Source organism: Zootoca vivipara, chromosome 2 (genome assembly GCF_963506605.1).
Source record: "Zootoca vivipara chromosome 2, rZooViv1.1, whole genome shotgun sequence".
NCBI classification, from domain to species: domain Eukaryota; kingdom Metazoa; phylum Chordata; class Lepidosauria; order Squamata; family Lacertidae; genus Zootoca; species Zootoca vivipara.
The window spans coordinates 119054168-119630883 of NC_083277.1; the positions used below are offsets into that span (position 1 = coordinate 119054168).

General features: G+C 44.5%; 4 protein-coding genes and 1 pseudogene across 9 annotated transcripts; 3 read left to right on the top strand and 2 right to left on the bottom strand.

Moving 5' to 3' along the window:
• Positions 1-16179: 16179 nt before the first annotated feature.
• On the top strand, positions 16180-100335 carry PPP1R1A (protein phosphatase 1 regulatory inhibitor subunit 1A). Its single transcript, XM_035101365.2, has 7 exons — positions 16180-16438; positions 62896-62956; positions 78644-78681; positions 80357-80420; positions 82020-82223; positions 87927-88053; positions 98547-100335. The coding sequence occupies exons 1-7, from the start codon at positions 16358-16360 to the stop codon at positions 98548-98550; spliced, it is 579 nt and encodes a 192-aa protein (XP_034957256.1). The 5' UTR covers positions 16180-16357; the 3' UTR covers positions 98551-100335.
• A 1908-nt stretch (positions 100336-102243) lies between these two features.
• On the bottom strand, positions 102244-266814 carry PDE1B (phosphodiesterase 1B). Of its 6 annotated transcripts, none has more exons than XM_060272137.1 (16): positions 266750-266814; positions 242897-243014; positions 136421-136534; positions 133812-133994; positions 132786-132852; positions 131932-132048; positions 131060-131200; positions 128160-128260; positions 127170-127295; positions 120858-120959; positions 119519-119639; positions 116860-116941; positions 116518-116635; positions 108973-109109; positions 107567-107685; positions 102244-105539 (listed from the first exon to the last, which is right to left on the bottom strand). In XM_060272137.1, exons 1-15 carry the CDS (start codon positions 266769-266771, stop codon positions 107588-107590), a joined length of 1647 nt encoding a protein of 548 aa, XP_060128120.1. In that variant the 5' UTR covers positions 266772-266814; the 3' UTR covers positions 102244-105539; positions 107567-107587. The 6 variants fall into 6 exon arrangements, with proteins under 6 accessions (XP_060128120.1, XP_060128121.1, XP_034957191.2 ...); XM_060272138.1 differs by having other exon boundaries at positions 242897-243011; positions 266750-266808; XM_035101300.2 differs by lacking the exon at positions 266750-266814 and adding an exon at positions 243706-243934 and having other exon boundaries at positions 242897-243011.
• Positions 199186-200325, top strand: LOC118077663 (proliferation-associated protein 2G4-like; annotated as a pseudogene).
• Positions 266815-285353: 18539 nt separating the features above from the next.
• On the bottom strand, positions 285354-361365 carry NCKAP1L (NCK associated protein 1 like). Its single transcript, XM_035101287.2, has 31 exons — positions 361038-361365; positions 353997-354107; positions 351815-351907; positions 348829-348885; positions 345966-346108; positions 344421-344511; positions 342333-342470; positions 341180-341228; positions 340508-340664; positions 339707-339763; positions 338456-338552; positions 336214-336323; positions 334632-334764; positions 333428-333509; positions 332704-332762; positions 329642-329787; positions 327616-327748; positions 326313-326432; positions 324218-324357; positions 319412-319543; positions 317208-317426; positions 316241-316371; positions 315285-315382; positions 313861-313954; positions 313363-313445; positions 313075-313155; positions 305043-305136; positions 301257-301373; positions 297863-297972; positions 291809-291898; positions 285354-287352 (listed from the first exon to the last, which is right to left on the bottom strand). Exons 1-31 carry the CDS (start codon positions 361137-361139, stop codon positions 287227-287229), a joined length of 3393 nt encoding a protein of 1130 aa, XP_034957178.2. The 5' UTR covers positions 361140-361365; the 3' UTR covers positions 285354-287226.
• A 5891-nt stretch (positions 361366-367256) lies between these two features.
• On the top strand, positions 367257-375559 carry GTSF1 (gametocyte specific factor 1). Its single transcript, XM_035108046.2, has 6 exons — positions 367257-367442; positions 369797-369923; positions 371104-371190; positions 372312-372354; positions 374542-374589; positions 375362-375559. The coding sequence occupies exons 1-5, from the start codon at positions 367350-367352 to the stop codon at positions 374561-374563; spliced, it is 372 nt and encodes a 123-aa protein (XP_034963937.2). The 5' UTR covers positions 367257-367349; the 3' UTR covers positions 374564-374589; positions 375362-375559.
• The last annotated feature ends 201157 nt before the right edge of the window (positions 375560-576716 follow it).

Consider the following 576716-nt stretch of genomic DNA (forward strand, 5'->3'; position numbering starts at 1 on the left):
GACAAAGTAGATTTTCCAGATAAAGTTAAGCCCCACCCCACCCCCAGGCCTGGGTAGTCAGAAAAGCAGAGAAGAAGCTAACAAAGAGATACATGCAGTTATGTTTCTGTGGATGTGTTTGGAAAAGATTCCCCTTATTCTGTTATTGACTAAAGATCTCGTGTTGTGTTTTAAACATAAACCAGACTGAAGGAAAAACAGTGGCTTACATGGCTATTTTCCATTTCAGCCTTCCACATGATTCAGCTTACTTTCTCAACTCCCAACCCCCAATCATCCTGGCTTTTCATTAAAAAAGAAAGAAATACAGAGTATTCATTACACCAGCACTGAGTTTCCTAGCTCAAGAAACTGAGCACCATGCCACAGTACTCAAATAACAGAAGGGAGCTAGAGGGAGCCCACCAACTCCTTATCTGTTTTGCAATGGATAGGCTCCTGCCAGTGTGTTTGCACCACACTGACCTCACCACCAGCTCCCACACTCCGTCCTGTTGTGCAGCAGCTGGAGAACAAGTGAGCAGTGGCCACCCATTCCTGCCAGTGGCACTTCCTGGCAAGGCCCAGAAACACAAGCAGCAACCAGCTCCCAAACATTTTGAATAAAGTTTTCCTCCTCACCCCTAAGGGAAAAGCTGAAAAGCACCCCTGGCATTTTCACAGGTGGAGATTATTTTGAGAAAATGTGGCTGGGGATGCAGACTTCAGCCTAGCATAGTCTGAATTAGCAGCGAGAGCTTCTGGGAAGCCACAAGGTGGTGCTAGGGCCATTAGTGCACCCAACTGGAGCAGACAGTCTGGCTACATAAGGGCAGGTAGGTTTGAGGGCTGCTGGCATGGAAGCTTCCCACACGCTCGGGCCATTTTTGGTGATGATGTTTGCAGACCAGCAGCACCACAACTGCACTCATGCCAGATGCAAAGAGATACACGGATGCTGTTCCTTTGATGGCGGTAGAATAGGCTTCCTCAAACTCAGCCCTCCAGATGTTTTTGAGACTACAATTCCCATCCCTGACCACTGGTCCTGCTAGCTAGGGATCATGGGAGTTGTAGGCCAAAAACATCTGGAGGGCCGAGTTTGAGGAAGCCTGCGGTAGAAGGAATATCAGCAGATTCAGATTTTATTATTTTATTTGTTTTACAGCCATATATAGCATATAATAAACAGCAGTATCCAGGTAGTGATCAAGGCTGGCGCGTCCATTTAGGCGAACTAGGCGCCAAAATGGAGGGGGCGCTGGCCAGCCTGCCGGGGGGGGGGGGGGTAGGAAGCCTGCTCTTGTGAGAGGCGGTGGCAGGATGAGTGCCACGAAAGGAGGGTTTTCGGGGTGCTGATCCTGTTGCCACCTCTCGCAGGGGCGGGGGGCCGCATCTCCCTTCTCCCCGGCTCACTGTGGGGCGGGGGGAGGGAAAGTGGGCCAGACGGAGCCCCCCCTCCCTCGCCGCTCACCCCAAAGCAAGCTGGCAGTGAGGGAGGGCTCCGTCTGGGCCACTTTTCCTCCCCCCGCCCCACAGTGAACCGGGGAGAAGGGAGACGCGGCCGCCCGACCCTGCGAGAGGTGGCGACAGGATCAGGGCCCCGAAAGCGCTCCTTTTGGGGCACTCATCCCGCCTCCTCCTCTCGCAAGAGCAGGCTTCCCCCCCCTTTTCTCCCTTCTTTCTTTCTTTCTTTCTTTCTTTCTTTCTTTCTTTCTTTCTTTCTTTCTCTACCCACCCTTTCCTTCCTTCCTTTCTTCTCTCTTCCCTCCCTCCCTCTCTCTCGCTATTTCCCTCTCACCCCCTGGGGGGCGCCAGAAGGTGATCTGCCTAGGGCGCAAAAAACCCTAGCACCGGCACATACAGAAAACAGCATGTCTGAGCAGCCATGTGCAAGGGACGAAGGCTTGAGCCATGCCTTAGAAAAGGTCTGTGTAAACACTTCAGTGAGCATCTGAAACAAAGTAACAATGCTCCTTGCTGAATAGAAAGAGGCAAGGCGTTCCACCAGCTAGCGCAGCAACACCAAATGTCCTCTGTTTCATAGAAGCAAGGCGAACATCAGATGGCATCCTTAATTGGGCCTCTCGGGCTTGAAGATAAAGATCAGGCAGGTATATATGGAGAAAGGCAGTCTCTCAAATAAGCTGGTCCCAAGCTGTTCAGGGCCTTGTATAGTAAGTATAGTATAGTAAGCTTAAAACAGAAATACAATACTGTGATGAAGTGTCTGTCTCAGTCTGTTGATGGGCAGGGGTGGACTTTGGTAATCATTTGTAATAGGGTGCCCTATGCAAGGCCAAAATTAGGTGCCTCCAAAGGGACCTTTTCAATTATGAATCTTCTTAATTTTGCATGTTGGCTCAGTGGCCTGTGCAGGGGAACCACCTAAAGGTAAAGGTAAAGGGACCCCTGACCATTAGGTCCAGTCGTGACCGACTCTGGGGTTGCGCGCTCATCTCGCATTATTGGCCAAGGGAGCCGGCGTACAGCTTCCAGGTCATGTGGCCAGCATGACTAAGCCACTTCTGTTGAACCAGAGCAGCACATGGAAATGCCGTTTACCTTCCCGCTGTAGCGGTTCCTATTTATCTACTTGCACTTTGAGGTGCTTTCGAACTGCTAGGTTGGCAGGACCTTGGACCGAGCAACGGGAGCTCACCCTGCCACAGGGATTCGAACCGCTGACCTTCTGATCAGCAAGCCCTAGACTCAGTGGTCTGTGCAGGGGAACCACCTACACCACCCTAAATCTGCTGCTGTGACGGCCCCTCCTGCTCTGCCATCTTAGGGTTTTAGTATTGGTGCTGCTGCTGCTGCTGCTGGATTTATGCTGAACAACTCTTCAAATTGAGGGTATATTCAGATAGAGGACTGTCCTCTGTAAAGTAGGTCAGATGGCCACCTTTGGTCTCATTTTAGGACTTCTGCATTCTCAGGAGTATCAAACCCACCTCCATTCTGCATCTCTTTTTGCCTGCAGGTATCAGGACATTTGCCAGTGGTGTGCTGTGTGGTGTAGTGCAGGGCAGGGGGCTGATGACTGTTAGATTCCCAGAAAGGAAGCAGGCAAGGTCAGATGCTCCCACCTCTGCCCTTTGGACTGGTTAATGCAGACGTCAGGGCTTGTGCATCTGCAATCCTCCCAGCTCTATGCAAACATTGACTCCCGCAGGTTTCCATCCTTCTGCCCATGAACCCAGCTGTGCCCAAGGCCAACATACCTTTGCTGCAGCCCTGGTGGAGGACTCTACAGAGTTGGGCGTCGAACATTCCAGGTTCACGTGCCCTGAAAGAAAGAGCATTGCGAGAAAGAGCGTGCCAGCTCCCTGTGAGTTGATTGTTGACTGTGCAGAGCATGCAGCTTTGTGCTCTGCTCTGTGTATTTACTGACACCTGCTATGAAAAGAGCACCACTGTGGCCTGGGACAGAGCCAGCGCCATCTGACAGATCACCAGATGCAAGAAACAGATGTAGGGGATGAGGAGGAGGAGGACCTGATTTGCCCTGAAGACCAGACAATGGCAGGAACACCCCACCCCAAAAGAAGGATCGATTTGGTAGCTGACATTAAACGTTTGAGGGTTGCAGATTTTCATATCTTGCCACCTCCCCAATGTTGTTGTTGTTGTTTAGTCGTTTAGTCGTGTCCGACTCTTCGTGACCATGGACAAGAGCACGCCAGGCACTCCTGTCTTGCACTGCCTCCCGCAGTTTGGTCAAACTCATGTTCGTAGCTTCGAGAACACTGTCCAACCATCTCGTCCTCTGTCGTCCCCTTCTCCTTGTGCCCTCCATCTTTCCCAACATCAGGGTCTTTTCCAAGGATTCTTCTCTTCTCATGAGGTGGCCAAAGTATTGGAGCCTCAGCTTCACGATCTGTCCTTCCAGGGAGCACTCAGGGCTGATTTCCTTCAGAATGGATAGGTTTGATCTTCTTGCAGTCCATGGGACTCTCAAGAGTCTCCTCCAGCACCATAATTCAAAAGCATCAATTCTTCGGCGATCAGCCTCCCCAATAACTTGCATAAAATGGTTGGTCTGTGGAGCCTTTTACTCTAGGGCACAGATAACTAACCTGTTGTTGGGCTTTATCTCCCATTGTCCCTGACCACTGGGCATGCCAGCTGAGTGATGGGAGTTGCATTCCACAACATCTGTAGAACCCACGTTGGCTACCATGGCAGGGAGGGACACGGGTTCTCCGTCCCTGGTCTAGGGAGTGCAAAGGACAGGCACAGAAGGTCCCCTCTGCCTAACTACTGTGTGGAAGCTCCATAAACAAAATGCCGGGAGGAGCCCTTGGTTTATCTCTCCGATTCTAATAGGATTTTACTGTTCTACTTGATTGTTTATTGTTGGTATTTTAGTGATTTCAAACTGCTGTGCAAGACAGAAAAGTGGCGCCTAAGCTTTTGAAAGAAACAACCCTGTTTCTAGCAGTGTGGAGGCATAAATGCTTTTGGGAAGCCCATAAGCAGGGCAATACAACCCCAGTCCTCCCTTATTGTTTGGGGGGGGGGAATAGCAGACACACAGGCCACCATCTTTGAACTGAACATCCCTCAACACTACCCATGCTGGAAGAAAACACTTGAGGAAGGTGGATACTCCAAGCATGGGGAGGAGCTGAGCACAGATCGCAAGCCAACAGGTTCCATTCAATGTGTGGTTTGCAGTTGTATCAATAAATAGGAGGAGATCCTAACAATGGCCACTGCAGTCATGGCTGCCTATAGGCCCAATTAAAATTGCTGGTGTTGACCTATAATGCCTTCCATGGCTCAGGGGGACCTCAACACCTTAAGGACTGCCCCTCTCTATACAAACCAACCCAAACCTTGAGGCCCTTCTCTATGTCCCCACTCCCTGAGAAGTTTGGAGGGTGGTAAGACAAGAACGGGGACGCAGGTGGCCCTGTGGTTAAACCACAGAGCTAGGGCTTGCTGATCAGAAGGTCGGCGGTTCGAATCCCTGCGACGGGGTGAGCTCCCATTGCTCGGTCCCAGCTCCTGCCAACCTAGCAGTTCGAAAGCACGTCAAAGTGCAAGTAGATAAAACTGGACCGCTACAGCAGGAAGGTAAACGGCGTTTCCGTGTGCTGCTCTGGTTTGCCAGAAGCAGCTTTGTCATGCTGGCCACATGACCTGGAAGCTGTACGCTGGCTCCCTCGGTCAATAATGCGAGATGAGCACGCAACCCCAGAGTCGGTCATGACTGGACCTAATGGTCAGGGGTCCCTTTACCTTTATATCTACAAACACACCCCTTTCCCCCATCCAGGCAAGCAAAAGGGCATGATCAGGTTTCAAGGACACATTCCAGTCAATCAAAAACACTTGGGGCTGAAGCAAGGTGAATGAGAGAGGGGCAGCAAGCCAAGGATTTGACCCCCTGGCTTGAGGGTCCCTGGTTCTGCCTTAAGGGAAGCTGCTTTCAGCACAATTATCCACTTCCTGCCCAGTGCAAAAAATAATAGCTTTAGGGAGGTGCTTTTCATCAGGGCAGAGGAAAAGAGTTAACCCTCCTATCCAGCCCCACTGTGATCCAAATCCAGACGGAGAGGAGACTGACCCAATGCAAAAGTGGACAGGGGTCTCCTCCTCCTGTAATACCGTAGTTATGAGGAAGTGGGGATTTCAACAGGTATAGCTTGTCGTGCAAATCACACCTGCTGAAATCTACACAACTGTTAAAGGTCCTCTTTAGCTGAGAGTGACAGTGAGCAGTCCATGTAGAACAGGCATCCCCAAACTACAGCCCTCCAGATGTTTTGGCCTACAACTCCCATGATCCCTAGCTAAGAGGACCAGTGGTCAGGGATGATGGGAATTGTAATCTAAAACATCTGGAGGGCTGAGGTTTGGGGATGCCTGATGTAGAAACACACATTCTAAACCAGGGGTCCCCAAACTAAGGCCCGGGAGCCGGATGCGGCCCAATCGCCTTCTAAATCGGTCCCGCGGATGGTTCGGGAATCAGCGTGTTTTTACATGAGTAGACTGTGTCCTTTTATTTAAAATGCATCTCTGGGTTATTTGTGGGGCATAGGAATTTGTTCATTCCCCCCCCCAAAAATATAGTCCGGCCCCCCACAAGGTCTGAGGGACAGTGGACTGGCCCACGGCTGAAAAGGTTTGCTCATCCCTGTTCTAAACCTTTCAAGTGAGAAATTCTTTCTGCAGGGGAGGCAGGAGGGGCAGCATGAGAAAAAGTTGTGTTCCACTGAGAAGCTTTGGACGAGCTTGATGTCTGGCAAGGGAAACTCGGTTGGGGAGGTAGGTTTGTAGCCTGCAGAATCCCAGCCAGAGGCTTTCCCCTTCACAGTCCATGCCAAGTAAGTGAGGCAAGAGGAGGGAATGAGACAAACTAGCCTTCCCCCTTCTCTTGTCGCTGATGTGGCAAATCTGGAACTGCAATGAGCCTCTGGGGAGAGAGGCTGTTTTGTAATGCAAGAACTGTGTGTTGTCTCCTCCCCTCTCCTCTCCTGGCCATCTCTGCAGCATTTGCAAAGGGAGGAGAAGTGGGCGGCAATGTGTGGGCTGTCTGCTCTGGAAAGTGTGACAGCAAGTAGGTGCTGCTGGGAGGAGGTGAGAGTGCTGCCTTTGCACCAGGTCCCAAAATGGTCCCTAACAACTTCTCCGCCTAAGTGTCAGAAGAAGAAGCTGGATATTTTTAGGCTTAGGGACACCAGAAATGCCAGATTCACTGGGAATGAGAGGCCATAGGTCAGTGGTAGAGCATCTGCCTTGCATGCAGAATGTCCTCACTTCAATCCCTGGCATCTCCTGATAGGGCTGGGGAAAGACTCCTGTCTGAAGACCGGGGGGGGGCTGCTGCCCATCAATGTAGACAGGTGGATCAGTGGTCTGGCTCAGTAAAAGGCTGCTTCCTATGGGTATTACTGTGCTCTCCTCCCCCAAGCTGTGAGATCTTCAAGGTGGGCCTTACACGCCCAGTGCTACAAGTCACGATGGCTATATTTCCTCCTCCAGGATCAGGCAGAATATGCTGATTTATATGCATTGTGGGGGATAAGGCTATCTGTGGCTACTGGCCAGAATGGCTATTTTCTACCTCTACTGTTGGAGGGAGAATATCTCTAAATACCCATTGCTTGGAATCAAAAGGGAGGAGAGTGATGCTGCACTCATGTCCTGCTTGTGGACTTCCCAAAGGCCACTCTGAGAATGCAGATGCTGGACTAGATGGGCTATTGGCCTGACCCAGAAGGGCTTGCCTAATGTTCTTTATCTATTTGCAAATCCACAAGAACTATGCAGGTGCAATTGGGGAGGCCTTTTTAGCAAGTCATCAGTCTAAAGTTGGTTAATGCTTCAATGATATAATTTCACCAGGTATTTCAGCAGCATGAAGAATAGCAATACACAGAAATAAGAGGGAGGGGGAAGCATATTGCAATAATCAAATCTGAGATTTACCAGAGCATGGATAATGTATAATGACCAAGTCGTATCTGTGCAAAAGGGGCCGCATCTGGTAAGCCAGGTGGAGTTGGATAAAAGCACTTCTACCAACTGAGGCCACCTGAGTCTCCAGTTACAGTGTTGAATTCAGCAGCACCCACAAGCTGCAGACCTTTTATTTCCAAGGGAATGCAGCCTCACCCAGAGCAAGCCATCTCCCCACTCTTGGGGGGTGGGGGTAACCTTGAATTACACAATGATTTTCTTCACTCATCCCCAAAATTCTGGGAATTCTGGTGCTTGGGGACAAATTCCAAATCATGGGCGTAGCCAGGGGATGGAGGGAGCAGATGCCCCCCTCCAAATTGAAATACTTAACTAACTTAACTAACTGACCAATCCCGTCGGTTCTCCCAACAAAGTCCTGCTTCCCCCAACAAAAATCCTGGCTATGCCCATGTTCCAGATAGTTCTCCTTTACTCCCATTCTTAGACCACCCATGGTTTCTTGACCCATCTAAATACAGTCAATATAAGGGATGGGAGGAAAAGGGTTTAGCTCTATGCAGGATTTGTTCCACAGAAGGAAACCTCTCACTTTCTAACAGTTAGAAGACCTATTGACCCATGTAATAAGTCCAGATTTTTGCAGTTACTTACCTTAACAGAGTTGAAGTATTATTTAGGGTTTGTTGTTGTTATTAATATATTGTGTTGGCTTTTCCTTTTTAGATTTTATAGTGTTTTATGTGGAAATTATTCAATCATGGTTGAATAAATATTTTATTTATTGTTTATTGCTACTTTTGTTATGTTTGTAACTATGAAAATCTTTTCTGCCTTGAGCATGGTTTTAACTATGGAAATGCGGCATACAAATTCAATGATGACGACGATGAAAAACTTGGGTCATGTCCATTCCAGGTGGGTGAGGGAATCAGTTATTCATTGATCATCAGGACTGGGACAAGAGCTCAGTGTGGGAAGCAGATATAGGGGAAATGAGGGAACTAGAAGGCAATGTGGTGGTGCTCAAGTGTGCAATGAGGACCCACCATCCACTTATGGATTGTTCATCCTCATCAAAGCCATGGCTTGGAGGATCATCTCAGCTGAGAAACTGCAGCATTAACTGAGCTTTCAAGCTCTGCCTCCCAGCTCTGTAACATTCTATTGAGCCAGAATTTAGGGAAACTTCTAGCCTTAGCATGTCAAGTAGAGATATATTTATGAATATTATTGTTGCTGAGTTTTGAAAATACCGAGGGCCATTTTTAATCATTCTACACGCCTTCTTGTCATGCAAGCATCTTGCAACACTGTAGACATTAATGAATTCCAGCTGGCTAGTATCTAGCTGATCTCTGTCTTTTTCAGGCATCTCGCAATTTATTTGTTGCTGCCTAATCAGGATGGGTGCTGAGCTCCTACTTTCCTTGCATACACCTTAGCTTGCACTATGGACAAAGAGATGAGGCAGATTCACATTGCATTTTTGAGGAAATGAAGGTCTAATCAGCAGCACTGAACTAACATTGTAAAAAGGGAGAAGAATCTTGAGTACAACATGGCTCTTTCCCCACAAATGTACCCTAGGTAGGCAAGAGATTATGGCGGTTGTTTACTGATATGCAGAAAGATAAGGGGTGCACTGAAGGACACAGTGGAGGTAGACTGTGACACCAGGGTTTGGGGAAAGTTGTAGGCACACTCCCTCTCAACCATGAACAGGGCTGCTGCATGTTTTCTTTCCTCCATATAACTTAATGGGAGTCATGGAGAACCAGACCTGATCTTCTTGCATAGTCTGTCCTTTCATCTGTATTCTGGGTTTTGTTCCTTAGTTCTGCTAGTACAAGGATGAGGTGCCTGTGGTCCTCCAAGCATTGCTGGACTACACTGCTCACCATCCCTTACCACTGGTCATGCTGGCTGGGGTCAATGGGAGTTGGCGTCCAACAACACCTGAAGAACCACAGATTTTCCAGCCCTGTGCTAGAGCAGGACGGAATCTTGGAAGCTGATGCTTATGTGCAGGGGTGCCAAATGGAATAAAATATTGGAGGGCAGGTAAGCCCCATCCCACATAATCGATCACATGATGTGGTGCACACACACCATTTGAATGGTAATGCTGATTAACTTTTAGGGGGTCCAGGCCCTTCAAATAATTTATTGGGGGGGGGCTGAAGGGACCTTGACCCCTAGGAGTTGGCTCCTATGTTTATGTATAAATGCACACAATCTATATGTTATTTTGCTAATTTCATGGCAGTTTCCCCTCTCCCAACAGAACTAAACACTCTAGGTGCAATATTTTTAAAAGATTCTCTGTACAGCTTCTTATGCCTGCATGGATCTCGGAAAAACAGAAGCTACTGAGTCAGACCATTGATCTATCTGAGTTGATATTGTCATCATGGGGCAGCACCAGCTCTCCAGCGTTTCAGGCAGATGTCTCCCCCAGCCATGCCCATCACATTTCCCTGCTTGTTGTGTTTTGTTCACAGAATCATAGAAGCACAGAATTGTAGAGTTGCAAGAGACGCCAAGGGTCCTATACTCCACCCCCTGCAATGATGTGGTGGTTTTTATTAATTGCTATTGGTTTTTATTGATTTGATGCTGTATCGTATGGTTTTGTGCTAGTAAATATTGTACTGACAGTTTTAATGGTTAAATGATTGTATTTGTATTGGTTTGCTTTTCATTTGTGAACCGCCTAGAGGACACACTTAATCAGGTGCTATGTAAGTGGCATACATACCTGGAGATGTGGAGACTTAACCTGGTACCTTTTGCACGCAAAGCATGTGCTCTGCCATGAAGCTACAGCCCTTCCCCAAGGCCCCATTGTGGGATATGGTGCTGGTGAGCACTGAGAGATCCAGCATAATAAGAGCTGGAGTCTTTCCTTTCTTTTCTTCCTTGAACATTCATTGTTCCTATACATTGCTCCCAAGAACTGAGCAACTGAAAAGGGAAATGGAAAAAGCAGAGTGCTGGATGTGAATGCTTATTCATTGGACATGGATGTGGAATCAAAGGAAGGACACTCTCAAAACCCATCAGCTGTAAGTTAAGTGCAAGGAAAACCTGGCTCTTCACCCAAGAGAATTTCACTGAAATTTTCTCACCCCTTAGATAATGTAATTTCTCTTCTCATCCACTGATAGAGAGTTGGAATGCAAGAATAAATTGTTGGTGTAGCACTACTTTTAACTGTGAAAAGGATAGAGAGCGAGCTGGCTATGGATCTCCCAGGGCACATCTTGTTTGGCCCTATGCCTGAGAGTGGGTGCTGGCAAAGAACAATCCCAGCATCTCTATTGCTATAGTCTACTGAAGGGTGATCCACTCAGGTGCACCTCCCACCAAACTCATCCTGCCCTTAGCCAGCCCCCACCTAACTACCCTCTTACTTACAACAAGCTTGTGGGTAGAACAGCTTCCTCTGCCACCGCCTCAGTGCTTGCCCTTGGAGACCTTAGCAGATAGAGACAAAACTAGAAAGAGATGGCTCTCTGCCTGTCATTGACTCTGGCACCACCTGCTGTTGGCTTCCCCGCCTTCTGCCCTACCAGTTCCAACAGGCACAAGCCACCACAACTATAACCAAAATATATAGAGACAGAGGGGATAAAGGTCTTTAAAGTATGCACACATTGGTAATAGATACTGCAGAGTTTTGCACAGTGGATATCAGGGGAGGGGAAAGCAATTGAAGAAGCACCGTCAAACGGGAGGGAGAGGCTGGAACGACAAATTGAGAAAGCTACTATAAATAGCAACTGGCTTCAGACCAATTTCACATGTGCTACTTAAAGTGTTTCTGAGCCTCCCTCTCCTTGTTGGAGTGCAGGTGTGAAAGATACAAGTGAAATTGAAAATGTTATTATATCAGGTTTTTAAATTGATTGTTGGTGCTAAGGAAGGTGGATTGACAAGCTCCTTCCTGCATTTTTTGCCTGTGTGTCACTCATGATCTGACGTGCTCTTTCTCTGCTAGGGCCCATAATTTTAAGGATGTGCTGGTTTTTTACCCACTCTTTTCATTGTAGGTTGCTGTTGTTTTGTTTTCTTAAACTATTTTAATTGTATTCTATCCAGGCTTGGGAATGATGTGCTAAAAGCACTCTTATTAAATAAATAGCAAATAACTCAAGTGCATTTTTAGGTCTACCCCCACCATTTCCCACCATAGGCATGTAGGGTGAATCTCCACACTCTGCATCACAGCCTTCCCAAGGGTTGTGCACTTGAAATATGGGACTTCCCTTCTCATCAGCTCCAGCCAGAATGTCCAGTGATGAAGGTTGGCGGGAATTGTAGTTCATCAACATCTGGAGGGCACCATCTTGGTCAAGGTCCCCCAATGAGAGGAGCAGCCCTTATGACTTATTCCTGATGTATCAGTTATATCAGGGGCAGTGGGCTAGAACCAAGACTGGGGCCTTTGGACCCATGGGTTGCTCATGACCTATTGGATTTGCAGACAGGGAGCCTGTGATGATCATCCTTGAATGGCAAGATGCAAAAGAGCACAGGGAGTCCTTGAATCTTTAATAGTTGTGTAGTAGAGCAAATTTCAGCAAGTATTTCTCGACAGGGGTTGGGGTGGGGGACAGGTCATGCTCCTTCTGGGGTAGCTTGCCCACCTTTGGTCCCTACCCTGCACTCCGCTCTCACCTGTGGTTCCTAGAAGCTGTCAGCATGCGACAGCAGCCACACCCCAGGAACGGCTTCGACTGGTCGGCTAAACCAGGTGAGGGGGTCAATGGGTCTCAGATCCTTGGTGGGTTAGGGACTTCCCCTGCATGCGAAGACGGGCTCTGGCAGATTGAGTGGACAAAACCAAGAGTAAGTCCGGTGGTCAAGAAGGCAATTTCTGCACATGCTGCAGAGAGGGAAGTGAGGGGTGGATGGGGCTTGCCCACCTGGGAATGTAGCCCATCTAGGAGAAGGAAAACTGATCCTAAACCTCCACTGCCTTGTGAGATATCTTCAGGAAAAGAAAAAGCTAAAGAGTAAACCCAAACACCTATGGCCTTCCATGGCGACTCCTGCAGTCAATCTGTTGCCAAATGTTTGCTCTGCTTTCCTTTGGACCCCATCAGTGAGGCCAAGAGGGGAGTCTTGTCGTCTGGGCAGCCCATGACCTCCATACACAGTTCCCAGGCTTGCATCCTGGGGAGGTCACTTCGGCGCTGCTAAAGCAGCATTTTTACTTCACCCCTGGATGGAGGGGCACTTCGTTGTCTCTCGAGACAGACGAGTGCCAACAACAACAATATATTGTCATGTAACCGTCAATGGGGGTGGGGGGTGGGGGGGAAGAGGAGGAAAAGAAACATTTTGCCAGAGAAACTCTGGCACAACACCAGGCCATATGTTTGCAACCTCAGGAAGACGCTACATAACAAAACAGTGAAAGGGGAGGCATGCGAGGGAGGAAAGCATTAGTAATGGCTGTGGGCTGGGACTCAGGGAACACTTGTGTGCATCATAGCTGACTCAGATGCAGACAGGCTGGCCCGCAAGAGCCCTCCTGAGCAATCACGTTATCTCTCTCGGGGGCTGGGGGTGGAGTTGGGCATCTCACTACCGGGTCAGAGTGCATTTGCACTGGGTTTCTTTAGCACACTTCAACACATTTAAAAGAGGCTTTCAGTTCAGAGTCCTTCCAAATAGCTGTGGGGGTGGGAGGAGTAGAAGAGGGTGGATATTGTCAGAAATATCCAAATAAAGCTCCCAGGCTGTGCACTGTTCTACTGTCTCACATTACCTTTGCATATCTGTGAAGTTAACGTTTCAGACAGCGAGACGGCAATCTAGTCATGCTATCTGTGGCTGATGGGAGTAGCAGTCCAGCAGGGGTGCCAACTTGAATGAAATATTGGGGGGGGGCTGGTATGCCCTGCAATTGGAGCTTGTATGGTACTCCAGATTAATTTTCAATCCCTAGACCAATAAAGTGTTTCATGGAAAGGAGGCTTCTGTGCAGCTCTCCTCAGCTTTGTGGTTTTGCTCTGCATGGTGAGGGCAGGTGTGTTCCATTTCCTAATCTCTCTGTGTTCATACACACACATCTGTAAGCAACTGTCAACAACAGCTGTCATCAGATAAGGTTCACAGCACAATCCTATACAGGAGTAAGCCTCACTGAATGCAATAAGACAGGGATCCCCAAACTAAGGCCTGGGGGCCAGATGCGGCCCAATCGCCTTCTCAATCTGGCCCGTGGATGGTCTGGGAATCAGCATGTTTTTACATGAGTAGAATGTGTTCTTTTATTTAAAATGCATCTCTGGGTTATTTGTGGGGCATAGCAATTCGTTCATATTTTTTTTCCAAAATACCGTGTTTTCCCTTTTTTAAGACGTAGTCAGAAAGTAAGCCATGGCAGCATTTTTTAGCATTAGTGAGATCTAAGACACCCCCCGAAAATAAGACATACCTCCATGCGAGACCACCGAGTGCCCCAGCCAGCCAGAGGGGCCTGGAACCGGCTGCTGTTGCTGCAGAGAACGCATGGAGCGCCCTGCAGCGCCTGGCCTCTTCTTTTCTTTTCTTTTTTTTGGGCTGCCCGAGGCCTGCCGCCCCGCCACCGGAACCGGCGGCTGCAGAGCGGAGCGCTCCGAAGCGCCGAGCGCTCGGAGCGCCCTGCAGCGCCTGGCCTCTTCTTTTTTGGGGGGGGGAGGAGCTGCCCGAGGCCTGCCGCCCCGCCGCTGTAACCGGCGGCTGCAGAGCGGAGCACTCCGAAGCGCCGAGCGCTCGGAGCGCCCTGCAGCGCCTGGCCTCTTCTTTTGGGGGGAGAGCTGCCCGAGGCCTGCCCCCCGCCACCGGAAGCGGTGACTGCAGGGCGGAGCGCTCCGAAGCGCCGAGCGCTCGGAGCGCCCTGCAGCGCCTGGCCCATTCTTTTGGGGGGAGAGCTGCGCGAGGCCTGCCCCCCGCCGCCGGAAGCGGCGGCTGCAGAGCGGAGCGCTCCGAAGCGCCGAGCACTCGGAGCGCCCTGCAGCGCCTGGCCTCTTCTTTTGGGGGGAGAGCTGCCCGAGGCCTGCCCCCCGCCGCCGGAACCGGCGGTCTGCAGCGCCGAGCGCCCGGAGCGCCCAGCAGTGCTGGGCGGAGCGCCGAGCCAGCAGCCTGCCGCCTCGGTGCCGCGCAGAGCGCCCAGCAGCACCCCGAACCAGTGGCCTGGCCCCTCCGAGGAGGCCTTAAGGTACCGTACAAGACATCCCCTGAAAATAAGACACCGTGTTCTTTTTTGAGTAAAAAAAGTTATAAGACGGTGTCTTAAAAAAGGGGAAACACGGTATAGTCCGGCCCCCCACAAGGTCTGAGGGACAGTGGACCGGCCCCCTGCTGAAAAAGTTTGCTGACCCCTGCAATAAGAGTTACTTCTGCGTAGACTTGGTTAGGATTGCTTGTGCTTGTTGGCGGCCTTGCCTACATAAAGGCAGCCCTGTGGAATTACCGGTAGGTCAAAGGCCAGTCAAGTCCAGCCTCTTTTTCTCACAGGTGGCCAGCCAGGTGCCTATTTGGGAACCCCACAAGCAGGACTGAAGTGCAATGACCCCCTTCCTACAGGTGATTCTCAGCCACTGATATTCAGAGGCATCCTACCTCTGGATGTTGGAATTGCAACATAGTAGCCATATGAAATTACTTGGTAACACTTGTATACCATGTAACTTTGTGTTTAATTGAGTGGCTGTGCAAATTTCCCTTTTGTTCTCTGTAAAATTAAATTTCTACAGTAAGGCAAGGGAACATGTGTCCTTCTAATGTTTCTGGACTGCAACTCCAGGAAAAGGCCCATCTGTCTGTGGGATACTAGTTTCCATGGGATGTTAGTCTCCTACTACAATGAGAAGCCATGAGTGGCTCCATGGGAGTTTTATGTCTCAAATGTTGAGTGACGTCCCATGTTTTTCCCTGCTATAAAGTCCACTGAAATTGGTTGCATTGTAACCCACCCTGGGGCTACATGATGCAGGGCTGGCTAAAAATCTGATAAATAAATAAATTCACTTTCTAAAGTCTTTTAGTGCCTGTCTCATCATGTAGCTCTTCCATAATCTCTGTGAATTGTGCACACCCTCATGGAGGCTTGGGGCACTTCAGGCCATATCCATGCTGTCTATCTCTGCAGCTCTTAGCAGTTATTCCGAATCATAGAAGCCAACTCCAAGGGGTCAAGGAGTCTCTCCCCCCCCCCCAATTTATGGACATTGTCATTCAAATGTTGCATGTGCATCACGTCATGTGATCGATTATGGGGTGCAGAGCTTACCTTCCCCCCCATATTTTATTCAAGTTGCCCCCCCTGCTCCCAATCACGTCCCAGGTCCACGGACAGTGGGCGGAGCTAAGGGCCAAGCTACAGCCGGGCGAGTTTTTGCCAGGTCAAGGGGATGATCCTCGATTTTTGGATGGGACTGAGAATTAGGCAGGTGGGCGGGCTTGCCCCAAACAGATCCTAGTCAGGGATCTGGCTGCTATTCGCTCTGGCCTGATTAGAGGGTGGAGCCAAGCCGATCAAGCTACGGGGATCAATGCAAGTAGAACGCGGGGGAGGGAAATCTAGTCTCGAAATTCCTGCTTTATTCGGCAAGATACCTACTTGATCCCGTCCCGAAGGCAATGGCTGCTTAGAGGCAGCTCAGCTACCTGCTTGGTGGCGCGTCTCCGTCTCCTGCCGAGCATCTCTCCGGATATTCCCGAGCGCGTCTGTGGCAGCTTTCGTGTCCCCGGCGCTGCCTGTGTGTGTGTCGGGGGAGGCCCTACGGCCCGAGCAGCCAATCGCGGCGCCTCTCAGGTGGAGGGAGGGGGCGAGGAGAGCGGTAGGGCGCGCGCAACCTGCGCGAAGGCGAGAGAGAGAGAAGAGAGAGAGAGAGAGTGACAGTGCGGCGTGGCAGAGGGGACCGCGGGACCCGGAGGAGAAGCCGGCATGGAGCCCAACAGTCCCCGCAAGATCCAGTTCACGGTCCCGCTGCTGGAGCCGCATCTCGACCCGGAGGCGGCGGAGCAGGTGGGTGGCCAAGGCCTTGCAATGATTATGCGGGGAGCTGGCTTAGCTATGCGCGGCGTAAAGGGGTTTTCTTTTTTCTCTCTCCCACTCCCGGAGATCTGGAGTTAAAGCTTCGCCCCAGGACCTCTTTGTCTGGGTTATGTGGGCTTCCCATTCTTAGGCGCCGTTTTGATGTCACAGTGTGGCTCCCAATCGCCAAGCATGTTACCCGGGATTAACCGCTCCTTCCCATCCAGTAGGATGTACTGAAATGGCTTTTGGAGCGTCTCTGAGCATATGCAGAATGCTTTCCTCTCTCCATTGAATAACAAACCGCGCACATCGGGGCTCCCCTCTGTTTTGAGTCTGTGTCCTCGGTCGGGTTTTCAGCCCTGGCAGCTCTCGTTTGGGAAACTGCAATGTCCCGGTGGTGTTTCCTTGGCACCGCATGTGCTAAGGAACGGGGACGCAGTCGGGGTAGGTCAAGGGGATGATCCTCCTGTATGTGCCCCACCCCACCCCAAACCTTTCTCTCAAGAGGAGCCTCTCCTGGAGGTCATGAATTGGGTTTACTGTGACGGTTGAGCATCCTCTTCCTCCTCCGAGTGACCCAACTCCACAGATGTAAAGGTGGCATATCGTATGGCATCGCAATGGGACGTGTTCTGGGATCTGGGTGGTGAGCTTTGTGGGACTTCTCCGAGCTCTGGAGTGGGGTGGGTCGTGGGTGGGTTGAGCATTGGGGAAGGGGCGGGATTGTAGCTTGTGGGTGTGGTTTTTGTCATTTTCGTCATTGGGCTTTGGCAGGGAAATCTGGGGTGTTGCAAGGTGCTGCCCCAATGTGGAGTGCTTGGCTCTAGGGGGTGGTTTGGGGGGGGTGCAAGCGCTTGGGTTGTCCTGTTCTCAGGTTTGCACTGAAATGTTATAGGGAGTTGTGGTGGCTGGCTGTGTAGCACATGCTTATTAGGGTGCTAACTTACATCTGTAACAATACCATCTTTCCAGGCTTATTATGTCCGCCCAATAACTCCCTTTGCTTTTAATGTTTCTTCTGATTTCTCTTAGATATCAGGGATGCTTTGTCAGCGGGCACTCCTGAACTGTGATCACATCTGTTGTGTAGCCAGAGGCTAGTTAGTTATAGGTTGGCTCTCCTGTGGCGGTGAGGTTGCAGGATGAAAGGATTGTCTGTGAGTGGCTGCTGTGCCATTTTATTGGGAGGGTGATGAAAAGCGGGACTCACTGTTTGGATTAAATTATGAGAGATTGCAGTGGAGGTTTGGGATCTGTACACTCTTGCTCTGGGAGGTGTTGTGTAATGGGAAATAAATGGGGAGATTTTAAAACAGAGTGCAAAAGATGGCAGGGCTCCTCTGACTATAAGAGTTGCTGAAATTTAAGAATGACGGTTAAAGTGGAATAAGAGTGATTTAAATGTATGGTGTGGATGTGACCACAACTATTAGAAGTGCTCAGGAACCTGGTGGCGCTTGTGCCTGGGCTAGGGTTTTAATATATATACACACACATATATTAACTGACCCTCTGCTAATGCACTTTTTAGAGCTGCTTGCTGTGAAGACATATCAAGTGTTGGTGCTCATCTCCATGCTGTTGAAATCACCAGCTGCTGATGACTGCAGGTGAAGTGGCTGTTAAAAAGCCAGAGACAGGCCACAGTGGCCTTTTTCCTAATCAGTTGGCAATCTTCTCCACCATTGGAAGCCCTTTAGGATATGTCTCTTCTGCATTCTGTTCAGCACCTAGCACCCTATTGGTACCAAATGTTAGGCATAAAGAACTGCAAGATGTATTCTGTAGTTGTGTTTGGGTTTGACCTATAGCATGTATGAGTTGAATGTGGAGGGGGAGCTTGTATTGTGCAGAGAAAGCATGGCTGACCCAACCCAGTAAGCATTACAGGTGGCTGCCTGGAACTTCAGAAAACCAGGATAATGGGATGGGCAGGAGGGGGGGGGATCCTCTAGATCAGGGATCTGAGTTCTGTGGTTCTCTAAGAGGTTGTTGGACTACAACTCCCATAATCCCTGACTTTTTGGTCACACTTGATGGGCCTGATGGGAGTTGCAGCACATCAACACCTGGAGGGCCACAGGTTCCCATCCCTCCCTGTACTAGGTGGAGACCAATCTTATTTCCCCACCCACACCTAGTCTCCTGCCTTTAAGGGGAAATGGCCTGAGAGGGGATGAGGTCAAGTTATTCAAATACAGTGGTACCTTGGGCTACGAACTTAATTCATTCCAGAGGTCCGTTCTTAACCTGAAATGGTTTTTAACCTGAGCCGCACTTTCGCTAATGGGGCCTCCTGCTGCTGCTGCGCCGCTGGCATGTGATTTCCGTTCTTATCCTGGAGCAAAATTCTTAACCTGGAACAACCACTTCCTGGTTAGCAGAGTTTGTAACCCAAAGTGTCTGTAACCTGAGGTACAGTACCAGTGTACAATATCCCTCATACATACCAGGTTGAGGAACCCTGGCCCTGGGGGGAAATGCCACCCTCCAGGCTTCTGTCTTTCTATAAAGCCCTTGGAGCACTCCCCAAATGACATCCCCTAACAGGCCTGTTTCATGCTCTCTTCTTGTACTCTCTTCTTGTCTGGCTAAAGCACATCATGGAACTGTGGTGATTTCCTCGGCCAGCATGGATGTAAACTATCTTCTTGTTAAAAGTCAAATCCATTGCTCTGCCTTCATTTTGCCTCTGGCCACACCCACCATTGCCATGTGGCCTCTGAAGGGTTGCCCATAAGGCAAGTCATCCCTTGGGTTCAACAAAATTTCCTTGCTGCTGTTATACCATTCATTCTCTTGTATGGAACCTGCTTCCAAGTACTGGAAGTCTATATGTACCATTTACTATGTGTTATGTAGCTTTTCAGAGATACACTCTCTCACAAAGTGGCTTGTATCAACTAAAAAAAGAGGGTGGTGACACTGCCATCAGGCTTCCAAAGACACAAGAGAAAGGAAGAGGAGGGGGAAAGAAGCTGAAGAAGAGCAGTTATTTTAAGGCTAGAAAGAAGTGGTAGGCTATAACAGTGTTTCTCAACCTTTTGGGGGCCACGGCACACTTGTTCCGTGAAAAAAATCACGAGGCACACCACCATTAAAAAAAGTTAAAAAATTTAACTCTGTGCCACCCTATATTATAATTATGACTGTAAGAAACACTTGCCAAATATTGCTTTCCGGCGGGTCAGTGCTGTGTATTGGCGGCTGCCAGGCTCGTTTGCACTGAGCTTTGGGAAAGAGGAGGAGAAATATTGTTTTCCGGCGGGTTAGTGTTGTTTATTGGCGGCCGCCAGGCACGTGACAATGCAAATCGCCCTTCTCGTCGCCGCACGTCGGGGCACACCAGCCAGCGTCTCGCGGCACACTAGTGTGCCGCGGAACAGTGGTTGAGAAAAGCTGGGCTATAAGTTGGTTCTATTCACATGCATGGATAAAAGCCAAAGAGATCACCATTGGGCAAGCTCTTGAGGGAGACACTTGTTCATCCCCATGATTGTGTACAACAGGGTTTGGGCCACCCCTGTACCATGTAATGGAGAAGTGGGGAAGCTGTGCCCTTCCAGATGTTGTTGGACTCTAGCTCCTATCCTTGGCCATGTGGGCTGATGGCAAGTGGAGTCCAACAACATTTGCAGGGCGACAGATTGCCCATCTTTAGCATACAACAAGAAGGGGAGCACACAGAATTTGACTAGGGGAGCAGCCTAGCTGAACTGCCTTGGCTTATGTTGTGATGTCCAAAATGAAGACAACACACCAGTTATCCCACTCCCCCCCCCAACTTCATCAGCTTTCTTGCAAAGCTTTGTCAGTCTTGGAAAAGTAGAGATCTTGTTAGTTTTGCCTCCGTAGGAAAAGATGCCATTTAAGGAGAGTTCTCAGAAGAAGCTGCTGAGCAGATGATCTTGCACCTTTAGCACAAAGAAAGAGCAAATGCCCTGGATCCCTTTTTTTTTTAACTTCATGAAATCAGTGCTGCTAGAACTAGAGCCTGATTTATCATGGATAGCACCCACTGATAGAGCTTTCTTTGCATGTAGAAGCATACCCTCCAACATTTCTCAGATGAAAATAGGGACATTTCTCTCACACACTGAACTCCCCCTCCTCGGCCCCCTATTTTTGCCACACACACACCCCAGCATTTCCTATCATAAGAAGGGTGAGTGCAGCAATGGGACACAGCACACATGCCCTCCACCACCCTGAGAAAAGCCCTTAACCCTGAATTAATTTTATTCTTTGATAGAGTTACAGAAAGAAAAACACCCCCAAAATAAATTTTTAGAAAGGGGTAAGATTAGATGTGGATGGACAAAACTTGGAAGGCCCTGCCCTCTGCCTCCCCCCCCCCCCAGTTGGTGCTTCTTGTGGGGCTGGGTCTTGGCTGCGGCAGCCTCTCCTCCTCACCTGCTCTCCAGCAGCTGCTACAAGCTGCCCCGGAGAAAAGGCTGGCAGCAGTGACCATGGAGAGGCCATGGGATGTTTCCTCACAGCCACCACTGCTGTCACTCGGGGAAAGTGTCAGCTTATTCTCCTCTGCAAGCTCAGCACTGGCAGGGGAAATAGGGACATTTTGGGATCACATCTGAAGGCAGGGTGGCTTTTGTAATTCTGGGACTGTCCCTGGAAAATGGGGGCACTTGGAGGGTATGCACAAGGTCCTAGGTGCCCTTCAGATGCTGTAGGACTCCAACTCCCATCAGTCCCAGACAGCGTGGTTGGGGGATTATGGAAGCTGTAGTCTAGCAGCATCTGGAGAACTTCAGGTTTCCTACCACTGTCCTAGGTTCAGTCTCTGGTATCTCAGTACAAGGATGATGGAAGCCAGGATGGGGAAGACATGGTAGAGATCCACTATCAAACAGAGTAGACACCACTGAGCAGCTTGAAGGTCCTGTCTTGGTCAAAGGCAGCTTCATGTGACCTTGCTGCTGTACACTCAGTGCTTCCCATCCTGGGCTTCCTTTCCTCCCCAGCTTCCTTGCCTTGTGGAAAGCCTGATTGTTGGTGCTTTGATGGCTTCTGCTCTGCCCCTTTTGGCAAGACAGCAAGCCCCAGTCCCTGACCTGCCAGGTCACCGTGGCTGTTCACCTCCCATAACCCGCAGTTACCTAATCGTAGATTATACTGGAAATGTAAGGAGACATTCCTCTCTGACAAGGACTTTGGTGCCAGGCCTGCTTTTTAAGCTTTTGATGATGTTCTGGAAGCATTTGCTGGAAATGTATGGTCTGGTTCACGTTATCTATGTACATCACTTGCTTTCCCATCTCTTGGTGACTCACAAGTGGGTCTTTGAATGGACTCTCATTGGAAAGTCTTGAGGTGGCTGATCTGCCTCATCTGCATGCAATTTTGCAGTCATCAAGTGATAGCAGGTGTGAATGTATGAATCAGCCCACAGAGATTTAATGGACCAGAGAGTCACAGTGACAGTTCCAGCTGGTTTAGTTGAATTCACAGGTGCTTTATTTCAAATGCTACTAAAAACATGGACATTCTCCCTCACCCCCAGGAAAGCTTGCCTTCTCTCCAATGGGTAGCAGACAGCTTTTTGTCTAAACCAATTTCCTTCAGGGTGGATTTCATTTAAATCAAATTGATTTAAATCACGATTTAAATCACTAGTCAGTAAGACTTGATTTAAATCTTTTTTTTTTTTTACAGAAAGACTCATTCTTGCTGGTATAATCTTGATATTTACAACCAGATGAAGGTTTAATTTTTGGAATAATAAATTCTTAGAGTAGTTTTTACAGTTATATAAAACATTACTGATTTGGTTATACTATTAAAATACATTGACAGATAATTATGAAATTATTGTGAGGTTTAATAAGTTAACTGTTTATATTTGGACTACTTTTCTGCTGTACTTTATTGGAAGGAGAAAAACAACCATTTCCTTAATAACAATTTAAACAATTTATTTAACTAAAACAATAACATTATAGCATATGTATCCATGTTTGTTAACACCTTAGACTGAGTTTTAGCACACATGAAAAACTTAAAAACAAATCCGTATTTCCTGATGAATAGCCTTTGGACTATAATGTAACTTAAATAGAAAAATTATGTTTAGAACGATTTTTCTTCCAAAAGCATTTTATTTTAAAAATCCAATTTAAATTTAAAAAATCCAATTTTTAATATATATATATATTTAAAAAACCATTGATTTTTACCACCTGGTTTCCTTTCAGTTCAAGTAGAAAGGATTATGAAATTATTTGAAAACAAAACAATTTATAGATGCAGGGAAATCAGAAAATAGGATGAAGTAGGTATGGTGAAATTTTCAGACTGCTTTTGTAACCCCAAAGTGGGTAGCAGAGAGATCTACCCAAATGCTGGCTGTAATGATGGTGCATAAGGAAGAGGCAGACCTCTCAAAGGTGCAGGTGGGTCAGCTTCAGCCTCCATTCTCCTTGTAGGCAACCTCTAGTGCTTCTTGAAGCTTCACCATCATTCCATTCCCTAAAGAGTTCTTTCCTGCCTTTTAGTTTCCTTCCTTATTCCCCCCCCCCTCTGGGTTTTGAAGTTCCTCTCCCCTCAATTACTCTCTGTGTAGTTTCAGAACAACTGGGAGGGACAGTGGTTTGTTTTAAATACATGTAAGTACCAGTATAAATGTGGTACGTGGGTGGCGCTGTGGGTTAAACCACAGAGCCTAGGGCTTGCCGATCAGAAGGTTGGTGGTTTGAATCCCCGCGACAGGGTGAGCTCCCATTGCTTGGTCCCAGCTCCTGCCAACCTGGCAGTTCGAAAGCACCTCAAAGTGCAAGTAGATAAATAGGTACCGCTACAGTGGGAAGGTAAACGACGTTTCCTTGTGCTGCTCTGGTTCACCAGAAGCGGCTTTGTCATGCTGGCCACATGACCTGGAAGCTGTACACTGGCTCCCTTGGCCAATAAAGCGAGATGAGCGCTGCAACCCCACATTCATCCACGACTGGACCTAATGGTCAGGGGTCCCTTTACCTTTACCTTAAGTATGTATGCTTATAGGTATCACTGCAAGTCAGCTGTGGGAGCAGAGATTATTGCTTGGTTTTTGTCATTTTTATTATGCATTTTGGTTTTTATATTGTAATTTTATGTTGTGAACTGCTCTGAAATCTATGGATGAAGGGCAATATACAAATTTAATAACTAACTAACTAATAAAAACATACTTAGTTCTTGGTTGTAAGGCTTGGGGAGATAGCTGTAGTGAAAAACTGAAGCAGGGTGGCCCCTTATTCCAGAGTAGTTAGTGGTGGGTCTCTGAGTAGTTAAGCCAGATCCATTGACTGTGGCTCTGCCACAGTTAGCACACTGCATCCAGCAATTACCCCTGAGACTATGTGGCCTTTGACAGAAAAAAGAGATGGCTCAAAAGAAACTGCAGATGAAGAGAGGGGCTGTGTGTGACGTAGTTCTCCACAGTACTTGCGTTTCAAGGGAAGGAAGCATGGACACTTGACTTTTCCTGGTATGGCCCCTTAACTGTTTTTTAGGGGGAGACATGGTTGTGCTAAAATCAGATGGAGCCTGTAGGCCAGATTTGTAGATTTAATTAAGCTCCTACTTTCTTCCTTAATTCAAGCACTGGTTATCCAGATCCCACAAACGACGGCCAACCCCCACTTTGTGTCTGCTGTTTATCCATTGTTTTATTGATCTGGTGTCTGCAACCACAAGTATTTGCTGTCTTTTTCCTGGAATTGAGCTGTTTTTCTCCACTGCTTTTTCATCTCTCTTTTCTTTTTAACGGAGAACCATGTATTGTCTTGATTTCAGGCACCAGAGTAGAAGGTGTCTGGGCAGGAATAAACTGACTAGTCCCACCAGCAGAAGACCACGTTTTGAGCGTCATAAATTTATCACCAAGCAAGTCTAACAGCCACAGCCAGGGAGGTTGTAGCTTTATGACAGTATTGGAGCCATAAGCAAGCAGAACCTCTGATGAGACAGTGCTCAAATTTGGCCAAATCTGTCACTTTAAGACCTCGAGGGGGAAATATTCCCCAGCAGTTCCCCAACAGGAAGCACCATAGAGTATTTGGGTTGTATTCAATGCTAGTCCTATTCAGAGTAGACCCCACTGAAATTAATAGACATGACTAGTATAGGTCCATTAGTTTAAATGGGTCTACTCTGACTAGGACTAGTGCTGGTGACAACCCTGTGTCTGTCTAGCTCACTATATCTAATCTGCCAGTGACTCTCCAGCGTCTCAGACAGTGAAAGCCTTTCCCATTACACGCAACATGATAAATTTAGCTGGAGATTCCAGGGATTCAAACTGAGACTTTATGTATGCAAAACATGTGCTCTACCACTGATGTGAAGTCCCTCCTGTTCTACCTCATTCTGCCTGTTTAAGAACTTATATTCAATCTATACTTGGGTAGAAGACGAATCCTGGCATTATAGTTCTGATCCTCAATTTTATTAGGGAACCAAAGTCACTCTCCATCCAGACCCATTTGCCCCACTCCTGATGTTATTGGACTCCCAGTTCCTATTGACCCCAGCCAGCATGGCCAACAGTCAAGGATGATGAGATTTGTAGTCCCAACAGCATCTAGAGCCCCATAAGCTCCCCATAATTGCTGATGTCCATTCCTCAAATACTGGGGGTCTCATTCTATCTCCTCACTGTTCACCAAAATCTGAGTCACAGAGCACACCACAAGTTCTTACACCCTCTTTTCTATTCATGAGACCCACCCATTCACACTGGCAACCAAACATGTGAGCTGGAAGCTCAAATGGCTATACCAACTGTGATCATATTGTGATTTGCATAAGCAGCTGCAGTTCAGACCTGTTAACTAGTCTCATGTAATACATTGGTTTGATCAAGCAGATGAACACTTCCTGCCCCACATGAACATGCAGAAATGTATAATGCTGGCTTCAAATGGCCTAAATATAATGTGTGAATTGACTCATAGTTGGCACCTGTTTATTTTTTAAAAAATCTCATTGTTCAGTTCCCTTTGGATATTGAGGGTGGCTTGCAATTATAGACTAAAACAATACAAAACATCAATACAAAACGAGAAGCAGAGGGAAGAGATCAGCAGCAATTAAACCCTAAAAGCAGAAGATGATTCATAGGTCTAGGTAAATAAAAAATGTTCATTGCCTGGTATCCAAAATAGCATGGCTAACATGTGCCCTGCTTTATAGAGGATGGTCCTCTATTTTAAGGAGTGTCCACTCCAAATCTGGTGTGATGGTAAAGGACTGTCCAGGTGTTGTTGAACTGCAGCTCCCGTCATCCACAACCACAGGGCATGAAAGGAGTTGGAGTCCAATAACAACTTGAAGGGTCACAGGTTCCTCATCCTTGCTGTCAAGTAGTCTGTGACTCTCCACATGGTGTCCACATATGGTCATTGATGATAGGATGGCCAATGCACAGGGGGTCCAACAACATCTGGAAGGCCACAGGTCCCTCCACCCTGCTTTATGGGGAGTGCAGTGCCATCTAAGACAGACTAAATACCACTTTTCAGACTAGACAAGCCACCTATGGTCTGTTCCTCCACCTTGTCTGGATTTAGCTTCAAATTGTCAAGCCTTGTCCAGTTAATTACTGATCTCAGGCGCTGTTATGACACATGTTCTGCCTCACCTGAATTGAATGAAGCGGCAAAAGAGATCTGAGTGTTTGCTCACTGATACCTCATTCCTAATCTCCCACCTGACCTCCTCACTCGGATATTATGTTGATGTTGAACAACTCTGCCAAGCATCATTACACAAGGTCTATGGGGCAGAACAGTAATCTCTTGGCACCACGTCCCGGACATCCAGGCAGGAACAAAACCAATGGCACATGGTGTGCCTGATCCCCAGACAGCAAGCCCAGGTGGAAGCCTTGGTGGGTGCTTCTGAGAGATCCCGGAGAACTGGCAGGGCCAGACTCTCCGTGTCCCTATCCCCAAATAGGCCATCTATTCGGGTGCACAAGGCACTTTCCGGGACAAAAATAAGATTGAAATGGATCTCTAGTGTTGTCTAGAGTTGCATGACCACTCAAACCTCTTGCTCAAAAAGGGAAATTAGCAATTGGCTGATAGTTATGATGCTTCTTCAGCTGAATAGATGGGAGGGCAGTTGAATAGGTTTTCTGTGGGGAAATGCCCTTCCCTGTTAAACAACATAAGTAAATGTATGCAAATCAACAGACATAATAATACTACAGTCCACCATTTTTGCTAATGTTATCTAAAACATGCATACACCCCTTAACATAGAATACATTGTTTATGCCCTCTAGGAAACCAGATGCACTTTGGGCAAGTGGAGAAAGGGAGCGATTGAGCTTCCAAGACATGGACAGCCAACTGTTGCAAAATTGCTGGCAACCCCTTCCTTGGGTCCAGAATAGCAGGAGAGGTCATATTTCAGGGCTGTGCAATATCCTGAGAACGAAAAAGGGCACGGGGATGCAGTGGAAAGAGTTGTAAACATATTGACCAATCCAGGGAAAGGGTGAGGAGCGTTAGAAATGCACCTCTTCGCCAGGCCGTTTGAACCAACAGCCTGCGTGTCCCTGTCAGAGAGAATGTGTACCTTAGTGCCCAGAACTAACAATGGAGGTGGCAGCATTAGTCAATTTAGCAAGGCACAAATGGAAGAAAAGCTAACATGACAAGACAAGCATGATGAGAACACTGACATAGGACGGCAGAAGCTGCTTATCTTCATCTTTCTTTGGCTGCATAGTAAGCTAGTCAGAAGAAAAGAGACACCTTATCTGTTTCTGGGATCTTCAGTATGTGCTGAACCTCAGATCTAGGGCTGCAGCAAGGAGGGGGGAGCTACTACCCTCCCTGGGACATTTTGAGTCTGTTCCTATATGGCTTGAACAGTTTGCATTGTTCCCCCAGCCTTTTGACCACCTCTTCTACCTGACAAGCTCAATTCTGTTAGTAATTTCATTCCTGCTTCCCTAAATTGTCCTCTTTTCTGCAGTTTGTTTACAAGATGCCAGCTAAGACACACTGTTGAAAATGGCATAAGGACCACTGAATGCTGCCTTACACCATGACAAATTTTAGCAGCACCCTGTGCGAGGCCGAAATTCAACACACACACACACACACACACACACACACACACACACACCCCTGCCTTCCGTTCTGCTCAATTCACTATGTCATCATAGCGACACCCTGCGACATCCCCTTGGCTCAGTACCCAGTGCGGCGGATCCAGTCCCGCTGCCCTAAATCTGCCTCTGCTTACACTGAGTCAGACCCAAAAAGCATTTCTCCATGCAACTTCTTATGGCATCATCAGAGGCATAGCAAGGCCAGGTGGTACCTGGTGCAACAATTTTTTTGTCATCCTCCCACATCAACGTCTTGGGGTAGGCTTGGGAGTTGCAGGTGGGTGGCATGCTGAAGGTCACCCCTGGGTGCGCCGCCCACCTGTGACACCCAAGCCTCACCCAAGCTGTCAAAATGAAGGCAAAGTGGCACAGCTTTCCTCTTTCCCCGGTGGCTTGGAGTAGACTTGCGGGGTGGATGGGTGGGCAGTGCATGGAATGTCACCCCCTCAGCAATGCACCCGGGGTGGTCCGCTCCCCCCGCACCCCTTTTCCTATGCTTCTGGACGTCATGAATCCTTAGAAACACAGAAGCTCAGTATTGCCTATGTTGGCTGATGGTGACTCTCTGGGGTTTCAGACAGGGTTCTATTGAAATAGAGGCCTTCTGCATGCCAAGCATGTGCTCTGCCACTGAACTGCAGATCTGCTCCTTGGTAGAGCAAGTTGGCTGCAACTAATCTGAAGTCCTGCTGCTTTCAGTAGGACTTGGTCCTGAGGACTCTGTAGCTTTAGCTTGGTTATGTGTTGGAGTGTTTCCTCATTTTTACATTCACTTCTCAAGGCCTCTTCAATATTAGCCACACACAGTCCGATACACACACATTCACTCATGTGAAGGCCTACAACTGCCCTTTTTGGCTGCTGGAAGAAATCAGAACAATGGTTAGAAACACTGCCCATTTGTCAATTCTGGAATTTTGCTGCCCTGAAGCCTTAATTCTGTGATTGTCTGGGCCCCTAGTCAAGAAACATTTTCTTGGGTCTGATTCTCCCACCCAAAAGCAGCAGCCTGTGATGTTTCCTGTTGGTGTAAAATTGCAGAATGGTGACATGAACTTTTCCAGTAAGCTCTATGTTTCAAAGCCATTTGTAAATCATCAGCACAAATTTAAGCTGATGGAATTAGCTACCATCAGCTGCAATGATGGCTACCAACTTGGGATGGTGTGTGTGGTGCAATGGTTAGAGCGTGGGTCTAGGATCTGGGAGACCAGAGTTCGAATCCCCCCTTGGCCATGAAAGTCACTGGTTGATCTTGGGCCAGTCACCATCTCTCAGCCTAAGCTACCTCACAGGGTTGTTGTAATGATGAAAGTGGGAGAAGAACCATGTACACCACCTTGAACTCCATGGAATAAAAGTGGTATATAAATTTTAGCATAAATATCAAAACAATGTGAAAATTTACAGAGCAAGTGAATGAATGGACTAGATGGCTAGACTAGATTACAATTTGGGTCCCTTAAAACTCTGTGTTCTATGAATACCAATCATATGCACTTGACTGCTTTTGTCACCACAAACTACAGCAATTTCCTCTTCCTTTTTCCATTTTCCATCAGAATTCTCTGACATCCCTACTGGAGAATTGCATGTTCCCTGTACCTACTGCAGCCTCAAAAACAACTAAACCAGCTGCTATCCTATTCAGATAGCAAACTAACTGCTCTTTGGGCCACATGCCCTTTTGTCTTTTAAAAATGGCAGAGCTGTTGAGAGGCGGGACGGGGGAGCAGGGAGGGAGGAAGAGAAAGCAGTGAAGTTGAGGACAGGGCGCAATCCCACTGGGCCCAGCTTGGTTTCCCAACATGGTTATGACCATATGTGTGCAGAGTGTTCGCAATAACACTGTGGGGAGCAACAATGCATCTGCTTTAATATGTTTGTGCGCACGCACAGATACACTGTTTGCTTGCCCTCCTTCTCCAATTCGTCTCAGCGCCGGCCGGGTGTGGTGGGATCGCCCTCACCAGCAGGAGCCGGGGAAGAGAGTCACAGCCACCTGGCAGGCTCCTCTGCCTTGCCTGGTGCATTGTTGTTTGTTCTGCATCTTGCTGTGTGCGGAAGGGCATCTGAATGTCTCCCAAGGAATGTGCTGCAAAACAGCTGAGCTCATCCTTCTCCTGCTGCACTCAGGAGACTTCTGTCGGTGGCTTCTTTTTTGGTTGTTGTTTTGTTACATGATGCCATGAGCAGTTTGCTTTTGGGGGGGGGTATTTATTTTTATTCCGAAAGAGTAAAGGACAATGGAGAAGGACCAGTCCCAGAACCCGTTTTCGGATCAAACCATTCTTCTGGCAAAGGACAAAGGGCTTGAAGTGGAAGGGTGTGCCAGCCTGAACATGTGCAGAGTCCTTTGCCATAAGGAGAAGCCACCCTCCAATCTGTTAGAGGCAGTGCCCTTTTCTGAATAGCCATTGCTGGAAATGCCAAGAGGGGGAGATGGGTTTTTGCTTGCTGGCTCCAGAGAGGCATTTGGTTGGAGGGCAGGATGTTGGTCTAAATGGGCCGCTGGCCTGATTCAGCAGGACTCTTCTTACACTTAATAAGAACTGGCCACCTTCAGCAGAAGTTTGGACCTGGCACCTTTCATGCCCTCCCCAGGAAATAAATTAAATCCAAGCATCTGGGACACAATCCCCTCCCCTCCCCCCTTTCCCTTCCATTATGGAGGCTTGCACTATCTCCTGTACACCTTGTCCTCACAGGTCTGGCAATGCACATGTCTTTAAAAAGGGTTCTAATAGAATTCTAGGCACCAGGAATGGAGAAATTCCACTTGCCTCAGAATTAGAATTATTTGGGAAAGCCTGCTTTCTGGCCAAGCTAGGTGTTAATTGGTGCCACGCATCAATTTCTCTCCCACCCCCTCAATCTTTATTTAGTTGTGGGTACAGGGGTGACTTACTCTTCTTTTACACATCAGGACTGCTGCACATGGGGACAGGGCCGGCTCTAGGTAGACTCCCGGTGGCGCGGTGCGCCAGGGCACCGGGCCGGTAGGCCGGGCGCTGCACGGTGAAGCCGCACGGAAACCATGCTGCGCCCTGCAAGGGTGGGGGTGCCGGAGAGATCTCCACCCCTCAGCGCCAGGGCGCCCGACCTGCTTGAGACTGCCCTGCATGGGGAGAAGAGGTTTAACCCTTCCATCTCCAGCTGCAATCACAGTAAAATGTTTCCCTCTTCACATGCGGCCATAAGTCTTCATGGCAGACCCCAAGAGATATTTTCTACACCATAGCTGCGTGTGTTCAATTTTTGGGGTGAAATAATTTTGATTGGATTTCTAGAAGTAGACATCTAAATATATCCATAACACCCCCTGCACCTCCCAGTCTCACCAGCTTTCTGGTAAGTCTTAATGTCTTCAAGATATGCCTTCCTCTTTTAATTTTCCTACAGGATTCTCCTATGGGACTCCATCAGAGTTATATGGAAGCATCCATCCACTGTGTATGCGATCGTAATTATGATCCCACATGGAGAGAAAAGGATGGAATATCCCTTCTGCCTACGATGGAGTCCTGATCTATGCTGTCTATCCTGTGCCTGTAATTAAACAAAGAACAAAAAACCCCATAGCTGCAGTGGCTTCTTACACAATTTAAGTAATGTGCCAGTTTGGGCAAAAAAAGTCTGTTTTCTTCCCAAACGTCTGGCAGCTGAGGCAACACTCCTCCCCCACCCCAAATTTTAAAAATGGTAGGCACATTTCATTTACTCCAGGAAAGTGTTGTTATTGTTATTATTTTTAAGTCTGTAGCAATCATTTCCCTGCTGTCAGAGGAGCCTGCCCTGTCCTTTGTTTCTGTTCTGCATGCGATTCTTGACTGGAAGGAGGCTAGTCTAGAACAGCCGCCTTGTGCAGAGATGCAGAGGTAGCCCGCCCTGTGTGGATGGAAAGGGGTGAATACTGCTGTGTGTCTATTATCAGAAGTAATGAAAGGATGCAGCCACTGCCATTGGAAAGAGGCACAATAGAATTTCCCTTCCCAGCGGAAGCTGATTGGATGGAGACATTGCCAGAGGCCTGCATCATGCAGAGAAGCAGCAGGCAGCCTCTGTTATTTGGTGGGCGGGCAGGAGGAACCCTGAGCTCACAGGAGCCTTTTGTTACTTCATATCAGAGCATACTTGGGAGTTCTTTCACAGCTTTTTGTCTGGGAATTAAGTGATTGATTTCCCCTGCCTCCTTTTTGTTTGTGTGAATTGGTATGCTGCCCTATGCGTTGTGATTTCAGTAGTTCAGTACAGTAGTTCAGATATCCTTGCACATTTTCGAACCCTTCCGGTCCCATCCACTCAGTGGTAGATGAATAAAAAAATTCCTTCAGTAGCACCTTAAAGACCAACTAAGTTTTTGTTTTGGTATGAGCTTTCGTGTGCATGCACACTTCTTCAGATACAGTGAAATAGAAGTCCCCAGGCACTTATGTAGAGAAGGGGTGGGGATGGGGAGGGGAGGGGGGATCACTCAGATGGTTTGCTTTTGCGATGCATGTGGAAAAGTCCAGGTTCGATCCTTGGCATCTCCAACCAGGGCAGTCTCGAGCAGGTCGGGCGCCCTGGCGCTGAGGGACGGAGATCGCTCCGGCGCCCTCGCAGGGCGCAGCATGGTTTCCGCGCAGCTTTGCCGCGCAGCGCCCTGCCTACCGGCCCGGCGCCCTAGCACACTGCGCCACCGGGAGTCTACCTAGAGCCAGCCCTGTCTCCAACTTAAAAGAGTTTGGGGCAAAAGGGCTGAGTGAAGGCCTCTCTGTGGAGACTTTGGAGAGCTGCTGCCAGCCAGAGTAAACAGCACTGGGCTCGATGTTAAAGTGGTCTTCCTTGACCCCAGACACAGTCCAAAACCTCCTCCTACCATCTCTGATGATAGGGTATGCTGGCTGGGGCTGAAGGGAGCTGCAATAGTCCATCAACAGGAGGGTACCACATTGGAGGAGATTGGCACCACCCTAGGGCAGCAGCTTTTGACAGATACAACATCAATGGAACTGATAACCTCCCTTCCCGCTATATTTTTCTCCCCTACTCAGATCAACTGACATAAATATGCAGCCACACACATACAAACACTCTCCTCAATTCCTACCAGGCAGAGGCCATAGGAGGGTTCCAGAATATGTGCTCTATCTGTAGGGTGCTCTAGGTTCAGTCCCTGGCATCTCAAAGCAGATGGGACCTCCTACGGTAGCACAAGAGTGGCTGGATTTCACATGGGGGGCCAGGAGGGGGGGAAATAGAGGATGGTCAGCAGAGAGGAGTGGCAAAAAGAGAATGTGGGGATGGGAGGAGCATCCTGCCTGCCACTCACTGTGGCTCCACCCACAACTCTTGATAGAAAAGTGCTGTAGCTCTTCTGTTAGGCAGGGGTCCTCATGAGAAGCTGGCATGCTGCTGCAAGCCAGTGCTAGGCTTCTTGTACCATTAGTCTGACTGACCCGGGAGCTCCTGCATGCAAAGGCCCCTGCTGCTACTGTGGGACCATAGAATTATAGAATTGTACAGTTGGAAGGGACTCCAAGAGTTATCTAGTCCAACCTCCTGCAATGTAGGAATCCTGCCCACAACCATCCCTGGGTTAGCACCAACCTTCTGGTTAACAGCCAGGCAGAGGCATAGGAAGGTCAGGTGGTACCCAGTGCAGAAAATTTTTTGTCACCTCCCCCCCCCCACACACACACACATTGTTTTGTTTTGTTACTGTTTTTTGCCTGCAAAAATGGTTTTACATTATTTCATATTTTCTTACAAAGGAATAATAATAATAATAATAATAATAATAATAATAATAATAATAAACTTTCATTTATACCCTGCCCTCCCCGGCCAAAGTCGGGCTCAGGGCGGCTAATACACACATTGGTATAAAATCAAACAATAATTAAATTACCTCCTAAAACTTGTCAAAATCAAATTAAAGTCTAATTAGATGGTTTTCTGCAGGGGTAGGGTTGGGAACACTAAGTGCTCCACTGAATTGAAATTTCAGCCTTCATGACATAGGAAAATAGCTATTTTTGTGGAGGAGGGTCAAGATATTAACTGATATGCATGAAATTTCATATATACCAGTAGCTATATAATAGAGGGACCCAGGTGGCGCTGTGGTTAAACCACTGAGCCTAGGGCTTGCTGATCAGAAGGTCGGCGGTTCGAATCCCTGTAACGGGGTGAGCTCCTGTTGCTTGGTCCCAGCTCCTGCCAACCTAGCAGTTCGAAAGCACGTCAAAATGCAAGTAGATAAATAGGAACCGCTACAGCGGGAAGGTAAACGGTGTTTCCATGTGCTGCTCTGGTTCTCCAGAAGCAGCTTTGTCATGCTGGCCACATGACCTGGAAGCTATACGCCGGCTCCCTCGGCCAATAATGCGAGATGAGCGCGCAACCCCAGAATCGGTCACGACTGGACCTAATGGTCAGGGGTCCCTTTACCTTTATATAATACTTAGTGTAGTAAGATAAGACCTTTGGAGCAGGCATTTTTTAAAAAAAAGTTTTTATGAACCGCCCTAGTAGGGCAGTAATTGTTCCTTGATAATTTGTCACCCCCCTCCATGATGGCACCTGGGGCCATTGCGCCACTGGGGACCAGGAGGGTTGGAGGGCAGTCTCCAATGGTGGCAGGTGTCCATTGGGACTAGTAGGGTGGAAGGCAGGAAGACCAATGGGAGGCAGAGCCACAGCCAATGACAGCCAGCTAATTCAAATTTCCCTCCCCCACCTCCTAGTTTTCTATAAGGGCAACACTGAGGCTAAGCAGGGAGAATATTGACAGCCAAGGCCACCCCCTGCGCTGGTTGTAAATAAGAAAGGAGGCAGGTGGGGATGTGCTGAGGGCATGCTTACATTATTGCTCGGTCCACATCTAAAGCACACATTCCCCACTCATTTCTGAAGCTACATTCACACAACATTAGCCACAATCCATGTCAGTCCTGTAGTTTGTCTGCAAATACTGCTATTTGACATGATTCTGGCCTATAATTTCATTGTTGCTAGAAAACTGGGTGCTGTGTAATGGGAAGATAACTGTACAGTCCCAATGCATGGGCAGATGAGTGCACATGAACAGTCAACATCTTCATGAATGGGAGAGTGTGGGTTGGGGGTGGCAGGGGCAGGCAAATCAAAAAGACTTTGCATGCCAGGTGAAGATATCTCTGATGTGAACAGCACACCTTGAAATGCAGGCTGTGTGTGAATGACCTCACTGCAATTCAAGTCACTCACATGAGCCTACCCTGAATTTGGTGCCCTATTTGCCATGAGTGGTCACTGGAAGGACAGATCCTGAAGCTGAGGCTCCAATACTTTGGCCATCTCATGAGCAGAGAAGACTCCCTGGAAAAGACCCTGGTGTTGGGAAAGATGGAGGGCACAAGGAGAAGGGGACAACAGAGGATGAGATGGTTGGACAGTGTTCTCGAAGCTACGAACATGAGTCTGAGCAAACTGCGGGAGGCAGTGGAAGACAGGAGTGTCTGGCGTGCTCTGGTCCATGGGGTGACAAAGAGTCGGACAGGACTAAACAGCTAAACAGCATTTGCCTTAAAAGGCTAGCCTCCAATTGCAGACTTTTAAATGTCTTTTCTTTCCCTTCATAAGCCACTTTGCCCAGGCCCCATCCTTTCCTTGCACTCAAACTATCTCCAGCAGCCAACAGCTATATAGATTGCTCCTTTGACACCTCGTAACAGTTACAGGCCGGGGAACAGCAGAGTTATTTCAGAGAGGTGGGAAATGGTGCCACGGAGGAATGGTTGCCAGTGGTGCATATGTGGCACATAGGCTTATTTCTTCTACCCCATTCTCACTTCTGGTCAAACAGCTTTGTTCTTGAGGAGGTGCAAAAACCTCTATTTATCTGAGATGACAGAGAGGTGCAAGTACGCTGCATGAGCAACAATGGTTCCATCACAGACCCTCTTCTGAAATCAGTGCTGTCCATTGCTGCCTGCAAGCAGTTTGGTTTGGACATGAGTGTCAGGAGGAAAACCTTCACTGGTGAGTGAGGGAAAAGTACTTGGCTGTGTCGCCTCCCTTTCTTTCCTGCTCTAATTTATGTGTGGCTACAGCCAGACTAAATGGAGCTGAGGTCCAGCTGTTTCTATTGTTGCTGCCTCTCCTGCCAAGCTCTGCAGCTTTTGAGGTGGCAATTGGCCAGGTGGGTGGTGGGGGTGGATTCTCGACTAAGTAAGGAGGACAGGGACCACCAGGCTGTTAAGTTTGCACAATCCCAGTTGATTCTTATGCAAAGGAGATGGAACTGTCCATGAAGTGCACAGAGTGCTTTTTAAAGAGGTGGGAGGGAGGCTTCAAGGGGTGTGGCTTGTGGCTGCTGACTTTGGACTGGCTGGTTTGGAGATGCTGGTTTGGACTTGAATGGCTGCTTTGTATGCCCTGAAAACAATATTTCTATTTCTATTTTATTTTTACATTTAGATCCTCCCTTTCTTGCAAAGAGTTCACGGCAGTGTAATTGCCCACCCGCTCACAACAACCTTGTGAGGTAGGCTAGGCTGAAAAGTGGTGATTGGCCCAAGATCACCCAATGAGCTTTCATGGCTCAGTAAAGATTTGAACTTGGGTCTTCCCTGCTCTAGTCTCAGCATTCTGTTCATCACTACATCACTCTATTTGTGTTTGTGTGTGTGTGTGTGTTTTAATTACTATGCAACAGATCTACACATGTGTGCTCCTTTGTAATATGTAAAGCAGGTATGGACCATTTCCTATTTTTTTCTCCCTCTCTTTTAAATGCTGCACAAAGATAGTGAAGGGGAATCAGTTTTGCTCCAGCTCAGGTAGTGGTTTGGCAACAGACAAGTGTATATCTTGTTTTGTGCATTATCATAGGGTCTGCTCCTGCTAATTTTTAATACTAGTGGGACCCCAACAAAACATTGCAATGTGGGGTGCTTCTGTTCATTTCTTCATTTCCCCCCCTGATTTTTTTGAGTTCGTCTCCCACCCCTCCAACACCCACTGAGCATGCTCAGTCCTCACTGGGCTGTTTTGGGCAGAGGTAGCCAATGTGTTGGGCTCCAGCTCCCATCACCGCCAGCCAGAATCCTCAGGGATCATGGGCAGGCACTTCAGTCCCAAAACATCTGAAAGCACCATGTTGGTGCTGTAAGCTGCCCAGAATGGCTGGGGAAACCCAGCCAGATGGGCAAGGTATAAATAATAAAATATTATTATTATTATTGATTATGGGACTACCTCTGGTTTTAGAGATCCTCTCCACAGAGGTTTCTCCACCCTAAAGTCTTCTGTACTTATAGAAAGAAACCTCAAAGTGTGGTGATTTTCAAAGTTTTCTAGGGAAAGCAATAAAAACCCCATTTGGACTTGGATTCCACACCCATTGGTCACTGTTGGCCATGTGGAGAAGTGGCAAAAAGTTTGTCTAAAACACACCTAGACATTGGAGGTTGGAGGACAGGAGCTGACTTCAAAGGTCAGAATTATTGGGCACCTGCCAAGGCTTATGTCCTTTCAGAGGGGTATTCCCACCCCCAATTTGAGACTCCTGCTTCTCAGCCTCTCAGCTGTCCACTGCCAGAGTTCACCTGCCACCTCCAGCTATGCAAGAGTGATGAGATGCAGCAGTGCCCCCTCCCTGCCTTGCACTCTCCCTCTGGGCACTTATTCAGAACAGTGATGGGGTAACTGTGGCTCTCTAGGTAGTGCTAGGCTCTCACTCACACCTGCCCCAACCAGCATGGCCAATGGTCAAGGATGCTGACAACATTTGGATGGCCCCAGGTTCCTCATCCCTAATATAGATAGGAGTAGGGAAAAGGTAAGGGACGCGGGTGGTCCTGTGGTCTTAAACCACTGAGCCTCTTGGGCTTGCTGATCAGAAAGTCGGCAGTTCGAAGCGCCACGATGGGGTGAGCTCCTGTTGCTCTGTCCCAGCTCCTGCCAACCTAGCAGTTCGAAAGCACGCAAAAAATGCAAGTAGATAAATAGGTACCATGGGCGTAGGCAGGGGGCAGGGGGGCAGTTGTCCCCCCTAGAAGCAAAAGGCTGAGGGGCGCAGTGTGGCAGCCCCAGGCTTATGCTCCCCGCGCGCCTCTGGAGCTTCGTGCGGGGAGCGGGAGCCTAGGGCCGCCGCCTCGGAAGAACTGGGAAGCGTAGAGGAGCGCACGCCTCTGGAGCTTCACAGAGGAGCGCATGCCTCTGGAAGAACTGGGAGGCGCGGAGGAGGCAGCCACAGGCGCGAGCTCCCCGCGCGCCTCTGGAGCTTCTCGCCGGGAGCCGGAACAGGCCACGTAGCCCCGCCCACATTTCCACTGTGGCCCCTCCCGTGCCTTGGCCCCGCCCCTTGCCCCCCTAATTTTGATCCTGGGTATGCCCCTGATAGGTACCACTCCGGCAGGAAGGTAAATGGTGTTTCCATGCGCTGCTCTGGTTTCACCGGAAGCGGCTTAGTCATGCTGGCCACATGACCTGAAAAAACTGTCTGTGGGCAAACGCTGGCTCCCTCGGCCTGTAAAGCGAGATGAGCGCCACAACCCCAGAGTCGTCTGCGACTGGACTTAACTTAACTGTCAGGGGTCCTTTACCTTTTAGGGTAGGGAAAGGGTAGTGGTGTCTTGGAGAGGAGGAAGGAAAGGAAGAAGGAAAAAACCCCTAACCGAGTGAGGGCACCATGACCTCAGAATTTAAGAAGAGAGCTCTGCTGGATCAGGCCATGGCTCATCTAGTCCAGCTCCCTGTTTTCGAGGTGGCCAGCCAGATCCTTTGGGATGCACACAGGCAGGACCTGAGGAGAAGAGCACTCTCTCCTGCTCTAGTTAATGTCTCCCCAATTCTAAAACTAGCAGAGCGGAGGTTGGTTGTTTTCTTTTTAAATCCAGTTCTCAGACCTGAGAGCCATGTGGATGACCTCTAGGCAGCTCTTGAGCTTTGGGGGCAGCGACTAGCCCATGCACAGGACAAAGGCAGGGAGTGGGTGAGGGGTGTGTAAGCGGAGGACTGTTCCGGCCCTTCTCTTCTGCACCTCACCTGGGGAGAAAGTGGGGAAAGCAGCAGCATCTTGCCTGCTTGGCATGTGGGGAGGAGGCAGCCGACTATTTAATTTGTTTGTTTTTGTATATGGATTATTATTATTATTATTACTATGCTAAAGAGGAGCGATTAGACTGAATTTGATTAACTAATTAACTCAGCCTCTTTTGCAGTGATTGCATCCAGTTTTGGGTTGCAGCTTTTATTTCTCAAGGGGGGGGGCCTGGTTCTACAGCTGCCTTCCAGCATTGATGCAACAGTGCAAGTTCCGATGTCGCATTGAGTGAAACAGTCATTGGGCCCCATCCAGCCTGATTGCAGCAGAGCCTTAGCTACATGGGGGTGGGGTGGGGGCTAGCTAGGTTTTTTGCCCTGGGTGAAGCCTCCAGAGGAGCACCATTGAGGCTCCCAGCCTGTGGGGGGGGGGGCGACACAAATGCATGTGCGGGAGTTGCCAAACTGAGTCTTTGATCTGGGTGAAATGAAGCCTGGTTTCGCCCCTGCTGTGCAGCATTGGAGAGGGTCAGGGCTGGGAGTCTGCCTGCCTTTCATGGGCACATGTGCGGGTGTGCACACACAGAAGGAAGTGAACTCTGGCAGGCTACTCTTGGCGTTCCCCGTTGTGATGATTGGCGTCAGTGGTAATTGACAATCAATGTCGGAAATTGGTCTAAAAATAGCAACGGGAGCGGCAGCCGTTCCAGTTCCAGTTTCCAAATGGGGCTCTTTGCTGCGCCAAAATGGAGATGCAGTCAGGGAGTAGGGTTTAGGGTGGGGGGAAGGCAATATAACCAGCACAGCGTTGAGGGCGCATGCGCGCGCGCGCACACACACACACACACACACACACACACACACACCATTAGGCAGGGCTCTTAGGTCCCAGCTCTGGGAGGAGAGAGTAGTACAACCAGGGTAAGCGTGTTTTATGCCAGTTTCACAAGCAGCCTGTCCAAGCATGAATATTTGGCTTTGTTAGCCAGCCATCCTGTTGGCAGACCACCAGGTTATGCATCCCCTCCCACACCCGAAAAAGACTTAAATTTGCAACAATTATTCATAAATAATTGCTCCTATTTAGAGCAGAGAAGATGCCGGGGGATCTTTGTGTGCCTGCTCTCCCCTTTTATGATTTATCCTTAAAGGGGACAGCCCGGAACAGGTTCAAACAGAGGACTGTCCTCTAAGAGCCCTTCAAAAAAAGAGGACTGCCTCTATAAGGTAGGACACACGGCCACTCTGTTCACGGAACCAGGTTGCTTTTGCAAATGGGATTGAGGTGGGGTGATTTTCCATGACCTCTAGTCAGGTAGTGTAGCCAACAGACTGTTTCTCCCCCCCCCCCCCGCCGCCTCTCTCCCCCTCCCCTTCTCTGGGGTTGATGTAGGGAACCCACCAGAGCTATTTACACCCTTGGAGACCACAATTTCCCTACCCCCTCATATGCTTTGCTTACAACAGGGGTCAGCGAACTTTTTCAGCAGGGGGCCGGTCCACTGTCCCTCAGACCTTGTGGGGGGCCGGACTATATTTTGGAAAAAAAAAAGTGAACAAATTGCTATGCCCCACAAATAACCCAGAGATGCATTTTAAATAAAAGCACACATTCTACTCATGTAAAAACACCAGGCAGGCCCCACAAATAATCCAGAGATGCATTATAAATAAAAGGACACATTCTACTCATGTAAAAACATGCTGATTCCCGGACCATCCATGGGCCAGATTCAGAAGGCGATTGGGCCGCATCTGGCCCCCGGGCCTTAGTTTGGGAATCCCTGGCTTACAATGTCCTTCTGGGGGTCACAAAATAGTGGTTTCAGGCCAGTGACCATGTCTGTGTCTTCCTGGCAGGCTATCACTCCACGCCACCCATGGACAAGAAGGGGGGTGGTGAAATAGGAAGCTTTCAATGCCTCCCATGCTGCATAAGTAAGGGTACATGCAACATTCAGCCTATCCTGCTGTGATTTGCCCCCATTTAGAATCCAGTATACCAAGAACTTTTGGATATTGTTTTTCAAACTACCAGAACTTAAGGTGGCCTTTCTTGACGTTGGGTCCACAGATGTTGTTGGACTATAACTCCCATCATCCCTGACCAGATATGGTGGGAGTTGTAGTTCAACCAAAATCTGGGGACCCAAGGTTGAAAAAGCTGCCATAAGGTTTTAAATAGCTGGGAGGCGGCAGTTGAAAGCATGTGCTCGGTGGCTGGTAAAAATGCGGAAGCTGGCAGTGTGCATGTGCAGAGGAGAGCTAAGAGGAAGTAGGCAGTGAGCCTTTAGAGCAGGGTTTCTCAAACTATGGCCAGCCTGGCCATTTGAGAACCCGCCGCAAAGTCCGAGGCTGAAATGCCAGGCTGGGTTTACCTCAGCCTCAGGCTCTGCCTCAAGCTCATTCCCCAATCCCCTCATTCTGTCTCCCCCTCCATCCCTTTGTCACCTCTTCCTAGCCACGCACTGCCTCGCTGCCTCTCAGCACACAAGGATTTCACACGATGCTCATGTCCCGCTTGAAGTCAGTGGCAAACGCCTCTATTGGTTTCCAGGGGGTCCTGCGAGGGTGCTGCTGCAAGTCAAGCCCAAGTCTTTTTGTTTATTTCCCCATTCAAGAAACTGACCAGCCAAGGTGGGTTTTGTAGTTTTTGGTGTTTGTTTTTTGTTGCTCTCTCCTCCTCAGTTCCCACCCGGGAGGCAGAAAGAGCCACCTTGAGTTGGCTCAGTGGCGTCACCCAGGCCTTGTCTTGTTTCCCAAGAGATCTCCGATATTGGGATTTTTCAAAAGAGGGTTCCCAGTAACGAAGGGCGGCTCCTTGGTTAGGGAACTGCAGTAGTTCAAGCAGATCCAAGTTGCAATCCACAATTCCCCAGCTTCTTGAGCTGCTCCTTCTCTTTTGAATAGGGTTACTCCTGAGAAAACGGCTCCTGTCTCTGGAGTGCAAGAGGGCATGCTCAGGGCTTTAGAATTGGGTCTTTAGCCATGTGCCTTTGGGAGTAAATTCAAGCCAAAAGGAATGGGCTGCACGGTTCCCAGTCTCTGCATTAACTTCACACTTCTTCCCTAAGCTCATTTAGGGAGAAGTTCTTTGAGTGAAATTTTAAAAGGGTGGAGTGGGGCAGAACCAGGGTGACAGTCTGGCATCTAAACCTAAAGTCTATTTATTATTGTGGATTTTTAATAATGTTGCAGTGTATATATGTTTGCGCGCTGACCATTCATATTTTTTTCAAACTATAGTCCGGCCCCCAACAGTGTCTGAGGGACAGGGAACTGACCCCCTATTTAAAATTTTTGAGGACCCCTGCTTAAGAGGAAATAAACAACTATCTGGCTTTTAATGTCTGGTGTTTTATTGTATTTTTAATATTTTGTTGGGAGCTGCCCAGAGTGGCTGGGGAAACCCAACCAGATGGGCAGGGTATAAATAAATAATAATAATTAATAATAGGCTCTTTGCTTCTCCCTTTGTGTTGATATGAACATATTTCATGCAAGCATCAGATCTGTGTCTGTGTGACACACAAACGCACACACAGAGGGGGAGGGGAAAGGGCCATAGCTCAGTGGTAGAGGATCTGTTTTGCATGCAGAAGGTCCCAGGTTCAATCCCTGGCATCTCTAGGGAGAGCTGGGTGAGACCCCTGTCTAAAACCCTGCAGAGCTTCTTCCAGTCAGTGTAGACAATACTGAGCAAGATAGACCAAGGGTCTGGCTTGGTATAAAGCTGCTTCCTGTATTCCATACATAGCGTATTTATTCAATATCTCTGGATAACTTACACAGGTCACTTTTTCATTCTGCAGACATTTCCCTCCTCTTCCTCCTCCTCCTCCTTTGCACAGAGTTTACATGTTCCTGGACATACTCTAGGAATGGAATGTCTGTTCAACACAGAAGGCTCTAGAATTGCCTACAATTAGTGCTAATTTTGCCAATGAGTTTTTTTTTAAAAAAAGGAACTCTGCAGACATAGGAGAAGGGTGATGACATTGTGGAAGAGCACAGGCTTTGCTTATCCCCCACCCACTCCCACTCCAAGATTGAATCCCTAGCATTTCGAGTTAAAGGATGTCCAATTTTGGAACCTGGGAAGAGAGTCTGCTAATCAGGGTTGACAGTACTGGGTGAGATGGGACAGGCCAACCAGTCTGACTCAGCACTCATGTCCATATACATGAAAATCTCTGGATGGCTTTTATGGGGACAATGCATGTATTTCTCTCACTTGTGCCCATCCTTGAAAACCCTTTGATTATATGGCCTTTAAAAAGGTAGCTCTACAATTAGCCAGTGTCCCAAAGACAAAGAGCAACTTTTCCCCACCCTCTTTTACTAGAATTCAGGGACATCAGATGAAGTTGAATGTTGGAAGATTCAGGACAGACAGAAGGAAGCACTTTTCACATGGGGCAGAGTTAAACTATGGAACTCACTCCCACGGGAGCCAATGATGGCCCACCAACCTGACTGATGGGCAAGGCAATGAATAATAATTGTACCTTTGTCCAGTAGGCTAGTTTCCATGCACACTCGCACACCCTTCTCTATCATCCATCCAAGAGTCCTTCAAGGACACATTCCAGCCAGGGCAAAAACACTCAGGGTGTGATGCATGGTCAGTGGGGGGTATGGCCAGGGGAGGAGAGCCTAGGGGGACCATATTTGGCCCTTTGGCTTGAGGTTTCCCACTCCTGCTTCAAAGAGTCTCTAGTACTCTGACAATTGGGGGGGGGGCAAGCAGGAGAGAGCCTAGAAGAGGGGCACTGGAGTCACTCAAGACAAGCTGCTCACTAGGAGCTCTCCTTGGTGCTGCAAAGATGATGCTGTCATGTCCTGTGGATTGCACCTTGGGACCAGAACTGGACAGTTACAGCAGAAACAGCAAAGATTTCCTTGTGGCATCTTTAAAGACTGTAAGGTTTCATAATGGCAGGAGCTTTTGTGGTATAGGAAGGCCCTGAGAGTCTCTGGCTATGCTTTCTTTTCCCTCCCTCTGGGATATGTGAAAAATGTTTCTGCGCATATGTTCCCAATTACTTCTATCTTTGACCTACCCATGCTGATGAACGTGGGTGTCAAAGGCCACTTCTTAAGTATCTGCATCAGATCCCTGACCCTGTAAGGTTAAGTGATTCAGATACAGAAATGGTACGCCTGCATTTTAAAAGAGGCCTGTTTGATTGGTGAGGGGAAGGGGGAGGGAGGGAGAGAATGAATTATTTTCCACAGAATTCAGTTTGACAGACAGGAAAGTCCTCAAAGCCTTGTGGGATGTAAGAAACATGACATCAACTTTAGCCCTAATACAATGAAATAAACAGGGTTTTTTTTGGTATCCTGCACCAGGTGCTCCTCTGAGCAGCATTCCTCCAGAGGGAGCATAAGTTACATTATCTTAAGAGGTGTTCAGATGAGTGCAGTTTTGAAAACTTCAACGCATTTTGAAAGGTTTGTTAAAGGTGCTGGAAATTGTAGCTTTGTGAGGGATAAACTATAGTTCCCAAGATGCTTCAGGGAATATAATGTGCTTTAAATATGTTGTGTATATGGAGCATGTGTTTGGCTCCTCAAGCTCTCCACCTCCGCTTTATCTTTATCTAGGTGCAAGGTCTAAACCTCTTAGTGCACTAGCAGACCCAAACCTCTGGTTCCTGGCTTATTTTCAGCTCCTGTAACAATTCTTAAGGCCCTTTGTTGCAAAGGTCTACATTATTTCAAAAACCTGGCTTTTGGAAGGATAATATAAACTATACACCTAATTGAGTGTTATCCACAAATATCTTGTGTGTGTGGATAATGATGTCAAGCATGCCACTAGTCTGGCACCCTATGCATTGAGTGCAAACATCCAAAAAGAGACACTTAGTGTGTAACTGCCTGAATGTGCACAGGCGTTCCATGTCGCAGGATCCCTTGCACTGCATTAGGAAACTCATTCAAGTGTCTTTAATTTCTGCAGTTTGTGCTGTCTCCAGAAGGAATCTGGGTTACCTTGGTCCTGAATTTCAATGTGTTTGGGACTGACTATAATAATAACATAGTTCTGTTAAAGCAACAGAGCAGCAGCTATCAGTTTTGCTTCTTTATGCTTGGGTAGCAGAGGTTGGCTTCATCTGCCAAAAAGAGGCTTCTGAAAATTGGAGCTTGGAAAGACTAGGTGCATCCTTAGATTCTGAGCACTTTACGAAAAAGCGAAGTGTTTGTCTGGGAGAGGGAGGGGTTCCTTTCTCTCTCTTGGCCAATGGTAGCTCAGGGAGATGCCCAGAGCAGGACTTGCAGATGTCCAGGGCCACCATAAGCAGGATGAGCAAAAAGAGCCAGCCAGTGCAGCAAGGCAGGAATATCAACATTTTAAAAAAAAAAAATGGTGGAAAATTTTTAAGTGAATGATGCAATCTCTAAACCCCTCCCCTTCCTGCTCCCGTAATATTATGAAGTCCTGAGCACCACCTCAAGAAGGGATAGCATAATAAACTCCACTATCAGAGGCAGTATGCCCCAGGGGCCAGAAGAGCCGTATCCCAAGTGCACAATTTTGAGGGGGCATGAACTAGGCGCCCCTCCCCCAGGGATCCCCATCCTGTCCTGACTGCCGCTGAGGGTCTCTGGGCCCTGGAGCCCAGCCTGGCCTGCCCCTGTGCCCCCAGCTCTCTCACTGAATGGCCACCCAGCCAATGTCAGGGGGCATTTGCCCACCAAGGGTTCTCCCCTGCACTTGGCTCTGGTGGCGAGGGCTGGGCTGGCGCAGTGGGCTCTGCATGCCGCCCTCACTTGGCGTGTGCACACCTGCCCAGCAGCATGGGCTGGCACAGCGGACTCTGTTCACCCTCTGTACACTTCGATGCACACACACCCTGGACACTGGCAAATGCTGCAACATGATTCATATGCCCCAGAATACAAGTCGCTTGGAATCACAAGTGAGGAAAGTGGACGTGCGAACTGCTGGCCTCCATTTGGGAAGCGGTGAATTTGAGGTAGTACACGGCCCTTGGCCCGTGAAGTCTGTCTGGCAGACTGGTTGGAATGCCAACTTTGGTCATGGTAGGCTTCAGCCTGGAATATCTGCTAACCCAGGAAGTTTATCGGGTAGCCCTACTGGAAAGTCATTGCTTCTCTGCCTAATAGTCTACCTTACAGGGTTGTTGGGCAAATAAAATGACACTCCCTGGATCCTCCTCTGAGAGGCAGCAAGATACAAGGAGGAAAGAGCGAAATATACCTGTCACACACGGGGGTTTATTCCCTTTTTATGTGGCACTCCATGTGGGTGTGAACTCTCTGTAAGTGTGAACTTTGAGGCTTTTCCAGACCTTGTTACTCACAGGGCATCAATTCCCATTTGAAGCAAGACAGAAGGAAAGCAAGATAGACTGCTCCTTGCGCAGGCAGGCAGGCAGGCAAGTAGGACACTTTCTTCCCCACGGCCGAAATAAATGTGACAAACTGAGGCTGGTATTCCCTTTAACTTATTCCTTTTCTCAGGGAAACAAAGGTGTCTCATCAATATGGATTTTTAAAAAGGTTGCCTGGGGAAGAAAAGCTGGTGGTGTTTGTCAACATCCACCCCCCTTGGCTACAGACTCCCCCTCCCCTGAATTCTGCTTCAGGCCAGGATGAAATCTAATCGCTCATCCCTTCACTTGACCTTGCATTACTGAGGGAGCCATAAGTAAAACGATCTCAGCTGATGGGCCAAAGCTCCCCTGGCTAGGGGTGGGGGGTGGGGATGGGAGTGTCAGGGCCCCTCCTTGTGGAGAGAGAGGGAGGTTGGAGGGTTTCATAGCATCTTTCCTGGCAACCATTTGGAACAGGGCAAGTTGTCTGGGCCTGACTTCTGCTGTGGACAAGACACTGGCAGGAAATCCCAAGGGCAAGGCATGGCTCTTCTTCATGGGTAGAGGCTACTACATGCAGAAGGGATTCTTCAGGGTCCTGTGAACCACCACCAAGTCAGTTTGTTGGCCTGTCTACCCTGGCAAAATAAAAAAAATCCTTCAGTAGCACCTTAAAGACCAACTAAGTTTTTATTTTGGTATGAGCTTTCGTGTGCATGCACACTTCGTCAGATACACTGAAACAGAATCCACCAAACCCTTATGTATATACAGAGGGTGGGTGATGGGCTGATGGGAGTGGTAAACCTGTAGATGGCTGTTAATGACTGCTGATGACTGCAATTGGTCCTGGGGGGCGGGGAACAAGGGCTGAGGCGCTAAAGAAAGTTTGATCATGCATAATGAGATAAGAATCCGATGTCTTTATTCATCCCAGGTGGCTCCATGCTTTTAAGCTTGGTAATGAGTTCCAATTTAGCAACTTCTCTTTTCAGTCTGTTCCTGAAATTTTTCTGTAATAAAATAGCTGCTTTGAGGTCTTGTATAGAATGTCCTGGGAGATTGAAGTGTACCTACCTGTAACTACCCTGGCACAGTTTAACCTGACTGGGCAGTCATTTCCCCAAGTTGCCAGGGGAGGGGTCTTTCCCCTAGGCTTGCAGACTTTTGATGCTTTTAAGTAGATGTGCCAGGAATAGAACATGGATTTTTTTTTGCATGCCATGCAGGGGCAACCCAATACTTTTGGCTGCCTGAAAAACAAAATAAGCTGCTTTATACTGAGTCAGACTATTGCTCCTTCTAGCTGAGGATTGCCTACACTGACTGGCAGCAGCTCTCCGGGGTTTCAGGCAGGGAGTCTCTCCCATACCTACCTGGAGATGTCAGAGATTGGACCTGGGACCTTATGCATGCAAAGCACATCCTCTGCCACTGAGCTGTGGCCCATCCCAAAGGCAGAGGGCAAGATGGTCTCTCCCCGCCCCTTACCCACCCATTTATTCCATGGCTGGTGCTCTTTTGTGGGTGCTGTGTAAGAAGACGCATTCACATACTCTGAGATAGCTGAGTACCAAAAAACCACTTGGTTTTAAACACCTCGGGTTACAAACATTTCAGGTTACAGACTCAGCTAACCTGGAAGTACTACCTTGGGTTAAGAACTTTACCTCAGGATGAGAACGGAAATTGTGCACCGGCAGCGTGGCAGCAGTGGGAGGCCCCATTAGCTAAAGTGGTACCTCAGGTTAAGAACAGACCTCCGGAATGAATCGAGTTTGTAACCAGAGATACCACTGTATTAGCACTACTGCCAGGTAGTAACAATGGGCCAGATTCACCTATGTTGTTGCACTAGTGGAAGCCAATGCAATGAGTCCCATTGATACAAGAGGTTTCCCCCGCACCCCACCTCACAAAAATCTGCTTGAGAGGATCAGGAGAACCCCCAGAACAGGATGTATGCATAAATGCTTGTGCAGATGGAATAATCACCTTAGTATTACTTTGAATTCCACCCTTTAATAGTGACTGCACTTACTTTGCAACTGCCAGATTGCAGTAAAATCTGGCCAGTTTGTATAATTATATGCAATGCCAGCAATCATAGAATCATAGAATGGTAGAGTTGGGAGGGACCCGGGGGTCATCTAGTCCAACCCCATGCAATGCTGGGATCTTTTGCCCAACATGGGACTTGAACCCATGACTCTGAGATTCAGAGCTTCCTGCTGAGGGGAATGGTGTCCTCCAGTGTACCTCAGGGGGGCGGGTTAGTTTAGGGACTGTGTGACAGGCCTGTGAGGCACACAGATCTGATCTCCAACAGTGGATAATAGCCTAGGAGGAATGGGGGGGGGGGGCTGTCACTGCTCCCAAGCTTCTGCCCCCTGAAATGATTGCCTCACTCTGCCTTGGTGGTAGGGTAATGCCATTTACCCTCTCGCTGGAGCTTCTCCCCAAGCAGCAATGGCAGCGAGGATGCTGAGGAGACCAGTCAGGAAGTGGGGAGAGAGGGCCAGGGCTCTGGCAGCACGGGAGAACCCCTGCTACACAGGAGGGAGGAAGAGAGAGGGGGGGAAGGGGGGAGAAGGAAAACATGGAGCGTAGACCCTTTCCTCCGGTTCCGGAATTACGCAGGAGAAGGAGGGGAAGGAGGTTTGCTGTCCCAAGACTCTTATGTTGGAGGAAGTCAAGGGGCGGTTCAGTGCCGGATTCTGCATCGGACTAAGCAGACATGCTTTACACACCTGTCTCACTGTAAATAGACTGCACTAAATAAAAACTGTTTAAAGACAAGCATGCGGAGCGTCGTTACTCTAGAGTAGTCGCAAGAACCTCTGACAGTATAGATCCAAATTTAGAAACAATTACTATGAATTTAATGGAAATACCTCTTCCCATAGCGGGACAGGTACAAGTGTCTTGTGTTGCTGCTCAGTGTGCTGTCTGGGTGCTGCAACACTGTCCATGATCATCTTCAAGGCTCCCACTGCTCTCCTTTCTTATGCTTCCTTATGCTTAAATCAGACTTAGGGCAGACTGTCCTCCAAACAGAGGACTGTCCTCCAGGAGCCCTTTAAAGAGAGAGAAAACCATTTTCTGCAAAGTTGGATATGTGGCCATTCTGCTTGCAATGGGAAGAGACTTGAAGGAACTTCTTGGGACATCAAGCCAGGATGTGAAAGAAGGGTGGGGTACACAGCTTGTATTGAAAACACAGGCCCATGGCCATGGGCCTGAAATTAGTCCTTCCTGTAATTGGTGATGGGGGGGGGATAACTGGCCTTGGCTGAGGAGCAGCTCAGCCTAGGAAGAAGTGACAGGCCTATCCGGTTGCTGAAAGGTGCAGCGTATGTGGCACAGACCATGCCTGCCTCCGCCGGCTGTTTCCGAGAACAGTAAGCAGAGGATCAGGAACATCCTGTGCTGTGTAGGACAAGGAGACTCCAGCTTCTGTGTCTCACTGTACCTGGAGTTTTGAAGTGGGTGTTTCCAAAAAGTAAAATCTTTATTCAATGTAATCTTCATCCTGTGTGCTCCTCCCTGTATTATATGTATGTGGGGTAGCTCAGTCGGTAGAGCATGAGACTCTTAATCTCAGGGTCGTGAGTTTGAGCCCCACTTTGGGTGAAAAATTCCTGCAATCCTGGCATGGTCCCTACCAACTCTACAGTTCTATCATTCTGTGATTTTCTTACCATCTTCCCACAGAGTTTGGCTTCTCCCACTGGATTTAGTCTCGTGGCATGGTTCCTTTCTGGTGAGTCCCATGGGCCTCTCAGGACATGGCGTTGTGATGCAAGTGTTTTATGCATCATGTACTGAATTGATGAGGGATGCAGGTGGCGCTGTGGGTTAAACCACAGAACCTAGGGCAGGCATCCTCAAACTGCGGCCCTCCAGATGTTTTGGCCTACAACTCCCATGATCCCTAGCTAACAGGACCAGTGGTCGGGGAAGATGGGAACTGTAGTTCAAAACATCTGGAGGGCCGAAGTTTGGGGATGCCTGGCCTAGGGCTTGCTGATCAGAAGGTTGGCGGTTCGAATCCCCGCAACGGGGTGAGCTCCCGTTGCTCGGTCCCAGCTCCTGCCAACCTAGCAGTTCAAAAGCACGTCAAAGTGCAAGTAGATAAATAGGTACCACTCCAGCGGGAAGGTAAACTGCGTTTCCATGCGCTGCTCTGGTTCGCCAGAAGCGGCTTCGTCATGCTGGCCACATGACCTGGAAGCTGTACGACGGCTCCCTCTGCCAATAGAGCGAGATGAGCGCCGCAACCCCAGAGTTGGTCACGACTGGACCTAATGGTCAGGGGTCCCTTTACCTTTACTTTTACTGAATTGATGAGGTGTTTTGCATTGATGCAGCAATAGAGTACTGGCAGTGGATTTATAGCAGGGCTGGACTTTGGTAATATGGCTCCCTGAGCGAGGACAAAATTTGGCACACGCACCTCTTTCTTATTTCACAATAAATCCTTTTGGTACAGTTACCTTTTTAATGGATCTTCTCAATATTATTATGCATCCCCTTGGCTCAGCGCCCTCTGCAGGGGAACCACCCACACTGCCCTAAATCTAGTACTGATTTATAGTGGACCATCCAAACTTTTCCTGCTATGTAAGTTGTTCTACGATGCTTTCCTGATTGCTGTCTAGCAGTTACTACGGTAGCACAACAAAAGTGGGACCAAAATAACAAGAGCAGGCATTTGCCGTATGACAAGTTACAGGATTTAGACAGGGCATGTGTAGATTGGAAACAAAGCAGTGTGCCTCCCCCAGAACGTTTGCAGGCACCAAACAGTATTGAAAGTGGGATGTTGTATAACTGCCCCGATACCATCATGAATGCACAATAAAAAGGACATCTGGAGTGTCAGTAAACACCCAGAAGTAGGGCTGGGTGATACCTGGTTTTCAACATTGTGATATACTGATATATCACCATGTCTGAAATAAGGATGGAAATATGTAGAGTCATTAGCTGGCCTCACTGATTTTCTTACATTGTGGTTTTTGCATAATACACACACACACACACACACACACACACACACACACACACCATGATTCACAATATATTGCCACGTCAAAAATGATGAAACCAATATCAAACTGGTTTGGGACGCTATGCCGATATATTTCCCAGCCCTGCCCAGGAGGCATATCCAGCTGCTTCCCAAAGTCCAGCAATGCCGGTACATCCAGTCTCCAGGCTAAGGACCCCCAAGAATACCCCAATGCTTGGGAGGAATTGGAGAAGCACAGGGCACTCACAAAGCACCCTTGCCTGCTTCTCAGCGCCTGTCTGTTCCCTATTTTGTTCCTGCTTTCCCGTTGCCTTTGATCGCTCATCAAGGCGTCAAGCGAGATGTAACATGGCTGGCTGTTGACAGGAGGTAGCCTTGCATGAAGCCCTGATGCCTATTTTGTTGTTGCAAAGCTTCTTCCCACCCCACCTCCTCTGACATCCTTCCTGTCCTCCTTGTTCCAAAATGTATTTTCCTGTCAGAAAATGATCCAGCTGGCCCAGGTTCAAGGGAGTGCTGCCCTGAGGGACCTGGAAGTGAACTTTGAGTCCCAGCACTTGCTGTGCTGCTTTGAGGAGTTATTCACATGTTGGCTCTGATTCAGGGGAAGTTAGGCCCCATCTGCACTAAACACTTGAAGCAGCATCATTTCAAACAGCCATGGCTTCCCCCAAAGCATTCTGGGAAGTGTAGCTTCTTTCAGGGTGCCAATAGTTGTTAGGAGACCCCTATTCCCTTCATAGAGCTACAAGTTTCCCCCGGGAGGAGTGATTAATGGTTAAACCACTCTGGGAATTGTAGCTTTGTGAAGGGAGCAGGAGTCTCCTATCCCAGGCATCCCCAAACTTTAACCCTCCAGATGTTTTGGACTACAGTTCCCATCTTCCCCGACCACTGGTCCTGTTAGCTAGGGATCATGGGAGTTGTAGGCCAAAACATCTGGAGGGCCGCAGTTTGGGGATGCCTGTCCTATTCACTCTTGGCACCCTTAAGAAACTACAGGTCCCAGAATGCCAGTGTGCATGGCCCTGTTCCCTCCCACCCTCCACATGACTTATCATCCCATGAAGGGAATGGGTGGGAAGAGTGATTGCCTGAAGGTAATTTCTGTATGTGCAATAAGAGTTAAAAACTTGGCACACCAGCACTGAGCTGTGGGTCAGCCACCCCTGGGCAATTGCTCTAGGTGAGGCATTTTTGCTGAGAGAGCAACCTGCGTGGACTGATGGGACCTGCAAGGGATGCAGGAGAATGTGAGTGCCACATCCTCACTCTAGGGTACCTGGAAACTTACTCGTGCAGTGACTGTAGTAGTTGTGTCGTGGGTGCAGATTTCAGCTCTTGTGTGATCAGCTCTGTGTAGTGATTCAGCATGCTAGCAAGGATATGCTAGGAGTCAAGTCTAACAAGAACAATCTTCTTTATTGCAGTAGGAACTTAACAGTGAGATTCATGTACACAATTTAAACCAATACATAGCAATAGTCTTTCTGGTTCCTGTGTGTGTGTGTGTGTGTGAGAGAGAGAGAGAGAGAGAGAGAGAGAGAGAGAGAGAGAGAGAGAGAGAGAGAGAGAGAGATTTCAAAGAGCCAGGCAGTGGAGAGGAGCCTGAGATCACAGGAGGTGGTTCATGGCTCCTGGGTAGGGGACCTTGTTGCTGTTGGGGCTTAGGGATCCAGTCAGCCACAAAAAGCGAGAGCTCAGTGGTCATGATATCTAAATAATGTCTAATGATTCCCTGCTCTCTGTATATTCTCTGCTGGAAAATATATACTGTAACAACTACCTTCCCTTTTGGGTGGGAAGCAGGTAAGAGTTTAATCCTCTATCTGTAATTCCAAATGTGGGTTTCTATAGCAACTAGTTTTAGTAAGGAGGTGAGGCAGGGGAGAGAGGCACCTGGGACCTCCCAATGTTGCAGTTGTCAGAATGCTGCATGGTAAGTGCCTCGTGGAAACATCAATAGCGTCTCATTGGTGACTCCTGGAACTCGCATGACCAAACACAGTGCACACATGTACCTCCAACTCCAGAATTGGCAAGATCTCCTGCACTGGGGAGGGTGAAAGTCAACAGCTAGCCTTCATGTGCCCTATTTTGCAGAGGCTGGTTCTCTGTTTTGAAGGTGTCATTTATTTGAGGGTTCATTCAGACTTCCTTTTGTGCCACACTTTCCAGGCACAGGTTTATGTTTTGAAGCTCCATGTCTGAGCAGAATTTTCCCTGGGAAAACCTGAGATTTACTGCTGAATTTACTGCAAATGACGATCCACAGAAAACCCAATTGTATTGTTGCATGTTTTAAAATTCCATGTTAATTGGTTTGAACTTGGGGTGCCTAATGCAGTATATTGGGTTCTTGCAGGACAACTTTTGTTTTGAGTAGATACCTTCATGTTTGCGTATACATATAGCCCAGAGGTTTCCAACCTTTGTGAGTCCACGGCTCCCTTGACAATCTACATTCTTTCTGTGGCACCCCTGTGGGGCTCAGGACCCCAGTTATGTCACCCTTGGCCTGCAAAGCTGGCAGACTCTCACCTTTTCTCGAACACCCTCCCTTGTGGAGTGTTCCCCCAGCCTCTCCTCCCCTCTCCTTGGGAGTCTTCTGGGCCCCTGGTCTCGCCCCAAAGAGATTTGCCTCCCGGAGGCACCATTCTCCTGCGGAGCTTATAGCCAGGGCTGCTGCAAAAAAGAGCTGTGCAAGCCTTCGGGAGGCAAAGATATAAGAGGGCATCAGGGAAGAGAGGGAAGGAAAGAGAGACAGAGGTCAGCATTGCCCGTGATGCCCCAGGCACCCCAGGCCTGGCACACTGGTTGAAAACCACTGATATAGCCTATTGATGGCTTTGTTTCTGTTTGGAGCAATTGGTCTGCTGCTTGGCGGTAGATCCTGGCTAGCACCTTAGCTTAGTTTTATAGGCAACAACCCCCTGCTATCTGTTCATGTGCCCTTTGCTGGATTCTGCAACTCAGAGGTTACTCAATTATTCATAAACTAGTGGTTTTCAGCCCGTTCAATAACGGGCGCTAGAATCCTGGGGTTCGGAGAAGCGCTTGCGCAGCGCTTCTCCGAACCCTGGGACCTGTCCTTGCTGTCGGCGGCAGGGGGACAGGAACGGAGGAGGAGAAAGCGCTGCTTTTTCTTTCTCCGTTCCTCTCCCGCAGCCGCCGACAGGAAGCAGATATCCCAGGGTTCGGAGAAGCGCTTGCGCAGCGCTTCTCCGAACCCTGGGACCCGTCCTTGCTGTCGGCGGCAGGGGGACAGGAACGGAGGAGGAGAAAGCGCTGCTTTCTCCTTCTCCGTTCCTCTCCCGCAGCCGCCGACAGGAAGCAGACATCCCAGGGTTCGGAGAAGCGCTTGCGCAGCGCTTCTCCGAACCCTGGGACCCGTCCTTGCTGTCGGCGGCAGGGGGACAGGAACGGAGGAGGAGAAAGCGCTGCTTTCTCCTTCTCCGTTCCTCTCCCGCAGCCGCCGACAGGAAGCAGACATCCCAGGGTTCGGAGAAGCGCTTGCGCAGCGCTTCTCCGAACCCTGGGACCCGTCCTTGCTGTCGGCGGCAGGGGGACAGGAACGGAGGAGGAGAAAGCGCTGCTTTCTCCTTCTCCGTTCCTCTCCCGCAGCCGCCGACAGGAAGCAGACATCCCAGGGTTCGGAGAAGCGCTTGCGCAGCGCTTCTCCGAACCCTGGGACCCGTCCTTGCTGTCGGCGGCAGGGGGACAGGAACGGAGGAGGAGAAAGCGCTGCTTTCTCCTTCTCCGTTCCTCTCCCGCAGCCGCCGACAGGAAGCAGACATCCCAGGGTTCGGAGAAGCGCTTGCGCAGCGCTTCTCCGAACCCTGGGACCCGTCCTTGCTGTCGGCGGCAGGGGGACAGGAACGGAGGAGGAGAAAGCGCTGCTTTCTCCTTCTCCGTTCCTCTCCCGCAGCCGCCGACAGGAAGCAGACATCCCAGGGTTCGGAGAAGCGCTTGCGCAGCGCTTCTCCGAACCCTGGGACCCGTCCTTGCTGTCGGCGGCAGGGGGACAGGAACGGAGGAGGAGAAAGCGCTGCTTTCTCCTTCTCCGTTCCTCTCCCGCAGCCGCCGACAGGAAGCAGACATCCCAGGGTTCGGAGAAGCGCTTGCGCAGCGCTTCTCCGAACCCTGGGACCCGTCCTTGCTGTCGGCGGCAGTGGGACAGGAACGGAGGAGGAGAAAGCGGCGCTTTCTCCTCCTTCCTTCCTCTCCCCCAGCCGCCGACAGGAAGGACGCGCGCACTCTCCCCCCCCCCGCCTCCTCCAACCGCGGCTCCTCACGGCCAGGGAGGGTTGTGAGGAGGCCTTCGCCGGCCTCCACCCCGGCGGGAGCGGCGGTTGGAGGAGGCAGAGTGGGGGGAGAGTGCGCGCGCGCAGTCTCTGCTGTCCAATCCCTGTATCCCTGGGGCACATGCGCAGTGACCCAGGGACACACGGGACATCTGGACGCAGGGACAACATGGACATTATTATATAGGATATTGGTTTTTCTCCATCATGTTGACACTTTTGGGCCGATCCAAACCATACCATTAGTAATGTGTGCACAGTGTTGAATGATGTCACACGCCGGGCGCCTGTGACCTTGCATTGTGAAATTACCATTTTACAGTTTCACAACTGTAAATGCACATGACTGTTTCATGTGGGGTTCAAGGGAGTGCTGCCCTGAGGGACCTGGAAGTGAACTTTGGGTTCCAGCACTTGCTGTGCTGCTTTGAGGAGTTATTCACATGTTGGCTCTGATTCAGGGGAAGTTAGGCCCCATCTGCACTAAACACTTGAAGCAGCATCATTTCAAACAGCCATGGCCTCCCCCAAAGCATTCTGGGAAGTGTAGCTTCTTTAAGGGTGCCAAGAGTTGTTAGGAGACCCCTATTCCCTTCATAGAGCTACAAGGTTCCCCAGGAGGAGCGATTAATGGTTAAACCACTCTGGGAATTGTAGCTCTGTGAAGGGAGCAGGAGTCTCCTATCCACTCTTGGCACCCTTAAGAAATTACATATAACATGCCCTTCAGGGGAACAATTGGCCGGGAAAACAGTTATCATTGCCCATGATAGAGCAAGGTATAAGCTAGGGATCCATAAAGGCATCTTCTGGGCCAATAAAAGGGCTCAATACTGCAACAGATCATTTTCTGGTACACCAAACCCAGAAAATTGCAGATGTATTAACCAGGCTGAAATTGGTTGATGCAAATCCTGTAGACACACCTATGGTGACAGGTTATCAGGTAGATGATAGCGCTGAAACATTTTCTGACACCACACTATATAGATGTGTTCTAGGCAAGCTAAATTTCATTGCCAGATGTTCAAGACCTGATATTGCTGCAAGCTGTAATTTGCTTGGCAGACATGCTACCGGTAACAATCCTACTGTTCAGGATTGGAAGGCTCTGAAATGCATTGCACGTTATCTTAAAGGTACTATGTACTACAGGCTGAAGTTCACAGGTCAGAAGAAGGTCTTGAGATTTTTGCAGATGCAAGTTTTGGAAGTGACAGCACAGATGGTACAAGCACTTCTGGTGTTTGCTACATGTACAACCACTGTCTGTTTGACTGGCTGTGCAGGAAGCAAACAACAGTGAGCCAGAGTTCCTGTGAAGCTGAACTGAATGCTCTCTCATTCTCACTTATGGATTGTGAGTGGTTGATGCAACTGTTTGAGGATGTCAGAGTCAAGGTGACTTGTCCTGTTCAGGTGTATCAAGACAACAGGTCCTGTTTGGCTTTGCTGGCTTCAGAGAGTTGCAAGCAAAGGACCAAGTACTTGCAGATCAAGTTACACCGTGCAAGGGAGTATATCCAGAAAGGACTTATTCAGGTGTCCTACATGCCAGGTAATGAGATTCCTGCTGATCTGCTATCCAAAGTTGTTAACAGAGAACAACTTCAGGTTTATGTACAGAAGCTACAGTTGGGAAATACTGCAGCTTAAAGGTTACACAGAATGGGGGGGGGGATGTTGGGAATTCAGTTCCACCTTACGGACAGGCATGTAGCCAGGCTCAGCTCTAGGTGTAGTCCCGGTGGCGCGGGGCGCCAGGGCGCTGGGCCGGCGGGGGGGGCGCTCGCGGCAAAGCCGCATGGAAACCGTGCTGCGCGCTGTGAGGGCGGGGGCGCCGGAGCGATCTCTGCGCCTCAGCGCCAGGGCGCCCGACCTGCTTGAGACGGCCCTACATGTAGCTGTTGCATGTCACATGTCTGTCTGCACTTCTGTTGTATATTGCTATTGCTTTTTGCTCTGCTAAGCTGATGAAGAAGGAGACATGTTTTTCTCTCTCCTGAGATATGCTTAATAAACACCTGTAAATATGCCAACACGTCTGTGTGTGTGTGTGTGTGTGTGTGGCCGCTCTAGCTATGTGGACTCTGCTACACCGTATCTAGGCTCTTGGGGTCTAAATCAGGCACCCCCAAACTGCGGCCCTCCAGATGTTTTGGCCTACAATTCCCATGATCCCTAGCTAACAGGACCAGTGGTCGGTGAAGATGGGAATTGGAGTCCAAAACATCTGGAGGGCCGCAGTTTGGGGATGTCTGGTCTAAATCGATATCAGCTGGCTGCACCAGAGGGTGGAGACGCCCGGCACGACGGCCGGTAGGGCACGGGGCCCTGGTGTCTACACGGTGTCTGCCAATATGTCTGTGTGCCTGGCCCTGCTTTCCCAGCTTCTGTGAATGCCGGAGTCTTATTAATAGCTCTAACATAGCACACTTCATCTCCAAAGCACATTAGAGAGCGAGAGAGAAATAGAGAGTATAATTAATTAATCATTTAATGCTTAGCAGCACTTAAACTGCACGCAACTCTCCACAAGTGCACAGGCACACAAAGCACAGCCTAGACGTTAAGCCCTTTGGCGTACTTAACTCTCTCCAAGATTGTGTAGAGCGTGGCCCGGTGCCAGCTAGGGAGAAGGCTGGGAAGACTCGGCTCCCTGGGTGCCTGGGTTATGCCTGTGTGCTGCATCCTGCTACAAAGAATTGGCTAGATCTGTGTGGTCCTTTAATGTGTGTGCTTTTTAAAAAGAAAACAAATAAGTTCAGGCATAAAGGTTGCAGCTTGCCTGGTGGGGGCACACAGACCTCTCGGCTTCCAACACATATAAAAACATAATATAACGTCAAACATTAAAAATCTTCCCAATGCTGGGCTGCCTTCATATGTCTCCTAAAAGTTGTGTAGTTCCTTTAGCTCCTTGACATCCGATGGAAGGGCATTCCACAGGGAGAGCACCAAAAGGCCCTCTGCATGGTTCCCTGTAATTTCACTTCTTGCAGTGAGGGAACCACCAGAAGACCCTCGGAGGAGCTCAGTCTCCAGGCCAGGGATCACCAAACTTACAGCGCTTTGGGCCGGTGCCTGCAGCACCAATCGCACAGAGGGCAGTGGAGCGCGTGCCCATACACGTGCACACTCTCTATTTCCGGCACACTTCTGGGTCGCAGGAGCACCGGAAATAGCTTGTGCGCGTGCGCATGGGCCTCCTGCGACCTGGAAGTACACCGGAAATGATGCTTGTGCATGTGTGCAAGCTATTTCCGGTGCTCCTGCAACCCGGAAGTGGGCAGCTGCACTGGTAAGAGCGAGCAGCGGCAGTGGGCGGCGGGGGTCGCCACGGGCCGGATAAATTAGTCCTTTGGGCCGTATCCGGCCCCCAGGCTGTAGTTTGGAGGATCCCTGACTTAGATCTAAATAGTTGTGAATTGCTCTGATAAATTCCCTTTGAGCAGCAGATGAAAATGTTTCTTTACGCTAAGGCATTTTCAATCAGCGCCTGTGTTTTTAACGTTGCCACAGTGTGAGATTAAAATATTTCTTAGTCTAATATTGTAACCATCTGGCATGATTTATCTGCTGCTGCTTCTGGGTTGTTTTAAAACTCAGAGATCTTGATTTCTTGTTTGGGTGCTGTTTATTCATCATCAATCTGCAAACCGCTTTGAACTAATGCAACATGTCGATAGGAGCAGACTGCCAATGGTCCTGCTCAGCAACCTGCTGTCCCTCCTCTCTGCGCCTCGAAACTGGTGCAGTAGAAGCCTTTTTATGGTGTGCCCCAGGTTCAGTGCCCAGATTGACAGCTCTTAGCTCACTTTACAAAGAGACATCCCAAAGAAGACCTATTTAGGATGGATCTCAGTTGGAGACAAGGGTGGCATTCATAAACAGACAGCTCCTGGAGCATAGCATGATCCTTCTGCACCAGATGTAGGACATCTATGGCCCTCCAGATGTTGCTGAAATACCTCCAACCCTGACAATTGGCCATGCTGGTAGTGGCTGGCAGAATTTGTGAGTCCAACAACATCATGAGGGCAACAGGTTCTGCATCCCTGGTTTGTGCTCTTTCATGATATTGCCAGTGCCAACCTTACTGCAAGTGTAGGGGGAGGGAGGGGGAAAGGAGCATAAGACAGTTCCCTTTCCAGTGACCCATAAATTAAGTGATTTTCCATATTCCAATGGGATGGGAGGTGTGTCTGATGTCCAAGTGAGAAGCAGTGCCTCCCACGTTTTAAAATCAATCTTCTGAGGACACCTTGAACCCACCCAAACCCTCCAGATGTTTTGGACTACAATTCCCATCTTCCCCGACCACTGGTCCTGTTAGCTAGGGATCATGGGAATTGTAGGCAAAAACATCTGGAGGGCCGCAGTTTGGGGATGCCTGGGTTGGGAGGCCTCTAGCTGACGCTTGTTTCATAGACAGATCCCCATCTCCCAGGTTCCCTGCAGAGACAAATCAGCCATTAATCCAATTTGTAAGATATTGGAAGTCAGCATAGATACAGCCCGAAAAACATGTAGTATCTTCCAACTGCCACTCAAAGACTATGAGCTGCATAACGCCATACGCAAAAGTGACCTCTTCACCTGGTCTTTGAAAGCGGAGCACAGCCCAGAGTCAAACAAAGATCAAGCTGGTGGCAGCTGAAAGATCAGACCCACCTTTCCTTCCCCTCCACACCTAACAGTGCAGAAAGTTCAATGTGCTCCCTGCTGTCTGTAGAAGGCACCCATGTGGTGCCTGGAAAGCAACTGCTGGGGAAAATGGCAGCCAACACACTGGTCACTGACCGAATAACTACGGCTTTCTCATTGCGTGAGCTCAGGGCCGTCTTAAGCACATCTAGCGCCATGGCGCAAAGGTCCCTCCAGCACCCCCTCCCCGAGCAGCAGCAGCGCAGAAGCAGGAGGGCTGCGCTTGCCTCCATCAGGGGCACCCTCGCCACCTCCGCCTTCCCCTCGCCCAGTCCAGGCACTGCGGAGGGGAACCTTAAAGGTGTTTTCTGGTTGCTGCCTCCTCCTCCCTCCCTGTCCCCATTGACTGATGTTCTCCTGCTATGAGGAGACAGTGCAGCTGATGGCTGACTACTTGCAGCACTGGCTCGGTGGCGTCGCGCTGCCGCCCAGCCACATGGCCAAGATGCTGCACCGGGAGGCCGATGAGCTGGAGAGTCGTGAGCGGCCGTTCTTCCGCAGCGCCTGCATGGCGGCCGCCTTGCCACAGGAGCTGAGCCGGGTGATGGCGCAGATGGAAGCCGAGGGCAGCCTCAACTGGGGGCCGGGTGGTGGCGCTGGTTGTGTTTGCCGGCAACTTAGCAGCGCTGGCCGAGCGTGGCGCTCGCAATGAGACGGCCGCTGTGGCAGAGGCGCTGGCCGCCTACTTGGCCAGGGAGAAGTGAGAATGACTGGAGGTGCACAGCGGCTGGGTAAGCGCACGGCGGCAGCCCGCCAATGCTGGGGCGCCCCCTGGTGGCCAGGCGTCCTGGCGCATTGCGCCACCCAGCCCAGGCCTAGAGATGGCCCTGCGTGAGCTTCTGAGGTTGCTGGGAGGTGCAAATTACAGTCCATGCTGCAGACATGTGCATTTTGGTGGTACACAGCCTCTCTAAATTCAGTCTCAGCCATTTGATGCTGCCAAATCCATCTTATGACAGCTATCCTACCTTTTCAGGATATTTTCCCATCACCTTCCTTAGTGTAGAAAGCCCAGTCTTTGGGGAAAGTAGGTTCCTTGCGCAAGGCCTCTGAATCAACTATAATTGTACAAGCTGAACCTAAGTTATAGGATTGCAGCAACGTAGTGTGTGTGGCGCACTTTCAAGCCTTTCTCCATTACTGTAGGGCAGCTCAGTATCCTCATCATCAATGCTAGCTTGCATCATAAACAGCATGAGAAGAAGGAAGCTTGAGCAAGGGGGGTTTTCCTGACCCCTCCAGCCCCTGCACACACAGCTCCTCATAAAGCCTCTGCGGAAGATCAGGGGGCCGTTCTGAACAGTGAGGTGTAGGGGGACCATGAGGATGTGGTGGGTGGCAGAGGAAGAATGTAACACACACACCACCAAAACAGGCACAGGCACCTTGTTTTAGATTTGCTTCACTTCTGCTACTTAAGATCTGGGTCAGTTTTTTCAAGGAAAACAGTCATTACTTTCTGCAAGAGGAGAAGGATGAATTACAGGCAAAATATGCAAAATATATCAAGGACTCCTGAAGACAGATCATCATCCTTTGCTCTTCTTCTCTGCCAGCACTACACACACACACACACACACACACACACACACACACACACACACACACAAAAGACACACACTCACTAGTGTTCTCTGAAGTGCGCACATGTTCTCTGAGCATGCTTGAGTGAGAATGACACCCTCCTCCGATTTGTCACTTTCCATGTCCACACGCAGACGACTAAGAGGACAGATGAGAGACTGCATAATCAGAAGGCTCTATTTCCCTCCCTTAGGGCTGTCAACTTATTTATTGATAAGCCAATTAAGTTGAAATAAAATTTACATATCGCCAAAAACAAGAGCCACAACCCACACCAGTGCCTATTTAAGTGCCTAAGTGAGATACCGTAGGAAGTGTAAGATCATTTATACAGCAAATGCCGCTCCTCATGATTAGGAAAGATAATGGCAGCCAGATGGGCGGGGTATAAATAATAAAATTATTGTTGTTGTTATTATTATAGCTCCAGAGATTTAGGAAGGATGCCCCATCTAGGTTCAGAGATTTAGAATTCAGGGCAAACACTCTTGGGCAAGAGCAGGAGTGGGAAACTGCCAGGCTGAGAGCCAGATGTGACCCCTGGAACCTCCCCTTCTTCTTCTTTTAAATCAAGATTCTATCCCTCCTGGTTATGAAAATATGCTCAAAAGTGTGTGGGCAATATCTGCTAACATCCCAGGGGGGCGGCTGGACTAAATTTCAGTGGCTGAACAACTCCAGGCACGCCTGGAGGATGCAGACCATTGGGATCCCTTCCAATCGGGATTCAGGCCTTTTCATGGGACTGAAAAAGCCTTGGCCGCACTGGTCAATGATCTCCGGTGGGCTAGGGATAGAGGGGAAATGTGTTTCCTGGTTCTGCTGGGTCTCTCAGCAGCCATTGGCACCACTGACCATGGGTAGGCAAACTAAGGTCCGGGGGCGGATCCGGCCCCATTAACTTCTAAATCTGGCCTGCGTACGGTCTGGGAATCGGTGTTTTTACATGAATAGAATGTGTCCTTTTATTTAAAATGCACCTCTGGGTTATTTGTGGGGCATAGGAATTCATTCATTTCCCCCCAAAATATAGTCCAGCCCCCCACAGGGTCTGAGGGACAGTGGACCGGCCCCCTGCTGAAAAAGTTTGCTGACCCCTGATCTAAGTAGATACCCTTTGAAAAGAGGGGTTTCTTCAGGGGTTGTATATCCTTATATTGGCAAGGGTATAAGAACAAAATAAAGAAAACTCGCATTCTGTGGCTTTGTAGTTGCTGTCCATTTATTGCCTGTCTCTCTACCCATTCCTGCTATATTTACCGGTAAGTGTTTGGACAAAAGTGATTCTGAGTGCCTAACTCCCGCACCCCTCTCCCACTCTTTGTTTCTTATAGATCCGAAGACGTCGCCCAACTCCAGCTACCTTGGTCTTGAGCAGTGACCAGTCATCTCCTGGTGAGAGCCAAAGCATACTGAACCATATTTTGGGGTGTCTCACTAGTTTGTGGGAGTAGCTTCAGAAATAAACAAGGAGACTTTTGTCACAGGGTCTGTTGCAGTATTGAGCCCTTTTATTGGCCCAGAAGATGCCCTTATGGATCCTTAGCTTATACCTTGCTCTATCATGGGCAATGAGAACTGTTTTCCTGGCCAATTGTTCCCCTGAAGGGCATGTTCTATGTAGGGCTGCCTCTGAAGATGGTTCGGAAACTTCAGCTGGTGCAGAATTCAGCAGCTATGTTGCTCCATGGGGCTAGACGGTTTAAGCATATTATACCAATCCTGGCCCAACTGCACTAGCTGCCAATTAGTTTCCGGGTCTGATTCAAAGTGTTGGTTTTGACCTATAAAGCCTTAACCAGCTGACGACTGCAATACTTGAAGGACTGCCTCTCCCCATATAAACCAGCCCAGACCCTGCAGTCATCATTTGAGGTCCTTCTTCGTGTGCCTCCTCCAAGACAGGTCCAGAGGGTGGCAACACAAGAACGGGCCTTCTCTGCAGTGGCTCCCCGTCTGTGGAATGCTCTCCCCAGGGAAGTTCACCTTGGCACCTTTAGGCACCAGGTGAAAACATTCCTCTTCAACCAGGCCTTTGGCTGACTGACACCCAATGCCCTTTTAAATGTGTTGTGGGGGGGATTATTATTACAGTGGACGCTCGTGTTGCAAATATGATCCATACGGGAGGCATGTTCGCAACCCACAGCGTTCACAACCCACAGCACCGCATCTGTGCACACGCGGGTTGCGATTCGGTGCATGTGCAAAGCGCAATTTAGCACTTTCTGCACATGCATGAGTGGCGAAAACTGGAAGTAACCCGTTCTGGTACTTCTGGGTTCGGCGCGGTGCGCAACCCAAAGCATCTGTAACCCGAGTATGACTGTATAATTTTTGGTTCTTATTTTTTGTTATGTATTGTGGGGTTTACTGTATTTTTTTGTCACAAGTCACCCTTTGATCTACAAATGGAGGGTGGTATGCAGATTTCATAAATAAATAAAATGTTGCAAGGTGTTTGCTGTTGGCCTGTGTCTCCCTGGGTTTTTTGAGGGGTCTTCTTCTTTTTTGGCAATCACTCATAGCTGAGTAAGATGGACCTAGTGCAGGAATGTGGGCAACCTACAGCCCTAGAGCTGCATAGGGCCTTCAGCTGAAATCCGTTACCTTACCCTGCCCTCAATAGTTTAGGACCAGGCTCTTTGAAGGACTTCCTGTACCCATGTGCAGCTACCTGGCTTTAAAATTGGTCTCAGAAGTCTTGCTCACATTTGCTTTCATCAAGATCTATTAAACTGGCAGTGACTAGAGACAGGGCCTTCTCAGTGTTGGCTCTGCACCTGTGGAACTCCCTCCCAAGGGATATACATGCAGCTTCTTTCTACCACAATGCTATGAAACAGCCTCCCTGGGGCAGTGTCTTGCCCCTCTTGATTTCTTTCAATTGAGTTTTTTACCTGTTTTTCTTGTGGGAGGGTTACATGTTTTGTGAAGGTATTGCCTCCTTTTTTGTGTGTGTTTTTGGTTTTTATTTTGCAATGTGTGTTCAGTATTTTTTGACTGGTTTTTTTGTGGGGGGGGGGGAAGATGTGGGTTCTGAGCACCACCAACTTTTCTTTCTGTGAAATGGGAATTTTTCTTAGATTTCCACATGCCTCCCTCCCCAGCTCCAGAATGTTTGCCCTCTCCCATCATTCTTGCACATTGGAGCCCCAAGATGCCTTTGATAAATTTAGGAGAGAACCTCCAGAAAGTGAAGCAAGCATGAATATTTGTTTGTTGCATTTATATCCCACCTTTTCTCTAATGAACTCAAGGTGGAGTACATGGTTCTCCTGCTCTTCATTTAATGCCCACAACAACCCTGTGAGGTAGTGTAAGGGGGAGAGAGTATAGAGAACCTCCCCCTTTCATCAGGAGCAGTTCGTCCCCAAGCAGCCATGATAGCGCGGGGTCTGAAGGGGCTAGTCAGGAAGCGGAGAGAGAGTGCCAGGTCTCTGACAGCATGGGAGAGCCCCTGCTCCACGGGCGGGAAGAGAGAGAGATGGAAAGGGGGGACAGGGAAAAGACGGAGCGTAGACCCTTTCTCCCGGTACCGGAATTACGGAGCAGGAGAAAGGGGAGGAGATTCACTGTCCCGAGGCTATTGTGTTGTTCGAAACCGCGCAAAGGGGCAGTGCTGGATTCTGGATCGGAATGAGCAGACATGCATCCAACAGCTCGTTACACTGTAAATAGAGTACACCAATAAAGACTGTTAAAAGACAAGCATGTGGAAAGTCGTTACTCTAGAGTAGTCGCAACAACCCCTGACAGGTAGGTTAGGCTGAAAGGTGACGGCTGGCCCAAGGTCACCCAGTGACCTTTATGGCTGAGTGGGGATTTGAACCCAGGTCTCCAAGGTCCAGTCCTCTAACCACTACACTACAGTGGGTCTCTGGATATCCCTTGTGGGTGGCTGTCCCAAAGGCAAGATCAGGAAAATTCAGCAGAACTGGACAAACAGGAAAGCATCTTGTTTCTTAGCAGGGAGCAACATCTCTGGAAAATGACCTCACTTCTTGTCTGTGCAGCCATCTCCTTCGTTTCTCATTCCTGTCAGTCTCCCACAGCTGCAGCTGGCCTGCACAAGACTTGACAGTCTCAGTCCCTGGTTGCATCTTCTGGCTTTTCTTGCATGCTGGATAATTGACCGCTTGTCTGACCTGCGTTTCTCTCTGCTTCCTTGTCTGTCTGAATATTTAGGAAGTTGTCATGGTGGATTGTTGATTTGGCAAATAATGCTGACAGCAAACAATAGTCAGCAAGCCATGGCATCTTTTTGTTGGTGGGGAAAGGGAGGATCACTGGATAAGCCCCTGATGCCAAAAGGGGCATTGTTTTCTTAGATTAGGAGCTAGGAGGAATCGGGAGTTCAGACTTCAAAGCTGGACAACACTGGGATTTTAATGGTACTCATCCTAAGGCTGGCTCAGTTGGTTAGAGCGTGATTCTGATAATGCCAAGGTAGCAAGTTTAATCCCTGTATGGGACAGCTGCATATTCAGGTTGGACCAGAGGATCCCCAGGGTCCCTTCCAACCCCATGATCTCTGGTTCTATGAATCTATAAGGGCCTGTGTAGATGACACCTTGATGGAGCTCAGTGGCAGAGCACCTGTTTTACATGGTTCTCTGCCACTCTATGGTTCTACTCCCGGCATCTCCCGGCAGGGCTGGGAAAGAGAGCCTGTCGGAAGCCGTGGAGAACCACTGCCAGTCACCAAGCTAGATGTCTGATTTGATGTAAGGCAGCTGCCTCTGATCCACTGGGATGCTGTTGGGGTCAGAATTGGGATTGGACTTCAAGCCTTCTCACACCAGTCACTGGATCAGAATGAAAGGACTCATCCAGGGGAATTTTGTACTTCTTTGAAAGCAGTACCTGCCACCGCCACCGCCCCAATGTGGGGGCCTATTGTCACCTTCATGGGGTAAGCATGGATTACTAAGGCGTGTTGAATTTTTAGACCACGGGTGTCAAACACAAGGCCCGGGGGCCAAATCCGGCCTGCCAGACCTCGTCATGTGGCCCGCCGAGCGCCCCAGCCAGCGGGACCCAGCAGCGGGACCTTGCTGCTGAAGCGCAGCGCCAACAAACAGCTGGCGCCGGGGGGGGGGGGTAGAAAGGCGGCCGGAGCAGCGCTGCGTGGAGCACCCCGAGCCACAGCAGGAGAAGGAGGAGGCAGCTTGCCGGGTCAGCGCCCGGCAGCGCTGCACGGAGAGTCCCGAGCCTCTGCGACGCAGCAGTGCTCTGTAGCACTTTGAATTCTCCTCCTCCTGCCACGGCTCAGCGCCTGGAAACGGCTGCTGCTGCTGCTACTGAAGCACAGACAAAGCACCCAGCAGCACCGCGTGGAGGAGGAGGAGGATTCAAAGTCTACAGAGCACTGCTGCGTCCCAGAGGCTCGGGACTCTCCGCACGGCGCTGCTGGGCACCGACCCGGCAAGCCACCGCCTCCGCCTCCTCTTGCCTCACCTCCTCCTCCTCCTCCTCCTGCCGCGGCTCAGCCTCATGAACGTGAGCTCAGCAGGCTTTACGCACTTCTCCTAAAACGGACACCCGCTGCCTCATGCTGCACGGGAAATGCTTTTTGCCCCTGGGTCCTTTCGCGCTCTTTTCTGGCGCTGAATCAAGGCGGCGACCCCCCCCTCCCTTTCTTCCTTCCTCTCTCTCGTTCTTATTCTTTCTTTCCCTCTCCTTCCTTCCTTCTTTATCTCTGTCTTCTCTCCCTCTTTCTTTTTCTTTCCTTCTTTATTCCTTCTTTCCTACTCTTCTTTCTCTCACCTCTTTCCTTCCTCTCTCCCTCCTGCTCCCTCTTTTCTTCCTTCCTTCCTTTCCGTCTTCTCTCCCTCTTTCTTTTTCTTTCCTTCTTTATTCCCTTCCTTATTTCCTACTCTTCTTTCTCTCCCCTATTTCCTTCCTTCCTCTCTCCCTCCCACTCCCTCTTTTCTTTCTTCCTTCCTTCCTTCCTTCCTTCCTCCCTCCCCTCCCCTCCCCTCCCTCTCCCTCTCCCTCTCCTCAGAAACATAGGATGCTGCTTTATACTTCTGGTCCTTAAACCCTGGAACCAGGAGAGCAGCTCCAGTGAATCAACCTCAGCCAGTCCCTTTGGTGAAGGGTGGTGGCTCACTGGCAGAACATCTGTCCTGCATGCAGAAGGACCCCAGCATCTCCGGGTACTAGTAGCTCTGCAAAGGTCCTGCATGAAACCCTAGTGAGCCTCCACCACCCAGTGCAGTTACCAAAAATCATTTTTCAATAAATTGTACAATAATTGTACATTTGAATATCTACTTGCCATTATTCTGACTATGTTTCTGCTTTCAGAGCTAGTTATTACTTACATTATTACAAAAAACAGTAATAATTGAATGCAGTGACAATAATTTATGATAATAAAGAGTGGACACATAGTCCTACAGATACAACCGGCCCTTTGAGGGTGACCAAACTGCTGATGCGGCCCCCGATGAATTTGAGTTTGACACCCCTGTTTTAGACTTTCAAATTCCAAGAATGAGGGGTGCTAAAAAGTTGGGGAATTCAAAATATATTTTGCTTAAATTACTTTAATTATTCTTGCGTGAGAGCTGGACCATAAAGAAGGCTGATCGCCAAAGAATTGATGCTTTTGAATTATGGTGCTGGAGGAGACTCTTGAGAGTCCCATGGACTGCAAGAAGATCAAACCTATCCATTCTTAAGGAAACCAGCCCTGAGTGCTCACTGGAAGGACAGATCCTGAAGCTGAGGCTCCAATACTTTGGCTACCTCATGAGAAGCGAAGACTCCCTGGAAAATACCCTGGGAAAGATTGAGGGCACCAGGAAAAGGGGATGACAGAGGATGAGATGGTTGGACAGTGTTCTCGAAGCTACGAACAAACTGCGGGAGGCAGTGGAAGACAGGAGTGCCTGGCGTGCTCTGGTCCATGGGGTCACAAAGAGTCGGACACGACTAAACGACTAAACAACAACATTCTTGCTTGATAAGTAAAATGTGTGTAAAAATTGCATAGAAATCATTAACAATGATTGCCAAGTAGTTGCAGTTATAGATTATTAATTAATTAATTAATTAGCATTATCTGACATTTTCAGAAGGTAAAATTTAATTTCTTTAGTTACCTGAAAGCAGTTCATGTGTTTCTTCATCAAACATAGACTTATGAAATTAACTGTTGTCCAATCATAAAAATAATAGCAGATTTTAATTACTCAGATCCAAAAACATATTTTTAAGATCCCTCACTGAAGAAATTTATAAAAATTAAGTTTTGCCTCTAAAACAACACACCCTAATAGATGACTCAGCCACAAGTCTGACCCTGCGAGGATAGTGATTCTGCAACTGGAGACCCCCTCCTTGGATGGAACTGCCAAGATGCTTATACTCACCCTCAAAAGACATCTTGGACCAATCCATTCTGTATAGGAAAGTGTTGCTATTCCATTAAAGGACACTGGCTCCCTCTAGCAAGCTGACAAATGTCAGTGACATTCTGCTGAGCATGGCAGACTTTGTAAAAGGTCAGCACCAACACTTTGAATTGTGCTCAGAAATGTACTGGGAGCCAATGTAGGTCTCTCAGGACCGGTGTTATGTGGTCCCAGCAGCCGCTCCCAGTCACCAGTCTAGCTGCCGCATTCTGGATTAATTGTAGTTTCCGGGTCACCTTCAAAGGTAGCCCCACGTAGAGCGCATTGCAGTAGTCCAAGCGGGAGATAACCAGAGCATGCACCACTCTGGCAAGACAGTCTGCGGGCAGGTAGGGTCTCAGCCTGCGTACTAACTAGATGGAGCTGGTAGACAGCTGCCCTGGACACAGAATTGACCTGCGCCTCCATGGACAGCTGTGAGTCCAAAATGACTCCCAGGCTGCACACCTGGTCCTTCAGGGGCACAGTTATCCCATTCAGGACCAGAGAGTCCTCCACACCTGCCCGCCTCCTATACCCCACAAACAGTACTTCTGTCTTGTCAGGATTCAACCTCAACCTGTTAGCCGCCATCCATCCTCCAACCGCCTCCAGACAGTATACCTGCAGGAGCCTCTCCACCCCCATTGTTCTGCCTGGACACTGAGGTCCAGTGCCGAGGGCCTTCTGGTAGTTCCCTCGCTGCGAGAAGCCAAGTTACAGGGAACCAGGCAGAGGACCTTCTCGGTAGTGGCACCCACCCTGTGGAAAGCCCTCCCACCAGATGTCAAAGAGAAAAACAACTGCCAGACTTTTAGAGGACATCTGAAGGCAGCCCTGTTTAGGGAAGCCCCCATGGAGCTGCTGCTGGTGCTATTTCCTGACAGGGCTCCTCAAAGGAGCAGGACAGGTAGAAATTTGCCAGATGTAGCCTTTTCGCTCCTCTCTGTGATGAGGGGAGACAAATCTCCTCGCCTGCTGGATTTCTGCCTATGGGCAGCCATGACTGGACACAATTCTTATGTTCTTAGTGCTTATGAGATTATTTTGGCTTTCCGGAGGACTAGATGAGTTGCTCTCTCTCTCTGTGTGTTTATTTGGATTTATATCCTGTCTTTCCTCCCCAAGGAGCCCAGGGTAGATATATATACCCTGCATTATACCGTATTTTTCCATCTATAAGACGCCCCCATGTATAAGATTTAAGAAAATGATTTAAGAAAATGAGGGAAAGATCTATCTGTGTATAAGATGCCCCCAAATTTTGGACATTATTTTTTAGGATAACCTAGTCTTCTGCATGGAAAAATACAGTATATGTAATAGTCTGTGATGTTTTGGATCTTCGTAGCTGTGGTATGTTTGGACCATAATCAGGGTGGTGTTTTTTTGTGGTGGTGGTGTTTTTGGTCTTTTTAACATTTTGCAAGTTGTGTTTAAACATTTCTTTTTTAAAAAATAATAATTTTATTGGTTTATATATACATCAACATCAAATAGCACATAAGACATAAAACAGATGTTAAAAGAAAAATAAAAAAGAACAAATAACAAGAAAAAATACAATACAGAAAAAAACATGAAAATAAAAATACATTCAAACAAATATCAACTTAATTCAACTTTTACAACCATTGTTTCTTGTACTTCCCCAGATCCCTTCTAACTGGTTTTCCATTTCCAATCATCTTTAGCAGTTTCTTATTCACTGCTTCAAATATTAATCATCATATTGTTATTCCTTCCAATTTTACCTCAGTCCTTAAAATTTAATTCATTTATCTTTTTTCCTCCCATCTCTTTCTTCCCTAATGCCTTAACAACAAAATATTCCCATAGATACTCAGTCTTTTATGTTCTAAAATATTTCCCTAAATATACTTTGAATTTCTTCCAATCTTCCTCCATCATCTCATCTGCTTGGTCCCGGAGTCTTCCTGTCAGTTCCGCGAGTTCCATGAAGTCCATCATCTTCATTTGCCATTCTTCTATAGTAGGCAGTTCATTTTTCGTGTTTAAACATTTCTTGTTACATTGCCCAGAGAGCCATGTTACAGGGCAATTAATGTTGCATGTATTGTATTGAGCAGACATATAGCTGCCATAGGTCCAACCTTCCATCCTCCCGAAGAGGGAGGAAGCTTGCACAGGAACTCTGCTTATATGATACTGTATTAAACAGGTGCACAACCTGGATAAAATGCAACTGGTGGTGATTTCTACCACCCGATTAAACAAAGTCCAGCTATCAGATTTCTGTCTTACATACTGGTGTTAAAATGCACAGGAGCTGTGCTAGGAGGGGAAATTGTTTATACAGTATGATGGGCATAAGTCACAACAGGCTTATTCTCTCTCCCCCCCCCCCAATTCCTGCCTCCCCACTCTACTTGCCAGTTCCTGCCAACCTAGCAGTTGAAAGCACACCAGTGCAAGTAAATAAATAGGTACCTTTGCAGCAGGAAGGTAAACGGTGTTTCCGTGCACTCTGGTTTTCATCATGGTGTCCCGTTGCGCCAGAGGCAGCTTAGTCATGCTGGCCACATGACCCGGAAAGCTGTCTGTGGACAAACACCGGCTCCCTTGACCTGAAAGTGAGATGAGTGCCGCAACTCCATAGTCGCCTTTGACTGGACTTAACCGTCCAGGAGTCCTTTAACCTTTTACCTTTAATTGTTTGAGATACATTATTGCTTTTCCTAGTTGGGTTGAGCGCCTGTATATTTAACAGTGCATGACAGGCAGAAGCCTACTAACTGTATTCTTCATTCATACCTGGGGGGGGGGGATCTCTTAGTTTTCCACCTGCCATGGAGCAAAATGCATAGGAAATGCATATTTTCCTAGGGAAAATAGTTCGCATCTATGATTGTTATAGGCATTTTGCAGCTACATGACAGATAGAAATTCAACAAAATTTATTCAATTTTTTTTCAAAATATAGTCTGCCCCCCAACAGTGTCTGAGAGGAACAGTGAACTGGCCCTGTTTAAAAAGTTTGAGGACCCCAGCGTCAGAATGACTTCTGTCGTCTTCCTATTAGAGTACCAGGGAGATGGATTTTGTGTGTTCCGACTGAGACCCTCAAGGGTCTCATAGCAGAGCTGCCTATTGCAAATGTTTGTTGAATACCACCATGTGTATAGAAACTAGCCCACTGTGCAAAGGTAAAAGCACACTGGGTGCCCTCTGGCTGAAAAAGGTTCCCCACCCCATCTTAGGAAATGGGGCGGCTGATAATGCAATACTCATTTGCATCACAAATCAGGAAAGTAATCAACACACCCTGGGCAGGCATGACCTTAGCTGCCTTCCCACTCTACTGGAGTGGGTGGGGGTAGGATGTTATGAACATTTGCATGCTATTGCATCAAGGAGGGTTCCCGTGTGTGTGTGTGTGTGTGTGTGTGTGTGTGTGTGTGTGTGTGTGTGTGGTGTGAATGATTTAGCAGCATAAATTAAAGCTCTTTTATCTCAGGCTAAGCAGCTCCCTGGAGCTGATAGGTGAACCCACTTTATTCTGCTGGTAATTGCTCAGTCGCCTTCACTCACTGCTTTGCAGCTATGATACTCTTTTAGAAACACAATGGAGGGAAGGGTTCTGAATATATCCCTCAGTAAGGAAGGTTTTATGCACTGACGGAGGAAGAGGAGTGCGGGGGGAGCACACCGCCCCTGGCAGCGCGATCCCGACAGGGTGCCGTCGCAGCTGCCCCACCCCTGCACTGGGCACCATGCCCCTGTAGGCGGTGTGCCCCGCCCCCAGGATGCACACCAGCCCCGCCCCTGCCTGCTCTCCACCCCCACCCCCCCGGTGCCGGGGCATGAAGCTCCGCCACTGGTTCTATGCTCCATCTCTTAGCATGAAAGGGATAAGCCTCAGCAGTTGTGAATCACGCTTCATCAGCCAGGAGAAAATATCCTCCTTGGAGAGATGGAAAGTGGCAAGAATGAATTAAAAGCTTAGGGTGGGTGGACTACCTCTGCTATACTGTCCCCCCACCCCACCAGTCCTGGATAACTCCCCAGCCTAACTTTTTTCATTTCAGCACCACAATCTCCTTTTATGATGGCAGTGGGAAGTTTACATTTTGCTGCTGCCACTGTTAAACAACTGGCATTCAGAGAGCCATGTCTGTCTACTTCGGATCACAAAGATATCAGCCAGTAGATCCAGAACTACCTTCTGGCCACCCCTGACTTAGATGGCTATGCCTTCAATCATACATTCAGGCTAACTGGCCTTTTCCCAGCCCTTCCAGCACCCTGGAACGAGGTGATTTGTGCCACTGATGTGCCTATCTTTCTATACAGCCGGGGGGGGGGGCATCCATGGATCTCCAGACGTTACTGGACTATGACACCCATCATCTCTGACCATTGGCCACGCTGACTGGGGCGGATGGGAGTGGGAGGGCTGTTCAGAAAATATTGGACTTGTTCACCATAATTTCTCCTACCACCTGGAGCCAGCCCTGCTTTGTGGGAAGCCAAACCCAGCGTACCAAGTTCATTTTCAAAGTTAAGGGAAAAGTGATTTGCTTATGCTTGTTTGAACAAGCTGCCCATCAGATGTCTCAATGGTCTTATGTTCGCAGGAATGCAAGGAAAAGCTAGTTTATGCATGCTTCCTGTAGAGAAGGAATGGGGAACTTGTGGCCCTCAAACTCCCATCAGTCCCAGTCAACATGGACAGTGGTAAGGGGGCAGGGTGATGGGGTTTGTAGTCCAGACACATCTGGAGGACACCAGGTCCTTCATCCCTGCTGTAGGACTTGTGTGGTAGTGCCTTTTCTTCTTCTAAAAACACCCTTGATTGCAAGGTTATCATATGACTGTGAGTGCCAATCATCCTGGGCTAGACTGAATTTTCCTCCCTGCCAGGAATGCTCATTTAAGAACAAAAAAAATGCTGGGGTTGAATGAGGCCAAAAAAGGCTTTCTCTGCCTTTTTATGGGAGTTGCAAATGCAAACTACCGGTAGATTAAACTTGCTCTGTGTTACTATCTATTACATCTAAAACGCAAGTATTCTTTCTACCACACAAAGCAGATTGCCAAGGAGAGAGAGAGGGGAAAAAATGCTGCAGTCTTGCAAGCACACAACACATGCGCCTGTATCATGCTCTGATTACGGTTTCCACACAGTGTTTCTTCAACTCCCTCTCCTGACATAAACCAGCACCCCCCCCCTTCTGCCAGGAGGCACCTGTGTTTGATCTTCAAATGGAGCAGAGATAATCTGAAAGCCAAGAAATTACATGCTCCTCTTTGCGAATTCCAAAACCATCCCTTCCTCTGAGACCCAACAGCCACAGCAGCAGAAAAGAAGAAAATGTGTTTGTTAAATGGGGAGGGGGGGGGAGAGTGTGCCGCTGTACGGAGTTGCCGCTACAGTGCACATCAATATTGAATGCTGTGCTGAGCCCCCTCCGGTAGCATAATATGAAGTCAGATCTCAGATGGAGGGGATGTAGAAACAGAGGTTCTGTTTCCGAAGGAGCAATTCTGAAGGCTAAACATAGGATCTCTGGCTTCCAGGGTTGGGTCTTTTTGGCTGAAGGTGGGATGTAGCATTTGTAATGCAGCAGAGATGCTTTGGAAGTTCCTTGCCAGTATAAATGCATACTTATTTCTTCACCAGGAAGCAGGGAGTCATTAGCCAGTAGATTTCCCCTTTAAATGCCACATCTGTCTTCAGCCCGAGTGGACAGGTAGGGGGTGGGGTGGAGGAAAGACATGGACTGTCCAGATAGCCAAGACTGGTCCCACTGCAGAAGCCTTTCACCTTCCTGCCCCACACCACTAGTCCATACTCTTCTGGTGCCAATAGAAGCTGGCCTTCTGCATGGCCAGGGGCAGGGATAGCTTCCCTCCTTGCAGCAGAGGTGGATTTAGGGCCCCACACCTAGGGGGTGCTGCCGCCGTTGCAACCAAGACATAGTGAATTGAGCAGAATGGAAGGTGAGGGGTGGAGGCGCTGAATTTTGGCCACAAGGTGCCACTGATATGTGAAAGACCAAATCCTTCCCTGTTGTCAGCACTGGATTAAGATGCAGTGAGGCCCCAGGCCATGTGGAGTTTAAGAGGTCCATAAAGGTAAAGGTAAAGGGACCCCTGACCATTAGGTCCAGTCGTGACCGACTCTGGGGTTGCGCGCTCATCTCGCATTATTGGCCGAGGGAGCCGGCGTATAGCTTCCAGGTCATGTGGCCAGCATGACAAAGCCGCTTCTGGCAAACCAGAGCAGCACATGGAAACACCATTTACCTTCCCGCTGTAGCGGTTCCTATTTATCAACTTGCATTTTTGACGTGCTTTCAAACTGCTAGGTTGGCAGGAGCTGGGACCAAGCAACGGGAGCTCACCCCGTCACAGGGATTCGAACCGGCGACCTTCTGATCAGCAAGCCCTAGGCTCAGTGGTTTAACCACAGCACCACCTGGGTCGCCACCTTAAGAGGTCCATAGTGGTGCTAAAATCAATGCTATTTTTGGTATATATTTTTGGTCCTATCAGAACAATTGTGTCTGTTTTAGAGTCTTTTCCCCCAGTTTCCTTTAATATATATATTTTTTTTAAAAAAACAATTATGTAAGACTTCAAATTCAGTAAAACTTAGTGTAAGTTTTACTCGGCATAGACCCACTGAAATTAATGAACATGACTTAAGTTAGGGCTATTAATTTCAAAAGGTCTACTTTGAGTAAAATTTAGCTGAATGCAAACCTTCATATTTAGAGGTCATTCATACTCTGAAGCCCTAACCTGTTGTTTGCTTTATGTTGCCCATAAATCTGGCACTGCCCTCCCTCTCTGGGAGTGGGCTCTTTTTCACGGCAGCTGCACTACATGAGAAAGGGTTAACCATCCCTCATGCACCAGGATTTTGAGCCTAATCTCCACCCCCACCCTGCCTCAAAAAAGTGGGGGAAGGTACAATTAATGCACTCACAATTCTTTAATTCTTTTAAGTGTCCATTCATGACATTCTCTATATTGCTTCTGGACAGGTTTGTTTAACACGGCAGTTGTGCAGCATCTTCAGATGTTGTAGTGGTTCTCGTCACTCAAAACCATAGAGACAGTTTTTATAAAACACATTTTTCTCCATGATTATTCCTAAACCTGTATATCCCACAAAAGGTGTATTTGTAGCTGACTTTAAAAAAGAAAAAGCTGCACAGTTCAGATCATTGCTAAATGGGTCGTGCCATCTCACAGACTCTTTTTGGGTTAAGTCCCATTCCCATACAATCTGTTTAATCCCGCTTGGTGTCTAGTAGCATGTTGGAGTTAAAGAAGCACCTTGGAGCTGTGAGTTTCTGGGATCCTGCCGGAATGGTTTCTGGTCTGCTGGAGTTACAGAAGGGGAGCCTGGTAGTCCAGCAGTATTCTAGTTCCCATGACAACACCCTCTTATGTTTCCTGGGTGACAGAGCCGCTCCAAATTAGGTACCCTGTGTGGTGTGTGAAATATTAGAGGCTGTGTCAAATGTTTGCGTATTTAGCTTTCTATTTAGCAAAAGTCATGCTTTGGAAGGGGAAGATGCTTCCTGAACACACCCATAATGCTGAAGTCATGGAGGGTAAATGAAGCGGCTCTCGGGAAATACTGCCCTTATTCTTAACACATTGTTGTGCACCAACACTATCTCCAAGCGGTGCAAGATTCCAGGGGTTCCAGCCACTTACCCAGGGTTCGTGTTTCCTTTTGGGAATGAGGCATGGCAGAGACTGTGGTGTCTTTATGATATATGGCTTATTTATGCATATATACAAACTGAGCCTGCAATGGAGGGGTTCCCAGCATCAGCACCCCAAAGGGGTATTGTTTCTTTGATAGCTGCAACCATGGATTCAAGCAGAAATCAGCCATGTCTGCTTGCTGCTTTTTCCTCTCCCTCACATCACACAAGGCTAAACTCTGAACTCTGACTTTTGTTCTTATCACTATCTCATAGCTGGAGGAGGGACCCCACCCATTTGTCACCCACAGTGGCTTAGAGTGGGGGGCTGAGGGGTGCATGGCCCGGTTGCATTTTGGGAAGGGGGCACAACTAGGCGCCCCCATGATAGGCTCCCTCATTGGAGCTTGGCTTTGGTGGGTGAGGGAGCTGCCAGGCCACTTTCCTTGCTCCCAGCTGCAGTAGCTCCACTCCCGGGTCAAGCCTGACCAGGGGGTGGAGTGCAGGAGAGAAGAAGAAGAAGAAGAAGAAGAAGAAGAAGAAGAAGAAGAAGAAGAAGAAGAAGAAGAAGAAGAAGAAGAAGAAGAAGAAGAAGGAGGAGGAGGAGGAGGAGGAGGAGGAGGAGGAGGAGGAGGAGGAGGAGGAGGAGGAGGAGGAGGAGGAGGAGTTTGGATTTGATATCCTGCTTCATCACTAATCAAAGGAGTCTCAAAGCAGCTAACAATCTCCTTTCCCCTCCTCCCCCACAACAAACACTCTGTGAGGTGAGTGGGGCTGAGAGACTTCAGAGAAGTGTGACTAGCAGCTGCATGTGGATGAGTGGAGACACGAACCCGGTTCCCCAGATTACAAGTCTACTGCTCTTAACCACTACACCAGGCTGGCTCTCTCCTCAGCAGGGCTGGCTCTCTCCTCAGCTGGGCTACATGTGTGCCTGGCTGCAGCTCCACTCCTGGGCCAGGTCTGATGTTCAGATTTGTGATGTTCAGATCTAGTATTCATATGTCTTTTCCCACCTCCCTCCTGTCCTGGGTAAAACTGATTAGCGGATGAGATGGCAGGAAATGCCTCTTTGGGTCCAATGAGGGAAATATTTTCTGTATTGATTTTATTTTATTTTTTACTTTTTGGTCAAAAGTCAAAAGCAATGCTCAGTCAGTCCTAATTGCTGGTTTGCACATTCATCAGTTATTCTTTTACATTTCTCCGACTAGGCATTCTCAGACCCATTGGGCCCCTGAAGCGAGTTGCAAAGCTCTGCAAAGGCCTGTGGTCCTGCGCCTCAATCAGCACCTTGAGCCACAGATAACCATAATCCCCAAAAAGTACTACAACAAGGAGAACCACAGAAACACAATAAATTGAACTGAATTGAATGAGAAGCAATTGAATCCTTAAAATGAAACATTCCAAAAGTTTAATGAGCCACCACCACATTATAACAACATTACGGAAGAACTCCACTCAATACACTCTGAGAATCCCTGGGAGTTTTCTCATCCATGCTATCCTTCCCCCAAATAATCCTGGGAATTGTAGCTTGCCCCTCACAGAGCTATAGTCCCCAGCACCATTACACTACAGTTCCCAGGATTCTTGAGGATAAGCAGTGTTTTTTAAATGTATGATGCAGATGTGACCATATGGCACATGTCCTGTCCGATGAAGCCACAGCTTCTCAGCAGCAATACCTGCGACTGAAATGGCACATTGTTCAGCTGCAGGATCATGAACTAAACCTGAAGCTGCATCTGTGGATAGCTTTATTTGCACATTACAGTTCTCTTTGTGCATGATTTCCGGGGGGGGGGGACAGCTGAGGGTGTTACTTGCACCTATTTATCTCTTGACTGATTTGGTGACTCTCCCTGACTTGCCAAAATTATACCCCCTTCATCATGGCATGATTCTGTCTGCTTCTTTATTAACGTATTGCTCTTTTTTCCCTCCCTTGTGTCTCCTCTCCACATGTACAAATCCTTCTCTCCCAGAAATTGATGAAGACCGGCTCCCCAACCCTCTTTTAAAGGTATGTATGTATGTATAGCTTTTTCCAAGGGATGAGGAACTGAAGTCCAGTTTCATTTATCCAGCAAAATTGGGTGCAAAAGTATGTCCTGGGTAGTACCATTTCAAGCTGCAGATACAGTTTTAAGGCACCCCCAATGAAAATTCTCCATGCACATAGAAAAATGAAATGTCAGTGAAAAGGTTATAGCAAAACCCTGGTTTTGCTATAGATTTCTATTTGAAGAGGATGGGGGTTGTTTGTTGGCAAGCATTGGCAAAGGCAACCTTCTCCCACCATGCACCTAGTCCAGGGAAAGGCTTCATTGCTTGATCGTATAGTAAAGTGGTCTTTATTTAACATTAATTTGGGGAGTGAGAAAGAAAGAATATTACTGTATCTTTCTAAGCCAATCCAAGTGCTTGGAAGGGTGCCTGCTGATCCTCACCAAAAGTCTTGCCATCATCACCAGCTCCACCACCTAATGCACACCCTTTCATTTCAGTTGCTAATCATATACCGTATATTCCAGCATATAAGACGACTGGGCGTATAAGACGACCCCCAACCTTTCCAGTTAAAATATAGAGTTTGGGATATACTCGCTGTATAAGAAATACAACCCGGCATATAAGACGACCCCCGACTTTTGAGAAGATTTTCCTGGGTTAAAAAGTAGTCTTATACGCAGGAATATACAGTAAGTCCTCAGAAGAGCTACTGGCCTCATGGTAGGAGGGCAGAGGCAGCCTTTGCCGCTGCTCCTCCTCTTCCTTGACTTAAGAAGCAGTGCCAGGGACAATGTGCTTGAAGGAGAGTGTCGCGATGGTGCTGGCAGCAAGATCTGGTGTGGATGGGTAGGGGGGAGCTAACACTTCTTATCTGGTTTGGATTTTAATCTAGCCAGGGGGAAAATTCTGGCCTTGAAATATTTCCTAATATGGCAAGTTCTTCTCCAAACTTAGAGAGGTTCACCAGCAGCTTCCACCTCCTATTGTCAGCTGATGGGCATTTGGGGGCTCACCTTATACCATCAAAGGAGTAATGCAGAATGCACCTTAAGTTCCCAAATGTTCCTTTGAAGCCCCACCCTTAACCACCTCACACCTGATGCCATAAATGATGTCAGGTATAAGATGGGCCTCCACAGAACCGTCTCACAGACCAAATGGGGAGGCATGGTAATTTGGCCCATGTGCCCCGAGGCTGCTCACCCCTGCTTTAAGAGCCCCATAGTGAGTAGAAAGTCAACAGGTGATGGTTTTCCTGACATGAGACTGCAGTGAATGGGAGCCCTTCAGCTGCTGAATTTCTAGTTGTCACCCAGCTCCTCAAGGCAAGGGAGGAATGAGAAGCTGGTGGCACTTGCCACATCATGCCTCCATGGGAGTGGACAAATCAGGCACACTTTCTGGTTTGGATCTTGAAGGGAGGGGCTGCAGGTGGGGAGGGACTTCTTCTGGCAGGTTGTTGCTATGTAGACTAAAGGCACCTGCCCACCAGGCCAGTGGCACTTTTTCTCCAGAGAGGAGAGGCTGCATTTTGAGAGGCCTTGTTCTCACTGAGCATCTTCTGTTCCATTCCTGAGCTGGCAGGATCCAGATTCAGGGCATAGCTAAAGTTTTGTTCCAGAGTTTTCTACCTAGGGGCTCATCAGGTATTTTCACCTCTCCCCCACCCCCACCTTTCTTTACAGCCAGGAATGTCGATGTCTCCAAGGCAGAGGAAGAAGGTTTCTCGCACCACCCCCACCATGAAAGGTAACAGTGGCTCCAGTTTAGGGACTAGTTGACTCCAAGTGAAGGCTCCTTAATGGTCCTTGCCGCTACCCAGCATGAGTGTGTTGCTTCACTCTGGGAAGGAATGGATGTTTTTCTTAACTTTGTCCTGATATTGGCGTGTTTTGAAAGCAACAAGCTCTCGCGCTGCTTTCCCGCCCTCTGAAAGGCTTGGCACAATGTCTTTCTGCACTCTAGATAAGATCAAGAGTTCTGTCAGTGAGGTTCTGTGCAGAATAGGCTAAACCAGGGGTCCCCAGACTTACCCGGCTTTGGGCCGGTGCCCACCGCGCCAATCCCGCGGCGGGCCGGAGGGTAGGGGAGTGCGCGCGCAGGGTGCCGGAGGGCAGGGGAGTGCATGCCCATGCGCATGCACACACACACTTACTGGCGCGGTGGCACTCTTCTAGGTCGGAAAAATCGCCGAAAATCGTTTGTGCGCATGCGTAAGGGCCTCCCCCAACCCGGAAGTGAACCGGAAATGACCTCTTCTGGGTCGGGAGAGGCCCATACGCATGCGCACAAATGATTTTCGGCACTTTTTTCCGATCTGGAACTGCGCGCCATAAGAGCGGGCGGCGGCAGCGGGTGGCAGGGGTCGTCGCGGGCCGGATTGGGAGGCCAATTGGGCCGCATCTGGCCCGCGGACCGTAGTCTGGGGACGCCTGGGCTAAACCCTTGCGTCTTCCATTCCATCAGCTTGGAGATGGGGGAGAGCACTGGGGCTTACAGCCACAGCTCCTTCAAATGGCAGCATGTTTCACTCCCGCAGTGTTTCCCCCTTCTCTTTGTGAGGCAATGGCAGGGTCAGTAGCTAGCACAGGTTTTTTCCCCTGGCTGTCTATTGACCAGGGCTTGCTAAAAGCATTGAAGGCCCACAGATGGAACGGCTGTTTTTTCCAAAGGTGTGCACGCACATGCGCACACACAGACACACTTCTATGTCCCTTGCTTGGCAGTATCCCAGAAATGACACCCTGTGATTAATGACATGGTCGTTTAAAAGAGATTAGGATTTATTTTTAAACAAGCATCCTCCAATTATATGGCTGGAAGGTACCTTCAAAGGTCATCCAAACCATTCTGTTCCCCGCAACTGGTCTTAAGCCCATTTGCACGTAAACAGCCCCAGGCAGATGCTTCTCCCAACCTATTTTTACAAATGCTCATTCCTGGCATTGCTCCAGAATGTCCAACTCTTAAAGAGGTGATCTACACCCATGGAAGACCCACACCTTCCCCCCCCCCCAAGGTGGGTCTGTACCAATTTAAGGTGGATTCCTGCATGTAGAACAGTTGCCAACCTCATTTAGTTATTTTTCACACTCCCATTTGCAGTTGAACATTCTAAAGTGCCCAGAAATGCATCTTGTGTGATTCTTCTGTACGTGTGGATGGGTTCTAAGTTGTCTTTGTGTTTTTCCCATCTACAGTTTTCTCCTTTCTGTCTGACTAAATGCGTCTAGTCGCCCCTCCTCCTCCTGCAATCTTTCCTCATGAATTTTCCATTGAACCACTTTATCTTTTGCAGACCCTTTAAATTCCATGTTTTTCACGAGGTTCTCTTCCTCCCCCTTTCAGAGCTCCAGCTGATGGTTGAGCACCATCTCTGCAAGCAGCAGGCGGACGAGGAGGATGTCAGCACTGGGAGCCAGGAGCCACACAGTCCAGGCTGCTGCCCTCATGCCAACTCAGAACCCGGCCACAGTCCTGGGAGTTGCCCTTTGGCCCAAGCTCATGCTCAGCTGGGCATTCAGCAGGGGGAGCCCACTGGCCCGGAGGAACGTGAGTATGTTTCAGTCAACTAGAGGCATCGCCCACTTTTCCTAGCTAGCATGGGTGAAGGGAGTTGTCGTCCAAAACATCTGGAGGGCATCAGGTTGATGAAGGTTAGGTAAAGGTAAAGGGACCCCTGACCATTAGGTCCAGTCGTGACCGACTCTGGGGTTGCGCGCTCATCTCGCATTATTGGCCGAGGGAGCTGGCGTATAGCTTCCAGGTCATGTGGCCAGCATGACAAAGCCGCTTCTGGTAAACCAGAGCAGCACACGGAAACACCGTTTACCTTCCTGCTGTAGCGGTACCTATTTATCTACTTGCATTTTGACATGCTTTCGAACTGCTAGGTTGGCAGGAGCTGGGACCAAGCAACAGGAGCTCACCCCGTCACAGGGATTCGAACCGCCGACCTTCTGATCAGCAAGCCCTAGGCTCAGTGGTTTAACCACAGCGCCACCTGGGTCCCTGATGAAGGTTAGCCTACATTTAATGCTTTATTTGAGGGTTGCCATATTTTGAAGAGCAAAAAAGAGGACGCATTTTCCAACTTCTACTTTTAACTATGGATAACTATGAAGACACTCATTTTACCTATGAAAAAGAGGGCATGTCCTGGAAAAAGAGGACATATGGCAACCCTACATTTTATCCCATAGAACTCAATGGGGGCATAGGGGTCTTTTCTGATTTGTGACGCAGGTGGCGTTGTGGGTTAAACCACAGAGCCTAGGGCTTGCCGATCAGAAGGTTGGCGGTTTGAATCCCCACAACGGGGTGAGCTCCCGCTGCTCGGTCCCAGCTCCTGCCAACCTAGCTGTTCGAAAGCACGTCAAAGTGCAAGTAGATAAATAGGTACAGCTACAGCAGGAAGGTAAACGGTGTTTCCGTGCGCTGCTCTGGTTCACCAGAAGCGGCTTTGTCATGCTGGCCACATGACCTGGAAGCTGTACGCCGGCTCCCTCGGCCAATAACGCGAGATGAGCGCTGCAACCCCAGAGTCGGTCACGACTGGACCTAATGGTCAGGGATCCCTTTACCTTTACCCTTTACCTTATCTGCATAGCACCAGTCTGGAATCTGTTGTTGTTTTTTAATTGGTCCATGTAATGATCGGTCCATATAATATGATTGTTCCATGACAGCCTATGTGAATGCAAGCTGTGCATTAACACGGTGCTGCTGCAGATCATGTTAATAACCTGTGCATGTCGCAGGGCACTCTTCTCCCCCAAACTGCAGCAGGCAACCTGAATGCAAAGTCTTGCCAAAAAAATCCTTTTTCTAATAAGGAGATCAAATAGTGGCCTCTAGCGGCTGTAGTTCGACAAAATCCCACACACATATGAAGCAAAATAGAAGCATCGTCACCCGACCCCACCCCCCACCCCTCATCGACCTCTTTTCCCCTTTTCTTCCCAATGCCTCAACAAATGAAACTGATTTGTAAAGATGTTATAAGAGACATTGCACATATCTTTGTAAACCAAGGAAACCTTTAATAATAATAAAATGATAGCTGAGTTTTACTTGACTCCCCCCCCCTCTCTCTCTCTCTCTCTCTGTGTGTGTGTGTGTGTGTGTGTGTGTGTGTGTGTGTGTGTGCCTTCCTGGAGGGAAGTGTTTTGATCCACTCCTTGTCTTGATAAATGTTTTATCAGGAATGTTCTCTCTAACAAGCTCTGTCCAAGCCCCTTGTCAAATATTCATAGTGTGAGCGTGTCCTGCAAAGTGCTGTGGCTGGATGATGGGCTCAAAACAGCCGTGGCCTCCCCTTTGACATTTCACAGAAGAGGGAAGATGGCTGCTCTTGTTTTCCATTATTAACAGGACTTCAGAGTGCAGCAGGGAGCAGACAAAAAGAGCAAACTGCTTCCCTAGAGACTTGCGTCATGTCCCACCGAGGGTTGTGAGTGGGGTTCTCCCCCAACACTAAGCTCATGTAATATATGTTTTATTATTCCCCTTGGTTGAGAACTCACAGCTTTTGAGGAGTATGCTATGGGAAGCTGTCATTCAAGACGTAACAACTGGAACTTCAGCCAGGGCCAGCCTAACTGTGGTCAGGCTAGGGGGCTTCCTGGGGCATCACCACTGGGTGCTTGCCTCAGCTTTCTCTTGGAGAAAGAGACCATTGCCTGCACCTCTGGAGGAAGGACATCCTTGGCATAGGCTTAGCTGCTGGGCTGAAATTGCCCTTGTCCATTCCTTGTCCAACCAAGAGCCACCTTTATCTCCCCCAGCCACCCCAGGGCACAGGCACAATTGTAAACTGGGGGAAGTAAAAAAAAAGTGGCAGGCATTTGACCATGCTGTTCCTAATGAACTTGGCTTTAGGGGCAAAATAAAAAATAATTAAAAAGGCAAAACAGGCCCGAGATGTTTGGAGTATTTTATGAGAGAGAGAGAGAGAGAGAGATGGGAGACTCAACAAGAACTGTTCTTCTTTTGCTTGCCCCAAGTAAGAACATAGGAGCTCAGCAGGATCAGGCTAATGGCCCATCTGCTCCAGGTTTCTGTTCTCAGAGGGGCCAAGCAGATGCCATTGACAGCCTGCTCATCTATGAATTTATCCAGCTCTCTTTTAAAGCCATCAAAGTTGGTGGTCATCCCTGTATCTTGTGGGAACGATTTGCATAGTTTAACAAGGCACTGTGGGGAGAAGTATTTAATTTTGCCTGACCTAAATCTTCCAACATACAGCTTCTTTGGATGTCCCCAAGTTCTAGCATTATGAAAAATGGAGAAAAACATCTGCCTATGAACTTTCTCCTTGCTGTGTATAATTTTATATACATCTATTGTGTCCCTCACCTTTTTTTCTAATTCCAGAGGGTGCATTATAGAGAAATGGTTTTGTGTTAGAAAGATGGTGTGTGTGTGAGAGAGAGAGAGAGCACAAGAGAGAGAGATGTAAATCCAGTCAACTCTTGGAAATGTTAGGTGGCTTGTCTTGTAATAGGACACAGTAGTGGGGAGTTCAACATTTTATTTCGCCTAAGGCAGCATCAACAAGAATCTTTTGAGCTAGCCGTATTTTTAATACAAACTGGCCCAGTAACATGAAGCAGCAAAAGACAATACACCCAAAACAAAACCCATTACAGGGGGCCAGCATTATCACATTCATTCTCCTTGCAAGAACCTAAATACTCTTGGATGTCTTAAATTTTGGTTAAAAGAATGGTAGCTTTAGTTCCTTTTTGATGTTTTGTAAGAGCATGATTCAAAAGAGGTTTAGAGTTGGACTCAGTGGCATGAAACTGCCATCCCTAAGAGATGGAAGAAACTGCGGTGCCCAGTCAGTTAGCCTGGCTCTCTTAATAACTCCACCCTATGGCACTTCATACATAGAGCTGCATAAGTAAATTATGGGATAGAGGTGTATGCATTATGCAGGTGATTCTATGTACCTACACACAGGGGTTGCCTGTGCACACTTCCCCCACCCCTGCTTTTGTCAAATCACAGTGCCTCTTGCATTGTCAGGAGGCTACAGTTTGTGTGATGGCACAGAGAACTGATTTTGGAAATGAAGACCTCACTACATGATTCTCTCTGGATATTGACCTTTCTCAATGATGGTCCATGCACCCTACCCCAATAGCAGGTTTGGGGAATCTATGGCCTTCCAGATGTTAAAATAAAAATTAAAAAATCCTTCCAGTAGCACCTTAGAGACCAACTAAGTTTGTCATAGGTATGAGCTTTCATGCATGCACACGAAAGCTCATACCTATGACAAACTTAGTTGGTCTTTAAGGTGCTACTGGAAGGATTTTTTATTTTTATTTAGACTGTGTCAGACCAACACGGCTACCTACCTGTAACTAGTACTTCCAGATGTTGTTGAATTAAAACTCCTATCAACCCCAGCCAGCACAGCTAAGGGTCAGGAGGGTGGAAGTTCTATTCCAGCAACATCTAGAGAGCCACAGGTTCCCCACACCCTACAGACACATTCATCACACTTGGGACACCTGCCTTTACCCATTCTCCAAAGCAGCATACACAGCCTGCCTGCTTGTCTTTAGGCATTGCATGGGGTTTCTTATCACCTTCAGCTCCTGCTTTGAGCCTTCTTGCCTCACTTCTTCACTCAACCCGATTTATGGGCCTATCATCCCTTCGTTCCCCCACCTTTTCAGATGACTGCACCCATCTCTACTCAGCGCCTGTGGCTGATCCTTCCTCTTCCAAAGCCAGAATGTTTATGAACATTCCATGATGGGCACTTGTCCACAAAACTTCTCTGTGCATATAGGCAGCTACATGCACATAGCAACCCACTCCCAGCAACATTTTCTCAACACATGAACATTGAAGCTGAGGTGGTGGGCACTTTCCTGCTTTCATGTGCACACATGTGATATGCACACAGAGGGGGCTCTTCTGAACGGCCCTGTTGCAGCTATTCAGTCAATGGAAGGCACATAAGTTGCAAAGGTAAAAACGTACACTGTTATAGATTATTGATCAAATGGTTACATTAAAAAAATGTACATTACAACTTTCTCTGTTACCCTCTATTAAAGAAATCACCATCATACTCCCTGTTCTTTTCCCATAGACAAAACGCCCCAACTGAAGATTTTCTTAAGGAATATACTTGACACAGTCTAGGCTTGATTAGCAGCATTAAGATACTTTTCTCTTCTTTTTCATTTTTGCTACCTTTGCTGGGGAAACCCAGCCAGATGGGCATGGTATAAATAATAAATGATTATACAACAACAACAACAACAACAACAACAACAACAACAACAACAACAACAACAACAACAACAATTTTACACCATTTATGCCCTTGCTTCATGAAAATTAAAGAGGATCTTATACATTACCTCCTCTATTGCCCCATCTACTCGGGCTTTAGAGACGCGATGTTGCAAACTATACCCAACTCTATAATCAATCCTGAAGATAGAGTAAAAATTTTGTTAGTTGATGCTAACCCACGAATTACCCATGTGGTAGCGGTCTTTGTGATGAAGGCCATGAAAGCCAGGGAAAGATTTATGGATGATAAAGTAAAGACCCCTTCATCGTCTGTTTAACCCATTGCTTGTTTTCCTTCTCTTTCTGTTTTGTGGGATGAAGGTTTGGTTGGGATAGTATGTAATGAATTTTAACATTTTTAATTATTGTTGTGTTGATATTTGTGTACAGGCATGGTCCTCACAATAAACGGTTTTGTTGTTGTGCCAGGAGGTGTGCATAAAGTTTTCTCTGATTATAGTTACAGATGGGGAAAGCACACATGCTAGAGTTCAGAATGCCCATGTGGCCATATGGATTTGGGGAGAGGGGGCTGGCTATGACTGGAATTCATTGTCATGACACACTGAGTCTAACATTCCCAGTGAGCTTCCCATTATTTATTATTTATACCTTCCCAAATCTTCCCTGAGCAGTTCCAACCAATTGAGAATCTATCCGTGCATATAAGTAGCGAGAGGTAGGTATAACTGTGTCTGCTTATTAACATCTCATCTGGTATTCCCTTACTCAGTGACCCAGTTTAGAGAGATTTCTCTGGAGCTGTTTTGACAGACGTTCTTTGGGGTTCTTTGTTTATTGTTCTCTATACGCCAGTATCATCTGCCAATGTTGCTGTTCTCCCTATTCCGCTCCGCGGCTTGATTGTTTTGTGAATCAATTAAAAAAATCCCTCCATTTCCTCATGGACTTTTTGACAATTGTTTTGTGCAGAAGGAAGCGTCACGGGAGCTTGCTGCGCAGAGAGACCCAGTAATGTGAACCCACACCTGTCTTCAGAGAAGCAAGGAGTTCATATACCACCGGAGAGCTCTGTGGAGAAGCAGAAGCTGGCCAAGGAGTACGTATAGCTGTGCCTCTTAGTTTGGGGAGGGGGCAGGAAAAGGCAGATAAAGGACCCAACTCTGCTCTGAATAGAACAGACACCCAGGGGTATATTATACCAATTCTGAAATTGCCATCATTAGTGATATACTGTATAGTCTTGCTTTATGAGCTAGGGAAAGTATTGCAGGAAAAAGCCTTTGACTATGCTAAATGTTTACCTCTTTGGAGTTTGGAAAATTATTTGCGATTCACCTTTCTCTTGCTCCTTCATAGCTATTGTTTCCCCAGTCTGTTGCTGCTTCAGCTTGCTTCAAAGATCAAATCAAACTTTATTTGCATAGCTGACAGGCCATAGCATCAAAAGGACAAACACTAACAGAAATACATTACATATATGGTTACCAATAAAACCTATTAAACCTATTAAAACCCCAGGTAAAAGCTGGGTTATCATTCATCAATGTCCCTCTGTCGGCGACCTTCTCTCTGGTAGATTGTTCCGGGACGGTTAAGTGTAGAGCCCACAATTGAAAGATTGTGAATATAGCCTCAGGGGGATGGTCAGGACAAGGAGAAAGATAATAGTAACCAAATAAGCAGAGGATAATAAATAAAAATAAGTTAATAATCTCATTCCTTAAAATTTAACATAAATAAAATGATAATAATAATAATTATAAAATCCTAGACGGGGAATCCGGGTGACTACACTGCTGTCATTCAAATAGCAGCTCATTGCTCTCTCGATAAATCTGGCAACCTTCTCTGTTATCGAGCTGTTCTGGTCGGCTAGGAGTGAAAACAATTTGGCTTCACATGAGCGGCCCGGGATGGCAGATAGGAGCAGCGTGATGGTCTCATCCCTCAGATCTTTATATAGGGAGCAAGACGAGAGAACGTGTGACACAGTCTCTACATAGCCGGATCCACAGGGGCAAAGCCGGTTCTCGATTGGAATTTTTTGGTATCTACCTTCGAGAACAGCTGAGGGTAACATATTTAGTCTGGCCAGCGTAAAGGCCCGTCTAAATTTTGGGATGAATGATTACCTCTTTGGAGTTTGGAAAGTGAAAATAATTTGTGATTCACCTTTCTCTTGCTTCTTCATAGCTGTTGTTTCCCCAGTCTGTTGCTGCTTTCCCTAGGCTTAGGGCTTTCCTCCCCCACTTCCTTCTTGTAATCCAGGTCAGTGATGGCTTAGCAACATGAAGTTGAATTAGAGTGAAGCTGATTTAGAGTGAGGCAGCGCTTTCTGGAGCAGCACTGCCCTTCCTTGGAATGGGTGAACACTTTTTGCCCCATTTTTTAAAAAAAGATCACCTGTAAAATACCAAAATCCTGGAAGAGGTGGATGGTTCATAGCTGCTGGATTGTGTGTGTGTGTGTGTGTGTGTGTGTGTGTGTGTGTGTAGTGTAAACAGTAGTTTCACATTTTCATTTGTTTCTTTCAATCAGTTATTTCTAGTGTCTCTTCCCCCCCCCCCCCCCCGCCCAGGAGAACAGGTTAAAATGTGATAGCAAATAACACCCATTCACTTGGAATTTTAGCATTTTCTGTTTGCCCAAATGTTTTCCCAGATGAATAGGGGCACTGTATATCCCAGATATACAGTGGTCTAAACCACTTAGCCTCTTGGGCCTGCCGATTGGAAGGTCGGTGGTTTCAATCCCCACGACGTGGTGAGCTCCCGTTGTTTGGTCCCAGCTCCTGCCAACCTAGCAGTTCGAAAGCACATCAAAGTGCAAGTACAGATAAATAGGTACTGCTCCGGCGGGAAGGTAAACGGCGTTTCCGTGTGCTGCTTTGGTTTGCCAAAAGCGGCTTAGTCATGCTGGCCACATGACCCGGAAAAATTGTCTGCGGACAAACGCCGGCTCCCTTGGCCTATAAAGCTAGATGAGCTCTACAGTCCCAGAGTCATCTGTGACTGGACTTACCTGTCAGGGGTCCTTACTTAATCTTTACCTTTATATCCCAGAAACACATCAAGATCTCTCTGCACATAGTAACTAAGAATAAACCTATAGTTTTGCCTTGGTGCATAGTAACCCTAATATGACCTGCTGTATGCACATCAAAGAAGAAATTCCATATGTTGGCACACATGCAGGGCACTGAGCAGAACATTGATGCAATGTGGATACTTTATTCTGCAAGGGGTATGTACATCTTAACATAGGGATACCAAAATAATGGGTTGTGGCCAATGTTAATCCTACTTGGAGTAGACCCATTAAAATGAATGGCTAAGACTATCAGGTCTATGAAAGTAAATATGTCTACTCAACTTGGTGGAGGTCAACCCCAATCCTCCCTTTTTCCTGTTTTCTAAACTTAAAAACATGTCAAACATGAGCCTTTTCTACATAGGAATGGCACTACATAGGAATGGCACAATGCTCATTCAGATATTGCCGCATGAACCACCTCTGTGATTCTTCAGTTCACGCATTTCAGCACTGTCAGAGGGCCTGATATGGCTACTCTAGAGTAACGACTCCAGCATGGTCTTTTAAGGCTTTTATTAAGTGCGGATTATTTACAGTGTTCAGAGCGGTAAAAATGCATCCTTAAGGTGAGGTGTCAGAACCTCTGAATGGCGATTGGCGCGTTTTCTTCCAGCACCAAAGCTTTGGCAGACCCAACCTCTTCCCCCTACGTTTGCGTCGCAATTCGGGAGTTGGGGGGATTGGCCTCCCCCCCGTGCGTCCAACTTCCTGTCCCACCTGAGGCATGGGCTCCACAACCTTGCCTGAGCCTCGGACACCACTTCCTGACTCTCCGCTGGAGGCAGAGCTCTCCTTACTCTCTCCAGCGCTTGGGGATGGGCTGGAACTTAAGATGGGAGGGACTTCCCTGTATCCCTTGTCCCTCACATCCACCCCCCTCCCAGGCTCCTCTCCCCCCCTCCCTAGGGGCTCTCTGCTTGCTGGGGACGAGTGAAACCCCCAGAAGTCTGTGGCATCCGAGCCTGTGGGTGTAAAAATTTCCCCCCAATCCTGCGATCTTTCTCCTTCCCCCTGAGAAGACGGGAATCCCAAGAAGTCAGTGGCGTCAGAGCTGGTGGGAGTAAAAATGTTCTGCCAGTCTTCTCCTGCCTCTGACGTAGTCGACCTCGGTGAAACCCACACCTCTTCTTCCGTATCCTCAAATTCCGCTTCCCATCTCCATGGAGAGCTGCTGCCTGCGATCCCTTCCTCCCGCCCCTCCCCCTCTCCCTCCCTTTCCATGTGCCAGGGCTTGGGCCTGTGGGGGAACAGGGCGTGGAACTCTTCCACTAAAAATTCCTCAGGTACTTCCGTGGCCGGTATCCACTCATTGTGGGACGGCGGAGTGTCCTCCCATGCTATCAGGTACTCCAGCCCTCTCACCCCTCTCCTTGAGTCTAAAATCTCAGTTGCCTCATTGAGCTGTCGGGCGTCTCCCGTCTCCCCCCCTCCCTCTGGAGGCTGATCGCTGTCCCTGAACCTGGTACTTTCTCTGTACAGCGACAGCAGCGATCTATGAAACACTGGGTGCACTCTCATGTCCTCAGGCAGTGCTAGCCTGAAGGCTACCGGGTTGACCTGTTGCGTGACCGTGAAGGGGCCCAGCCTCCTGGGTGCTAACTTCTTGCATCGCCCCCTGGTGGGAAGACCTTCCGAGGATAACCAAACCTTGTCCCCCACCCTGATGACCTCTCCCGGTCGCCTGTGGCGATCTGCCCCCTTCTTGTACGCTTCCTTGGCCCTCTCCAAGTGTTCTCTGAGCTGCTGGTGCACCGTCTCCAGGTCCTCTGCCCAATCCTCTGCCTGTGGGCCCTCTTCCTCCTCCTCCCCCTCCCTCTCCGGGAAAGATCTGAGGTCGCGCCCGTAGTTGGCCTTAAAGGGCGACACCCCTGTGGAGACGTGCACCGCATTGTTGTAGGCAAATTCTGCCAGTGGCAGGCGATCTACCCAGTCCGTTTGCCTCTGGCTGACGTAACATCTCAGGTACTGCTGCAGAATGGCGTTGACCCGCTCCGCCTGTCCATTGGTCTGCGGGTGCCGAGCCGTAGACAAACTGACCTCCACCTGCAGGAGGTTCATTAGCCGCCGCCAGAACCTGGAAACAAATTGGCGGCCACGATCCGAAATAACTCTTAAAGGCAATCCATGCAGTCTGAATACGTGGTCAACAAACAGTTTGGCCGTCTCTTCTGCCGAGACCGCCCTGGCACACGGTATAAAGTGGCACATTTTGGACATGAGGTCCACCACCACCAACACTGCGGTCTTGCCCCTGGACGACGGCAGGTCTGTGATGAAGTCCATGGACACTACTTCCCACGGCCTGTGCGGTGTGGCTAATGGCTCCAGCAAACCTGCTGGTGGCGCTCTGACCACCTTTGCTCGCTGGCAGGTGTCACATCCCCTTACATAATCCCGAACATCCTCCCGCACCCCTGGCCACCAGAAGTGTCTCATGACTAGGTGAGTGGTTTTGTCCCTTCCGAAATGACCCGCCGTTGGGTTGTCGTGCATCTGCTTGAGGACCTTACCTCTCAGCTGTTTGGTGGGCAGGTACAGGGCTCCCCTGTAAAAAAGCAAACCCCTCTTTTCCTCAAAGTCTTTAGCCTGCTCCCTCCCCCCTCGCAGCTCTCTGAAGATGCGGGAGGCAAACTCATCTGCTGCCGTCAGTGCTGTGAGTTCTGCCTCGCTCACCACTGCTGCTCCGCAGGACCATGCTGATGGGGGGAAAATGTGCCTGGGCGCTGGTGGCAACTCCTGCTCCATGTACTCTGGTTTGCGGGAGAGGGCATCCGCCCTGACATTCTGCTCCCCCGGGATGTAGTGGATGGAGAAGTTGAAGTTCGAGAAGAACTCTGCCCACCGTATCTGTCGCTGGTTGAGCACCCTGGCCGTTCTCCAGAACTCCAGGTTCTTGTGGTCTGTGCACACCTGGATGGGGTGCTTGGCGCCCACCAGGAAGTGTCGCCAGTGCTGGAAAGCAGCGTGGATCGCAAGAAGTTCCCTATCAAACACCGTGTAGTTGCGTTCTGGCCGTGTCAGCTTCCTGGAGAAGAAGGCACAAGGTCTCCACTCTCTGTTGGCGTCCAGTTGCAACAGGATCGCTCCCAACGCCCGGTCTGAAGCGTCTGTCTCCACGCGTAGGGGCGCATCCTGCACCACGTGGAACAGGTTCTGGTCGGACGCGAACACCCTCTTGAGGCTTTCGAACGCTGCTTGCGCCTCTGGCGTCCACCTGAACTTCTGCTTGCCTCTCAGGCAGTCCGTGATGGGAGCCGTAACCCGCGAGAAGTTCTTGATGAATTTCCTGTAGAAATTGGCGAATCCTAGGAGGCGTTGGGCATCTTTGCGCGTCCTGGGGCTGTGCCAGTCCAGGATGGCCTGCACCTTGTCCTTGTCCATCGCCAGTCCCTTGTCTGACAGTTTGTAGCCCAGGAAGTCCACTTCCCTGGTGTGAAACTTGCACTTCTCCAGCTTCACATACAGGTGGTTCTCCTTCAGGCGTTGCAACACCTCCCTGACATCCTTCACATGTTGCACTGGGTCAGCGGAATAGATAAGGATGTCATCCAGGAAGACCAAGCAGTTCTTGAAGAGAAGGGACCCCAGGACGTGGTGCATGAAGGCCTGGAAGCATGCTGAGCCCCCCTGCAACCCGAAGGGCATCACCAGATATTCAAAAGAGCCCAGAGGCGTGAACATCGTGGTTTTCCACTCATCGCCTTCCCGGATCCTGATCAAGTTGTACGCCCCCCTCAGGTCTAGCTTGGTGAAAATCTTGCCCCTGCGTGCCGCTGTCAGGAGATCGTCCACTCTGGGCATGGGGAAAGCCACTGGCTCTGTCACTGAATTGAGCCGTCTGAAATCCACCACAAGACGGCGCTGTTGCGTGTCTTTCTTGTCCACCCAGAAGACCGGGCTGCCCCCTGCTGCCTTGCTTTCTCTGATGAACCCCCGTTTGAGGTTCTTGTCTAGGAACGCACGCAAATCCTCCAGTTCCTGATCTGACATGGCGTACAGCTTGGCTGGGGGTATCGTTGCCCCTGGCACCAGGTTGATCTGGCAGTCGAAAGACCTGTGTGGGGGTAGGTGGTCGGACTCCGCTTCGCTGAAGACCTCCTGCAGGTCCCAGTACTGCTTGGGTATCGCCTCACCCCCTTTGACATGCATGGTGGCCACCGTGGCTATTGGAGGCCCCTCCCCTGGTTGGTGCTGCATGCAATGTTCCAGACAAAAGTCCGACCCAAACGTGATGCATCTCTGGTGCCAACTTATGGAGGGGTCGTGGCGCGCCAGCCAGCTCATTCCCAAAACGATGGGGGGGTCTGAGATGGTCGTGACGTTGAAAGCCAGTGTCTCTGAGTGCCTTCCCACCGTCATTCTCATGGGGGGGGGTTTGATGAGTGATGGCCCCTCCCAGCAACTCTCTGCCGTCAATGGTGGCTACGTGCAGGGGAAAATCCAGCTGCAGAAGCTGGATCTGGTGCTCTTCTGCAAAGTTTCTCGAGAAGAAGTTGGCTGAGGCACCACTGTCAATTAAGGCGAGGACCGTCAGGGGATAGCCATTTGGGAGCGTTAGCGTGACTTCTAGAACCACTCCTGCTCTGGGAGGGGTGGGCTGGCTCTGCTCCTCTCTGTGCGGGTGGGCGGGCTGGGGCTTTTGTCTGCTGACTGTGCCTGGCTGCTGCCCCTTGTCTCCTGCAGCCAGGCCGTCTCGTTTCCCTGCTGTGGTGCTGCTTCAGTGGGGGAAGGTACAACCGTTCCCGCCTTTCCTTGCCACTCTCTGCGATGAGGGCAGTCTCTGACGCGATGCCGGGGGGAGTTGCAGAGAAAGCAATTCCCGCCTCTTCCCTCCTTGCGTCTTGGCGCCGCCGGGGTTTGAAAAGCCCCCGCGCGCGCCCTCCACCGATCTCCATCGGTTCCGGCTCTGGGCTTGGTCTGGGCGGGTCTGGGGGCGGGCCCTGGGGTGGGGTTTGGTGATGTGGTCTGTCCTGGGAGCGTGGGAACCAAGGTTTTGCTGCGCGCGTCGCTTGTTTGTCATTCCATCTGGATTCCTGTCTCACCCCCACCGCTAGCGCCGCTTTGCTTAACTCATCCATAGTTCGCGGTTTAGGACCTCTTGCCAGCTCATCCTTAACGTCTGCGTGCAAACCCAGGTAGAAGGCTGATTTCACTGGCTCACTTTGCAGATCCCACCCCAGTTTGTGCACCAGCATGGTGAATCTCGCCCAGTAGTCCCTAACTGTCGATTTTCCTTGTGTTAAGTTATGAAGCTCCTCTTTAGTGGCCTCCATTTCACTGTCACTAGCGTACATTATTTTTAAAGCTTCTAGAAATAATTTTGCGTTTTTCATGCAAGGATTTTTTTGCGCGATGAGCGGTCTTACCCATTCTCGGGCGGCCCCCGTCAAATGCTCTATGATAAAGGAGACTCTGTGCGCGTCATCTGGGAATTCTGCTGCATGCAATTCCAGCGCATAATTTATTTCTGTCTCGAATCCTAGGTACTCCCTAGGGTCGCCGCTAAACTTGGTGACTAGGCTCTGTCCCCGTCTCACTTGGACTAGCTGCGGCTGGGGCGCCCCCCCACCTCTAGCGGCTTTCTCCTCTTCCAACTTTTTCTGCAGGTCCAATACCATTACCCTTAGCTGTTTCTCAGTCTCCTCTTTTGTCCTCACCTGGTCCACCAGCTTGTTCAGCTCCTCCTGCGCCCCTCGCGCTTCCTCCTGAGCGGCATGCAATTGCTGCTGTGCCTGCGCTGTGAGGTTCCGTAGCTCCTGCTTCGCTGCTTCGGCCTCCAGCCTCCAATGCTCAGCCTCTTGAGCGCTCATCGCTGCACTCCAAAGTAGCCAAAAAAAGATTCGGAGGTTGCTGTCAGAGGGCCCGATATGGCTACTCTAGAGTAACGACTCCAGCATGGTCTTTTAAGGCTTTTATTAAGTGCTGATTATTTACAGTGTTCAGAGCGGTAAAAATGCATCCTTAAGGTGAGGTGTCAGAACCTCCGAATGGCGATTGGCGCGTTTTCTTCCAGCACCAAAGCTTTGGCAGACCCAACCTCTTCCCCCTACGTTTGCGTCGCAATTCGGGAGTTGGGGGGTTTGGCCTCCCCCCCGTGCGTCCAACTTCCTGTCCCACCTGGGGCATGGGCTCCACAACCTTGCCTGAGCCTCGGACACCACTTCCTGACTCTCCGCTGGAGGCAGAGCTCTCCTTACTCTCTCCAGCGCTTGGGGATGGGCTGGAACTTAAGATGGGAGGGACTTCCCTGTATCCCTTGTCCCTCACAAGCACTGAGCAACTGAACAGGAAAATGGGTTTGAGAGCTATGCCTAAATAAAGGCAGCATGTCCAGGTGAACCTGAGGGGGGACAGAGAATGCTCTGGGGTTCTGTGCGGTACAAAATGGGTAAAGGGACCCCTGACTGTTAGGTCCAGTCGCGAACGACTCTGGGGTTGTGGCGCTCATCTCGCTTTACTGGCCGACGAAGCCGGCGTTTGTACGCAGACAGCTTCCGGGTCATGTTGTCAGCATTACTAAGCCGCTTCTGGCGAAACCAGAGCAGTGCACGGAAACACCGTTTACCTTCCCGCCAGAGCATTACCTATTTATCTACTTGCACTTTGACATGCTTTCGAACTGCTAGGTTGGCAGGAGCTGGGACCGAACAACGGGAGCTCACCCCGTCGCGGGGATTCGAACCACCGACCTTCTGATCCGCAAACCCTAGGCTCCGTGGTTTAGACCACAGCGCCACCCGTATCCCTTGGGGTACAAAATAATCATAATAAAATATTTTGCTGTGCATGTGCAAGCAAGCTGTATTGCAGATCAAAAGGCCACAGGTGCCAGGCCATCTCCATGACCTCTGGCACAATGCAGACACATGCAGCTGCAAGTCCCACAGTGATAAAAATCATTGAATGGTGTTTTTGTATTTTCTTTTTGTGTTTTGTATGTTTTTGTTGTTGAAAAAATCTTTAATAAATACATTATTTTAAAAATCATTGAATGGTGTGAGAGAGTAGGGAGAGAGCGAGAGCATGTTAGCTCTGCGGGTATCAAATTCCCTTTGTGGGTGCCTGGATTATGAAGTCTCACTGTGACTTCAATTAGTTCTTTCATCTTGGATTAGTTCATTTCAGATCAAACTGGTCAGGGGAAAGGTTTGGTTGCTTCACTCAAGCCCAGGCTTAATGAAAACTGAAAGGGACGTTCTTTGTACTTTAGTATATTGAGAATGAAGATACAACGTGGGCCCCAGGGGAGATGCAGAAACATGCAGCAGACTTGGCACAAGTCTTCACTCTCTGGCTCCCACACACCTGAGTGCCTACCTGTACCCAGCAATGTGTTGTCTTAACACAAAGCACAAGCCAAACAGAAGCAGAGGAGATTTCAAGGTTCTTTGATGCATTCGGGCACCACTAAAAGTGATGACAACCCTCTTATTATCATTGGGCAGTTTGACTATATTGTTAAATTTACCAAGGGCTGTGATTGGCTTGGTCTCTATATTTCGCCAAGGGGTAATTTTAGAGATTCTACTGGATCATACCAAAGGTCTGTCGCTGAGCCAACAACCCTCCCCACATTGTTCTTTTCCCCTCATGGTTGGATGTTCAGAGGAATGTTGCCTCTGCTCAGCTGGGGCTGAGAGGAGTTCTGATCCAAAAATGTGGAGGGCACCAGGTTGGCAAAGTCTGTTTTAAGAGGGTCTGTTGAGCTTACATAATTCATAGCTGTTAATAGGCTTATCCTCCAGTGAGTTCCACAGAATCACAATCAATTGTAGAGCTAGAAGGGATCCATGAGGATCCTCTCTAGTCCAATCCCTGAGATTAAGAGTCTCATGTTCTACCAACTGGGCTATAAGGGGTCTAATTCCTTCTTAAAGCTATCTAACCCTATGGCTTTAAATTCCTTTGCATCTTGCATGCAAGAAAGAACATCTATTGCCAATCAATTCCATTAGGTGACTCTAAGTCCTAGTATTTTGAGCCATGAAGAGGACTGCATGTCTGAACTCTCTCCATGCATAATTTCATATACTCTGTCCTCACCCACCCACCCAAAATAGTCCCACACTCTTTAGCCTTTTCTTACAGCAGAGGTGAAGAACATTTGGCCTTCCAGCTGTTGTTGGACTACAATCCCCATCTGGCCCAGTCAGCACAGCCAATGGCCAGAGGTGATGGGAGTTGTAGTCCAGTAACATCTGAACTGCCACAGGCAAGCTACCCCTGCCTTTTGTAAGGAAAACAATCCAAACCCTTGGTTTTTGTGATTGTCTGTTTCTACATCTTTTCCAGCTCCTAGATGTCCCTTTTTCAGATGAGGTGATCAGAAGTAATGATTGAAATAGGTATCCGACAAGATAGCAAGCACCGTTGCCACATTTGTCACAGAATAATTAAACTCTTGTGCATATCCCAGCTCCACTTTGAAACTAACCTTGGTCTTCAACAGCCATTCTGAAGAGCCTGTTCTACAAACTTTGTTTGTTTGTTCCATAGGTGATGCACTGCTTCAGGAATGGAGGTTACGTCCGAACACAGGCGGAGCTCATGCCTACATACTGGAATATCACACAGCAGTTTTCTTTAAAGAATTTTTGGGGGGTTGTTTTTTTTAAAGATTTCAATGGCTGTTCAGATGTTTGTAATGCCCCCCCCCTTTAATGAAATGTCCAATGGCCTAGGGGAGGATGTCTATTCAGTTTTGGGCTTGGGCTCATGTTTTAGATGTTGAAGTAGAAAAAGGTGAATCAGCCTAGAGCACTAGAGAGTATGTTTGTTAGTTAGCAGAGCTGGAGAAATCTCCATATTGTACATTTATCACTGGCCCAGTTCTCCAGAATAGCAGATGAGTTTGTAAAGTATTATGCCTGGAGCTGAACCACTTTAAGAGCTGGGTGTGTGCACTCCAAGCACACATGATAGATTTCTTTATGCCAAGAACTGGAAAGAATTCTAACTTAGCTCTTTCTCTGATGTGCCATTTTTTATATACAAATATTTTGTTGTAGTCGTCATTGGGTAGAAGAGCATTCAGTCATGTAAGCTTCCACCTGCAGTCTCACTTATGTAGTACAGCTCAAAAATAGCTCTGCCGTTATTTCATCTGCGGTGGGAGAGATCTAGGCCACCAGCTAGATGATTTTTATTCCCTTAGACCTTGTTTTTCTATACAATGATGTTTTCCTAGCCGTCTATTACGGATTTCTACAATTTTTTATTGCTTCCTACTGTGGCCATAGATAGGTGCAGGCTGGGAAAATCTGCAACTCCTCCTATCATGCTTTGGAAGGAAACTAGGATGGGAACAGTAAGTAGAGCAGGAATGGGGGAACTTGGAGCCCTCCAAAAGTGGTTGGGGTTCCATGTCCCATTAGCCTCAGGCAGTCAGGGATGATGTCCAACATATCTGGACGGCCATCTAAAAGCTTCCTGCCTATCATGTGGGGGGAGGGGAATCTGAACAAATGACAACCTCCTCTTTATTCCTTCTCCAGCTGAGCTTTCCTTTCTTTGGGAGTGACAAGATACAACAGTGCCTTCTGGGAGAGAGTAGCAGGTTTTCCTCCCTTGAACAATCTACAGGCCTCAGTCATGTGTGCATAACCTCCAGTATTTTGTCACACACACACACACACACACACACACACAAAAGTCTGCTTATTTCCTGGGACGTTAGAGTAACACAGTCGTGAGTGCTTGAAATAGCTGTCTATTTTTTTCTCTTTATGCTGGACATACTACCAGTATTTTGAATTTCCCTCTTATGTAATAGAAAACGCAGTCATGGCTTCCCTGTCATAAAGAAACCAGCTGAATGCAGCCTCATCGAAGGAGTGGAGGACAGCTCAGTGGCTCTTACAGTGGTGTTTTAAGCCAAAGCCTCAATATGACACGGGCCTTTATCCTGTCAGCCTTCCCTAAGTCAGCACCCTTCAGATTTTGTTGCAGTCCAATTCCCATCTTCCTCAGCCAGAATAGGCAACGGGGCAGGGATGGTGGATTGCAGTTCTAGCAACATTTGAAGGGCACCAGGTTGGGGAAAGGTGCTCCATGCCTTTATTAACACAATCATTACTCCACCCCCAAAAGGGGGGGCAGCTGCAGGCTGCAGATACACAGGTCCGAGATATCAGAGGTCCCATCAGTCGTGCATTGTGTATCCCTGAATTGTTGGCAGAGTTTTACATATCCAGACCACCATTCTGGGCTCTCTTCCCCCATCACACATGTGGATTCTGTTTCTTTATTAAACGGGTCATCTTTGCTTGGTTTTTGAGTTCCAAAATCACTTGGTTTCCCTAAGTGGCTTGTGCGTTGCTATGGCAACATGGCACAGGGCTCAGCCTTTCAGCCTCAGCAGTGCTGTCAAGGATGTGTCATATTTTTTCCTTGGTCTGCAAAAATGCCTCTCGGCCAGCATTAAGTACCATCTTCGTCCGACACCAAAGGCAAGAGTCAGAACCTGTCTTCCTTATTAGAATACACAACTATGAGTCCTGGCTGAAACTTTGGTGACTAAATGAAATGCAGATGCTATCCTACTTGCCAGTTTGTGATTTAACTTTGTGTGCAGCATAAAGATGCAGAGCAAAAGGTATGCCTGAATTTGCACCCATGGAGAGCTGATTCACACAATGATTCACAATATGAAGGCAAACTATGGCTTAGTGTGCAGGTTGTTAGAGAGAAGTTAACAGCAACTGTGCTCCTCTCCTGGTACTCCTGCTCCTATGAGCTAAGCCATGGTTTAGCTAGGAGTGTTTTCTGAACCCAAAGTCACGGTTTGCCTCACTCCAGACCAACGGCGGAGCAAGCCGATCGGGTGCCTGAGGCGGTGAGTGTGCCCTGCGCTCAGGGGCCCGGCCAGCCACCCGTGGGGCAGGACGCTCCACAAGGCCTCCATGGAGTCTGCCTGCCTCCTCCCACTCAGCTGCCCTACAGCTGGGGGGGGGGAGGCAGTGGGCGGACCGTTTGGGCAGTGCGGAGCCTGCGCATGCCCAAACCACTGCGTCTCTCCCAGGAGAGACACGTGGCTTGGGCGTGCTGCAGGCCCCGCGGTGATTGCCACCCAGCATTTTGTCACCCCCCTCAGTGGGGACACACAGGGCGGCACACCCCCACCGCGCCCCCCTTCCTCCACCCCTGCTCCAGACACACCATGAGCCCAAGTTTGGATGCAATGCTAAACCAAGCCATGCTGCCATGATGGCAGCAGGGGGACCTGAGCTGGAGGGCAACTATTGAAATTTACTCTCCCTAAACACTGTGTTCATGCATTTGTGCTAAACTGTGGTTTGGTTTAGCACTATGTGTGAACTAGCTCAGAGACGCACGGTCAACCGTAGCTTTCCATTTACACCGGAATGCAACTTGTGGATAGTCCATGGGAGAAATTGCTAGTGGGCGGACCTCGCTGACCCTGCGGATCAATAAAAGTGGCAGCCACATCCCCACTCCAAATGGAAAGCAGTGAAGGTGGGTTGAGATTCTGTCTTGGTCAAGGAGCTGAGCAGGAAGGATCCAGAAGGAGGTTGAGCCTCCCTTTCAGGACTGGGGATTTCCACCGACTCAGTTTGCATGCCGTGGCTCTGGAGCCCCATTAATAAGCTTATCAAGTCTCTGGGTCATTCTCCATAACCACCAGCACACTACCTGTTGACTTTCGCTGCATACATATAATACAGTAACCCTGGTGATTGTCACTGGCTACCAGGGGCCGGGCCTTGTTTCAGCAGCTGTTTCCCATCTTCCCATCACTGCCCCACCCCCACCCCCACCCCACATAACCGTTTCATTCAACGGGGCTGTTTTGCAAGGACCTCCCCACCACCATTCATCTCCTCTTTATCAAGCCTTGACAAGCACTGCCTTTTGCCAGCAGGGATGCTTGAGGAATTTGATCTTCTCACAGTCTGATACGGACTCCCTTGATCTACAGCTCCTGGACAAAAATTCAGCTTGGAATGCAGTTGTGGTGCTGCACTTCTTGGCTCAGAAAAAGCATCGAGATCTGCTTAAAAACCCGTCTTTTGAGATTAAATGCATTTGGAAACACGTATTTTGAGAAACTACTTTGGGGAATGGCACTTAGTGCCTGCAAGGTGCTTTTGTGGTATTTCTGATGGACAGAACCAGAAGAACCAGCCATTTGTATCTCTTCCCCTTCCCTTCCCTTCCCTTTGTTGTTGTTGATCATCACTTTCCTTTTATTCTTTTATTAAGTTTCTTTTACATGCGCATAATTTGGAATTCTGCATTGTATGGAGCTGTTATAAGAATCTGAGTTCAAGAAACAAAACCAAAAAGAAAGAAAGAAAGAAGTTACTGCATGGTAGAAAAATCATGTCCGAGGTACAGACACATACAGAGTTCCACGGACCAAATGTGTTGACAAAGAGGATATTTACAAAGTTCTGGGGCTGGGAGTCAGAGGACAAAGAGGCTAGAGATGGGAACTGCAAGTTTCTTCCAGGTTGGACACTCTGGAAGAAACGGCTGAGTTGGGGTGAAGGTAGCTCCAGCCCTTGACATTCCTTATTCAGCCTCATTCAGTCTCAGGGGAAGCATTCAAAGCACCGGACAGGAAGTCATAGCTGAAGAAGCCCCAAAGAGCCAATTCTCAACCAGGTCCCCATTCCAAGTGCTTACAGCTAGGGAGGAACTGAGGTCCAAATCACACAAGTCATGTGATGAGAGATTTCAGGCTAGGACAGACATTGGTTGCGAAGGAATGGAGGGGGCATCCTGTCTTGCCACAAACAGGAGATTTTTCACTTCTTGTACACCTTCAGCAGCTTCAAATGGCTTCTTGGCCAGAGACCCCCAACTCACCTGACTACAGTCTCTGGAGATTGTATCCAGTGCTAGCCCTATTCAGAGCAGAACCACTGAAATTGATGGACCTATGTTAGTCTACTCTGAGGGGGGGCTAGCACTGAATGCAACCCTCTCTCTCCTTCCACCTGAGAGCTTGTCCATGTCAATATGCATGACCACATTGCCCCAGAATGCACTGGGGTATTCATGAAATAAGTCAGAACAGTCCGCCGTGCCTTTTCCTTTGTTCTTGGAGCCGCTGTACCAATCAGCCCAATGTGTGGATGCAGGACTGTTTCGTGCATTTACTTGGTGCTCAGGACCCTGAATGCTTTCCCGTGTGTGTGTGTGTGTGTGTGTGTATGTGTGTGTGATACCAACAGCTTGAGAGACAATTGAGCGTGTTGGGAAGAAGTCATGTTGGAATTCCCTCCCTTGACATGCTACCTTTCCACAGACAGGGATTTTGAGCCAGGGAGCATTTAATCTGCCATTCCTTCAGTGGGCATTCTACAGTGGCACAGCCCTCATCGAGACTGAACCATATGCTTTATTATATGAATGTAAAGATTGGCCTAAGGCAGAATTTCTCAGTGTCATTTGCTGCCATAATTTAGTGTCAAGTCGCATGGTCATATTGAGAACATGGATTGTCAAGATCCATGCATAATTTGGCAAGTGCTGAAGCATCATGTGGTTGCTTCACCCTGCACTTGATTTGTCTCTCAACCCATTTTCTCCAACTTCTTGCTGGCAACCTCCATTTCCAATACTATACTTCCTTATGCTATAGTGAGGAACCTCTGGCCTGCCGATCTTGCTGAACATCAACTCCCATCATCCCTGTCCCTTGGCTATGCTTGCCAAGGTTGATAGGAGGTGTGGGTCAGTAACATCTGGAGGGCTACAGGTCCCCTATATCTGCTGTAGATGAGCACATGCACAGTAACATAAGGGCACTACTGTGTTATATCAGCTCCTAGGGGCAGCAAGCATTTGGGTTGACATTCCATGAAGGAAGACTTCTCCAGGCTGGGAACTGGCCAGTTCAACCCTTTAACCCAATAGATGATCCCAAATCTCATGAGAACTCACAAGAGACTCTCCATGTACATGTTCTGTGACGCATCTCAACCTCAAGCTACAATCCAATGAGGATCCAAAGCTCTGCTTCTCTTATGGCTCACTTCTTGAAAGAGAGAGAGAGAGAGAGAGAGAGAGGATGAATGCTGAGGTTCAAGCTTACCTAGAAGCAAATCCTCTTACCTGGAAGACATACCTTCAAGATTTCAGATATGTGGGAGTGGTCTGTAGCCAGGACTCAGCAAAGCCCTGGCATTAAAAATGGATTCTGGCTCATGTTAAACCCTGGTCCTGATCTGCAAAACCCTTTGCTCTCCTTCTGCAGGAGATTCCCTCCTCTGAACTCTCTTCACATTCATACAAGATCTCCATCGCACACAGCGATATGATTGCATCAATCAAAAAGGGAGACAGGGTCCTTAACTAAAGACCATCCAAGCCCATGAACTGGCTTTTGAGATCCCATGAATGCACAGATCAATGCATCAATCCATAGAAGATGCATCACTTAGGACGTCCTGTGAGCTATCTATGCCCAGAACCCAGTAGCAGCAGAATAACCAGAATAATCCAACATCCATACTGCACATCCCCTATAGGCAGACAGTATGGATTCAGTCTATGGATGGGATGAGGAACTGCAATTCAACTCTTCCTCTTTACCCGCCCCCCCAAACCCATGTGACCAAATAGCTGCCAGGAAAATGGGTGCCTGTGACTCTCCAACAGATGCCTAAATCTCATCTCACAAGTGGAACCGCAGTTGCCAGGAGTGGGCCACAGATAAAGGTGGCATCCACTTAGGGCTTGGGTTGGGTGTGTCTTTACCAGAGTACCTGGCCACTGTGCAATATAACTATTGCTCCAGAAATGTGAGATTTGATACACTGCAGATCTGAGCCAATCTAATTTAATGCTATAGTGAGTTGAGAGAGGCTGGCTGATCTGGCTTCACAAAAATGGGAGGCTGAGTATAGGGCATACACATTTTGATACAAGGGACAAGGCTTGACCCAGGAGGAGAACTGCAGGTGGAACCTCATACGAGGCATTTGTGGGATGCCATTAATTTAGTCCACCCCTGAGGCCTGCTAGGAGCCATACTGATCATGCAGGGGTGCAATTCTCCCTCCATTCCCTTGACACCCTCCTCCTCCAAAATGCAATTTCAGCCAATACAGTAAAAAATGTGGCAATGGTCTCGGCAGTCACTTCGCTGGATTGGCAGTGAGAAGCCTTATCCGGCCCGTTTGGCACAGCAGGGAGGGGGAAGGGGCTGTGTGTGTGTATGCCCTCGGTGTTGCCGAGGCCATTTGCTAATTGGTGCTTGGGGAACGGGAGTTACATGGGGGGGGGATATGCTTCTCTCTCATTCTCTGCAACTCAGGGATGGGACAGGCAGTGGGTGCTGTGTGATGTCGACATTGTTGACTTGTTAACAGTTGCATTTATCATTATTAATATTATTACTAGTAGTATTGATGGTCACATTCATGTCACACCCTTCTCGAGCCTGGGGAGGCTCCCTCCCTGTGCGAATGATGCTTAGTCGATGGTATTGAAGACTTTGGAGTAAATTGCGTCGGAGACCTGCCAGGAAAAACAGAAACAGCCTCAAGAGTCAGGGTCAGGAGCGTGTCCATGGTCTGGACAGAAAGGAAGCAATTAATACCTTCCACCAGAGTTAAATCATGAAAACAATTCTGATTTGGAATTAACAAAATTAACAATAACTTTTGAAAATAAGAGCAAAAAAGCAACTTTGAGGTTGTATAGAGCATGGCAGATCCTTGTATTTTGTTGGGCTACGGCTCCCATCATCCCAGATCATTGTGTGGCATCGAGCCACACTGACCAAGTGCTAGGCTTGACCAAAGTTTTGGTCAAGCTACATCTTAAATTGTAAAACTCCATTTTGTCTGAGGCATCTCTCATCTTGTCGGTAAATGCAATTTTTAGAATATGTTGCTCAGGCTTATTCAAATCTCTTGATGCACACGAGCTAGACACCTGTTGGGCTGATGTTTGGGAATTTCCCTCGGCCAGCTTGAAACTGGCTTGACCACAAGAAGGTCTAAGTTTGGGAGATATGCAAAGTGATGTCCCAGGCGCTTGAGTAGTAACAGATGCAATACTGTAAAGGGGCAGATCTTTATTGTATGAGATTGTATTTATACTCTGAATATACACATTTGGGTGTGCAGATAGAGAAGCCTTATTCTCCTGCAACACCATATTGATTTTGTCAACAGAACCAACAGAACTTAGAAACGACTGCCTGGACTTTTGTGGTCAACTGGTCCAAATGTGTGGAGTCTTGAAATTGGTTAAGGCAGGCTTCCTCAACCTCGGCCCTCCAGATGTTTTTGGCCTACAACTCCCATGATCCCTAGCTAGCAGGACCAGTGGTCAGGGATGATGGGAATTGTAGTCTCAAAACATCTGGAGGGCCGAGGTTGAGGAAGCCTAGGTTAAGGTGGCTGGGGATGATGCGAGTTGTAGTCCCACAGTATCTGGGAGGCCCAAGGTTGAAGAACCCTGTATTAGAGTGGGGCTGAAGAAACTGTGCCCCCCCCAAGATGTTGCAGGATTACAACTCGCATCATCTAGGACTTTTGGCCATGCTGGCTGGGGCTGATGGGAGTTGGAGTCCAACAAATGTATGAAGGGCCACAGGTTCTCCAGCCTTGCTCTTAGGTAAGGACTATACCACTAAACTGCAAAAATCTGGGGCACAGTTATTGCTTATTAAAAACTGGCTAGGTGGGTTGTTATTTAACACACCTGAATGTTTTGCCACTAAAAACAAACAAACACCCTCTATACAGAAAACTGCTCTGTCAAGAAAAAGGTAGCAGCTTCCTTGATGTAGGGCTGTTTCTTCTTCCCTGCCCCTCTGGCTTAGAATATTGAAATTCTGGGACAGTGGCAAACCTGAATTTTGGGGACCCTGAATCTTGAACTGTCATGGGGCCGCTTCGCAACCAGCAACGAAGTCTGGGTAACTCCTGTTCTCTTCTTCACTGGGGTTGTTCCATGGCAGTTCACCACACCTTTACAACATCTGTGCTACTGACTCTCAAACCTTGGGATTGTTGAAATGCACACAACAAAAAATTAATCAATTGAAGCTGTGCAACTCCAATTGGGTCTACTAGACCCCCCACCAAAAAAATTAGGCAATGTGGACTAGTCACTTCTGGGGTCCCCCTGCGATTAGAGGCCCTGACGCTTAAGCTTCATTAGATCCACCCCTGTTCTGGGACAAGCAAGTCATCAATGCAGGGGTGTTGTTAGGAGGTAGCCCATGGGCCCCAAACCCCAGTTCTTTTGTGCTGGGCCCTAGACTCCCTATCTCTTTCCCCTCCCCACTTTTTAATCTTAGCCTTTTTATTCTTTAAAAAATACAAACTTGGCTTACAGGCCTGCTGAGTGTGATGCAAAACACCGGTGAGATTCCAACCACCTCAATCTTAAATTGTTCAGAGACCTACATTTGCATCTGTGCATATAAATCCGGAAATACAAATCGGATGGGGATTTGCGTCAAAAGCATGGTCTCCCAGCTCTCTTAGAATTCCTAGCAGCACCCCTGTATCAGAAGGCAAGGCACTCACCTTGCTCCCCCACGGGCTGTGCTATTCCACGTTGCCGTTCTGATTGTGCTGGTTTCCAGGCGTGCGCGCCTCCTCCTCGCAGGGTGAGAGCTCATCGATGGATGTCTGGTTTGTAATCCCTAAAGAGGGGGGAAGGCATTAGCATCAGGGGGTTGTGGGTACCGGTGCCAAGAACAAGAGACCCATCAGAAGGTCAGGAGGAGTGAGGGGGCGGGTAAGGTAAGACGAAGGGAGCTTAGGAAGATGTAGGCCCTGAAAAAGGATCTAGAGGGAGCAGGAAACCCGTGAACCCCCTAGAGACTTTGGACTCCAAATCCCATTGGCCCCAGCCGGCATTGCCAGTACTCAGGGATGATTCCTACTGTATATCCAGAGGGCCAAAGATTCCCTGTCAATGGTCCAAAAGAAGGGAAGGAAATGCCATAAATAACTTGGGTCACATCCACTCCGTGCATTTAAAGCACTATTCTACCACTGTAACAGTCTTGGTTTCCCCCAAAGAATCCTGGGAAATGTAGTGTGTTAAGAATGCCGAGAGTTGTTACACAGACCCCACACAGAGCTATAATTCTCAGGATTCTTTGGAGTAAGCCATGACTATTAAAGTGCTTTAAATGTATGTTGCAGAAAGATGAGTCCAGTACCAATTGATGTGTGAATACCTGAACAAGCATACATTCCTCAAGAACTGCAAAAACTGAGATTAGGAAATGTTAATGTTAGGTTTGTTTAGTTTTTTAAGAAAAAAAACTATCAGTCATGTTGATGGATTTACATATTAACTTTTCTATTTATTCTTGCTTATAAGCTGCTTTTATAGAAGAGCGGGATATGAATACAACACAGCAATAGTATTAGGAGAGGCATGGCAAGAGCAGGGCCTTTTCTGTGATGACTCCCCCCATTTTTATTTAAATTTAAATTTTTATTTATTAATACTTATTCAAAGATATACAGAAAAACATACCCAGTAGAAAATATCTTTTTTATAATATATTGAGATAAAACAGCTACTTGATCTAAAAAAAGAGCAAAGTCAGAAGGAAGAAAATACAGAAAAGGAGAAATCTAAAGAAGGATAAAGCAGCCTAGAGGGGCATTAGGGAAGATGCAAATGGAAATTAAGAGAAAGAATGATTACATCATTGGCAATCAGATTGTGTTCGAGGGCTTGTTCTTAATGGCCTTTTTGTTACAAGGTCAGGAAGTGGATATTTGGGGTGAATTTACATATTACATGTGCATGGAGCCCACAAAATTTTCTTTTTTCTTAACAGTTTGGGGAAGGGGCAGTATTGACCACAGCTCCCTTACAAACTTGACCAGGAAAATTGATCCAACACAACTAAATCTGTCCCCCTACTCACAACAAAGAGACATCCCTCTGCCCCACTGTCAACCCATACCACTGGCAGCTCGTTCCTTCCACTTCTGTTTGTTCTCTTGGATGTACTTTGTCCAGGTGGAACGGAAGCTGTTGATGTCAGCATTGATGTCTCCCAGTTCAGCATGCTCATCGACAGAGGGCTGGCGCCAATGGGAACTGCAAGAAGTGAGATACACCATCAGAAGAACCTTGCAAATCCCCAGAATCAAGGGCAATAAAGGGCTGTTCCTGCCATGCAGCTCTCTTCTTTGGCCAGGGCTGTCACGCTGGCTGGACTCCTCTAGGGACAGACTCAGGGCCCCTGGAAGCAGTTCCTTGGTTTTGGCCATGCTTCCACTTTATACTCCCTTACTTAGCCTTGAGCACAGTGTTTCTCTGTGTAGGAAATCAACTTCTCTTTGTCTTCCCGCCCCCAACTCCTATTTTGTATTGTACATTTTAAGTCAGGGATGGGGAAACTTGGGGCGCTTCAGATGTTGCTGGACCAGACCACCCATCATCTCTGGCTACTGGACAGGCTGGCTGGAATGGATGGGAGCTGGAGGGCCACAAGTTCCCCATCCCTGCCCCGTTTTCAAACAGGAAGGGAGGAGGTATTCTTTTTTAAAAAATTAAAAAATAGTAATACCCACAAATAAAAATCTAATCAAATGAAAGACTCTCCTGTGAACTTGCCCAGCTTTGGGAGTGACAACCAAGACAGGAACAGGAGCGGAGGGGGTGGGGTGGGTGGAAGGATCCATGTTTCTCCCTTGGGCACCCCCAAGCCAGATGCATAAAGAACAGCCTGCATGCTGAGCCACGCCAAGGCAATTTCCAGCTACAAAGGGGCCCGTTGATGTGAAGCCCGACATTGCCGCTGGCGGTGCTGCTTGGCGCTTGCCTCATGGGAGTTTGGGGGCGCACAAGCTCTGCCAGAGCTGGCACCTTGAAAGGTTCCAATTGATCTCACAGGCTGACACAGGCTCCCTTTGGTCTTCGCTGCCTTCCCCTGACAAGCAGGCGACAGGCAATCAAGAGGGGAAGCACTCCACAGCCCCCCAAAACTCACAGGGAGGGAGGGGTGGAAAATGAAAAAAGCCCCTATTATTCTTCAAAAGAAAGAAGGCTGGCTGACTCCCCCACAGCAAGCTTATGTTTCAAAAGCTGAACTTCCCCTCCAGTCCCGGCCCTCCCATCCATGACAAGACCACTGGCATCCATGACTTGATCGTGGATGGAGGACTTGACCTGGCATGTGTAACAGAGACTTGGTTGGATGAACCAGATGGGCCTGTTTTAACTGCTGCTTGTCCACCAGGTTTCTCTTACGCACAGCAACCCAGGGCTTGTGGGTGGGGCGGGGGGGGGGGTTGCAGTGATTTTTTAGGAAGTCATTAGTTTGCACCAGGCGTCCTATTGGGAAGACCCAGTTCTCCGAGTGTATCTTCTGGAAGTTAGGCAATGGGGCAGTACAGGATTCCTTCTGGTGTACCGACCTCCTCGCTGCACCAAGGATTCCCTGCCCAAGCTGCTTCAGGTCATGGTGGATGTTCTCCTGGAGACACCTAGTTTGGTTGTCCTAGGGGATTTTAATATCCATGCCGACACGAACCTACAAGGGACCGCTCGGGACTTCGTGGAAAGCATGGCCTCCATGGGGCTGTCCCTGAATAAGTCTGGCCCAACTCATAGCCGCGGACATCTCTTGGACCTGGTGTTTACCTCTATGGATGTTGGTGATCTGACACTAAGTAAAAGCAAAACTAAAGAAGTGCCATGGTCAGATCACTACCTGGTGCAACTGGACTTCTCCGTGACCCTTCCCCTCTGCAGGGAGGTGGGACCTATTTGGATGCCCATGCCACTTAATGGATCCAAATGGTTTCCAGAGAGTGGTAGGGATGCTTTATCCCATGTTGATGGCCTTTCAGCCGATTCCCTGGTGACCCGCTGGAATGTAAACCAGGGTTATTGACTGTTTGGCTCCGAAGCACCCTCTCCGATTGCATGAAGCCCGGACAGCCTCATGGTTTTCCACAGATCTGATGGCAATGAAACAATAGCTGAGATGGCTAGAGCGCCGGTGGCAGATAACTCATTCTGAATCTGTCCGGACATGGGTTAGAGCTCAATGTCGAGCCTACCAAGTGGCGGTAGCAACAGCGAAGAAGACTTTCTTCACCGCCTCTATTGCATCTGCAGAAAACAACAGCAGGAGACTTTTTCAGGTGGTTCACAGTTTAGTGGAACCACCTGCTCCATCAGGGCCCAGTACAGGCCACATGATCTACTGTAACGATTTTGCAAAATGTTTTGCAGATAAAGTCGCTCAGATTCAGGAAGAGGTAGACTTCACCGTGGGAGCAGGTCTGTCTAGTCAAGTTGTGTGGGATCAATTCCAATCTGTTACCTCCAAGGATGTGGACAGGTTGCTTGGACGAGTGAAACCAACCACCTGTCTCCTTGATCCTTGCCCATCCTGGCTTATAAAAGCTAGCCGGGAAGGGCTGGGCGATGGGCTTCGTAGGTTGGTGAATGCTTCTCTATGTGAGGGAGCCTTCCCACATCCACTGAAAGAGGCCATTATTAAACAGCTTCTTAAAAAGCCATCTTTAGATGCGGCCAATATGGCCAACTATCGCCCAGTCTCAAATCTTCCATTCTTGGACTTCCGGTTCGTCGCGGCGGTGAGAAGGACGCAGGGACTTCGCGTGCCGAGGTCCCTGGCTTCTCGGAGGGGGGGGAAGTCCGCAGAGCGAGCGGACTCCCCATAAAAGCATCGGATAGAGAGTTCTGATGACTTAGGCGTCCAGCAGCTGCTCCGTTTGGCGGATCCCCCGCCGCCCGAGAGCTCAATAGAGCGATCGTGAGCCGGCGGGGTTGAACCGCGGGAGCCATTTTGGGCCACATCTTACCTCCGGGGAAGCGAAGCTCCGAGTCCTGACCCGGCAAGCGGCGGATTCTTCCGATTTAAATTAAAGATTTCCAAAGAAGTAAGTGGAACTTTGATCTGGATTCTAAATTTGCCGATTGGAAAAATAGGAGAGACTTTAAAGTAACGGAAGCCGGTCTCTTCCTAATGGGAAACTGGGAGGCGATTTAAAAAAAAAAAACCTAAGCCGAACAACGAAAGAATTTGGAGTTGTGGACCCGAGAGGGAAAAAAGACTTTTTTGGAACCATCTCAGCCCCCGAGTCCGGCACCCCTTGAGGTACAGCGGCATTAAGGGGAAGAGTGTTTTGACAGCTGTCAAAAGCTGTCAAACTGTCAAAAGACCGGGTGGATTGATTGCATTGTCGAACAGTTAAAAATTGTTTGAAAACGTGATAGAACTATTTAAATTGGAAGTAAGAACGGATTTGGGATTGAGTTAAGAACTAAGGAAAAGAACAGCCAAAATGGAGTCGATCGTCTGAGAAAGGAATTTTCCAGTACCCATTGTTCCCTACCCCCTGTTTGTCTGCGGTTACAAGAAGTATGAAAACAAAGCTTTCTCGAGCCTTCCAGGAAACTGTGCTGAACTATCTGCTGTCATGGGAAGACTTTTACAAGGAACGGCAACATCTCAACTTATCACCAGTCGAGACTGAAGTCCAAGTCCAGGACTTAGAGGATAATTTAGATTTGGAGACTGCTGAGTCTGAGACTGTGTGTGAGGAGAAACAATTGGATGAAAGTATTGAAGAGGACTTGGACTATGTTAAATTTGTTTGGGATGAAGCAAAATATGATTTCCAAAAGGAAGAAAAACAAGCAGAACAAGAAGATGAGAGGCAAAGGAACTTAAAGACTAATGGAATTGAAGATCCTGGAGGGGTTAAAATGTGGAGTGGTGTTTTTGAGGGATGGGAAGGACAGGGGCAGGGGGGGCAAAGGTCTGGAGATGGATTTGGGAAAGAATGGGTGTGGGGTAAAAACTTTAGTTAAAAGGTATTGTTTTGGTTTTTGAAAGACGGTTTTCGAAATCTTGGCATGATAATGGAAACGCTGAACCAATTGGGGGAAAAAGACTTAGGGAGAGGAGATGGAATGTAAAAAAGAAAGGGAAAAAAAGTTATGTTTTCTTAAGGGAGCATAAGAATGGTTTGGGAAAGAATTTTTAAGTTATTGTAAATTTTTGTAAGTTAAGTGAGGTGTTTAGGCAAGAAAGCGGCCTACCCCCCTCTCCTTATTCTGAGGCACTCAGTGGCAGGGGGTGCCCAGATGGGTGAGGAGGAAATGGAACCTTGGAAGTGCTGTGCCCTGCGGGTTCCTCTTGTGGCAGGAGGGGACCTGTGGGAGGGCAGCATGAAAAAGGAGGAGGATTGAGTTAATATTATAAGATTAAGATTTGAAACTGAGTTGGAAAATTCGCCACAAGTAATCGGAATTTGTTAGGAAAACCATGAGGAAGACTATCGAGGGAGTCGCAATTAAAATGTTAAAATAACAAGAACTGTGAAGTTTCAACTTTTCCCAATTTTCTTTTTCTTTTTTTTTCTTTTTTGTTTGTTGTGTTGTATGTTTGTAAATATGATTATGAAAGAGTTGGGGGATGCAAATCCCCATAACTCCTTCCTCCCTGTTCTCTCAGTGGCAGGGGGGGGATAGGGGGGGAGGAGGGAGGGGGAAGCTGAACTCAACTCACAATTGGACCCCTTTGATTCTTAAAGCACACGGGTTCCACTGGTGGCAGAAGTGGACCGGTGGGTGGAGGGAAAATGAAGGGACAGTGCTATATTGTATGTTTTGTTTGTGTCTGTCTTTTTTGAAAATTAATAAAAATCTTTTTTTAAAAAAAATCAAATCTTCCATTCTTGGGCAAGGTAATTGAGCGAGTGGTTGCTGAACAACTCCAGGCACACCATTGACCATGACATCCTTCTGGATCGTCTAGAAGGGTTGGGAGCTGGGGGCACTGTTATACAGTGGTTCTGCTCCTTCCTCCTGGGCGGTGTTCAGAAAGTGGTGGTGGGGGATGAGTGTTCAGACCCCTAGGCTCTCACTTGTGGGGTGCCTCAGGGTTCTGTCCTCTCCTCCATGCTTTTTAACATCTACATGCAGCCGCTGGGAGAGATCATCAAGGGGTTTGGGCTGGGTGTTCATCAGTATGCGGATGATACCCAGCTCTACCTCTCTTTCAAATCAGAACCAGTGAAGGTCCTGTGTGAGTGTCTGGAGGCGGTTGGAGGATGGATAGCAGCTAACAGACTGAGGTTGAATCCTGACAAGATAGAAGTACTGTTTGTGGGGGACAGGAGGCGGGCAGGTGTGGAGGACTCCCTGGTCCTGAATGGGGTAACTGTGTCCCTGAAGGACCAGGTGCGCAGCCTGGGAGTCATTTTGGATTCACAGCTGTCCATGGAGGCGCAGGTCAATTCTGTGTCCAGAGCAGCTGTTTACCAGCTCCATCTGGTACACAGGCTGAGACCCTACCTGCCTGCAGACTGTCTCGCCAGAGTGGTGCATGCTCTAGTTATCTCTCTCTTGGACTACTGCAATACGCTCTACGTGGGGCTACCTTTGAAGGTGACCCAGAAACTACAACTAATCCAGAATGTGGCAGCTAGACTGGTGAGTGGGAGCGGCCACTGAGACAACATAACACCGGTCCTGAAAGACCTACATTGGCTCCCAGTACGTTTCCGAGCACAATTCAAAGTGTTGGTGCTGACCTTTAAAGTCCTAATTGGCTTCGGTCCAGTATACCTGAAGGAGCATCTCCACCCCCATCATTCTGCCCCAACACTGAGGTCCAGCACCGAGGGCCTTCTGGCTGTTCCCTCATTGCGTGAAGCCAAGTTGCAGGGAACCAGGCAGAGGGGCTTCTTGGTAGTGGCGCCCGCCCGCCATCAGATGTCAAAGAGAAAAACAACTACCAGACTTTTAAAAGACATCTGAAGGCAGCCCTGTTTAGGGAGGCTTTTAATGTTTAATAGATTACTGTATTTTGTTTTTCTGTTGGAAGCCACCCAGAGTGGCTGGGGAAGCCCAGCCAGATGGGCGGGGTATAAATAAATAAATATATTATTATTATTATTATTATTATTATTATTATTATTATTATTACTATTTTATGATGATGGGGCAATGAGGCAGCCACCTCAGGGGTTGGGCCACATGCCCTCTCCGGCTAAGCTAGCCCATTGCCCCCAGGTGCTGTGGAGGTCACTGTCCTATTGACAGTGTTGAAGTAAGACTCAGCAGATATTCCTTATACATGGAAGGGGGCAGGGGGGCACCATCTTGGCCTTCACCTTGGGCTTCGACCAGCCCTGTTTTCCCCAAATCCCCAACACTGGGACTTGCAGGCTCAATGTGGGAAATTGGTCCCTGGCAAGATGCATTGTCCCTGCGTCCCCATCCCCATCCCCAATGGCTGGGCCAACCAGCGTCCTGGCAGGGTCTAGAGCTCAAGTACCAGGTTCAATGCCTGGTAGCTCCAGTTAAAGGAGAATCAGTCTGCCAAAGATGGGGAGTGCCCACAGCACTTGGCCACAGCAGCCAAGAGGGAAAATCATGGGCTTGATGTAACATAGCATGAAGCACCTTGCTCTGTTCTATTGTATTATTTTCCTGCATAGGAGTGAATGAAAACCATGCATTTACTGGAAAAATAAAAAGGTACATCCAGGGGCACTATTGGTGGAGCGGGGTATTAAACTCCATGCCCTCCTTTCATCAGTGAGAAACAGGCCTGCTCCTTTCTGCATTGCCCCTAAACTCTGTGCAGACTTCCCCAATATGGGTACCCTCCATACCAGGGCTGGTTGAACTGCAGTGCTGATCATCCCTGACCATTGGCTATGTTGGTAGGGGCTGGTGGGAGTTGTAGTCCGGCAGTGTTCTTGGGCATCACATTGGCCGCTCCTGCTCCTGATGTTATTAGACCACAACTCTCATCGTCCCTGACCATTGCCCATAATGGCTGAGCCTGACGGGACTTAACTCTAAAATATCTGGAGGGCATCAGCTTGCAGAAGGCTGGGCATAACAGAATACAGTGGAACCTCGGTTCTCGAACGTCTCCGTTGACGAACAATTTGGAACCTGAATGCCAAAAATCCAGAAGTAATTGCTTCCATTTCTGAATGCACCTCCGAAGTCAAATGGCTTCCGAGGTGTGTTTCTCCATTTTGTCAATGGATTTTGCTGACCGCCCTTTGATCTTCAGTTGTCTAATGTTTTGGAAGTCGATCAGTCTTCCGGAATGGATTACGTTTGAAAACCAAGGTTCCACTGTATCAGGAAACTGGCTTTATAATCATAAGTAGCCAAATGCTTGTCATTATGTTTGGAGGACTGCAGGTATGCTGTCCAGGGATACTATCCCCAGGAGGGGTGATATAGTCCATAGTATAGGGAGCATACCATTAAGTAACAGGAATGGGCTTCACTCAAGGACACCAACCCTGCTCTCTTGTCCCTAGTGAGCTCAGCCATTGAGAATCAAGCCACCTGTTATTGCCCTATCATCACCCTGGGTTATTTTTTATTGGTCACATTAGCATTAGAGAAGCCGGTCTCTCTTTCTCTAGAACTGGTTCTGGCTGCTTCTCCATGCCAGTGCTCCTCTCCTCCCCAGCCCTCCCTGTGTGCAAACCTGCTTTGCTGGCTGGAGGATTTGTTCTTGGAGCCTTCCTCCACCAGGGGGATGACCATCTTCTCAGCCACGTCCGTCAGAACTTGGAAAGTGGGCTCCACGATGAAATCAATGAAGCCTGTGGAAAGGAAGAGGCCTTAACAACAGGGCTGGGGACTCCTCCGCTCCCCCAGACACCATGGTGCACCACAGAGAGGGATGATATCTAGTGGAAAAGAATGGCAGCAGGATGAAGAAATAAGGTGGCAGATGGAGCAGGACTGGTGGTGAGCCCCACTAGGGAAGGAGATGCTGGCTGCGAGGGCCTCACCAAAGAATACAGCCTGCTATTGTGCAACTCACCAATCTGGGACTGAGCCACCAGCGTGGATGTACGATCACACAAAGGAGAGAAAGGCAAACCAAGCTCAGCCTCTTTGTCCCCCTAGAGAAAGCAAAAGCAGCATCAGAACCAACCCTAAGAACAAGACATCTGAGCCAGACAGACTGGTCCTGGGGTGGCAAGCATGGCTACTATTGTGCTGTGAAGCATAGACTATTACTCTTCAGGGGAAATGCTGCAACTGCTGTAAAATCCTGAGACTTGGTTTGGTTTGGTGTGGTGTGGTGTGGTGTGTTTAAAACCAAACACACATGTACCCAAACACACATGTACCCAAACACACATGTACCCATGGCTACAGACTAGCAGCATAGGGAGTAGAAATGAAAACAAACAGGCCACCTGATAAGATACATTGCCTGGAGATCATAAATGTATGGCTTGCAATGGCCAGGGGTTTATGGTACTTCCTTCAACACAGCTCTTAGTCTCTGCTCAGGAATCCTAGTCTTTCTCTAAGGGATGCCTCCTACAAAATATTTTGCACTCCCGACTTCCGGTCTGGCGCCATTGGAAGCCGGAGGGGAATTTTCGGGCTCTGAGGTTCCCGGCGCCTCAGAGGGGGGGTAGAGCCGCTCGGGCGAAGCGGCCACCCGGAGAACCCCCAAATTTGGCTTTTCGGGGACGTGGGTACCCAGCTGAGCTCCTTTGAGCCCCGTTCGCCGCCCGACAACCCCCTTTTTGGGGGAGGACGTGCGCAGGCAGAGCGGAACGGAGCCTTGGGTCTTTTCGCTACCTCTGAGGCGGTAAGCTCCGTACCGGCGACAACGCGCGCTAGATACCTCCAAAGAAAGAAATTTGGACTTGTAAGTAAAGAAATTTTAAAAATTTGGACGGAATTGGGACACAGGAGGGGAATTTAAAAGAAAACGGAGGTCGTTCCCCCCCCCCTACCGAGGTACCATCAAGCAATTGCAGAGCCTGCAGCCATAACGCTGGAACAGGACTCTGGACTTTGCTAAAAAGCAATTTGAACCCCTCCCCGGTGGTAGCGGAGCCAAGGGGAGGTGAGTGATATTTAATTTGGATCTCCGCAAATTTTGGATACAAATAAGAACAAACTCTCCGGTAGCGGGGTGACAGAAGCCTGGATGTACCGGCCAGCCAAAAAAGGACTTACTCTCGGGCACAAGAGCCTATGCGCCATATTGTAATTTGAGAAGACAAAGGACGGAGATAGTCAAAATAACCAGACATGTTGTGTGAGAAAGAGTTGCAAACTGTGTGGGAAAAAGTGCAAGAGGTGATGCAGGGAGTTAAAGAATATACGAGACTGACAAAGTTATGCATTGAAAACCTACGCCAACCCCTCTCCGCTGACAGCACTGACGCACAGACTGAAACTTTAGAAAATAAAAACTTCAATTTTTCAAGACAAGAAGACCGAAAGGAGTTACAGACTTCGAACGAAGTGCAGCCGGTGGGAGAGGCTGCACGGGACATGAGTTACAAAAATAGAACTGTATCCGATAGAGACTCCCAGGACCTGTGTCTCCCAGTGAGAGAGGGAGAGCAGGTTCCTGGAAAAAATAATCAAGCTGTGCCAAAGACCGAAGTGAAGGCCTGGGTTCGAACCTCCTTAGTGAGAGAGGGGAGGCAAGAACCAGGTGAAGAACATGCTAATTGGGAGGCTAAGAAAAAGGAACAACTGGACTGGGGATGGCAGAGGGGTTGGTGGAGCGAAGAAGCTGGGCTGAAGTGGGTGAGAGATGGAGTGGGTTGAGAGGAATTGTAAACAAAGGGACGGATTAAATGGTTTGGATTTGGACTGAACACATGAGCTGATTGGGATATCCAGGGGAAAGTCATCCGGTGGAGGAGGGGGGACATTAGGTTTTTAAAATCGTAATTGGAGGGAAAGAATATTTGTTTTGATAAGTTAGAATAATTCTAGTGAAAATTTAAGAGGCTAAAGGGTGTAATTAGAGGCTTAATTAAATTGGTAATGCGGTTTAAAGAATTGTATATGTTAGAATGCTAAATTGTATATGTTAGAATATTTTTTGGTGAATAATTGGAGAGATTTCAATTTAATTAGAAAATTGCTAAATAGGGGTTATATTTAGGCTCGGGAAGGGAGGAGCGGGGAAGTCAATGTTATGATAATGTGATGAATAATAGATTGGTATTATTTTCTTTTTTCCTTTTGTTTTTGCTTTTTGTCTGGTTTTTTTTCTTAGTTATTTTTGCTTTTTGCTTTTTTCTGTCATTTTTTGGACTTTTTCTTTTTTTGATGATTGGTTATATGGTTATATGGAGATAATGATATGAATGGAAATTTTAAGTTGAAAATGACAATAAATATAATGTAAAAAAAAAATATATTTTGCACTCCCAATTAAAAACTAGATCCCAGTTTCAAAACTGCACTCAAAACTGAAAGGAACACACAAGCATGTTTTCATGGATTTGCCTCAAAATGCTCACAGTGGAAGGAAGGTGGTTGAGAGATTCCTTTCTTGCTTGCAAATATTTTGAAGGGAAGAATGTAAAATCACATGCATGCACCCCTTCCTACATTATGTCTTGTGTGTCTGTTTTGTACTGGAGTCACCTGTACGCAAACCTAATAATCCCAGAGGAAACAGGCCTCTGGATCACAGCGGTCACAGGATATACCTGTCGGAAGAATTCTTCCATGAGGGCCTTGGTCCATCGGGAGTGCACCGTCCACTGTTTGGTGGGGTGGCTGATGTCGGCTGCATGCAGCAACAAGGAGAGTGCTTTTGACTTGTCAATTCTGGAAAAGTATTATCATGGAAATAATGAGGACAGAGTAGGATCTTACCTCTGGCACACCCCACCTTCACCCGGCCTACAGGGTAAGGCTGCTTTCATAGGCAGCCACAAACCCACTTGCCAACTCGCCACAGACAAGTGATCTTAGCCATCTGGCCAAGCAGGTCACATAGCACCACACAGATCCCTATTGTGAAAGTCTCATTTCCACTGCACTTTTCAAGCAGGCAAGAAAAAGGGAGAGTCCCTTCCAAGCAGTTGGGGAACTCGGGGAAAAGTTCTGCTGTTTCTCATTTTCTCCAAATGAGATTTGACCCTGCCCTTTTTCTCAAGCCCTCTTGCGCATGCCAGAAGTGGCAACCAAAAATAATGGCTGACTGGCAAGCCAATGTCCATATTTATGGGCCTCTGTGCTTCAGTACAACCAGAACTCCTGAAAATAAGTCATGACTTTATAGATAAGTTGGTGGCTCAGTTAGTAGAGCATGAGGCTCTTAATCTCAGGGTTATGGGTTCGAGCCCCATATTGGGCAAAAGATTCCTGCATTGCTGGAGGTTGGGCCCTCCTGGTCTCTTCCAACCTCAATGCTACAACTCCATGACTCAAAACATAATGGGCTAAATAAATTGTTTCAAGTCCACCTTTGAGGGCTTCTCTCACACTGGTTCTGTGCTGGTATTCTGTCTTTCTTTGGTCTATTCTGAGAAAAACAGAGTCCTTCTGCTGGTACCATTCCCACAAAACCTGCTCCTTCTGAAAAGCCCTGAGACTCCTTTTTCTTTCCATAACTCCTTTAGTGAAATGCCATTAATAGAGGACAGGTTCCCCAGCATAACTAGAGCTAGGCTGAAATAAGCGCCTCTCCCTTTGGGCTTCAGACCTTCAGACCAGCATTGTCCTGGATCTGAATTGACTTGGATACATCAGCACATCGCCAGTTCTGATTGTCTAGCCAGATCTGTGATGTCATCACATTCACTGGAACACTGCCAGCTTGACATCTCTGGCCTTACCAAGTCACTGTTACTCTGCAAGGCTGGAAAACATTAGGGCTCAGGTCCCACTGTCCCTGTCACCCCTCCCTTGGGCACCTCCACCCATGCCATATGGTCAGTGCCAAACCCCTCTCCCCACTTTAAGACATACCTATCATCTCAGCCCATCCATCCTTAAGTGTAGCCCCTGCCTCCCCTGTAGTCTCCTTCTTCTGCCACTTACCGCTCAAGCTGCTGCAGGGAGGTTTTCATGGACTTGACTTGCTGGAAGTGGCAGGACATGTCCGTAGCCAGAACCATTTCAATCACGAGTGACCGGAGTTCCCTGCACCACATAAAACAGAAGGAAAGAGATATTGGCACAGACTTTTCCTGTGTGTTTCATAAAATCATAGAGTTGGAAGGGGCCTTGTAGGCTGTATAGTTCATTATTCTTGTCTCCCCAGATGTTAGACTACAACTCCTATCATTCACAGACAGCTAAATCAGCTGTGGATGATGGGAGTTGTAGTCGTAACAACATCTTGGGACTCAAGGTTGAAGAATGCAAGAACACTGGTCTAGTCCAAAGCCCTGCACAATGCAGAAAATCCAGAGCAAGAGCATCCCCAACAGAAGGCTGTCCAAATCCTCTGCTTCAAGTCTTCCAGAGGGGGAGAGCAAACCACTTCTCTAGGTAATTGGTTCCATTATTGAACTGCTCTTACCATCAAGAGGTTTCCCATGATGCATAAGCAACAATCTACCCTCCTGTAACCAGGGCTGGCACGTCCATTAAGGCGAACTAGGCAGCTGCCTAGGGCGCCAAAAGGGAGGGGGCGCTGGCCAGGCTGCCCGCCCCCCCCCCCGGTGCTGCCTGGGGCTGCCCCCTCCACGCCCTCAGCTGTTGAGCAGCTTCAGGCCGCTCTCCGGAGGTGCGCGGGGAGCACGAGCCTGGGGCCGCCTCGGCCGCCTTTCAGCCAAGGAACTCTCTCTCTCTTTTTCTACTTTTTTATTTTTTCCTATTTCCTATTTTTATTTTTTCTATTTTCTCTTTCTCTTTTTTCTATTTTTTTCTTTTTATTTTTTATATATATTTTATTTTTTATTCCACTTTTATTTTTTTCTAAAAAAGGTCAACAACTCTTGGAAATGCCAGAAGGTGATCTAGCCTAGGGCACAAAAAAACCTAGCACCAGCCCTGCCTGTAACTTGAACCCATTGGATCTAGTTCTGCCCTTGGGGCAGAAGGGCACATGTATTTTCTGTGTGACAGCTCTACCACCTGTACCATGATCTCCTCTTCTTCTTTAGTTTAACTATGGAACTTGCCCTCACAGGAGGCCATGATGGCCACCAACCTGGATAGCTTTAAAAGAGGATTAGACACATTCCTGAGGTACAAGACTATCAACGGGGCTATATTCTACCTCCACTGCCAGAGACAGTATATGTCTGAATACCAGTTGCTGTCAAAGGAGGACTGAGTGCTGTTGCGCTCATGCTCAGCTTGCAGGCTTCCCACGGGCATCTGGGCAGCCACTGTGAGAACAGAATGCTGGACTGGATGGGCTCCTGGTCTGATCCAGCAGGCTCGTCACATGTCCTTACACCCAGTGGAGCCCTGACATTTGATGAGAATAGAAAGGATCTATCCATTTGGTCATCATGAATTGCCAGATTTGAGCAGATGACCTTTGATTCTGTTCCAAGATGGCACAAACACCCAAGCCCCCTGTGTGTCAGGTAATAACACTGCTGCGATGTGCTTTCTAAATGACCGCTAATATTGGTGGTTATATCTTTTGCCCTGCATCCCAGGAGTCATGAGAAGCTCAAATGGCATTGAGTCACATAAATGCCTGTCTTCTGGTGGATATGTTCCCAAATATAATACATCTTCTCATGTACTCTTGCCTCCAGGAAGCCTTTGCAATGTTAAGCTTCCCAGCCTCCCAGCAAGGCCTTAGTAACTATAATACATTTATCAGAGCCTGTCCAACCCTATCCAATTTCATTCTTTTTCTGAAGATGAACGGATTCAATAGGTAATCATCATCACAACTGTTTAGTCCTGTGCAGCTGCGTTTGAAGGAGAATTCTGTAAAACTCAAAAGCTTACTCCCACTATTTCTTAGGACTGAACAAAAGATATAATCATGCTTCTTCCATGTATAGGCACATCCAGACCATCATTACAAAGCATCTGGCTACCCAGCATGCATAAGGGTGTTCTGTAAATTCCAGGAGGAAGCCAATCATGATGGGTCTCCATCAGAAGCGTATGGAAGGGGGGCAGCTGTGTAGTTGGGTCTTTCCTATACCCCTCTTTTTTCTCCAAGTGGTGTGATCCATGCAAGTATAAAGCAATTGCACAATCTGCAAATAGGGAATTCTCACAGAAGGTGAAAGGGGTGAGGACTGGCCTGTAGGGAAACCAAGTGATGTATCGTGAAAGGTGAGCTGCCTATAGAGCCTCATCTGACCCTGTCAAGTTGACCTATAGAAACAACCCATGGGTTGCTTTTGAGTCTGGTCAGGGAGCAGGTCTGGATATGGGTAATGAAAAGAGTGTGGAAACTGTCTTGGGCCAGGAAAGGGTTCCAAACCCAGGGCGCTGGGCAAAAGATGCCTGTGGGTCTCTTTGATATTATACAGCTGCCTAGGAAGGTGATGTGGGTTGAAATCAAGGAGACTAGCAGGGCAAGCATGAAAAGACATTCGGAAGATGGGATCTGGAGAAGCTCAGACCCTTATCACCTGCACCAGTTGACGCCAGCTAAAGTCTCATCATAAATTCCAAGACTCTGAGCCTATGTGTGCATGAAATGGACAAATGAGGTTCTCTGCACTTCTCTGCACAGAGTAGCTGGTGTTTCCTACATTGCAAGTGCTTTCTTTTCATGTGGTGTGTTGGAAGTCTGGGTATATTTCCAGGTGAAGGCAGGAGAGAGCCACAGCCTTCATCAGGGTACCACAAGGCCTGGATTTCATCAGGCCTTGCAGGACCCTGCTCCCCCTGGCGGCTCACTAGATGAGCTTGTCGAGAACTGGAATAACCGGCTCTTGGTGGCCATCAATGAGATCGCACCTAAGCGCCCTCTGCAACTGTGCCGAAACCGGGCCCCCTAGTTTACCGAGGAGCTCCAGAAAATGAAGCAGGACCTCAGATGGCTAGAGCGAGTATGGCGGCATGCTCGCGACGGAGCCTCAAGAACATCTTATAGGACACCTATGAAAGCCTATGAGATGGCAGTGAAAGCTGCAAAGAAGTTTTACTTCTCAGCTTCCATTGCATCTGCTAGCTCTCGCCCAGCACAACTTCTTAGAATAATTAGGTCTCTAACAACCCTAGAGGAATAGCCAAATTTAAATATGAATTTGACTCATAGCTGTGAGGCATTTGTGAGCTTTTTTGCGGAGAAAGTCTTGCTGCTCCGCTGTGACCTCAACTATCCTCGGGTTCAGTATTGGAGCACTTTGATCGGATACTCCCTGCCGATGTAGACAGATTCCTCTGAGCTGGAAGGCCCACCACTTGCCCCCTTGACCCGTGCCCATCCTGGCTGATTAGAGCGTGTCCAGATGAGGTGCGGGCCCCCCTGGGTGAGATAATCAACCTGTCCCTTGGCACGGGGACTTTCCCAGGGGAGTTGAAGGAAGCAGTGGTGTGTCCACTCTTAAAGAAAACATCTCTAGATCCTTTAGATCTATCCAGTTACCGCCCAATTTCGAATACTCCATACCTGGGTAAGGTAATTGAGAGAGCGGTTGCCGAACAGCTTGCTAGGTTTCTGGATGAAACATCGGCTCTGAATCCATTTCAGGCCAACTTTCACCCTGGTTATGGGACCGAGACAGCTTTGGTCACCCTAACAGATGATTTCCGTAAACAGCTGGATCGAGGTGGGTTGGGACTGCTGATTCTTTTAGACTTGTCAGCAGCCTTCTATATGGTCGATCACGAACTTTTGGACCACTGCCTTGCCAACGTGGGGATTCAGGGCACAGTCCAACAATGGCTGCGCTCCTTTATCTCAGGTCGGGAACAGAGGGAGGTGCTAGGGAAGGAGTTGTCACCACGGCACTCCTTGGCGTGTGGAGTCCCACAGGGCACAATCCTTTCCCCGATGCTTTTTAATATCTTTATGCGTCCCCTTGCCCAGATTGTCTGGAGTTTTGGGCTGGGTTGTCATCAATATACTGATGACATATTGTCTGTTGATGGATGGCCGCCCTGACTCGGCCCAAGACACACTGACCAGATGCTTGGAAGCTGTGGCTGGATGGCTGCATGGGAGCCGGTTGAAGCTAAATCCTTCGAAGACAGGGTTGGGACAACATGGGGTTGGGGGGGGGCAACTCCCATCTCTTGCAGGGGCTCACTTAGTGCTAGCACCTTCTGTCAAGAGCTTGGGTGTCACCTTCAATGCCTCCCTTTCCATGGAGGTGCAGGTTGCAGCCACAGCAAAGGTGGTATTTTTCTATCTCCGCTGTATCAAGCAGTTGATCCCTTACCTTTCTCACCCTGATCTGGCCACAGTGATCCATGCAACGGTCACCTCCAGGCTTGATTATTGTAACTTGCTCTACGTGGGGCTGCCCTTGAAGCTGACCCAGAAACTCCAGTGGGTGCAGAATGCCGCGGCGAGGCTCCTTACGGGGTCTTTGCCGTGGGACCACATTCATCCAGTGCTTTACCAGCTGCACTGGCTCCCGGTGGCGTACAGGATCAGGTTTAAGGTGCTGGTTTTGACCTTTAAAACCCTACGTGGCCTAGGACACTCGTACCTACGAGACCGTCTCTCCTGGTATGCCCCACAGAGAACCTTAAGGTCCATAAATAACAACACTTTGTAGGTCCCAAGCCTCAAGGAGGTTAGATTGGTCTCAACTAGGGCCAGGGCCTTTTCAGTACTGGCCCGACTTGGTGGAATGCTCTGTCACAAGAGACTGGGGCCCTGCGGGATTTGACAGCTTTCCGCAGGGTCTGCAAGACAGAGCTGTTCCACCTGGCCTTTGGTTTAGACTCAGTCTGGCCCTTATGTTTCCCTCCCCTTATGGTTTTGATTTTTGGGCTACTACTAAAATGAGATGCGGGTGGTGCTCTGGGTTAAACCACAGAGCCTAGGGCTTGCCGATCAGAAGGTCGGCGGTTCGAATCCCCATGACGGGGTGAGCTCCCGTTGCTCAGTCCCAGCTCCTGCCAACCTAGCAGTTCGAAAGCACGTCAAAGTGAAAGTAGATAAATAGATATGGCTACAGCGGGAAGGTAAATGGCATTTCTGTGCGCTGCTCTGGTTTGCCAGAAGTGGCTTAGTCATACTGGCCACGTGACCCGGAAGCTGTATGCCGGCTCCCTCAGCCAATAATGCGAGATGAGCGCTGCAACCCCAGAGTCGGTCATGACTGGACCTAATGGTCAGAGGTCCCTTTACCTTTTCCTTTACTAAAATGAGGCTGCATTTTAAATTGTATTTTAACCCGTATTTTAATTAACTGTTTTTTTTCCTATTATGTTTTATCGTAATTTTATTGGTGTTAGCCACCCTGAGCCCGGTTCTGGCCTGAGAGGGTGGGATATAAATAAAAAAAATATTATTTATTATCAACCCATGCAACAAATGCAAGCTTATTTCATATGGATTTATATACTATTCATGGCATATGGATTTCCTGGAAATGCCATTGTTTTCAGACCTGAAATCCAGTGGTCCAGAAACAAATTCACCACTTCACTTGCTGCTTGTATGAATTAAGCCTAATATTCTGACCCTTGTTTCATGTATTGATGCACAAGTCATGAGTTCCTGTTTTCCTGGTCCTTACAGTATTGCTGTCATCACCCTCAACAGCCGGGGTGAGGAAGCTGTGTGCCTCCAGATGCTGCCAAGCTACAACTCCCATCATCCCTGTCCATTGGCAATGCTGGCTGCAGCCAATCAGAGTTTGAATCCAACATCTAAAGGGTCACAAGTTCTCTGTCCATGATCAATAGGTAAAAGAGACATGGAGGCCAAAAGTGGGTCCAGTGAATGGACTGGGAGCATCTGGTGCTATATAGAGCACAGGTGTGGGGAACCATTGGCCCTCCTGGTGTTGTTGAACTACAGCTCCCATCAGCCTCAGCAAACATGGCCAATGGCCAGAGATGACAGAAGCTGTAGTTCAGCAACATTTGGAAGGCCAAAGGTTATCCATACCTGCTGTGGACCTGTGTGTGGACCTGAAATGAGACCATCAGGAGCTCAACAGAAACACATATGAGCTCAAATAAAACAAAGTACCCTATTTAAAACTGCAATCCTAAACCCACCCAACTTAGTGGGACATTTTCTGAGTAAGTAAACATTGCACAATGAGAGGGCACTGTGTCCACAATCCTATCCACTTTAGCTGACAGCAGTGGTTGCAAACCATTGGGCTTGACTCTCCCACAATGTCTGCCCCCTCCAGGAGAGTCCTCCCCTCCCCCAATTTCTCCCATTCCAAGGCAACATCTTCCTCAGCCTAGAGTGAGTCCTATCCAGCAGGCAGGAGGAGGACGAGGTCTCACACGAATTCATCCTTGGTCAGGTTGACGAGGATGTTCATCTCCTCCTCCTGCATCATCCGGAAGACGGCACTGATGTGGTGGTTCTCAAGCACCGAGCGGTCATTGTACAAAATGGCCGTGTCTGACCTGGGGAAGGGAAGAAGAACAGTACGGTTCAGAGGCAGCTTTAGCAATGCCAATTCCAGTCGTTTCACAGGGATTGGGGTGGACATTCCAACACTTCCAATTTTCACCCATGCACCCATGCACATATCAGGGGCCATAGTCCAACACTCTAAGCATTGAACAAGGGGTATAGTTTGACCTGCACAGACTTGGCTGCAGTGGTGGTTGGAGCCCATTGAAGCTGGTAAGGTGGATGCCCATGAGTAAGGGAAGCCAGAACCAATGACAGGCAGAGCCACCATATTCAAGTTTGCCCCCATCTAGTTCAAACCCTACCGAGTTCAATAATGGCAACTGGCTCCCAATTAGCTTCTGGGCCCAATCCAAATGTTGGTTTTGATCTATAAAGCCCTAAATGCCTCAGGACCAAAATATCTCAAGGACTGCCTCTCCCCATATGATCATCCACCGAGGCCCTTCTTCGTGTGCCTCCTCCCAGACAGGTCCAGAGGGTGACAACACAAGACTGGGCCTTTTCTGTAGTGGCTCCCCATTTGTGGAATGCTCTCCCCAGAGAGGCTCACCTGCTGCCTTTGCTACATTGTCTTTAGGTCCCAGTCAAAAACATTCCATTTCTCTTCTCTCAGGCCTTTGGCTAATTAGACCATCATGGCCTTTCAAACTGTTTCTGTTTGTTACTATGCTATGTCAGGGCCTGGAACATGCTCTACCTCTCTGCCATCAGAAGACTCTCTCACACATTTTTATAATAGCTGCCCATTGTACCAATAAGCTCTCTCTCTCTCTCTCTCTCTTTCTCTCTCAACACACACACACACACACACACACACACACACACACACACAACACATCCATATTGCTCACTTGGTTTGGATGTGGAAGCTGTTAGTGGTCCCTGTGTGCTCATAGTCATGGATTGCTGCTGCAAAGACAATGGCCAGGACCTCAATCTCTGCCAGGCAGTGCTGCAAGAGGACAGAAACAGGAGATGCCATTGGAACCTGTGGGGAGCCCTCCCTTTCCCAGCAGCAGAGACAGAGAAGGGAAAATACTATTCACCAGGATGGATCCCCTCTAGCCTCATATCTCGTGAACAAGTCCAGTTCATACTCATGGACCACCCTCAGAATAGCGTAGTGCTTTGGTGGCTTCCTAATGGCCAGGGTTGGGGACCCCTTTCCATCCCAATGGCCATGTTTTCTTATGGCTGCCTTCCTGTAGCCTTATGTCATTGATGGGCAGAGCCAGAGGCAAAAGTAGGAGGAGCAACAAACATAACTTTTGCTGTTGTACAGTAGTTAATGTCTGCACACACCCCTTTGGGCATCCTTCAGGTGTCCTAGGTCTCCAGTTTCCCACCCCTGCTAAATTACTGATTTGCTGCATTACAAACTTCTGTGGACCAGAGCCCGTTTCAACAGACGCACAAAGCCATCTGATGGGAAGCCTGTGACCTCCATAGAGAAACAGGAAATTGCTTTACATCAAGGCATACCATTGCTCCCTCTAGCTCAGTATTGTCTACCCTGACTGGCAGCGGCTCTCTAGGATTTCCGATGGGGAATCTCTACCAACCTCACCTGAAGATGCTGAGGACTGAACCTGGGACTGCCACCTGCTCTACCACCCAGCTATGGCCAGGCGGTGCTGCTGCACTACAACTCCGATCATACTTGGACAACCACTGATCATGCTGACTGGGGCTGATGGGACTTGGAGTCCAATTGGATCTGGGGTTCTTCATTCAGCCGATGACGTGGGCTCTGATCCATGAGATCACAATAGATTTTTTTTTTGTTATTATGATGCCACTAGATTCTATTGTTGTTTCATTGCCAAGAAACCAACCAGCTACCCCTCTGGAATCTATTGCAGTGCTGATGCAATGAGAGGCATCAGAGAGGGGTGGTGGGGGATGAGTGTTCAGACCCCCTAGGCTCTCACTTGTGGGGTGCCTCAGGGTTCTGTCCTCTCCCCCATGCTTTTTAACATCTAAATGCAGCCACTGGGAGAGATCATCAGGGGGTTTGGGCTTGGTGTTCATCAGTATGCGGATGATACCCAGATCTACCTCTCTTTCAAATCAGAACCAGTGAAGGTCCTGTGTGAGTGTCTGGAGGCGGTTGGAGGGTGGATAGCAGCTAACAGACTGAGGTTGAATCCTGACAAGATAGAAGTACTGTTTGTGGGAGACAGGAGGTGGGCAGGTGTGGAGGACTCCCTGGTCCTGAATGGGGTAACTGTGCCCCTGAAGGACCAGGTGCGCAGCCTGGGAGTCATTTTGGACTCACAGCTGTCCATGGAGGTGCAGGTCAATTCTGTGTCCAGGGCAGCTGTTTATCAGCTCCATCTGGTACACAGGCTGAGACCCTACCTGCCTGCGGACTGCCTCGCCAGAGTGGTGCATGCTCTAGTTATCTCTCGCTTGGACTACTGCAATGCGCTCTATGTGGGGCTACCTTTGAAGGTGACCCAGAAACTACAGTTAACCCAGAATGCGGCAGCTAGATTGGTGACTGGGAGCGGCCACTGAGACCACATAACACCGGTCCTGAAAGACCTACATTGGCTCCCAGTACGTTTCCGAGCACAATTCAAAGTGTTGGTGCTGACCTTTAAAGCCCTAAAAACGGCCTTGGTCCAGTATACCTGAAGGAGCGTCTCCTCCCCCATCGTTCTGCCCGGACACTGAGGTCCAGCACCGAGGGCCTTCTGGCGGTTGCCTCGCTACGAGAAGCTAAGTTGCAGAGAACCAGGCAGAGGGCCTTCTCGGTAGTGGCACCCACCCTGTGGAATGCCCTCCCACCAGAGTTCAAAGAGAACAACAATTACCAGACTTTTAGAAGGCATCTTAAGGCAGCCCTGTTTAGGGAAGCTTTTAATGTTTGATGGATTCCTGTATTTTTGTGTTTTGTTGGAAGCCGCCCAGAGTGGCTGGGGGAACCCGGCCAGATGGGCGGGGTATAAATAATAATTATATTATTATTATTATTATTATTATTATTATTATTATTATTATTATTATTATAGAGGCAGAAGCCGTCTGAATACACAGCACAAGGTAGAGAAATAGGGAAGAAGAGTGGGAACTATGGCTTCTTTTCGACTGACAGAGGTGCTTTCAGCACCTGAAGATAAAGCAGAAAAATCGCTATTGCAATAGCTGTAAGTTTTACGGGTTGGATTTCTGCCTGTTACATGGCTACTAAAGGTACAGAGTCTCTATCAGAAATAAAACACGGCAACAAACAAGGAGGGAGATGGTGAGGAGAGAAGGGTCTGGCTTAGTGAACTGTTGCCTTCAGAAAGAAACCTATTTTAGAACTCCTTCCATTATGCTAAACCATGAGAGGCCACTAGGAGTCACTATGTTGTTGATGTCAATGCTCAGTCCCATTTTTCTAGAAAAAGGGGTACGGGAATGTCTCCCTTGTTCTCTTATCATGGCAATGGCACCCACTTGAGAGGTGCGGGAACTGAGTTCTGGTGAGTTCCTGCTGAAAGAAAAGCCCTGTCAATGCTTCATATGTATAGATTTTCTAGAGATGGGCTGTAAAAGAGGACTTGTGGTGTACCCTTCATTTCTGCGATCTAGGACTGCATTACTGGGGTGGACTTGGCCAAGATGAGAAACATACTTTCTAAGAGCATTAATAACCCACGATTCCCAGTTTGCCTACACCTAGAAGAGCTTCCCAAGGTGGCACCATAGACGCTTCTCAGTTAGAGAACTGGCAGACAGAATATCCACATGGTGCCCTCACCACCATGCCCGTGCGAAGCAGGAAGCAGTGCACAGTCTGGGTGACGTCAGCAGCGTGTGTCTGGTTGTGATATGGGTTCTTGTATTTCCCGTAACCAGCCTCCAGTGCATCAAGGAAGGTCATGAGGTACACCGTGGGGATCTAGAGATAAATGAAAAGGTTAACAATGTAGCTCCAGGCAAGCTTTGGGGACAGTAGTAGTCAGTGCTTTTTTTCTAGAAAAAAAAATGTTTAGGAGTACTCTCATTTTCCTACTCATATTGAAATAAAAGTAAAGGTAAAGGTACCCCTGACTGTTAGGTCCAGTCATGGACGACTCTGGGGTTGCGGCGCTCATCTCATGTTATTGGCAGAGGGAGCTGGCGTACAGCTTCCAGGTCATGTGGCCAGCATGACTAAGCCACTTCTGGTGAACCAGAGCAGCGCATGGAAATGCTGTTTACTTTCCTGCTGGAGCGGTACCTATTTACAGTATCTACTTGCACTTTGACGTGCTTTCGAACTGCTAGGTTGGCAGGAGCTGGGACCGAGCAACGGGAGCTCACCCCACCCCGGGGATTTGAACCGCCGACCTTCCGATCGGCAAGCCCTAGGCTCAGTGGTTTAGACCACAGCGCCACCCGTGTCCCTCAAGGGCTCTGTCCTATGGGGCTGCTCATATAAAAGGTGCCCCCTTAACAAAAAGATCACTTAAGATCACTTAAATACGGAATATCCCAAGTTGGAAGACACTTTCCTTTTCGCGCTCTGCAGCTCAGGGTAGCTGCTTGTTTGGTGCCCTGGAGTCTTCATTTTGTGGGAGGGGTATGGAACAGCCCTTTAATAAATCACAATAATAACAACACTGTGATTATACACACGGCATTTCTTACCTTGAAGCGGCTGTTGAGGTTGTGGCGGGTGAGCAGTTCAAAGACAATCGTGCGCAAGGCATGGTCCTCGCTCACCTTATTCAGCGCAAAGACATCAAAAAACCAAAGGTCAAGAGTCTACACAAGAAAAGCCAAAAAAGAAATGTAAAAAAGGAGGACCGTGTCCTGAGCATAGTGCACTTAACTGGTACAGGATGGAGAAAGAATGAGCATCAAAAGAAAGGAAAGCTTCCATCTCTCAACTTTGGAGCACGTTGAACAAAAAGTATTGCCACAAAGAGTTCCTTTAAGCATGTGCAAAGAGCATTTCCCTTTTGCAGTGATGAGCTGTAGCTGGTCCCTACACATCCAACAAGATTATAGGCCATTAATTCCTGATTAAAAAAAACAATGCTTTCAGCTCCAGTGTCTCTATTTTAAAAAGGTTACAGCAAAACAAAGGAGGAAAGCTAAGAAAGTTTCCTTGACTCATGCAACTTGATCACAGAAAATGGGTCAGGGTATAAACAACCAGTGCCTTTTTTGGGACAGTATCCATTGGTACAGCGTACCATCAGGACTCTTTCTTTTTGCTGTTCATGGCAGCCATTTTGTGCTGGGACCCACAATATGAATGCCAGCCTTCTATTTTTCTTTTGCCCCCCCCAAAAAGCACAGTGAATAACTACCAACTTGACAGGTTGGGGCAGGTGCAGAAGCATCACATTAAGGAAGGAAGCAAACTAAGTTAAGGCTGCAATCCTACACACACCTACCTGGGAGTGAGCCCTCTTAAACTGAATGGGCTTACTTCTGAGTAGACATGGGCAGGATTGGGCAGTAAGTCCAGCATCCCCCTAATAGAGCTGCATTACCTTCAGGCAGTTGATGACAGAGGGAGAATAGTTCGGCCCCACCGCCGTGTATGTCCGACGGAACATCCTACAGAGCAGATAACAGCAGGTCAGGCTCTCCATGGAACATCTGGACTGCATCCCAACAGAGACACTTCCCAAACCCTACTGAGCATCCAGATGTCTGAGGGCTGGACATAAAATACTGGATCCAAGACCCTCTCTCCTCACATACTAGGCCAGCAGTCCTCAATCTTTCCAAACCCAGGAAATTCAAATGGGACTTGACATTCAATCTTTGCACCTTATATATCAGGTTGGGGAGCCCTTTCTTCAGCCTGGGGGCCAGGGCTAAAAGTGGGTGGGTCAATGGCTGTACATGTTGCCTTTCTCTGTCGTCTTTCCAGGGAAAGAAAAAGTATTCTCACAGCTCAAGGGCAGGCTCCAGCCAGGCAAAACAATTGAAGAGTGTGTGAAGCAGGGCTGGTGAAGAGTGTGGCCAAAGGAGAACTGGCGTTGCCTGTGGAGAATTCCAATAGCCACACAGAGAAGACTGGAGAGATGCATTTGGTCCACGAGGCCTGATGTTCCCCACCCCTGTTATATATTATCTTTGCCCTTACTATATCTATCTGGGTCTGCTGCCTTCCACCTCCTCCTCCTCCTCCTTGCTCAACCCAGATGGAATCTACACACATATAAAAACCGCTGTGAAAATGCTTTTTTAAAAATATGTTTTGAAAAATATAGTGAATTTGTCATAGCTCACCTTCACCATCTAGTGTCGGATTTGTATATTGCATGATACAACACACTTAAAAACATTTTATTTACAGCTGTATAGCTGAGTCCCCGGTCCTTCTTACGCCTTCCCTTTCCAGATGATAGCCAGGGCACCCTGATATAGTCACCAACAAGGCACAGTTGTGGGGCAGGGCCCACCCATTGGGCCAATGCACTAGACAATGCTTGAAGCAGATGGAGGACCATCCCCATATGGAGCAGCCCTGTTCCGACACACACACACACACAGCACTCCATCCAGACCTTTCAACAAAGATGCCAGCTTGAACAGCATGCACAATGCTGCGGAACTTGGGCTTCTCCTCAGATCGACGTCCCTTGGAGCGGGTCTGCTGCGTGAACGTGGAGGCCAGCCAGTCCCGCACCTCAGAGGGAACTGCATCAGACTTGATCTCCTGGAGTTCATCTTCCGTGTCCAAGATCTGCCTGAAACAGGAAAAATGAGCAGTGAAGAACCGTGAGCGTTTTAGTGAGAAGGGCAACTGCAAAGAGAAGCAGGACTGCAGTTAAAACTGAGAGGGATAATGAGGGAGAGGGGGAAAGGGAAGAGGGAGAAATAATCTGGAAATTGGTCAAATTCTGGCATATAAAATTCTGACTTTTGTAAAAGCTGTGATTACAAGATTCAGTTTCAGGGATGCTTCACTGGCCAGTTCAACAGGCTGCACTTACTGGTATTTCCTCCTAAACTCTCTAAACTGAACAGTTTCCAACAGGTTGTAAAGGGCTGCTATTTCTTATGCAGAAACAAATTGAGGTAGGGAAGAGGATAAGATCAAATTCTCCTGAGCCTCCAGAGTCACCCTGCAAACTAGAGATGCTTCTCCAGTGGAGGCGGATGATAGGTCAGTAGCAGAGGACATGCTTGGCATGTAGGTCCATCCCAGTTCTAGCCCCCGGCATCTGCAGTGCAGAAGACTAGGAGAGCCACCACTAGCCAGCATAGGCAATGCAGGACTGGGAGACTGTCTTAGCACAAAGCAGCTGGAATTCATTCTCTGCTTTGAAACAGGGCAACAACAGCACACAGCATCTGTCTTTTTAAAGGCACTGCATATAACTTCCGCCTTTTGAAACTTTTGCATTTGTCAACTTCTTTTACAAAAATTAAACTTTCAACCTCGAGTTCCAATTTTAGAAGTTTGTTTTTAAAATCTTAAAATTCTAAATTTTCAACACTGGTCATATCCTGATGGAAATCTATGTTCATCTCTGCAAATGAAAAAAATACACCTACACATAGAATACTGCCTCTTCTCTGGCATCATCCTATGCACTGCTCCCTCTCTATACACTCTGGGAAGTTGCTACAGTTGGCTTAATGTTAAGGTGAGTTTACTCTGGCAAACATCTACATGGATTTTTTTTTTTAGCAGCAGTGGGGAGAATGAAGCAATTACCGAGGCAATTATATAAATCTTTAACTGCAGGGCTCTTCTCAACCCAAGCTCACCTCCACATAGTCTTGCTCCTCCTAACTCTCTCCAGCACCTTCTGCAAGGTGCCATGTCTCAAACTAAGGGGCTCCAGGAGAGTTATTCTTCAGCTGCAGCTGTGCAGATGTTGTTGGACTCCAGTTCCCATCATCCCCCACCAGCTTAACCAATGGTCAGGGGTGATGGGAGTTGTAGTCTAACAACATCTAGAGACCCATGGTTGAAGAACACTGTTTCTAGTCCTGTGCTATCAGGGCAGAATTCAGGCACTGCAGCATCACCACTGCAGATGGCCAGGGAGGGTAGGGGTGCATTGGTGCAGCTTTCCGTCAGTTGGCTTGAGGAACCATTCTGCTCCCAAAAAGCACTGACTCTGGCTTCGCTCCTTGACCCAAGTGAGCAGATTGTTCACAGGCTGCCTCCCTGATTGGATTCCTCCCCAGCGACAGAGCATGTTCTCATGGCATGCAGGGGGCATGCACACTTACTGAGGGAGCATGGCGTGGGGTGCAAAGAGTGAATGCAGCCTGCCACACACCAGCCCAGTCCATGTTGCCGGAGTGACACCAGTTTTGCAAGGGTGAGGATAGGATTGTAGGATGCATGGCGTCCTTCTCATGCCACCCTTCCCTGAGCCACTTTGCCCTCACAAAGTGGTGCAGGGCTGGCTTCCTCTTTGCTTGTCCGATTCCTGCAAACACAGGTCAGCTTAAAAGGGGCAATGGGGGGAGCTGTCCAACTAGGAGGGAAAGGCTAGCATTGGAACCAGAGTCCTGGACACAACCGCTGAAAGAACAGGGCAGCTGTCCACAAGGTAGCAAAGGCTGCAAGGAGATGGGTTGAATAGGGGGTACAGCAGCAGCAGCAGCAATGGAGAATTCTTAGAGGAGGCCTTGACACCCAACCATTCCCTTCCTGGTGCATCACTGGAAGGCCTGATCCTGCAAGAGGGCAAGCACTCTGCCTCCTCAATAGGGCTTCTCTTTGGCTTCACTGCCATCTTTTATTCTTGTAGCCCAGGAGATTAGCTTGGGGGAGATGGTGAGTTCTGTGGCATAGGGAAAGTTTGGGCACAGGGCAAAGAGTGGGGCCCAAGGATAGTGTGCTTTTTAGAGTCAGTACTAGAGGGAGTCATAACTCTTCCTGGTCCCAGCATGTACTGGAGTCTACAGGGAACTGCCTCTCCTCAGGAGGTCTCATCTGACTCGGGATCAGGTCCCAACACTACTGAACTGCTTCCGACAGCATGCAAAACACCAGCCCCGACACCATCTTGAAAACACCCACCTGAGCTTCTGAAACAGTCTCCCTAGACTTGCAGGTTCTGCAGTTAAACCAGTGGCTAGCTCAGTGCTTATTTCTGGGTCCTCTCTGAAAAAAGGGGTCAGGCAAGACACACGAGCCCCACAGCCTCACCTGGTCTCATCAATGTAGACAGCTTCCAGCAACGAAGCAGTATATTCCAAGTTCTTCTTCAGCTCCACAAGATTCACTTCTCCCGTCTCCAACTGTTTCACCATGTACCGCAGCCTGGAGGGGGAAATGGGAACACAGGGAAGGTGGAAATGAGTAAGGGGGAGCAGAACCTTGCAGGGCTCTCTGGGTCATCCATCAAAGGGCACCTCACTCCCATCATTACTTTGTGAGGGACCCGCCAGGGAGAAATGGAGCAAATAGCATTTACACCAGTGAAATTGCTCAAATGCTGTGATAATGTGGTGGCTGGATTGGGCAGATATGTGTCCAAACCCCAGTCCACAAAAAGGAAACTGAAAAATGAGTTATAATCAAAAACAGCCCAATGAGGACTGAGCATGCTCAGTAGGCATGGAATGCTGAATGGTTACCATATTAAGCGGGTAGGGAGAAGAAAACTAGCAGGAGAAGGGATGGAACAGAGTGATTGGAACCCTGAACAGAATAACGCCACACTGGACCACTCTGTTGCAGTGCCCCACTCATATACACAAGACCCAGTTTCCTGGCTTCTCTCTGTTGGTTGTGTTTCACCCTGATGCAAGGTGCCGATAGGGGGCTCTCCTATGCTGAAAGCTTGACAATGGCAAAATGGCATGTTAAGCAATGCACCTGGGCCATCTGCTCCCTTGATGGGGCACATCACTAGTTAATAACAAGCCATCAAGCTCAGCTGGGTGTGTGGTCCATAATGTTTCATTTCCGGTTAATCAGCCCTATTGTTCCGCTTGAAGGACATTAACGTAAAAACATGAACACTTCAGGAGAGCCAAATGAGTAGAGATCATTACAGCGTAATTATCCTTTTAATGAAATGGTAAAAACCACACACACACACACACACACACACACACACACACACACACACACACAAACTTCTTTGGCGATCACTCGTAGCTGAGTTTCTTCAAAGCCCATGACACCTTTGGTAAAGGCTGTTCTCCAACTGGAGCGCTCGCAGGCTAGTGTTTCCCAGTTGTCAGTGTTTATACTACATTTTTTTAAGATTTGCCTTGAGACAGTCTTTAAACCTCTTTTGTTGACCACCAGCATTACGCTTTCCATTTTTAAGTTTGGAATAGAGTAGTTGCTTTGGAAGACGATCATCAGGCATCCACACAACACACACACACACACACACACACACACACACATACACACACACACACAGACACACGTTGTTTCCTGTGGAGCAAAACTACCTGTTAAGAAAAACGCAAGCCTGCTGCCAAAACTAGCAGATCCCTGCTGAATCATAGAATTGTAGAGTTGGAAGGAACCCCAAGGATCATCCAGTGCAGCCAACTGGTTGGCCATGATCCACAGGTTGATCCCCTTATGCTAGCGTTCGATCACGAGCTCATTTTCCTTCATGGGGGAAAAAAGAGCTTCCGGCTCTGCCCTTCATTCACGCACGATCGCAAAGACGGAAGAAGAAGTAATCACTGTTAGCATATTTAGTACCCAGTTAGCTCAACAACTTTGGGTTCCCCCCCCTAAAAAAAAGCTCAACAACTTTGGGTTCCCCACCCCCCAAAATGGGTAGATCACTGCTAGTTTGTTTTTGTTTTTCAGGGAATAGATCGCAGTCTCTTGGAAGTTGGATGTCCCTGATCTAGTCCAGCCCCCTGCAATGCAGTAATCTCAGCTAAAGCATCTATGGCAGGTGGCCATACAATCTCTGCTTAAAAACCACCAAGGAAGGAGAGTCTACAACCTCCTGAGGCAGATGGTTCCGCTGTCAAACAGCTCTTACTACCAGAAAGTTCTTCCTGATGTTTAGTCAGAATCTCCCTTCTTGTAACTTGAAGCCATTGGTTCACATCCTATCCTCTGGAGCAGGAGAAAACAAGTTTACTCCATCTTCCATTTGACAACCCTTGAGATATTTGAAGATGGCTATCTTCTCTTCTCCCAGTCTCCTCTTTTCCAGGATAAACATACCCAGCTCCTTCAACCACTCCTCATAAGTCTTGGTTTCCATACGCTTGATTATCTTGGTTTCCCTCCTCTGCACACATTCCAGCTTGTCAATATCCTTCTTAAATTGTGGTCAGGTGTGGGCTGACCAAGGCAGAATAGGGTGGTACTATTACTTCCCTTGATCTGGACACTAGACTTCTGTTGATGCAACCTAGAATGAGTTCTCTCCTTCCATAAGACACAGTTCTGTGGTCCACCAACACCTAGAAGACCCCCACATTGGCTGCCTCTGCCATCCTGCACTTCTCTACCCAGGGAAGCCAAGGATGTGATGTGGGGGAAATTGAAGCAACTTGCAACACGATGAGTCAGAACAAGAAAGGGATCTCAACAAGGGCTTTCCATTTTTGATGGCAGTCCTAGGTTTCTCCAAACATGCCATTCTGCCCTCAAAGAATAACTCTTTGCCACAACTGCTGAATAAGAAATTGTTTCCCTTTTCCTGTGTTTCTTTTCTTGCTAAGTTTTCAGAGGTAATATAAGGCAACTGGCTGACCTCTTCTTTGTTTGACTGATTGCTGGAGGTTGATGTTTCAACAATGGGAGATAATGAGAGGAGATAGGTCTTCTGATAGCTAAGAATCTCTCTGGAGTGTTTGGGGAGTCACCTATTAGGAGCTTGGAGCATGGAAATAAGTGGGGTATGAAAACAAACATGCACAAAGCTGAGAGAGTTGAATGTTTCCAGCCGAGGTTAACTGAAATTGTGCGAGCAAATGGGGGTGGCTTTAAAAATAGGTACTCTATGTCCCCGTTTTTTAAAAAATCTGTGCTTTTAACTTTAGGAACACAGTGGGTTTCAGTTTAGTTCAATTGATATAGGGGTTCTATTCCCTTTTCTTTTATGCTTTTAGGTTTTATTTTGTATTTAAATTGTTTTTAAACCTATTTATTGCAAGCCACCCAGAAAACTATGCAATAGGATGGCATATAGCAGTCATAAATGAATATGGGGTTATATCAAATGTTGGTCCTGCCCAGCGTTGACCCACTGGCAGGGCCGGCCCACCCATGAGGCAACGTGAGGTGACTGCCTCAGGTGGCAGGATCCACAGGGGCAGCAGATCCTGATGTAGATCTTTCTCCCCGCCCCCCTTGTTCCTGGTATAGATATTCCCTGGTGAGGAGGTAGGCGCCATTTTGTGGTCAACCTCAGATGCCAAAATGCCAATTCCTGTCCACTGGAATTGATGGTAAACTTAGGCCTGTTAATTTCAATGGGTCTACTCTGAGTGGAACTTAGTTTGCAACAGGAGACCAGGATTCACAAGTTATTCTCTAGGTGTCTGCAGCTTGATGTAGGAATGCCCGTTTGCCTCCACTTAACATGTTCTGCTTGTACATCACCATAATCAGTGCATCAATTAAAAAATAAAGCCAATATTGGAAAGACGTGGTGAAGGGAGCATGGGGGAGAAGCTGCAGCAGGGGCTCACTTCACAGGTGACCTTGAACAGCTGCTTTTCTGTTTTGTTTGTGGATATATCTCTTTTAACAGCTGTTATTGAGCCTCTCTTTGAAAATAGTGCAATCCTATGCACATCTACTCAGGAGGAAGCCCTACTGAAGTCACTGGGGATTTACACCCACGCTGTGGGTTAAACCACTGAGCCTAGTGCTTGTCGATCAGAAGGTCGGCGGTTCGAATCCCCACAACGGGGTGAGCTCCCGTTGCTCGGTCCCTGCTCCTGCCAACCTAGCAGTTCGAAAGCATGCCAAAAGTGCAAGTAGATAAATAGTTCAAGTAGATAAACCTTCTCTGGCGGGAAGGTAAACGGCGTTTCTGTGTGCTGCTCTGTTTCGTCACATGACCTGGCCACATGACCTGGAAGCTCTACGCCGGCTCCCTCAGCCAATAACGCGAGATAAGCGCCACAACCCCAGAGTCGGTCACGACTGGACCTAATGGTCAGGGGTCCCTTTACCTTTTTAAGAATGTATAACACTGGAGCCTATAGGTGTTGATTCCATATCCTATCATAGCTGCCAAGTTATCCCTTTTTTTAAGGGATTTTCCCTTATGCTGAATAGGCTTCCTCGCGAGAAAAGGGAAAACTTGGCAGCTATGTATCCTATTCAGGCACCAATTTGTTTGTGAAGATCTGTGCTCATTTACTGTCATTCTTGAATCCCTTCTTACCTTACTGAGAAAAAAATTGATAGAGAGGGCTAGGTTTCGAACGGCTAGTGACAACAGATACAATCGCGGGAATTACCACCATTCATTACTGATTTATTTGCCTCCTTTTATGAAGAAGTGTCTCAAAGTGACTTTTAAAGTGAGAATAGGAATAACAAGAAACAATAAAACCAAATTTAAAAAGAATAAAGCCAGAACTTAAAATGCTCATCCTTATATATAGATTTATCCACCACACTAAAGGTGCTGTGGTCTAAACCACAAAGCCTAGGGCTTGCTGAAGATCAGCGGTTCGAATCCCCACGACAGGGTGAGCTCCTGTTGCTCTGTCCCAGCTCCTGCCAACCTAGCAGTTCCAAAGCATGCCAAAAGTGCAAGTAGATAAATAGGTACCACTCTGGCGGGAAGGTAAACGGTGCTTCTGTGCGTTCTGGCATTCATCACAGTCCTCTGTGCACCAGCAGTGGTTTAGTCCTGCTGGCCACATGACCCGGAAAACTGTCTGTGGACAAACGCCGGATCCCTCAGCCTGAAAGCGAAATGAGCGCCGCAACCCAATGCTGTAGTTGCTTTTGACTGGACTTAACCATCCAGGGGTCCTTTACTTTTACCTTTTACCTTACAAAAGGAATGAGCATTTTAAAAAGAGGCCACAGACCTAATAAATCACCCTCCAAATTAAGAGTCAAAGGCCTGGGTAAAAAAAAAGGTACCGTATTTGCCTGGTGCATAAAACAGGCAATGATGGCACCAGGCATAACTCCTGGGGAGAGCACTTTCGCCTAATGTGCAGCTCAAACCCATGACCCTGAGATTAAGAGTCTCATGCTCTATTTGGTGGTTAAATGCTCAGGCCAAAAGGCACTCAAGTGGCGCTGTGGTCTAAACCACAGAGCCTAGAGCTTGCCGATCGGAAGTTTGAATCCCCATGACAGGGCGAGCTCCTGTTGCTCGGTCCCAGCTCCTGCCAACCTAGCAGTTCGAAAGCACGTCAAAGTGCAAGTAGATAAATAGGTACCACTCTGGTGGGAAGGTAAACAGCATTTCCGTGCACTGCTCTGGTTTCGCCGGCAGCGGCTTAGTCATGCTAGCCACATGACCCGGAAAAACAGTCTGCGGACAAATGCCGGCTCCCTCAACCAGTAAAGCGAGATGAGTGCTGCAACCCCAGAGTCGTTCACAACTGGACTTAACTATCAGGGGTTATTTACCTTTACCTTTTTATGCTCAGACCATCTTGCTCTGCTCAGCAATCCATCTGCTGCGCCCTGTGTCAGCTGGGTGAAGGCTGAAGGTTCCGTGAAAATGTGAAAAGCAGCCTCACAGCTACCAATGCCAAGTTGTCATGTTTATCCACCACCCCACACTCTGCATCACTTGGCTCAGCAAAGCCCAAGAAGAGAAAGCAGCTATGGCCAAGGAAACCAAAGCTCCCTCCAACTTCACACCCAGAAGCAAGAGAAATAGTCCACTGGGCCTGAGTCCAACAACCTGATTCTCTAGTTCCTGTGCATGGCTCACACAGTCCAGTTGAACATTATGATGCTATGCTTTGGGGTGGGTTGGGGTGACCCAGCCACCTGCCTACCAGAAGGCATGGAAAATGTCAGAGGTTTCTTTGCAGTCCCGAAGATCAACCCAAACCTTCCTCCTATTGATATGCACAAGTGCAGTGGCTTGAAAGGGCAGAAGGAGGCAACCTGCTTTGTGATCTCACAAATAAATCAACCACTTCCTGTTGCTGACATGTGCAAGTATGGTGGCTCAAAAGGACCACAAAAGTTGCCACAAGGGAGCTGACCCTGCATCTAGGGATGAGTCAGCTGACACACCACATCCTCCACAAATTGGGTCTACTAGGGCCAAAATTTTAAGCAAAGTGGACTATAGTTGCTTCTGGGGCCCCTCCGGGATGAGGATCCCTGAAGCTGAAGCTTCATTAGTTTCCTGGTAGATCCACCCCTGTGGGAAATTAAGCATTCCTTGATGCGAAAATGTCTTAAACATTTTATGTTGTTTTACTTCATTTATCTGTCAAGCCAAAATGGCTTTTGAGCTGATTACCAGTAAAACTATGAAATAAACTATAAAATCCATATATCGTTACAATACACAAAAACAATTCCATCACATCACTAGAGCATCAGAGCATCAAGACACCGTTAATTAAAATATACAAGGAAAGAAGCCGCAGATTAGTATCCCTGCACTAAGTCATGGCTTGGTTTTGCTGTTTTTCTGCAGGACAGATTGGATAAGTGCCGGTATACATTATCAACTGTTCATGGTCACTTTGCAAATTGCAAACATTCTCACCAATATCTTTGGAATTTGTATAAGCATCTTGCTTTATAATTTCCCCTTGGGGGAAAAAGAAGAAAAAGAAAGAGCATGGATATTAAAGCAGTTTAAAAACAAAACAGTAAGGTCAGAGGTTCTAAGGTATGTCACTCAGAGAAGGTAAAAGGCAATGTATAGTAATGGGGAACTGTAAAGGTAAAGGTAAAGGGACCCCTGACCATTAGGTCCAGTGGTGACTGACTCTGGGGTTGCAGTGCTCATCTCGTGTTATTGGCCGAGGGAGCTGGCGTACAGCTTCTAGGTCATGTGGCCAGCATGACAAAGCCGCTTCTGGTGAACCAGAGCAGCACACAGAAACGCCGTTTACCTTCCCACTGTAGCAGTATCTATTTATCTACTTGGACTTTGACGTGCTTTCGAACTGCTAGGTGGGCAGGAGCTGGGACCGAGCAATGGGAGCTCACCCCGTCACATGGATTCGAACCGCCAACCTTCTGATAAGCAAGCCCTAGGCTCTGTGGTTTAACCCACAGCGCCACCTGCGTCCAAATGGGGAACTGTACTGACCATTAAAATAAAATCATTACACTTTATTAAATCTGAAGAATATACAGTCATTACAACAAATAATTAAATGCATACACACAGTGAATTTATATTTTTACACACACACACACACATACACACACACCACAGAGAGAAGCTATTCTAGTCATTGACATTGATGTTATATTTATTCTTCATAAATTCAATTAGAGGATTCCACTTTTCTTTAAAATTTTATCTTGTCTATCTTGTCTCAGTCCAATGAATTCTGTAAATTTATACATCATTTCTACCTTCAATTTTTTTTGCTAAGCATTCTTTCTCTGTTGGTGGTGACCTACTTTTTTATTTTATTTTCAGTAACTGGAATAGGTGGACTCAAAACAATAATAATCAATTGGACCAAGTTAGTAAACAATTAAAGGTACAGTGGTACCTCGCAAGACGAATGCCCTGCAAGACAAATTTTTCGCAAGATGAATGTGTCTTGCGATCTGATGGTGACTCGCAAGACGAATTCATTTTGCGAAAAATTCATCTTGCGAATCGCTGTTTTCCATAGGAATGCATTGAAATTTAATTAATGCATTCCTATGGGCAAAAAAGAAAGAAATTTCAATGCATTTCTATGGGAAACTGTGATTCGCAAGACGAATTTTTCGCAAAACGAATTGAACTCGCGGAACGAATTAAATTCGTCTTGCGAGGTACCACTGTATAGGAAAGCATAATGGATCAGTTTGATTTGCAGGTTAAGATTATACATGGATCATTTGCAATTCTTCATATGCTTTGGGCTTTATGTGTGTATTTTATCAATTTAATTTAAAACAGCCTTGCTTTATCGGCTTAGTTTTCACTGAGTTGGTGAATTAGGATCTGTGCTGAATTGCTTTGAATCAAATGTGAGTGCTCACATGGCCGAGAAACAGGTTTGCCACGTAAGATGGCCACACACACACACAGTGTGTGTGTAACATAAAAGTTATACACCATAAACATAACATTTTAACACATTTTTTTTAAAAAAAGGTTCTTTCGAACCTTGAGACCTCCTTCCTTCCCTCCATGGGTTCCAATTAAAAAATTTATTCCTGCATCTTTTACTGTAATCTATCTGTTATATAAACATAGTATCCCAAATCTATGTTACATTACAAGTGTGAATGCATTCCTGCCAATGATTTCAACTGTTTACAGTGATCTCTCAAATACATTAGAAAGTCAAAATACTTGGTCTTCCTGATTCTAAGATGGCAATCCTAACCCTATTTAACTGAGAGCAAGTCCTACAGAATTCAACAGAACTTGCTTCTGAGCAGGCATGGCTAGGATTGCAGCCTAGGTAGAATCATAGAATTAGCTGGCGTTTGGAAGAGACCCCAGGGGTCACCTGGGCCAACCCCTGCAATGCAGGTAAGAAACAGATCTTGGTCTGTTTAGTAGCCTACTATGTTTGTTTGTTACTGTTGTTTATTAAATAATCTAAGGATCTCAAGGTGGTGTACATGATTCTCCTCCCCATTTCCTCCTCCCAACAACCCTGTGAGGTACTGGTAGGTTAGTCTGAGAAATGGTTACCAGTTCAAGGTCATACCCAGTGAGCTTCATGGCTGAGTGAAGATTTGAACCTTGGTCTCTCAGGTCACAGTTCAACACTAACCATCGCACCAGGTTAGCATAGCATGGCAAAGGAAAAGGTAATCTAATTTCTGCCTCTCCAGTATTGAGCTAGACTTGCCATTTGTATCCAAGCTGCCTTTTGCATTCTGCAGTGGTTGTATGCTCTTCCCCCTCTTAAATAATCACACCTGTTTAAATCCTCTCCCACGCAGATGCAGAATTGCTTCAGGCTCCTTCAAGCTGAAGTCTTTCTTTGCGTGTCTTGTACGCCAACTCTTCCCCATTTCCTCTGCAGCAAAGACCTGGCTTGCATTTCACAAACAGGGGACCAGCTGGGCTTTTATTGCTTTCTTGAAAGGGCAGGTTGGTGCCCCGGCTGGCCAAGGGAATAGCAATTGCGCATAAAGAGCCACTTAGCCAATTCCCAGGCTGGCACTCCAAAGCAGAGAGATCTGTGCTGCAGGACAAGGGATCAGAGTCAAAAGAGAAGGAGAAGACAAAGCCATCTGCTTCTCAATGGTGTCGTTCCTTGCAGAGGCTAAGGAGTCTGCGCTCTCCTCCTTAACAAATGCATCCCAGAGGGGGGATTATTTTGCTTTGCACAGGCCTTGCACTTGTAATTTCCCTCCTTAAAATAAAAATGTCATTGCTGGCTGTTCTCCCACAGGAAAGGATTTACATGGCCCACAGATGCCATGGGAAGTTTCCAATGGCAAAGATGCTCAGATATGCTCAGTGGCGCTACTCAGCACCACCAATGCAATGCACTGTGCATGGGAGGTGGGGAGTAGGATTCAGGTGCTCCTGGGCATGTGGAGGGGAGTTTGCCTAGGGCCCCTCAACCATCTGTGCCTCCCCAGCAGTGTCCCCAAGCACAAACAAAGGGGAATGGTTTCAGTGGGATTTCACTCCAGCCCGCTGAGTTCCTACACTAGGAATCTGTTTGCTCTTATGGGCTTTGCTGCGGTGTTCTATTACCATGACAACCTGAGAGACTCAAGCTACTGAGCAGAGATGGACACATGTAGGGAGGAGGTCTCTCTCTGTGTGTGATGCAGTCTTCCAAAAATGCCCAAGGCTCCTAAAAGCCACCAGGACAGGAGATTACCCATTACCTAGCAGGTGACCTTTCTGCACAGGCACCCCTGGAAGGGCTTGTTCTCTACATCAAGCCTGCCTACAGCCCCGTGCCACTGCAGAAGGGGCGAGGGGAGGGTGTCTGAGCAAGGGCGCTTCCAGACTGTCACTACTTTGGGGTTGGATTCAGTTGCCTTCTGGCAAATTCAGCTTGGTCGTGGGGGAGTCTTGCACAAGAAGCCCACTTCCCCGAAAGATCAGACTTTATACATTAAGGGGAATGAACTGAGAAGTGTGGGATTGCACTCCTTTGGTACAACAGCAGCAGCAGCAGCAGCATCTACCTCCCAACGAAGAAATCAGAATGACTGTTCAATAAGCAACTGACATCACCTGACAACAGCCGCAAGGATGAATGCTCCATGGATAGGTCTTCTGCACAGGCTTCACTACCATTACAATCCACTTTTGGTCCAGTGAGTTAACAGCCTTGGCTCACAGCTCAGCAGTCCTCTCTGTGGCAAGGAAAGCCAGTGTAGCACAGTAGTCAGAAGGTCAGTCTGGGACTGGGATCCTCACTCAGCTATGATTCTCACCAGGTGACCCTGAGTAACCTTGCAGCCTGTCCTACCTCACAGGGTTGTTGTCAGGATAAAGCAGGCAGAGGGGGATACAGTGAGAGGAAGGGTAGGGTTTTTTATATAAAAAAAGAATATAAAAATCTATTTTTTTTTAAAGAAATGAGATAGTATGAATGTCAGCACTTAATGTTTGTAAGGTGGCTATATTTCACCTCCACTGTTGGAGGCAGTATGCCTCTGTTGGAGGCAGTATGCCTCACCAGTTGCTGGGAATGACAAGTGCTGTTGAGCTCCGGTTCCACTTACTTGTAGGCTTCTCACAGGCATCTGGTTGGTCATTGTAAGAACAGAGTAGATGGGACTACTTTGGCCTGATCTAGCAGGGCTCTTTTTACATTCTTAGAATGCACATTCTTATTGCCTGGGATATGACTTCCAAGTCTCACACACACGCCTGGAAGAGACTGGGGCTGAAGATGTTAACCCTGTCTGGTTTAGGAACCCTGGGATTCTGCTGGATTTGGAAGAGCTGGCTGGGATTTCTGAATTGTGTTGAGAATATGCTGTATCTGCAAATGGTCCCGAGGTTCACTCCTCAGCATCACTAAAGTAGGGCTGAGAAAGACTCCTGCCTGAAGCCCTGGAGAGGCCCTGCTGATCAGGGATAGGCAATTCTGAACTAGATAGACTAACAATCCGAGTCATTCTAAAACAGTTCCATATGCTCCTTTGTCTAGGAGCTTCGAAGACGTTCCTGCATACATCAGTGTCACACTGCAGCATTTCAAAGACTTTCTTTCCACTTCACAGATCCAGATGGCTCTGAGTCAGGGCAATGTTGGGGGGGGGGAGATGCATTTTCCTGGCCAGCTACAAGGCTGAGAAATGACTGAGGAGCCCCCTAATGCCATTGCAGGCCCTTGAGCGTGTTAACCAGCACCTGGCAATTGGATTTGGGACTGCAAATTCAATTACAGAGCCCAGGCTCATGCATTTGAGCAATTACTGCTGCCTCCGGTCGAGTCACATGAATCCTGGAAGCAAGTCATGCGGAAGAACGTGAAGGGATGGAAAACCAGTGATATCACCCTGCATGTAGCATCACCCATTAGGAGTGAAGCAGTCAGCATAGCCAATGGTCAGCGATGATGAGAGTTGAGGTCAAACACCACCTGGATAGCAGAACATTGTCTGCTCCAGCCTAATGAGTAGCCTTGGGCCAAGGGCCTCTTTCAGCCTAATCTCCCTCACAGGATTGTTGTAAAGATAAGTCAGGTGGAAGGGAGAACAACGTATGCTGGCCTGAGTTCTCTAGCTAAATGGGCAGGATGGAGATGGTGATAATATAGGCATAAGTGGGCTGAAGCCATCCCCAAATAGTATGGGATCTCAAAGAGATCTGTTTTGACAAGTCTCCAACCATGTGGGGATGCAGGCTTGCAATCTATGGCTGAAACTTAACATGAACCCTCAGGGCCTACTTTTGTTGCTAGTGAAAGATAACTATCAATCCCTCTGGAGCAAGACCATAGTGAATAAAATGCTGAGTATAGGCCTCAATCCATCCAGCCTTATGTCACGTGATCTTAATACAGCAAAGACCCTTATTAAACAGAGGATTATAGATATAGAAAGACGGAAGGATTTGAGTAAAGTACCTCACTTTCTAATTGAGGAGGAAAGGAAATACTTGGCCCGCCCAGCCAGATATTTATTCCACCTGGAAATACCCTCTCATAGAAGAGCATTCACTTTGGCCCGTAACTGCATAATGCCTTCAGCAGTTCTCCACGGATCCCCTTATGTGAGAGATGCTGCCTGTGCGGATCAGGAGAAGTGGAATCTATCAGCCATATACTTTTGCGATGCTGCTTCTACGAGGAGGTGCGAGGCGAGCTTATCCACACTATACTGGCAGAGCTACCTGGACACTCGGATAATTTCTATATAGAGTGGCTTCTTTCCGACGCTAACTCTAATGTGTCAGCGAAGGTAGCCAAATTCTGTGCTAGTCATGAAAATTCGGTCTAATCTAATTTGCAGTGTCCAAATATCTTCAGAACATCTTCAGGACTAGCTAAAGAGGACCCAGTGTTAATAATTGCTGTACTCTACCTCCCTAAGTAGTAACACTCATTTTAATCAGTTTTCTTTTAAACAATTGTTAAAACCTATATTTATTGCCTATTTTTAGATTATTACTGTTTTTCTTTTATTGTTTTATGTTTAGGGAAAGCTTTTTAAAAGCCCTGTTTAGGGAAGCTTTTAATGTTTGATTGATTTCTGTATTTTAATATTTTGTTGGAAGCCGCCCAGAGTGGCTGGGGGAACCCGGCCAGATGGGCGGGGTATAAATAATAAATTATTATTATTATTATTATTATTATTATTATTATTATTATTATTATTGCATATTTATGTGTGCTGGTCAAGAACCGTAATAAATCAATCAATCAATCAATCAATCATGGGGGATAATAAAGCAGCAAATGTTTTGCTCTGTGAGAACAAAGGGAAGCCCTGAGCTCTGTATAATGAACAGGGTTTTAATTAAGCAAGCTGATAAAACATTAGAAAATAAAGACTGCACTGGAGAAAGGGGGAGATGGCCCATGAATTTCGTGGAGAGTCTTTCCTAACACAAAAGCAGGCAAAAGAGGAAGCCTGCCACGTACTATGGACAGCAACCCTCCAACAATGGCTAATTGCCAATTTTATATAACAAACCAGGGGTAGGGGGGGTTCCTTGACTTACAACTTTCTGCTATTTGTAGGGGGAGGGCTGCATATGGGAGCTGGCATCTGACAACATCAGGAGGACCAAAAGTTCCCCATCCCTCTTATAAGCCACTGTGCTAGGTGCTGTACATGTTTTAAGGTGCCTCCAGACATTCAGTATTTTGTGGAAGGGATTGAAGTAGTATCCAAGCTTCAGGTTTGTGTATTTAAAGTGGATTAAATAAGGCTGTCAATTGATAAGGCTATCAGGGCTCATCCAGACCTCCTTTTGTCCATGTTTCTAAGACAAAGCCTGCACTTTAAAGCTCTGTGTCCGAGCTCCTCCCGCCCCAACCAGCGCTTACCTCAAGAAAACCCACCCTTTACTGCTGAATCAGAGCCAATGGCAATTCACAGAAAACCTTAAATGTCACACACACAAAGCCCAATTCAGCATTACTGTAAAGAGTAGGTTTCACTTGGGAAAGTGGTAGGGCAAAAAGCAAAACAATGCTTGGACACAGACAGGGAAAGCATGCATCTGTGCCTAGAAAGTGTGGGGCAAAAGGTGTGTGTGGATGAGCCCTCTGTGACTACTAGCCTCAATGGCTATGCTCTGCCCCCAAGGGCAGAAGCAGCAATGCTTCCGAATCCCAGCTGCTGGAAACTGGAGGAGGGGAGAGGGCTGCTCTTGCACTCACGACCTGCTTGCAGGTTTCCAACAGGTATCTGGTTGGCCACTGTGAGAACAGAATGCAGGACTAGATCATACCTGCCAAGTTCCTGTCTGAGAAATAAGGGATTGGACCGGAAATAGCAGACCGGAAGTAGCGCTGCCGCCATTTTGGAACTGGGCGGAGCATGCTCAGAAGTGACTTTTGATGCTGCTCTGCCCAGTTCCAAAATGGCCGCCACGCCAGAAGTCGCACTGCAGCCATTTTGGAACTGGGCGGAGCAGCATCAAAAGTTGTTTCTGAGCATGCTCCGCCAAGTTCCAAAATGGCCGCCGCGCCAGAATAAACCGGGGGAAAACAAAAAAATCCGTTTTTTCAGCTAGGAACAGCTGGAAAAACGGGGGTTTCCCGGGGAATACGGGAGACTTGGCAGCTATGGACTAGATGGGCCACTGGCTGGATCCAAGAGGTTATTCATATACTCTTATGATTAAAGGGCTCTTGTGCAACAAAAAGCAACAGGGAAGTGCACTGGAAAGTGTAGGAGGAACAACTGAATAACACCCCACAAGCAAATCAGGATAAACGCTCATTGTGGCATAGCTGCCCCTTAAACAAATCAGAACAAATGCTCAATGAAAACCAGACATAGTCTACCTCCATGTAAGCTACATGCAAACGAATCAGAATGAATGCTCAAAAACAGGTTGCTCAGAGGAGCCCCTGCCTTCAACTGTGTCCAGTTCTGGGCACCACAGTTCAAGAAGGATACTGACAAGCTGGAACGTGTCCAGAGGAGGGCAACGAAAATGGTCAAAGGCCTGAAAAAGATGCCTTATGAGGAACGGCTTAGGGAGCTGGGTATGTTTAGCCTGGAGAAGAGAAGGTTAAGGGGTGATATGATAGCCATGTTCAAATATATAAAAGGATGTCATATAGAGGAGGGAGAAAGGTTGTTTTCTGCTGCTCCAGAGAAGCGGACACGGAGCAATGGATTCAAACTACAAGAAAGAAGATTCCACCTAAACATTAGGAAGAACTTCCTGACAGTGAGAGCTGTTCGGCAGTGGAATTTGCTACCAAGGAGTGTGGTGGAGTCTCCTCCTTTGGAGGTCTTTAAGCAGAGCTTGACAGGCATATGTCAAGAATGCTTTGATGGTGTTTCCTGCTCGGCAGGGGGTTGGACTGGATGGCCCTTGTGGTCTCTTCCAACTCTACGATTCTATGATTCTAACTTGCACTTCATCTAACACAGCAGCTGGTGCTTCACAGTAAGAAGAATAAGTAATAATACACATTATAATGTGTGGTCCAGCACCAGTTCTACATCCAAGGCACAGCAAAGCTCATGACAACTTGGATTACGGCATCACACATTCTATCAGCCTCTGTTTTATGTGAATAATCATCACCTTGGCTAGGCCGGTGAGGGGGATTGGGCGATGTCGCCCAGAGCAGACTTTCCGGTTCCACTGCCTCATGATTGATTCATTGGCCAGAGCATCTCCCTCGCCGGCTGTCAAGCCAGCCTCCCATCCTGAGCAATTTACACAGCAAGGCTGTAATCTGGGCCCACTATCTTTTCAATTAACCAGGAAAGGTGGAAGGCAAGCTGCGATGCCACTGAAGGATGGGGTGGGGGTGGGGGGACAAGAAACAGAATGGGTGTTTAAAGTGCTTCGGAGCCAACAGCAAGGGCAAAGTCAAGGAGACATTAGTCTGAGATGTGCTGCACGTAGAAGATGCTCTCCCAAAGCACAGCCCACCCAGTTCCTTCCCATTTCATCCCAGAGGATCAGGAGTGGGCAGGGGATTCTGTTTGAGCATGATCTGTGGCAGGGAGCACATGTTGTTGACAGTAGGTGGAGGCAGAGCCCAAAGGGGGTACAGCACACACACCCTCTACCGCCTCTGCTCTCTCTTTCTCTCTGTCACCCATTTTCCCCTTCTTTCTACTACTATGAAATTAGGCCAGAGGTAGGGAACCTGTGGCCCTTCAAATGTTGGTGGAACTTCAGCTCCCATTATCCCTGACTACTGGTCATGTTGGCTGGGGCTAATGGGAGCTGGAGTCCCACAGTATCTCTGGAGGTCCATAGGTTCCTCATTCTGGCATTTCAGAAAGCAACAAAGAAGTCTGTTGTGGGCTGTGATGCTGCACACATTTACCTGGAGTAAATGTGACCCCATCTGACTCAATGGGGCTTACATGTGGGCAGATATGCATAAGATCGCACTGTCAGCACACTCTCAGAAGGCAGAGAGTGAGTTAGGCTGCAATCCTACACCTGCCTACTTGGGAGTAAGTCCCATTGAATCTGTAGAATTGTACTGCATGTAACTTTGGATTAGTATGGTGATTTCAGGAGATCCTAAGAAAGCTGGGAGTACCCTTATACTAGTTCTTGTAATCTTTAAACCACTATGTAAGACAAGTCATTATCATCATCATCATCATCTTCAGCCCACTCTGGAAGTGGAAATTGAGAGAGAGAATAATTTGCCTTTGGCCACCTCATAAGCTCATGGCAGAGGTGAGACGCAAATCAGGGACTCCAGGTTTTGTAGCTTACTCTCTAAGGCCAATAATCTCTTACTAAGATTGCTGGCATTAGCTTTCTTGTGGCCAGGGCCAGACTCCTTCCATGTGTCCATGTAGAATCAGTAGGTGTTATGCAAAAGTATGCAAATGTGATGGGCTTGCACAAACAAAACACATCTTACAGAATTCAGCTCCTCTTAACAGTGGGTGAGTGTTTTGGAGCCACAGAAATATTCAATCATTCACCTTATTTTGTTTATTGGGAATAAACAGAAGAAAATCCTTTCCTGGGCTTGAGTCCGACCCTCCGCTGCAAGCTTCTGAGCATTAATTAATTGTAGATAAATTTTGTATATGAAGTATCAGTCCTTCATTCTGCTTAAAAACACAATCTTATACAACTAGGATTCTAGTGACATTAAAGTGGTACTTAAAGCCATCACCTTAATGGCCCTATAATCATACTAAATTATCATATAAAGCAACTATGCTTTATAGGTATCATTTCAAAAAGAAAAGGCATATCCTTGCCCCCCCCCCAAAGCTTACCGTCTAAAATTTCAAGTGAGGGAGGGTAGTCGACAGAGTCAAGTGTTATGGGCAAAGAAGTGTGTAAACACAGTTACATGTACCAAGGATTGATTTCTATAACAGGTGAGGATTAATATCTTTGAAGGAAAAAAAGGATTTTCAGGAGTGATTTCAAGGGCAAGAGAATAGGCGTTCTGAAAGAGAGCTGCGGGCATCAGAGGCGGCTTAATTAGAGCAGGGGGGTTAGTCTGACTTCGCTATCGCTCCTCTCTTGAGGGTGTGAGGGTGTGTGAGTAAGAGGCAGCAACAGAGAATGCACAAGGTGCATTTCCAGAACCAATGACTCCACACAACACCAGGACCAGAGAGGATGGGCGCACAGGGGATCTTCAGAAATTGCAGAAGGTGCGGCTGGCAAGACAGCCTCCACTTTCTGAAATTGGCTGTTCTGTGCAGGAGGTCCAGGAGCACCCCCACCCTCTTTTGAATCTGGCCACCCTAAAGTTTTTGGAAGCCCCAGCAGAACACCGTTGTCTTGCAGCTTGTCCACAGCTCCCAAAAGAGAATAGAGTTCCCGGTAATTGCACAAATTAAAGTGCTATTTCCCTTGACTGCACAATTCTTTCACATAGCAAAAGATCAGCAACTTCCACAAGGTGCAGGAAACATTTAGTCAGCCCAATTTCTAATACGCTTCCTCCCCAGGGGATTTGGGTTCGTAACAACACCTGGAACACCCACCATCCAGAAAACCAATTAAAAGGAATAAAGGAAATACACAGTGCATCCCAATGCATGTTTACTCGGAGGTAAGTTGAAGGCCAGCCCATGAGGCTAACCACAAAATGGCACTCCTCTCCAGGAAGGAAGGAGTGAGTGAAGGTCTACACTGGGAACAGAGGGGAGAGAATCCATCAACCTTACATGAACATTGAAGTGGGAATCAAAGGCCATCATGGGAGGAAAATCATACCAGGTGAGTGCAGAGCCCAGAAGACCACAGTGGGCAGCCTCTGTCATTTCCTCCCTAGTGCTGAGAGGGGACCAGCAGCACATCCTATTTGCCAAGAAGTCACTATAGAGGTGGTATTGGGTTGACTGACAAGGAGACGGCAGGTCTAGCCTCTAAGGAGAGCACTGCAGCTGTCACTGCCATCATGGCGGCATTCATTGGAGGCCAGATCTGCTGCCCCTATGGATCCTGCCACTCGAGGGTGGCACCTCACCTTGCCTCATCGGTGGGGCCAGCCCTAGGTAAACCCCACAAAGGGGCTCAATGGGGCTGGCTCACAGTTCAAGTGTATAGGATTGCAGCTTCTATGATTCTTAAGTGTCATACTTTGATGCCATAAAGGACATAAGCACTGAGTAGGGAGAGATCTAAAGTCTAGCATAAGATTGTTGCTGTTGTTTAGTCGTGTCCGACTCTTCGTGACCCCATGGACCATAGCACGCCAGGCACTCCTGTCTTCCACTGCCTCCCGCAGTTTGGTCAGACTCAGGTTGGTAGCTTCGAGAACACTGTCCAACCATCTCATCCTCTGTCGTCCCCTTCTCCTTGTGCCCTCCATCTTTCCCAACATCAGGGTCTTTTCCAGGGAGTCTTCTCTTCTCATGAGGTGGCCAAACTATTGGAGCCTCAGCTTCACGATCTGTCCTTCCAGGGAGCACTCAGGGCTGATTTCTTTAAGAATGGATAGGTTTGATCTTCTTGCAGTCCATGGGACTCTCAAAAGTCTCCTCCAGCACCATAATTCAAAAGCATTGATTCTTCGGCGATCAGCCTTCTTTATGGTCCAGCTCTCACTTCCATACATCACTACTGGGAAAACCATAGCTTTAACTATATGGATCTTTGTCGGCAAGATGATGCCTCTGCTTTTTAAGATGCTGTCTAGGTTTGTCATTGCTTTTCTCCCAAGAAGCAGGCGTCTTTTAATTTTGTGACTGCTGTCACCATCTGCAGTGATCATGGAGCCCAAGAAATGTAAAATCTCTCACTGCCTCCTTTTCTTCCCCTTCTATTTGCCAGGAGGTGATGGGACCAGTGGCCATGATCTTGGTTTTTTTGATGTTGAGCTTCAGACCATATTTTGCGCTCTCCTCTTTCACCTTCATTTAAAGGTTCTTTAATTCCTCCTCACTTTCTGCCATCAAGGTTGTGTCATCAGCATATCTGAGGTTGTTGATATTTCTTCCAGCAATCTTAATTCCGGCTTGGGATTCATCCAGTCTAGCCTTTCGCATGATGAATTCTGCACATAAGTTAAATAAGCAGGGAGACAATATACAGCCTTGTCATACTCCTTTCCCAATTTTGAACCAATCAGTTATTCCATGTCCAGTTCTAACTGTAACTTCTTGTCCCACATAGAGATTTCTCAGGAGACAGATGAGATGATCAGGCACTCCCATTTCTTTAAGAACTTGCCATAGTTTGCTGTGGTCGACACAGTCAAAGGCTTTTGCGTAGTCAATGAAGCAGAAGTAGACGTTTTTCTGGAACTCTCTAGCTTTCTCCATAATCCAGTGCTGTTTGCAATTTGGTCTCTGGTTCCTCTGCCCCTTTGAAATCCAGCTTGCACTTCTGGGAGTTCTTGGTCCACATACTGCTGAAGCCTGCCTTGTAGAATTTTAAGCATAAGATAGCTTCAAGCAATTAGGAAATGACTGTAGCTCAGGGGTAGAGTGTCAGCTTTGCACGAAGTTCAGGGGGGGCTTTTAATGTTTAATAGATTGTTGTGTTTTATTCTTCTGTTGGAAGCCGCCCAGAGTGGCTGGGGAGACCCGGCCAGATGGGCGGGGTATAAATAATAAATTATTATTATTATTATTATTATTATTATTATTATTATTATTATTATTATTATTATCCCAGGTTCAATCCCCAGAATCTCCAGATAGGGCTGTCAAAAACCCTGGAATAGTCACTGCCAATGCATGCTTGTTTGGAATCTCTGTATTTCAAGGCAGTTGTGGAACAAGCAAAGGTGGATGGGTGGTTATTGAAATATACTCGGAGTCGCATAGTCATTTCATGCTCTTTATTGCAGCTCATAGAACAGAAGTTAAGTTTTCCCCAAACCTCAGGCTTTATATACATTATTTACACAATGGGTTCTGTATGATTGGCTGATTCTGCTTCCCTCCTTGAGCCTGATTGGGCTGCTCCTGCAGGCCAATCAGTTTTGCATTCTAGGATCCTACCTGCCTATTGTTCTAGGGCCCAAGCTTAGTACATTACAGTTATCATCCTTTTTATCTTCTGGAAATCATTTTAGGGTCAGATGGCAAGCAAAATACTGTGCCAGATCTATGAATGATCCAATATGGCAATTCTCCTCATGTTCTTATCACTGTATTCCAGAGTACAAGAAACATAGTTCTACTGTTTGTATATGAGAATTTATAGCAAAGCATGGCTTTGTATCAGCTGAGCCAAGGCTGTTTTTATGGCTGTCTCCGTATTGTTTATATATTGCTCAGTGAATTTATTACTTGGTTTATTACAATGGCTTAAAATATTGCTGTGCATAGCTGTGAGTGTGTGGTGTTTTTTGTTTTTTGGTTTGTTTTTGAAAGACAGCAAACATAAAAAATAAAGGCTATTCTCAAGCCCCTTCCACACAGTAGGAGTTTTGCTGGATCTGGCCAGTAGCCCATCTAGTCCAGACATCCATGGGAAGACCACAAAAGCAAAACCAGGGTGCAAGAGCTCTCTCGCCTCCTACAAGTTCCAGCAACTGACGGGGGAGGTAAAACGAAGCCATCCTGGCTACTAGCCATTCATAGCCTTACCCTCCATGAGTTTCTCTAATCTTCTTTCAAAGCCAGCTGGCCATCATTGCCTCTTGTGTGAACAAATTCAATCATTTAACTATGTGCTACCGGTATTTGAAGAAGGGTTTCCTTTTATCTGCCCTGAATCTTTCAACATTCAGCTTCACTAGATGTCCACCAATTCTAGTGCTATATAACTAAAGACAAGGAGACCCAACTGCCCAGATCAGATGACATTTACTGTCCAGATACTGATTAGTAGAGGGTGGGGAGACAACCGATTAAGAAAAACTCGGCCACGTATCAGAAGTAGCAAAGAGCACCCACATTTGTTATTTTGATAAATGATGTACTGCTAGGGAGGGAAGTGCTTGCTGTATCATGCATTAAAATGAACGTGGGCAGCTGCAGCATGTGAAGTGGCAAGTGGTGGCCTAGAGAAGACTCCGCGTTCATGTGCATGCATCAAAACACATGTGCACTGGAGGACTTAAGAGGAGTGCATGCCTGCCCCACATGGAGACTCAACTTCCAGAGACGGTACATTCTAGTAAGCAGATGAACAACCCTAGTGAAGCATCAAGTGGTCATCACTACTGTAATAAAAAAAATTAAGGATATATATATTGTGAGGGACAAGGGATACAGGGAAGTCCCTCCCATCTTAAGTTCCAGCCCATCACCAAGCGCTGGAGAGAGTAAGGAGAGCTCTGCCTCCAGCGGAGAGTCAGGAAGTGGTGTCCGAGGCTCAGGCAGGGTTGTGGAGCCCATGCCTCAGGTGGGACAGGAAGTTGGACGCACGGGGGGGGAGGCCAATCCCCCCAACTCCCGAATTGCGACGCAAACGTAGGGGGAAGAGGTTGGGTCTGCCAAAGTTGTGGTGCTGGAAGAAAACGCGCCAATCGCCATTCGGGAGTTCTGACACCTCACCTTAAGGATGCATTTCTACTGCTCTGAACACTGTAAATAATCAGCACTTAATAAAAGCCTTAAAAGACCATGCTGGAGTCGTTACTCTAGAGTAGCCACACCAGGCCCTCTGACAGCAACTCCCGAATCTTTTTTTTGGCTACTTTGGAGTGCAGCGATGAGCGCTCAAGAGGCTGAGCATTGGAGGCTGGAGGCCGAAGCAGCGAAGCAGGAGCTGCAGAACCTCACAGCGCACGCACAGCAGCAATTGCATGCCGCTCAGGAGGAAGCGAGAGGGGCGCAGGAGGAACTGAACAAGCTGGTGGACCAGGTGAGGACAAAAGAGGAGACTGAGAAACAGCTAAGGGTGATGGTATTAGACCTGCAGAAAAAGTTGGAAGAGGAGAAAGCCGCTAGAGGTGGGGGGGCACCCCAGCCGCAGCTAGTCCAAGTGAGAAGGGGACAGAGCCTAGTCACCAAGTTCAGCGGAGACCCGAGGGAGTACCTCGGATTCGAGACAGAAATAAATTATGCGCTGGAATTGCATGCAGCAGAATTCCCAGATGACGCGCACAGAGTCTACTTTATCATAGAGCATTTGACGGGGGCCGCCCGGGAATGGGTAAGACCGCTCATCGCGCAAAAAAATCCTTGCATGAAGAACGCAACTTTATTTCTAGAAGCTTTAAAATTAATGTACGCTAGCGACAGTGAAATGGAGGCCACTAAACAGGAGCTTCATGACTTAACACAAGGAAAATCGACAGTTAGGGACTACTGGGCGAAATTCACCATGCTGGTGCACAAACTGGGGTGGGATCTGAACAGTGAGCCAGTGAAATCAGCCTTCTACCTGGGTTTGCATGCAGACGTTAAGGATGAGCTGGCAAGAGGTCCTAGACCGCAGACTATGGATCAGTTAAGCAAAGCGGCGCTAGCGGTGGGGGTGAGACAGGAATCCAGATGGTACGACAAACAAGCGACGCGCGCAGCAAAACCTTGGTTCCCACGCTCTCAGGACAGACCACATCACCAAACCCCACCCCAGGGACCGCCCCCAGACCCGCCCAGACCAAGCCCAGAGCCGGAACCGATGGAGATCGGGGGAGCGCGCGCGCGGGCTTTTCAAACCCCGGCGGCGCCAAGACGCAAGGAGGGAAGAGGCGGGAATTGCTTTCTCTGCAACTCCCCCCGGCATCGCGTCAGAGACTGCGCACATCGCAGAGAGTGGCAAGGAAAGGCGGGAACGGTTGTACCTTCCCCCACTGACGTAGCACCACAGCAGGGAAACGAGACAGCCTGGCTGCAGGAGACAAGGGGCAGCAGCCAGGCACAGTCAGCAGTGAACAGCCCCAGCCCGCCCACCCGCACAGAGAGGAGCACAGCCAGCCCACCCCTCCCAGAGCAGGAGTGGTTCTAGAAGTCACGCTGACGCTCCCAAATGGCTATCCCCTGACAGTCCTCGCCTTAATTGACAGTGGTGCCTCAGCCAACTTCTTCTCGAGAAACTTTGCAGAAGAGCACCAGATCCAACTTCTGCAGCTGGATTTTCCCCTGCATGTGGCCACCATTGATGGCAGAGAGTTGCTGGGAGGGGCCATCACTCATCAAACCCCCCCCCATGAGAATGACAGTGGGAAGGCACTCAGAGACACTGGCTTTCAACGTCACGACCATCTCAGACCCCCCCATCGTTTTGGGAATGAGCTGGCTGGCGCGCCACGACCCCTCCATAAGTTGGCACCAGAGATGCATCACGTTTGGGTCGGACTTTTGTCTGGAACATTGCATGCAGCACCAACCAGGGGAGGGGCCTCCGATAGCCACGGTGGCCACCATGCACATCAAAGGGGGTGAGGCGATACCCAAGCCGTACTGGGACCTGCAGGAGGTTTTCAGCGAAGCGGAGTCCGACCACCTACCTCCACACAGGCCTTTTGACTGCCAGATCAACCTGGTGCCTGGGGCAACTATACCCCCAGCCAAGCTGTACGCCATGTCAGACCAGGAACTGGAGGATCTACGCGCTTTCATCGACAAGAACCTCAAGCGGGGGTTCATCAGAGAAAGCAAGGCAGCAGGGGGCAGCCCGGTCTTCTGGGTGGACAAGAAAGACACGCAACAGCGCCGTCTGGTGGTGGATTTTAGACGGCTGAATTCGGTGACAGAGCCAGTGGCTTTCCCCATGCCCAGAGTGGATGATCTCCTGACAGCGGCACGCAGGGGCAAGGTTTTCACCAAGCTAGACCTGAGGGGGGCGTACAACTTGATCAGGATCCGGGAGGGCGATGAATGGAAAACCACGATGTTCACGCCTCTGGGCTCTTTTGAATATCTGGTGATGCCCTTCGGGTTGCAAGGGGGCTCAGCCTGCTTCCAGGCCTTCATGCACCACGTCCTGGGGTCCCTCCTCTTCAAGAACTGCTTGGTCTTTCTGGATGACATCCTTATCTATTCCAATGACCCAGTGCAGCATGTGAAGGATGTCAGGGAGGTGTTGCAGCGCCTGAAGGACAACCACCTGTATGTGAAGCTGGAGAAGTGCAAGTTTCACACCAAGGAGGTGGACTTCCTGGGCTACAAGCTGTCAGACAAGGGGCTGGCGATGGACAAGGACAAAGTGCAGACCATCCTGGACTGGCACAGCCCCAGGACGCGCAAAGATGCCCAACGCCTACTAGGCTTCGCTAACTTCTACAGGAAGTTCATCAAGAACTTCTCTCGTGTCACGGCTCCCATCACCGACTGCCTGAGAGGCAAGCAGAAGTTCAGGTGGACACCAGAGGCACAAGCAGCGTTCGAAAGCCTCAAGAGGGTGTTCGCTTCAGACCAACACCTGTTCCACGTGGTGCAGGATGCGCCCCTACGCCTGGAGACAGATGCTTCTGATAAAGCTGTGGGAGCGATTCTGTTGCAACTGGACGCCAACAGAGAGTGGAGACCCTGTGCCTTCTTCTCCAGGAAGCTGACCCAGCCTGAACGCAACTACACAGTGTTTGATAGGGAACTTCTCGCGATCCACGCTGCGTTCCAGCACTGGCGACACTTCCTGGTGGGCGCCAAGCACCCCATCCAGGTGTGCACAGACCACAAGAACCTGGAGTTCTGGAGAACGGCCAGGGTGCTCAACCAGCGGCAGATACGGTGGGCAGAGTTCTTCTCGAACTTCAACTTCTCCATCCACTACATCCCGGGGGAGCAGAACGTCAGGGCGGATGCCCTCTCCCGCAAGCCAGAGTACATGGAGGAGGAGTTGCCACCAGCACCCAGGCACATTTTCCCCCCATCAGCATGGTCCTGCGGAGCAGCAGTGGTGAGCGAGGCAGAACTCACAGCACTGACGGCAGCTGGTGAATTTGCCACCCGCATCTTCAGAGACCTGAGAGGGGGGAGGGAGCAGGCCAAAGACTTTGAGGAAAGGAGGGGTTTGCTTTTTTACAAGGAAGCGTACAAGAAGGGGGCAGATCGCCACAGGCGGCCGGGAGAGGTCATCAGGGTGGGGGACAAGGTTTGGTTATCCTCGGAAGGTCTTCCCACCAGGGGGCGATGCAAAAAGTTAGCACCCAGGAGGCTGGGCCCCTTCACGGTCACGCAACAGGTCAACCCGGTAGCCTTCAGGCTAGCACTGCCGGAGGACATGAGAGTGCACCCAGTGTTTCATAGATCACTGCTGTCGCCGTACAGGGAAAGTACCAGGTTCAGGGACAGCGATCAACCTCCAGAGGGAGGGGGGGAGACGGGAAACGCCCGACAGCTCAATGAGGCAACTGAGATTTTAGACTCAAGGAGAGGGGTGAGAGGGCTGGAGTACCTGATAGCATGGGAGGACACTCCGCCATCCCACAATGAGTGGATACCGGCCACGGAAGTACCTGAGGAATTTTTAGTGGAAGAGTTCCACGCCCTGTTCCCCCACAGGCCCAAGCCCTGGCACATGGAAAGGGAGGGAGAGGGGGAGGAGCAGGAGGAAGGGATAGCAGGCAGCAGCTCCCCATGGAGATGGGAAGCGGAATTTGAGGACACGGAAGAAGAGGTGTGGGTTTCACCGAGGTCGACGACGTCAGAGGCAGGAGAGGACTGGCAGAACATTTTTACTCCCACCAGCTCTGATGCCACTGACTTCTTGGGATTTCCGTCTTCTCAGGGGGAAGGAGAGAGATCGCAGGATTGGGGGGAAATTTTTACACCCACAGGCTCGGATGCCACGGACTTCTTGGGATTTCACTCGTCCCCAGCAAGCAGAGAGCCACTAGGGAGGGGGAGAGAGGAGCCTGGGAGGGGGGTGGATGTGAGGGACAAGGGATACAGGGAAGTCCCTCCCATCTTAAGTTCCAGCCCATCACCAAGCGCTGGAGAGAGTAAGGAGAGCTCTGCCTCCAGCGGAGAGTCAGGAAGTGGTGTCCGAGGCTCAGGCAGGGTTGTGGAGCCCATGCCTCAGGTGGGACAGGAAGTTGGACGCACGGGGGGGGGGGAGGCCAACCCCCCCAACTCCCGAATTGCGACGCAAACGTAGGGGGAAGAGGTTGGGTCTGCCAAAGTTGTGGTGCTGGAAGAAAACGCGCCAATCGCCATTCGGGAGTTCTGACACCTCACCTTAAGGATGCATTTCTACTGCTCTGAACACTGTAAATAATCAGCACTTAATAAAAGCCTTAAAAGACCATGCTGGAGTCGTTACTCTAGAGTAGCCACACCAGGCCCTCTGACATATATATATATATATATATATATATATATATATATATATATATAAAATAAATGTTCATAAATGTACCAAGCAAATATGTACATAGATATATAAACCACGTCTGAAGCAGCACAGGAAGACAGTCCTGAAACCATTTTTACTCCCAAACTGACTAAATGTTTCTCCACAAGGAGGGAGAGGATGAGGGAACCTCCCCACTGTCTTAGGAATTAAGTGATTACCATCTCAAAGGAATGGTCAGACTACCAGAAAAGGCAATCAGATAAGGCAATCAGGTAACTTGCCAGACAGGAGATAACGCATTCAGATTTCTGTTGTAGACCACCTTTTCTATTAGGTAGGTATGACGTATCTGGGGTGTGTGGTCATGGGCTACACCCCTTCTGTGATGTATGTATGATGTTTCTGGGGGTGGTCTGGAGTTTGAGGGTGGGCAATTTTAAAAGTCTGTATAAGGGCAGGCACACTTTTGCTCTGGGTCCTCCTCCTCTCTCCTGTGTGTGAGGGGAGCACCCAGTTACAACAGCTTTAATAAGGATCAGGCTTACTAGCTGCTTTGCTTCTCAATATTCTCTGGTTGGTCTCTGTTATTTTCTCCTACCAAAGGAGAACCTACAAAAGGACTCTATAAGGGCTCTTGTGTACCCCATAAGGGAATAAGGGCAGATTTTGTTTACAAGTAAACAATAAGGTGGTCAACTTGGCCATTGCTTTTACTGTATATACATGCATAGGTAAAGGTAAAGGGGCCCCTGACCATTAAGTCCAGTCGATACCGACTCTGGGGTTGCGCGCTCATTTCGTGTTATTGGCCGAGGGAGCCGGCATACAGCTTCCAGGTCATGTGGCCAGCATGACAAAGCCACTTCTGGTGAACCAGAGCAGCACACAGAAATGCCGTTTACCTTCCCTATTTATCCACTTGTACTTTGACGTGCTTTTGAACGGCTAGGTTGGCAGGAGTAGGGACCGAGCAATGGGAGCTCACCCCATCGCAGGGATTCGAACCGCCAACCTTCTGATCAGCAAGCCCTAGGCTCTGCGGTTTAACCCACAGCGCCACCTGCGTCCCTATGACATGCATAGTCATAGCTTACTATATAATATTCTTACCCCCAAAAAAGTTGCCATGCTGCAGTTTGTGTGGTCACCACTAGGCGGCCACACAAACTGCAGCATGACAACATTGGACACAGCAACTGAGTGGAGCAGGAAGGGCAGCAGTAGAAGCAAGCAGGCGAGCAGAGCAAGCAGGTTTGAAATGGCTCATCAGGCCTTCCCATGTTCCCCGTAGTCATTGTGGCTGCCACACACCAGCCCACTTGCTGCTAATAATAATAATAATAATAATAATAATAATAATAATTTATTATTTGTACCCCGCCCATCTGGCTGGGTTTCCCCAGCCACTCTGGGTGGCTTCCAACAAAAATAAAAATACATTAAAATGTCACACATTAAAAACTTCCCTAAACAGGGCTTATTTGCTCACGGGGCCAGCTCTAGGTAGACCCCCGGTGGCGCGGTGCGCCAGGGCGCCGGGTCAGCAGGCAGGGCGCTGCACGGAAACCATGCTGCACACTGCGAGGCTGGGGGCACCGGAGCGATCTCCGCCCCTCAGCGCCAGGGTGGCCGACCTGCTCGAGACTGCCCTGTTTGCTCAAATGTGTGCATAACAAGGTGAGGCAAGCCTGGGGTCCGAGCAAGCATGCGGCCTGGCTGAGGGAGAAAGTGAATTGGTGAGTGGTTCAATGGCATGAGCAAGTGGGCAACTGGGCGGGCAGCACAGGCAAGTCTTCATGCGCTCCCCACCACTGTCACCTCACCACAGGTTGAAGTCTTTCTCCCCTTAATGTGCTGCTGGCAGAAGGAAGGATACGTTTCAAATGGCGCACTTCATTTGGGCAGCACCAGAGGGAGAAGGAAAGAAAGTCTTGTCTCCTCTTCATTCCTCTCTCCTCTGTGAACTGTTGGGGGAGGTGGGGGAGGGGTAGCTTTGGGAATTGGAGGGGAGGAGGTTAAAGGAGTTTGAGTGGGTAAGGGCTGAAGGGTGTGAGAGTAAAAGAGGGTGGAAAGGGAAGTGGGGTGAGCACAGCAAGCAGGGCTGGCAGCGTATCTGATGGATAAGACTGGCCTTTTAAGGCTGCTATGAGGACAATCTTCTTCAAGAGCCCTATAAGGCAAGTTGCTATAATTGTTTTATTATTAGTTGCTGCTGTTGTTGTTGATGATGATGATGATTTCTTACCCACCCTTCACCATAAGGTGCAAGGGTACGTTACAGCTACAGTGGACGCTCGGGTTGCGAACGTGATCCATGCGGGAGGCACGTTCACAACCCGCAGCCCCACGTCTGCGCACGCACGGGTCGCAATTTGACACTTCTGCGCATGCGCAAAGTGTGATTTAGTGTTTCTGTGCATGCGTGAGCACCAAAACCCAGAAGTAACCCATTCGGGTACTTCCGGTTTTGGCACGGGACGCAACCTGAAAAAACGCAACCTGAAGCGTCTGTAACCCGAGGTATGACTGTATTTGAAAATGCGATGTCCAAAACAAATTAAAACAAATTACAGTCATAAGGATAGAATTCCTCTAAAACAGGCATAGACAAACTCGGCCCTCCAGATGTTTTGGGACTACAATTCCTATCATCCCTGACCACTGTGTCCTGTTAGCTAGGGATCATGGGAGTTGTAGTCCCAACACATCTGGAGGGCCAGGTTTTCCTATGCCTGCTCTAAAAGATGAAGGTGCCAAACGCACTGGCAGGGGTGGGGGAATTCTACACTTCCTGTATTATCACCCTGGGTCCCTAAATGCAGCGGAAGACAGAGTAGAAAAAATTGTGAGGCTCTAAGAAACATCCTGCCTCTCCCCTGAACCATAAAAACTGGATCAGGATCAGTGTGTGTGTGTGTGTGTGTGTGTGTGTGTGTGATCGCACACTTCCCTCCTGCTGCTGAGGAATATCAGTAGCAGATGGCAGCTACACACAGGCACAAGCCATGAAGGATGGAGAAATTGTGCAAGCTGCAGTTGAAAGCAAAGCCACGTTCTCCTCAGCGTACCTCCCCTTTGGGCCCAGATTTGCCTCCCCACCTCTCCTCTCATTTCTAGGGACCCCAGTTATGGAGAAGAGAAGCAAAGGTGACCCTCAAACCCACTGCAAGGTCTCAAGTTGGAAACATCACTGTGCAACTTACTTTCCCTCCCAGTAGCGTTACTAGGTAACTGCAGAAAGTTGACTTGCAGCATTTTAGCGCATGTGAGCGATGGCAGAGAGTTTCCTTTGTGTTTGTAATGAGCTGTTCGTTCCGCCCCACACCCACCAGGGTCCCTACACTTGTCACACTCTGGTGGCAGGCACCTTGTGTGGGCACCAGTCCTGATCGTGATCAGCCACATTGTGCGAGTAGAACGCTAAACAGCATGTTAGTTGAGGGGACAGGAGCTGCTGCCTCGCAACCGTCTTGCAAGCTGCTTTAACTCTGCTCAGCACTGATATGCCATTCAGCTTCCCTTAGGAAGGGAAGGAAGTTTCCAGACAAGAATTAGCACCCATATCCTTCCACACCAGGAGTTCTGGTTGAAGAAACTCCCCGCAAGAGCACCCAAGGCCTAGAAGATGCAGCCACAAGGCCAGGACTTGGGGGAAGGCGTGTGTAGCAACACTCAGCAGATTGAGCCGGGCTGGGTGGGTGAAAGGGCAGGGGGGGCAGCGCAGGGTTGGGCCACCAGTGGGGTTGGGGGAGGAGTTCAGTTCACGTTCAAAGGCACACTCACCTAATCTGCAGTTTCCGAAACAATGTACAAACCAGAACACAGCTATCCTTCAACTTTCGCATGTAGAAGCAATTGCTTCCGCAAATTTTTGCACTTCTTAGCAGAATGTGTATAAAAATACACACACTAGGGTAAAATAGACATCAAAGGCATAGCACATGAAGGTACATTAGGGGAAATTGCAAAAATGTCTGTAATGGGGAAAATGGCACAAAATCATAGAATCATAGGGTCGGAAAGGACCCCAAGAGTAATCTAATCCAACCCCCTGCAATGCAAGAATCTCAACTAGATCATACATCACAGGTGGCCATCCAGCCTCTGTTTATAAACCTCCAAGGAAGGCAAGTCCACCACCTCTCAAGGGAGACTGTTCTACTGTTCATTGTTAAACAGCTCTTACCATCAAAACGTTCTTTCTGATGTTTAGTCAGAATCTCCTTTCTTGTAACTTGAAGCCATTGGTTTGAGGCCTCCCCTCCAGAGCAGCCCTTGAGATATTTGAAGGCGGCTATCATATCTCCTCCCAGGCGTCTCTTTCCCAGGTTTAACATACCCAATTCCCTCCATCATTCCTCACAAGGTTTGGTTACCAGATCATCTTGGTCACCCTCCTCTGTACATGTTCCAGCTTGTCAATATTCTTAAATTGTGGTGCTCAGAACTGGACACAGAAGTCCAGGTGTGGTCTGACCAAAGCAGTATAGAGCAAGACTTATAAGTCACTTGATTGGGACACTAGACTTCTGTTGATGCAGACTATATATAATATGGTATGTAAAAACATGTGTATATATATGGAGAAATTCACACTGTAATGCTGATTATTTTACGCTGGATTTTGTTAAAACAAACTGCAAACTTATGCAGCAATGTGGAGAATGAAAGCAATATTTGAAAAATACGAAACTCCGAGAAACCAAAACACATTTTTCCACATCCCTACAATGACCTTACGACACCATGGCATAGTCACTGTCTTGATTTATATGGTACGAGCAAAAGGTTTTTTTCCAACGCAGCCAGAGCTGATCTGGCCCAGTCAAGAAAAGAACTCTGAAAACTTGATCACACTTAAGGAAAACAGAAGATTGCCTTGCTGTCCCCAATTTAAGAGGCACATTGTTCAAAGTTTTTTTTTAATTTTTTTTAAATCTACTTTAAAGAGTTAAATACTCAGGAAAGAAAAAGATTCAAAGGGAGGGGCCTGTTCCCCTCTTGGTCACCCATTCAGGCAAAGTCAAGGCGATGCAGTTCTGGAAAGAAGGGCCTCGTTCTAAATTAGATGCATCTGCCCTGAGTGACATTGCCACTGATGGGAATAGTGATGTCAATATTTCCAGGAAGAAGAAGAAATAGTTGGGGGGGGGAATTAATAATGCTGCTGAAGCAGAACTCAATTAGGTCACAAAGAAGGAATAAACAAAGCAAGCAGGGGGGGGGCAAACACCACTTTTGCACTGAAAGAGTGCCCCCACAGTATCTGGTATTCCAGGGTAACCTCATTCCATTGATTCCCCACTCCATCTGTGCCAGAGGAGAACCTGTGGCCCTACAGATGTTGTTGGACTCCAGCTTGCATCAGCCCCAGCCAGAATGGCCCCCTGGGTGCCAAGCTAAGCCAACAGAAGGGGGTCAGCAATGTCAGGCATCCACCAAGGCCTACGCCCTAGCAGGGAAACCTTTGCTTACTGCCTACCCTGCCCCAAGTCCCCTGGCTGTGATCTTCCTACGATTCTATTGTTCTCCCCCCCCCCTTTGCCTGATTACTGCGCTCTGGAAGCACACAAGCAGGGACAGCAGCAAGGTGGAGAAGGAACAGCAGCCTCCCCTTGCCCTTCTGAGCAGTGGTGTCAGGGCCAGCCCTACGGCTAGGCTGGGTGGCGCAGGGCGCCAGGGTGCCCTCCCGCTAGGGGGGGCGCCGTGCAGCTGCGCTGCACGCTAAGCCCACCCACCTGCCATGCAGCAGCGCCTGCAGCCGTGCTGCACCCATCCACCCACCCACCACGCAGCAGTGCCCAGCAGCCACACTGCGCGCTGAGCCCGCCCGCCGCGCTGGGAAACAGAACGGGGGGCGCCAGAGGGATCCGCCGCACCAGGGCGCCAGGGATGCTTAAGACGACCCTGAGTGGTGCGGAGGGAGAGCACAGAGGATCTCACTGGGTGACCCTGAGGCAGCCATGGGGGGGGGGGAGCGCATTGGTAGAGTGCATGCATTCCATGCAAATGGCCTCAGGTCCAATTGACTGCATCTCCAGGTAGGGCTGGGAGAGTCTCCTGCCTGACATCTTGGACAGCAGCTTTCAGAAAGCACTGGATCAATGGTCTCACTCTGTTCACGGCAGTTTCATACATTCCTCAACCTAACCTACCCACAGGGGCATTATGAGGATAAATGGAGCAGGGAGAACCTTGAGCAACTTGGAGGGAATGTGGAGTATCAACATTAACAGAATATAACATAGAAATGCTCCCAATTTGCTTTCCTTGTGTTCTGCTCCAGTGTCCCAGAGTAGTGTAGTGGCTAGAATCATAGAACAGTAGAGTTGGAAGGGACCAGGAGGGCATTCTAGCCCATCCCTTGCAGGAAACCTTTGCCCAACGTGGGGTTTGAACCCACCACCCTGAGATGAGCTACCATCTGCATTTGACTAAGCTGTGGGAGGACAGGGTTTGAATCCCAAATAATAGTAATAATTAATAATTTTACTATTTATATGCTGCCCATCTGACTGGGTTTCCCCAGACATTCTGGGCGGCTCCCAACAAAATATTAAAGCGACAATAAAACTTCAAACATTAAAAACTTCCTTGCACAGGACTGCCTTCAGATGTCTTCTAAAAGTCAGATACCGTAGTTGTTTATTTATTTGACATCTGATGGGAGGGCATTCCACAAGGAGGGTGCCACTGCCAAGAAGGCCCTCGGAGCTGGATCTCAGTGTCCAGGCTGAACAATAGGGGTGGAGACACTCCTTCAGGTATACTAGGCTGGGGCCATTTAGGGCTTTAAAGGTCAGCACCAACCCTTTGAATTGTGATCAGAAACATACTGGGAGCCAGTGTAGATCTCTCAGGACTGGTGTTATATGGTCCTGGTGGCTGCTCCCAGTCACCAGTCTAGCTGCTGCATTCTGGATTATGTGCAGTTTCTGAGTCGCCTTCAAAGGTAGCCCCAGGTGGAGCACATTGCAGTAGTCCAAGCAGGAGAAAACCAGAGCATGCACCAATGGTGAGACAGTGTATCAGCCATCACACCAGATGTGATGCACACTGGGTGACTTTGGACCAGTCACTGTGGATGTCTAATCTAACCTAACCCACAGGGGGCGACAGAGGATGAGATGGTTGGACTGTGTTCTCGAAGCTACCAACATGAGTCTGACCAAACTATGGGAAGCAGTGGAAGAGAGACAGGAGTGCCTGGTGTGCTCTGGTCCATGGGGTCACGAAGAGTTGGGCACGACTAAACGACTAAACAACAACAAACCTAACCCACAGGGTTGTTGTTAGGATAAATAGAGTTGGGGGGGGGAGCACTAAGCTCCTTGGAGAAAAGGTGGAATATAAAACAGTGGTGCAGCAATAAAATTTCTAGCACATTTGCAAAGGTAAGCAGGGTCTGGTCTGGTTGGGGGCCTGGGTACTGGGATTCATGCATTCCAGAGAGTTGGACTAACTCTACAATTCCATGATTCTATGAAATGTAGAAAATTGTTAATTAAGTGGCTAGGCAGTGGCGACAGTGTCATGGAGGTGGACTCATTCAGGAAGAGCCCCACACTGAATACATCTTCCCCAAGAGCCCCTAAAATCTGGTGTAGACAATGCGCCTGCTCGGCTTACAAACAATGAAACTGCTGGTCTTTAAGGTATCACAGCCTTCTTTATTTTTCCCTCAAGTGCTATAGAATTTACTAACCGTCCCTAAGGCCCTTTTCAAAAGAAGAGGAAGGAAGAGGAGGAACATAAACCGTATAAAATAACTTTGAGCTCACCGTTAGTGGGTTTTCCATCTTGAAAAGGCAGCCTGGCTGAAACCTAGAAGCAGCCAAACAAACCCCCAGGCACAGGGGCACTTTCTAGTCCAGCTTTACAACAACTCAGAACTTCTACAGCACAAGCCTGTACCTGTCTGCTCAGAAGTAAACCCCACTGAGTTCAGTGGGACAAACTCCTAGGTAATCCTAGCCCCACTTACCTGGGTGCAAACTGAGTAGACAGAGGGTACTGGTATTCAGCTAAGTCTTTACTCTGAGCAAACCCACTGAAATTAATGGACATGGCTAAGTCAGCTCCATTCATTGCAATGGATTTGCTCAACTGAAAAACTGAGTTGAATGCCACCACGCTTAGGACTGCACGGCAAGTCTGTGCAGGATTGCAGCCTCAGCCCAGGAAAACGACCACTCCCTGTTCTTACCTGAGGATGGGGCTGTGCATATGGGCCCGCTGGACTTGAAGAACCTCTGCCATGAGCAGGGAGGTACTGAGGACCTTCACTGTCCACAAGAGCCTTCAGGGTCCACCCTGTCAGTCCAGGAGGGCTTCAGCGCCGCCAGCCAGGGCCTAGTCCACTGTTTATTTTCTAAAAACATCCCAATATTTCTTCTTTCTTCACCACAGCAAAGGGGTTGTGTCCCCCCCCCCTTACTTAAATCCTGGGTTGCTGCACAGGATGCAACCTGCGGTAGGGTTGAGTTGCGGTTGGGAGGGGGCACAAGGTAGAAAAGGTTCACAACCGCTAGCAAAGGCAAAAAAGGAAACACACAAAAGCCATTTAAGGCAACCAGAGAGAGGGGGAATACGCGCTTTGATAGATCCAGGCTGGCTTCAGCTGCTGGCTTGGCAGACTATCGGACACAACCACTGACTATTTTTGCCTATAAAAAGCCATTTATCATTTATATCACAGGAACATCTATTGGCAGCCAGCAGAGGCCAATGGGGTTGGGCAGGCTGCTCCCTAGGGGTGATGGGGGCGAGCAGGGAATGCGTGGAAACGGCCTGTTTGTTTTGGAAGGGGGGGAGAGGATGTTCAAAAATGCAAATGAAGCTTTGCCTAAAATGACTAGCAGCCCAAGAAGCAACTTCCGCTCTTTTAGGACATTGAAATGCAGCAGGTTGATTAAATGCAGGTTTGCAGGTTGCAAAACTAGTCAGAATTTCATCTTTGCATTCAATTGCTGGAACACAAAATATAAAACAGGTGTGTCCAGTGATTTCATTGTTCCTTTAAAAAAAGGGAACAGAACAGTCTGCACATGGTTGGAAGCACTTGGCACTAAGGTAATTTTTTTTGTGGTTGGGGGGCGGACAATACCCTATTTCTCCCAAAGGACCAGAGACAGTGAAATTTTGAAAACAAGACTGTGGAGAACAAGAGCTCCCAGAATTTTCTACATGTTTACTTTTCTACATGTTCACGTATCAGCTTACCTCTGCACATTCAGCATCCAACTCCTTCTGAGAACGTTTTGCCAATCTGTTTGCTTACCTATTTTTCCCTCTCCCACCCTCCAAGGAGCTCAGAGTGACAAACACGCTTCTCCTCCCGCATTTTACACTCACAACAAGCCGGTGAGATAGGTTAGACTGGGGGACACTGACTGGCCCACATTCATCTGCTAAGCTTTGTGGCAGAGCAGAGATTTGAACCCTAGCCTTCCAACACCTGATCCATTCTGCCACCGTGTCTGGGTAACCCTCTCTTACCCAGCTCTTACCCACCGCCAAAAATGCCCTCCATGGTGCAATGAGGCATCTATTGGCTACAACAGAAGGTTTCTTTCAACCCTGATTTCAGTGAAAGGAGGGGCAAGGAGGGGACGAGACCCTGTGAACACCAGAAAACACCTCTGGGGGCACATGTGTGGTGGTACATTGGCCTCCCGTGTTGAGCAGCAATAGGCCTTGCAAGGCTGCAGTATAAATCAGAGGTGCTGGCTGTACTGTGAAATCCCAGAGTGCCAATTCTAGAAACTTCCTTTTCTTTCCATCCACTCTCAAGGGAACTTCCCTTGCAGCATCCCACTGGGGGGGGGGGTGACAACAAGCGGAGCCCCAGAGGCAGGTCCGGCCCCACCAATGAGTTGGAGTGAAGCAGGGTAATGACAGCGGCTTCCTGCGACATCTCACGACAGTTCTCAGAACTCTTGTGAGAGTTCCACAAGATCTCATGAGATCTTTCTGGAAGTCACTGCTGCTGTGCAACCCTAGTAGACAAGGCTTCAGTGGGGGGAGAAGGCAGCTTCCCATTTCGCCTCAGGAAACATGAATCTAAAGTGCATTTTACATCTCACGATCCCTCACCCACCCAGGCACTGGCCCAGACACTTGAGGCAACTTCTTAGTTGGTGCACCACAATTCACATGGCACAAATAGCTCCGTCCTCTTCACCGCTCCCTGCCCCCCAGCATCTGGTGGTTGAAGTGATTGCCTCCTCCGCCTAAAGATAGAATGTTGTTGTTTAGTCGTGTCACTTCATGACCCCATGGACCGGAGCACGCCAGGCACTCCTGTATTCCCCTGCCTCCCGCAGCTTGGTCAAACTCATGTTTGTAGCTTCGAGAACACTGTCCAACCATCTCGTCCTCTGTCGTCCCCTTCTCCTTGTGCCCTCAATCTTTCCCAGCATCAGGGTCTTTTCCAGGGAGTCTTCTCTTCTCATGAGGTGGCCAAAGTACTGGAGCCTCAGCTTCAGGATCTGTCCTTCAGGGCTGATTTCCTTCAGAATGGATAGGTTTGATCTTCTTGCAGTCCGTGGGACTCTCAAGAGTCTCCTCCAGCACCATAATTCAAAAGCATCAATTCTTTGGCGATCAGCCTTCTTTATGGTCCAGCTCTCACTTCCATACATCACTACTGGGGAAAACCATAGCTTTAACTATACGGACCTTTGTCGGCAAGGTGATGTCTCTGCTTTTTAAGATGCTGTCTAGGTTTGTCATTGCTTTTCTCCCAAGAAGCAGGTGTATTTTAATTTAATTAATTAAAATTTAATTTAATTTTAATAGACTCATAGAATTGTAGATTTGGAAGGAACCCCAAGCATCATCTAGTCCAACCCTGTGCAATGCAGGGATCTCAGCTAAAACATCAGTGACAGGTGGCCATCCAACCTCTGCTTTAAAACCTTCAAGGAAGGAGAGTCCACAACTTCCTGAGGGAGACCATTCCACTGCTGAACAGCTCTTACTGTCAGAAAGTTCTTCCTGATGTTTTGTATGAGTCTCCTTTCTTGTAACTTGAAGCCATTGGTTTGAGTCCTATACTCTGAAGCAGGAGAAAACAAGTTTACTTCATCTTCCATGTGACAACCCTTGAGGTATTTGAAGTTGGCCATCATATCTCCTCTCCTCTTTTCCAGCTAACCATACCCAGCCTTCAAAAGTATTGGTTTCCAGACCCTTGATCATCTTGGTTGCCCTCCCCCACACATGTTCCAGCTTGCCTGTTACCCACTACCATGTGCTACAAGGTTGGGGTGTGGGTGGATTTTTAAGGGGAAAGTTGCACATGAATATCCTTCCCCATCCCCAGCTGCATTTGTAAGAGGAAATGCCTAACCATTTTTCACTTCCTCTTTCTCACACACGTCATGATGAGTCAAAATGGTCTGGGTCCCTCTTCGAGCTGTCACTGCATTTCCCCTAGGAAACCACATTTTGGAACATGAGTTCATTAGCAGCAATGAATGGGTGCTAATTGCAAATGCAACAGTATTAAGTTTGGCAGTTTCAAGTTTATGGGGTTGTATTCAGTGTAGTGGAAAGCTGGATGTTCTGCCAGGGCAATAATTTCTCCTTGTGTGGCAGAATGTTTCTCTTCCCCCCCCCCTCCTCCTACTGTGCCCTCCCTAAATCTGTTCTGGGATTTCTCCCAACATTCTGGAACAGATTTGGGAACAGGGCAGGGCAGGGGGGGGAATCACCTTGTGCTTCTGCAAAACGTTAGATGAACACTTCCCTTCGCTTTGTTTACCAAATACAATTAAAATAAATGAGAGCCAAATTAGATCAATTTCTATGCATTCAGGAAATTTTCTGGTGCAAACTGGAGGGGGGGAATCAATTCAAATGTTTGCACAGAAACATTTTTCAATTTGAAGTATTGCGGAAAACCCATACCACTGCAGTCTAGTTTGAGAGATTTCAGAAACATATTCCTTTCACCCCACATTGCCTCTCTGTGCTCTTCTGAGGTTACATGAGTGAAGGAGTCCTTTGATATCACCAGAATCATCTCTATCCTCTCTGCCTCCACCTGCTCAAAGCACCCCTCTCCTCCACCCAGTTTCCTCATAGCAGCCCTCTCTCTTCCTGCATTCAAGAGGTGGCTCCACCTGGTAGGGGGCTCGTGTGTGCTGGTTCCACCTCCAATAATCCCCTCCCAACCTTTTGCACTATGAGCATGAAGGCCTACAGGGAGATTCTAACTGGATTCAGGTGAATGCAGTAAAAATCCCCGTTTCAATTTGGAACTGATATGTGTACAATTCTCAGTCATGGAGAGGATTCTCGCCACATTCACGTCAATGTGGCAAGAATGCTCCTTCAGATCTTCATGCTCAACTTGTGAAAGGTCGAGGGGAGGGGCAAAATCACACCAGGATAGGGGTAGTGATGGCATGCATACCCCCACAATGACTCTCAGGGTCCCAACTCTAAAATTCTATGGCTCTATTTCAGTGTTTCTCAACCAGTGTGCCTCCAGATGTTTTGGGACTACAACTCCCATCATTCCGGACCACTGGTCTTGCTAGCTAGGGATGATGGGAGTTGTAGTCCCAAAACATCTGGAGGCACACTGGTTGAGAAACACTGCTCTATTTAGCTGAGATTCCTGCATTGCAGGGGGTTGTACTAGATGACCCTCAGGGTCCTTCCAACTCTAAAATTCCCTCTGCCCATTTTGACACCTGAGAGGGTCTGTAGGGAAGGAGGCTATCTCACAGATATTGGGGGTGTGAGTTGCTTCGGGCTTTAAACACAAATGCAAGTGCCTTGACCTGGGTCCAGAAACGAAGCAGCAACCAACACGTCTCCTTTAAAACAGGAGTTACATGGGTTCTAAATGAAACCTCAGCCCGTAATCTGACTTCTGCATTTTGGATTAGTTGAGGCTTCTGGGCAGCCCCCCCACAGAGCGCATTGCAATAATCCAGCCTGGAAGTTCTGCCTTGTTGAGGAGTGGAGGTTTGACAGTGTCCATGCAAGAGAAGTTTGTTACCACTTTAGGGCTTTCAGCACTAATGCAGCAGCCTGAACTGGGGCCAGAAACATACTGGCATCCAATGAGGAAGAGGGATGGGGGAGAAGCCCTGCTGGATCAGGCCAAGGGAAAATCTAGCCCAGCATCTGCTTTCTGCCTGTGGTCAGCCAGATCCTCTAGGACAGTGTTTCCCAACCTTGTGCCTCCAGCTGTTTTCGGACTACAATTCCCATCATTCCTGACCACTGGTCTTGCTAGCTAGGGATGATGGGAGTTGTAGTCCCAAAACATCTGGAGGCACAAGGTTGGGAAACACTGCTCTAGGAAGCCCACAAGCAGCATGTGATGATGTCATCCCTCACCTCATTTGCCCCCTGCATCTGATATTTAGATACAGTCAACTTCCAGCTTATGCAAATTTAACTTGTGTGAATTCAGTTTTATGCTCTTGGATGAAAAAAAATTAAAAGGGGGGGGCAAGCATCTGGCAGGGAAACTTTTGTAATCCCACCTGCCATTGCACACAGCTTGGGAAAGCATTTGGAGATGCAGAGAACGTACATTTTGACTATACGTGATTTTGGCTTTATGCACTATCCCAGGAACTTAACCTCCACAGAAACTGAGAGTCAACTGTATATTCTGCATCCGATACTGGTGGTTATAAACTGCCATCATGTCTAGTAGCCACTGGCAGACATCTTCACCGCATTTGTCTAATCCACTTTAAACCCACCTATGCTACCGGCTGTCACCACAGTAAGTGACATTGAATTCTGTAAGTGAAACACGTACTGTGTGAAAAAGCTCTGGTAATGCCTGTTGAGACTCTAGTCAATAAGGGAGTGGAGCAATACATGGGGGAAATGCAAAGTTATTGAAAGTTACATAACTGAATAGGCTTTGCTATTGTACTGGGTTAGTTGTTACATGCAATCTCAGTAATATTTGCATAAGTATTCTGCCATCAACGTTTGACTTCACTGGTTGAAGAGCACTAGTTTTTGAGCTGCAGTTAATCAGCCCCCCTGGCTACAATGATAGTTAAATTACTAGAAAGAGCAGTGCCAAGTCTCACATGTGTTTGGCAGTCACAACATCAGATATAAAACCATCCTTATTGGTGTAGCAATATGCCATATTGAGTGAGGGAACTGAACTCTACACATGCTCAAAAATTTCTTCTTTTAATTGCTCTGCATTATGGTCCAGGTTTAAGCACCACTACTGCAATCTGGCTGAAATCTTTAAAATGTGCTGTGTATATGCTATGAATACTGAGACTGCGGCAGAAGACTGTTTAAATTCCATACCTTAAGAAGCATCTTAACATAGGCTGCATTTTTATGCAAGCAATTCCTTCTGCCCCACCGCCCCCATCCCAGACCAGACTATTTGTAAAAGCTGCTAAGCTAGAGAGCAAAGAGCAGGTGGATACCTTGAGAGCCATACAACTTCCACAAAATCTTTAATGAAAAATACCTGCTTCGTCCCCTTAGAGCACATTCTCTGACACTCAATTTAAAAGAGAGAACAGGCACTTCTTAGGGTTCCAGGCTGTTGAAGAAACCAATTTGTATACTTATCCAGCAGGAATCTATCCCTTCTTCTTTCTTCTTCTTTGGCGATCACTCGTAGCCGAGTAAGATTGTCTTCCATAAACACGATTTTAACAATGGGTCCGTAAGTGACTGTGGAGGTCCAATTCTGGATCCACATGTCCTTCCACAGTGGGGACATTGGTTTCCAGGCGGGAGTTTATTACGGAATGGATTTGCCAAGCGTGCCTTCCTCTTAGCACGTTTCTCCCTTGCACCAGGATTTGGTCTGAGCTAAGGCAAAGTAAACCTCAATGCTTATTGTTAGCCTTTGGTAACTGTTAACTCCACATCTATTCCTCAACCCATCATCTCCAAATGTAGATTCTCAAGCAGAGAGATCCACGTGCAGCCTGATCAATTAAAGTCCAACTACAAGCTTCTCTTGTGGAAACAAGAACAGAAGAAGAGCCACACTGGATCAGGCCAAAGGCCCATCTTGTCCAGCACCTGTTCCCATAGCAGCCAACCATATGCCTGCGAGGCACTCATAAGCAGGACCACAGTGCAACAGCACTCCCTCCCACATGAGATTCCCAGCAGCCAGAAGCACATGGCCTCTGACAGTGGAGGAAGAATATAGCCAGTATGGTTAGCAGCCATTGATACCCTTATCCAACAGAATTTGTCTAATCCCCATTTAAAGTCATCCAGTTTGTTGGCGATGAGGGTGCAATTTCCAGCAGAGAAGTGCTGGGTGGAGTGGGGTAAGGAAGGGCACTTGACCCCTTCCCAACCTGCTCGTTTCTCCATCACAACTCTGCACCCCACAAACAGCTGCTTTTCTTCCAACCCAGGTTCTATGCTCTCATTGCATCACAAACACAGCTCTAGAATCTGGGCAGCTCTAGAATCTGTGTATGTGAGCACCAAACAGAGAAGAGTTACAGGGAAGGCCAGGAGGCAGATGAAAGGTTCAGTGCCCTTTAGGGTGGGTAAGTATGCATTTAAAAAGGAAAGGTATCATCCACGGAGAGCACAGGCAGCATTAAATCACATAGACTAAGGCAGAGGTTTTTGGCAGAGGTTTTTGGCCGTATTTGGCCTACCACTCCCTTTTCAGAAAAAACAACTCAGCACCTCCCTGGAAATCTACCTTCTTTAAGTGAACAAACAGAAAGATGCAGTAGTAAATTTGTGTTCTTTTATGTATCTATATTGCTACATTCTGTGTTTATGTAATCGCTAAAACTTAAACGCCATGTTATATCGGTAAGCATCGTTATACAAAAGATGAAATACGTATGAACACTTTTCCAAAACTAGATGAGGAGATGGACTAGGCCCTAGGAATAAAAACCCACGAAGTAGACTAGAGTGAAAACTGCCATCTGAGTCTTTCTTTATGCTTCCACCACCCTCTTATTTTTATTCAACACCTGAGGCTACTACCACCCTCTGGATCATTCCAGTGCCTGCCAGGGGATGGTATCACACACTTTGGGAAACACTGGGCTAATGCATGTTTACAGCTGCAAATTTGCAAAGAAATACTGCGATTTAAACTGAAATGCAGTATATCTCACAATGGAAGTCTGCAAGCAGGTTACCTGTTCAGCCTGGCTGTGTGGATGCTGCTAGTTCTTGAAGGCCAACTTTGTTAAGGTTCTTTATTTTAAACCAGACTTGGACCAGACAGTCCTTCACACACATGCCTTCAAGCAGAGGACAGCACTTCCTCTTAATAACTTTTGGCTCTCGCTCCTTCGTCAACCCACACTTCAGCCTATGCGCTCTTGCTCATGTTGCTATGCAAAGTGCTGTGTAACACTTGAGTTTTAAAAAGTGCAAGAGGGGCATCTAGAGCCACCCTTCCCCAGCCGTCAGAATATCGCCACCACGACTCACTCAGGAAGTTGGGTTTCCAGGTGTTCTGATGCCCAAACATTTCATGGCCATGGCCAGGCAAAACAAAGGCATGTTTTGTACATGAACTGTACTGCTGAAATTTAAACACATCAGTTTCCTAATGCCTGCTGGCGGGGGGACGGGGGGGGGATGGCACACACCAGAGGGTGACTTAATTGTGGTTTGTCAGTCACTCAATCCCCACTGCAGCTGGTATGGAAAGCAAGTGGGTGAGCTGAGAGTAGGGGTGTTGGATTTGGAGGGGGGGCAGGAAGGCCCAGCATGGAATCATCTCAGAGAGACAAGAGCTGTTCTCTGCATATGCTGCCAGGCTAGTAACATTTCAGTCAATCAATCAAAAGGTTTTGAGCTAATGCAGTGTTGCAGACCTTCTATGAAAGAAAATGGGGTGGGTGGTGTTGAGAAAACCACAATTATTTTGCCTCCATTGGTATCCAGTGTATCTATTTTTTCTCTGGGAGTGTGAATGGGGGATGCACACGTGAAGAAGAGGAAGAGGGAGGAGGAGGACCATCCTTCGCTGTGGAAACTACCTGAGAGTATCTATACCACAGGCTTAGAGATTTTCAACGCAGTGGTGCCATTCTGGAAGTACCCTCCCTGTATCCAATCCAAGAAGTAAAAACTGTTTGACCAGATCATAGCTGCCAAGTTATCCCTTTTTTTAAGGGATTTTCCCTTATGCTGAATAGGCTTCCTCGCGAGAAAAGGGAAAACTTGGCAGCTATGGACCAGATGTGTCCACAGGACAAATGATGCCTCTATTGCACCACTCTCAGCTCCATTAAAAACAGAAGTGAAAGGATTGCCTGCCTCCAGCCTTTCATTACACCAGCTTAGGAAAATCTTTCACCTCATCTTTTCAACCTCATCCACAGCTCTCTGTAAATCTTCATCAGGGAATAAAAGCAAGTCCTGGGGGGTCTTACTCACAAGGAAGAGAGGAGCTCATGGACTAGAGGGGATCCCCTCACCCGGCGTCCAGTACAAGGCGCAGAAAGCAAGTACTACATCATCCTTGAGAAGAAGCAGATAGGGAGACCATTTGCATCCATTGCCAAATGGAGAGGAGGCATCCCCCCCAAAAAAGGACTAATAGGTTTCGCACAGAGGATTGAATTGACATATGATGCAAGCACCTGTATGATGGTTTGGAGTGATAAATATATTCTTCTTAATTGAGTTACACTGTTGCTTTAAAGAGAGAGTCTGTCTCCCCCCCCCCTCCCACTCACCCGAGATATTTTCTCCTCGCCTGGCTCACTTTGGAAAACCTACTTAATAGCAGCAGAGAGAGGGAAAAATGGGGGGGGGAGCAAGGTTTTCCTCCCCTGTCTCACACACACAAAATTAAAAGAAGGCTAGAGCGGTCCATGTGCCCTACTTTGCAGTGGCAGTCCTCTACTGGAAGGGCTGTCATGGGAACAAAAGAAGAGCCCCGCTGGATGGGACCACAAAGGCCTACTCAACCTGGCCTCCTGTTTCCCACCGTGGCTGATCAGGTGCCCCAGGGAAGCCCACAAGCAGGCCAACAAGGCAAGAGCCCTCCTCCATGGTTGTTCCTGAATTAATGGTGTTCAGAGGCATAATGCCTCTGGCCTTGGGGTTAAATATAGCCATCATGAATAGCAGTCTCTTAGGGCAGTGTTTCTCAACCAGTGTGCCTCCAGATGTTTTGGGACTACAACTCCCATCATTCCTGACCACTGGTCTTGCTAGCTAGGGATGATGGGAGTTGTAGTCCCAAAACATCTGGAGGCACACTGGTTGAGAAACACTGTCTTAGGGGGTTGTCCTTTGGCAGAGATATGTAGGAGCCCTCTATTTGTCCAAGTCCAGTTTGACTCATAATAAGAGAGAGCCTGATATGGGGGGGGAGAGAGTTTAAAGTTGCCAGTCAGCATCTGGAGAGCAGACTCAGCAGGCACAGAGGTCACCATCTCTCTCTCTCTATGCTGAGCTGTATTACATTAATAATTACTTACAAATTTGCATCCTATACATTTAAACTAGCTCATGTGAATCAGTGTCCACCTTTTCCTTTTTCATGATGCATAAGTGGACACCTGAACCCAAACCCTGCTTTATATGTGGACGGTGTTTAACTTAGACCATGGCCATGTCTACTTCAGCACTGAAAACTCACCAAATAGGAAGCAAGTTTGGGAGTTTCAAAGAGCTCTTCCTCAAAAAAAAAAAAAATGCAAGGATCAGACAGCCAAAAGATGCTGCTGGTTTAAGGCAGGGCACTTACCTAGGTGATACTTTACTCAGAGTTGCAGGCCAGCAGGCGAGCAACCAGTGCTTGATTTGTTTTCCTCCAGGAGAAAGAGAGAGCAAGGGCTAGTGAAGTCAATGGCTTCTTGTTGCTGTTCCTTTCCAGGGACGCAGGCCAGCCAAATGAGATCAAGCCTTTTTCTCCCATGGGACAGATTCCAGCTGCCAGAAATAGGTTCAAGGCCCCCCCCCACCTCCCTTAGGACATTTCATTGCTCATACTTGACCACCAGCTGCTGATGACTCTGCATCATAGCAGCTGTGTAGAGGAGGCTGGCAGGGCAGCCACTTCCTACTGCAGAGCACTCAGGGAGGTTCTCACGGACTCCACTGACCTCAACATCCAAGGAAAGGAGCCAGATTGTTGGACAAGGGTGTGGAAAAGGAAATGGGAGGAGGGAGACTCTCACTGATGGCTACTTCATAGCAGCAGCAGCAAAAGCATCTCCTCTCACAAACGTGCCAGGGTTGTCACAATCACTAACGGTTGATTCGCATTACCACTCCATGAACTTGCTCCTCCAGTTCCTTTTCAATCTGGGCAGAATCAGTACTTTGGTGGTTAAACACAAAGCTTTCCCTTGATGCAACAGGCCAAACCAGAGGCAGCAAAAGCAAGTTGATCCAGCATGTGCATGCCAGATTGCCTAGAAAGCTGTAGCTGAGATTCCTGCATTGCAGGAATTGTACACTGCGGTGTATGGGGTGTTGGGGAACACATTGTGCTCCTTCTGGGGCAGTTTCTCCACCTTTTGTCCCCACCCTGCACTCAGCTCTCTCCTGTGGCTCATAGACACTGTCAACATGCAACAGCAGTCACATTCTGGAAACAGCTCTGACAGACTGGCTAAACCAGGTGAGGGGGAGCCGATGGGTCTCAAACCCTTGGAGAGTTAGAGACTTCCCCTGCATGCAAAGACGGGCTCTGACAGATTGAGCGGACGAGGCCAACAGGGGTTCTAACAATCAAGAAGGTGCTTTCTGCATGTGCTGTAGAGGGAAGGGAGGGGCAGATGGAGCTCATCCACCTAGGAAGGTAGCCCATCTAGGAGAAAGAAACTCTGATCCAAAACCTCCATTGTCTTGCATGATATCTTTGGGAGAAGAAAAGGCTAAGGAGGAAACCCTACACAAATCCAGAGTGGAGTCCCTAAGATGGTTGGGTGGTACCTTGTACGTCTCCTTCCAGCAACTCCTGCAGCCCAGTTGGTGACAAACGTCTTGCTCTGCTTTCCTTTGGACCACATCAGCGAGGCTGAGAAGGAGGTCTTGTCTTCTGGGAAGCCCAGGTCCTCCATACATGCTGCCCAGGCTTGCACCCCAAAGAGGTCACTTCAGTGCTACTAACACAGCGGTTTGACTTCAACCCCAAAGGTGCACTCCATTATCTCTCAAGACAGATGGATGCCAACAGCAACCAACCCTGGGCTAGTTCTACAAACACTCAGACACTTCTATCTTCCCTCCGTGCAAGCAAGAGGTATTAAGAGTTCAAGGACAGGTAAGATATACTTAAGGAGGATACAAAGTAGAGCAGGAAGGGGGTGTGGCTGAGGAGGTGATGTAACCTGTGGAGAGTCCTGATAGAGAGGGACACAGTTGGATCCAGATCTGAGGTTCCTCACTCCTCCTATTAAGTGTAGGAGGTAGGGAGTCACTTTCAATAGTAAATGGACGTTGTAGGAGAGAAGGGGGGAGTGCACATAAAAATATGCTTCTTTTTCAAATGCACATTTTATGAGGAAATGTATTGGAAAGAATTGGAAAATTCATATTTTACAAAAACCAAAACTATGCAAAATGTGGACTATTTAAAGGGGTACTTTTACAGAATTCTTTCAAAAAAAGAATCTAGATAAAACAGGATGGAACGGATCTCTGATTGAGCACCAGAAAATCTGAAATGGGATGTGTTTCAGCTGCTTAGTCCACTCTTAAAGAGGGAGCATTCTTCAGAAAGCTGTACCATGTGGTGTTTTTGAAGATACAGAGCCTAGTTCTTAAATTTGTCCCTAGTGGGTCACAGGAGAGGTGGACAAGGAGATCAAACCTTTCTGCTTTGGGGGCAGTTGCCACAACACTTTCATCAGGAAAGAAGTGTTTTTTGACTTTTCATTCCAGACCCCTCTGGCAGGCATATCCTGTTGCTCATCAACAGAGTCATTACATAGGGAGATTTCATACCTAATGAAGAGATTATTAGAAAATAAAGAGCATTTTTTCCAGAGGCAGCTTCCTGCCAGCTTCTCCGGTCTGCAGCTCCCTGCCACCGCTCCCTCCCTATTAGCACTAATCAGAACTGTCAGTCGCATGCAATAAACTTGCAATGCTATTTAGTTAACTGCATCTCAGACCCAACTGGGAGCTAATAGCATCACGCAGCAGAGCCCCTGAGCAGTGCCAGAGCCAGATGTGTGATTCACTTGGGCACATTCACTTTCCGTGGGTGTTGGTTGGTTTTTTTTCAGGGTGCCAGGACATTTAATTGTAAAACTCGGTACAGACATAATTTTTATATTGCCATCCAAATTCTAATTCTTTGCTTAGGAAAGCTACATTCCACACCATATACTGTACGTATATTTAAAGCACATGCATTTGCATGTGCTCGATTGCTTTGCAAAAAAATATTTTACTTCTGCCAAAAACCCAACTAGCCCCTGGAAAACCCTCTCCAGCATCTTTACGCATTCCATTTGTCGAGTTTTTGACCAGACATTGGCCACACATTTCCAAACCATCGCCTTGGGTTGAGGACTAGAAACTTGCAAAAATAAAAACTGAGAATTTCAGGACACTAATGCCATCCCCACCACTGCCATTACTAAATCCTGCACTGACAAAATGTGATTACAGAACTGTGGAGTGTACACAAAGACATGTTCTATATAGAGTGCTTAACATGGGCTTTACAACTTGCACTGAGCTCAGCCTCAGAACCTATGGCAGGAGTCGCCAACCTTTTGGGACTGGTGAGCCTATTTGCAGACTGAAGAAACTGTTGGCACCTCAACCATGCACAAGCCATGACCAAATTTATTGGCTGTAACAGAATGCTTCCTTCAAGCTTGATATTTTAGGGAGGTGGGGTTGTGGACAACAGGGACGGTCTCTGTGGGCAAACTTGGATTCCATGGGCACCATGGTGGTGACCCCTAATTCTGTGGTGAATGGTGTTCATTGGGTTTAGTAAGGTAGAAGGCCAAGAAGCCCACCCTAGGCGGAGCCAGAGCCAATGACAGGCAGAGCAAAGTAGTTCTAATTTTCTTCTCATTCTGAGTTCTGCAAGGGGAACTCTAAGATGAAGAAGCAGGAAGTGGACAGCCAGTATCACTGGATGCAAGTGAGAAGGCAAGCAGGGTGTTGGCTGAGCTTGGGTAGGGCAATGCTCCATTCGCCGTAATGGACCAGCCTCCACTGCTCTGAGCTATGGGGTATTTAACGTCTGGAAAAGTAGAAAAATCTCCTGTGTTTAAATTCTAGAGGCACAGGCCCACCCTTACCACAATGGGAGCTGCATCCTGACCAGTCACTCCTCAAATCCCAAAGCCAAATCCTTGCACAGCTGCATGTTGGACCTACAGGAGGCATACCAGGTGGAGTCAGGAATAGCAGTGAGCACAATTGGGAATGAGGACAGTGCTCATGAACCTCTTTGGTGAGAGGTTGCTTGTGGGGTGGGTGGGGGAGAATGACTCAGCAGTTTTGTGAGAGTTCTCCCCATGCTCTTACTATTGCACACAGATGCAGCTGGTGCTAAATGCATAGACCATATCCTACTGCTCCCCTGTGAATTGGAAATCTGCAGCATCAGTTAGCTGCTTAGGTGCCCAGCTCTCCATGCCCCTATCTCACAAAAAACAAACTACCTGAGAAGGCTTCTGGTCTGCAGGGTTGTCAATGGCAACATAAAAATATGAAAGGTTGTAATTTTTTATAAGACAGGGATGGGGAATTTATGGCCCCTGGGCCAAATCTGGCCAGGTAGGCCTCTCCATTTGGCCCATGAGACCATGTTCTCCAAACCATGGCCACCTGCCTGCCCCCCCTCCATGTAATGTGCCATGCCAGGTTTTGGATCCTGCTGCTGGAAAACAGGATTGAATTCCCTTCACATAGGGAGTTCAATCCTGCTTGGCTCAGGTATCCAAGCGGGTTCCCCATGGGGAACTCACTGGCCCACCCCAACCCTGCAGAAAGCAGGATTGACTCCCCCCTGCATCAGCTGAGACACAGGAGTTCAGTTGCCATGCCCCCTGTATCCACCAGTGATCTGCACACAGGGTCGGACACCACAGGAGCACCAGGTGGGGAGATGGGTCTGGGCTCACAGCCAGCTGCAGAGAATAGGGAGAGAGCATTGTGGGTGAGGTGGTTGGGCAGAGAGTCCCAGAGGAACTTCCAATTCCACTCTGGCTATAGGGCCAGGACTTCGTACCTCACGGACACCTTCCCCCGAGCCTGAAAAACCGGGGACCATCTAGTGTACACACCAATCTAGAAGCACTGGGGGTACACCAGGAGGGAGGCTATGGAACAGAGGAGTAGGGCCTCCTCAGAGTCTGCAGGGTCAGGCCAGAGGGCTGGCCATTAATGTTTTGAAGTTTCCTCCAGGGAGTCAAGCCCAGAGGAGGTAGTCTGGAGACAGGCATGAAAGGGCAAAGTCTTCTCCCAACCTTTGTTGCAACAAGTTGCTTACTGGGAGCTGTCCATGGTCCTCCAGCCTTGCCACTTTCCCTGAGAGTTCCAGCATCGGAACATGACATGATATCAATCCCGCTCAGTCACTATCCCCACTACCCTGTGGGCCAACTTTGATAGCTATGCACAACCACCCACCTGTTGATCACTTGACATCATTATGTCATCAAATAAGTGGCGTGTGGGTGCCATCTATCAAAACTGCCCTGTGGTGTGGGAGGCCAAAAAGGTTCAGAACCCCAATAGAACAGCTTAACAGGGAGAAGCATGCCAAGACCCAATCAGATGTCACTGATAAAGCCCCTATAAAGCAGCAATAGTGTCCCCCCTCCCCCCAAAAAGCAGCAGCACACCCAGAGAGGCTGTTTCTTGCAAACTAGCTACAAAAAACTCATGCCTCCCCTCCAGCCTTTCGCTGGCCTCTTTCCAAACTGCTTCTGGCCTAAACCCAGACAGGTAGACTGTGACCCACACTCCTAACTCTAGGAATAGCAACTGAGCATCAGTGTCCATTAAAGCAAGCAAGCCTTAGCTAGCAAGCTACAGAGAAATCTGCATGCTGTAGGTATCAAAAGTGTTCTTAGTTTATTTTATTTTATTTTTTTAAATATAGTGTTCTCGAAGCTACGAACATGAGTTTGACCAAACTGCAGGAGGCAGTGGAAGACAGGAGTGCCTGGCGTGCTATGGTCCATGGGGTCACGAAGAGTCGGACACAACTAAACGACTAAACAACAACAACAAGTTCCAGGGAAATGGGCATTTTGTCTTAATATGTCCTTGGTAGAGCCACCAGAAGCTCTGTGTGAGGCTAAGTGGGTTGGGCACTCTGTGGTGGGAGTTTAGATGGCATTGAGGGCAGCAGAAGGACAGGTGGCTCAATCTGATCCAAGGGGCACAATCTGTCAGTAAATTCTCTTTCTCAGGCTCCAATGAATAAAAAGGAGCATGCATGAAGATGATAAATGTGTGTTTCTACCTGGCTGCTTAATTTTGATTGCTTTGGGTAGCAAAACATCCCAGATCATCAGGGAAGGGAAACCTGTAGCCTTCCAGATGTTGGACTCCAACTCCCATCAAGCTCCAACCACAATGAACAACTGTCAAGGATGGTGAAAGTTGTAGTCCAACAACATCTGGAGGTCCACAGCTTCCCTGACCCTATAGAAGATGATCCCCTCTGTTAACTAGGAGAATGGAGTCATTTTGGATTTTACCCTTCACGCACCAAAATGGATTAAAGCTGACCCCAAGTGGGGCTTTTCAACCACCAGATCCATTTTTAAAAGCCTTGTTTGTTACCAACCCAGACCACCACACAATGTAAAACAGATATACCAATTTCATCAGACCAACACTGCAAGGGATTGGTATCGTGATCCCTGAGACCAGCAACGACCAGGACTCTACGTGCTTCCAAATGGGGGTGCTTAATTTGCAAACTTCTCATTGAAATATCAAAAATGAGATACAGGCAACAGCTTTTTTTAAAAAAGAAGTATAAATCTGGATTAAACTGGGGTGGGTTGGGGAGATACAGACTGGCTTTTTGATGCCAACACACACACACATGCAAGAAGATAACTCATCTCGCAATAAATGCCCACCTAGGGGCACCCATTGAGTCAGAAGCTGCAGGGCTACCAGCTATGGAAGCAGACCATGTTTCTGGCTTGAAAACCAATGCTTGTAATCAGTGGATTACTCCAAGGGTGTCAGGCAGAAGCCTCATGAAACAGATTCCGTAGCACCAGAGCTCACAGAACCAGAGCCAGAATCCTCATGGGAATCTTTCCCCAGATGCAAGGGAACAAGTGCCTCCCACATCACTGTCAAATCTGAGGACAGACCATTTAAGAGACTCCAGTCCCCCAGCTAAGAGAGGTGGGCTGGGAGCAGAGGTTCAAAAGAAGCCAGTTCACATCCAACCTCTGTCTGAGCAGGGATCTCTCTTTGCTCAGTAGGATCTTCTGCAAGACCAGGACAGGGCAAGGGGTGGCAGTGTAGCTTCACACTGCTTAGACGTGTCAGGAAGGGAGGGGGACACAACCAGGTTCTCAATAAGAGCACTTGGAGGGGTTGATGTGTTTACAACAGAGCCCTCTGCACCCACATCCTCCCAGCTAGGACAGGATTCGTACCCTGTGCAGAGAGAGAAAATGTGACCTTGAAAAGCAGCCACCCAAGGCTCCCGCCATCGACCTCTTTGTTGATCTCTCTCTCCAACATGCCATCAAAAGCTCCCTAGGATGGGTAATTGCAATAGATTTTGCAACAGCAGTTTGGGCTGCTGAGAAAGCTGATGAAACTGGACATGTAATTATCTGATGCTTTGTGGCTTGCACACTCATTGTAAAGCTACTTAATACAAATTTCCTTTCTTGGTAAAAATAAAAACCCAACAGCAGCAAGGAGAGTGAGTAGGTGTCCTACCTTTTAAAGAAAAAAAATCATTCAGATGCACAGCCTTCCCTATCCCTAGGCTCAAGTCAGGCTAAAATTCATCAGCACAGTTTATAAAATTCATTGCACAGTAACAATTACCCTGCAGATTTCAGTGGCCCTCTGCTGTCATCAGTGCCAAGCCTTGAATCATATGAAGCCAACTGAGTCAGAAAATTTATAATAGGGGCATAAGAAGCTACTTTATACAGAGTCAAGCCATTGGTCCATCTAGCTCAATACTGTCTACACTGACTGGCAGCAACTCTCCAAGGTTTCAGACATTCCTAGTCTTACCTGGAATTGCCAGAGACTGAACCTAGGACACCCTGCATGGAAAGCAGATCCCCTAATGATGATGGATCTTCAAAGTAATCCTGTAGGGCTCTCCCTTATGCTCTAACCTGGTTTCCAAGCTCTGCCAATCCCAACCCTCCCTCATCCTCCTAACACCATCTGGATTTTGATCCTGCCCAGATTTATGTCAGCCCTGGGGTGAGGGGGAGCACCCTCAATCCAACAGCTAGGGTTTCTGTCCTCAGCCTGCATTCCAACAGCAGAAGTTTCAAGTGGAAGCTTGAAGCTTGAGCTACGTGGCATTTTCTCCTCACGTTTCCCAAGCTCGGCACCATCTGTCCCGCTTCCACAGTCTGTGCCACACCAAGCTTACCGCCGAGACCAGCATCGTCTGCAAATAGCAATTTGCAATGAAACCCAATCACTCGGGAAATAAATAAATAATAACGAGAGAGACGGCTGATTGAGTCACTTAAACAGCTCAACTTAGCAACAAACATCACATGGGGGGTGGAGGCAGGGGGTGTATAGGCACTTAGCATTTGTAATAACCATTTATTCCTCTTCTGGCATGGGTAAAAGTTTCTCTGTTTGCAATAGTGGCTGATTAACAAAAGGAGAGGGTGATGAAGAAAGGATGATGGGCCTCTTGGTCCAAACCGAGCTTGGGAAGGAAAAGATGGCAAAGAGAGGCTAAGGGTAGGGAGAAAACTTAGTTCAGCTCATTCTACCGAATTCATGCTTTCCAAAACAATCCACAAACCAAAACAAACAGCATTTTGCTTTGTAGACATGGCCCAGCCATATCTACCAAGATGCACACACTAGGGGAAAGTGTGCATGGAAATGCATATATTGGTGAAAACAGCATTAAAAATGCACAACATATGGGGAAATGGCTTTGCAAAATTGTGTACATTAGATATGCTAATGTGAATATTCGGAGAAAGTTACACTACAATGCTGATGAATTTTTAGCAATATGCGAACTGACGTGGCAATGTGGGAAAGTAAAGTGGAAAAAGCAGGAACTGAAATTGACAGATTCTTCCACATGTGTGCCATCATGTTCCTTTGCACTCAAAAGCTGCCAGTTTGCCTCAAGAACAACAACAAAAACAGTAACTGGCAAGGTATATAAAAATGGGGTTCTAATGCTAGAGCGAAGCGAATCAGGGGCTGATCTGTGCTTGAATGAGAGGACACCTGGGAACGTGTGTACAGTATCCTGAGCTCCTGGGAGGAAAAGCAGCATGCCGTTAGCTGACTGATATAAATTAAAGTTACACTAAATACACTAATTTTATGCAAAACACACACACAAAAATTCAAAGCATATATGGTTTAAAGTGGTGAAAGTACCATCTCCTTCCATCCACATGCTGTGATTATCCAGGAGAGGCTCTGTATCCCACACCCAACAGAGGCCTACCAGCTCCAAGTCAGGAAACGGTCTCTGTGCCTCCTGCAGGAAAATGATAGTGCTGATTCTTGAATTGGCATCTGCCTGAAATGTTGCTTAAGAGTTTGATCTCCCCAAAAGGAGTCTGTTGCTGCTAAATTTTCTGCAGTGCAGCTTATGTTTGTTTGCTTAATTGGTTGTGCAGTGTTTTGTCATGATTGGCTTTAAAGATTATTGCTAGCTACCCCAGCTGGAGGTCTCATTCCTGAGGCAATAGGCAGGAAATTGTTTTTGAAATAACAACAATGAATACAAATAGAGAGATCATAAGAATGTAAGAAGGGCTGTGGGATCTGACCAACGGTCCATTTAGCCCAACATCCTGTTCTCGCAATGGCCAGAAAGGTGCCTATGTGAAGGCCACAATCAGGACAATGGCAATGCAATGGCAGCACTCTCCCCTGGAAGCACCCTGGGGGAAATCATTGGGTCCATGAGATCATAGAATCAGAGTTGGAAGGGTGCCAGAGGGTCATCTAGTCCAGCCCCCTGCAGTGCAGTAATCACAGCTAAAGATCCTTCTTCCTCCCTCTCCTCTACTCATCTTGGCTTCAGCACCTCAATCCTGGGCACAGAAACTGTGGAAATGATGGGGAGCATTGGTTTAATGTTGACTTAACAACCAGGATTTCAAACCATGGCTTCACCCCAGTTCAAGATCCTAATTAATAAGGTCTGGTTTAAACTAAACCGGGACCGCAGCACCAATGCCAGTGCACAAGTGGGGGGAGAGGGGGAGCTTGGAGTCTGCAGGCCAGTTGCTCCTTGTCGTGACAGCAACAATGCTAAGCCCTTCTCATTCCCCTCACAACTGCTGCTGCCCCTGTGCCAAGTGGCTCTGCACTTGTTTGATCAATTGCTGCTTCTGAACATCCGCCAGCTAAATTCAGCCGCTCTTCATCAGCCGTCATCATCAGAATATTGTTGCCAGGTGACTGAGCCCAGCAGCCGGCTGACACCGGCGCTAGCTGAGCGAAAGGGCCCCGCCACAGCCAAAGAAGAGAGCAAGGGGAAGCTCATTTGTGCCGCTGCAGGGATCAGGCCGAGGCTTCTCTTGGACTTCGGGTGCTCAAAGGGCTGCGTCACACGCGCAGCTAATCATTTATTGACAGTGTTGTTTCTCCCTTCTCCAAGAGCTTTGTCTGTTTGGAAATGAGGGCAATAGAGGTAGGAAACAGGGGAGGCAGAAAACCAAGGAGAGGAGGAAATCAAAGGGTTCCGAAAGCTTGTGTGTGTATGTGTGCACGTTTGTGTGTTAAAAACTAAAGCAAAAAAACTAAAGCTTATTTTCTCTGTTAATTGGATCACTTTCCCTGATGTCTGTGATATTATAAAGCGATTAGAGCTGCAATCAACCATAAGCTTGCAAGGAGGATGAGTGCTGCATGTCTAATGTGTGGGCCACAAAGGATACCACAGCAGGCAGCTTGGAGAAGACAAGAGGACTATTTGGAGGGAACAGCAATAGTTTCCTGAACCACAGTTTAGGGTGCCTGATGCCTTCTCCTGGCTATGCTCCTTTCCCACCCTTCATACCAAGGATTACATCTTGGATTTTCTGCCAGAAACCCATGCACTCTGCTGCTGAGTAACATGCCCTCTCTTTTTGCATCTGAGCCACCAATTTAGCCTGGTTTGAGACCCGGGCAATATCCCTAGTTTGGGCTTCCTCTCTTTGGCCACAAAACTTCTCTCCCAAAAAAAACATCTATAGTGCATAACTCAGTCCAGATCACCCTTCCCCAGCTTGGTGCCCTCCAGATGCTAATGGACTACTGCTCCCATCACTGGGTCTGATTGCAGTTGTAGTGCAACAGCATCTGGAGGGCACCAAGCTGACAGAGGCTGCTCTAGATTATGAGCGGGTTAAATGAATCTGGTTCTCTCATTACCTGTTTAGTACCTCCTCACCTAGAACACAGAAACACAAAGCTGATGCCTGTGTCTGGGTTTTGCAAACACATGTACTGTATTGCATTCTACTCTTCCTCCAAAGAATTCAGGGTGGTATATAACTTTACAAGTCATGGAAAGAGCACATCCTCCTCACCACTTCCACTGAAAATCTTAATCACTCATTCCTATGGCTTCCACAACTGCAACAGGCACACATTTTCAAACTTAATTTTGCAGCCACGAGAACTAGAAACTTGCTGCTTAGAAACAAACAAGCAGATTGTTTCAACACATGAAAAAAAATATTTCTAAATATATTTGGCAAGGGAAAAAACCGAAAATAAAATATAAAATATTGATAGATGCAAAAGAAAGAGAAGATTTTTTTCCCCTGTCAGATATGAGACTATACTATGAGGCATCCTGTCTTTGTTGGTTGAAGGAATGGATGACATTAGAGAATTCACGTATTCTAGACTTAGAACGTCATGGCAATATTTTTGGTTGGCACACTTATTTATGGTATGAAAAGGTAAAAGTGCATAAAGGATTTACAAATCATATAATTAGGAAAAATTGTATAGAGTATGGGATAAATAGAAGGATTTATTAGAGGTAAAAACAACACTTCGGTTCTCACCATTGGAAGCTGTAGTGGTAAAGAAAAAAAATATGATAGAAGGGTGGTCAACTTATATAGATTTATTAAAACGAGGGAGGAGAGTATAAATTTAAAAAAAATAAGGAATTATCAGGAAAATTAACAGCATAGATACAATATCATCATTTGAATGAAGTATTTAAGAAAGATAGGATACAAGGGTTTTGGGAACAAATATCACAACTGGAGAGAGACTTGTTGGAATGTAATATAAAAGTGGTGTCTAAATTGTAAACAGATAAGAACATTGGCAGGATTATTGTGATAACCTGCAGTTTCCTTCTGCATTCATTTGGAATCACAATACACACAGAGACACACACACACAGAGAGAGATAGCTATGTGCATTGATTGATTAAATATTCATTTTTTAAAAATTGGGTGCTGCCAATTTGGATAAATGTGTGCTGGACAATTCACAATCCCCAATGTGCACATTGTAGTGGTGGGAGGAAGAAGGTGTGAAACAAGATGTTTGTGCAGTTGGGGGGGGGGAGAGAGAGAGAAGGTGCCCTCATCTAAACCAGACCTTTTCAGAATTCACAGGTTGTTAATTCAGCCAGGAATTCCATTTGGCCTTGACTCCATTAACCAGCCAGGATCTTGCTGGGTCCTTTATCTTCCACCTCCACCAGACTTGGCAGCAACACTGGCTGGCAAAGCAGCTGCCAGGACATGAGCCAAGGCAAGGAAATGCTCAGAGCTGCAAGCCTCCCAAGGGAGCCCTTCCACCGGGCAAGCTCCCTTTTAATTACTTGGCTGAGCCTAGCGATTAAAGTTCAGTTTCCGCTGCTGTGGCTGAAGCAGCCTGAGGCTGCCTGTTAAGTTGGCGCATGATAAGGAGCTATATTATAGCAAAGCTATTTCATCTCCTCCTTGAAGAAAGGCAGGGCTCCTGCCTACTACCGTAAGAAGGGCTACAGTGCAGCTCTGCGTGTGTGGAAGATAAGGGTCGTCTCTGCTCCGTGTTGGGAAAGAGGGCTTGGGACGAAATCCCTTGACACATCCTACTCACTTCCCATGGGGAGGTCCCAGATTCCTACAGCATGCTGAGAAAGAACCAGGCAGGAGCCATTTGTGAAAGATGAGTTTCTGGGATTATATCAGGTGCAATTTACTTTTATATGATTTGTAAACCCTCCTGCTTGGCAGGGGGTTGGACTGGATGGCCCTTGTGGTCTCTTCCAACTCTATGATTCTATGATTCTATGATTATTTTCCTTTCCACCCAAGGGACATAGAGCTCAGGATTTACTGTCTACTGCAAGGATAAGGAAACCTGTGGGCACTCCACATGTTGCTGGACTACAATTCCTATCAGACCCAACCAGTATGGCAAAGGGTCAGGAACGATGTGAGTTGGAGTCTAACATATGGAGAGCCACAGGTTTCCCATCACTGATGAAGGTACTGCTTGAAAGTTGCTGATTGATTACTGACGAGTTGTAGATTAAAATCAAGCTTCCAATCTCCTCCCTACCCCATCCCTTTGATTGCAAGAAGTTGCATGATTTAATTTTTTTACTTATTTATAAAAACTTTTTTTATTCCACCTTTCCACTTCAGAGTACCAAGGCAGTTTGCAGCCAAACAACAACATGACAATAAATAACAACATGTGGCTGTAAAATATTAATATTAATATCAGTTACAGTAATGAGAGTGCTAAAAACTGGCATTAAGAATCCAGGAACACCCAAGTGAATAGACATGTTTTTAAAGCCTGCACCCACCAGTGTGGGTGGGAGGACACACACAAAAATGCAACACGTGATCTAACCCAACCTTCACCATCCTGGTGCCTTCCAACACATATCACAAAAAGCCAAATCCAGTAGTTACAGCACTCTGGGGGTAGACTTAGGTTCTCCGGCTTACTGAAAGCCACCATGCAGAGAGCCTCACTGTTCACACAGCAACTGTGACCGCGTTGTACACTTGTACCTGGGCTTTCTTTCAGATGGGTGCCATTGCCATTCTAAGAGAATAAGGGAGGTGTTCGTGGTAAGTTCCACCACCTCTTTTTCTAGAAAAATAGCACTGACTGGTACATCAGTGTCACAACAGAGTTTATTTGCTGCAGTAAACAAAAAAGTGTAAAAGCAAGAATAAAATATTTAAACATGCCCTAGATATGTGCCAAGAAGCTAAGAGCAATTCCAGCTCCTTGGCACAGGACTGTGACTGCACAGAGACATGCATCTCCCTTTCATACTTTTTTATGGCCATAGCTATAAAAAACACAGCTATAAAAACCACAGGTGGCGCTGTGGTTAAACCACTGAGCCTAGGGATTGCTGATCAGAAGGTTGGCGGTTCGAATCCCTGTGACGGGGTGAGCTCCCGTTGCTTGGTCCCAGCTCCTGCCAACCTAGCAGTTCGAAAGCACCTCAAAGTGCAAGTAGATAAATAGGAACCGCTACAGCGGGAAGGTAAATGGCGTTTCCATGTGCTGCTCTGGTTTGCCAGAAGCGGCTTTGTCATGCTGGCCACATGACCTGGAAGCTATACGCCGGCTCCCTCGGCCAATAATGCGAGATGAGCGCGCAACCCCAGAGTCGGTCACGACTGGACCTAATGGTCAGGGGTCCCTTTACCTTTACCTTATGGCAAAAGAAAAGTATGTAGCGAACAAAACTAAGCAAAGTCAATTACCATATAATTCCCAATGTGTTTTGCTGATCTCATCAGGAAAATTGGTTCAATAATAGACCAACAGAAGGAGAGTCAGAATGGTGTAGTGCTTAGAGTGTTGAACTGGCAGCTGGGAGGCCAGAGGTCAAATCCTCACTCAGCCATGAAACTCAATGGGTGACCTTGGGCCAGTCACTGTCTCTCAACCTAATCTACCTCACAGGGTTGCTGTTAGGATGAAATGGGAATGGGAAAACAATGTACACCACCGTCAGTTCATTGGAGGATAACTGGGATATAAATATAATAATAATTATAGACAGACAGAAACATTGGCCTTTTCCACTAAAATTATTAAAAGTCTGCATGCCTTGGCTTCCACAAAACTGAGAAGGAAAGTTGAGGATGTAATTAAATTTGTATACCCACAGGTCTCAGGGTGGTTCAAAATATAAAAACACAAAATACAACATAAAAACAACCCAATAATCCCCCTCATCTTGATAAAGACCAGTCTTCCCCAACCTGGTGCCCTCCAGATGTGGTCGGACTACAACACCCAACATTCCTGACCATGCTAGCTGGAACTGATCAGAGATGTCCTTCAACAACTGGAGGACACCAAGTTGGGAAAGGCTGAAATAACTCAAACCTCTTCAATCAAGGACAAGGTCGCAAAAGAAACCAAAGGCAAAATCATGCTCCCACCCAGCACTCACACAGATACATGGAACTTTCCCTCTCACAATCCCCTTAACCTGGAGGGTTGGGAGAAATCCAGAACAGGTACTTTTTGTGGTGGGAAGGTGAGGAGAGAGAGGAAAGTCTTGTTGTACAGGTGGACCTCGTTCTCCATGGGAACACCCTACTTGTCGCAAGGTTGAGTCCCACCCTCAGGCTAGAACTACAAGCAGCAGCAGCCCTAAGTCTATTCGCCTCTTTCACTCTCTGCTGTGATGTTCCTTGGTTGTCCCTTGCAGGGGTGCAGAAAGCTGCAATGTGATTATGACATGCATTGTCTTCCATTGCTGGCAGAGAGGAGGAGAAGTAATTGGCAATGCATGATATCTGTTTCTGGCAACAGCCTCATGTCAGCCATTAACATCTAGTTCTGGTCTCAGCCCTATAATTGGAATTAGTAGCAGATGAAGAAGTGTTTATCATCCATGAGTCATCTTGTCTATAAAGCTCATCCAGGTCAGAGCTCAAGATCTGAAAGCATATGGCAGCCATCCTAAACCTGGCACCGTCGAAATAATGTTGGGCTCCCATCAATCCCAGACAACACAGTCAATGGTCAGAGATGATGGGATCTGGGGTCCAGCAACACCTGGGGGGCTGCAGGTTGGGGACATCTGACATATGAGTCAACTGAAAGAAAAGAGTGGAAGTTGGTGAAATGAAGGGTGGCATTCTTGTTTCACTGAACAAAAAATGGAATCATTGAAACGGAGACTGTGGAGGAGGTAATGGACAGCAGAATCAAAGCACAGAGAACAGTTGTAACTGGTTGGCTGACCGAACCCAAAGGGTGCTTATCAATGGCTCCTCTTCATCCTGGAGAGAAGTGACTAGTGGGGTGCCACAGGGTTCTGTCTTGGGCCCAGTCTTATTCAACATCTTTATCAATGACTTGGGTGATGGGCTTGAGGGCATCCTGAGCAAGTTTGCAGATGACACCAAATTGGGAGGGGTGGCTAATACCCCAGAGGACACTTCAAAATGACCTTAACAGATTAGACAACTGTGCCAAAGCAAACAAGATGAATTTTAACAGGGAGAAATGTAAAGTACTACACTTGGGCAAAAAAAAAAAAAAAATGAAAGGCACAAATACAGGATGGGTGACACCTGGCTTGAGAGCAGTACATGTGAAAAGGATCTAGGAGTCTTGGTAGACCACAAACTTGACATGAGTCAACAGTGTGATGCAGCAGCTAAAAAAGCCAATGCTATTCTGGGCTGCATCAATAGGAGTATAGCATCTAGATCAAGGGAAGTAATAGTACCACTGTATTCTGCTCTGGTCAGACCTCCCCTGGAGTACTGTGTCCAGTTCTGGGCACCACAGTTCAAGAAGGATACTGACGAGCTGGAACGTGTCCAGAGGAGGGCAACCAAAATGGTCAAAGGCCTGGAAATGATGCCTTATGAGGAACGGCTTAGGGAGCTGGGTATGTTTAGCCTGGAGAAGAGAAGGTTAAGGGGTGATATGATAGTCATGTTCAAATATATAAAAGGATGTCATATAGAAGAGGGTGAAAGGTTGTTTTCTGCTGCTCCAGAGAAGCGGACACGGAGCAATGGATTCAAACTACAAGAAAGAAGATTCCACCTAAACATTAGGAAGAACTTCCTGACAGTAAGAGCTGTTCGACAGTGGAATTTGCTGCCAAGGAGTATGGTGGAGTCTCCTTCTTTGGAGGTCTTTAAGCAGAGGCTTGACAGCATATGTCAAGAATGCTTTGATGGTGTTTCCTGCTTGGCAGGGGGTTGGACTGGATGGCCCTTGTGGTCTCTTCCAACTCTATGATTCTATGATTCACCCATGGAGAAGGGGAAAGAATCTCCATCTACCCCACAGAAGTACCTCCCATGCTGCTTTCTGGAATGTCCAATTAATTTGCTAATGCGAAAATGCAGATGCAACGTGCGGCCTGTCCTCAGCTGCAGCCATTGCTATTCTTCCAGCATTCCAGGTAGCAGTTTGGCAAGTCTGAGCACAGAGTGGATGTCTTTAATAGGCTCCAGCTTATTTCCCCAGCACTTTTCTCAGGCACCCAGCAGGTGCATGCTCAGCATGTATTAAATTAGAGGCCAGAAGAGCTGCTTTCATGAGAGGAAATTAGGCTTGAGAGAGGGGCAGGGGGAGGAGGGGAGAACTCAGCAGTTCAGGTGCCAGAGGGGGGCAGGCAGGTCGGCAGGGGGGCAAAGCAAGCCAATCAGATGTGCAAAAGGCCTACCAGGGAACACTGCTGAATAAAAAAGGGCTGCAAGTGGATGGACCACTTCCCCCCCAGGCAGTGAAAGAGAGAATGCTCAGCCTACCAGCACCAGCTCTGCAACATCTTCAGTTAGACCTTCAGGGGTAAGGAACCTCAAGCCCAGGGGACCAGGTACAGCCCACTAGGCCTTACTGTCTAGCTCTCAGGGCTCTCCCAGCCACACACACACTGGCTCTGCTTCACCCATCCTGGAATGTGTCCTTGAAGGAGGACACAGAGGCATGTCCAAAAGTGTGCAGAAACTAGACTACCAGTGTCTTGTGACCCCTCAAATCCAATTCCCATCAGCCTCAGACAGTATGGCCAATGGTGAGGGATGATGGGAGTCACAGTTCAGCATCATGTATTAGGAAGTGATGCAAGGAGATATGATAGTTCTATCCGGCTTTAAAAAATACTGACTTTTAATGTCGAGTGCAGGGGGGGGAGGGAAGTTACATGGGTGTATATGTGGGGTTTTTTTTCCTTTTTGTCGGTTTTTGGTATGTTTGTTGCTTTTTGTATTTTTGTGCAATCGTCAAATAAAAGAAAAGTGTAAAAAAATACTGACTTTAAAAAAATGATTCATTGGCAGGATATTAATGAAAATTATAAACATAAACATATAGCTGATCATTCACACATGCAAAGTCATCTAGCAATGGCCGTCCGTGTGTTAAACAGGCTTCCCCAACCAAATCTTGTGGACCATGGTAGAAACAGCTAAGTCTGGAGTGCCTGTTCTCAGCTTATGTGAGTGAGGGGGTGCCATGATCATGGAAGAGACTGGCAAATTCTTTAAGAAAGAGAAAGATATGTATTGCTTTCTCCACAAGTATATTGGTAAATAACTGTGTCTGTCCCTTCTCCCCCTTCAAGCGTGACAAGGATTACATTCTCAAAGATGGTGATTTGGTTTAAATCAGGCATCCCCAAACTGTGGCCCTCCAGATGTTTTGGCCTACAACTCCCATGATCCCTAGCTAACAGGACCAGTGGTCAGGGATGATGGGAATTGTAGTCCAAAACATCTGGAGGGCCGAAGTTTGGGGATGCCTGGTTTAAATTGACCTGGGAGTCCATGTTGATGGCTTCGTTAGCAAATGTAGCTCATAATTTTGTCATTGATGCTTCAAAGGAAACTCCGGTGCCAGGTCGCAAAGCTGATGTCATTAAAGCTGCTCACCTCTGTGCAGAAGCTGCTCTGCATTTGGTTAAGCCTGGAAACCAGAATTCACAAGTGACGGATGCCTGGAACAAGATAGCTCACTCATTTAACCGCACCCCAATTGAAGGGATGCTATCACACCAGCTGAAGCAGCATGGGGAGAAGATTATCATTCAGAACCCCTCAGACTAGCAAATAAAGGACCATGAAAAAGCAGAAATTGAGGTCCATGAAGTTTACATTTTTGATGTTCTCATCCGCAATGGAGAAGGAAAGGCAAAGGATGCTGGGCAGAGAACTACAGTTTACAAAAGGGACCATTCCAAGCAATAGGGTTTGAAAATGAAGACTTCCTATGCCTTTTTCAGTGAGGCAGAAAGATGCTTTGACGCTATGCCATTCACTCTCAGGGCATTGAGGATGAAAATGCAAGGATGGGGGTAGCAGAATGTGCTAAACATAAGCTGCTACAGCCTTTTCATGTCCTCTATGAGAAAGAAGCAAAGTTTGTTGTGCAGCTTAAGTTCATGGTGCTTTTAATGCCCAATGGTCCAAGGATAACTAGCAGACCCTTTCAGCCTGAACTCCACGAATCAGAAGTGCAAGATGCAGAACTGAAGGCACTCCTACAGAGCTCAGCAAGCCACAAGGCCCCCCCGAAAAGAAGAAAAAGAAGGCGTCTAAGAATTCCAAGAACCCCACAACAGGGGAAACAGCAGAAGAGCATGAGACTGGTGACTGAACAGCTCTGATCGCCTCTGCGTAGCACCTGATTCTTTCTCTCACATGCCACAACTCAAAACAAGAGAAACAAGCATCCCTTTATGCTTGATTGTCTCATAGGACCAAATGACAAATAGCCTGAACTTCCCCCAGAGTGTAACCAGTTGTGACTGACTTTGCCACTGAGGGAGGAGTCTCTTGGCCACTTCAGATGACTTTTAAAAGTATGAAATAATATAATCAGGAGCAATAAATAAATAACTAAATAAACAGGCTTCCCCACTCAGGTTTAAGCCCTTATAACTGCAGAGATGAGACTGCTAATATTTAGGCACCAATGGTGAAAAACCACTCTGCATGGGCTCAAATCCACTCTGTTCTGCAGTCTTGCATCACATATTTATGGGCAACGCCCTGTTTAAAGGACATGGTGGCCCCTGGCTCAAAATCAGCCCTGCAGTTCTGACCAAGTGAGCAGCAAGGTCAGGCGAAGTGGAAAAGAAAGGGGCCACCAAACCAAGAAGTTTGGGGTTTCTATGTAAAAAATTCATTTGGAGAATCAACATGTCTCGTGCCAGTCACTGGACTGTAGGCTTAGGGAGTCCAAAATAAGACACCACAGACCAGGCACTTCCAATCCCAGCTGGATCCAATCCAAATTCTCCAATTTACTTTTGAGCAGTAACTCATCATGATAGATTGCTACTAATGGCCACTCAATGCATTTAACCCCATGGCCCCAATTACCACCCCCCAGCAGCTGTGACCTTTTACTGTAAAAAAAAAAAAAATGTGCTCAGCACAGCCTGAAATGGCATGTTACTCACTGCCAAGCCAGGGCCATTCATCTTTGCTTTTTTAATTCTCTACACCATCCTTTATTGGGCAAAATATTTCTTTCAAGGCTTTAATGTGTTCGGTAGAAATTAGCCCTTTTAAAAAGATTTATTAGGCAATTAGCAAGCTTGGAAGGATAATCATTTAATGTCAAAAGCAGGGTTGACTTCCTCTTATAAAAAGAGGAATCTGGGCAATGGATACTGAGCTTCTTTTACTGTGGCGGGGGTGGGGGGGAGAGACACCCTCTCCACTTTGTCCGCAGGCAAACAGCACTGGCTTGCAAAATGCATTTTGCATCTTTAAAAGAAAAACCATAGTAATTACCTTGCGGATGGTTCCACCTTAATTTTTCCTGCACAAGTATGAGTGCTTACCAAGATTACTGAGGCCCTTTCTCCTAAGTAAGAGCCCAGCTCCATCACTATTTTCTGCTTCCACCTCCTGGGATTTTATGTTATTACATTTTATCCTGCCTTTCTTCCAAGACCCTCAGAGCCGCAAACACTTATCCTCACAACAAGCCAGCCAAGTAGGCTAAATCAAAGAGATGGTGATCATCCTAGAGTCATGGATTATGAGCAAATGGATTCATAACTCCCAGATCCAAGTAGGAAATCCTAGCACAAGGGTCAACAACCTTTTGGGGCCTACGGGCACATCTGCATACTGGGAGAATATGTGAGAACCACACAACTCGCCACAACCAAGCACACCCTACAAACTGGTCTGTTAGCTACAACAGTGTGTTTCTTTCAAACCTAGTTTGGGGAGGGGGAGAAGTAGGGAGACAGGGACCCTGTGGGTGTCCAGAAAGCCCTCTGTAGGCACATGTGTGCTCATGGACACACTGACAACCCTTTTTTGAACACTACCACATTGGCTCTTGAATGTGTACATGTCAAGCTGCACAAGACACAGGAGGACCTAAAAGGAAAGCCATTTGATCATTAACCAATACAATGCAACTGAAACATTCAGTCTCACAGAAAACAGTTCACTGGGCAGTTCACGTGGGCAAAGGCGTCATCTTCTAAGGGCTGCACACAGTGTGCCAATGGCCTATATACTTGAAACAGAACAGCATCACTGCTTCAATTCCTAATTCAAAAAAGCACAGAGCACTGGCTAGTTGTGCACTATTTATGGATTTGTGGGTATGTGGACAAATAATACAGCTTTGGAACCAAGAGGATAATGGGGTGCTTTTTCTTCAATAGGTTACAAAACAAGCAGGAGTGCTGCGATGCTGTATAATTATGTTTCACTGCAAGAGTGGTTGCTACAGGCTTGGCGGAGGTGGCTTTTCCTAGTTGGAGATAAAGTAGAGTGGCTGGGGGACAAGGATCAAGGTATGTCCCCTGAGTCAAGTGGTAGAGCATATACCGGTACTTTGCCTGCAGAAGATCCAATCTTATATAGAAAAGATAAGGCAGAGCTGCTATTAGACCATAACAAGCTAGATCAGGGGTAGGGAAGTTGCGCCCCTCCAGCTCCCACCACCCCTGCCATCTTGACCTGTGTTGAAGTATGATGGAAGTGGTAGTCCAACAACATGTGGAAAGCAACAGTTCCTCTTCCCTGAGCATCATAGGCCAACAGTAGGACACAACATAAGGCAGCTGCATATAGAAAACACTCCTTAAGCAAGCAGATAAATGGCCAATGGAGATAGGATCTTTTTGGAAAGCACTTTAAACTTTTCTACAATCAAGTGGTATATATATTTTTAATGAAAATAAATAAATAGGGAGAGACCAGGTGGGTTATCAGGAGACAACAGAAGGTGGGGCTTTGGATAAAGTTATCTCTCACAGAAGCAAGGGAATAAAAAGAGGGTGTGTGGCATGGGAAGAAAGATTAATATTAGATAATTTACAAGGTGACCCCCCCCCTCCCGAAGTTATCTACTAAACAAAGAGTGAAACCATGATGGAAGTAGTGTGTTTCCCCTCAATCCCCTTGGGATTTTGTTTTCAAATTCTAATGTGCTTTGCACATTTGAAATAAAAGATAAACACAAAAATCTAAAACAGGTAAAATAAATGGAGAAATAATAATTTGGTTGGTTGAAGACAGCGAAGAAGGAAGCTGGAACTGTCATCGGCATTCTATCTGCTGTGGAACAAGTTAGGGAAGGGAACTGACCAGCTCTCTCCAGTACCTTGGACAGCTCCCAGTGCTCCACTACATGAGAAGCCTGAAAAACCAGCCAGGAAGTAGTCTGGCTGTTCTGCACTGGAAGCCAGATGCGGGCAAATCAGAATGTGAGAGGACAAGGCAGCAGCTTTGTGTTTGCATCTGCTAAGGGTGTTTGTACAGGGGGCTCACAACCCCAGTTCTGATGAAGATAAAATGGTCAGCACCTCATTAGTTAACTGCTGTGTGAACATAAAAGAACCATTATGTTGTTGAATTAGTGTTTTCACCATGTTGGAGTCATTTAGATCTCCAACTCCTTCCTTGTCCAATATGTAATTTCCCCCAATTCACATTAACTGACGCTAATAACCGTGTTACTACCCAAACTAAACAAAAAATACCATGAAAGGTGATTAAAAGCACAGAACAAAACCATCTACTTTATTAAAGGCAACATGAAGGATGTTTTCCCTGGTTTTTTTAACCACCTTGAGTTCAGTTATGATCCCCCAAATGGAATGTGGGGTTAGAACCCCCAATAAATCTCTGTTGCGTGCAGGAGATCCCAGGTTCAGTCCCCAGCTGGGAAAGAACCCTGCCTGAAATCTGGCAGAGCTGCTGCTAGTCAGTGCAGACAGTACTGAGCTAGATGGACCAACTCAGTACATACTCCGTATACGGCAGCTTCCTATGTTTCTAACAGGGAATATGCATTAGCTCATTTTTCACTTGGCCCCTTGAAAAAGCCTCAATGGGCAGATCTCAGCTAATCCAGCGCCATGTCTCATAACAGCTTTTGCTTGCTGAGGTAAGCAAGGAGAGAGCCTGAAAATTTGCTTTCCCTGCCAATCTAGGCTCACATTCTATGAGGACCCACAGGGCATATGCACTCCCGCACAGTGCACACAGAGTGATGGAACACTACTTTCTCAGTCTTACTGAAGCCTGCTGCTTATCATTAAGCCACATGTTCTTTCCTGGCTCTGGTTTCTACCCTATTCTGCATTCACACAGAGCCCCAGAGCCTCCAGGTGTACAAATCCAAGGCGCTGGGCCTGCACTGAAGCCTAGGAACCAGCAAGGATCTGAGGCAGAACTAGAGAGTTTAGGATCTACTTGGAGGAAAACATGGAGCATTGTTAAGACTAGAGGACTTCACTGCACATAGGCAGGAGTGTGTTTATTCTGTGTTTCCATGCTCACAGAAATTCATCCTTGGCATTGAATTCAGTATTCAGATGACATTAGCTAGTTCTCTCTCTCTCTTGCTCTCACTCTCCCATTAAGTTTAGAAGAACCAGGTGGGAAATGTCTGCTGGAATCCCAAAGGCTGCTTTTCACATTACAAAGAAAAGCAAGTAAGTTGTGCTTCTGCTTTTTGTGCTTCTGGGATAGATAGTATGCAAAGGCATGCACAATTGCACATATTTTACATGCCCCATGGGGGTGGGGAGAAATTGTGCCCATTTTGCCTGATACAATTTATGCCTCATACAAGTCACAGAATCCAGCTTTTCTAGCTGTTTGTGTTTCCTGAGTGCCACATTCTCCTCTCTTAAGCGTCATGTATAAACACAGCCCAAATTATAATTGACAAGGGGGCAAGATATGCATTTAGGAGGAGACCAAGTCTGGACATCCAAGTCATCTCCCAAACCATTACGAAGCAGCAGTGGGGAAGCCATGATTTACAGCACATGATTTAAAGCTTAGACCCCTGCCCACTCCTCACTTTCTAATTTATTTTTATTAAAATATTTGTAATTCACCTTATGACTAAAAATCTCCAAGGCAGCTAAAACATAAAAAAATCATTTTTAAAAAGAACACTCCTTTATCTATAAAAACTAAATTATCTATAAAAACTAAATTAGCAGCAATGTTGTTCAAAGCAATAGAATCAAGAAAGAGAATCAAGAAAGAGAAACTCAGCACGGCAATCTTTTCCTCTGAACAGTTTCCCCAACATTGTGGGTGAAAAGCAATCTGCAGAAGTATTGGCAGTGGAAAGGCAGCATGAAGGTAAAGGGCCCAGGATCCCTTTCCTGTCCTGCTGTTAGTGATCATACGCTACAGATTTCTGCAATCTGTGTCCATAGCTCTGTCTGTATATGTGCCGCATGAAGGTTATATGGCATTTATTCTAGGCTTATACTTGATCACTTGTTCTGAGTAAAAAGCCTTCTCCAGGTGATGAAAAAAGACACTTTTGTAAACAGGAAACGAGGGTGGATTTTCCTTACTTTGGGGCCATCAGTGTTCCATAACGCTGAACTTATCTGCAAGACTGGTGTTTTCATTCACTCCATTTCAAATGTACATTTCTTAACTAAAAATGCCAATGGAGCTGTAGGACCAATGAAACACTATCATAGTTCAAGAGAGAGAAAGAGAATGCTTCCCAATGGCAAAACAATCATATCCAAAAAACAGAATATAAATATAAATTCACCTAGTCGGAAAGAACCACCCTAAAAAGCCCTGCATCTCCACCTTGACTTTACAAGGAGCCGGGCCTCAACTGCAGATACGTGAGAGCAGGAAGAGATATGGAGTGGAGGAGGCAGCATTTGAAGGCTAGCAGATTTATTGTGGCACAAGTTTTCATTGAATGAAGGCTACTTATTTCTTTATTATACTTGTATCCCACCTTTCTCCCAAACTGGGATTCAAGGCAGCTTGCAACATTCAAAAATTTCAATTACAAAATACGGGGGGGGGGGGGGACATTAAAAGGAAAAATAAAAATACAACACAACATATTTACAACCACCAATTAAAATATGATTTGCCCTGACAGCAGCCCAATGATCAGTATTGTCTGAACATTAATTCCAAAGAGCTGTCATCAGATGCATGATGTGTTAGCCTCAGTTGGCAGGTTTTCTGTATATCCACATATCTGTGTAATGCATATTCTTTATTTTATTACATTCATATCCCACCTTTCTTCTCTCATGGAACTCAATACATACATGTGAGTTTGACTGAGAATGAATATATATGTAGACAGATATACCCACAAGCAATTTACAGTTATTTTTTCTGTATTTTGTCTATCTATATATCATCTATCATCAATCAACTGTGGATAACATTTCGTGCATCTGATGTCGTGGGCTCCAGTCCATGAGAGCTTCTGCTACAATAAATCTGTTAATCTTTTAAGTGCTGCAAGAATCTTCGTGGGTGTGCATTCAGTGCAAAAAAACTAATGCAGCCACCCCCCTGAAATGTTCTGGCACAGAACATGGGAGCAATGTGCTCCCTGTGGCTAGCCCCACAGACTCCCTGCAAACATGTGCAACGTGCATTTTGCACACCAATGAATAACTGCAGCCTGCCTAAGCATATGGCCAGGATTAAGAGCAGGATGGAAGTTTGAACCCTTGAGCATTCCTGACACATTTCTTCCTGGACATTAACCACTTCACCTAGGTCAGGCATCCCCAAACTGCGGCCCTCCAGATGTTTTGGCCTACAACTCCCATGATCCCTAGCTAACAGAACCAGTGGTTGGGGAAGGTGGGAATTGTAGTCCAAAACATCTGGAGGGCCGAAGTTTGGGGATGCCTGACCTAGGTGGTGGGCAAAGAAAGAAACATTAACTCAATGCTCTGCAAACAGGCCAGTGGTTTAAAAGGGGCCATACACGCAAACTGAGTAATACCTCTGGACAATAGATTTGTATCCATCACTATCAATCCAGGTGCACAATGGACTTCCCCTTGTGCAATGGAACTTCCCCTCCTCCAGCCCCCCCCATTCAAAATCTGGGAGAGAGGAGAGGAAGGGAAAGTCCTATTGCATGAGTGGAGCCCCATTTGCTCAGCACTGGATACGACATATATACAGGAGGGGAGGAAGAATAGACAGCAAGGGGCAAGGTCAAGGTGACATGGTGGCTGGCTTCAGGACTGCAACAACCAAACTCTCCCACCTTCCCTCATTACAGATTATTTAAATCAGGGAGAGACAAGCTTTTTTATTTGCCCTGTGATGAGCTGGGCGCCCAGCAGTGGGCAGAGTTGGAGCCAAAGCTGAGTGGGGCCAGAGCCAAAGGTAGGCAAGGACACCCTCTTTCTTCTCTCTTGCTCTTTCTGCTGCTCTCTTCCCCACTTTGCCCCACAAGGTACCCAGCTGTGACATAAATAATGAAGTCTGTCAAGACAGAGATTCACCCCACTCCCCTGCCGCTGCTTTTAATTGCAAAATTGCCAAGTTTCTGTATAACCAGCTCTCATCCCTGAGGAAGCACACAACAGAAGCCGAAATAAACTTAATTTTTAAAATGTTACCTTCCCCCCCCTCTTCTTCTTGTTACTCTAGATAGGCAGGGTACATATTTAAAGTTAATTGGATAATTAAATATTGTCTAAAATTATCAGCAACAACATTTACAAATGCCAGGGTGGCGTCTTCTTCTTTTTTTTGAAATGCAAAATTGACAATGCTGTTACAAAATGTGTTCCAGTTGTCATTCCCTCTGCTCCTTCTCTTCAAGCTTTGCCTTCTGCTTTGAAAAGATGGTGAGGGAAACGAAATGGTCCTCTCTCTTTCTGCCCCCCACCATTCCAAAATGAGCTAAATGAGTTTAGATGCCTCACTTATAATATTCTGTCTCTTCCCTCAAAATATCCTCAGCTGGCAGGTATGTGGGAGGCACTGCACTCCTTCTCCTAGTCCCATTAGATCTGTTTTCCTTTTTATAATCAAGCTGGATAACCCAACCAGATGGGCAGGGTATAAATAACAAATTATTATTATTAATTATTATTATTATTATTATTGAGAATCACAAGTGGGAAGAGGGTGTTGCACTCAAGTCCTGCTTTGTGAGAACAGATTACTGCACTAGATGGGCCTTTGTCCTGGTCCAGCAAGGGTTTCCTTATGTTCTTATCCTACTACTGCCACCCTTGGAGCCTCACTTGGGTCAGGGAACAGAAGCACTAATAAATCTCTCATTGCATCTATCATTGAGCACATGGCCCCTAAATAAATACTGATTAAATAGTGAAATGCCTGTAAAGAGACCACTAAGTAGTGAGAGAAAATACACAGAGAGAGATTGATACAGAAGGATAAATATCAGGGTGTATATACATATCAGGGATCTCTGGAAAGGAAATCATCACTATAGGTTCTGTGTACACATTGTGACTAAAGCACTTTCCCTGACTGCACCCATTTTACTTTGCCCCATCAAACACATGAGAGTAGAGGAGCCCTGCTGGATCTGACCCAAGGCCCATCCAATCCAGCATCCAGTCTCCTTCTTTGGAGGTCTTTAAGCAGAGGCTTGACAGGCATATGTCAGGAATGCTTTGATGGTGTTTCCTGCTTGGCAGGGGGTTGGACTGGATGGCCCTTGTGGTCTCTTCCAACTCTATGATTCTATGCTCCCACCATGGCCAACCAGATGCCTAGAAGAAGCCTACAAGCAGGACATGACTACAGCAACACCCTTCCTGTTTGTGATCCCCATCAGCTGGTACTCAGAAGGGAGAAAAGTCCACCTAGGGAGGCAGAACACAGCTGCCGTGGCTCGTAACTACCAAGAACCACCGAGCACCAGTCCTTATCTGAACAATGCAGGCTAGCTTCCTTTTCAAGTTTATGATGTGCTGCTTTTTCAAAATGAGAACAGCAGACAAATAATCAAGACCACATCACCATCAAGGCACAACTAAAACATAATCATAAATGCAATACAGTAAACTCATTTCGTAAATACCACATTATATCCACATTAGCAAGCTAACGGAAACGTAAACATTTCCCTGGGTGGATCGGAAACATTCTAGCTATCTTCACCAGCTGGAACAGCCTTCAATGTTGCAGCCAGCAAGGCACCCCACCCTCCCAGGGCAGGTGGAAATGAGCCAGGCACAGGGCAGGTCTTACCCAACTCACAGCAAAAGGGTCAGAAGCAAGGAAATGGCTTTTTAAAAGCTATAGCTGGAAGCTTAATTTGGTGTTTTGTTTGCCAGGCCAAGGGCACATAGGTCAAGGGCACATACCGTGTTTCTCATATTATAAGACATGTCTTATATTTATTTTTTCCTCAAAAAAACACACTATGGCTTATTTTCAAGGGATGTCTTATTTTTACCCTCCTCCTCCTGCCACGGCCAGCATTGCTGCTGCGCCTATCACTATGTCTTATTTTCGGGTATGGCTTATATTCCTTGAATGCTTAAAAATCCTGCTATGGCTTATTTTATGGGTATGTCTTAAAATATGAGAAACAGGGTAGACTGAATCAGACAGAGAGGTGGTTGAGGGTGAGTGGGAAGTTACTTGTGAGCCTGTTATCATGGGGCAAGTCCTGCCAGCATCCACAAAGTGCAATAGTCTGACAGGTTTGTTCCACATGGTCCATGACACACAGTGCTCAAGGCTTCGGCTTGCTTCATCTATGGGTTGGACTTAACACAGGGTATGCAAAACTCTTTACTGTGCATGTGTCATATGGGCAGCTCTCTTTGCAGAGAGCTTTGTGGAGATGCCAGGAGGATGCAACTTGCTTTAGGGAAACTCATGCTGTTGTACAGACCAGAACATGCATCAGTTTGGATGTGTGCACACTGAAATGGCCTTGGCACGATGTTCCCTTTGCAAACCGCTTCCCATCCAGGTACCACTCACAACCATACATCCTCCTCTTTTAGCAACTCAACAGCAACCAAAGCTTTCATTTCATTTCCTAGGGTTGCCTCCATGTTGCTTTTCTACACACATCCCGATTAAGTGTACAATCAAGGCCACAGTGCAGGGGGCTCCAACCTTTTTGAGCCCAGGAGCATACTTGGAAATCTGCCATGGGTACCACAAAACACTCAGTTCACATGGGAAAAGCTGGTGATGCTCAGAATCCAGACAAAATACCTACATAAACCCCAAACCAAATAAACAAATGACACACACAAAAAAGCAGAAAAACTCACCACCACCAGACAATCCTTAAAAATCCCCCCCTTTAAAAAAGCCCACTGTTTTTTTTATAAATAAAAATAGAAGGGTCCAGAAGCCTTGGTGGGCATTAAGCCGCAATGTGCTACTGAGCAGAGAACTAGGATCAGACGAGCAGCCCATTAAATCCTGCGTCAAAGCAGCATTCCCGTCATTAAGTAACCTCAACAGAACAGCTGTTCCAAGATACCAAGATGTTTAGTTGCACCCAGTTAATAAAACAGATCCATCATTTATAAGCCAGACAGTTAATCGGCTTAATTAAAAAGAAAATCCCTAATGGGCAAGCTGAAAGCCTGGCTCTACAGCCAGAAAGAACACTGGCCTTTTGAGGATGTATCTTGACAGTCTGTGCTGGGGAGAACGGGCTGTGTAGACTGAAGGGGATTCAGTGTTTTATCTTGGGTAGCATTGCCCAGTGCCAATTGTAATGCCTGGCGGAAGTTGTTATCTCTCCTTCACACACTGTAGCAAGGCGCTCTTTTGTGGTGCATGATTGTTCTTTCGCACGGGATTTCTTCAGCTTAAATAAACCCTTCTCCGCCGCTTCCCTCTCAAGCTCTTCTTGAAGCAGCCTCCTCCATCCTACCCACCCCCTGCCCCCGCCCCCAGCAGCTTGCCATCTAGCCAGGGAGAACATTGCGAAGGAGGCAAAGGTGTGGGTGGCATGGGGAGATAACCATTCCAGTCAAGGGCCAAGAAAGAAATGAACAAGGGCAAATGTTGGTTGAGGACCAAGAAGGGGGTGGAGAGACTGCCACTAGGTGCTAGAGAATCACAGAACAGCAGCATAACATTCACCATTCACATACATACATACATACATACATACATACATACATACATACATGTTCTCTCTCTCTCTCTCTCTCTCTCTCTCTCTCTCTCTCACACACACACACACACACACACACAGCTCTTTCCCAGTGAGAGAACTGGAAGTAGCCTCTGGATGAAGCCAAGCCACAGCTGCATAATTTCAATTTCTCTTCTCACTGCCCTGCTGCGCCTGACCACCCCCAGCACAGCCCATTATGGAAATCTCAGGCTCAACAGACAATTTCAGACTGCTCTTCCTTTGCTCCACAGTTCCAATCCAGTCGACTTTGAAATGCAGGATTGCCACCCATCTATTGCCACAAAGCCACACTCCCAGGAAACGTTTCCCTACCAATTCATCATGTGACAGGGATGTTGCCTTCAAGAGGCTAGATTCAAACTCTTCCCAAACAGCTGCCCCAATCTCTCTGAGAGGGCACTTTCTCCCCTTGTGGTCCAACTCAGCTCTAGCAGAGGTGGGGCAGGGGAAAGAAGAGGTGAAATCAAGCAAAAAAATTTTTTTTAAGCCATAAAGGGTTTCCTAGGGAGAAGCCATAGTTCAGTGGCAGAGCACCTGCTTTGCATGCACAGAGTCCCAGGTTCGATCCCTGGGATCACCAACAAGTATTCAACCACAAATCCATGCTTTCTGTTACAATAAGGCTTAAGACTCAAATAAGAGAAGACCCTCAGTTGTTCTAAACAGCTGAGGTGCTCCATGGCCTAAGATTAGAAGGCAATGAGCTAAACTCGGAGTTTAGAGAGGTAGTTGTCTCTGATTTCTTGGCCAGCTGGCTCTGTTCCAACCACATGCATTTTTCAAGCTGCACCTCCAGGACATCCATCTAGGAACAAAAACAGCACAGCCTAGAAAGCAGCAGCCAGAGATGGCTTTGAGCTCCATCATCCTGTTTAGATTTCTAGACAGCATACCAGCAGAACAAACAGTAGAGAGATAAACACAGTGTACTGGAATTCGTAAGAACTGACTGATATTTGCACAAATTCAGAAACCTGGGTAATTATTACCGTATATTCCAGCGTATAAGACGACTGGGCGTTTAAGACGACCCCCAACTTTTCCAGTTAAAATAGAGAGTTTGGGATATACTCGCCGTATAAGAAATACAACCCGGCGTATAAGACGACCCCCAACTTTTGAGAAGATTTTCCTGGGTTAAAAAATAGTCTTATACGCAGGAATATACTGTATTTTTTAATTCCCTTTGCAGCTAAAGGATTGCAGCACTGGTGTCAATTGGACTTATTTGTGGCATATGTTCACAACTGGGGAGCCCCTGCCAATAGAGCCATCTCCTTTGTAGGTGAGAAACATAGAAAAAGGCCTCGGTGGAAGATTCAGGCAGGTTGCTATGGTGGGAGACAAAGCTCTGTGGAGGAGCATCTGCCTTGCCTGCAGAAAGTCTCAGGCTCAAGCCTTGGCATCCCCAACTAGGAATCACTCCTGCCTAAAGCCCTGGACATCCACTACCAGTCAGCCTAGGCAGTAGACTCAGTAGAGCAGATTCAGGTATTTTAGTCCCAAGCATTTGGGGGCTTTAAAAGGCAGGTACAAGCAGCTTAATGCAGTTCATCTGGAAGCTGCTTAATGTGTGTCCATCAGGCAGCACCTGTCAGAATTCTGAAAGCTGCATTCTGTACTAATGGAAGCTGCCAGACCATAAGTCAAAGGCAGCTGCCAGGTATAATGCAGTAACACAGCCAGAGTGCTTTTCCTTTGGAGCACATCAGCGAGGCCGTCTTGTCATCTGGGCAGCCCAGGACTTCCATATGCACTGCCCAGGCTACTAGCACCCTGGGAAGGTCAATTCAGTGCTGCTAACACAGCACTTTTACTGCACCCCCAGAGGTGCACTCCGTTGTCACTCAAAACAGACAGATGCCAACAACAAAGCACACACACACAAAAAGCTAAAACTTGTGAAAGGCACTTGGTGCCACCAAGGCCACCTGGTCCTCTAGTGAGAACCCTGGATTTACGTGTCTCTCCAGGTGGCTCTGTGGGTTAAACCACTGAGCCTAGGGCTTGCTGATCAGAAGGTCGGCGGTTCGAATCCCTGTGACGGGGTGAGCTCCCGTTGCTTGGTCCCAGCTCCTGCCATCCTAGCAGTTCAAAAGCACGTCAAAATGCAAGTAGATAAATAGGAACCGCTACAGCGGGAAGGTAAACGGCGTTTCCGTGTGCTGCTCTGGTTTGCCAGAAGCGGCTTTGTCATGCTGGCCACATGACCTGGAAGCTATACGCCGGCTCCCTCGGCCAATAATGCGAGATGAGCGCGCAACCCCAGAGTCGGTCACGACTGGACCTAATGGTCAGGGGTCCCTTTACCTTTACCTTTTACCAAGCTGCTAAACTGCTCCCTCGAGGGGACTGCATGCTCTGCACAAGTTGTTACCAGTTCTGCAGACCTGTCTTGTCAGAATTCCATTTCACTTCATTGGCCCTCATCCAGCAGTACCATCCTTGACCTCAGGTGACATGCAGAAAATAGAAGTGTCATCTGCAAACCCAGGCAGCACCTCACTCCTGAATCCCAAACAACCTCACCCAGAGGCTTAATACAAATCAGGGGCCACATTCCTTCATGAAAAACCTTGCGGGGGGGGGGCATGTCCCGATAGTGAGCATGACCAGAGGCAAAAGTGAGTGGAGCAACGGATGCGATCCTTGCCTTTCAAGCCATACAGAAGTAAGAACTTTCTACATACCGTGTTTCTCATATTATAAGTCATGTCTTATATTTTTTTTTACTCAAGAAAATAAGCCTATGGCTTATTTTCGGGGGCGTCTTATTTTTTGCCGAGCCCCGACTGAGCGGGAGCTGGCAAAGGCAGCAGCCCACCGCCGGCTTGGAGCTCGAGCCGGCAAAGGCAGCAGTGGCGTTTTGCCGAGCTCCAAGCCAGCGGCGGGCTGCTGCCTTTGCTGGTTTTCGCTCCGTTGGGGGGGGGGGAGCAGGAAGTCGCTCGCAACTTTCCGGATCCCTCCCCGCCGGTCTCCTCCTCCTTCCCGCTGCGCCTCCCCTTTCTGGGTTTCTCGGCGGCACCTCCTTCTCCTCTTCCGACGCTGGCTGGCGGCTTTGTGCTGGAATGCCGCGTGCGCAGCTTTTAGGTACCGGTAGACGAGGACGCGGGTCGGGGGTGGGGATGCACGTGTGAACGCCCTGGGTGAAGGGTCGGAGGCTGCAAGGCAGGGGTACGAACGCAATTCTCACCCGATTCGGTGGAGCTCGGCAAAGCACCGCTGCTGCCTTTGCCGGCTCGAGCTCCAAGCCGGCGGCGGGCTGCTGCCTTTGCCAGCTCCCGCTCAGTCGGGGCTCGGCAAAGCGCGCACTGCTGCCCTTGCTGGGTCCCGCTGGGTCGGGACTTGGCGCGGCGTGCCCTGCCATACCGTACCAGCATCTCTTATTTTCAGGGTATGCCTTATATTTCGCCAGGTCTGGAAAATCCTGCCATGCCTTATTTTTTAGGGATGCCTTAAAATATGAGAAACACGGTACACACACCTCTCCATCCTGCATCAGGGAAGCATCACACTTCAATGGCATATTCAAGCCAGGCAAAAGTATCTGAGAAGGGCAGGCAGCAGGATGAGTGAAGGGTATATGAGTATAAAGGTTCCTAAGTTGCTGAAGGGAAAATAAATTTGGGAATCCCTCCCCCCCCCACACACACACATACACACACAATGAGTGTTTGAATGGAAAATGGAGTGGGGGGAGTGGAACAAATATATAGCCACTCTCAGTATGCTTCTTGATTCCAAGAGTGGGTGTCACGCTGTTGCAAGATATATTCCTGGAAAGCAAAGCAGCAAGCAAATGATGTAAGTAACTTGATGCCCGATGGGCAATGAGAGAAGAGAGATTTGCAACGTGCTTTGATGATCTGCTTAAGAAATACAAAAATCACGCGCTCTGTTGCACTGCAAAATAACAAAACAAAAGGTTGCAGCAATGGCATCTGTAGGGGCTGGTCAAGAAAAGTGATGGGCAAATGGGGCTTTTTATCAGCCAGAACACATCCCAACTCAGTTCTGGCCCCTCTCAGGTGGGCGCCATTGCCATTATAAGAGAGCAAAGGAGGCATTCATGGTGAGTTCTGGCACCTCTTTTTCCTGAAAAATAGCAGTGCAAGTACTTATTGGGGTGTCTCAGGGAATTGGAAAGTGTGCTTGAGTGGATGAGTCAATGCATTTCCACAGGGCAGTGTGTAAGAAAGAAAGCAAAAATAAATAAAAAGCGCCTAAAATGACTAATGACTAACATCCCTGAATTGTAATAAGCAGTCCAGGGTAAGGTCAGGGGGTCAGGGGCAGTTAGGCCTGAATTCAGACCTGCAGTGTGGGTGCCTCCTCAGCCGAGGGTCTCCTATGCCTGCTGGGGGTGCAGATGGAGACAGGATTCCTGGTGGAGCATGAAGGGCAGCAGACCAGAAGGCACCACTTTGCAGGACCAGGCAAGGGCTAAAAGGACAGGCTTGGATTGCAGACCTGGCCAATCCAAGGCTATTGTACCAAAGACTATGTTGAAGCTGTGATTCTGTGGCCAGCGATGGGTGGAAACAGAGAAAGAAAGAGTAAAATATGGCAGCGAGTGCAGAATTCAGCTTCCTGTAAATCTCAGCTTTCATTTAAAAAAAATTTAAAATCAAGTTTCTAGTCTTAATCATTTCAAGATTCTAATGCAGGCATCCCCAAACTGCAGCCCTCCAGATGTTTTGGCCTACAATTCCCATGATCCCTAGCTAACAGGTCCAGTGGTTGGGGAAGATGGGAATTGTAGTCCAAAACATCTGGAGGGCCAAAGTTTGGGGATGCCTGTACTAATGAATTAACATACTGCCTATTATGCAAGTTTATCAAAGTAATTTACAATGAACATCACAAAAATGCAGAAACAGGGAGTCAATAAAAACTTTAACTAAATTTAGAGAACTGCTAGAATGATTGGAAGTTATAAGCAGCACCCCCAGAAATCTCAGAAGAGAAAAGAGATTCTGGCAACAGGAAGCAGCTGCAAATACCTTTTTCAAAGTGCAACCAGAGCAGATTGAGGTAGTCAATCTTTCACAGGGGTGGGGGGGAAACACCGTGGGTGTGGCCCCTGGGCAGTGGCTGCCGAGAGCCCACCCTCTTCCAAGTGGGGTGCCACTTTCTCACCCTTGCCCCGGGCACCACCTACACTGCCTGGCACAACAACCCGAGAGAAAGCGCTGCAGCTGCTCAGCTTTCCAAAACTTCCATTGAGATTTTAAAAAAACAACCAAAAAGCTTTGGGGCTTTCGAGCACAAAAGGAAAATGAAAATGGCAAAGCACAGAAAAGGTATCAAGGAGCTGTCAAGACCAGAAGCCCAGGAGCAGTGGGAACATCACAGAATGACAGGGAGAAGCTGAGGGCTTTGGGGAGTGGGGTGAAGCACAGTTAACCAAGGACTGCCAAGGAAAAGTCGGGGTCCTGCATGGCTACACTGAGCTCACAGTTTTGATTTATGGAAATCTGCTTGGAGAGAGAGAGAAAAGGATAAACACTGCAGTGCTGCAGACACAAAATATGCTTTTGATGTGGCTTCCCAGGCACTGCAGACTGCTGGGATCCAGCCAGCCCACCTAGCTTGCCCCCTTTCCAGTCCTTCACCAGATGGACTCTGTGAGCAGGAAAGCACAGCAGGGAAGGCAGGAATGAGAAGCACTTTCCCTCTGGTGTGCCAAGCAAAGCATTCCCCTTGAGAAGGGAAGCAAGCAACCACCAACACCATTCCATGCACCCAATTCAGGAAAGGTACATTCAGTTTCTTCACAGCTGGGAACTCCAGCATAAGAGCCTGGAACTGACGGGCCAAGGCACAAGCTGCCCACTGGACTTCCTCAATCCTCAAACACTTCATTCCTGCCCCCAATCAGACTGCTTAAGCCTGGCTCAGTCCAAAAGGCTATTTACAGTGCAAGGAGCACTAAAAAGTCCTCCCAATGCAGTGCACACAAGGATACATGGAGTGTCACTTCAGGCCCGTGTATCTACGCACCAGAGAATTAAAGAGCTGGAGCTTTTCTTGGATGCAGCAGAGCACACTGTCTGCACCAAGGAGGAGACAGGGCACATCCCTGAGGAGGAGGTCAGTTCCCCAACACAGGAGCCAGGTGTATGTAGGAATGTGACTCATAGAAGTAGAAGGCCCAGGGATCGCTATGAGTGTTTAGAACTACACAATCGATTTGAAGTGCTCTCCCTTAACATGGAAGACGAGGAACAGACTCCATTTGAAGATCTCTCCCTCATCACAGTTGATCAGGAATATGATGACGAGCAGCAAAGTCAGTCCTCCTTCCAGGTGACCTTGGAAGGGACAGCACACAGAAGAATCCCGACCAAGCCTATGAGGAGGCGTGTAGTGGTGATAGAGGATTCCCTACTGAGGGGTACAGAAGCAGTGATCTGTGGGCCTGACAAGACGTCTCGAGAGGTGTGCTGTCTCCCCAGGGCAAAGATCCAAGATGTAACAGAATGGCTGCAAGGAATCATAAAACCCACTGACAAATACTCCTTCCTTTTGGTCCATGTGCGAACCAATGACACTGCAAGCCATAGCCTCCAGAAGATCAAAAGTGATTATGAGGCTCTGGGCAGGAGGTTGAAGCAATTAAATGCACAAATTGTCATCTCATCTGTCCTCCCAGTTGAATGACGTGGCCCAGGGAGAGAGGGAAAAATAGGGGAAGTGAACAACTGACTTTGTAAATGGTGCAAGCAGGAATGGTTTGGATTCTTAGATCACAGTCTGCAGTTTCTTGAAGATGGACTTCTGGCAAGTGATGGGCTGCACCTCATAAGGGTTGGGAGGAATGTTTTTGCCATGAATTTCAAAAACCTTATCAGGAGGGCTTTAAACTGACATGTGGGGGAGGGAGACAGTGCTCCTGAAGGTAGGAGTCTATCAAGTGCTGAATATATCAATGGCTCCTCTTCATCCTGGAGAGAAGTGACTAGTGGGGTGCCACATGGTTCTGTCTTGGGCCCAGTCTTATTCAACATCTTTATCAATGACTTGGGTGATGGGCTTGAGGGCATCCTGATCAAGTTTGCAGATGACACCAAATTGGGAGGGGTGGCTAATACCCCAGAGGACAGGATCACACTTCAAAATGACCTTAACAGATTAGACAACTGACCAAAGATGAATTTTAACAGGGAGTACTACACTTGGGCAAAAAAATGAAAGGCACAAATACAGGATGGGTGACACCTGGCTTGAGAGCAGTACATGTGAAAAGGATCTAGGAGTCTTGGTAGACCACAAATTTGACATGAGCCAACAGTGTGATGCAGCAGCTAAAAAAGCCAATGCAATTCTGGGCTGCATCAATTAGGAGTATAGCATCTAGATGAGGGTCCCAAAACTAAGGCCCGGGGGCCGGATGCAGCCCAATCGCCGCCTAAATCCGGCCTGCGGACGGTCCGGGAATCAGCATGTTTTTACATGAGTAGAATGTGTCATTTTATTTAAAATGCATCACTGGGTTATTTGTGGGACCTGCCTGGTGTTTTTACATGAGTAGAATGTGTGCTTTTATTTAAAATGCATCTCTGGGTTATTTGTGGGGCATAGGAATTCGTTCATTTCCCCCCAAAAAAATATACTCCGGCCCCCCACAAGGTCTGAGGGACAGTGGACCGGCCCCCTCCTGAAAAAGTTTGCCGACCCCTGATCTAGATCAAGGGAAGTAATAGTACCACTGTATTCTGCTCTGGTCAGACCTCACCTGGAGTACTGTGTCCAGTTCTGGGCACCACAGTTCAAGGAGGATACTGACAAGCTGGAACATGTCCAGAGGAGGGCAACCAAAATGGTCAAAGGCCTGGGAATGATGCCTTATGAGGAACAGCTTAGGGAGCTGGGTATGTTTAGCCTGGAGAAGAGAAGGTTAAGGGGTGATATGATAGCCATGTTCAAATATATAAAAGGATGTCATATGGAAGAGGGAGAAAGGTTGCTTTCTGCTCCTCCAGAGAAACGACACGGAGCAATGGATTCAAACTACAAGAAAGAAGATTCCACCTAAACATTAGGAAGAACTTCCTGAGAGTAAGAGCTGTTTGACAGTGGAATTTGCTGCCAAGGTGTGTGGTGGAGTCTCCTTCTTTGGAGGTCTTTAACCAGAGGCTTGACAGCCATATGTCAGGAATGCTTTGATGGTGTTTCCTGCTTGGCAGGGGGTTGGACTGGATGGCCCTTGTGGTCTCTTCCAACTCTATGATTCTATACATTTATCTCACCGTTATGCTTAAGCAAACAACCATTCTTGCCTGCTTTACCATGGAGCTTAAAATGAGCCACATTTAAGGGTTTTATCCAACACAGGGCTAAGCAATGCAGTCCATCAGGAGAAGGATCCACACTTGTGGAATAGAAATTTCTGCCTCCTCTCCTTGCTCTGTGCACCCCTTAAAACTCTTTTGGGGGTTCCTTCAACCTTCTGGAGCAGATTTGGGGAAGAGAGGGAACAGGTTCTGTTGCACCAGTGCAAATCCTTGTGCTAACAGAACAAGTGCATTGGATACCAGCTCAGTCTTAGAAGCTTTTTTAAGTAAGACCAAAAAAAGTATCCCATTATTTGAACCTGGAACATGTGAAGTTGTAACAGAACTTTTCCGTGCATGTACGAAGTGCATTCTGCACCCCCAACACATGACAGCCAGCGTGGTGTAGTGCTTAGAGTGCTGGAGTGCTGGGAGGTCAGAATTCAAATCCACACTCAGCCATGAAGCCTTGGGCCAGTTACTGCCTCTCAGCCTAACCCACCTCGCAGGGTTGTTGTGGGGATTGCATGCGGAGAGGGAAGAACCACATACACCCCCTTGAGCTCCTTGGGAGAAAAATGTGGGATACAGATGCAATAAAAAGCAAGGTAGTCAGGAAAGAGGGCATCCCTTCCAATTAAGATTGGGCCCTGAGACATTATTCTGGCAAACACGGCCATCGCATCTTTCCTAAACACCAAAAGCTGTTTTAATATAAAGCAATGATTTCTTCTGCAGCTGAGTCAGCCAGCAGATAGAGCTATACATCATGCACCAGGAGTGGTGTGGGGAGTGACCCCCTTCCCTTTGTCGTTAGCAGAGAATTAGTAGGCGGGAGATGCTGAAACACAATCAGGCATTCTCCTCTCGTTTCAAAGGCAACGGCACATCACGGGCGCACATCACGAGCCTCATACATTCAGGCAAAGATTAAAGGAGGGGAAATCATTTGCTTCTCAACCTCTGGTGCACAGATTCTGTTAACTTTAAATGCCTCCCTTTTACCTTTTTAAAAAACAAAAACAAAAAACCCTGTATACCACCCAATGCCAACTCTTATTTTATGCCTAAAAGCAGGCATCCTGTGGCAGCATAAATGAGAGCTTCTCTCCCAGACGGATCCATGAGCTGCTAGGACATCAGCACAGTTGGCTGTGAGGTGGAGCAGGCAGGGCAGAGAGAAAGGGGCAGAATTGGGGGGCGGGTGTCCATGGAGAGACAGCAGGGGTTGTATTTGCTCCAGGTCGCCCCAGTCAAAAGATGCACTTGATTAAAACGAAATGGTGGTTTAGGTCACAATAAGCTTGCAGAACAATTGACTGGTCCGTGATCTAGTGCAGACATTAAAAACACTTACAAACCATGGTTTAACCACAGGGATGGGGAACCAGCAGCCCTACATATGGATTCCAATCCCCATCAGCCCCTAGCTAGTGATCAAGATAATGATGATGATTCACAACAACAACAGCAGCAGCAGCAAAAACTAAACTTCAGCCCCAAATAATGGCAATTTATTTTAAGATAACTCAGTACATCACAGCTAACTAATTTCAAGGTTGCCATAACAGCATATTTCAGGCATGAAATAAATGTGCAAGCATACAGGAGTAATGGAAACTAGATTCCAATAAAATCTAGATGCCACAGGTTTCCCACCCACCCCTGATTTAAAATAAAGAGCCATCCTAATGAATGAACAATTTCTCACTTCACTTCCCTCCTCAGTGTTAACTTTGGTTCTGTGATGGAGGTGCACCAATGCTACCTGTCACCAGGGTTTTTTCAGGGGGAACTTGTGAGAACTCACTTCCAGCACCTCTCAGGTAGGTTCTGGCCCCTCTTTGGTGGGCACCATTGCCATTCTAAGAGAACGAGATTATATGTTCGTGAAGAGTTCTGGCACCTCTTTTTCTAGAAAAATAGCTCTGACTATCATCACTAACACTAACCAGGGTTTCTCAGGTGAGCCAAGATTTGAAACTAGGGTTGGGAGTGAGTTTACACACCATGGTTAGGAGGAAACCTAGTTTGCCTGGAGGGGGAAAGGAGGGGAGGGCATTGCTTTGAAGATAAAAGAAGCAGAGCTAGAGTGCTTATTTGTGAAGCTGGCTCCCATGAATCTGCAGACAGCCAGTGTTACATCTGTGCTACTTAGATGGACCAGCCAACCAGTTCCATGTGCCTAGGTGCAAACACCACTGGAAAAATTATATTTTTCAGAGTCAGTCTTTATGTTCAAAATAGTCTTATGCCACAGTCCTATGGTGACTGGACCATATCAGGTTGCAGGTGTGGGAGAGTTACATTTGAATTTTTTTATAAAAAAAATCATGCACAAGCCCCATTCTTGACATTCATAAAAAAACACTTGCCACACTGCCTCGCTACATCAAAATGTTCCCAAAGTTCAACTTGCATCAACTCCTCTGGTTCACACTTAATGTCTGTTCACAACAGACAAACCCTGGCTTGTTTCTCCAAAGTTGGTTTGTTTTCTGCTCACCTCATGCCCTTCTGCTTTGGTGAGCTTCTGGGGTGGGGTAGTCAAACAAATTATGGTTAAGGATGGGTGCTGGGTTCACACATAATAAAATGAACCACAGCTCATACGGTAAGCCAACAGCTTCAGATCATGGTCTCTTGAGAGTAAACATACAATAGTTAAGCTACTGAGCAGAGTTTACACACAGCACTAAGCCAGGTTCAATGAGCCATAAATCTTGGTTTAGTATTTTATACAAACCAGGGGAATTAACTTACAGGTACACCAGCCACGCCTTGCTACCACACCCTGGAGAGAGTGTCCTTATTCACCAGCCATAGTAGATATATACCATGAACTGGGCTGCTTTACTCCTTCCTGCTAGTACACTGGAGGGGGGGAAAATCATGATCTCTTCATAGTTTTCCTCTGCATAACAAGTATAAAGGCCCTCATTCAATTACAAGGCAAGTTTCTCTATAACCCTCTAAGAGTCTAAGTGGACATCAGCCCAGGATAGATGGTTCAGCTGGGCTCACCAACACTGCCACCTACAGGCTATGCATCCTATTGGCAGGCGGAAAACAAAGAAAAATTACTCCTGCCTGGAAGAACGCACAAAAATAATCTCCGTAGCTGAAGATACAGAATTATTATTTCATTTTATTCCTTGCATTCTCTTACATTTCTTACATTCTTGATATTCTCCCTTTCTTGCTGGGAGCTGGTGGAAGAGTAAATTGTTCATTCCCCTTTCACAGTGTGATCTTCACATCAACCCTTCCCAGACGTTTGGGGTGAAAGGTGGCTTGGAGCAGCTTCACAACATTAAAAAATGCACACACCTTTTTCCACATGGGGTGGTCCCATAAAGTAATTAAGAAATATTGGGAAACTATATATAATGAATTTAAAAAGAGAAACCACCAAGAATCCTGTGTTGTGTTAAATGCTAAATGCTATCAGGGCATAGTTGTTCAAGCACTCAAGCCCACTTTTCGGATGCATGAAGCGTAAAACCTGTGCCAGAGCTATGCTATTATCTTTAAAAATAAAGGACTGGATCACTATAGGCCCTCAATTAAAAAAAAAAGAGCAACATACGAACACCAGAACCCACAATTAACAACCACATGGGCAATTGTCACGTGCAATGATATTCTAGTCAGCAACCAGCTACTGTGCAGGGATTTTCTCATGACATAAAACAGCTGTGGCCTTTAGGGTGCCTTGAGCAAGTTTCTCTCTCTCTGACCATACGTTCCTAATTTGTGGAACAATTCCCTGTTCTTTTAGGAATGCTGCAGTTGTGAAAATGCACAAAAGCGGCAAAGCCCCCCTTGCCTTGAATCTAGTGTTGTCATCGCCAGCATGCTGGTACCTGGATGCAGAGCCCAGTGGACTTTGAGCAGTTTGGGATGGGAGCAAGCCTAAAGGTTATCTGATCGCTGGAGGCAGGGGGAGGGGCAGGTGGGCTGCAGAATGAGGTCTGCTGGTAGGATAGCTGGCTGCTTTGCAGGAAGGTAGCCGTGTTGGTCTGGATCGAAGTAAAATAAAAAAATTCCTTCAGTAGCACCTTAAAGACCAACTAAGTTTTTATTTTGGTATGAGCTTTCGTGTGCATGCACACTTCTTCAGATACAGTATCTGAAGAAGTGTGCATGCACACGAAAGCTCATACCAAAATAAAAACTTAGTTGGTCTTTAAGGTGCTACTGAAGGAATTTTTTTATTTTGCTTTGCAGGAGATCAGCAAGATTTCCTGTCACCCAATTATTTAACAACAGCAGCAACAAAAAGGCTTATTTTCTCTCCCTCGCCTCCCTTTCCAACTTAGACGGATAAAATGAAATGTATTGGGAGGAAAAAAAACAGGTGTGTGTTTTTGGGGTAATGAGGCCATGAGCTGAGTTCTGGTACAATTTCTGGGTTCTGCAGCACAGAGTCCCTTCATGAATGCTAAGTGTATATCCACTCCCTCCCACCCCAAGGCATTATTTCGGCAGACCTAGAAAGCTCCAGTAACAATAAAGGAGTTCTGTATTCTTTTAATTCTGGGGTGAGGAACCTGTGAGCATCCAGGCTCCAACTCCCACCAGCAGTGGGTACTAGGGTACTATGGCACCCTGTGCGAGGCCAAACACGCTGCCTTCCCTAAGGTGGGTAAGGAGGCCCTGACTTTAGGAAGGAGGTGTCAGGGTCCTAGAACCCTCCCATCTCCTTCCCAAAGCTGAAAAAGCACTAACTAGGCCAGGGGTCAGCAACCTTTTTCACCCGTGGACCAGTCCACAGAGCATGTGGTGGCCAGACTATGGTTTTTGTTGGGGGGGGGATGAATGAATGAATTCCTGTGCCCCACAAATAACCCAGAGATGCATTCTAAATAAAAGGACACATTCTACTCATGTGAAAACACACGGATTCCCAGACCACCTGCAGGCCGGATTGAGAAGGCAATTGGGCCACATCCGGCCCACAGGCCTTAGGTTGCCTACCCCTGAACTAAGCTTTAGGAAGGAGGAAGGAGGACTCTATGACCCTGTCAGAGTCTCACATTTCCTTCCCAAAGCCCAGCGCCTTGCTTACTGGGCTTTATAATTATTATTACCCTGTTTCTCATATTTTAAGACATACCCATAAAATAAGCCATAGCAGGATTTTTAAGCATTCAAGGAATATAAGCCATACCCCGAAAATAAGACATAGTGATAGGCGCAGCAGCAATGCCGGCCGCGGCAGGAGGAGGAGGAAAAAAAAAAGACATCCCTTGAAAATAAGCCATAGTGTGTTTTTTTGAGGAAAAAATAAATATAAGACATGTCTTATAATATGAGAAACACGGTATCATCATCATCATTCTTTACTTGTACCCTGGCAGGCGTACCCAGCATCAAAACTGGGGGGGGGGCAAAAGAGGGGAAGAGAGAGGGAAGGAGGGAGGGAGGGAAGAGAGAGAAGGAAGGAAGGAAGGAAGGAAGGAAGGAAGGAAGGAAGGAAGGAAGGAAGGAAGGAAGGAAGGAAGGAAGGAAGGGGTAAGAGAGAGAGAGAGAGAGAGAGAGAGAGAGAGAGAGAGGAAGGAAGGAAGGAAGGAAGGAAGGAAGGAAGGAAGGAAGGAAGGAAGGAAGGAAGGAAGGAAGGAAGGAAGAGGGGGGAAAGGAAGGATGGAGCTCCCGTCCACCACCACCCCCAGCTCAGGCTGCTCCTCCCCCCTCCCACGTTCCTGTTGCTGGCTGCAGCCGCGGAGGGGGCGAAAACAGCCCGATTTCCATAACCCGCAGCGACTTTTCCCCTTCAGTTTTTGGAGGGGAAAAGTGCGGGTTATGGTCCGTAAAATAAGGCAATTTTTTTTCTTCTAGGGAGGGGCAGCTGCCCCCCTGCCCCTCGCTGGTTACGCCCATGTACCCTGCCCATCTGACTAGGTTGCCCCAGCCACACAAAGCTCAGTGCCCAATGAGTGCACACCGCTGGCACAGCTCTAAATCCGCCCCTCCTCCCACCATCCCTGACCACTGACCATGCTTGCTACAGCTGGTGTGAATTGGAGTCCCAACAAAGAGCTGAAGGTTCCACAGGTTCCATCACCCCTGCATTCATCTATGCCTAAAAGCTGCTTGGGGCGGTCTTCTTCCACCCTCTTGGGAGGCTGCGGCCCATCACCACAAGGGCACTTCACTTTGGCGTAAGGCCCCCCCCCTGACTTCAGTGTGAATATTCAAGAGTTAAGGTACCTTTGTCTGCCAAACAAAGTTAGTAAGGATCAATATCAAGGCACAGAGTTTTTTCAAGGATAAATCTAACAGGTCTGCCAAGTCCTCCTGGGAGCCTTGCCAACAGTCCGCTTAGCTAAGCCGACCAACATACGTAAAGCACACACAGTTTCACAACCCTCAGCCAAGGCTCAGATTCATTCAGGTTAATGGAATCTGGTTCTGTTGAATGCTGACAAGAGGCCAAAACACACAGGACTGTGAAAGCTCCTGCCACACTAAATCTTTTTACTCCTTAAGGCACCACTAGATTCCTTAATAACCTTGGAAGATCCTGTTATCACTTATTATTGCTGCTGCAGAAGGGCGACTGCGCTTATCTTGTAGGCATTTGAGCTCAGCACAGAAATGTCACAGGCTGAACCCATTGCATTTCATGGCCTTTTGGTCCTAGTGTTTCATCATCATCATCTTCTCTCCCACCTGCTCATGCATACATATCTCTTCTGGCTGTGGAGAACACTTCTCGCATCTGAGGAAGTGACCCCTGCTCCACAAAAGCTTCTGTCACAAAAATAAGTGTGCTAGTCTTTGATGGCAGACTTCCCCAGCCTGTGGTCCTCCTGGCGCATTTGGTGGACTACAACTCCCATTAGCCCCAGTCAGCACAATCCATAGTCTGGGATGGTGGGAGTTGTAGTCCCACATCCAGAGGGCACCAAGTTGGGGAAGTCTGCTGTCAGGAGACTACAACACTCGTTGTTCTTGCTGCATCAGACTAACCCAACTTCCTCTCTAGATTATTCAGTGCTCTCCATTAAAAAAGAGAATAAAGTATCCACATCCATTTAGTTTCCATGCAAACGAAGGCTCTTAAAACTAGCAGCGTCAGTAATCTTTAACATTGCTACTGTTGAAATCAGACAAGCAGCTACAATTCCAATACTAGATCAACAAGCATTTGTTTCACCAAGCGTTTTTCAAGAACTAATTTAATTCCAGTTACAGGTAGGTAGCCGTGTTGGTCTGACGTAGTCAAAACAAAATAAAAAAATTCCTTCCAGCAGCACCTTAAAGACCAACTAAGTTTTTTATTTTGGTATGAGCTTTCATGTGCATGCACACTTCATCAGATACAGTGTATCTTCTATTTCAGTGTATCTGAAGAAGTGTGCATGCACACGAAAGCTCATACCAAAATAAAAAACTTAGTTGGTCTTTAAGGTGCTGCTGGAAGGATTTTTTAAAATTTGATTCCGTTGTTGGTTGTTCGTCCTGTGTGTTAGGTAAAGGTAAAGTATTCGCTACATTGCCACCTGGGCTCACTGTCTTCAGCTGGTGGGTGAGGCCCCACAGCTGGACCACAGCCTGACCTAAAGTGGGTCACAAAAGCAGCACCAGCACCACTCTTGTCACTAGACAAAGATATGGCAAAAAAAGAAAGAAAGAAATTTACACATTAAAACACATGTCAAATTTGCAAGCCTGAATAGGCTTGTTTAAACAAAAGAAACGCCATTGCATCAGGAGGTCCATTCTATACAATGTACGAATCAAGCCTTAGTGTGGCAGCACCTGCCCTTTGGAACTCCCTGCCACTACACAGCAGGCAAGGACCATATCTAAAGTCTTTTCAGCACCTACTGAAGACAGTTTTCAACAAGCCATTTAAGAGGAGGGTGTGTGTGTTTTTTATCCCATCTGCATCTGTATTGAATTTGAAATCATTTTAAATCTGTTTTTTTATTGTTGATGTTTTTATTATTCTTTTGTTGTTCATCATCACTTTGGGATATTTCATGGAAACTGATTCATAAATGAAATAAATATAAGTGGCAATCAACATTCATTCCTTTGGGGGAAAGTAAAATACTGCACTTGGAGGGAATGTTATGACGATGCTGAAAGCTGCTCACTATGCTTAATGCCGGCTGATCGGACCACCAGCAGGGCAAACAAGCAAAACGAAGTCAATACATTTTCCGTGGATTATTCTTGGGGTGCAAATTGCACATCACATCCTAAGAGGCCCAGCACTCCACGCACTTTCTCTTCCCCCTCCCCACACACCTATTTATCATACAGCAGACATTTCTTAAGGTTACCAGACATTCCCGTTTCCCTGGGGACAGTCCCCAGATTTACAAATCAGTCCCCTGACAGAATCCACCCATTCCAAATGAAGCTGAGAAATGTCCCCAGATTCATTGAAAAAAATCTGGTAACCTTAATTTATCTAGTTAATTATACCTAGGCGGACTAACCAGTGACTGCAGAGGTCACTGGCAATTGCAAACCACATGTCATATTAAGACAAATTCTGTCTGCCTCCAACCTCTTATGAGCCAGGGGAAAGAAAGGTTCAAGTGCCATTAAGAGTTTCAAAAGCCAAACACAGTTGTGCATTTGAACGCAGGCACCTACTGACAGCCGATTTAAATGGGACTCTGAATGCAGCCAAGATGCGCTGTGATGGATTCGTTATTCAAGCCACGGGAAGAAAATTCACAGATTCATCATCCACCTTAAGGGAAAGCTGGGCAAACGACAGATGAGCCATGCACAGCTCTGCCATTCAGCCTGCTAGAATAAGTGTCAAGTCAAACCACACCTGTGTGATGAGGGGGACTGTAGGAATCAACCTTGAGTCAAAATCATAAGAGATGTCAAACATTTGCTGGACCTCAATCTCTCCAGTGCTTCAGCCAAGCCTTTCCCAATCATCCTACCCAGAAGCTTCTGATGCTGCAGCTAGGAATGAAACATATGCCCCTCACGCTTCCTCTTTTTTTATAAAAAAGAGAGAGAGAGAAGCATTAAAACACTTGTTTTATTGTTTTCAGGATGAACAAACATGCTACATCTTGCCAAACAAATACTTCTTGCGATACAGATTGTTTTCCCCATTTTATACACACACAAATGCACACATACCTTTTCTGAAATCCAGCTGGATTTGAACTTGTCTCTGGTAACTTCTCTCTCTTATATCATGGATACAGGCTCCTATTATGGATGTGTGTCCTGCATTGTTTTTTTAAAACTTTTGCTACAAATTTGTTATGGCCTTTGGCTAGAACAATAAACTCATATGTATATGAATACTGTATATGTAAAAATATTTTTTCCATACATGCCAATGAGAAGTAGCCAGTTTGTATCTGTTTTCCTTTCTAACGGCATACGAAATGAAACTGAACCATGTTGTAGAAAATCTGTCTGACTTTTTGTTGGTTCTTCAGTCACATTACTGTATATCCCTGCGCATAAGACTACTTTTTAACCCAGGAAAATCTTCTCAAAAGTCGGGGGTCGTCTTATACGCCGGGTCGTATTTCTTATACGGCAAGTATATCCCAAACTCTATATTTTAACTGGAAAAGTTGGGGGTCGTCTTATACGCCCAGTCGTCTTATACTCCAGAATATACGGCATTTTCCCACCAGTTTTTTCCATGTGAATTAGGTCCCCAAGCTGTATAGACCAAAATCCATTAAATTGATATTTGGTGTTGTTGTTGTTTAGTCGTTTAGTCATGTCCAACTCTTCATGACCCCATGGACGATAGCACATAAATACCAATAAATACCATAAATACCAATAATTGGTATTTAAAGATCTAAAAAAGAACCCCGTCTTAAAACCCTTTTTTTAATGCTCTCACTTTTAATTGGGTAATATGTTGGGTAACTCTGCCAATACAAAAGGCAGGCTGTGTGATGCAGAGTAGCTACACAGCTGGACTCGGGGGACCCAGATTTAAATCCTTACTAGGTCTTCCTGGCCCACCTGTCTCTCTGCTCAGCCTACCTCACAGGGCTCTTGAGAGGATAAGCAAGGAAACAACATACCGTACATCAACTTGAGCTCCTTAGAGAAACAGCTGAATATAAATGCCATTCAATATATACCTCTGGTTACGAACCGTCCTTCTTGCGAGTGCTTCATAGAATCACAGAATCATAGAGTTGGAAGGAGACCACAAGGGCCATCCAGTCCAACCCCCTGCCAAGCAGGAAATACCATCAAAGCATTCTTGACATATGCCTGTCAAGCCTCTGCTTAAAGACCTCCAAAGAAGGAGACTCCACCACACACCTTGGCAGCAAATTCCACTGTCGAACAGCTCTTACTTCGGGTTACAAACTCTGCTAACCTGGAAGTAGATGCTCCTGGTTGCGAACTTTGCCCTGGGATGTGAGTACTGTAGAAATCGCACACCAGAGGCGCACTCATGTGCAGCGGGAGGCCCCATTAGCGAAAGCATGCCTCAGGATAAGAACGGTTTCGAGTTGAGAACAGACCTCCGGAACGAATTAAGTTTGTAACCAGAGTTACCACTGAACACCCTTTCTGGATCTTATTGTTCTGATTCTTTTCTACCTCTCCAGGCTTTTTAGAGCTGTGCACTTTTAAATTCTGTTTTTGGTGATGCTGTGCATTATACACTTTGATTTGCCATTGCTGAAAAATTTATGCTGCTGCTTTTTTTATATTGACAGCTGAATGGCTGCTATGTTTTTCTTTTTCTTTTTTTCAAAGTTTTATCCTTATGAGCCACCCAGAGAATGCTGCTTTTGGGTGCCATACAAATAAAAATAAATAAAACGTATCATTCTGCTGTGGGAGACACGTGGCACCACTCATGCTGCGTGCTGCTCCGGAAAACGTAAGAATGCAGGAAGGGAAACGTGGAAGAGAGCAGGGTCATGAAAGAAAGACCCTACATCAGCATCAGCAGTCAAATCAGGGAAGGGGAGATTTCAGCATGGTCCTTCCTGGATGATCTTTAAGAAAAGATGGGGAAGGAAGGGTTACAACTCAGGGGCAGAACATCAGCCATGCAGGCGGAAGGCCCTGATTTCAATCCCAGGCATTTCCTGGTAAGTAGAGGCCCTTCTCTGAAACCCTGGAGAGCCTGTTACCAATCAATATAAACACTGCAGAGCTAAAGAGACCAATAGTCTGATTCAGTATAAAGCGGCTTCCTGCATTCCTAGGCTCCCTGTACCCCTTCCTTCTCTCACTTTCAGGGCTCCCAGTTCCTCCAAGGCCCTATGAACATACACCGACCGTGACATGAAACTGTCATGTAGTCCCATTACTGGGCAGGACCAGCTGCACAGGTCTTTCCCATTCAGTTTAGGAGAGAAGGAAACAATGATAATAGGAAGGAGAGAGAGAGAGAGAGAGAGAGAGAGAGAGAGAGAGAGAGAGAGAGAGAGAGAGAGAGAGAGAAGGCGGCAGCAAAAACTTCATGCAAGTAAAGACACTAACAAAATATTTTACTCTTAGCCATGCATCCCCAACCTGATGCCCTCCAGACTCTTTGGATTCCAGTGGTGACTATGCTGAGCTGAAGTCCAACTATATCTGGAGGGCACCAGATTGCAGAAAGGCTGCTCCAGGCAGTTTGGAAAGTTAACACACACCAGAAAGAAGAAAGGAAAAAAGGATTAGCAAACTATTCCCATCACAAAGCATAAAAACAAAAGCACAAAAGAGTAGAGAGAGAGAAAGCAGAAAGCAGCGGAAGCTCAATTATTGTAAAGCATCGCCATAGGCAAAGCAAAACAAGAGTGACATTTGCATCCTAAACAGTGGAAGGAGAAAAGCACACAGACTGGCATTCCTTCAAGCACTGGATCATCCCATGGGATGAGAATACAGCTCCCACAACCCTGCAGGGAGCTCATGTCACTTCAAAAAAATCTAGGAAGGGGACAGACAGGTGTTTTTTAAGAGGGTTCAATGTGCTTTGAGAGAGGGTGCTGCTTCCCACAGCACACAAACAAGTCCCATCCTTCCTAAACGGCTCCTAGCCTCACCTGTCCCTTCACAATTGTCTGAGTATCCCCTACCACAGGCATGTCCAACAGGTAGATCGTGATCTGCTGATATATCACTGGATGTCTGCGGTAGATCACTGGTAGATCACTGGCTCCCCACAAAGAAACTGAACAACTGTGGCTTCCCTTTAAAAAAGCTCAGCATTTTACTTCCTTCCTGAAAAAAACTCAACAACTTTGACCCAAACCCCCAAAAATGGGCCTTCCTCCTTCCTAAAAGAAGCTCAACGACTTTTGCCTGAACCCAAAAAAGGGGGTAGGTCACTGCCAGTTTTTAACTCTTTGAGTAGATCGCAGTCTCTTGGGAGTTGGCCACCCCTGCCCTACCACATTGAGAGGGGGGAGGGGGGCAGTCCCAGGTGGTGTAGAGACACATGAAGTCATCACCTGCTGAAACTAAAGGTGAGATACAAAAGCAAATAAACAAACTACAGTGATGCACCAGCAAGCCAACAATGCCTAAAGGAGAGTATTGGAAGGCTTCTGAAAATGAGAGCCAGACATTGGAAGGGGCTGCTTAACCCTCCCCACCCCACCCACCCATTCTTCTCTGGTCATTTCACCCTGAAGCTAGGTTTCTTCTGGCCTTAGGAGACCACTTTGGGAGGAAGACAGAAGAGATTGGGGGTTTTATTTTACACTAGCTGTACCCGGCCACATGTTGCTGTGGCTCAGTCATGGGCCTCCTCCACTCAGCGTCCCCATTCCCCACCCCAGCCGCATGACGTCGAGACACCCCCGTCTCTGGTCCCCCCGCCACATGACATCATCTTCCTCCCACATGATGGCACCTGGCACCCCAAGCACTCTCTCTCTCTCCCCCTCTCACGCACGTTCTGGCAAATCCCCCCACCCCGTCCCCACCCATTCATCCTCCCATAAGGCATGGGCCTCCTCCACTCAGTGTCCCCTTTCCCCACCCCAGTCTCTGGTCTTCCCACCGCGTGACATCATCTTCCTTCAGCGTGAGGGCACCCGCCACCCCGACACATTCCACCTCCCCAAAGGCACGGCCCACCTCCACTCAGTGCCCCCGTTCCTCACCCCAGCCCCGTACCACACCCCAGACGTCACGACCTCTCTCTCTCTCTCTGTGGTCCCTCCCGTCTCTCTGGTCATCTTCCCTCCAGCTCTCTCTGCTCATCTCTGGCCATCTTCCTCCCGTGAACCCGACCCCTCTCTCTCTTCCACCCCGCACACCCCATGTGCATCTTGCGCCTGGCCTGCTCCCCTGGCTGTGCTATGCTAAGCAATGCTATGCTATTGTGATGTCACAGACAGTCTGCAGCCAATGGCAGCAGCTGAGGGATCCTCAGTTGTGCTGCTTTGACATTTATTTATTTTTAGAAAACATGTTCTAACTTGTCACAGGTGTGGCATCTGTCCAATCTAAGTATATACAAACACTTCCTGTATTCACATGCAATGTTGTGTCCAAATTTCAATGCAATCGGTCAAGCGGTTTCGGAGGTAGCTGGATGCGTATGAACAGGGACCTTTTACATTTATATATAGATAGATAGATAGATTGGGGGGGGGGGGCTTTTGCAAGGAAGAAATCAGCAAGCCAGAGATAGGTTAAGCACTCCTCTAGTGCCCCTTCCCTGAAAGGGGGGGGGTAACCCTACACTCACATCTACATCAGGAGGGAAATGCAGGCTTGGAAGTGGCACATTTCCCTTCCTCCTGTGTAGATCCAATCTCAGTGAACACCAGACATTCCCCCACCAATGCTATCTCACCAATGTTCCCAGCAACCTTGTCCTTTTGGGTTGTATATCCTATACTGTCCCTTGGATGTGCTTTAAACGACACACACACACACACACACACACACACACACACACACACACACAAGCATGGAGGCCAAAGAAACCAGGCCAAACAGGAAAAGCTCGGAGAGGGCGGGCACTTGTGCGCAAGTGTCCGTGTGGTGCAGTGTCTAGAGTGCTTGACTAACATCTGGGAGAGCCAGGGATCAAGACCCCAACTCAGCCTTGAAGTTCTCTGGGGGACTGAGCCAGTCACAGTCTAACTAAACCATGGGGAAGGGGAAAACTGTACACACCACCTTGAACTCCTTGGAGGAAAGGTGAGCTACACATTGAAATCAATAAATAAGCAATTCTACAGGTTCCCAAGCTGAGACCTTTCAAAAAGACTGAATGAATGAGAGAAGAAAAAGTCATTGTGTGAGAGAGTATGATGGGGAAGAAGGGAGGGAGGGAGGGAAGAGGGTCTGCACTAAATATCATCTGTTTTCGTGGAACCTCGGTTTATGAACACCTCGGTTTATGAATGCCGCGGACCCATCTGGAACAGATTAATTCACTTTCCATTATTTTCAATGGGAAAGTTCGCTTCAGTTTATAAACGCTTGTTTATGAACAGAATTCCGGAACCAATTACACCCATGCTTCGGGTTAAGTACGCTTCAGGTTGAGTACTCCGCGGACCCGTCTGGAACGGATTAATCCACTTTCCATTACTTTCAATGGGAAAGTTCGCTTCAGTTTAGGAACGCTTCAGTTTATGAACAGACGTCCGGAACAAATTGTGTTCATAAACCGAGGTACCACTGTATTCTTTTTGGAAGTTGCAATTCTCACACAACCCAAAAGATTCTCTCTCTCTCTCTCTCTCTCTCTCTCTCTCTCTCTGTGTGTGTGTGTGTGTGTGTGTGTGTGTGTAAAAACTCCAAGTGCTATTAGTATCTCCATGACATCACAGCCAGATATCACATTGTAACATCATCAACAGAATCATGTGAAGTCAACGATTTTATCATCAGAAAGAAATGGTAGGAAAATGAAATGAAGCCGAGGACATTCAAAGGGGGAAAAGATAGGGTATGATGCCAAGACATAGAACATCAAAAGCATGCAAATGTGTTTACAGCAATTGTCAAAAATGGATGGTGCTTTTAGACCAGGGATGGAGAACCTGTGGCACTTCAGATGTTGTGGACTACAACTCCCATTGCCCCTGAACATGGGCTGTGATGTTGGGGCTGATGGGTACTGGAGTCCAACAATATATGGAAGGCCACAGGCTCCCCAGCCCTTCTTTACTCTCTCACAAACCACAATAAGGTGATCAGCCCTAATGAAAAATAATTGAGTTTTATGGCTTGAGAGATGCTGGCATTCCAGCACGGTTCACTTGATTATGAAAAGCAACTTAACCACAGACACACTTAGCCCAAGAATTTGTTCACAGTTACAGAAGTGAACTGAGCTGAACAGAAGTGAAGGGCTATCCCTTCCACACAAAAACCAGCTCCTGTTTCCCCCACTCTTTCATTTCAGCAGTAAAATTGGGGGAGGAGAGGGAGTCATTTGTTGTTACCATTGTTAGAAACAATTGGAAGTTAGAAATCCTCATGAATCTTCTTCTCATCATCCAGGGATTTTAGAGCCTGACTTACCAGAAGCCCACCCCACCCCGACTTATTCTGAAAGCTATACAGTACTTAGCAAGCAACACATTTAAACCACCAACTAGAAGCCCCCAATACATGTCTGGTCATCGAGGGATGTCAGGCTTAAGGAGAAGCACCAAAAAAAAAGTAGCCTCAACGGCAACTTCTGTTGCCAGCAAGCCATAAAGTCAGGGTTGAGGCACAGGCACCCATCACTTCCCACAGCCTTGGCTATGTGGGCACCCACATTTCACCCAATAGGAAACAGCCAATAGGCACATGCAGGCTTAAGGGAGCTGGAATTTGGAGAAAACTCACAGACTTAGGACAGACTGAGCTCCAATATGAATGCAATGCGGGTCACCGGTATGACATTCACCTCAGCAAGTGTTGCACATCACCACTGCCTTATCTTAAATGACATGCATTCAGGTATTGGCCCCCAAGGCGACATGCTGAGCATGGCAGCAATCTGTGACTCAGGCAGGCCACAGACGAAGTCTTCATGTGTACAAGCTAGCACACACTATATGGGAACGCACGCATGCACAGATGGAGACTTGCGCAGATAAGTGCTTTGCCGTGCCTTGCATCACAATTGAAATCAGGGCTCAAAATCCAAGGATGTTTACTTTACGGATAAGCTTGTCTATCCATGGGACATTGCAGGGCTGGAAAAGGGGCAGAAAGGGGCATCAACAGACAGCAGAAAAGGCATATAAAAGTTATGACGCTGGAAGATGAGCCCCTCAGGTCGGAAGGCGTCCAACATGCTACTGAGGAAGAGCGGAGGACAAGTACAAGTAGATTCAGAGCTGATGAAGCGGCTGGGCCAAAGCCGAAAGGACGCTCAGTTGCGGATATGCCTGGAAGCGAAAGGAAAGTCCGATGCTGTAAAGAAAAATATTGCATAGGAACCTGGAATGTAAGAACCATGAATGGAGGTAAGCTGGATGTGGTCAAAAATGAGATGACAAGAATAAATATTGACATCCTGGGCATCAGTGAACTAAAATGGAAGGGAATGGGCGAATTCAGTTCGGGTGACTATCATATCTACTACTGTGGGCAAGAATCCTGTAGAAGAAATGGAGTGGCCCTCATAGTCAACAAAAGAGTGGCAAAAGCTGTAACGGGATGCAATCTCAAAAATGACAGAATGATCTCGATACGAATCCAAGGCAGACCTTTTAACATCACAGTAATCCAAGTTTATGCACCAACTACCGGTGCTGAAGAAAGTGAAATTGACCAATTCTATGAAGACCTACAACACCTTCTAGAAATGACACCAAAGAAGGATGTTCTTCTCATTACAGGGGATTGGAATGCTAAAGTAGGGAATCAAGAGATAAAAGGAACAACTGGCAAGTTTGGTCTTGGAGTTCAAAATGAAGCAGGGCAAAGGCTAATAGAGTTCTGTCAAGAGAACAAGCTGGTCATCACAAACACTCTCTTCCAACAACACAAGAGACGACTCTACACATGGATATCACCAAATGGGCAGCATCGAAATCAGATGGATTATATTCTCTGCAGCCAAAGATGGAGAAGCTCTATACAGTCAGCAAAAACAAGACCTGGAGCTGACTGTAACTCAGATCATCAGCTTCTTATAGCAAAATTCCAGCTTAAACTGAAGAAAGTAGGAAAAACCACTGGGCCAGTAAGATACAATCTGAATCAAATCCCTTATGAATACACAGTGGAAGTGAGGAACAGATTTAAGGATTTAGATTTGGTGGACAGAGTGCCTGAAGAACTATGGATGGAGGCTCGTAACATTATACAGGAGGCAGCAACGAAAACCATCCCAAGGAAAAGGAAATGCAAGAAAGCAAAATGGCTGTCCAACGAGGCCTTACAAATAGCGGAGGAGAGGAGGCAAGCAAAATGCAAGGGAGATAGGGAAAGATACAGGAAACTGAATGCAGATTTCCAAAAAAACAGCAAGGAGAGACAAGAGGGTCTTCTTAATTTAGAAGACAGGATGAAGTTTTATAAATGCATGTGCGTGCCACGGTGCAAGGGAAGCAGGGAAATAATTTCTCTCTTTCGTATGAGATGTGATCCCACAACTGCTCAATGAAATGAATGGCTTGTAGAATGAGGGGGGGAAGCAAATTGATGGGTGTAAGGAGGATGCTAAAGGGAAAAATTTAAATGGTCTGTGAGCACCAATGTGGCAGTCAAAATTCAGAGCCCACTGTGAAAGAATAACAAACACCACTGACAATCACTCCACGTGTTTCCTGCATCTTGTCTAATTTGGCCTCCAGACCACAGGTGGATGGGCACATCTGTGTGCCGAGAAAAGCCCCTTGCACACAGAAAACTAGCATGTCAGTGGAAAACTGTCCAGCCTGGCTTTCTCCCTGACATACTGATTTTCTATGTGCAGGAATCTTCCCCCTCCCCCCTCTGTGGGTAAGGAAGCAGTCAATCCTGCGAGTTCCCACCTGCAGCAGTACTGGCCAGACACATTTTCCAACTCAGTGGGAACAAGGTCCCCGCCTGCCATATGAAACACGCAGCCCATTCACACACTGCACAGCAGGAAACCAGAGTCTGCCACCAAGTGCTCATTGCTCAGGGATCTGCAGCAAATCCCACCTCAGGTTCTCAGAGCACAGAGCAGAACTGGGCAGACTTTAGCTAATTCTCAAAATCCCAATTTCATTTCCGCTGCTACGAAGTAGGGACAAGAGCAACCTGTGGGATTGCTTGAAGGACCAATGACACACTTTTTGTGTGGATTGGGGACTCTGTGTGTCAATTAGGCTTTTCCCTGGGATACAATCTATATGGAACAATGGGAAAGATTATGGAGGACAGATATTATATTCACGGCATGCTATAACCTCAGAGAAAACACAACGAAGATGCTATACAGATGGCACCACACTCCTCGAAAACTTGCTAAAATGAACAAAGGTAGGTCCCAAAAAGGAAAGAGGGTATTTTTTCCATATGTGGTGGAACTATCTGTGAATTTTAGAATAACATCTATAGTGAACTTAAGAAATTATTTAAATTTACATCTAAAAAAAGACCAGAAATCCTCCTATTAGGTATTTTACCAACAGAATTTTTAAAAAATATAAGACCATTGTTTATGTACACAATCACAGCAGCCAGAATAACAGGCCCGGCTCTAGGTAGACCCCCGGTGGCGCAGGGCACCATGGCGCCGGCCCGCCAGAAAGGCGCCACGAGCTGCGCCCGCCCGCTGGGCGGCCAGTCCGCCGGTCCGTCGCGAAGCTGTGCCTGTGGGAGCCGCGCTGCGCGCTGCGCCCACCGCGCTGGGAAACGGGGCGGGAGGGCGCCAGAGAGATCGCGCTGTGCCTGCCCGCCCGCCGCTGCGCCCACCCGCCCACCGCGCTGGGAAACGGGGCGGGAGGGCGCCGGAGAGATCCGGCGCACCACAGCGGCAGGGGCGTTTAAGACGGCCCTGCAGAATAATAGTGGCGAGAAATTTGAAAAATGAAATTCTGCCAACAACAACAGAATGGCAGATTCTCACGATAGAATATCTACAATTAGCCAAACTGTCCGGAAAAATTAGAGGAGTGTCAAATCGGAAAACATACGGAGAATGGAAAACATTTAAAGAATATTTAAAAACATATTGTACAAGTAATAAAATACTTGCAGAACTAGACTGATACTTGCAAGCAGAAAGAATGTACTCGATAGTGTTCTGGATTATGTATATTTATTAAAAATGAAACAACATAAATCTGTGCAAGAGAATACAGATAATATAAGCAGTATAACGAGAATGAATGGGAGTTATAGATTGTAATTCGTTAGTTATTTGTAATATGATGTAAGTTTTTTGTTTCTTTATTTTATTTGTTTTCTTATTGTATTGTGTTCGTTGTGTAAGATTTGTTATTTATGTATGTACCGGTATGTATGTTTGTATGGGAAATTAATAAAGATTGATTTATTTATTTTTAAAAAAGGCTTTTCCCTGTCCTGTTTCAAGGGAGGGACCAAGAGCAGACTATAAATGTATCATCAGCTGATTTCACTGCAAGGAAGGTAAGTCAGGCTAACAGGAAACTCGGATTGAAGGTAAGTCAGGCTAACATATGAAGCTACCTTAAATTGAGTCAAGTTGGTCCATCTAGCCCTGGTGTCTTCCAAATGATATTTGAACTACAGTTCCCATCATCCCTAACCACTGAGCATGTTAATGGGAGTTGGAGTCCAGCAATGTCTGGAGAGTCAGTTTCCCAACCAATTCTGCCTAGCAGGCATTTTCAGGCAGAAGTACTCCACAAAACCTGCTACCTGAACCAACCACTACAGGTACACAGAGGAAGGTGCCTTACATCAGGCCAGACTATTTGACCATCTAGCCCAGCCATCCCCAAACTTGGCCCTCCAGATGTTTTGGAACTACAACTCCCATCATCCCTAGCTAACAGGACCAGTCAGGGATGATGGGAATTGTAGTCCCAAAACATCTGGAGGGCCAAGTTTGGGGATGCCTGATCTAGCCAAATACTGCCTACTCTGACTGGCAGTGGCTCTCCAAGGTCACACAGGAAAAGGTCTCTCCCATTACCTGCTACCTGACCATTTAGATGCAGATACCAGAGACTGAACCTGAGTCTTTCTATATCAGTATTGGGGAAGCTATGGCCCTCCCAGATGTTGCTGGACTCCAACTCCCACCATCCCTGGGGCCGAACCGCAGCTGGGGTGGCCACAATCCCTGTTGTACTTGCTGAGCAGGTCTTCTACCACTCCGCTATGGTCCCCGTCCCCACGCTCACCCATTTGCCATTTGCATCTCTCTACTACATTGCACCACCATCCAGTTTCATTATAATAAAACTGCCCAAGCAGGAAAAAGGACATTTGCCATTTCCAACACCTTCAAGCTAGACACAGTTTAACCACAGCGCAGAGCGGGTTTCCTCCCCTCCTTCTCTGAAATATTATGGATGAATTAAAACGCACCCTTGCTGAGCTGCTGACAGGTGAACATGCTCCCCTCCTTTCTACCCTTTGCAAGTGTCGGAGAAGTGTGAATTGGCACTCTCCTCTGCTAAAAGCAAGCTTTAAACATAACATGTTGCAGCCGTGGGATGGCTCCCAGAATAATCCCTGGAGCCTGATTCACAAATTGTCCCCTGGAGTTTAAGCCAGATTCCGAGAGAGCCAGAATGAAAAGGAGAGCCAGAAAACTTGAAGCACGTGGGTGGGCCCGCTCTATGGCCACAGGGCAGCCAGCCCCACAGTGCACCTTATTTCATTCCCGTTTTCATCCTACTCTTCCTCCAAGGATCATAAGGGGTCACAACAACCCTGTGAGGTTGGCTAGCCTGAGAGATGACAGCTGGCCAAAGGTCAACCAATGAGTTTCATGGCCGAATGTGGATTTGAAACCTGACCTCCAAACAGAATCATAGCATTGTAGATTTGGAAGGGACTCTGAGGGTCATCCAGTTCAGCCCCCTGCAATGCAACAAACTGGCCGTTGAGTGTTCGCTTGGGAGGGTGGAACAGCACTATGGAGTGAAGGGTGACTTTGTGGGAAGCTGCCATTTGCAAGTCAGACCATTGGGTCCATCTAGCTCAGTACTGTCTACACTGACTGGCAGCAGGATTTCAGACAAGAGCGTCTCCCAGCCCTGCCTGGAAATGGCCAGGACAGAACCTGGGACCTTCTGCTTGCAAAGCAAATGTTCTGCCACTGAACTGTGCCTGACATCTCCTTCAGATGACCAGGTCACATCCAGTTTCCCAACAACAAAACTCAGCATATGCTAGCACTAAAGAGATCGAATGTGGGGCAAGATTGCACAAAGAACACAATCTTAGGCTACTTCATGATTATCCCTTCACTCCCTCCGGAAAGAAAGGACTCTCTTGGAACAGAGCCTGCCTGCAAAGGCAGCTTCAGAAGGAGACCTCTCTCTGTGCCTTCAGGTAGCAAGGGAATAAGATGCAAGGGGTTCTGTAGCCAGAAACTGGGGCTTTGTATTTACGGAAGCGTCAGATCCCAGCCTGCCTCTTCCAACCAAAACAAACCTCTGCACTTGGCCCAATGAAATCGACGTCAGGTTTGCAACAATAACAAGATGCTTTGGGGGTCACCGATCTCTTTGGTGGCAGGCAACTAATTTGCAGTGCCATCCTCAGCATGTTTACTCTGAAGTAAATTCCACAATAATAATAATAATAATGGGTGAGGGGTTATGGTTTTTGTTTGTTACCATGCTGTGCAATTTTTGTGCTTTTATATTGTAAACATGCTCTGTGCTCCTCAGAGGAAGGGCAGTATGGAAATTTCAACAACAACTCAACGGGGTTTGCTCCCTGGCAAGTTGCACTTAGAATGCATCCTTTTATTCTTGCCACCTACAAGCCATGCAAGACTTGCCCTGATCCCTGGAAGTGGTTGGCAATAAAAATGCTTGAAGAGCTCCACATGTACCATTGTCACAGTGCAATTCTTACGACAAACTCCGCAAGGCAAGGAGATCAACGCTACCATCCCTACATTGCTGCTGGTGGTGAGGCTCAGCAAATCTGGGCTTTGCTAAGGCCCCCTGGTAAGTTCACCACAAAGGCAAGATTTGAACCCAGGGCTGCCCCATTTGCCGCTCGGTCTCATACCTACCAAGCCACACCAACGTGGTCAGCATAGGAACATAGGAAGCCACCTTGTACTGGCATGGCCGTTGCTCCATTGGTCTCTGGCTCAGACTTCTACACCTAGTAGCAGCAGATATTCACAGCCCTAACTGGAGATGGGATATTGAACCGAGGACCTTCAGCATTCAAAGCAAGTACACTTATCCCTGAGCTAAGGGCCTTCCCCAGATGTAGGGCATAGTCCAAGGAACCCTCCAGGGACAGTTGAGCAATATTCAAACAGCTGCTAGGGTGGAAGCATGCGTACTGCCAGCATTTTTGTTAAGGGGCAGTTTTATATGTTGATTTTGATTGATTTGGGGTAGGATTTAGGGGGAATCTCTGCCCCCACCCCTTGGCTACACCCATGGGTAGAAGGTCACAGGTTCAATCCCTGGCATTTCCAGGTTTTGTTTTTGTTTCTCAAGGAACCAGAATGCAAGCAATGCAATGATCTTCTTCCAGATAAGCACTGCCAGTCACAAATAGACAACACTGGATAAAATGGATATATACTCTGTTTTGCTGCAGGGTGGCTTCTTCTGTCCCATCCCATACACTACTGGTTTTCTTGTTGGTCTTTTTGGTGCTATGTTCTGTTCTAGATCACCCATTTTTGCATTATTCAAGCACTAAGTCACAGAAAAAGTGGTGCAAACAAGTTCTGTCTGAAACGCATGGCAAGTTTCTAGTCCCCATGGTTGCAGCTAAAACAACAACAACCCCCAACCTATACAACAAGCTCACTAAGACTGCTGCACTTGCATGCAGATGACTTCGTCTCACAAGATGGAAAGATCAACAAGCGCTGCTGGCGGTTGTGGGGGGTACATGGTGGGTTTCTTCCCCACACCAAAGCAGCTTGAGACAGTTCGTCAAATGCTATTAATTGCTGCGGCAAAAAAAACATAGCCCCCCCAGCGGTAAAGCCTGGCAGTTCCCCATGACAGCGGCAGGAGCACAGTGAGAATTCAACTGCCTAAACTTGTTGGGGCAGACAAAAGCTTGAGCAACCCCTGAGCTGAGGTCCGAGGATGCACACGTCCCGGGCCAGGGTCTAAAAAACACGGGGCGGGGGAGGGGGGCGAGCAGGACCAGCGCTACTACAAACCCAGGCAGGCGTCCTCTCTCCCTCCACCGCTAAGGCACCGCAGTAACAGCAACCCTGCCCTAACCCTAGCATAGTCCTCGCCCCCACCCAGCCCGGTCGCAACGAGCGGTCGGTGTCCAGGAGATCGGAGAAGCCTCCACGGCGTCAAGGGACGCCAGATGGGGGAAGATCAGAAAGAGTTTGGAGGCGGCTGGCGGAGCCAAAGCCACAGGCAGACAGAAAGGCCCCGGCCTGGGGCGCGGGGTGGAAGAAGCAAGTACATCGGGTTACTCACAGCGCCCGGAGCTTGACCCACATCTTCTTACTGGGGGCGGACTTGAGCTCCAGAGGAGAGGGGCAGCCCTCGGGGGATTCCAACAGGTCGAGCTGAGGGACCTCCATCGCCGCTTCTTCTGACACCAGACGGGGGAAAGAGAGAAAAGAAATGGTGAAGCCCCAAGAGAGCAAGCGCTTCCATTCCCCTCCCCTCCCCACCCCCACCCATCTTCTAGCCCCACTCCCGCGCGTTGGGTGGGGGGATGCAGGCAACGCTCTCCCCCCACAAACACACACCGAAGCAAATGCACGCGCGCACACCCTCTCCCTGCCTTTGCGCGCTAGCTGGTTACCCCACGGAACCGGGTGGCTTGCTCGCCTCGAGGACTCGCCGGCCGGGGCTGGTGCACAAGGAGCGGGGGGCGGGCTCGGGCGAAGCGAGCCGCCTGAATCATCCGCTGTTGGGGGATGATTCCCCCCCCGGCGCGCCGGTCTTAATGGCCTCCCTTAACCGAGAGAGGAAAGGAGGGAAGGTGGCTTCCAGTGCGATCCCTCCTCCTCCTCCTCCTCAGCCAGGCTCCCGCGTTCCACTCTCCTTCCCCTCTCAGCTCCCACGCGCAGAGAAGATGAACCGCGCGCGCCTCCTCCCCTCGCTTCTCCGGTAGAGGATGGGAAGGAAAGAGGGAAAGGCCGCCGAGTCCCGCGCGCCCTCGCAGGTGCCTTCAGGGGAGGCGAGGCGAAGCCAAAATGGCCCCCGCGCTGGTACCACAAAAGCCCGCGACCCCCGCAGCCTCCATCCTGAGCGAAGGCCGCCCTCGCGACCATTACCCGGCTCCAGTCGCCCTCTCTGCCTGGGGAGACCCCTGAGCGGTGGCGGCGGCGGCGGCGACGTCCCAGGGAGGAGCAAGCCGGCCAGCCCGGGCGCAGCTGCTGGCGATGATGGTGATAATGGGGCGGCGGCGGCTGCTGCCTCCTCGGAGCGCATCCGGATTCCTGTGGAAGCGTCGCTTGGCACCGCGCAACTTTCTGCAACCGACCAACAGCAGCGCGGCTCGCCACTGTCGCTGGCGCGGCGGCGCCGGGCAGTGCGGCAGCAGGGCAGGGCAGGGCGCAAAGCAGCCAGCCAGCAGTTACCTTTGGGCACCGTTGCGCGGAGAATCCGCGGGACCGAGTCGCGCACCTGTTTCCTACTCCAGCGCTCCGCTCTGGCGAGAGAACCTCTGAGGACGTGCAGAAGCCACCAGGCAGCATTCGGCCTATGCCAACGTATGCTTAGGAACATAGAAACTTGTAGCCACTAAGACGTGCACTACACATCCCCCCCCAAAAAAAAGACTCCTGGAAACTGTAGTTTACCCCTCACAGACCTGCAGTTATTGGCACTCTTAACAAACTGCAATTCCCCAGGATTCTTTGGGAAGAGAGGTGCTATAAATGTATGGCATGCTGCACCGCCTTTTACTAAGTCAGCTCCACTGGCCCATCACGCTCCATATTCTCAACATGAGGGATGGGGATCACGGGCATAGCCTGGATTTTTGTTGGGGGGGGGGGCTAAACCTCATATTTGTGCTGCTTCTGATTGATGGGGCCGGGGGCAGCTCCCCCTCTTTGACTGTGCCCATGATGGGGAACCTCGGCAGGCCCAGGGGCCAAATGCCCCTCTCTGTCCAGCTCTTGATATCCTGCTTTATCACTACCCGAAGGCTAACCATCTCCTTTTCCCTTCCTCCGCCACAACAAACACTCTGTGAGGTGAGTGGGGCTGAGAGACTTTTAAAAAGTGTGACTAGCCCAAGGTCACCCAGCAGCTGCATGTGGAGGAGCGGAGACGCCCAGATTACAAGTCTACCACTCTTAACCACTACACCACACTGGCTTTCCCCCTGCCACAGCCCCCACCGCTCAAGCCTCACGTCCTCCTTGGGTGTGTTGGCCTGAGTTGTGTCGTACAATTCTATGATTCTATGAAATTCCAAACTGCAGGATCTCTTCATGATAGTCATAGCCAGGCCCATGTAGAGGGGCCGGGGGGAAGAGAAGGAGCTGGGGACCCTTGTTCCGGGTCTCAGAGATCTAAGCTTGCCATACCAATCAAAGAGCGCCTCTGTCCATGCATGTCCAACAAGGTGGAATCTATTATTCACATTCTTCTATTCTGCGAATTCTATAATGAAGAACGATCGCGACTCATTTTACCCCTATTATCAAAATTCACACCCTTGCAATATTATCTGGAATTTCCCCCCGAAACATTACGCAAATTCCTTCTGGAAGACTCTTTGAGCTCAGTATCCTACGCTGTGGCCAAATTCTGCACCTTAGCTATTAAAAAATGTAAATCTCTTTTATTGAATAACATATTATAACAATTTGTCCTGCCCTCCAATGATGATATTGCGGCTACAGTTCTTAGTTAAATTTCTTATTCTTTTATGGTGTTTTATTCTGCTGGACCTGTATTTTAAGTATTGTATATTGACTGTTAAAACCCCATATCAGTTGCTTTTATTGTTCATGTAGAGAATTATGCAGAATTTCTGGTTTAATATGCTGGCTGTTTGCCGTAATAAACATTGACTTGACTTGGCTTGCCAGGGGACCAGCTACTGTTTTTGTTTGAGTTTATAACTTTATTCTAACAAAACTCTCACCCCAGGCCACAGGCAAGCTCTGCACAGGCCTGGTCACAGCCGCACAACCTCACAGCTACACTGCTTTTTAAGATTATACAACGTTCTAAGGTTGGGCAAATGATTTCCTCCAATATCTGTTTTCAGAGCGGCATTTTCCTTTAAGTAACCTTGTCTTTCTCAGAACTTGCACATACTTTTCTTGAAACATTAGGAAGAACTTCCTGACAGTAAGAGCTGTTCGGCAGTGGAATTTACTACCAAGGAGTGTGGTGGAGTCTCCTTCTTTGGAGGTCTTTAAGCAGAGGCTTGACAGCCATATGTCAAGAATGCTTTGATGGTGTTTCCTGCTTGGCAGGGGGTTGGACTGGATGGCCCTTGTGGTCTCTTCCAACTCTATGATTCTATGAAACCAAAGCACCTTGTGTTTCCAGTCTTCCTAAATGCTTAGCCTTGGAGCAAATGGAACAACTCCTCTTCAGTTTTCCTTTCCAGAGTGACTCTAGGAGCCAATCCTCAGTGGCTCTCTCGCCTCCTCTTTCCCTCTGATTGGCTCCAATCACCACAAAGGGTGAGAAGATATATTCCCCATGGTTCAAAGCTCCACATCTATGCTCCCTGCTATTCTGAACCACTACACCTCTGCTGGTAGATCTCTAGATGAGCTGAAGTAGATTGCCCTGGATTTCTGTCTCTTAACTTTTGAACAATAGCTGCATCAAAATGGCTGCATCAGGATATCCCATTCAAGTAGGCCTATCCATTGCCCTCCTCAGTGGATAGTCGTCACACAGCCTACACCCGTACATCTGAGAGTAGGACCCTGGTCCATAGCTGTGACCTCAAGAGAGTTTGGAGAGCCCTCATTGATATGTCGCTGGCAGACACTCATCATCTTCAAGGCTGTGCATAATTCCCTCTATTTCTGATGCTCAGGCTGTGCGTGCTGTTACTTGTGTAACCAAAATAGTACCATCCCACACACAGCCCTGGGTAAGCCCAATTTCTGCGAAAGGATAAGAACGTTTTGGGAGGGGAGGGGCTAAGGGAGAAGCCCAGAGCTCAATGATCGCTGTTGTAGTGGGGGACAGAAAACCAGGGGGTGGGTTGGAGTCCTAATAGGGGCACTCTGCACTGCAATCTTTTGTTTCAGATCCCACTTGTAAATAGCCTAAACCTTCACAATAGCTATGGCCTGCAGTTCAATGTGCTCGTCCAACGAGATCTTATTCCTGTTTACCCAGAACTTTGGTTGTTGGCACCCATCTGTCTCAAGAGACAATGGAGTGTGCCTGCGGAGCTAAAGTCAAACTGTTGGAGCACCTGCTGCAGAGACCGGAAACTCATAGCTGCTGCCTCCCACATTGTTTCAGTGTTAGCAGCACCGAAGTAACAAGCCTGGGCAGTGTGTATGGAGGTCTTGGGCTGTTCAGATGACAAGATCCCCTCTCAGTCAAAGCTGATGTGGTCCAGAGGAAAGCAGAGCAAGATGTTTGGCTCCAGCTGGGCTGCAGGAGTTGCTGGAAGGAGGCATACAACCAGGGTTGCCAACTTGAATAAATCATGGGGAGGAGATCACCCCCACCCTGCATAATAAATCATAAGACATGGCACACACACACACCATTTGAATGACAATGTCCATCAACTTTGGGGGGGACTATCCCCCTTAAATATTTTATTTTTTGGGGTGGAAAAGACATTGACCCCTACCGGTAGGAGTTGGCTGGCTCCTACGCATACAAGGAGTAAGCGTGATTTGTGTGTGATTTACTCCTTAGCCTTTTCTTCTCCTGAAGATGTCCCACAAGGCAGTGGGCATGGATTTTTCCTTGGGCTTTACTGCCAAAGCCTTTCTCACAATGAGTTTAGCTGCAACACAGTGGAGGTTTAGGATCAGTTTTTTTAATCTATTTTCACTCCCAGAGGCCAGCAAAAGAAATTAAGGTAGCCTCATCCCCCCTGCCCCCCCCCAATAACTGTGCTGGGAACAAAACTGACACACCAGCCTGCTTCAGGCTCTTTCTTGCCCCTGTGTCATTAACAGCAGCTTGGCACGTAGGCATTACAAGGGCTGCTGTGCCCACACTCCTTGCCTTTAGGTCACCTTGTGGGAAGCACAAGGCTGGACAGGACAGGCCATTGGTCTGAACCATCCGGGCTCTTCTTACAGTCACAAGTGTGGCTGGGAGATAAAAGATGAAGGGAAATCCATCACCTGCTTCATTACTGTGTCTCAGCCTCTTGTTCAAAGCCTATGAGCAGAGCTGGAGGGAAACTTGTACTAAAATAAAGCAACAGAGGTACCTGGCCAGGGTACAAACTGGGCAGTAGGATCTTATATTAGTGGAAGATTTACTATTCCCTTACTTACTTACTTACTTACTTACTTACTTACTTACTTACGTAAAGGTAAAGGGGCCCCTGACCATCAGGTCCAGTCGTGTCCGACTCTGGGGTTGCGGCGCTCATCTCGCTCTATAGGCCGAGGGAGCCGGCGTTTGTCCGCAGACAGCTTCCAGGTCATGTGGCCAGCATGACAAAGCTGCTTCTGGCGAACCAGAGCAGCGCACGGAAACGGTGTTTACCTTCCCGCCGGAGCGGTCCCTATTTATCTACTTGCACTTTGATGTGCTTTCGAACTGCTAGGTGGGCAGGAGCTGGTACAGAGCAACGGGAGCTCACCCCGTTGCAGGGATTCGAACCGCCAACCTTCTGATCAGCAAGCCCTAGACTCTGTGGTTTAACCCACAGCGCCACCTGGGTCCCTACTTACTTACTTACTTACTTACTTACTTACTTACTTATTGCATTGCATTGCATTGCATTGCATTGCATTGCTAAAGCACAGGGCAGACCAAAATAAATCATAATTTTGTTCTGTGAACTGCCCTGAGACCTCTAGGGATTGGGTGGTATATAAATTTAATAAATAATAAGGTGGGGAAATCTCTTTTCCATAGAAGAAGTTGGTAATTCTGGCCCCTATTAGGAGATTGGTTGACAATTCTTCATCCACAAAGCAATTTTAAATAGCCTCAATGGTGGCTCAATAGTGGCCTGTGGCTCAATGGTAGAGCAGATGCTTTGTGTGTAAAAAAAAAGGAGCCCCGGGGTCATTCCCTGGAATGCAACCCCCATGCGAATCAGGGGGTGCCTGAAATTTAAGAGATATTTGATTATCAAGCAAATACACATACTGTATATGCACAATATCCATCAAATGAACTCTCTAATGGAACAAGCTAACCGATAGACATGTTCTTGTTCATCTTACAATACAAAAACATATATAATTATGTGTGGTGGGCACAAAGTGAGCTGCAGAAAAGGGGAGAGGGCGAGGCATATGAATGGGGGGAGGGGGAGTCCCAGTGCAATGGAGGGTTGGGGAAAGGGGTAGGGGAGAAAGGGTGAAGGGGCCACAGTGAGCCTCCCAAGCCTGAGGTTCCGGATCATAAGGGATACCTATTTTCTTTTTAAAAGTAGGACTTGGCTTTGCCTCTTACTTTTTCTAGCCAACAAGCAGCCACACTCCTAAGGTTTGCTCAAACCTCTGCCAGCAGGTTAGCAACTCTAAACGGGGAATCTCACGCAAAGAAATTAAGCAGGTGAAGCCAATCGGGAAGATAGGAGTGGAAAAAATCTTTACCTGCTTAACGCCTGTGGGTCAGGCTGCTGTTAAGAGGCACAAGAGCAAAACTGGGAAATAAAGTGGCAACAGTAACTGGGAAACACCATGTCAACTGTTCACATGCTAAGATTCCTTGGGCGTAAGTCAATTAGAGATTTGCTGCAATTCTTGTGGAATTCAATTTCTGTTTATTCCAGCACAAACTAACCTGATTTGCATCTCCCAGATTAAAATAATAATAAAAAGAGCCCTGCCAGATCTGACCACAGTCCCCATCTGGTCCAGCTGTGACCAAGAGCAGCTCTCTCCCCTCTTGTGATTTGTGATAGCCAACAACAGGTATTCAGAATCATATGGGCTCCGATAGTAGAACTTAGCCATCATGGCTGATAGCCACTGACTACCTTCTCCATGAAAGGTAAGATTGAGGTTGGGAAAGATGGAGGGCACTAGGAGAAGGGGACAACAGAGGACGAGATGGTTGGACAGTGTTCTCGAAGCTACAAACATGAGTTTGACCAAACTGCAGGAGGCAGTGGAAGACAGGAGTGCCTGGCGTGCTATGGTCCATGGGGTCACGAAGAGTCGGACACGACTAAACAACAACAACCTTCTCCATGAATCGGTCAAGGCCCCTTTCAAAGTGCATGGATCAGGATGTAATTATCCTTGCACTTCTCTGAATTTTGTGATGCCCTGCCAAGCACTCTCTCTCTCTCTCTGCATTAAGGCTGTGCATTCTAAGATAAAATACATTTAGAAATGCAGACATTGAAATAAAATATCTATTGAAATACATCTTTTGTGATAACGTATGCAATGGAAGACAGAAGAAGGAAGTTAATACCCATTCATTAGTTCCCATTAAATAGATATAATATGGTTAATGATGAATAGCAGCTTATCCATGTGGTATTGATTATTGACTATGTGAATGTGTGCATATTCTTAAATATACATGCATACAAATAATGTAATGGTTATAGAGATGGCCACAGACCCATCAATGTTAGCAAAAAGAGTTGGTATTAATTTATTTTTTAATAGAACATTATGTAATTTATATGTGTGACAGTACAGATATAAGGATTCATTTAATAGATGGTCATCCAGTGGCAGACATTCATATTTCAGTGGCGCTAAAATTTGGCCCCCCACTCCTCTCTCAGTCCATTCTGCAGTATTGTGGCACCCCCTGCAGTGCGGCACCCAATGTGGCCAAACTGGTCATGTTGCCTAAAACTGCCTCCGGACCGCCCTAGCTGGTGAGTTTCCCACTGCTGCTCGTGAGACTGGTCTGGGGATGGCAGTTATGGGTTGCAGTTTAGAACTGTGGATAAGAAGATGCAGGCTAAAACTTTGGTGTTTGTTGGTATGCCTCTCCCCATACCAACCAGCCTGCCCCCTAATGTCAGCGAGGGAGGGGCGCTGCTTGCGGTCCCGTCAACAGGGAGAGCTTCTTGAGTAGAGATCTGCAGCAGGGCCTTCTCTGTGGTAGCACTCCAGTTATGCAGCATCCTCCCCTTAGACTCTATGGTAGGCATCCCCAAACTGTGGCCCTCCAGATGTTTTGGCCTACAACTCCCGTGATCCCTAGCTAACAGGACCAGTGGTTGGGGAAGATGGGAATTGTAGTCCAAAACATCTAGAGGGCTGAAGTTTGGGGATGCCTGCTCTATGGGGTAGTGAACTAGATTCAGCTGGTGGACCAGGTCCTGGGTTACCTAAACCCTGATGAGTCACTTTAAAAAGGTAAACAACGTCCCATTCACCTGTCAATTACCAGAGTGTAGAGGCACAGATGGTCACAACTCGGATTGGATGTTGTTGCATGGCAAAGACACACTGGTCTACAAAAGTATTTGGATGCCATGCTTGATCACTGCCCACCATACAGTTCCTTTGCACAGTTGTTGAACTGGACTGTTGTTGTTTTCCTTCATGTCCTCCCAAATTTTATTATATTGAGACAGTTTCATTTGCTGTACAGATACCACTTTGGGACCATTTATGATGGAAAGCAGTATACAGGGATCCGAAATAAAGAAGAATAACTGAGCCAACTCTCTCCAGCTGACAGAGAGAACACGATTAGGTCCCAAACCAAATGTTTTCACTGCAAGCTTCCAAGCTGTGTGAACCTCATCAGCTGATTGAAACAGCCCCCCCCCCATGTCAAGTGCTTCCTTCTCTATAACTGTTCACCTGGCCTCTCAGTATGGAGGACTTTTGCTGATAGTCTTTTGGGTCTGTGTTTCAGCGATCCAGCTTTCAGGTACCAACTGTTAACAGGCTCAGCATTTATTTCCCTTTGGTGGATTCGCAGTTCTGCCTTTGGTTGTATCTGGACCTGGGCTTTATGTAACTTGTTTATGTAACACAAGTGGGTGGGTGACTTGTTTCTTCATCATGTCACAATTGTGCTGCAGCAAGAGTGGCCTCGAAGTGGCAGTTTCCATCGCAAAGCTGTTAGAGGAATTAAGCAACAGAGAAGAGGTGGGGGAGTAATTAAAAAAAAATCAGTGTTCTGATAGGGTCATTATTTTGACTATTTCTCAAAGGAAAATGGTAAAAGCACCGCGCACACACGAATGCAAACTATCGTTATGAGTTGTGATGGGCTGAATGCTGAGACCCTTCTAATTCCTTGGCTCCAACAAGTGTTGCAATCTAAGCAATGATTCAAATTCCTGGAATATCCAGGCTAACATTTTGGAGAGGTCATAAGCTAGGCCATTAAGAAAATAAAGGAAGTGGCTCTGTGCCAGATTACAAATGTGTGGGCACCCTCTCTAAATTCACTGGTAGTTAGACTGGCAAAGTGACAAGTGGGGTGCTGCAGGGTTCGGTCTTGGGTCCGTTGTTGTTCAACCTCTTCATAAATGACCTGGATGAAGGATTTGAGAGGATGCTCATCAAGTTTGCAGATGACACCGATGACCTTAACAGACTGGATAACTGGACACAAGCTAACAAAATGAATTTCAAGAGGGACAAAGGTAAGGTTCTGTACTTAAGCATGGGGGAACACCTGGCTTACTAGCAGTACATGTGAAAAGAATCAAGGGGTCTTAGTGGACCACAAGCCTAAGATGAGTCAACAGTGTGATGCAGCAGCAAAAAAAGCTAACTGCATCAATAAAAGTATAGGGTACAGATCAAGGAAAGTCTTAGTACCTCTCTATTCTGCCTTGGTCAGATCACACCTGGAATATTGTGTCCAATTCTGGGCACCACAATTTAAAAGGATATTGACAAGCTGGAACGTATGCAGAGGAGGGCAACCAATATTCACAAAGGTTTGGAAACCAAGCCTGATGGGGAACAGTTGAAAGAGCTGGGTATGTTCAGTCTGGAAAATAGGAGACTGGGAGGAGATAGGACAGCCATCTTCAAATATCTCAAGGGCTGTCCCATGGAACAACAATCTGCTCACTTGCACTCCCCAGCAGCAGGTATTCAGAAGCATGCTGCCTCCTACGCTGGAGGAAAACCATTGCCATCATGGTTAGCGGCTAATGGTCACCGTATCCTCCATGACTTTGTCTAACCTACCAAGTTGGTGGACATGGCTACTTCTTTGGGGGTGTAAGAACCTCAGTTTAACCATACACTGTGTGAAGAAATGCTTTCCTTTGCTCTGATTCTTGCAACGTTCAAGGGTCTGCCTGTCCTGCTACTTTCTCCTACGTAAACTCATTGTTTCCCATTGAATCAGAACAAACATCAATTGTTGTTTTTTTGCAGATTGATGCTTGTTCCAATTCAGAGGTAAAGAGCAGGTTTTTCAGGGGGAAGCGATGAGCCAAATGGAAAAAACCACTCAGACCTATGCCTATAAAGAATGGGGCAGCTGGAAAACCTCCTGGCCCCTTGCTAGGCACAGAACAAGTGGAAGTGTAGAGGACCCCACAGTTTCATTGGAGAGCCCTGAGCTCTAGTGTGATGGGAGCAGCATTAGCCTCTATGGAAGAGGGAGATAATGTTCATCTCTATGCTGTGAAAAGCAATTCCTGCAGATCAAGCTGCTTTCCTTAGTCAGTTGACAACCTCATCAGCTCTCTATTTGCTCCTCTATACTGGCTAAATTATTATTATTGTTGTTGTTGTTGTTGTTGTTGTTGTTGTTATTGTTGTTATTAAAAATGAGGGTAGTTAGTCCCATGGCATGAGGCTATGGGAACTATCAGGAGCCTGATATTCAGGCTTTCCTGATATTCCCAGGTGGGAGGGAGAAAGAAGCCTTGCCGTTTGTCACTCACATTACCTCCCAAAGCTATTTGTGCTACTTCCTAGCAGAGCTTGAAATTAGCAGGTCCTCTCGCCCGGATATTATTAGTTATTATAACAGCACTCTGGGGGGAATAACCATCTCAATTAAAGCAATCCCTCTCTTCTTCTCCCTTTCTCCCCCTTTTGTAGACACACAACACAAACCATCGCAGCCTTATGTAAACTGTAGCTATTGTGCCCATTGTTATTTATTAACAGCAAATTCCCAAACTGTTCCACTGAGAGAGCCAAAATAACAGCTCAGTAGAGGAAAAGGGAAGGCCGCTTAAACAAAAAAATCTAAGAGAGAAGGTAAAAGCAGGTTTTGTAGCCCAAGTTAGAAATAGCCAGGGGCTTTAAGCACCAACTGAAAGACCAGCAACAGGTGTGAGCAGCAGCTAAACAGGCTGCTGATACTCAGCAGGTTACTCACAACCTGGACATGAAACTTAAATTATGTTTTTTGAAGAGTCTGATCTTGGATCAAACACCAGGTCCTATGGGGCAGCAGGGGGTCCTTGCATGTGCTCCAGTTATTTGCCAGAGACGGCCTCCCCAGTTTCCTCTTGGTAGATCAACCCTTATTTTGCCTTAGGGGTGTGGGAGCAGACAGTGTCATTTTAAAATGTTAAAACATTTGTCTCAAAGAGCAGGGCATCCAATGTTTGAATAAATAAAAAATATGATCCGATACTGTCAGGTACCAGGTATTAAATATTGAAATCAAAATACATTCAGGTGTCAGGTATTCTGGAGAATATCCTGCAAATCTTTCATCATCCAGAACCTCGAGGGGGTGCAAAGGTCTGTGACATCAAAGCTCACAAAGGAGAATTGGGGGGGGGGAGAGAAGGAAACTTGTCTCCACTCCAGTTTTGATGCTGCCAGCAAGAGTTGTAAGAGAATCTCGGCTGGGCGACGCCAAGGCAGCTCCCACAACCTCAAATACTTTAATTGCCAAAGATACTGAAACATGGTATTGAATTTTAAATGCAAAGAAAAAGAGCCAAGTGGGAGAGAGATGGAGTGAGCAGGAAGAAAAGGAACAGCAATAATAGCAGGGATTGGCAGAGTGGGGACAGCCACAAAGCCAGGATTGACAGCTGTCACTAAAAAATCACGAGGATGAGCAAAATCTAAGAGTTTGTGGGGGGAGGGAGAACAAACCGCATTGTGTGAGCTTGAATGCCACCCGCTTCAGAAATAACAGGAGAGGGAAAACAAACAGGACCACGGACTACATCTGTTGCTCATGAGGGCTTGTGACAGGGAAATCAATTGCGCTCGCTCCTGTACAGGAATTGCTAATGCAAAAGGAAACTCTGACCACAACTTGGGGAGCGGGGGAGAGTCCAAGGCTCTGTGGCAGAACCCACACAGACCTGCAAATGGGAAACACAGGGGACAGAAGCTGAACACAAAAAGCATGGGCCCCAGCGAGGTTTGCTCTGGACTCATTCACGCTCCCACTTGCCCAGCCACTTCCCCCCTGGAAAATCTGTCCTTTAGCATTGAATCAGAACAAACAGCAACTGGGTTTTCCATGGATTGTCATTTGTTTCACTCTAGTGCAAAAGGCATACCCTGCAATGTGTTGAGTCCCAAAACTGGGACAAGTTTCTTTCTGTCTGTGTTCCCATGCGGTCACATGACCTGTGCAAGAACAATTTGGGACCAATTTACTTGAACTCCACACATGCCCTCTCAACAGCTTCAGTCTATGGAACTGGTACTTTTAAAATGCCATGTACTGTTTGTTCCACACTGGCCAGGAATTGATACTTCACTGTGGCTGTGCATTCATTAGACAGCCAGCTTTGCTGCATTCTTTTTAAAGGTAAAGGGGCCCCTGACCATCAGGTCCAGTCGTGTCCGACTCTGGGGTTGCGGCGCTCATCTCGCTCTATAGGCCGAGGGAGCTGCCGTTTGTCCGCAGACAGCTTCCAGGTCATGTGGCCAGCATGACAAAGCTGCTTCTGGCGAACCAGAGCAGCGCACGGAAACGCCATTTACCTTCCCGCCGGAGCGGTCCCTATTTATCTACTTGCACTTTGACGTGCTTTCGAACTGCTAGGTGGGCAGGAGCTGGGACCGAGCAACGGGAGCTCACCCCGTTGCAGGGATTCGAACCGCCGACCTTCTGATCAGCAAGCCCTAGACTCTGTGGTTTAACCCACAGCGCCACCTGGGTCCCTTGCATTCTTTTTAGTACCTGCTAAAAAACCTTTTTTGGTTCCAGCAAGCCTACCCAGGCCTGTAATTTTACCATGTAATGTTGTTGTTGTATAATAGTTCAGTTTCTTACCCCCCTTCACCATAAGGGTAGGTTACAACAATTTAAAATTTAATACAATAAACAGTCTCAAACAAATTGCAGTCAAAGGAATAAGGAGATTCCTGAAAACATAGAACTTGGCTGTGCAAGGCCCAGGCAAAGAGCTGCATCTTCAGCATATGATGGAAACTGTGTAATGAAGGGAGCAGGTGCACCTCTGTGGGTGAGGGAATTCCACAGCCTGAGAGCTGCTGCAAAGAATGCCCTAAACTCCAGAGAGCAGCAGATCTACCAAGATCTCTGCTGATTTAAACACCCAGGAGGTCTGTAGGAAAGGAAGCAGCTTTTCAGATATTTGGGGGGGCCTGAGTCATTTAAGTGGGCACCTTAAACTGGGCCCAGAAACAAACTGGCAAGTGACAACCAATGCAGCTGTTTCAGCACATGGGTTTTATGTACAATTTATAACCGTTGATCTATTTTAAAATGTGGCATTACTTTGTTTTTAATGCTTGCCTTTTACCACTATTTTTAATATGTATCATAAATGGTCCTTTATAAGCTGCTAAGAGTCAGCGGTATTTACAGTATTTACTGATCATTAGTCAAGCTGGCCAGGGCCGATGGGAGCTGGACTCCAGAGACCTCTAGAAAGTGACATGTTGGAGATATATGGTATATGGTATATACATAGATTAGATAGATAGATAGACAGACAGACAGACACATATTACAAAGCATGCTGATTGAGAGCAACATCAACCAGAAGGTTCTCCTGCGGAAGCACTACTAAAATGAATCCCATGGAAGAGAATGGAAGTTGCTGCCACAGCAACAAAAGCCAATCTAGAGCATCGGGCTATAAAAGAATGTAGCCCTAAGAGATTTAACAATCTGTTCCGCATACAGCTTCCAGCTGTGTCTTACTTAAGCCATTTGTCTCTTATTGGAAAATATTACATCCCTACAGAACAAAACCAACACATCTCTTTCAGAAGACAACAGATTGCTAGAACGCCACAGCTTCACATCTCCACTTTCCCCTCATTTTTCCTGCACCTTTTTGATCTGAGCCGTTTGGATCAGGAGGTCAGCACTGTGCCTTCCACAACGCAGCAAGAAGCGAAGAAGACGGAGAAGAAACTAATTATAGCTGAATGCATGAGGTTTACAGGCGAAACGTAACCACTGGTCCTGGGTACAGACAATTGTTGTCTGTACAGATCTGCTTGGATCACACCAGAGGAAGATGTTGAGTGAGAGGCAGCGCATGTCCATAGCGCGCATTGTTCATGAGGATCCATGAAGCTGGAAAACACAGAAGGAAATAGCCTTAGCTGGGCTGCCACATGGTTGGTTTGTGTGCGCTGCGCGCTCTCTTTTTAAAATTGTTTAAGAAAGTTTGGGCAAGCAAGAGTGTAGCTTAAAAACGCGGCATAATAAGCAAGGCCTTAATTTCCAACATTCCACAGATTACAGTAGGTACTTCAGGTAAAAGTAACACCTATTCTCACATCAAGGATCATTAATTAACTCCCCCCCCCTCAAAAAGTATGTTTTAAATGAATTCTTTCTTCTGCCTGCTATACAAACTGTATTAATTTGCTCTCCCATAATGCTTCCTGCCCTGACTTCTGAAGCACAGCGCGTAGCCAAGTGAGCCATAAAAGAACGTTTCATCTTCCAACGGATCGGGTTCTCCTTGTTTGCAGAACAGCTGCAAATCAAAACACATTCGGCAGCCTTAGCTAAAGCAGTTGCTATTGGCAGGGTGGGCGGCAAGGTTAGCACGGCACATTTGGGTCCACGTGCCCTGCCTTTTACATGCACGGGTGTTGGAGTGAACATGCATTTTCCCCTCACCACAGAAGTTTAGCCTCCCGACACCCCAAGGAGGCAGCTGAAACTCAAAAGAAGGACAAGTCTAGCAGCTCAAATTAGCAACAATCGCTTCTTCGCAAATAGGGGTGTGTTAGAGGCTGATCGGGGCCCCAATCTCCTGCCCTTTTTGAAAAAAAAAACTTTAAACTTTGCTTATACAAGAGCTGAGTGCACTGGCAGAGCTTCATTCTCTGGCACCAGGGGCAGAGAGCAGGTGGGGGCGAGGCTGGCGCGCGTTCTGGGAGCGTGGTGCGCTGCCCGTAGGGGCGGGGCACACGTCTTGGGGGCGGGGCGCCCAGCGCAGGCGGGCAGGGGCAGCTGCCATGGCACCCTCAGCATCGCCCTGCCCGGGGCGGAGCGCCCCCATCGCCCCTCCCTTCCTACACTCCTGGCTGAGTGCACTGCAAGGAGTCATATTGATGATGCCTCAGTCAACCAGCTACAGTACCTAAAGGCATTTATAGATATATTTATACATATCACTTTATGTAAATTTTGTGCCATGCCAGAGTCTTTTAGGTACTGTACTGTACTGACCCAAATATAAATTGCCCCTGAATATAAGCAGCACTCAGGTATCAGGCCTTATCACCAATCTGCACTCTGACTCAGGAACTAAGAAATGCGGATGTTGTAAAGCCAATGAAAACCCTTTAATAAATGCTCAGTTTTTGGTCTTGCATTCTGGTGTGAGTTAAGTGGCTCCCGCGAGGGCTCAGGATCCAAAAATGAGCACCCTGATTTTGATCAGTGGGATGTTGGAGGGTACGGGATGCGACTGGAGGCTTCCCCTGCCAAAAACAAACAAACCCAGCAACCGTTTAGAAGCACCCTCAGCACAGGGCAAAGAGGAGAGAGGAGAGAGGGAACCTTTGCCCAGAGCTGCGGCTGTGATCAGATGTGGAACTGCCTACAGACACTTTGTTTTTTGAGTCCTGCAATCAATGCACGTATATAAATAACTACACATAGCAGAACAAATTGATTCAAATGAAGAATAACCATATTGACAATGACTTTCTAGTCGCCAAACCAGATTACATAATGAAAAATACAATCCACTGTAAAAAGGATTGCTCCTTCACTGTAAGATGATGACAGGTACAAAAATTAGTAAAGGTAACTGTCCTTCTGCAAATGTACTGCTTTTATTTCTGTCCTCTATCTCTAACCCTGACATAATTTGTCAATTCAGCCAGTTATGCATTGTGATCAAACAGGTGCCTTCACTGTGCTCTTTCTGGGGCCTGCTAAAAAAACATTACTGTCTTCCCAGATGTTTGCACACAGGGTCTAAAACCCTGGAGAGCCACTGCTAGTTTCTGGTGGCCCTAGCTTAGGAACTGTCAACAAGGGCCTTATTCAGCTTCTTATGGTCCTGAACCCCTTCATGGATCAATGCCTTGTCGTGGTGAAGGGGCTTGAATAACTCAGAGAAGCTATGAGCTATGCCATGCAGGGCCACCCAAGATGGACAGGTCATATTGGAGAGTTTTGACTAAACGTGATCCACCTGGAGAAGGAACTGGCAAGCCACTCCAGTATCCCTGCCAAGAAAACTCCATGGACAGTGTTCTCGAAGCTACGAACATGAGTTTGACCAAACTGCGGGAGGCAGTGGAAGACAGGAGTGCCTGGCGTGCTATGGTCCATGGGGTCACGAAGAGTCGGACACGACTAAACGACTAAACAACAACAACATGGTCCTGAAGCAATGGCTGTTGAACATTCCAATGCTGCTTCCCTTCCAGGGGAGGAAATGCACATTGATTGCTAAAACCAGAGCTTTTTTCAAGTAAAATACTTGTGGGAACTCATCATTAAGTTGTTACAGTAAGTCGCTGGGCAACTTGGGGCAGCCCTGAGCAGATGCTGGTTTGACAAGAGCCACGTTCACCACCTGTGGAGGTGCTAAAAAAACTATGGCAAGCTTTCTCCCTAGCTGGTTTTGGGGTTGCCCCTGGTTCTGGTCAAATAAATGCGCCTCTGCCTCCCTCATTCTCTTACATTCAGGTGGATGGCTAGAGTAACTTGCTCAAATGCACATGTGTGCAATGATAGAGGCCTGGCTGCAAAGCTTAAAACCCTCTGCCACTATACGGAAGGTGGACTGAAGGAAAGGAAATACTAATTGAAATATCAATCACAGCTAGGAGCTGGGGTCAGTCATAGATCTAATTAAAAGTGCAGACTGACACACACTGGCCAGCTTCCCTTTTGACTTGAAATGTTCATTTGGGGGCCTTTCAGAAGCACATAAAGGCAGGAAGCGGGAGGGGGGAGTTTGCCAGCCTGCAATAGCATCCTCCTGAGAGATGCCAGAACTGCGCTCTGGCACACTCTGGCTGGAAAAAAGCACTGGCTAACACACAGAGACCCTTCAGGTGTGCAAGTTGTTATAAGAATTTTAAGGTCATATATATATATAATAATTGTTCATAAAACATGTACATGAATGTACAGAAACATGTCTGAAGCAGCACAGGAAGACAGGCCTGACTGACACCATTTTGACTCTCTCTCTCTGACCAGGTGTTCCTCTGCAAGGAAGAAGGGGGGTGGGGGGAACCTTCTCATTGTCTCAGGAATTAAAGTGATAATCCCTGGCATCCTGATACCTGGGTGCCAGACAAAAGTGTGTGATTAACTTGGCTGGGAAACAGGGAAATGTAAATATCTCTCTCTTTTGTTGATTAGGTTTGGGGGCAGGGGGCAGGGTCCAGACTGCTCAGATTACTGCCACCAGACCTCCCCTTTCATGATGTACCTATAATGAATCTAGGGAGAGGGGTCTTGGGCTACACCCCTTCTGTGACATATGGATGATGCTTCTGGGGGGTGGGCTGAAACCAATTTCAAATTTCTTTTTAAGGGCAGGACACCTTTGTTTGGGGTTCCTTCCTTGTTCTCCTGCGTGAGAGGAAGGACCCTGTTGCAACAGCGAAATAAAGGCTTTGCTTCTCAAACTTCTCTGGTTGGCCTCTGTTATATTCTCCAACCGATGGAGAACCCAATAAGGGAATAAGGGCAGATTTTTGCCTATATCAAGGTAAAGAGGCAGCAGCTGCATTCTGGACACAATCCCATCCTCCCCAGGTGGTGAGCAGGAAGACTGCTGCTGTCTTTACCAGTTTTGTTTGCTGTCTGTTCTGAGCGGCTTTTTTTACCGCTGTTGTTGAGCAAATCCAGGGAGGAGGAAAGCTGCAAAGCTAATCTAGATAACGCATGTGTGCGCCGCACCAGCAGCAGGGTGCATTGGAAGCTTATTATTGCTTAATGCCATGATTGATGAGCTCGAAAACAGAGCATTGCACGAATCTGGAATAATAAAGAGCTGCTAGGTGCTAATTCCTGGGTGTGCGTGGGTGACAGGAGAGCAGGGGGAAGAGTTCGCGAGCGTGGATGGATGGGTGGAGATGGGAAATGAAGAGGGCGCCCACTTGGGAGATACGTCCATGGGCAAAATTGAAAGGAAACACAGACCTGGGGAGAGGAGGGACTGGAAGGATCTAGAAATGCCATTCAGCTCACAAGATGGATAGGTAACGCCAAGCCACCCATGAGGGCACAGTGAACGCATGCCTGAAGTGATGAGGTATTAACTGCAGGTATTAACTGGGTGAAGTTCCTGGGAGAGAAACCTCAGACCCTGGACCAAATGTGGCCCTCCTGGCTTCTCTGTCTGGCCCCCAGAACTCTCCCTCACTAGCCCTTAATATTTTGCTGGGCTGGAATGCATCCTTGAGCTCTGGTGTTGCTTCTCACATGTCTGGATGCAGGATAGAGAGAGGGGTGTGTAGAAATTTGGCCTAGTTAAAAGGTGTCTACATTGCTCCACCCACCTTTGCCTCTGCCCCCACCTATCATTGGGAAGGGGCCCCTGGAAGTTGCCCAGAAAGGAACGTACCCCATAGGGCTGATAAGGGCTCCCCAGGAGTTTATTTAAAGACAGGGCATTTACAACAAGCATTGAGCAAACTCCTCTTGGTCCACGGGGCAAGAGCAAGGCGAAGGCGAAGCAAGGGTCCAAGGAGCAAAAGTCAAGGCGTCGGCAAGGCAAGGGTCCACGGAGCAAGAATCAAGGCGTCGGCAAGGCAAGGGTCCGAGGAGCAAGAGGCCAGAGGCAACCAGGCAGGGAAAGCGTTGCTGTGGCAAAGAGCTGAAGGGAAATGCTGGGCTTTTATCCCTCCCAGCTCCTGCCACCAGGTGCAGTGAGATCTCAAGTGGCCTCACCTGGGTGACTACTCCTTGCCTCTCCAGCACAAGCTGAGGACTTCACCTGTGTGGCCACGCCTTGCTTCTCCAGCACAAGCTGAGGCATGCCCCAGTCCTGCAAAGCACTACAGGCCCCAGAGCCTGACTCCTGCCCATACTTCTGACACCGTTGCTCGGTCCCAGCTCCTGCCAACCTAGCAGTTTGAAAGCACGTCAAAGTGCAAGTAGATAAATACCTTCCGGCAGGAAGGTAAACGGCCTTTCCGTGCGCTGCTCTGGTTCACCAGAAGCAGCTTTGTCATGCTGTCCACATGACCCGGAAGCTGTCTGCGGACAAACGCCGGCTCCCTCGGCCTATAGAGCGAGATGAGCACCGCAACCCCAGAGTCGGACACGACTGGACCTGATGGTCAGGGGCCCCTTTACCTTTACCTTTACCTAGTGCTTGGGGCTATTACTTCTGAAGATGGTCCTGCATAGATGCCTGTAATCATTTATCAAGTGCTATTACAGTTACCCGGAGGCTTCCGAACACATTGTGACTGGTTCACAGGTTCCAGACTATGAAATCCACAGTGCAGCTTGCTCAGGAAGCTCCCTCTTGCTGTTGCAGTACAAAAAAAATCCTCCCATTCACACGCATTACTTTTTAAGAACTGGGACATCAGATCTCATGAAAAGTTGATCCAGCTCTGTATTCTGCCTTCCAAAGGCAGTCAGCGCCACTTTCTTCAGAAGGGTGTAAAATCCGCCCCTTTTTCCAGTTCCTAGCATTTGGTACTCATAAGTAAATTTCACCACAAAAAAATATTCCTCTTCCGGCTGCCAAGACTTGTAGCCACCAACAATTCAGTCTTCCATGAAAACAAGTTGTAGTGACTAATGGCCAAACTACATGTTACACAGGAGATCCATACTTGGATCTCCCATTGTGTTTCCAACACCACCACATAAAATTCTAACATCCCCCATGGCTGCATGTGGGAAATTAACATGGCAGCTGGACTGAGCTGCCTGGTCTAGGCATTGCTTCTGCCCCTGTTCCCTTGCTGGTGATGGTGGTGGTGGAGGAGGAGGCCCACAAGAGGAGCCCCTCAAGCCTGGAACCAGCCCTGGCAAACATACTGAAGAATGACGTGATGTGGGTTGCATAAAGGCTCCCGTGTTCAGGAAAATGCTTATTTATCTCCTCGTTGCTAGGTGGAAAGGTCACTGTTGGATGGTGCTGTCAAGACAGCAGTACAGCAGTTCTGTGGTGTGGCAGAAGGCATCAAACTTGTTCTGCTCCATGAGAAATATAAGGGAGGGAGGCTGCAAGTTTGACTTTGAAGTGGCAAGTTAAAATTTTGCCATGTGCCCCTGGTTGATCGATCTCCGGCAATGAGTCATTTGCTGAGTTTTGAGGAGGAGGTGCGCATATTTATATATACCGCCCTGTCAACCTCCTGGAATCTTGGAGTGTGCAACGTGAGGGAAATGAAATCAGGAAGGACTCAAAGAAAAGTGCTCCCCTCACCCACTGGCATTAACGCTCACTTCAGCAGCGTCCAACGGAGAGCAGGCAAGGCAAGGGCGAAGTGCAGCAGAGGGCAGGCCAGAGTGTGTTCCACTTGAGGAGGCTGACATTTTCCTCTCTTCAAACACGGTTGGTTTTTAAGGTTCACTTCACAGAGCTGCACCCTAAGCTGAGAAGTACTGGGGCTGTGGTGATTTGGCATGCAAAGAGAATGCTCGGAGACAAATTTCTTCTATACAGGGCACCGGTTCATTTTGTAGAAGAAGAAGTCATCCTGGCCGTATGAAATAGATGACTGAATATGATACCAGTGTGTAGGACAAGCTGCTGAAACTGTTGCAGTTCACCTCAACCCCACATTGACCTTGCTTTGCTTTTGATACAGGTTCCTTTCTTAACCTCTTGCTTCTTACCAACAGAACACGGGAGTGATCAATCTGTTGCCCACCAGCTGTTTGGACTCCAACTCCCATCAACACCAGTCAACATGGCCAACAGTCAGGGATGATGGAAGTTGGAGTCCAAAGCATCTGGAAGGCGCCATCTTGGCTACCCACAGGCACTTCCAGGTTCTGAGCCATATATCAGGTTCCACCCATCGCCTGTTGTTTCCTGAGCTCCTTTCTCATTGGTTCCTTCATTTGTCAATCCCCTTCAGCCCTCTTCCTTTTCTGCCCACACTTGGCTCAGGTCCCTGCTTCTCAGCCCTCTGCTTATTCTATCTCCTACCCTTTAGCCCTTCCTGCCAATGAGTTTCCTGTCCCTTAGCTCTTATTCCTTGGCCTTCTCAGCTTTCTTGCTTGTCTTCCCAATTCTACTTCTGCCCCCTACTTTCTGTCAAGAGCACTTCTTCCTGCTCCCAGGGTTGTTGTTTTTACCCTCCCATCCAAAATGGCCTCTCACTTCCCTCGCTGATACGGCACTGTCAACATTCCATTGCAAGATACATTTCCCAACACCCCTGCAGCTTAAATTCCACCCACATACAGGGGCTTGGTGAGGGAGGGTCAGCTTTTCTTCCATTGCAGACACATCGACGGTGTGAACGTGCTTCAAATTGCAACAAATTGCCATTCCAAAACAAATTGCCATTCCAAAAGCAATGGTTCTTCATACCCTGCAGTCCTTCTGTCATGGGCACAGAACGCCTACCAGAAGACCCAGTAGGGAAGCGATGAATCAGTAGACCATGACTGGCTGTAAATCTCTCAGCGGAGCCCATCTTTTCCTTTTAAACACATGAGCGAGGAGGGTGGACAGCAGGAAAGGAAGGACATCTGTTGCCAAATGCCTGTCATTGTGACAGGTGGTATGCATGTGCAGAAGGACAGCTTGTCTAATGCAAGGACACCTGGTGGGTGCTGCACATCCCATGGGCTTTGCATGTAGAGACAGAGTGTGCCCCCTGCTGGATCCTTGGCAGTGGTGGCTGGGCTACCAAGAGACAGGTCCAGTTGATGGGGTTTAAACTACACCTCCCCCCCCTGCACGCTCCCCGTAACTATGATATTGTCCCCAAATGCAGCATTTGACTTTTCCTCAAAGCATTGAATGACAGCCATGCTTCAAGACGAGAAATTTATGTGGATCACCTCTGCACGAACTAATCCTGCCTCCTGTTTGTTTGTTGAAATATATAATTTATATTGCCAGACCACCTTGCCATGCAATAAAATGGCATCCCAATTGGTGGAGAATCAGTTTGGGGACTTGGGTGAATTTCTGGCTCTGTGCAGTCATTCCCAATAAAGAGGGTCTCTGAGGTTGGATTCAACCATGGGTGAAATACTCCATGGCTCAGTGTAAGAAGCACCCAGCTCATCTCCAAGGAACGCTGGGATTTAGCAAGCTGCCTGATACCAGGTGATGCTATTTGCCCAAATGGGGAAACATTTTAGCTCAAGAGCCGAATGCTCTCAAGGGCAGGAGTGTGGAACCTGTAGTTCTCCAGATGTTGCTGAACTCCAACTGAACATCTGAACATCTTCCCCAGCCAGCATGGCCAACTACCAGGGCCAGGGATTGCCTGCAATGTAGTCCAGCAACAGGCCCTCTCCCTCCTCTGTGTAGAGCAAACAGGCAAGATGTGGATGGGGAAACACATTTGAGTATTTCTTGGAACTAGTCTAGTGTGCAAAAAACAACATTTGCAGCCATTGCTGTGGCTCCTTTTGCCTCTGGCTTTACATGCCGCTGACAGGTGGCTCACAGAAGGTTGCCCAGAAGGTAATGTGGCCCTTAGACACAAAGCGGTTCCCTAACCCTGCAGTACAGCTGTACTAGGTAGACTCTGCAGGTGTTGTAACAATACAAAAAATATGGAAGAATAATAACAGTGTGTTCTATTGGGGTTAATGGTTCTCTTTCTGTGTGGCCACAGAGGATGATGCAAAATGGGTAAGTTCCAAGGAGCGGAGTTACAAGCTCAGCACTGATAGTGCCAACATGTGAGGTTGCCAACTGACCAAGACAAAAAAGCAAGCTGGCTTGCTCCTGTGCTTTCAATGGGAGCTTGCTCTGCAGGCGATGCCTTTCATGACGCGGAGACAAGCATTATCAGCCATGGGTGTCTGCAAATAAAGCTGGGGCAGATGAAATTGTTGCCAATTCCCCCCCCCCTCTCTTCTTGCACCACTGCCCTTGGTCTTCGTGAGAATTGCCCTTTCCCTCTCTCCTGCCCCACCCTGTGAAATCAAGAGATGAATTTTCAGGAAGGGGGCTTGAAATATCTCTTGCCAATTAAGAGTTCCAAAGCAGGGCTTCCGGTTTCTACCGCCTCCGAAACGGCAGCGCTCCACCAAAGCTCTGTGCTGTGAGCGGTGTTGGTGAGGCTTTTTGGGGGTAGCGAGGGCTGCGCGACCCCAAGAAAAGTTGGTGGGGGTGACCCCCAACTGAAAGAAATCCGGCGGCGTTGGACGGGACCCTCAGCATTCTCAAGCCAGCGGCAAGAGAGCAGAGGGAACCAGACGCATGCGGATGTGAACGCCTCCCAGCAAAAGCCCCAAAGTCCGGATCGGCGTAAGAGCGGTAAAAACTTTCAGAATCTTAACCCAATTAAAATACCGGTACCGATAAAAATAAAATTAAGGACAATAGGCAAGGAAATTACTAAGAAGATAAAATCAGAGGCAGAAAGAAAGAAAGTGCGGTACCGTGGTAACTTAGAGCGACGCAAACAACTGGGCGAAAGTGAGAGAGAGAGAGAGAGAATAGAAAATCATCTTCTATGCAAAGATAGTGTTCATAAAAATTGGAAAGGTACAGTACAAACAGGAAAGATAATTGAAGGAATTACTGCAACAAGGAAAGCTTCAGCCGCTAAACGCCAACCGCAAACTGTGAGAAAGGAGGAGGAGAGGAGGAGGAGGAGAAGGGGGAAAGAGCGGTTTGAAATCTAAACATCAGAACAAGGAAAGCGGAACAGAGGCTAGGAAAGAGAGACTTACCCATTGCAGGACAGAGCCTCATGATAATGGAATTTTAATTCAAAGACTTGAGGTTCAGGAGCGATACCTGAAACAAAGATGGAGCGGCGTGGGACAAAGCAGGGCGGGGACTGTTAAGCAACAAGGAAATGATTGATAGGAAAGACTAAAGAAGGAACCATCGCATGAGAGAGAAAAGAAGCAGCGATACAAGTGGCAAGAAGCAAAACAACAGGAGGAGAATAGCGACAGAGAGATCCCCAAAGTTTGCTGGACCAGGGGGAAGAGCATCTCCAGAGGCCAATTTAAGAACTGTAAGGGGACTTTTAAGAGCGACAAGGAAATGGCGGGGAAAAAATACAACCAGCAGGCAAGAAGGAACTCAGGAGCAGAAGGAGAGATGGACATGAGGGAACTGATCCTGAGTCTGAAAGGGGACATTCTGGAAATGAGAAAGGACTTTGGGGAATTGAAAATGGAGGTAAATGATAAGATGAAGGGATTGGATGAAAAATTAGATAAAATGAATGGGAAAGTAGATGAAAACTCAAAAGCAATAACAGAGTTAAAAACGCAGGTTAAAGAGTTAGATGAGGAGGGTAAAGAATCATCCAAGGTAGTGCAAGAAAATAAGGAAAAATTACAGCAAATGGAGGAATTGGTTAAGAAGGCTTTTAAGGAAATTAGGGAATGTAAGAAGGAATGTGAAACAGCCAAAAAAGAGAGGGATGAACTTAAAATAAGACAAGAGGCCACTTGGGATGCGATGGCTCTGTTACAAATGCAGGCAAGGGAACGAACTCTCAGGCTAAGGGGGGTCCCGGAAAAGCCGGAAGAGAACCTATACACATTAATACCCAAAGGAATAGCAGAGTGGTTGCAAATAGGAGAAGAGGAAGTGATGGAGGAGATAGAAACACTATTCAGAGTTAACTCTAAGAAGGCTAAAGAAAACAACTGGCCAGGAGATTGTTTGATCACACTACATACAACTAGATTGAAAAGCAAAATGTTTCAGAAGAAGAGGGGAGATAAGTTAAAGATTGAAGGAGTAAACATAATAGTGTTGAAAGAAGTGCCACCACGCATTTTGAAAAAAAGGGAAAAATACCATTTTTTAACAAAGGCCCTAAATGCCAAATCTATATTTTATAAATGGGAATACCCTGAAGGACTTATCTTCACTTTCAAGGGGAGAAAGAGAAGGTTTGTCACACCCGAAGCTGCTGACATTTTCTACAGAAGGTACAAATCGCAATTAGGAGGAGACAAAAGCCAGATAGGAAAGGAAACCCACCAAAAGCAGATAGAAGAAAACACCTACACAGACAGTGAAGACGAAAGTTAGAAGCCCCTTTTTTAAAATAAAAATAAAAAATGGATAAATAAATAAATAAAAGGGAAATTCAATTTTATGTTAGTTTTCTCTTCCTTTTTTTTCTTTGTTGAAAGGTATCGTGTACTGAAATTAATAAAATGAATCTCAAATTAATCACATGGAATGTGAATGGTTTAAATGATAAAAAGAAACGAAATAGAATAAGACATGTATTACTTAAACAAAAATTAGATATTATTTGTTTGCAAGAAACCCACATTAGGAAAGATCATGAAAGACTATTAATAGACCCGAAATTAGGAATGGAATTTATAGCAGCAGACGAGAGGAAAAAGAGAGGGGTGGTGATCTACGCAAGGGCGAGCTTGGAGCCGGAACTAGTATATACGGACCAAGAAGGTAGAATGGTGATGATAAAAATAAAATATCTAGGAGAAATGATATACATAATGGGGATATATGCGCCAAACGATAAAAAACTAGAATTTTATAAAAAGGTGGAGATGAAAATGTTGGAATATGTCGGAGGGAAAATGGTACTAATGGGGGATTTAAATGGAGTATGTGATCCAAAAAAAGACAGAACAGGGAAGGGGAGAGAAAGCAAGAAAGGGAGACTACCGCGAACCTTTTTCAATTTAGTAAGAATTCTAGATATGAAAGATGCTTGGAGGCACAAGAATGAAACGGAAAAGGAGTACACTTATTTCTCTAATTCTAAAAACATGGCAAGCAGAATTGACGCTATCTGGATATCGACAGAAATGTTAGGAAGAATACAGGAGGTTAAAATACAACCCAGAATACTATCAGACCATAATTCTATAATTATGTGTCTAAGGGCTGAATGGAAGACGGGAATGAGAAGGTGGAAACTAAATGATGCACTGCTGTACGATGAAAGAATCATAGAAGGGGCCAAAGAAACGCTGAGAGAGTTTTTTGAGTTAAACAGCAATGATAATATAAATATTAAGACCATCTGGGATACCAGTAAAGCGGTAATAAGGGGATATTTCATTAAGCAGAATGTCATGCTAAAAAACAAAAAGGAAAAAGAAAAAAAGAGAATAACAGAAGAACTAGAGAAAAAAGAAAAAGAGTTGAATAAAAACCCCAACAATGGGAAAATAAAGAAAGAAATTGGTTTATTAAAAGCGGAATATAAAATCAAAATAGAACAAGAGATGGAATGGAGACATAAACTATGGAGACAGAACAATTTCGAATTCGGAAATAAACCAAGCAAATACCTGGCCTGGCAACTTAAAAAGAGAAGAAATGAGAAATTGGTAAACAGATTAAGAGAAGGAACAAAAATAATAGATAATCCCCAGACGATAATGAAAAAGTTTGTAAAATATTATGGAGAATTATATAAGAAAAATGAGGAAAATAAGGAGGAGATCAATAAATATTTAGAGAAACACAAATTGAAAATTAATATTAAAGAAAAAGCTAAGGAATTAGAAAAACCAATTACTGTACAAGAGATAAAAGAGACAATGAAGAAAAGTAAGTCAGGAAAAGCGCCAGGTCCAGACGGGCTCCCCATAGAATACTACAAGAAGATGGAAAACATCCTCCTAAACCCCTTAAAATAATCATAGAATCATAGAATCATAGAATCATAGAATCATAGAATCATAGAGTTGGAAGAGACCACAAGGGCCATCCAGTCCAACCCCCTGCCAAGCAGGAAACACCATCAAAGCATTCCTGACAGATGGCTGTCAAGCCTCTGCTTAAAGACCTCCAAAGAAGGAGACTCCACCACACTCCTTGGCAGCAAATTCCACTGCCGAACAGCTCTTACTGTCAGGAAGTTCTTCCTAATGTTTAGGTGGAATTTTCTTTCTTGTAGTTTGAATCCGTTGCTCCGTGTCCGCTTCTCTGGAGCAGCAGAAAACAACCTTTCTCCCTCCTTTATATGACATCCTTTTATATATTTGAACATGGTTATCATATCACCCCTTAACCTTCTCTTCTCCAGGCTAAACATACCCAGCTCCCTAAGCCGTTCCTCATAAGGCATAGTTTCCAGGCCTTTGACCATTTTGGTTGCCCTCTTCTGGACACGTTCCAGCTTGTCAGTATCCTTCTTGAACTGTGGTGCCCAGAACTGGACACAGTACTCCAGGTGAGGTCTGACCAGAGCAGAATACAGTGGTACTATTACTTCCCTTGATCTAGATGCTATACTCCTATTGATGCAGCCCAGAATTGCATTGGCTTTTTTAGCTGCTGCATCACACTGCTGACTCATGTCAAGTTTGTGGTCAACCAAAACTCCTAGATCCTTTTCACATGTACTGCTCTCAAGCCAGGTGTCACCCATCCTGTATTTGTGCCTTTCATTTTTTTTGCCCAAGTGTAGTACTTTACATTTCTCCTTGTTAAAATTCATCTTGTTTGCTTTGGCCCAGTTGTCTAATCTGTTAAGGTCATTCTGAAGTGTGATCCTGTCCTCTGGGGTGTTAGCCACCCCTCCCAATTTGGTGTCATCTGCAAACTTGCTCAGGATTCCCTCAAGCCCATCATCCAAGTCATTGATAAAGATGTTGAACAAGACTGGGCCCAAGACAGAACCCTGTGGCACCCCACTAGTCACTACTCTCCAGGATGAGGAGGAGCCATTGATGAGCACCCTTTGGGTTCGGTCAGTAATCCAGCTACAAATCCACTGAATGGTAGCATTGTCTAGCCCACATTTTACCAGCTTCTTTACAAGAATATCATGGGGCACCTTGTCAAAGGCCTTGCTGAAATCAAGATAGGCTACATCCACAGCGTTCCCTTCATCTACCAGGCTTGTAATTCTGTCAAAAAATGAGATCAGATTAGTCTGACATGACTTATTTTTCAGGAACCCATGCTGACTTTTAGTGATCACAGAGTTTCTTTCTAGGTGCTCACAGACTGTTTGCTTAATGATCTGCTCTAGAATCTTTCCTGGTATTGATGTCAGGCTGACTGGGCGGTAATTGTTTGGGTCCTCTCTTTTCCCCTTTTTGAAAATAGGGACAACATTTGCCCTCCTCCAGTCTGCTGGAACTTCGCCTGTTCTCCAGGAATTTTCAAAGATTATTGCCAGTGGTTCTGAAATCACCTCTGCCAGTTCTTTTAATACTCTTGGATGTAGTTCATCTGGCCCTGGAGACTTGAATACATCTAAACTAGCCAAGTATTCTTGTACTACCTCCTTACTTATCCTGGGCTGTGTTTCCCCTGCTGAATCATCTGCTCCATATTCTTCAGGTCGGGCGTTTTTTTCTTTCTTGGAGAAGACTGAGGCAAAGAAGGCATTGAGGAGTTCTGCCCTTTCTCTGTCCCCTGTTTGCATTTCACCATCTTCTCCTCTGAGTGACCCCACTGTTTCCTTGTTTTTCCTTTTGCTACGGACATACCCATAAAAGCCCTTTTTGTTGCTTTTAACCTCTCTGGCGAGCCTGAGTTCATTCTGTGCTTTAGCTTTTCTGACTTTGTCTCTACACGTGCTGGCTATATGTTTGAATTCCTCTCTGGAGATTTCCCCCCTTTTCCATTTTTTGTACATATCCCTTTTAAATCTTAACTCAGTCAAAAGTTCTTTAGATAGCCAGCCTGGCTTCTTTAGGCACCTTCCATGTTTCCGTCTCATTGGTATTGCCTGAAGTTGTGCTTTTAATATCTCCCTTTTAACAAACTCCCAACCATCATGAACTCCCTTCCCTTTTAGTATTACTGTCCATGGGATTTCACCCAGCGTTTCCCTAAGTTTTCTGAAGTCGGCTTTCTTAAAGTCTAGAATTTGGACCTTAGTATGCTTGGTTGCTCCTTTCCGCTGGATAATAAACTCCAGAAGAGCATGGTCACTCCCACCTAATGATCCTGCCACTTCTACCCCACTAACCAAGTCATCACTATTGGTTAGGACCAGATCTAAAATGGCTGATCCTCTTGTTGCTTCTCCCACTTTCTGGACAATGAAGTTGTCTGCAAGGCCAGTGAGGAATCTGTTCGACCTTATGCTCTTGGCTGAGTTTGACATCCAACAAATATCAGGATAGTTGAAATCCCCCATTACTACTATCTCACTTCCTTTGGAATGCTTGGCCATCTGTTCCAGGAAGGCATCATCTGTGTCCTCAGTTTGGCTTGGGGATCTATAGTAAACTCCCACAATGAGATCACTGTTGTTTTTCTCTCCCTTAATTTTGACCCAGATACTCTCAATTTGGCTTTGAAGTTTTAAATCCTGGATCTCTTCACAGGTATACATATCCCTAACATATAAAGCTACTCCTCCTCCTTTCCTGTTTGGTCTATTTCTCTTAAATAGATTGTATCCCTCTATTACTACATTCCAGTCATGAGACTCATCCCACCAGGTTTCAGTGATGCCTATTATGTCATATTTAGTTTGCTGTACCAAGAGCTCAAGTTCATCTTGTTTATTTCCCATGCTCTGTGCATTAGTATACAGACATTGAAGACCGTTGATCATTCCCCCATCTCTCTTATTTAAGGATATTTTCATCCCACCACTAGGTCTGCATGCTGCTTGCTCCATTTGGTCCTTGACATTCGGATGATCATCTTCAGCATTTGATAGACTCCTACCTTCAGGACCACTGTCTCCCTCCCCCACATAAGTCAGTTTAAAGCCCTCCTGATGAGGTTTTTGAGTTTTGTGGCAAAAACATTCCTCCCAACTTTTGTGAGGTGCAGTCCATCACTTGCCAGAAGTCCATCTTCAAGAAACTGCAGACCGTGATCTAGGAATCCAAACCGTTCCTGTTTGCACCATTTGCGAAGCCAGTTGTTCACTTCCCCTATTTTTCCCTCTCTCCCTGGGCCATGTCGTTCAACTGGGAGGACAGAAGAGATGACAATTTGTGCATCTAATTGCTTCAACTTCCTGCCCAGAGCCTCATAATCATTTTTGATCTTCTGTAAGCTATGGCTTGCAGTGTCATTGGTTCCCACATGCACCAAAAGGAAGGGGTATTTGTCAGTGGGTTTTATGATTCCTTGCAGCCGTTCTGTTACATCTTTGATCTTGGCCCCAGGTAGACAGCACACCTCTCGAGACATCTTGTCAGGCCCACAGATTACTGCTTCTGTACCCCTCAGTAGGGAATCCCCAATCACCACTACACGCCTCTTCATAGGCTTGGTTGGGATTCTTCCATGTGCTGTCCCTTCCAAGGTTACCTGCATATTCCCAGAGGACTGACTTGGTTGCTCGTCTTCATATTCCTCATCAACTGTGATGAGGGAGAGATCCTCAGGTGGAGTCTGTTTCTCGTCTTCCATGAGCACTTCAAAACGGTTGTGTAATTCTAAGCACTCAGAGCGATCCCTGGGCCTTCTACTTCTAGAGATAATGAATCAAACCCTAGAAAAAGGTATAATACCTGAGACATGGAAGGAAGCGTATATTACGCTCCTTCCCAAAGGAGATACAGATTTGGAACTAATGGCAAATTACAGGCCTATATCTCTATTAAACAGCGACTATAAGATATTCGCAGGGATAATAGCCCAGAGACTAAAGAATATACTTAGGAAATTATTCACCCAGACCAGGCAGGATTCCTCCCAGGGAGGCAGATATTCAGCAACACCAGGAATATAATAGATATATTAGAATATCTGGAATTTAAAATAGACAAAAAAGCTGCCTTATTGATGTTAGACGCCGAAAAGGCATTTGACAATGTCTCTTGGGAATTTTTGAAGAAACAAATAAGCATGATTGGTCTGCAGGAAAAGATGCAGAAGGCTATAGGAGCTGTATACCAACAACAGAAGGCGAGACTGATAATAAACGGAGGAGTGACAGAGTCTTTTTGGATAGAGAAAGGTACTAGACAAGGCTGTCCTCTCTCTCCCCTGCTGTATATTTTAGTGTTAGAAGTGCTATTAAACAAAATTAGAAGCGAAAAAGAGATAAAAGGAATAACGGTTGGAAAAAGAGAATATAAAATTCGTGCCTTCGCGGACGATATAGTAGTAACAGCGCAAGACCCAAAAGAAACTATCCCAAGAGTGTTAAAAACCATAAAAGAATATGGGAAGGTGGCGGGACTGAAGATAAACTACAAAAAAACTACTTTGCTAACTAAAAATTTGGATAAAAAGGAAAGGGAAGAGTTAAATCAATTGACAGGTCTGGAACTAAAAAAGAAGGTTAGGTACCTAGGTATCTGGATAACAGCAAAAAGCCTAAATCTTTATGAGGATAACTACAAAAAAGTGTGGAGTGAGATCAAAAGGGAAATGGAACAGTGGAGTAAACTACATCTCTCCCTCTGGGGCAGAGTCTCAATAGTGAAAATGAATATACTCCCGAAATTGATATACCTGTTTCAGGCAATACCAATTTTGGGAGGAATAAAATGTTTCGCCGAGTGGAAAAAAGACCTCACCAAATTTGTGTGGAATAACAAAACACCGAGGATCAAATATCAGTTATTAACAGACAGGAAAGAAAGAGGGGGATTCTCCCTCCCCAACCTAGAGCTGTACCATGCAGCAGCCGGACTGGTCTGGTTAAAAGACTGGATAACCCTGGAGAGGCCAGAGGTCCTAGACCTGGAGGGGGTAGGAAATAGATTTGGATGGCACTCCTACCTGTTACATGAGAAAGTCAAGTCACATAAGGGGTTCTTAAACCATCTAATAAAGAAATCTCTGTACTTGATATGGGTGAAATACAGAGGCATATTAGAACCCAAGATACCCTTGTGGAAATCACCGATAAATGTAATTACAATTAAAAAAGTAAATATGGAAGAAAAGGTTGTCACATATCACGAGTTATTGGAAAATATACAGAATGAACCAACATTAAAAAGGTATGAGGAAATTAAGAACCATCTTTCGGTCTGGCTGCAATATTTCCAGATTAATCAGGGCCTAATAGAGGATAAAAAACTGGGAATTGCGAAGGAGAGGTCTAAATTTGAAAAAGAGTTAATACATAATGATAAAAAATTAATCTCACGCATGTATGATCTGTTACTGGAATGGGAGCTAAAAGAGGAGCAGACTAAACCTTCCATGATAAAATGGGCCCAGGACCTTGGTCATAACATTCTTATAGAACAATGGGAAAGGCTGTGGAGAAAAGATATAAAATTTACCGCCTGTTATGATTTGCGGGAAAATATTTTTAAGATGATGTACAGGTGGTATCAGACCCCTGAAAAACTCGCCAAGATGTATAAGAACAAGTCACCAAACTGTTGGAGATGTGAGAAGGAAATAGGAACACAAATGCACATGTGGTGGAAATGTGCTGAGATAAGCAAATATTGGAATAACATCTACGAAGAATTAAAGAAAATGTTGAAATGCAAGATTATAAAAAAACCAGAAATGTTCCTATTAAATATAATACCAGAAGAAATAAAAAGTGCAAATAGAATATTACTTATGTATGGTATTGTAGCTGCGAGGGTCCTAATCGCTAGAAACTGGAAAAATAAGAACACACCCAACATATCAGATTGGCAAATTTTAATGAAGGAGTATTCACAGCTAGCCAGGGTCACTGGGAGAATTAGAGGACAATCAGAACAAAAAATAAAGGAGGAATGGAGGATTTTTGATGATTATATATCAATGAGTAAAGCAACATGATTATGAAAGCAGATTGGAACTGAACCTATTGGAAAATAAAAGGAAAAATAGAGGTGAACCTTTTGTTTATAATAAGATGGATTAATGTAAATTGTATAGGACATGATTGGAAGACCGTTGTGTGTTTTTTTTCTACTTATGTATTTTTTATTCATTTTTTGTGTATGTTTTTTTTATTTTATTTTTTATTTTTTTCCCCCTATATTCAGGTTGTGTAGAGAAGATAACTTGTGTATAGACTAGGACATGGAATGCTAAATACAACCACTTTTTCTTTTTCTTAATCTTCCCTCCCTTTTTTTTCTTTTTTTTTTCTTCATTGTTTGTTCATTCTTTTGTATGGTTTTAAAGATTGAAATAAATAAAAAACATTTAAAAAAAAATAAGAGTTCCAAAGCAGTAGCCCTGTGCATTTTCACTAGCTTCTGAATTCCCTTGGCTTGAGTTGGCACACATTCATCATGTTGATACTGGAGCACTTCTACCCACATCCCATTCCAGGTGTTTTCGCTCTGCTGCTTGTGTTTTGCCAACGGAGGCACAGATGCTGCCACGGCCATGTTCCTGAGGGAGCCTGGCAGCATGAAAAGTGCCATTTGCATGTCAGAAAATCCCATCTGGCTCAGGACAAGGCAGGAGCCCAACCTTCCAGCTGCTTACCAGCTGCTTCCGAGGCCGCTTTGTGTCTGATTAAGCTTCTGTATATTGGCACACAAATGCCAGGGTGTGTGATGGAATGAACTCCATCCTCCGGCAGCCAACAATGTCCCAGATAATCCCTGTTTGTATGGGACTTAGAAAGAAGCCAAGAGCAAGGAATCAGCCATAGTACTTCTTCATTCCAGCATTTGCAGGTGGCCTCAGAAATGGGCAGAGATAGCACCTTGGGGTGAAGCCATGAACTTTAGATGTAAGGTGTGTGGGTATGACCATAACTAATAATAAATAATAAATCTTTATTGTCACTACACCACCTTAATTAAACGAGCCCCCCCCCCAATACACTCAGTCTTGTTTGCACTCTGTGTGCTTGTCGGAAGTCAATTGCACCACTATTTTTTTCCATTCAGCAGCCCAACAGCCCATGGATAAAACTGTTCTATAATCTGTTGGTGCGGCTGACTATACTTCTGTATCTCCTGCCCGAAGGTAGGAGATTAAAGAGGTGCTGGCCGGGGTGTGAGTCGTCCCTGAGAATTTTCCTTGCTCTCCTGAGGCGGCGGTCTCCTGCGATGTCATCTAGCGAACTCAGGGGACAGCCCATGATATCATGAGCTGTCTTCACCACCCTCTGTAGGGACTTCCTGTCCGTGGCTGTCAAACCAGCGTTGTTGTTGTTGTTTAGTCATTCAGTCGTGTACGACTCTTCGTGACCCCATGGACCAGAGCACGCCAGGCACTCCTGTCTTCCACTGCCTCCCGCAGTTTGGTCAGACTCATGTTGGTGGCTTAGAGAACACTATTCAACCATCTCGTCCTCTGTCGTCCCCTTCTCCTTGTGCCCTCCATCTTTCCCAACATCAGGGTCTTTTCCAGGGAGTCTTCTCTTCTCATGAGGTGGCCAAAGTATTGGAGCCTCAGCTTCAAGATCTGTCCTTCTAGTGAGCACTCAGGGCTGATTTCCTTCAGAATGGATAGGTTTGATCTTCTTGCAGTCCATGGGACTCTCAAGAGTCTCCTCCAGCACCACAATTCAAAAGGCTCAATTCTCCGGAGATCAGCCTTCTTTATGGTTCAGCTCTCACTTCCATACATCAATGAGATTCTTATCTCATTATACATGAGATTTTTAGCCATCTCACCCCTTGCTTTTTCCTGTAAGACCAATTACAGTCGGTCATTAACAGTGCTCAACAGGTTTAACACACCTATCAGCCAATCACCCATTCCCACCACCTTTCTGAGTAATACCCGTCCCCATCTTCTCACTGGTGACTTCTGTTTCAGCGTATCTGAAGAAGTGTGCATGCACACGAAAGCTCACACCAATGACAAACTTAGTTGGTCTCTAAGGTGCTACTGGAAGGAATCTTTTTATTTTGTTCCATACATCACTACTGAGAAAACCGTAGCTTTAACTATATGGATCTTTGTCGACAAGGCAGCATGCACACCATACATTTAAACACTTTCCCCCTCCTACACCCCAAATCCCAAGAACTGTAGTGCTTAGAATTGCTGCTCTGTGGGGGTGAACTACAGTTCCCAGGATTCTTTGGAAGGTGTGTGCTTTAAATGTGTGTTGTGTATGTAGCCTCAGTGCTGCAGGAAAGTCCTTCTCCACGTGCACAGAGCCACTCTGTAAAACAGATGACAGGGGCGTAGCCAGGATCAAAACTAGGGGGGGGGGCAAGCCATGGTCGTTCAGGGGCGGGGCCAAGGCACGGGAGGGGAGGGGCCACGAAGTGAGAATGTGGGCGGGGCTACAGGGCCAGTGGGCCCAATGACATTGTGGCGGCGGCGGCAGTGGCCACCTTGTGCTTCTGGGGCTGGCAGCGTTGGCAGCTACCCTGCTTGGCTGGAGAGGATGGGAGGGTTGGGCAGGCAAGAGGGGGTGGCAGCGAGGGCGAGGGCGAGGCAAGGCACGGCCGCAGCCACAACGGCTCCAAGGCGTTGCTGCATATCAGCATAATATTTCAACCATGTCATGGGTTCAAGCCCCACCTTAGAAAAAAATTCCTGCATTGCAGGGGGTTGGACTAGATGACCCTTGTGGTCCCTTCCGACTACAATTCTATGATTCTATTGATATATTACCATAGCATATGCATCATTCTGCTTTCTTGAATTGTCCTACTCCTAGGCATAGCAGCCAATTCCTAGAGGCCTAGGTGCCTCTCCCCTCCCCCCCCAATTACTGGTAAATACTGTATTTGAAAGAGTCACCCCCCATGTTGATGGGCTTTCTATGTGGGGCTTATCTGCCCCCCCCCAGTATTTTATTAAGGATGGAAGAGGGAGGGAAGGAAGGAAGAAATAGAGAGAGGGATAACTCATATTTACGGGTGTCTCTGGGTGACGCTGTGATGCTGGAACTCTGCAGCAAGAGGACGGGAGGGTCGGGCAGGCGAGAGAGGGTGGCAGGGCGGGCGAGGGCGAGGCAAGGCATGGCCGCAGTCACGACAGCTCCGAGGAATTGCTGCATATCAGCATAATATTTCAACCATGTCTTGGGTTCAAGCCCCACCTTAGGAAAAAATTCCTGAATTGCAGGGGGTTGGACTAGATGACCCTTGTGGTCCCTTCCGACTACAATTCTATGATTCTATTGATATATTACCATAGCATATGCATCATTCTGCTTTCTTGAATTGTCCTACTCCTAGGCATAGCAGCCAACTCCTAGAGGCCTAGGTGCCTCTTCCCCCCCCCAAATTACTGGTAAATACCGTATTTGAAAGAGTCACCCCCCCCATGTTGATGGGCTTTCTATGTGGGGCTTATCTGCCCCCCCCAGTATTTTATTAAGGATGGAAGAGGGAGGGAAGGAAGGAAGAAATAGAGAGAGGGATAACTCATATTTTTGGGTGCCTCTGGGTGACGCTGTGATGCTGGAACTCTGCAGCAAGAGGAGTCTTGTAAGCAGCTTTCTCTCTGCTTGATTTACAGCAGGCACGTCCAACAGGTAGATTGTGATCTACCAGTAGATCACTGGATGTCTGTGGTAGATCACTGGTAGGTCACTGGCACCCCTAAAAAAAGCTCACCCAAAATTTTCCTCCTCCCTTAAAAAAGTTGAACTATGACCTGAAGCCCTAAACAAAAATGGGCCTCCCTCCCTCCTAAAAGAAGCTCAACAAGTTTGACCTAAACCCCCAAAAACAGGGCTTCCCTTCCTTAAAAAACCTCAACAGCTTTGACCTGAACCCCCCAAAAGGGGGTAGATCACTCCCAGTTTTTAACTCTGTGAGTAGATCAGAGTCTCTTGGGAGGTGGCCACCCCTGATTTACAGTATACAGATGCAGGAGGAGGGGCAGGCTGGAACACCTGTGCTTTTTATAAACATCAATGTGTCTGTCAAAGTTACAGCCCCCCCTTTCTTATTCACTTCCTTTTAGCCTTGCAGAGCCACCTTAGTCAAATTGAATCCTCTGCACCCTCATTAAATCATCAATAGAACTCTTAATGTGATTCCTGAATGCTCATTAACAACTCCCACTCAAGAACAATAGGGTGAATTGGTCAGCTATCGAAACTTGCCTGGGGATATCTGCTCCATTGTCTTAACTGCTTAACTTCTGGTAGCCACTTTGCTTTATTTATTTGATGTGTTTTTGTTACAGCTGTGTGTCCCCCCCCCCCAGCAAGCGGAGACTTAGCTGCTCTTGCTAAAGCAAAGCCCTTTCCACTTCAGTTTTTGGAGGGGAAAAGTGCTGGTTATGGTCTGTAAAATACATTAATTTTTTGCTTCTAGGGGGGGCAGCTGCCCCCTCCTGCCCCCCCTGCCTACGCCCATGACAGATGAGAAAATGTTTGGTGGGTTCTCAGACTTTCATTGACTCTGTAATGCTTTTTGTTGGGATCAGAAACTGGCAGCCCTGGAGCCACAGCCATACAGCCATACAGCCACAATGAGGAGCACCGTCTCATACTCCTCTTTCCCAACCGGAGGCAAGAGAGATGTGTGAATGGAGAGGTGGCTGTGACAACAGTATGGACAGTCCACTTTATGAGGCCTGGTCAACCACCCACAGTGCCTCTCCTCAAAGGGGACCCTCTTGTCAAAAACCCAGATCAAAACTAGTTCCTGTCTCCTTGGCTCTGTTACTGCCTTGATGGTCTCTTCTGTTGCAACAGAAGCTATCCTCTTTCAACAAACACCACTCTCCCTGTCATATATATAAGACAAGAGAGATTTCCCAACTTAAGCCATGAGCAGGAGCACACCTGATGGGATCCTTGGGGCAGGGACAAGGCCCACAGGAGAAGCATGAAGGATGGGCAGGCAGGGAAGGGCATTCAAGAGTCTTCCATTGAGGGATCCAGGAGGTCATCTATTACCTATCCTAATCCTGGTACTGAGGGCTTGTCCACACTTCTGCTTGTCCTGGGCCTAGAAAGCCTGGGGCTGAGCAGTTTTCCGTTTGTCCTGTGCTTTCCAGGCACAGGTCTGAATGGCTTTCCCCTTGCCCCACCACTTTCCCCAGGAAAACCCAATTGCCATTTTTTCCAATTGAGCACTGAAGCGCAGGTTTTCCTGGGTGAAAACTGCTGGGCAAAGTAGGTGTGGATGAACTCTATGCCAGAGAGTGGCTTAGGACTGTTCTTGTTTAGTTTTGGGGATGTTTCAGCCAGTTTCCAAAGAACCATGCATTTGCCATGTGCCAAATTAAATATTCAAAAGAGACACCTACAAAACCAGAGTGTTTGGCTTGACGATGATCCACAGCCCCCAGCCCGTCGTGCTGTGACTGGAAACTGCTGTGATCCAGACACAGGCAACCGATGCCAGGAAGAATTGATGGCTTTAATTACTGTGTGTGTTTGTTATCAGCCACCATCGGAGCTCAGAGGGGGTTGCATTCTGACTTAGTATACATCCACATATAAATATCAGGGCTGTCTTTTGCATCCCAATTTTTACACACGCACACGCGCGCACACACCCTGCAGGATCCTCAATGACACCCCTCTGGAGGCTTCACCTGGGGCAAAAAAAACTGGCTAGCGCCCCCCTGGCTCTGGCTTAAGGCACATCAAAGAGGTTGCTAAAATCCAGGCTGTCCACTGACTTCAACCCATGGATGGAAGGAAAGGAAGGGCAACAAAGAAAAGCAAGCTTTATTGACTGCCATGGCCCCCATTCTGCTCTCCAGGGGATTCCTGGCCTTCGCAAGGAACAGCGTATTATTGTCACAAGCGCCCAAACACGTGCCAATGTTTCCTAGCCAAGGACCATGTAAATCACAGCCCCACAGACAGGTTGCGACACAGAGACTGACCTTATTTCTCTCCTTGAAAAGTGAATGCGTCATTGTGGATAATGTGTCAGCTGAGCCGTGACAAGGTGGCTTCAGTACTCCAGCTCCTCTCGTGAGGGATTGCTGCTAAAGATGCGTCTCTGGAGAACGGCTGCCATCTGTGCCATTTGCACCAGAACAGTCCACTCCTCGTGCCCTGGTCAAGAGTGGGGAACGTTTTTCTGCACATGTTCTCCTTGGCAACTTCTGGAGGGGGTGGCACATAGCAGTGGTGGGCGGGGCCAGATGCAAAAGTGGGTGGAGCAGCAGCTGTGACTTTATACCATAGGCTATGCTCCAGCCATGCAAAAGGCAGAGGTATACATTGGAACATAGGAAGCTGCCTTATGCTGAATCAGACCTCTTGGTCCATCTATCGAAGTAGGGTCTACAACAAGCATCCCCAAACTTTGGCCCTCCAGATGTTTTGGACTACAATTCCCATCATCCCTGACCACTGATCCTGTTAGCTAGGGACCATGGGAGTTGTAGGCCAAAACATCTGGAGGGCTGCAGTTTGGGGATGCCTGGTCTACAATGACTGGCAGTGGCCCTCCAGGGTTTCAGACAGGCAGTTTTCTGGAGACATGTGTCTGTGCGTGCACATGCGCAAATGCACTTGGGGGTGTGCGCGGGTGAAATGAAGCCTAGTTTCCGCCCTGGGGGAGGGCGGTCATGCTGGTGTAGAGTCACATGCGCAAGGGTCCCTGGAAAAGACCCTGATGTTGGGTAAGATTGAGGACACAAGGAGAAGGGGATGACAGAGGACGAGATGGTTGGACAGTGTTCTCGAAGCTACCAACATGAATTTGATGACATTCCAGGCCTGGCGTGCTCTGGTCCAAGGGGTCATGAAGAGTCAGACACGACTAATCAACTAAACAACATGCATGCTGCCTGAGTAATGACTGTCCATATCCCTGGAATTGAGGAAAGAAAGCACTTAAGAGTTCAGAGGCCATGGTTTGCAGGCAAGCTGAATCCAAAGCACCCAATCTTTGAAAGAAACGGCTCATTTGCACAGGCCCTGGGTTTGCCAGTTTCTCATTTGTTTAATTTGTACCAGCCTAACCTAGTTTTTCCACAGCTGAGGCAGCTGTCGGTTTAGTCCATTAAAAAGCCTGTCTTGTAAAATAATCTAGTAGCTCTGTCACATCCTAGCCTAACATGTACCAAGGGCTGTGAGCTAATACAGACCACATTCACACCATGCATTCAAGGCACTTTAAGCTTCCTCCAAAGAATCCTGGGAACTGTAGTTTGTTAACTTTCAGCACCCTCATCAGGTGACCCACCTGCCCAAGCTATGATTCCAAACACCCTTCACAAATTATGGTTCTCAGGAAGCCTTAAGGGAAGCCATGACAGTTAAAATACCTGAAGGAGCGTCTCCACCCCCATCGTTCTCTGAGGTCCAGCACCGAGGGCCTTCTGACGGTTCCCTCGTTGCGAGAAGCCAAGTTGCAGGGAACCAGGCAGAGGGCCTTCTTGGTGGTGGCGCCTGCCCTGTGGAACGCCCTCCCATCAGATGTCAAAGAGGAAAACAGCTACCAGATTTTTAGAAGACATCTGAAGGCAGCCCTGTTTAGGGAGGCTTTTAATGTTTATTTTATTTCATTTTTCTGTTGTAAGCCACCCAGAGTGGCTGGGGAAACCCAGCCAGATGGGTGAGGTATAAATAATAAATTATTATTATTAAAATGACACCAGAGTGCTTTATACATACAGGGTGCTAGCAGGAGTGACTGCATACCTGCCTAGAGAGGCTCATTGCCTGGATTCATCCCCACTCCCCTCTTGGCAAGCAGGTGCAATGTGCTATTCTCACTGTGTTCCATTCCTTTATTTCTGGCCAGGGGGTGGGATTCTTAACAAAACCAGGCAGCATCGAAGCAAAGTGAAAAGCAACACGGAAGTCCAAGTGCAGGCAGAGACTTCACTGTAAATTTCCTTTCTAAAACATTTCTAATATAAAGGTATCTTGGCAGCCAGGAAGTGCCGCTTGCCGTCTTTCAAAAGAATATAGGAAGCTCTGCTTGAGTGCCTGGAAATGAATACTTACAAGAAAAGGCTCTGTGTGTAATGTTCACCATCAGAGGCACTTTGCTTGCATCCGCCCCTTCCCCCACCCCTCGTCCTGCTACTGTAACTCACAAATCATGGCAGGTAGATCATCTCATTAATTTGCTCCTATTTTTTGTGCTGCTGCAAACCTGATTGATGGACAAGTAGTTTTGCCCCTAAGGAACTACTATCCAAAGGGGAGTCTTTCAGGAGTGTGCTTTACAGCTCCATTGAGGTACATATCTTTTTAAAGAGACTGCGGTGCAATCCTGTATCTGCCTGCTCAAAGTGGAAGGTCTGTCCAAGTTCAAAGGGGCTTTCTCCTAGAAAAGAGGGCAAAAGATTGCAGCCTTAAATCCTTAGTTCTATGTAGTATGCATAGAGCAGGCATCCCCAAACTGCGGCCCTCCAGATGTTTTGGCCTACAACTCCCATGATCCCTAGCTAACAGGACCAGTGGTCGGGGAAGATGGGAATTGTAGTCCAAAACATCTGGAGGGCCGAAGTTTGGGGATGCCTGGCATAGAGGAACAGTCACCAGGCTGGACATGGATCCTGAGGCTGGTGCACTCCTGTGGATATACACCTCTACATCTGATGATTCCTGGTGATCCCCACCCCACCCCACTCCTGACTCCAGTCAACTCTACACGAAGAAGGGTCTTGCTGACGTTTTTGTGTGTGCCAGGTCCGTCTCTTCTTGGCTGCCTGCAGTTTCTCAGGAATGAGTCAGCTCTGGAATAGGCAGGTTTACAACTGACGTTTTACAGCTTGTCTGGCCCCTCTGAAGCAGAACAATATGGTTGCTATGCCTGTGGAAGGAACTGCAGTAATCTCCTCCTTAGCTACTTGGCATGAGGAGGAAGAGAAGCCACCCAAGGGCGGCTCTGGACCCCTTAAGATGGACCGAAAGAACTGAGAAATGTCCTCTTTGCTTCTTCAGTCAAGGGCTCCGGCTCTAGTTCATACTTGCAGTAATATCATGCTCCAACTGCTCTTCTGGGGATTCGGGACTCGGAAGGAGCAGTCTGAACATAAGCACATCTGGAGTTGGACCAACCGTCTGTTTAGGCCTCATCTTTCCCCAAAGGCCAGGCAGATGCTGGAGAAGGCAGATTCATAAGAAAGACACAATGGTAATGTTCACACCTAACTCAGCATCTGGTCGTCAGACACATGTGACATTCGACCACCGAGGATGTAGAATCATCAAACTGTAGAGTTGGAAGGGACCACGAGGGTCATCTAGTCCAACCCCCTGCAATGCAGGAATCCTTTGCCAAATGTGGGGTTCAAACCCACAACCCTGAGAATAAGAGTCTCATTCTCTACCAACTGAGCTAACCCAGCCATTGTGTTCAGCTGCCAGTAAGTCATACATAAGTCTAAGTTTTAAAAATTATGCTAGTAGATGTTACAAATAGCTGGCAAAATGAGCTGCATAGTTCATCGTGCATTCTGTAAAAAAGTACTTGTTTCTTTGTTTTAAAAAGCTGTTAACAATATCAGCGCCTGTGTGTTCTCAAGGTGAAGGTGAGTCCCATTGCACAAGCATTCTGTGCACACAAGCTCAGTTGAATCCCACCCTTCACTTCCCCCCTCTTTGTTAGCTTTCCCCTTTTTCTCGTTAAATGTGCAAATAAAACATTAAAAAGGGATCTGTCATAAACTGTTTACACGTAAAGCACAATGAAGCACTGAGAAAACAGATCAAAAGTGAGATAACTGGTTCCATTAAAGGTATTTATTATTTCTTAAAACCAAGTGACTTTGAATGCATTTTCATATTTGAAAATGTCCAAAGCAAAAAATAAAGACATATATGATAAAGGTAATTCAGAAAAAAGATACAAAAGGGTTTAGACAAGGACCATTTGTTTATTTTTGCCCAAAAGAACCAGGCTGGACTTGATGAGCAAGGCCCCTTCCAACTCAAAGCCTCTATGATTCTAAATTATAGAACTCTCTCACGCTTCTGTCACCTGGCCTGGCAATAAGGAGAGTTGAGCCACTTTTTGCCTCACTCTGCAGGGCTCAGCATGGCACCTGAGTAAGCCCTGCTACTCACAAAAACGCAGGCCTTACCTATCAGCCATACTTACCCTGGTGGGATTGCTTATTTGGCTCCATCTCACCTCATTGCTTTCACAAAGTTACAATTACCAGGATTTTTCATAAGGAAGGCATGACAGGAAAGCCAGCTTAAATTTCTGGCACGTGTATGTCTCAATACATTTTTGAGGAGTTGTTGTTGTTTATTCACAATACATAGAGCTACTGAAGTTTGTGACGCTTTGCAGAATGTAAGATTTAATTTATGTTTTCATAGAATCATAGAATCATAGAGTTGGAAGAGACCACAAGGGCCATCCAGTCCAACCCCCTACCAAGCAGGAAACACCATCAAAGCATTCTTGACATATGGTTGTCAAGCCTCTGCTTAAAGACCTCCAAAGAAGGAGACTCCACCACACTTCTTGGCAGCAAATTCCACTGTCGAACAGCTTTTACTGTCAGGAAGTTCTTCCTAATGTTTAGGTGGAATCCTCTTTCTTGAAGTTTGAATCCATTGCTCCGTGTCCGCTTCTCTGGAGCAGCAGAAAACAATCTTTCTCCCTCCTCCATATGACATCCTTTCATATATTTGAACATGACTATCACGAAGAGTCGGACACGACTAAACGACTAAACAACAACAACATCATATCACCCCTTAACCTTCTCTTCTCCAGGCTAAACATACCCAGCTCCCTAAGCCGTTCCTCATAAAGCATCGTTTCCAGGCCTTTGACCATTTTGGTTGCCCTCTTCTGGACACGTTCCAGCTTGTCAGTATCCTTCTTGAACTGTGGTGCCCAGAACTGGACACAGTACTCCAGGTGAGGTCTGACCAGAGCAGAATAGAGTGGTACTATTACTTCCCTTGATCTAGACACTATACTCCTATTGTTTTGAGGTTGCTTTTCTGCTGCTAAGGAGCTTAGAATCTAAATTTTGACAGGAGGAAGATAGGAAGAATGTGGGCAGATGTCTTTACTTAGGCTTCTTTGCAGGGGCAACTACTAAGCCCAAAGTGATGGCATGGGCAGTTCTGGGTTAGATGGGATCTCAAACCTGGCAAATGGAAAGTGGCACATTTTTAACAAAACCATGAAAGCTGCAAATGGCAGAGCCTGTGGCATACCTGGAGCTAATAGGCAGCCTGACGGGGCTGGCAACTGTCATGGAAGTGGCATACAAAATTAGTATGTTGCTGCCCACTGCTCAGCTTTCTGAACAAGCAATTATTTAAGCCAAAGCAAGCTCACCAGCGGCTCTTTTGCAGAACCATCTAGAAGTTCAACACTATTGCCATTAGATCGTAACTTAAGGCACATAAGAGAAGCATCAATTCTAACTCCCCTCTGCTACCCTGCTTATCTTTTCTAAGGTAGTTCTGCATTTAAGTGGTGGTGCGTAGCTGCAGCTTGTGACCTTCTGAGATATTGGTGAAGGGGAAAGGTTGTCAATGGGTAGGAAGCCGGCTCAAGGCTGAGCTCCTGGAGATCTCGCGGTATGCATTGCGCAGCAGCACGTAAGGGAAGCAGGTCTCCAGCATATCAGTGGTCAAGAAGGACGATTCTTCCACAAGCTGAAAAAGAGGCAGGGGAAATGTGTACGTCAGGCATCCCCAAACTTCGGCCCTCCAGATGTTTTGGACTACAATCCCCATCATCTCTGACCACTGGTCCTGTTAGCTAGGGATCATGGGAGTTGTAGGCCAAAACATCTGGAGGGCCGCAGTTTGGGGATGCCTGGTGTACGTGGTTACCTTGTACTGCCAGCTAGCCTAAGGGCCACGGCATGGTGCATACTGGGGGCAGAAAATACAGTGATGCCTCGCAAGACGAAATTAATTCGTTCCGCGAGTCACTTCGTCTTGCGATAATTTTGTCTTGCAAAACGCGGTTTGCTGCAGCAAAAAACAACAAAAAACCCGCCAAAAAATTCGTCTTGCGAAGCACGGCCATATAAAACTTCGTCTTGCGAGTCACCAAAAACATCGCAAAACACTTTCGTCTTGCGAGTTTTTCGTTGTGCGAGGCATTCGTCTTGCGAGGTACCACTGTATCCAGATTCTGCACCCCCAAGTATATTTTGGGTGTTGCCTGATGATACCAATGACACCACTACCTCAGAGTTGACACAGCAGGGCAAAAAATGTAGGGAAAGGGAAATGAAACCTGTGTCAAACCACTTTCAACAGTCCTAAAAACTATGGTAAACTCTGCAGTCTTGCTGTGTTATGATATCTGTTTCTATGACAATTCGACAGGTCCAATGGAAAAACCATGGAGCCTTGGATATGGGCTGGCTGGCTGGCATACTGTAAGCTTGACACCAAGGCAGGAGGCAGGTTTCTGAGAGAGGCAAAAGTGGGTGGGGAGAGACTTCACTTCCCATAATGTGCACACTTTTCTTCTGATGCACTTTCTCCTCTCGTACAGATTACAATACTAGTTTATCAGAGGAAAAAGTGGTAAGAGTGTATATACACCACAAGCAGAAAGTCCTCTTTCAAACCTGCTTTCAACTCTGGAGAGAGAGGGAAAACCACCATAATATGATCTGCCATTAGCCCAGGATGTTCAGGTGCTGAATTCCAAATAAATAACACAATGTTTACATTCCCACCTCTCAACGATATTACAAAAAAAAGGTGCTCTTAGTTTGGACAGACTATGTCAAACCTCAGGTCTGGCTGCTTTGAGTATTTGGAGTGGTAAGTTGCAACCTCTCAACTCCTTGTGATAGATAGGGAACAGAAAATCAGAGGATGATGAAGGTATCAGATAACTAGAAGTGCTCATACAGGTCAGATCATCTAACTCCATACCTCAAGGCATCCCTGACCGAGACCTGTCTGGTCTTTTTGTGCAAAGCTCCAGGGAAAGCAGATCCCCAAACCTTCCATGGCAGGAAGATACATATTGCAATAGCTATCAGCCTGCCATGGGAGGTTTGGGGATCTGTTTTCCCTGGAGCTTTGCACAAAAGGGCCAAGCAGGTCTGTGCTCTGTGGAATCACTTCCCCCACTTTGAACAGGTCAGAAGCTGGGACATCACTGAGCTGCATTTCCAACCCACCCCAGCTATCAGCCAAGAGCCACATTTCCCCCCTCTCATCCTGCTAGCAAGCCAAAAGGCAGCAAGGTTCTGCCTAAGCCAGTGTCAGAGCAGCAGCTATCCCAGCCCTCCAATTGGGACAGAGAGTGAACGCCATGCTGGCCAGCTCATTCCCAAGCTCCAGATTGAAACATTTGCATTTAAATTGCTTTTCCGCAAAAGCAGTTCGCCTGGTGAATATCAATCCCTCCAGGGAATCCAGGCACTCCCTAGCTGAGATGTCTCCTACCATCAGTAGAAGAATCAATAACCATCTCCCACTGCCATGGGAGCGCCTAATGGAGATGCATCACCTGCACTGCTTCAGGTACCAAAGTGTGGCCTCTTGCTTCTACAGACTGGATCTCTTCACCTGGCCTGAGACCACTTGGCTCTCTCCTCACTGGAGGCTCCTCTTCAAAGGACTACACCTGTGCTGCCAGTTTGCAACAAAAAGCCAACAGCATAGTCCTTCTCAGCAGTCTCTGCTATATAACCAGGGCCTTCACCTTTCCATTGCCCCTCCTGAGCAGACGACTTGTTTATCTATTTCTTAAAAACATAGTTTGGAGTATTGTGCAAAAGAGAAGGAAATATAGAAGAAAAAGGAACAGAAACTTTGCACCAAGGAGGCTATAATGTTCCAACTGGATGGTTATAACAGGATGTGTTGTGAGCATTATGGAGGAAAGGCTGGCTCAGAAGACACTTAGCATATGCACATAACCAAGAGAGGTGGAAATCATGGGGCTCCGTAATGAGAGAAAGAAGCATATTTCAAACATTGAGGATAAATCCAGAGTAGGTATCATAATTTCTGCTTGAGTGCGTTAAAATCTTGTGTGTGTCATCCTACTCATTTATGTGTCCTTTCAGATGTTTTAAAACCCTACTTCTAACAGAGTTTAATTTTGTGCTTTAATCACAAAAGCTCTGTTCCTAGCCAGCCACGGAAGCATGGCAAGCCCTGATCTGCTGCATCTTTACAAAGCAGTTCCTCCTCACAGGCTGTAGAAGGCAGCCTAGAGGACAGTCTGACTTTTCTGCTTCTGGGGCCCCATTTATGCATCCAGATGACTTCCTGCAGACCGATAAAATAAGCTTCAATCAAGAAAATACTTATCTTCCACCCCTCAAAGCAGCAAAGCAGGGTGATGATGACAGAGATGCAAGGTAAAAAGAGAGCTCAGCCTAGGCAGATTGGCCAGCCGGAGGGGGGCAGAAAAAGAAGGGGAGCCAGGAACAAGGGCGAGATGGAGAAGCCGCTGTTTCTGCCAGGACATTATTATTTTATTTTTAAAGCGGGGTGGCAGTTGTTTTTTAAGGGGGAGGGTGTGAGGGGAAAGGGGGCACACAGACACACACCTCAGGGGAAAGCGGGAAAATAAAGGGGATGGAAGGGGAGGACAAGGGGGGGCGAGGGGGGGGATATGGACAGGAAACCCACTCAGAAGCGGATCCTGGAGCCTGAACTGCAGCTACTGTAAATCAAGGCACTTCCAATATTGAAACATCAATCCCACGTTGGCCAACATCTTAATACATCTTGAGACACAAGCGAGCAGCAGATCGGGGGGGGGGACAGGGGGACGGGACGGACAGACAGACAGACAGTAAGACAGACGAGGGGGGGATGGAGGGAGGTGGCAGCTGAAGGCTCAATGGCCAACCTGACGGCTGGCAAAGAGACAAACACACCCACCCAAATATATATATGGAGAGTTTCTTCCTAGAAAAAAGGTGCCGGTACTGTGTACTGTTGTGTACCACCAGAAAAAAAGCATGGGCACCAATGTCTATTTTAAGTGTTTAAAAATAAAGCTATTATTCTTTTTTGCAATATTCAGGGATAATTAATCCCATTTTAAAGGTAGAGAAGGAGAGGACTGAGCAGTAGAGGTGTTGTCAGGGCAGGACTATGAAGCAGAATGAGCAAGAACATACACAACACACACCAAAAAAGATTTGCATGTTGATTCCTATATGGAAAGATGCAAGGATTTGAAGCTGCTGCAGGTCCTTCAATCTAGGACCTAAGGATTGCCAGGTGGGCATTCAGGTGGTTTGCTCCTACCCACCTCCAGCCAAAGGAGGGAACTTTGGGGCCGTTTCTAAAGAGCTTTAAGTGTTGTGCAGAAATTAAAAACCAAGGCTGTTACCGGTAGTACCCGTTGGCTCACAATGTAAGGGACACAATTTAGAAGGGAAAAGGAATGAGGGAGAGGGAAAATAGGACAGTGTGGGGTAGCTGGTGCTCCCTGATCCTTATAATAGTTTCTAGATCAGGCATGTCAAACCTGCGGCCCTCCAGATGTTTTGGACTACAATTCCCATCTTCCCCAACCACTGGTCCTGCTAGCTAGGGATCATGGGAGTTGTAGGCCAAAACATCTGGAGGGCCGCAGGTTTGACATGCCTGTTCTAGATCATCATCAGGCTTTTCTTGCTTGCCCAACAAGTCTGTGCTCTTTGAAACTTCTGTTGCTGGACACACACCTGCCTTACTTTGAACTCTAAAGGAGCTGGAACTGGAAAAAATTATATATGAGTATTCTCATAGGAGGCCCTCTTTTTTCTCATATGAGGCAGGGGTGGAGCTACCTGCCCCGGCAACCGAAGCGGTGAGGGGCAGGGCTAGCCACCCACATGGTGAGCCCCCTGCACGGCGAGCATCCTTAGCCATCCGCCTGCGCGGCGAGTGGGGGGGGGCGCTGCTAGCCGCCCGCATGGGGAAGGGCGCCAGTAGCCACCTGCGGCAGCATCCTCCCTAGTGGCCCACCACCCACACAGTGAGTGCAGGGGTGGCGCGGTAATGTCACCCACCCTCACGGCTGACACCCGGTGTGCACCACACACACACCCCCGCACCCACCTTCCTCCACCAGTGTTCAGAGGAAGCCCCCATCCTGTTCAAAGTCCTTCCCCTATACTAGGATACTCACCAAGTGCATGAGGAGTGAAATGGATTCCCTGTTCTTGGTTTTCAGCCGGTCAGCTTCTTGTCCCAGATGTAAGAGGCTAACAGAGGCCAGCTAGGAAGACAGGGAAAAAGACAATAAAAGCCAAGTCAAACCTGTGGTCAACAGCAGCTAGAGATGGAAAATCTTTCCAGTTTGCACCTGCACTGTAATCACTTTAAAGATTTTTTTTAAAAAAACTGTTTTATCACTGATGTTTGCTGCCCTGGGCTCCTTTGGGAGGAAGAGTGGGATGTAATACATATAATAAATAAATAAATACATAAATAAATACATAATTTAACGGGTGCAATTAATCAGAGTTTAACTTGTAGGTTGGCTCAATTGGGGAAGTCTCCAGGCTTTGTGCCCTTAACAACCCTCGCTTAAACAAAGGAATATAGGGTCCAAAGAAAGAAATGTTTGTGTTCTCTAACACAAGCTAGCACAGTTGCAGGGAACCACTTTTTTTAAAAAAAATGAAAAGCAATGGGGGAGGCTGCATTCAAAAAAGAGGAAGGCCAAAGGTATTGAGATTAGATGCTTAATGCCTGGAGCCATTTTTTCCTGCTCAAAATTGCCTTCCTCAATCTGTTTTTCTCCCCACTAGGAAAAAAATTAATTTCCACGTGGGAGAGAGCATGGGCATAGCCAGGATTTTTGTTAGGGCGGGAGCAGGACTTGGGGGGGGGGGCAGAACCAACGTAATTGGTCAATTAGTTAAGTATTTCTATTGCTTTACTTGATGGGGGCAGCTGCTACCGGTAGTAGCATGCTTAGCTTTGCAAAGGCCCCTCCTCTACAGCCAGCAGGAAAACACAGGCTGCTAGCCTCCTAAGCTGGTAAAAAAAAGTGGGTGCTTACTTCTAGCCAAGTGGATTGGTGGGTGAGGAATGGATCACTCTATTCTGCCTCCGCCAGCACATTGTGCTTTCCATGCTTGTGGTGGTGGAAGGGACTTTTCTTCCTCCACAGCTAAGATGGAAACCAAACAGTCTGGCAGAGCTGAAATGGAGTGGACCTGTCTTCTGCCAGCCCTCTCTCTTGCCTGCATACAATTCTGGCTCACCTATGACTACCAGATGAGTTGTTAAATACAGGGCTGATTTAAAAAAAACAGATTTAAAACAATCAGCAGTCAAATGCAGCAACCAAAGAGGGTCAAGCTGCATAGGGCTCACCCTTCCACCAGATGTGAGTAAAATAATGAAAATGACTTTTCTTTCTTTAAAACGAAGAACCCTTTAAAAAAAACCCCAGTGTATTACATGCCAAACAGAAACTCTCATTTTTCTTCAGAATCTTCATAAAAGCACCTTTCTTTTGTGCAATATGTCAATTTAATCAGCTCAAGTTAAAAGCTAGGGTATCTTTAATTGGTTCACAATCTCAGCAGCAGCATATCTAATTCTATTTGCCAGAGCAAAAAGAACATATTTTCCAGGTATTTTTTGCCATTCCTGTTCTGATAGATCTGCTACACAACAGGCAGAAATTCAAACAGTGAAATGCTTCTCCATCTTTTCACCTCCAGGTCATGGGAAAAGCTACCCTTGTTGAATTTCTGCTTGTTGGGGGAGATGGGAGAGGGGTGGTGACATTATCCAGGGGCCAGTACACTAACTTCCAATGCACCTGACTGCCTACTATGGGATCTCTGCTGAAATTAGCTGCAAGGAAACGTTTCACCTGGTGTGATGGTGCCAGAAACATGAACTGCCATTGCAGCTAATCAACAGATAAATCATACCAATTCCTGCAGGCCAGAAATAAGAAAGTGATCATGCTTAGCGGTCCCTCTATCCATCACCCACAGCCAGCGGGATCGACTCTTCTCATACTGCCAGCCATGGGATAATACAGTTGCGTGATACATGAGCAGCCTTAAATGTTAGAGGAAGAAAGCTATCTGTTGGCCTTGGGATCCATCCCCAATTGAGCACACAGGCAGTTAAAGTCCATGGAGGAGCCAGCAGTAAATTGCAGTCATATTCAATCTGGTGTCTCAGTGCTCCTGGAAGCAATATATGAGTTGTCTGCCAACTCTTGAAAAATTCTAAGTAGATAGAATCATAGAGTTGGAAGAGACCACAAAGGCCATCCAGTCCAACCCCCTGCCAAGCAGGAAACACCATCAAAGCATTCCTGACAGATTGTTGTCAAGCCTCCGCTTAAAGACCTCCAAAGAAGGAGACTCCACCACACTCATTGGCAGCAAATTCCACTGCCGAACAGCTCTTACTGTCAGGAAGTTCTTCCTAATGTTTAGGTGGAATCTTCTTTCTTGTAGTTTGAATCCATTGCTCTGTGTCCGCTTCTCTGGAGCAGCAGATAATTTGGTCACACCTGTGAATTCGCAGGCTGCTTTTTCCCTTTTCCCTTTTGCACCAAGTGGTAGCCCAGATTATGGGCATTCTCTCTTTCTGGCCTATGGGAGGCAAGAGGCTTGATACCTTCCTTGCAAGGATAAGAAGGCAACAAGCTTTGTGTCTGGCTGTGAGCAATGCCCTAGTGGGGTTTCGAGCAGGCCAAAGGGGAAGCAAAGAATGGTCTGTTAAGACCCCAGCAGATGTGATGGGTGAGTGGCAATGGATTTTCAGACACACACACACCACAATCAGTCCCATATGTAACATTTCCATGGTGACCACACTGGAAGAATGCTGTATAATTAAAATCAACCAGGAGACTTCAGATCTGCCCACCATGTAATAAGGCCACATAGTCCCAGCGTTTCTGCAGCAAATGAAAATGAAATGAAAAAGAAACTGCTTCTCAGTAATCAACAACTCACTAGCAAGCAAAATTTCCAGTAAGCAAGGGAATATTTTTGTCTTATTATTAGGGCATTGAAAAAGACAGGTGGGGGGGGGGTCTTCTAGTATGCCACCTGTACCACAAATGCAGTATATCTAGCTGAATGGCACATTCCTGAGCATTTGTTCAGAACAGCAGAAGGCATCTGTTGTAAATGCTCCCCTTATCAGGACTCTCAAAAACCAGGCAAGCAACATTTTTATCATGCAGTCCCAGGATGAGTGCTTTTTAAAGCCTGATAAAAAGAGGCAGATCTTACAGTATGAAAGAAATCCTTGCATCTGATTTTAAAGTTTAGTTCACATGACACAGAGTTCCAGCCTGCACAGGAGCATGCAGCTGGAGATGAAGACAGCAGCTTTTGTTAAAAACAACAAACAGGCAATTATCACATTCAGAGCATTTCCCCTGCATTACCATATTAATCCTTACAACAGTGCTGCGAGGTGGTCCAATATGAATATTGCCACCTTAATACTGCAGATAAGAATGCTGAGGCTTATTTAAGACTGCAATCTCATATCCACTTCCCTGGGAGTGTGTGCCATTGAGCACAATGGGCCTTACTTCCGTGTAGACATGTATAGGATGGTGCTGCAAAGGAGTCGGCAATTAAGCTGAGACTCGAATCAGCAACTTCTAACATACCGTATATTCCGGTGTATAAGACGACTGGGCGTATAAGACGACTGGGCGTATAAGATGACCCCCAACTTTCCCAGTTAAAATATAGAGTTTGGGATATACTCGTCGTATAAGAAATACGGACTTCCGGTTCGTCGCGGCGGTGAGAAGGACGCAGGGACTTCGCGTGCCGAGGTCCCTGGCTTCTCGGAGGGGGGGGAAGTCCGCAGAGCGAGCGGACTCCCCGTAAAAGCATCGGATAGAGAGTTCCGATGACTTAGGCGTCCAGCGGCTGCTCCGTTCGGCGGATCCCCCGCCGCCCGAGAGCTCAATAGAGCGATCGTGAGCCGGCGGGGTTGAACCGCGGGAGCCATTTTGGGCCACATCTTACCTCCGGGAAGCGAAGCTCCGAGTCCTGACCCGGCAAGCGGCGGATTTTTCCGATTTAAATTAAAGATTTCCAAAGAAGTAAGTGGAACTTTGATCTGGACTTTAAATTTGCTGATTGGAAAAATAGGAGAGACTGTAAAGTAACGGAAGTCGGTCTCTTCCTAATGGGAAACTGGGAGGCGATCTAAAAAAAAAAACCTAAGCCGAACAACGAAAGAATTTGGAGTTGTGGACCCGAGAGGGAAAAAAAGACTTTTTTGGAACCATCTCAGCCCCCGAGTCCGGCACCCCTTGAGGTACAGCGGCATTAAGGGGAAGAGTGTTTGACAGCTGTCAAAAGCTGTCAAACTGTTAAAAGACCGGGTGGATTGATTGCATTGTTGAACAGTTAAAAATTGTTTGAAAACGTGATAGAACCATTTAAATTGGAAGTAAGAACGGATTTGGGATTGAGTTAAGAACTAAGGAAAAGAACAGCCAAAATGGAGTCGATCGTCTGAGAAAGGAATTTTCCAGTACCCATTGTTCCCTACCCCCTGTTTATCTGCGGTTACAAGAAGTATGAAAACAAAGCTTTCTCGAGCCTTCCAGGAGACTGTGCTGAACTATTTGCTGTCATGGGAAGACTTTTACAAGGAACGGCAACATCTCAACTTATCGCCAGTCGAGACTGAAGTCCAAGTCCAGGACTTTGAGGATAATTTAGATTTGGAGACTGCTGAATCTGAGACTGTGTGTGAGGAGAAACAATTGGATGAAAGTATTGAAGAGGACTTGGACTATGACAAATTTGTTTGGGATGAAGCAAAATATGATTTCCAAAAGGAAGAAAAACAAGCAGAACAAGAAGATGAGAGACAAAGGAACTTAAAGACTAAGGGAATTGAAGATCCTGGAGGGGTTAAAATGTGGAGTGGTGTTTTTGAGGGATGGGAAGGACAGGGGCAGGGGGGGGGCAAAGGTCTGGAGATGGATTTGGGAAAGAATGGGTGTGGGGTAAAAACTCTAGTTAAAAGGTATTGTTTTGGTTTTTGAAAGACGGTTTTCGAAATCTTGGCATGATAATGGAAACGCTGAACCAATTGGGGGGAAAAGACTTAGGGAGAGGAGATGGAATGTAAAAAAGAAAGGGAAAAAAGTTATGTTTTCTTAAGGGAGGATAAGAATGGTTTGGGAAAAATTTTTTAAGTTATTGTAAATTTTTGTAAGTTAAGTGAAGTGTTTAGGCAAGAAAGCTGCCTACCCCCCTCTCCTTATTCTGAGGCACTCAGTGGCAGGGGGTGCCCAGATGGGTGAGGAGGAAATGGAACCTTGGAAGTGCTGTGCCCTGCGGGTTCCTCTTGTGGCAGGAGGGGACCTGTGGGAGGGCAGCATGAAAAAGGAGGAGGATTGAGTTAATATTATAAGATTAAGATTTGAAACTGAGTTGGAAAATTCGCCACAAGTAATCAGAATTTGTTAGGAAAACCATGAGGAAGACTATCGAGGGAGTCGCAATTAAAATGTTAAAATAACAAGAACTGGGAAGTTTCAACTTTTCCCAATTTTCTTTCTCTTTTTTTTTCTTTTTTGTTTGTGGTGTTGTATGTTTGTAAATATGATTATGAAAGAGTTGGGGGATGCAAATCCCCATAACTCCTTCCTCCCTGTTCTCTCAGTGGCAGGGGGGGATAGGGGGGAGGAGGGGGGGGAAGCTGAACTCAACTCACAATTGGACCCCTTTGATTCTTAAAGCACACGGGTTCCACTGGTGGCAGAAGTGGACCGGTGGGTGGAGGGAAAATGAAGGGACAGTGCTATATTGTATGTTTAGTCTGTGTCTGTCTTTTTTGAAAATCAATAAAAATCTTTAAAAAAAAAAAGAAAGAAATACGACCCAGCATATAAGACGACCCCCGACTTTTGAGAAGATTTTCCTGGGTTAAAAAGTAGTCTTATATTCAGAAATATACAGTAGTCTATTCTTTTAACTGTTATGCTATGCAAACCTCTCTCCAGGCTTTTGTCTTTGTTTATACAGCACGCCTTATATTTTGTCTTTGTTTATACAGCACACCTTATATTTAGAAGCAGCATTATACTAATCAAGGTTGAAGGCTTTGTCTGTGGATAGATAACCCCAGCTATGCAGGGCCCCCAAAGCTCTACATTCAATGCAATGTGTTCAATGCATGCTATCGCCCACAGAAAATCAAGAGCTTCACTTACCATCAGGAATTCCTTGAGATGAATCTCAATGTTCTTGTTGTAGATTGTAAAGAGAGCAGCCGATACTTGGATGATGGCTTTGGCTAGGCAGTGGGTGTTGTTGATGAAGCCTATGCACAAACACACAGGGGGGGGGAAACTTACACCAATTCCAAACTTTTTAAACAGCTAAGTGGACCTGGGGACTGGCACTTGTCTATGGAGGTAAGTGCGAGCCTTGACCCCTCTCAGTTAAGCACGGCCTTGGAACACTCACAACACTCACAACAGAATGGACTGATGCAAACCAAACCAGATCACTTTTCTCCCTGTTACATTCAGGTCTCCATCTCTCCCACCTTCCTGTGTGGCTCCTATTAAATGTTCCTGGTACAGTGGTGCCTTGCTTAACGAATGCCCTGCTTAACGAAATTTCCGCTTAACGAAAGGATTTTTCGAGCGGAGCTTGCCTCGCTAGACGAATGCGTTTTACGAAAAATCCGTCTAGCGAATCGCAGTTTCCCCATAGGAATGCATTGAAATTCAATTAATGCGTTCCTATGGGCAAAAAAAGTCGAAAAAAATTCAGTGCATTCCTATGGGATTCGCTAGACGAATTTTTCGCTATAAGAAAAGACCCGTGGAATGAATTAATTTCGTCTAGCGAGGCACCACTGTACCTAAGTTTTTGAAACACCAGGCTGGGCTGCTGTAATTTGTAGTGTGTGTAGCTATCTTTAAAGATGCTCCAGAAACTTAAAGTGGTGCAAAATGCAGCCACCCGGGTACTGGTGGGGCCCATACAGTTACAACACACAACACCAATATGATACCCGTTGCCCTAGTTGCCAGTATGATGCCATTTCCAAGTTAAACTGCTCATTTTAACCTTCAAAGCCCTAAACAGTTGTGAGCTGGGTTACTTGAAGAACTGCCTTCTCCCATCATCATTATGTCTATACACTCGAGATCTGCTCCCAAGTCCTGACTTGCATGCTTATCCATGAGCAACAGGGCTGGTAGAACTCTGTTCCAAGTGTGATCACACAAACTCCATCACTTCAAACAGGCACTGAAAGCTTATTTGTATACTGTGACCTTATTGCATTGATTTTAACTTGGCCTGAAATCCACGGTGCTATTTTATTGCCGTTGTAATGGAATTTTATGATTCTGCTAGTGTTGATAGTATTCACTGGCTATATATTTCTTACACCCATTACTTTTAGGGTTATTGTTTTAGTTTAAAAGTATCTGTTTTATATATTGTTGTATATTTGCCTCAGCTAAATTACATGTGTATCACCTTGTGAGAAAGTTTCTATTTAAAAGGCGGGACCTAAATCTTTTTTTAAAAAAACAAACTTTAACAAATTTCCCAGAGATCACAAAAAAAGAATTATCCGTACCCTCACAGCAATTGGAGGAGGGCCATAGCTCAGTGAAAGAGCATCTGTTTTGCATGCAGAAGGTCCCAGGTTCAATCCACGTAGGGCTGACTCTTGTCTGAAACCCCAGAAAGCTGCTGCTGTGTAGACAATACTGAGCTACACAGACTAATGGTCTTCCTATGTTCCTGGGGATTCCAGCTCGGTGGCGCACTTCTTGTTCAGCCAATATGTAACTGGCTTGTGACAAGGTGGTGGTGGTGGTGGTTGTTAGCTGGCCCTGCCACACGTTGCTGTGGCTTTTTGTGTTAAATGGACTTTTTTATGTTAAATGGACCTTGAGAGTCCCCCTTCAATTTGCACACAATCATACGCGTGTTCTGTAAAATTTTGCCCTTTCCCAACCCTGACTCCCCTACCCACGCGTGTTCTGTAAAATCCCCCCACCCCACCCCGACACATTTATCCTACCCAAAGGCACGGCCCTGTAAAAGGCCCATATTCAGTTGGTTGTGGCCTGTGGCCTAGTCAGTTATCCCGGCTAGGCAATGCTGCGGCCTAGTCAGTTCTCCTGGCTGGGCAATGCTGCAACCTAGTCAGTTCTCCCGGCTGGGCAATGGTGTGGCGTAGTCAATTCTCCCGGCCGGGCAATGCTACGGCCTAGTCAGTTCTCTAGGCTGGGCAATGCTGTGGCCTATTCAGTCGGCTGGGCAATGCTGGGCCTTGTTGCTGCAAAAGGCCTGTTTTCAGTTGGTTGCCGTGGGATTATGTGATGTCACTGATTGTCTGCAGCCAATGGAGACGCTGCTTCTCCGTTCTATTTCCCAGCATGCACTTTCGTCTGAGTGGGGAGACTTTGAACATGGGGTTTTGGGGTTTTTACATTGCACAGGTGTGACATCTGTCTTCGAAAACGGTATGGGCTTGCTCTTGTAGTCACATTTGACTTTGTGTCAAAATTTGAACGCAATCGGTCAAGCGGTTTCGTTGAACATTGGAGACGAACACACATGCCCAGTTTACATTTATATATATATAGATTATTATTTACTGAATTTATATACCACCCTATACCCAGGGGTCTCAGGGTGGTTCCCCATCCCCTGACCTCAGGACTGATCCAGATTTTCTCTCCCACCCACCACTTACCCATGCTGGCTTTTTCCAAAGAAAGAGAATGGCCAGTTCTAAACTTACTTTTAAATAAACTTGTTTCATATAATATATAGTTTGGCACCTGGGAGAACCTTACTGAACCCCAGAATCAGCTGGACCAACAATGTTTAAGCACCACACTCCGCACAAAGCTCTTATCTAGATGAGGAGGAGGTGCATTAGAGGGATGAGAACAGTGCATAAAGAGGCCACTGGCTGTGCTAGGAGGTTTTGTTCTCCATCCGCTCCCATTTTTACCCTCACCACAATTTTGTAATGTGGACACGTGGAGAGACAGTGGTTGTCCCAGGCTCATCCATCATCCAGTGAGCCTTGTGGCTGATTAGGGATGTGAACCCACATTCCCAGGCCCTAGTATGGCACTCTAACCACCACACCATGCTAGCTGCCACATAGAATGAGAGAAAGCAAAGAGCTACACTCAGGGATGCCCACAGGGCAGAGACAGCCCCTTTGACATGTTGTTGGGCTACAACCCCTGCCATTCATCGCCACTAGCCATGCTGGCTGATTGGAGCTGTGGCCCAAAGCTGTCTGAAGTTTACTTGTGGGCTACCCCTGCATGAGGATGAGGGACAAACCTACTTCCTGCCCTGCCCTTTCATCTTGCATAGCCTTATCCTGAGTTCTTCTTTGGGATGAAATGCCGGCCTCCATAGAGATACAGACAATGAGAGCATCGTATCACAAATCACTAAGCAAAAGGAGGTGCTGAGCAGGAAGCTATCACCACCTGCAGTCACTGTGACTAATACTTGGCAGGCGTCTCTGCCTTGCAGATTTTCCATGAGTGAGCGGATCGATACAGGAGGTTTGGGGAGGGAGCTGTAAGCCTGCACCCTGCTTCTTACCGTCTATCTCGGTGGTGTAGACTGAGGAAGGGTCTGTGGCCAGCAGCGGCAGAGACACGGCTATGAAGACCAGCAGCAAGCAGGCAGCCTTGTAGTCCTCCTCTGCGGAAGAGCTGTCTATCAGGGAGGCAAAAGGAATGATGTATAGGAGGAGATTTCAGTAATAAGCCTGATTTGCACTGTTGGTTCCTCTCTCCCCCCAGCTCGGCTGCTCGGCAGACTTGACCGGGGGGGGGGAACCCTAGCAGAAAAAGGGTGGTGGTTTTTTTTACAATTGTAGCAGCTGTGACAGGCCAATAAATTATCTGATGGATGGAGCTGGTGAGCTGAAGAGAACTGACACGGCTTGGCTCCGCTTGAATCCACACGTGTGTGTCGGTGAGACATGGAAGAAGAAACGAAGAGAAAAAGTTCAGCATTGGCAGTGGGGTGTGGGGGTGTGCAGGGACTCTGGACTACTGCACCTTAGACAGCCAGGTGCGCCCAGCAGCATGGACCATTGAGCATCTGTGTCTGACTTGCTTGGATTCAGAACATAAGAAATGCCAGCCCACCCCTCTTCCAACCAGGGAGAATCAGGACAGCACTACTCTTTGATAGCAGCCCTCCCGCATGGAGAGAAGCCTTGGGCTGGCGGGGCAGTGGCGGGGAGATTGTACAACAATTGCCCTGCAAATGTAGCCAGTGACTAAGAGGTAGACTAGTTGCAGCCACAGAACTATGGCATCCCAAGGCAGCAGGAAAAATAGTATGCAAGATTTTTGAGAGGCTGGCCAGCCTTGTGAAAAACCTCTTTTACAAAGACAGGTTCTACAGAAGGGAGACTCAGGCCAAGGGTAGAAATGTGCTCCCTCCTGGCATCTCTATTCAGCCCTCCAGACTCTCCCCCAGGCCCCTCCCGCCCCACCACTCCTCCTTGAGTACTTTTGCCTTGTTGGAATGGCTCCTTGAGCTGTGAAAATGCTTCTCACTTGCCTGGATGGAGAGATGTTCCTATTTGTGGACAGTATAGAAACCTCTGCCTTTTCCCTGGCTGCAAAGAAGTGTGCATGCACACGAAAGCTCATACCTATGACAAACTTAGTTGGTCTCTAAGGCGCTACTGGAAGGATTTTTTTATTTTGTTTTGACTGCGTCAGACCAACACGGCTACCTACCTGTAACTAGGTTATATCCATTACTAATCCCACTTTTGATTGCAGCTCTCAAAAGGATTCAGACAAGGACATGTGCCCCGCCCCCGCCTGGTCCTAGAGCATGTTAGGGAATAGCACAGGCTCCGTTTGAGGCCAGCACAGCAGGGAGGCAATTGCTTGGTTGGCTAAAAACAAAACTTTGGAACATACTCCCATGAGAGGCAGGGACTCTCTTTCCTTGAAGGTTTTTAAGCAGGGGTTGAATGGCCGTCTGTCATGGATGATCTAGCTGAGATTCCTGCATCGCAGGAGCTTGAACTAGATGATCTCAGGGTCCCTTCCAACTCTACAATTCTATGATTCTTAGTGATTGTAGATGCAAAGCTGGGAAGAGGAGTGAAAGCAGAAACTACAAGCAACCAAAGAGTGAAGTAAAGAATGGAAGCCTCAAACCCCCATGATCAGTCCCTGTGTCAGCTAAAACAGGGAGATTAAGCTACTGCTGTTCTTTGCTTTGCCACCAGGCTGGGAAGAAACACAGCTGCATTCTGATGCATGAAAAATGACACTGATTTAGACAAGAAAATTATGGGGCAGGGGCTGGAGAAATTCTTTCAGAGCAGACATAGGCAAACTCGGCCCTCCAGATGTTTTTGGCCTACAATTCCCATGATCCCTTGCTAACAGGACCAGTGGTCAGGGATGATGGGAACTGTAGTTCCAAAACATCTCGAGGGCTGAGTTTGCCTATGCCTGCTTTAAGAGGCTCAGGTACCAACAAGAGTCTCAAAAGGGCAGAGAGGGAAGGGCTAGACTGGAGCACATGGGCCACTATTATTGCTGCTGTCAATACAACCCCAGCAAAGCTATGACTGGCTAGCTGTGCTCTAGTGTTCCTAGGGTTCTTGCAATCTGCACCAGTGAAGGTGGCAAGTTTGTTTGTTTATTGTTGCATTCGTATTCCCACCTTTTCTCTTAGGTGGCTCTCTCCTTCTCCATGCTATCCTCACAACAACCCTGTGAAGCAGTCTAGGCTTACAAGCTGGTTAACAGGCCCAAGGCTGCCCAATGAGCTTCATGGCCAAGTGGGTATTAGAACACTGGTCTTCCAAATCCTTGTCTGATCTCCACTCTGGGTTTCTATGTCTCTTGTCCATGTTGTGGTGAAGGAAGAAGAGACGGTTGCCCTGAAGGCAATGGAGCACAGGCTATCTCATCACAGAAGCTCAGGAAAGGGCCACACTTCACCTGCTTTGTATGCAGAAGGTCTCCAGTTCAATACCTGGCATATCTAAGTAAGTCTGGCAAAGACTTTGGTCTGAAAACCGGAGGCCCCTCCCTGCACAATGACTGCAGACAGTACTGAGCTAGACAGGCCAATGGTCTGACTCAGTATAAGAACACTTCATCTGATTCTGGTCTGCTATTTTAAGAGAAGGACAGACTTCTTCTAGGTTCCAGAAGAGGAGCTTTAGCTACTGCAGTCACTTGGGATTATTCAAGGCCTCAACGCCTTTAGGAGGACAATGTCACACACAGATACCATCTGCCAAAACCAGGGCTGAGACACTTGGCCCAGTGGGCCAGATTTTCCCACCTTCAGCTCACAGGCCAACTTTGATAGATGGGCAGGGCCACCCATCTGCCAATTACCCAATGGGCCAACCAGATTCCCCACCCCTGGTTTTGGCAGATGGTACCAGCATGACGTTATCCTTGTGTAGGCCTTGAGTAATCCCAGGCACTAGGTCACTGGGGAGAGAGGGCTAAGAAAGATTGAACTCCCTGGGCATCAGCTGACACACAGTGAGTTCAATCCTGCTTTGCCCAACTGCCTCTCTACCTGCTGCATACTAGACATCACAGGTGATATGAGGTGTTGGACAGGTTGGCGTGGTTTGGGAGCAATGGCCTGGCAGGCCAAATGCAGGGGGGGCACAGCCCACCCTAGGCCTAAACTATCTGGATTTTGGGTCCAGTGTGAAGAAGAGGAAGAAGCAGCACAGAGAAGCAAAGCTCTGGAGGAAGACAAATTGCATCAATTGTGTCTGTGGCCTGAAGCTATTTAATACTGTACATGGGTGTTCTCCAGGTAGGGGAGTGTGGTGGAGTCTCCTTCTTTGGAGGTCTTTAAGCAGAGGCTTGACAGGCATATGTCAAGAATGCTTTGATGGTGTTTCCTGCTTGGCAGGGGGTTGGACTGGATGGCCCTTGTGGTCTCTTCCAACTCTATGATTCTATGATTAACATTCAGCCCACTGGTGAGATGCAGGTGTGCAAATGACTGTGCATGTACTGGAAGATCAAAAGCTTGCCACTGCCAAAGCCAACTGGGAAAGACACAAAGCAAAATTCAGGAAAGCTGATATTCTTGGCTGAAGCCTGGGAGTGGGCCTTTTAAAACACAAACAAACCCGCGACAGCATCCAAGCAGCGACAGCCTCCTAGAGACAGAGTTAAATATTTATCAGTGCTGAGATGATGTACTGCCTGGCAAGTTTCCCCGTGCAGCTCCTTTGAAAGCAGAGCTTTCCTGACACTAGGAATGCTTGCCTTCTGGGATTCTCTTGCCTAGTAGATAAAGGGAAGACATTTTACAGCCCTACAGCTCAGTCTTATCGCAACAGTACACGGAAACATTGGCTCTTACCTTTCTTGAGGTTGGAAAGGGCGGATACTAAGGCTGGGTCAATGTCGCAAGGGACCCCTGCAGCTGTGGCTAGTTCAAAGATGCTCAAGGTCACCTGAAGAGAAGGGGGAAAGGGCAGAACCAGGTGTTAGAAATGCTGCTGCTGGGCCTTGGTCTCTTGGTCTCACTGCAACATATCGGACCTGGTTGGAACATGTACAAAAATAAGGTGGCAAGATTCTGGACTGTAAGACTGCACGTGGGGAATATAATCTTTTACTGCTCTCCATGTGCACTTAAAAAAAGGAGGCAGCACACATCATGGAGAAAGGGTAGTACTTTCCTGCTATACTAGTTTCCTAAGGAGGGCAAACAAAAAAATAGGAGGACTCACGCAAGAGACAAAGCTAGCTAAGACATGGCATTTCACCTAATTTCAAGCTTAAAAAAACCACTGCACTATTTAACAGAATTTCAGATATGGTAAATACGTTACCTGCTGCCTCAATGGCATATACAGACATGGAGACAAATCCTACTAAAGCCCAGAAGTACCCAGCATAAACAATGAAATCAGGGCTTCTAGCATGGGAACACCAAGTAATATCATGTGTCAGAATCAGTCCCACTGAGAAGAATCAAACAAACTGTGGAGCAAGGGAACACACTTCCTGATTTATTAATGGAGTCGGGGGGAGGAAACCTCTTACGGACCCACAGTTTTGAGCCTAGCTACTATCCTTCCATATATATGCCCAAGAATTTATTTGATTTGGTCCTTCACAATGGTCAGCTGCTTTTCCAACCACAAAGCTGTTCAAGGCAGAACACATATCCACAATAAAACTGTAGTACAATATGAGCAAAACCATAAAGGATCATCTTAAGAAAAACCATACCCAATATGAATAGCGCTGGCAGCTGAAAAGCTGTCCCGAGAGTTCAGAAGCTAAGTAAGTATCCATTCAAGGGCTGAGAAACTCCCCAGGGTCCGGCATAGGCAAGCCTTCTTAGAGGACTCCTTACAAAGTTGGGGTGTCACCACTGAGAATGCTACACTCTGGGTCACAGATAGCATAACCTCTTAAAGAGAAGAGATCTAGCGCAGGCATCCCCAAACTGCGGCCCTCCAGATATTTTGGGCTACAACTCCCATGATCCCTAGCTAAGAGGACCAGTGGTTGGGGAAGATGGGAATTGTAGTCCAAAACATCTGGAGGGCTGAAGTTTGGGGATGCCTGATAGAGTGTCTGTATTATTGAGTGGTTCATAAGAGAGGAGATGCTCCTTGTGTTATTCTGGGCCCAGGCCATTTGGGACTTTTCTTTTGAAGTGTGCCTATGTATGCATATGCAATATTGCAAGGGAAAATGGCGGATGGGATCCAGCAGTCACCGCAAGTACCAGGGACAAGGGTAAAAAGAATAAGAAGAATAAGTAGATGTAGAGGCCTTGAGCAATGGTCAGAGAAGGCTGCCAGGTGTGATCTTGTCCAGAAGGCAATTTAGGGCCCTCCAATTCCTTGTACTAGGCAAATGTGCTGACATAAAAATCTAGCTGAGAAATATGCTAGGGAAGCAGGCATGTTGACACTCCCTTCCTCCCACACTAGGATCTTTTTGACAGCTCTTCACCCCTATCATGCTTCCCTGGATCTGAGCAGTCAGAGAAATCTCCCTCGTGTTCCCTCTCCCTGGCAGCAGCAATGAATACGATCGATATGAAAGCTGGGGAACTGACACTCAAATCACAGGAGACATGAAACGAGACAACCGAAGGCTTAGGTCCTTGATTTTACTGCAACCTCGGAAGCCCCCTTTCAGGAATTTTAATTCACCTTCCTGAAACACCCTTTACTCCCTTTGCCATCATCACTCTCTCTAGCACATCTCCACTGTTCACTGGAAATCCCTGCTCTCTCTCCTTTCCTGTGAATCATTTTGTGTAGCTTATAAGTCCTCTGGGCGTGGAGGTGGGATGCACTAACAACACATCCTGCACCACTGGCACAAAGGGAACCACTAGACTGGTGTTTTTAGGCAAGTGTATCCTGCAATATCCTGCAGTATCCTGCAATTTAAAAAACCTTTTAATGAGGGTGAAAGAGGAGAGCGCAAAATATGGTCTGAAGCTCAACATCAAAAAAACCAAGATCATGGCCACTGGTCCCATCACCTCCTGGCAAATAGAAGGCGAAGAAATGGAGGCAGTGAGAGATTTTACTTTCTTGGGCTCCTTGATCACTGCAGATGGTGACAGCAGTCACGAAATTAAAAGACGCCTGCTTCTTGGGAGAAAAGCAATGACAAACCTAGACAGCATCTTAAAAAGCAGAAACATCACCTTGCCGACAAAGGTCCGTATAGTTAAAGCTATGGTTTTCCCAGTAGTGATGTATGGAAGTGAGAGCTGGACCATAAAGAAGGCTGATCGCCGAAGAATTGATGCTTTTGAATTATGGTGCTGGAGGAGACTCTTGAGAGTCCCATGGACTGCAAGAAGATCAAACCTACCGGTATCCATTCTTAAGGAAATCAGCCCTGAGTGCTCCCTGGAAGGACAGATCGTGAAGCTGAGGCTCCAATACTTTGGCCACCTCATGAGAAGAGAAGAATCCTTGGAAAAGCCCCTGATGTTGGGAAAGATTGAGGGCACTAGGAGAAGGGGATGACAGAGGACGAGATGGTTGGACAGTGTTCTCGAAGCTACGAACATGAGTTTAACCAAACTGCGGGAGGCAGTGCAAGACAGGAGTGCCTGGCGTGCTATGGTCCAAGGGGTCGCGAAGAGTCGGACACGACTAAACGACTAAACAACAACAATCCTGCAATATGTTCTTCACACAATAATAGTGGACCATTGGTGGACCTGGTATCTGATGAAGTGTGCATGCACACGAAAGCTCATACCAAAATAAAAACTTAGTTGGTCTTTAAGGTGCTACTGAAGGAATTTTTTTTACATTGGTGGATTTGTTTTGCTTTATTAGCTTCCCCAATGCTACCCCATCATGGTTGTTCAGCAGCTATAGCACACCAAGAGGGAGGAAAGAATGTTTGTGGTATGAAAAGTTACATGATTTCAGCAGGAAGTTATAAGATATGCTCTAGTTAGAAATTAAGCAGTATGACGGCTCCAAAACTTTTGCAGATGTGAATAGTATGCTGCTGAATTATTTGGCTATTGAGTCTCTGCATGTTTTACCGCAGGCACACTGACATAATGTATCATGCAATGCAACATGCTTCATGCAGAAGCCCTTAAGTGTGTAAAGCCAAGTTGCATGACCTCCTTTCTATAAGGGGGAAGAACCATGTGAATCAGTCCTCCATGTGTGTGTATCGGCTGCTGCATGGCAGGAACACTTCATGTGTGGAGACAGGGGAGGTGGGGCCCATGACTGCTCCTGCATCACATAAATTGGGCCGCAGTACTAGCTCTGTAAACTTATGAAATGGAATCGCATGTCCAGTTGCTTCCAGAAAAGAGGGAGTTGTGGGGAGAGAAAGAGAAGAGAAATTAACTAAACGTGAAAGGCTTCTGCAGATTTCATGTAAGTTGGCACAGTAGGCAGTTGGGGGTTGGAAAAAGTTTTAAAACATTTATAGTTGTTAAAAGCAGAAGCAACCAGCTACAGCTGCCTTGAGCCCACTCTTGTGCGCTATCTGAAGCAAGAGGCTGTGAATGACAGGGCATCCACCCCCCTCCTTGGGCAGCCTGTGCCAATTAATCACCCTTGTGGTTAAACATTGCAACTTATTTCTAAATATTTTTCTAACTCTTAATTCTTGGGTGTTGCTTCACATTCTGTCTTCTCCAGCTAGTGAAAGATCAGAGAACTCTGTGGAGTGAAAAGGAAACTCACTGCCGAGGCTTGAAACAAGACTATCTGGGTGTCCCTCCATCTTCTTGGAAGACAAATTTCTGGGTAGCAAGGCTAGCCCTACACAGCAGGGTTACAAAATGTGTGGCTGGCCAAGTCCTTCTAGCCACGTTTGGTTTTGGAATCAGCCAAACAAAGGGGGATTGTCTCCTTCCTGCTGGGCATTGTAAACCAGACCTTTACAAGCTCCAGTTCCATAGTAGATGCTCAGTGGCTGATTGCCTGCATTGGCCCCCAGTGTTCCGATCTCATGTATATGCAGCAGGCATCCCCATTACCCAAAGCATATGCCGCATGGCTTGGCCTGAACTGTCACTTTTCACCTGTGTGTGGCGGGAAATGTGTCCTGACCTGAGGGCATGGCAAATTAACAACAGCAACAACAACCTGCATAGTGTCGGTGCCATTACCCTCCCTGCTGGTCTATCTCAATGCTATTTGTATACAAATAGCACACACACACACACGTAAGAAACCAGAAGGCAGATCTCCCAGTTATCAATACCCAACCCCCAGCTCCTCCCACCAAAAAGTAGTTTGGGTTCCCTTCCAATTTGATCCATAGCCCATTTGAGGGAACTTGCCTGTTCCTACTTCTTGAGAGCACCCATGTCTTTGCTCCCAAAGGCATTTGCTTGTGTGGATGATGATGAGGAATTGAGAGAGGTGCGTGAAACAGCACCACCTAGTGACACCAGGATAAGCCAGGAAATACTCCTTTAAGATGCACACGAACGGCTTTTAAAAAGCTCCGTGGGACATGGCCTTTTTCATTAGTGCAACAGTTGAGACTCTGCTGCCATTGCTTTTCCTTTTATCAAAAAAGGTGGAGGAGGGAGGGAACATTAGAAAAAAGCTTACTCTTCAAAGGGAAAGAGAAACCTACAGTGCCAGATCTGCCCACCTACCCTGGAGAAATGCTGCTTTGAAAGAAACCCAGAGAAGAGCTGATGTCTCTAAGCAGTTGAAAAGAAGATGGTGGCAGCAGAACTGCAGGGAAGCTAAGCAGGGCTACATGTAGCTATGCAACAAGGGCATCAGTTCCTTTCAGCTGGATTCCTGCACTCAGCCAGCTAAGCCCGCCTTGGGGACACCTGAGGCTGCAACATCAGCATGTATACAGCCTCCCGGAAGCCCCAGATGATGCTGATGTGGCAACACTGAGGCCAGCACCACTACGGAGCTGGTCCTTGTCAGTAACAGCAAAACATACACACCTCTAAGTTAAAGCAGCAAAGCCGTTGCCAAGTAGTACATTCTAAATTTAGGCAGTTGCAGGCTGCCCGAAGTCAGGAGGTGTGCAGAGCTGCAAGTTCCAAAAAAAACCTATTTCGACTCCAGCACAAACGCAAATCATGCAATAGAAATCAGACACCCTCATGCATGTGGTGCTGTATTTGGGTAATGGAACTTTGTTCAGGCTCTTGTGAGAAGACTTTGTATAGGAGGAGGGAGCTATGTACTGGACAGTAAGAATAATGGAAGTTAAAAACTGGGCAGGGGGCGACAAAAGCAGGATACCCCAATAGTCCCCTAGGCTAGATACAACACTGGGATGCCTAATCTCTGAGAAGGTAGTCCTTGAGATCAAGCCCACCTGAAGTAACACCCCTTTGGCATGGAAGCCCTTGCATGCATGCATGCATGCATGTGTGAGCACATGTATGGTTCCTACAGGTAATATCTTATTTAAAATTCCTTTGAGTCCTGGCATTTTTTTAAATCTAAACACAGCACACTGCAGATCTTGCAAAGAGAGAGAGCACACATCTGTAGATACATAATAGTGATGACCAAGCTGTGGCTTGTGCATGTGCTGGAGTGATTAAGAACCACAGAAAATTAATCACTTTAACGGTGTTCATCCTTTTCCTGGAGCTTTTCACATCACCAGTGCTTGAACTTGGGGTGTGTGCTGTATTAATAAAGTCCCTTTGCCTCCCTCCCTCCCTCCAGTTTTAGCCAAATCATGCCCTCCCAAGGGGGGCTCCGACTCCATTGCCCTGCTCTCACAATTCAAGTACTGCACAGCAGTATGCAGGTTCTCCACTTCCCCATTCTTTCCAGTCACTTGGCCATGTCCTTCTCGCACTAGTCAGCTTGGAATCAGTGGAGGCTTCCTATCTAACAGCTGCCGCCCCCCAGCTTCCCACCAAACCACGCCCACGGCCTGTAATAGTTGGCCCTGGTCTTGTATAAAGGGCCTTCCATGTCTGCTGCAACCAACTCCTAAGGGAACAACCTGACCATGATCCTGGTTTCCCACAAGCCTGTGTCTCTCTTGTTCTGGATTGCTCCAGACAGAGACTGATTGGTGCCCCCACTGTCATTCTGCTCAGGAGAAATGTTCACCATCTCTCTGATACAATCCAAAATACCTTTCCCCCTGCAAGTGGCTGGGGATGCAAATTAGTCTTCTCTATTCACCCACATAGTTGTAATTAACTCTCAGGCTGCATGGGGGGGGAGTTGAGTAGGTAGAGAGCCCTAACCGCCTTGCCTAGGAATTCATCAGTCTCCTCATTTTTATTGAGGAGGAGGAGGGAGGTGTCACAGACCAAGGAAGAAAGTCAGGGGACTCAGCATAATTTAGGAACTTCCATCATTTTGTAACTAAAGAGCACATTTAAGTTTGTAAGGAAAGAGGGATGCAGCTGGCGATCATGCAGAGCAGTCCAGCTGTACCTAGTTGTGTTAGCAAAAGCAGCACATGTGCCAGGCAGAAAAATATAATGCTATGTCTGTCTCTTTATCAAGTCTGTTTTGCCAGCAAGCAGCTTTTCCCATCGTACTCAGCAATGACTTTACTTCATTTAGTCTTTCAATCCATGCATTAATTTTCACTGCCTCTTCTTAGCTTGGGAAGGGGGAGCTTCAGACCCCAACTGCCTCTTTATCTGGCTCTCGGGACACTCCTGAGGCCACACCCCTTATCAGCCCTGTTCTGCATCTTCCTTGGGTGTTTATGCCTGACTAGAATGTGTCCTCGGACTCTGATAATGATTCTTGCTTGCCTGGGTGGAGGATAGAGAGGAATGGGCGAGTGTGCATAGACACAAGCCTCCCGAAAAATGATTAAAAAATTCATTTATTGTTTCACTGCCTTGTGGGGCCCAGAAGGCTCACCAAAAAAGGAATGCAGACCTAGGGGTGAAAAGGGTTCCCTACCTCCACCCAAGATAATGCCATACATGCACCCACCATCTAAACACCATTTAGGGCCCGGGGGGGGGGGTGTCAGGTGGAGGCTGAGGAGAAACAGGCATGCTAAGCCAGGGAATATGCCTGTTGTCTTTGTCCATGGAGTTTTCTTGGCAGGGATACTGGAGTGGCTTGCCAGTTCCTTCTCCAGGTGGATCACGTTTAGTCAAAACTCTCCACTATGACCTGTCCATCTTGGGTGGCCCTCCTTGGGTGGCTGGGGGAACCCGGCCAGATGGGCGGGGTATAAATAATAAATTATTATTATTATTATTATTATTATTATAGCTCATAGCTTCTCTGAGTTATTCAAGCCCCTTCGCCATGACAAGGCATTGATCCATGAAGGGGTATTGATCCATGAAGGGAAGCAGAGACATCACCTTGCCGACAAAGGTCCGTATAGTTAAAGCTATGGTTTTCTCAGTAGCTGGACCATAAAGAAGGCTGATCGCCGAAGAATTGATGCTTTTGAATTATGGTGCTGGAGGAGACTCTTGAGAGTCCCATGGACTGCAAGAAGATCAAACATATCCATTCTGAAGGAAATCAGCCTGAGTGCTCACTGGAAGGACGGATCCTAAAGCTGAGGCTCCAATACTTTGGCCACCTCCTGAGAAGAGAAGACTCCCTGTTGGGAAAGATTGAGGGCACTAGGAGAAGGGGATGACAGAGGACGAGATGGTTGGACAGTGTTCTCGAAGCTACCAACATGAGTTTGACCAAACTGCGGGAGGCAGTGCAAGACAGGAGTGCCTGGTGTGCTATGGTCCATGGGGTCACGAAGAGTCGGACACGACTAAACGACTAAACAACAACAAAGCCAGGGAATGTGGGATTCAAAGAACCAAAGCTACTCTCACAGCAGCATTCGGGAAGCATGCAGGAGAATTGACTCACCTGGCAGAAGCTAAGTTATATAGCAGACTCTTCCCAGGCATTTTTAATACCAAATAGAGTTAAATTCACCTTTATGTCCATGTCAGGATCGACAAATTCCTTCAGGCACTCGATGGGGCCCATCAGAAAAGGGCAGTGATTGGTGAACACCTGCCAAGAGTCAGAATGCAAGAAGTGATGCAACAGAGGAGAAGTGCTGATTCTTCTTGCTTGCTATGCCATATTGCCTTCCCTTCCCATAAGTCCTGCTGCATAAAACCATTATACTTTATCATCCAGCACGATCGAAAGGAAATCAAGGAGCAGGAATGAATGCTTTTGCTCTGGGAATACATACACAGATTTGCGATCACTCACCTCTCGAAGGCCCTCTTGCGCCAGGGACCTGAACCACAGAATCTCCCCAATTATGGTCATCCTCTTCAGAACATTTTCTGTTGCTGTGGAGAGTACATGATTATTGGTCCCAATTTTCTAGCAGCCACAGAATTCCTGAATGTGCATAACTTGCTTGGTTAATTCTATGGAAAACAGTACAGTCCAACCCACTTTAGGACAGAAACCCCAGTAGGGATGTGTAATGTGGTTTCGTTATTTGGATATTTGAGCAGGCATTCTTACAGCGCTACACCTTCTAGAGGGTTTTCTGAACTTTACAGAGTTATACAAACCTACATTCACAAGAATTCCTTTGCCTATTTGCAACGGCTTTTTAAAAATTGCTGCTCACAAGCAGCAAAGGATTATTTCAGCTGTGCTTCACTCCAAATGTTTCCATTCAAAAGGCTGCTTGGTAGCTTCTGGAGCAGAGAACAGAAGAACTGAGGCTGTGCAACACCTTTGCCTGTCACCTACCAGTTAGGCGGGGTAGCAGTGCAGCCATCTGCTCTGGCTGGTAGAAGTTGGATCGGATCTGAACCAGTACATCCATATTCTCTGTCACTAGTTTCTAAAAAGAAGAAAATTAAGTTCTATCACATAGACTGAAAACTGGCCATACAGATGATGTCCTGACAGGGCAGGTCATCACCAACCATGGTCCTGATGTTGTGCATGAGTCCAAGAAATACCCCCACCACCCCACACTAAGGTGGTGGTGAGAGGTGGCAAGATGCTGAGAGAGGGTGGAAGGGAAAGGAGATGGGGGCTGAGTCCAAGGGGCCAACCATAAAGCCCAGCCAGAGAGGTGATGGACAGTTGTGTCTTCCCTGGCAGTCAACCCAGAGGGAAGGAGCTTGATGCTGCCATCCTTGTGGCCCCAAAGTAACACTCCCCAGCCAAGAGAAGGGACTATGGTCTGCTAAAGGCCCACTCACAGGAAACAGGAAATGGATGTGGCTATACAAGAGAATGACATGCTGAGGAAGAAGGATCTCCAGAGCTTGTTTCAGAGTCAGAAACTAGGATGAGAAGGCACATAGTTAATAGATAACTCTCTTTTCTTCCTTCTGAGGCCTTGAGCAATTGGTTGACAACAAAGGATAGCCTTAAGTGTTCAACTGAGTGGAGCCTGATGCACCACCCTGTACACTAGGATTGTGCTCTCATCAGTGGGTGACCAACTCCCTCAACCCTGTGGATCAGTTGCACAGGAGAACCCAGCGGTAGCACAGCACACAGCAAATTGGTTGGTTCCACTGATGCATGTGAATCAACAGAGGCACAGACATAGGGGAGCTCATTTTGACAAAAGCAGTCCAGCTCCAACCTGCCCATTCCTTCCCACAAAACACAAGGACATTTACAACACTCAGATGCTCTGTTCTAATCAGTGCCCCTGACATACCTGCCAAGTTCCTGCCGGAAAAATAAGGGGTCGGACCGGAAGTAGCAGACCGGAAGTAGCGCTGCCGCCATTTTGGAACTAGGCGGAGCATGCTCAGAAGCGACTTTTGATGCTGCTCTGCCCAGTTCCCAAATGGCCGCCGTGCCAGAAGTTGCGCTGCAGCCATTTGGGAACTGGGCAGAGCAGCATCAAAAATCGCTTCTGAGCATGCTCCGCCCAGTTCCAAAATAGACGCTGCGCCAGAAATCGTTTTTGCGCATGTCCAGAGACTCTAGACATGCGCAGAAGGAGCCTCCCCCGGCTGGTAAGTAAACCGGGGGGGAACAAAAAAATCCGTTTTTTCAGCTGGGAACAGCTGGAAAAACGGGGGTTTCCCAGGGAATACGGGAGACTTGGCAGCTATGGCCCCTGAACCACTGTTCACACTATATGTCAGAGCTGAGTTGCAGGACAGCAAAATGGAGCAAGCTCCCTTCTCCTCCTGACTTCATACCTTCAGTTCCACCATTTGCGAGGTGATGTGCCACATGAGGTTATCACTTAGGAACTTCATCCCGTAGGGCCCGAGGAGTTCTGCCAGGGCTCGCATCTCTGCAGAGGGAGGAAAAGGCAACAGCATACTTTGCAGACTAGCAGCAGCCGTAGTGTGACCAATTCTTTATTGCTGTTCCCTGTGGATGTCTGCCAAGTGCTGGTTCCTCTCTTGACTATGCAGGCAGCAACAGAGGCCTATGCCAGCTAGACAAACTGAGAGGCCTTGCCCACCTTTCTCTGTATTGTGCAGGACGTCTCAAGCTCTCATTGGCTTCTCTAAGCCCCGTCTTCCATTTGGCTGAACACTCCTTGCAGGACAGGTCAAATCCTAACCATGACTATTTGGACAGCCAGATAAGGATTAATCTCTGCTTCCTCCAACTTCCTGAGCTCCAGCTTCTATGGATTGCGTCTTCAGATTTAAACATCCACTATAATCCACATGACTGTTTGCCCAAGATAAAAGAAAATGGGCCTGCTGGTGGATTTTGTGGCTTCTAATGAGCAGCAAAGTCACAGAAACATACAGTTGGAGGGGACCTTGTAGGCAGTTCAGTCCAACCACTGTCACAATGCAGGAATGCACAATGCAAGAGCATCATAAACTGATGTCTGTCCAAAGGAACAAGGGAGAGCCAATCACCAATGGTTCCACGGTCAAACAGCTCTTACCATTAAGGTTTTCCCTAAAGTAACATTAGTCCTGATGGCTAGGGCGGGAAAGAACAAGTCTTCGCTATGTGACAGGCACTTGGGTATTTGAAGAGTGAGATCATGTCCCCACCCCTCCCCATTCCTGGACAAATAACCACTCATCATGGCGTCACTGTGGTCAGTCTTGTTGCCAAATTCAGCTCAAGAACTACCACTGCAACTAAGCCTTGGGTGCTCCAGGCTGGGCATGTGAGCACCTACCTGAAACATCAGAAAACTCTTCAGCACTGAAGGCCTGCTCCCCTTCTTTGGGTATACCGACAAAGGTCTGCATTGATGGGGAAAGGACAATGGAGCCCATGCTGGCTTGGCGCAATAGTGACTCCAGGTACCTGGGAGTGACAGCAAAGGAAACATGATAATAATTTAGCTCAACAAAATGCTGCTGAAGGAGTCATAGCTATGGTGCATGTGCTACAGCTGATTAGCGGGTGGGGGAGGGGAGCCATGCCTATGGGAAAACCTTCTTAAACAGGACTTTGGCCCAAAGTAACAACCACCTGACACCTACCTGCCCCTCTTACTACTGCCACCGACCTTTTTTTAAAACAGAGACAGAGATGACAGAGTTGAGCCATATCTGCTGATCCTTTGTTTCCATATGCATGAGTGGGGCTGCTCAGTACTTTGGGAAAGCTCTCTGCATATACTTAGAACTCTCTTCATTAGTATCTGAAATATTGGCATTTAAAGCAGACTCTGGGGCTCGTCCTGGGGAGTCTTGAAACAAATTATGTCCTGCCTACTATGACAGTACGTGGGATGTGGGTGGCGCTGTGGGTGAAACCACAGAGCCTCGGGCTTGCCAATCAGAAGGTCGGCGGTTCGAATCCCCGTGACGGGGTGAGCTCCTGTTGCTCGGTCCCAGCTCCTGGCCAACCTAGCAGTTCGAAAGCACGTCAAAGTGCAAGTAGATGAATAGGTACTGCTCCAAGTGGGAAGGTAAATGGCATTTCTGTGCGCTGCTCTGGTTCACCAGAAGCGGCTTTGTCATGCTGGCCACATGACCTGGAAGCTGTACGCCGGCTCTCACGGCCAATAACGCGAGATGAGCGCCGCAACCCCAGAGTCGGTCACGACTGGACCTAATGGTCAGGGGTCCCTTTACCTTTACCTACTATGACAGTACAGTGCCCCAACCAGCCCCTCCATTTTCCCAGCCACATACCAGTTGGTATAGAGTGTGGTGAGGGTCTGTTCTCCACTTGCATCCAGTGGCTGGGTCTGCTGCAGAAGCACGTTGCGGAGGAGGCGCCCAGTATCCAGACCTATGTGATGCATCAGTGAAACCAGGAAAGTGGTATAGGCCTGCACACCTGCCAATGCTTCTGAGGGACGTGCCAGTTCTGGGGAGCTTGGGTTTGGCTTTGCCAGCCGCACCAAAGACCTGGGGGTGGGGATGTAAATGGTTATTGGATGTACATTGGCCAAAAGAAAAAAGCACCCAAACACCACAGCCCCTACATAGTTGGCAGCTTGATGTTCATCACTCTGCCTACCTCTCAAGCTAAAGTTTCCCAATATATAGTGCTACGCTGAATAGCTTGGTTTTTCAATGAGCACTGAGGATCAGGTGATGTTCCAGGCCAGGAAGACAGGTCATATCTACTTGCATGTTTGGGACAGAAATCTGTGCTCTACTGGCAGCGGCAGGGGGGGAGGTAGGTGGCAGTACGAGAAAAACATAAATGTAGCCAGCGAAGGAGACACAAGTCTGAGTTTTCCAGCTGGCTGCCAAGAAGCAGCCATGGGGAGAATTGCAAGGACTTAATGCTGTTGTTTTGGGGGAAATAGTGGTCCTTTGGAAATTAGCAAAGTTTGAGCATCTGCTCCCCATTGCTCAACTCATTAGCCAGCACTGAGCCCAGCCCAGCTCCTGTCAGGGTGATGAGAATATCAAGTGCTTCGCTGTGATCCTGCCAGCTCTGTTCTGGGACTTTAATCTTTGCAGCAATCACTTGATTCGCTGACTGCTCTTTCTGTATACAGTTAGTCATAATCACTTTGCCACAAAGAATGACGAAACAAAAATTAAAATATGAAAACACCTACAATACATTGTTACCCATAATATTTCCACAAAGACAAATCAAAACAGTTTCATAACAGATACATGCTTCTTTAAAAAAGCCCCCACTATCAAAATAACTATGTCATTACTAAGGGGAAGAGAGCAACCTAGCAGGTGTTGGTAACTGAATGGGCATTTTAAAAGAGCAGAAGGCAGTCCCCAGAGGAAACACCCTTTGGCTTAGATGGTAAATGGCAAAAATTCTCGCCTCTGTCATGGCTAGTCAAAGCCAGCTGTCAGAACCTGCTGCAAAACCTAACCTTAGCAGCTTTGCCGATTAAGTTAAGTTTTGCTAAATACGAGGTCAGCTAGCTCAAATTGTGAAATCTTACAAGCACATGTTCAGGAGATGCAGTCACCCGGACTGAAGCACTAAGCCAGGCATCCCCAAACTTGGGCCCTCCAGATGTTTTGGACTACAATTCCCATCATCCCTGACCACTAGTCCTCTTAGCTAGGGATCATGGGAGTTGTAGGCCAAAACATCTGGAGGGCCGCAGTTTGGGGATGCCTGCACTAAGCCAACAGTAGCAAGTGCATGGGACAGAGGACAGCAACAACACTTTGGGGGCCTCCAACTTAATTACACATCACTGTAAGTACACTTCAGTGTAATTAAGCAAAACTCAAGTGTTCATATCTGTCAGGCGGACTCCCTACAGGGACCCTCCCCCAGTCATCCTGACCAGCACTTTGCCCAGTGACAGCGCTAGCAGCGGGTCAGCAGGAGGGAATGAGGAATGGAACGGAGTGGAGAGGGGGCTCCAAGACGTGTCAGAGCCTCGGCACCGACCCAGCTGGCCAGAGGAGGAAGGACAGCGCAGCGAGGTGTCTGAGCCTCTGCAACGCTCCAGCCAAAGGACGGGAGAAGGAACGCAGCCCCTTCTGGTGCCCAAATTGAGGCGCGCGCCCACACGCAGGGCTAGGGGGTGGCGCTTTGGGGTGCCCAGGCTTTTATGCTGGTCCAAGACGCGAAGGAAGCCATTGCCGGGTTCTGAATCGGACTATGCAGTCATGTTTTCTGATATCTCTGCACTGTAAATAATCTGCACAATAAAGCTCTTAAAGACAGAGCAGACTGGAGCGTCTTTACTTGAGAGTAGCCGCAACAATCCCCTGACAATATCTAACAAATCCACCCCACTGCCACCTTCCTTCCTGCCTATCCCACATCATCAGCACTACTGAGCAAAAGCTGTAGCACACGCGCCATAGCTGTGTACTTCTATGGCTTCTCTCGAGAACAGACGCATAATGAATACTGCCACATCACTTCCTGCTGTGTCCCTCACGTCCTGTACCTGCTAAGGCGTGTCTCCAGCTGGCTGCTGAGGTACTCTGCTGGAGTCACCGTGTGCTCAAAAACAAGGAAACTGGTCACGTTGTTTAGGCTCCAGCAGATCTCAGTCAGTGTCAGGTGCAGCTTGTCCAGACTGGAAGTGGGGGTGGAGAGAAGATGATAGTGGGTTAGAGCAATTGATACCAACTGCCTGGTTTGCAGGAGGCAGAGAATAGAAGAGCAGGAGTACTGGCCAGGTGAGAACCTCATCAGTCCAACTTCGCAGGTCAGATGTAAGAGCCAAGGACAGAAGGAGGGGCAGCAAGATACTCTGTCTTCCCATTCCCTGCTCTTCTGATCATGTCTGTTCACACACACACACAATATATGTATATATGAAAATGCAACGTATTATACCCAAAATGCCCTATCTCTGATAAAACAGGCCCAATTATATTGCATATTCAACATGTAGCAAGTAATTTAAAGCATAAAATGCCATTACAATCATACCTCAGGTTGCAAACGTGATCCATGCAGGAGGCACATTCGCAACCTGCAGCATTCGCAGCCTGAAGCATGCATCTGCGCACGCGCGTGACACAATTCAACACTTCTGCACATGACATCATTTTGTGCTTCTGCGCATGCACGAGTGCCGAAACCCAGAAGTAACCTGTTCCTATACTTGGGTTTGGCGCGGTCCACGACCCGCAGTGTTCATAACCCGAGATATGACTGTAGTTTATCGATCACCCACTCTCCCAAGCCTGCACTCCACCCCAAAAACAGAGTGTAGCTGGTTTGGGTCCTCCCATTTATTCCGTCCTCTGGTTCCCTAAGGACACCAGAATCACATCTTGCTACCGCCATTCTAGTTTTCCCTTCAGGGAAGCACCCCACCCCACAAACACACAATAGGAACTATGGATGTTCCCAGTGTCAGACTTGCACCACACTGCTGGGTAAATTGGAGCTCATTCATTCCACCTCTGACTGGCAAGTCATTATAAGTGCACCCTTGATCCTATTTTATTTTTTTTTTTAATTATATTTTTTATTAAACATTTTATCAACACACATACAGAACACAAATACAAAAAGTAAACATCAAAATACAGAAATACAAAAATACAAAAATACAACAAAAAAAATATATCATCTCTAATCCATTTTAATATTCATTGTCCTCTGGCTTCCCCAATTCCCTACTATCTGATTTTCTTTTTTATAAACTTCTGTAGCAGTTTCTAAATCATCCTTCTTACCCATCATATAGTCTCTTTAACACTTCAAAAATTTCATCTTTATATCATTTATCATATTTTCTCCCTTTCAATCTTCTATTATTTCCCTATTGCCTTAACTTCTTTATTTTCCTGGATGTTCAAAATCTAGTTTTCAAATTCATACCCTATGTATATTTTAAATTTCTTCCAATCTTTTAAAACTTTGTCATTTGTTTGGTCCCGGAGTCTTCCTGTCAATTCTGCCAATTCCATATAATCCATCATTTTCATTTGCCATTCCTGCCTCGAAGGCAGTTCCTCTTTTTTCCAATATTGTGCTATTAAGATCCTAGCGGCTGTGGTGGCATACATAAACAAATTAACATCGTCCTTGGGGATTTCTTCCCCAATTATTCCAAGCAAAAAGGCTTCCGGTTTTTTCAAAAATGTGTTTTTAAACATCTTTTTCAACTCATTATAAATCATTTCCCAGAAGCCTTTTATCTTAGGGCATGTCCACCACATATGGTAGAATGAGCCAACATCCTGCTTACATTTCCAACATTTATTGTCGCTTTTGTGATACATTTTAGCCAGCTTGACCGGCGTCAAATACCATCTATACATCATTTTCATCAAATTTTCCTTCAACACAGTACAAGCCGTAAATTTCATACCCTTCTTCCACAATTTTTCCCACTCCGACATCATCACATTATGACCCAAGTCCTTGGCCCATTCAATCATCACTGATTTTGTTTGCTCATCTTTCAAATGCCATTCTAGCAACAAATTATACATTCTAGACAAATTCTTGTAGTCTGTCTCTAATAACTCCGTTTCTAATTTCGACTTTTCTGTCTGGAATCCTATTTTTTTATCTAGCTTGAATGCTTCATTTATCTGCACATACTGAAACCAGTCACTCAACCTATCTTTCAGTTGTTCATATGGCCTTAACTTAAAGTGGTTTCCCACCTCCATCAGGATATCTTTGTATTTCAACCTATTCTCATCCATATTTGTCCTTTTAGGTTTCTTTGCCTCAAGTGGTGAGATCCACCTAGGAGTTTTTCTTTCCAATAGATCTTTGTATCTAATCCAAACATTAAACAATGATTTCCTAATTATATGGCTTTTAAAACCTTTGTGTAATTTTACTTTATCATACCATAAATATGCATGCCAACCAAACGCATTATCATGGCCCTCTAAATCCAACAAGTCATCATTGTCTAACAAAAACCATTCCTTCAACCAACAAAAAGCTGCGGCTTCAAAATAAATCTTTAAGTCTGGCAAGGAGAATCCTCCTCTTTCTTTTACATCAGTCAAAAGTTTGTATTTAATCCTGGGTTTCTTCCCCTGCCAGACAAATTTAGACAGTGTCTTCTGCCACTCTTGAAAACATTTCATTTTGTCAACTATCGGTAGGGCCTGAAATAAAAACAACATTCTCGGCAATACATTCATTTTAACAGTTGCAATTCTTCCCATTAAGGACAATTTCAACCTTGACCATACTTCCAAATCTCTTTGGATTTCTTTCCAAAGTTTCTCATAATTGTCTTTATACAAGTTCAAATTTTTTGACGTCATATTAACTCCTAGGTATTTCACCTTTTTTACACACTTCAGTCCTGTGCAATCCTCTATATTCTGTCTCTCTTGCAATGTCAAGTTCTTTTCTAGTACTTTAGTTTTCCCTTTATTTAACTTAAAGCCTGCCACACTGCCAAACTCTTGAATTATCTGCAGTACTCTCACTGCACTCTGTTCAGGGTTCTGCAAGGTCAGTACTAAATCGTCTGCAAAGGCTTTTAACTTATATTGTTTTGTACCCACTGTAATTCCTTTAACACCATCATCGTTCCTTATCATGTTCAACAAAACCTCCAGAACGGAAATGAATAGCAGGGGGGAGAGTGGGCACCCTTGTCTTGTTCCTTTCTCAATTCTTATCTCTTCTGAGACCACATTATTTACAATAATCTTAGCTCTTTGCTCAGAGTAAATACCATTAATCCCATTAACAAAGTTTTGGCCAACCTCCATTTTTACAAAATTTCTTTTCATAAAATTCCAAGAGATATTATCAAAAGCTTTTTCGGCATCTACAAAAATTAACATTGCTTTGGTGTTTATTTTCACTTCCAATCTCTCAAGAATATCTATTATAATTCTCACATTGTCTTTCATATGTCTACCAGGCAGGAATCCTGCCTGGTCTTTATGAATTAAGTCTTTCAACACCCTTTTCAATCTTGATGCCAAAATACTAGCAAATATCTTATAATCCACATTTAGTAAGGAGATTGGTCTGTAATTTTTAACCTGAGTCTTATCCACATCCGGTTTTGGTATCAGAGAGATAAAAGCTTCTTTCCAAGTCTCTGGTGCTTTGCCCCCCCCTAAAATCTCATTTGCTACCTCCATTAATGGTTGTATCAACCAGTTTTTTAATGATTTGTAGTACTTGGAGGTAAGTCCATCAGGTCCTGGGGCTTTGTCGTTTTTCAATTCTTGTATTGCTGTTTCAACCTCCTGTCTTGTAATCAATCCATTCAGTAGGCTCTTTTGTTGTGTTGGAATTTTTTGCAGTCCATTTTCTTTTATAAACTTCTCAATTCCATCTAAATCTTCTTTTTCCCTTTTATATAACTGTTTGTAATATTTTGTAAAGCATTTCCGTATCTCTGCAGGGTTCTCAATAGATTTTCCTTCATCCATAATCTTTATAATTGTATTCTCTTTTTGTCTTTTCTTCAATTGCCAAGCCAACAATTTTCCACATTTATTGGCCGATTCGAAAGATCTTTGCTTCATTCTTCTAATTTTCCATTCAATTTCTTCATTTATTATTTGGGAGTACTGCACCTGCAAAGCTTTTATCTCTTTTTGAACTTCCCTTGATCCTATTTTAACCGTATGGCAGTGTTTCTGAAACTTGGGTCTCTAGCTGTTGTTGGAATACAACTCCCACCATCCCTAGCTAGCAGGACCAGTGGTCAGAGATGATGGAAGTCAGGGGCATCTTAGCCATAGGGGCTAGTGGTGCGGAGAACCACGGCACCAAGTTCTGGAGGGTGCCAGGGAAGAGGTGGAGGCTGGACGCAGCACCTCCTGGCATCAGCTTGCTGCCCTCGTCCGCCTCCGCCATGCCGTGCCTGGAGCTTCCACCCTGCCAGAGGAGCTGTCCTCACCCGCCTCCACCATGGTGCGCCGCGGCTGGAGTCTCCTCCCTGCCAGAGGAGCTGCCCTCCAGCACCGCCCTCACCCGCCATGCCGTGCCACGGCTGGAGTCTCCTCTCTGCTGGAGGAGCTGCCCTCCAGCCCTGCTGGCAGCGCTGCCCTCACCCGCCATGCCCCGGCGTGCCCTCCAGCTGCTGCCTGCCCAGAGGGAAACGTAGGGGTGGGGGTGGGGTGCGCTGGAGGGATCTGTGCACCATGGCGCCAGATAGGCTCAAGACGGCCCTGATGGAAGCTGTAGTCCAACAAGAGGTGGAGACACTGCCGTAAGGCTTCAATCACGCTGGTATGGAGACGTTTAAGCATTAACGCTGCCCATGACGTGCTGCATGGGTTCATTGTGGACTTACTTGGTGACCAGGCTGCGGTCTTTCCGGTGGCTCTCTGCACCAGGCTTGTCCCTCTCTGGCTCTCCCTTCTTGGACAATGCTTTTTGGGTCCTCTTGTTCCGAGCCTTGCTGATGGTGGCAGCACAGTGCTTGGGTAAGAGCTGGGAGACATAAAAGAGGCGAGGGCGTTATGTGTGGGTGGGTGTATTAAGAAAGGGTCTGTTGCAAATCGCAAGGTGCGTTGAACCAAAGGTGAAATGTTCTGGAAGCCCTGCAAACGCCATCTTGGTAGTCAAGATGACCCCAAAAATAACTGGTAGTTGTTGAAATAATGAGCTCGTCTATATTTACGTTTCCTTGCTTTGATATATGCTAATTGGCTTGCTTTGATGCTGTGCTTATCTTTGGCCTTGCTTGGGATGCTGGGTTCTAGGCCCAGAGAGGGGAGAAGGAAGCTTTGGATAGCTGCCATCTACGGCCTCACCAGCCAGGTGTGATGGGAGGTTCTGGGGAAACTGACATATGCTGCTTTGCGCATAAGGCCTGTTTGCTTGGGCGCAGACAAGTCATGATGACCTCTCACTGTTGTGGTGCCCCTCCCGGGTCTGTAAAGGCAGTGAGGCCCTGCACGCTGTGTTATCAGTTTACATCTTTCTTTAATAAAGTGCTAGAACTGGCTATTCTGGCGTTCTAGGCGTCCTTTTTTCGTAACTCTGCATCAAATCACTTGCGCAAGCCCTCCTTGGGGTCTGTGGTTCAGAACACAAGGGTAGCAGGGGTGAGGTGGGGGTGGAGAAAAATCATTCCCTGGGCAATCCTTGCTTCAACAGCCGGGCATGGTCTCTGGTCACCAGGAACCTGTACAAGGCAGTCATTCTGATAAATCCTTTGCGGACTCCTCACTCCAGCTGCCCCCTTTTTTGCATTGTGCCTAGGGTCACAGTGCACTCCTCTTGCATGTGGGAGTGTTCTCTCAGTGCCAGGGAAGTGTGCCGTTTTTGCTCCTTCCCAAACTATCCAAGACTTAACAGGAGCCACTGAGAACTGAGTCAACCTCTTTCATCATATAGCTACACAGCCTCATTCGCATAATCTCACCCTGGGTTGCATTCCATTAAAAGGGTGGAGGATCTCACTACCTGGGAGAGTGCTGCCTGCTGCACTGACAGAAGAAGGAATCACTTTCCCAGAGAGAAAGGGCTTGTGCTCAGCAGCTCTTTCTGATATTTTGATTGACTCTGACGGTATTGAATTGTATTAATTGTTTTGACGGTATTGAATTGTATTAATTGTTTGCTTCGTTCACATGCAACTGTGTTTGATATTACAGGGATTGCAATGTTATGACGATTATTGTGAGCCACTCTGAGCTCAACATTTGTTATTGGAAAAGTGGAATATTAAATCAAATCCTATCATTCCTTTGTCCTGCCCAAGAGTCTGCAACCAGGATATGGCATTTTGGGTAAGATTTTAACTCTGCTCTTGATGTTTACTTGAATGTGTTCTAGAAGAGATTGGATTATCAACCTGCTATGCCACAGTCAGATCCTTTGCACATCAATGCTCATTCTGCAGAACAAGTACATAACATAGGCCTCATGCAGAGAGGAAGAACAAATCAGATTCATCAAGCCAACAATCCATGCAGGGTTTTTTTGTTATTTTTATCTGCTCTCATATGATTTTTATACCATTTTATTGTAGGTAGTTTTGCCTCTTTATGAGACATTGGATTTTACTGTGAGCTGCATTGGGTGGGAAATAAATGTAACACAATAATAAAACAGGAGGATTCAAGCTTGTCATTCAAAGTACAAGATATCTTCTAGTTTCCAAATCAGATTTTATCTACCTGGGTTCCCCTCTTTCATTCCATTTTGGCCGGCCATCATTTCTGAGTTCAACATGCCCAGGAAATGTCTGGCAAGCTGAATTAGTCATACATTCTGCCCAATCTTCCCCATATGCCCCAATCACAGAATAGTGATTCCGCTATCCTAGGCTGCACAGAACTCCACGAGGATACTGCCACTTCCCCCACTTTCTTCACGCCAGTCCCAGATCTGCCTCTGATGCCCTTTCCCCAGCGTCCATAAAGGAGTTGGCTTCCTACCTGCTCACTCAGGTTGCACTGCTCGGCAGAGGCATCCAGGATACAAGAGCAAGCCTGTTTTGCCATCTCTTCCAGGAAATTGTTGCACAGGCCCAAGGCACAGCTCTGCAGATGAGGATACTGAACCAGGAAAAGAAAGAAGCACCTGAGATCTACAAGGGAGCCTTAGGTGCCATGCTTGCTGCAAGTCTCTGCTTGCTGCCCCTCTGAGAGGCTGTGAGTGGGCACTTTTCTGGTTCATTGTCACAAGAATGGTGCTCCAAAAGCCTGCTGTCACTGTAGCCTCCAGTAGTGCAAAGCTCTCTGTCCACCGACAGTGGGATTTATTCTTGAGTAAAGTGATCATAAATCTGCAGTCCTACCAGCTTAATCCTATGCATTTTTTAATCCAAAGAAAGGTCTACCGTGTTCAGTAAGGCTTACTTCCTAGAAAGTTGCAGCTTGAACAAAAGTAAGGGTGGAATTCAGCGTCACACTATTACGATCAGTCCGTCAGCAAAAGCATTTCTGCTTGCCAGATGGAACAATTTCCCCTCCCCTCCCCATGCTATTTGGGGGTTCTCCATAGTTCTGGAGGAACTGTGGAGGAGGAGAGTGGGGAAAGTCCTATTGCTTTCATGGGAGTCCTTGTACTAGTGCACCAGGTTACTTGACTCTGGCCCTGTATTTTCAAACCCACACAGAATAAATTATTCAAATAATATACTTCATTTATATAAATGAATACAGTGGACAGAGTTCTGCTTTTCTGGTTATCTTGGTGCAGGATTTGACATTTTTTATCTCAAAGTAGCTAAGGGACCCAGGTGGCGCTGTGGTTAAACCACTGAGCCTAGGGCTTGCCGATCAGAAGGTCGGCGGTTCGAATCCCTGTGACGGGGTGAGCTCCCGTTGCTTGGTCCCAGCTCCTGCCAACCTAGCAGTTCGAAAGCACATCAAAATGCAAGTAGATAAATAGGAACCGCTACAGCGGGAAGGTAAATGGCGTTTCCATGTGCTGCTCTGGCTCGCCAGAAGCGGCTTTGTCATGCTGGCCACATGACCTGGAAGCTATACGCCGGCTCCCTCGGCCAATAATGTGAGATGAGCGCGCAACCCCAGAATCGGTCACGACTGGACCTAATGGTCAGGGGTCCCTTTATCTTTATCTCAAAGTAGACCCAGCTCTGACTACAAGGCAGGGGCATGAAAGCTGAACTCATATAAGCCCAGTAGGGGCACTCTCAATGATTTCACACTTGGCGTCTTTGCTCTCTTAGCTCCAGCTGCTTCTCCACGCCCTCCCCAGCACATGCATACGCACCTCCTCGGGGCACAATGGATGGGAGGCATTTCTGAAATCGGCACACAGAAGCGGGAAAGCAATGGAATAGCGCAACATTGATGGTTCCTCCATGGTGGATGCAAAGAGTTTCTCCAAGAGGCGCACATAGAAACTGTTAAAGGAAGTGAGACATCAGGAACCAGGGCAAGTGGGAGCAATCAATGGCACGCATGTGGAAGTTGCCTTACGCAGAGTAAGACTGTAAGTCCATTGAGCTCAGCATTGCATATAAATATTTTTGGGTGGGGAAGGAGTGTTTCTGAAAATTACCAGTATGCAAAAAGTAAGTACTGTAAATAATTAAAAGTCACAAAATTTCAATCTATCAGAAAATTAAAATAAAAGGAAGGGAGGAAGCCAGGTTCAAAGTGTGTGTATGGAATGTCAAAGTTAGCTAAAATGGGTGGGTTTTTTTTAAGTTGAGAAGCCATGGCGGGGGGGGGTAGGGGAGCTGGGGGGAAATTCATGTGGCAACCAATGCACCCCTTTGGTTTCAGATAGTACATGGGCAGACGAGTCTAAAAAGCCCAAGACACAAACTTCCACAGCTCTCTAGCGCAGGCATCCCCAAACTCCAGATGTTTTGGACTACAATTCCCATCATCCCCGACCACTGGTCCTGTTAGCTAGGGATCATGGGAGTTGTAGGCCAAAACATCTGGAGGGCTGCAGTTTGGGGATGCCTGCTCTAGCTGCTACATGGCTCATTTACCAGAGGTAAGGTATTTAGCGTTAACTCTGGAAGTGTATACTCAATTCTGACCAATTCCAAAATGGCTGCAGCGCGACTTCTGGTGCAGCGGCCATTTTGGAACTGGGCACAGCAGCATCAAAAGTTACTTCTGAGCATGCTCCGCCCAGTTCCAAAATGGCGGCAGCGCTACTTCCGGTATGCTACTTCCGGTCCAATCCCTTATTTTTCAGAGAGGAACTTGGCAGGTATGGGCTTGACTAGAGCAGCTCAACAGAATTTCAGACATAGGTTATTCCGAGTCATACCTGGAGATGCCAGAGACTGAACCTGAGACCTTCTACAAGCAAGGCGGGTGGTCTACCACTGAGCTATGGTTGTTCCCCATAGAAGCATAGGTGCTTCTATGTGCCAATGTGCACCGATATGAATGTGTGAACTTTAAAGGAAGTTCTCTGGTTTGAGAGTAGTCTTGCTTCTCACAGTGTACACATTTTTTTTGTCCTAAGTTTTGAAACACTGCACCGTTTGCCAGGCACGTAAGCAGTATACACATCACCGCTCTGCTCATCAAGCCCCCTGTGTTGTCCCCCCATTAACCCCTTCTCATGCCATGCAACTACTTAGCTGGCTTTTCACCTTCCCAAGCCTATTTCTGAACCCACTCTTCTCGCGTATTCTGCATCCCCATGTCCATGCCTCCTCCTCCCACTCCTTTTGTGCAACCCCTTCTGCACACACCTAGAGCCTTGTGCTGCAACTACGAAGCACCATTTTCCCCTTCTGCCCAATGATGAAGCCACCATCCTCTCCAATTCTGCAGACCCTTTCATATCCCTGCTTTCATCCCCAATACCATTCCCATGCCTCCTACTCCCTCCTTTTTTGCAAACCCCTTTGCACCACCGTTTTCATCTTTATCTCCTTTTTCTTAGTCCCTCATCCTTATTTTTCTCAACTCTCAACTCACACACCCATTTCACACACTTGCTCATTACTTCCTTAGCACAATCTGAGCTGGCCACAAACAGTACCACACTGCAGCCAGGATGGTTGTGTGAATTGGCACCCTCTTTTCACCATTCTTTATACCCAGAGAACCTACCTATGGTGGGGCCTTTATTTTCTAACCTTCCCTTAAAAAACAAAACCCAACATTTGCCATGTAATACCAAACCAGACAACTATGCAAATTAAATGCATTGATGCAAATTATGCCAGGATGCATGTGTTCTGGTAGCCGACATGCTCCACCCTGTGTGCCCCAAATCTGCTTTGCTGTCACTATTACCTTCCTCCATACCATATACACACCAGAATATGGAGACGTCCGATGTCTCGACCATCAAGTCCTCCAAAGAGTCCAGCATCTTAGTGTGAAAGACGATGAGATTCATCACCTTGGCAATGTCATGATTCTCCCGCAGTTGCAAGGGAGCCTTACTGACGCTGGTGTATGCCTAGTGGGAGGGGGGAAAAAGAGATCCCTTGGGAGAAAGAACCCATGCTCTCTGACACTTCACCCTAAATACTGAGAGTAGTACATTGCTGTTGTTGGCATCCATCTGTCTCAAGACAATGGGGTGTTTCTCCAGGGGCGAAGCCAAACTGCTGGAGAATCACAGCACCTGCTGTGGCTGTCGAGGCCAGCAACCTGTAACTGCTGCCTCCCACATTACTTTTGCTGTGTTAGCAACACTGAAGTGACCTCTCCAGGGTGCGAGCCTGGGCAGCGTGTGTAGAGGTCCTGGACTGCCCAGACAACAAGACCTCTTGGCCTCACTGATATAGTCTAAAGGAAAGCAGAGTAACACATTTGGTACCAGCTGGACTGTAGGAGTTGCTGGAAGGAGGCATACAAAAGGCCAACCAACCATCTTAGGGACTCCAGATTTGTGTAGAGCAGGCATCCCCAAACTTCGGCCCTCCAGATGTTTTGGACTACAATTCCCATCATACCTAACCACTGGTCCTGTTAGCTAGGGATCATGGGAGTTGTAGCCCAAAACATCTGGAGGGCCACAGTTTGGGGATGCCTGGTGTAGAGTTTACTCCTTAGTATTTGCTTCTCCCAAACATGTTCCACAAGGCAGTGGGTACAGATTTTTCCTTGGGGAATCTTCTTGCAGGATTTTTCCTTGAGGTTTACTCCTGAAGCCTTTCTCATGAATGAGTATAGCCACTGGGCAGCAGAGGTTTAGGATGGGCTACCTTCCCAGGTTGACGAGCCCCATCAGCAAGATTGCTCTAAACCAGTGTTTCTCAACCAGAGTGCCTCCAGATGTTTTGGGACTACAACTCCCATCATTCCTGACCACTGGTCTTGCTAGCTAGGGATGATGGGAGTTGTAGTCCCAAAACATCTGGAGGCACACTGGTTGAGAAACACTGCTCTAAACTACAGAGTGACAGGGCCAATTCACATACATGTATACATCATTTGATCACACAATACTTGACGCTTCTCAACTGAACACATGACTGCCTCAGATGAGCAATATTACATTTTGAGTGTTAATCAAAAAATAGTAAAATTGTATTGCAGTAATGGCTCATTTACACACACACACACACACACACACACACACACACACACACACACACACAATAATGCTAGACTCAGTCATTATGGAATATGCAGGTTCAGACCTCAGGAATGTGGGATCTGCTTTTGTTACTTACTAGAGCAGGCATCCCCAAACTTCGCCCTCCAGATGTTTTGGGCTACAATTCCCATCTTCCCCAACCACTGGTCCTGTTAGTTAGGGATCATGGGAGCTGTAGGCCAAAACATCTGGGGGATGCCTGTACTAGAGCCTTGAGATCCATCAACAAGAAGCAGGTCCAAAACAGCGACTTAGCCAAGCAAACACATGCTAAGTATTAAAGAACAGGATGCCTCTGATGCTCAGGAATTTGTGATAAGTTCCCCAACCAAGCACTATGCAGGGGATCCCCACTTACATGGGGATTATGGTCCAGGCTCCTGCACGTGTAAGTGAAATCGTGTGAAGTGGGGAGCACCCTCTAAACACCCTCTCTGCCACTCTTTCTCCAACACATACCAAAAATACTGTATCCAAAAATATCCACAACCAGAACCAAAGCTCTGGGGCCGGCAGCAGGCTGGTGGACATGCAGGAAAGTGGCTGCAGCTGTGCTACCCTGCACACCAGTTGCCAGGCAGGGAGGCTGGGCAGCCTGAGCAAAGCCCCGCTGTGCCTTCAGACTCTTGAGGGCTAACCCACTGCTTTGGATATCCCCCAAAGCATTCTTTTTTGGCAGCTGAATTTAGGAAAGGTTTTTAATTGTTGCTACTGTTAAGACAATGGCAGAAATCAGAAAGCCAATCCACTACCAGAGATGTACCAGATAAATCAGAATACACACAGAGAGACAGAAACAGACAGACAGACAGAACTTTAGCTTAAGCATCAAGAAATGCTTCTTGATGACAGGAACAGCATTTGTCAATAGAAAGGCCACCTGAGGTCTTCAAACAAAGGCTGGGCAGCCTTGATGCACCTAACAGGGATGTATATTGAAGCTGGCAAAGGCTGAAGGGCCAACAACTTAGACTTTGCATGGTTACATGTCTTTAGCCCCCGGATGAAAGCCTTCCTCTTTACACCGGCCTTTGACCATTAAATAATCTATGGCCTGTTAGATGGGGGGAGGGCTGTAATTAGGATTATTATGCTATCTATTATTATGCTCTGTATTAAACTGCTTTTTTAAAACTGCTCTGTAAATTATGTTCTTAATGCGCTACACTGTATATAAATGGTGGTATATAAATCAAATAAATAAATGAATAAACTATGTATTTCCAGGCCAGCAGCACAGGCAAAAGACTCTTTAGCCCCTACTTACTCAGTGTGTGAACTGCAACACAGGGTTTGTCATGTCAGAGTGATTCAGTTATACCTCATTCAGAGCCCTCCCCACATGAAAGCAGCCTGGCACCACGGGGTGTCTGCAGTCTCCCAGCACCAACAACAGTGAAAGCAGGAAAAGATTTAAATACACAGGGAAGGAGGAGACTTGGGCAGCTTGTTTTGTCTGTTGTTTTCCTTCTCATACCTCTCTCCTTAAGCAGCTATTTTACCCTGCTCCTTCTCCCAACTTCTAGGAAAAAATAGAGGAACTTCCAACTTCTAGGAAAAAAAATTTCAAGTGGGGATAAACAAGACCAGCCAGCACTCCTTTATGTGTTTGACTGTGATCCCCTCCAGATGCCTCAGCCCCTCGGCCAAGCAGGCAGCATGCAAAGTCCTAAGAGGCAGCAAGGTCTCCCACCGCACAGGACACCATCTCCACCAGCATGTTGCTGGGACAGAAGAGGAAGTGGAGCAAATCCTGGCAAAGAATCTTACCTGCAGTCTGAACCAGTCCAGCCGCAGCCCAGAAAATTCAAATTTCTCCTTCTCCTCGACTGCAAAGAAGAAAAGCATTTAACAGAGGGAAAGCTGCTAGAAAGAGCCACGGGGGTCTCTTCCACCATTCATAGGCCTCACAGATGAGAAAAGTTAGGATGAAATGCAGTAGGAAGACAGGCCTCCACCTAGAAAAATGATTTGCCTTCTGACAGCCCTTTCTAGAGGAGTTTATAGGCTGGTTAAGTACCATCCCTTTGTTCCTGGATGCAGTGGGCTCCGATTTTACTCGCACCTACAATCTGGCCTTACATCAAACGCCAACAGCTTTGCTCTAGGTCCATCAGGACCCTGTCAACTCCTCGTTAGTATAGTGGTAAGTATCCCCGCCTGTCATGCGGAGACCGGGGTTTGATTCTCCTACGGGGAGACCATTGACTTTTATGACTCATCATAGACTTGAATGTGGCTAAGCCTCCGTGGGTCAACTCTCAGAAGCCAAAGCTGAGCAGAGCTTCCTTCAGTCAGAAAGCTTTAACCCAACCCCACTGCTAACACAAGCAGGATTCAAACAAAACCACACAAATTATGCACAACTTGGCAAATAATATTCCAATCACAAAGCGTAACCCTCGCTTGGCACTCAATTTGAGTCACTCTTGTACAGGAAGGGTTAAAATGCCCACATCCATCCGTAGCAACCTCCAGCTGACACAATAACTACCTTGCTTGATGGTTAGGGATGAGAGTGAGTTCACAAAGGATGACATAATCACAGACTCCTCTTCAGGGCACACAGTCAGGTCCTGCAAGAGGCAACAGAGAAGGGGCCAGTGCTTTAGTTGCATTTATATACAGTAGCTTGTTTGCAATGGATTTCAGTGAACGTGATTATTTAATGAATTGATGTGGCAGTTTTAAACTTGTACATCCCTTGAGTGTCTTTGGGCAGTGAGGCTATTCATAAACTCAAGAAACGAAGGCCTCGGGACAAGGATATAATCCCAGAGTGCCCCCTTTGTTCTCTTGTATAATTTCTGGCTTGTGAATTGTGGGGAGGCCTGGGATGTTTTGTCTCTGTAGGCAAAATGTGTTGCCCCCACCCCCAGCAGATCTGGCACCTCTCCCTGCCCCCACCATTGTGTCCACGCTGTACCCTCATCCATGGCAGCACCCACACTGCCACCATGACGCAATGGCAGGGGTGAGGATGTGTTAGTGCTGAGGGCAAGGGCACTGTGGTGGCAGCGACAGTGGCACAGGTGAAGCTGTGGCGGGGCTGTTGGCAGAGCGACAGCAGGGGCAGAGGTTGCACTGTCCGCCGAGGGGAAATTGCTTCACCCTACTTCATGCAAGCACCCGCCTTGTGAACAGGATTCTGCTCTATAGCATCACAGCAGACGGTGTCAGGCTGCTTTATACCATGCCAGTCTGTTGGTCCATTTCAGCCTTGCCCTGCCTGATGCCCTCCAGAATAGATGTTTTTGGACTGTAACACCCATCATTGCTGAAGGGAGCTGTAATTCAAAACATCTGTAGGGCACTGGGTTGAGAAAAGCTGCTCTATTTGCATTGTGAGGGTTCAACTAGATGAGGCTTTTGGACCCTTCTAACTCTACAATTCTTAGATTCTATGATCCAGTCCAGATTTGTTGACTCTCACTAGCAGTCTGCTCTAGTATCTGCAACCTGGGAACCTGGAGACTGTCAGGGACTATTTGCATGCAAGGTATGAATCCCTAACACTGAGATATGCCTAATTTGCAGCATTTTAATTATTCTCTGTCCATTCTCTCCTTTCTCACATCTGGAGATCTCACATCTGGAGATCTCACATAAGGAATCTCACTGGAATTGGGAGCTCCTAGAGACGACCACTCATAGTCCCATCAACCACACGTCTTCCTCCTTCCTTGCAGCTCCCATACCTGGATGATGTTGCTGAGCACCTGGGCATCGAAGTGTGACAAGTACTGTACATGGTAGCGCTGGAGGATATTTTGGTGCCGTCGGACAAGGCGACAGAGCTTTTCCATCAGAAACAGCAGCTCAGCCAGGTAGCTATTGGTGAGAGGCAGGACAGAATGTTTGTTTGCTTATTTGAAACATTTGGAACCCCACCTTCCCTTATAAAAAAGGCAGCTGGCGAATTTAAAATATCATTTCAAGAAATGAACACAAAAAATAGTGGGGTGAGGAAGAATACACAGCCCCACTGTACACCCACAGAATCATTTCAGCAGATTAATAAACCAATACAATAAATAAAGCAGATACCTACAACCCAAATGCCTTCTTTAAAAAAGGAGGTTATGACTAACTTTCAGAATGCCATTGAAGGGGGGATAGATGAGACTTTGGATGAAATATAGGGAGAGGATAGCTCGGTTGGTTAAGAGTGTGATGCTCCTAACGCCAGTGTTGCAGGTTCAATCTCCATATGGGCAGCTGCATAATCCTGCATTGCAGGGGGTTAGACTCAATGATCCCCAACTCAACAATTTTGTGATTCTATGAACTAGGTGTCCTAGTATGCTGTATGTGTGAGGTTCCCTTGGCTGTTGACCCCTACAAAGACAAACCTCTGACCTGCCAGCCTGGATACAATACTCCCCAAGTTCATGCCAGAGGATTTTACCCAATTCCAACAAGTATTAGGTTCTTCCCTTCCCTCCACCCACACATGGCACTGCCCCAAAATGTGAGACCAAGGAAAACTGTTGCAATCCCCCCCTTCCACCTAGAATCAAATCATAGAGTTGGAAGAGACCACAAGGGCCATCCAGTCCAACCCCCTGCCAAGCAGGAAACACCATCAAAGCATTATTGACATATGCCTGTCAAGCCTCTGCTTAAAGACCTCCAAAGAAGGAGACTCCACCACACTCCTTGGCAGCAAATTCCACTGCCGAACAGCTCTTACTGTCAGGAAGTTCTTCCTAATGTTTAGGTGGAATCTTCTTTCTTGTAGTTTGAATCCATTGCTCTGTGTCCGCTTCTCTGGAGCAGCAGAAAACAACCTTTCACCCTCCTCGATATGACATCCTTTTATATATTTGAACATGGCTATCATATCACCCCTTAACCGTCTCTTCTCCAGGCTAAACATACGCAGCTCCCTACCTAACTATTAGGAGTATGGAAGCTGCGTCCTCCTTTTCACGGGTTCACTCTGCACTATATGGTCAAGAACTGGGGGAGAGGGGCAAGATCCACCTGTGCTCAGCATGCTGGGATCCATCCCCTCCACCCCATCTTCAAGCCACACCCCCATTCTTGGAACCCACCCCATCAGTACATGTCATAAAAGGATTTGTGGGAAAGAAAACATGTCACACAAAGAGACATTTCAGGGGCAGGAAAATTGGACTCTAATTCTAGAACAGATGCAGACATAGAACTTTTTAATATCGGAAGGTAATTACGATTTGTGTATTGATTTTCAGGGTCACGTGTATATATAATGATTATTCATAAATAGTTTAAGCAAAAAAACACCCAAATCAGTACCTGTCAGTGAATTCTTCTGGGTTCTTGCTCTTGCTAACATGTTCACTGTGTCGGCAAAGCCAGGTTACCTCATCACGGCAGAACGACAAGGCCATGAAGACATAAACAGCCTGTTGTGGGGAAAAGAGGGAGAAGGGACCTTATGAGAAAAATATTCCCTCCCTTCAAATCAGTAAGGCCAGCTCAAGAAAGGGACATTCAATATGGCCCAACACTGCACATTAACTTTTTAAAAAAGCTATTGTATTCTACTTAGCCGATGTCCTTAAATCATTCCCTCCAACTCCCGGATTGAAAAATCCGAGATCAGCGGTGGCGCGGCACCGGAAGTCGCTTCTACGCGGTGGCGCGGCACCGGAAGTCACTTCTACACATGTTCAGACATGAGTAGAAGCGACTTCCAATGCCAGCGCTGCCCAATTTCCAGTGCCCAGACATGGGCAGAGCGGCAACGGAAGTCGCTTCTACGCATGTCCAGACATGCATAGAAGTGACTTCTGGTGCCGGGCTGCCTGTGTCTGCATGTCTGGGCACCAGAAATCTCTTTTGCGCATGTCCAGACATGCGCAGACAGCCGGGAGCCGGGACATGGCCGCTGGCAGGAGCTTTACGGGATATTTATGGGATATAATCAATTCGGGATAACAGCGGGAAATGGTAACAAAATACAGGGGTCTCCCGCGAAAGACGGGAGACTTGGCAGCTATGCCTTGAATTGTATGTTGCGTAATGAGAAGCCTAAAACAGGGGGCGGGGGTGGGGAGATCCATCATGCTAATTACAGTGGAACCTCGGTTTATGAACACCTCGGTTTACGAATTTTCGGTTTACGAACTCTGCGGACCCATCTGGAACGGATTAATTCACTTTCCATTACTTTCAATGGGAAAGTTCGCTTCAGTTTATGAACGCTTCAGTTTATGAACAGACTTCCGGAACCAATTGTGTTCATAAACCGAGGTACCACTGTAATGACATTTGTTGATTGTAGCTTGTTCTAACTTATGTTTTCCTGTGCTTCAAATTTTCCTTTTGCCACTATAGTGACGAAGGAGAAAGGGAACATGGAATAGGAGAGACCTGAGAGGACCATCAATATGCAAAGATGAGAAAAGCAGAAGGGTAAAAACTGGAAACATAAATACTTATGCATGAAATAGATCTATATAGATCTATAAATACATAAATGTTCCTATACGGGATTTCTTTCCTCACACACGCAACACGCACACCCTCCTGGAAACTCTCAGTGCCATTTTCCCTCAAGCTCTACCTAACTGGAAGAAAACCTGCTGGAAGGAAGAGAAGCAGTGGGGAGGGGAGGGTTCAGCTCCCTTCCCCTAATGCCCCCTTTGCCATTTAAATCACACTTTTCATTTTACTCATGATTGGAGGGAGCAGCCGGTGGTTAAAACATATAACCCGCTGCTGCTGCTGCTGCTGCATATAGTTTGGCTTCTAGTGACTGCTGCAAATACCCTTGGGACTGTTCAGATACATTACAGTATAAAGATAAAGCAACCAGGAAAGCTGGAACTATGATGGGTTTGTTTTTTAGTAAAAGATTTGATTCTCAAGAGGCAGAAACTACATGAATTTCAGGATAAAAATAGGCACTGCTTTTTAGACAACCCTTCCTGCCCGACCCCTTTCTACTGTGGTTTTGTATGATGTCAAAAAATAAGCCAATATAGGTAAGGACCACATTCGTATCAAGTCAGACTCAAATATAAGGTCAACACAGCATTTGGCAGCAACATGGGATGAAAGCTCCTCGGTGGTGATGGTGCCCCAGCTTTGGGACAGCTTCCCTGCTATGACAGGGGTCAAGACGGACTTGGCTGTTCATCCCGGCTTTGCTGGAGTTTAACGTCAGGTGCATGGTTGCGATTATTCAGATTGAAATTCACCACCTTCTGGTTCTGCACTGTTTTTATGCTGTGGTTTTATGTTAACATTTCATTATTTTAATTTGAAAATCAATCTGTAATTGCTTGTTTTCAATTAATAGGTAAAAAATATGTATACACACCCTTACATTTGGCTTCTTCTCCCCAGGCACACTTGCATAGGCAAATGTATATAGACGTGTGTGTGTGTGCGCGCGTGTGTGTGTGCGCACACACACACACACACACACGTGTTTGCCCACTTGCCCAACTCAAACACATCATGCATGCAAGACTGTCTTCTCCCACATTCCCAGCTCTTGTCTACCCCACTGTCTCTGGGCAACACTTGCCTTTGGCCCCAAAAGCCCTGGCTCGTTGGCCAGAATGGTCTCCATCTCCCGTACAGCATTCCTCAGGAAATGGCGCCGACCTCGATGCAGCTGCCCACTGTCAAGACACCATTGGAAGGTTCACACATGAAGATGACAGCTGCCCCAGGCCCCATCTGACACACCACAAGCAGCAGCAAATGACAACGCCCACTTACTCAGTCAAGGTACATAGTATCCAAGGCTGGTCAAGTTATTTTGGAACTAGACGCAGAAAATTGCAGTAAAAGCACCATAATCTAAAATGACAAACAACTGGATGCCCTCGCATGATGCCTAGAATTGTCCACCAAATGCTCAGGCTGGGCAGACTCCTAGGTGTGCTGTGCAACAGATGAGGGAGCAGGTGGATGGCAGGACCTCAGAGGGAACATGCAGGAGGAGCTGCAGAAAAGTGGGGCTACCTTTTCCCTTTCTCCAAAGGAGATTTATGGTGCAATCATGTACATGTTTATTCAGGAATTAGTTCTACTAACTTCAGTGGGGCTTCAAACTGGGAGTAAGTGCGTACGACAGTGGTGGCTAACCCCAGTTTTGGAAGTCTGATCCAGTCCTCCAAGCAGATTTTAGAAGCCCTCCAAGAACTGATTGATTTTTGTAGTGGTGGCAGAAACATATTTAACAAAGCAGACACAGCTCGGGGCTGGGCAGAGTTCAGTTTTTCCAATGGGGAGTCATACTGTCTCCTTCCTGGCTACTAGACCCATCATTAGATGAGGTGAGCAGAGAGGGAGCTTGTGTCTTTAACAGCTTCTTTGCACAGATAGCTGATGTCGAGGGCAAGTAAGTGTCTGTGTGTGCCTGCGAGTGTGGGATGGATACACCAACTTTTAGCCACCCCTGCCCCTGGCCTGCATGAAACTGCATGGTTGGCCATGGCTGAAAGCATCGAGATGCCAAAAAAGGTTAGTTACCCCTGATGTACAGGACCACAGTCTTAACGGAGGACATCTAAGTGTATAAGGCAAAAGGTGGCAACAAAGGGTAGCTGGTGGGATATACTGAAGAAATAGGGATGATGGGGACATCGGTCAAATGGGGCTGGGAAGCAAATTTCAGACATGAGGGGAAAGGTAAAGCTAGTGAGGCAAAGTATTAAGCAGAAGAGATCTGGTTACCTACTAGGCAAAACCCTGGAGCAGACAAAGTGCAGACCTAGGCAGTAATACGGCAGACAAAGCAATGAGCAAGAAAGCAAAGGGTCGTTCCTACCTGTTTGCTACAGCGTGCTCTTTACATTCTTTGATATCAGCTATGCGTTTTCCATAGCTGTGGAGAGAGAGAGAGAGAGAGAGAGAGAGAGAGAGAGAGAGAGAGATCACAGCCAAACCCCTCCAAAACATTATGTTCTGTTGCTTCGTCCATCCAAGCAAAGCCAACTTTGTGCAAGGACAAGTTTTTAAAAAATTGAATGATTTTTAAAATCAGATTCCAGTGGCAAACCCGTCACTTTAAAATGGCTACACCAAAGCTTCCTTGTCTCTTGTGATGTTTTCCAGAACGAGCTACAGCTCAGGAGCAGAGAACATACTGTACGTGCAGAAGGTCACAAGTTCAATCCAGGGCATTTGCAGATAAAGATGTCAGGAAGAAAGTATGGGAAAGACAACCTGCATTTGACTCTCTGGACAACAACTGCCAGTCACAATTAGCAGTACTGGCCATGAAGGACCGAAGGTGTGACTCAATGGATGGCAGTTTCATGTATACAGAGGGTGAACGAATACAAAACAGGAGGACGCTCCCACTCATAAGCACATTTATAACTTGCCTTTCCTCCAAGGAGCTCAAGGTGGTATGCACAGCCCTTCATCAACCCAACACCCCCATTTTAACCTCACAACAACCCTGTGAGGTAGCTTAGTCTAAGAGCATCACCCAAGTGAGCTTCATAGTCAAGTGGGAGTCTTAACAACTGTACCACTCCTGTACTTCTAACATTAGTGTAAAAGAGGGGATTCAAACCTGCCAAAATTTGCCTGTGGGTCTAACTCACCTCCACATGTCTCTTACCCTTTGATGCTGCTGAAGGCCTCCTCCGCCACTTTGTGAATAGAAAGCACTTCATCTCGTACTAGAGCAATGTAGAGAGAGCCACGGAGCGCTGCCCGCCACAGATCCAGACAGCTTTGAGTAGTGCCCAGGCAGCTGTGGCACAGCAAGAACCCAACTGCAGGCGTAGAAGTTGATCAAAGGCAAGGATAAGGAAGCAATGGACACTGACCCTCCCTGCTCAGTACAGCAGCTAGCCGCTCCCTGCCACCCACTTCCAGGAGCAAAATGAATTGTGCAAATCAAGCAAATGCATTACAAACCATAGCATTTCTTGCCCTAGAATTTACCTGGGTGCTAAATTTGTGAGGCAGGGGGTGGGGAACCCAGAGCACAAGCATATGTCTCCCTATGCCCACTGCGGCCAATGAAGATGATCTTGGACAATTTCTGCACCTTTTGGCTATGAGAAAGGGGTCAGCTCTGGATAAGATTTCTTGCTATACTGAAACAAAATTAAAAAAATTCCTTCCAGTAGCACCTTAGAGACCAACTAAGTTTGTCATTGGTATGAGCTTTCGTGCGCATGCACACTTACAGTACTTGCTGTACTGAGTCAAGGTTCCAGGTTGACCACCCAGCCTGGATCCTCCCCAGCCTACCAGATCAGCAAAGAACAATGTGGCGACTTACTCACAATCCAACGCTCAAGAACCTCCAGAGAAAGGTATTCACAGGCCATCTGGGAAGAGGAAAGAAATATGTGTTTTCTGCCTACAGAAATCTGGTATCATCATCTTCCTTCCTAAACACTCAGTGCCTCTACTAAGGTTTTTTAATGTGTGCAGCATAATTTTCCTAGGAGGTCTGGAGTAGCAAGGCCTCATTGGGTGCACATGGGAACCATTTGGTAGAACAGCCAGCATTACAGTCTGCTGCAGCAGTTCACTCTCTTGCTTAGAGGCAGGGGGAACTCAGACCTGCAGCCCTCCAGACGCCCTTTTTGCAGCCTCTGGGACTCTCCCCAAGCCGTATCTCTTCCCAAGGCCAAACCCTTCTCTCTAGATCTTCACTGGCCCTGCTTCAGGCCTTTTTCAATTGCCCGGAACCTCTTGCTTGCCCACATTGAACCTTAACTTGTCTATAGGTGGAAAGTAGCCCACTATACAAACTTAAGATTCACATCCATTACCCTGCTCTCTTTTCTGTCTCTGTGGCCTCCCCCTTTGGTAGCATCATGATTGAAGGGGCCGTGGCTGTGATCGAGGGGGCCACGGTCATGCAACACCAGCACGCCCTACAACATCACATGATGCCAGTGCCCTCCTGCAGCCTGCACAAGTGATGATGTTTTTGTGGGGACACCCCACGACTTACTCCTATGACATGAGCACACCCCACAGTGTGCATGCACAGCTGCTGCAGAACTTTGAGGGGCCCAGCACCCTCATTGAAAATCACTTGGTGCACCTGGGTGGCAAGTGCTCACCCCCACCCTGCAGGTTGCCCACAAAGCACTACCATCCAGCTGGTTCCACATCCCTGCTCTAGCTCAACTGCCAACAGTAACAGAACTTGTCAGCATTATAGCCTCAATGACATCACAATCAAGACCTGTCAGCTTGCACTGCATGCTGGGAAACAGTGAATTACCTCTCTGAAGTCGGTTGAAACTCAAGAAACATCTACAAGGGGGCAGAGCCTGCGTATATGAGCTCTGTAAAAGGTAGCAGTGCTGATCCAAAATGCAGGCCTCTGATTTTAAGATGCTCCAGAAGCCTGAGTTTGGGCTGTGCTGGACAGGTAGCGAAAGTGTCACTGTCTCTCTCTACACAGACACACTCACCGTGTCTGAACTGGCAGGAGCTAGCATGTTCGCCGGGTTGTTGATCAGACTGAAGAGTTGGTCACTTTGCCACTGATCAGCTGAGTGGTTTCTACGGGCGAAGAGGAAGTGCAGCGAAAGGAGTGCATTGCTCACAGCCTGGAAAGAGAACTCTGTTAGCAGCACGAAATGACAAAATACAGAGAGAGGGAGAGAGAAAGCAGAACTACATGTTACCCTTGGCATCAAGCAGGTGGGAGGAGCACTTAAATCTTCCCATACTTGCTTTTTCTCTCTTGCTAATGCTCCCCTAGAGGAATTTCCCCCACAGCTCAGCTTCAGCCAGATTTCAGGCATTTACAAGGGAAAGTTAAGTATCCCCTGGTCACCCACTACTTCTCCCCTACAAGTGCCCCACACTTATGTGTTTTCCTCAACTTGTACTCTACCCACAGATGGCAGACAACTAGCATCCAAATATTAACCGAAATTTTTAACTGGATTGACCAATTCTGCAACACAGACCTAACTCCTGCTTGCTTTGGGATCACCCAGTGTTGGTTCAAAAGCTGGATAAATTTGCCGTCCTTCCTCCCCTATCCCTTCTCTAACCCCCCCGCCCCCCAGGCATGCAGATGACTTGATTTTTAGCTTTTTCTGGTTTTGCAGTTCACCTACTTCCCTCTTTTTTACTTCCCGTTCCAGTCACGGCTGCCACCAAAACTCCCCACACATTTCTCAAAATGTTATTTGTATGCACTTGTGAAACAGCAAAAGAAAAGGGAAGAAGCTCACAATAAGAATTGTAATTGGGCTACCCCTTCAACCAACACCATGAAAAATTGGAGCAAAGAATGTTCATTCTCTCCAACCAACTACAGAACCACATTCACCTCCAGGGAACCACAATGCAGAGGTCCAGCACATGCTTTGCACACATCAGTTCCCAGGTTCTGAGGTGGTGGGCTCTCCTTCCTTGGGGGTTTTTAAGCAGAGGTTGGATGGCCATTTGTCATGGGTGCTTTGAGATCCTGCATTGCTGGGGTTTGGAATAGATGACTCCTGGGATCCCTTCCAACTCTACCATTCTATGATTCTACAAGGTGTGACTGAAAAGTTCGGTGAATGTCACAGAAATCGGACAGCGAGAAATATTTGAACATACATACCTTACAGACCTTCAAAATAGGCCCGCTCTGATACAATGCACCATTGATAACATTCGTAGAACTGTTGGAAACTTCTGGAAAAGTCCTCTTTTCGTACTGCTTTCAGTTCCCTCGTCACAGCAGCTTGGACATGTGAAATGTTGGGAAATCTGTGCCCTTTCAGAGCAGATTTCAGTTTTGGAAAAAGAAAGAAATCTGATGGGGCCAGATCGGGAGAGTATGGAGGGTGCGACAACTCAGTAACCATTTCACACGGAATATGCAATTCTTCCGCCATCATTCGGATGGACAAACACCGATCCCACATCAATAACTCATGAACTGTCAACATTTGCCGTCGTTCTGCTCATCAACCGTCTGCCAGACCGAGGGTCATCTTCAATGGTTGCCGCCCTTCATGGAAACGCTTAAACCACTCATACACTGTCTTTCGAGTTACAGCTTCATCTCCGTACACAATGGTGAGCATTTTGTGGGTTTCCGATGTCGGTTGTATGTTCAAATATTTCTTGCTGTCTGATTTCTGCGACCACTCACCAAACTTTCCAGTCACACCTTGTATGTTCAATTCCTCACATCTCTAACAAAAGGGATCTCACAGGACCAAGCACTGGGAAAGATCTCCAAGATGTTGGAGAGCCACTGCCAGTCACACTCTACAATTTGACAAGACTAGATGAGCCACTGGTCTGATTCAGCACAAAGCAGCTTAATGATACTGCATAGAAACCAACACTCCCATCCTTGAGCACACAGCAACACATGCAGGAAGAATGCATGTTACAAAATCATAATGTGAATCTGGATGTGCTAAGAAGTTAATGGAGATGGAGTCTAATGCTGAGACCCCAACGCCATGCCTGTGGGCACCACACTGTCCCCATACACTCCCCTTTGGTGCCTCCCAAGCCTCCCACTTCATTCTTTATTTTAATCTCACCTTGGTATGGGGCCCAAACTCTTCCATCAGCTTGCGCAAGGGATTCTCGTACTCCAGTATCATCTGACCCAACCGAGGGAAACTGGCATCACTATAGCCAGATAAGGAATGAGTCAGAGGTGTTTGCCAGCAACAGAAGCCCTCCTCAATCACTGACAGTGCCCACCCATTTCACTGCAAGAGCATGACAAGAGTGCTCCAATGACAGAAGCCCTGGGCTCCAGAGAACCTTATTGGGCCAATCCAGGCAACAACGCAAAATACAGGAGAATGCAACATCTGGTCTCCAATAGTGTGGGAGGGTTGCCTTGCAGGAGAAGGGGTTCTCATGCTGTGGTGATGACAGGATGATGGGGTGGGGTTGGCCTATTTAACTGCTTTTTTCTTTCCTTCCTTCTTGAAGAAGATGTGTGCTCCCATGCTGGTGGTGGGGTGAGGGAAATAAAGAAAAGCAAGGGGATTGCTGTGGAGGAGGAGGAAGCCTGGCTGGTGTTTCTCCTCCAGGAAAAGAGACGACTTGAGTGCTGCTGGTGGAAAGGGGCATCATAGAGCGGCCTATTTCTAGAAAACTTGTAGAAACAAATCAAAAGCGTTGTTTTGAAAATTTCTCAAAAGGGTGAAGGCATGGCAGAATGAAATGTGTGCACAAGGACATTCCACGCAGTCCTCTTGCTAACGAGGAAAGCAGAGGGAGGAACTGTGTTTCCCATATCAAAATACTGGTGTTTAATGCAATTTCCTTTCAATAGATGGGCTAGCTTGGGGGGCAGGGCGGGATTTGTTTATTTACATTCTTTATTAGCGGCTCTTCAACCCAAAGCTCTCATAACACTTTACAAAGCAAAAACAATACTAATACAGAATAAAAGAAATAATTTGCATTTGAATCTCCCACAAAAGCCAAGCAACAACAGAGCACCTGGAAAGGCCCATATCTTTGAGGAGAAAATGGTAGGTTTCAGCTACAGATGGCATATTTAGCTTAAAGGGTAGGAATGGTCGTCTAACTATACCGGTAATAGGATACAACAGCAAAATAGCTGTTGGGGTGGGGGAAGTGTTACCTCTGCCTCAATACTTGACAAGAAAAGGCCAGATATCCACCTGTTAGGGATTGCTATAGGCATTAAAAAGGTAAAGGTAAAGGGACCCCTGACCATTAGGTCCAGTTGTGACTGACTCTGGGGTTGCGTGCTCATCTCGCATTATTGGCCGAGGGAGCCGGCGTATAGCTTCCAGGTCATGTGGCCAGCATGACAAAGCCACTTCTGGCAAACCAGAGCAGCACATGGAAACGCCGTTTACCTTCCCGCTGTAGCGGTTCCTATTTATCTACTTGCATTTTGATGTGCTTTCGAACTGCTAGGTTGGCAGGAGCTGGGACCAAGCAACGGGAGCTCACCCCGTCACAGGGATTCGAACCGCTGACCTTCTGATCAGCAAGCCCTAGGCTCAGTGGTTTAACCCACAGCGCCACCTGGGTCCCTGCTTTAGGCATTAGGTATGCACTATTGGGCCAAGGGAGTGGAATATATGGATACTGACCCTGATCCATGGATCATCTCATAGGTACACTGGTACAGGCCAATCAGGGCTTTGCGGTCATCAATACGAGAAAGGAGTAAGATGGCAGATGCGTAGGTGACAATCAGGTCAAGGTAATTCTTGGTGAAATCATAGTTTAGATGCTGCAGAAGGAAAGAAAAAAATCAGTTTTATTTATCTGATAAAAAGGGAAATGTAATGACATAAACTCTGGGCAGATTCTGACTCCTGGAAGTTCACAGGCTCCCCATCCCTTATCTAAGCAGATTGTGATGGGACTGTAAGACATTCCTCATTCCCTGTCTTATACAATGGCTCGCTTTGTGTGATTCTCCAAGCCATGTTGGAGGATTGTGAATGAGCCAAAAGGCGGCATGAATCCCCCACCTCTCTGACAAACAGCTTCTCTCTTACTTTCCATAGTTTGCCACACTGTGCCAAGTGTCAACCACAATTACCGTAGTATTTGCCTTCCACTGCCAGAATCAGGAATGCATTTAAATTCTAGTTCCCAATTCTGTTTTGGAGGACAAACACTAAGCCATAATTTGCCAGTTCAGACATTGGGGCAAACTATGGTTAGCACTAAACAGGCACTAGGTGGGGTCTTGCTTCCGGCTGATGAAGTAAGTGCTGCTTTGAAGGCTACAAAAAGGTTGTGAAGAACAGGCAATTCAAAATTCAAAATACTTTTCTTTTAATGGCAGAAGGAAGAGGAGATCAATCCTTCCCAATGAGTGCAAGACTCTGCTAAGTCTAGAGGGGAAACTTCTATGCTACAAGATCAGTTCAGCAACATACTTGAGAGGTAATGAAATGAAAATTTCCTTACTTGGACATTTTAAAAAATGTACTAGAGAACATTTATTAATCTCCTTGCCCAGCCCTTTCAAACTTACGATTCGATGGAAAAAAGACACAGTTCCTCAGGCATTCATGTGTTAGATGAATCATACTGACAGTTCAGTTAGCAAACTGTCAATAGCCAAAAAGTTTGAATTGTGGTCCATTTGCACCAATAGCAAGCTTCCCTACGAAGTCAAACAGTAGCTTTCAGGAAGTGAGGTTTTCATCAGAAAAAGGCATGGGAAGAAAGGTTCCATTTCCCTCTCACATACTGAGGACATTCACTTCCTGTCCAGAGCTAGAGCTGGGAATTTAAGGATCCATGCTTGGCTGCCCCTTGTGGTAAGTCATTCAGGAAAGGGGCTCTAACTTCCTTCTAGGTTCTGGTAAGACTCTAGCCAGCCAGGCAGCCCACTGATTTATCCTGACCTGATAGGGATCTATCAAAGCTTTCAGGTCAGGCTTGAGCTTCGCTTGGGCAGCAGGAGCAGTGACGATTTCTGCTATAGCTATAGCTGGTTCCTATCTGCTCGACTCCTTATTCCCACCCAACTGATTTTTTTTCTTTTATAAAATATTTTTTATTAATTTTGAATTACAAAAATCCAATATAAGCCTTATAATATCAATACCAAATTACAATTACAATTCAAATACAAATAAATCACACGGCCAATTATAAAATTTAGGTGGCCACCCGCATGCTGGACTTCAAGGTCTACTAGTTCCCTTTCATTCTGCTTACAAACTATTGCTCCATCCAATTACAATCCAGTCCTGATCAAATCCCTTATACCACAGCTACAATGTTTTAACTTCAATTCATATTAACACATTTAGTAATTTGTAAGTTCACTAGTGAAGTTCTCCTTTTTCCTGTGTGAGGTATTAATCTTAATCAATTGTTCCTTTATGTCTTTGTCAAATATTATGTCCATCTTGGTTATTCCCGGTCTCTGCCATGCCTTGCGGCACTGTTGACTTGGTGTCACTAGATAGATCTCTCCTGTTTTGTTCTCCAGCCCCTCTGATTGCAGCTGTAAGATTCCATCACCATTACTTCCAGCCCCAGGAGGGGAGTTGCCTGTCACCCTGCCGAATCCCTGACAAGCCTCCAAGTTCACTCTTCTCAGTCCAACTGAAGAAATTAGCTATAATTACTTGTAGAAGAGTGATCTGGCGCCCTGCCAAAGCCTTGGCAAGTCCTCAAAGTCCAACCTGTCCTCCCCTCAGCCAGGGGAAAAAATAAAAATTAACTTCGTAGACATTCCAAGTCTTTTAAAAATTATTCCATATTATTATGTTTTCTTTACAGTTCTGTTTGTCATTGTAATCCATATCTATCTATACTCCTGTCTCCCTTCATCTTCACCTCCTATATGAAATTTATTTTTTTTGCATTCTCAGGGGGTTTGCCAAGTCATTTATGTAACAAAGGATTTACAATGAAGCCGTTGGCTTCCCCCCACCATACTGTCTTTTAGATTGAATGAAGTCTTCTTTCCAATTCAAATCTTTACGACCTTGTAGCTGTTTCAATTTGGCAGTTTTTGATCTTGTCCCATCATTTCCAGCACACGTCTGTACATTAATCCCAAATAATCTTTAATGAACAGAAGAACCTCTGCTCTGAATGGCGTCGTTGGAGGGTTACCAAGAGGCGAAGTGCTTTTGCACTCAGTGCCTCCCTGCCTCCCGCGTTCTATGCCAGAGAGGGAGGCAGGTACCAAGAGGATCTGCGAGTGTAGCCCGTTTCCAAGGATAATTATCCTCAATCATCCTTGATTAACCTTTGCCAACAATCTCCCATTGTCGTGGAAGATAACTCCATTAAGGCAGACAGGAACCGGAAGCCCCAACTGATTTTCTAAGCTGCCAATGGCCCAGGATCAAGATAAAAATATAAGGCATAATGGCCACAGTTGCAGATCCTCTCTGCATTAAACTAAAAGTAATGCCCATCTGCCTTTAACTCTCAGAAGCCAACACATCCATACTTTATTCAAAAGATACTCACAATGTCAAAGTGGCACAGGCTGGCGTCCATAGTGTTCAGCAGCTCATAGACATGGTCCTAAAGAAGAAATATTAGCATTAATGAAGCTATTATGGTAGAGAACTGGGCTCCACACACTCCATTGCTGCATCTCATTCATTTTTATTACTGCATTTATAGCCCACCTTTCCTGCAAGGGGCTGTACTGGGTTCTTCCCCTCCCCACGTTACTACAGGAACTCAGTGAGGCGAGTTAAACTCAGAGAGAGAGAGGGTGGGAGGAGAGAGATGGAGAGACTGACTGGCCCAAGGTCGCCGTTATAAAATTTTAGGGGACACACACATAGCAAACACACACTTTTCACGTAAAACCAAGCCTTTACCCTTCAAAATGCAGGAAATATTCCCTGAAAAACTACACATTATTTTTAGCACACAGAACAATCCAAAAAGCCATCTTGGTTCTCCTAATGACTATAAATATTTTCCTCAACAGAAGGAAATAACTTGGAGACACCTTTTCCAGTAGTTCTTTCATTTACAAATCCTGTCTTAAGGCCATATTTGATGTATGGATAGGGTGGGCTTATGACCAGGATTCAAGAACTAAGGCATTTAGTTCTCTCAAAAGAAAGTCCAGACTGCCCATGTAATGCAATCAGTAAAACATTATCAGGTATCTTGGCAGACAGGAGAGAACCCACACTCTCAAATTTCTGTGATTTATGTATGGTGCTTTTAGGGTCTTCTTTGGCTAAGGGGTTGGGAAATGTCTGAAGTCTTTAAAGGTTCCTGCACACTTTGTTCTTGGGCTCTCTCACCTCCTTGGAAGGAGGGGGGTGGGACTCTGTTGCAACAGAAAAATTAAGATCTGCCTTGCTTTCACTGGATCCTGTTTCCATCCATCCTTCTCTAACTGATATAGGGGGCTCAGAGTCCTTTGGGGAGTTGGGCAGCAAAAGCCAACCTCCAGTTTTATACAACAGTCGCCCACACCAATTTGAAACAGTCTGGTTAGAAAGATCAACCCAGCATGAAACTGTTTACCTTTCCCCACTCCATGCCCCCACAAAGCTGTATGAATCATCTCGGATTTTGCTCGAGACTGCTGCTGATGACACTGACAGATGTTTGTGTTTCTGTCCTTGGACATTAAAGATCTACCTGATTATGAATTCAACTGTAAACTCTGTGTAGCATTAAAACAGACATGAACACTTCATCTTTCTTTCTTTTTTAACAAATTGTTCCTTCCATTCTTGAGGCTGGCCTTCTTATTAAGCACAAATGTGTCAGGATTATTTATTTGGCTGCTATCTTTGCTTATTTAGCAAATGTCCTGTCCACAAAAGTGACTGCCTTTTCATTTTAATTCTATTTTTGTACAGTAGAATTTGTTTTCTGGTTTTATTCTGAACAGGTTTTGCATTGCCAGGGGGTGTTGCTATGCCTCCACCCCACCCACCCCTTGATTGGTCTCACTGGGTAATCATGCCTAGCCTACATTCCAGTTTTATTGTGAGGAAGGACTGGGGAATAAAATGGGAAGGAGAACTGGATAAAATATCTACCATATATTTTGGGAAGTTGTTTGTTCACCATACATTTAAGATATCACAACAAAATTTTGCACGATGGTTCTTGGGATCAAGGAACAGATTTTCATTTATGTTTGGAGGCAATTGGACGCCATTTCAAATCAAGATGGCAACTGAACCTTTCAAAACTGCACTGATTTAAAATCTGCATGATTTTTGGGTTTCTTAGAATTCCCAAGCAACAGCAAGTATGAGACTGCTAATATAAAAATAAATAAAGTGTCCAAGTTAAAATCCACCTAGAGACAGTGTGGCATAGCAGTTAGAGGGCTGGGCTGAGACATGAGACCAGGATTCAGTTGTGAAGCTCACCTTCGCCAGCCACTGTCTCTCAGCCTAATCTACCCCACAGGGTAGGTTGTAAGGATAAAATGGGGAGGAGGAGAACAATGTATCCCACCTTGATCTCCTTGGAGGAAAGGCGAGATATAAATATAATAGGATACAAATATGATGTTAATAATAATGATGATGATGATGTAATAATGTAGAAAGCACTAGCTCCGACAACAGCCATGACCCAAATTCTGCAATGCCAAAGTGGGAAATTTAGTTACAGGTAGGTAGCCGTGTTGGTCGAAGCAAAATAAAAAAATTCCTTCAGTAGCACCTTAAAGACCAACTAAGTTTTTATTTTGGTATGAGCTTTCGTGTGCATGCACACTTCTTCAGATACACTTGAAACAGAAGTCAGTCCCTTATGTATATACAGAGGGGGGGGGTGGGGGGAATGGGTGATGGGCTGATGGGAGTGGTAAACCTGTAGATGGCTGTTAACGACTGCTGATGACTGCAATTGGTCCTTGCTTCCCCCCCCCCCCCCCGCAGGACCAATTGCAGTCATCAGCAGTTGTTAACAGCTATCTACAGGTTTACCACTCCCATCAGCCCATCACCCATTCCCACCCACCCACCACCCACCCTCTGTATATACATAAGGGACTGACTTCTGTTTCAAGTGTATCTGAAGAAGTGTGCATGCACACGAAAGCTCATACCAAAATAAAAACTTAGTTGGTCTTTAAGGTGCTACTGAAGGAATTTTTAAAGTGGGAAATGTTCTGATGCCCTTTTTGGCATTATGACTATTATTTCACATTATTATAACTTACCCATCAGCTGAAATGACCACTTTTGCACAGCTATGAAAGGTGTAGGAGTCTGGTCTTCTTTTTCATCTGGTCAGCCAAGTTATAATATGCAAGGAGAAGACTTCTGGCCTAGTAAAGACTCCACAGAGGCTTAGCACTCAACAGATGCAGGCATCCCTGTCATTCACACAAAGGGGTCAAGAAAAACTACAGGACAACTGCTCTCCTCTTTCAAAAAGGTAGAAGGCTTTTCCAGTCAGACCAGGGCAAACCAATAGCAGCCTCAAAGCAACATCTCAAATCCTTACTAACACTCACCCGGAATTCCATTACATCCGCAAAGGTTTGATAATAGGAAGTGAGTACCCGGGAAATATCTGCTTTCTCCTTGTGTACTGGTCCCAAATGTTGCTGTAAAGAAAAAGCAAACAAAGCATGGATAAGTATGACTGATCACCAGCAACCTCATTCCTCTGGGGAACAGAGCAGGGCTTTTTCAGTAGTGGCTCCCTTGCTAGGGAATGGACTCCCTAAAGCTATCTATCTGGCCCCTGGTTCCCCACCACCACCATCATTTTAAAGAAATGAGCTTATATTTCTTTTAATTTCAGAATGATTTTTGCAAAACCAAAATATATTTATTGAGTTTTATTAGGGCTGCATGTCCAGAAATACAGGTAACTCAAGTGGCAAAGTAATTGACCAAACAAACAAAAATGAAACACCAACAAATCAGGTAAAATACTCGATCCGAAAACTATTGGATTCATTTTAGTCACACTCTGGCTACATTTAGGCTTACTCTTTCTGTTCATTTTTTTCGTGTCACGTTACAGCTAATTATTATCTTTTGTATGACACCACAATCCTGAACACAATTACTAGGCAATAAGCTCCACTGAACACAGGAAGAATGAATTCAGAATAAGCTTGCATGTTTTAGTCCTTATTGGCGCTGTGGTTAAACCACTGAGCCTAGGGCTTGCTGATCAGAAGGTCGGCGGTTCGAATCCCTGTGACGGGGTGAGCTCCCGTTGCTTGGTCCCAGCTCCTGCCAACCTAGCAGTTCGAAAGCACGTCAAAATGCAAGTAGATAAATAGGAACCGCTACAGCGGGAAGGTAAACAGCATTTCCATGTGCTGCTCTGGTTTGCCACATGACCTGGAAGCTATACGCCGGTTCCCTCGGCCAATAATGCGAGATGAGCGTGCAACCCCAGAGTCGGTCACGACTGGACCTAATGGTCAGGGTCCCTTTACCTTTAATAACATCACAACTTGCTTCCAGGCCACAGGGCAATAGCGCCAAGTCTTTCCAGACTGGAACAAATAAACAATGGCTACCTAGCATCTCCACATCACTGGGAGAAGAGGCCCTAGTCCTTCCCCCCCTGCTTGACACTTACCATTTTCACTATTTTTTTTAAAGAGACTAATGAACTTATCCAGCTTTACAAACTTTTCATTCATGGAGAGCAATTAATATCACCAAGGCCTTCCCCAATATGTACAGAGGGGTATAGTGATAGCACACACGTTTACAAGAAAAAAGTCCTATGTTCAGCCCTTGCCAGCTGAAGGGACCTCAGGAGGTATCAGGGCTATAAACGGAAAGGTCTCCTTGGAGAGCAATTGGAAAACGCCCTTGACTAGATTCAGTATAGGGCATTTTCATACGTTCACGTGTATTATGAAGGGCTGGAGCTCCATGGTTAAACACATACTTTGTATGTAGAAGGTCCCAGTTTCAATTCTATGCATTTCAAGATAGGGTTGTGAAAAGCCATTGCCTGAAATCCTGGACAGCTGCTGCCAGTCCGCATGGACATTACTAGGCTAAATTAATAATAATAATAATAATAATAATAATAATAATAATAATAATAATAATTTATTATTTATATCCCGCCCATCGGCTTCCAAAAGAAAAATGAAATAAAATAAACTATTAAACATTAAAAGCCTCCCTAAACAGGGCTGCCTTCAGATGTCTTCTAAAAATCTGATAGCTGTTTTCCTTTTTGACACCTGATGGGAGGGCGTTCCACAGGGCGGGCGCCACCACCGAGAAGGCCCTCTGCCTGGTTCCCTGCAACCTGGCTTCTCGCAATGAGGGAACCGCCAGAAGGCCCTCGACGCTAGACCTCAGTGTCCGGGCAGAACGATGGGGGTGGAAACGCTCCTTTAGGTATACTGGACCGAGGCCATTTAATAAATGGGTTGGTGGTGTGGCTCAGTAACAGGCAGCTTCCTATTACTCAGGGATAGAACATATTTCTACCTATGCTCTATCCTAGTTAATATAATATAACTGGAATTTGGGGCCATCAAGAAAATGCCTCCTGACTCAACCCCTAGAATAATACACCCAGGATGGCAGCAATTCTTCTCATGCAAAAGCTACTATTGTTTAAGCCAGGAGAATAGCAATGGCCACTTCCTGTTCCCAGAGAATACAATCCCTCCAACTCCCCACTCCAGCCCTGACATGGGGTCTCACCGTGCCACTCCGTGTGTCCAAGTTGGGAAACTTCTTGTTGATGTATTTGATAGAGGATTCCATGGTCTTCTCCGTGAAGAAGCTTGGCTTGGTCCGGGAATCCATGCATGTCTGCAAAAGTCAACAAAGCTGCACTCAGAACTGAGCAACGGGCAATGCCAATTGTGCTGCTCTATTTAATTTCTAGGGGAAGCGGGTAGCACTGTTCATCAGGAATACAGCATCCAGGGGGGAGAAGAAAGTTTAACCCTTTACCCTACTGCAATTGCAACACACACACAGAGAGTGCCTTTTGGTGCCAATATGACCCGCTTATAAGCGTAACAGCAAAGCAAGGGGGATGTTACAAAAGTTGGACACCACCTGTGAACACTGCAGTCTCCTAGAACATCTAATTTCTGACTTCACTAAATTTAAGCAAGTCCCCATCTGCACAGCACTGTTAAAGCAGTATCATGCCACCTGAAGCAGCCATGGCTTTTTACAAAGAATCCTAGAAAGCAGTTTGTTAAGAAGCTGAGAGTTGTCGGGAGACCCCTGTTCTCCTTACATAGCTATAATACCCAGTGTTCCCTGGGAAGAGAGATTGTTAAACCACTTTAGGAAACATAGTTGTAGGAAGAGAATTCAATTTGATTCACTCTGACTGGTTGATCATTGCTTTCATGATGTTGGTTTGGGATTCCTAGCTCTTTGCAAATAAGAGGGGTCAGCATTCATGTCCAATCCTCCAGTTGACACATTTTTTTCCAATTATGGATTATTATTATTTGTTTAAAAAAATTATTGGAATTTTATTTACAACTAGCTGGCCCGGCCACACATTGCTGTGGTTCTTTCCTGTGATTCCCCCCACTCTGTCCGGACACATGACTTATCCTGCCCCTCCTCCCCCCACCCCTTGGTTCATCCATGTGACTGGCCCCACTCTGTCCCGACCCATGAGCTATCGAGTCCCCGTCTCCCTCCACTCCTCCGGCACATCCCTGTGACTGGCCCCACCCTGTCCTGACTCATGAGCTATCGAGCCCCCTCCTCCCCCCACCCCATCTGAGCCCTCTGTTGTCTCCAGGGAGTGTTGCCCCCTCCCCCTGTTTCTCCATACCTTGGCCCCCACCCTTGGAGAAGGAACTGTCAGCTTCTGGGTTCTGTTTCCCAGCATGCACTTTTGTCTGAGCCCTCTGTTGTCTCCAGGGAGTGTTGCTCCCTCCCCCCTGTTTCTCCATACCTTGGCCCACACCCTTGGAGAAGGAACTGTCAGCTTTTGGGTTCTATTTCCCAGCATGCACTCTGTTGTCCTGTCCCTGGGGAGTGTTGGCCCCTCCCTCCGGTATCTTCCTACATTGGCCCCCATCCTTGGATAAGGAACTGTCAGTTTCTGGGTTCTATTTCCCAGTATTTACTTTTGTCTGAGCCCTCTATTGTCCCCAAGCAGTGTTGGCCCCTCCCCCTGTATCTCCATACATTGGCTACTGCACACGCGACACACACACACACATATATATTGAAATAAGAACATGAGAAGCAGAAGTTACTATTGTTTAATTTTATTTTTGGGGTTGTCATTTATTTTGGTGGGTATTGTATGATTTGGGCTCTGTTGTGTTTTTTGTGGTTTGTTTGTTTTGGTTATTTGTATTTTCTAATTTTGGAGTAGGTGTTTTGAATGTAGGGTGTGGTGTTGGTTTGAGGACTTAAACTGGGGAGAGAAAGTGCATGGTTGTTGCTTTTTTTAAAGACGCAGAGGCTGGCAATCAGTCATAGTATAAAGCCTAGGTTAAAAGGGGCACGACTGCCCTTACTTGAAATGGCTGCCGTAGCCTCGCATGTGACACAATGCCCACTAAATTAAAAAGCAAAAACCCCTCGCCGTGCCCCCAAGTGCGTGTTAGGGGAAATGATGAACGACTGCCTAATGCTGCAAGGCGTTTATTAATGCAGCCGCCGGGAGAGGCTTTGGGCTTGGGCTTTGGAGGTGGAACGGCCATTTTGGCAGTAGGCCTACTCAGCTTTCCCTGTCCCAACCCACCCACCCCCCACTGCTTTGGCTGACTCAGGGTCCTCCCTCCCCCCATGGCTATGTGTTTCCCCCCCTCCCTTTGTTGTGCCTCATCTCTGTGCAGGGATTGTGAAAGGCCCTATTCTGTTTGTTTTTCCCTGCTTGGCAATGCTGTGGCCTATTGAAAAAGCTGGGCCTTGTTGCTGCAAAAGGACTGTTTTCAGTTGGTTGCTGTGGAATTTTGTGATGTCATCTGGCAGCGCAGCTGCTGGAGTCTTCAGAGCTTCTGGTGGTGACGTCTAATTTGGGCGTCACTTTTTTGAGTTTAATTATTGTTTTAGGTGTGAAAGGTGTGGTTTTTTGATAATTTTTAAATGCTAGATCCCTCCCTGATGGGCAAGGTACGTTCTGCCCAAATTTGTTTCAATTCAGTTCAGCGGTTATGGAGAAAGGCTGTTTCATCCGTGTGCGCAATGCCTACATTTTTTATACTGTATATACCGTGGATATAACACAAATCTGCCCACCCCCAGAACACAAATCCACCCTCATTAAACGTGAACATAACATACAGTGAACATAAGATACAACTATACAAACAACCAAATAAAAGACTTCCTTTATCCTGTACCTGGCCTCCTTATTTACTTCTTATAAACTGTTTCCTTTATGAATGATTATTAAGATTTTTCTAATTATAACTTAAATATCCACAAAGTCTCCTGCAGAAATTAATCAAAACAAGTCCATGTATTTCAGGGCACTGTTTTGTGAAGTATTCTCTGCATTTTCCCCATGCTTTTAGAAACTTGCCTAGTGTGATCTCTAATTACCGTGTTTCCCCTTTTTTAATACGTAGTCAGAAAGTAAGCCATGGCAGGGTTTTTAACCATTTGAGAGCTATTAGACATACCCCGAAAATAAGCCATACTTCCGCACCAGCTAGCAGGACCCAGCATGCCGGCCGCGACAGGAGGAGGAAGCCTGCGGGGTCGGGTCGGTGCCCGGAAGCGGTGGCGGCTGCAGCGCTGACAAAGCGTGAAGCAGCGCCGCACGGAGCACCCAGGGCATGAGTGGCAGGAGGAAAGAGAGAGAGGCTCATTGCTTACACACTTTAAGAGAAGCAGCCAGAACCGATCTCCACATTCCGAGCCTCCCTTTTGCGCGTGCGGGCATGTTAAAGCCCCGATCAGTTCACTCCCCACTTCTTCCTCGCCATCTCTCCCTTTCACACGTTGCCTCAACCCTGCAGCCCCCCTCCCTGGCCATCGTCCCCTAAGTGCAGCGCTGCTTCGTGCTTTGTCAGCGCTGCAGCCGCACTCTCTCTGTGTGTGCGCGCGTCTCTTTCTTTCTCTCCCTGTGCGTCCGTCTCTGTGTGTGTGTGTGTGTGTGTGTGTGTGTGTGTTTGCGCGCGCGCGCGCGCGCGCGCGTCTCTTTCTCTCTCTCTCCCCCATGCGTCTCTCTCTCTCTCAGTGTGTCGGTGTGTGTGTGCGCGCGCATCTCTTTCTCTCTCTCTCGGGGTGTGTGTGTGCGTGCGTCTCTGTGTGTTTGCGCGCGCGTCCCCCCCCCCGACAGAGAAAAGGTTCCGCTTCGGCTCGTCATTCAGCCGCCCCGGCCTCCTCACTGAGGGCCAAAGCTGCTCCCCTCCCCCTCCTCCCCTTTCATCCCTCCCTTCCCTCAGTTGGTCCGTCAGTCGGGGTTGTGCGCGCGCGCCAGGGGCATGGCCCAAGCCTCATCCCCCTCGCGCTTCCCTCACAAGCGTCTTGGAGTGGGACGGGTCACAGCCTCCCTCACAAAGTCCCCCCCCTGTGTGCACATCTGTCTCCGAGGCAGGTGGCCATCCAGCCTCTGCTTAAAAGCCTCCAAGGAAGGAGAGCCCTTGACTCAGGATGGGTAGGAGGGGAAAGGGAAAAAATAGAAGAGGCAGAAAATGGAAAAGACCATAACAGAGTGGCAGAGCACCCTGTGCTCTGTATGCAGAAGGATCCCAGGTTTAACCCCCAGGTACCCCCAAGTTTGAAATCCTGGAGAGCTGCTGCCAGCCTGGTTGACAGTAAAACCTGGAGAGCTCAGTTGGCTAGAGTGTGGTGTTTAAATGTGCGCGGAAGAGGGCGCTGAGTGTCCTGAGCCAGTGGGACCCAGTTGTACCAGCACTTAAAAAAAAAAAGACACCCCCTGAAAATAAGCCACCGTGTGTTTTTTTGAGAAAAAAAATTATAAGACGGTGTCTTAAAAAAGGGGAAACACGGTACCTCTGTTAATCTAGCCCAGGCATCCCCAAACTTCGGCCCTCCAGATGTTTTGGACTACAATTCCCATCTTCCCTGACCACTGGTCCTGTTAGCGAGGGATCATGGGAGTTGTAGGGCAAAACATCTGGAGGGCCGCAGTTTGGGGGGTGCCTGATCTAGCCAGTTCAATGTACTTTATCTTGCCATTCCTTTTTTGGGGGGGGGGGTTGGCACAGTTTCTTTTTTTCCAGTTTTTAGCATGTATAAGTGTCCCCTCTGTTTTACCACACCTCCACCACAGATTTGTTTTTGTCTTATACATTTTAGCTATTTTGGTGGGTGTTAAGTACCATCTATAAAACATCTTGATTAGGTTTTCCCCTCAATACTTCACAGGCTGTAAATTTCCAGTTCTTTTTCCATAGTTCTCCCCATGCTGTTAAGTTAATGGTTTTCCCAATATCTAAAGCCCACTTGATCATTACCTCCTTGACCCGTTTGTCTTTGACCTCCCACTCCAATAATGTATCATACAATTTTGATATTACCTTGGTTTTGTTTTGTAATAACACTTTTTCTAATAATGAAGGTTCGTTTCAGAAACCCTTTTTCTTATCTGTCCTGAACACTTCATGTAACTGATGGTATTGGAACCAACCCGTAAGGTGCTGTTTAATTTCCTGAGAATCTTTAATTTTTCCTTTTTCATAATCTAAATACGCATGCCAACCATTACAATTATTAAAGCCTTCTAGATCTAACAAATCACCATCTTTTAATACAATCCACTCTTTTAGCCAATTTAGACAGGCAGCGTCATAATATAAATTTAGGTCAGGTAGCGCCTTTATGTATGTATCTTTATGTATAGTTTCATTTAGTAATTTTTTCAATCTGTTGACTAGAATTTCAGCAAATATTTTGTAATCACTGTTCAGCAGTAATATGGGCCTATTGTTTTTAATTAGGGTCAGGTCTTGTCCTTGTTTTGGCATCAATACGACAAAGGCTTCTTCCCATGAGCCTGGTATTATTCCACATTTTTAAATTCTGTTCATTACCAATTTCACTGGTGTTATTAAGATTTCCTCTAATTTTTTATAACATGCTGCTGTCAAACCATCTGTTCCAGCTGCTTTTCCTACTTTTGTTTTTGTAATTGCTTGGTGCACCTCCATTGTTGCAATTGGCTGATTTAATTGTTCCCTTTTCTCTGCTCCTATTATCTGGATTTTATTCTCAATTATGTTTTTTTTTATTTCATATCCTCCTGATTCACTTTCATTTCTTTAACTGTTACTATAGTACTTTATAAATTTTGCTTTGATTTCCTTTAGGTCTTCTATTTTCCCGTCCTCCATTATTTTTTCTATTACTCTTTCCTCCTGTCTCTTCTTTAGCTTCCAATTACGGATTATTATCCTATGAGCAGCTGCGTTAAAAGCTGTACACATTTCCCTTTCCTCTAATAAGACCAGAGATTTAATATGGCAAGATCATAACCAATAGCAACAGTATTAATAAGTGGAGGTAAACAACAGGCACTCCTACAAATCAGCAGATCCATAACCACACATCAGATCCCTACAGAGACTCCAAATCCCATACAAACCATAAAGAGCATACAGCCCTCAGTCAACTCTCAACTCTCTCTGTAGTAGTACGGTAAGAGCAATAGCAGTTCAGCTAGTCAGTGTCATACTGAATCTGCCAAGGTCAAGCATTCATCTCCCATCCCAACCTTTGTCAGTGAACCACCCTTTCAAAGGACCATTCACAGCCATTTAAGAAAATAACATTGTTTTGTCAAATATAAGATTCTAATTCAAGAGGCACTTTAAAGAAAAAACCATAGGCCTATCCACAGTAATCAGATAGCAAGCTCAAATCACTCACTAAGGTAAAATGCAAGTGATGTACATGTGGGGGAACCTGCAACAGTTTGCAGTAGAGATCATGATCAAAACCGGAAGGGGAAAGGTGGTGCCGTCAACAAGACAATTCCATTGTAAGCTGTGATCAGATCTGCTGTTGCCCCTATAGAAAGAGGAAGCTTCAGAGAGTCCTCAGCCAACACCCACAGGCAAAAGGAACAGAAACCACCTGCGTGTGGTATCTCATTGTCTGCTAAAACAGAGGGGGATAGTCAGGCACACACAAAGTTGCAGTAGATATGTGAACACTAAGGTGGCTCAGGAAAGGTTTTTGCTGGTCAAAAATGAGTCTTGAAGAGAGGAAGGAAAGCGGCTGGACAAATAAAGAAAATTCTTTCTGGTGGAAGTTGAAGAAAGGGCTTGATTAGCACCAATGAAAGCAAGGAAGTGGGACTGGGAGGTAGAGAAAATTGGGACCGATTGCAGATCCAGAATCCCTAGTTTCCTCCATTCACCCAGTAGATCCACTGTCAGCTGCCTCTAAGAAGGCATCAGCAGTTGACTAAGGAGCCATGAACGCTTCCTTGGACCTTTCCCAGTTCATATTCGTTTTTTTGGGGGGGGGGGGTGAGCATCATGCTTTCACAACTGGGATCAAAATAGGAGCTGGGTCTACTAGCCAATGAAGCCTTGCTGCTACTAGGATTTCCTCAACCCAATAAAAGTAAATAGCAGCCCTGATCTCTAGCTACCTGCACCCATGGCTGTAAGAGCCATTCTCTCCTCTTGTACCAAGCCAAGAGCAGAGCACGGCAGAGGACCTCACCACCCCTTTTCCAAAACACTAGACCCAATGACTTCCTTCTCAAAGTTGGGCACAGATCCGTTTCCCTGCAGAGAACACGAAAACCTGCCCACTGGTCACCTCAGCTCCTACCTTCTTGATGTTGTACATGCGAACAAGGACCCCCTTGCCCCTCTCATTGAGGATGGTCAGCTTCTCCGCAAACTTGTGCTGATACACGGAGGGCAGAGACATCTCCCTGTTGAATTCTGAGTGCCCTCTCAGTCTTCACTTGAAGCAAGACCTCAAAACTAGAGGCGCGATACAGTGCCGTGATCTCTTCAAGGGGGAAAATTAAAAAAGGGGGGCAGGAGATATGGGTGCCATGCAGTGGCCACACCCAACAACACAAGCTGCAGAGGGCCTGCGTTGCTGCTTTCGCACTGGGGCCAGCAGCTGCACACAAGCTTCTCTCCTGACACTTCCCCCTTGAGAAGCGATAAACGCTGCTTCCCTTTGGGGGCTGGGACTTCCTGTGGCTGGAGCGCTTAAGAAGCACAGCAGCTCTGTTGCAAAGCAGATCTGCAGATCATGCTAGTTTTGTTCTGTGGGAGCAAACCTCTTCCTGCCAGACAGTTAACTCTGCTGCTTCTGCCAAACCACACCTATTGTAAAATTAGAACTACCATATTTTATCCTGGTGCCTTTTTCAAGCTGGACAGCAGATAGAAACTATGGAGATGAAGCTGCAACTAGTTGCTGAACTTCTGTCCACTGAGTAGCTGTTAAATACCATCAGACTTACCAGGGGCAAAACAGAACAGCAATGACTGATTTAATTACCATACCCCCCCCCACACACACACAAACCACCTTTTGGGGAAGCAGTTAAGGGCACTTACTATGAGAGTTAAGGGACCCAGGTAGTGCTGTGGGTTAAACCACAGAGTCTAGGGCTTGCTGATCAGAAGGTCGGCGGTTCGAATCCCTGCAACGGGGTGAGCTCCCGTTGCTCGGTCCCAGCTCCTGCCCACCTAGCAGTTCGAAAGCACATCAAAGTGCAAGTAGATAAATAGGGACCGCTCTGGCGGGAAGGTAAACGGCGTTTGCGTGCGCTGCTCTGGTTCGCCAGAAGCAGCTTTGTGATGCTGGCCACATGACCCGGAAGCTGTCTGCGGACAAACGCCGGCTCCCTCGGCCTATAGAGCGAGATGAGCGCCGCAACCCCAGAGTCGGACACGACTGGACCTGATGGTCAGGGGCCCCTTTACCTTTTTACTATGAGAGCTACACCATTTTATGTTTAGATTTGTATTCCACCTTTCCTCCAAGGAGCTAAAGGGTGGGCAGTTGTTGCTATTATTTGCCGTATTGGCTCGAAGATAAGCCACACCCAAATATAAAATTCAGGGGGGGGGGAGAGAAAAATACAATACCCGAATATAAGCCGCTCCCAAGGTCGCTCAGTAAGTTTCATGGCTAAGTGAGGATTTGAACCCTGGTCTTCCAAGGTCCTGGTCCAACATTCTAACCGCCTGTTAAGTGGTTTAGGCTGAGAGGCAGTAATTGGTAGAAAAGCTGTCCGCACGCATCATGGCTAAACAGGGATTTGACTTTAGGTCTCCCTCAGCCCAAGACTGCAATCCAACACAAACCTACATGATACAAGTAGGTCCCACTGCACTTCGGAAGAGATACTTTCAAATATTTCTCCACAATACTTGCTAGTGTAGCGTAATGGACTTAGGGGTCAGCAAACATTTTCAGCAGGGGGCCGGTCCACTGTCCCTCAGACCTTGTGGGGGCAGGACTATATTTGGGGGGGGGCGAATTCCTATGCCCCACAAAAAACCCAGCGATGCATTTTAAATAAAAGGACACATTCTACTCATGTAAAAACACGCTGATTCCCAGACCGTCCATGGGCCGGACTGAGAAGGCAATTGGGCCACATCCGGCCCCCGGGTCTTAGTTTGCCTACCCATGGGTTAGACCAGGCATAGGCAACATTGGCTCTCCAGATGTTTTGGAACTACAACTCCCATGATCCCTGACCACTGGCCCTGTTAGCTTGGGATCATGGGAGTCTGAAAACTACTCTGAAAATTTATTATTCCAAAAATGAAACCTTATACCAGCAAGAATGAGTCTTTCTGTAAAAAATAAAAATATTTAAATCACTTATTTAATTCAAACTGCAAATAACATGGTAACTGTTGGGGAAGGAGGAAAGAAGACACATTTCTGCTATCAAGCATGGGGGTTTATTTTCTGAGGAAATAGACCATATTTTTATAACACGCCCCCATGTATAAGACTTTGGGGGACTCAAAATTAAGAAACTGGGGGGGAGGGGTTCCTCCAAAGTTGTTGAGCTTTTTTTAAGAGGAAATGCCAAAAATCGCTCACAACCAATCCCACATTCCCATGTTTGACAACCCCAAATTTTGAACATGATTTTTGAATTTAAAAAATAGTCCTACACATGGAAAGGTACGGAAGTCTTCTATCTGACTAATGTACCAGTTCCCACCAAAAAGCAAGGCACGGCCGCCTTTGCAGGTCAATGTGTATAAATTAATGCTCTTTCTCAATGAGAGAGGAGAGGGCCATGCGAATTCCCTTCCATCCTGACAAGACTTGCCATTAGAGAAAGAGTGAAATCTATCAGGTATCTATGGCTTTAATAGGTACCGGTACCTTAGTTACAATGATGTCACAAAGTTCTTCAGAAAGCCACCATCCCATTGGCTGGACTTACAGTTAAACAGCAGGGTAAATTGAAACCTGAGTCACTTTGGATTCAGCTGCTGTTGAAGCCAGCCGCTTTGATTTGGTCTGCCCCACTCAAAGCCAGCCAGCTGCAGACAAGGCAAGTGCTTCTATTTATTATCAGGTAATGGGATTGGGGCGTATAAAAGGCTATCAACGAACCTGAGTAGAAAGTAAGGTGCTCTTAATCTGTGTGTGTGGAGGTAAACTGAAAGACTTGGTATTACGGTGTCTTCTATCCTGGAAGCCAAAGTGCTGTGCATGTGGTTTTTATGGTATATCCTCTCCTACCTACGGTACTACGGTAAGTACTACTTAGCTTTAGCAAGGAGTTGCTTTCAAACTGCACCTTAGAACCACATGGTACGTGGTCAGGTTTTCTGGTTGTGTTTAATTTTATATAATTTTAATTGCGGGAGATTATCCTGGGACTGTGAGGGGACCTGATGGGGTGAATCAAGTGTTAATCCCAGCCTGAGGAAATGCATTGAGATTCAAGGACATGACTAACATGGGCCTTCAGTGGGTCTAACCTTAATTTGGAGACAATCCCATGAGTTTAAAATCTTCATATAGAGAAGACAAGTACTGTAATGCTGTTGAGTTGGGGGATTCCATTGCTGAAGGAGCCAGGCAAGTTTCTAGGTGAGTTAAGGCACCCAAAGTACAATTTTGAAGCTGGTTAGTAGTTGCTTATTTGTACAAGTTCCAAATGGAGCACAATCAGAAAACTTAACAAGGAACCAAGAGTTTATAAACCTCTAATCTGAAAAACAGAAGTTAATCCTACCCCCTGGGAGTGGGAACCTTTTTTTAGCCCCCAGGCCACATTCCCTTGGGCTGCATTCCATGGGTGGGTGGCCAAAGGCAAAAGCAGGTAAAGCGTTAAAGGTTAACTTTAACTTTTTTTAACACTTTTTTTTAACACTTGCACACCTCTCTCTACCCTCCATCCAGCAAGCAAGCATCATTAGAGTTCCAAGGGCACATTCCAGCCAGCCACAAACACTAAAGGAGGCCACAAGCAGCGCTGGTTAGGGTGTGACCCGGTGGATGGGTGTCACACACATTTGTGGACATTTTACAAAAAAAAAAAAGTTTTATCAGATAGCATTGTTAATCTTGAAATGATCAATCTGCCAGTCAGAGATAAATTATGTGGTGGGTCAAAGCTAGGATTCAGGAGCACAGAACTACCACTCAAAAAAATCTGAACTAGTCTGCTAAGTCTTCGGTTTGTGGTTAAACCATGGGGCCAGCGTGTTTTTAGCTGCTTGGTTGAACAAATTAAAAAGCTGAACAATTAATGTGACTATTGCACAGGAACATTACAATTAATGTATGTTTACTCAGAAATCACATTACATTCAGCAGACTGTACTCCCAGGTTAAGTGTCAATAGGACTGCAGTTTGCAAAACCCTGAAATATTTTGTAGCACTTATTAAGCCACTTTGGGGCACTAGTGCTGGAAAGCCAGGATTAATATTTGCTGAAGAAACATCCCACAAAACTCATTGGGGTATAGACTCTGAATATCTGATGTGGTCCTTGCCTTGCTGCATCTGAGGAAGTAGGCTGTAGTCCATGGAAGTTACGCCATAATAAATTTGCTAGTTTTTAAGGTGCCACAGAACTCCTTGTTTTGTTTTGTGTTGTGTTGTGTTGTGTTTTGCTGTAAGAGACATCCTAGCAGTCCTTGCCTCAGTGACTTCAAAAGATCTTGGCTGCCTATTGAAGTAGGCTTTCTAGTAATCTGGGAGGGGAATTCTAATCAGGCTTTTTCTGCCACTATTGCTTGAGAATGTTTCCTGCTGAGCAGAATTGTCCTGCCCAGCGGGATGCCCAGACTGTGTTTTCAGAGTAACTTATAAATCCTCCTTGTCCAAGGACAAGTAATTAGCAAAGGCTTTGTTATCTGGAGATTGCTGCCCTAACTCTGTGTGATCTCTACACATAGCAACAATAGCTGACTTTTGCTACTGAAACTAATGCTGGGTCCTCCTGTCACATTAGTATAACTCCAACAGGCCTTATATAGTCATTCTCATTCTCTGTCTCTGTCTCTGTCTCTGTCTCTGTCTCTGTCTCTGTCTCTCTCTCTCTCTCTCTCTCTCTCTCTCTCACACACACACACACACACACACACACACTTTATTTTTATTTACTGCATTGTAGTCTTGACATCCCTCCAGACAGTGAGAAGGACACATTCTTCTTCCCCACAACCCCCTGCAGCAATCCTGTGTGAGTAGGTAAGGCTGAGTGTGTTGGTGCCAGGTTTTATTGGGGGGGGGCCTCTTGGGTACAACTCCCTCCCATAGTCTGTCTTTGTTGAAAAGCATAAAGAGGAATCCTATGTCACCAGGATGGTGAAAGCCAAAGCAGACTGTGAGCAGCTGCAAAGTAATTTCTTCCAGCTAGGTGAATGGGAAATAAAATGGCAGTGTCACTTACCATGATAAAAAAAATTCCTTCAGTAGCTGAAGGAATTTTTTTATTTTGCTTCGACTCAGACCATCACGGCTACCTACCTGTAACTTACCATGATGTCACTTTACCCTTTAAAAGGCAACCCCAAATTTCCTTGTGTACTGTAATGCCTACTATGCTAAAATATGATAATTATTATTATATTGCTTTGTACTGTGAGGTTGGTGCATCCCCAAAAGAGAGATACAGCTGGAAAAGATGCAAGGAATGGGCCAATCAAAATGACAGTGCAGATGCTTATGGGGAAAGGCCATATTGGTTGAAGATACCTTCTTTAGAAAATAATGTAGGACATATAGTGGAGGCTTGAGTTATGAATGGTAACAGAATGGTTGGCAAACTTATTCCCATGCATAACACTAGAAGTCAGCCAATTAAACGCATAAATATAGGAGTGATGAAGGTATTTTTCACAACACATAATGAACAAGGATATCATTGCCAAATGTGATGGTTTTAAAAATGGGACTAGACAAACAAAAGTGTACCTAGGGTCCCCTGTGCCCACCCAAAGAAAACCCCTTTGCTGTATGCCTTTGTGCTGCGGTGCAAGGATGGGAAGCTGCTTCTGCATTTGATCTCCCCATGATAGCAGTGGCATGTTGCCATTTATGTCATACACTCCATAGTGATAGGTGAATTTTGTGGTGCCCCCCCCAGCCTGTGCCCCCAGCAGAAGCCAGTTTATCCACCCACCAAGTACACTTCTGTACACTAACTCTTACAGAGGACTAGTGAGTGGGACAATAGCATTGGCATCAATATACATGTAATCTCCAAATCTTTTAAACAATGATTCCTCCAAAAACTTTGAGGGGAAGGGGCAGCTAACAAGGGAGGGCCGTTTGTCTTCATATCCTGGCGGTTGATTTTGAATCTGGCTATCAACTGCTAGAAATGGGATGCTAATAATAATAATAATAATAAATTTATTTATACCCCGTCCATCTGGTATAAATGGGCTAGACTAGGTTGACATGTGGTTTGATAACCAGGGCTCTTGTGCTCTAAACTAATGTCTGAAATAAGTTTAGAAGCAGCACTTCTGAGCAAATAAGCTATCTCAGCAAAGGGTCAGATTCTTAGGCTTCAGACCATGTCTCTCTCTTGTATGGTTTTGCCCTGATGCTTTGTAACATCTCTTTCTTAAACATTGCTAGGAACACAGTACGCAGCCAGTCCTCTCACCTATATTAATTTCATGGATCCTGAACGACTTGTCCAATGCCCTTATGATAAGAACCACCAGATCAGAGCCTGCAGGTTACCTTACCACTTGGTGAAATGCAGAAAGGTAAGAAAAGAAGGGCATTGGTAGGGTACCACAAATAACTTCTCTTCTTAAAATGGCCTTGCACATCTTGGATTTGTAGGAAATGGTTGAAGTATGTTAATTCACCGGAGAAGAATGAGGTACCCTGGCTCCTATGGGTGAAAGCAAACAGAAATCTAATTACCACTTTGTGCATTGGCTCCCTTTTCAAAAGCAGAGTAAGTTAGCTCTGATCTGAGGTTATGTGACATGTTGAACATCCAAACAAATGTAAACAAGTTCAAACAAAATTGCGCAATGAAGCCATTTGAGCGAGTCCTCTAGAGTCTCCTGTTTGGTACACATTGTCTTCTATTGGAAGGACTCTTAATTTTAATAATTTTGTTTTTGTGACCTTGCAGTGAGATATTGTGCGGCTTTTAATCCTGATAAAATGCCCCGTGATAGTGTCTTGGTATCACACCTATATCAGTGTGACCACCAGAGTTGCACAGCACCAGCAGAGTAGTCTAGCAAAGCTTCCGAGTCCTCTCCCTTTTGAGCCGTCAGCCTTTCCAGAGTCAACAGTGAAGAAATCTCCTTGACCACAACACAGTTCAGTGTAAAGTGTTTTATTGCTTCAAGACACAGCACAGTTCAAACACACTATATATATAAAGTTAAGAGATGCTCGTGCATCATAAACTATGCTGTAGTAACCTGGTCTTAAGAGATTAAACTGAAGAGATCCAAATATGCAAAGAGGTCCACATTGGAGGAGAGATGCAGCACTACCTTTTGCTGCTGAATGCAGCCTTGGCTTTATAGCTGGCAATGCACAGACACACATTCCTTGGAGAAAGGGGGATGGATGAGTCCTGCCAAAGGCCTGTGGCCTTGAACTGTTTCCAGAGGCCCACCACAGCTGGCATCCTAACTCTGAACAGAAATCAGACATTGGGAAAGACACAAAACAAGCTGTTAGTGCAATTCTGCACATATTTGCAAATTACACCAGCACTCCATTAATCCTCTCCTAAGTAAAGTCAATACAGATTAAGATACCGGTATTCTAGTCCTCTAGAACAGGCACCCCCAAACTGCGGCCCTCCAGATGTTTTGGCCTACAACTCCCATGATCCCTAGCTAACAGGACCAGTGGTCGGGGAAGATGGGAATTGAAGTGCAAAACATCTGGAGGGCCAAAGTTTGGGGGATGCCTGCTCTAGAGAAAAGCAGTCCTAAAAATAGGAACTATTCTTCACAAAGTCCACAATGGTTTTTCTGGGGTGGGGGGCTTATTAACTGGCACATCTGTTCATAGAGAAAGGACTTGTCCAAGTGGAATGTGGAGTAAAGAATCATTTACTTAACTGTTGTGTTTTTTTCAAATATACAACCTTCCTTTAATCCAGGAGTGGGGAACCTGTGACCCTCTAGATGTTGCTGGACTCCAACTCCCATCATTCCTGCGTATTGCCCGGTGACTGGGGCTGATGGGAGTTGAAGTCCTGCCACATCTGGACAGCCACAGGTTCTTCACCCCTCTATGTCTCCTCTCTGTGAATAGGACTGACCAGGACTGGGCTGCATCAATAGGAGTATAGCATCTAGATCAAGGGAAGTAATAGTACCACTGTATTCTGCTCTGGTCAGACCTCACCTGGAGTACTGTGTCCAGTTCTGGGCACCACAGTTCAAGAAGGATACTGACAAGCTGGAACATGTCCAGAGGAGGGCAACCAAAATGGTCAAAGGCCTGGAAACGATGCCTTATGAGGAACGGCTTAGGGAGCTGGGTTATGTTTAGCCTGGAGAAGAGAAGGTTAAGGGGTGATATGATAGCCATGTTCAAATATATAAAAGGATGTCATATAGAGGAGGGAGAAAGCTTGTTTTCTGCTGCTCCAGAGAAGCGGACACGGAGCAATGGATTCAAACTACAAGAAAGATTTCACCTAAACATTAGGAAGAACTTCCTAATGCTGTAAGAGCTGTTCGGCAGTGGAATTTGCTGCCAAGGAGTGTGGTGGAGTCTCCTTCTTTGGAGGTCTTTAAGCAGAGGCTTGACAGGCATATGTTGAGAATGCTTTGATGGTGTTTCCTGCTTGGCAGGGGGTTGGACTGGATGGCCCTTGTGGTCTCTTCCAACTCTATGATTCTATTGTAGCGAGGTCTTCTAAGAAAGCCATGGTGGATTCAGTGAAGAATGTTGGGTTCAGTTATTCTACTACTCTTCCCTAGAGAGAAATAGAATCTATAATCATCGCATATGAAGCCAACATGGATTAAGTGGGCATGTTATCATAGTAGAGAATATCCCCTTTCATTCTTGAGTGATGGGTGGGTTTGATGGAGGCCTAGCTCTGCACTGCTAACTTTTGACTTTTTTCCAGAACAACCAGAAGATCGCCAGAGAGCTTGCAACATGCCCCTACAATGCCCGTCACAGAGTTCCAAAGCAGGAGTTAAAATTGCACATGGCAACTTGTGAGAACAAAGTTTCTCCAGAGGTCTTGGAGGGTAAGAGAATTGCTCCTGCCTGCTCTAAAACTCAGCTAGAGCATGTGTGTATAATATTGATGATGCTGATGTAAGAAAACTTAAACTCTGGGCACTCTAGCTGGAGATACATGCTCTGATTGTACTGCATACTGAGCATTCAACCGGTTGTAAAAGCTGGGATGAAAGAAGTAATGAATGGATTATACTAAGCAGGGTGAGTGTAACAAGTAGCATTCAGGTGTGGGGAGTGACTTAGCTGAGTGCCAGTTCATTTCTTGAAGTGTGTGATGTAATGGAAGATGGGATTAAAATTCAAGACTAACTTGATTGAAGTACTTACTGGTCAAACAAGTGAAGGGAGAAGTGCTGTAGGTAAGGATCTAGGCATTATGTCACAAACTATAAAACAGGAGGCTGCAATACATGAAGTAAAGGCAGGCTTGTAGAACTACATTACAAAATTGGAAAAGAATGAATCTTGAAGGATGTCTTTGTTTCAGTTCATGTAGCATTTTTGAAAGTGCAAATTGGGTAGATTTGCCTTGAAATGCAAACTGAATTCAATTTATCACCATTCCCTAGCCGGAAGGAGCAGCCTTTGCTTAAAACTCTAGTATACAATGTCTGCCTTCCACTAAAAATGGTTTATACTTGATAGCCTAAAATAAAACTTCATATATGAAAACTGGGATATTCTGGTGGTGATAGCTGTACACACAAACACTGATATAGCCATAGCTCACTGTAGCCCTGTTCATGCATTCAAAAGAGCCGGTGAGGGTTTACTGTAACTTGGGGAGGGGCACCAGTCGTCTTCACCCCAGGCAGGGGAGCCAACTTGGGCCCCAGGTTATGGGTGCCCAGTGTGCATGACGTCATGACATTACATGTGCCACTGGAAATCAGGTTACGAAGCCTCTGAGATGCTGTTTGAGGCCTTGCGAGACCTCGGAAGTTGCGTCAGGGGCCCTGATGTGTGGGTGCTAAGCACCCACAACAAAACTTTGGCGCCCCTGACCCCAGGTATGCTCACTCCACCCCTGGTCTCCCCATGTTTAAGCAGGAAAGTCTGAAAAGATGCACCTGATGTGAACACACAAACACAATCTCAATGCATGGAGCAGCCATCTCTGAAACTAGAACTAACTTCCAAAACCAAGATGTCTTAACTTTTTTTCTTTTCTTAATACTTGGACAGTCACTTCAAGCAGAGGTGATCCAAAGAACAGAATCAAAGAGGTGACAGCCTGGCAGTGCCCCCCTCCAGAAGAAGACTGGGAGGCTGGTGAGTTGTTGTTTTTCTTCCACTTGTGCAAAAACACACTTTTTGGGTTGCACCACACCCTGGCTGAATTTGAGTGTGCTTGGCTTATTAGAAGAAAGCTGCATTTAGAATACCCCTCCACACACACACACACACCCCTTCTAACATGCTTAACCTGGAGGAGCCAACTTGGCACTTTTATAAGGAACTGAGCTTCTTTGGCAAAATTATCATGCATGAAGAAGCCCCGCTGAATTGGACAAAGAGTTCAGCATCCTATTTCAAACAGTGGCCTGCTAGATGCTGCAGGAAATGATGACAATGGCACCTCATCCAGTGTCTGTCCCATGTTCTGCCTCAGAACATGAAAGTTTACCAGAGGAAGAAATTGCAAAGTTCATTGTCCTTTTCAGATTGTTCTGTTGAGGAGGCAGTATTGGGGAAGGCAGAATACATAGCTTCTTGTAACTTTTATTAAAGCATCGGAGCAGTTTATTACATAAGGGCAATACTATAACAAGACAGCCCCTGGCCCATGGGCTTGCAATCAAAATGACACAAGTTATAAGGAAATACATGTGGACTCCAGAGGAAAACAAATACTATAATCTCAGGCTCAAATTTTTATAGTATAGCATAGTAATTATTAAATGACCAGCTGTAATCAAAATGGTTATTGGAAAGAGGGTCTCAACAGGGCTGGTCTCCCCAAAGAGCTTAATAGGAATAGCCCTGTCTCCAGTGTGTGCTCTGGTACAGCCTAAGAACTGAAGTCTAATTTTGTTTTCTTCTGTCCTCCCCATTACCTTGTTAATTGCGGTATAGTACCTGGAAAAATGTAGCTGATTTATAAATATAATAATGCTGTAGTAAGGGCAAATGAGGGTGTTACAACCATTTGTGGTCCCAGAGCAAATTTGTAGCTTTTCTTCAAGGAAACAATTCATACAGGTTTTCCAAAGAACATCAGGAAAACCCCACTGCTCTGAAGGGTCACTTGATCCAATTTAGACTCTCCCGAAAGCCCATCCAATCTGGAGTCTGAGTACTCCCATAATATGTAAGTGACTGTGGCAAGGCAAGGGGGATTATATGCGCCAGTATGAGAACCCTGCCTAATGGTTTTGTTACTCTCTCCTAAGATGCTGATGAATATCCTGCTGCTCCTTTTGTTTTTGGCACCAGGTAAGACTACATAGGTTCCTTTGTAGCCTCATGAAAATCTAATTGTATTCAGAGCCTGGCTAGCAAACACCAGGGATACAAAGGCCAATGGAGCAAAAATGCCAACAAAGAGGATATTCCCCTCTAACCTCTGGAGGCACTTCTTAAGACGCATCCACTTCCAAGAGTAAATAATCACCACTCACTTCTGCTATTAATAAAATAGGAATCTACTCAAGTAACTTTGCTGTTGTGCCTGTTTCCCACCTGGCAGCATAGGGAAAGTCAATGTAGTAACCATCATATGTTCTTAGACAGGTTTCCTCAACCTCGGCCCTCCAGATGTTTTGAGACTACAATTCCCATCATCCCTGACCACTGGTCCTGCTAGCTAGGGATCATGGGAGTTGTAAGCCAAAAACATCTGGAGGGCCGAGGTTGAGGAAGCCTGTTATTAGACTTCAACTCCCATTGGTCCCAGCCAATGCACGCCAAAGGTCAGGGGTGATGTGAGTTCTAGTACTACAACAATTTGGAAGGACACCACATTGGCTACATCTGCTTTAACACCTAGGTGGGCTGATGTTACTTTTTATACACTGTCAGGCTGTAGTACAGACCTAAAAACATTTCTTACTGGGAATTATCAGTTCAGCTCTCAAATATATTTCATCAGTGGCTTTGTTCTCTGACAGAACCGGCTTTTGTGACTATATTTAACACTTACCTTGACTCTCCATACACTGAAGAGGACTCATTATTTTAAAATAAATGACTAAGGACACTATACACACAAGCCAGGGAAAGGTTTAAATGGTTAGCTGGGGAACTTTGACAGCGTAAGTAGTTACTGAACACAGACTCATAAACAGGTGTGCAACTTTAGACACATAAACATAGAATTCAGCTACAGAGAACAATTCAATCAGTATGTTTTTACCCCTTTCCAGCTCCGCAACTAGGTGCTTCCCTAGTAGTCCCTGTCTATGGAACTGCTGCCTTTTGTTTACTTTTTTGAACAGAGGATCCACTTCAGCAATTGGAGTTGCATTTCAGTGTTCTTTTGTTCTCCCTGGCATGGTTCCTCCATCTCTGAAACCTGATTTGTGGTCACTTTATACGGTAGTTCAATTAGCTAGTGTTGCAATGTGGACTGGTAAAGTTCTATTAAGGCTTTCCCAGTCCACAGCGCCTTTAACTGAAAGCTGCTTCTGGCCATTTCATTGCTTCCTCCTCCCACAGCCCGGAGGATTAAAGGTAGAATGCTTCTCAATTACCCCCAAATGTCAATTCCTGTTTATGCAGGAGGAGCGTAAATTCTTTAATGATGCCTGCATTATGGTGTGGGTATTTGACGGGATTTGCCTTGATCTGAATGTGGTGCCTGAGCCGCTTGGAGTACCATGTAATATGGGGATTAACAGAGGATCCTGGTGGTGAAGAATGAATTCTTGGCTCCCACCCTTGAATCTCCTGATAATTGGGATTTATTAATTGGTCTTTCCCCAAGACCTAAACCTGGGTGGTCGTGGCAGCTTTTGCTGGGGGGGGGGGGGGAAGAAAGTGGTGGTGGAAGAGAACTGATCTGGGAAACCAGGGAGGAGGGGAGCTTGTCGCAGCAGGAAGTGGAGACACCCTGGCTACTTCACCAGCCTGACTCATCTCTGCCTCTTGGCCTCACTCCTCTCCTGCTTCTGGACTTCTATCTGCCACAGACTCTCCCTGTTCACTAAAGCCTGTTACCTCTTCAGCTTCTGACACCACCACCTCCCAGTCTTCTTCGTCTGACCATTCATTGTTGTCCCACCACCAAAACCCTGGGCTCTGAACCTTCCTCCCTTAGGGGGTTCCCCAGCTGGTGCCTCACACCATTCCTCTGAGTCCAACCAGTCCATGACAGATCAGGATGGAGTTTACTGCCCCTCCATGACCATCAGATGGGAAAATCTGATTACCAGGGAGGAAACAATTAGCATTCCCAACAGAGCTGTGTCAACCTTTTTTCTTGCTGCCACTGCAGAAATATTTGCAGGGGCAGCGGCTGATCTGGTATCCAGACCAAGTGTTAGCCACCCTTGCCTTGGGCTAAGTACACCTACCGTACTTGGCCTTCTGAAGTATCAGCTAAATAAAGAAAAGTCCCCTCTGAAAGCTACAGGATTTGTTTATAATGGGTGTGTCCTTTCATTTTCTTTTTTTCTAATATAGCTACTCTGGTGAGAGGAGGTAGAAATACACATCTTCCTTTTTTGAACTGTAAGTATTTTTATTATTTTTTTAATATCATTTTTATTGATTTCCCACCATTTCCATAGTTAACATATTTTACACTATTTACATTCTTGTTTCCATATTTTGTATCCTCACTTACATTTCAGGTTTTACATACTGTATCCACAATTCTTCTTGCTCTTCAAAACTAACTTCCATTCTTCCTTTAGCTGTCTTCTTGCAAACACATTTTTCTTACGCATTGCTTTCCCAGCTTCCAAATTTCAATTTCTTTCCCAATTTTTTTTAAGTACAGTAGGAAACAAGTAAAACTTTGAGGAACTCATCTTCTGGAGTGTTAAACCTGTTCAATTTGGCGAGTGAGAAGAACAATTGATTAGCTCCTGCTGTGCCCGGATGAGAAATCCTTGTATTAATATCTTGCTCTTATGGGAGCAGGTTGAATAGGACCCTTCTCCCTTCCAACGTCATCAAATTTGGCACAACTGATGCTACATGGATTTGAGAATGTATTTTGGTACTATAACCAGCTTACTTTTGAGATTGTCTGATCCCATATGTACCTAATCAACTGCTTTGATCTGCAGTTTTTTGTTTAGATTAGTCTACCCAGCTAGGTGGAATGTTTGCAGGTGCTTTGATCTGTTTTTAGTTTATCACAGATTTTTATTATTATTTGGATGTTTTAAATAGCTGTTTACTGCTTTTAATGATGTGACTTTATTCTTGTTGTGAACCATTTTGAGGTGCTTACAATTACATTTTATGGGAAAAAAGTTTTTGTCCTTCTCTCCAGAGGCTCTCCTATAATTTATCAGCTTTGGGAAATGCTACTGCAACGGTTTGGGGACCATCCTAAGCTACTCTGGCAGGCTGCCAGTGGCAAAAAAATACTCAAAATGTCACTGCAAGATCACCACAGGGATTCTCCAGAAGGAGCGACAGAATACATACATTTTAAAAACCCAGCTTGTTAAGAAATGCTTTTAAAATTTTTGAAAAATACTTTTCCAATAAAATTTCTATAAATCCAGTTGCCTGCAATTTTCCCCTTATTCTCTTCCTCCAAGTGGCTAAGCATGCAAGCACGGTCCTTTCCCCTTTTATCCTCACAATAGCTCCATGATATTTGGAGTGACTGGCCGAAGGCCATCTGGTGAGCTTCATATATGAATGAGATTTGAACTTTTCTCACTGGTCCTAAGTTCAACACTCCAACCAATATACCACATTATTCTGGCACTCCCTCACTTACTGGGAAGGTATTTCATAGCTGGCAGAACAAACTGGCTGTTCAGCAACACAGGGCAGTAAAGGGTTTGCTGTTTTATGCAACCACTCCCTTTCCAATAGAGGTCTATGTATTTCACAAAGTGGGATGAATTCTCAACAGCAGGAAGCAGTATGAGAATGACCTAAAACAGGCATGTCTAACAAGAAGTAGGGTGTGATCTACGATCCAATATAAAAACCGGCAGTGATCTACCACCCAGGGCTGGGGGCAGGGTGGGCGGATGATGCCGATCCTGCCTTCTCCCCCTGCCTCCCTTCACACCCAGCACATCTCTCTCTCTCTCTCTCTCTCTCTCTCTCTCTCTCTCTCTCTCTCTCTCTCTCTCTCTCTCACACACACACACACACACACACACACACACACACACACACACACACACCTGGGCTGCAGAGGAGCCATTGTCTTCCTGGCTATTGAGGAGCATGTTGTGCTCGTGGTGCCTTGGGCCTACGATTGACCAAGATCGACCCTGTGATCGAATGATCGATCAGGATCAACAGGTTGGATATGTCTGACCTAAAAGATGTGCAAGAATTGCTTGAGGCAGGCTAGAGAACTCCTGCCTCTTTCAAGTGCAATCAAGAGTAAGCCAAGACACATTTTTAGAGATCTGTGATAGTTTGTAATGACCTAGTACCTTTAAATACTTGGCAAGTAGAAAGAGTCAGACTGTCATGACAAGCTGGGTATGGACCAAAGGAGAGACATACATAGGGCAAGCTGCCCTGGAATATACAATGGATCGGATTTAGCTAAGTAGCTGCGCTAGCAGGAACCAATACCAAACCTGCTACCGTGTTTCTCATATTATAAGACATGTCTTATATTTATTTTTTCCTCAAAAAAACACACTATGGCTTATTTTCAAGGGATGTCTTATTTTTTTCCTCCTCCTCCTGCCACGGCCGGCATTGCTGCTGCACCTATCACTATGTCTTATTTTCGGGGTATGTCTTATATTCCTCGAATGCTTAGAAATCCTGCTATGGCTTATTTTATGGGTATGTCTTAAAATATGAGAAACAGGGTAGCTTAATGAGACTTGCTTCCCAAATCAGTTCTGGGGGTGCGGGTAAGCCCCCAGATCAGCATGCGGAGAGGGGAGATCATTTTGTCAGGCAAGCAAAAATGCTTGTGCTAATGGAATACAGTGGTACCTCAGTTTACAAACACAATTGGTTCCAGAAGTACTTAACCTGAAGGGAACTTTCCCATTGAAAGTAATGGAAAGTGGATTAATCGGTTCCAGACTGGTCCACGGAGTACTTAAACTGAAAATACTCAAACCAAGGAGTACTTAAACCGAGGTATGACTGTATTTGTGTTAGTGGAATTCCTCCGCATATGTTTCTGTTAATCTAATCCAGCCATGATGGGTGATTGCAGAGGAAAAGCTTGGGTCTGTATAACTAACCTTTTTCATAACACAGAAACACTGAGGTGCTAACCACAAGAGGATAAGGAAGACATTTGTCTTGAATAATTTAGCTGATGATGAAGCTGTAACGCAGTTGGGAGATGGTATCTGATAGGGCACCAATTTGTGCTGTCCCTTAGAAAAACAGAGGAAACAAGTGTATGAAATTTCTTCACCCTGAAAACCTAAATAGCACACACAATGCTCACCCCCAATCTCCATCCCAAGATAATGTAAGAGAAAAGACCACTGGATCCTGGTAGTGATGAAGTGCTTTGCAACTGAAGCTGTGTTTACACTGCAACGATTTTGCAAAGTTTTTTGCAGATAGAGTCGCTCAGATTCGGGAAGAGGTAGACTCCACCGTGGGCGCAGGGCCGGGGCGGGGGAGTGCTGGAGGTCTGTCTAGTCAAGTTGTGTGGGATCAATTCCAATCTGTTACCTCTGAGGATGTGGACAGGCTGCTTGGACGAGTGAAACCAACCACCTGTCTCCTTGATCCTTGCCCATCCTGGCTTATAAAAGCTAGCCGGCTTCACGGGTTGGTGAATGCTTCTCTCCATGAGGGAGCCTTCCCAGACCTGCTGAAAGAGGCGGTTATTAAACCGCTTCTTAAAACCATCTTTAGATGCGGCCAATATGGCCAACTATCGCCCAGTCTCAAATCTTCCATTCTTGGGCAAGGTGATTGAGCGAGTGGTTGCTGAACAACTCCAGGCACGCCTGGAAGAAGCAGACCATTTGGATCCCTTCCATTCAGGATTCAGGCCTCATCATGGGACTGAAACTGCCCTGGTCGCACTGGTTGATGATCTCCGGTGAGCTAGGGACAAAGGTGAGAGCTGTTTCCTAGTCCTGCTGGTCCTGGATCTATCAGCAGCTTTTGACACCATCGACCATAACATCCTTCTGGATCGCCTAAAGGGGCTGGGAGCTGGGAGCACTGTTATAAAGTGGTTCCGCTCCTTCCTCCTGGGCCGTGTTCAGAGAGTGGTGGTGGGAGATGAGTGTTCAGACCCCTGGGCTCTCACCTGTGGGGTGCCTCAGGGTTCTGTCCTCTCCCCCATGCTTTTTAACATCTACATGCAGCCGCTGGGAGAGATCATCAGGGGGTTTGGGCTGGGTGTTCATCAGTATGCGGATGATAACCAGCACTACCTCTCTTTCAAATCAGAACCAGTGAAGGTGGTGAAGGTACTGTGTGAGTGCCTGGAGGCGGTTGGAGGATGGATGGCGGCTAACAGATTGAGGTTGAATCCTGACAAGACAGAAGTACTGTTTGTGGGGGACAGGAGGTGGGCAGGTGTGGAGGACTCCCTGGTCCTGAATGGGGTAACTGTGCCCCTGAAGGACCAGGTGCGCAGCCTGGGAGTCATTTTGGACTCACAGCTGTCCATGGAGGCACAGGTTAATTCTGTGTCCAGGGCAGCTGTCTATCAGCTCCACCTGGTACGCAGGCTGAGACCCTACCTGCCTGAGGACTGTCTCGCCAGAGTGGTACATGCTCTAGTTATCTCTCGCTTGGACTACTGCAATGCGCTCTACGTGGGGCTACCTTTGAAGGTGACCCGGAAACTACAACTAATCCAGAATGCGGCAGCTAGACTAGTGACTGGGAGCGGCCACCGAGACCACATAACACCGGTCTTGAAAGATCTACATTGGCTCCCAGTACGTTTTCGAGCACAATTCAAAGTTTTGGTGCTGACCTTTAAAGCCCTAAATGGCCTTGGTCCAGTATACCTGAAGGAGCGTCTCCACCTTCATCATTCTGCCCGGACACTGAGGTCCAGCACTGGGGGCCTTCTGGCGGTTCCCTCATTGCGAGAAGCCAAGTTGCTGTGGAGCGCCCTCCCATCAGATGTCAAAGAGAAAAACAACTACCAGACTTTTAGAAGACATCTGAAGGCAGCCCTGTTTAGGGAGGCTTTTAATGTTTAATAGATTACTGTGTTTTATTTTTCTGTTGGAAGCCGCCCAGAGTGGCTGGGGAAACCCAGCCAGATGGGCGGGGTATAAATAATAAATTATTATTATTATTATTATTATTATTATTATTCCCCACCATGCAAAGACAGTATGAAATGCACTGTGGGAGTGTGTGACTTTGATGCATCTAAGCCGTTAACATGAACATACTCTTAATTAAGATTTAATGAAGTCTAAATTCATCCATTCAATCTTGAGACTGTTAACAAAAAAACAGAAGACTTGAGCTTTCACCAGACTCAGCCACCAAATTCTTCCCTGTTGCACCCCCATCACACCTATGGTGCCAATTCTGCTGCTGTTGCTGCTTCCATTTATCACATAAAAACTACCTTCTAATATCACATTTTTGTCTTTGAACCAGTCACTTTTTTAGACTCAAAAGCACAACAAAAATCCCAGCAGCCTGTTCCAAGTTGCCTTTTTAGCTGAAAGTCCCGACTACCGGTACTTCCCATCCAAAATTGTGTTAGGTCTTGCATCCAGTTCTTGGCTATCTGAGAGTTTAGAAAATGGGTGAGAATCTGCCAAACCTCTAGACAACACTCCCACCATGTGGCCAGAGGAAACTGTTTGTCATTGATTAATCGATTGTAAGTGGTCAATCTAATTCAACAACTCTCTAAAGTAAAATACTTTTTGTTTAAATGTGATTCTTCTTACAAAGTCCTCCTGTCTATGAGGCATTTGCATTTTTAAATTGCACCACCAGCAGGCTCTCTGCAAGAGAGAGTGAGCATTCTTAAAACCAGTGAAGTGGAAAAGAGGAACACAGACAGCAACTGCCCTGTAATTTTACTTTGACATACGCCTGTCAAGGTTCTTTCGCCGTTTCAGATTTTATTGAATTGCAACACAAGTCTGAGAGAAAGTGCACCACAGCAAGACAGCAATTCACTCTCCAAGGCTGATCTTTTCATTTGCTCGCGGGACTTATCTGTAACCTTGAGAAGGTCAAAACAATGGCTCAAGAGCAGCAAAAGCATTTTCACTTCTTGTAGGGCTGCTGATCTACCTCATTTTCTTACCTGCCCTCCTTTGCCCAATGACCAAATCACATGGCTGTACTTTTGCTCAGATTAAAGATCTCTCACACAGTCCTTCATTGGTAACAGCATCTTAAGAAATCTGAAATATAGGAAGAAATTCAACACCACCCTAAGGCAATTTTTCTCTCCGGACAAGCATTTCAGCTTACCAGACGGAAACATCCTTCCCCTGCCTGCTGTTCTGGGGGCTCTCCTGAACCCCTCAGAGCCAATTTCAGGAGGTGTGGAGGGAAGCCTCAATGTGCCAGCAAAAGCCCTTGCACAGGGCTTCTACTAACAGGACTCATTACTGTACAGTAGTTGAAATCCGCTCATAATGTTTATAGGGGTAGCTATTGTACCACTTTATGGTGTTGGAGGAGACTCTTGAGAGTCCCATGGACTGCAAGAAGATCAAACCTATCCATTCTGAAGGAAACCAGCCCTGAGTGCTCATTGGAAGGACAGATCCTGAAGCTGAGGCTCCAATACTTTGGCCACCTCATGAGAAGAGAAGACTCCCTGGAAAAGACCCTGATGTTGGGAAAGATTGAGGGCACTAGGAGAAGGGGACGACAGAGGACGAGATGGTTGGACAGTGTTCTCGAAGCTACCAACATGAGTTTGACCAAACTGCGGGAGGCAGTGGAAGACAGGAGTGCCTGGCGTGCTCTGGTCCATGGGGTCACGAAGAGTCGGACACGACTAAACGACTAAACAACAACAACAATTGTACCACTTGTGTGGTTGTAAACAACCAGCAAGGGTAGCCAGATGCAAGAGAGGAGTCTCTTACACCTTTGATATAGTTGTGTCAAAGGGGATTTCAGCAGGTGCTACTTTTGTCATACAAATTACAAAAGGTGTAAAAGTCTTCCTCTTTTGCAGCTGGATTGTCTATTGTCTTTTCAGCAAAATTATTTTTCTAATCATTTTTGCCTAAAGAAGGATGGGGTAGTCAACAGACTTTTACAAGCTTCAACTTCCAGCAAAGCCATGAATTCATTAAGTAGCCTTTAGAAGCCACCATTTGCATCCTTGCTATCAGATGTGAGCACTGGATATAATAGCAGTTTCTCATACAATTAAGAGTTGTTATCCAGTTATCTGCACTGTGCATTTAAGTTTTTTTGTGCAGGGCACAAGGAATTTCACTTGTGCAACATAAACTGGAGACTTCCTAGCCCAGGGGCTGCCATCATTTTTGGACCTGTGAGCATTTGAAACTGAAGAAACTGGCAAGGACATCACACAATTACACCTTGCACCCCTATTTTATTGGCTACAATGATTATTTCAAGCTTGATTTTAGCAAAGGGAGGAGACCCTGTGGATGCAAGGAAAGGCCTCTGTATGCCCTCATGCACCATGTTGGCAGCCCTCGTTTTACCCAGAACAGATGGTTGTCTTGTCTCCCTAGTCCCTACCATCACATAATTTAAAGGCATAAAATGTATCTCCGGACACAGGCTAGAAACCTGACATAGGGTTGTTGTGGGGACAACATGGATCTTTAACACATTAAATACTATTTCAGCTCAAAATAAATAGAAAACCCTCTGTGCTCTTTACAATAAACATTAGTCAGTAACATTCAGCCTTAATTACAGGTAGGTAGCCGTGTTGGTCTGAGTCGAAGCAAAATAAAAAAATTCCTTCAGTAGCACCTTAAAGACCAACTAAGTTTATATTTTGGTATGAGCTTTCGTGTGCATGCACACTTCTTCAGATACACTAGAAACAGAAGTGTCAGACCCTATACAGAGGGTGGTGGGGGTGGTTGGAATGGGAGATGGGCTGATGGGAGTGGTAAACCTGTAGATGGGTGTTAATGGCTGCTGATGGCTGCAATTAGTCCTGGGCTGAGGTGCTAAAGAAAGCTTGATCATGCATAATGAGATAAGAATCCGATATCTCTATTCATCCCAGGTGCTTCCATGGTTTTAAGCTTGGTAATGATTTCCAATTCAGCAACTTCCCTTTCCAGTCTGTTCCTGAAATTTCTCTGTAATAAAACATAGATCGCTTATTTGTCTTATATCTATGCATTCTAACACTCCAACAATGTGTTTCACTTCCAAGTTGTCTTATTTTACAAAGTTGCTTATTTCTGGAGTGCACATGCATATCTACTCAAGAGTAAGCAAATAAGCGAAATAAACCCATAGATCGCTTACTTATCTCATATCTAAGCATTCCGACACTCCAACAATGTGTTTTGCATCAAATTGGCTCATTTTACAAAGGTGCTTATTTCCTGAGTGCACATGCATATCTACTCAAAAGTAAGCAAATAAGCGACATAAACCCATAGAACGCTTATTTGTCGTCTGTCTATGCATTCTGACACTCCAACAATGAATTTTGCATCAATTTGGCTCATTTTACAAAGTTGTTTATTTCTGGAGTGCACATGCATGTCTACTCAAGAGTAAGCAGATAAGTGAAATAAAACGTTAGAACGCTTGATTTTCTTCTATCTATGTATTCTGACATTCCAACATTGTGTTTTGCATCAATTTGGCTCATTTTACAAAGGTGCTCATTTTTGGAGTGAATCTGCCGTTCTACTCAAGAGTATGCAAGTGAGTGAAAAAAACTCATAGAACGCTTATTTATCTTGTATCTATGCATTCTGACACTCCAACAATGTGTTCCACTTAATGTTGGCTCATTTTGCAAAGGTGCTTGTTTTTGGAGTGAACATGCACTTCTACTCAAGAGTAAGCAAATAAGCGAAATAAACCCAAAGAACGCTTATTTGTCGTCTATCTATGCATTCTGACACACCAACAATGTGTTTTGCTTCAATTTGGCTCCTTTTACAAAGGTGCTTATTTCTGGACTGAACAAGCAGTTCTACTCAAGAGTAAGCAACTAAGTGAAATAAACGAATAGAACGCTTATTTGTCTTCGATCTATGCATTCTGACACTCCAACAATGTGTTTTGATTCAATTTGGCTCCTTTTACAAAGGTGCTTATTTCTGGAGTGAACATGCAGTTCTACTCAAGAGTAAGCAACTAAGCGAAATAAACCTATAGAACCTATAGAGTAATCAGATAAGTAAAATAAAACTTCAGAACGCTAGATTTTCTTATATGACACTCCAACATTGTGTTTTGCATCAATTTGGCTCGTTTTACAAAGGTGCTCATTTTTGGAGTGATTCTGCCATTCTACTCAAGAGTAAGCGAGTGAAATAAACTCATAGAACGCTTATTTGTCTTCTATCTATGCATTCTAACACTCCAACTATGCGTTTCACTTCAGGTTGTCTTATTTTACAAAGGTGCTTATTTCTGGAGTGCACATGCATATCTACTCAAGAGTAAGTGACTAAGCGAAATAAACCTATAGAACGATTATTTGTCTTCTATCTATGCATTTTGACACTCCAACAATGTGTTCTGCTTCAAATTGGCTCCTTTTAGAAAGGTGCTTATTTCTGGACTGAACAAGCAGTTCTACTCAAGAGTAAGCAACTAAGCAAAATAAAGCCATGGAACGCTTATTTATCTTCTATCTATGCATTCTGACACTCCAACAATGTGTTTTGCTTCAATTTGGCTCATTTTACAAAGGTGCTTATTTCTGGAGTGAACATGGAGTTCTACTCAAGAGTAAGCAACTAAGCGAAATAAACGTATAGAACGCTTTTTTGTCTTCTATCTATGCATTCTGACACTCCAACAATGTGTTTTGCTTCAATTTGGCTCATTTTACAAAGGTGCTCATTTTTGGAGTGAATCTGCCATTCTACTCAAGAGTAAGCGAGTGAAATAAACTCATAGAACGCTTATTTCTCTTGTATCTATGCATTCTAACACTCAAACAATGTATTTCACTTCATGTTGGCTCATTTTGCAAGGGTGCTTGTTTTTGGAGTGAACATGCAGTTCTACTGAAGAGTAAGCAAGTGAGTGAAATAAACTCATAGAACGCATATTTGTCTTGTATCCATGCATTTTGACACTCCCATAATGTGTTTCACTTCATGTTGGTTCATTTTGCGAAGGTGCTCGTTTTTGGAGTGTGCAGTTCAAGTTGTCTTATTTTACAAAGGTGCTTATTTCTGAGTGCACATACATATCTACACAATAGTAAGCAAATAAGTGAACTAAAACGTCAGATCGCTTATTTGTCTTATATCTATGCATTTTGACACTCCAACAATGTGTTTCACTTCAAGTTGTCTTATTTTACAAAGGTGCTTAATTCTCCAGGGCACATGCATATCTACTCAAGAGTAAGCAAATAAGCGAAATAAACCCATAGATCGCTTACTTGTCTCATATCTTTGCATTCTGACACTCCAACTCTGACACTTGCTTCAATTTGGCTCTTTATGCAAGTGCTTGTTTATGGAGCGAGCATGCAGTTCTACTCAAGAGTAAGCAAGTAAGTGAAAGAAACTCATAGAACGCTTATTTCTCTTGTAGCTATTCATCCTGGCACTCCAATAATGTGTTTCACGTCATTTGGTTCATTATACAATGGTGTTCATTTTTGGAATGAACATGCAGTTCAACTCAAGAGTAATTAAGTAAGTGAAATAAACTCATAGAACGCTTATTTGTCTTGTATCTATGCATTATAACACTCCAACAATGTGTTTCACTTCATATTGGCTCTTTTTACAAAGGTGCTTAATTCTGGAGTGCACATGCATATCTACTCAAGAGTAAGCAAATTAGCGAAATAAACTCATAGAACACTTGTTTGTCTTGTATCTATGCATTTTGACACTCCAACAATGTGTTCCACTTCATGTTGGCTCATTTTGCAAAGGTGCTTGTTTTTGGAGTGAACATGCACTTCTACTCAAGAGTAAGCAAGTAGGTGAAATAAACTCATAGAACGCTTATTTGTCTTCTATCTATGCATTCTAACACTCCAACTATGCATATCACTTCAGGGTGTCTTATTTTACAAAGGTGCTTATTTCTGGAGTGCACATGCATTATCTACTCAAGAGTAAGCAAATTAGTGAAAAAAAAGTCAGAACACTTACTTGTCTTCTATTTATGCATTCTGACACTCCAAAAATGTGTTTCACTTCAGGTTGGCTCATTTTACAAAGGTGCTCATTTTTTGAGTGAGCATTCAGTTCTACTCAAGAGTAAGCAAGTAAGTGAGATAAACTCATAGATCGCTTATTTGTCTTATATCTATGCATTCTAACACTCCAACAATGTGTTTCACTTCCAAGTTGTCTTATTTTTCAAAGGTGCTTATTTCTGGAGTGCACATGCATATCTACTCAAGAGTAAGCGACTAAGCGAAATAAACCTATAGAACGCTTATTTGTCTTCTATCTATGCATTTTGACACTCCAACAATGTGTTTTGCTTCAATGTGGCTCCTTTTACAAAGGTGCTTATTTCTGGAGTGAACATGCAGTTCTACTCAAGAGTAAGCAACGAAGCGAAATAAACCTATAGAACGCTTATTTGTCTTCTATCTATGCATTCTGACACTCCAACAATGTGTTTTGCTTCAATTTGGCTCGTTTTACAAAGGTGCTTTTTTCTGGAGTGACCATGCAGTTCTACTCAAGAGTAAGCAACTAAGCAAAATAAACCTATAGAACGCTTATTTGTCTTCTATCTATGCATTTTGACACTCCAACAATGTGTTTTGCTTCAATGTGGCTCCTTTTACAAAGGTGCTTATTTCTGGAGTGACCATGCAGTTCTACTCAAGAGTAAGCAACTAAGCAAAATAAACCTATAGAACGCTTATTTGTCTTCTATCTATGCATTCTGACACTCCAACAATGTGTTTTGCTTCAATTTGGCTCGTTTTACAAAGGTGCTTATTTCTAGAGTTCATATGCATATCTACTCAAGAGTAAGCAACTAAGCGAGACAAACGTATAGAACACTTACTTCTCTGCTATCTATGTATTCTGACACTCCAACATTGTGTTTTGCATCAATTTGGCTCATTTTACAAAGGTGCTCATTTTTGGAGTGAATCTGCCGTTCTACTCAAGAGTAAGCTAGTGAAATAAACTCATAGAACGCTTATTTGTCTTGTATCTATGCATTCTAACACTCAAACAATGTATTTCACTTCATGTTGGCTCATTTTGCAAAGGTGCTTGTTTTTGGAGTTAACATGCAGTTCTACTCAAGAGTAAGCAAGTGAGTGAAATAAACTAATAGATCGCTTATTTGTCTTCTATCTATGCATTTTGACACTCCAACAATGTGTTTTGCTTCAATTTGGCTCCTTTTACAAAGGTGCTTATTTCTGGAGTGAACATGCAGTTCTACTCAAGAATAAGCGACTAAGCGAAATAAACCTATAGAACGCTTATTTGTCTTCTATCTATGCATTCTGACACTCCAACAATGTGTTTTGCTTCAATTTGGCTCATTTTACAAAGGTGCTTATTTCTGGAGTGAAGATGCATTATCTACTCAAGAGTAAGCAAATAAGTGAAAAAAAAGTCAGAACACTTACTTGTCTTCTATTTATGCATTCTGGCACTCCAAAAATGTGTTTCACTTCAGGTTGGCTCATTTTACAAAGGTGCTCATTTTTTGAGTGAGCATTCAGTTCTACTCAAGAGTAAGCAAGTAAGTGAGATAAACTCATAGATCGCTTATTTGTCTCATATCTATGCATTCTAACACTCCAACAATGTGTTTCACTTCCAAGTTGTCTTATTTTTCAAAGGTGCTTATTTCTGGAGTGAACATGCTGTTCTACTCAAGAGTAAGCAACTAAGCAAAATAAACCGATAGAAAGCTTATTTGTCTTCTATCTATGCATTCCGACACTCCAACAATGTGTTTTGCTTCAATTTGGCTCGTTTTACAGAGGTGCTTATTTCTAGAGTTCATACGCATATCTACTCAAGAGTAAGCAACTAAGTAAGAACGCTTTTTTGTCTTCTATCTATCCATTCTGACACTCCAACAATGTGTTTTGCTTCAATTTGGCTCGTTTTACAAAGGTGCTTATTTCTAGAGTTCATATGCATATCTACTCAAGAGTAAGCAACTAAGTGAAATAAACGTATAGAACGCTTACTTGTCTGCTATCTATGTATTCTGACACTCCAACATTGTGTGCATCAATTTGGCTCCTTTTACAAAGGTGCTCATTTTTTGAGTGAATCTGCCGTTCTACTCAAGAGTAAGCAAGTGAGTGAAATAAACTCATAGAACGCTTATTTGTCTTGTATCTATGCATTTTGACACTCCAACAATGTGTTTCACTTCATGTTGGCTCATTTTGTAAAGGTCCTCATTTTTGGAGTGAACATGAAGTTCTACACAAGAGTAAGCAAGTAAGTGAAATAAACTCATAGAAGGCTTATTTATCTTGTATCTATGCATTCTGACACTCCAACAATGTGTTCCGCTTCATGTTGGCTCATTTTGCAAAGGTGCTTGTTTTTGGAGTGAATCTGCCGTTCTACTCAAGAGTAAGCAAGTGAAATAAACTCATAGAACGCTTATTTGTCTTGTATCTATGCATTCTAACACTCAAACAATGTATTTCACTTCATGTTGGCAGTTCTACTCAAGAGTAAGCAAGTAAGTGAAAGAAACTTATAAAACACTTATTTGTCTTGTTGCTATGCATCCTGGCACTCCAACAATGTGTTTCACTTCATGTTGGCTCATTTTACAAAGGTGCTCATTTTTTGAGTGAACAAGCAAGCAAGTGAGATAAACCCAAAGAACGCCTATTTCTCGTCCATCATTTTCTCGTGCATCAATGCATTCTGACACTCCAACAATGTGTTTCACTTCAAAGTTGTCTTATTTTACAAAGGTGCTTATTTCTGGAGTGCACATGCATATCTACTCAAGAGTAAGCAAATAAGCGAAATAAAACGTCAGATCGCTTATTTGTCTTCTATCTATGCATTTTGACACTCCAACAATGTGTTCCACTTCATGTTGGCTCATTTTGCAAAGGTGCTTGTTTTTGGAGTGAACATGCACTTCTACTCAAGAGTAAGCAAGTAGGTGAAATAAACTCATAGAACGCTTATTTGTCTTCTATCTATGCATTCTAACACTCCAACTATGCATATCACTTCAGGGTGTCTTATTTTACAAAGGTGCTTATTTCTGGAGTGCACATGCATTATCTACTCAAGAGTAAGCAAATTAGTGAAAAAAAAGTCAGAACACTTACTTGTCTTCTATTTATGCATTCTGACACTCCAAAAATGTGTTTCACTTCAGGTTGGCTCATTTTACAAAGGTGCTCATTTTTTGAGTGAGCATTCAGTTCTACTCAAGAGTAAGCAAGTAAGTGAGATAAACTCATAGATCGCTTATTTGTCTTATATCTATGCATTCTAACACTCCAACAATGTGTTTCACTTCCAAGTTGTCTTATTTTTCAAAGGTGCTTATTTCTGGAGTGCACATGCATATCTACTCAAGAGTAAGCGACTAAGCGAAATAAACCTATAGAACGCTTATTTGTCTTCTATCTATGCATTTTGACACTCCAACAATGTGTTTTGCTTCAATGTGGCTCCTTTTACAAAGGTGCTTATTTCTGGAGTGAACATGCAGTTCTACTCAAGAGTAAGCAACGAAGCGAAATAAACCTATAGAACGCTTATTTGTCTTCTATCTATGCATTCTGACACTCCAACAATGTGTTTTGCTTCAATTTGGCTCGTTTTACAAAGGTGCTTTTTTCTGGAGTGACCATGCAGTTCTACTCAAGAGTAAGCAACTAAGCAAAATAAACCTATAGAACACTTATTTGTCTTCTATCTATGCATTTTGACACTCCAACAATGTGTTTTGCTTCAATGTGGCTCCTTTTACAAAGGTGCTTATTTCTGGAGTGAACATGCAGTTCTACTCAAGAGTAAGCAACGAAGCGAAATAAACCTATAGAACGCTTATTTGTCTTCTATCTATGCATTCTGACACTCCAACAATGTGTTTTGCTTCAATTTGGCTCGTTTTACAAAGGTGCTTTTTTCTGGAGTGACCATGCAGTTCTACTCAAGAGTAAGCAACTAAGCAAAATAAACCTATAGAACGCTTATTTGTCTTCTATCTATGCATTCTGACACTCCAACAATGTGTTTTGCTTCAATTTGGCTCGTTTTACAAAGGTGCTTATTTCTAGAGTTCATATGCATATCTACTCAAGAGTAAGCAACTAAGCGAGACAAACGTATAGAACACTTACTTCTCTGCTATCTATGTATTCTGACACTCCAACATTGTGTTTTGCATCAATTTGGCTCATTTTACAAAGGTGCTCATTTTTGGAGTGAATCTGCCGTTCTACTCAAGAGTAAGCTAGTGAAATAAACTCATAGAACGCTTATTTGTCTTGTATCTATGCATTCTAACACTCAAACAATGTATTTCACTTCATGTTGGCTCATTTTGCAAAGGTGCTTGTTTTTGGAGTTAACATGCAGTTCTACTCAAGAGTAAGCAAGTGAGTGAAATAAACTAATAGATCGCTTATTTGTCTTCTATCTATGCATTTTGACACTCCAACAATGTGTTTTGCTTCAATTTGGCTCCTTTTACAAAGGTGCTTATTTCTGGAGTGAACATGCAGTTCTACTCAAGAATAAGCGACTAAGCGAAATAAACCTATAGAACGCTTATTTGTCTTCTATCTATGCATTCTGACACTCCAACAATGTGTTTTGCTTCAATTTGGCTCATTTTACAAAGGTGCTTATTTCTGGAGTGAAGATGCATTATCTACTCAAGAGTAAGCAAATAAGTGAAAAAAAAGTCAGAACACTTACTTGTCTTCTATTTATGCATTCTGGCACTCCAAAAATGTGTTTCACTTCAGGTTGGCTCATTTTACAAAGGTGCTCATTTTTTGAGTGAGCATTCAGTTCTACTCAAGAGTAAGCAAGTAAGTGAGATAAACTCATAGATCGCTTATTTGTCTCATATCTATGCATTCTAAGACTCCAACAATGTGTTTCACTTCCAAGTTGTCTTATTTTTCAAAGGTGCTTATTTCTGGAGTGAACATGCTGTTCTACTCAAGAGTAAGCAACTAAGCAAAATAAACCGATAGAAAGCTTATTTGTCTTCTATCTATGCATTCCGACACTCCAACAATGTTTTTTGCTTCAATTTGGCTCGTTTTACAGAGGTGCTTATTTCTAGAGTTCATACGCATATCTACTCAAGAGTAAGCAACTAAGTAAGAACGCTTTTTTGTCTTCTATCTATCCATTCTGACACTCCAACAATGTGTTTTGCTTCAATTTGGCTCGTTTTACAAAGGTGCTTATTTCTAGAGTTCATATGCATATCTACTCAAGAGTAAGCAACTAAGTGAAATAAACGTATAGAACGCTTACTTGTCTGCTATCTATGTATTCTGACACTCCAACATTGTGTGCATCAATTTGGCTCCTTTTACAAAGGTGCTTATTTCTGAAGTTCACATGCAGTTCTACTCAAGAGTCAGCAACTATGCATGCTTTCTATGCATTCTGACACTCCAACAATGTGTTTCACTTCATGTTGGCTCATTTTGTAAAGGTCCTCATTTTTGGAGTGAACATGAAGTTCTACACAAGAGTAAGCAAGTAAGTGAAATAAACTCATAGAAGGCTTATTTATCTTGTATCTATGCATTCTGACACTCCAACAATGTGTTCCGCTTCATGTTGGCTCATTTTGCAAAGGTGCTTGTTTTTGGAGTGAATCTGCCGTTCTACTCAAGAGTAAGCAAGTGAAATAAACTCATAGAACGCTTATTTGTCTTGTATCTATGCATTCTAACACTCAAACAATGTATTTCACTTCATGTTGGCAGTTCTACTCAAGAGTAAGCAAGTAAGTGAAAGAAACTTATAAAACACTTATTTGTCTTGTTGCTATGCATCCTGGCACTCCAACAATGTGTTTCACTTCATGTTGGCTCATTTTACAAAGGTGCTCATTTTTTGAGTGAACAAGCAAGCAAGTGAGATAAACCCAAAGAACGCCTATTTCTCGTCCATCATTTTCTCGTGCATCAATGCATTCTGACACTCCAACAATGTGTTTCACTTCAAAGTTGTCTTATTTTACAAAGGTGCTTATTTCTGGAGTGCACATGCATATCTACTCAAGAGTAAGCAAATAAGCGAAATAAAACGTCAGATCGCTTATTTGTCTTCTATCTATGCATTTTGACACTCCAACAATGTGTTTTGCTTCAAGATGTCTTATTTTACAAAGGTGCTTTATTCTCCAGGGCACATGCATATCTACTCAAGAGTAAGCAAATAAGCGAAATAAACCCATAGATCGCTTACTTGTCTCATATCTATGCATTCTGACACTCCAACAATGTGTTTTGCTTCAATTTGGCTCTTTTTGCAAGTGCTTGTTTATGGAGTGAGCATGCAATTCTACTCAAGAGTAAGCAACTGAGCGAAATAAACCTATAGAACGCTTATATGTCTTCTGTCTATGCATTCTGACTCTCCAACAATGTGTTTTGCTTCAATCTGGCTCATTTTACAAAGGTGCTTATTTCTGGAGTGAACATGCAGTTCTACTCAAGAGTAAGCAACTAAGCGAAATAAACCTATATAACGCTTATTTGTCTTCTATCTATGCATTCCGACACTCCAACAATGTGTTTTGTTTCAATTTGGCTCATTTTACAAAGGTGCTTATTTCTGGAGTTCACATGCAGTTCTACTCAAGAGTAAGCAAGTGAGTGAAATAAACTCATAGAACGCTTATTTGTCTTGTATCTATGCATTTTGACACTCCAACAATGTGTTTCACTTCATGTTGGCTCATTTTGTAAAGGTCCTCATTTTTGGAGTGAACATGAAGTTCTACACAAGAGTAAGCAAGTAAGTGAAATAAACTCATAGAAGGCTTATTTATCTTGTATCTATGCATTCTGACACTCCAACAATGTGTTCCGCTTCATGTTGGCTCATTTTGCAAAGGTGCTTGTTTTTGGAGTGAATCTGCCGTTCTACTCAAGAGTAAGCAAGTGAAATAAACTCATAGAACGCTTATTTGTCTTGTATCTATGCATTCTAACACTCAAACAATGTATTTCACTTCATGTTGGCAGTTCTACTCAAGAGTAAGCAAGTAAGTGAAAGAAACTTATAAAACACTTATTTGTCTTGTTGCTATGCATCCTGGCACTCCAACAATGTGTTTCACTTCATGTTGGCTCATTTTACAAAGGTGCTCATTTTTTGAGTGAACAAGCAAGCAAGTGAGATAAACCCAAAGAACGCCTATTTCTCGTCCATCATTTTCTCGTGCATCAATGCATTCTGACACTCCAACAATGTGTTTCACTTCAAAGTTGTCTTATTTTACAAAGGTGCTTATTTCTGGAGTGCACATGCATATCTACTCAAGAGTAAGCAAATAAGCGAAATAAAACGTCAGATCGCTTATTTGTCTTCTATCTATGCATTTTGACACTCCAACAATGTGTTTTGCTTCAAGATGTCTTATTTTACAAAGGTGCTTTATTCTCCAGGGCACATGCATATCTACTCAAGAGTAAGCAAATAAGCGAAATAAACCCATAGATCGCTTACTTGTCTCATATCTATGCATTCTGACACTCCAACAATGTGTTTTGCTTCAATTTGGCTCTTTTTGCAAGTGCTTGTTTATGGAGTGAGCATGCAATTCTACTCAAGAGTAAGCAACTGAGCGAAATAAACCTATAGAACGCTTATATGTCTTCTGTCTATGCATTCTGACTCTCCAACAATGTGTTTTGCTTCAATCTGGCTCATTTTACAAAGGTGCTTATTTCTGGAGTGAACATGCAGTTCTACTCAAGAGTAAGCAACTAAGCGAAATAAACCTATATAACGCTTATTTGTCTTCTATCTATGCATTCCGACACTCCAACAATGTGTTTTGTTTCAATTTGGCTCATTTTACAAAGGTGCTTATTTCTGGAGTTCACATGCAGTTCTACTCAAGAGTAAGCAACTAAGCGAAATCAACCTATAGAACGCTTATATATCTTCTATCTATGCATTCTGACTCTCCAACAATGTGTTTTGCTTCAATTTGGCTCATTTTACAAGGGTGCTTATTTCTGGAGAGCAGATGCATTTCTACTCAAGAGTAAGCAACTAAGCGAAATAAAGCCATAGAACGCTTATTTGCCTTCTATCTATGCATTCTGACACTTAATGTGTTCTGCTTCAATTTGGCTCATTTTACAAAGGTGCTTATTTCTGGAGAGCAGATGCATTTCTACTCAAGACTAAGCAACTAAGCGATATGAAGCCATAGAACGCTTACTTGTCTCATATCTATGCATTCTGACACTCCAACAATGTGTTTTGCTTCAATTTGGCTCTTTTTGCAAGTGCTTGTTTATGGAGTGATCATGCAGTTCTACTCAAGAGTAAGCAAGTAAGTGAAAGAAACTCATAGAACTCTTATTTGTCTTCTATCTATGCATTCTGACACTCCAACAATGTGTTTTGCTTCAATTTGGCTCGTTTTACAAAGGTGCTTATTTCTAGAGTTCATATGCATATCTACTCAAGAGTAAGCAACTAAGCGAGACAAACGTATAGAACACTTACTTCTCTGCTATCTATGTATTCTGACACTCCAACATTGTGTTTTGCATCAATTTGGCTCATTTTACAAAGGTGCTCATTTTTGGAGTGAATCTGCCGTTCTACTCAAGAGTAAGCTAGTGAAATAAACTCATAGAACGCTTATTTGTCTTGTATCTATGCATTCTAACACTCAAACAATGTATTTCACTTCATGTTGGCTCATTTTGCAAAGGTGCTTGTTTTTGGAGTTAACATGCAGTTCTACTCAAGAGTCAGCAACTATGCATGCTTTCTATGCATTCTGACACTCCAACAATGTGTTTCACTTCATGTTGGCTCATTTTGTAAAGGTCCTCATTTTTGGAGTGAACATGAAGTTCTACACAAGAGTAAGCAAGTAAGTGAAATAAACTCATAGAAGGCTTATTTATCTTGTATCTATGCATTCTGACACTCCAACAATGTGTTCCGCTTCATGTTGGCTCATTTTGCAAAGGTGCTTGTTTTTGGAGTGAATCTGCCGTTCTACTCAAGAGTAAGCAAGTGAAATAAACTCATAGAACGCTTATTTGTCTTGTATCTATGCATTCTAACACTCAAACAATGTATTTCACTTCATGTTGGCAGTTCTACTCAAGAGTAAGCAAGTAAGTGAAAGAAACTTATAAAACACTTATTTGTCTTGTTGCTATGCATCCTGGCACTCCAACAATGTGTTTCACTTCATGTTGGCTCATTTTACAAAGGTGCTCATTTTTTGAGTGAACAAGCAAGCAAGTGAGATAAACCCAAAGAACGCCTATTTCTCGTCCATCATTTTCTCGTGCATCAATGCATTCTGACACTCCAACAATGTGTTTCACTTCAAAGTTGTCTTATTTTACAAAGGTGCTTATTTCTGGAGTGCACATGCATATCTACTCAAGAGTAAGCAAATAAGCGAAATAAAACGTCAGATCGCTTATTTGTCTTCTATCTATGCATTTTGACACTCCAACAATGTGTTTTGCTTCAAGATGTCTTATTTTACAAAGGTGCTTTATTCTCCAGGGCACATGCATATCTACTCAAGAGTAAGCAAATAAGCGAAATAAACCCATAGATCGCTTACTTGTCTCATATCTATGCATTCTGACACTCCAACAATGTGTTTTGCTTCAATTTGGCTCTTTTTGCAAGTGCTTGTTTATGGAGTGAGCATGCAATTCTACTCAAGAGTAAGCAACTGAGCGAAATAAACCTATAGAACGCTTATATGTCTTCTGTCTATGCATTCTGACTCTCCAACAATGTGTTTTGCTTCAATCTGGCTCATTTTACAAAGGTGCTTATTTCTGGAGTGAACATGCAGTTCTACTCAAGAGTAAGCAACTAAGCGAAATAAACCTATATAACGCTTATTTGTCTTCTATCTATGCATTCCGACACTCCAACAATGTGTTTTGTTTCAATTTGGCTCATTTTACAAAGGTGCTTATTTCTGGAGTTCACATGCAGTTCTACTCAAGAGTAAGCAAGTGAGTGAAATAAACTCATAGAACGCTTATTTGTCTTGTATCTATGCATTTTGACACTCCAACAATGTGTTTCACTTCATGTTGGCTCATTTTGTAAAGGTCCTCATTTTTGGAGTGAACATGAAGTTCTACACAAGAGTAAGCAAGTAAGTGAAATAAACTCATAGAAGGCTTATTTATCTTGTATCTATGCATTCTGACACTCCAACAATGTGTTCCGCTTCATGTTGGCTCATTTTGCAAAGGTGCTTGTTTTTGGAGTGAATCTGCCGTTCTACTCAAGAGTAAGCAAGTGAAATAAACTCATAGAACGCTTATTTGTCTTGTATCTATGCATTCTAACACTCAAACAATGTATTTCACTTCATGTTGGCAGTTCTACTCAAGAGTAAGCAAGTAAGTGAAAGAAACTTATAAAACACTTATTTGTCTTGTTGCTATGCATCCTGGCACTCCAACAATGTGTTTCACTTCATGTTGGCTCATTTTACAAAGGTGCTCATTTTTTGAGTGAACAAGCAAGCAAGTGAGATAAACCCAAAGAACGCCTATTTCTCGTCCATCATTTTCTCGTGCATCAATGCATTCTGACACTCCAACAATGTGTTTCACTTCAAAGTTGTCTTATTTTACAAAGGTGCTTATTTCTGGAGTGCACATGCATATCTACTCAAGAGTAAGCAAATAAGCGAAATAAAACGTCAGATCGCTTATTTGTCTTCTATCTATGCATTTTGACACTCCAACAATGTGTTTTGCTTCAAGATGTCTTATTTTACAAAGGTGCTTTATTCTCCAGGGCACATGCATATCTACTCAAGAGTAAGCAAATAAGCGAAATAAACCCATAGATCGCTTACTTGTCTCATATCTATGCATTCTGACACTCCAACAATGTGTTTTGCTTCAATTTGGCTCTTTTTGCAAGTGCTTGTTTATGGAGTGAGCATGCAATTCTACTCAAGAGTAAGCAACTGAGCGAAATAAACCTATAGAACGCTTATATGTCTTCTGTCTATGCATTCTGACTCTCCAACAATGTGTTTTGCTTCAATCTGGCTCATTTTACAAAGGTGCTTATTTCTGGAGTGAACATGCAGTTCTACTCAAGAGTAAGCAACTAAGCGAAATAAACCTATATAACGCTTATTTGTCTTCTATCTATGCATTCCGACACTCCAACAATGTGTTTTGTTTCAATTTGGCTCATTTTACAAAGGTGCTTATTTCTGGAGTTCACATGCAGTTCTACTCAAGAGTAAGCAACTAAGCGAAATCAACCTATAGAACGCTTATATATCTTCTATCTATGCATTCTGACTCTCCAACAATGTGTTTTGCTTCAATTTGGCTCATTTTACAAGGGTGCTTATTTCTGGAGAGCAGATGCATTTCTACTCAAGAGTAAGCAACTAAGCGAAATAAAGCCATAGAACGCTTATTTGCCTTCTATCTATGCATTCTGACACTTAATGTGTTCTGCTTCAATTTGGCTCATTTTACAAAGGTGCTTATTTCTGGAGAGCAGATGCATTTCTACTCAAGACTAAGCAACTAAGCGATATGAAGCCATAGAACGCTTACTTGTCTCATATCTATGCATTCTGACACTCCAACAATGTGTTTTGCTTCAATTTGGCTCTTTTTGCAAGTGCTTGTTTATGGAGTGATCATGCAGTTCTACTCAAGAGTAAGCAAGTAAGTGAAAGAAACTCATAGAACTCTTATTTGTCTTCTATCTATGCATTCTGACACTCCAACAATGTGTTTTGCTTCAATTTGGCTCGTTTTACAAAGGTGCTTATTTCTAGAGTTCATATGCATATCTACTCAAGAGTAAGCAACTAAGCGAGACAAACGTATAGAACACTTACTTCTCTGCTATCTATGTATTCTGACACTCCAACATTGTGTTTTGCATCAATTTGGCTCATTTTACAAAGGTGCTCATTTTTGGAGTGAATCTGCCGTTCTACTCAAGAGTAAGCTAGTGAAATAAACTCATAGAACGCTTATTTGTCTTGTATCTATGCATTCTAACACTCAAACAATGTATTTCACTTCATGTTGGCTCATTTTGCAAAGGTGCTTGTTTTTGGAGTTAACATGCAGTTCTACTCAAGAGTAAGCAAGTGAGTGAAATAAACTAATAGATCGCTTATTTGTCTTCTATCTATGCATTTTGACACTCCAACAATGAGTTTTGCTTCAATTTGGCTCCTTCTACAAAGGTGCTTATTTCTGGAGTGAACATGCAGTTCTACTCAAGAGTAAGCGACTAAGCGAAATAAGCGTATAGAACGCTTATTTGTCTTCTATCTATGCATTCTGACTCTCCAACAATGTGTTTTGCTTCAATTTGGCTCATTTTACAAAGGTGCTTATTTCTGGAGAGCAGGTGCATTTCTACTCAGGAGTACGCAACTAAGCGAAATAAAGCCATAGAACGCTTATTTGCCTTCTATCTATGCATTCTGACACTTAATGTGTTCTGCTTCAAATTGGCTCATTTTACAAAGGTGCTTATTTCTGGAGAGCAGATGCATTTCTACTCAAGAGTAAGCAACTAAGCCAAATGAAGCCATAGAACGCATACTTGTCTCATATCTATGCATTCTGACACTCCAACAATGTGTTTTGCTTCAATTTGGCTCTTTTTGCAAGTGCTTGTTTATGGAGTGAGCATGCAGTTCTACTCAAGAGTAAGCAAGTAAGTGAAATAAACTCATAGAACGCTTATTTGTCTTCTATCTATGCATTCTGACACTCCAACAATGTGTATTGCTTCAATTTGGCTCATTTTACAAAGGTTCTTATTTCTAGAGTTCACATGCAGTTCTACTCAAGAGTAAGCAACTATGCATGCTTTCTATGCATTCTAACACTCCAACAATGTGTTTTGCTTCAATTTGGCTCCTTTTACAACATTGTGTTTTGCATCAATTTGGCTCATTTTACTAAGGTGCTCATTTTTGGAGTGAATCTGCTGTTCTACTCAAGAGTAAGCCAGTGAAATACACTCATAGAACGCTTATTTGTCTTGTATCTATGCATTCTAACACTCAAACAATGTATTTCACTTCATGTTGGCTCATTTTACAAAGGTGCTTATTTCTGGAGTGCACATGCAGTTGTACTCAAGAGTAAGCAACTAAGCGAAATAAATGGATAGAACGCTCTTTTGTCTTCTATCTATGCATTCTGACACTCCAACAATGTGTTTTGCTTCAATTTGGCTCTTTTTGCAAGTGCTTGTTTATGGAGTGAGCATGCAGTTCTACTCAAGAGTAAGCAAGTAAGTGAAATAAACTCATAGAACGCTTATTTGTCTTCTATCTATGCATTCTGACACTCCAACAATGTGTATTGCTTCAATTTGGCTCATTTTACAAAGGTGCTTATTTCTGGAGTTCACATGCATTTCTACTCAAGAGTAAGCAACTATGCATGCTTTCTATGCATTCTAACACTCCAACAATGTGTTTTGCTTCAATTTGGCTCCTTTGACAACATTGTGTTTTGCATCAGTTTGGCTCAGTTTACTAAGGTGCTCATTTTTGGAGTGAATCTGCTGTTCTACTCAAGAGTAAGCGAGTGAAATACACTCATAGAACGCTTATTTGTCTTGTATCTATGCATTCTAACACTCAATCAATGTATTTCACTTCATGTTGGCTCATTTTACAAAGGTGCTTATTTCTGGAGTGCACATGCAGTTGTACTCAAGAGTAAGCAACTAAGCGAAATAAATGGATAGAACGCTTTTTTGTCTTCTATCTATGCATTCCGACACTCCAACAATGTGTTTTACTTTAATTTGGCTCATTTTACAAAGGTGCTTACTTCTTGGGTGAACATGCAATTCTACTCAAAAGGAAGCAACTAAGCGAAATAAACGTATAGAACGCTTATTTGTCTCCTATCTATGCATTCCGACACTCAAACAATGTGCTTTGCTTCAATTTGGCTAATTTTACAAAGGTGCTTATTTCTTGAGTTCATATGCATATCTACTCAAGAGTAAGCAACTAAGCGAAATAAACGTATAGAACGCTTATTTGTCTTCTATCTATGCATTCTGACACTCCAACAATGTGTTTTGCTTCAATTTAGCTCATTTTACAAAGGTGCTTATTTCTGGAGTGCACATGCAGTTCTACTCAAGAGTAAGCAACTAAGCGAAATAAAGGGATAGAAGGCTTTTTTGTCTTCTATCTATGCATTCCGAAACTCCAACAATGTGTTTTGCTTTAATTTGGTTCATTTTACAAAGGTGCTTATTTCTGGCGTGAACATGCAGTTCTACTCAAGAGTAAGCAACTAAGCAAAATAAATTTATGGAACGCTGATTTGTCTTCTATCTATGCATTCTGACACTCCAACAATGTGTTTTGCTTCAATTTGGCTCATTTTACAAAGGTGCTTATTTCTGGAGTTCACATGCAGTTCTACTCAAGAGTAAGCAACTAAGCGAAATTAACCTATAGAACGCTTAATTTTCTTCTATGCATTCTGACAATCCAACAATGTGTTCTGCTTCAATTTGACTCATTTTACAAAGGTGCTTATTTCTGGAGTTCACATGCAGTTCTACTCAAGAGTAAGCAACTAAGCGAAATTAACCTATAGAACGCTTAATTTTCTTCTATGCATTCTGACAATCCAACAATGTGTTCTGCTTCAATTTGACTCATTTTACAAAGGTGCTTATTCCCGGAGTGAATATGCAGTTCTACTCAAAAGGAAGCAACTAAGCGAAATAAACGTATAGAACGCTTATTTGTCTTCTATCTATGCATTCCGACACTCAAACAATGTGCTTTGCTTCAATTTGGCTAATTTTACAAAGGTGCTTATTTCTTGAGTTCATATGCATATCTACTCAAGAGTAAGCAACTAAGCGAAATAAACGTATAGAACGCTTATTTGTCTTCTATCTATGCATTCTGTCACTCCAACAATGTGTTTTGCTTCAATTTAGCTCATTTTACAAAGGTGCTTATTTCTGGAGTGCACATGCAGTTCTACTCAAGAGTAAGCAACTAAGCGAAATAAAGGGATAGAAGGCTTTTTTGTCTTCTATCTATGCATTCCGAAACTCCAACAATGTGTTTTGCTTTAATTTGGTTCATTTTACAAAGGTGCTTATTTCTGGCGTGAACATGCAGTTCTACTCAAGAGTAAGCAACTAAGCGAAATAAATTTATGGAACGCTGATTTGTCTTCTATCTATGCATTCTGACACTCCAACAATGTGTTTTGCTTCAATTTGGCTCATTTTACAAAGGTGCTTATTTCTGGAGTTCACATGCAGTTCTACTCAAGAGTAAGCAACTAAGCGAAATTAACCTATAGAACGCTTAATTTTCTTCTATGCATTCTGACAATCCAACAATGTGTTCTGCTTCAATTTGACTCATTTTACAAAGGTGCTTATTCCAGGAGTGAATATGCAGTTCTACTCAAGAGTAAGCAACTAAGCGAAATAAAGCCATGGAAAGCTTATTTGCCTTCTATCTATGCATTCTGACACTCCAACAATGTGTTCTGCTTCAATTTGACTCATTTTACAAAGGTGCTTATTTCTGAAGTTCACATGCAGTTCTACTCAAGAGTCAGCAACTATGCATGCTTTCTATGCATTCTGACACTCCAACAATGTGTTTTGCTTCAATTTGGCTCTTTTTGCAAGTGCTTGTTTATGGAGTGAGCATGCAGTTCTACTCAAGAGTAAGCAAGTAAGTGAAATAAACTCATAGAACGCTTATTTGTCTTCTATCTATGCATTCTGACACTCCAACAATGTGTATTGCTTCAATTTGGCTCATTTTACAAAGGTTCTTATTTCTAGAGTTCACATGCAGTTCTACTCAAGAGTAAGCAACTATGCATGCTTTCTATGCATTCTAACACTCCAACAATGTGTTTTGCTTCAATTTGGCTCCTTTTACAACATTGTGTTTTGCATCAATTTGGCTCATTTTACTAAGGTGCTCATTTCTGGAGTGAATCTGCTGTTCTACTCAAGAGTAAGCCAGTGAAATACACTCATAGAACGCTTATTTGTCTTGTATCTATGCATTCTAACACTCAAACAATGTATTTCACTTCATGTTGGCTCATTTTACAAAGGTGCTTATTTCTGGAGTGCACATGCAGTTGTACTCAAGAGTAAGCAACTAATCGAAATAAATGGATAGAACGCTCTTTTGTCTTCTATCTATGCATTCTGACACTCCAACAATGTGTTTTGCTTCAATTTGGCTCTTTTTGCAAGTGCTTGTTTATGGAGTGAGCATGCAGTTCTACTCAAGAGTAAGCAAGTAAGTGAAATAAACTCATAGAACGCTTATTTGTCTTCTATCTATGCATTCTGACACTCCAACAATGTGTATTGCTTCAATTTGGCTCATTTTACAAAGGTGCTTATTTCTGGAGTTCACATGCATTTCTACTCAAGAGTAAGCAACTATGCATGCTTTCTATGCATTCTAACACTCCAACAATGTGTTTTGCTTCAATTTGGCTCCTTTGACAACATTGTGTTTTGCATCAGTTTGGCTCAGTTTACTAAGGTGCTCATTTTTGGAGTGAATCTGCTGTTCTACTCAAGAGTAAGCGAGTGAAATACACTCATAGAACGCTTATTTGTCTTGTATCTATGCATTCTAATACTCAATCAATGTATTTCACTTCATGTTGGCTCATTTTACAAAGGTGCTTATTTCTGGAGTGCACATGCAGTTGTACTCAAGAGTAAGAAACTAAGCGAAATAAATGGATAGAACGCTTTTTTGTCTTCTATCTATGCATTCCGACACTCCAACAATGTGTTTTACTTCAATTTAGCTCATTTTACAAAGGTGCTTATTTCTGGAGTGCACATGCAGTTCTACTCAAGAGTAAGCAACTAAGCGAAATAAAGGGATAGAAGGCTTTTTTGTCTTCTATCTATGCATTCCGAAACTCCAACAATGTGTTTTGCTTTAATTTGGTTCATTTTACAAAGGTGCTTATTTCTGGAGTTCACATGCAGTTCTACTCAAGAGTAAGCAACTAAGCGAAATTAACCTATAGAACGCTTAATTTTCTTCTATGCATTCTGACAATCCAACAATGTGTTCTGCTTCAATTTGACTCATTTTACAAAGGTGCTTATTTCTGGAGTTCACATGCAGTTCTACTCAAGAGTAAGCAACTAAGCGAAATTAACCTATAGAACGCTTAATTTTCTTCTATGCATTCTGACAATCCAACAATGTGTTCTGCTTCAATTTGACTCATTTTACAAAGGTGCTTATTCCAGGAGTGAATATGCAGTTCTACTCAAAAGGAAGCAACTAAGCGAAATAAACGTATAGAACGCTTATTTGTCTTCTATCTATGCATTCCGACACTCAAACAATGTGCTTTGCTTCAATTTGGCTAATTTTACAAAGGTGCTTATTTCTTGAGTTCATATGCATATCTACTCAAGAGTAAGCAACTAAGCGAAATAAACGTATAGAACGCTTATTTGTCTTCTATCTATGCATTCTGTCACTCCAACAATGTGTTTTGCTTCAATTTAGCTCATTTTACAAAGGTGCTTATTTCTGGAGTGCACATGCAGTTCTACTCAAGAGTAAGCAACTAAGCGAAATAAAGGGATAGAAGGCTTTTTTGTCTTCTATCTATGCATTCCGAAACTCCAACAATGTGTTTTGCTTTAATTTGGTTCATTTTACAAAGGTGCTTATTTCTGGCGTGAACATGCAGTTCTACTCAAGAGTAAGCAACTAAGCGAAATAAATTTATGGAACGCTGATTTGTCTTCTATCTATGCATTCTGACACTCCAACAATGTGTTTTGCTTCAATTTGGCTCATTTTACAAAGGTGCTTATTTCTGGAGTTCACATGCAGTTCTACTCAAGAGTAAGCAACTAAGCGAAATTAACCTATAGAACGCTTAATTTTCTTCTATGCATTCTGACAATCCAACAATGTGTTCTGCTTCAATTTGACTCATTTTACAAAGGTGCTTATTCCAGGAGTGAATATGCAGTTCTACTCAAGAGTAAGCAACTAAGCGAAATAAAGCCATGGAAAGCTTATTTGCCTTCTATCTATGCATTCTGACACTCCAACAATGTGTTCTGCTTCAATTTGACTCATTTTACAAAGGTGCTTATTTCTGAAGTTCACATGCAGTTCTACTCAAGAGTCAGCAACTATGCATGCTTTCTATGCATTCTGACACTCCAACAATGTGTTTTGCTTCAATTTGGCTCCTTTTACAACATTGTGTTTTGCATCAATTTGGCTCATTTTACTAAGGTGCTCATTTTTGGAGTGAATCTGCTGTTCTACTCAAGAGTAAGCGAGTGAAATACACTCATAGAACGCTTATTTGTCTTGTATCTATGCATTCTAACACTCAAACAATGTATTTCACTTCATGTTGGCTCATTTTACAAAGGTGCTTATTTCTGGAGTGCACATGCAGTTGTACTCAAGAGTAAGCAACTAAGCGAAATAAATGGATAGAACGCTTTTTTGTCTTCTATCTATGCATTCCGACACTCCAACAATGTGTTTTACTTTAATTTGGCTCATTTTACAAAGGTGCTTACTTCTTGGGTGAACATGCAATTCTACTCAAAAGGAAGCAACTAAGCGAAATAAACGTATAGAACGCTTATTTGTCTTCTATCTATGCATTCCGACACTCAAACAATGTGCTTTGCTTCAATTTGGCTAATTTTACAAAGGTGCTTATTTCTTGAGTTCATATGCATATCTACTCAAGAGTAAGCAACTAAGCGAAATAAACGTATAGAACGCTTATTTGTCTTCTATCTATGCATTCTGACACTCCAACAATGTGTTTTGCTTCAATTTAGCTCATTTTACAAAGGTGCTTATTTCTGGAGTGCACATGCAGTTCTACTCAAGAGTAAGCAACTAAGCGAAATAAAGGGATAGAAGGCTTTTTTGTCTTCTATCTATGCATTCCGCAACTCCAACAATGTGTTTTGCTTTAATTTGGTTCATTTTACAAAGGTGCTTATTTCTGGCGTGAACATGCAGTTCTACTCAAGAGTAAGCAACTAAGCGAAATAAATTTATAGAACGCTTATTTGTCTTCTATCTATGCATTCTGACACTCCAACAATGTGTTTTGCTTCAATTTGGCTCATTTTACAAAGGTGCTTATTTCTGGAGTTCACATGCAGTTCTACTCAAGAGTAAGCAACTAAGCGAAATTAACCTATAGAACGCTTAATTTTCTTCTATGCATTCTGACAATCCAACAATGTGTTCTGCTTCAATTTGACTCATTTTACAAAGGTGCTTATTCCAGGAGTGAATATGCAGTTCTACTCAAGAGTAAGCAACTAAGCGAAATAAAGGCATGGAAAGCTTATTTGCCTTCTATCTATGCATTCTGACACTCCAACAATGTGTTCTGCTTCAATTTGACTCATTTTACAAAGGTGCTTATTTCTGAAGTTCACATGCAGTTCTACTCAAGAGTCAGCAACTATGCATGCTTTCTATGCATTCTGACACTCCAACAATGTGTTTTGCTTCAATTTGGCTCCTTTTACAACATTGTGTTTTGCATCAATTTGGCTCATTTTACTAAGGTTCTCATTTTTGGAGTGAATCTGCTGTTCTACTCAAGAGTAAGCGAGTGAAATACACTCATAGAACGCTTATTTGTCTTGTATCTATGCATTCTTACTCTCAAACAATGTATTTCACTTCATGTTGGCTCATTTTACAAAGGTGCTTATTTCTGCAGTGCACATGCAGTTCTACTCAAGAGTAAGCAACTAAGCGAAATAAATGGATAGAACGCTTTTTTGTCTTCTATCTATGCATTCCGACACTCCAACAATGTGTTTTGCTTTAATTTGGCTCATTTTTCAAAGATGCTTACTTCTGGCGTGAACATGCAATTCTACTCAAAAGGAAGCAACTAAGCGAAATAAACGTATAGAACGCTTATTTGTCTTCTATCTATGCATTCTGACTCTCCAACAATGTGTTTTGCTTCAATTTGGCTCATTTTACAAAGGTGCTTATTTCTGGAGAGCAGATGCATTTCTACTCAGGAGTAAGCAACTAAGCGAAATAAAGCCATAGAACGCTTATTTGCCTTCTATCTATGCATTCTGACACTTAATGTGTTCTGCTTCAATTTGGCTCATTTTACAAAGGTGCTTATTTCTGGAGAGCAGATGCATTTCTACTCAAGAGAAAGCAACTAAGCGAAATGAAGCCATAGAACGCTTACTTGTCTCATATCTATGCATTCTGACACTCCAACAATGTGTTTTGCTTCAATTTGGCTCTTTTTGCAAGTGCTTGTTTATGGAGTGAGCATGCAGTTCTACTCAAGAGTAAGCAAGTAAGTGAAATAAACTCATAGAACGCTTATTTGTCTTCTATCTATGCATTCTGACACTCCAACAAGGTGTATTGCTTCAATTTGGCTCATTTTACAACATTGTGTTTTGCATTAATTTTGGCTCATTTTACTAAGGTGCTCATTTTTGGAGTGAATCTGCTGTTCTACTCAAGAGTAAGCGAGTGAAATACACTCATAGAACGCTTATTTGTCTTGTATCTATGCATTCTAACACTCAATGTTAGAACACTTCATGTTGGCTCATTTTACAAAGGTGCTTATTTCTGGAGTGCACATGCAATTGTACTCAAGAGTAAGGAACTAAGCGAAATAAATGGATAGAACGCTTTTTTGTCTTCTATCTATGCATTCTGACACTCCAACAATGTGTTCTGCTTCAATTTGACTCATTTTACAAAGGTGCTTATTCCTGGAGTGAATATGCAGTTCTACTCAAGAGTAAGCAACTAAGCGAAATAAACGTATAGAACGCTTATTTGTCTTCTATCTATGCATTCCGACACTCCAACAATGTGTTTTGCTTCAATTTGGCTCATTTTACAAAGGTGCTCATTTCTGGAGTTCACATGCACTTCTACTCAAGAGTAAGCGACTAAGCGAAATAAACGTATAGAACGCTTATTTATCTTCTATCTATGCATTCTGACACTCAAACAATGTGCTTTGCTTCAATTTGGCTAATTTTACAATGGTGCTTATTTCTTGAGTTCATATGCATATCTACTCAAGAGTAAGCAACTAAGTGAAATAAACGTATAGAACGCTTATTTGTCTTCTATCTATGCATTCTGACACTGCAACAATGTGTTTTGCTTCAATTTAGCTCATTTTACAAAGGTGCTTATTTCTGGAGTGCACATGCAGTTCTACTCAAGAGTAAGCAACTAAGCGAAATAAAGGGATGGAAGGCTTTTTTGTCTTCTATCTATGCATTCCGAAACTCCAACAATGTGTTTTGCTTTAATTTGGTTCATTTTACAAAGGTGCTTATTTCTGGCGTGAACATGCAGTTCTACTCAAGAGTAAGCAACTAAGCGAAATAAATTTATAGAACGCTTATTTGTCTTCTATCTATGCATTCTGACACTCCAACAATGTGTTTTGCTTCAATTTGGCTCATTTTACAAAGGTGCTTATTTCTGGAGTTCACATGCAGTTCTACTCAAGAGTAAGCAACTAAGCGAAATTAACCTATAGAACGCTTAATTTTCTTCTATGCATTCTGACAATCCAACAATGTGTTCTGCTTCAATTTGACTCATTTTACAAAGGTGCTTATTCCAGGAGTGAATATGCAGTTCTACTCAAGAGTAAGCAACTAAGCGAAATAAAGCCATGGAAAGCTTATTTGCCTTCTATCTATGCATTCTGACACTCCAACAATGTGTTCTGCTTCAATTTGACTCATTTTACAAAGGTGCTTATTTCTGAAGTTCACATGCAGTTCTACTCAAGAGTCAGCAACTATGCATGCTTTCTATGCATTCTGACACTCCAACAATGTGTTTTGCTTCAATTTGGCTCCTTTTACAACATTGTGTTTTGCATCAATTTGGCTCATTTTACTAAGGTGCTCATTTTTGGAGTGAATCTGCTGTTCTACTCAAGAGTAAGCGAGTGAAATACACTCATAGAACGCTTATTTGTCTTGTATCTATGCATTCTTACTCTCAAACAATGTATTTCACTTCATGTTGGCTCATTTTACAAAGGTGCTTATTTCTGGAGTGCACATGCAGTTCTACTCAAGAGTAAGCAACTAAGCGAAATAAATGGATAGAACGCTTTTTTGTCTTCTATCTATGCATTCCGACACTCCAACAATGTGTTTTGCTTTAATTTGGCTCATTTTTCAAAGGTGCTTACTTCTGGCGTGAACATGCAATTCTACTCAAAAGGAAGCAACTAAGCGAAATAAACGTATAGAACGCTTATTTGTCTTCTATCTATGCATTCTGACTCTCCAACAATGTGTTTTGCTTCAATTTGGCTCATTTTACAAAGGTGCTTATTTCTGGAGAGCAGGTGCATTTCTACTCAGGAGTAAGCAACTAAGCGAAATAAAGCCATAGAACGCTTATTTGCCTTCTATCTATGCATTCTGACACTTAATGTGTTCTGCTTCAATTTGGCTCATTTTACAAAGGTGCTTATTTCTGGAGAGCAGATGCATTTCTACTCAAGAGAAAGCAACTAAGCGAAATGAAGCCATAGAACGCTTACTTGTCTCATATCTATGCATTCTGACACTCCAACAATGTGTTTTGCTTCAATTTGGCTCTTTTTGCAAGTGCTTGTTTATGGAGTGAGCATGCAGTTCTACTCAAGAGTAAGCAAGTAAGTGAAATAAACTCATAGAACGCTTATTTGTCTTCTATCTATGCATTCTGACACTCCAACAATGTGTATTGCTTCAATTTGGCTCATTTTACAAAGGTGCTTATTTCTAGAGTTCACATGCAGTTCTACTCAAGAGTAAGCAACTATGCATGCTTTCTATGCATTCTAACACTCCAACAATGTGTTTTGCTTCAATTTGGCTCCTTTTACAACATTGTGTTTTGCATCAATTTGGCTCATTTTACTAAGGTGCTCATTTTTGGAGTGAATCTGCTGTTCTACTCAAGAGTAAGCGAGTGAAATACACTCATAGAACGCTTATTTGTCTTGTATCTATGCATTCTAACACTCAAACAATGTATTTCACTTCATGTTGGCTCATTTTACAAAGGTGCTTATTTCTGGAGAGCAGGTGCATTTCTACTCAGGAGTAAGCAACTAAGCGAAATAAAGCCATAGAACGCTTATTTGCCTTCTATCTATGCATTCTGACACTTAATGTGTTCTGCTTCAATTTGGCTCATTTTACAAAGGTGCTTATTTCTGGAGAGCAGATGCATTTCTACTCAAGAGAAAGCAACTAAGCGAAATGAAGCCATAGAACGCTTACTTGTCTCATATCTATGCATTCTGACACTCCAACAATGTGTTTTGCTTCAATTTGGCTCTTTTTGCAAGTGCTTGTTTATGGAGTGAGCATGCAGTTCTACTCAAGAGTAAGCAAGTAAGTGAAATAAACTCATAGAACGCTTATTTGTCTTCTATCTATGCATTCTGACACTCCAACAATGTGTATTGCTTCAATTTGGCTCATTTTACAAAGGTGCTTATTTCTAGAGTTCACATGCAGTTCTACTCAAGAGTAAGCAACTATGCATGCTTTCTATGCATTCTAACACTCCAACAATGTGTTTTGCTTCAATTTGGCTCCTTTTACAACATTGTGTTTTGCATCAATTTGGCTCATTTTACTAAGGTGCTCATTTTTGGAGTGAATCTGCTGTTCTACTCAAGAGTAAGCGAGTGAAATACACTCATAGAACGCTTATTTGTCTTGTATCTATGCATTCTAACACTCAAACAATGTATTTCACTTCATGTTGGCTCATTTTACAAAGGTGCTTATTTCTGGAGTGCACATGCAGTTGTACTCAAGAGTAAGCAACTAAGCGCAATAAATGGATAGAACGCTCTTTTGTCTTCTATCTATGCATTCCGACACTCCAACAATGTGTTTTGCTTCGATTTGGCTCATTTTACAAAGGTGCTTACTTCTTGGGTGAACATGCAATTCTACTCAAAAGGAAGCAACTAAGCGAAATAAACGTATAGAACGCTTATTTGTCTTCTATCTATGCATTCCGACACTCCAACAATGTGTTTTGCTTCGATTTGGCTCATTTTACAAAGGTGTTCATTTCTGGAGTTCACATGCACTTCTACTCAAGAGTAAGCGACTAAGCGAAATAAACGTATAGAACGCTTATTTATCTTCTATCTATGCATTCTGACACTCAAACAATGTGTTTTGCTTCAATTTGGCTAATTTTACAAAGGTGCTTATTTCTTGACTTCATATGCATATCTACTCAAGAGTAAGCAACTAAGCGAAATAAAGCCATGGAACGCTTATTTGCCTTCTATCTATGCATTCTGACACTCCAACAATGTGTTCTGCTTCAATTTGGCTCAATTTACAAAGATGCTTATTTCTGGAGTGAATATGCAGTTCTACTCAAGAGTAAGCAACTAAGCGAAATAAAGCCATGGAACGCTTATTTGCCTTCTATCTATGCATTCTGACACTCCAACAATGTGTTCTGCTTCAATTTGACTCATTTTACAAAGGTGCTTATTCCAGGAGTGAATATGCAGTTCTACTCAAGAGTAAGCAAATAAGCGAAATAAAGCCCTGGAATGCTTATTTGCCTTCTATCTATGCATTCTGACACTCCAACAATGTGTTCTGCTTCAATTTGACTCAATTTACAAAGGTGCTTATTCCTGGAGTGAATATGCAGTTCTACTCAAGAGTAAGCAACTAAGCGAAATAAAGCCATGGAACGCTTATTTGCCTTCTATCTATGCATTCTGACACTCCAACAATGTGTTCTGCTTCAATTTGACTCATTTTACAAAGGTGCTTATTCCTGGAGTGAATATGCAGTTCTACTCAAGAGTAAGCAACTAAGCGAAATAAAGCCATGGAACGCTTATTTGCCTTCTATCTATGCATTCTGACACTCCAACAATGTGTTCTGCTTCAATTTGACTCATTTTACAAAGGTGCTTATTCCTGGATTGAAAATGCAGTTCTACTCAAGAGTAAGCAACTAAGCGAAATAAAGCCATGGAACGCTTATTTGCCTTCTATCTATGCATTCCGACACTCCAACAATGTGTTTTGCTTCGATTTGGCTCATTTTACAAAGGTGTTCATTTCTGGAGTTCACATGCACTTCTACTGAAGAGTAAGCGACTAAGCGAAATAAACGTATAGAACGCTTATTTATCTTCTATCTATGCATTCTGACACTCAAACAATGTGTTTTGCTTCAATTTGGCTAATTTTACAAAGGTGCTTATTTCTTGACTTCATATGCATATCTACTCAAGAGTAAGCAACTAAGCGAAATAAAGCCATGGAACGCTTATTTGCCTTCTATCTATGCATTCTGACACTCCAACAATGTGTTCTGCTTCAATTTGGCTCAATTTACAAAGATGCTTATTTCTGGAGTGAATATGCAGTTCTACTCAAGAGTAAGCAACTAAGCGAAATAAAGCCATGGAACGCTTATTTGCCTTCTATCTATGCATTCTGACACTCCAACAATGTGTTCTGCTTCAATTTGACTCATTTTACAAAGGTGCTTATTCCAGGAGTGAATATGCAGTTCTACTCAAGAGTAAGCAAATAAGCGAAATAAAGCCCTGGAATGCTTATTTGCCTTCTATCTATGCATTCTGACACTCCAACAATGTGTTCTGCTTCAATTTGACTCATTTTACAAAGGTGCTTATTCCTGGAGTGAATATGCAGTTCTACTCAAGAGTAAGCAACTAAGCGAAATAAAGCCATGGAACGCTTATTTGCCTTCTATCTATGCATTCTGACACTCCAACAATGTGTTCTGCTTCAATTTGACTCATTTTACAAAGGTGCTTATTCCTGGAGTGAATCTGCAGTTCTACTCAAGAGTAAGCAACTAAGCGAAATAAAGCCATGGAACGCTTATTTGCCTTCTATCTATGCATTCTGACACTCCAAAAATGTGTTCTGCTTCAATTTGACTCATTTTACAAAGGTGCTTATTCCTGGAGTGAAAATGCAGTTCTACTCAAGAGTAAGCAACTAAGCGAAATAAAGCCATGGAACGCTTATTTGCCTTCTATCTATGCATTCTGACACTCCAGCAATGTGTTCTGCTTCAATTTGACTCATTTTACAAAGGTGCTTATTCCTGGAGTGAATCTGCAGTTCTACTCAAGAGTAAGCAACTAAGCGAAATAAAGCCATGGAACGCTTATTTGCCTTCTATCTATGCATTCTGACACTCCAACAATGTGTTCTGCTTCAATTTGACTCATTTTACAAAGGTGCTTATTCCAGGAGTGAATATGCAGTTCTACTCAAGAGTAAGCAACTAAGCGAAATAAAGCCATGGAACGCTTATTTGCCTTCTATCTATGCATTCTGACACTCCAACAATGTGTTTTGCTTCAATTTGACTCATTTTACAAAGGTGCTTATTCCTGGAGTGAATCTGCAGTTCTACTCAAGAGTAAGCAACTAAGCGAAATAAAGCCATGGAACGCTTATTTGCCTTCTATCTATGCATTCTGACACTCCAACAATGTGTTCTGCTTCAATTTGACTCATTTTACAAAGGTGCTTATTCCTGGAGTGAATATGCAGTTCTACTCAAGAGTAAGCAACTAAGCGAAATAAAGCCATGGAACGCTTATTTGCCTTCTATCTATGCATTCTGACACTCCAACAATGTGTTTTGCTTCAATTTGACTCATTTTACAAAGGTGCTTATTCCTGGAGTGAATCTGCAGTTCTACTCAAGAGTAAGCAACTAAGCGAAATAAAGCCATGGAACGCTTATTTGCCTTCTATCTATGCATTCTGACACTCCAACAATGTGTTCTGCTTCAATTTGACTCATTTTACAAAGGTGCTTATTCCTGGAGTGAATATGCAGTTCTACTCAAGAGTAAGCAACTAAGCGAAATAAAGCCATGGAACGCTTATTTGCCTTCTATCTATGCATTCTGACACTCCAAAAATGTGTTCTGCTTCAATTTGACTCATTTTACAAAGGTGCTTATTCCTGGAGTGAAAATGCAGTTCTACTCAAGAGTAAGCAACTAAGCGAAATAAAGCCATGGAACGCTTATTTGCCTTCTATCTATGCGTTCTGACACTCCAGCAATGTGTTCTGCTTCAATTTGACTCATTTTACAAAGGTGCTTATTCCTGGAGTGAATATGCAGTTCTACTCAAGAGTAAGCAACTAAGCGAAATAAAGCCATGGAGCGCTTATTTGCCTTCTATCTATGCATTCTGACACTCCAACAATGTGTTCTGCTTCAATTTGACTCATTTTACAAAGGTGCTTATTCCAGGAGTGAATATGCAGTTCTACTCAAGAGTAAGTAACTAAGCGAAATAAAGCCATGGAACGCTTATTTGCCTTCTATCTATGCATTCTGACACTCCAACAATGTGTTCTGCTTCAATTTGACTCATTTTACAAAGGTGCTTATTCCTGGAGTGAATATGCAGTTCTACTCAAGAGTAAGCAACTAAGCGAAATAAAGCCATGGAACGCTTATTTGCCTTCTATCTATGCATTCTGACACTCCAACAATGTGTTCTGCTTCAATTTGACTCATTTTACAAAGGTGCTTATTCCTGGAGTGAATATGCAGTTCTACTCAAGAGTAAGCAACTAAGCGAAATAAAGCCATGGAACGCTTATTTGCCTTCTATCTATGCATTCTGACACTCCAACAATGTGTTCTGCTTCAATTTGACTCATTTTACAAAGGTGCTTCTTCCAGGAGTGAATATGCAGTTCTACTCAAGAGTAAGCAACTAAGCGAAATAAAGCCATGGAACGCTTATTTGCCTTCTATCTATGCATTCTGACACTCCAACAATGTGTTCTGCTTCAATTTGACTCATTTTACAAAGGTGCTTATTCCTGGAGTGAATATGCAGTTCTACTCAAGAGTAAGCAACTAAGCGAAATAAAGCCATAGAACGCTTATTTGCCTTCTATCTATGCATTCTGACACTCCAACAATGTGTTCTGCTTCAATTTGACTCATTTTACAAAGGTGCATATTCCTGGAGTGAATCTGCAGTTCTACTCACGAGTAAGCAACTAAGCGAAATAAAGCCATGGAACGCTTATTTGCCTTCTATCTATGCATTCTGACACTCCAACAATGTGTTCTGCTTCAATTTGACTCATTTTACAAAGGTGCTTATTCCTGGAGTGAATCTGCAGTTCTACTCAAGAGTAAGCAACTAAGCGAAATAAAGCCATGGAACGCTTATTTGCCTTCTATCTATGCATTCTGACACTCCAACAATGTGTTCTGCTTCAATTTGACTCATTTTACAAAGGTGCTTATTCCTGGAGTGAATATGCAGTTCTACTCAAGAGTAAGCAACTAAGCGAAATAAAGCCATGGAACGCTTATTTGCCTTCTATCTATGCATTCTGACACTCCAAAAATGTGTTCTGCTTCAATTTGACTCATTTTACAAAGGTGCTTATTCCTGGAGTGAAAATGCAGTTCTACTCAAGAGTAAGCAACTAAGCGAAATAAAGCCATGGAACGCTTATTTGCCTTCTATCTATGCATTCTGACACTCCAGCAATGTGTTCTGCTTCAATTTGACTCATTTTACAAAGGTGCTTATTCCTGGAGTGAATATGCAGTTCTACTCAAGAGTAAGCAACTAAGCGAAATAAAGCCATGGAGCGCTTATTTGCCTTCTATCTATGCATTCTGACACTCCAACAATGTGTTCTGCTTCAATTTGACTCATTTTACAAAGGTGCTTATTCCAGGAGTGAATATGCAGTTCTACTCAAGAGTAAGCAACTAAGCGAAATAAAGCCATGGAGCGCTTATTTGCCTTCTATCTATGCATTCTGACACTCCAACAATGTGTTCTGCTTCAATTTGACTCATTTTACAAAGGTGCTTATTCCTGGAGTGAATATGCAGTTCTACTCAAGAGTAAGCAACTAAGCGAAATAAAGCCATGGAACGCTTATTTGCCTTCTATCTATGCATTCTGACACTCCAACAATGTGTTCTGCTTCAATTTGACTCATTTTACAAAGGTGCTTATTCCTGGAGTGAATATGCAGTTCTACTCAAGAGTAAGCAACTAAGCGAAATAAAGCCATGGAACGCTTATTTGCCTTCTATCTATGCATTCTGACACTCCAACAATGTGTTCTGCTTCAATTTGACTCATTTTACAAAGGTGCTTCTTCCAGGAGTGAATATGCAGTTCTACTCAAGAGTAAGCAACTAAGCGAAATAAAGCCATGGAACGCTTATTTGCCTTCTATCTATGCATTCTGACACTCCAACAATGTGTTCTGCTTCAATTTGACTCATTTTACAAAGGTGCTTATTCCTGGAGTGAATATGCAGTTCTACTCAAGAGTAAGCAACTAAGCGAAATAAAGCCATGGAACGCTTATTTGCCTTCTATCTATGCATTCTGACACTCCAACAATGTGTTCTGCTTCAATTTGACTCATTTTACAAAGGTGCTCATTCCTGGAGTGAATCTGCAGTTCTACTCACGAGTAAGCAACTAAGCGAAATAAAGCCATGGAACGCTTATTTGCCTTCTATCTATGCATTCTGACACTCCAACAATGTGTTCTGCTTCAATTTGACTCATTTTACAAAGGTGCTTATTCCTGGAGTGAATATGCAGTTCTACTCAAGAGTAAGCAACTAAGCGAAATAAAGCCATGGAACGCTTATTTGCCTTCTATCTATGCATTCTGACACTCCAACAATGTGTTCTGCTTCAATTTGACTCATTTTACAAAGGTGCTTATTCCTGGAGTGAATATGCAGTTCTACTCAAGAGTAAGCAACTAAGCGAAATAAAGCCATGGAACGCTTATTTGCCTTCTATCTATGCATTCTGACACTCCAACAATGTGTTCTGCTTCAATTTGACTCATTTTACAAAGGTGCTTATTCCTGGAGTGAATATACAGTTCTACTCAAGAGTAAGCAACTAAGCGAAATAAAGCCATGGAACGCTTATTTGCCTTCTATCTATGCATTCTGACACTCCAACAATGTGTTCTGCATCAATTTGACTCATTTTACAAAGATGCTAATTTCTGGAGTGAACATGCAGTTCTACTCAAGAGTAAGCAACTAAGCGAAATAAAGCCATGGAACGCTTATTTGCCTTCTATCTATGCATTCTGACACTCCAACAATGTGTTCTGCTTCAATTTGACTCATTTTACAAAGGTGCTTATTCCTGGAGTGAATATGCAGTTCTACTCAAGAGTAAGCAACTAAGCGAAAAAAAGCAATGGAACGCTTATTTGCCTTCTATCTATGCATTCTGACACTCCAACAATGTGTTCTGCTTCAATTTGACTCATTTTACAAAGGTGCTTATTCCAGGAGTGAATATGCAGTTCTACTCAAGAGTAAGCAACTAAGCGAAATAAAGCCATGGAACGCTTATTTGCCTTCTATCTATGCATTCTGACACTCCAACAATGTGTTTTGCTTCAATTTGGCTCCTTTTACAACATTGTGTTTTGCATCAATTTGGCTCATTTTACTAAGGTGCTCATTTTTGGAGTGAATCTGCTGTTCTACTCAAGAGTAAGCGAGTGAAATACACTCCTAGAACGCTTATTTGTCTTGTATCTATGCATTCTTACTCTCAAACAATGTATTTCACTTCATGTTGGCTCATTTTACAAAGGTGCTTATTTCTGGAGTGCACATGCAGTTCTACTCAAGAGTAAGCAACTAAGCGAAATAAATGGATAGAACGCTTTGTTGTCTTCTATCTATACATTCTGACACTCCAACAATGTGTTTTGCTTTAATTTGGCTCATTTTTCAAAGGTGCTTACTTCTGGCGTGAACATGCAATTCTACTCAAAAGGAGCAACTAAGCGAAATAAACGTATAGAACGCTTATTTGTCTTCTATCTATGCATTCTGACTCTCCAACAATGTGTTTTGCTTCAATTTGGCTCATTTTACAAAGGTGCTTATTTCTGGAGAGCAGATGCATTTCTACTCAGGAGTAAGCAACTAAGCGAAATAAAGCCATAGAACGCTTATTTGCCTTCTATCTATGCATTCTGCCACTTAATGTGTTCTGCTTCAATTTGGCTCATTTTACAAAGGTGCTTATTTCTGGAGAGCAGATGCATTTCTACTCAAGAGTAAGCAACTAAGCGAAATGAAGCCATAGAACGCTTACTTGTCTCATATCTATGCATTCTGACACTCCAACAATGTGTTTTGCTTCAATATGGCTCTTTTTGCAACTGCTTGTTTATGGAGTGAGCATGCAGTTCTACTCAAGAGTAAGCAACTATGCATGCTTTCTGTGCATTCTAACACTCCAACAATGTGTATTGCTTCAATTTGGCTCATTTTACAAAGGTGCTTATTTCTAGAGTTCACATGCAGTTCTACTCAAGAGTAAGCAACTATGCATGCTTTCTGTGCATTCTAACACTCCAACAATGTGTTTTGCTTCAATTTGGCTCCTTTTACAACATTGTGTTTTGCATCAATTTGGCTCATTTTACTAAGGTGCTCATTTTTGGAGTGAATCTGCTGTTCTACTCAAGAGTAAGCGTGTGAAATACACTCATAGAACGCTTATTTGTCTTGTATCTATGCATTCTAACACTCAAACAATGTATTTCACTTCATGTTGGCTCATTTTACAAAGGTGCTTATTTCTGGAGTGCACATGCAGTTGTACTCAAGAGTAAGGAACTAAGCGAAATAAATGGATAGAACGCTTTTTTGTCTTCTATCTATGCAGTCCGACACTCCAACAATGTGTTCTGCTTCAATTTGACTCATTTTACAAAGGTGCTTATTCCTGGAGTGAATATGCAGTTCTACTCAAGAGTAAGCAACTAAGCGAAATAAAGCCATGGAACGCTTATTTGCCTTCTATCTATGCATTCTGACACTCCAACAATGTATTCTGCTTCAATTTGACTCATTTTACAAAGGTGCTTCTTCCAGGAGTGAATATGAAGTTCTACTCAAGAGTAAGCAACTAAGCGAAATAAAGCCATGGAACGCTTATTTGCCTTCTATCTATGAATTCTGACACTCCAACAATGTGTTCTGCTTCAATTTGACTCATTTTACAAAGGTGCTTATTCCAGGAGTGAATATGCAGTTCTACTCAAGAGTAAGCAACTAAGCGAAATAAAGCCATGGAACGCTTATTTGCCTTCTATCTATGCATTCTGACACTCCAACAATGTGTTTTGCTTCAATTTGGCTCCTTTTACAACATTGTGTTTTGCATCAATTTGGCTCATTTTACTAAGGTGCTCATTTTTGGAGTGAATCTGCTGTTCTACTCAAGAGTAAGCGAGTGAAATACACTCATAGAACGCTTATTTGTCTTGTATCTATGCATTCTTACTCTCAAACAATGTATTTCACTTCATGTTGGCTCATTTTACAAAGGTGCTTATTTCTGGAGTGCACATGCAGTTCTACTCAAGAGTAAGCAACTAAGCGGAAAAAAATGGATAGAACGCTTTTTTGTCTTCTATCTATGCATTCCGACACTCCAACAATGTGTTTTGCTTTAATTTGGCTCATTTTTCAAAGGTGCTTACTTCTGGCGTGAACATGCAATTCTACTCAAAAGGAGCAACTAAGCGAAATAAACGTATAGAACGCTTATTTGTCTTCTATCTATGCATTCTGACTCTCCAACAATGTGTTTTGCTTCAATTTGGCTCATTTTACAAAGGTGCTTATTTCTGGAGAGCAGATGCATTTCTACTCAGGAGTAAGCAACTAAGCGAAATAAAGCCATAGAACGCTTATTTGCCTTCTATCTATGCATTCTGACACTTAATGTGTTCTGCTTCAATTTGGCTCATTTTACAAAGGTGCTTATTTCTGGAGAGCAGATGCATTTCTACTCAAGAGTAAGCAACTAAGCGAAATGAAGCCATAGAACGCTTACTTGTCTCATATCTATGCATTCTGACACTCCAACAATGTGTTTTGCTTCAATATGGCTCTTTTTGCAAGTGCTTGATTATGGAGTGAGCATGCAGTTCTACTCAAGAGTAAGCAACTATGCATGCTTTCTGTGCATTCTAACACTCCAACAATGTGTTTTGCTTCAATTTGGCTCCTTTTACAACATTGTGTTTTGCATCAATTTGGCTCATTTTACTAAGGTGCTCATTTTTGGAGTGAATCTGCTGTTCTACTCAAGAGTAAGCGTGTGAAATACACTCATAGAACGCTTATTTGTCTTGTATCTATGCATTCTAACACTCAAACAATGTATTTCACTTCATGTTGGCTCATTTAACAAAGGTGCTTATTTCTGGAGTGCACATGCAGTTGTACTCAAGAGTAAGCAACTAAGCGAAATAAATGGATAGAACGCTTTTTTGCCTTCTATCTATGCAGTCCGACACTCCAACAATGTGTTCTACTTCAATTTGACTCATTTTACAAAGGTGCTTATTCCTGGAGTGAATATGCAGTTCTACTCAAGAGTAAGCAACTAAGCGAAATAAAGCCATGGAACGCTTATTTGCCTTCTATCTATGCATTCTGACACTCCAACAATGTGTTCTGCATCAATTTGACTCATTTTACAAAGATGCTTATTTCTGGAGTGAACATGCAGTTCTACTCAAGAGTAAGCAACTAAGCTAAATAAAGCCATGGAACGCTTATTTGCCTTCTATCTATGCATTTTGACACTCCAACAATGTGTTCTGCTTCAATTTGACTCATTTTACAAAGGTGCTTATTTCTGGAGTGAATATGCAGTTCTACTCAAGAGTAAGCAACTAAGCGAAATAAAGCCATGGAACGCTTATTTGCCTTCTATCTATGCATTCTGACACTCCAACAATGTGTTCTGCTTCAATTTGACTCATTTTACAAAGGTGCTTATTTCTGGAGTTCACATGCAGTTCTACTCAAGAGTCAGCAACTATGCATGCTTTCTATGCATTCTGACACTCCAACAATGTGTTTTGCTTCAATTTGGCTCCTTTTACAACATTGTGTTTTGCATCAATTTGGCTCATTTTACTAAGGTGCTCATTTTTGGAGTGAATCTGCTGTTCTATTCAAGAGTAAGCGAGTGAAATACACTCATAGAACGCTTATTTGTCTTGTATCTATGTATTCTTACTCTCAAACAATGTATTTCACTTCATGTTGGCTCATTTTACAAAGGTGCTTATTTCTGGAGTGCACATGCAGTTCTACTCAAGAGTAAGCAACTAAGCGAAATAAATGGATAGAACGCTTTTTTGTCTTCTATCTATGCATTCCGACACTCCAACAATGTGTTTTGCTTTAATTTGGCTCATTTTTCAAAGGTGCTTACTTCTGGCGTGAACATGCAATTCTACTCAAAAGGAGCAACTAAGCGAAATAAACGTATAGAACGCTTATTTGTCTTCTATCTATGCATTCTGACTCTCCAACAATGTGTTTTGCTTCAATTTGGCTCATTTTACAAAGGTGCTTATTTCTGGAGAGCAGATGCATTTCTACTCAGGAGTAAGCAACTAAGCGAAATAAAGCCATAGAACGCTTATTTGCCTTCTATCTATGCATTTTGACACTTAATGTGTTCTGCTTCAATTTGGCTCATTTTACAAAGGTGCTTATTTCTGGAGAGCAGATGCATTTCTACTCAAGAGTAAGCAACTAAGCGAAATGAAGCCATAGAACGCTTACTTGTCTCATATCTATGCATTCTGACACTCCAACAATGTGTTTTGCTTCAATTTGGCTCTTTTTGCAAGTGCTTGTTTATGGAGTGAGCATGCAGTTCTACTCAAGAGTAAGCAAGTAAGTGAAATAAACTCATAGAACGCTTATTTGTCTTCTATCTATGCATTCTGACACTCCAACAATGTGTATTGCTTCAATTTGGCTCATTTTACAAAGGTGCTTATTTCTAGAGTTCACATGCAGTTCTACTCAAGAGTAAGCAACTATGCATGCTTTCTATGCATTCTAACACTCCAACAATGTGTTTTGCTTCAATTTGGCTCCTTTTACAACATTGTGTTTTGCATCAATTTGGCTCATTTTACTAAGGTGCTCATTTCTGGAGTGAATCTGCTGTTCTACTCAAGAGTAAGCGAGTGAAATACACTCATAGAACGCTTATTTGTCTTGTATCTATGCATTCTAACACTCAAACAATGTATTTCACTTCATGTTGGCTCATTTTACAAAGGTGCTTATTTCTGGAGTGCACATGCAGTTGTACTCAAGAGTAAGCAACTAAGCGAAATAAATGGATAGAACGCTTTTTTGTCTTCTATCTATGCATTCCGACACTCCAACAATGTGTTTTACTTTAATTTGGCTCATTTTACGAAGGTGCTTACTTCTTCGGTGAACATGCAATTCTACTCAAAAGGAAGCAACTAAGCGAAATAAACGTATAGAACGCTTATTTGTCTTCTATCTATGCATTCCGACACTCCAACAATGTGTTTTGCTTCAATTTGGCTCATTTTACAAAGGTGCTCATTTCTGGAGTTCACATGCACTTCTACTCAAGAGTAAGCGACTAAGCGAAATAAACGTATAGAACGCTTATTTATCTTCTATCTATGCATTCTGACACTCAAACAATGTGTTTTGCTTCAATTTGGCTAATTTTACAAAGGTGCTTATTTCTTGAGTTCATATGCATATCTACTCAAGAGTAAGCAACTAAGCGAAATAAAGCCATGGAACGCTTATTTGCCTTCTATCTATGCATTCTGACACTCCAACAATGTGTTTTGCTTCAATTTGGCTCATTTTACAAAGGTGCTTATTTCTGGAGTTCACATGCAGTTCTACTCAAGAGTAAGCAACTACCCGGTAAGCGAAACTAACCTATAGAACGCTTAATTTTCTTCTATGCATTCTGACAATCCAACAATGTGTTCTCCTTCAATTTGACTCATTTTACAAAGGTGCTTATTCCTGGAGTGAATATGCAGTTCTACTCAAGAGTAAGCAACTAAGCGAAATAAAGCCATGGAACGCTTATTTGCCTTCTATCTATGCAGTCTGACACTCCAACAATGTGTTCTACTTCAATTTGACTCATTTTACAAAGGTGCTTATTCCTGGAGTGAATATGCAGTTCTACTCAAGAGTAAGCAACTAAGCGAAATAAAGCCATGGAACGCTTATTTGCCTTCTATCTATGCAGTCTGACACTCCAACAATGTGTTCTACTTCAATTTGACTCATTTTACAAAGGTGCTTATTCCTGGAGTGAATCTGCAGTTCTACTCAAGAGTAAGCAACTAAGCGAAATAAAGCCATGGAACGCTTATCTGCCTTCTATCTATGCATTCTGACACTCCAACAATGTGTTCTGCTTCAATTTGACTCATTTTACAAAGGTGCTTATTCCTGGAGTGAATATGCAGTTCTACTATAGAGTAAGCAACTAAGCGAAATAAAGCCATGGAACGCTTATTTGCCTTCTATCTATGCATTCTGACACTTAATGTGTTCTGCTTCAATTTGACTCATTTTACAAAGGTGCTTATTTCTGGAGAGCAGATGCATTTCTACTCAAGAGTAAGCAACTAAGCGAAATGAAGCCATAGAACGCTTACTTGTCTCATATCTATGCATTCTGACACTCCAACAATGTGTTTTGCTTCAATTTGGCTCTTTTTGCAAGTGCTTGTTTATGGAGTGAGCATGCAGTTCTACTCAAGAGTAAGCAAGTAAGTGAAATAAACTCATAGAACGCTTATTTGTCTTCTATCTATGCATTCTGACACTCCAACAATGTGTATTGCTTCAATTTGGCTCATTTTACAAAGGTGCTTATTTCTAGAGTTCACATGCAGTTCTACTCAAGAGTAAGCAACTATGCATGCTTTCTATGCATTCTAACACTCCAACAATGTGTTTTGCTTCAATTTGGCTCCTTTTACAACATTGTGTTTTGCATCAATTTGGCTCATTTTACTAAGGTGCTCATTTTTGGAGTGAATCTGCTGTTCTACTCAAGAGTAAGCGAGTGAAAGACACTCATAGAACGCTTATTTGTCTTGTATCTATGCATTCTAACACTCAAACAATGTATTTCACTTCATGTTGGCTCATTTTACAAAGGTGCTTATTTCTGGAGTGCACATGCAGTTGTACTCAAGAGTAAGCAACTAAGCGAAATAAATGGATAGAACGCTTTTTTGTCTTCTATCTATGCATTCCGACACTCCAACAATGTGTTTTACTTTAATTTGGCTCATTTTACGAAGGTGCTTACTTCTTCGGTGAACATGCAATTCTACTCAAAAGGAAGCAACTAAGCGAAATAAACGTATAGAACGCTTATTTGTCTTCTATCTATGCATTCCGACACTCCAACAATGTGTTTTGCTTCAATTTGGCTCATTTTACAAAGGTGCTCATTTCTGGAGTTCACATGCACTTCTACTCAAGAGTAAGCGACTAAGCGAAATAAACGTATAGAACGCTTATTTATCTTCTATCTATGCATTCTGACACTCAAACAATGTGTTTTGCTTCAATTTGGCTAATTTTACAAAGGTGCTTATTTCTTGAGTTCATATGCATATCTACTCAAGAGTAAGCAACTAAGCGAAATAAAGCCATGGAACGCTTATTTGCCTTCTATCTATGCATTCTGACACTCCAACAATGTGTTTTGCTTCAATTTGGCTCATTTTACAAAGGTGCTTATTTCTGGAGTTCACATGCAGTTCTACTCAAGAGTAAGCAACTACCCGGTAAGCGAAACTAACCTATAGAACGCTTAATTTTCTTCTATGCATTCTGACAATCCAACAATGTGTTCTCCTTCAATTTGACTCATTTTACAAAGGTGCTTATTCCTGGAGTGAATATGCAGTTCTACTCAAGAGTAAGCAACTAAGCGAAATAAAGCCATGGAACGCTTATTTGCCTTCTATCTATGCAGTCTGACACTCCAACAATGTGTTCTACTTCAATTTGACTCATTTTACAAAGGTGCTTATTCCTGGAGTGAATATGCAGTTCTACTCAAGAGTAAGCAACTAAGCGAAATAAAGCCATGGAACGCTTATTTGCCTTCTATCTATGCAGTCTGACACTCCAACAATGTGTTCTACTTCAATTTGACTCATTTTACAAAGGTGCTTATTCCTGGAGTGAATCTGCAGTTCTACTCAAGAGTAAGCAACTAAGCGAAATAAAGCCATGGAACGCTTATCTGCCTTCTATCTATGCATTCTGACACTCCAACAATGTGTTCTGCTTCAATTTGACTCATTTTACAAAGGTGATTATTCCTGGAGTGAATATGCAGTTCTACTATAGAGTAAGCAACTAAGCGAAATAAAGCCATGGAACGCTTATTTGCCTTCTATCTATGCATTCTGACACTCCAACAATGTGTTCTGCTTCAATTTGACTCATTTTACAAAGGTGCTTATTCCTGGAGTGAATATGCAGTTCTACTCAAGAGTAAGCAACTATGCGAAATAAAGCCATGGAACGCTTATTTGCCTTCTATCTATGAATTCTGACACTCCAACAATGTGTTCTGCTTCAATTTGACTCATTTTACAAAGGTGCTTATTCCTGGAGTGAATATGCAGTTCTACTCAAGAGTAAGCAACTAAGCGAAATAAAGCCATGGAACGCTTATTTGTCTTCTATCTATGCATTCTGACACTCCAACAATGTGTTCTGCATCAATTTGACTCATTTTACAAAGATGCTAATTTCTGGAGTGAACATGCAGTTCTACTCAAGAGTAAGCAACTAAGCGAAATAAAGCCATGGAACGCTTATTTGCCTTCTATCTATGCATTCTGACACTCCAACAATGTGTTCTGCTTCAATTTGACTCATTTTACAAAGGTGCTTATTCCTGGAGTGAATATGCAGTTCTACTCAAGAGTAAGCAACTAAGCGAAATAAAGCCATGGAACGCTTATTTGCCTTCTATCTATGCATTCTGACACTCCAACAATGTGTTCTGCTTCAATTTGACTCATTTTACAAAGGTGCTTATTCCAGGAGTGAATATGCGGTTCTACTCAAGAGTAAGCAACTAAGCGAAATAAAGCCATGGAACGCTTATTTGCCTTCTATCTATGCATTCTGACACTCCAACAATGTGTTCTGCATCAATTTGACTCATTTTACAAAGATGCTAATTTCTGGAGTGAACATGCAGTTCTACTCAAGAGTAAGCAACTAAGCGAAATAAAGCCATGGAACGCTTATTTGCCTTCTATCTATGCATTCTGACACTCCAACAATGTGTTCTGCTTCAATTTGACTCATTTTACAAAGCTGCTTATTTCTGGAGTTCACATGCAGTTCTACGCAAGAGTCAGCTACTATGCATGCTTTCTATGCATTCTGACACTCTAACAATGTGTTTTGCTTCAATTTGGCTCCTTTTACAACATTGTGTTTTGCATCAATTTGGCTCATTTTACTAAGGTGCTCATTTTTGGAGTGAATCTGCTGTTCTACTCAAGAGTAAGCGAGTGAAATACACTCATAGAACACTTATTTGTCTTGTATCTATGCATTCTTACTCTCAAACAATGTATTTCACTTCATGTTGGCTCATTTTACAAAGGTGCTTATTTCTGGAGTGCACATGCAGTTCTACTCAAGAGTAAGCAACTAAGCGAAATAAATGGATAGAACGCTTTTTTGTCTTCTATCTATGCATTCCGACACTCCAACAATGTGTTTTGCTTTAATTTGGCTCATTTTTCAAAGGTGCTTACTTCTGGCGTGAACATGCAATTCTACTCAAAAGGAAGCAACTAAGCGAAATAAACGTATAAAACGCTTATTTGTCTTCTATCTATGCATTCTGACTCTCCAACAATGTGTTTTGCTTCAATTTGGCTCATTTTACAAAGGTGCTTATTTCTGGAGAGCAGATGCATTTCTACTCAGGAGTAAGCAACTAAGCGAAATAAAGCCATAGAACGCTTATTTGCCTTCTATCTATGCATTCTGACACTTAATGTGTTCTGCTTCAATTTGGCTCATTTTACAAAGGTGCTTATTTCTGGAGAGCAGATGCATTTCTACTCAAGAGTAAGCAACTAAGCGAAATGAAGCCATAGAACGCTTACTTGTCTCATATCTATGCATTCTGACACTCCAACAATGTGTTTTGCTTCAATTTGGCTCTTTTTGCAAGTGCTTGTTTATGGAGTGAGCATGCAGTTCTACTCAAGAGTAAGCAAGTAAGTGAAATAAACTCATAGAACGCTTATTTGTCTTCTATCTGTGCATTCTGACACTCCAACAATGTGTATTGCTTCAATTTGGCTCATTTTACAAAGGTGCTTATTTCTAGAGTTCACATGCAGTTCTACTCAAGAGTAAGCAACTAGGCATGCTTTCTATGCATTCTAACACTCCAACAATGTGTTTTGCTTCAATTTGGCTCCTTTTACAACATTGTGTTTTGCATCAATTTGGCTCATTTTACTAAGGTGCTCATTTTTGGAGTGATTCTGCTGTTCTACGCAAGAGTAAGCGAGTGAAATACACTCATAGAACACTTATTTGTCTTGTATCTATGCATTCTAACACTCAAACAATGTATTTCACTTCATGTTGGCTCATTTTACAAAGGTGCTTATTTCTGGAGTGCACATTCAGTTGTACTCAAGAGTAAGCAATTAAGCGAAATAAATGGATAGAACACTTTTTTGTCTTCTATCTATGCATTCCGACACTCCAACAATGTGTTTTACTTTAATTTGGCTCATTTTACAAAGGTGCTTACTTCTTGGGTGAACATGCAATTCTACTCAAAAGGAAGCAACTAAGCGAAATAAACGTATAGAACGCTTATTTGTCTTCTATCTATGCATTCCGACACTCCAACAATGTGTTTTGCTTCAATTTGGCTCATTTTACAAAGGTGCTCATTTCTGGAGTTCACATGCACTTCTACTCAAGAGTAAGCGACTAAGCGAAATAAACGTATAGAACGCTTATTTATCTTCTATCTATGCATTCTGACACACAAACAATGTGTTTTGCTTCAATTTGGCTAATTTTACAAAGGTGCTTATTTCTTGAGTTCATATGCATATCTACTCAAGAGTAAGCAACTAAGCGAAATAAAGCCATGGAACGCTTATTTGCCTTCTATCTATGCATTCTGACACTCTAACAATGTGTTTTGCTTCAATTTGGCTCATTTTACAAAGGTGCTTATTTCTGGAGTTCACATGCAGTTCTACTCAAGAGTAAGCAACTAAGCGAAACTAACCTATAGAACGCTTAATTTTCTTCTATGCATTCTGACAATCCAACAATGAGTTTTGCTTTAATTTGGCTTATTTTTCAAAGGTGCTTACTTCTGGAGTGAACATGCAATTCTACTCAAAAGGAAGCAACTAAGCGAAATAAACGTATAAAACGCTTATTTGTCTTCTATCTATGCATTCTGACTCTCCAACAATGTGTTTTGCTTCAATTTGGCTCATTTTACAAAGGTGCTTATTTCTGGAGAGCAGATGCATTTCTACTCAGGAGTAAGCAACTAAGCGAAATAAAGCCATAGAACGCTTATTTGCCTTCTATCTATGCATTCTGACACTTAATGTGTTCTGCTTCAATTTGGCTCATTTTACAAAGGTGCGTATTTCTGGAGAGCAGATGCATTTCTACTCAAGAGTAAGCAACTAAGCGAAATGAAGCCATAGAACGCTTACTTGTCTCATATCTATGCATTCTGACACTCCAACAATGTGTTTTGCTTCAATTTGGCTCTTTTTGCAAGTGCTTGTTTATGGAGTGAGCATGCAGTTCTACTCAAGAGTAAGCAAGTAAGTGAAATAAACTCATAGAACGCTTATTTGTCTTCTATCTATGCATTCTGACACTCCAACAATGTGTATTGCTTCAATTTGGCTCATTTTACAAAGGTGCTTATTTCTAGAGTTCACATGCAGTTCTACTCAAGAGTAAGCAACTATGCATGCTTTCTATGCATTCTAACACTCCAACAATGTGTTTTGCTTCAATTTGGCTCCTTTTACAACATTGTGTTTTGCATCAATTTGGCTCATTTTACTAAGGTGCTCATTTTTGGAGTGAATCTGCTGTTCTACTCAAGAGTAAGCGAGTGAAAGACACTCATAGAACGCTTATTTGTCTTGTATCTATGCATTCTAACACTCAAACAATGTATTTCACTTCATGTTGGCTCATTTTACAAAGGTGCTTATTTCTGGAGTGCACATGCAGTTGTACTCAAGAGTAAGCAACTAAGCGAAATAAATGGATAGAACGCTTTTTTGTCTTCTATCTATGCATTCCGACACTCCAACAATGTGTTTTACTTTAATTTGGCTCATTTTACGAAGGTGCTTACTTCTTCGGTGAACATGCAATTCTACTCAAAAGGAAGCAACTAAGCGAAATAAACGTATAGAACGCTTATTTGTCTTCTATCTATGCATTCCGACACTCCAACAATGTGTTTTGCTTCAATTTGGCTCATTTTACAAAGGTGCTCATTTCTGGAGTTCACATGCACTTCTACTCAAGAGTAAGCGACTAAGCGAAATAAACGTATAGAACGCTTATTTATCTTCTATCTATGCATTCTGACACTCAAACAATGTGTTTTGCTTCAATTTGGCTAATTTTACAAAGGTGCTTATTTCTTGAGTTCATATGCATATCTACTCAAGAGTAAGCAACTAAGCGAAATAAAGCCATGGAACGCTTATTTGCCTTCTATCTATGCATTCTGACACTCCAACAATGTGTTTTGCTTCAATTTGGCTCATTTTACAAAGGTGCTTATTTCTGGAGTTCACATGCAGTTCTACTCAAGAGTAAGCAACTACCCGGTAAGCGAAACTAACCTATAGAACGCTTAATTTTCTTCTATGCATTCTGACAATCCAACAATGTGTTCTCCTTCAATTTGACTCATTTTACAAAGGTGCTTATTCCTGGAGTGAATATGCAGTTCTACTCAAGAGTAAGCAACTAAGCGAAATAAAGCCATGGAACGCTTATTTGCCTTCTATCTATGCAGTCTGACACTCCAACAATGTGTTCTACTTCAATTTGACTCATTTTACAAAGGTGCTTATTCCTGGAGTGAATATGCAGTTCTACTCAAGAGTAAGCAACTAAGCGAAATAAAGCCATGGAACGCTTATTTGCCTTCTATCTATGCAGTCTGACACTCCAACAATGTGTTCTACTTCAATTTGACTCATTTTACAAAGGTGCTTATTCCTGGAGTGAATCTGCAGTTCTACTCAAGAGTAAGCAACTAAGCGAAATAAAGCCATGGAACGCTTATCTGCCTTCTATCTATGCATTCTGACACTCCAACAATGTGTTCTGCTTCAATTTGACTCATTTTACAAAGGTGATTATTCCTGGAGTGAATATGCAGTTCTACTATAGAGTAAGCAACTAAGCGAAATAAAGCCATGGAACGCTTATTTGCCTTCTATCTATGCATTCTGACACTCCAACAATGTGTTCTGCTTCAATTTGACTCATTTTACAAAGGTGCTTATTCCTGGAGTGAATATGCAGTTCTACTCAAGAGTAAGCAACTATGCGAAATAAAGCCATGGAACGCTTATTTGCCTTCTATCTATGAATTCTGACACTCCAACAATGTGTTCTGCTTCAATTTGACTCATTTTACAAAGGTGCTTATTCCTGGAGTGAATATGCAGTTCTACTCAAGAGTAAGCAACTAAGCGAAATAAAGCCATGGAACGCTTATTTGTCTTCTATCTATGCATTCTGACACTCCAACAATGTGTTCTGCATCAATTTGACTCATTTTACAAAGATGCTAATTTCTGGAGTGAACATGCAGTTCTACTCAAGAGTAAGCAACTAAGCGAAATAAAGCCATGGAACGCTTATTTGCCTTCTATCTATGCATTCTGACACTCCAACAATGTGTTCTGCTTCAATTTGACTCATTTTACAAAGGTGCTTATTCCTGGAGTGAATATGCAGTTCTACTCAAGAGTAAGCAACTAAGCGAAATAAAGCCATGGAACGCTTATTTGCCTTCTATCTATGCATTCTGACACTCCAACAATGTGTTCTGCTTCAATTTGACTCATTTTACAAAGGTGCTTATTCCAGGAGTGAATATGCGGTTCTACTCAAGAGTAAGCAACTAAGCGAAATAAAGCCATGGAACGCTTATTTGCCTTCTATCTATGCATTCTGACACTCCAACAATGTGTTCTGCATCAATTTGACTCATTTTACAAAGATGCTAATTTCTGGAGTGAACATGCAGTTCTACTCAAGAGTAAGCAACTAAGCGAAATAAAGCCATGGAACGCTTATTTGCCTTCTATCTATGCATTCTGACACTCCAACAATGTGTTCTGCTTCAATTTGACTCATTTTACAAAGCTGCTTATTTCTGGAGTTCACATGCAGTTCTACGCAAGAGTCAGCTACTATGCATGCTTTCTATGCATTCTGACACTCTAACAATGTGTTTTGCTTCAATTTGGCTCCTTTTACAACATTGTGTTTTGCATCAATTTGGCTCATTTTACTAAGGTGCTCATTTTTGGAGTGAATCTGCTGTTCTACTCAAGAGTAAGCGAGTGAAATACACTCATAGAACACTTATTTGTCTTGTATCTATGCATTCTTACTCTCAAACAATGTATTTCACTTCATGTTGGCTCATTTTACAAAGGTGCTTATTTCTGGAGTGCACATGCAGTTCTACTCAAGAGTAAGCAACTAAGCGAAATAAATGGATAGAACGCTTTTTTGTCTTCTATCTATGCATTCCGACACTCCAACAATGTGTTTTGCTTTAATTTGGCTCATTTTTCAAAGGTGCTTACTTCTGGCGTGAACATGCAATTCTACTCAAAAGGAAGCAACTAAGCGAAATAAACGTATAAAACGCTTATTTGTCTTCTATCTATGCATTCTGACTCTCCAACAATGTGTTTTGCTTCAATTTGGCTCATTTTACAAAGGTGCTTATTTCTGGAGAGCAGATGCATTTCTACTCAGGAGTAAGCAACTAAGCGAAATAAAGCCATAGAACGCTTATTTGCCTTCTATCTATGCATTCTGACACTTAATGTGTTCTGCTTCAATTTGGCTCATTTTACAAAGGTGCTTATTTCTGGAGAGCAGATGCATTTCTACTCAAGAGTAAGCAACTAAGCGAAATGAAGCCATAGAACGCTTACTTGTCTCATATCTATGCATTCTGACACTCCAACAATGTGTTTTGCTTCAATTTGGCTCTTTTTGCAAGTGCTTGTTTATGGAGTGAGCATGCAGTTCTACTCAAGAGTAAGCAAGTAAGTGAAATAAACTCATAGAACGCTTATTTGTCTTCTATCTGTGCATTCTGACACTCCAACAATGTGTATTGCTTCAATTTGGCTCATTTTACAAAGGTGCTTATTTCTAGAGTTCACATGCAGTTCTACTCAAGAGTAAGCAACTAGGCATGCTTTCTATGCATTCTAACACTCCAACAATGTGTTTTGCTTCAATTTGGCTCCTTTTACAACATTGTGTTTTGCATCAATTTGGCTCATTTTACTAAGGTGCTCATTTTTGGAGTGATTCTGCTGTTCTACGCAAGAGTAAGCGAGTGAAATACACTCATAGAACACTTATTTGTCTTGTATCTATGCATTCTAACACTCAAACAATGTATTTCACTTCATGTTGGCTCATTTTACAAAGGTGCTTATTTCTGGAGTGCACATTCAGTTGTACTCAAGAGTAAGCAATTAAGCGAAATAAATGGATAGAACACTTTTTTGTCTTCTATCTATGCATTCCGACACTCCAACAATGTGTTTTACTTTAATTTGGCTCATTTTACAAAGGTGCTTACTTCTTGGGTGAACATGCAATTCTACTCAAAAGGAAGCAACTAAGCGAAATAAACGTATAGAACGCTTATTTGTCTTCTATCTATGCATTCCGACACTCCAACAATGTGTTTTGCTTCAATTTGGCTCATTTTACAAAGGTGCTCATTTCTGGAGTTCACATGCACTTCTACTCAAGAGTAAGCGACTAAGCGAAATAAACGTATAGAACGCTTATTTATCTTCTATCTATGCATTCTGACACACAAACAATGTGTTTTGCTTCAATTTGGCTAATTTTACAAAGGTGCTTATTTCTTGAGTTCATATGCATATCTACTCAAGAGTAAGCAACTAAGCGAAATAAAGCCATGGAACGCTTATTTGCCTTCTATCTATGCATTCTGACACTCTAACAATGTGTTTTGCTTCAATTTGGCTCATTTTACAAAGGTGCTTATTTCTGGAGTTCACATGCAGTTCTACTCAAGAGTAAGCAACTAAGCGAAACTAACCTATAGAACGCTTAATTTTCTTCTATGCATTCTGACAATCCAACAATGAGTTTTGCTTTAATTTGGCTTATTTTTCAAAGGTGCTTACTTCTGGAGTGAACATGCAATTCTACTCAAAAGGAAGCAACTAAGCGAAATAAACGTATAAAACGCTTATTTGTCTTCTATCTATGCATTCTGACTCTCCAACAATGTGTTTTGCTTCAATTTGGCTCATTTTACAAAGGTGCTTATTTCTGGAGAGCAGATGCATTTCTACTCAGGAGTAAGCAACTAAGCGAAATAAAGCCATAGAACGCTTATTTGCCTTCTATCTATGCATTCTGACACTTAATGTGTTCTGCTTCAATTTGGCTCATTTTACAAAGGTGCGTATTTCTGGAGAGCAGATGCATTTCTACTCAAGAGTAAGCAACTAAGCGAAATGAAGCCATAGAACGCTTACTTGTCTCATATCTATGCATTCTGACACTCCAACAATGTGTTTTGCTTCAATTTGGCTCTTTTTGCAAGTGCTTGTTTATGGAGTGAGCATGCAGTTCTACTCAAGAGTAAGCAACTAAGCGAAATAAAGCCATAGAACGCTTATTTGTCTTCTATCTGTGCATTCTGACACTCCAACAATGTGTATTGCTTCAATTTGGCTCATTTTACAAAGGTGCTTATTTCTAGAGTTCACATGCAGTTCTACTCAAGAGTAAGCAACTATGCATGCTTTCTATGCATTCTAACACTCCAACAATGTGTTTTGCTTCAATTTGGCTCCTTTTACAACATTGTGTTTTGCATCAATTTGGCTCATTTTACTAAGGTGCTCATTTTTGGAGTGAATCTGCTGTTCTACTCAAGAGTAAGCGAGTGAAATACACTCATAGAACGCTTATTTGTCTTGTATCTATGCATTCTAACACTCAAACAATGTATTTCACTTCATGTTGGCTCATTTTACAAAGGTGCTTATTTCTGGAGTGCACATTCAGTTGTACTCAAGAGTAAGCAACTAAGCGAAATAAATGGATAGAACGCTTTTTTGTCTTCTATCTATGCATTCCGACACTCCAACAATGTGTTTTACTTTAATTTGGCTCATTTTACAAAGGTGCTTACTTCTTGGGTGAACATGCAATTCTACTCAAAAGGAAGCAACTAAGCGAAATAAACGTATAGAATGCTTATTTGTCTTGTATCTATGCATTCCGACACTCCAACAATGTGTTCTGCTTCAATTTGGCTCATTTTACAAAGGTGCTCATTTCTGGAGTTCACATGCACTTCTACTCAAGAGTAAGCTACTAAGCGAAATAAACGTATAGAACGCTTATTTATCTTCTATCTATGCATTCTGACACTCAAACAATGTGTTTTGCTTCAATTTGGCTAATTTTACAAAGGTGCTTATTTCTTGAGTTCATATGCATATCTACTCAAGAGTAAGCAACTAAGCGAAATAAAGCCATGGAACGCTTATTTGCCTTCTATCTATGCATTCTGACACTCCAACAATGTGTTTTGCTTCAATTTGGCTCATTTTACAAAGGTGCTTATTTCTGGAGTTCACATGCAGTTCTACTCAAGAGTAAGCAACTAAGCGAAACTAACCTATAGAACGCTTAATTTTCTTCTATGCATTCTGACACTCCAACAATGTGTTTTGCTTCAATTTGACTCATTTTACAAAGGTGCTTATTCCTGGAGTGAATATGCAGTTCTACTCAAGAGTAAGCAACTAAGCGAAATAAAGTCATGGCACGCTTATTTGCCTTCTATCTATGCAATCTGACACTCCAACAATGTGTTCTGCTTCAATTTGACTCATTTTACAAAGGTGCTTATTCCTGGAGTGAATATGCAGTTCTACTCAAGAGTAAGCAACTAAGCGAAATAAAGCCATGGAACGCTTATTTGCCTTCTATCTATGCATTCTGACACTCCAACAATGTGTTCTGCTTCAATTTGACTCATTTTCCAAAGGTGCTTATTCCAGGAGTGAATATGCAGTTCTACTCAAGAGTAAGCAACTAAGCGAAATAAAGCCATGGAACGCTTATTTGCCTTCTTTCTATGCATTCTGACACTCCAACAATGTGTTTTGCTTCAATTTGGCTCATTTTACAAAGGTGCTTATTCCTGGAGTGAATATGCAGTTCTACTCAAGAGTAAGCAACTAAGCGAAACTAACCTATAGAACGCTTAATTTTCTTCTATGCATTCTGACACTCCAACAATGTGTTCTGCTTCAATTTGACTCATTTTACAAAGGTGCTTATTCCTGGAGTGAATATGCAGTTCTACTCAAGAGTAAGCAACTAAGCGAAATAAAGTCATGGAACGCTTATTTGCCTTCTATCTATGCAATCTGACACTCCAACAATGTGTTCTGCTTCAATTTGACTCATTTTACAAAGGTGCTTATTCCTGGAGTGAATATGCAGTTCTACTCAAGAGTAAGCAACTAAGCGAAATAAAGCCATGGAACGCTTATTTGCCTTCTATCTATGCATTCTGACACTCCAACAATGTGTTCTGCTTCAATTTGACTCATTTTCCAAAGGTGCTTATTCCAGGAGTGAATATGCAGTTCTACTCAAGAGTAAGCAACTAAGCGAAATAAAGCCATGGAACGCTTATTTGCCTTCTATCTATGCATTCTGACACTCCAACAATGTGTTTTGCTTCAATTTGGCTCATTTTACAAAGGTGCTTATTCCTGGAGTGAATATGCAGTTCTACTCAAGAGTAAGCAACTAAGCGAAACTAACCTATAGAACGCTTAATTTTCTTCTATGCATTCTGACAATCCAACAATGTGTTCTGCTTCAATTTGACTCATTTTACAAAGGTGCTTATTCCTGGAGTGAATATGCAGTTCTACTCAAGAGTAAGCAACTAAGCGAAATAAAGTCATGGAACGCTTATTTGCCTTCTATCTATGCATTCTGACACTCCAACAATGTGTTATGCTTCAATTTGACTCATTTTACAAAGGTGCTTATTCCTGGAGTGAATATGCAGTTCTACTCAAGAGTAAGCAACTAAGCGAAATAAAGCCATGGAACGCTTATTTGCCTTCTATCTATGCATTCTGACACTCCAACAATGTGTTCTGCTTCAATTTGACTCATTTTCCAAAGGTGCTTATTCCTGGAGTGAATATGCAGTTCTACTCAAGAGTAAGCAACTAAGCGGAATAAAGCCATGGAACGCTTATTTGCCTTCTATCTATGCATTCTGACACTCCAACAATGTGTTCTGCTTCAATTTGACTCATTTTACAATGGTGCTTATTCCAGGAGTGATTATGCAGTTCTACTCAAGAGTAAGCAACTAAGCGAAATAAAGCCATGGAACGCTTATTTGCCTTCTATCTATGCATTCTGACACTCCAACAATGTGTTCTGCTTCAATTTGACTCATTTTACAAAGGTGCTTATTCCTGGAGTGAATATGCAGTTCTACTCAAGAGTAAGCAACTAAGCGAAATAAAGCCATGGAACGCTTATTTTCCTTCTATCTATGCATTCTGACACTCCAACAATGTGTTCTGCTTCAATTTGACTCATTTTACAAAGGTGCTTATTCCTGGAGTGAATATGCAGTTCTACTCAAGAGTAAGCAACTATGCGAAATAAAGCCATGGAACGCTTAATTGCCTTCTATCTATGAATTCTGACACTCCAACAATGTGTTCTGCTTCAATTTGACTCATTTTACAAAGGTGCTTATTCCTGGAGTGAATATGCAGTTCTACTCAAGAGTAAGCAACTAAGCGAAATAAAGCCATGGAACGCTTATTTGCCTTCTATCTATGCGTTCTGACACTCCAACAATGTGTTCTGCATCAATTTGACTCATTTTACAAAGATGCTTATTTCTAGAGTGAACATGCAGTTCTACTCAAGAGTAAGCAACTAAGCGAAATAAAGCCATGGAACGCTTATTTGCCTTCTATCTATGCATTCTGACACTCCAACAATGTGTTCTGCTTCAATTTGACTCATTTTACAAAGGTGCTTATTCCTGGAGTGAATATGCAGTTCTACTCAAGAGTAAGCAACTAAGCGAAATAAAGCCATGGAACGCTTATTTGCCTTCTATCTATGCATTCTGACACTCCAACAATGTGTTCTGCTTCAATTTGACTCATTTTACAAAGGTGCTTATTCCTGGAGTGAATATGCAGTTCTACTCAAGAGTAAGCAACTAAGCGAAATAAAGCCATGAAACGCTTATTTGCCTTCTATCTATGCATTCTGACACTCCAACAATGTGTTCTGCTTCAATTTGACTCATTTTACAAAGATGCTTATTCCAGGAGTGAATATGCAGTTCTACTCAAGAGTAAACAACTAAGCGAAATAAAGCCATGGAACGCTTATTTGCCTTCTATCTATGCATTCTGACACTCCAACAATGTGTTCTGCTTCAATTTGACTCATTTTACAAAGGTGCTTATTCCTGGAGTGAATATGCAGTTCTACTCAAGAGTAAGCAACTAAGCGAAATAAAGCCATGGAACGCTTATTTGCCTTCTATCTATGCATTCTGACACTCCAACAATGTGTTCTGCTTCAATTTGACTCATTTTACAAAGGTGCTTATTCCTGGAGTGAATATGCAGTTCTACTCCAGAGTAAGCAACTAAGCGAAATAAAGCCATGGAACGCTTATTTGCCTTCTATCTATGCATTCTGACACTCCAACAATGTGTTCTGCTTCAATTTGACTCATTTTACAAAGATGCTTATTCCTGGAGTGAATATGCACTTCTACTCAAGAGTAAGCAACTAAGCAAAATAAAGCCATGGAACGCTTATTTGCCTTCTATCTATGCATTCTGACACTCCAACAATGTGTTCTGCTTCAATTTGACTCATTTTACAAAGGTGCTTATTCCTGGAGTGAATATGCAGTTCTACTCAAGAGTAAGCAACTAAGCGAAATAAAGCCATGGAACGCTTATTTACCTTCTATCTATGCATTCTGACACTCCAACAATGTGTTCTGCTTCAATTTGACTCATTTTACAAAGGTGCTTATTACTGGAGTGAATATGCAGTTCTACTCAAGAGTAAGCAACTAAGCGAAATAAAGCCATGGAACGCTTATTTGCCTTCTATCTATGCATTCTGACACTCCAACAATGTGTTCTGCTTCAATTTGACTCATTTTACAAAGGTGCTTATTCCTGGAGTGAATATGCAGTTCTACTCAAGAGTAAGCAACTATGCGAAATAAAGCCATGGAACGCTTAATTGCCTTCTATCTATGAATTCTGACACTCCAACAATGTGTTCTGCTTCAATTTGACTCATTTTACAAAGGTGCTTATTCCTGGAGTGAATATGCAGTTCTACTCAAGAGTAAGCAACTAAGCGAAATAAAGCCATGGAACGCTTATTTGCCTTCTATCTATGCGTTCTGACACTCCAAAAATGTGTTCTGCATCAATTTGACTCATTTTACAAAGATGCTTATTTCTAGAGTGAACATGCAGTTCTACTCAAGAGTAAGCAACTAAGCGAAATAAAGCCATGGAACGCTTATTTGCCTTCTATCTATGCATTCTGACACTCCAACAATGTGTTCTGCTTCAATTTGACTCATTTTACAAAGGTGCTTATTCCTGGAGTGAATATGCAGTTCTACTCAAGAGTAAGCAACTAAGCGAAATAAAGCCATGGAACGCTTATTTGCCTTCTATCTATGCATTCTGACACTCCAACAATGTGTTCTGCTTCAATTTGACTCATTTTACAAAGGTGCTTATTCCTGGAGTGAATATGCAGTTCTACTCAAGAGTAAGCAACTAAGCGAAATAAAGCCATGGAACGCTTATTTGCCTTCTATCTATGCATTCTGACACTCCAACAATGTGTTCTGCTTCAATTTGACTCATTTTACAAAGGTGCTTATTCCTGGAGTGAATATGCAGTTCTACTCAAGAGTAAGCAACTAAGCGAAATAAAGCCATGGAACGCTTATTTGCCTTCTATCTATGCATTCTGACACTCCAACAATGTGTTCTGCATCAATTTGACTCATTTTACAAAGGTGCTTATTCCTGGAGTGAATATGCAGTTCTACTCAAGAGTAAACAACTAAGCGAAATAAAGCCATGGAACGCTTATTTGCCTTCTATCTATGCATTCTGACACTCCAACAATGTGTTCTGCTTCAATTTGACTCATTTTACAAAGGTGCTTATTCCAGGAGTGAATATGCAGTTCTACTCAAGAGTAAGCAACTAAGCGAAATAAAGCCATGGAACGCTTATTTGCATTCTATCTATGCATTCTGACACTCCAACAATGTGTTCTGCTTCAATTTGACTCATTTTACAAAGGTGCTTATTCCTGGAGTGAATATGCAGTTCTACTAAAGAGTAAGCAACGAAGCGAAATAAAGCCATGGAACGCTTATTTGCCTTCTATCTATGCATTCTGACACTCCAACAATGTGTTCTGCTTCAATTTGACTCATTTTACAAAGGTGCTTATTTCTGGAGTGAATATGCAGTTCTACTCAAGAGTAAACAACTAAGCGAAATAAAGCCATGGAACGCTTATTTGCCTTCTATCTATGCATTCTGACACTCCAACAATGTGTTCTGCTTCAATTTGACTCATTTTACAAAGATGCTTATTCCAGGAGTGAATATGCAGTTCTACTCAAGAGTAAACAACTAAGCGAAATAAAGCCATGGAACGCTTATTTGCCTTCTATCTATGCATTCTGACACTCCAACAATGTGTTCTGCTTCAATTTGACTCATTTTACAAAGGTGCTTATTACTGGAGTGAATATGCAGTTCTACTCAAGAGTAAGCAACTAAGCGAAATAAAGCCATGGAACGCTTATTTGCCTTCTATCTATGCATTCTGACACTCCAACAATGTGTTCTGCTTCAATTTGACTCATTTTACAAAGGTGCTTATTCCTGGAGTGAATATGCAGTTCTACTCAAGAGTAAGCAACTAAGCGAAATAAAGCCATGGAACGCTTATTTGCCTTCTATCTATGCATTCTGACACTCCAACAATGTGTTCTGCTTCAATTTGACTCATTTTACAAAGATGCTTATTCCTGGAGTGAATATGCACTTCTACTCAAGAGTAAGCAACTAAGCAAAATAAAGCCATGGAACGCTTATTTGCCTTCTATCTATGCATTCTGACACTCCAACAATGTGTTCTGCTTCAATTTGACTCATTTTACAAAGGTGCTTATTCCTGGAGTGAATATGCAGTTCTACTCAAGAGTAAGCAACTAAGCGAAATAAAGCCATGGAACGCTTATTTGCCTTCTATCTATGCATTCTGACACTCCAACAATGTGTTCTGCTTCAATTTGACTCATTTTACAAAGGTGCTTATTCCTGGAGTGAATATGCAGTTCTACTCAAGAGTAAGCAACTATGCGAAATAAAGCCATGGAACGCTTAATTGCCTTCTATCTATGAATTCTGACACTCCAACAATGTGTTCTGCTTCAATTTGACTCATTTTACAAAGGTGCTTATTCCTGGAGTGAATATGCAGTTCTACTCAAGAGTAAGCAACTAAGCGAAATAAAGCCATGGAACGCTTATTTGCCTTCTATCTATGCGTTCTGACACTCCAACAATGTGTTCTGCATCAATTTGACTCATTTTACAAAGATGCTTATTTCTAGAGTGAACATGCAGTTCTACTCAAGAGTAAGCAACTAAGCGAAATAAAGCCATGGAACGCTTATTTGCCTTCTATCTATGCATTCTGACACTCCAACAATGTGTTCTGCTTCAATTTGACTCATTTTACAAAGGTGCTTATTCCTGGAGTGAATATGCAGTTCTACTCAAGAGTAAGCAACTAAGCGAAATAAAGCCATGGAACGCTTATTTGCCTTCTATCTATGCATTCTGACACTCCAACAATGTGTTCTGCTTCAATTTGACTCATTTTACAAAGGTGCTTATTCCTGGAGTGAATATGCAGTTCTACTCAAGAGTAAGCAACTAAGCGAAATAAAGCCATGGAACGCTTATTTGCCTTCTATCTATGCATTCTGACACTCCAACAATGTGTTCTGCTTCAATTTGACTCATTTTACAAAGGTGCTTATTCCTGGAGTGAATATGCAGTTCTACTCAAGAGTAAGCAACTAAGCGAAATAAAGCCATGGAACGCTTATTTGCCTTCTATCTATGCATTCTGACACTCCAACAATGTGTTCTGCATCAATTTGACTCATTTTACAGAGGTGCTTATTCCTGGAGTGAATATGCAGTTCTACTCAAGAGTAAACAACTAAGCGAAATAAAGCCATGGAACGCTTATTTGCCTTCTATCTATGCATTCTGACACTCCAACAATGTGTTCTGCTTCAATTTGACTCATTTTACAAAGGTGCTTATTCCAGGAGTGAATATGCAGTTCTACTCAAGAGTAAGCAACTAAGCGAAATAAAGCCATGGAACGCTTATTTGCATTCTATCTATGCATTCTGACACTCCAACAATGTGTTCTGCTTCAATTTGACTCATTTTACAAAGGTGCTTATTCCTGGAGTGAATATGCAGTTCTACTAACGAGTAAGCAACGAAGCGAAATAAAGCCATGGAACGCTTATTTGCCTTCTATCTATGCATTCTGACACTCCAACAATGTGTTCTGCTTCAATTTGACTCATTTTACAAAGGTGCTTATTTCTGGAGTGAATATGCAGTTCTACTCAAGAGTAAACAACTAAGCGAAATAAAGCCATGGAACGCTTATTTGCCTTCTATCTATGCATTCTGACACTCCAACAATGTGTTCTGCTTCAATTTGACTCATTTTACAAAGATGCTTATTCCAGGAGTGAATATGCAGTTCTACTCAAGAGTAAACAACTAAGCGAAATAAAGCCATGGAACGCTTATTTGCCTTCTATCTATGCATTCTGACACTCCAACAATGTGTTCTGCTTCAATTTGACTCATTTTACAAAGGTGCTTATTCCAGGAGTGAATATGCAGTTCTACTCAAGAGTAAGCAACTAAGCGAAATAAAGCCATGGAACGCTTATTTGCCTTCTATCTATGCATTCTGACACTCCAACAATGTGTTCTGCTTCAATTTGACTCATTTTACAAAGGTCCTTATTTTTGGAGTGAATATGCAGTTCTACTCAAGAGTAAGCAACTAAGCGAAATAAAGCCATGGAACGCTTATTTGCCTTCTATCTATGCATTCTGACACTCCAACAATGTGTTCTGCTTCAATTTGACTCATTTTACAAAGGTGCTTATTCCTGGAGTGAATATGCAGTTCTACTCAAGAGTAAGCAACTAAGCGAAATAAAGCCATGGAACGCTTATTTGCCTTCTATCTATGCGTTCTGACACTCCAACAATGTGTTCTGCATCAATTTGACTCATTTTACAAAGATGCTTATTTCTGGAGTGAACATGCAGTTCTACTCAAGAGTAAGCAACTAAGCGAAATAAAGCCATGGAACGCTTATTTGCCTTCTATCTATGCGTTCTGACACTCCAACAATGTGTTCTGCTTCAATTTGACTCATTTTACAAAGATGCTTATTTCTGGAGTGAACATGCAGTTCTACTCAAGAGTAAGCAAATAAGCGAAATAAAGCCATGGAACGCTTATTTGCCTTCTATCTATGCATTCTGACACTCCAACAATGTGTTCTGCTTCAATTTGACTCATTTTACAAAGGTGCTTATTCCTGGAGTGAATATGCAGTTCTACTCAAGAGTAAGCAACTAAGCGAAATAAAGCCATGGAACGCTTATTTGCCTTCTATCTATGCATTCTGACACTCCAACAATGTGTTCTGCTTCAATTTGACTCATTTTACAAAGGTGCTTATTCCTGGAGTGAATATGCAGTTCTACTCAAGAGTAAGCAACTAAGCGAAATAAAGCCATGGAACGCTTATTTGCCTTCTATCTATGCGTTCTGACACTCCAACAATGTGTTCTGCATCAATTTGACTCATTTTACAAAGATGCTTATTTCTGGAGTGAACATGCAGTTCTACTCAAGAGTAAGCAACTAAGCGAAATAAAGCCATGGAACGCTTATTTGCCTTCTATCTATGCATTCTGACACTCCAACAATGTGTTCTGCTTCAATTTGACTCATTTTACAAAGGTGCTTATTCCTGGAGTGAATATGCAGTTCTACTCAAGAGTAAGCAACTAAGCGAAATAAAGCCATGGAACGCTTATTTGCCTTCTATCTATGCGTTCTGACACTCCAACAATGTGTTCTGCATCAATTTGACTCATTTTACAAAGATGCTTATTTCTAGAGTGAACATGCAGTTCTACTCAAGAGTAAGCAACTAAGCGAAATAAAGCCATGGAACGCTTATTTGCCTTCTATCTATGCATTCTGACACTCCAACAATGTGTTCTGCTTCAATTTGACTCATTTTACAAAGGTGCTTATTCCTGGAGTGAATATGCAGTTCTACTCAAGAGTAAGCAACTAAGCGAAATAAAGCCATGGAACGCTTATTTGCCTTCTATCTATGCATTCTGACACTCCAACAATGTGTTCTGCTTCAATTTGACTCATTTTACAAAGGTGCTTATTCCTGGAGTGAATATGCAGTTCTACTCAAGAGTAAGCAACTAAGCGAAATAAAGCCATGGAACGCTTATTTGCCTTCTATCTATGCATTCTGACACTCCAACAATGTGTTCTGCATCAATTTGACTCATTTTACAAAGGTGCTTATTCCTGGAGTGAATATGCAGTTCTACTCAAGAGTAAGCAACTAAGCGAAATAAAGCCATGGAACGCTTATTTGCCTTCTATCTATGCATTCTGACACTCCAACAATGTGTTCTGCTTCAATTTGACTCATTTTACAAAGGTGCTTATTCCTGGAGTGAATATGCAGTTCTACTCAAGAGTAAGCAACTAAGCGAAATAAAGCCATGGAACGCTTATTTGCCTTCTATCTATGCATTCTGACACTCCAACAATGTGTTCTGCTTCAATTTGACTCATTTTACAAAGGTCCTTATTTTTGGAGTGAATATGCAGTTCTACTCAAGAGTAAGCAACTAAGCGAAATAAAGCCATGGAACGCTTATTTGCCTTCTATCTATGCATTCTGACACTCCAACAATGTGTTCTGCTTCAATTTGACTCATTTTACAAAGGTGCTTATTCCTGGAGTGAATATGCAGTTCTACTCAAGAGTAAGCAACTAAGCGAAATAAAGCCATGGAACGCTTATTTGCCTTCTATCTATGCGTTCTGACACTCCAACAATGTGTTCTGCATCAATTTGACTCATTTTACAAAGATGCTTATTTCTGGAGTGAACATGCAGTTCTACTCAAGAGTAAGCAACTAAGCGAAATAAAGCCATGGAACGCTTATTTGCCTTCTATCTATGCATTCTGACACTCCAACAATGTGTTCTGCTTCAATTTGACTCATTTTACAAAGGTGCTTATTCCTGGAGTGAATATGCAGTTCTACTCAAGAGTAAGCAACTATGCGAAATAAAGCCATGGAACGCTTAATTGCCTTCTATCTATGAATTCTGACACTCCAACAATGTGTTCTGCTTCAATTTGACTCATTTTACAAAGGTGCTTATTCCTGGAGTGAATATGCAGTTCTACTCAAGAGTAAGCAACTAAGCGAAATAAAGCCATGGAACGCTTATTTGCCTTCTATCTATGCGTTCTGACACTCCAACAATGTGTTCTGCATCAATTTGACTCATTTTACAAAGATGCTTATTTCTAGAGTGAACATGCAGTTCTACTCAAGAGTAAGCAACTAAGCGAAATAAAGCCATGGAACGCTTATTTGCCTTCTATCTATGCATTCTGACACTCCAACAATGTGTTCTGCTTCAATTTGACTCATTTTACAAAGGTGCTTATTCCTGGAGTGAATATGCAGTTCTACTCAAGAGTAAGCAACTAAGCGAAATAAAGCCATGGAACGCTTATTTGCCTTCTATCTATGCATTCTGACACTCCAACAATGTGTTCTGCTTCAATTTGACTCATTTTACAAAGGTGCTTATTCCTGGAGTGAATATGCAGTTCTACTCAAGAGTAAGCAACTAAGCGAAATAAAGCCATGGAACGCTTATTTGCCTTCTATCTATGCATTCTGACACTCCAACAATGTGTTCTGCTTCAATTTGACTCATTTTACAAAGGTGCTTATTCCTGGAGTGAATATGCAGTTCTACTCAAGAGTAAGCAACTAAGCGAAATAAAGCCATGGAACGCTTATTTGCCTTCTATCTATGCATTCTGACACTCCAACAATGTGTTCTGCATCAATTTGACTCATTTTACAAAGGTGCTTATTCCTGGAGTGAATATGCAGTTCTACTCAAGAGTAAACAACTAAGCGAAATAAAGCCATGGAACGCTTATTTGCCTTCTATCTATGCATTCTGACACTCCAACAATGTGTTCTGCTTCAATTTGACTCATTTTACAAAGGTGCTTATTCCAGGAGTGAATATGCAGTTCTACTCAAGAGTAAGCAACTAAGCGAAATAAAGCCATGGAACGCTTATTTGCCTTCTATCTATGCATTCTGACACTCCAACAATGTGTTCTGCTTCAATTTGACTCATTTTACAAAGGTGCTTATTTCTGGAGTGAATATGCAGTTCTACTCAAGAGTAAACAACTAAGCGAAATAAAGCCATGGAACGCTTATTTGCCTTCTATCTATGCATTCTGACACTCCAACAATGTGTTCTGCTTCAATTTGACTCATTTTACAAAGATGCTTATTCCAGGAGTGAATATGCAGTTCTACTCAAGAGTAAACAACTAAGCGAAATAAAGCCATGGAACGCTTATTTGCCTTCTATCTATGCATTCTGACACTCCAACAATGTGTTCTGCTTCAATTTGACTCATTTTACAAAGGTGCTTATTCCAGGAGTGAATATGCAGTTCTACTCAAGAGTAAGCAACTAAGCGAAATAAAGCCATGGAACGCTTATTTGCCTTCTATCTATGCATTCTGACACTCCAACAATGTGTTCTGCTTCAATTTGACTCATTTTACAAAGGTCCTTATTTTTGGAGTGAATATGCAGTTCTACTCAAGAGTAAGCAACTAAGCGAAATAAAGCCATGGAACGCTTATTTGCCTTCTATCTATGCATTCTGACACTCCAACAATGTGTTCTGCTTCAATTTGACTCATTTTACAAAGGTGCTTATTCCTGGAGTGAATATGCAGTTCTACTCAAGAGTAAGCAACTAAGCGAAATAAAGCCATGGAACGCTTATTTGCCTTCTATCTATGCGTTCTGACACTCCAACAATGTGTTCTGCATCAATTTGACTCATTTTACAAAGATGCTTATTTCTGGAGTGAACATGCAGTTCTACTCAAGAGTAAGCAACTAAGCGAAATAAAGCCATGGAACGCTTATTTGCCTTCTATCTATGCGTTCTGACACTCCAACAATGTGTTCTGCATCAATTTGACTCATTTTACAAAGATGCTTATTTCTGGAGTGAACATGCAGTTCTACTCAAGAGTAAGCAACTAAGCGAAATAAAGCCATGGAACGCTTATTTGCCTTCTATCTATGCGTTCTGACACTCCAACAATGTGTTCTGCTTCAATTTGACTCATTTTACAAAGATTCTTATTTCTGGAGTGAACATGCAGTTCTACTCAAGAGTAAGCAAATAAGCGAAATAAAGCCATGGAACGCTTATTTGCCTTCTATCTATGCATTCTGACACTCCAACAATGTGTTCTGCTTCAATTTGACTCATTTTACAAAGGTGCTTATTCCTGGAGTGAATATGCAGTTCTACTCAAGAGTAAGCAACTAAGCGAAATAAAGCCATGGAACGCTTATTTGCCTTCTATCTATGCATTCTGACACTCCAACAATGTGTTCTGCTTCAATTTGACTCATTTTACAAAGGTGCTTATTCCTGGAGTGAATATGCAGTTCTACTCAAGAGTAAGCAACTAAGCGAAATAAAGCCATGGAACGCTTATTTGCCTTCTATCTATGCGTTCTGACACTCCAACAATGTGTTCTGCATCAATTTGACTCATTTTACAAAGATGCTTATTTCTGGAGTGAACATGCAGTTCTACTCAAGAGTAAGCAACTAAGCGAAATAAAGCCATGGAACGCTTATTTGCCTTCTATCTATGCATTCTGACACTCCAACAATGTGTTCTGCTTCAATTTGACTCATTTTACAAAGGTGCTTATTCCTGGAGTGAATATGCAGTTCTACTCAAGAGTAAGCAACTATGCGAAATAAAGCCATGGAACGCTTAATTGCCTTCTATCTATGAATTCTGACACTCCAACAATGTGTTCTGCTTCAATTTGACTCATTTTACAAAGGTGCTTATTCCTGGAGTGAATATGCAGTTCTACTCAAGAGTAAGCAACTAAGCGAAATAAAGCCATGGAACGCTTATTTGCCTTCTATCTATGCGTTCTGACACTCCAACAATGTGTTCTGCATCAATTTGACTCATTTTACAAAGATGCTTATTTCTAGAGTGAACATGCAGTTCTACTCAAGAGTAAGCAACTAAGCGAAATAAAGCCATGGAACGCTTATTTGCCTTCTATCTATGCATTCTGACACTCCAACAATGTGTTCTGCTTCAATTTGACTCATTTTACAAAGGTGCTTATTCCTGGAGTGAATATGCAGTTCTACTCAAGAGTAAGCAACTAAGCGAAATAAAGCCATGGAACGCTTATTTGCCTTCTATCTATGCATTCTGACACTCCAACAATGTGTTCTGCTTCAATTTGACTCATTTTACAAAGGTGCTTATTCCTGGAGTGAATATGCAGTTCTACTCAAGAGTAAGCAACTAAGCGAAATAAAGCCATGGAACGCTTATTTGCCTTCTATCTATGCATTCTGACACTCCAACAATGTGTTCTGCTTCAATTTGACTCATTTTACAAAGGTGCTTATTCCTGGAGTGAATATGCAGTTCTACTCAAGAGTAAGCAACTAAGCGAAATAAAGCCATGGAACGCTTATTTGCCTTCTATCTATGCATTCTGACACTCCAACAATGTGTTCTGCATCAATTTGACTCATTTTACAAAGGTGCTTATTCCTGGAGTGAATATGCAGTTCTACTCAAGAGTAAACAACTAAGCGAAATAAAGCCATGGAACGCTTATTTGCCTTCTATCTATGCATTCTGACACTCCAACAATGTGTTCTGCTTCAATTTGACTCATTTTACAAAGGTGCTTATTCCAGGAGTGAATATGCAGTTCTACTCAAGAGTAAGCAACTAAGCGAAATAAAGCCATGGAACGCTTATTTGCCTTCTATCTATGCATTCTGACACTCCAACAATGTGTTCTGCTTCAATTTGACTCATTTTACAAAGGTGCTTATTCCTGGAGTGAATATGCAGTTCTACTAAAGAGTAAGCAACGAAGCGAAATAAAGCCATGGAACGCTTATTTGCCTTCTATCTATGCATTCTGACACTCCAACAATGTGTTCTGCTTCAATTTGACTCATTTTACAAAGGTGCTTATTTCTGGAGTGAATATGCAGTTCTACTCAAGAGTAAACAACTAAGCGAAATAAAGCCATGGAACGCTTATTTGCCTTCTATCTATGCATTCTGACACTCCAACAATGTGTTCTGCTTCAATTTGACTCATTTTACAAAGATGCTTATTCCAGGAGTGAATATGCAGTTCTACTCAAGAGTAAACAACTAAGCGAAATAAAGCCATGGAACGCTTATTTGCCTTCTATCTATGCATTCTGACACTCCAACAATGTGTTCTGCTTCAATTTGACTCATTTTACAAAGGTGCTTATTCCAGGAGTGAATATGCAGTTCTACTCAAGAGTAAGCAACTAAGCGAAATAAAGCCATGGAACGCTTATTTGCCTTCTATCTATGCATTCTGACACTCCAACAATGTGTTCTGCTTCAATTTGACTCATTTTACAAAGGTCCTTATTTTTGGAGTGAATATGCAGTTCTACTCAAGAGTAAGCAACTAAGCGAAATAAAGCCATGGAACGCTTATTTGCCTTCTATCTATGCATTCTGACACTCCAACAATGTGTTCTGCTTCAATTTGACTCATTTTACAAAGGTGCTTATTCCTGGAGTGAATATGCAGTTCTACTCAAGAGTAAGCAACTAAGCGAAATAAAGCCATGGAACGCTTATTTGCCTTCTATCTATGCGTTCTGACACTCCAACAATGTGTTCTGCATCAATTTGACTCATTTTACAAAGATGCTTATTTCTGGAGTGAACATGCAGTTCTACTCAAGAGTAAGCAACTAAGCGAAATAAAGCCATGGAACGCTTATTTGCCTTCTATCTATGCGTTCTGACACTCCAACAATGTGTTCTGCTTCAATTTGACTCATTTTACAAAGATTCTTATTTCTGGAGTGAACATGCAGTTCTACTCAAGAGTAAGCAAATAAGCGAAATAAAGCCATGGAACGCTTATTTGCCTTCTATCTATGCATTCTGACACTCCAACAATGTGTTCTGCTTCAATTTGACTCATTTTACAAAGGTGCTTATTCCTGGAGTGAATATGCAGTTCTACTCAAGAGTAAGCAACTAAGCGAAATAAAGCCATGGAACGCTTATTTGCCTTCTATCTATGCATTCTGACACTCCAACAATGTGTTCTGCTTCAATTTGACTCATTTTACAAAGGTGCTTATTCCTGGAGTGAATATGCAGTTCTACTCAAGAGTAAGCAACTAAGCGAAATAAAGCCATGGAACACTTATTTGCCTTCTATCTATGCGTTCTGACACTCCAACAATGTGTTCTGCATCAATTTGACTCATTTTACAAAGATGCTTATTTCTGGAGTGAACATGCAGTTCTACTCAAGAGTAAGCAACTAAGCGAAATAAAGCCATGGAACGCTTATTTGCCTTCTATCTATGCATTCTGACACTCCAACAATGTGTTCTGCTTCAATTTGACTCATTTTACAAAGGTGCTTATTCCTGGAGTGAATATGCAGTTCTACTCAAGAGTAAGCAACTAAGCGAAATAAAGCCATGGAACGCTTATTTGCCTTCTATCTATGCATTCTGACACTCCAACAATGTGTTCTGCTTCAATTTGACTCATTTTACAAAGGTCCTTATTTTTGGAGTGAATATGCAGTTCTACTCAAGAGTAAGCAACTAAGCGAAATAAAGCCATGGAACGCTTATTTGCCTTCTATCTATGCATTCTGACACTCCAACAATGTGTTCTGCTTCAATTTGACTCATTTTACAAAGGTGCTTATTCCTGGAGTGAATATGCAGTTCTACTCAAGAGTAAGCAACTAAGCGAAATAAAGCCATGGAACGCTTATTTGCCTTCTATCTATGAATTCTGACACTCCAACAATGTGTTCTGCTTCAATTTGACTCATTTTACAAAGATGCTTATTTCTGGAGTGAACATGCAGTTCTACTCAAGAGTAAGCAACTAAGCGAAATAAAGCCATGGAACGCTTATTTGCCTTCTATCTATGCATTCTGACACTCCAACAATGTGTTCTGCTTCAATTTGACTCATTTTACAAAGGTGCTTATTCCTGGAGTGAATATGCAGTTCTACTCAAGAGTAAACAACTAAGCGAAATAAAGCCATGGAACGCTTATTTGCCTTCTATCTATGCATTCTGACACTCCAACAATGTGTTCTGCTTCAATTTGACTCATTTTACAAAGGTGCTTATTCCAGGAGTGAATATGCAGTTCTACTCAAGAGTAAGCAACTAAGCGAAATAAAGCCATGGAACGCTTATTTGCCTTCTATCTATGCATTCTGACACTCCAACAATGTGTTCTGCTTCAATTTGACTCATTTTACAAAGGTGCTTATTCCTGGAGTGAATATGCAGTTCTACTCAAGAGTAAGCAACGAAGCGAAATAAAGCCATGGAACGCTTACTTGCCTTCTATCTATGCATTCTGACACTCCAACAATGTGTTCTGCTTCAATTTGACTCATTTTACAAAGGTGCTTATTCCTGGAGTGAACATGCAGTTCTACTCAAGAGTAAGCAACTAAGCGAAATAAAGCCATGGAACGCTTATTTGCCTTCTATCTATGCGTTCTGACACTCCAACAATGTGTTCTGCTTCAATTTGACTCATTTTACAAAGATGCTTATTTCTGGAGTGAACATGCAGTTCTACTCAAGAGTAAGCAAATAAGCGAAATAAAGCCATGGAACGCTTATTTGCCTTCTATCTATGCATTCTGACACTCCAACAATGTGTTCTGCTTCAATTTGACTCATTTTACAAAGGTGCTTATTCCTGGAGTGAATATGCAGTTCTACTCAAGAGTAAGCAACTAAGCGAAATAAAGCCATGGAACGCTTATTTGCCTTCTATCTATGCGTTCTGACACTCCAACAATGTGTTCTGCATCAATTTGACTCATTTTACAAAGATGCTTATTTCTGGAGTGAACATGCAGTTCTACTCAAGAGTAAGCAACTAAGCGAAATAAAGCCATGGAACGCTTATTTGCCTTCTATCTATGCATTCTGACACTCCAACAATGTGTTCTGCTTCAATTTGACTCATTTTACAAAGGTGCTTATTCCTGTAGTGAACATGCAGTTCTACTCAAGAGTAAGCAACTAAGCGAAATAAAGCCATGGAACGCTTATTTGCCTTCTATCTATGCATTCTGACACTCCAACAATGTGTTCTGCTTCAATTTGACTCATTTTACAAAGGTGCTTATTTTTGGAGTGAATATGCAGTTCTACTCAAGAGTAAGCAACTAAGCGAAATAAAGCCATGGAACGCTTATTTGCCTTCTATCTATGCATTCTGACACTCCAACAATGTGTTCTGCTTCAATTTGACTCATTTTACAAAGGTGCTTATTCCTGGAGTGAATATGCAGTTCTACTCAAGAGTAAGCAACTAAGCGAAATAAAGCCATGGAACGCTTATTTGCCTTCTATCTATGCATTCTGACACTCCAACAATGTGTTCTGCTTCAATTTGACTCATTTTACAAAGGTGCTTATTCCTGGAGTGAATATGCAGTTCTACTCAAGAGTAAGCAACTAAGCGAAATAAAGCCATGGAACGCTTATTTGCCTTCTATCTATGAATTCTGACACTCCAACAATGTGTTCTGCTTCAATTTGACTCATTTTACAAAGGTGCTTATTCCTGGAGTGAATATGCAGTTCTACTCAAGACTAAGCAACTAAGCGAAATAAAGCCATGGAACGCTTATTTACCTTCTATCTATGCGTTCTGACACTCCAACAATGTGTTCTGCTTCAATTTGACTCATTTTACAAAGGTGCTTATTCCTGGAGTGAATATGCAGTTCTACTCAAGAGTAAGCAACTAAGCGAAATAAAGCCATGGAACGCTTATTTGCCTTCTATCTATGCGTTCTGACACTCCAACAATGTGTTCTGCTTCAATTTGACTCATTTTACAAAGATGCTTATTTCTGGAGTGAACATGCAGTTCTACTCAAGAGTAAGCAACTAAGCGAAATAAAGCCATGGAACGCTTATTTGCCTTCTATCTATGCATTCTGACACTCCAACAATGTGTTCTGCTTCAATTTGACTCATTTTACAAAGGTGCTTATTCCTGGAGTGAATATGCAGTTCTACTCAAGAGTAAACAACTAAGCGAAATAAAGCCATGGAACGCTTATTTGCCTTCTATCTATGCATTCTGACACTCCAACAATGTGTTCTGCTTCAATTTGACTCATTTTACAAAGGTGCTTATTCCAGGAGTGAATATGCAGTTCTACTCAAGAGTAAGCAACTAAGCGAAATAAAGCCATGGAACGCTTATTTGCCTTCTATCTATGCATTCTGACACTCCAACAATGTGTTCTGCTTCAATTTGACTCATTTTACAAAGGTGCTTATTCCTGGAGTGAATATGCAGTTCTACTCAAGAGTAAGCAACGAAGCGAAATAAAGCCATGGAACGCTTACTTGCCTTCTATCTATGCATTCTGACACTCCAACAATGTGTTCTGCTTCAATTTGACTCATTTTACAAAGGTGCTTATTCCTGGAGTGAACATGCAGTTCTACTCAAGAGTAAGCAACTAAGCGAAATAAAGCCATGGAACGCTTATTTGCCTTCTATCTATGCGTTCTGACACTCCAACAATGTGTTCTGCTTCAATTTGACTCATTTTACAAAGATGCTTATTTCTGGAGTGAACATGCAGTTCTACTCAAGAGTAAGCAAATAAGCGAAATAAAGCCATGGAACGCTTATTTGCCTTCTATCTATGCGTTCTGACACTCCAACAATGTGTTCTGCATCAATTTGACTCATTTTACAAAGATGCTTATTTCTGGAGTGAACATGCAGTTCTACTCAAGAGTAAGCAACTAAGCGAAATAAAGCCATGGAACGCTTATTTGCCTTCTATCTATGCATTCTGACACTCCAACAATGTGTTCTGCTTCAATTTGACTCATTTTACAAAGGTGCTTATTCCTGGAGTGAATATGCAGTTCTACTCAAGAGTAAGCAACTAAGCGAAATAAAGCCATGGAACGCTTATTTGCCTTCTATCTATGCATTCTCACACTCCAACAATGTGTTCTGCTTCAATTTGACTCATTTTACAAAGGTGCTTATTTTTGGAGTGAATATGCAGTTCTACTCAAGAGTAAACAACTAAGCGAAATAAAGCCATGGAACGCTTATTTGCCTTCTATCTATGCATTCTGACACTCCAACAATGTGTTCTGCTTCAATTTGACTCATTTTACAAAGGTGCTTATTCCTGGAGTGAATATGCAGTTCTACTCAAGAGTAAGCAACTAAGCGAAATAAAGCCATGGAACGCTTATTTGCCTTCTATCTATGCGTTCTGACACTCCAACAATGTGTTCTGCATCAATTTGACTCATTTTACAAAGATGCTTATTTCTGGAGTGAACATGCAGTTCTACTCAAGAGTAAGCAACTAAGCGAAATAAAGCCATGGAACGCTTATTTGCCTTCTATCTATGCATTCTGACACTCCAACAATGTGTTCTGCTTCAATTTGACTCATTTTACAAAGGTGCTTATTCCTGGAGTGAATATGCAGTTCTACTCAAGAGTAAGCAACTAAGCGAAATAAAGCCATGGAACGCATATTTGCCTTCTATCTATGAATTCTGACACTCCAACAATGTGTTCTGCTTCAATTTGACTCATTTTACAAAGGTGGTTATTCCTGGAGTGAATATGCAGTTCTACTCAAGAGTAAGCAACTAAGCGAAATAAAGCCATGGAACACTTATTTGCCTTCTATCTATGCATTCTGACACTCCAACAATGTGTTCTGCTTCAATTTGACTCATTTTACAAAGGTGCTTATTCCTGGAGTGAATATGCAGTTCTACTCAAGAGTAAGCAACTAAGCGAAATAAAGCCATGGAACGCTTATTTGCCTTCTATCTATGCGTTCTGACACTCCAACAATGTGTTCTGCTTCAATTTGACTCATTTTACAAAGATGCTTATTTCTGGAGTGAACATGCAGTTCTACTCAAGAGTAAGCAACTAAGCGAAATAAAGCCATGGAACGCTTATTTGCCTTCTATCTATGCATTCTGACACTCCAACAATGTGTTCTGCTTCAATTTGACTCATTTTACAAAGGTGCTTATTCCTGGAGTGAATATGCAGTTCTACTCAAGAGTAAGCAACTAAGCGAAATAAAGCCATGGAACGCTTATTTGCCTTCTATCTATGCATTCTGACACTCCAACAATGTGTTCTGCTTCAATTTGACTCATTTTACAAAGGTGCTTATTCCTGGAGTGAATATGCAGTTCTACTCAAGAGTAAGCAACTAAGCGAAATAAAGCCATGGAACGCTTATTTGCCTTCTATCTATGAATTCTGACACTCCAACAATGTGTTCTGCTTCAATTTGACTCATTTTACAAAGGTGCTTATTCCTGGAGTGAATATGCAGTTCTACTCAAGAGTAAGCAACTAAGCGAAATAAAGCCATGGAACGCTTATTTGCCTTCTATCTATGCGTTCTGACACTCCAACAATGTGTTCTGCTTCAATTTGACTCATTTTACAAAGGTGCTTATTCCTGGAGTGAATATGCAGTTCTACTCAAGAGTAAGCAACTAAGCGAAATAAAGCCATGGAACGCTTATTTGCCTTCTATCTATGCATTCTGACACTCCAACAATGTGTTCTGCTTCAATTTGACTCATTTTACAAAGGTGCTTATTCCTGGAGTGAATATGCAGTTCTACTCAAGAGTAAGCAACTAAGCGAAATAAAGCCATGGAACGCTTATTTGCCTTCTATCTATGCGTTCTGACACTCCAACAATGTGTTCTGCTTCAATTTGACTCATTTTACAAAGATGCTTATTTCTGGAGTGAACATGCAGTTCTACTCAAGAGTAAGCAACTAAGCGAAATAAAGCCATGGAACGCTTATTTGCCTTCTATCTATGCATTCTGACACTCCAACAATGTGTTCTGCTTCAATTTGACTCATTTTACAAAGGTGCTTATTCCTGGAGTGAATATGCAGTTCTACTCAAGAGTAAACAACTAAGCGAAATAAAGCCATGGAACGCTTATTTGCCTTCTATCTATGCATTCTGACACTCCAACAATGTGTTCTGCTTCAATTTGACTCATTTTACAAAGGTGCTTATTCCAGGAGTGAATATGCAGTTCTACTCAAGAGTAAGCAACTAAGCGAAATAAAGCCATGGAACGCTTATTTGCCTTCTATCTATGCATTCTGACACTCCAACAATGTGTTCTGCTTCAATTTGACTCATTTTACAAAGGTGCTTATTCCTGGAGTGAATATGCAGTTCTACTCAAGAGTAAGCAACGAAGCGAAATAAAGCCATGGAACGCTTACTTGCCTTCTATCTATGCATTCTGACACTCCAACAATGTGTTCTGCTTCAATTTGACTCATTTTACAAAGGTGCTTATTCCTGGAGTGAACATGCAGTTCTACTCAAGAGTAAGCAACTAAGCGAAATAAAGCCATGGAACGCTTATTTGCCTTCTATCTATGCGTTCTGACACTCCAACAATGTGTTCTGCTTCAATTTGACTCATTTTACAAAGATGCTTATTTCTGGAGTGAATATGCAGTTCTACTCAAGAGTAAGCAACTAAGCGAAATAAAGCCATGGAACGCTTATTTGCCTTCTATCTATGCATTCTGACACTCCAACAATGTGTTCTGCTTCAATTTGACTCATTTTACAAAGGTGCTTATTCCTGGAGTGAATATGCAGTTCTACTCAAGAGTAAGCAACTAAGCGAAATAAAGCCATGGAACGCTTATTTGCCTTCTATCTATGCGTTCTGACACTCCAACAATGTGTTCTGCTTCAATTTGACTCATTTTACAAAGGTGCTTATTCCTGGAGTGAATATGCAGTTCTACTCAAGAGTAAGCAACTAAGCGAAATAAAGCCATGGAACGCTTATTTGCCTTCTATCTATGCATTCTGACACTCCAACAATGTGTTCTGCTTCAATTTGACTCATTTTACAAAGGTGCTTATTTTTGGAGTGAATATGCAGTTCTACTCAAGAGTAAACAACTAAGCGAAATAAAGCCATGGAACGCTTATTTGCCTTCTATCTATGCATTCTGACACTCCAACAATGTGTTCTGCTTCAATTTGACTCATTTTACAAAGGTGCTTATTCCTGGAGTGAATATGCAGTTCTACTCAAGAGTAAGCAACTAAGCGAAATAAAGCCATGGAACGCTTATTTGCCTTCTATCTATGCGTTCTGACACTCCAACAATGTGTTCTGCATCAATTTGACTCATTTTACAAAGATGCTTATTTCTGGAGTGAACATGCAGTTCTACTCAAGAGTAAGCAACTAAGCGAAATAAAGCCATGGAACGCTTATTTGCCTTCTATCTATGCATTCTGACACTCCAACAATGTGTTCTGCTTCAATTTGACTCATTTTACAAAGGTGCTTATTCCTGGAGTGAATATGCAGTTCTACTCAAGAGTAAGCAACTAAGCGAAATAAAGCCATGGAACGCTTATTTGCCTTCTATCTATGAATTCTGACACTCCAACAATGTGTTCTGCTTCAATTTGACTCATTTTACAAAGATGCTTATTTCTGGAGTGAACATGCAGTTCTACTCAAGAGTAAGCAAATAAGCGAAATAAAGCCATGGAACGCTTATTTGCCTTCTATCTATGCATTCTGACACTCCAACAATGTGTTCTGCTTCAATTTGACTCATTTTACAAAGGTGCTTATTCCTGGAGTGAATATGCAGTTCTACTCAAGAGTAAGCAACTAAGCGAAATAAAGCCATGGAACGCTTATTTGCCTTCTATCTATGCATTCTGACACTCCAACAATGTGTTCTGCTTCAATTTGACTCATTTTACAAAGGTGCTTATTCCTGGAGTGAATATGCAGTTCTACTCAAGAGTAAGCAACTAAGCGAAATAAAGCCATGGAACGCTTATTTGCCTTCTATCTATGCGTTCTGACACTCCAACAATGTGTTCTGCATCAATTTGACTCATTTTACAAAGATGCTTATTTCTGGAGTGAACATGCAGTTCTACTCAAGAGTAAGCAACTAAGCGAAATAAAGCCATGGAACGCTTATTTGCCTTCTATCTATGCATTCTGACACTCCAACAATGTGTTCTGCTTCAATTTGACTCATTTTACAAAGGTGCTTATTCCTGGAGTGAATATGCAGTTCTACTCAAGAGTAAGCAACTAAGCGAAATAAAGCCATGGAACGCTTATTTGCCTTCTATCTATGAATTCTGACACTCCAACAATGTGTTCTGCTTCAATTTGACTCATTTTACAAAGATGCTTATTTCTGGAGTGAACATGCAGTTCTACTCAAGAGTAAGCAACTAAGCGAAATAAAGCCATGGAACGCTTATTTGCCTTCTATCTATGCATTCTGACACTCCAACAATGTGTTCTGCTTCAATTTGACTCATTTTACAAAGGTGCTTATTTTTGGAGTGAATATGCAGTTCTACTCAAGAGTAAACAACTAAGCGAAATAAAGCCATGGAACGCTTATTTGCCTTCTATCTATGCATTCTGACACTCCAACAATGTGTTCTGCTTCAATTTGACTCATTTTACAAAGGTGCTTATTTTTGGAGTGAATATGCAGTTCTACTCAAGAGTAAACAACTAAGCGAAATAAAGCCATGGAACGCTTATTTGCCTTCTATCTATGCATTCTGACACTCCAACAATGTGTTCTGCTTCAATTTGACTCATTTTACAAAGGTGCTTATTCCTGGAGTGAATATGCAGTTCTACTCAAGAGTAAGCAACTAAGCGAAATAAAGCCATGGAACGCTTATTTGCCTTCTATCTATGCATTCTGACACTCCAACAATGTGTTCTGCTTCAATTTGACTCATTTTACAAAGGTGCTTATTTCTGGAGTGAACATGCAGTTCTACTCAAGAGTAAGCAACTAAGCGAAATAAAGCCATGGAACGCTTATTTGCCTTCTATCTATGCATTCTGACACTCCAACAATGTGTTCTGCTTCAATTTGACTCATTTTACAAAGGTGCTTATTCCTGGAGTGAATATGCAGTTCTACTCAAGAGTAAGCAACTAAGCGAAATAAAGCCATGGAACGCTTATTTGCCTTCTATCTATGAATTCTGACACTCCAACAATGTGTTCTGCTTCAATTTGACTCATTTTACAAAGGTGCTTATTCCTGGAGTGAATATGCAGTTCTACTCAAGAGTAAACAACTAAGCGAAATAAAGCCATGGAACGCTTATTTGCCTTCTATCTATGAATTCTGACACTCCAACAATGTGTTCTGCTTCAATTTGACTCATTTTACAAAGGTGCTTATTCCTGGAGTGAATATGCAGTTCTACTCAAGAGTAAGCAACTAAGCGAAATAAAGCCATGGAACGCTTATTTGCCTTCTATCTATGCATTCTGACACTCCAACAATGTGTTCTGCTTCAATTTGACTCATTTTACAAAGGTGCTTATTCCTGGAGTGAATATGCAGTTCTACTCAAGAGTAAGCAACTAAGCGAAATAAAGCCATGGAACGCTTATTTGCCTTCTATCTATGCATTCTGACACTCCAACAATGTGTTCTGCTTCAATTTGACTCATTTTACAAAGGTGCTTATTCCTGGAGTGAATATGCAGTTCTACTCAAGAGTAAGCAACTAAGCCATGGAACGCTTATTTGCCTTCTATCTATGCATTCTGACACTCCAACAATGTGTTCTGCTTCAATTTGACTCATTTTACAAAGGTGCTTATTCCTGGAGTGAATATGCAGTTCTACTCAAGAGTAAGCAACTATGCGAAATAAAGCCATGGAACGCTTATTTGCCTTCTATCTATGAATTCTGACACTCCAACAATGTGTTCTGCTTCAATTTGACTCATTTTACAAAGGTGCTTATTCCTGGAGTGAATATGCAGTTCTACTCAAGAGTAAGCAACTAAGCGAAATAAAGCCATGGAACGCTTATTTGCCTTCTATCTATGCGTTCTGACACTCCAACAATGTGTTCTGCTTCAATTTGACTCATTTTACAAAGATGCTTATTTCTGGAGTGAACATGCAGTTCTACTCAAGAGTAAGCAACTAAGCGAAATAAAGCCATGGAACGCTTATTTGCCTTCTATCTATGCATTCTGACACTCCAACAATGTGTTCTGCATCAATTTGACTCATTTTACAAAGGTGCTTATTCCTGGAGTGAATATGCAGTTCTACTCAAGAGTAAGCAACTAAGCGAAATAAAGCCATGGAACGCTTATTTGCCTTCTATCTATGCATTCTGACACTCCAACAATGTGTTCTGCTTCAATTTGACTCATTTTACAAAGGTGCTTATTCCTGGAGTGAATATGCAGTTCTACTCAAGAGTAAGCAAGTAAGCGAAATAAAGCCATGGAACGCTTATTTGCCTTCTATCTGTGCATTCTGACACTCCAACAATGTGTTCTGCTTCAATTTGACTCATTTTACAAAGGTGCTTATTCCTGGAGTGAATATGCAGTTCTACTCAAGAGTAAGCAACTATGCGAAATAAAGCCATGGAACGCTTATTTGCCTTCTATCTATGAATTCTGACACTCCAACAATGTGTTCTGCTTCAATTTGACTCATTTTACAAAGGTGCTTATTCCTGGAGTGAATATGCAGTTCTACTCAAGAGTAAGCAACTAAGCGAAATAAAGCCATGGAACGCTTATTTGCCTTCTATCTATGCGTTCTGACACTCCAACAATGTGTTCTGCATCAATTTGACTCATTTTACAAAGATGCTTATTTCTGGAGTGAACATGCAGTTCTACTCAAGAGTAAGCAACTAAGCAAAATAAAGCCATGGAACGCTTATTTGCCTTCTATCTATGCATTCTGACACTCCAACAATGTGTTCTGCATCAATTTGACTCATTTTACAAAGGTGCTTATTCCTGGAGTGAATATGCAGTTCTACTCAAGAGTAAGCAACTAAGCGAAATAAAGCCATGGAACGCTTATTTGCCTTCTATCTATGCGTTCTGACACTCCAACAATGTGTTCTGCATCAATTTGACTCATTTTACAAAGATGCTTATTTCTGGAGTGAACATGCAGTTCTACTCAAGAGTAAGCAACTAAGCGAAATAAAGCCATGGAACGCTTATTTGCCTTCTATCTATGCATTCTGACACTCCAACAATGTGTTCTGCTTCAATTTGACTCATTTTACAAAGGTGCTTATTCCTGGAGTGAATATGCAGTTCTACTCAAGAGTAAGCAACTAAGCGAAATAAAGCCATGGAACGCTTATTTGCCTTCTATCTATGAATTCTGACACTCCAACAATGTGTTCTGCTTCAATTTGACTCATTTTACAAAGATGCTTATTTCTGGAGTGAACATGCAGTTCTACTCAAGAGTAAGCAAATAAGCGAAATAAAGCCATGGAACGCTTATTTGCCTTCTATCTATGCATTCTGACACTCCAACAATGTGTTCTGCTTCAATTTGACTCATTTTACAAAGGTGCTTATTCCTGGAGTGAATATGCAGTTCTACTCAAGAGTAAGCAACTAAGCGAAATAAAGCCATGGAACGCTTATTTGCCTTCTATCTATGCATTCTGACACTCCAACAATGTGTTCTGCTTCAATTTGACTCATTTTACAAAGGTGCTTATTCCTGGAGTGAATATGCAGTTCTACTCAAGAGTAAGCAACTAAGCGAAATAAAGCCATGGAACGCTTATTTGCCTTCTATCTATGCGTTCTGACACTCCAACAATGTGTTCTGCATCAATTTGACTCATTTTACAAAGATGCTTATTTCTGGAGTGAACATGCAGTTCTACTCAAGAGTAAGCAACTAAGCGAAATAAAGCCATGGAACGCTTATTTGCCTTCTATCTATGCATTCTGACACTCCAACAATGTGTTCTGCTTCAATTTGACTCATTTTACAAAGGTGCTTATTCCTGGAGTGAATATGCAGTTCTACTCAAGAGTAAGCAACTAAGCGAAATAAAGCCATGGAACGCTTATTTGCCTTCTATCTATGAATTCTGACACTCCAACAATGTGTTCTGCTTCAATTTGACTCATTTTACAAAGATGCTTATTTCTGGAGTGAACATGCAGTTCTACTGAAGAGTAAGCAACTAAGCGAAATAAAGCCATGGAACGCTTATTTGCCTTCTATCTATGCATTCTGACACTCCAACAATGTGTTCTGCTTCAATTTGACTCATTTTACAAAGGTGCTTATTTTTGGAGTGAATATGCAGTTCTACTCAAGAGTAAACAACTAAGCGAAATAAAGCCATGGAACGCTTATTTGCCTTCTATCTATGCATTCTGACACTCCAACAATGTGTTCTGCTTCAATTTGACTCATTTTACAAAGGTGCTTATTTTTGGAGTGAATATGCAGTTCTACTCAAGAGTAAACAACTAAGCGAAATAAAGCCATGGAACGCTTATTTGCCTTCTATCTATGCATTCTGACACTCCAACAATGTGTTCTGCTTCAATTTGACTCATTTTACAAAGGTGCTTATTCCTGGAGTGAATATGCAGTTCTACTCAAGAGTAAGCAACTAAGCGAAATAAAGCCATGGAACGCTTATTTGCCTTCTATCTATGCATTCTGACACTCCAACAATGTGTTCTGCTTCAATTTGACTCATTTTACAAAGGTGCTTATTTCTGGAGTGAACATGCAGTTCTACTCAAGAGTAAGCAACTAAGCGAAATAAAGCCATGGAACGCTTATTTGCCTTCTATCTATGCATTCTGACACTCCAACAATGTGTTCTGCTTCAATTTGACTCATTTTACAAAGGTGCTTATTCCTGGAGTGAATATGCAGTTCTACTCAAGAGTAAGCAACTAAGCGAAATAAAGCCATGGAACGCTTATTTGCCTTCTATCTATGAATTCTGACACTCCAACAATGTGTTCTGCTTCAATTTGACTCATTTTACAAAGGTGCTTATTCCTGGAGTGAATATGCAGTTCTACTCAAGAGTAAACAACTAAGCGAAATAAAGCCATGGAACGCTTATTTGCCTTCTATCTATGAATTCTGACACTCCAACAATGTGTTCTGCTTCAATTTGACTCATTTTACAAAGGTGCTTATTCCTGGAGTGAATATGCAGTTCTACTCAAGAGTAAGCAACTAAGCGAAATAAAGCCATGGAACGCTTATTTGCCTTCTATCTATGCATTCTGACACTCCAACAATGTGTTCTGCTTCAATTTGACTCATTTTACAAAGGTGCTTATTCCTGGAGTGAATATGCAGTTCTACTCAAGAGTAAGCAACTAAGCGAAATAAAGCCATGGAACGCTTATTTGCCTTCTATCTATGCATTCTGACACTCCAACAATGTGTTCTGCTTCAATTTGACTCATTTTACAAAGGTGCTTATTCCTGGAGTGAATATGCAGTTCTACTCAAGAGTAAGCAACTAAGCCATGGAACGCTTATTTGCCTTCTATCTATGCATTCTGACACTCCAACAATGTGTTCTGCTTCAATTTGACTCATTTTACAAAGGTGCTTATTCCTGGAGTGAATATGCAGTTCTACTCAAGAGTAAGCAACTATGCGAAATAAAGCCATGGAACGCTTATTTGCCTTCTATCTATGCATTCTGACACTCCAACAATGTGTTCTGCTTCAATTTGACTCATTTTACAAAGGTGCTTATTCCTGGAGTGAATATGCAGTTCTACTCAAGAGTAAGCAACTAAGCGAAATAAAGCCATGGAACGCTTATTTGCCTTCTATCTATGCGTTCTGACACTCCAACAATGTGTTCTGCATCAATTTGACTCATTTTACAAAGATGCTTATTTCTGGAGTGAACATGCAGTTCTACTCAAGAGTAAGCAACTAAGCGAAATAAAGCCATGGAACGCTTATTTGCCTTCTATCTATGCATTCTGACACTCCAACAATGTGTTCTGCTTCAATTTGACTCATTTTACAAAGGTGCTTATTCCTGGAGTGAATATGCAGTTCTACTCAAGAGTAAGCAACTAAGCGAAATAAAGCCATGGAACGCTTATTTGCCTTCTATCTATGAATTCTGACACTCCAACAATGTGTTCTGCTTCAATTTGACTCATTTTACAAAGATGCTTATTTCTGGAGTGAACATGCAGTTCTACTCAAGAGTAAGCAACTAAGCGAAATAAAGCCATGGAACGCTTATTTGCCTTCTATCTATGCATTCTGACACTCCAACAATGTGTTCTGCTTCAATTTGACTCATTTTACAAAGGTGCTTATTTTTGGAGTGAATATGCAGTTCTACTCAAGAGTAAACAACTAAGCGAAATAAAGCCATGGAACGCTTATTTGCCTTCTATCTATGCATTCTGACACTCCAACAATGTGTTCTGCTTCAATTTGACTCATTTTACAAAGGTGCTTATTTTTGGAGTGAATATGCAGTTCTACTCAAGAGTAAACAACTAAGCGAAATAAAGCCATGGAACGCTTATTTGCCTTCTATCTATGCATTCTGACACTCCAACAATGTGTTCTGCTTCAATTTGACTCATTTTACAAAGGTGCTTATTCCTGGAGTGAATATGCAGTTCTACTCAAGAGTAAGCAACTAAGCGAAATAAAGCCATGGAACGCTTATTTGCCTTCTATCTATGCATTCTGACACTCCAACAATGTGTTCTGCTTCAATTTGACTCATTTTACAAAGGTGCTTATTTCTGGAGTGAACATGCAGTTCTACTCAAGAGTAAGCAACTAAGCGAAATAAAGCCATGGAACGCTTATTTGCCTTCTATCTATGCATTCTGACACTCCAACAATGTGTTCTGCTTCAATTTGACTCATTTTACAAAGGTGCTTATTCCTGGAGTGAATATGCAGTTCTACTCAAGAGTAAGCAACTAAGCGAAATAAAGCCATGGAACGCTTATTTGCCTTCTATCTATGAATTCTGACACTCCAACAATGTGTTCTGCTTCAATTTGACTCATTTTACAAAGGTGCTTATTCCTGGAGTGAATATGCAGTTCTACTCAAGAGTAAACAACTAAGCGAAATAAAGCCATGGAACGCTTATTTGCCTTCTATCTATGAATTCTGACACTCCAACAATGTGTTCTGCTTCAATTTGACTCATTTTACAAAGGTGCTTATTCCTGGAGTGAATATGCAGTTCTACTCAAGAGTAAGCAACTAAGCGAAATAAAGCCATGGAACGCTTATTTGCCTTCTATCTATGCATTCTGACACTCCAACAATGTGTTCTGCTTCAATTTGACTCATTTTACAAAGGTGCTTATTCCTGGAGTGAATATGCAGTTCTACTCAAGAGTAAGCAACTAAGCGAAATAAAGCCATGGAACGCTTATTTGCCTTCTATCTATGCATTCTGACACTCCAACAATGTGTTCTGCTTCAATTTGACTCATTTTACAAAGGTGCTTATTCCTGGAGTGAATATGCAGTTCTACTCAAGAGTAAGCAACTAAGCCATGGAACGCTTATTTGCCTTCTATCTATGCATTCTGACACTCCAACAATGTGTTCTGCTTCAATTTGACTCATTTTACAAAGGTGCTTATTCCTGGAGTGAATATGCAGTTCTACTCAAGAGTAAGCAACTATGCGAAATAAAGCCATGGAACGCTTATTTGCCTTCTATCTGTGCATTCTGACACTCCAACAATGTGTTCTGCTTCAATTTGACTCATTTTACAAAGGTGCTTATTCCTGGAGTGAATATGCAGTTCGACTCAATAGTAAGCAACTATGCGAAATAAAGCCATGGAACGCTTATTTGCCTTCTATCTATGAATTCTGACACTCCAACAATGTGTTCTGCTTCAATTTGACTCATTTTACAAAGGTGCTTATTCCTGGAGTGAATATGCAGTTCTACTCAAGAGTAAGCAACTAAGCGAAATAAAGCCATGGAACGCTTATTTGCCTTCTATCTATGCGTTCTGACACTCCAACAATGTGTTCTGCATCAATTTGACTCATTTTACAAAGATGCTTATTTCTGGAGTGAACATGCAGTTCTACTCAAGAGTAAGCAACTAAGCGAAATAAAGCCATGGAACGCTTATTTGCCTTCTATCTATGCATTCTGACACTCCAAAAATGTGTTCTGCATCAATTTGACTCATTTTACAAAGGTGCTTATTCCTGGAGTGAATCTGCAGTTCTACTCAAGAGTAAGCAACTAAGCTAAATAAAGCCATGGAACGCTTATTTGCCTTCTATCTATGCATTCTGACACTCCAACAATGTGTTCTGCTTCAATTTGACTCATTTTACAAAGGTGCTTATTCCTGGAGTGAATATGCAGTTCTACTCAAGAGTAAGCAACTAAGCGAAATAAAGCCATGGAACGCTTATTTGCCTTCTATCTATGCATTCTGACACTCCAACAATGTGTTCTGCTTCAATTTGACTCATTTTACAAAGGTGCTTATTCCTGGAGTGAATATGCAGTTCTACTCAAGAGTAAGCAACTAAGCCATGGAACGCTTATTTGCCTTCTATCTATGCATTCTGACACTCCAACAATGTGTTCTGCTTCAATTTGACTCATTTTACAAAGGTGCTTATTCCTGGAGTGAATATGCAGTTCTACTCAAGAGTAAGCAACTATGCGAAATAAAGCCATGGAACGCTTATTTGCCTTCTATCTATGAATTCTGACACTCCAACAATGTGTTCTGCTTCAATTTGACTCATTTTACAAAGGTGCTTATTCCTGGAGTGAATATGCAGTTCTACTCAAGAGTAAGCAACTAAGCGAAATAAAGCCATGGAACGCTTATTTGCCTTCTATCTATGCGTTCTGACACTCCAACAATGTGTTCTGCTTCAATTTGACTCATTTTACAAAGATGCTTATTTCTGGAGTGAACATGCAGTTCTACTCAAGAGTAAGCAACTAAGCGAAATAAAGCCATGGAACGCTTATTTGCCTTCTATCTATGCATTCTGACACTCCAACAATGTGTTCTGCATCAATTTGACTCATTTTACAAAGGTGCTTATTCCTGGAGTGAATATGCAGTTCTACTCAAGAGTAAGCAACTAAGCGAAATAAAGCCATGGAACGCTTATTTGCCTTCTATCTATGCATTCTGACACTCCAACAATGTGTTCTGCTTCAATTTGACTCATTTTACAAAGGTGCTTATTCCTGGAGTGAATATGCAGTTCTACTCAAGAGTAAGCAAGTAAGCGAAATAAAGCCATGGAACGCTTATTTGCCTTCTATCTGTGCATTCTGACACTCCAACAATGTGTTCTGCTTCAATTTGACTCATTTTACAAAGGTGCTTATTCCTGGAGTGAATATGCAGTTCTACTCAAGAGTAAGCAACTATGCGAAATAAAGCCATGGAACGCTTATTTGCCTTCTATCTATGAATTCTGACACTCCAACAATGTGTTCTGCTTCAATTTGACTCATTTTACAAAGGTGCTTATTTCTGGAGTGAACATGCAGTTCTACTCAAGAGTAAGCAACTAAGCAAAATAAAGCCATGGAACGCTTATTTGCCTTCTATCTATGCATTCTGACACTCCAACAATGTGTTCTGCATCAATTTGACTCATTTTACAAAGGTGCTTATTCCTGGAGTGAATATGCAGTTCTACTCAAGAGTAAGCAACTAAGCGAAATAAAGCCATGGAACGCTTATTTGACTTCTATCTATGCATTCTGACACTCCAACAATGTGTTCTGCATCAATTTGACTCATTTTACAAAGGTGCTTATTCCTGGAGTGAATATGCAGTTCTACTCAAGAGTAAGCAACTAAGCGAAATAAAGCCATGGAACGCTTATTTGCCTTCTATCTATGCATTCTGACACTCCAACAATGTTTTCTGCTTCAATTTGACTCATTTTACAAAGGTGCTTATTCCTGGAGTGAATATGCAGTTCTACTCAAGAGTAAGCAACTAAGCGAAATAAAGCCATGGAACGCTTATTTGCCTTCTATCTGTGCATTCTGACACTCCAACAATGTGTTCTGCTTCAATTTGACTCATTTTACAAAGGTGCTTATTCCTGGAGTGAATATGCAGTTCGACTCAATAGTAAGCAACTATGCGAAATAAAGCCATGGAACGCTTATTTGCCTTCTATCTATGAATTCTGACACTCCAACAATGTGTTCTGCTTCAATTTGACTCATTTTACAAAGGTGCTTATTCCTGGAGTGAATATGCAGTTCTACTCAAGAGTAAGCAACTAAGCGAAATAAAGCCATGGAACGCTTATTTGCCTTCTATCTATGCGTTCTGACACTCCAACAATGTGTTCTGCATCAATTTGACTCATTTTACAAAGATGCTTATTTCTGGAGTGAACATGCAGTTCTACTCAAGAGTAAGCAACTAAGCGAAATAAAGCCATGGAACGCTTATTTGCCTTCTATCTATGCATTCTGACACTCCAAAAATGTGTTCTGCATCAATTTGACTCATTTTACAAAGGTGCTTATTCCTGGAGTGAATCTGCAGTTCTACTCAAGAGTAAGCAACTAAGCTAAATAAAGCCATGGAACGCTTATTTGCCTTCTATCTATGCATTCTGACACTCCAACAATGTGTTCTGCTTCAATTTGACTCATTTTACAAAGGTGCTTATTCCTGAAGTGAATCTGCAGTTCTACTCAAGAGTAAGCAACTATGCGAAATAAAGCCATGGAACGCTTATTTGCCTTCTATCTGTGCATTCTGACACTCCAACAATGTGTTCTGCTTCAATTTTACTCATTTTACAAAGGTGCTTATTCCTGGAGTGAATATGCAGTTCTACTCAATAGTAAGCAACTATGCGAAATAAAGCCATGGAACGCTTATTTGCCTTCTATCTATGAATTCTGACACTCCAACAATGTGTTCTGCTTCAATTTGACTCATTTTACAAAGGTGCTTATTCCTGGAGTGAATATGCAGTTCTACTCAAGAGTAAGCAACTAAGCGAAATAAAGCCATGGAACGCTTATTTGCCTTCTATCTATGCGTTCTGACACTCCAACAATGTGTTCTGCATCAATTTGACTCATTTTACAAAGGTGCTTATTCCTGGAGTGAATATGCAGTTCTACTCAAGAGTAAGCAACTAAGCGAAATAAAGCCATGGAACGCTTATTTGCCTTCTATCTATGCATTCTGACACTCCAACAATGTTTTCTGCTTCAATTTGACTCATTTTACAAAGGTGCTTATTCCTGGAGTGAATATGCAGTTCTACTCAAGAGTAAGCAACTAAGCGAAATAAAGCCATGGAACGCTTATTTGCCTTCTATCTGTGCATTCTGACACTCCAACAATGTGTTCTGCTTCAATTTGACTCATTTTACAAAGGTGCTTATTCCTGGAGTGAATATGCAGTTCGACTCAATAGTAAGCAACTATGCGAAATAAAGCCATGGAACGCTTATTTGCCTTCTATCTATGAATTCTGACACTCCAACAATGTGTTCTGCTTCAATTTGACTCATTTTACAAAGGTGCTTATTCCTGGAGTGAATATGCAGTTCTACTCAAGAGTAAGCAACTAAGCGAAATAAAGCCATGGAACGCTTATTTGCCTTCTATCTATGCGTTCTGACACTCCAACAATGTGTTCTGCATCAATTTGACTCATTTTACAAAGATGCTTATTTCTGGAGTGAACATGCAGTTCTACTCAAGAGTAAGCAACTAAGCGAAATAAAGCCATGGAACGCTTATTTGCCTTCTATCTATGCATTCTGACACTCCAAAAATGTGTTCTGCATCAATTTGACTCATTTTACAAAGGTGCTTATTCCTGGAGTGAATCTGCAGTTCTACTCAAGAGTAAGCAACTAAGCTAAATAAAGCCATGGAACGCTTATTTGCCTTCTATCTATGCATTCTGACACTCCAACAATGTGTTCTGCTTCAATTTGACTCATTTTACAAAGGTGCTTATTCCTGGAGTGAATATGCAGTTCTACTCAAGAGTAAGCAACTATGCGAAATAAAGCCATGGAACGCTTATTTGCCTTCTATCTGTGCATTCTGACACTCCAACAATGTGTTCTGCTTCAATTTGACTCATTTTACAAAGGTGCTTATTCCTGGAGTGAATATGCAGTTCTACTCAATAGTAAGCAACTATGCGAAATAAAGCCATGGAACGCTTATTTGCCTTCTATCTATGAATTCTGACACTCCAACAATGTGTTCTGCTTCAATTTGACTCATTTTACAAAGGTGCTTATTCCTGGAGTGAATATGCAGTTCTACTCAAGAGTAAGCAACTAAGCGAAATAAAGCCATGGAACGCTTATTTGCCTTCTATCTATGCATTCTGACACTCCAACAATTTGTTCTGCATCAATTTGACTCATTTTACAAAGATGCTTATTTCTGGAGTGAACATGCAGTTCTACTCAAGAGTAAGCAACTAAGCGAAATAAAGCCATGGAACGCTTATTTGCCTTCTATCTATGCATTCTGACACTCCAACAATGTGTTCTGCATCAATTTGACTCATTTTACAAAGGTGCTTATTCCTGGAGTGAATATGCAGTTCTACTCAAGAGTAAGCAACTAAGCGAAATAAAGCCATGGAACGCTTATTTGCCTTCTATCTATGCATTCTGACACTCCAACAATGTGTTCTGCTTCAATTTGACTCATTTTACAAAGGTGCTTATTCCTGGAGTGAATATGCAGTTCTACTCAAGAGTAAGCAACTAAGCGAAATAAAGCCATGGAACGCTTATTTGCCTTCTATCTGTGCATTCTGACACTCCAACAATGTGTTCTGCTTCAATTTGACTCATTTTACAAAGGTGCTTATTCCTGGAGTGAATATGCAGTTCTACTCAAGAGTAAGCAACTATGCGAAATAAAGCCATGGAACGCTTATTTGCCTTCTATCTATGAATTCTGACACTCCAACAATGTGTTCTGCTTCAATTTGACTCATTTTACAAAGGTGCTTATTCCTGGAGTGAATATGCAGTTCTACTCAAGAGTAAGCAACTAAGCGAAATAAAGCCATGGAACGCTTATTTGCCTTCTATCTATGCGTTCTGACACTCCAACAATGTGTTCTGCATCAATTTGACTCATTTTACAAAGATGCTTATTTCTGGAGTGAACATGCAGTTCTACTCAAGAGTAAGCAACTAAGCGAAATAAAGCCATGGAACGCTTATTTGCCTTCTATCTATGCATTCTGACACTCCAACAATGTGTTCTGCATCAATTTGACTCATTTTACAAAGGTGCTTATTCCTGGAGTGAATATGCAGTTCTACTCAAGAGTAAGCAACTAAGCGAAATAAAGCCATGGAACGCTTATTTGCCTTCTATCTATGCATTCTGACACTCCAACAATGTGTTCTGCTTCAATTTGACTCATTTTACAAAGGTGCTTATTCCTGGAGTGAATATGCAGTTCTACTCAAGAGTAAGCAACTAAGCGAAATAAAGCCATGGAACGCTTATTTGCCTTCTATCTGTGCATTCTGACACTCCAACAATGTGTTCTGCTTCAATTTGACTCATTTTACAAAGGTGCTTATTCCTGGAGTGAATATGCAGTTCTACTCAAGAGTAAGCAACTATGCGAAATAAAGCCATGGAACGCTTATTTGCCTTCTATCTATGAATTCTGACACTCCAACAATGTGTTCTGCTTCAATTTGACTCATTTTACAAAGGTGCTTATTCCTGGAGTGAATATGCAGTTCTACTCAAGAGTAAGCAACTAAGCGAAATAAAGCCATGGAACGCTTATTTGCCTTCTATCTATGCGTTCTGACACTCCAACAATGTGTTCTGCATCAATTTGACTCATTTTACAAAGATGCTTATTTCTGGAGTGAACATGCAGTTCTACTCAAGAGTAAGCAACTAAGCGAAATAAAGCCATGGAACGCTTATTTGCCTTCTATCTATGCATTCTGACACTCCAACAATGTGTTCTGCATCAATTTGACTCATTTTACAAAGGTGCTTATTCCTGGAGTGAATATGCAGTTCTACTCAAGAGTAAGCAACTAAGCGAAATAAAGCCATGGAACGCTTATTTGCCTTCTATCTATGCATTCTGACACTCCAACAATGTGTTCTGCTTCAATTACTCATTTTACAAAGGTGCTTATTCCTGGAATGAATATGCAGTTCTACTCAAGAGTAAGCAACTAAGCGAAATAAAGCCATGGAACGCTTATTTGCCTTCTATCTATGCATTCTGACACTCCAACAATGTGTTCTGCTTCAATTTGACTCATTTTACAAAGATGCTTATTTCTGGAGTGAATATGCAGTTCTACTCAAGAGTAAGCAACTAAGCGAAATAAAGCCATGGAACGCTTATTTGCCTTCTATCTATGCATTCTGACACTCCAACAATGTGTTCTGCTTCAATTTGACTCATTTTACAAAGGTGCTTATTCCTGAAGTGAATCTGCAGTTCTACTCAAGAGTAAGCAACTATGCGAAATAAAGCCATGGAACGCTTATTTGCCTTCTATCTATGCATTCTGACACTCCAACAATGTGTTCTGCTTCAATTTGACTCATTTTACGAAGGTGCTTATTCCTGGAGTGAATATGCAGTTCTACTCAAGAGTAAGCAACGAAGCGAAATAAAGCCATGGAACGCTTATTTGCCTTCTATCTATGCATTCTGACACTCCAACAATGTGTTCTGCATCAATTTGACTCATTTTACAAAGGTGCTTATTCCTGGAGTGAATATGCAGTTCTACTCAAGAGTAAACAACTAAGCGAAATAAAGCCATGGAACGCTTATTTGCCTTCTATCTATGCATTCTGACACTCCAACAATGAGTTCTGCTTCAATTTGACTCATTTTACAAAGGTGCTTATTCCAGGAGTGAATATGCAGTTCTACTCAAAAGTAAGCAACTAAGCGAAATAAAGCCATGGAACGCTTATTTGCATTCTATCTATGCATTCTGACACTCCAACAATGTGTTCTGCTTCAATTTGACTCATTTTACAAAGGTGCTTATTCCTGGAGTGAATATGCAGTTCTACTCAAGAGTAAGCAACGAAGCGAAATAAAGCCATGGAACGCTTATTTGCCTTCTATCTATGCATTCTGACACTCCAACAATGTGTTCTGCTTCAATTTGACTCATTTTACAAAGGTGCTTATTTCTGGATTGAATATGCAGTTCTACTCAAGAGTAAACAACTAAGCGAAATAAAGCCATGGAACGCTTATTTGCCTTCTATCTATGCATTCTGACACTCCAACAATGTGTTCTGCTTCAATTTGACTCATTTTACAAAGGTGCTTATTCCAGGAGTGAATATGCAATTCTACTCAAGAGTAAGCAACTAAGCGAAATAAAGCCATGGAACGCTTATTTGCCTTCTATCTATGCGTTCTGACACTCCAACAATGTGTTCTGCTTCAATTTGACTCATTTTACAAAGGTGCTTATTCCAGGAGTGAATATGCAGTTCTACTCAAGAGTAAGCAACTAAGCGAAATAAAGCCATGGAACGCTTATTTGCCTTCTATCTATGCATTCTGACACTCCAACAATGTGTTCTGCATCAATTTGACTCATTTTACAAAGATGCTTATTTCTGGAGTGAACATGCAGTTCTACTCAAGAGTAAGCAACTATGCGAAATAAAGCCATGGAACGCTTATTTGCCTTCTATCTATGCATTCTGACACTCCAACAATGTGTTCTGCTTCAATTTGACTCATTTTACAAAGGTGCTTATTCCAGGAGTGAATATGCAGTTCTACTCAAGAGTAAGCAACTAAACGAAATAAAGCCATGGAACGCTTATTTGCCTTCTATCTATGCATTCTGACACTCCAACAATGTGTTCTGCTTCAATTTGACTCATTTTACAAAGGTGCTTATTCCTGGAGTGAATATGCAGTTCTACTCAAGAGTAAGCAACTAAGCGAAATAAAGCCATGGAACGCTTATTTGCCTTCTATCTATGCGTTCTGACACTCCAACAATGTGTTCTGCATCAATCTGACTCATTTTACAAAGATGCTTATTTCTGGAGTGAACATGCAGTTCTCCTCAAGAGTAAGCAACTAAGCGAAATAAAGCCATGGAACGCTTATTTGCCTTCTATCTATGCATTCTGACACTCCAACAATGTGTTCTGCTTCTATTTGACTCATTTTACAAAGGTGCTTATTCCAGGAGTGAATATGCAGTTCTACTCAAGAGTAAGCAACTAAGCGAAATAAAGCCATGGAATGCTTATTTGCCTTCTATCTATGAATTCTGACACTCCAACAATGTGTTCTGCTTCAATTTGACTCATTTTACAAAGGTGCTTATTCCTGGAGTGAATATGCAGTTCTACTCAAGAGTAAGCATCTAAGCGAAATAAAGCCATGGAACGCTTATTTGCCTTCTATCTATGCATTCTGACACTCCAACAATGTGTTCTGCTTCAATTTGACTCATTTTACAAAGGTGCTTATTCCTGGAGTGAATATGCAGTTCTACTCAAGAGTAAGCAACTAAGCGAAATAAAGCCATGGAACGCTTATTTGCCTTCTATCTATGCATTCTGACACTCCAACAATGTGTTCTGCTTCAATTTGACTCATTTTACAAAGGTGCTTATTCCTGGAGTGAATATGCAGTTCTACTCAAGAGTAAGCAACTATGCGAAATAAAGCCATGGAACGCTTATTTGCCTTCTATCTATGAATTCTGACACTCCAACAATGTGTTCTGCTTCAATTTGACTCATTTTACAAAGGTGCTTATTCCTGGAGTGAATATGCAGTTCTACTCAAGAGTAAGCAACTAAGCGAAATAAAGCCATGGAACGCTTATTTGCCTTCTATCTATGCGTTCTGACACTCCAACAATGTGTTCTGCTTCAATTTGACTCATTTTACAAAGGTGCTTATTCCTGGAGTGAATATGCAGTTCTACTCAAGAGTAAGCAACTAAGCGAAATAAAGCCATGGAACGCTTATTTGCCTTCTATCTATGCGTTCTGACACTCCAACAATGTGTTCTGCATCAATTTGACTCATTTTACAAAGATGCTTATTTCTGGAGTGAACATGCAGTTCTACTCAAGAGTAAGCAACTAAGCGAAATAAAGCCATGGAACGCTTATTTGCCTTCTATCTATGCATTCTGACACTCCAACAATGTGTTCTGCATCAATTTGACTCATTTTACAAAGGTGCTTATTCCTGGAGTGAATATGCAGTTCTACTCAAGAGTAAGCAACTAAGCGAAATAAAGCCATGGAACGCTTATTTGCCTTCTATCTATGCATTCTGACACTCCAACAATGTGTTCTGCTTCAATTTGACTCATTTTACAAAGGTGCTTATTCCTGGAGTGAATATGCAGTTCTACTCAAGAGTAAGCAACTAAGCGAAATAAAGCCATGGAACGCTTATTTGCCTTCTATCTATGCATTCTGACACTCCAACAATGTGTTCTGCTTCAATTTGACTCATTTTACAAAGGTGCTTATTCCTGAAGTGAATATGCAGTTCTACTCAAGAGTAAGCAACTATGCGAAATAAAGCCATGGAACGCTTATTTGCCTTCTATCTATGCATTCTGACACTCCAACAATGTGTTCTGCTTCAATTTGACTCATTTTACAAAGGTGCTTATTCCTGGAGTGAATATGCAGTTCTACTCAAGAGTAAGCAACTATGCGAAATAAAGCCATGGAACGCTTATTTGCCTTCTATCTATGCATTCTGACACTCCAACAATGTGTTCTGCTTCAATTTGACTCATTTTACAAAGGTGCTGATTCCTGGAGTGAATATGCAGTTCTACTCAAGAGTAAGCAACTAAGCGAAATAAAGCCATGGAACGCTTATTTGCCTTCTATCTATGCATTCTGACACTCCAACAATGTGTTCTGCTTCAAGTTGACTCATTTTACAAAGATGCTTATTTCTGGAGTGAATATGCAGTTCTACTCAAGAGTAAGCAACTAAGCGAAATAAAGCCATGGAACGCTTATTTGCCTTCTATCTATGCATTCTGACACTCCAACAATGTGTTCTGCTTCAATTTGACTCATTTTACAAAGGTGCTTATTCCTGAAGTGAATCTGCAGTTCTACTCAAGAGTAAGCAACTATGCGAAATAAAGCCATGGAACGCTTATTTGCCTTCTATCTATGCATTCTGACACTCCAACAATGTGTTCTGCTTCAATTTGACTCATTTTACAAAGGTGCTTATTCCTGGAGTGAATCTGCAGTTCTACTCAAGAGTAAGCAACTAAGCGAAATAAAGCCATGGAACGCTTATTTGCCTTCTATCTATGCATTCTGACACTCCAACAATGTGTTCTGCATCAATTTGACTCATTTTACAAAGGTGCTTATTCCTGGAGTGAATATGCAGTTCTACTCAAGAGTAAACAACTAAGCGAAATAAAGCCATGGAACGCTTATTTGCCTTCTATCTATGCATTCTGACACTCCAACAATGTGTCCTGCTTCAATTTGACTCATTTTACAAAGGTGCTTATTCCAGGAGTGAATATGCAGTTCTACTCAAGAGTAAGCAACTAAGCGAAATAAAGCCATGGAACGCTTATTTGCATTCTATCTATGCATTCTGACACTCCAACAATGTGTTCTGCTTCAATTTGACACATTTTACAAAGGTGCTTATTCCTGGAGTGAATATGCAGTTCTAATCAAGAGTAAGCAACGAAGCGAAATAAAGCCATGGAACGCTTATTTGCCTTCTATCTATGCATTCTGACACTCCAACAATGTGTTCTGCTTCAATTTGACTCATTTTACAAAGGTGCTTATTTCTGGAGTGAATATGCAGTTCTACTCAAGAGTAAACAACTAAGCGAAATAAAGCCATGGAACGTTTATTTGCCTTCTATCTATGCATTCTGACACTCCAACAATGTGTTCTGCTTCAATTTGACTCATTTTACAAAGGTGCTTATTCCTGGAGTGAATATGCAGTTCTACTCAAGAGTAAGCAACTAAGCGAAATAAAGCCATGGAACGCTTATTTGCCTTCTATCTATGCATTCTGACACTCCAACAATGTGTTCTGCTTCAATTTGACTCATTTTACAAAGGTGCTTATTCCAGGAGTGAATATGCAGTTCTACTCAAGAGTAAGCAACTAAGCGAAATAAAGCCATGGAACGCTTATTTGCCTTCTATCTATGCATTCTGACACTCCAACAATGTGTTCTGCATCAATTTGACTCATTTTACAAAGGTGCTTATTTCTGGAGTGAACATGCAGTTCTACTCAAGAGTAAGCAACTATGCGAAATAAAGCCATGGAACGCTTATTTGCCTTCTATCTATGCATTCTGACACTCCAACAATGTGTTCTGCTTCAATTTGACTCATTTTACAAAGGTGCTTATTCCAGGAGTGAATATGCAGTTCTACTCAAGAGTAAGCAACTAAGCGAAATAAAGCCATGGAACGCTTATCTGCCTTCTATCTATGCATTCTGACACTCCAACAATGTGTTCTGCTTCAATTTGACTCATTTTACAAAGGTGCTTATTCCTGGAGTGAATCTGCAGTTCTACTCAAGAGTAAGCAACTAAGCGAAATAAAGCCATGGAACGCTTATATAACTTCTATCTATGCATTCTGACACTCCAACAATGTGTTCTGCATCAATTTGACTCATTTTACAAAGATGCTTATTTCTGGAGTGAATATGCAGTTCTACTCAAGAGTAAGCAACTAAGCGAAATAAAGCCATGGAACGCTTATTTGCCTTCTATCTATGCGTTCTGACACTCCAACAATGTGTTCTGCTTCAATTTGACTCATTTTACAAAGGTGCTTATTCCTGGAGTGAATATGCAGTTCTACTCAAGAGTAAGCAACTAAGCGAAATAAAGCCATGGAACGCTTATTTGCCTTCTATCTATGCGTTCTGACACTCCAACAATGTGTTCTGCATCAATTTGACTCATTTTACAAAGATGCTTATTTCTGGAGTGAACATGCAGTTCTACTCAAGAGTAAGCAACTAAGCGAAATAAAGCCATGGAACGCTTATTTGCCTTCTATCTATGCATTCTGACACTCCAACAATGTGTTCTGCATCAATTTGACTCATTTTACAAAGGTGCTTATTCCTGGAGTGAATATGCAGTTCTACTCAAGAGTAAGCAACTAAGCGAAATAAAGCCATGGAACGCTTATTTGCCTTCTATCTATGCATTCTGACACTCCAACAATGTGTTCTGCTTCAATTTGACTCATTTTACAAAGGTGCTTATTCCTGGAGTGAATATGCAGTTCTACTCAAGAGTAAGCAACTAAGCGAAATAAAGCCATGGAACGCTTATTTGCCTTCTATCTATGCATTCTGACACTCCAACAATGTGTTCTGCTTCAATTTGACTCATTTTACAAAGATGCTTATTCCTGGAGTGAATATGCAGTTCTACTCAAGAGTAAGCAACTAAGCGAAATAAAGCCATGGAACGCTTATTTGCCTTCTATCTATGCATTCTGACACTCCAACAATGTGTTCTGCTTCAATTTGACTCATTTTACAAAGGTGCTGATTCCTGGAGTGAATATGCAGTTCTACTCAAGAGTAAGCAACTAAGCGAAATAAAGCCATGGAACGCTTATTTGCCTTCTATCTATGCATTCTGACACTCCAACAATGTGTTCTGCTTCAAGTTGACTCATTTTACAAAGGTGCTTATTCCTGGAGTGAATATGCAGTTCTACTCAAGAGTAAGCAACGAAGCGAAATAAAGCCATGGTACGCTTATTTGCCTTCTATCTATGCATTCTGACACTCCAACAATGTGTTCTGCTTCAATTTGACTCATTTTACAAAGGTGCTTATTTCTGGAGTGAATATGCAGTTCTACTCAAGAGTAAACAACTAAGCGAAATAAAGCCATGGAACGTTTATTTGCCTTCTATCTATGCATTCTGACACTCCAACAATGTGTTCTGCTTCAATTTGACTCATTTTACAAAGGTGCTTATTCCTGGAGTGAATATGCAGTTCTACTCAAGAGTAAGCAACTAAGCGAAATAAAGCCATGGAACGCTTATTTGCCTTCTATCTATGCATTCTGACACTCCAACAATGTGTTCTGCTTCAATTTGACTCATTTTACAAAGGTGCTTATTCCAGGAGTGAATATGCAGTTCTACTCAAGAGTAAGCAACTAAGCGAAATAAAGCCATGGAACGCTTATTTGCCTTCTATCTATGCATTCTGACACTCCAACAATGTGTTCTGCTTCAATTTGACTCATTTTACAAAGGTGCTTATTCCAGGAGTGAATATGCAGTTCTACTCAAGAGTAAGCAACTAAGCGAAATAAAGCCATGGAACGCTTATCTGCCTTCTATCTATGCATTCTGACACTCCAACAATGTGTTCTGCTTCAATTTGACTCATTTTACAAAGGTGCTTATTCCTGGAGTGAATCTGCAGTTCTACTCAAGAGTAAGCAACTAAGCGAAATAAAGCCATGGAACGCTTATATAACTTCTATCTATGCATTCTGACACTCCAACAATGTGTTCTGCATCAATTTGACTCATTTTACAAAGATGCTTATTTCTGGAGTGAATATGCAGTTCTACTCAAGAGTAAGCAACTAAGCGAAATAAAGCCATGGAACGCTTATTTGCCTTCTATCTATGCGTTCTGACACTCCAACAATGTGTTCTGCTTCAATTTGACTCATTTTACAAAGGTGCTTATTCCTGGAGTGAATATGCAGTTCTACTCAAGAGTAAGCAACTAAGCGAAATAAAGCCATGGAACGCTTATTTGCCTTCTATCTATGCGTTCTGACACTCCAACAATGTGTTCTGCATCAATTTGACTCATTTTACAAAGATGCTTATTTCTGGAGTGAACATGCAGTTCTACTCAAGAGTAAGCAACTAAGCGAAATAAAGCCATGGAACGCTTATTTGCCTTCTATCTATGCATTCTGACACTCCAACAATGTGTTCTGCATCAATTTGACTCATTTTACAAAGGTGCTTATTCCTGGAGTGAATATGCAGTTCTACTCAAGAGTAAGCAACTAAGCGAAATAAAGCCATGGAACGCTTATTTGCCTTCTATCTATGCATTCTGACACTCCAACAATGTGTTCTGCTTCAATTTGACTCATTTTACAAAGGTGCTTATTCCTGGAGTGAATATGCAGTTCTACTCAAGAGTAAGCAACTAAGCGAAATAAAGCCATGGAACGCTTATTTGCCTTCTATCTATGCGTTCTGACACTCCAACAATGTGTTCTGCATCAATTTGACTCATTTTACAAAGATGCTTATTTCTGGAGTGAACATGCAGTTCTACTCAAGAGTAAGCAACTAAGCGAAATAAAGCCATGGAACGCTTATTTTCCTTCTATCTATGCATTCTGACACTCCAACAATGTGTTCTGCATCAATTTGACTCATTTTACAAAGGTGCTTATTCCTGGAGTGAATATGCAGTTCTACTCAAGAGTAAGCAACTAAGCGAAATAAAGCCATGGAACGCTTATTTGCCTTCTATCTATGCATTCTGACACTCCAACAATGTGTTCTGCTTCAATTTGACTCATTTTACAAAGGTGCTTATTCCTGAAGTGAATCTGCAGTTCTACTCAAGAGTAAGCAACTATGCGAAATAAAGCCATGGAACGCTTATTTGCCTTCTATCTATGCATTCTGACACTCCAACAATGTGTTCTGCTTCAATTTGACTCATTTTACAAAGGTGCTTATTCCTGGAGTGAATATGCAGTTCTACTCAAGAGTAAGCAACTAAGCGAAATAAAGCCATGGAACGCTTATTTGCCTTCTATCTATGCATTCTGACACTCCAACAATGTGTTCTGCATCAATTTGACTCATTTTACAAAGGTGCTTATTCCTGGAGTGAATATGCAGTTCTACTCAAGAGTAAACAACTAAGCGAAATAAAGCCATGGAACGCTTATTTGCCTTCTATCTATGCATTCTGACACTCCAACAATGTGTTCTGCTTCAATTTGACTCATTTTACAAAGGTGCTTATTCCAGGAGTGAATATGCAGTTCTACTCAAGAGTAAGCAACTAAGCGAAATAAAGCCATGGAACGCTTATTTGCATTCTATCTATGCATTCTGACACTCCAACAATGTGTTCTGCTTCAATTTGACTCATTTTACAAAGGTGCTTATTCCTGGAGTGAATATGCAGTTCTAATCAAGAGTAAGCAACGAAGCGAAATAAAGCCATGGAACGCTTATTTGCCTTCTATCTATGCATTCTGACACTCCAACAATGTGTTCAGCTTCAATTTGACTCATTTTACAAAGGTGCTTATTTCTGGAGTGAATATGCAGTTCTACTCAAGAGTAAACAACTAAGCGAAATAAAGCCATGGAACGTTTATTTGCCTTCTATCTATGCATTCTTACACTCCAACAATGTGTTCTGCTTCAATTTGACTCATTTTACAAAGGTGCTTATTCCTGGAGTGAATATGCAGTTCTACTCAAGAGTAAGCAACTAAGCGAAATAAAGCCATGGAACGCTTATTTGCCTTCTATCTATGCATTCTGACACTCCAACAATGTGTTCTGCATCAATTTGACTCATTTTACAAAGGTGCTTATTTCTGGAGTGAACATGCAGTTCTACTCAAGAGTAAGCAACTATGCGAAATAAAGCCATGGAACGCTTATTTGCCTTCTATCTATGCATTCTGACACTCCAACAATGTGTTCTGCTTCAATTTGACTCATTTTACAAAGGTGCTTATTCCAGGAGTGAATATGCAGTTCTACTCAAGAGTAAGCAACTAAGCGAAATAAAGCCATGGAACGCTTATCTGCCTTCTATCTATGCATTCTGACACTCCAACAATGTGTTCTGCTTCAATTTGACTCATTTTACAAAGGTGCTTATTCCTGGAGTGAATCTGCAGTTCTACTCAAGAGTAAGCAACTAAGCGAAATAAAGCCATGGAACGCTTATATAACTTCTATCTATGCATTCTGACACTCCAACAATGTGTTCTGCATCAATTTGACTCATTTTACAAAGATGCTTATTTCTGGAGTGTACATGCAGTTCTACTCAAGAGTAAGCAACTAAGTGAAATAAAGCCATGGAACGCTTATTTGCCTTCTATCTATGCATTCTGACACTCCAACAATGTGTTCTGCTTCAATTTGACTCATTTTACAAAGGTGCTTATTCCAGGAGTGAATATGCAGTTCTACTCAAGAGTAAGCAACTATGCGAAATAAAGCCATGGAACGCTTATTTGCCTTCTATCTATGCATTCTGACACTCCAACAATGTGTTCTGCTTCAATTAGACTCATTTTACAAAGGTGCTTATTCCTGAAGTGAATATGCAGTTCTACTCAAGAGTAAGCAACTATGCGAAATAAAGCCATGGAACGCTTATTTGCCTTCTATCTATGCATTCTGACACTCCAACAATGTGTTCTGCTTCAATTTGACTCATTTTACAAAGGTGCTTATTCCTGGAGTGAATATGCAATTCTACTCAAGAGTAAGCAACTAAGCGAAATAAAGCCATGGAACGCTTATTTGCCTTCTATCTATGCATTCTGACACTCCAACAATGTGTTCTGCTTCAATTTGACTCATTTTACAAAGGTGCTTATTCCTGGAGTGAATATGCAGTTCTACTCAAGAGTTAGCAACTAAGCGAAATAAAGCCATGGAACGCTTATTTGCCTTCTATCTATGCATTCTGACACTCCAACAATGTGTTCTGCTTCAATTTGACTCATTTTACAAAGATGCTTATTTCTGGAGTGAATATGCAGTTCTACTCAAGAGTAAGCAACTAAGCGAAATAAAGCCATGGAACGCTTATTTGCCTTCTATCTATGCATTCTGACACTCCAACAATGTGTTCTGCTTCAATTTGACTCATTTTACAAAGGTGCTTATTCCTGAAGTGAATCGGCAGTTCTACTCAAGAGTAAGCAACTAAGCGAAATAAAGCCATGGAATGCTTATTTGCCTTCTATCTATGCATTCTGACACTCCAACAATGTGTTCTGCTTCAATTTGACTCATTTTACAAAGGTGCTTATTCCTGGAGTGAATATGCAGTTCTACTCAAGAGTAAGCAACTAAGCGAAATAAAGCCATGGAACGCTTATTTGCCTTCTATCTATGCGTTCTGACACTCCAACAATGTGTTCTGCTTCAATTTGACTCATTTTACAAAGGTGCTTATTCCTGGAGTGAATATGCAGTTCTACTCAAGAGTAAGCAACTAAGCGAAATAAAGCCATGGAACGCTTATTTGCCTTCTATCTATGCATTCTGACACTCCAACAATGTGTTCTGCATCAATTTGACTCATTTTACAAAGATGCTTATTTCTGGAGTGAACATGCAGTTCTACTCAAGAGTAAGCAACTAAGCGAAATAAAGCCATGGAACGCTTATTTGCCTCCTATCTATGCATTCTGACACTCCAACAATGTGTTCTGCATCAATTTGACTCATTTTACAAAGGTGCTTATTCCTGGAGTGAATATGCAGTTCTACTCAAGAGTAAGCAACTAAGCGAAATAAAGCCATGGAACGCTTATTTGCCTTCTATCTATGCATTCTGACACTCCAACAATGTGTTCTGCTTCAATTTGACTCATTTTACAAAGATGCTTATTTCTGGAGTGAATATGCAGTTCTACTCAAGAGTAAGCAACTAAGCGAAATAAAGCCATGGAACGCTTATTTGCCTTCTATCTATGCATTCTGACACTCCAACAATGTGTTTTGCTTCAATTTGACTCATTTTACAAAGGTGCTTATTCCTGAAGTGAATCTGCAGTTCTACTCAAGAGTAAGCAACTATGCGAAATAAAGCCATGGAACGCTTATTTGCCTTCTATCTATGCATTCTGACACTCCAACAATGTGTTCTGCTTCAATTTGACTCATTTTACAAAGGTGCTTATTCCAGGAGTGAATATGCAGTTCTACTCAAGAGTAAGCAACTAAGCGAAATAAAGCCATGGAACGCTTATCTGCCTTCTTTCTATGCATTCTGACACTCCAACAATGTGTTCTGCTTCAATTTGACTCATTTTACAAAGGTGCTTATTCCTGGAGTGAATCTGCAGTTCTACTCAAGAGTAAGCAACTAAGCGAAATAAAGCCATGGAACGCTTATATAACTTCTATCTATGCATTCTGACACTCCAACAATGTGTTCTGCATCAATTTGACTCATTTTACAAAGATGCTTATTTCTGGAGTGAACATGCAGTTCTACTCAAGAGTAAGCAACTAAGCGAAATAAAGCCATGGAACGCTTATTTGCCTTCTATCTATGCATTCTGACACTCCAACAATGTGTTCTGCTTCAATTTGACTCATTTTACAAAGATGCTTATTTCTGGAGTGAACATGCAGTTCTACTCAAGAGTAAGCAACTAAGCGAAATAAAGCCATGGAACGCTTATTTGCCTCCTATCTATGCATTCTGACACTCCAACAATGTGTTCTGCTTCAATTTGACTCATTTTACAAAGGTGCTTATTCCTGGAGTGAATATGCAGTTCTACTCAAGAGTAAGCAACTAAGCGAAATAAAGCCATGGAACGCTTATTTGCCTTCTATCTATGCATTCTGACACTCCAACAATGTGTTCTGCTTCAATTTGACTCATTTTACAAAGGTGCTTATTCCAGGAGTGAATATGCAGTTCTACTCAAGAGTAAGCAACTAAGCGAAATAAAGCCATGGAACGCTTATCTGCCTTCTATCTATGCATTCTGACACTCCAACAATGTGTTCTGCTTCAATTTGACTCATTTTACAAAGGTGCTTATTCCAGGAGTGAATATGCAGTTCTACTCAAGAGTAAGCAACTAAGCGAAATAAAGCCATGGAACGCTTATATAACTTCTATCTATGCATTCTGACACTCCAACAATGTGTTCTGCTTCAATTTGACTCATTTTACAAAGGTGCTTATTCCTGGAGTGAATCTGCAGTTCTACTCAAGAGTAAGCAACTAAGCGAAATAAAGCCATGGAACGCTTATATAACTTCTATCTATGCATTCTGACACTCCAACAATGTGTTCTGCATCAATTTGACTCATTTTACAAAGATGCTTATTTCTGGAGTGTACATGCAGTTCTACTCAAGAGTAAGCAACTAAGCAAAATAAAGCCATGGAACGCTTATTTGCCTTCTATCTATGCATTCTGACACTCCAACAATGTGTTCTGCTTCAATTTGACTCATTTTACAAAGGTGCTTATTCCAGGAGTGAATATGCAGTTCTACTCAAGAGTAAGCAACTATGCGAAATAAAGCCATGGAACGCTTATTTGCCTTCTATCTATGCATTCTGACACTCCAACAATGTGTTCTGCTTCAATTAGACTCATTTTACAAAGGTGCTTATTCCTGGAGTGAATATGCAGTTCTACTCAAGAGTAAGCAACTAAGCGAAATAAAGCCATGGAACGCTTATTTGCCTTCTATCTATGCATTCTGACACTCCAACAATGTGTTCTGCTTCAATTTGACTCATTTTACAAAGATGCTTATTTCTGGAGTGAACATGCAGTTCTACTCAAGAGTAAGCAACTAAGCGAAATAAAGCCATGGAACGCTTATTTGCCTCCTATCTATGCATTCTGACACTCCAACAATGTGTTCTGCTTCAATTTGACTCATTTTACAAAGGTGCTTATTCCTGGAGTGAATATGCAGTTCTACTCAAGAGTAAGCAACTAAGCGAAATAAAGCCATGGAACGCTTATTTGCCTTCTATCTATGCATTCTGACACTCCAACAATGTGTTCTGCTTCAATTTGACTCATTTTACAAAGGTGCTTATTCCAGGAGTGAATATGCAGTTCTACTCAAGAGTAAGCAACTAAGCGAAATAAAGCCATGGAACGCTTATCTGCCTTCTATCTATGCATTCTGACACTCCAACAATGTGTTCTGCTTCAATTTGACTCATTTTACAAAGGTGCTTATTCCAGGAGTGAATATGCAGTTCTACTCAAGAGTAAGCAACTAAGCGAAATAAAGCCATGGAACGCTTATATAACTTCTATCTATGCATTCTGACACTCCAACAATGTGTTCTGCTTCAATTTGACTCATTTTACAAAGGTGCTTATTCCTGGAGTGAATCTGCAGTTCTACTCAAGAGTAAGCAACTAAGCGAAATAAAGCCATGGAACGCTTATATAACTTCTATCTATGCATTCTGACACTCCAACAATGTGTTCTGCATCAATTTGACTCATTTTACAAAGATGCTTATTTCTGGAGTGTACATGCAGTTCTACTCAAGAGTAAGCAACTAAGCAAAATAAAGCCATGGAACGCTTATTTGCCTTCTATCTATGCATTCTGACACTCCAACAATGTGTTCTGCTTCAATTTGACTCATTTTACAAAGGTGCTTATTCCAGGAGTGAATATGCAGTTCTACTCAAGAGTAAGCAACTATGCGAAATAAAGCCATGGAACGCTTATTTGCCTTCTATCTATGCATTCTGACACTCCAACAATGTGTTCTGCTTCAATTAGACTCATTTTACAAAGGTGCTTATTCCTGAAGTGAATATGCAGTTCTACTCAAGAGTAAGCAACTATGCGAAATAAAGCCATGGAACGCTTATTTGCCTTCTATCTATGCATTCTGACACTCCAACAATGTGTTCTGCTTCAATTTGACTCATTTTACAAAGGTGCTTATTCCTGGAGTGAATATGCAATTCTACTCAAGAGTAAGCAACTAAGCGAAATAAAGCCATGGAACGCTTATTTGCCTTCTATCTATGCATTCTGACACTCCAACAATGTGTTCTGCTTCAATTTGACTCATTTTACAAAGGTGCTTATTCCTGGAGTGAATATGCAGTTCTACTCAAGAGTTAGCAACTAAGCGAAATAAAGCCATGGAACGCTTATTTGCCTTCTATCTATGCATTCTGACACTCCAACAATGTGTTCTGCTTCAATTTGACTCATTTTACAAAGATGCTCATTTCTGGAGTGAATATGCAGTTCTACTCAAGAGTAAGCAACTAAGCGAAATAAAGCCATGGAACGCTTATTTGCCTTCTATCTATGCATTCTGACATTCCAACAATGTGTTCTGCTTCAATTTGACTCATTTTACAAAGGTGCTTATTCCTGAAGTGAATCTGCAGTTCTACTCAAGAGTAAGCAACTAAGCGAAATAAAGCCATGGAATGCTTATTTGCCTTCTATCTATGCGTTCTGACACTCCAACAATGTGTTCTGCTTCAATTTGACTCATTTTACAAAGGTGCTTATTCCTGGAGTGAATATGCAGTTCTACTCAAGAGTAAGCAACTAAGCGAAATAAAGCCATGGAACGCTTATTTGCCTTCTATCTATGCATTCTGACACTCCAACAATGTGTTCTGCATCAATTTGACTCATTTTACAAAGATGCTTATTTCTGGAGTGTACATGCAGTTCTACTCAAGAGTAAGCAACTAAGCGAAATAAAGCCATGGAACGCTTATTTGCCTTCTATCTATGCATTCTGACACTCCAACAATGTGTTCTGCTTCAATTTGGCTCATTTTACAAAGGTGCTTATTCCAGGAGTGAATATGCAGTTCTACTCAAGAGTAAGCAACTATGCGAAATAAAGCCATGGAACGCTTATTTGCCTTCTATCTATGCATTCTGACACTCCAACAATGTGTTCTGCTTCAATTAGACTCATTTTACAAAGGTGCTTATTCCTGGAGTGAATATGCAGTTCTACTCAAGAGTAAGCAACTAAGCGAAATAAAGCCATGGAACGCTTATTTGCCTTCTATCTATGCATTCTGACACTCCAACAATGTGTTCTGCATCAATTTGACTCATTTTACAAAGGTGCTTATTCCTGGAGTGAATATGCAGTTCTACTCAAGAGTAAGCAACTAAGCGAAATAAAGCCATGGAACGCTTATTTGCCTTCTATCTATGCATTCTGACACTCCAACAATGTGTTCTGCATCAATTTGACTCATTTTACAAAGGTGCTTATTCCTGGAGTGAATATGCAGTTCTACTCAAGAGTAAGCAACTAAGCGAAATAAAGCCATGGAACGCTTATTTGCCTTCTATCTATGCATTCTGACACTCCAACAATGTGTTCTGCTTCAATTTGACTCATTTTACAAAGATGCTTATTTCTGGAGTGAATATGCAGTTCTACTCAAGAGTAAGCAACTAAGCGAAATAAAGCCATGGAACGCTTATTTGCCTTCTATCTATGCATTCTGACACTCCAACAATGTGTTCTGCTTCAATTTGACTCATTTTACAAAGGTGCTTATTCCTGAAGTGAATCTGCAGTTCTACTCAAGAGTAAGCAACTATGCGAAATAAAGCCATGGAACGCTTATTTGCCTTCTATCTATGCATTCTGACACTCCAACAATGTGTTCTGCTTCAATTTGACTCATTTTACAAAGGTGCTTATTCCTGGAGTGAATATGCAGTTCTACTCAAGAGTAAGCAACTAAGCGAAATAAAGCCATGGAACGCTTATTTGCCTTCTATCTATGCATTCTGACACTCCAACAATGTGTTCTGCATCAATTTGACTCATTTTACAAAGGTGCTTATTCCTGGAGTGAATATGCAGTTCTACTCAAGAGTAAAAAACTAAGCGAAATAAAGCCATGGAACGCTTATTTGCCTTCTATCTATGCATTCTGACACTCCAACAATGTGTTCTGCTTCAATTTGACTCATTTTACAAAGATGCTTATTTCTGGAGTGAATATGCAGTTCTACTCAAGAGTAAGCAACTATGCGAAATAAAGCCATGGAACGCTTATTTGCCTTCTATCTATGCATTCTGACACTCCAACAATGTGTTCTGCTTCAATTAGACTCATTTTACAAAGGTGCTTATTCCTGAAGTTAATATGCAGTTCTACTCAAGAGTAAAAAACTAAGCGAAATAAAGCCATGGAACGCTTATTTGCCTTCTATCTATGCATTCTGACACTCCAACAATGTGTTCTGCTTCAATTTGACTCATTTTACAAAGATGCTTATTTCTGGAGTGAATATGCAGTTCTACTCAAGAGTAAGCAACTATGCGAAATAAAGCCATGGAACGCTTATTTGCCTTCTATCTATGCATTCTGACACTCCAACAATGTGTTCTGCTTCAATTAGACTCATTTTACAAAGGTGCTTATTCCTGAAGTTAATATGCAGTTCTACTCAAGAGTAAGCAACTATGCGAAATAAAGCCATGGAACGCTTATTTGCCTTCTATCTATGCATTCTGACACTCCAACAATGTGTTCTGCTTCAATTTGACTCATTTTACAAAGGTGCTTATTCCTGGAGTGAATATGCAGTTCTACTCAAGAGTAAGCAACTAAGCGAAATAAAGCCATGGAACGCTTATTTGCCTTCTATCTATGCATTCTGACACTCCAACAATGTGTTCTGCATCAATTTGACTCATTTTACAAAGATGCTTATTTCTGGAGTGAACATGCAGTTCTACTCAAGAGTAAGCAACTAAGCGAAATAAAGCCATGGAACGCTTATTTGCCTTCTATCTATGCATTCTGACACTCCAACAATGTGTTCTGCTTCAATTTGACTCATTTTACAAAGGTGCTTATTCCTGGAGTGAATATGCAGTTCTACTCAAGAGTTAGCAACTAAGCGAAATAAAGCCATGGAACGCTTATTTGCCTTCTATCTATGCATTCTGACACTCCAACAATGTGTTCTGCTTCAATTTGACTCATTTTACAAAGATGCTTATTTCTGGAGTGAATATGCAGTTCTACTCAAGAGTAAGCAACTAAGCGAAATAAAGCCATGGAACGCTTATTTGCCTTCTATCTATGCATTCTGATACTCCAACAATGTGTTCTGCTTCAATTTGACTCATTTTACAAAGGTGCTTATTCCTGAAGTGAATCTGCAGTTCTACTCAAGAGTAAGCAACTAAGCGAAATAAAGCCATGGAATGCTTATTTGCCTTCTATCTATGCATTCTGACACTCCAACAATGTGTTCTGCTTCAATTTGACTCATTTTACAAAGGTGCTTATTCCTGGAGTGAATATGCAGTTCTACTCAAGAGTAAGCAACTAAGCGAAATAAAGCCATGGAACGCTTATTTGCCTTCTATCTATGCGTTCTGACACTCCAACAATGTGTTCTGCTTCAATTTGACTCATTTTACAAAGGTGCTTATTCCTGGAGTGAATATGCAGTTCTACTCAAGAGTAAGCAACTAAGCGAAATAAAGCCATGGAACGCTTATTTGCCTTCTATCTATGCATTCTGACACTCCAACAATGTGTTCTGCATCAATTTGACTCATTTTACAAAGATGCTTATTTCTGGAGTGAACATGCAGTTCTACTCAAGAGTAAGCAACTAAGCAAAATAAAGCCATGGAACGCTTATTTGCCTTCTATCTATGCATTCTGACACTCCAACAATGTGTTCTGCATCAATTTGACTCATTTTACAAAGGTGCTTATTCCTGGAGTGAATATGCAGTTCTACTCAAGAGTAAGCAACTAAGCGAAATAAAGCCATGGAACGCTTATTTGCCTTCTATCTATGCATTCTGACACTCCAACAATGTGTTCTGCATCAATTTGACTCATTTTACAAAGGTGCTTATTCCTGGAGTGAATATGCAGTTCTACTCAAGAGTAAGCAACTAAGCGAAATAAAGCCATGGAACGCTTATTTGCCTTCTATCTATGCATTCTGACACTACAACAATGTGTTCTGCTTCAATTTGACTCATTTTACAAAGATGCTTATTTCTGGAGTGAATATGCAGTTCTACTCAAGAGTAAGCAACTAAGCGAAATAAAGCCATGGAACGCTTATTTGCCTTCTATCTATGCATTCTGACACTCCAACAATGTGTTCTGCTTCAATTTGACTCATTTTACAAAGGTGCTTATTCCTGAAGTGAATCTGCAGTTCTACTCAAGAGTAAGCAACTATGCGAAATAAAGCCATGGAACGCTTATTTGCCTTCTATCTATGCATTCTGACACTCCAACAATGTGTTCTGCTTCAATTTGACTCATTTTACAAAGGTGCTTATTCCTGGAGTGAATATGCAGTTCTACTCAAGAGTAAGCAACTAAGCGAAATAAAGCCATGGAACGCTTATTTGCCTTCTATCTATGCATTCTGACACTCCAACAATGTGTTCTGCATCAATTTGACTCATTTTACAAAGGTGCTTATTCCTGGAGTGAATATGCAGTTCTACTCAAGAGTAAAAAACTAAGCGAAATAAAGCCATGGAACGCTTATTTGCCTTCTATCTATGCATTCTGACACTCCAACAATGTGTTCTGCTTCAATTTGACTCATTTTACAAAGGTGCTTATTCCAGGAGTGAATATGCAGTTCTACTCAAGAGTAAGCAACTAAGCGAAATAAAGCCATGGAACGCTTATTTGCATTCTATCTATGCATTCTGACACTCCAACAATGTGTTCTGCTTCAATTTGACTCATTTTACAAAGGTGCTTATTCCAGGAGTGAATATGCAGTTCTACTCAAGAGTAAGCAACTAAGCGAAATAAAGCCATGGAACGCTTATTTGCCTTCTATCTATGCATTCTGACACTCCAATAATGTGTTCTGCTTCAATTTGACTCATTTTACAAAGGTGCTTATTCCTGGAGTGAATATGCAGTTCTACTCAAGAGTAAGCAACTAAGCGAAATAAAGCCATGGAACGCTTATTTGCCTTCTATCTATGCATTCTGACACTCCAACAATGTGTTCTGCTTCAATTTGACTCATTTTACAAAGATGCTTATTTCTGGAGTGAATATGCAGTTCTACTCAAGAGTAAGCAACTATGCGAAATAAAGCCATGGAACGCTTATTTGCCTTCTATCTATGCATTCTGACACTCCAACAATGTGTTCTGCTTCAATTAGACTCATTTTACAAAGGTGCTTATTCCTGAAGTTAATATGCAGTTCTACTCAAGAGTAAGCAACTATGCGAAATAAAGCCATGGAACGCTTATTTGCCTTCTATCTATGCATTCTGACACTCCAACAATGTGTTCTGCTTCAATTTGACTCATTTTACAAAGGTGCTTATTCCTGGAGTGAATATGCAGTTCTACTCAAGAGTAAGCAACTAAGCGAAATAAAGCCATGGAACGCTTATTTGCCTTCTATCTATGCGTTCTGACACTCCAACAATGTGTTCTGCATCAATTTGACTCATTTTACAAAGATGCTTATTTCTGGAGTGAACATGCAGTTCTACTCAAGAGTAAGCAACTAAGCGAAATAAAGCCATGGAACGCTTATTTGCCTTCTATCTATGCATTCTGCCACTCCAACAATGTGTTCTGCTTCAATTTGACTCATTTTACAAAGGTGCTTATTCCTGGAGTGAATATGCAGTTCTACTCAAGAGTTAGCAACTAAGCGAAATAAAGCCATGGAACGCTTATTTGCCTTCTATCTATGCATTCTGACACTCCAACAATGTGTTCTGCTTCAATTTGACTCATTTTACAAAGATGCTTATTTCTGGAGTGAATATGCAGTTCTACTCAAGAGTAAGCAACTAAGCGAAATAAAGCCATGGAACGCTTATTTGCCTTCTATCTATGCATTCTGACACTCCAACAATGTGTTCTGCTTCAATTTGACTCATTTTACAAAGGTGCTTATTCCTGAAGTGAATCTGCAGTTCTACTCAAGAGTAAGCAACTAAGCGAAATAAAGCCATGGAATGCTTATTTGCCTTCTATCTATGCATTCTGACACTCCAACAATGTGTTCTGCTTCAATTTGACTCATTTTACAAAGGTGCTTATTCCTGGAGTGAATATGCAGTTCTACTCAAGAGTAAGCAACTAAGCGAAATAAAGCCATGGAACGCTTATTTGCCTTCTATCTATGCGTTCTGACACTCCAACAATGTGTTCTGCTTCAATTTGACTCATTTTACAAAGGTGCTTATTCCTGGAGTGAATATGCAGTTCTACTCAAGAGTAAGCAACTAAGCGAAATAAAGCCATGGAACGCTTATTTGCCTTCTATCTATGCATTCTGACACTCCAACAATGTGTTCTGCATAAATTTGACTCATTTTAAAAAGATGCTTATTTCTGGAGTGAACATGCAGTTCTACTCAAGAGTAAGCAACTAAGCAAAATAAAGCCATGGAACGCTTATTTGCCTTCTATCTATGCATTCTGACACTCCAACAATGTGTTCTGCATCAATTTGACTCATTTTACAAAGGTGCTTATTCCTGGAGTGAATATGCAGTTCTACTCAAGAGTAAGCAACTAAGCGAAATAAAGCCATGGAACGCTTATTTGCCTTCTATCTATGCATTCTGACACTCCAACAATGTGTTCTGCTTCAATTTGACTCATTTTACAAAGATGCTTATTTCTGGAGTGAATATGCAGTTCTACTCAAGAGTAAGCAACTAAGCGAAATAAAGCCATGGAACGCTTATTTGCCTTCTATCTATGCATTCTGACACTCCAACAATGTGTTCTGCTTCAATTTGACTCATTTTACAAAGGTGCTTATTCCTGAAGTGAATCTGCAGTTCTACTCAAGAGTAAGCAACTATGCGAAATAAAGCCATGGAACGCTTATTTGCCTTCTATCTATGCATTCTGACACTCCAACAATGTGTTCTGCTTCAATTTGACTCATTTTACAAAGGTGCTTATTCCTGGGGTGAATATGCAGTTCTACTCAAGAGTAAGCAACTAAGCGAAATAAAGCCATGGAACGCTTATTTGCCTTCTATCTATGCATTCTGACACTCCAACAATGTGTTCTGCATCAATTTGACTCATTTTACAAAGGTGCTTATACCTGGAGTGAATATGCAGTTCTACTCAAGAGTAAAAAACTAAGCGAAATAAAGCCATGGAACGCTTATTTGCCTTCTATCTATGCATTCTGACACTCCAACAATGTGTTCTGCTTCAATTTGACTCATTTTACAAAGGTGCTTATTCCAGGAGTGAATATGCAGTTCTACTCAAGAGTAAGCAACTAAGCGAAATAAAGCCATGGAACGCTTATTTGCATTCTATCTATGCATTCTGACACTCCAACAATGTGTTCTGCTTCAATTTGACTCATTTTACAAAGGTGCTTATTCCTGGAGTGAATATGCAGTTCTAATCAAGAGTAAGCAACGAAGCGAAATAAAGCCATGGAACGCTTATTTGCCTTCTATCTATGCATTCTGACACTCCAACAATGTGTTCTGCTTCAATTTGACTCATTTTACAAAGGTGCTTATTTCTGGAGTGAATATGCAGTTCTACTCAAGAGTAAACAACTAAGCGAAATAAAGCCATAGAACGCTTATTTGCCTTCTATCTATGCATTCTGACACTCCAACAATGTGTTCTGCTTCAATTTGACTCATTTTACAAAGGTGCTTATTCCTGGAGTGAATATGCAGTTCTACTCAAGAGTAAGCAACTAAGCGAAATAAAGCCATGGAACGCTTATTTGCCTTCTATCTATGCATTCTGACACTCCTACAATGTGTTCTGCTTCAATTTGACTCATTTTACAAAGGTGCTTATTCCAGGAGTGAATATGCAGTTCTACTCAAGAGTAAGCAACTAAGCGAAATAAAGCCATGGAACGCTTATTTGCCTTCTATCTATGCATTCTGAGACTCCAACAATGTGTTCTGCATCAATTTGACTCATTTTACAAAGGTGCTTATTTCTGGAGTGAACATGCAGTTCTACTCAAGAGTAAGCAACTATGCGAAATAAAGCCATGGAACGCTTATCTGCCTTCTATCTATGCATTCTGACACTCCAACAATGTGTTCTGCTTCAATTTGACTCATTTTACAAAGGTGCTTATTCCTGGAGTGAATCTGCAGTTCTACTCAAGAGTAAGCAACTAAGCGAAATAAAGCCATGGAACGCTTATATAACTTCTATCTATGCATTCTGACACTCCAACAATGTGTTCTGCATCAATTTGACTCATTTTACAAAGGTGCTTATTCCAGGAGTGAATATGCAGTTCTACTCAAGAGTAAGCAACTAAGCGAAATAAAGCCATGGAACGCTTATTTGCCTTCTATCTATGCATTCTGACACTCCAATAATGTGTTCTGCTTCAATTTGACTCATTTTACAAAGGTGCTTATTCCTGGAGTGAATATGCAGTTCTACTCAAGAGTAAGCAACTATGCGAAATAAAGCCATGGAACGCTTATTTGCCTTCTATCTATGCATTCTGACACTCCAACAATGTGTTCTGCTTCAATTTGACTCATTTTACAAAGGTGCTTATTCCTGGAGTGAATATGCAGTTCTACTCAAGAGTAAGCAACTATGCGAAATAAAGCCATGGAACGCTTATTTGCCTTCTATCTATGCATTCTGACACTCCAACAATGTGTTCTGCTTCAATTTGACTCATTTTACAAAGGTGCTTATTCCTGAAGTGAATCTGCAGTTTTACTCAAGAGTAAGCAACTAAGCGAAATAAAGCCATGGAACGCTTATTTGCCTTCTATCTATGCATTCTGACACTCCAACAATGTGTTCTGCTTCAATTTGACTCATTTTACAAAGGTGCTTATTCCTGGAGTGAATATGCAGTTCTACTCAAGAGTAAGCAACTAAGCGAAATAAAGCCATGGAACGCTTATTTGCCTTCTATCTATGCGTTCTGACACTCCAACAATGTGTTCTGCATCAATTTGACTCATTTTACAAAGATGCTTATTTCTGGAGTGAACATGCAGTTCTACTCAAGAGTAAGCAACTAAGCGAAATAAAGCCATGGAACGCTTATTTGCCTTCTATCTATGCATTCTGACACTCCAACAATGTGTTCTGCATCAATTTGACTCATTTTACAAAGGTGCTTATTCCTGGAGTGAATATGCAGTTCTACTCAAGAGTAAGCAACTAAGCGAAATAAAGCCATGGAACGCTTATTTGCCTTCTATCTATGCATTCTGACACTCCAACAATGTGTTCTGCTTCAATTTGACTCATTTTACAAAGGTGCTTATTCCTGGAGTGAATATGCAGTTCTACTCAAGAGTAAGCAACTAAGCGAAATAAAGCCATGGAACGCTTATTTGCCTTCTATCTATGCATTCTGACACTCCAACAATGTGTTCTGCTTCAATTTGACTCATTTTACAAAGGTGATTATTCCTGGAGTGAATATGCAGTTCTACTCAAGAGTAAGCAACTAAGCGAAATAAAGCCATGGAACGCTTATTTGCCTTCTATCTATGCATTCTGACACTCCAACAATGTGTTCTGCTTCAATTTGACTCATTTTACAAAGGTGCTTATTCCTGAAGTGAATCTGCAGTTCTACTCAAGAGTAAGCAACTAAGCGAAATAAAGCCATGGAACGCTTATTTGCCTTCTATCTATGAATTCTGACACTCCAACAATGTGTTCTGCTTCAATTTGACTCATTTTACAAAGGTGCTTATTCCTGGAGTGAATATGCAGTTCTACTCAAGAGTAAGCAACTAAGCGAAATAAAGCCATGGAACGCTTATTTGCCTTCTATCTATGCATTCTGACACTCCAACAATGTGTTCTGCTTCAATTTGACTCATTTTACAAAGGTGCTTATTCCTGGAGTGAATATGCAGTTCTACTCAAGAGTAAGCAACTATGCGAAATAAAGCCATGGAACGCTTATTTGCCTTCTATCTATGAATTCTGACACTCCAACAATGTGTTCTGCTTCAATTTGACTCATTTTACAAAGGTGCTTATTCCTGGAGTGAATATGCAGTTCTACTCAAGAGTAAGCAACTAAGCGAAATACAGCCATGGAACGCTTATTTGCCTTCTATCTATGCGTTCTGACACTCCAACAATGTGTTCTGCATCAATTTGACTCATTTTACAAAGGTGCTTATTCCTGGAGTGAATATGCAGTTCTACCCAAGAGTAAGCAACTAAGCGAAATAAAGCCATGGAAGGCTTATTTGCCTTCTATCTATGCATTCTGACACTCCAACAATGTGTTCTGCTTCAATTTGACTCATTTTACAAAGGTGCTTATTCCTGGAGTGAATATGCAGTTCTACTCAAGAGTAAGCAACTAAGCGAAATAAAGCCATGGAACGCTTATTTGCCTTCTATCTATGCGTTCTGACACTCCAACAATGTGTTCTGCATCAATTTGACTCATTTTACAAAGATGCTTATTTCTGGAGTGAACATGCAGTTCTACTCAAGAGTAAGCAACTAAGCGAAATAAAGCCATGGAACGCTTATTTGCCTTCTATCTATGCATTCTGACACTCCAACAATGTGTTCTGCTTCAATTTGACTCATTTTACAAAGGTGCTTATTCCTGGAGTGAATATGCAGTTCTACTCAAGAGTAAGCAACTAAGCGAAATAAAGCCATGGAACGCTTATTTGCCTTCTATCTATGCATTCTGACACTCCAACAATGTGTTCTGCTTCAATTTGACTCATTTTACAAAGGTGCTTATTCCTGGAGTGAATATGCAGTTCTACTCAAGAGTAAGCAACTAAGCGAAATAAAGCCATGGAACGCTTATTTGCCTTCTATCTATGCATTCTGACACTCCAACAATGTGTTCTGCTTCAATTTGACTCATTTTACAAAGGTGCTTATTCCTGGAGTGAATATGCAGTTCTACTCAAGAGTAAGCAACTAAGCGAAATAAAGCCATGGAACGCTTATTTGCCTTCTATCTATGCATTCTGACACTCCAACAATGTGTTCTGCTTCAATTTGACTCATTTTACAAAGGTGCTTATTCCTGAAGTGAATATGCGGTTCTACTCAAGAGTAAGCAACTATGCGAAATAAAGCCATGGAACGCTTATTTGCCTTCTATCTATGCATTCTGACACTCCAACAATGTGTTCTGCTTCAATTTGACTCATTTTACAAAGGTGCTTATTCCTGGAGTGAATATGCAGTTCTACTCAAGAGTAAGCAACTATGCGAAATAAAGCCATGGAACGCTTATTTGCCTTCTATCTATGAATTCTGACACTCCAACAATGTGTTCTGCTTCAATTTGACTCATTTTACAAAGGTGCTTATTCCTGGAGTGAATATGCAGTTCTACTCAAGAGTAAGCAACTAAGCGAAATAAAGCCATGGAACGCTTATTTGCCTTCTATCTATGCGTTCTGACACTCCAACAATATGTTCTGCATCAATTTGACTCATTTTACAAAGATGCTTATTTCTGGAGTGAACATGCAGTTCTACTCAAGAGTAAGCAACTAAGCAAAATAAAGCCATGGAACGCTTATTTGCCTTCTATCTATGCATTCTGACACTCCAACAATGTGTTCTGCATCAATTTGACTCATTTTACAAAGGTGCTTATTCCTGGAGTGAATATGCAGTTCTACTCAAGAGTAAGCAACTAAGCGAAATAAAGCCATGGAACGCTTATTTGCCTTCTATCTATGCATTCTGACACTCCAACAATGTGTTCTGCTTCAATTTGACTCATTTTACAAAGGTGCTTATTCCTGGAGTGAATATGCAGTTCTACTCAAGAGTAAGCAACTAAGCGAAATAAAGCCATGGAACGCTTATTTGCCTTCTATCTATGTATTCTGACACTCCAACAATGTGTTCTGCTTCAATTTGACTCATTTTACAAAGGTGCTTATTCCTGAAGTGAATATGCAGTTCTACTCAAGAGTAAGCAACTATGCGAAATAAAGCCATGGAACGCTTATTTGCCTTCTATCTATGCTTTCTGACACTCCAACAATGTGTTCTGCTTCAATTTGACTCATTTTACAAAGGTGCTTATTCCTGGAGTGAATATGCAGTTCTACTCAAGAGTAAGCAACTATGCGAAATAAAGCCATGGAACGCTTATTTGCCTTCTATCTATGAATTCTGACACTCCAACAATGTGTTCTGCTTCAATTTGACTCATTTTACAAAGGTGCTTATTCCTGGAGTGAATATGCAGTTCTACTCAAGAGTAAGCAACTAAGCGAAATAAAGCCATGGAACGCTTATTTGCCTTCTATCTATGCGTTCTGACACTCCAACAATGTGTTCTGCATCAATTTGACTCATTTTACAAAGATGCTTATTTCTGGAGTGAACATGCAGTTCTACTCAAGAGTAAGCAACTAAGCGAAATAAAGCCATGGAACGCTTATTTGCCTTCTATCTATGCATTCTGACACTCCAACAATGTGTTCTGCATCAATTTGACTCATTTTACAAAGGTGCTTATTCCTGGAGTGAATATGCAGTTCTACTCAAGAGTAAGCAACTAAGCGAAATAAAGCCATGGAACGCTTATTTGCCTTCTATCTATGCATTCTGACACTCCAACAATGTGTTCTGCTTCAATTTGACTCATTTTACAAAGGTGCTTATTCCTGGAGTGAATATGCAGTTCTACTCAAGAGTAAGCAACTAAGCGAAATAAAGCCATGGAACGCTTATTTGCCTTCTATCTATGCATTCTGACACTCCAACAATGTGTTCTGCTTCAATTTGACTCATTTTACAAAGGTGCTTATTCCTGAAGTGAATATGCAGTTCTACTCAAGAGTAAGCAACTATGCGAAATAAAGCCATGGAACGCTTATTTGCCTTCTATCTATGCATTCTGACACTCCAACAATGTGTTCTGCTTCAATTTGACTCATTTTACAAAGGTGCTTATTCCTGGAGTGAATATGCAGTTCTACTCAAGAGTAAGCAACTATGCGAAATAAAGCCATGGAACGCTTATTTGCCTTCTATCTATGAATTCTGACACTCCAACAATGTGTTCTGCTTCAATTTGACTCATTTTACAAAGGTGCTTATTCCTGGAGTGAATATGCAGTTCTACTCAAGAGTAAGCAACTAAGCGAAATAAAGCCATGGAACGCTTATTTGCCTTCTATCTATGCGTTCTGACACTCCAACAATGTGTTCTGCATCAATTTGACTCATTTTACAAAGATGCTTATTTCTGGAGTGAACATGCAGTTCTACTCAAGAGTAAGCAACTAAGCGAAATAAAGCCATGGAACGCTTATTTGCCTTCTATCTATGCATTCTGACACTCCAACAATGTGTTCTGCATCAATTTGACTCATTTTACAAAGGTGCTTATTCCTGGAGTGAATATGCAGTTCTACTCAAGAGTAAGCAACTAAGCGAAATAAAGCCATGGAACGCTTATTTGCCTTCTATCTATGCATTCTGACACTCCAACAATGTGTTCTGCTTCAATTTGACTCATTTTACAAAGGTGCTTATTCCTGGAGTGAATCTGCAGTTCTACTCAAGAGTAAGCAACTAAGCGAAATAAAGCCATGGAACGCTTATATAACTTCTATCTATGCATTCTGACACTCCAACAATGTGTTCTGCATCAATTTGACTCATTTTACAAAGATGCTTATTTCTGGAGTGAACATGCAGTTCTACTCAAGAGTAAGCAACTAAGCGAAATAAAGCCATGGAACGCTTATTTGCCTTCTATCTATGCATTCTGACACTCCAACAATGTGTTCTGCTTCAATTGGACTCATTTTACAAAGGTGCTTGCATTCCAGGAGTGAATATGCAGTTCTACTCAAGAGTAAGCAACTAAGCGAAATGAAGCCATGGAACGCTTATTTGCCTTCTATCTATGCATTCTGACACTCCAATAATGTGTTCTGCTTCAATTTGACTCATTTTACAAAGGTGCTTATTCCTGGAGTGAATATGCAGTTCTACTCAAGAGTAAGCAACTAAGCGAAATAAAGCCATGGAACGCTTATTTGCCTTCTATCTATGCATTCTGACACTCCAACAATGTGTTCTGCTTCAATTTGACTAATTTTACAAAGATGCTTATTTCTGGAGTGAATATGCAGTTCTACTCAAGAGTAAGCAACTATGCGAAATAAAGCCATGGAACGCTTATTTGCCTTCTATCTATGCATTCTGACACTCCAACAATGTGTTCTGCTTCAATTAGACTCATTTTACAAAGGTGCTTATTCCTGAAGTGAATATGCAGTTCTACTCAAGAGTAAGCAACTATGCGAAATAAAGCCATGGAACGCTTATTTGCCTTCTATCTATGCATTCTGACACTCCAACAATGTGTTCTGCATCAATTTGACTCATTTTACAAAGGTGCTTATTCCTGGAGTGAATATGCAGTTCTACTCAAGAGTAAGCAACTAAGCGAAATAAAGCCATGGAACGCTTATTTGCCTTCTATCTATGCATTCTGACACTCCAACAATGTGTTCTGCATCAATTTGACTCATTTTACAAAGGTGCTTATTCCTGGAGTGAATATGCAGTTCTACTCAAGAGTAAGCAACTAAGCGAAATAAAGCCATGGAACGCTTATTTGCCTTCTATCTATGCATTCTGACACTCCAACAATGTGTTCTGCTTCAATTTGACTCATTTTACAAAGATGCTTATTTCTGGAGTGAAAATGCAGTTCTACTCAAGAGTAAGCAACTAAGCGAAATAAAGCCATGGAACGCTTATTTGCCTTCTATCTATGCATTCTGACACTCCAACAATGTGTTCTGCTTCAATTTGACTCATTTTACAAAGGTGCTTATTCCTGAAGTGAATCTGCAGTTCTACTCAAGAGTAAGCAACTATGCGAAATAAAGCCATGGAACGCTTATTTGCCTTCTATCTATGCATTCTGACACTCCAACAATGTGTTCTGCTTCAATTTGACTCATTTTACAAAGGTGCTTATTCCTGGAGTGAATATGCAGTTCTACTCAAGAGTAAGCAACTAAGCGAAATAAAGCCATGGAACGCTTATTTGCCTTCTATCTATGCATTCTGACACTCCAACAATGTGTTCTGCATCAATTTGACTCATTTTACAAAGGTGCTTATTCCTGGAGTGAATATGCAGTTCTACTCAAGAGTAAAAAACTAAGCGAAATAAAGCCATGGAACGCTTATTTGCCTTCTATCTATGCATTCTGACACTCCAACAATGTGTTCTGCTTCAATTTGACTCATTTTACAAAGGTGCTTATTCCAGGAGTGAATATGCAGTTCTACTCAAGAGTAAGCAACTAAGCGAAATAAAGCCATGGAACGCTTATTTGCATTCTATCTATGCATTCTGACACTCCAACAATGTGTTCTGCTTCAATTTGACTCATTTTACAAAGGTGCTTATTCCTGGAGTGAATATGCAGTTCTAATCAAGAATAAGCAACGAAGCGAAATAAAGCCATGGAACGCTTATTTGCCTTCTATCTATGCATTCTGACACTCCAACAATGTGTTCTGCTTCAATTTGACTCATTTTACAAAGGTGCTTATTTCTGGAGTGAATATGCAGTTCTACTCAAGAGTAAACAACTAAGCGAAATAAAGCCATAGAACGCTTATTTGCCTTCTATCTATGCATTCTGACACTCCAACAATGTGTTCTGCTTCAATTTGACTCATTTTACAAAGGTGCTTATTCCTGGAGTGAATATGCAGTTCTACTCAAGAGTAAGCAACTAAGCGAAATAAAGCCATGGAACGCTTATTTGCCTTCTATCTATGCATTCTGACACTCCTACAATGTGTTCTGCTTCAATTTGACTCATTTTACAAAGGTGCTTATTCCAGGAGTGAATATGCAGTTCTACTCAAGAGTAAGCAACTAAGCGAAATAAAGCCATGGAACGCTTATTTGCCTTCTATCTATGCATTCTGAGACTCCAACAATGTGTTCTGCATCAATTTGACTCATTTTACAAAGGTGCTTATTTCTGGAGTGAACATGCAGTTCTACTCAAGAGTAAGCAACTATGCGAAATAAAGCCATGGAACGCTTATCTGCCTTCTATCTATGCATTCTGACACTCCAACAATGTGTTCTGCTTCAATTTGACTCATTTTACAAAGGTGCTTATTCCTGGAGTGAATCTGCAGTTCTACTCAAGAGTAAGCAACTAAGCGAAATAAAGCCATGGAACGCTTATATAACTTCTATCTATGCATTCTGACACTCCAACAATGTGTTCTGCATCAATTTGACTCATTTTACAAAGGTGCTTATTCCAGGAGTGAATATGCAGTTCTACTCAAGAGTAAGCAACTAAGCGAAATAAAGCCATGGAACGCTTATTTGCCTTCTATCTATGCATTCTGACACTCCAATAATGTGTTCTGCTTCAATTTGACTCATTTTACAAAGGTGCTTATTCCTGGAGTGAATATGCAGTTCTACTCAAGAGTAAGCAACTATGCGAAATAAAGCCATGGAACGCTTATTTGCCTTCTATCTATGCATTCTGACACTCCAACAATGTGTTCTGCTTCAATTTGACTCATTTTACAAAGGTGCTTATTCCTGGAGTGAATATGCAGTTCTACTCAAGAGTAAGCAACTATGCGAAATAAAGCCATGGAACGCTTATTTGCCTTCTATCTATGCATTCTGACACTCAAACAATGTGTTCTGCTTCAATTTGACTCATTTTACAAAGGTGCTTATTCCTGAAGTGAATCTGCAGTTCTACTCAAGAGTAAGCAACTAAGCGAAATAAAGCCATGGAACGCTTATTTGCCTTCTATCTATGCATTCTGACACTCCAACAAGGTGTTCTGCTTCAATTTGACTCATTTTACAAAGGTGCTTATTCCTGGAGTGAATATGCAGTTCTACTCAAGAGTAAGCAACTAAGCGAAATAAAGCCATGGAACGCTTATTTGCCTTCTATCTATGCGTTCTGACACTCCAACAATGTGTTCTGCATCAATTTGACTCATTTTACAAAGATGCTTATTTCTGGAGTGAACATGCAGTTCTACTCAAGAGTAAGCAACTAAGCGAAATAAAGCCATGGAACGCTTATTTGCCTTCTATCTATGCATTCTGACACTCCAACAATGTGTTCTGCATCAATTTGACTCATTTTACAAAGGTGCTTATTCCTGGAGTGAATATGCAGTTCTACTCAAGAGTAAGCAACTAAGCGAAATAAAGCCATGGAACGCTTATTTGCCTTCTATCTATGCACTCTGACACTCCAACAATGTGTTCTGCTTCAATTTGACTCATTTTACAAAGGTGCTTATTCCTGGAGTGAATATGCAGTTCTACTCAAGAGTAAGCAACTAAGCGAAATAAAGCCATGGAACGCTTATTTGCCTTCTATCTATGCATTCTGACACTCCAACAATGTGTTCTGCTTCAATTTGACTCATTTTACAAAGGTGATTATTCCTGGAGTGAATATGCAGTTCTACTCAAGAGTAAGCAACTAAGCGAAATAAAGCCATGGAACGCTTATTTGCCTTCTATCTATGCATTCTGACACTCCAACAATGTGTTCTGCTTCAATTTGACTCATTTTACAAAGGTGCTTATTCCTGAAGTGAATCTGCAGTTCTACTCAAGAGTAAGCAACTAAGCGAAATAAAGCAATGGAACGCTTATTTGCCTTCTATCTATGAATTCTGACACTCCAACAATGTGTTCTGCTTCAATTTGACTCATTTTACAAAGGTGCTTATTCCTGGAGTGAATATGCAGTTCTACTCAAGAGTAAGCAACTAAGCGAAATAAAGCCATGGAACGCTTATTTGCCTTCTATCTATGCATTCTGACACTCCAACAATGTGTTCTGCTTCAATTTGACTCATTTTACAAAGGTGCTTATTCCTGGAGTGAATATGCAGTTCTACTCAAGAGTAAGCAACTATGCGAAATAAAGCCATGGAACGCTTATTTGCCTTCTATCTATGAATTCTGACACTCCAACAATGTGTTCTGCTTCAATTTGACTCATTTTACAAAGGTGCTTATTCCTGGAGTGAATATGCAGTTCTACTCAAGAGTAAGCAACTAAGCGAAATACAGCCATGGAACGCTTATTTGCCTTCTATCTATGCGTTCTGACACTCCAACAATGTGTTCTGCATCAATTTGACTCATTTTACAAAGGTGCTTATTCCTGGAGTGAATATGCAGTTCTACCCAAGAGTAAGCAACTAAGCGAAATAAAGCCATGGAAGGCTTATTTGCCTTCTATCTATGCATTCTGACACTCCAACAATGTGTTCTGCTTCAATTTGACTCATTTTACAAAGGTGCTTATTCCTGGAGTGAATATGCAGTTCTACTCAAGAGTAAGCAACTAAGCGAAATAAAGCCATGGAACGCTTATTTGCCTTCTATCTATGCGTTCTGACACTCCAACAATGTGTTCTGCATCAATTTGACTCATTTTACAAAGATGCTTATTTCTGGAGTGAACATGCAGTTCTACTCAAGAGTAAGCAACTAAGCGAAATAAAGCCATGGAACGCTTATTTGCCTTCTATCTATGCATTCTGACACTCCAACAATGTGTTCTGCTTCAATTTGACTCATTTTACAAAGGTGCTTATTCCTGGAGTGAATATGCAGTTCTACTCAAGAGTAAGCAACTAAGCGAAATAAAGCCATGGAACGCTTATTTGCCTTCTATCTATGCATTCTGACACTCCAACAATGTGTTCTGCTTCAATTTGACTCATTTTACAAAGGTGCTTATTCCTGGAGTGAATATGCAGTTCTACTCAAGAGTAAGCAACTAAGCGAAATAAAGCCATGGAACGCTTATTTGCCTTCTATCTATGCATTCTGACACTCCAACAATGTGTTCTGCTTCAATTTGACTCATTTTACAAAGGTGCTTATTCCTGGAGTGAATATGCAGTTCTACTCAAGAGTAAGCAACTAAGCGAAATAAAGCCATGGAACGCTTATTTGCCTTCTATCTATGCATTCTGACACTCCAACAATGTGTTCTGCTTCAATTTGACTCATTTTACAAAGGTGCTTATTCCTGAAGTGAATATGCGGTTCTACTCAAGAGTAAGCAACTATGCGAAATAAAGCCATGGAACGCTTATTTGCCTTCTATCTATGCATTCTGACACTCCAACAATGTGTTCTGCTTCAATTTGACTCATTTTACAAAGGTGCTTATTCCTGGAGTGAATATGCAGTTCTACTCAAGAGTAAGCAACTATGCGAAATAAAGCCATGGAACGCTTATTTGCCTTCTATCTATGAATTCTGACACTCCAACAATGTGTTCTGCTTCAATTTGACTCATTTTACAAAGGTGCTTATTCCTGGAGTGAATATGCAGTTCTACTCAAGAGTAAGCAACTATGCGAAATAAAGCCATGGAACGCTTATTTGCCTTCTATCTATGCATTCTGACACTCAAACAATGTGTTCTGCTTCAATTTGACTCATTTTACAAAGGTGCTTATTCCTGAAGTGAATCTGCAGTTCTACTCAAGAGTAAGCAACTAAGCGAAATAAAGCCATGGAACGCTTATTTGCCTTCTATCTATGCATTCTGACACTCCAACAATGTGTTCTGCTTCAATTTGACTCATTTTACAAAGGTGCTTATTCCTGGAGTGAATATGCAGTTCTACTCAAGAGTAAGCAACTAAGCGAAATAAAGCCATGGAACGCTTATTTGCCTTCTATCTATGCGTTCTGACACTCCAACAATGTGTTCTGCATCAATTTGACTCATTTTACAAAGATGCTTATTTCTGGAGTGAACATGCAGTTCTACTCAAGAGTAAGCAACTAAGCGAAATAAAGCCATGGAACGCTTATTTGCCTTCTATCTATGCATTCTGACACTCCAACAATGTGTTCTGCATCAATTTGACTCATTTTACAAAGGTGCTTATTCCTGGAGTGAATATGCAGTTCTACTCAAGAGTAAGCAACTAAGCGAAATAAAGCCATGGAACGCTTATTTGCCTTCTATCTATGCATTCTGACACTCCAACAATGTGTTCTGCTTCAATTTGACTCATTTTACAAAGGTGCTTATTCCTGGAGTGAATATGCAGTTCTACTCAAGAGTAAGCAACTAAGCGAAATAAAGCCATGGAACGCTTATTTGCCTTCTATCTATGCATTCTGACACTCCAACAATGTGTTCTGCTTCAATTTGACTCATTTTACAAAGGTGATTATTCCTGGAGTGAATATGCAGTTCTACTCAAGAGTAAGCAACTAAGCGAAATAAAGCCATGGAACGCTTATTTGCCTTCTATCTATGCATTCTGACACTCCAACAATGTGTTCTGCTTCAATTTGACTCATTTTACAAAGGTGCTTATTCCTGAAGTGAATCTGCAGTTCTACTCAAGAGTAAGCAACTAAGCGAAATAAAGCAATGGAACGCTTATTTGCCTTCTATCTATGAATTCTGACACTCCAACAATGTGTTCTGCTTCAATTTGACTCATTTTACAAAGGTGCTTATTCCTGGAGTGAATATGCAGTTCTACTCAAGAGTAAGCAACTAAGCGAAATAAAGCCATGGAACGCTTATTTGCCTTCTATCTATGCATTCTGACACTCCAACAATGTGTTCTGCTTCAATTTGACTCATTTTACAAAGGTGCTTATTCCTGGAGTGAATATGCAGTTCTACTCAAGAGTAAGCAACTATGCGAAATAAAGCCATGGAACGCTTATTTGCCTTCTATCTATGAATTCTGACACTCCAACAATGTGTTCTGCTTCAATTTGACTCATTTTACAAAGGTGCTTATTCCTGGAGTGAATATGCAGTTCTACTCAAGAGTAAGCAACTAAGCGAAATACAGCCATGGAACGCTTATTTGCCTTCTATCTATGCGTTCTGACACTCCAACAATGTGTTCTGCATCAATTTGACTCATTTTACAAAGGTGCTTATTCCTGGAGTGAATATGCAGTTCTACCCAAGAGTAAGCAACTAAGCGAAATAAAGCCATGGAAGGCTTATTTGCCTTCTATCTATGCATTCTGACACTCCAACAATGTGTTCTGCTTCAATTTGACTCATTTTACAAAGGTGCTTATTCCTGGAGTGAATATGCAGTTCTACTCAAGAGTAAGCAACTAAGCGAAATAAAGCCATGGAACGCTTATTTGCCTTCTATCTATGCGTTCTGACACTCCAACAATGTGTTCTGCATCAATTTGACTCATTTTACAAAGATGCTTATTTCTGGAGTGAACATGCAGTTCTACTCAAGAGTAAGCAACTAAGCGAAATAAAGCCATGGAACGCTTATTTGCCTTCTATCTATGCATTCTGACACTCCAACAATGTGTTCTGCTTCAATTTGACTCATTTTACAAAGGTGCTTATTCCTGGAGTGAATATGCAGTTCTACTCAAGAGTAAGCAACTAAGCGAAATAAAGCCATGGAACGCTTATTTGCCTTCTATCTATGCATTCTGACACTCCAACAATGTGTTCTGCTTCAATTTGACTCATTTTACAAAGGTGCTTATTCCTGGAGTGAATATGCAGTTCTACTCAAGAGTAAGCAACTAAGCGAAATAAAGCCATGTGTCACAGTGGCCGGAGTGGACTACTTCAGAGTAACGACGCTACGCAGCTCTGCATTTTATTCTTTTATTGGTGCTGCGTATTTACAGTGCTCAAGTCATTGCTATTTACACGGAGCGATGTTGTCAGTCGGTTTCAGAACCTCCTAATGGCTTTTGGCGCGTCTTTCTCCAACACAAAAGCTTTGGCAGACCCATCCTCTTGCCCCTCCTCTTCCTGCGTAATTCTGGAGTTGGGGGGATGGGTCTTCCCCCCTTACTTGCCCCTTCCTGTCCCACCTGGGACCCTGGCTCCTCTACCTTGCCTGAGCCTCGGACACGACTTCCTGCTTCCCCACTGGAATCGGAACTCTCCCTGCTTTCCCCTTTGCTCGGGGACGGGCTTGAACTCAGGAGGGGAGGGACTTCGCGATATCCCCTGTCCCTCACATCCACCCCCCTCCCAAGCTCTCCTTCACCCCTCCCCAGGCCCCCCCCATGTGTCGGTGACGACTGGAAGCCTAAAAACTCGGTGCTCTCCGAGCCCGTTGGTGTGAACACCTCCCCCCAGTCCTGCGAGCCCCCCCCTTCCGCCGGGGAGGACGGGAATCCCAAAAAGTCCGTGGCGTCAGAGCTGGTGGGGGTAAAAATGTTTTGCCAATCTGCTCCTTCCTCTGACTGGGTGGATCTTGGCGACACCCATACCTCATCCTCTGGTTCCTCAAACTCCGCTTCCCAGCGCCATGGTGAGCTGTTCTCCCGTGCCTCCTCCTCCTCCCCCTCCCTTTCCATGTGCCAGGGCTTGGGTCTGTGGGGAAAGAGGGCGTGAAATTCTTCCACCAAGAATTCCTCCTGTATCTGAGTGGCGGGAACCCATTCATTCTGGGACGGTGGAGCATCCTCCCATGCCATGAGGTACTCCAGGCCCCCCACCCCCCACCTTGAATCCAGGATGGCCGTGGCCTCATTGAGTTGCTCCCTGCTTTCCCTCTCCCCCCCTCCCTCGGGGGTTTGTTCGCTGTCTCTGAGCCTGCTGCTTTCCCTGTACGGCGACAGCAGCGATCTATGAAACACTGGATGCACCCTCATGTCCTCTGGCAGTGCCAGCCTGTATGCCACCGGGTTGACCTGTTGCGTGACCGTGAAGGGGCCCAGCCATTTGGGTGCCAGCTTTTTGCACCTCCCTCTGGTGGGAAGGCCCTCCGAGGACAACCACACCTTGTCCCCCACCCTGATGACCTCCCCTTGTCGCCTGTGGCGATCTGCCCCCTTTTTGTACGCTTCCTTGGCCCTCTCCAAGTGTTCTCTGAGCTGCTGGTGCACCGTCTCCAGTTCCTCTGCCCAATCCTCAGCCTGTGGGCCCTCCTCCTCCTCCTCCCTCTCCCTCTCTGGGAAAGATCTGAGGTCGCGCCCGTAATTGGCCTTAAAGGGCGACACCCCTGTGGAGACGTGCACTGCATTGTTGTAGGCAAATTCTGCTAGTGGCAAGCGATCCACCCAGTCCGTTTGCCGCTGGCTGACGTAGCATCTCAGGTACTGCTGCAGAATGGCGTTGACCCTCTCCGCTTGTCCGTTGGTCTGCGGGTGTCTAGCCGTCGACAAGCTGACCTCCACCTGCAGGAGGTTCATGAGCCGCCGCCAGAACCTGGAAACAAATTGGCGGCCACGATCCGAAATAACCCTTAAAGGTAATCCATGCAGTCTGAAAATGTGATCAACAAACAGTTTGGCTGTCTCTTCTGCCGAGACTGCCCTGGCACACGGTATAAAGTGACACATTTTGGACATGAGGTCCACCACCACCAACACTGCAGTCTTACCCCTGGACGAAGGCAGATCTGTGATGAAGTCCATGGACACCACTTCCCACGGCCTGTGTGGTGTGGCTAAGGGCTCCAGCAACCCTGGTGGCGCTGCTCTGACCACCTTCGCCCGCTGGCAGGTGGTACAGCCCCTTACATAGTCTCGAACATCTTCCCTCACCCCTGGCCACCAGAAGTGTCTCATGACTAGGTGAGTGGTCTTGTCCCTTCCAAAATGCCCCGCTGTAGGGTTGTCGTGCATCTGCTTGAGGACCGTACGTCGAAGCTGGGTGGTGGGTAGGTACAGCGCACCCTTGTAGAAAAGCAGCCCTCTGCGTTCTGCAAAGTCTTTTGCCTGCTCCCTCCCCCCTCTCAGTTCTCTGAAGATGCGGTTGGCAAATTCATCCGCTGCCGTCAGTGCTGTGAGTTCTGCCTCGCTCACCACTGCTGCTCCGCAGGACCATGCCGACGGGGGGAAAATGTGCCTTGGGGCTGGTGGCGCCTCCTCCTCCATGTACTCTGGCTTGCGGGAGAGGGCATCCGCCCTGACATTCTGCTCTCCTGGGATGTAGTGTATGGAGAAGTTGAAGTTCGAGAAGAACTCCGCCCACCGTATCTGCCGCTGGTTGAGCACCCTGGCAGTTCTCCAGAACTCCAGGTTCTTGTGGTCTGTGCACACCTGGATGGGGTGCTTGGCGCCCACCAGGAAGTGTCTCCAGTGCTGGAACGCCGCGTGGATCGCAAGAAGTTCCCGATCAAAAACTGTGTAGTTTCGCTCGGGCTGGGTCAACTTCCTGGAGAAGAAGGCACAGGGTCTCCACTCTCTGTTGGCGTCCAGTTGCAACAAAATGGCGCCCACAGCCTTATCAGAAGCATCTGTTTCAATGCGTAGGGGCGCGTCCTGAACCACGTGGAACAGGTTCTGGTCTGAGGCGAACACCCTCTTGAGGCTTTCGAACGCTGCTTGCGCCTCTGGTGTCCACCTGAACTTCTGCTTGCCTCTCAGGCAGTCAGTGATGGGAGCCGTAACTCGAGAGAAGTTCTTGATGAACTTCCTGTAGAAGTTGGCAAAGCCTAGTAGGCGTTGGGCATCTTTGCGCGTCCTGGGGCTGTGCCAGTCCAGGATGGTCTGCACCTTGTCCTTGTCCATTGCCAGCCCCTTGTCTGACAGCTTGTAGCCCAGGAAGTCCACCTCCTTGGTGTGAAACTTGCACTTCTCCAGCTTCACATACAGGTGGTTCTCCTTCAGGCGCTGTAACACCTCCCTGACGTCCTTCACGTGCTGCACTGGGTCGTTGGAGTAAATAAGGATGTCATCCAGAAAGACCAAGCATTTCCTGAAGAGTAGGGACCCCAGGACGTGGTGCATGAAGGCCTGGAAGCATGCTGAGCCCCCTTGCAACCCGAAGGGCATCACCAGATATTCAAAAGAGCCCAGAGGCGTGAACATCGTGGTTTTCCACTCATCGCCTTCCCGGATCCTGATCAAGTTGTACGCCCCCCTCAGGTCTAGCTTGGTGAAAATCTTGCCTCTGCGTGCCGCTGTCAGGAGATCATCCACTCTGGGCATGGGGAAAGCCACTGGCTCTGTCACCGAATTCAGCCGTCTAAAATCCACCACAAGACGGCGCTGTTGCGTGTCTTTCTTGTCCACCCAGAAGACCGGGCTGCCCCCTGCTGCCTTGCTTTCTCTGATGAACCCCCGCTTGAGGTTCTTGTCGATAAAAGCGCGCAGATCCTCCAGTTCCTGGTCTGACATGGCGTACAGCTTGGCTGGGGGTATAGTTGCCCCAGGCACCAGGTTGATCTGGCAGTCAAAAGGCCTGTGTGGGGGCAGGTGGTCGGACTCCGCTTCACTGAAGACCTCCTGCAGGTCCCAGTATGGTTTGGGTATCGCCTCACCCCCTTTGACGTGCATGGTGGCCACCGTGGCTATCGGAGGCCCCTCCCCTGGTTGGTGCTGCATGCAATGTTCCAGGCAAAAGTCCGATCCAAAAGTGATGCATCTCTGATGCCAACTTATGGAGGGGTCGTGGCGCGCCAGCCAGCTCATGCCCAAAACGATTGGGGGGTCTGAGATGGTGGTGACGTTGAATGCCAGTGTCTCTGAGTGCCTTCCAACCGTCATTCTCATGGGGGGGGTTTGATGAGTGATGGCCCCTCCCAGCAGCTCTCTGCCGTCAATGGTTGCCACGTGCAGAGGAAAATCCAGCTGCAGAAGCTGGATCTGGTGCTCTTCTGCAAAGTTTCTCGAGAAGAAGTTGGCTGAGGCACCACTGTCAATTAGGGCGAGGACCGTCAATGGATAGCCATTTGGGAGCGTGAGCGTCACTTCTAGAACCACTCCTGCTCTGGGAGGGGTGGGCTGGCTCTGCTCCTCTCTGTGCGGGTGGGTGGGCTGGGGCTGTTGTCTGCTGACTGTGCCTGGCTGCCGCCCCTTGTCTCCTGCAGCCAGGCTTTCCCGTTTCCCTGCTGTGGTGCTGCGTCAGTGGGGGAGGGCACAACCGTTCCCGCCTTTCCTTGCCACTCCCTGCGATGTGGGCAGTCTCTGACGAGATGCTGGGGGGAGTTGCAGAGAAAGCAATTCCCACCCCTTCCCTCCTTGCGTCTTGGCGCCGCTGGGGTTTGAAAAGCCCGCGCGCGCGCGCTATCAATCTGCATGGGTTCCTGGTCCTGACTGGCCCCAGGCGTGGCTTGAAAGGGTTGTTGAGGGAGTGGCTTCTCCTGCGACCGTGGGAACCAAGCCCGCTTTGCGCGCGTTGCTTGCTTGTCGCTCCATCTGGATTCCTGTCTCACCCCCACCGCCAGAGCCGCTTTGCTCAGCTGATCCATATTACTGGGCTTTGGACCTCTCGAGAGCTCATCCTTCACCTCCTCATGCAACCCCAAGTAAAACGCCGCTTGCATTGGGGCAGACTCCAGATCCCACCCCAATCTGTGCACCAGCATGGTGAATTTCGCCCAATACGCGCGAACTGTCATATTTCCTTGGCGTAAATTATGAAGTTCCTCCTTAGTCTGGTCCATATGACTATCGGACGAATACATCGTTTTCAAACCTTCTAGAAATAGTTTGACATTCTTCATGCAAGGATTCCTTGTTGCAATTAACGGTCTTAGCCACTCCCTGGCCGCCCCTGTAAGGTGCTCCACAATAAACGCTACTCTGTGCTCATCATCAGGGAACTCATCGTGGTGCAGCTCAAGAGCATACACAATCTCAGTCTCAAAGCCCTGAAACTCCTTCGGGTCTCCATTGAACTTGCTTACTAGGGTCCCGGCTCTCCTTCCTGGCAGCACTTGGACTTGGGGTGCCCCTCCCGCCTTGTTTTTCTCTGCATCCAGCTTGTTTTGGAGGTCTACCGCCACCGCCCTTAAATGCTGCTCTTTTTCCTGGAGCTCTCTCACCTGTTCCGCAAGTTGTAGCCGGTCGTCCTGGACCTTCTTAGTCTCCTCTTTAGCTGCCTTCAATTCTCCCTGCGCCTGCAGCGACAGCTGTTGCAGTTCTAGCTGGGCTTGCTCAGCGATCTGCCGCCACTTCTCCGCCTCTGACACGCTCATCCCGGCAACTCCAAAGTAGCCCAAAAATGATTAGGAGGTTGCTGTCACAGTGGCCGGAGTGGACTACTTCAGAGTAACGACGCTACGCAGCTCTGCATTTTATTCTTTTATTGGTGCTGCGTATTTACAGTGCTCAAGTCATTGCTATTTACACGGAGCGATGTTGTCAGTCGGTTTCAGAACCTCCTAATGGCTTTTGGCGCGTCTTTCTCCAACACAAAAGCTTTGGCAGACCCATCCTCTTGCCCCTCCTCTTCCTGCGTAATTCTGGAGTTGGGGGGATGGGTCTTCCCCCCTTACTTGCCCCTTCCTGTCCCACCTGGGACCCTGGCTCCTCTACCTTGCCTGAGCCTCGGACACGACTTCCTGCTTCCCCACTGGAATCGGAACTCTCCCTGCTTTCCCCTTTGCTCGGGGACGGGCTTGAACTCAGGAGGGGAGGGACTTCGCGATATCCCCTGTCCCTCACACCATGGAACGCTTATTTGCCTTCTATCTATGCATTCTGACACTCCAACAATGTGTTCTGCTTCAATTTGACTCATTTTACAAAGGTGCTTATTCCTGGAGTGAATATGCAGTTCTACTCAAGAGTAAGCAACTAAGCGAAATAAAGCCATGGAACGCTTATTTGCCTTCTATCTATGCATTCTGACACTCCAACAATGTGTTCTGCTTCAATTTGACTCATTTTACAAAGGTGCTTATTCCTGAAGTGAATATGCGGTTCTACTCAAGAGTAAGCAACTATGCGAAATAAAGCCATGGAACGCTTATTTGCCTTCTATCTATGCATTCTGACACTCCAACAATGTGTTCTGCTTCAATTTGACTCATTTTACAAAGGTGCTTATTCCTGGAGTGAATATGCAGTTCTACTCAAGAGTAAGCAACTATGCGAAATAAAGCCATGGAACGCTTATTTGCCTTCTATCTATGAATTCTGACACTCCAACAATGTGTTCTGCTTCAATTTGACTCATTTTACAAAGGTGCTTATTCCTGGAGTGAATATGCAGTTCTACTCAAGAGTAAGCAACTAAGCGAAATAAAGCCATGGAACGCTTATTTGCCTTCTATCTATGCGTTCTGACACTCCAACAATATGTTCTGCATCAATTTGACTCATTTTACAAAGATGCTTATTTCTGGAGTGAACATGCAGTTCTACTCAAGAGTAAGCAACTAAGCAAAATAAAGCCATGGAACGCTTATTTGCCTTCTATCTATGCATTCTGACACTCCAATAATGTGTTCTGCTTCAATTTGACTCATTTTACAAAGGTGCTTATTCCTGGAGTGAATATGCAGTTCTACTCAAGAGTAAGCAACTATGCGAAATAAAGCCATGGAACGCTTATTTGCCTTCTATCTATGCATTCTGACACTCCAACAATGTGTTCTGCTTCAATTTGACTCATTTTACAAAGGTGCTTATTCCTGGAGTGAATATGCAGTTCTACTCAAGAGTAAGCAACTATGCGAAATAAAGCCATGGAACGCTTATTTGCCTTCTATCTATGCATTCTGACACTCAAACAATGTGTTCTGCTTCAATTTGACTCATTTTACAAAGGTGCTTATTCCTGAAGTGAATCTGCAGTTCTACTCAAGAGTAAGCAACTAAGCGAAATAAAGCCATGGAACGCTTATTTGCCTTCTATCTATGCATTCTGACACTCCAACAATGTGTTCTGCTTCAATTTGACTCATTTTACAAAGGTGCTTATTCCTGGAGTGAATATGCAGTTCTACTCAAGAGTAAGCAACTAAGCGAAATAAAGCCATGGAACGCTTATTTGCCTTCTATCTATGCGTTCTGACACTCCAACAATGTGTTCTGCATCAATTTGACTCATTTTACAAAGATGCTTATTTCTGGAGTGAACATGCAGTTCTACTCAAGAGTAAGCAACTAAGCGAAATAAAGCCATGGAACGCTTATTTGCCTTCTATCTATGCATTCTGACACTCCAACAATGTGTTCTGCATCTATTTGACTCATTTTACAAAGGTGCTTATTCCTGGAGTGAATATGCAGTTCTACTCAAGAGTAAGCAACTAAGCGAAATAAAGCCATGGAACGCTTATTTGCCTTCTATCTATGCATTCTGACACTCCAACAATGTGTTCTGCTTCAATTTGACTCATTTTACAAAGGTGCTTATTCCTGGAGTGAATATGCAGTTCTACTCAAGAGTAAGCAACTAAGCGAAATAAAGCCATGGAACGCTTATTTGCCTTCTATCTATGCATTCTGACACTCCAACAATGTGTTCTGCTTCAATTTGACTCATTTTACAAAGGTGATTATTCCTGGAGTGAATATGCAGTTCTACTCAAGAGTAAGCAACTAAGCGAAATAAAGCCATGGAACGCTTATTTGCCTTCTATCTATGCATTCTGACACTCCAACAATGTGTTCTGCTTCAATTTGACTCATTTTACAAAGGTGCTTATTCCTGAAGTGAATCTGCAGTTCTACTCAAGAGTAAGCAACTAAGCGAAATAAAGCAATGGAACGCTTATTTGCCTTCTATCTATGAATTCTGACACTCCAACAATGTGTTCTGCTTCAATTTGACTCATTTTACAAAGGTGCTTATTCCTGGAGTGAATATGCAGTTCTACTCAAGAGTAAGCAACTAAGCGAAATAAAGCCATGGAACGCTTATTTGCCTTCTATCTATGCATTCTGACACTCCAACAATGTGTTCTGCTTCAATTTGACTCATTTTACAAAGGTGCTTATTCCTGGAGTGAATATGCAGTTCTACTCAAGAGTAAGCAACTATGCGAAATAAAGCCATGGAACGCTTATTTGCCTTCTATCTATGAATTCTGACACTCCAACAATGTGTTCTGCTTCAATTTGACTCATTTTACAAAGGTGCTTATTCCTGGAGTGAATATGCAGTTCTACTCAAGAGTAAGCAACTAAGCGAAATACAGCCATGGAACGCTTATTTGCCTTCTATCTATGCGTTCTGACACTCCAACAATGTGTTCTGCATCAATTTGACTCATTTTACAAAGGTGCTTATTCCTGGAGTGAATATGCAGTTCTACCCAAGAGTAAGCAACTAAGCGAAATAAAGCCATGGAAGGCTTATTTGCCTTCTATCTATGCATTCTGACACTCCAACAATGTGTTCTGCTTCAATTTGACTCATTTTACAAAGGTGCTTATTCCTGGAGTGAATATGCAGTTCTACTCAAGAGTAAGCAACTAAGCGAAATAAAGCCATGGAACGCTTATTTGCCTTCTATCTATGCGTTCTGACACTCCAACAATGTGTTCTGCATCAATTTGACTCATTTTACAAAGATGCTTATTTCTGGAGTGAACATGCAGTTCTACTCAAGAGTAAGCAACTAAGCGAAATAAAGCCATGGAACGCTTATTTGCCTTCTATCTATGCATTCTGACACTCCAACAATGTGTTCTGCTTCAATTTGACTCATTTTACAAAGGTGCTTATTCCTGGAGTGAATATGCAGTTCTACTCAAGAGTAAGCAACTAAGCGAAATAAAGCCATGGAACGCTTATTTGCCTTCTATCTATGCATTCTGACACTCCAACAATGTGTTCTGCTTCAATTTGACTCATTTTACAAAGGTGCTTATTCCTGGAGTGAATATGCAGTTCTACTCAAGAGTAAGCAACTAAGCGAAATAAAGCCATGGAACGCTTATTTGCCTTCTATCTATGCATTCTGACACTCCAACAATGTGTTCTGCTTCAATTTGACTCATTTTACAAAGGTGCTTATTCCTGGAGTGAATATGCAGTTCTACTCAAGAGTAAGCAACTAAGCGAAATAAAGCCATGGAACGCTTATTTGCCTTCTATCTATGCATTCTGACACTCCAACAATGTGTTCTGCTTCAATTTGACTCATTTTACAAAGGTGCTTATTCCTGAAGTGAATATGCGGTTCTACTCAAGAGTAAGCAACTATGCGAAATAAAGCCATGGAACGCTTATTTGCCTTCTATCTATGCATTCTGACACTCCAACAATGTGTTCTGCTTCAATTTGACTCATTTTACAAAGGTGCTTATTCCTGGAGTGAATATGCAGTTCTACTCAAGAGTAAGCAACTATGCGAAATAAAGCCATGGAACGCTTATTTGCCTTCTATCTATGAATTCTGACACTCCAACAATGTGTTCTGCTTCAATTTGACTCATTTTACAAAGGTGCTTATTCCTGGAGTGAATATGCAGTTCTACTCAAGAGTAAGCAACTAAGCGAAATAAAGCCATGGAACGCTTATTTGCCTTCTATCTATGCGTTCTGACACTCCAACAATATGTTCTGCATCAATTTGACTCATTTTACAAAGATGCTTATTTCTGGAGTGAACATGCAGTTCTACTCAAGAGTAAGCAACTAAGCAAAATAAAGCCATGGAACGCTTATTTGCCTTCTATCTATGCATTCTGACACTCCAACAATGTGTTCTGCATCAATTTGACTCATTTTACAAAGGTGCTTATTCCTGGAGTGAATATGCAGTTCTACTCAAGAGTAAGCAACTAAGCGAAATAAAGCCATGGAACGCTTATTTGCCTTCTATCTATGCATTCTGACACTCCAACAATGTGTTCTGCTTCAATTTGACTCATTTTACAAAGGTGCTTATTCCTGGAGTGAATATGCAGTTCTACTCAAGAGTAAGCAACTATGCGAAATAAAGCCATGGAACGCTTATTTGCCTTCTATCTATGAATTCTGACACTCCAACAATGTGTTCTGCTTCAATTTGACTCATTTTACAAAGGTGCTTATTCCTGGAGTGAATATGCAGTTCTACTCAAGAGTAAGCAACTAAGCGAAATAAAGCCATGGAACGCTTATTTGCCTTCTATCTATGCGTTCTGACACTCCAACAATATGTTCTGCATCAATTTGACTCATTTTACAAAGATGCTTATTTCTGGAGTGAACATGCAGTTCTACTCAAGAGTAAGCAACTAAGCAAAATAAAGCCATGGAACGCTTATTTGCCTTCTATCTATGCATTCTGACACTCCAACAATGTGTTCTGCATCAATTTGACTCATTTTACAAAGGTGCTTATTCCTGGAGTGAATATGCAGTTCTACTCAAGAGTAAGCAACTAAGCGAAATAAAGCCATGGAACGCTTATTTGCCTTCTATCTATGCATTCTGACACTCCAACAATGTGTTCTGCTTCAATTTGACTCATTTTACAAAGGTGCTTATTCCTGAAGTGAATATGCAGTTCTACTCAAGAGTAAGCAACTATGCGAAATAAAGCCATGGAACGCTTATTTGCCTTCTATCTATGCTTTCTGACACTCCAACAATGTGTTCTGCTTCAATTTGACTCATTTTACAAAGGTGCTTATTCCTGGAGTGAATATGCAGTTCTACTCAAGAGTAAGCAACTATGCGAAATAAAGCCATGGAACGCTTATTTGCCTTCTATCTATGAATTCTGACACTCCAACAATGTGTTCTGCTTCAATTTGACTCATTTTACAAAGGTGCTTATTCCTGGAGTGAATATGCAGTTCTACTCAAGAGTAAGCAACTAAGCGAAATAAAGCCATGGAACGCTTATTTGCCTTCTATCTATGCGTTCTGACACTCCAACAATGTGTTCTGCATCAATTTGACTCATTTTACAAAGATGCTTATTTCTGGAGTGAACATGCAGTTCTACTCAAGAGTAAGCAACTAAGCGAAATAAAGCCATGGAACGCTTATTTGCCTTCTAGCTATGCATTCTGACACTCCAACAATGTGTTCTGCATCAATTTGACTCATTTTACAAAGGTGCTTATTCCTGGAGTGAATATGCAGTTCTACTCAAGAGTAAGCAACTAAGCGAAATAAAGCCATGGAACGCTTATTTGCCTTCTATCTATGCATTCTGACACTCCAACAATGTGTTCTGCTTCAATTTGACTCATTTTACAAAGGTGCTTATTCCTGGAGTGAATATGCAGTTCTACTCAAGAGTAAGCAACTAAGCGAAATAAAGCCATGGAACGCTTATTTGCCTTCTATCTATGCATTCTGACACTCCAACAATGTGTTCTGCTTCAATTTGACTCATTTTACAAAGGTGCTTATTCCTGAAGTGAATATGCAGTTCTACTCAAGAGTAAGCAACTATGCGAAATAAAGCCATGGAACGCTTATTTGCCTTCTATCTATGCATTCTGACACTCCAACAATGTGTTCTGCTTCAATTTGACTCATTTTACAAAGGTGCTTATTCCTGGAGTGAATATGCAGTTCTACTCAAGAGTAAGCAACTATGCGAAATAAAGCCATGGAACGCTTATTTGCCTTCTATCTATGAATTCTGACACTCCAACAATGTGTTCTGCTTCAATTTGACTCATTTTACAAAGGTGCTTATTCCTGGAGTGAATATGCAGTTCTACTCAAGAGTAAGCAACTAAGCGAAATAAAGCCATGGAACGCTTATTTGCCTTCTATCTATGCGTTCTGACACTCCAACAATGTGTTCTGCATCAATTTGACTCATTTTACAAAGATGCTTATTTCTGGAGTGAACATGCAGTTCTACTCAAGAGTAAGCAACTAAGCGAAATAAAGCCATGGAACGCTTATTTGCCTTCTATCTATGCATTCTGACACTCCAACAATGTGTTCTGCATCAATTTGACTCATTTTACAAAGGTGCTTATTCCTGGAGTGAATATGCAGTTCTACTCAAGAGTAAGCAACTAAGCGAAATAAAGCCATGGAACGCTTATTTGCCTTCTATCTATGCATTCTGACACTCCAACAATGTGTTCTGCTTCAATTTGACTCATTTTACAAAGGTGCTTATTCCTGGAGTGAATATGCAGTTCTACTCAAGAGTAAGCAACTAAGCGAAATAAAGCCATGGAACGCTTATTTGCCTTCTATCTATGCATTCTGACACTCCAACAATGTGTTCTGCTTCAATTTGACTCATTTTACAAAGGTGCTTATTCCTGAAGTGAATATGCAGTTCTACTCAAGAGTAAGCAACTATGCGAAATAAAGCCATGGAACGCTTATTTGCCTTCTATCTATGCATTCTGACACTCCAACAATGTGTTCTGCTTCAATTTGACTCATTTTACAAAGGTGCTTATTCCTGGAGTGAATATGCAGTTCTACTCAAGAGTAAGCAACTATGCGAAATAAAGCCGTGGAACGCTTATTTGCCTTCTATCTATGAATTCTGACACTCCAACAATGTGTTCTGCTTCAATTTGACTCATTTTACAAAGGTGCTTATTCCTGGAGTGAATATGCAGTTCTACTCAAGAGTAAGCAACTAAGCGAAATAAAGCCATGGAACGCTTATTTGCCTTCTATCTATGCGTTCTGACACTCCAACAATGTGTTCTGCATCAATTTGACTCATTTTACAAAGATGCTTATTTCTGGAGTGAACATGCAGTTCTACTCAAGAGTAAGCAACTAAGCGAAATAAAGCCATGGAACGCTTATTTGCCTTCTATCTATGCATTCTGACACTCCAACAATGTGTTCTGCATCAATTTGACTCATTTTACAAAGGTGCTTATTCCTGGAGTGAATATGCAGTTCTACTCAAGAGTAAGCAACTAAGCGAAATAAAGCCATGGAACGCTTATTTGCCTTCTATCTATGCATTGTGTGGCAATGTCCCTCCTTCCCACATAATCAAGACTCGTGACACAGAGATTAAGATTTAATTGGGTGGTTAAGGCCACAACTTTATTAATAAGCATGTTGAGCGGAATTGGCTTAGGCGTTGGAACCTACCAGACTATATCCGACTCCAACCCGTGTGTTGGAGTCCTTGAGAAGTTAACCACCAGAAAGGAGCCCCGCGATGTAGATCTACTAGAGCTCCTCCTGTGGCCACCGAAGGGGCGTGCCCTACGGCCCAGGCAACTCCAGGCTCAGGACCAAGCGACGCCCCCGGAATCCTTTAACGGAATTACTTCTCCAAATTTGGGCAGTCGTTGACGTAATCTGCCCCTCCTCCATCTATTGTTATGCAAATTTCCAACGCCTAACCGCCTAACCTAAGTTGTGACGACATGCTACGGGGTAGGCGAAAAACCCATCATGGCTAGCCCAGTATGGGAAAAGTCCTACCCGGCCCGCTGACTAACCAGGCAACCGACTCCGTCCATAGCAGCGTCCCCTTACCTCTTTTTAAGGGGTGGGTGGGCGGGTGAACTGTTCGCTCCGGCGAACAAGGGAGAAAAGAGGTCGGCTTCCCGCCTGCGGGGAGCTTTAAATCCGGCGGCTCCACCCCGACCGTTCCCATTGGCTGGTCGGGGATGACGTAGGCGGGAAGCCACCATCGCGTAGGGGCTGAACTCGCAGCCCCTACGCGGTGGTGCAGTCGGTCGGCCCACAACGCCACTTCCGTCGCAGGCGCGGAAGTGGCTTTGTGTGGCAATGTCCCTCCTTCCCACATAATCAAGACTCGTGACACAGAGATTAAGATTTAATTGGGTGGTTAAGGCCACAACTTTATTAATAAGCATGTTGAGCGGAATTGGCTTAGGCGTTGGAACCTACCAGACTATATCCGACTCCAACCCGTGTGTTGGAGTCCTTGAGAAGTTAACCACCAGAAAGGAGCCCCGCGATGTAGATCTACTAGAGCTCCTCCTGTGGCCACCGAAGGGGCGTGCCCTACGGCCCAGGCAACTCCAGGCTCAGGACCAAGCGACGCCCCCGGAATCCTTTAACGGAATTACTTCTCCAAATTTGGGCAGTCGTTGACGTAATCTGCCCCTCCTCCATCTATTGTTATGCAAATTTCCAACGCCTAACCGCCACTCGAGCCCCCCCAGGCTCGCCGCCAATCCGCTCGCATGCCTTAACCAATAATTGAGATTAATTGGATTATTTAGGGACTTCTTATACTGTTAAAGGGGCCGTGATCCTCCTCTCTTATTCACCTAATTAAATTCTCTAACACGTAACCAATCTTTGATTCCCATTATTACGTTCTCAAGCCAAACATCATTCCCTCTGGGCGACAGATGAACACCATCATAACGATAAAGGGCTGCTTCACTCTGTTTTAAAGCTGGATGCGAAATGGCACGTCCATTCAAAGACAGGACTCTGCGGATCACGAAGGAATTCAGGAGCCGTCTGGCTCTGTTCAGGGCGATAGGGCAACGTCCATCGCGCCAACTGCGCCTCTCAAGCAAGGAGGACCAAAGCAGCGTCATCCTCGGGCAGGAGTCCAAAAGGGTATCAAAATCTCTGAATATTTGCAATTTTAAGTCCACGGCATTGCGATAGGCAAGGTCATTCTCTCCAAGCTGGACCACCAGTAGGTCAGGGTAGCCGAGTGAAGCAGCCCGATTTTGTATTGCCGGCAGCAACTCGTCCCACAGCATGCCTCTCCTCGCAATCCAAGACACCTGAACGAATTCTGGAAGGCCCAGCCTGTTCCCCAGGCCCACCTCGATGGCCCTTTCCCGAGCCCAATGGACTATGCTATGCCCGGCTATCCAGACCCGCACGATCCGAGAACCTGAAAATAAAGAATGACAACCGGGGATCAGCCAGGCCACCGCGTCGACGCTACGTACGAATATACCTTCTGTACGCATTCGATTTCCACCTCCCCAAGTCCTGAATTCTCTCGGATGAAAGGCCCAAATGCATGGCTGACGTAGCCGCGCCAATCCTAAAAGAGTGAGCAGAGAATTCATTGGGATTATAGCCGCAGGAGGCAATGGCCTTGCGCAGAACCCTGGTAAATTGGTGGCGTGTGAGCCTGGCGCCATCCTGGTGGATAAGCAATGGGCCTGGGCCGGGGGGGCCGGAGATAAAGAAACCGTCTTGTATCTTTGACCGGACATGGACCTGGGGTACCAGTGGCGGGGAGCTTAATAGTCGCGCCCCTACCCCTCTGGTCCGTTTTGGAACACCGTATGAACACCTGCATTTGGGAGTCAGCCAGTGACACGTCCTGCATGAGTATGCCGCGTGTGATGCCCTGGGGGGAGTCCTCGCATACTACCTCGCCCACTCTTAGCGCTCCGAAGTACGCTATAGAAAAAGCTGCGGAGAATAGACGCGCCTCAAATTTGGACCAACAGAGGGACCTCAACTGCCTGTGTACCTGAGCCAACATGTCAAAGGTAATGGGTCGCCTAGGGTCGCTGGCAGGCGGCTGGAGCCTGCGCCAGCCCTCCATAGCTCTACGCAAATGGAAATTGTCACAGGGGTCTGTAAAATAGAGTGATTTTGAAAAGAATGTGATGGCTGCTGTGTGAATGTTGAGAGTCTTTGGTGCGCGCCCCAGGTTCCTCAAGTGCACTACATACTGCATGACCTCCTCCGGGGTAGGTGGGCCCAGAAGGGAAGCAGTGGACTCTCTCTGCCTGAACTTAGTGAAGTCTGACCAAGCCCGTTTATACGAACTCAGTGTAGACGGGGCAACGGAAGCTAATACTCCCTTTAGGATCTCTCGCTCCCAAGGTTCCATAGATGTTCCGGGAACGGCTCCGGCGACTGGCTTGCCTCCGGTGCCAACGATCGGAAGCGATCCATCTGGAAGCGAGACAGAGCATCTGCGATATTATTATTGACCCCTGGCACAAATTTGGCAGAAAAATGCATATTCAACTGCAAACTGAGTAACACGAAGTGGCGTAGGAGGGAGGACACCCTCATCGACCGCGTGGATTGCCTAGATAGGACGCTGACCACCGCCTGGTTGTCGGTTCTGAAGCAGACCCGTCGGTTCCTGAATTCTTCGGACCATAAGTGCACGGCTACTACTATAGGAAAAAATTCTAAGAATGTTAAGTCGCGTGTGATGTCTGTACCCTGCCAGCTGGCCGGCCAACGCTGCGAGCACCATTTACCTCTGAAGTAGACCCCGAAACCTAAAGCACCTGCCGCGTCGGATTGCACTTGGAAATCAGCCCGCAGCAACATGGTGTCCTGCCATAATGACACCCCGTTGTAGTTCTCAAGAAACACCAGCCAGGATTCAAGGTCGGCCTTGACCCCGCGAGGGAGCCGCTTCCTATGAAAAGGTTTGGTTAGGCCTACTGTGAGCCTAGCTAGGCGCCGGCAGAATGGGCGACCAGGTGAAATAACCCTGCAGGCAAAGTTGAGGTGTCCTAGCAGAGATTGCATTTGCCTAAGGGTAAGTTTTTTAAGGGGAATGAGTTGCCTAATGGTCTCTTTGAGGGCAAGTAGTTTTTCAGACGGCAGGCGTGAGGTTTGCGCAACCGTGTCCAGTTCTATGCCTAAGTACGTAAGGCGTGAGACGGGACCTTCGGTTTTTTCAGCAGCCAATGGCACCCCTAATTCCTCTGCGAGAGCTGAGAAGGCCCGCATAAGGCCTGCACACTCGGAACTGCGAGCCGCAGCCACGAAGAGAAAGTCATCCAAATAATGCGAGACCCCTGGAAGACCTGTCCTAAAGCGCAGGGCCCAGTCCAGGAATGTGCTAAAAGTCTCAAACGCGGCACATGCCACGGAGCAACCCATCGGCATGGCCTTGTCGATGAAATATGCCTCATTGAATCTGAAACCCAACCATTTATAGTCTCGCGGGTGAACTGGGAGTAGGCGAAAAGCTGATTCAATGTCACATTTAGCCATTAACGCCCCCTTGCCAAATTGCCTTACTAACTTCACCGCCTGATCGAATGAGGCATATTTTACCGTGCACAGCTCCTGGGGTATTCCATCATTGACTGACCTGCCTATCGGGTGGGAGAGATTGTGTATGAGCCTGAATTCCCCGGGCGCCTTCTTAGGGACTATTCCCAATGGGGAGATGTGGAGATCAGGTATTGGTGGTGACGCGAACGGGCCAGCCACGCGTCCTGCTGAGATTTCCTTGTTGATTTTCTTAATGGCTATGTCTGGTCTTTCCCTAATAGATTTTTGATTGGGTGGTTCACCCGTGCTAGGTGGGGTACGCACGGGAATTCGGAAACCTGTTGAAAACCCTTCCCAAAGGTATTTAGCTGCATCTCTATTGGGGTAACAGTCAAGCAGTAATTTCAGAGGGTGAAGCTTTACCGGAGAGTGGGCCAGAGCAAGTGATCTATTAATATTTATTAGTCCCTGAGATTGATCCCTGGGAGGTACCTGAGGTATTTCTGGGGCCCTGGTGCGAGTTGCCCCTGGCGCCCCGAAAGGACTGCCTCCCTTTAAAACACGAAACTCCCGGGTGCTGACCCAAACACTTTTCGCACTCGTGGGAGTACTTACAGTTGGGACGCTGACAAAGGCCCTTGTTATATTCCCAGCAAACCCTGCGTCGCGGGTCCCTCTTGGGTTCAAACCTGGCGGACCTAGGTGAATCTGTCTGCTTCCTTTCTACATATGGGACTACGTGATTGCTCCAAAAATGCTGGTGGCGCTGATCCCACCTGGTTTTAGGGTTTTGCGAAGCATTCCTACGGAAGTCTTCATCGTAATTCAGCGCAGCCGCCTCCCCGGCCATCCTGTAGGCCATCCTAACATCAGCTATATAGGCCATAAGGTGCATTGCCCTTTTTGGATAAGCAGCTGTTATCACTGCGATCCAAATATGCATTCCATCCAGCCAATTTTCGAAGGTGCGGTCAGCCCGCGGTGTCCTATGTCTGCGCCTGCCATACTCCTTTCTCTTTTCGCCCTTTCCCAGCGTATGGGACAATGGTAAAAGGGTTAAAATGTCAATAAAATCGCCATTCAAGATTTTTTCCCTTGTTTTATTTGATAAATGGGATCCTAGAATGATATCTGTGTCTGAATTGGTAGAATACTTTGAGTCTGGTATCAAGGCACCGTCCCTCCATTCTAACGTCCCCTTGAATCCCTTACGATGGGTGCTGGCTCTCCTCTTATGCACCCACAAAGGAAGACCCATCTGATCCTCCGCAATCCCCCAATAGTCCTCCATTGGGATCTCACCATCTGAATCAGACGTACCTGAGTCATAGGAGTCGTCATCCCTAGTTCTCTTACGCTTGTCGGTTTTCTTCTTCGCCTTTCCGCTTCGATGACGCTCTTCTTCGTCCCGCGACGCCGCTTCGCCACTTCTCGCCGACCTGGAGTTGTCATCGTCCCCTGATGTATCGGAACCCCCAGCTTCCCGTTGCACCGCTGGTTGCGCGGGCTGGGCCCCCTGGAGACCTGCAATAGACTGTGTGGACTGCCCGGGCGAGCCTGTTGTTTGAGCCCCGGCCCCCAGACTTTGGGCGTTGGGCGCATTGGAGCGCGCCTTCTGCCCCCGTGTCCGTGGGGCCTGGCTCGCATAGCTACCACGCTCGGAGCTAGAACTGGCAAATAAGGAGGCCGAGGTGCCCGGCGACCCGCCCTCCGAAAAGCAAGTGTCTAGGATACAATCCTGAGACTCGGCAGGCTCCTCCTGCGACTCACGAGGATCGTCCTGTGTGGCCTCGGCCGTGGGAGCCAGGGATTTTGCAATGGCCGCCAGTTGTTTGCAAACATCCAGCTGGGTTTTCTGAAGTGTGGAGACCACACGTGCCAAGGCCTCAGTCTTGTCCTGTGCCGCAGGATTCTTTGAGGGGGCCGTACCTCGCACGCGCTTGGGTGCCATTATCAGAATGCAGCTCAACCAAGTTATGTATTTAGCTTATTACCTGCACTGGGTTATTATTCACTGTATTACTATTATTATTCTTATTCTTATTATTATTTGTAATTTACTTATTTATTTATTATTATTCCTTATTTATTATTTCCCTATATATATATTATTAATTATATATTTATGTATTTATTCTATTTTATTTTATTTATTTATGACTAATATTGTAGATAACTCAGATGCGCAAATATAACAGCTGCCCCCACCAACTGCTATGCCTCGCAGCAGGGGGACGAATGAGCTATTTATATAACCAGAAAGTCAAATCCCAAAGTAACTCCGCTCTGCAGGACTTTCAGCCCTCAGCTGAACAGATCACTATAATGTTCCCGCACTCAGCTAATGCTTGGTAGAGGGTTGGACTGGATGGCCCTCGTGGTCTATTCCAACTCTATGATTCTATGCTTCTATGGCTCTAATTAGCTGTTCCTAGAAAACCACTGGCCAGCACTCAGCTAACGCTTGGCGAGGGGTTGGACTGGATGGCCCCTGCGGTCTCCTCCAACTCTATGTTTCTATGACTCTATGATTCTAGTTAGTTGTTCGCAGATATACCACTGGCCAAAGGCGCTGGCCGCAAGGTGCAATAGGTCACCAATCAACTTTAAATGCTCCCTATAAATCGTTAACTAGCTTATTATCTTTTGAACATTAATTCAAACTCAATTGTTTACTATGAATATTATTAGTAAAGTCCAGTTATTAATAAAGCCCAGCCAGCCGATAGGGTGCACTAGCTCACCAAATGCCACCGAATTATATAGCCGATAGGGTGCACTAGTTCACCTAATGCCACAGAACTATATGGCCGTAAATATAGCCGGGCAGCACAAGTGGCCACACTCAGGATGGCCGCTGAAGAAGGGACAGGGTTTACCCACACCTAAAATGGCTGCTGAAGAGGAGACAGGGTTTGCCCACCTAAAATGGCTGCCGGGACTGGGTTTATCCACACTCAAAATGGCTGCCGGCCGGAGTACTGCACGTGGCCACACTAAAGATGGCGGCTGAAGAAGGGACAGGGCTTGCCCACAACCAAAATGGCTGCCGGACAGGGTACACGTGGCCGGCAAAACAACAAGCGCGGATAACTAACCAGAACCCAAGCAAAGCAACATCAACAGGGAACACGTGGCCGGCAAAACAGGAAGCCCAGATAACAGACCACAACCCTAGCAAAATAATAACAACCCTAAACAGGACACCCTCCTCCCGATTTACAGGGGATAAAGGCAAGGAACCACCGAGATTAAAGGAGGGGGGGGCGGTTCACTCACCCAGCTTCACCGCGAGGAAAGATAGATTCCAAGGCACGAGGGCGGGGAGAGGGGGCAGCCGCCTCAACTCTTCGACCCAGCCCCACACGGCAAGCTTGCTAGCAGAAAAACACACAAAAAAGGGGGGGAGGACCTGGGTGAGTCTACCGCTCCACTGGCTGCCAGGCGCTTGTCCCTTGCTAGCGCTCCAACGATGTGTAGGACTCCGCGGAGGATGGGTGCTTCCGAAGCTGCGGCTGACTGGCGCGTATCGCTGGCGCTCCTCTTCCGTAAACAGCTGGTGAGCGGCCAAATGACGAATCGCTGATAGGCGGAGAGGAGGCTGTGCTCTCAGCACGGCTCCGGGATGTTCCCCGCAAGGCCGCTGGCCGAGTCTCAGCACCCGGAAGAGAAGCGAAGCGGAGAACAGCTGCTAAATGAGGAAGAAATAACGAGGAATAAAGCCGGAAAAAGGCGAAACCGCGACAACGCTAGCTGAGACAGCGAAGTCAAAAAGGAAAAAAACAAAACAAAAACCGCAGCAACGCTAACAGCGAGGCACAAAGGAACTGTTCGCTCCGGCGAACAAGTGAGAAAAGAGGTCGGCTTCCCGCCTGCGGGGAGCTTTAAATCCGGCGGCTCCACCCCGACCGTTCCCATTGGCTGGTCGGGGATGACATAGGCGGGAAGCCACCATCGCGTAGGGGCTGAACTCGCAGCCCCTACGCGGTGGTGCAGTCGGTCGGCCCACAACGCCACTTCCGTCGCAGGCGCGGAAGTGGCTTTCTGACACTCCAACAATGTGTTCTGCTTCAATTTGACTCATTTTACAAAGGTGCTTATTCCTGGAGTGAATATGCAGTTCTACTCAAGAGTAAGCAACTAAGCGAAATAAAGCCATGGAACGCTTATTTGCCTTCTATCTATGCATTCTGACACTCCAACAATGTGTTCTGCTTCAATTTGACTCATTTTACAAAGATGCTTATTTCTGGAGTGAATATGCAGTTCTACTCAAGAGTAAGCAACTAAGCGAAATAAAGCCATGGAACGCTTATTTGCCTTCTATCTATGCATTCTGACACTCCAACAATGTGTTCTGCTTCAATTTGACTCATTTTACAAAGGTGCTTATTCCTGAAGTGAATCTGCAGTTCTACTCAAGAGTAAGCAACTATGCGAAATAAAGCCATGGAACGCTTATTTGCCTTCTATCTATGCATTCTGACACTCTAACAATGTGTTCTGCTTCAATTTGACTCATTTTACAAAGGTGCTTATTCCTGGAGTGAATATGCAGTTCTACTCAAGAGTAAGCAACTAAGCGAAATAAAGCCATGGAACGCTTATTTGCCTTCTATCTATGCATTCTGACACTCCAACAATGTGTTCTGCTTCAATTTGACTCATTTTACAAAGGTGCTTATTCCTGGAGTGAATATGCAGTTCTACTCAAGAGTAAGCAACTAAGCGAAATAAAGCCATGGAACGCTTATTTGCCTTCTATCTATGCATTCTGACACTCCAACAATGTGTTCTGCTTCAATTTGACTCATTTTACAAAGGTGCTTATTCCTGGAGTGAATATGCAGTTCTACTCAAGAGTAAGCAACTATGCGAAATAAAGCCATGGAACGCTTATTTGCCTTCTATCTATGCATTCTGACACTCCAACAATGTGTTCTGCTTCAATTTGACTCATTTTACAAAGGTGCTTATTCCTGGAGTGAATATGCAGTTCTACTATAGAGTAAGCAACTAAGCGAAATAAAGCCATGGAACGCTTATTTGCCTTCTATCTATGCATTCTGACACTCCAACAATGTGTTCTGCTTCAATTTGACTCATTTTACAAAGGTGCTTATTCCTGGAGTGAATATGCAGTTCTACTCAAGAGTAAGCAACTAAGCGAAATAAAGCCATGGAACGCTTATTTGCCTTCTATCTATGCGTTCTGACACTCCAACAATGTGTTTTGCTTCAATTTGACTCATTTGACAAAGGTGCGTATTCCTGGAGTGAATATGCAGTTCTACTCAAGAGTAAGCAACTAAGCGAAATAAAGCTATGGAACGCTTATTTGCCTTCTATCTATGCATTCTGACACTCCAACAATGTGTTTTGCTTCAATTTGACTCATTTGACAAAGGTGCGTATTCCTGGAGTGAATATGCAGTTCTACTCAAGAGTAAGCAACTAAGCGAAATAAAGCCATGGAACGCTTATTTGCCTTCTATCTATGCATTCTGACACTCCAACAATGTGTTCTGCTTCAATTTGACTCATTTGACAAAGGTGCGTATTCCTGGAGTGAATATGCAGTTCTACTCAAGAGTAAGCAACTAAGCGAAATAAAGCCATGGAACGCTTATTTGCCTTCTATCTATGCATTCTGACACTCCAACAATGTGTTTTGCTTCAATTTGACTCATTTGACAAAGGTACTTATTCCTGGAGTGAATATGCAGTTCTACTCAAGAGTAAGCAACTAAGCGAAATAAAGCCATGGAACGCTTATTTGCCTTCTATCTATGCATTCTGACACTCCAACAATGTGTTTTGCTTCAATTTGACTCATTTGACAAAGGTACTTATTCCTGGAGTGAATATGCAGTTCTACTCAAGAGTAAGCAACTAAGCGAAATAAAGCCACGGAACGCTTATTTGCCTTCTATCTATGCATTCTGACACTCCAACAATGTGTTTTGCTTCAATTTGACTCATTTGACAAAGGTACTTATTCCTGGAGTGAATATGCATTTCTACTCAAGAGTAAGCAACTAAGCGAAATAAAGCCATGGAACGCTTATTTGCCTTCTATCTATGCATTCTGACACTCCAACAATGTGTTTTGCTTCAATTTGACTCATTTGACAAATGTGCTTATTTCTGGAGTGAATATGCAGTTCTACTCAAGAGTAAGCAACTAAGCGAAATAAAGCCATGGAACGCTTATTTGCCTTCTATCTATGCATTCTGACACTCCAACAATGTGTTTTGCTTCAATTTGACTCATTTGACAAATGTGCTTATTCCTGGAGTGAATATGCAGTTCTACTCAAGAGTAAGCAACTAAGCGAAATAAAGCCATGGAACGCTTATTTGCCTTCTATCTATGCATTCTGACACTCCAACAATGTGTTTTGCTTCAATTTGACTCATTTGACAAAGGTGCGTATTCCTGGAGTGAATATGCAGTTCTACTCAAGAGTAAGCAACTAAGCGAAATAAAGCCATGGAACGCTTATTTGCCTTCTATCTATGCATTCTGACACTCCAACAGTGTGTTTTGCTTCAATTTGACTCATTTGACAAATGTGCTTATTCCTGGAGTGAATATGCAGTTCTACTCAAGAGTAAGCAACTAAGCGAAATAAAGCCATGGAACGCTTATTTGCCTTCTATCTATGCATTCTGACACTCCAACAATGTGTTTTGCTTCAATTTGACTCATTTGACAAAGGTGCGTATTCCTGGAGTGAATATGCAGTTCTACTCAAGAGTAAGCAACTAAGCGAAATAAAGCCATGGAACGCTTATTTGCCTTCTATCTATGCATTCTGACACTCCAACAATGTGTTTTGCTTCAATTTGACTCATTTGACAAAGGTACTTATTCCTGGAGTGAATATGCATTTCTACTCAAGAGTAAGCAACTAAGCGAAATAAAGCCATGGAACGCTTATTTGCCTTATATCTATGCATTCTGACACTCCAACAATGTGTTTTGCTTCAATTTGACTCATTTGACAAAGGTACTTATTCCTGGAGTGAATATGCATTTCTACTCAAGAGTAAGCAACTAAGCGAAATAAAGCCATGGAACGCTTATTTGCCTTCTATCTATGCATTCTGACACTCCAACAATGTGTTTTGCTTCAATTTGACTCATTTGACAAATGTGCTTATTCCTGGAGTGAATATGCATTTCTACTCAAGAGTAAGCAACTAAGCGAAATAAAGCCATGGAACGCTTATTTGCCTTCTATCTATGCATTCTGACACTCCAACAATGTGTTTTGCTTCAATTTGACTCATTTGACAAATGTGCTTATTCCTGGAGTGAATATGCAGTTCTACTCAAGAGTAAGCAACTAAGCGAAATAAAGCCATGGAACGCTTATTCGCCTTCTATCTATGCATTCTGACACTCCAACAATGTGTTTTGCTTCAATTTGACTCATTTGACAAAGGTGCGTATTCCTGGAGTGAATATGCAGTTCTACTCAAGAGTAAGCAACTAAGCGAAATAAAGCCATGGAACGCTTATTTGCCTTCTATCTATGCATTCTGACACTCCAACAATGTGTTTTGCTTCAATTTGACTCATTTGACAAATGTGCTTATTCCTGGAGTGAATATGCAGTTCTACTCAAGAGTAAGCAACTGAGCGAAATAAAGCCATGGAACGCTTATTTGCCTTCTATCTATGCATTCTGACACTCCAACAACGTGTTCTGTTTCAATTTGACTCATTTGACAAAGGTGCGTATTCCTGGAGTGAATATGCAGTTCTACTCAAGAGTAAGCAACTAAGCGAAATAAAGCCATGGAACGCTTATTTGCCTTCTATCTATGCATTCTGACACTCCAACAATGTGTTTTGCTTCAATTTGACTCATTTGACAAAGGTGCGTATTCCTGGAGTGAATATGCAGTTCTACTCAAGAGTAAGCAACTAAGCGAAATAAAGCCACGGAACGCTTATTTGCCTTCTATCTATGCATTCTGACACTCCAACAATGTGTTTTGCTTCAATTTGACTCATTTGACAAAGGTGCGTATTCCTGGAGTGAATATGCAGTTCTACTCAAGAGTAAGCAACTAAGCGAAATAAAGCCATGGAACGCTTATTTGCCTTCTATCTATGCATTCTGACACTCCAACAATGTGTTTTGCTTCAATTTGACTCATTTGACAAAGGTACTTATTCCTGGAGTGAATATGCATTTCTACTCAAGAGTAAGCAACTAAGCGAAATAAAGCCATGGAACGCTTATTTGCCTTCTATCTATGCATTCTGACACTCCAACAATGTGTTTTGCTTCAATTTGACTCATTTGACAAATGTGCTTATTCCTGGAGTGAATATGCATTTCTACTCAAGAGTAAACAACTAAGCGAAATAAAGCCATAGAACGCTTATTTGCCTTCTATCTATGCATTCTGACACTCCAACAATGTGTTTTGCTTCAATTTGACTCATTTGACAAATGTGCTTATTCCTGGAATGAATATGCATTTCTACTCAAGAGTAAGCAACTAAGCGAAATAAAGCCATGGAACGCTTATTTGCCTTCTATCTATGCATTCTGACACTCCAACAATGTGTTTTGCTTCAATTTGACTCATTTGACAAATGTGCTTATTCCTGGAGTGAATATGCAGTTCTACTCAAGAGTAAGCAACTAAGCGAAATAAAGCCATGGAACGCTTATTTGCCTTCTATCTATGCATTCTGACACTCCAACAATGTGTTTTGCTTCAATTTGACTCATTTGACAAAGGTGCGTATTCCTGGAGTGAATATGCAACTAAGCGAAATAAAGCCATGGAACGCTTATTTGCCTTCTATCTATGCATTCTGACACTCCAACAATGTGTTTTGCTTCAATTTGACTCATTTGACAAAGGTACTTATTCCTGGAGTGAATATGCATTTCTACTCAAGAGTAAGCAACTAAGCGAAATAAAGCCATGGAACGCTTATTTGCCTTCTATCTATGCATTCTGACACTCCAACAATGTGTTTTGCTTCAATTTGACTCATTTGACAAATGTGCTTATTCCTGGAGTGAATATGCAGTTCTACTCAAGAGTAAGCAACTAAGCGAAATAAAGCCATGGAACGCTTATTTGCCTTCTATCTATGCATTCTGACACTCCAACAATGTGTTTTGCTTCAATTTGACTCATTTGACAAATGTGCTTATTCCTGGAGTGAATATGCAGTTCTACTCAAGAGTAAGCAACTAAGCGAAATAAAGCCATGGAACGCTTATTTGCCTTCTATCTATGCATTCTGACACTCCAACAATGTGTTTTGCTTCAATTTGACTCATTTGACAAATGTGCTTATTCCTGGAATGAATATGCATTTCTACTCAAGAGTAAGCAACTAAGCGAAATAAAGTCATGAAACGCTTATTTGCCTTCTATCTATGCATTCTGACACTGCAACAATGTGTTTTGCTTCAATTTGACTCATTTGACAAATGTGCTTATTCCTGGAGTGAATATGCAGTTCTACTCAAGAGTAAGCAACTAAGCGAAATAAAGCCATGGAACGCTTATTTGCCTTCTATCTATGCATTCTGACACTCCAACAATGTGTTTTGCTTCAATTTGACTCATTTGACAAAGGTGCGTATTCCTGGAGTGAATATGCAGTTCTACTCAAGAGTAAGCAACTAAGCGAAATAAAGCCATGGAACGCTTATTTGCCTTCTATCTATGCATTCTGACACTCCAACAATGTGTTTTGCTTCAATATGACTCATTTGACAAAGGTACTTATTCCTGGAGTGAATATGCAGTTCTACTCAAGAGTAAGCAACTAAGCGAAATAAAGCCATGGAACGCTTATTTGCCTTCTATCTATGCATTCTGACACTCCAACAATGTGTTTTGCTTCAATTTGACTCATTTGACAAATGTGCTTATTCCTGGAGTGAATATGCAGTTCTACTCAAGAGTAAGCAACTAAGCGAAATAAAGCCATGGAACGCTTATTTGCCTTCTATCTATGCATTCTGACACTCCAACAATGTGTTCTGCTTCAATTTGACTCATTTGACAAAGGTGCGTATTCCTGGAGTGAATATGCAGTTCTACTCAAGAGTAAGCAACTAAGCGAAATAAAGCCATGGAACGCTTATTTGCCTTCTATCTATGCATTCTGACACTCCAACAATGTGTTTTGCTTCAATTTGACTCATTTGACAAAGGTGCGTATTCCTGGAGTGAATATGCAGTTCTACTCAAGAGTAAGCAACTAAGCGAAATAAAGCCACGGAACGCTTATTTGCCTTCTATCTATGCATTCTGACACTCCAACAATGTGTTCTGCTTCAATTTGACTCATTTGACAAAGGTGCGTATTCCTGGAGTGAATATGCAGTTCTACTCAAGAGTAAGCAACTAAGCGAAATAAAGCCATGGAACGCTTATTTGCCTTCTATCTATGCATTCTGACACTCCAACAATGTGTTCTGCTTCAATTTGACTCATTTGACAAAGGTACTTATTCCTGGAGTGAATATGCATTTCTACTCAAGAGTAAGCAACTAAGCGAAATAAAGCCATGGAACGCTTATTTGCCTTCTATCTATGCATTCTGACACTCCAACAATGTGTTCTGCTTCAATTTGACTCATTTGACAAAGGTACTTATTCCTGGAGTGAATATGCATTTCTACTCAAGAGTAAGCAACTAAGCGAAATAAAGCCATAGAACGCTTATTTGCCTTCTATCTATGCATTCTGACACTCCAACAATGTGTTTTGCTTCAATTTGACTCATTTGACAAATGTGCTTATTCCTGGAATGAATATGCATTTCTACTCAAGAGTAAGCAACTAAGCGAAATAAAGCCATGGAACGCTTATTTGCCTTCTATCTATGCATTCTGACACTCCAACAATGTGTTTTGCTTCAATTTGACTCATTTGACAAATGTGCTTATTCCTGGAGTGAATATGCAGTTCTACTCAAGAGTAAGCAACTAAGCGAAATAAAGCCATGGAACGCTTATTTGCCTTCTATCTATGCATTCTGACACTCCAACAATGTGTTTTGCTTCAATTTGACTCATTTGACAAAGGTGCGTATTCCTGGAGTGAATATGCAGTTCTACTCAAGAGTAAGCAACTAAGCGAAATAAAGCCATGGAACGCTTATTTGCCTTCTATCTATGCATTCTGACACTCCAACAATGTGTTTTGCTTCAATTTGACTCATTTGACAAAGCTACTTATTCCTGGAGTGAATATGCAGTTCTACTCAAGAGTAAGCAACTAAGCGAAATAAAGCCATGGAACGCTTATTTGCCTTCTATCTATGCATTCTGACACTCCAACAATGTGTTTTGCTTCAATTTGACTCATTTGACAAATGTGCTTATTCCTGGAGTGAATATGCAGTTCTACTCAAGAGTAAGCAACTAAGCGAAATAAAGCCATGGAACGCTTATTTGCCTTCTATCTATGCATTCTGACACTCCAACAATGTGTTTTGCTTCAATTTGACTCATTTGACAAATGTGCTTATTCCTGGAGTGAATATGCAGTTCTACTCAAGAGTAAGCAACTAAGCGAAATAAAGCCATGGAACGCTTATTTGCCTTCTATCTATGCATTCTGACACTCCAACAATGTGTTCTGCTTCAATTTGACTCATTTGACAAAGGTGCGTATTCCTGGAGTGAATATGCAGTTCTACTCAAGAGTAAGCAACTAAGCGAAATAAAGCCATGGAACGCTTATTTGCCTTCTATCTATGCATTCTGACACTCCAACAATGTGTTCTGCTTCAATTTGACTCATTTGACAAAGGTGCGTATTCCTGGAGTGAATATGCAGTTCTACTCAAGAGTAAGCAACTAAGCGAAATAAAGCCATGGAACGCTTATTTGCCTTCTATCTATGCATTCTGACACTCCAACAATGTGTTTTGCTTCAATTTGACTCATTTGACAAATGTGCTTATTCCTGGAGTGAATATGCAGTTCTACTCAAGAGTAAGCAACTGAGCGAAATAAAGCCATGGAACGCTTATTTGCCTTCTATCTATGCATTCTGACACTCCAACAACGTGTTCTGTTTCAATTTGACTCATTTGACAAAGGTGCGTATTCCTGGAGTGAATATGCAGTTCTACTCAAGAGTAAGCAACTAAGCGAAATAAAGCCATGGAACGCTTATTTGCCTTCTATCTATGCATTCTGACACTCCAACAATGTGTTTTGCTTCAATTTGACTCATTTGACAAAGGTGCGTATTCCTGGAGTGAATATGCAGTTCTACTCAAGAGTAAGCAACTAAGCGAAATAAAGCCACGGAACGCTTATTTGCCTTCTATCTATGCATTCTGACACTCCAACAATGTGTTTTGCTTCAATTTGACTCATTTGACAAAGGTGCGTATTCCTGGAGTGAATATGCAGTTCTACTCAAGAGTAAGCAACTAAGCGAAATAAAGCCATGGAACGCTTATTTGCCTTCTATCTATGCATTCTGACACTCCAACAATGTGTTTTGCTTCAATTTGACTCATTTGACAAAGGTACTTATTCCTGGAGTGAATATGCATTTCTACTCAAGAGTAAGCAACTAAGCGAAATAAAGCCATGGAACGCTTATTTGCCTTCTATCTATGCATTCTGACACTCCAACAATGTGTTTTGCTTCAATTTGACTCATTTGACAAATGTGCTTATTCCTGGAGTGAATATGCATTTCTACTCAAGAGTAAACAACTAAGCGAAATAAAGCCATAGAACGCTTATTTGCCTTCTATCTATGCATTCTGACACTCCAACAATGTGTTTTGCTTCAATTTGACTCATTTGACAAATGTGCTTATTCCTGGAATGAATATGCATTTCTACTCAAGAGTAAGCAACTAAGCGAAATAAAGCCATGGAACGCTTATTTGCCTTCTATCTATGCATTCTGACACTCCAACAATGTGTTTTGCTTCAATTTGACTCATTTGACAAATGTGCTTATTCCTGGAGTGAATATGCAGTTCTACTCAAGAGTAAGCAACTAAGCGAAATAAAGCCATGGAACGCTTATTTGCCTTCTATCTATGCATTCTGACACTCCAACAATGTGTTTTGCTTCAATTTGACTCATTTGACAAAGGTGCGTATTCCTGGAGTGAATATGCAGTTCTACTCAAGAGTAAGCAACTAAGCGAAATAAAGCCATGGAACGCTTATTTGCCTTCTATCTATGCATTCTGACACTCCAACAATGTGTTTTGCTTCAATTTGACTCATTTGACAAAGGTACTTATTCCTGGAGTGAATATGCATTTCTACTCAAGAGTAAGCAACTAAGCGAAATAAAGCCATGGAACGCTTATTTGCCTTCTATCTATGCATTCTGACACTCCAACAATGTGTTTTGCTTCAATTTGACTCATTTGACAAATGTGCTTATTCCTGGAGTGAATATGCAGTTCTACTCAAGAGTAAGCAACTAAGCGAAATAAAGCCATGGAACGCTTATTTGCCTTCTATCTATGCATTCTGACACTCCAACAATGTGTTTTGCTTCAATTTGACTCATTTGACAAATGTGCTTATTCCTGGAGTGAATATGCAGTTCTACTCAAGAGTAAGCAACTAAGCGAAATAAAGCCATGGAACGCTTATTTGCCTTCTATCTATGCATTCTGACACTCCAACAATGTGTTTTGCTTCAATTTGACTCATTTGACAAATGTGCTTATTCCTGGAATGAATATGCATTTCTACTCAAGAGTAAGCAACTAAGCGAAATAAAGCCATGAAACGCTTATTTGCCTTCTATCTATGCATTCTGACACTGCAACAATGTGTTTTGCTTCAATTTGACTCATTTGACAAATGTGCTTATTCCTGGAGTGAATATGCAGTTCTACTCAAGAGTAAGCAACTAAGCGAAATAAAGCCATGGAACGCTTATTTGCCTTCTATCTATGCATTCTGACACTCCAACAATGTGTTTTGCTTCAATTTGACTCATTTGACAAAGGTGCGTATTCCTGGAGTGAATATGCAGTTCTACTCAAGAGTAAGCAACTAAGCGAAATAAAGCCATGGAACGCTTATTTGCCTTCTATCTATGCATTCTGACACTCCAACAATGTGTTTTGCTTCAATATGACTCATTTGACAAAGGTACTTATTCCTGGAGTGAATATGCAGTTCTACTCAAGAGTAAGCAACTAAGCGAAATAAAGCCATGGAACGCTTATTTGCCTTCTATCTATGCATTCTGACACTCCAACAATGTGTTTTGCTTCAATTTGACTCATTTGACAAATGTGCTTATTCCTGGAGTGAATATGCAGTTCTACTCAAGAGTAAGCAACTAAGCGAAATAAAGCCATGGAACGCTTATTTGCCTTCTATCTATGCATTCTGACACTCCAACAATGTGTTCTGCTTCAATTTGACTCATTTGACAAAGGTGCGTATTCCTGGAGTGAATATGCAGTTCTACTCAAGAGTAAGCAACTAAGCGAAATAAAGCCATGGAACGCTTATTTGCCTTCTATCTATGCATTCTGACACTCCAACAATGTGTTTTGCTTCAATTTGACTCATTTGACAAAGGTGCGTATTCCTGGAGTGAATATGCAGTTCTACTCAAGAGTAAGCAACTAAGCGAAATAAAGCCACGGAACGCTTATTTGCCTTCTATCTATGCATTCTGACACTCCAACAATGTGTTCTGCTTCAATTTGACTCATTTGACAAAGGTGCGTATTCCTGGAGTGAATATGCAGTTCTACTCAAGAGTAAGCAACTAAGCGAAATAAAGCCATGGAACGCTTATTTGCCTTCTATCTATGCATTCTGACACTCCAACAATGTGTTCTGCTTCAATTTGACTCATTTGACAAAGGTACTTATTCCTGGAGTGAATATGCATTTCTACTCAAGAGTAAGCAACTAAGCGAAATAAAGCCATGGAACGCTTATTTGCCTTCTATCTATGCATTCTGACACTCCAACAATGTGTTCTGCTTCAATTTGACTCATTTGACAAAGGTACTTATTCCTGGAGTGAATATGCATTTCTACTCAAGAGTAAGCAACTAAGCGAAATAAAGCCATAGAACGCTTATTTGCCTTCTATCTATGCATTCTGACACTCCAACAATGTGTTTTGCTTCAATTTGACTCATTTGACAAATGTGCTTATTCCTGGAATGAATATGCATTTCTACTCAAGAGTAAGCAACTAAGCGAAATAAAGCCATGGAACGCTTATTTGCCTTCTATCTATGCATTCTGACACTCCAACAATGTGTTTTGCTTCAATTTGACTCATTTGACAAATGTGCTTATTCCTGGAGTGAATATGCAGTTCTACTCAAGAGTAAGCAACTAAGCGAAATAAAGCCATGGAACGCTTATTTGCCTTCTATCTATGCATTCTGACACTCCAACAATGTGTTTTGCTTCAATTTGACTCATTTGACAAAGGTGCGTATTCCTGGAGTGAATATGCAGTTCTACTCAAGAGTAAGCAACTAAGCGAAATAAAGCCATGGAACGCTTATTTGCCTTCTATCTATGCATTCTGACACTCCAACAATGTGTTTTGCTTCAATTTGACTCATTTGACAAAGGTACTTATTCCTGGAGTGAATATGCAGTTCTACTCAAGAGTAAGCAACTAAGCGAAATAAAGCCATGGAACGCTTATTTGCCTTCTATCTATGCATTCTGACACTCCAACAATGTGTTTTGCTTCAATTTGACTCATTTGACAAATGTGCTTATTCCTGGAGTGAATATGCAGTTCTACTCAAGAGTAAGCAACTAAGCGAAATAAAGCCATGGAACGCTTATTTGCCTTCTATCTATGCATTCTGACACTCCAACAATGTGTTTTGCTTCAATTTGACTCATTTGACAAATGTGCTTATTCCTGGAGTGAATATGCAGTTCTACTCAAGAGTAAGCAACTAAGCGAAATAAAGCCATGGAACGCTTATTTGCCTTCTATCTATGCATTCTGACACTCCAACAATGTGTTCTGCTTCAATTTGACTCATTTGACAAAGGTGCGTATTCCTGGAGTGAATATGCAGTTCTACTCAAGAGTAAGCAACTAAGCGAAATAAAGCCATGGAACGCTTATTTGCCTTCTATCTATGCATTCTGACACTCCAACAATGTGTTCTGCTTCAATTTGACTCATTTGACAAAGGTGCGTATTCCTGGAGTGAATATGCAGTTCTACTCAAGAGTAAGCAACTAAGCGAAATAAAGCCATGGAACGCTTATTTGCCTTCTATCTATGCATTCTGACACTCCAACAATGTGTTCTGCTTCAATTTGACTCATTTGACAAAGGTGCGTATTCCTGGAGTGAATATGCAGTTCTACTCAAGAGTAAGCAACTAAGCGAAATAAAGCCATGGAACGCTTATTTGCCTTCTATCTATGCATTCTGACACTCCAACAATGTGTTCTGCTTCAATTTGACTCATTTGACAAAGGTACTTATTCCTGGAGTGAATATGCATTTCTACTCAAGAGTAAGCAACTAAGCGAAATAAAGCCATAGAACGCTTATTTGCCTTCTATCTATGCATTCTGACACTCCAACAATGTGTTTTGCTTCAATTTGACTCATTTGACAAATGTGCTTATTCCTGGAATGAATATGCATTTCTACTCAAGAGTAAGCAACTAAGCGAAATAAAGCCATGAAACGCTTATTTGCCTTCTATCTATGCATTCTGACACTGCAACAATGTGTTTTGCTTCAATTTGACTCATTTGACAAATGTGCTTATTCCTGGAGTGAATATGCAGTTCTACTCAAGAGTAAGCAACTAAGCGAAATAAAGCCATGGAACGCTTATTTGCCTTCTATCTATGCATTCTGACACTCCAACAATGTGTTTTGCTTCAATTTGACTCATTTGACAAAGGTGCGTATTCCTGGAGTGAATATGCAGTTCTACTCAAGAGTAAGCAACTAAGCGAAATAAAGCCATGGAACGCTTATTTGCCTTCTATCTATGCATTCTGACACTCCAACAATGTGTTTTGCTTCAATTTGACTCATTTGACAAAGGTACTTATTCCTGGAGTGAATATGCAGTTCTACTCAAGAGTAAGCAACTAAGCGAAATAAAGCCATGGAACGCTTATTTGCCTTCTATCTATGCATTCTGACACTCCAACAATGTGTTTTGCTTCAATTTGACTCATTTGACAAATGTGCTTATTCCTGGAGTGAATATGCAGTTCTACTCAAGAGTAAGCAACTAAGCGAAATAAAGCCATGGAACGCTTATTTGCCTTCTATCTATGCATTCTGACACTCCAACAATGTGTTCTGCTTCAATTTGACTCATTTGACAAAGGTGCGTATTCCTGGAGTGAATATGCAGTTCTACTCAAGAGTAAGCAACTAAGCGAAATAAAGCCATGGAACGCTTATTTGCCTTCTATCTATGCATTCTGACACTCCAACAATGTGTTTTGCTTCAATTTGACTCATTTGACAAAGGTGCGTATTCCTGGAGTGAATATGCAGTTCTACTCAAGAGTAAGCAACTAAGCGAAATAAAGCCACGGAACGCTTATTTGCCTTCTATCTATGCATTCTGACACTCCAACAATGTGTTCTGCTTCAATTTGACTCATTTGACAAAGGTGCGTATTCCTGGAGTGAATATGCAGTTCTACTCAAGAGTAAGCAACTAAGCGAAATAAAGCCATGGAACGCTTATTTGCCTTCTATCTATGCATTCTGACACTCCAACAATGTGTTCTGCTTCAATTTGACTCATTTGACAAAGGTACTTATTCCTGGAGTGAATATGCATTTCTACTCAAGAGTAAGCAACTAAGCGAAATAAAGCCATGGAACGCTTATTTGCCTTCTATCTATGCATTCTGACACTCCAACAATGTGTTTTGCTTCAATTTGACTCATTTGACAAATGTGCTTATTCCTGGAATGAATATGCATTTCTACTCAAGAGTAAGCAACTAAGCGAAATAAAGCCATGGAACGCTTATTTGCCTTCTATCTATGCATTCTGACACTCCAACAATGTGTTTTGCTTCAATTTGACTCATTTGACAAATGTGCTTATTCCTGGAGTGAATATGCAGTTCTACTCAAGAGTAAGCAACTAAGCGAAATAAAGCCATGGAACGCTTATTTGCCTTCTATCTATGCATTCTGACACTCCAACAATGTGTTTTGCTTCAATTTGACTCATTTGACAAAGGTGCGTATTCCTGGAGTGAATATGCAGTTCTACTCAAGAGTAAGCAACTAAGCGAAATAAAGCCATGGAACGCTTATTTGCCTTCTATCTATGCATTCTGACACTCCAACAATGTGTTTTGCTTCAATTTGACTCATTTGACAAAGGTACTTATTCCTGGAGTGAATATGCAGTTCTACTCAAGAGTAAGCAACTAAGCGAAATAAAGCCATGGAACGCTTATTTGCCTTCTATCTATGCATTCTGACACTCCAACAATGTGTTTTGCTTCAATTTGACTCATTTGACAAATGTGCTTATTCCTGGAGTGAATATGCAGTTCTACTCAAGAGTAAGCAACTAAGCGAAATAAAGCCATGGAACGCTTATTTGCCTTCTATCTATGCATTCTGACACTCCAACAATGTGTTCTGCTTCAATTTGACTCATTTGACAAAGGTGCGTATTCCTGGAGTGAATATGCAGTTCTACTCAAGAGTAAGCAACTAAGCGAAATAAAGCCATGGAACGCTTATTTGCCTTCTATCTATGCATTCTGACACTCCAACAATGTGTTCTGCTTCAATTTGACTCATTTGACAAAGGTGCGTATTCCTGGAGTGAATATGCAGTTCTACTCAAGAGTAAGCAACTAAGCGAAATAAAGCCATGGAACGCTTATTTGCCTTCTATCTATGCATTCTGACACTCCAACAATGTGTTCTGCTTCAATTTGACTCATTTGACAAAGGTGCGTATTCCTGGAGTGAATATGCAGTTCTACTCAAGAGTAAGCAACTAAGCGAAATAAAGCCATGGAACGCTTATTTGCCTTCTATCTATGCATTCTGACACTCCAACAATGTGTTCTGCTTCAATTTGACTCATTTGACAAAGGTACTTATTCCTGGAGTGAATATGCATTTCTACTCAAGAGTAAGCAACTAAGCGAAATAAAGCCATAGAACGCTTATTTGCCTTCTATCTATGCATTCTGACACTCCAACAATGTGTTTTGCTTCAATTTGACTCATTTGACAAATGTGCTTATTCCTGGAATGAATATGCATTTCTACTCAAGAGTAAGCAACTAAGCGAAATAAAGCCATGGAACGCTTATTTGCCTTCTATCTATGCATTCTGACACTCCAACAATGTGTTTTGCTTCAATTTGACTCATTTGACAAATGTGCTTATTCCTGGAGTGAATATGCAGTTCTACTCAAGAGTAAGCAACTAAGCGAAATAAAGCCATGCAACGCTTATTTGCCTTCTATCTATGCATTCTGACACTCCAACAATGTGTTTTGCTTCAATTTGACTCATTTGACAAAGGTGCGTATTCCTGGAGTGAATATGCAGTTCTACTCAAGAGTAAGCAACTAAGCGAAATAAAGCCATGGAACGCTTATTTGCCTTCTATCTATGCATTCTGACACTCCAACAATGTGTTTTGCTTCAATTTGACTCATTTGACAAAGGTACTTATTCCTGGAGTGAATATGCATTTCTACTCAAGAGTAAGCAACTAAGCGAAATAAAGCCATGGAACGCTTATTTGCCTTCTATCTATGCATTCTGACACTCCAACAATGTGTTTTGCTTCAATTTGACTCATTTGACAAATGTGCTTATTCCTGGAGTGAATATGCAGTTCTACTCAAGAGTAAGCAACTAAGCGAAATAAAGCCATGGAACGCTTATTTGCCTTCTACCTATGCATTCTGAAACTCCAACAATGTGTTTTGCTTCAATTTGACTCATTTGACAAATGTGCTTATTCCTGGAGTGAATATGCAGTTCTACTCAAGAGTAAGCAACTAAGCGAAATAAAGCCATGGAACGCTTATTTGCCTTCTATCTATGCATTCTGACACTCCAACAATGTGTTTTGCTTCAATTTGACTCATTTGACAAATGTGCTTATTCCTGGAATGAATATGCATTTCTACTCAAGAGTAAGCAACTAAGCGAAATAAAGCCATGGAACGCTTATTTGCCTTCTATCTATGCATTCTGACACTGCAACAATGTGTTTTGCTTCAATTTGACTCATTTGACAAATGTGCTTATTCCTGGAGTGAATATGCAGTTCTACTCAAGAGTAAGCAACTAAGCGAAATAAAGCCATGGAACGCTTATTTGCCTTCTATCTATGCATTCTGACACTCCAACAATGTGTTTTGCTTCAATTTGACTCATTTGACAAAGGTGCGTATTCCTGGAGTGAATATGCAGTTCTACTCAAGAGTAAGCAACTAAGCGAAATAAAGCCATGGAACGCTTATTTGCCTTCTATCTATGCATTCTGACACTCCAACAATGTGTTTTGCTTCAATTTGACTCATTTGACAAATGTGCTTATTCCTGGAGTGAATATGCAGTTCTACTCAAGAGTAAGCAACTAAGCGAAATAAAGCCATGGAACGCTTATTTGCCTTCTATCTATGCATTCTGACACTCCAACAATGTGTTTTGCTTCAATTTGACTCATTTGACAAATGTGCTTATTCCTGGAGTGAATATGCAGTTCTACTCAAGAGTAAGCAACTAAGCGAAATAAAGCCATGGAACGCTTATTTGCCTTCTATCTATGCATTCTGACACTCCAACAATGTGTTCTGCTTCAATTTGACTCATTTGACAAAGGTGCGTATTCCTGGAGTGAATATGCAGTTCTACTCAAGAGTAAGCAACTAAGCGAAATAAAGCCATGGAACGCTTATTTGCCTTCTATCTATGCATTCTGACACTCCAACAATGTGTTCTGCTTCAATTTGACTCATTTGACAAAGGTGCGTATTCCTGGAGTGAATATGCAGTTCTACTCAAGAGTAAGCAACTAAGCGAAATAAAGCCATGGAACGCTTATTTGCCTTCTATCTATGCATTCTGACACTCCAACAATGTGTTCTGCTTCAATTTGACTCATTTGACAAAGGTGCGTATTCCTGGAGTGAATATGCAGTTCTACTCAAGAGTAAGCAACTAAGCGAAATAAAGCCATGGAACGCTTATTTGCCTTCTATCTATGCATTCTGACACTCCAACAATGTGTTTTGCTTCAATTTGACTCATTTGACAAAGGTACTTATTCCTGGAGTGAATATGCATTTCTACTCAAGAGTAAGCAACTAAGCGAAATAAAGCCATGGAACGCTTATTTGCCTTCTATCTATGCATTCTGACACTCCAACAATGTGTTTTGCTTCAATTTGACTCATTTGACAAAGGTACTTATTCCTGGAGTGAATATGCATTTCTACTCAAGAGTAAGCAACTAAGCGAAATAAAGCCATGGAACGCTTATTTGCCTTCTATCTATGCATTCTGACACTCCAACAATGTGTTTTGCTTCAATTTGACTCATTTGACAAATGTGCTTATTCCTGGAGTGAATATGCATTTCTACTCAAGAGTAAGCAACTAAGCGAAATAAAGCCATGGAACGCTTATTTGCCTTCTATCTATGCATTCTGACACTGCAACAATGTGTTCTGCTTCAATTTGACTCATTTGACAAATGTGCTTATTCCTGGAGTGAATATGCAGTTCTACTCAAGAGTAAGCAACTAAGCGAAATAAAGCCATGGAACGCTTATTTGCCTTCTATCTATGCATTCTGACACTCCAACAATGTGTTGTGCTTCAATTTGACTCATTTGACAAAGGTGCGTATTCCTGGAGTGAATATGCAGTTCTACTCAAGAGTAAGCAACTAAGCGAAATAAAGCCATGGAACGCTTATTTGCCTTCTATCTATGCATTCTGACACTCCAACAATGTGTTTTGCTTCAATTTGACTCATTTGACAAATGTGCTTATTCCTGGAGTGAATATGCAGTTCTACTCAAGAGTAAGCAACTAAGCGAAATAAAGCCATGGAATGCTTATTTGCCTTCTATCTATGCATTCTGACACTCCAACAATGTGTTTTGCTTCAATTTGACTCATTTGACAAATGTGCTTATTCCTGGAGTGAATATGCAGTTCTACTCAAGAGTAAGCAACTAAGCGAAATAAAGCCATGGAACGCTTATTTGCCTTCTATCTATGCATTCTGACACTCCAACAATGTGTTCTGCTTCAATTTGACTCATTTGACAAAGGTGCGTATTCCTGGAGTGAATATGCAGTTCTACTCAAGAGTAAGCAACTAAGCGAAATAAAGCCATGGAACGCTTATTTGCCTTCTATCTATGCATTCTGACACTCCAACAATGTGTTCTGCTTCAATTTGACTCATTTGACAAAGGTGCGTATTCCTGGAGTGAATATGCAGTTCTACTCAAGAGTAAGCAACTAAGCGAAATAAAGCCATGGAACGCTTATTTGCCTTCTATCTATGCATTCTGACACTCCAACAATGTGTTTTGCTTCAATTTGACTCATTTGACAAATGTGCTTATTCCTGGAGTGAATATGCAGTTCTACTCAAGAGTAAGCAACTAAGCGAAATAAAGCCATGGAACGCTTATTTGCCTTCTATCTATGCATTCTGACACTCCAACAATGTGTTTTGCTTCAATTTGACTCATTTGACAAATGTGCTTATTCCTGGAGTGAATATGCAGTTCTACTCAAGAGTAAGCAACTAAGCGAAATAAAGCCATGGAACGCTTATTTGCCTTCTATCTATGCATTCTGACACTCCAACAATGTGTTCTGCTTCAATTTGACTCATTTGACAAAAGTGCGTATTCCTGGAGTGAATATGCAGTTCTACTCAAGAGTAAGCAACTAAGCGAAATAAAGCCATGGAACGCTTATTTGCCTTCTATCTATGCATTCTGACACTCCAACAATGTGTTCTGCTTCAATTTGACTCATTTGACAAAGGTGCGTATTCCTGGAGTGAATATGCAGTTCTACTCAAGAGTAAGCAACTAAGCGAAATAAAGCCATGGAACGCTTATTTGCCTTCTATCTATGCATTCTGACACTCCAACAATGTGTTCTGCTTCAATTTGACTCATTTGACAAAGGTGCGTATTCCTGGAGTGAATATGCAGTTCTACTCAAGAGTAAGCAACTAAGCGAAATAAAGCCATGGAACGCTTATTTGCCTTCTATCTATGCATTCTGACACTCCAACAATGTGTTTTGCTTCAATTTGACTCATTTGACAAAGGTACTTATTCCTGGAGTGAATATGCATTTCTACTCAAGAGTAAGCAACTAAGCGAAATAAAGCCATGGAACGCTTATTTGCCTTCTATCTATGCATTCTGACACTCCAACAATGTGTTTTGCTTCAATTTGACTCATTTGACAAAGGTACTTATTCCTGGAGTGAATATGCATTTCTACTCAAGAGTAAGCAACTAAGCGAAATAAAGCCATGGAACGCTTATTTGCCTTCTATCTATGCATTCTGACACTCCAACAATGTGTTTTGCTTCAATTTGACTCATTTGACAAAGGTGCGTATTCCTGGAGTGAATATGCAGTTCTACTCAAGAGTAAGCAACTAAGCGAAATAAAGCCATGGAACGCTTATTTGCCTTCTATCTATGCATTCTGACACTCCAACAATGTGTTTTGCTTCAATTTGACTCATTTGACAAATGTGCTTATTCCTGGAGTGAATATGCAGTTCTACTCAAGAGTAAGCAACTAAGCGAAATAAAGCCATGGAACGCTTATTTGCCTTCTATCTATGCATTCTGACACTCCAACAATGTGTTTTGCTTCAATTTGACTCATTTGACAAATGTGCTTATTCCTGGAGTGAATATGCAGTTCTACTCAAGAGTAAGCAACTAAGCGAAATAAAGCCATGGAACGCTTATTTGCCTTCTATCTATGCATTCTGACACTCCAACAATGTGTTCTGCTTCAATTTGACTCATTTAACAAATGTGCTTATTCCTGGAGTGAATATGCAGTTCTACTCAAGAGTAAGCAACTAAGCGAAATAAAGCCATGGAATGCTTATTTGCCTTCTATCTATGCATTCTGACACTCCAACAATGTGTTTTGCTTCAATTTGACTCATTTGACAAATGTGCTTATTCCTGGAGTGAATATGCAGTTCTACTCAAGAGTAAGCAACTAAGCGAAATAAAGCCATGGAACGCTTATTTGCCTTCTATCTATGCATTCTGACACTCCAACAATGTGTTCTGCTTCAATTTGACTCATTTGACAAAGGTGCGTATTCCTGGAGTGAATATGCAGTTCTACTCAAGAGTAAGCAACTAAGCGAAATAAAGCCATGGAACGCTTATTTGCCTTCTATCTATGCATTCTGACACTCCAACAATGTGTTCTGCTTCAATTTGACTCATTTGACAAATGTGCTTATTCCTGGAGTGAATATGCAGTTCTACTCAAGAGTAAGCAACTAAGCGAAATAAAGCCATGGAACGCTTATTCGCCTTCTATCTATGCATTCTGACACTCCAACAATGTGTTGTGCTTCAATTTGACTCATTTGACAAAGGTGCGTATTCCTGGAGTGAATATGCAGTTCTACTCAAGAGTAAGCAACTAAGCGAAATAAAGCCATGGAACGCTTATTTGCCTTCTATCTATGCATTCTGACACTCCAACAATGTGTTTTGCTTCAATTTGACTCATTTGACAAAGGTACTTATTGCTGGAGTGAATATGCATTTCTACTCAAGAGTAAGCAACTAAGCGAAATAAAGCCATGGAACGCTTATTTGCCTTCTATCTATGCATTCTGACACTCCAACAATGTGTTTTGCTTCAATTTGACTCATTTGACAAAGGTGCGTATTCCTGGAGTGAATATGCAGTTCTACTCAAGAGTAAGCAACTAAGCGAAATAAAGCCATGGAACGCTTATTTGCCTTCTATCTATGCATTTTGACACTCCAACAATGTGTTTTGCTTCAATTTGACTCATTTGACAAATGTGCTTATTCCTGGAGTGAATATGCAGTTCTACTCAAGAGTAAGCAACTAAGCGAAATAAAGCCATGGAACGCTTATTTGCCTTCTATCTATGCATTCTGACACTCCAACAATGTGTTTTCCTTCAATTTGACTCATTTGACAAAGGTGCGTATTCCTGGAGTGAATATGCAGTTCTACTCAAGAGTAAGCAACTAAGCGAAATAAAGCCATGGAACGCTTATTTGCCTTCTATCTATGCATTCTGACACTCCAACAGTGTGTTTTGCTTCAATTTGACTCATTTGACAAATGTGCTTATTCCTGGAGTGAATATGCAGTTCTACTCAAGAGTAAGCAACTAAGCGAAATAAAGCCATGGAACGCTTATTTGCATTCTATCTATGCATTCTGACACTCCAACAATGTGTTTTGCTTCAATTTGACTCATTTGACAAAGGTGCGTATTCCTGGAGTGAATATGCAGTTCTACTCAAGAGTAAGCAACTAAGCGAAATAAAGCCATGGAACGCTTATTTGCCTTCTATCTATGCATTCTGACACTCCAACAATGTGTTTTGCTTCAATTTGACTCATTTGACAAAGGTACTTATTCCTGGAGTGAATATGCAGTTCTACTCAAGAGTAAGCAACTAAGCGAAATAAAGCCATGGAACGCTTATTTGCCTTCTACCTATGCATTCTGACACTCCAACAATGTGTTTTGCTTCAATTTGACTCATTTGACAAATGTGCTTATTCCTGGAGTGAATATGCAGTTCTACTCAAGAGTAAGCAACTAAGCGAAATAAAGCCATGGAACGCTTATTTGCCTTCTATCTATGCATTCTGACACTCCAACAGTGTGTTTTGCTTCAATTTGACTCATTTGACAAATGTGCTTATTCCTGGAGTGAATATGCAGTTCTACTCAAGAGTAAGCAACTAAGCGAAATAAAGCCATGGAACGCTTATTTGCCTTCTATCTATGCATTCTGACACTCCAACAATGTGTTTTGCTTCAATTTGACTCATTTGACAAAGGTGCGTATTCCTGGAGTGAATATGCAGTTCTACTCAAGAGTAAGCAACTAAGCGAAATAAAGCCATGGAACGCTTATTTGCCTTCTATCTATGCATTCTGACACTCCAACAATGTGTTTTGCTTCAATTTGACTCATTTGACAAAGGTACTTATTCCTGGAGTGAATATGCAGTTCTACTCAAGAGTAAGCAACTAAGCGAAATAAAGCCATGGAACGCTTATTTGCCTTCTACCTATGCATTCTGACACTCCAACAATGTGTTTTGCTTCAATTTGACTCATTTGACAAATGTGCTTATTCCTGGAGTGAATATGCAGTTCTACTCAAGAGTAAGCAACTAAGCGAAATAAAGCCATGGAACGCTTATTTGCCTTCTATCTATGCATTCTGACATTCCAACAATGTGTTTTGCTTCAATTTGATTCATTTGACAAAGGTGCGTATTCCTGGAGTGAATATGCAGTTCTACTCAAGAGTAAGCAACTAAGCGAAATAAAGCCATGGAACGCTTATTTGCCTTCTATCTAGGCATTCTGACACTCCAACAATGTGTTTTGCTTCAATTTGACTCATTTGACAAATGTGCTTATTCCTGGAGTAAATATGCAGTTCTACTCAAGAGTAAGCAACTAAGCGAAATAAAGCCATGGAACGCTTATTTGCATTCTATCTATGCATTCTGACACTCCAACAATGTGTTTTGCTTCAATTTGACTCATTTGACAAAGGTGCGTATTCCTGGAGTGAATATGCAGTTCTACTCAAGAGTAAGCAACTAAGCGAAATAAAGCCATGGAACGCTTATTTGCCTTCTATCTATGCATTCTGACACTCCAACAATGTGTTTTGCTTCAATTTGACTCATTTGACAAAGGTACTTATTCCTGGAGTGAATATGCAGTTCTACTCAAGAGTAAGCAACTAAGCGAAATAAAGCCATGGAACGCTTATTTGCCTTCTACCTATGCATTCTGACACTCCAACAATGTGTTTTGCTTCAATTTGACTCATTTGACAAATGTGCTTATTCCTGGAGTGAATATGCAGTTCTACTCAAGAGTAAGCAACTAAGCGAAATAAAGCCATGGAACGCTTATTTGCCTTCTATCTATGCATTCTGACACTCCAACAGTGTGTTTTGCTTCAATTTGACTCATTTGACAAATGTGCTTATTCCTGGAGTGAATATGCAGTTCTACTCAAGAGTAAGCAACTAAGCGAAATAAAGCCATGGAACGCTTATTTGCCTTCTATCTATGCATTCTGACACTCCAACAATGTGTTTTGCTTCAATTTGACTCATTTGACAAAGGTGCGTATTCCTGGAGTGAATATGCAGTTCTACTCAAGAGTAAGCAACTAAGCGAAATAAAGCCATGGAACGCTTATTTGCCTTCTATCTATGCATTCTGACACTCCAACAATGTGTTTTGCTTCAATTTGACTCATTTGACAAAGGTACTTATTCCTGGAGTGAATATGCAGTTCTACTCAAGAGTAAGCAACTAAGCGAAATAAAGCCATGGAACGCTTATTTGCCTTCTACCTATGCATTCTGACACTCCAACAATGTGTTTTGCTTCAATTTGACTCATTTGACAAAGGTGCTTATTCCTGGAGTGAATATGCAGTTCTACTCAAGAGTAAGCAACTAAGCGAAATAAAGCCATGGAACGCTTATTTGCCTTCTATCTATGCATTCTGACACTCCAACAATGTGTTCTGCTTTAATTTGACTCATTTGACAAAGGTGCGTATTCCTGGAGTGAATATGCAGTTCTACTCAAGAGTAAGCAACTAAGCGAAATAAAGCCATGGAACGCTTATTTGCCTTCTATCTATGCATTCTGACACTCCAACAATGTGTTTTGCTTCAATTTGACTCATTTGACAAAGGTGCGTATTCCTGGAGTGAATATGCAGTTCTACTCAAGAGTAAGCAACTAAGCGAAATAAAGCCATGGAACGCTTATTTGCCTTCTATCTATGCATTCTGACACTCCAACAATGTGTTTTGCTTCAATTTGACTCATTTGACAAAGGTGCGTATTCCTGGAGTGAATATGCAGTTCTACTCAAGAGTAAGCAACTAAGCGAAATAAAGCCATGGAACGCTTATTTGCCTTCTATCTATGCATTCTGACACTCCAACAATGTGTTTTGCTTCAATTTGACTCATTTGACAAATGTGCGCATTCCTGGAGTGAATATGCAGTTCTACTCAAGAGTAAGCAACTAAGCGAAATAAAGCCATGGAACGCTTATTTGCCTTCTATCTATGCATTCTGACACTCCAACAATGTGTTTTGCTTCAATTTGACTCATTTGACAAAGGTGCGTATTCCTGGAGTGAATATGCAGTTCTACTCAAGAGTAAGCAACTAAGCGAAATAAAGCCATGGAACGCTTATTTGCCTTCTATCTATGCATTCTGACACTCCAACAATGTGTTCTGCTTCAATTTGACTCATTTGACAAAGGTGCGTATTCCTGGAGTGAATATGCAGTTCTACTCAAGAGTAAGCAACTAAGCGAAATAAAGCCATGGAACGCTTATTTGCCTTCTATCTATGCATTCTGACACTCCAACAATGTGTTTTGCTTCAATTTGACTCATTTGACAAATGTGCGCATTCCTGGAGTGAATATGCAGTTCTACTCAAGAGTAAGCAACTAAGCGAAATAAAGCCATGGAACGCTTATTTGCCTTCTATCTATGCATTCTGACACTCCAACAATGTGTTTTGCTTCAATTTGACTCATTTGACAAAGGTGCGTATTCCTGGAGTGAATATGCAGTTCTACTCAAGAGTAAGCAACTAAGCGAAATAAAGCCATGGAACGCTTATTTGCCTTCTATCTATGCATTCTGACACTCCAACAATGTGTTCTGCTTCAATTTGACTCATTTGACAAAGGTGCGTATTCCTGGAGTGAATATGCAGTTCTACTCAAGAGTAAGCAACTAAGCGAAATAAAGCCATGGAATGCTTATTTGCCTTCTATCTATGCATTCTGACACTCCAACAATGTGTTCTGCTTCAATTTGACTCATTTGACAAAGGTGCGTATTCCTGGAGTGAATATGCATTTCTACTCAAGAGTAAGCAACTAAGCGAAATAAAGCCATGGAACGCTTATTTGCCTTCTATCTATGCATTCTGACACTCCAACAATGTGTTTTGCTTCAATTTGACTCATTTGACAAATGTGCTTATTCCTGGAGTGAATATGCATTTCTACTCAAGAGTAAGCAACTAAGCGAAATAAAGCCATGGAACGCTTATTTGCCTTCTATCTATGCATTCTGACACTCCAACAATGTGTTTTGCTTCAATTTGACTCATTTGACAAATGTGCTTATTCCTGGAGTGAATATGCAGTTCTACTCAAGAGTAAGCAACTAAGCGAAATAAAGCCATGGAACGCTTATTCGCCTTCTATCTATGCATTCTGACACTCCAACAATGTGTTGTGCTTCAATTTGACTCATTTGACAAAGGTGCGTATTCCTGGAGTGAATATGCAGTTCTACTCAAGAGTAAGCAACTAAGCGAAATAAAGCCATGGAACGCTTATTTGCCTTCTATCTATGCATTCTGACACTCCAACAATGTGTTTTGCTTCAATTTGACTCATTTGACAAAGGTACTTATTCCTGGAGTGAATATGCATTTCTACTCAAGAGTAAGCAACTAAGCGAAATAAAGCCATGGAACGCTTATTTGCCTTCTATCTATGCATTCTGACACTCCAACAATGTGTTTTGCTTCAATTTGACTCATTTGACAAATGTGCTTATTCCTGGAGTGAATATGCAGTTCTACTCAAGAGTAAGCAACTAAGCGAAATAAAGCCATGGAACGCTTATTTGCCTTCTATCTATGCATTCTGACACTCCAACAATGTGTTTTGCTTCAATTTGACTCATTTGACAAATGTGCTTATTCCTGGAGTGAATATGCAGTTCTACTCAAGAGTAAGCAACTAAGCGAAATAAAGCCATGGAACGCTTATTTGCCTTCTATCTATGCATTCTGACACTCCAACAATGTGTTTTGCTTCAATTTGACTCATTTGACAAAGGTGCGTATTCCTGGAGTGAATATGCAGTTCTACTCAAGAGTAAGCAACTAAGCGAAATAAAGCCATGGAACGCTTATTTGCCTTCTATCTATGCATTCTGACACTCCAACAGTGTGTTTTGCTTCAATTTGACTCATTTGACAAATGTGCTTATTCCTGGAGTGAATATGCAGTTCTACTCAAGAGTAAGCAACTAAGCGAAATAAAGCCATGGAACGCTTATTTGCCTTCTATCTATGCATTCTGACACTCCAACAATGTGTTTTGCTTCAATTTGACTCATTTGACAAAGGTGCGTATTCCTGGAGTGAATATGCATTTCTACTCAAGAGTAAGCAACTAAGCGAAATAAAGCCATGGAACGCTTATTTGCCTTCTATCTATGCATTCTGACACTCCAACAATGTGTTTTGCTTCAATTTGACTCATTTGACAAATGTGCTTATTCCTGGAGTGAATATGCAGTTCTACTCAAGAGTAAGCAACTAAGCGAAATAAAGCCATGGAACGCTTATTTGCCTTCTATCTATGCATTCTGACACTCCAACAGTGTGTTTTGCTTCAATTTGACTCATTTGACAAATGTGCTTATTCCTGGAGTGAATATGCAGTTCTACTCAAGAGTAAGCAACTAAGCGAAATAAAGCCATGGAACGCTTATTTGCCTTCTATCTATGCATTCTGACACTCCAACAATGTGTTTTGCTTCAATTTGACTCATTTGACAAAGGTGCGTATTCCTGGAGTGAATATGCAGTTCTACTCAAGAGTAAGCAACTAAGCGAAATAAAGCCATGGAACGCTTATTTGCCTTCTATCTATGCATTCTGACACTCCAACAATGTGTTTTGCTTCAATTTGACTCATTTGACAAAGGTGCGTATTGCTGGAGTGAATATGCAGTTCTACTCAAGAGTAAGCAACTAAGCGAAATAAAGCCATGGAACGCTTATTTGCCTTCTATCTATGCATTCTGACACTCCAACAATGTGTTCTGCTTCAATTTGACTCATTTGACAAAGGTGCGTATTCCTGGAGTGAATATGCAGTTCTACTCAAGAGTAAGCAACTAAGCGAAATAAAGCCATGGAACGCTTATTTGCCTTCTATCTATGCATTCTGACACTCCAACAATGTGTTTTGCTTCAATTTGACTCATTTGACAAAGGTGCGTATTCCTGGAGTGAATATGCAGTTCTACTCAAGAGTAAGCAACTAAGCGAAATAAAGCCATGGAACGCTTATTTGCCTTCTACCTATGCATTCTGACACTCCAACAATGTGTTTTGCTTCAATTTGACTCATTTGACAAATGTGCTTATTCCTGGAGTGAATATGCAGTTCTACTCAAGAGTAAGCAACTAAGCGAAATAAAGCCATGGAACGCTTATTTGCCTTCTATCTATGCATTCTGACACTCCAACAGTGTGTTTTGCTTCAATTTGACTCATTTGACAAATGTGCTTATTCCTGGAGTGAATATGCAGTTCTACTCAAGAGTAAGCAACTAAGCGAAATAAAGCCATGGAACGCTTATTCGCCTTCTATCTATGCATTCTGACACTCCAACAATGTGTTTTGCTTCAATTTGACTCATTTGACAAAGGTGCGTATTCCTGGAGTGAATATGCAGTTCTACTCAAGAGTAAGCAACTAAGCGAAATAAAGCCATGGAACGCTTATTTGCCTTCTATCTATGCATTCTGACACTCCAACAATGTGTTTTGCTTCAATTTGACTCATTTGACAAATGTGCTTATTCCTGGAGTGAATATGCAGTTCTACTCAAGAGTAAGCAACTAAGCGAAATAAAGCCATGTGTGAGGGACAGGGGATATCGCGAAGTCCCTCCCCTCCTGAGTTCAAGCCCGTCCCCGAGCAAAGGGGAAAGCAGGGAGAGTTCCGATTCCAGTGGGGAAGCAGGAAGTCGTGTCCGAGGCTCAGGCAAGGTAGAGGAGCCAGGGTCCCAGGTGGGACAGGAAGGGGCAAGCAAGGGGGGAAGACCCATCCCTCCAACTCCAGAATTACGCAGGAAGAGGAGGGGCAAGAGGATGGGTCTGCCAAAGCTTTTGTGTTGGAGAAAGACGCGCCAAAAGCCATTAGGAGGTTCTGAAACCGACTGACAACATCGCTCCGTGTAAATAGCAATGACTTGAGCACTGTAAATACGCAGCACCAATAAAAGAATAAAATGCAGAGCTGCGTAGCGTCGTTACTCTGAAGTAGTTCACTCAGGCCACTGTGACAGCAACCTCCTAATCATTTTTGGGCTACTTCGGAGTTGCCGGGATGAGCGTGTCCGAGGCGGAGAAGTGGCGGCAGATCGCTGAGCAAGCCCAGCTAGAACTGCAACAGCTGTCGCTGCAGGCGCAGGGAGAATTGAAGGCAGCTAAAGAGGAGACTAAGAAGGTCCAGGACGACCGGCTACAACTTGCGGAACAGGTGAGAGAGCTCCAGGAAAAAGAGCAGCATTTAAGGGCGGTGGCGGTAGACCTCCAAAACAAGCTGGATGCAGAGAAAAACAAGGCGGGAGGGGCTCCCCAAGTCCAAGTGCTGCCAGGAAGGAGAGCGGGGACCCTTGTAAGCAAGTTCAATGGAGACCCGAAGGAGTTTCAGGGCTTTGAGACTGAGATCGTGTATGCTCTTGAGCTGCACCAGAATGAGTTCCCCGATGATGAGCACAGAGTAGCGTTTATTGTGGAACATCTCACCGGAGCAGCCAGGGAGTGGCTAAGACCATTAATCGCAACCAAGAATCCTTGCATGAAAAATGTCCAACAATTTCTAGAAGGTTTGAGGACGATGTATTCGTCCGATAGTCATTTGGACCAGACTAAGGAGGAACTGCATAATTTACGCCAAGGAAATATGACAGTTCGCGCATATTGGGCGAAATTCACCATGCTGGTGCACAGACTGGGGTGGGTTTTGGATTCGCCTCCCATGCAAGCTGCGTTTTACTTGGGTTTGAGCGAGGAGGTGAAGGATGAACTCTCGAGAGGTCCAAAGCCCAGTACTATGGATCAGCTGAGCAAAGCAGCTCTGGCGGTGGGGGTGAGGCAGGAATCCCGGTGGAACGACAAGCAAGCGACGCGCGCAAAGCGGGCTTGGTTCCCACGGTCGCAGGAGAAGCCACTCCCTCAACAACCCTTTCAAGCCACGCCTGGAGCCAGCCAGGACCAGGAGCCCATGCAGATTGATAGCGCGCGCGCGCGGGCTTTTCAAACCCCAGCGGCGCCAAGACGCAAGGAGGGAAGGGGCGGGAATTGCTTTCTCTGCAACTCACCCCAGCATCTCGTCAGAGACTGCCCACATCGCAGGGAGTGGCAAGGAAAGGCGGGAACGGTGGTGCCCTCCCCCACTGACGCAGCACCACAGCAGGGAAACGGGAAAGCCTGGCTGCAGGAGACAAGGGGCAGCAGCCAGGCACAGTCAGCAGACAACAGCCCCAGCCCGCCCACCCGCACAGAGAGGTGCAGAGCCAGCCCACCCCTCCCAGAGCAGGAGTGGTCCTAGAAGTGACGCTAACGCTCCCAAATGGCTATCCCCTGACGGTCCTCGCCTTAATTGACAGTGGGGCGTCCGCCAACTTCTTCTCGAGAAGCTTTGCAGAAGAGCACCAAATCCAGCTTTTGCAGTTGGATTTTCCTCTGCACGTGGCAACCATTGACGGCAGGGAGCTGCTGGGAGGGGCCATCACACATCAAACCCCCCCCATGAGAATGACGGTGGGAAGGCACTCAGAGACACTGGCGTTCAACGTCACCACCATCTCAGACCCCCCCATCGTCTTGGGCATGAGCTGGCTGGCGCGCCACGACCCCTCCATCAGTTGGCACCAGAGGTGCATCACGTTTGGGTCGGACTTTTGTCTGGAACATTGCATGCAGCACCAACCAGGGGAGGGGCCTCCAATAGCCACGGTGGCCACCATGCATATCAAAGGGGGTGAGGCAATACCCAAGCAGTACTGGGACCTGCAGGAGGTCTTCAGCGAAGCGGAGTCCGACCACCTACCCCCGCACAGGCCTTTTGACTGCCAGATCAACCTGGTGCCAGGGGCGACGATACCCCCAGCCAAGCTGTACGCCATGTCAGACCAGGAGCTGGAGGATCTGCGCGCTTTCATCGACAAGAACCTCAAGCGGGGGTTCATAAGGGAAAGCAAGGCAGCAGGGGGCAGCCCGGTCTTCTGGGTGGACAAGAAAGACACGCAACAGCGCCGTCTTGTGGTGGACTTTAGACGGCTGAATTCGGTGACAGAGCCAGTGGCTTTCCCCATGCCCAGAGTGGATGATCTCCTGACAGCGGCACGCAGGGGCAAGATTTTCACCAAGCTGGACCTAAGGGGGGCGTACAACTTGATCAGGATCCGGGAAGGAGATGAATGGAAAACCACGATGTTCACGCCTCTGGGCTCTTTTGAATATCTGGTGATGCCCTTCGGTTTGCAAGGGGGCTCAGCATGCTTCCAGGCCTTCATGCACCACGTCCTGGGGTCCCTCCTCTTCAGGAAATGCTTGGTCTTCCTAGATGACATCCTTATCTACTCGAATGACCCAGTGCAGCATGTGAAAGATGTCAGAGAGGTGTTGCAACGCCTGAAGGAGAACCACCTGTATGTGAAGCTGGAGAAGTGCAAGTTTCACACCAAAGAGGTGGACTTCCTGGGCTACAAGCTGTCAGACAAGGGGCTGGCGATGGACAAGGACAAGGTGCAGGCCATCCTGGACTGGCACAGCCCCAGGACGCGCAAAGATGCCCAACGCCTACTAGGCTTCGCTAACTTCTACAGGAAGTTCATCAAGAACTTCTCTCGCGTTACGGCTCCCATCACGGACTGCCTGAGAGGCAAGCAGAAGTTCAAGTGGACACCAGAGGCGCAAGCAGCGTTCGAAAGCCTCAAGAGAGTGTTCGCCTCAGACCAAAACCTGTTCCATGTGGTGCAGGACGCGCCCCTACGCATTGAGACAGATGCTTCTGAAAAAGCTGTGGGCGCAATTTTGTTGCAACTGGACGCCAACAGGGAGTGGAGACCCTGTGCCTTCTTCTCCAGGAAGCTGACACAGCCTGAACGCAACTACACAGTGTTTGATAGGGAACTTCTTGCGATCTACGCTGCGTTCCAGCACTGGCGACACTTCCTGGTGGGCGCAAAGCACCCCATCCAGGTGTGCACAGACCACAAGAACCTGGAGTTCTGGAGAACTGCCAGGGTGCTCAACCAGCGGCAGATACGGTGGGCAGAGTTCTTCTCGAACTTCAACTTCTCCATCCACTACATCCCGGGGGAGCAGAATGTCAGGGCGGATGCCCTCTCCCGCAAGCCAGAGTACATGGAGGAGGAGGCGCCACCAGCCCCAAGGCACATTTTCCCCCCGTCGGCATGGTCCTGCGGAGCAGCTGTGGTGAGCGAGGCAGAACTCACAGCTCTGACGGCAGCGGATGAATTTGCCAACCGCATCTTCAGAGAACTGAGAGGGGGGAGGGAGCAGGCAAAAGACTTTGCAGAACGCAGAGGGCTGCTTTTCTACAAGGGTGCGCTGTACCTGCCCACCACCCAGCTTCGACGTACGGTCCTCAAGCAGATGCACGACAACCCTACAGCGGGGCATTTTGGAAGGGACAAAACCGCTCACCTAGTCATGAGACACTTCTGGTGGCCAGGGGTGCGGGAAGATATTCGAGACTATGTAAGGGGCTGTACCACCTGCCAGCGGGCGAAGGTGGTCAGAGCAGCGCCACCAGGGTTGCTGGAGCCCTTAGCCACACCACACAGGCCGTGGGAAGTGGTGTCCATGGACTTCATCACAGATCTGCCTTCGTCCAGGGGTAAGACTGCAGTGTTGGTGGTGGTGGACCTTATGTCCAAAATGTGTCACTTTATACCGTGTGCCAGGGCAGTCTCGGCAGAAGAGACAGCCAAACTGTTTGTTGATCACATTTTCAGACTGCATGGATTACCTTTAAGGGTTATTTCGGATCGTGGCCGCCAATTTGTTTCCAGGTTCTGGCGGCGGCTCATGAACCTCCTGCAGGTGGAGGTCAGCTTGTCGACGGCTAGACACCCGCAGACCAACGGACAAGCGGAGAGGGTCAACGCCATTCTGCAGCAGTACCTGAGATGCTACGTCAGCCAGCGGCAAACGGACTGGGTGGATCGCTTGCCACTAGCAGAATTTGCCTACAACAATGCAGTGCACGTCTCCACAGGGGTGTCGCCCTTTAAGGCCAATTACGGGCGCGACCTCAGATCTTTCCCAGAGAGGGAGAGGGAGGAGGAGGAGGAGGAGGGCCCACAGGCTGAGGATTGGGCAGAGGAACTGGAGACGGTGCACCAGCAGCTCAGAGAACACTTGGAGAGGGCCAAGGAAGCGTACAAAAAGGGGGCAGATCGCCACAGGCGACAAGGGGAGGTCATCAGGGTGGGGGACAAGGTGTGGTTGTCCTCGGAGGGCCTTCCCACCAGAGGGAGGTGCAAAAAGCTGGCACCCAAAAGGCTGGGCCCCTTCACGGTCACGCAACAGGTAAACCCGGTGGCATACAGGCTGGCACTGCCAGAGGACATGAGGGTGCATCCAGTGTTTCATAGATCGCTGCTGTCGCCGTACAGGGAAAGCAGCAGGCTCCGAGACAGCGAACAAACCCCCGAGGGAGGGGGGGAGAGGGAAGGCAGGGAGCAACTCAATGAGGCCACGGCCATCCTGGATTCAAGGTGGGGGGTGGGGGGACTGGAGTACCTCATGGCATGGGAGGATGCTCCACCGTCCCAGAATGAATGGGTCCCAGCCACTCAGATACAGGAGGAATTCTTGGTGGAAGAATTTCACGCCCTCTTTCCCCACAGACCCAAGCCCTGGCACATGGAAAGGGAGGGGGAGGAGGAGGAGGCACGGGAAAGCAGCTCACCATGGCGCTGGGAAGCGGAGTTTGAGGAACCAGAGGATGAGGTATGGGTGTCACCGAGATCCACCCAGTCAGAGGAAGGAGCAGATTGGCAGAACGTTTTTACCCCCACCAGCTCTGACGCCACGGACTTTTTGGGATTCCCGTCCGCCCAGGCGGAAGGGGGGGGCTCGCAGGACTGGGGGGAGGTATTCACACCAACGGGCTCGGAGAGCACTGAGTTCTTAGGCTTCCAGTCGTCACCGACACATGGGGGGGGCCTGGGGAGGGGTGAAGGAGAGCTTGGGAGGGGGGTGGATGTGAGGGACAGGGGATATCGCGAAGTCCCTCCCCTCCTGAGTTCAAGCCCGTCCCCGAGCAAAGGGGAAAGCAGGGAGAGTTCCGATTCCAGTGGGGAAGCAGGAAGTCGTGTCCGAGGCTCAGGCAAGGTAGAGGAGCCAGGGTCCCAGGTGGGACAGGAAGGGGCAAGCAAGGGGGGAAGACCCATCCCTCCAACTCCAGAATTACGCAGGAAGAGGAGGGGCAAGAGGATGGGTCTGCCAAAGCTTTTGTGTTGGAGAAAGACGCGCCAAAAGCCATTAGGAGGTTCTGAAACCGACTGACAACATCGCTCCGTGTAAATAGCAATGACTTGAGCACTGTAAATACGCAGCACCAATAAAAGAATAAAATGCAGAGCTGCGTAGCGTCGTTACTCTGAAGTAGTTCACTCAGGCCACTGTGACACCATGGAACGCTTATTTGCCTTCTATCTATGCATTCTGACATTCCAACAATGTGTTTTGCTTCAATTTGATTCATTTGACAAAGGTGCGTATTCCTGGAGTGAATATGCAGTTCTACTCAAGAGTAAGCAACTAAGCGAAATAAAGCCATGGAACGCTTATTTGCCTTCTATCTATGCATTCTGACACTCCAAAAATGTGTTTTGCTTCAATTTGACTCATTTGACAAAGGTGCGTATTCCTGGAGTGAATATGCAGTTCTACTCAAGAGTAAGCAACTAAGCGAAATAAAGCCATGGAACGCTTATTTGCCTTCTATCTATGCATTCTGACATTCCAACAATGTGTTTTGCTTCAATTTGACTCATTTGACAAATGTGCTTATTCCTGGAGTGAATATGCAGTTCTACTCAAGAGTAAGCAACTAAGCGAAATAAAGCCATGGAACGCTTATTTGCCTTCTATCTATGCATTCTGACACTCCAACAGTGTGTTTTGCTTCAATTTGACTCATTTGACAAATGTGCTTATTCCTGGAGTGAATATGCAGTTCTACTCAAGAGTAAGCAACTAAGCGAAATAAAGCCATGGAACGCTTATTTGCCTTCTATCTATGCATTCTGACACTCCAACAATGTGTTTTGCTTCAATTTGACTCATTTGACAAAGGTGCGTATTCCTGGAGTGAATATGCAGTTCTACTCAAGAGTAAGCAACTAAGCGAAATAAAGCCATGGAACGCTTATTTGCCTTCTATCTATGCATTCTGACACTCCAACAATGTGTTTTGCTTCAATTTGACTCATTTGACAAAGGTACTTATTCCTGGAGTGAATATGCAGTTCTACTCAAGAGTAAGCAACTAAGCGAAATAAAGCCATGGAACGCTTATTTGCCTTCTACCTATGCATTCTGACACTCCAACAATGTGTTTTGCTTCAATTTGACTCATTTGACAAATGTGCTTATTCCTGGAGTGAATATGCAGTTCTACTCAAGAGTAAGCAACTAAGCGAAATAAAGCCATGGAACGCTTATTTGCCTTCTATCTATGCATTCTGACATTCCAACAATGTGTTTTGCTTCAATTTGATTCATTTGACAAAGGTGCGTATTCCTGGAGTGAATATGCAGTTCTACTCAAGAGTAAGCAACTAAGCGAAATAAAGCCATGGAACGCTTATTTGCCTTCTATCTAGGCATTCTGACACTCCAACAATGTGTTTTGCTTCAATTTGACTCATTTGACAAAGGTACTTATTCCTGGAGTGAATATGCAGTTCTACTCAAGAGTAAGCAACTAAGCGAAATAAAGCCATGGAACGCTTATTTGCCTTCTACCTATGCATTCTGACACTCCAACAATGTGTTTTGCTTCAATTTGACTCATTTGACAAAGGTGCGTATTCCTGGAGTGAATATGCAGTTCTACTCAAGAGTAAGCAACTAAGCGAAATAAAGCCATGGAACGCTTATTTGCCTTCTATCTATGCATTCTGACACTCCAACAATGTGTTTTGCTTCAATTTGACTCATTTGACAAAGGTACTTATTCCTGGAGTGAATATGCAGTTCTACTCAAGAGTAAGCAACTAAGCGAAATAAAGCCATGGAACGCTTATTTGCCTTCTACCTATGCATTCTGACACTCCAACAATGTGTTTTGCTTCAATTTGACTCATTTGACAAATGTGCTTATTCCTGGAGTGAATATGCAGTTCTACTCAAGAGTAAGCAACTAAGCGAAATAAAGCCATGGAACGCTTATTTGCCTTCTATCTATGCATTCTGACATTCCAACAATGTGTTTTGCTTCAATTTGATTCATTTGACAAAGGTGCGTATTCCTGGAGTGAATATGCAGTTCTACTCAAGAGTAAGCAACTAAGCGAAATAAAGCCATGGAACGCTTATTTGCCTTCTATCTAGGCATTCTGACACTCCAACAATGTGTTTTGCTTCAATTTGACTCATTTGACAAAGGTACTTATTCCTGGAGTGAATATGCAGTTCTACTCAAGAGTAAGCAACTAAGCGAAATAAAGCCATGGAACGCTTATTTGCCTTCTACCTATGCATTCTGACACTCCAACAATGTGTTTTGCTTCAATTTGACTCATTTGACAAATGTGCTTATTCCTGGAGTGAATATGCAGTTCTACTCAAGAGTAAGCAACTAAGCGAAATAAAGCCATGGAACGCTTATTTGCCTTCTATCTATGCATTCTGACACTCCAACAGTGTGTTTTGCTTCAATTTGACTCATTTGACAAATGTGCTTATTCCTGGAGTGAATATGCAGTTCTACTCAAGAGTAAGCAACTAAGCGAAATAAAGCCATGGAACGCTTATTTGCCTTCTATCTATGCATTCTGACACTCCAACAATGTGTTTTGCTTCAATTTGACTCATTTGACAAAGGTGCGTATTCCTGGAGTGAATATGCAGTTCTACTCAAGAGTAAGCAACTAAGCGAAATAAAGCCATGGAACGCTTATTTGCCTTCTATCTATGCATTCTGACACTCCAACAATGTGTTTTGCTTCAATTTGACTCATTTTACAAAGGTACTTATTCCTGGAGTGAATATGCAGTTCTACTCAAGAGTAAGCAACTAAGCGAAATAAAGCCATGGAACGCTTATTTGCCTTCTATCTATGCATTCTGACATTCCAACAATGTGTTTTGCTTCAATTTGATTCATTTGACAAAGGTGCGTATTCCTGGAGTGAATATGCAGTTCTACTCAAGGTGCGTATTCCTGGAGTGAATATGCAGTTCTACTCAAGAGTAAGCAACTAAGCGAAATAAAGCCATGGAACGCTTATTTGCCTTCTATCTATGCATTCTGACACTCCAACAATGTGTTTTGCTTCAATTTGACTCATTTGACAAAGGTGCGTATTCCTGGAGTGAATATGCAGTTCTACTCAAGAGTAAGCAACTAAGCGAAATAAAGCCATGGAACGCTTATTCGCCTTCTATCTATGCATTCTGACACTCCAACAATGTGTTTTGCTTCAATTTGACTCATTTGACAAATGTGCTTATTCCTGGAGTGAATATGCATTTCTACTCAAGAGTAAGCAACTAAGCGAAATAAAGCCATGGAACGCTTATTTGCCTTCTATCTATGCATTCTGACACTCCAACAATGTGTTTTGCTTCAATTTGACTCATTTGACAAATGTGCTTATTCCTGGAGTGAATATGCAGTTCTACTCAAGAGTAAGCAACTAAGCGAAATAAAGCCATGGAACGCTTATTCGCCTTCTATCTATGCATTCTGACACTCCAACAATGTGTTGTGCTTCAATTTGACTCATTTGACAAAGGTCCGTATTCCTGGAGTGAATATGCAGTTCTACTCAAGAGTAAGCAACTAAGCGAAATAAAGCCATGGAACGCTTATTTGCCTTCTATCTATGCATTCTGACACTCCAACAATGTGTTTTGCTTCAATTTGACTCATTTGACAAAGGTACTTATTGCTGGAGTGAATATGCATTTCTACTCAAGAGTAAGCAACTAAGCGAAATAAAGCCATGGAACGCTTATTTGCCTTCTATCTATGCATTCTGACACTCCAACAATGTGTTTTGCTTCAATTTGACTCATTTGACAAATGTGCTTATTCCTGGAGTGAATATGCAGTTCTACTCAAGAGTAAGCAACTAAGCGAAATAAAGCCATGGAACGCTTATTTGCCTTCTATCTATGCATTCTGACACTCCAACAATGTGTTTTGCTTCAATTTGACTCATTTGACAAATGTGCTTATTCCTGGAGTGAATATGCAGTTCTACTCAAGAGTAAGCAACTAAGCGAAATAAAGCCATGGAACGCTTATTTGCCTTCTATCTATGCATTCTGACACTCCAACAATGTGTTGTGCTTCAATTTGACTCATTTGACAAAGGTGCGTATTCCTGGAGTGAATATGCAGTTCTACTCAAGAGTAAGCAACTAAGCGAAATAAAGCCATGGAACGCTTATTTGCCTTCTATCTATGCATTCTGACACTCCAACAATGTGTTTTGCTTCAATTTGACTCATTTGACAAAGGTACTTATTCCTGGAGTGAATATGCAGTTCTACTCAAGAGTAAGCAACTAAGCGAAATAAAGCCATGGAACGCTTATTTGCATTCTACCTATGCATTCTGACACTCCAACAATGTGTTTTGCTTCAATTTGACTCATTTGACAAAGGTGCGTATTCCTGGAGTGAATATGCAGTTCTACTCAAGAGTAAGCAACTAAGCGAAATAAAGCCATGGAACGCTTATTTGCCTTCTATCTATGCATTCTGACACTCCAACAATGTGTTTTGCTTCAATTTGACTCATTTGACAAAGGTACTTATTCCTGGAGTGAATATGCAGTTCTACTCAAGAGTAAGCAACTAAGCGAAATAAAGCCATGGAACGCTTATTTGCCTTCTACCTATGCATTCTGACACTCCAACAATGTGTTTTGCTTCAATTTGACTCATTTGACAAATGTGCTTATTCCTGGAGTGAATATGCAGTTCTACTCAAGAGTAAGCAACTAAGCGAAATAAAGCCATGGAACGCTTATTTGCCTTCTATCTATGCATTCTGACACTCCAACAATGTGTTTTGCTTCAATTTGACTCATTTGACAAATGTGCTTATTCCTGGAGTGAATATGCAGTTCTACTCAAGAGTAAGCAACTAAGCGAAATAAAGCCATGGAACGCTTATTTGCCTTCTATCTATGCATTCTGACATTCCAACAATGTGTTTTGCTTCAATTTGATTCATTTGACAAAGGTGCGTATTCCTGGAGTGAATATGCAGTTCTACTCAAGAGTAAGCAACTAAGCGAAATAAAGCCATGGAACGCTTATTTGCCTTCTATCTATGCATTCTGACACTCCAACAATGTGTTTTGCTTCAATTTGACTCATTTGACAAATGTGCGCATTCCTGGAGTGAATATGCAGTTCTACTCAAGAGTAAGCAACTAAGCGAAATAAAGCCATGGAACGCTTATTTGCATTCTATCTATGCATTCTGACACTCCAACAATGTGTTTTGCTTCAATTTGACTCATTTGACAAAGGTGCGTATTCCTGGAGTGAATATGCAGTTCTACTCAAGAGTAAGCAACTAAGCGAAATAAAGCCATGGAACGCTTATTTGCCTTCTATCTATGCATTCTGACACTCCAACAATGTGTTTTGCCTCAATTTGACTCATTTGACAAAGGTACTTATTCCTGGCGTGAATATGCAGTTCTACTCAAGAGTAAGCAACTAAGCGAAATAAAGCCATGGAACGCTTATTTGCCTTCTACCTATGCATTCTGACACTCCAACAATGTGTTTTGCTTCAATTTGACTCATTTGACAAATGTGCTTATTCCTGGAGTGAATATGCAGTTCTACTCTAGAGTAAGCAACTAAGCGAAATAAAGCCATGGAACGCTTATTTGCCTTCTATCTATGCATTCTGACACTCCAACAGTGTGTTTTGCTTCAATTTGACTCATTTGACAAATGTGCTTATTCCTGGAGTGAATATGCAGTTCTACTCAAGAGTAAGCAACTAAGCGAAATAAAGCCATGGAACGCTTATTTGCCTTCTATCTATGCATTCTGACACTCCAACAATGTGTTTTGCTTCAATTTGACTCATTTGACAAAGGTGCGTATTCCTGGAGTGAATATGCAGTTCTACTCAAGAGTAAGCAACTAAGCGAAATAAAGCCATGGAACGCTTATTTGCCTTCTATCTATGCATTCTGACACTCCAACAATGTGTTTTGCTTCAATTTGACTCATTTGACAAAGGTACTTATTCCTGGAGTGAATATGCAGTTCTACTCAAGAGTAAGCAACTAAGCGAAATAAAGCCATGGAACGCTTATTTGCCTTCTACCTATGCATTCTGACACTCCAACAATGTGTTTTGCTTCAATTTGACTCATTTGACAAAGGTGCGTATTCCTGGAGTGAATATGCAGTTCTACTCAAGAGTAAGCAACTAAGCGAAATAAAGCCATGGAACGCTTATTTGCCTTCTATCTATGCATTCTGACACTCCAACAATGTGTTTTGCTTCAATTTGACTCATTTGACAAATGTGCGCATTCCTGGAGTGAATATGCAGTTCTACTCAAGAGTAAGCAACTAAGCGAAATAAAGCCATGGAACGCTTATTTGCCTTCTATCTATGCATTCTGACACTCCAACAATGTGTTTTGCTTCAATTTGACTCATTTGACAAAGGTGCGTATTCCTGGAGTGAATATGCAGTTCTACTCAAGAGTAAGCAACTAAGCGAAATAAAGCCATGGAACGCTTATTTGCCTTCTATCTATGCATTCTGACACTCCAACAATGTGTTCTGCTTCAATTTGACTCATTTGACAAAGGTGTTTATTCCTGGAGTGAATATGCAGTTCTACTCAAGAGTAAGCAACTAAGCGAAATAAAGCCATGGAACGCTTATTTGCCTTCTATCTATGCATTCTGACACTCCAACAATGTGTTCTGCTTCAATTTGACTCATTTGACAAATGTGCTTATTCCTGGAGTGAATATGCAGTTCTACTCAAGAGTAAGCAACTAAGCGAAATAAAGCCATGGAACGCTTATTTCCCTTCTATCTATGCATTCTGACACTCCAACAATGTGTTCTGCTTCAATTTGACTCATTTGACAAAGGTGCGTATTCCTGGAGTGAATATGCAGTTCTACTCAAGAGTAAGCAACTAAGCGAAATAAAGCCATGGAACGCTTATTTGCCTTCTATCTATGCATTCTGACACTCCAACAATGTGTTTTGCTTCAATTTGACTCATTTGACAAAGGTACTTATTCCTGGAGTGAATATGCAGTTCTACTCAAGAGTAAGCAACTAAGCGAAATAAAGCCATGGAACGCTTATTTGCCTTCTACCTATGCATTCTGACACTCCAACAATGTGTTTTGCTTCAATTTGACTCATTTGACAAAGGTGCGTATTCCTGGAGTGAATATGCAGTTCTACTCAAGAGTAAGCAACTAAGCGAAATAAAGCCATGGAACGCTTATTTGCCTTCTATCTATGCATTCTGACACTCCAACAATGTGTTTTGCTTCAATTTGACTCATTTGACAAATGTGCGCATTCCTGGAGTGAATATGCAGTTCTACTCAAGAGTAAGCAACTAAGCGAAATAAAGCCATGGAACGCTTATTTGCCTTCTATCTATGCATTCTGACACTCCAACAATGTGTTTTGCTTCAATTTGACTCATTTGACAAAGGTGCGTATTCCTGGAGTGAATATGCAGTTCTACTCAAGAGTAAGCAACTAAGCGAAATAAAGCCATGGAACGCTTATTTGCCTTCTATCTATGCATTCTGACACTCCAACAATGTGTTCTGCTTCAATTTGACTCATTTGACAAAGGTGTTTATTCCTGGAGTGAATATGCAGTTCTACTCAAGAGTAAGCAACTAAGCGAAATAAAGCCATGGAACGCTTATTTGCCTTCTATCTATGCATTCTGACACTCCAACAATGTGTTCTGCTTCAATTTGACTCATTTGACAAATGTGCTTATTCCTGGAGTGAATATGCAGTTCTACTCAAGAGTAAGCAACTAAGCGAAATAAAGCCATGGAACGCTTATTTCCCTTCTATCTATGCATTCTGACACTCCAACAATGTGTTCTGCTTCAATTTGACTCATTTGACAAAGGTGCGTATTCCTGGAGTGAATATGCAGTTCTACTCAAGAGTAAGCAACTAAGCGAAATAAAGCCATGGAACGCTTATTTGCCTTCTATCTATGCATTCTGACACTCCAACAATGTGTTCTGCTTCAATTTGACTCATTTGACAAAGGTGTTTATTCCTGGAGTGAATATGCAGTTCTACTGAAGAGTAAGCAACTAAGCGAAATAAAGCCATGGAACGCTTATTTGCCTTCTACCTATGCATTCTGACACTCCAACAATGTGTTTTGCTTCAATTTGACTCATTTGACAAATGTGCTTATTCCTGGAGTGAATATGAAGTTCTACTCAAGAGTAAGCAACTAAGCGAAATAAAGCCATGGAACGCTTATTTGCCTTCTTTCTATGCATTCTGACACTCCAACAATGTGTTTTGCTTCAATTTGACTCATTTGACAAAGGTGCGTATTCCTGGAGTGAATATGCAGTTCTACTCAAGAGTAAGCAACTAAGCGAAATAAAGCCATGGAACGCTTATTTGCCTTCTATCTATGCATTCTGACACTCCAACAATGTGTTCTGCTTCAATTTGACTCATTTGACAAAGTTGCGTATTCCTGGAGTGAATATACAGTTCTACTCAAGAGTAAGCAACTAAGCGAAATAAAGCCATGGAACGCTTATTTGCCTTCTATCTATGCATTCTGACACTCCAACAATGTGTTCTGCTTCAATTTGACTCATTTGACAAAGGTGCGTATTCCTGGAGTGAATATGCAGTTCTACTCAAGAGTAAGCAACTAAGCGAAATAAAGCCATGGAACGCTTATTTGCCTTCTATCTATGCATTCTGACACTCCAACAATGTGTTCTGCTTCAATTTGACTCATTTGACAAATGTGCTTATTCCTGGAGTGAATATGCAGTTCTACTCAAGAGTAAGCAACTAAGCGAAATAAAGCCATGGAACGCTTATTTGCCTTCTATCTGTGCATTCTGACACTCCAACAATGTGTTCTGCTTCAATTTGACTCATTTGACAAAGGTGTTTATTCCTGGAGTGAATATGCAGTTCTACTCAAGAGTAAGCAACTAAGCGAAATAAAGCCATGGAACGCTTATTTGCCTTCTATCTATGCATTCTGACACTCCAACAATGTGTTCTGCTTCAATTTGACTCATTTGACAAATGTGCTTATTCCTGGAGTGAATATGCAGTTCTACTCAAGAGTAAGCAACTAAGCGAAATAAAGCCATAGAACGCTTATTTGCCTTCTATCTATGCATTCTGACACTCCAACAATGTGTTCTGCTTCAATTTGACTCATTTGACAAAGGTGTTTATTCCTGGAGTGAATATGCAGTTCTACTCAAGAGTAAGCAACTAAGCGAAATAAAGCCATGGAACGCTTATTTGCCTTCTATCTATGCATTCTGACACTCCAACAATGTGTTTTGCTTCAATTTGACTCATTTGACAAAGGTGCGTATTCCTGGAGTGAATATGCAGTTCTACTCAAGAGTAAGCAACTAAGCGAAATAAAGCCATGGAACGCTTATTTGCCTTCTATCTATGCATTCTGACACTCCAACAATGTGTTCTGCTTCAATTTGACTCATTTGACAAAGGTGCGTATTCCTGGAGTGAATATGCAGTTCTACTCAAGAGTAAGCAACTAAGCGAAATAAAGCCATGGAACGCTTATTTGCCTTCTATCTATGCATTCTGACACTCCAACAATGTGTTCTGCTTCAATTTGACTCATTTGACAAAGGTGTTTATTCCTGGAGTGAATAAGGAGTTCTACTCAAGAGTAAGCAACTAAGCGAAATAAAGCCATGGAACGCTTATTTGCCTTCTATCTATGCATTCTGACACTCCAACAATGTGTTTTGCTTCAATTTGACTCATTTGACAAAGGTACTTATTCCTGGAGTGAATATGCAGTTCTACTCAAGAGTAAGCAACTAAGCGAAATAAAGCCATGGAACGCTTATTTGCCTTCTATCTATGCATTCTGACACTCCAACAATGTGTTTTGCTTCAATTTGACTCATTTGACAAATGTGCTTATTCCTGGAGTGAATATGCAGTTCTACTCAAGAGTAAGCAACTAAGCGAAATAAAGCCATGGAACGCTTATTTGCCTTCTATCTATGCATTCTGACACTCCAACAATGTGTTTTGCTTCAATTTGACTCATTTGACAAATGTGCTTATTCCTGGAGTGAATATGCAGTTCTACTCAAGAGTAAGCAACTAAGCGAAATAAAGCCATGGAACGCTTATTTGCCTTCTATCTATGCATTCTGACACTCCAACAATGTGTTTTGCTTCAATTTGACTCATTTGACAAATGTGCTTATTCCTGGAGTGAATATGCAGTTCTACTCAAGAGTAAGCAACTAAGCGAAATAAAGCCATGGAACGCTTATTTGCCTTCTATCTATGCATTCTGACACTCCAACAATGTGTTTTGCTTCAATTTGACTCATTTGACAAAGGTACTTATTCCTGGAGTGAATATGCATTACTACTCAAGAGTAAGCAACTAAGCGAAATAAAGCCATGGAACGCTTATTTGCCTTCTATCTATGCATTCTGACACTCCAACAATGTGTTTTGCTTCAATTTGACTCATTTGACAAATGTGCTTATTCCTGGAGTGAATATGCAGTTCTACTCAAGAGTAAGCAACTAAGCGAAATAAAGCCATGGAACGTTTATTTGCCTTCTATCTATGCATTCTGACACTCCAACAATGTGTTTTGTTTCAATTTGACTCATTTGACAAATGTGCTTATTCCTGGAGTGAATATGCAGTTCTACTCAAGAGTAAGCAACTAAGCGAAATAAAGCCATGGAACGCTTATTCGCCATCTATCTATGCATTCTGACACTCCAACAATGTGTTTTGCTTCAATTTGACTCATTTGACAAAGGTGCGTATTCCTGGAGTGAATATGCAGTTCTACTCAAGAGTTAGCAACTAAGCGAAATAAAGCCATGGAACGCTTATTTGCCTTCTATCTATGCATTCTGACACTCCAACAATGTGTTCTGCTTCAATTTGACTCATTTTACAAAGGTGCTTATTCCTGGAGTGAATATGCAGTTCTACTCAAGAGTAAGCAACTAAGCGAAATAAAGCCATGGAACGCTTATTTGCCTTCTATCTATGCATTCTGACACTCCAACAATGTGTTTTGCTTCAATTTGACTCATTTGACAAATGTGCTTATTCCTGGAGTGAATATGCAGTTCTACTCAAGAGTAAGCAACTAAGCGAAATAAAGCCATGGAACGCTTATTCGCCTTCTATCTATGCATTCTGACACTCCAACAATGTGTTTTGCTTCAATTTGACTCATTTGACAAAGGTACTTATTCCTGGAGTGAATGTGCATTTCTACTCAAGAGTAAGCAACTAAGCGAAATAAAGCCATGGAACGCTTATTTGCCTTCTATCTATGCATTCTGACACTCCAACAATGTGTTTTGCTTCAATTTGACTCATTTGACAAATGTGCTTATTCCTGGAGTGAATATGCAGTTCTACTCAAGAGTAAGCAACTAAGCGAAATAAAGCCATGGAACGCTTATTTGCCTTCTATCTATGCATTCTGACACTCCAACAATGTGTTTTGCTTCAATTTGACTCATTTGACAAATGTGCTTATTCCTGGAGTTAATATGCAGTTCTACTCAAGAGTAAGCAACTAAGCGAAATAAAGCCATGGAACGCTTATTCGCCATCTATCTATGCATTCTGACACTCCAACAATGTGTTTTGCTTAAATTTGACTCATTTGACAAAAGTGCGTATTCCTGGAGTGAATATGCAGTTCTACTCAAGAGTAAGCAACTAAGCGAAATAAAGCCATGGAACGCTTATTTGCCTTCTATCTATGCATTCTGACACTCCAACAATGTGTTTTGCTTCAATTTGACTCATTTGACAAAGGTACTTATTCCTGGAGTGAATATGCATTACTACTCAAGAGTAAGCAACTAAGCGAAATAAAGCCATGGAACGCTTATTTGCCTTCTATCTATGCATTCTGACACTCCAACAATGTGTTTTGCTTCAATTTGACTCATTTGACAAATGTGCTTATTCCTGGAGTGAATATGCAGTTCTACTCAAGAGTAAGCAACTAAGCGAAATAAAGCCATGGAACGTTTATTTGCCTTCTATCTATGCATTCTGACACTCCAACAATGTGTTTTGCTTCAATTTGACTCATTTGACAAATGTGCTTATTCCTGGAGTGAATATGCAGTTCTACTCAAGAGTAAGCAACTAAGCGAAATAAAGCCATGGAACGCTTATTTGCCTTCTATCTATGCATTCTGACACTCCAACAATGTGTTTTGCTTCAATTTGACTCATTTGACAAAGGTGCGTATTCCTGGAGTGAATATGCAGTTCTACTCAAGAGTAAGCAACTAAGCGAAATAAAGCCATGGAACGTTTATTTGCCTTCTATCTATGCATTCTGACACTCCAACAATGTGTTTTGTTTCAATTTGACTCATTTGACAAATGTGCTTATTCCTGGAGTGAATATGCAGTTCTACTCAAGAGTAAGCAACTAAGCGAAATAAAGCCATGGAACGCTTATTTGCCTTCTATCTATGCATTCTGACACTCCAACAATGTGTTTTGCTTCAATTTGACTCATTTGACAAATGTGCTTATTCCTGGAGTGAATATGCAGTTCTACTCAAGAGTAAGCAACTAAGCGAAATAAAGCCATGGAACGCTTATTCGCCTTCTATCTATGCATTCTGACACTCCAACAATGTGTTTTGCTTCAATTTGACTCATTTGACAAAGGTACTTATTCCTGGAGTGAATGTGCATTTCTACTCAAGAGTAAGCAACTAAGCGAAATAAAGCCATGGAACGCTTATTTGCCTTCTATCTATGCATTCTGACACTCCAACAATGTGTTTTGCTTCAATTTGACTCATTTGACAAAGGTGCGTATTCCTGGAGTGAATATGCAGTTCTACTCAAGAGTTAGCAACTAAGCGAAATAAAGCCATGGAACGCTTATTTGCCTTCTATCTATGCATTCTGACACTCCAACAATGTGTTCTGCTTCAATTTGACTCATTTGACAAAGGTACTTATTCCTGGAGTGAATATGCATTTCTACTCAAGAGTAAGCAACTAAGCGAAATAAAGCCATGGAACGCTTATTTGCCTTCTATCTATGCATTCTGACACTCCAACAATGTGTTTTGCTTCAATTTGACTCATTTGACAAATGTGCTTATTCCTGGAGTGAATATGCAGTTCTACTCAAGAGTAAGCAACTAAGCGAAATAAAGCCATGGAACGCTTATTTGCCTTCTATCTATGCATTCTGACACTCCAACAATGTGTTTTGCTTCAATTTGACTCATTTGACAAATGTGCTTATTCCTGGAGTGAATATGCAGTTCTACTCAAGAGTAAGCAACTAAGCGAAATAAAGCCATGGAACGCTTATTCGCCTTCTATCTATGCATTCTGATTCTCCAACAATGTGTTTTGCTTCAATTTGACTCATTTGACAAAGGTGCGTATTCCTGGAGTGAATATGCAGTTCTACTCAAGAGTTAGCAACTAAGCGAAATAAAGCCATGGAACGCTTATTTGCCTTCTATCTATGCATTCTGACACTCCAACAATGTGTTTTGCTTCAATTTGACTCATTTGACAAAGGTACTTATTCCTGGAGTGAATATGCATTTCTACTCAAGAGTAAGCAACTAAGCGAAATAAAGCCATGGAACGCTTACTTGCCTTCTATCTATGCATTCTGACACTCCAACAATGTGTTTTGCTTCAATTTGACTCATTTGACAAAGGTGCTTATTCCTGGAGTGAATATGCAGTTCTACTCAAGAGTAAGCAATTAAGCGAAATAAAGCCATGGAACGCTTATTTGCCTTCTATCTATGCATTCTGACACTCCAACAATGTGTTTTGCTTCAATTTGACTCATTTGACAAATGTGCTTATTCCTGGAGTGAATATGCAGTTCTACTCAAGAGTAAGCAACTAAGCGAAATAAAGCCATGGAACGCTTATTTGCCTTCTATCTATGCATTCTGACACTCCAACAATGTGTTTTGCTTCAAATAGACTCATTTGACAAAAGTGCGTATTCCTGGAGTGAATATGCAGTTCTACTCAAGAGTAAGCAACTAAGCGAAATAAAGCCATGGAACGCTTATTTGCCTTCTATCTATGCATTCTGACACTCCAACAATGTGTTTTGCTTCAATTTGACTCATTTGACAAAGGTACTTATTCCTGGAGTGAATATGCAGTTCTACTCAAGAGTAAGCAACTAAGCGAAATAAAGCCATGGAACGCTTATTTGCCTTCTATCTATGCATTCTGACACTCCAACAATGTGTTTTGCTTCAATTTGACTCATTTGACAAAAGTGCGTATTCCTGGAGTGAATATGCAGTTCTACTCAAGAGTAAGCAACTAAGCGAAATAAAGCCATGGAACGCTTATTTGCCTTCTATCTATGCATTCTGACACTCCAACAATGTGTTTTGCTTCAATTTGACTCATTTGACAAAGGTACTTATTCCTGGAGTGAATATGCATTTCTACTCAAGAGTAAGCAACTAAGCGAAATAAAGCCATGGAACGCTTATTTGCCTTCTATCTATGCATTCTGACACTCCAACAATGTGTTTTGCTTCAATTTGACTCATTTGACAAATGTGCTTATTCCTGGAGTGAATATGCAGTTCTACTCAAGAGTAAGCAACTAAGCGAAATAAAGCCATGGAACGCTTATTTGCCTTCTATCTATGCATTCTGACACTCCAACAATGTGTTTTGCTTCAATTTGACTCATTTGACAAATGTGCTTATTCCTGGAGTGAATATGCAGTTCTACTCAAGAGTAAGCAACTAAGCGAAATAAAGCCATGGAACGCTTATTCGCCTTCTATCTATGCATTCTGACACTCCAACAATGTGTTTTGCTTCAATTTGACTCATTTGACAAAGGTGCGTATTGCTGGAGTGAATATGCAGTTCTACTCAAGAGTTAGCAACTAAGCGAAATAAAGCCATGGAACGCTTATTTGCCTTCTATCTATGCATTCTGACACTCCAACAATGTGTTTTGCTTCAATTTGACTCATTTGACAAAGGTACTTATTCCTGGAGTGAATATGCATTTCTACTCAAGAGTAAGCAAGTAAGCGAAATAAAGCCATGGAACGCTTATTTGCCTTCTATCTATGCATTCTGACACTCCAACAATGTGTTTTGCTTCAATTTGACTCATTTGACAAAGGTGCTTATTCCTGGAGTGAATATGCAGTTCTACTCAAGAGTAAGCAACTAAGCGAAATAAAGCCATGGAACGCTTATTTGCCTTCTATCTATGCATTCTGACACT

Bases quoted from the DNA above. Each gene is read 5' to 3' on its own strand.
- PPP1R1A (XM_035101365.2), top strand. From the start codon at position 16,358: ATGGAGCCCAACAGTCCCCGCAAGATCCAGTTCACGGTCCCGCTGCTG. The intron at 16,439-62,895 runs GTGGGTGGCCAA...TGTTTCTTATAG, and splicing joins ACCCGGAGGCGGCGGAGCAG to ATCCGAAGACGTCGCCCAAC. The intron at 82,224-87,926 runs GTGAGTATGTTT...TGTTTTGTGCAG, and splicing joins GCCCACTGGCCCGGAGGAAC to AAGGAAGCGTCACGGGAGCT.
- PDE1B (XM_035101310.2), bottom strand. From the start codon at position 243,862: ATGCGCTCCGAGGAGGCAGCAGCCGCCGCCGCCCCATTATCACCATCA. The intron at 131,201-131,931 runs GTAAGAAATGCC...ATTTATCTCTAG, and splicing joins ACCTCAACAGCCGCTTCAAG to ATCCCCACGGTGTACCTCAT. The intron at 116,942-119,518 runs GTATATCCTGTG...TGCTTTCTCTAG, and splicing joins TGGAAGAATTCTTCCGACAG to GGGGACAAAGAGGCTGAGCT.
- NCKAP1L (XM_035101287.2), bottom strand. From the start codon at position 361,139: ATGTCTCTGCCCTCCGTGTATCAGCACAAGTTTGCGGAGAAGCTGACC. The intron at 316,372-317,207 runs GTATGTGGCTGG...TGTCACTCCCAG, and splicing joins ACCACACTCTATACCAACTG to GTACCTGGAGTCACTATTGC. The intron at 291,899-297,862 runs GTAAGTGAAGCT...CTGTCTTCCTAG, and splicing joins ATCTCAAGGAATTCCTGATG to CTGGCCTCTGTTAGCCTCTT.
- GTSF1 (XM_035108046.2), top strand. From the start codon at position 367,350: ATGGATCCTGAACGACTTGTCCAATGCCCTTATGATAAGAACCACCAG. The intron at 369,924-371,103 runs GTAAGAGAATTG...ATACTTGGACAG, and splicing joins TTCTCCAGAGGTCTTGGAGG to TCACTTCAAGCAGAGGTGAT. The intron at 371,191-372,311 runs GTGAGTTGTTGT...CTCTCTCCTAAG, and splicing joins AGAAGAAGACTGGGAGGCTG to ATGCTGATGAATATCCTGCT.